Source organism: Heterodontus francisci, chromosome 8 (assembly GCF_036365525.1).
Source record: "Heterodontus francisci isolate sHetFra1 chromosome 8, sHetFra1.hap1, whole genome shotgun sequence".
In the NCBI taxonomy this organism is placed as follows: domain Eukaryota; kingdom Metazoa; phylum Chordata; class Chondrichthyes; order Heterodontiformes; family Heterodontidae; genus Heterodontus; species Heterodontus francisci.
In genome coordinates, this window is record NC_090378.1 from 37,941,764 (window position 1) to 38,518,479 (window position 576,716).

The window sequence follows — 576,716 nt, forward strand, 5'->3', positions numbered from 1 at the left end:
ATGGGCAATTTATAATGGCCAATTTACCTACCAACCTGCAAGTCTTTTGGCTTGTGGGAGGAAACCGGAGCACCTGGAGAAAACCCACGCAGATACAGGGAGAACTTGCAAACTCCACACAGGCAGTGCCCAGAATTGAACCCGGGTCGCTGGAGCTGTGAGGCTGCGGTGCTAACCACTGCGCCACTGTGTTAAAGTAATTTGTTAAAACCATATTATTTCCCTCTCTATAGCAATGAACTGAATCATAAATCATAGTAATATATTCCTTTTAATGACTTTTATTGATTAGGAATGATTAGGGTTATTGGTTTCTAGAACATTCACTGAGTTCAGATTTCTGACAGAAGGTCAGATTTCAGTTTTCTTCCACTTTCGGGCCTGGGTTGATGTGGAAGGTTCAACATTCATATGTTGCAAAAGCAGAATCTGAACCTGTCCCTGGAATTCTGAGGTTTCGTTGGCAGGAGCTCAGCAGAAAAACTGGAGAAACAGCATAAATGGATAAATGGGCATTTACACCATTTGTCTCGTTGGGATGGGTGGAGTGGGAATGTGGGTGAGGATACAGGAGAAGATTGAGAGATCCCAGCAGAAATTCAGGGCCCAAATGTCTGAGACATTTTTAATTTGTGGGTGATACTAACAAGGCTGCATTTACTGACATCCCAAGTTTCCTGGATATAACTGAGTGTTTAGTTAGGTCTCTTCAAAAAGCATTAAGAATCAACTACTGAAGCCACATATTGTCCAGACCAGCCAGCGATGGGAGGTTCCCTTCAATGAAGAACAGTAGTGAACCAGTTGAGTTCTTTTACAGTCTACAGTGTAACAAGCTTATTGAACTGAATTTCACAGCTTGCTGTGTTGGATTGTGCTCATGAGCTCTGGGAGCTTGTGCAGAACCGTAATCACTACACTGCCATACCCACATTGAGGTGTGTTTGTACAGTCAGAGGCAGGCGATATTGTGGAGGTGGAAGCAAACAGTTTAGGTGATGGGTAGATAGAGTTTGATGGTCACTTATCGGTTTAACAGCATACTAATGTTTCATACGTTCAGGCTCACCCTCAGCAAGTGACCAGGGAGGAGAATGGAGTCATTGGCAAGAGAACACAGTTTATGATAGTGGCTGGAAATAGTAGCTTTGGTCATCCCAATGTGCAGTTGTTCACTATATGTTGGATAGTGTCATGCTAGGCCCCCGCCTGTCAAGTATGAGGCACATCAATTTTGTCATGAACATTTATTTTTAACTGTTGTTGGAGTGAGGAAATGACTTGTTAAACAGATCAGCCATGGCTGGAAAAAGACATTTACATACTAGCAGACATTGAAGGTAGGGGAGCTCGCATTCCAGGTTGACTGCTAAGATGGCTGAATACACAAACGGACATGGTCAAACCAGCTAGTCACATAACTAACCTGCTGGACAACCTGAGTTTTTTGAATTTGTACAAACAGTTTGGACAGAAAGCAGAATGCTCCAGGACTGAGAAGATATCTCCTGGCTGGCTCGCCAGAGCCTCTCCTGTCTGTCTGCTCCCATCTCTTTCTCACAAGCCTCTGAATCCACTGAAGACACATGAACCCCAAGAGAGAAAAGTCTCCTACAGCGAACAAGGTTTAAGAAGAATACTGGGCCCTAATGAAAAGCAATCTACCTACAATCAAGGACTCAACAGTGAGCTCGAAGAACTGTAACAACAACTATTCAGATATTGCCTCAAACTTTTCCACTTCGTTTTTCTTCTGCTCTTTTCTGTCTCTATTTGCATGTGTGTATCGTGTATGCATGCTAGTGTGGGTGCGTCGTGTATCTGTAGGCGTCAAATGAATTAGAGGTTAAGTTTAATAAATTTCAACTTTTCTTCTTTAAACCTAAGAAAGCCTGTTTGTGCTGGTTTCTTTGTCTTACAATTGGAAAGCAATGAACAAGGATTCACCAAGGGGGAGCTAAAAAAAACTGTGTGTTTAAAAATAAAACCCTGTTACAGTAAGACCAGGTGAAGGCTGAAAGGGACCTCTTTCTCACCTGGTTGTAACAATAGGCTGTCTGAGAGGTGGTCGTGCGGTCCAATAATATAGTGAAGTAAAGTAGGGAACTACTGCTGTACATGTGAAAGCTGACCCTGTGACGTCACTGAGGGGCAGTACATAGATAAGCAAGAGGCAGCAGCCAAGGATCGTTGCAGGACTTGGGAAGTGGCATGGCAGGGAAGCTATTGCTGCAGATGTAATGGCTATGTTTGAACATGAGACAGCCCCATAGAGCTGGACAATGGAAAGGGATGGCATCATTAACCATACTGAATGCTGTGAACAGTTCTAGAAGTATAATGAAAGATAATGTGCCACAGTTACATAGGATGTCATTCATGACAATAGCCAGAGTGCTTGGTGCTGTGAGCAAGGTGGAATGAAAGGATTCAAACAGGAAATTTTTATTTATTTATAGATACATCACTGAAACAGGACCTTCGGCCCATCAAGTCTGTGCTGACCATCAACCACCCATTTATATTAATCCTACATTAATCCCATATTCCTACCACATCCCCACCTTCCCTCAATTCCCCTACCACCTACCAATACTAGGGCAATTTATAATGGCCAATTTACCTATCAACCTGCAAGTTTTTGGCTGTGGGAGGAAACCGGAGCACCCAGCGAAAACCCACACGGTCACAGGGAGAACTTGCAAACTCTGCACAGGCAGTACCCAGAATCGAACCCAGGTCGCTGGAGATGTGAGGCTGTGGTGCTAACCACTGCGCCACTGTGCCGCCCAAGAAAATTTTGGGAGCTATAGGCATGGAGATGTGCGATGAAGACACTTTGAGGACCTTAGAAAAGGGAGGTTAGAAATGGGGCAGTAGTTGAAGAGGAGGGATGGAGAAAAGTAGGATTTTTGAAAAGGGTACCGAAGTCTATTTAAAAGGGGTGGGGATGTGTGTGAGCAAAGAGCCATTTACATGGTTGACAATGGGAATTAGCAGGTGTAGTTGAGTGGTCATGAGCTGCATTAGAAGGTATCATGGACCGAGATGAGCTTGGAGGGAAAGGAAGAGCAAGTGTAGAGTCAAGTGTAGATCTGATGCTGGGTGGCTGAGGGTTGGGGTAAGGTCAGGAGAAGCGGTGAGCAGCATGGATGGTCTCAATCTTTCAGACAGTCTACACCACCATCCATCTGAGTTACACTTATTAACCAAACTGACAATATTCTCAGTTGCCTGGTGCAGATTTTCTGTCATTTCAATAAGGTCCTAAATTATAGTTACAGATAGTAACACTTGCATCAAACATTCCGAATTTTAGACCATCTTCCCTTATAATTCTGCAAATTCAGCACTGCCTCCTTGGGTTCAGTGCCATCAATCACTCTCATAAGTGGCCTGAACATCTCTTTATGGGAGTTGATTCACCCTGCTCGATATCTACTTGTTGTGTTTCAGGACACAAGGTGTGTTGATGGTCCCCTCTTGTGAACGGAATCAGATAGTTATGAATTTTGCACATATGCTTCAATCTCTCCGAAGGTGAAACGAGCAAACCCTTGGCGAGACAAGGCCAGCTACAAATTGCTGAACAGCTTTGCTTTGCGGTAAGATAAACGTACACAGCAGATATGATCAGATTCACTTAATTGAATCAGAACAACTTTGTACCATACAAAGTAAAGAACATGCTACACTTCCCCTACATCAGAGAGTCATCTTACTTGACTTTCTGATATCCTCCAAAATTTCTGACGTCAATCTCTATTAAAAAAAACTTTGCAGCTTTCTATTTAAATACCTGACTGACTATCTATCTATTAGTTTTACCTCCTGTCTTCACAGCCAGCAAGGGATCAAAGATTTTCCAACATAATAGGGATGAGGTATTTTTCATTGCTAAGATAGGCTATTGAATTGCTTATCATTTACAGGCGGTAGAACTAGTACATTCATCACATGAATTAAACTTAACTCACTTATGGTTTACAGTGCTTTAGGTCTCCAACAGATTGTTAGAAATCGTGGCTGTGATTTTCCACATGGTGAAAGACTTACACCATCCAGATGAATCCTACCCATAGACAGAGAGAACACACCCCTACAGAGGGAAAGTAAATAACTCTCATCTGCTTCTCTCACACCTCATAACAGCCAGTTAAACTGGAACATCATTAGAACTCTGGAAGTAGACCTACTGCCCATTTTTTTTGGCTGAATGCATGATACATTGTAAGGTAAGTGCAAGGAGATTTGAGTGTAGGAGAAAAAAAGCAAATCAAAATAATTAGAAAAAAACAATTAAGCAGTAATAATTTCTCACCTGCTAAAGACTATGGGAGACTGTCCACAGCAGCTTTCTGCGAGGAAGATTTGGGGGTTTAGTCTTCCTTTTAAGTGTAGGTTTTTCAGACACTATCTGCCCATCACTGATTTATTACTCCAATATCACCACAAATAATTCCACAATCTGTTACACAATGAGTTATACTCCTCTGTGTATTGCCACACACACACACACAGATATATCATCCAACAAGGACATATTGCTATTTGAGACCCAGAACTTGAATTCTCATTTGGTTGGTATTTTTCACAGATTATTATTTGCAGTCAGCTCCACTTAAGGGTATAAGAGAATGATTGGTGGTTACTATTCTAAGATATCCTATTCCTGTACACATGTATATGTAGGATTAGTATTTGGTTTAATCTTAAATGAGTAAGGTTTTTGCTTTCTCTTTAACTTATGGATGACTTGTGGATTTGTACTGTAACTAGAAATAATGAAATGGTTAAATGTTTCATTCCCAAGATGCTTTAGGGTTTGATCTATCAGTGTACATTTTAGCTGATTGTGTTATTGAGGTGTAGGTTGTGTGATCCATGCCTATTTGATTAAAATTTTGTCAATACATACTGAAACAATGGGCCGTAGATGGTAAAAGTTGGCATCCGGTGTTTTGACAGGAACTGCATAATTTCTGAAGATCTTGTTCACAATAACTGTTATCAGGACATAACGAATCATCAAGCACAGAATGTGTGACTAGAAGCCTATAAAAATCTTGAGCTTTCCTTCGCATTTGCAGAGAGAGATGAGAATGAATGGTTTGATGAAGGTTCTGTCACTATCCAGAGGAAAGGTAGGGTAATTGTTTTTTGCTCTCTGTATGACTACAGCTCAGAAACACCAGGGGGAATTTTAACCTCCCCAAAATAGTTGGGTTTGCGTGGGATGGGAAGTAAAAAAACTCAAATCCAAACCCAAAACACCTTTAACATGCTCACTTCTGGTTTTAACAGACAGACAGCAGAGGGTTGTGGGCAACCAACCCACTTCCAGGAGATGGGTCACTCATTTACATATGTTAATGAGACTTCATGCCTCAGGTTTTTTTCTCTGGGAGGTGAGGACTACTGCATGGAAGAATAAGTGCTTTTCCAGCACTTCTTGTGGGCTCGAAGGAGTAGGAGTGCTTCCGCCCAGCACACCAAGCAAATCTGTTAACCTCCCCAGTGATCGGACTGCTCCCACCCCAATCCGATGTCCTCCATGACCTGCAATCTTCTCCTGGCTTCCCCAGATCCTCCACAGGCAACCCCCGCCAATCTTCTCTCCTCTTCCCTCAATCTCTCAGGCCCCTTCCACAATATTCTCCCCCTTTCCCTGCTCTCTTCCACCTTTTTATCTGTGGCCTAGTGCCAATGTGGCTGGTTGCATTCGGGATACAGAGTCCAAAAATGGTAGTCAGATCCTGCCATTAAATTCAGCTGGACCTGATGGAAACCCATTCTTCCAGGTCTCCTGACCACAAAGCTTCCCCCTGCTCCTTCCCAACAAATATCGGGGCCATTGAATGTGTTAAAGACTTGGTCAAACTCAATAAAATGTTTACTTTGCAAACATATTTGGTGTCAGATTCAAATTCTCTTACACTTCTGCTTCAATCCACTAATGTGGTATTGGGATTAAAAATAAACAACATGATAGGTTTCTGTAATGGTTTGGTGAGTAGGTATGCCCTACTAATTCAGGTTTGATCCAAAGCTTGTGTTCCCTGATCTCAGCCAGTGCCATAATTAGTCTTCATAGCTCTAGATTATTCAGGAGAAAAATCAATCCATGTACTACCTCTGACCATTGTGCAGTAACCCTCGATAGAAGTGTTTGTGGACATTATGATGAGAATTCGATTGGGTTTAGTTGTAATGCAGCACACTGACTGTTGAGACTCGTATATGAATGATGACCTTTTGGAAGAAGTACCAGAAAGTAACCAGTTCCTATGGATCTATAACCAGCAAGGAGTCAACACCTTCAAGGGCAGATGGAAGAAAACTGTAAAAATGTAAAAGAAAAAGCTTGACAGTTTGAAAATAGGCTTCAAAGATTCCACAGTTCTGTGGAGTGGAGTCACTGGAATGGATAGACTCTAGACTTCCCTGTGGATCTCGACAGAAACGATTAATAAAACAATCCAACAGGAAAAACAATAATAATGTATTAAGTAGCAAGAATTCCTGTACTTTCCACTACACAAATATCTGAAAAACGGCATGACACATCTATAATCCAGTTGCTACAATCACAATCTCGGACAATACATCTTTAAATCTTCCCTTTAAGGGAAAATTCCAACCTCAATCTTCTATTTAACAGAGAACAAAGGTTTTCCTGTCTACTGTATAAACATCATCTTCATACATGGTTTATGTTCCCTAAATGTAAAAATGCAAATTATATACTGGATTTGTTTTAATAAATTAAAAGGTATTTAGTGTTTATTTCCTTTTTCTCTCTATCCCATCTAACTTACACCACCTTGGGTCATGAAAGCAGGGTAAGCAACCTGCTCACAGCTTTCCATCATATTGCTCTGCCACTCACAAATAATGATGGGAAATATTACAATTGGCTTTGGTGTCTCAGGCTGTGGGAGAGGGGAAGAATGTGCCAGGATTCCAGCTCTAGTTGCTATCCAGAGTAAGCACAGCATAGGTACAATCATTACAGGAGAAGATGATCGTGATGGTGGGCATATGACACTGAGCACTTATGAAGAGAGTAGCAGATGGGGTTTGATGAGGAACCCACTGATATAGGGAAGAGGTCCAGTATGCTGAATACCCCTCCTGAGCTGTATACAAGCATTTTCTTCGGCAGCGGCTATTGGATCGAAGGGTTCATGTTGAACAATAAGTATCTGCACATGTATAGTTTTGGAAAGTAGGATGGTTAGGGTGGACCAATAATTGTCAGCCACTCAACAATGGAAATATACATGCCATACACAATGGAGACATCAGTTATGTAGGCCATGGGCTCTGTAGGAGCACCTTTCATAACTCATTTTCTGCTGCCATGGAAGGGTCTAAACTCTAAGATCCAATCAGAGTCGACTTCAGCTTTCTCGGAGAATGTTTACAGGTAATGGTAAGGGAGGGACACCAAGACCTTGTAGCTGCGAGTAGGCATCATGGGGAAGTGCCCTTCAGCAGTGGCATACATGAAGTGGCACAGCTGTTGGTTCTGTGGCATCAACAATCTTTCATTTGTAATAGTAGATTCTTCTTCTGAAAGCACTGTGCCCACAGGAACTCTAGCAAAAGACATAGGTCCATGAGTTGGTAGCAGATGTAGATAGCAGCCTTCTAGTGTTCCCAGCTATTTGACAGTGGCTATATTAGCCATCCACCCATGCTGCTCCCTCACCTACGGGAGCACCTAGCAGTAGGGCATGTCCACATAGAAGTTGACAACATAAAAGGGATAAAAATTGGAGCAGAACACATTAAATGTGTACACTACAAGCACTGAAAAACTTAATGCAGTAAGATCAATTCATAAAGGCTGAGCGCAATGGCAACCTTTGCTGCTACTGAACTGCTACTGGTGCATGGATGATATGTGGACTCTTTGCACAATCCTATCACAGCCTCTCCAGTGTGTTTTATTCACTGCCCCTCTGATATGCCCAAGAAGCTGACTTTGTTTTGATGCACCTTTTAGCCTGGGGAAATATCTTTTATGGATTGTGTGACCCTATGCCTTTGCACTCCTGAGATACCATTACCACTACCAGCTTCTGTAGTATGTTCACCAATGCTTTTAGACAGAAAACTCCTTTGTACAGCTATAACTGCTTCAAAATCTTCCCTCATTAAATTACTAACCTAGGTGTGATTTGAATTGATAAACTTGATTTGACTATGGAATGCTGCATCATCAATAACCTTAAGCAGGTTGCAAGAAGCAAAATTTGGCCTTTCCCCTCACTTTTTGTCAATTTTGATGGGCTAAGAATCCTCAAAACAGTAAACACAGACAAATACTCCATTAGTGCTTTGTACCAACCTGGCACCAATTTTTGTATGTCTTTTAGTTAATACCAGTAAAGTTAGGAAAGTCTCTTCCTCCTCCATCCACCCCTTGTCCTAAGAAAGTTTCTTCAAAATGAGTACACTGTAATAAAAGTAATTTGTTATACATATCAGCTGGTTCGGTCAACTCTCCAACTCCATTCCACTCAGTTAATTTGAAGTAACTTAGGTCTCTGATTTCTCCCAGGGTTGGTGAGTCTAAAGTTCAAAATCTGCCATAAACTGCTGTCCAGTGATGATTTATAAAGTCTCATATCATGTTTCCCACCAAAAGCATTGCTTTTTTTTACTGGATTTGTGACTTTTCAATAAATATTCTTTATTTACAGCCCTTTCACCTTCCAGGGATTGTTCTAAGTCATAAATCATATGTTTTAAAAGTACGGCTCTGAGTCTAATTGAATGGAGCATCGTCTGGTGTTGTCAGCAGTAACCTGTGAGAAATTAAACTTTTTTGTAATGATTTCAAGTTTACAATAATGTTGACATGAATGAAAATGTCATCATGGATGCAGATATAGTCTGGATTAAATAAGTGACCAGGCAACTGGTCCTGACAGCATTCAACTCAGGATGCTGAAAGACGTGGGGGATGTGCTACTTAAACTGCTTGCTCATGTACTTAGCAGCTCACTGTGCCTGGGAACTGTCTCCATGGAATGGAGAGAGGCCCATATGATGCCTGCATTTAGAAAGGGCAGTAAGTCAGAACTGGGAATGACAGCCCATTAGCTTGACTTTGTTTATAGACTAGTTGCTAGAAAGTAGAAAGTACAACCACCTAGACAGAGAAAGAATATTAAGGAATCTCGACATGGCTTCTGAAAAAGAAAGTCCTGTTTAACCATTATAATACAACAGTTCATAGAATTACATAGAATTACTTGGATTTACATCACAGAATCAGGAAAATCAGCCTGGTTGATGCTGGTATTTATGCTCCACACGAGCCACTTTCCCCTTTACTTTATCTTTTTTTTCCCCAAAATATACTTTATTCATAAAAATCTGTAAAGAAATACATTGCCAAACAGTTTCAAACAGCACCAAGTCAAAAATACGAACAGTGCAAAGGTGGTCCATTTCCTTCTAAACAATCATGAGTTGCCTCACAACCCTTCCATTTCATTTGTCATGCCATTAACATTTTTACATTTTACAGCAAATGAAAATTTTCCCGACACCATTTGAGGGATTTCCCATGGATCCAGCCCCTCGGTTCAGCTTGGTGGGGGGACCTTACACTGTGGTCTTTCCCCATTGAGCCTTTGCTGCGGCTGCCCCAAGCTTTAGTGCGTCCCTCAGCACATAGTCCTGGACCTTGGAATGTGCCAGTCTGCAATAGTTGGTCGTGGACAACTCTTTGCGCTGGAAGACCAGCAAGTTTCGGGCAGACCAAAAGGCGTCTTTCACCAAATTGATAGTCCTCCAGCAGCAGTTGATGTTTGTCTCGGTGTGCGTCCCTGGGAACAGCCCGTAGAGCACAGGCTCCTGTGTTACAGAGCTGCTTGGGATGAACCTCGACAAAAACCACTGCATCTCTTTCAACACCTGCTTTGCAAAGACACATTCCAGGAGGAGGTGGGCAACCGTCTCTTCCCCACCACAGCCACCGCGGGGGCATTGCGCGGAGGGGGCGAGACTTCAGGCGTGCAGGATGGATCTGATGGGGAGGGCTCTTCTCACCACCAGCTTTTTCTAAGCCCATAAACATATCCTTCTAGTCCTTTCTCCCTCATGGTGTACTTAGCTAGCTTCTGCTTAAATGCATCAGTTTCCCCTTCATCTCTTTTGTCATTTAATCTCTCCTGCCTTCCACCCTATCACAGACTTTCTCTTTTGTTCTCTTCGCCCTCCCCTCTTTTGCTGCCTCTGTACTTGCTAAAAACCTGTCACATCTCTAACTTTTTCCAGTTCTGACAAAAGGTCATCGACCTAAAACGTTAACTCTGTTCCTCTCTTCACAGAAGCTGCCTGACCCGTTGAGTATTTACAGCATTTCATGTTTTTATTTGAGTTATCCCAGTGCCCTGAACAACATTTATCCCCCAACCAACATCACAAAAAAAAAATTAACTGGTCATTATCACATTGCGTTTGTGGGAGCTTGCGTGTCCATCCTTCTAAAGCATTTCATTGGCTGTAAACTGCTTTGTAAAGTCCTAAGGAAGTGAAAAGTGCTATAAAAATGCAAGTCTTTTATAAGGGCAGCAACATCAAAGGGCCAATAATTAATTACAGGGGGAAAGCAAAGATACCAAGCAAATTTTCACACTCTTTCCCTTCCCCCCTGGGACAATTGGGAAGAGTTGTCATGTAGGATAGGATCTGATGGATCATGGCTATGGTTCCATCATTAGAATGGTAGACTGGAATTCTTTAACTTCTGCTCTGTTCTAGGAGCATGTTCTGTCTTAACAGTAGAGAGTCCTCCCCGGAAACTTTTGCTAAATTCTAGGGATTGTTTAATGATGTAAGGATAATGATGTTGTTTTTCAGGATGTCCGACACTAGGGGGCACCTTCTTATAGGATTAAAAAAGGAGACACTGGGAAAGAAATAATAGGAATTTCAAAATTGGAAGATGAAAAAAGACTACAATCCATCTAGTTTTCCTTCTACTATCCTAGTGGTCGCATGATACGTTGATAATGGAGTTGCTTACTAATAGCAATCAATTGCCATTAACTAATCTACAACACACCCAGACACAGGGTGAGGAAAACCCTAATTGTGGAGAATTTTAATTTTTAAAATTTGCTTATTTATTTTTCTCCTGTTTCCTCCTTGTGGTCTCCCTGCACTATGCACCTCGCTCAGCCAAGACGACAGGCTGGAGACCAGCTCCTGAGTCTTTGTCAATGCTGTGCTATAGCCTGCCACTTGTGAGGGGGACTCTCTGATTTTTCATCTTTTCCTCCCTGGGGGACCTGAGTTCCTCTCATCATCCCTTCCCCACAATGGCAGCTTAGATCAGAAAGTCACAGAGTCTTTCCGATGGCTCAGGGACTTATCCAATGAGAACTGAGTTGTTAGGGATCAGTTATGGTAAAACTTTGAGTTTTAAAGGGAAACAGTAAAACCAGGGGTCAGCAGGAGAATTGAGGCACAGTGGTGCAGTGGTTAGCACCGTAGCCTCACAGCTCCAGGGACCCGGGTTCAATTCTGGGTACTGCCTGTGCGGAGTTTGCAAGTTCTCCCTGTGACCACGTGGGTTTTCGCTGGGTGCTCCGGTTTCCTCCCACAGCCAAAGACTTGCAGGTGATAGGTAAATTGGCCATTGTAAATTGCCCCTAGTGTAGGTAGGGGATATGGGATTACTGTAGGGTTAGTATAAATGGGTGGTTCTTGGTCGGCACAGACTCGGTGGGCCGAAATTCCTGTTTCAGTGCTGTATCTATTAAATTAAATTAATTTTGCTAAATAATCCTGTATATGGTCTTCCTCCACCAAGGAGCTCTTTATGTCCTCTATTTCCTCAATGGGGTGGCACAGTAGCGCAGTGGTTAGCACCGCAGCCTCACAGCTCCAGCGACCCAGGTTTGGTTCTGGGTACTGTCTGTGTGGAGTTTGCAAGTTCTCCCTGTGACTGCGTGCATTTCCGTCAGCTGCTCCGGTTTCCTCCCACAGCCAAAGACTTGTAGGTTGATAGGTAAATTGGCCATTGTAAATTGCCCCTAGTGTAGGTAGGTGGTAGGAGAATGGTGGGGATGTGGTAAGGAATATGGGATTAATGTAGGATTAGTGTAAATGGGTGGTTGTTGGTTGGCACAGACTCGGTGGGCTGAAGGGCCTGTTTCAGTGCTGTATGTCTATGTCTAAAGCACTGAACCAGATGTATACCAGTCTTGTCAAGCAAGGGGATAAGCCTTGGATCATAATGCTTTCTTTTGTTACTGCATTCCTTTTAGGGTGTGTTCAGCCTGGTTGCAGTCTAATCATGAGCTGTCATTTTTTTTTGTTGGTCACCAGCATCTATTGAGAAATTTGGTCAGCCAGGCATGAATAAAAAAAAAACAGGCTTGTCAATATATTTCTTCCACCTTACCGGCAGTACACTTGTAAGTGGTATATGTCAACAATTACTCTAACTTGTTTTTTAAATTTAAAATTTATGGTTAGTGTCTAATAGATTTAACAAAGCTGCAAATCCAACCACAGGATTCTGCTGATGGTCATAAATCACTCAAGCCATACTTTCTCATTTTGACGTCATCAGAAACAGACTGATTTACAGGTCTTGTGATTTCTTCACAGTGCTTATTACCCATAATTACTGACACTTAGACATATTGCAGTTCTTGGATGGAAATTGATTTGTTTTGGAAGGTGAACATTCCATTTTAGGGAATGTCATTTTACAACCATGTTATTGTTGTGAAAGCTTCCGCAGGGTAATAAAATGTACAGGATCATTCTCTTTGTCAGTACTGCCAGTGGTTCAGTGGAAGAGGGAGGGGGCAGAGATCTTAATAAATAGGAAAGATTTACTTAATATCTTCTAATCCAATATAAACCATCAGGCTTATTTACTCTTGCTATTAAAATGTGAAACCACTTTTATATTTGTAATGGTTTTGTTCTCCATTCTGCGAATAAGTAAAGGTGCGATTCTGAATTGTCATTTAATCATAGCATTTATAAAGAGAGATGTGTGTAAAATTATTGTTGTTTGTACCCTTTTGATGCGATGCTTTAAAAGTTATTAAGAAAATAGCATAAGAGAAATTTATGATCGGCAGGAATGACAGACTGCCAACCCTATCAGACACGTGGAGCTGTTGCTTTCATTAAATTTTTTTTGATTAATTTGTCAGTGTTGGCTCCCTCCCTTTCTTTTCCTGTTTGGATCTTCTCTGATTTTTGTTTATTCATTTCATGGGATGTGGATGTCGCTGGCTAGGCCAGCATTTATTGCCCATCCTTAATTGCCCATGAGAAGGTGGTAGTGAGCTGCCTTCTTGAACTGCTGCAGTCCATGTGGGGTAGGTACACCCACAGTGCTATTAGGAAGGGAGTTCCAGGACTTTGACCCAGCGACAGTGAAGGAACAGCGATATAGTTCCAAGTCAGGATGGTGTGTGACTTGGAGGGGGACTTGCAGGTTGTGGTGGCCCCACACATCTGCTGTCCTTGTCCTTCTAGGTGATAGAGGTCGCAGGTTTGGAAGGTGCTGCCTGATTAGCCTTGGTGCGTTGCTGCAGTGCATCTTGTAGATGGTACACACTGCTGCCACTGTGCGTCGGTGGTGGAGGGAGTGAATGTTTGTGGATGGGGTGCCAATCAAGCAGGCCGCTTTGTCCTGAATGGTGTCGAGCTTCTTGAGTGTTGTTGGAGCTGCACCCATCCAGGCAAGTGGAGAGTATTCCATCACACTCCTGACTTGTGCCTTGTAGATGGTGGACAGGCTTTGGGGAGTCAGGAAGTGAGTTACTCACCGCAGAATTTCCAGCCTCTGACCTGCTTTTGTAGCCACGGTATTTATATGGCTACATCCGTTCAATTTCTGGTCAATGGTAACCCCCAGGATGTTGATAGTGGGGGATTCAGTGATGGTAATGCCATTGAATGTCAAGGGGAGATGATTAGATTCTCTTTTGTTGGAGATGGTCATTGCCTGGCAATTGTGTGGCGCGAATGTTACTTGCCACTTATCAGCCCAAGCCTGGATATTGCCCAGGTCTTGCTGCATTTCTACATGGACTGCTTCAGTATCTCAGAAGTCGCAAATGATGCTGAACATTGTGCAATCATCAGCGAACATCCCCACTTCTGACCTTATGATTGAAGGAAGGTCGTTGATGAAGCAGCTGAAGAGGTTGGGCCTAGAACACTATCCTAAGGAACTCCTGCAGTGATATCCTGGAGTTCAGATGATTGACCTCCAACAACCACAACCATCTTCCTTTGCACTAGGTATGATTCCAACCAGCAGAGAGTTTTCCCCGATTACCATTGACTCCAGTTTTGCTAGGGCTCCTTGATGCCATACCTGGTCAAATGCTGCCTTGATGTCAAGGGCAGTCACTCTCACTTCACCTCTTGAGTTCAGCTCTTTTGTCCATATTTGAACTAAGGCTGTAATGAGGTCAGGTGCTGAGTGGCCCTGGCAGAACCCAAACTGAGCATTACTGACAGACCCCCCATTTTACTTTCATTTTTAGTTATTTTTTCTTTTTTCTTTTTATATATATATATTTTTTGTGTGTTTGTTTTATTTTATTTCATCTTAGTTTGTTCAGTTTGCGTACCCACTGTTTTTTTTCATGTTTGTACTTGCTGCTGTTCAATTTTTACACTCTATCTGTACTAATGCTTTGTCTTTCAACACACCATTAACATATTGTTTGCCTTTGCTCCATGACCTTCTGGTCAGCTATTCTGTGACCTTGTCCTATTTACACCTTCTCCTTTGTTATTTCTTGCCCCACCCCCGCTTGCCTTGCTTATAACCTTTCACATTTCTAATATTTGCCAGTTCTGAAGAAGGGTCACTGACCTGAAACGTTAACTCTGCTTCTCTCTCCACAGATGCTGCCAGACCTGCTGAGTATTTCCAGCATTTCTTGTTTTTATTTCAGATTTCCAGCATCCGCAGTATTTTGCTTTTATGTCACTGAGCAGGTTATTGCTAAGCAAGTGCCGCTTGATAGCACTGTCAATTACACCTTCCATCACTTTACTGATGATCAAGAGTAGACTGATGGGGTGGTAATTGGCTGGGTTGAATTTGTCCTGCTTTTTGTGTACAGGACATACCTGGCACTTTTCCACATTGCCGGGTAGATGCCAGTGTTGTAGCTGTACTGGAACAGCTTGGCTAGTTGCTAATGGTAGAGTGGGGGATATGCTGGGCCATGAGGTTACAGATTGTGATTGAGTACAGTTCTGCTGCTGCTGATGGTCCACAGTGCCTCATGGATGCCCAGTTTTGCGTTGCTAGATCTGTTCGAAATCTATCCCATTTAGCATGGTGGTAGTGCCACACAACATGATGGACGGTATCCTCAATGTGAAGACGGGACTTCATCTCCACAAGGACTGTGCAGTGGTCACTCCTACCAATACTGTCAGGGACAGATGCATCTGCGGCAGGCAGATTGGTGAAGATGAGGTCAAGTATGTTTTTACCTCTTGTTGGTTCCCACACCACCTGCTGCAGACCCAGTCTAGTAGCTATATACTTCAGTACAGGGCCAGCTCGGTCAGTAGTGGTGCTACCAAGCCGCTCAGTGATGGACAGTGAAGTCCGCCACCCAGAGTACATTCTGTTCCCTTGCCACCCTCAGGTGATGTGACAATCTGAAACTTCCATTAAATGGTATCACGCAGATCCAGGTGGTTGCAGCGGGTGATTTTAATATTCTCCTACTGGAACGCAAGTGAGGAGTTTTCTCATTGCGGAAGTACGTTTTCATGCCCTCTAGTCCCTTGACCAAGTGGCCATCTTCTATGTAGGAGTCTGGAAGGCAGAATGTGTTGGCAGGCCATTCAACCACAGGAAGAGAGAGAGGTGAAGATTAGTAGAGCTAAGTCCAATTCTATGCTTGTCCGATGCCTAAACATATACTTCTAGTTGAAGTTGTTGAATGGTGATTCTGAGTGGGAACCCAGACAATTTATTTTATTTCCTACCCTTCCTTACTGGGGCACTGAAGGTCATTGTCACACCTCTACCATCTTCCTGGCCGAGGTTCACTAAATCCACAGACCCAGTTCAAACCCTGGGGCTTGCTGTCCTGTATCATGCAGCTACTCACTGTTCCTTTACCTATACCTCTGGTTAGAAGGTATTTTATGTAGATATCTGCAACACCATGAAGCTCCCCATAAATAATACCATAATGGTGGTGGGGGATTTAATAGCCTCTTATTGAAATGCTAATACCGATTGAAAGATTCAACACAGAAAGCTGAAATATTCTGGAAAAACTGCCATTCCACACAGATAACAGGATTAAGATGGTCAACAACAAAACTTACCATTTATAAAGCACACTTAACATCCCAAGACATTTCAGTCAAGGGTATGGAAAAATGGCCAAGCCAAATAAAAAGGGTGCAGTCACTTTGCTGGGAGTGTACTACAGGCCTCCAAACAGTCAGGGAGAGATAGAGAAGCAGATATGTAGGCAAATCTCGGAGAGGTGTAAAAATAATAGGGTAATAATAGTAGGAGATTTCAACTTCCCCAATATTAACTGGGATAATCTTAGTGCAAAAGGCTTAAAGGGGGCGGAATTCTTAAGGTGCATCCAGGAGAGCTTTTTGAGCCAGCACGTAGAAAGTCTTAAAAGAGAAGGGGCGGTACTGGACCTAATCTTAGGGAATGAAGCCAGACAAGTGGTGGAAGTGTCAGTGGGGGAGCATTTCAGGAATAGTGACCGTAACTCTTTAAGATTTAAAGTAGTTATGGAAAAGGACAAAGATGGACTGGGAATAAAGGTACTGAATTGGGGGAACGCCGATTTCAATATGATAAAACAATATGATAATCACAGGCCAGTGAGTCTAACATCAGTGGTAGGGAAACTATTGGAAAAAATTCTGTGGGACAGGATTAATCTCCACTTGGAGAGGCAGGGATTAATCAAGGATAGTCAGCAAGGCTTTGTCAGGGGGAGATCGTGTCTAACAAATTTGATTGAATTTTTTGAGGAGGTGACTAGATGTGTAGATGAAGGTAAAGCAGTTGATGTCGTCTACATAGACTTCAGTAAAGCTTTTGACAAGGTCCCGTATGGGAGATTGGTCAAGAAGGTAAGAGCCCATGGGATCCAGGGCAATTTGGCAAATTGGATCCAAAATTGGCTTAGTGACAGGAGACAGAGGGTGATGGTCGAGGGTTGTTTTTGCGATTGGAAGCCTGTGACCAGTGGTGTACCACAAGGATCGGTGCTGGGTACTACATTATTTGTAGTGTACATTAATGATTTAGATGTGAATAGAGGAGTATGATCAGTAAGTTCGCAGATGACACAAAAATTGGTGATGTCGTAAATAGTGAGGCGGAAAGCCTTGAATTACAGGACAATATAGATGGGCTGGCAAGATGGGTGGAGCAGTGGCAAATGTAATTTAATCCTGAGAAGTGTGATGATGCATTTTGGGAGGACAAACAAGGCAAGGGAATATACAATGGATGGTAGAACCCTAGGAAGTACAGAGGATCAGAAGGACCTTGGTGTACTTGTCCATAGATCACTGAAAGCAACAGCACAGGTAGATAAGATGGCTAGGAAGGCATATGGGATACTTGCCTTTATTAGCCGAGGCATGGAATATAAGAGCAGGGAGGTTATGACGGAGCTGTATAAAACACTAGTTAGGCCACAGCTGGAGTACTGTGTACAGTTCTGATCACCGCACTATAGGAAGGATGTGATTGCACTGGAGAGGGTGCAGAGGAGATTCACCAGGATGTTGCCTGGGCTGGAGCATTTCAGCTATGAGGAGAGACTGGATAGACTAGGGTTGTTTTCCTTAGAACAGAGAAGGCTGAGGGGGGACATGATTGAGGTATACAGAATTATGAGGGGCATTGATAGATTAGATAGGAAGAAACTTTTTCCCTTAGCGGAGGTGTCAATAACCAGGGGGCATAGATTTAAGGTAAGGGGCAGGAGGTTTAGAGGGGATTTGAGGAAAAACTTTTTCACCCAGAGTGTGGTTGGAATCTGGAACACACTGCCTGAAGGGGTGGTAGCGGCAGGAACCCTCACAACATTTAAAAAGTATTTAGATGAGCACTTGAAACACTATACCATACAAGGCTACAGGCCAAGTGCTGGAAAATGGGATTAGAATAGATAGGTGCTTGATGGCCAGCACGGACACGATGGGCCAAAGGGCCTGTTTTTGTGCTGTATAACTCTATGACTCTATGACAAAGAAAGAAAGAACAGAACGACTAATAGCATGGTTAAAGGGTGAGTTTTGAGAACGTTTTTAACGTAGGGGAGACAGATGGCATGGTAAAGACAGTTAAGGATGGAATTAAAGTGCACGGCCCAGACAGTAGAAATTGTGGCTGTTTGTGGTAGGATGAAGGGAGGGGCATGCACAAGAGCCTGTTGTCAGCAACACAGAGAGTTTGGGCGAGGAGGTTGTCAGGCTGGAGGAGGTTACAGAGTTTGGGGAGCACGATTATGGAGGGATTTACATGTTTGAATAAAAACTTTAAACTGCTGGAGCTAGGGGACTGGAAGCCAATGCAAGTCAGGAAAAACAGAGGTGATGGGTGAGTGAGACTTGGGGCTGGATTTTGTGTTGGAGGTGGAACTCCGAGCACCGGACTGAAAAGACTGGGGAAAGCCCACCTCTGCCCTTTCGTTCCCTGTGGAGCAATCCTCCAGTCTTTTTAAATCAAAGTTTCAGGAGCCGGGTTTCCATCCTCTTAAAGACGGGACCCAGCCTCCAAGAGCTGATGGCCAATCAGTGTGCCAGCAGCTCAGCAGTATCGGCAGCACCACCGTGAACGGTGGCCACTACCAGTACTGCAGAGGCCTTGGACCCAGGCCCAGCACCGGAACCCCGGACCAGAGGTAGGTGAGGCGGAGTTGCCGGGGCAAGTCCGGAAGTCCCCGGCGACAGGGTGGGGTGAGGGGGAGGTGGGTTCCAGGGGTAAAGGTGTTCCTGGTGGTGGTCCTCCGTGGGCCACAAATTGCCCATAAAGGAGGGATGCCCCCATTCTCCCAAACCTGCAGGGAGGGCGCCTGATGTTATAAGGTGTTCTCCCTGCATGGCAAAGGCACCCCTGCCGCTCATAAGATCCCAGCTGCAGTGGGAAAAGGCCCTTAATTGGCTGTTGATAGGCCACTTAAGGGTCTCAGTTGGCCTCTGGGTGGGAAGGTCATTGTCGGCCTATCCTGCCCCGGGAAGACTGCTTGGCAATGGGCCCTCTGGTCCACTCCCCACCACCGCACACCCCCCCCCCACCACGTCGCGATACTCTGTGCAACCCCCCCCCCACCCCCCCCCACCTCTAGCCCCGCCTAAGGGGGCCACACAAAATCTTGAACACAGTTTGGGGATAAGAGACAGGCACCAGAGTTTTAGCTGAGTTAAAATTAATGGATGGCGGGAGAACAGCCAGGAGAGATTTGGAAGAGTCAAGTCTGGCGATGAAAAAGGCAGTGGTAGATGAACTGAGGTAGGGACGGAACGGCAATGCTATCGAGGTGGAAGTGCGAGGTTTTGTGATGGAGAGTGTTACGGCCAAGGCGGGAGAAATGCACTGTTAATTCAGTTCCACTTCTCCACGGGTCACAGCATATCAATAAACTTTCCCACCAACTGAAAAATAGCCAATTACATACTCTATCTGTCCCCCAAAATAAAGCACACCAACCAGGTATCTTTTAACAACAACAAAATTATCTATTTATTAGAAAAAAAGTCTTATCCACTAATGAGGTAAATCTATATATGAAAAGAGTTTTTAAAACTCCTTATTCTTTATAATCCTCATGCACACATACATTTAAAAACCAGTTAACCAGGGAAAAAGGATTTTTTGGTTTACAGCTGTTTCACAGGAATAAAAGGAAAAAATAAAATAATTGTGTTTGTCACGTTCTGGTAGAATGTTTTTGGTTCAATAGGTGTCCCAGAATCAAATAGTCAGATGCCACTCGAAGTCTCTCCAGGCGAGGTTGATGAACAGTCTGTGGTGGGTAAGCGTTCAAGGCAATTCAACTACAGCAGGCATCACATAGGTTTTTCAGCAGGGATGTAGCAACAGGTCTGCTTAGGACTCACAGCAGCAGCATAGCAGTAGAAGCTTTCTTCAGGTTCCATGGATTTCCCAAAACATAGGAGGCAACAGGAACCACACTGGATACAGGAATTCATCAGAGACCGGAGGCAATAGGAATCTGCCACCTTTCAAGTACAGGATTTCTTTGCAAGAGATGCAGGTTTCCTTTACAGAGAGAGGTCGTTTTCTCTAGTCTGCAGGCAGGACAAGTCTAAGTTTCAAATATGCCTGCTCTTTGTCCAACTTGCTGGTTTTTAAAAGTGTCCAAAATGAAAGCAAAAACCTTTCTGAGCAATCATATGGCCAGACAGAGCATCTCCCATGTCATTCAAAGTGTTGCTCTTAGGAGGTCAAAACCCCTTGCTGTTTCCTTGAAATTGCCTGCTTTCCAGTTCTTTTCTACAGTCAACATCCAAAAATGTCAGTTATTTGCAGGTCAATGTCCACTGAGCACAAATCCTTTTCTCAACTTTTTAAAAACACACAGAATCCTAAGTTCTTCGTACAAAAATAAAACCTCTTGTAACAAGAGGATATGAGGGCAGAAGCTCAGCTCAGAGTCAAACTGAATGCAAAGTTACAGACAGTTTGGATCAGCCTGAGACAGTGGCCAGGGAGGGATGGAGTCAGTGACAAGGTTTTGGAGTTTGTGCCCGAGGAGGATAGATTTAGCATTTCCAATAGTTAGCTGTAGTAATTCGCAGTTCATCCAAAGATTGGATGACAGACAAGCGTCTGATCGAACAGAGGCAGTGAATGGGTTAAGGGAGATGGTAGAGTGAAAAAGTGGGTGTGATCAGTGTATGTATGGAAGTTGATTATGAGTCTTTGGATGATGCTGCTGAGGGGCAACATCTGAATAAGGATGAGGAAGAGGTGGAGGAGGTCAAGGATTGATCCTTGCATAATTCCTAAAGGGTGGTAATGAAAGTCACTGTTGGAGATACTCTGGCTACAATTGGATAGGTAAGAGTGAAACTTAATGAGGGCATAACCACCAACCTGGACAGAGGAGGAAAGGACAGGAGGAGAGGCATTGTAGAGGGAAGTGTGGTTGACCATATCAAAGACCACAGAGATTACAAGGACAGATAATACACCAAGGTCACAGTCACAGAGAATGTCATTCATGGCATTGATTAGGACCATTTTGATGCATTGGGAGGGGTGGAAACCTGATTACTCAGGACAGTATGAGACTCTTGGAATATGTTTAAACAACTGTAATTTGATCTGAAGCAAAACTTGCAGAACAGATTGTCTTGTTCAACGAGTTCATACCTGCCCAACCTTCCTTCCGCAGTGTTACGAAATGAGACTCTGCTAATTTGCTGTGGTCTTGAATGATATTTTTGAACTTTATCCAAACCATTGTTCTTGAGGAAGAGCTTTCAGCACAGCACAAAGTTTTGATTGTTGGAAAATTGAGTTTCATTTTCCCTTCAGCTTACTGTGCAGTGACAAGCACTAGCAGAAGATTGGAGCTAAATCTTGTTCTTCTTTGGCCTCCTTATCTCGAGAGGCAATGGGTAAGCGCCTGGAGGTGCTCAGTGGTGTGTGGAGCAGCGCCTGGAGTGGGTAAAAGGCCAATTCTAGAGTGACAGGCTCTTCCACAGGTGCTGCAGAAAAATTTGATCGTCGGGGCTGTTACACAGTTGGCTCTTCCCTTGCGCCTCTGTCTTTTTTCCTGCCAACTGCTAAGTCTCTTCGACTCGCCACACTTCAGCCCCGCCTTTATGGCTGTCCGCCAGCTCTGGCGAACGCTGGCAACTGACTCCCACGACTGGTGATCAATGTCACAGGATTTCATGTCGCGTTTGCAGACGTCTTTAAAGCGGAGACATGGACGGCTGATGGGTCTGATACCAGTGGTGAGCTCGCTGTACAATGTGTCCTTGGGGATCCTGCCATCTTCCATGCGGCTCACATGGCTAAGCCATCTCAAGCACCGCTGACTCAGTAGTGTGTATAAGCTGGGGATGTTGGCCGCCTCGACGACTTCTGTGTTGGAGATACGGTCCTGCCACCTGATGCCAAGTATTCTCCGGAGGCAGCTAAGATGGAATTAATTGAGACGTCGCTCTTGGCTGACATATGTTGTCCAGGCCTCGCTGCCATAGAGCAAGGCACTGAGGACATAGGCTTGATACACTCTGACTTTTGTGTTCCGTGTCAGTGCGCCATTTTCCCACACTCTCTTGGCCAGTCTGGACATAGCAGTGGAAGCCTTTCCCATGCGCTTGTTGATTTCTGCATCTAGAGACAGGTTACTGGTGATAGTTGAGCCTAGGTAGGTGAACTCTTGAACCACTTCCAGAGCATGGTCGCCAATATTGATGGATGGAGCATTTCTGACGTCCTGCCCCATGATGTTCGTTTACTTGAGGTTGATGGTTAAGCCAAATTCATTGCAGGCAGCCGCAAACCTGTCGATGAGACTCTGCAGGCATTCTTCAGTGTGAGATGTTAAAGCAGCATCGTCAGCAAAGAGGAGTTCCCTGATGAGGACTTTCCGTACTTTGGACTTCGCTCTTAGACGGGCAAGGTTGAACAACCTGCCCCCTGATCTTGTGTGGAGGAAAATTCCTTCTTCAGAAGACTTGAACGCATGTGAAAGCAGTAGGGAGAAGAAAATCCCAAAAAGTTTGGGTGCGAGAACACAGCCCTGTTTCACACCACTCAGGATAGGAAAGGGGTCTGATGAGGAGCCACCATGTTGAATTGTGCCTTTCATATTGTCATGGAATGAGGTGATGATACTTAGTAGCTTTGGTGGCCATCCGATCTTTTCTAGTAGTCTGAAGAGACCACGTCTGCTGACGAGGTCAAAGGCTTTGGTGAGATCAATGAAAGCAATGTAGAGGGGCATCTGTTGTTCGCGGCATTTCTCCTGTAGCTGGCGAAGGGAGAACAGCATGTCAATGGTGGATCTCTCTGCTCGAAAGCCACACTGTGCCTCAGGGTAGACGCGCTCGGCCAGCTTCTGGAGCCTGCTTAGAGCGACTCGAGCAAAGACTTTCCCTACTATGCTGAGCAGGGAGATTCCACGGTAGTTGTTGCAGTCACCGCAGTCACCTTTGTTTTTATGATGATATTGACATTGCGCATGTCCTGGGGTACTGCTCCCTCGTCCCAGCACAGGCATAGCAGTTCATGTAGTGCTGAGAGTATAGCAGGCTCGGCACTCTTGATTATTTCAGGGGTAATGCTGTCCACAGAATAATGGAGAAGTTGGCATTTCACCGATCAACTTCTGAATTTGTTACAAGCAAGCTTTGCTCTTTGCACTTGGCTCATAACTGATTTTTGAACGCCTTTTAAGTTAAGTGTCAATAAGTTGTCTCTGGTTCCTCAGTCAGTAGGTCAGGAATAAAAGGCCAATTGTATACGGTGAACATTCAGTTATGTCATGGTTAATCCTTGTATTGAGGGTTAGATTTGCTTTAATCTCTGATGTGCAACATATTCGCTCAAGTCACAAGCACTAAGTGTACAAAAGACCAACTTCAGAGATTGGTCTTGTGCTGGCCCTCATTTGAGAGTACATGTCAGTATTATTTGATGCGTTGAACTAACTCCAGCAGTGATACCTGATCTTACCTTTTTCTGCTGGCAGCACTGTTTCCCTGTACCACACACATCAGTCGGCAATATATGGATTAAAGTGATGTCCAAGTCATGCTGGCTGCTTGGGAGCTTTCAGAAAAGAGTTCATAAGAAACTGTTGGAAAGTCAATTCATTGCATCTTTGTCTCCAAATGCCTTACATTTTTCTAAATCCACATCATTGTATTACATTGCTTGCGATAAACAGATGGACACCAATGTTTCAGCTCTGGGATTTGAGTTTGGAAGAGGACAAATAAGGCTACTTATATATTAAACGAGGGTTGTCTTGCTGATGTTTACTCACTGCACAACTTGCTCAGTATTTGGCACAAATTAGCATCACATTGCCAAACGAGCTCAGAGGCTACTAAGATATGGAAAGGGACATTTTTAATTTATGCAGCAGGGACTGTTGAACTGAGGTTGTTGTTGGGAATTTTACTACTTGGAAAGAAACAGAGATTTAAACTTTTGCTGTGTGTGGGATTTCTCTCTCCCCATGCAGTTATTGATACATTCATGGGGACGTCCAGACTTAATGTCCAAATGATAGCGTCAATTGTCCAAAAAAACTCAGTGCTAAGACTGAAGAGATCTAATATATAACAACTCATCAAGAGATATATTCAAAGCATGGAGTCAGTACAGAAGAGAGCCAAGAGGCTAAATCCTAGGACAGGATTTTCCCAGCCTTGGGGAGACAGGCTTGGAGGCGGTGGAAGCCAAAAAAAAAGAGGGGCAGCTGCGTTGGAATGGCTTACCATGAATTTCTGCCGCCGGGGAACCTTCCCAGGGTCGGGCTAGTGACAGGATCAGCTACCCGCTCCTTGGAGGTGGAAAGCCAACGAGGGTGGTTAAGGCCTCAATTAGGCGTGATTTTGCAGCATTGCCAGAACTTTCCAACTTGGGAAGACCACCAGCTCAATGGAGGACGCCAGCTCCCTGTGGCAGACCAGTGGGGGCCATCAGAGCTGGAGGATCCATGCACCGTTTTCAGGGCCTGTTGGATGAAAGGCCATATTCGCGGTTGTGTCCAATCCTGCAGAGAGGTTTCCCCTCCACTCCAATGTCCTTAATGGTTTCAGGACTGTTCAGTGCAGCCCTTCTGTGTTGGCCAGGGAAGATGTCTTCATGCGGTCCACGACCTGCATCAGTGGCACTCAACTCTCCCGGTGGAGTTGCCGAGGCTCCAGAGCTGTCGACCCTCCAGCCTCGGGAAACTGCCCCCTGTCTTTAATAGGACGGTGAGCAGGGAGGCAGCCAATTAGGAGGCCACCACTCTGAAGGTTGAGCTGCCATTCTCGGTGCCGGCAAGTGTGTGCTCAGGAGCCCTCTTTGGTCCCGACATCAGGGTCCTGAAGCCTGTGAGAAAATGCTGCCCCTCTTTTTTTTTGGCTTCCACCGCCTCCAAGCCTGTCTCCCCAAGGCTGGGAAAATCCCGTCCGAGGATTTAGCCTCTTGGCTCTCTTCTGTACTGACTCCATGCTTTGAATATATCTCTTGATGAGTTGTCATCTCATATTGAAGAGCTGGAACCTGTCATAGCCGCTAAGCGCATTGCACTGTTGAACTACAAGAAAGCCCCCAGCGAGTTAACATCCGTAGCACTTAAAGCAGCCAGAAGCGCTGCACAAAGAACAGCCAGGCGCTGCGCAAATGACTACTGGCAACACCTATGCAGTCATATTCAGATGGCCTCTGACACCAGAAACATCAGAGGAATGTATGATGGCATTAAGAGAGCTTTTGGGCCAATCATCAAGAAGATCGCCCCTCAAATCTAAATCAGGGGACATAATCACTGACCAACGCAAGCAAATGGACTGCTGGGTTGAGCACTACCTAGAACTGTACTCCAGGGAGAATGTTGTCACTGAGACTGCCCTAAATGCAGCCCAGCCTCTACCAGTCATGGATGAGCTGGATGTACAGCCAACAAAATCGGAACTCAGTGATGCCATTGATTCTCTAGCCAGCGGAAAAGCCTCTGGGAAGGACAGCATTACCCCTGAAATAATCAAGAGTGCCAAGCCTGCTATACTCTCAGCACTACATGAACTAGAATTAGAATTTAGAACATTACAGCGCAGTACAGGCCCTTCGGCCCTCGATGTTGTGCCGACCTGTGAAACCATCTGACCTACACTATTACATTTTCATCCATATGTCTATCCAATGACCACTTAAATGCCCTTAAAGTTGGCGAGTCTACTACTGTTGCAGGCAGGGCGTTCCACGCCCCTACTACTCTCTGAGTAAAGAAACTACCTCTGACATCTGTCCTATATCTATCACACCTCAACTTAAAGCTATGTCCCCTCGTGTTTGCCATCACCATCCGAGGAAAAAGACTCTCACTATCCACCCTATCCAACCCCCTGATTATCTTATATGTCTCTATTAAGTCACCTCTCCTCCTCCTTCTCTCCAACGAAAACAACCTCAAGTCCCTCAGCCTTTCCTCGTAAGACCTTCCCTCCATACCAGGCAACATCCTAGTAAATCTCCTCTGCACCCTTTCCATAGCTTCCACATCCTTCCTATAATGCGGTGACCAGAACTGCACGCAATACTCCAGGTGCGGTCTCACCAGAGTTTTGTACAGCAGCAGCATGACCTCGTGGCTCCGAAACTCGATCCCCCTACTAATAAAAGCTAACACACCATATGCCTTCTTAACAGCCCTATTAACCTGGGTAGCAACCTTCAGGGATTTATGCACCTGGACACCAAGATCTCTCTGTTCATCTACACTACCAAGAATCTTCCCATTAGCCCAGTACTCTGCATTCCTGTTACTCCTTCCAAAGTGAATCACCTCGCACTTTTCTGCATTAAACTCCATTTGCCATCTCTGAGCCCAGCTCTGCAGCCTATCTATGTCCCTCTGTACCCTACAACATCCTTCGGCACTATCCACAACTCCACCGACCTTTGTGTCATCCGCAAATTTACTAACCCACCCTTCTACACCTTCTTCCAGGTCATTTATAAAAATGACAAACAGCAGTGGCCCCAAAACAGATCCTTGCGGTACACCACTAGTAACTAAACTCCAGGATGAACATTTACCATCAACCACCACCCTCTGTCTTCTTTCAGCTAGCCAATTTCTGATCCAAAGCTCTAAATCACCTTCAACCCCATACTTCCATATTTTCTGCAATAGCCTACCATGGGGAACCTTATCAAACGCCTTACTGAAATCCATATACACCACATCCACTGCTTTACCCAGTTGCTTTGCCTGTGCTGGGACGAGGGAGCAGTACCTCAGGACATGCGCGATGCCAATATCATCACCCTCTATAAAAACAAAGGAGACCGCGGTGACTGCAACAACTACCGTGGAATCTCCCTGCTCAGCATAGTAGGGAAAGTCTATGCTCGAGTCGCTTTAAACAGGCTCCAGAAGCTGGCCGAGCACATCTACCCTGAGGCACAGTGTGGCTTTCGTGCAGAGAGATCGACCATTGACATGCTGTTCTCCCTTCGTCAGATACAGGAGAAATGCCGCGAACAACAGATGCCCCTCTACATTGCTTTCATTGATCTCACCAAAGCCTTTGACCTCGTCAGCAGATGTGGTCTCTTCAGACTACTAGATAAGATCGTATGTCCACCAAAGCTACTAAGTATCATCACCTCATTCCATGACAATATGAAGGGCACAATTCAACATAGCGGCACCTCATCAGACCCCTTTCCTATCCTGAGTGGCGTGAAACAGGGCTGTGTTCTCGCACCCACACTTTTTAGGATTTTCTTCTCCCTGCTGCCCTCACATGCGTTCAAGTCTTCAGAAGAAGGAATTTTCCTCCACACAAGATCAGGTGGCAGGTTGTTCAACCTTGCCCGTCTAAGAGCGAAGTCCAAAGTACGGAAAGTCCTCATCAGGGAACTCCTCTTTGCTGTCGATGCTGCTTTAACATCTCACTGAAGAGTGTCTGCAGAGTCTCATTGACAGGTTTGCGGCTGCCTGCAATGAATTTGGCCTAACCATCAGCCTCAAGAAAACGAACATCATGGGGCAGGACATCAGAAATGCTCCATCCATCAATATTGGCGACCACGCTCTGGAAGTGGTTCAAGAGTTCACCTACCTAGGCTCAACTATCACCAGTAACCTGTCTCTAGATGCAGAAATCAACAAGCGCATGGGAAAGGCTTCCACTGCTATGTCCAGACTGGCTAAGAGAGTGTGGGAAAATGGCGCACTGACACGGAACACAAAAGTCCGAGTGTATCAAGTCTGTTGCCTCAGTACCTTGCTCTATGGCAGCGAGGCCTGGACAACGTATGTCAGCCAAGAGCGACGTCTCAATTCATTCCATCTTTGCTGCCTCCGGAGAATACATGGCATCAGGTGGCAGGACCATATCTCCAACACAGAAGTCCTCGAGGCGGCCAACACCCCCAGCTTATACACACTACTGAGTCAGCGGTGCTTGAGATGGCTTGGCCATTTGAGCCGCATGGAAGATGGCAGGATCCCCAAAGACACATTGTACAGCGAGCTCGCCACTGGTATCAGACCCATCTGCCGTCCATGTCTCCGCTTTAAAGACGTCTGCAAACGTGACATGAAGTCCTGTGACATTGATCACAAGTCGTGGGAGTCAGTTGCCAGCGTTCGCCAGAGCTGGCGGGCAGCCATAAAGGCAGGGCTAAAGTGTGACGAGTCGAAGAGACTTAGCAGTTGGCAGGAAAAAAGACAGAGGCGCAAGGGGAAAGCCATCTGTGTAACAGCCCCGACAATCAAATTTTTCTGCAGCACCTGTGGAACAGCCTGTCACTCTAGAATTGGCCTTTATAGCCACTCCAGGCGCTGCTCCACACACCACTGAGCACCTCCAGGCGCTTACCCATTGTCTCTCGAGATAAGAAGGCCAAAGAAGAAAAGGTATCCGAGGTCTGAGCAATGAGGAAAGACCGGAGAGACTCAACTTTTCAGCCAAAAATTGAAAGATCTGTGACGGAAACTTATAGAGGTCTGTAAGATTGCTAAGGGTGTAAAAAACAGGTACCCTCATCTGTGATACACCTCACAGTGAAAAGTGGCATGTAAAAGTAAGCTGTTAACATGTGACATAAGAACAGAAGAAATGAAGAACCTGGAGCAGAAGACGGCCATTCAGCCCTTTGAGTCTGCTCTGCTATTCAATAAGATTATGACTATCTTCTGCCTCAATTCCACCTTCCCACACTGTCCCAATATCTCTTCATTCCCTTAGTATCCAAAAATCAATCAATCTCTGTCTTGAATATGTTCAATGACTGAGCATCCACAGGCCACTGGGTAGAGAATTCCAAAGATCCACAATTCTTTGAGTGAAAAAACTTCTCCTCTTCTCAGTTCTAAATGGCCAAACCCTTATTCTAAGACTGTGACCCCCAGTTTTAGACTCCCCAGCCGGGAAAACATCCCTATCAAGCCCTTTAAGAATTATATATGTTTCAATGAGATCACTTCTCATTCTTCTAAATTCCAGGGAAGATAGTGCCTATCTACTCAATCTCTCTTCATAGGACAATCCCCTCATCAGGAATCAGTCTAGTGAACCTTTGTTGCACTCACTCCAAGGCTAGTATATCCTTCCTTGGGTAAGAGACCAAAATTGTACACAGTACTCCAGGTATGGTCTCACCAAGGCTCCATACAATTGTAATAAGACCTCTTCAGTCTTATACTTGAATCCCTTTGTAAGAAGAGCTAACATACCATATACTTTCCAAACTACTTGCTGTAGCTGCATGTTAACGTTCTGTGATTCAGGTACCAGGACACCCCAGGTCCCTCCGAATACCAACATTTCCCAGTCTCTCACCATTTAAAAAATGTTATGCTTTTCTATTATTCCTTCCAAGTGGATAACTTCACACTTCCCCACATTCTATTCCATCTGTTATGTTCTTGCCCACTCACTCAACCTGTCTATATTCCTTTGCAGCCTCCTTGCATCCTCCTCACAGTTTACTTTCCCACCTAACTTTGTATCGTCAGCAAACTTGGATACAGTACACTCAGTCCCCTCAAGTCATTGATATAGTTTGTAACTAGCTGAGGCCCAAGCACTGATTCTTGCGGTATCCAGCTAGTTAAAGCCTGCCGACCTGAAAATGACCTGTATCTTCCTGCTATCTGTTTTCTGTCCATTAATAAATCCTCAATCTATGCTAATGTATTACCCCCGATCCCATGAGCCCTGATTTTGTTTAATAACTTCTTCTGAGGTACCTTTTCAAATGCTTTTAGACAATCCAAGTACACCACATCCACTGGTTCCCCCTTATCTACCCTGCCAGTTATAACCTCAAAAAAAATGCTAGACACAATTTCCCTTTTATAAATAAAAGCAAAATACTGCGGATGCTGGAAATCTGAAATAAAAACAAGAAATGCTGGAACCACTCAGCAGGTCTGGCAGCATCTGTGAAAAGAGAAGCAGAGTTAACGTTTCGGGTCAGTGACCCTTCTTCAGAACTGACAAATATTAGAAAAGTCACAGGTTATAAGCAAGTGAGGTGGGGGTGGGTCAAGAGATAACAAAGGAGGTGTAGATTGGACCAGGCCACATAGCTGACCAAAAGGTCACGGAGCAAAGGCAAACAATATGTTAATGGTGTGTTGAAAGACAAAGCATTAGTACAGATTAGGTATTAATGGACTGAATATTGAACAGCAGCAAGTGCAAACCTGAAAAAAAACAGTGGGTAAGCAAACTGAACAAACTAAGATGAAATGAAATCAGTGCAAAAAAAAAAGATTGTAAAAAATGTAAACAAAGAATGTAAAAAAGAAAAAAAGAAAAAATAACTAAAAATGAAAGTAAAATGGGGGGCTGTCATGCTCTGAAATGATTGAACTCAATGTTCAGTCCGGCAGGCTGTAGTGTGCCTAATTGGTAGATGAGATGCTGTTCCTCGAGCTTGCGTTGATGTTCACTGGAACACTGCAGCAATCCCAGGACAGAGATGTCAGCATGAGAGCAGGGGGGAGTGTTGAAATGGCAAGCAACCGGAAGCTCAGGGTCCTGCTTGCGGACTGAGCGGAGATGTTCCGCAAAGCGGTCACCCAGTCTGCGCTTGGTCTCCCCAATGTAGAGGAGACCACACTGTGAGCAGCGAATACAGTATACTACATTGAAAGAAGTACAAGTAAATCGCTGCTTCACCTGAAAGGAGTGTTTGGGGCCTGGGATAGTGAGGAGAGAGGAGGTAAATGGGCAGGTATTACACCTCCTGTGATATATCCCTTTTATAAATCCGCGTTGACTCAGCCTTGTCTCTAATAATAGATTCAATAGACGTAATAATAATGCATTTTCCCTATTATTGATGTCAGGCTAACTGGCCTATAGTTCCCTGCTTTCTCTCTTCCTCCTTTCTTCAATAGTGGGGCTACATTTGCTACCTTCCAAACTAGGGAATTCTGGAAGATTAAAACCAAAGTATCCACTAACTCTGTCGTTACCTCTTCTAGGATATAGGTCATCAGGTCCAGGGGACTTATCAACTTAAAGTCCCATTAATTTCTTCAGCACTATTTCTTTACTAATAATAGTGTCAAAAACCTGGAACTCCCTTCCTAACAACAAATGCTGGCCTTGTCAATGATGCCCACATCCCATGAATGAATAATAAAAAAATAATACTCCTAAGTTCCTCATTTCCAATAGACCTTTGGTAACTTGCAGGATTTCATGTTATACATCCAAGCAACTCACACAGGCAAAAGCAGAGGTACTCTTTGCATACCAGAAATTTTTTTTCCTATGTCTTACCTGTTACATAAGTGTCTAAATTCACTTGAAAAAGCCCTTCAAAACACTCCTACAGGGGATGCAGAGACCAAGTGGGCCCACATCAGAGACACCATCTATGACTCAGCAATGACCACCTTTGGCAAAAGTGAGAAGCAGAATGCAGACTGGTTTCAATCTCACTTTGAAGAGCTGGAACCTGTCATAGCCACTAAGCGTACTGCACTGTTGAACTACAAGAAAGTCCCCAGCGAGTTAACATCCGTAGCACTTAAAGTAGCCAGAAGCGCTGCACAAAGGACAGCTAGGTGCTGCGCAAATGACTACTGGCAACACCTATGCAGTCATATTCAGCTGGCCTCTGACACCGGAAACATCAGAGGAATGTATAATGGCATTAAGAGAGCTTTTGGGCTAACCATCAAGAAGATTGCCCCCCTCAAGTCCAAATCAGGGGACACGATCACTGACCAACACAAGCAAATGGACCGCTGGGTGGAGCACTACCTAGAACTGCTCCCCAGGGAAAATGTTGTCACTGATACTGCCCTCAATGCAACCCAGTCTCTGCCAGTCATGGATGAGCGGGACGAACAGCCAACAAAATCGGAACTCAGTGATGCCATTGATTCTCTAGCCAGTGGAAAAGCCCCTGGAAAGGACGACATTACCCCTGAAATAATCAAGAGTGCCAAGCCTGCTATACTCTCAGCACTCCATGAACTGCTTTGTCTGTGCTGGGATGAGGGAGCAGTACCACAGGACATGCGCGATGCCAATATCATCACCCTCTATAAGAACAAGGGTGACTGCGGTGACTGCAACAACTACCGTGGAATCTCCCTGCTCAGCATAGTGGGGAAAGTCTTCGCTCGAGTCATTTTAAACAGACTCCAGAAGCTGGTTGCGCATGTCTACCCTGAGGCACAGTGCAGCTTTCGAGCAGAGAGATCCACCATTGACATGCTGCTCTCCCTTCGCCAGCTACTGGAGAAATGCCGCAAACAATTATACGTTGCTTTCATTGATCTCACCAAAGCCTTTGACCTCTTCAGCAGACATGGTCTCTTCAGACAACTAGCAAAGATCGGATGTCCACCAAAGCTACTAAGTATCATCACCTCATTCCATGACAATATGAAAGGCACAATTCAGCATAGCGGTGCCTCATCTCCTTTCCTATCCTGAGTGGCGTGAAACAGGGCTGTGTTCTCGTACCTACACTGTTTGGGATCTTCTTCTTCCTGCTGCTCTCACATGCGTTCAAGTCTTCAGAAGAAGGAATTTTCCTTCACAAAAGATCGGATGGCAGGTTGTTCAACCTTGCCCGTCTTAGAACAAAGACCAAAGTATGGAAGGTCCTCATCAGGGAACTCCTCTTTGCTGACAATGCTGCATTAACATCCCACACAGAAGAGTGTCTGCAGAGACTCATCGACAGGATTGCGGATGCCTGCAACGAATTTGGCCTAACCATCAGCCTCAAGAAAACGAACATCATGGGACAGGACATCAGAAATGCTCCATCCATCAATATCGGCGACCATGCTCTGGAAGTGGTTCAAGAGTTCACCTACCTGTGCTCAACTATCACCAGTAACCTGTCTCTCGATGCAGAAATCGACAAACGTATGGGAAAGGCATCCGCTGCTTTGTCCAGACTGGCCAAGAGGGTGTGGGAAAATGGCACACTGACACGGAACACAAAAGTCCGAGTGTTTCAAGCCTGTGTCCTCAGCGCCTTGCTCTACGGCAGCGAGGCCTGGACAACGTATGTCAGCCAAGAGCGATGTCTCAATTCATTCCATCTTCGCTGCCTCCGGAGAATACTTGGCATCAGGTGGCAGGACCGTATCTCCAATGCAGAGGTCCTTGAGGCAGCCAACATCCCCAGCATATACACCCTACTGAGCCAGCGGTGCTTGAGATGGCTTGGCCATGTGAGCCACATGGAAGATGGCAGGATCCCCAAGGACGCATTGTACAGCGAGCTCGTCACTGGTATCAGACCCACCGGCCGTCCATTTCTCCGCTTTAAAGACATCTGTAAATGCAAAATGAAGTCCTGTGACATTGACCACAAGTTGTGGGAGTCAGTTGCCAGCGATCGCCAGAGCTGGCGGAGCCATAAAGGCGGGGCTAAAGAGTGACGAGTTGAAGAGACTTAGCAGTTGGCAGGAAAAAAGACAGAACAGCAAGGAGAGAGCCAACTGTGTAACAGTGCCGACAACCAATTTTATCTGCAGCGCCTGTGGAAGAATGTGTCACTATAGAATTGGCCTTTATAGCCACTCCAGGCACTGCTCCACAAACCACTGACCACCTCCAGGCGCTTACCCATTGTCTCTTGAGACAAGGAGGCCAAAGAAAGAAAAAAAGAAAGACTCACTCTGACTGTTTAATGCTGATACTGAAAGCTAAAAATGGAATAGGATCCTACTATTCCCCATTTTAATGGGTGCGAAATAGTCATTACCTGCCAAAATAAACAAATGTACTGAAAATTCTTTCCACATATGTGACTCAAAACAGTTACTTTATGGGTTGCAAAGTATATTGAGCATTAAAGGGATTTAACTAACAAATCTTGCACTGGCTGTGTTCACTTTTTTTTAATAATCCCAATTGCAGAGAAAGCACAATAAAGTGAAGCTCAGCCTATTACACACAAACCCCATTATACCTTCAGCACAGAAGGAAAAGTGACGAGATTCCTTTCACTGCATCCTCCCCTCCTGATCGCTGTTAATATGTTTACTTTACACACATTGCACTGTTTCTCCCTAAACTGTTTCCAGCAACAGGATTGTTACTCCAGACCACTTGTGACCTCTCAAGGTCACTTAGGTTGTCTCATGTTCCTGTTTATAATATTATATAGAAATCATTTGCCAGTGTGAGTACTGTCAAGTTATGCAAACAAGTGTGGCAGAGCTTAATGTCATGCTGCTTGGGCCTGGATTATTATTTTGAAGGAATACCGAATACTTATTCTCCAATAGTCTCTGTAGGCTCCTCCCCTCAATCCCCCACCACTATTTTATTTGGTATGTTCCCACAGAAGGAAAGACTTGCATTTATATAGCACTTTTCATGACCTTGGGATGTCCCAAAATGCATAACAGCCAATTCAGTACTTTGAAAGTGTAGTCACTGTTGTAACGTAGGGAAACTCAGCAGCCAATTTGTGCACAGCAAGGTCCCACAAGCAGCAATGAGATAATGACTAGATTTTTTTTTTAGTGATGTTATTTGAGGGATAAATATTGACCAGGACATGGGGGAGAACTACTCTACTCTGCAAATAGTGCAACCTGCAAGAGCAGACTGGGCCTTGAATTAACATCTGATCTGAAAGACAGCATCTGTAACAGAGCAGTATTCCCTCTGTGTTACATTGATACATCAGCCTAAATGAGGTGTTCAAGTCTCTGGAGTGGGGTTTGACCCACAGCCTTCTGACTCAGAGGTGAGAGTACTACCACTGAGCCAAGAGTGACACCATTCATCCAAAACTCTGCTGCCTGTATCTTAACTCGTATAAGTTCCAGCATTACCATATACGCTGACTTGCATTGATTCCTGGCCTGCCAATGACTCAATTTTAAAATTCTCATGATTGTGCTCAAATAACTCCATGGCCTTGTCTTTCCCCATCTCTGTAACTTCCTCCAGCCCTACAATCCTCAGAGATCTCTGCACTCCTTCTATTCTGATTTCTTGCAAATTCCCAATTTTCATCACTCCATCATTGGTAGCAGTGCCGTCAGCTGCCTAGGCCTGAAGTTCTGAAATTCCCTCTCTAAAATTCTCCACATTTCTGCCTCTCTCTCTTCCTTTAAGACAATTCTTAAATCTTATCACTTTGATCAAGCTTTTTGGCACCTGCCCTCGTATCTGTTTATGTGGCTCAGTATCAAATTTGTATGATAAGACTCCTGTGAAGTGCCTTGGGATATTTTACTACATTAAAGGCACTATATAAATGTTGTTGTTGAATCATGTTGCTGAGTTATCAGAGTAGACATAGCACTGAAGTCAAAGGAAGAGTTAAATTGTCTGGCACAGGATTATTCTCCTGGACAAATGGGAATTCTCATTTCTTCAGGCAAAGTAAGGGGTTAAGAAATAAAATCTTGCACAGTTCCATGGCTGCACCTGAATAGATTAATTGTGCCTGTGTAAAAACAATCAAGTTACACAACAAAAGCAGCACTTGAGAATCTCCCACTCATTAGGTGGGCTGTGCCCTGTATTATATTCCAGAGCTTGTTCCAGTGGAGGTGGTTCTGTAATATGTGCCAGTTTTCTATGTGCTGAATTCATCCCATTGGCTGATCCAGTAACATCACTGTATTTGTGCTCTTGCAGGATTTGTGAGTCTGCAGTTATTGGCAAATTGCATTTGCAACTGGCATCATTCTGACCGGAGACCTTCCTTGATGTTCGGGGAAGGTTCTACAGTCCAACATGTTAAAACATTGCTGGCTTGTATGGCTGGGTTGAGAGCACAGCAATCCCACAACCAGAAGATATCAGCTATGGCTTAACGGTCGCCCTCTCACCTCTGAGTCAGAAGGTTGTAGGGTTTAGGTCCTACTCCAGGAACCTGAGCACAAAAACCAGGTTGACAGTCCAGTACTGTCGGAAGTGCTGTCCTTCGGATAAGGCATTAAACTGAGGCCCTGTCTGCTCTCTCAGGTAGATGTGAAAGATCCCACTGTGCTATTTCTAAGATGAGCAGAGGAGTTCTTCCTGATGTCCTGGCCAATATTTATCCCATTCCAATAACTTAAAATCAAGTCATCTGGTCTTTTTCCCAGTGTTGTTTGTGGGACCTTGATGTGCACAGATTGGCTGTTATGTTTTCTTCATTATAGCAATAACAACAACTTGCATTTATATAGCACCTTTAACATAATAGAACGTTCCAACATGCTTAACAGGCGTTATCAAACAAATTTGACACAAAGTCACATAAGGAGATATTAGAACAGATGACCAGAATCTTAGTCAAAGAGGTAGACTTTAAGGAGTATCATAGAGTCATAGAGTCGTACAGCACAGAAACAGGCCCTTCGGCCCACCGCGTCCATGCTGACCATGATGCCTATCTATACTAATCCCACCTGCCTGCATTAATTCCATATCCCTCTATACCTTGCTCATTCAAGTACCTGTCCAGATGCCTCTTAAATGTCGCTACAGTTCCTGCCTCCACCACCTCCTCAGGCAGCTCATTCCAGATACCCACTATTCTTTGTGTGAAAAATTTACCCCTTTGATCCCCTTTAAACCTCCTCCCTCTCACCTTAAATCTATGCCCTCTAGTTTTAGTCACCCCTACCATGGGAAACAGACTCTGGCTATCTACCCTATCTATGCCTCTCATAATTTTATATATCTCTATCATTTCCCCTCTCAGCCTCCTTCGTTCCAGGGAAAACAGACCCAGCCTATCCAATCTCTGTTTATAACTCAAGCCCTCCAAACCAGGCAACATCCTTGTGAATCATTTCTGCACCCTCTCTAGCTTAATCACACCTTCCCTGTAGTGCGGCGACCAGAACTGCACACAGTCCTCCAAATGCGGCCTAACCAACGTTATGTACAACTGTAACATGACGTCCCAACTCTTGTACTCAGTGCCTCAGCCAATGAAAGCAAGCATTCCATATGCCTTCTTCACCACCCTGTCTACCTGTGTTGCCACTTTCAGGGAACTATGTACTTGCACCCCAAGGTCTCTCTGCTCAACAACACTCCCCAGGGCCCTGCCATTATGTATATGCCCTGCCCTGGTTTAACTTCCCAAAATGCATCACTTCACACTTGTCTGCGTTAAATTCCATTTGCCACTCCCTTGCCCACTTTCCCAGTTGATCTATATCCTGTTGTAACCTTAGACAACCTTCTTCACTGTCCACTATACCACCAATTTTGGTGTCATCTGCAAACTTACTAATCATGCTCTTTACATGCACATCCAAGTCATTAATATATATGACAAACGACAGAGGGCCCAGCACCAATCCCTGCGGCACACCACTGGTCACCGGCCTCCAATCTGAAAAACAACCCTCCACTACCACCCTCTGCCTCCTATCACCAAGTCAATTTTGTATCCAATTTGCTTGCTCACCCTGGATCCCATGTGTTCGAACCTTCTGGACCAGCCTACCATGCGGGACCTTGTCAAAGGCCTTGCTAAAGTCCATGTAGACAATGTCCATCGCCCTGCCTTCATCAATCCTCTTGGTCACCTCCTCGAAAAACTCAAATCAAATCCGTGAGACATGATTTCCCATGCACAAAGCCATGCTGACTATCCCTAATCAGATCATGCCTTTCCCGATGCATATAAATCCTGTCTCTCAGGATCCCTTCCAATAACTTTCCCACCACTGATGTAAGGCTCACTGGCCTGTAGTTCCCTGGCTTATCCCCGCTGCTTTTCTTAAATAAAGGCACAACATTAGCTATCCTCCAGTCTTCCGGTACCTCACCCGTGGTTATACAAAAATCTCTGCCAGGCCCCAGCAATCTCCTCCCTTGCTTCCCATAGCATCCTAGGATACACCTGGTCAGGCCCTGGAGATTTATCCACCTTAATGCGCTTCAAAACCTCCAACACCTCCTCCTTTGTAATGTTGATATGCTCCAGGATATCGCTGTTCCCTCCCTTGAACTCACTAGCTTCCATGACCTTCTCCATGGTAAATACAGATGAGAAATATTCAAATCTTAAAGGAGGAATGAGTGGTAGAGTGATGGAAAGATTTCAGGAGAGAATTCCAGAGTTTAGGACATTGGTAGCTAAAGGCACAGCTGCCAGTGGTGGAGCGATTAAAATTGGGAATGCAAAAGAGGCCAGAATTGGCAGACTTCAGAGATCTCAGGGGGCTGTAAAGTTGGAGTAGATCACAGTGAGAGGGAGGGGGTGACACCATAGGGACGTTTTGAAAATAAGGAGAATTTTATAATCGAGGCATTGCTTAACTGAGAGCATATGTAGGCCAGCAAATACAGGGGAGATTGGTGAATGGGACTTTTTGCGAGTTAGGGCATGGGCAGCAGAGTTTTAAATGACCTCAAGTTTACAGAAGGTAGGATTATGGAGCTGACCAGGAGTGCATTGGAAAAGTCAAGTCTGCAGCTATCAAAGATGTGAATAAAGGTTTCAGCAGCAGATAAGATGAGGCAGGGGTGGAGTCAGATGATGTTACAGAGGTAGAAATAGGAGGTCTTATTGATGGGTGTGGATATGTGGTAGGAAGCTCATCTTGTAAAATATAACGCCATGTTTGCGAGCAGTCTGGTTATGCCTCAGGCAGTTGCCAGGGACAGAAAGGGAGTTGGTGGCAAATGAATGGACTTTGTGATGGGGATCAAAGATAATAGCTTCTGTCTTCCCAATATTTAGTTGAAGAAAATTTATGCTCATCCAGTACTGGATGTGGGACAAGCAAACTAACAATTTAGTGACAGTCGGGGGGTTGAGAGAGGTGGTGGTGAGGTACAGCTGGATTTCATCAGCATACATGTAGAAACTGATGCTGTGATTTGGATGATGTCACCGAGGAGCAGCATGTAACTGAGAAATGGGAGGTGGCCAAGGACAGATCCTTGGGGGCACCAGTGGCAACAGTACGGGTTGGAAAGAGAAGCTATTGCTGTTGATTCTCTTACTCCGACTGGATAGATAAGAATGGAACCAGTTGAGTGCAGTCTTACCCAGCTTAATGACTATGAAGAGGTGCTGGAGCAAAATTTCATGGCTGCAGACATGTTGAGAAGGACAAGGATGGATAGTTTTAGTGATAATTGATAGTTGGTAGCACTCTTGCCTCTGAGTCAGAAAGTTTTGGGTTTAAGTCTCACTCCAGGCCATGAGCACAAAAATCTAGGCTGACACTCCAGTGCATTAATGAAGGAATGCTGCACTGTTGGAGGTGCCATCTTTCAGATGAGATATTAAACTGAGGCCCTATCTGCCTTCTCAGTGGACGTAAAAGATCCCATGGCACTATCTCAAAGAAGTGTAGAGGAGTTACCCTCAGTGTCCTATCCAATATTTATCCCTCACCCAACATCACTAAAACAGATTATTCGGTCATTATCTCATTGTTGTTTGAAGGAGCTTGCTAAGCGCAAATTGGTTGCCACATTACCTACATTACAACAGTGAGTACACTTCAAAAGTATTTCATTGGCTGTAAAGTGCTTTGGGACATTCTGTGGTCATGAAAGGCACTATATAAATCCAAGTCTTTCTTCTTTTTAAATCTTTTTTACAGACAACTTGGATGTCATTTGTGACTTTGGAAAGAGCTGTTTCGGTACAATGGCAGGAGTGAAAACCTGATAGGAGATATTCAAACATGAAATTCCGGGAAAGAGGGGCAGAGTTTGAAGGTGGCAACAAGTTCAATGACTTTGGAGATGGGGTGATAGTTTACACCGATGGTGGGTCAAGGATTGCTTTCTGTAGAAAGGGCTGATGAGGGCACATTTGTTGGAGAGGGGAACAGTATCTGAGGAGAGAGAACCATATCTGAGAAGAGAACTGAGGAGTCAGGAAGGGAAGTTGGTTTGTCAGTAGTTTAGTAGGAATGTAGTCTAGAAAGAAGGAGGTGGGTCTCATCGACAAGGTGAGCTGAGAGGGCATGAGAGGAGATAAGAGAGAAACTACAGAAAGATGTGAGTTCAGGTTTAGGACAGGGGGAAAGCTTAGAGAAAGTTTGTCCTGGTGGGCTAGCAGAAGGGGGGGAAGTGGAGGAGGCAGTTGATTGGATGGTCTCCATCTTTGTAAGAGAAAAATCTGTGAGCTCCCTTGCACTTATTGTTGGAGGTGAGGGTGGAGGAGGCAATGAAAGGTGGTTTAAGAAGAAGCTGGGGGTTATCTTTGCCTTCCTGGATAATCTGAATAGTGGGCAGTTTTCGTGATGGACAGCAAGAGCTGTCAATGCTTTGTGTAACCAAGCTAGATCTAGCAATGGGTGGTTGCACCAGTTGTCTGCTAAATATTCATCACTTAGACTTATGTGAGCAAAGATTGGTGGGGGGGGGTGGGGGGGTGCGTATACCAGGGGGAATGACTAGGGTGAGCGAGTGTAATGGTTTTAGCGGGTACAAGGGCATCAAAGATGGTGGAGAGGGTGTGATTTAGCAAAACAGTAGCTGCAGAAATGGCATGATGAATCGTAGGCCAATAGTTGGGAATTTGAAAGTGTAGTGGTAAGAGACTTGAGGGAGAGTTTTTTCCAGAGTAGACACATAACAACATGGCGTAGGGAAGAGGTATATGGGTGGACAGTGATACAAGGAAATGATTAGAGATTGCCTGATCAGAAAAAGTTACAATGGGAGTAGCAAGGCTGCATGAGATAACAAAGTTGAGAGGGTTACCATTAATATGGGTAGGAAAGTTTTATATGGATGGAGAGATTTAAGGAGGAAAGGAGGGCAGTAAATTCAGAAGGGTAGAGAGCATGAAGAATTGAGATAAAGATTGAAATCACCAAAGGTGAAAAGTAGCTCGGTACAGAGGCAGAGGGAGGAAAGCAGAGAAGATATCGCACTGTGAAACTTGCTGTGATACTTGGGTCGTGGTACAGAACAAGGATTTTAAAAGAGAGATGTGTAGGGTGGACAAAGGTGGCTCAAAGGAGGAGAAAACATCAGAGAAGTAGGGCGAAAGATCGTGGTGTGATTTAAAGATAAGAGCTACACCACCACCACAGCAATCTGAGTGGGACAAATGGTAGAAAGTATAGCCAGGCAGGTAAGCCTCATTAAGGAGAAAGGTGTCATCACCCCTCAACTCATGCCTATGTCATGGCCATGATGTCAATGTGATCATCCACAATAAGCTCATGGATGGTAAGGCCCTTATTCACAAGTGAGCGAACATTCTGGCGGGAGATGTGGAGAGGAGTAGTGATAGGTGATCCACTGATAGAATCCAGAGGGTCAGACCTGGGAGTGATGAAATAGATGGAAAAGAGGTTGATGAGATAAGCCCCCAGCAGGTGCACAGGGTGGGAAGGGCAGGGAAAGAATAGAATATTGCAATTGGGATTGCTGCTTGTGAGGAGACAGTGATAAGTGCCTCGGTGTGCTCTTCAGAGGATGCCAAGTGAGGCATAGAGGAAAGCTGGAGGATAATTTAAGAGGGAGTCAAGCCTGGGAGGGTGGCAGCAGCATAGGAAAGATGATGATTACTGAAGATTGGTTTTGTGAACGTACAGTACACGAAGGTGGGGAAAAGAAAGGAGGCATAATTGAGGAAGGATAAAGAGAGTAGAGGAAAAATGGAGGGAAAAGGGGAAATAGAAATGATGGGCTCGGGTCTGGAGTCACAGCCAAAATGTTCATGGAAATGGACACTTGATTTACAATAATTACAATAGTGACTTAGAGCAAAGGAAATTGAGGGGAGATTTAATAGTGTACAAGATTACAAAAGGTTTCGATAAGTTAGACAAGGAAAAACTGTTCCCATTAATTGATGGTACAAGGACTAAGGGACAAAGATTGAATGCTTTGTGCAAGAGATGCTGGGGGAATGTGAGGAAGACTATTTTTACACAGCGGGTGGTAATGACCTGGAACTCGCTGTCCACAAGGGTGGTGGAAGCGGAGATTATCAATGATTTCAAAAGGAAATTGGATGGGCACTTGAAGGAAATAAACTTGCAGGGCTACGGGGATCGACCACTGGATTGCTCCGTGGAGAGCTGACATCGACTCAATGGGCTAAATGGCCTCCTTCTGTGCTGTCAGTAACTCAATGACTCTACCTCATTGGCTGTAAAGCACTTTGGGATATCCTGAGGTCAGGAAAGGTGTTATATAAATTCAAGTCTCTTTGTTTCTTTCAGTATCAAATTAGTCGACAGAATTCCAACTGCAAGCAAGAAGAACATTAACCTTTGCCACTGACCCAAATTCAGCTCCAGAGTCAGGCAGCAAAATTCTATCCTGAGTTTGGCTGCCTTTGACCACACAATAGCTTCATCATTTATGGTAAACTGGACATCAAAAATGCACACATTACACCAGACACAACCTTGTAAACAGCAGATCATTTTGAGTTAATCTGTATCGGAACCTTCAAAGGTACACTGTACTGCTTAGCAAGTGACTTTATAACTGCTAGATTAGATGTACAACGATTTCAAATTTAGGACTTAAGTAAATCTCTGATAGTCTGTCATTTTGGTTGATTAAAGTAGGTAGTAGATGTGAGTAAGGACTCTTCAGGATTTAGTGAATTGCATAAATGTAAATTTATCTTTAAAGGAGAAAGATACATGTGAAGAATTTCCTCATTTATCTGATTGTATAAAATTAATACAATACTTCCTACCAGTTAGGCAGTATATTATTGTCATTTAGTACATGTTTTTTATCTGGAGGCCTGTCATTGCAGATCTCTGCTCGTGTGTTAAGCTGACTCAGTGACAGTACACCCAGTTTGCATCCTGAAACAGCTCTATTCTGAGTGTTGGTGCTTCAGACCAGCTCGGAGACTGATCCTGAAACACTGCAAACCAGGAATGCTGGTACCAGCTCACAAAGTGGCAGTCCCAGGCTAGTAATTCTCACTGGTTTAGCTATTTCATAGTTGGACTGTTGGCCAGTCTGTAGCACCCGTTCCATTCAAAAAAATGAAATCACTGCAGAAAACATGGGGTCTGCACTCTTAATAAATGTTACATTGTGAAGGCTGACATGAAACAACAGATCTCCAGACAGGAAAAATACAGCAATAAAACTTAGAAAGCTTCTAGTAAGTATTCTATTTTCTAACTCACTATAGTATTGCTGAAAATAAAGACATGTTGTCGAAGCTTTTAGTCTTGCATTCATCAGGACAATCCGCAAGAATAACTGATGTAAGGGAAAACAACAACTTATACTGTATGAGAAGAGAGTGCTGATTGGTTGGCAAGTGGACTCTGATTGGTAGATGCGTTGCCATGGGGAATGACCAGTTTATGGTGACTGACAGTTAACTGCCAAGCTTTGTTTGAAATCTAAACCAGGCAGCTTGACTCTGGTCACTATACCTGGAGAGGAATATTTTGTACGACCCTCACTTATTCTTTGCTTTCTTGAAGAATCATTTAAACTAATCAGCCTGTCCATGTGACTGAATGATCCAATAATTCAGCTAATTTTCAAGATCTTTTCCTCACCTCAGATCCCAGATCTTGACCTATCTCTGGTTCCTCCCTATTGGGTTCTTCTGATGTCTTATATTTTTATATTTACCTTTTGCAGAGTACCCTGCAATAGATGGTGCTTTGTAAACTAGTCCCAGCATTTTGGTAAAATAGAGCAAGTTAACTGAATGCACACTCCCTGCAGAAAGTATGGACCAGAGATAGGATTACAACATTGCAGTGCCAATTCTCCAACCCACACTCCCTTTGAGCATGGCTGCTTGCTGGGAGTATGGGATCTATTAATTTATCCTTATTTTAATTGAATAAGGTAGTTTGAATTATTTTTTTGTTTTTTCTTGGTCCAACACCTGCTTTTACTCTTCTGTTTCTTCTCTATGGGTCAGTAAAGCCACTCTTATTCCAGCTGGCATGGAAGGTCTCGCACCATTCTTCCACTTCTGTCAGAATGAATGCTACATCTTGGTTCAATCATGTCTGCTGTTTCTTTTCCAAAACGAAAGAATATTGAGGCCTGTAAAAAGATAAAAATTTCATCTCAGAGTCTAGTTCACAAGAGGAAGCATCGAAGAGTATTATATAGAATGTGCTGCACAGAAACAGGCATTCGGCGCAACTGGTCCATGCCAGCATTTATGCTCCACACTAGCTTCCTCCCACCCTACTTCACCCTACTCTTAATTTACAATATTTCCTAATTGTTCAGTAAAGTATGGGTTAAAGTTTGCTGTGCAATGATGATGCATTCTTATTTATTTAGCAAAATAAAGGTTTTCAATGGTTTATATATTATCTAATCGCATCGAGAATTAGAAGTATTTTGCTTATGAAACACACAGAACCTTAACAACATTCCACAAATTCTAGATCAGTGAGTAATTCTGCCAAGTAAATAGCATTCAGTGACAAATGAGTTAATACATCAAAAGGTGGTGCTGTTTGAACAGAAGCAGGTGTGTGGAGTGCTGTTTTTATCACATTTAACCCTCCAGAGCCTTACATACAAAAAGGTGTATGAATGTAGACAGCCTTGTGTTCAAGAGCTCTAGTCTTTCTTTTGAAACATGCATTATTCCTCACATAATGAGTTGGTGTAGGTTTAGAGGAGGGAGCCAGGGTACATACTGTCTGATTTGCTTCCCATACACCTCCTAATGCATACAAAAAATATGGCAACTGAATGACAGCCATGAGAATGGATAGGACACTTATGCATACACACCCTAAGCTGGCTCATAGATTCAAATCACGGAATGCAACTTTATGGATTAGATTTGAACTACTGGCCCACCTAATTGAGTAAACAGGACTACCAGCACTAAATCATGAGTCACAGGTGCAATACACATCTATACCTGAGGGACAGGTGGCCTTTCCTGTGTGGCAGGACAATTATTTTGTTCTCTCCGGAAATGTGTTTCAAGGTCATGCACAACATCAGAGATAATTGTGCTAAAATTGGGTGGGGTAGTATATGGGCACAACTCAAGATAACACAGATCGATTAACTGGGAAAACATTAGAAAAGTTATTTAAATTATTAACAGAGTTGCTTCAGGGCATTGTTACTTTCTAATATTTTTTTCACATATTGATCTGCACAGGAAGACAAAGGCAAACTATCAAAAATTCCCAGAAAAAAGGTGACCGACTATCTAGGAGTAGCAACTCTCCAAAACATTAACAACTCAAATTCCCTATCCCACTATAAACATCCTCTATAGACTGTGGAACATAGGAGCAGGGAGTAGGCCATTCAGCCCATCGAGCCTGCCCCGCCATTCAATATGATCATGGCTGATCATCCACTTCAATGCCTTTTTTCCCACACTGTCCTCATATCCTTTTATATCTTTGGTATTTAGAAATCTGTCAATCTCTGCTTTAAACATACTCAATGATTGAGCTTCCACAGCCCTCTGGGGTAGAGAATTCCAAAGATTCACAACCCTCTGAGTAAAGAAATTTCTCCTCATCTCTGTCCTAAGTGGCTTCCCCCTTATTTTGAAATTGTGTCCTCTGGTTCTAGACTCCCCAACCAGGGGAAACATCTTACCTGCATCTACCCTGTCTATCCCTTTAAGTATTTTGTAGGTTTCAATGAGATCACTTCTCATTCTTCGAAACTCTAGAAAATACAGGCCCAGTTTCCCCAATCTCTCCTCAAAGGACAGTCCCACCATACTGGGAACAAGTCTGGTGAACCTTCGTTGCACTCCCTCTATGGCAGTAATATCCTTCCTAAGGCAAGGTTCTGTACAATTGAAGCAAGACTTCGCTACTCCTGTACTTAAATCCTCTTGCAATGAAGGCCAACATACCATTTGCGCCTTAATTGCTTGCTGCACCTGCATGTTAGCTTTCAGTGACTTATTGACAAGGACGCCCAGGTCCCTTTGTACATCAATACTTTCTAATCTCTTACCATTTAAGAAATACTCTGCACACCTATTCCTTCTACCAAAGTGGATAACCTCACATTTTTCCATTTTTATGGATATGAGTTTACAGCTCAGGCTGCCTATAACAACAACTTACATTTATATAGCAATTTTAACTTAATAACAGGTACCAAGGTGCTTCTCAGGGGTGTAATCAGATAAAATTTGACACCAAGCCCACGAGGGAAACATTAGGACAGTGACTAAATGCTTGGTCAAAAAGGTAATTGTAAAGCAGCATCTTAAATAAGAAAGATGGAGAGGATTACGGAAGGAATTTCAGAGTTTAGGGTTTAGATGTCTGAAGGTTCAGCTGCCAATGGAGGGGTGAAAAAAGTGGGGGTTGGATAAGAGGCCAGAGTTTGAGGAATGCAGAGTTTTCACAGGGTTTTAGGGCTGGAGAAGGTTATGGTACTACATAGCATAGTATTAATTCGCATTAAAACATCAATTATACTCAGATAAGAGATGCCATAATGGGTAAGAAACTGAAATGCTACACTGTTGCAGTAAGAAGTGCTCGTCTATGGATTTTATTAAGGTGCACTGTTGGGATGGAATTAAAGGAGCTTTACATTGCATCTCATCAATGACGTACCTGACATGGGAGAGCTTAATGCTAACACTATGCAAAACATGAAAAAATGTTTCATGCTCTAGCCCAGGGTTGTCCAACATAAGGCCTGTGGGACAGGGTCTGGCCCGCCAAAATTTTCATCCAGCCCGCGGATGTAAACTGTTCCGGGGGCCATTCCTAATCCTCACCATCACTGGAGATGGGAAGTTTCCCTTTGTCAGACCGACTTTTAAACTATTCGGACGTTTTTTAAAAAACGGCCCCCGGAACAGTTTACATCCGCGGGCTGGATGAAAATTTTGGCGGGCCAGACCCTGTCCCACAGGCCTTATGTTGGACAACCCTGGGCTAGAGCGTGAAACATCTTTTCATGTTTTGTATAGTGTTAGCATTAAGCTCTCCCACGTCAGGTATGTCATTGATGAGAAGCAATGTAAAGCTCCTCTAATTCCATCCCAACAGTGCACCTTAATAAAAGCCATAGAAGAGCACTGTTGGGAAACCACTGTTCCCAATGTCAGCAGCTGTCATCTGTGAAACTGATAGCGATCATTTTTAAAACAACTGGCCAATCATCTGCTGAACGTTCCAATCTGTGAAACTGAGAGAGAGAGTGGGCGAGAGGGGGGGGGGGTGGGGGAGAACAGAGAGACAGAGAGGAGGCAGAGAAAGAGAGAGGAGGTAGAGAGACAAAGGGGGACAGAGGGAGAGAGGCAGAACAGAGAGATGGGGACAGAGAGACAGTGGGAACAGAGAGCGCAGGGAACACTGAGCGGGAAGCAGGGAACACTGGAGACATGGGGGTGGAGAGGACAGAGAGAGGGGGGAGAAGGAGACAGTGTGACAGACAGGCTGAGAGTGGGAGAGGGAGAGAGAGACAGAGAGGAGGGAGAGCGAGTCAAAGAGTCGTTTACTTACAGCACAGAAGGAGGTCATTCTGTCCATCGAGCCCATGTCAGCTGTGTGCGTAGCTATGCAGTCAGTCCCACTCGATCCCCATAGCCCTGCAAGTCTATTTCTCTCAGGTGGCCATCCAACTTCCTCTTGAAGTCATTGATTGTCTCCACTTCCGCCACCCTTGTGGGCAGCGAGTTCCAGGTCATTACCACCCGCTGTGTAAAAAAGTGCTACCTCATATTCCTCCTGCATCTTTTGCACAAAACTTTCAATCTGTGTTCCCTAGTCCTAGAGGGGAGGTTGTGGGGGTGGGGGGAGAGAGAATGAAACACACACACACGCACACACAGAGCACAGGGAGAGGGGGGTGGGGGGGTGGGGGGGAGTGAGAGATCAAGATCACTCCTGACAGATGGATATCTATCCAGGATACTGTGCATTTCTACATCAAGTGTACAGGCAGAGATTGACTACTTATGCAAGCAAAAACAATGCCAGGTATGTCACTAAATCAGTTTTCAATATAGTGACGAGAAAGTAAGTCAATAAATTAGTCTTCTCATTTAAAGCTTCTTCACAAAAATGCACATTGTTGTTGTTTTTATTAGTAAGATAAATTTTTAATGCCTTTATCTTTCAAAATTTGCTCACCGGCCCCCGTGGGCCGAGCAAAAATTATAATGTGGCCCTCTGCCCGAAAAGGTTGGACAACCCTGCTCTAGCCTTAGCATTCCTCACAACGGTAATTATGAAAAGAGCAAACCAGTTGTGATTCACCATCAATTTGCTGTATATCCCAGGTCCAATTCCTCCATTATCAGGCCTAATTGCTAAGCATTTCCTTTGCTTAGAAATTTTCCCATTAATGTGTTGTCATTTGTACATCATCGTTGGATGGGAGAGAGGCTGCATGTTGATCTTAAATGAGTCATACATTGAAATTGTAATCTGGATGTATTAATCGACATGGAATCAGCAGTTCCAGTAGAAGCCTCACCACCACTTTCTCAAGGGAAACTAAGGTTGGCAATAAATGCTGGCTTTGCTTGCAGTGCCCATATCCCAATAACAAATTGAAACAAAAAAATACAACATACAATAATTAAGGTACACTTTATTTGGCTGATGATGCTTTTTGTCTAATATACTAGAAACTGCATTGGTCAAAATTCAGTAATGGATCTGCACTGGATCGGCTAATAGGGGAATTGGAATTATCCCAGGCAATTTTGGATGATAGTAATAAATTATCTGATAGCTAGATATGTAGTTGGAAAGTTATGTGTTTGAATTATTTAAGGAGGGATATACTTGCATTGGAGGAAGTTCAGAGAAGGTTCACTAGGTTTATTCCTGTGATGAAGGATTGTCTCATGAGGAAAGGTTGAGCAGGTTGGGCCTATACTCATTGGAGTTTAGAAGAATGAGAGGGGACCTTATTGAAACATATAAGATTCTGAGGGGGCTTGACAGGGTATATGCTGAGAGAATATTTCCCCTCATGGGGGAATCTAGAACCTAGGGGGCACAGTTTCAGAATAAGGGATCTCCCATTTAAGATGGAGATGAGGAGGAATTTCTTCTCTCAGAGGGTCATTAATCTTTGGAATTCTCATCCCCAGAGAGCAGTGGAGGCTGGGTCTATAAGGGAGTCAAGGGTTATTGGGGGTGGCAGGAAAAGGGAAAAAGTTAGAATCTATTATAAAGGATGTGATAACTAGACACTTAGAAAATAATGATATGCTTGGGCAGAGTCAACATGGATTTATGACAAACCTGTTGGAGTTTTGTTGAGGATGTTACTTGTAGCATATTGTCAGGAAAACCCTACATGACAAATGAGAAATATTAATTTCATTGGTTAGAAACTTACATTAGACATTTAATAGAAAAATCCTACAAGTTAACTTAAAAAGAATTAGGAGCCAAGATGGCCACTGCAATTTACCATTTGAAACAATGGGAGATTGAACTTAAGATGATAAGTCTAACAAAGCTCAGCCAGAATAATGGCTTGCTTTAAGTGATTGAATTACCTAGAACGGCTTTAACAGCATGGTTGTCAAGGCCATTCCCACCCATTGACTTTGAAAGAGGCAACCCCCTCCAAATGTGGATGGACACCCTGGGGCATCTAGCGCCTTGAATTTCATTAGAAGATTCCAGAAAAAAACTCATTAAAACAAAGGAGTTTGATAGAGCCATGTGACTGCTTGCACAGCTCTGAAGAAACTGGAAGTTTTCTCACACAGACAGCAGACAGGCAGTAACTGAAAAGACAGCATTGAAGGAGGCAGCTGCTCTCTCTCCCTCCCCCCCAGAAAATATCAAGAGAAGACCGATGCGACTGGGAAAACTCCTCCCCCTCCCCCCCCCCCCATTCCCCCAAGCCTACAGGCCACTACAGCCAACAACGAGGGGAAGAGAATCAACAACCCATTCTCCCTTCAGGAGCCCTGAGCAAAGCAAGCCAACCACTGTGCACATGGCCCAGCGAGGACTTCAAGACTACAACTTCAGTGAGGACTATTGGACTTACCTACTATATTTAAATTCCATTTATTCTGGACTTTAATGCAACCACCAAATCTGTTTCCCCCTGTAATCTATTTGTGTGTGTGTGACTCTCATGTGAATGTGTGTATGAATGTGTAGCATATTTTTATTATTTTAAATTGGGTTAGAGTGTTAAGTGTAATAAACTTACCTCATTCTTGTTTAAACTCAAGAAAACCTGTCTGATTGGTTCTTTTGCAATTACGTTAGAGGAACAAGGTCAAACAATCCCGGAGGTGGTAAGCACAACCACTGTTTTAAAAAAGGAATAAACCCTGTTGCGGTGAAATGAGAGGAAGGACGAAAGGGGAGTCTGAGACCCCTTCCTCACCTGGCCATAACAATATATAAAGGAGAACCAGTGGATGTGGGTATTTGGATTTTCAGCAGGCCTTTGATAAGGTCCCACATAGGAGGTTAGTAAACAAAAGTAGAGCACATTGGATTGAGGGTAATATACTGGTATGCATTGAGAATTAGTTAACAGACAGAAAACAGAGAGTAGGAATAAATGTGTCATTCTGAGGATGGCAGGCTGTTACTAGTGCAGCACTGCAAGGATCAGTGCTGGGGCTACAGCTGTTCACAATCTACATAAATGATTTGGATGTGGGAACCGAGTGTAATATTACCAAATTTGCTGATGACACAAAGCTAGGTGGGAATGTAAGTTGTGAGGAAGGTGCAAATAGGCTTCAAGGGGACCTGGACAGGCTAAGTGAAAGGGCAAGAACATGGAAGATGGAATATAATGTGAATAAGTGTGAAGTGATCCACTTTGGTAGAAAAAACAAAGACAGAGTATTTCTTAAATGGTGAGAGGTTGAAAGTGTTGATGTCCAAAGGGACCTGGGTGTCCTTGTTCATGAGTTACTAAAAGCTAGCATACAGGTGCAGCAAACAATTAGCGAGACAAATGGAATGTTGGCTTCATCGCAATGGGTTTTGAGTAGAGGTGTAAAGAAGTCTTGCTGCAATTGTGTACAGCCTTGGTGAGACTGCAGCTGGAGTACTGTATACAGTTTTGGTCTCCACATCTAAGGAAGGATATACTTGCCTTAGAGAGAGTGCAAAGGAGGTTCACCAGACTAATCCCTGGGACGGCGGGATTGTTTTATGAGGAGAAATTGAGGAAACTGTGCCTGTATTCTCTAGAGTTTCGGGGAATGAAAGGTGATCTCATTGAAACTTACAAAATTGTTACAGGGCGTGAGAGGGTGGATGTAGATAGGATGTTTCCCCTGGCTGGTGAGTCTAGAACCAGTGGACATAGTCTCAGAATAACGGGTAGGCCATTTAAGACTGAAATTAGGAATTTCTTCACTCAGAGGGTGGTGAATCTTTGGGATTCTTTACCCCAGAGGGCTGTGGAAGCTCAATCATTGAACATGTTCAAAACAGAAATCGATAGATATCTGGATACTAATGAGATCAGGGATATGGAGATAGCATAAGAAAGTGACTTTGAGGTAGATGATTCGCCATGATTTTAGTGAATGGTGAAGCAGGCTTGAGGGGTCAAATGGCCTACTCCTGCTCCTATTTCTTATGTTTTTATGTTCTTATGAATCTCTTGTCAAGGTTCACCTAGTCTTTTATTTGATGAAAGTTGTTGAAGCAAGTACCATTAATTTTATCATAGAATTAAGGAATGATAGAATGATATAGCACAGAAGGAGGCCATTTGGCCCATTATACCTGTGCCGGCTCTTTGAAAGATCTATCCAATTCGTCCCTCTCCTCTGCTTTTTCACCCTAGACTTGCAATCTTGTTCCCTTCAAGTACACATTTGAAAGTTACTTCTGAATCTTCTTCCATGACCCTTTTAGGCAGTACATTCCAGATCACAACAACTCTTATCTTTCTTTCCCTGTCTTTATTTAGTTTTCTGTACCTGATTTTATAATGAATTAGCCATTCTAACTTACACCTCCTGTTACAGAGTTGCCGCCGCCGCCGTAATCAGTGGTGGCTGTAAAAAATGGCGGCCTTCACATGCGGGCTTTACTCGGCAGAGCTGCCGTGATAGTAAACGCGGTGGCTCATTTACATGGCCGGGGCAGACCGCTCCCCTGATGACATGGAGAGGGTGGGCGGTACGTTCCCGGCAACGGCATCCAGTGCCACTGCGCAGGCGCCAACACCATTTTTAAAGGGCTTCCAGCCCTTACATTTAATTAAAATTTTTAAAGTAATAGGCATTTTAGATTTAATGTAAAAAATTAGAGAAATGTTTCTATCCCCCCTCCCACTCCACCCCATTATCCATTTAGTTCATTCCTTGCCCTCTCACCCTCCAAAATACTTACCTTGTGTTTCTGACCTTCTCTCTCCCCCCCAAAGTTTATGAACTTTTCACTTCAACCCCTTCCCACCATTCCCTCGACCAAACAGATTTCTTTGACCCTGCTCCTCCCAACTCCCGCACTGAAATACTTACCTGCTCTCCCCCTCCCCACCAGTGTCCCGTATCGGATCCCCGGATAGAGATCTGAAGTCGCGGGAGTGCTGGCTTCCAGCACGAGTATTGCACCAGGACCAATGGCGGAAGTGGGTAAGTATTTAATTCATTACTTTACATAAATTAACATAATCAAATTTTGATCCTGCTGCTGAGCGGCAGGGGGCCGCCACAAGGCCTCATCGCCGCCAGCAATATGGGGCCGGGCCTTCCCAGTGTCGAGGTCCGTGGCGGGCCCCTCCCGGAGCCATTTTCCGGGCCCCCCCCGCCACGACCCCCGATGTCAGGGGGCCTGTAAAATCTAGCCCTACATGTCTGAGTAAGGATTCTTCAATTTGATTGGTTGAAGAGACACGCTGTTGTTTGCCCTATCCAGCTATGGACAGCTGCAAGCGTAATGAATGAAGAGCACCATTCCTTCACTACTGACCGCAAAATCTTAGCCATCGTTTAAAAATTAGACAACCTGGGACAATGTCATAAATTAATTAAGGTCAGGGGACGTCATTTAACTCATCCAATCAGAAAATCCCTAAATTACCCCCATTGCAGCATCTGACTCTTAAATGATTGCAGGATCTTCATCTCTACTACTTTATTTAGAAATCCATTTTGTGTGTTGATCAGACTCTGTATGTTATCAGTACTAAATTTACTTTTTCCATACCATTGGCCATGACATTCACATAACCATGGACTGGAGATTTACATTTCATCACTGGTTTCTGCATCAACTTTCTGCTTACCTTTCCTTTTTGAGAAGCTTCATCATACTGTATTGTTCCTTTTAGTAACCAGGAACACAAGAAAATTACATAGAGAAAATGACCAAAACAGCTTCAACAAGGGCATTGTAATGATTTTCCTGTTGTCAAAAAAGCACATCAATAGTTACAGATCATTATACAAATAAATATACAATGGGAGTTTATACATGATTCAATGGGCATGCCTGCAGGGTACAAATCCTCATTCATAAACCAGTCAGTGAGGCAGAACATTCTCCACTGTTTAATTTATGTACTGATCTATCCCCTTTTACATTTTTGCTGAGTATTTCTTAGCTTATTGATATGAGGGATGGCAACACTAGGGAATAGAATACTTTCCAACACATTATTAGCACTTTATATCATCGGTATTTGCAAGGCAAGACACTTCCTGCTTTGCCACCAAAATGTGCCTGTATCTCAGACTCCATAAAGGACCATTATAGGATGGCGATGTTCAACATCCTACTAGAGGCTGGAGATATTCTTCAGCATGGAGTGTTCCAGGCTGCTGATTGGGAATCAACTCAGATTTATCTGTATCCCATAATTTGCACATACATGCACTGGAAACATAAAAAGCTCTGCACACGGTATTCAAAATGTCAGGGTAAGTATTTTTTAAGTTTTCCAGGCAAAGAAGCACAACAGACACATCCCAAATCTTGATCACACTTTCCTCATCAGCCAGTTATTGTCCTATATTGTTTTATATTTACATTTGCTTCTTTTCAACTGAAATACCAATGCAAAAAAAATTGCTGAAACCATGAATTTATATCTACATTTTAATTCTTTCTTTATATGTTTGTACTCACAAATAGAGGAATTCTTTCACTGTAAGGATATACTTTAAAGTGTTTAACTTATTTGTTATTTAAAGGTGCTTCGTTTTTTCAATTCTTTTATTTTGTTTTCTGGGTTTTTCACTTGAATCCTTTGGAATTTGTATTTCACAGGGTTAGATACGTCCACCTCATCTTAACATATATGTCCAAACAGTCACTCACACCATCTAACTGTTCCTTAATGACTCTGTGATTTATACCTTCGGCACTGTGCCCAGAATTCCATTCCTCGTGTTGATCACATTTTGCATGAAACGTTGCCTGACGGCAGTCTTTCATTAAAACCAGCGCAAAGTACTGCAGATGTTGGAAATTTGATATAAAAACAGAATATGCTGAAAATACTTAGCAGGACGAATGAAGGTCATTGACCTGAAATGTTAACTCTGTTTCTCTCTGCACAGATGCTGCCAGACCTGCTGAGTATTTCCAGCATTTTCTGTTTTTATTTCAATCTTTTACCAGTTTGAACCTGTGTCCTTTTATCCTGTTGTCACATTGCAGTTTGAAGTTCCAGGTCATCAGCTGCCATATTGCTTACAATTTTACATACCTGTATAAGGTCACCTCTCAGTGATAAATAAGGTTTCTTGCTTTTACACTGACACTGGGGATGAATCACATGGATCTTCTCTGTACAGTATCTAATTTTGAGCACCCAAAAAATCTGCCAGCTTTTTTTTGGCACATTCTCAACATAACTTGGCCAGGATGGGGCACTGAGGGCAGAAAATCATCCAGGACCCAGATACAGCGGGTTATGGACTTCATGTTAGTATGTGAGGGGATCTGTGTGCCTCAGATATCAGAGATGGCTGGGCTCAGAGAGGGATTCCCCACATCACGAATGCCCTCATTTACAGCCTGCCTTCTGCCAAGTGACCAGTATGTTGGAATCAACTAGGAAGCTAGGGCCAAGTTTATGAACTGGACTAGCAGGAGGGCATTAACGGCTATTTTCACATGGCTACAGTACAGCGAGACAAGATATGGCCTCCTCAAGAGCTCTTTGCTGTCTTCTAAATATTAGTATATCCTCTGTGGTGTCCATTCTAACTTTTGTCTTATTGTTCATGTTGATTTCAAATTGGTCAACATGGCTGCAGCCTCAGAAGTCCATATCTCCAAAGTTCTTCAGATAATTAAGGTGAACTCTATGTCACTACCATGTTGAATACTTCCACATTTACCTCTTTTCCCCTATGTTAAGCGACATTAATGGCTGTCACAGTTGTTCACAAATCAAGCTAGACTTGACAATATTATCAATAGCAGAGATAGTAAGTCTTAAAATTAGAATATTTAGGTGGTGTCAAGAGCAAAAGCTACACTTTATTAACTGAAGACACATTGCCACAATGACATCAGATTAATTTACAGGTCACAATATCTGGCTGCAATGTGTAGAGGAGTTTATAGTATGAAACTCAAATTTTAAAAAACACTTGTAATACTGAAAGCAGATATGAAAAACACAGTTAAATGTATTTGTTGCTACTGTAGCAATATAGCAAATTTAACAGTTTTATACCAAGTGTAAAACAATGGTCTTCTGAATTAAGGAACAAGATTAGCTAATCAGGGCTACAGATTACATATATTAATCCAATCTAGCATTAAATTAATATAAGAAGGCACTGTTATTTTTAAAGTGCTAATGATAGACTTCATTTTGGGCAGCTACGTGGTTTCTGGTACAACCCATCAAGGTAGTCACATCATTGCCAGCATGGTAGAATTGATACATTGAACAGACTGCTAGTCAGCACATCAAAAACCAGACAGGAAGACTCTAACACTGACCCATAAATTTGTGCTGCTCTGTTCAAGTTCCCAGTTCCTTTTCTTATTTGTGAAAAGTAAACAGCACATCGAGGGGTCCGGACAGACTACAAATTGAAAGTAGTTATTTACATCTTTTCTTTTCTAATTTCAGTATCACTCTGAAATGATCCAAGTGTTGGTACTCAGGTTATTGCTCAGATTGAAAGTGTTAAGTTAACAATAAAGTACCATATTTTCTCTGTATAAAGTTGTTGTGGCAAGAAAGCCATAACTTTGTGACTGGGCACTTGATTGTGATCAATTGCTCTGATTTATTAAACAATATCCCCAAATTCATAAAATAGGCAGGAAAGCCCAACTTATGTATCATGTACTACACAAATACAATAACGTATTAATGCTAACTATAATATTATCATACAAAAGCTCCCTTGAAAAGTATAAAGCGTTATCAGTTTATGAAAGCATCCAGTGACAAATCGTTCAAAAATAATAGTTATATGTAAGTACAGTGAACCAAGTGCTCCTAGATCACAATCCAACTCTTCATGGCCTTTCCTACTGCTGCTTGAACCAGTTGCTAGGAGGCGACAATTTGCCCACCATCCCACAACACAATTGTAAGGCGCAGAACTTGGTGTCTGACTGCTTTCAACGTACCACCAATTGTTTTGGTAGATTTAAAGCAAATTCCTAAGGGCCCCAGTAGCTCAGTGTGTAAATGCATCAAGTGGTGTGCCACGATGCAAGAGAGACAAGAAGCTCAAATCCTGATCAGTACTGATCCCAGCAAGACGGATAAAAGAAGTGTTACAACTGGCCTTGTTATCCCCCTGGGCTAGGAAGAGTAAGGGTTCCACTCATTATGGCTATATCAGCAATCCTGCAGGAAAGTCTGTGGCTATTAGATGAAGGCAGATTTGGGATCAGATGTGTTGACTCCATAGTTAAATATTTTGCTGACCTTGAAGCCTAGACTTCCCCCCCCCCAGGACTTGTGGGGAGGGAATTTGACTTGCTGCCAAGACATCACCATAACCCGGCCGGTACCCTGTCATTCATTATGTAGAGTGGGGACCTCTGATGGAATCCCTCATTCATTATGGAGGGCTAATGTTCCCCCTAAGCTAAAAGGAATTGTGCAGGCTTTGTTCTGTGATAAATAGTGCGAATGCACACCTGTGCAAAAAAAAATTTAAAGAAATCGCGCACTGAAAAAAATGGGCTGCGCACAACATCTAAATTTTAGAGGGAACATTGCTCCCAATGGAATCCCTTATTCAGTATGCAGGGTGGGCTCCTGGAAGAATTCCTGCCAGCAAGTCATAGCCCCCACTGGCATGCTGGAGAATTTAGGGAGCTCTGTAGTGCTGAAAGAAGTGGAGCCCATCTGAAAGGGAGTATTGATCAGGATTTGAGCTTCTTGTCTCTATTGCATCACAGCACACCACTTGATGCATTTACACAATGAACTACTGGAGTCCCTAGGAATTTGTTTTAAATCTACCAAAATAATTGGTATTGACATTGACAGCAGTCAGACACCAAGTTCTGCACCCTAGAATTGTGTTTATGGGATGGTGGGCAAATTGTCGCCCTGAAGGTCAGAGGGCAATTTGAATGTTAGGCCTCAGGCTGAACCAAAGCCTAACAAAAGTGGGACCTGAGGGGAGACCCACTACTGTGCCTTATCCCTCCAAAGTGACCTTTCAACACTGCCTCACGGACCACCGCCACCCCCTCGTAGCAGTTCCTCGGGTGGCACGGGTGAAAGGCAGGTAAGTGGCCCCGCCTTCTTGCTATGTTGTATGTTGTAGATGGGGAGGAGTGTCTGGTAGTCAGCTTTGCAGGAATAGGAAGAGACCGAAGTAGGCCTCACAGACCCATTTCCTTGCTGTTCCAGGCACTATTCTGCCCAATACGATTGTCTAGGTTCACCCTTTAGTATGACTACTTGGATGAAGTACTGAATATTAATACTCTGTCACTACAACATATATTCATGAAGCAAGCTAAATATATGCAAGGGCAGGCACAAGGTTCATTCCAAAAATCTCACCCAACCCGCCATGCAGGCAGTCACATCTGTCGGTCCAATATAGCAAGTAAGATTGGTTTGAGAGAGATTAGAGATGATGACACCATTATAACACCACTTTTTCTTTGTTCTGATTGTTTGAATTTATTATTGAACCGCGAAAAAATTGACGTAGAAGACTGATCAAACTTGTGAGCCTCAATTTTATCCTAATCTGCCTGCCGGGTTAACTCTGAATTTCAATCAGACGAGCTATAGAATGGGTATCCGGCCCAAATCCACCCAGTTCCTGCCAGGTGGGTTAGGAGAAAATAGATTCAGAGTCCTGGACTGACCTATTGGTGTCTGCCATAAAGACAGTACGTTCTTTTCCAATTGGTATATTTTTTCTAATACTGGATTGTACTTGGAAATTGTTCAAAATTAACATTATCAAGAAAATGACAGCAAATGATATTACTGGCACCATTTTGGATCCTTTCTCTCCTCTCTGACTCCCCTGAATTGGCTCTATATTTATCTACAGGAGGTTTGCTTCTCATTGACAGAAACTGCTGATGGGACAGCAGCTCTAAGTTCGAACATTGTGTTGAACCAAGGTGAGAACACTACATTGACATCCCATATGTTAAAGGAAGTTGGTTATACCAGGCTTCATTATCCCAATAATAAGCCTGCATTTTAACCTTGGTAAAGTACCCCTTCCACACCAAACATTCTATTTTTATTCTTCACATAGAAGTGCTGAACAACAAATCCCCTGTCCATCTTCACCAGCCCAAGTCAGCTTTCCATACTGTCAAATGTTTCAATTTAGCTTTTGTGAAGTCTCCAACACAAATGATCCTGTGCCACTAGGACAAGTCAATATTTTCATATTCACCATGGTCTGAGTCATCTAATTCAATAGCAGGAACTAGATTGTAGTAGTTTGCTGACTTATTCATATAGAGCCTTTGACGATCTGCCTCTTGTAGCTCGTCTGTGACACTCACCAATTCTGGCTCAGCATGGACTTGCTCTACAGCATCTTCTTCTTCCACTTTATTGTTAGACATATTAAGGTAGATCTCGTCAGCACATGTGACTGAGTCAACAGAACTGCCAAGCTTAATTTCCACCTCTTCATACAAGTCTCGGTTACTCCCTAGCAATGCTGTTGAAGGACGTAACATGAGCTGGTTTCTGGCGAGGATGTGATTTTCATGTCCTGTGAGGTTGGGAGTTGTCTCTGGAGTCCGGCACATTATATAGTGATGGTCTCCCGCATTTGTAAAGCCAGACTTCTCGATGGTGCAAATCTGATTGTCTTGTCTAATTGCTTTAAAATCAGATTTTCTCCTCCTCCAGCAATACCAACACAACATCAGAGTAAGAATCACGATCAATGGCAGGCAAATGAAGAGAGCCGTGAGACCATGGGACCTGCAGATATCTGAGCGATGAATATCTATGATATTCAGACCTTGTGGGTGCTTTGATGTGTAGCATGTAGGCACATTTTCTGATCCACTGATGCTTACATTTACATTAATATATTTTGCCAACCCATCATACAAGGCACATGTACACTCCAAGGTATTATTGAAAAGAGACAATTTCACAAGGCTTGGTTTAAAGACACTAGGAGGTATAGAAATTAAATTGTTGGAGTTTAGGTACAGGTCCTGAATCTGGTCGGAAGCCACTAAAATGCTCTCCGGTAACTGTTGAAGGTGGTTTTCCTCCAGGTGAAGGATCTTTAAAGTGGGTGCATTTGTTAGGAAGTTAGAAGGTAATTGCTCTAATTGATTGTTGTCCAGATACAGGACCTCCAGAGAGCTTGGGTTTTCATCTGCATCATAGATGTCAGATATGTTGCAACTTGAGAGGTCTAGGACCTTAATTCCTGACAGATTTGTGAAGACATTCCATTGAAGAGCACCAATAGAAGAACCAGTGAAGTTTAAGCAACATTGATCTCTCACCTGGCTAGCCTTAAAGGTCCTGAAATCAAGATTGCCATCACACATGCAGACTTCATTTGCAGCACCTGGACCCCAAACAAATGCTAGTAGTAGAATCCACTGCTGGAGGAATTTCCATGACCTTGGACCTGAGAAAAACAGATCAGCACATGGTCAATGACAGGAGTATCACAATATGAAAAGCCAGGAGTGCGAGTGACATACTGCCTGCTGATTTCTTCAATAACTAGGTTAAATCTGGTTGATAAGTTAATAAAATCTGTATTGAAGCCTAAAAATGCAAAATAAAACTTACCTTACCCTTTTTCTGGTCTTGAACCCCATTCCCAGCATGGTTGGCCTGGTGGAGAAGCCACTACTACTCCCTCACTCAGGCCTCAGGTTCAACTAGCAGACCAGGTCCCAGTGACATCATTGAAGTTGCATATTTAAACAGAGTCCCACTGGCTTCCAGTGAATATCCTTGCTGTCTTCAATTTGAAATTTCAGTTGGCTAATTTGGTGCTGGAAAGGAATGGGTTAACTGCCCCACTCCCTCCCACCCACCCCTACCCACCAGATTTCCACCTTCTCAGCAGGGAAATGCAACATGGCACTGGGTCAACCTAAATGAGGGAATGGAAAATTACAAAAGTATAATTTTAATATTAAGGCATGTAAGGATCATGGTTTGAAAACTACCAGTAATCAACCTCACCATTAGAAAGCATGGCAAACATATTTCTGCCACTAACTCTCCTCTTACTAAGCTAACATCACTGTGACGCTAACAGCTTAGGTTGTTCCAAACTGTAAGCACCGTTCCACTGTCTTCCTTGTAATTCTAGTGCTTTGAGACACTTCTGAGAGTTTTTAAAATTCATTCATGGGACGTGGATAGTGCTGGCAAGTCCAGCATTTATTGCTCACCCCCAATCGCCCTTGAGAAGCTGGTGGTGAGCCGCCTTCTTGAATCACTGCAGTCTGTGTGGTGAAGATACTCACACAGTACTGTTAGGGAAGGAGTTCTAGGATTTTGATCCAGCGACAGTGAAGGAACAGAGATATATTTCCAAGTCAGGTTGTGTATGACTTGGAGGAGAACTTGCAGGTGGTGATGTTCCCACATGCCTGCTGCCCTTGTTCATCTAGGTGGTAGAGGTCACGGGTTTGGGAGGTTGTGTCGAAGGAGCCTTGGCTTGTGTGATAGGATGCCATATGAATGCGTTTTTCTTTTCTTTATTTCCACCATTCCCTGCAGAATGGCACAGTAATATAAAAATACTTTATGCTTCATGGACAGGGTGTTTGAATTATTAGTCAACTGTAGATGATAGAGGTGAATTACTTTAGACATGGTACTCTTTCATGGGGCATACATCAGCACATCCAATGTCCGTAGCCTTTTGAACTGTCTTTGCTCGTGCCAACACTTTCTACCAATTACAATAATTTCTTGATTATTGTAGTTTTAAAAAAAATAATTAAAACATCATCCTTTGTTTCGTGCTGTTTTAAAATGCCCGGATGATCCTTCAACACAGTACATCACAGAGCATCCGACAGTCCAAAAGACCATGGAAAGCATTATGCTGCCACAGTCTATTTATATTATAAGAAGGATTGTGTCCATGTGTCTGGTGTTCAGCCATGTGAACCATAGCTTTGATGTGCTGTAGCCACATGACTAGTTACCAGAGTCCAAGCAAATGCCAGTACTACACTCACCAACCTCTGCTGTGCCTCAGTCCCTGCCACCTATGCTTTACTTCTCTGCTCTGGTGCTTCCTTGCCCTAACTCCCAGTCTCCCTGCTTCTTCCCAAGCCTCAGTCTTCACCCCCAATTCCTCCCGGGCTGGTCTAATTCTACTTCTGATCAATGGTGACCCATGTTGATCGTGCGGGGGACTCTACAGTGATTGTGCCATTGAAAGTCAAAGGGAGATGGCCGGGCTTTTGAGATCATCCACTTGTCAGCCCAAGCCTGGCTGTTATCCATGTCCTGCTGTAAGCTAGCATGGGCTGCTTCATTATTAGAAAAGTTGTGAATGGACCCGAACACGATTTCATTGTCAGTTAACACCCCCACTCCTGATATTATGAGGGGAGATGAGTCATTGATTTAAGCAACTGAAGGTGGCTGGGCTGAGGATGCTTCCCTAAGAAACTCCTGCAGCACTGTCTTGGGGATGTGATGATTGCCTTTCGAAATCCATAATCATCTTCCCTTACATTAGGTGTAACTCCAACCACTGGTGGGTTCTCCCTTTGACCCCCATTGACTTTAATTTTACTGGGAATTCTTGGTGCTGATTGTCTTTCTGTAGTCAATGTTAAAAAAGCTGTTCCCATTAGCTGATGGTACAAGGACTAGGGGACATGGATTTAAGGTTTTGGGCAAGAGGTGCAGAGGGGAGGTAAGGAAGAAGTTTTATTACGCAGCGAGTGGGAATGAACTGAACTGAACTGGCTACCTATGAGGGTAGTAGAAGGGGAGAAGATGAATGATTCCAAAAGGAAATTGGATGGGCACTTGAGGGAAATAAACTTGCAGGGCTACGGGGTAGAGTGGGGAATGGAACTGTTGGATTGCTCTGCAGAGAGCCATCATGGACTCAATGGGCCAAATGGCCTCCTTTTGTGTTGTAATGACGCTATGCTCTAAATGGTTCAGTGGAAGCAGCAAAGCCACAATATGTCAACTAGTCTTTCTATAACTAAACTTATGATTAGCCAACAAGATACACTACACAGGAAAAACAAACCACTGAGTGATTTTCCACCACAAAGCTCATTTATTTTACAGATTTGTCAGTTATGCATCTATTAGTGCTTTTTGTGGGGGGGTGCGAGGGGGAGGGGTGGGTGGGGTGGGGGGGTAAGTAAGAATACAACAACAATTTTTGGCCTCTATATAAACTTAACTGGTTGTTTTTTTGGGAGAGAGGGCAGGGAAGGACACAGAATGATGTTTCCATTAGGCCTGCTCCAGTCGACACACACTCTGACTCAATTTATATAAAATGTATTGTTTTGCAACATTCCTGAAACTAGAAAAATGCTTTAAAAAAAAACAAATAATACTGTTTGAATATGTCAAATCCTTTGTGTGAGTCCAATGAAATAAAAATATGATAAGGGGCCTGATAATAATAGTACATTGAGTAAAACCTTCCTTATCTTAGCCCAGCTCCCATTAGGAAGTCCATCTGTACCCACACCCTTTCCTGAGGCCTAAAGAGGCATTGACGTGCTTACTTCCTGTAATAAACTATTAAATGGTTTGAACAACTCAGTAAAGAAAAAGAAACTAACAAAAAATTCCTGCGTAAACCGGAGCTGGTTATGTTTAATTACTTAGTGGCCTACAAGTAAAAATTATTTTGTTATCCTTTAAAATGTTACAGAGGAGATTTTACTAGGCTTACATAAAGAGGAACATGCAATAATACAGCACTGCACCATTGATTGCCTATGGACCCAAGAAATATTTTTACTTTTCTAATTCATTTCACCTTTTATTCTTTTAGCAACTTTTAGGTCTCCCATTCTCATGTCCTACACGATAGCTGAAAGGACAGCCAGATGACTTGTTTCTAGCCATCTACCTAACTTGCTCTGTTTAACTTGCCAGGGAGCAGCTCAGTGTGGGAGTATTCCTTCCTGGCATTTCCTCCCATAGCAACAGCAGAGGTGGTGGATTTTCTGAACTGGGCATTTCTGTAGGAGGAATGCTCGACTTTGGACTTTGCCTGTGTACCCCACATCTGTCCACACATAAACCTCTGGGTTCCTCTCATTACAATAATATAAGCTCCTGGCCCCAAACTCTCCAACAATTTAAAGGTTTGCACATGCAGGAGAGGGCTGAATTTGTGTGTTGCCATGAAGCAATTTATAGGTAAGTTACCAAATGTTGGATGGCAAAATAATTGTGTGAAAAAAATATATCTTGGTACAAAATTAGTTGCAAGGCAAAAATAATTAGATGGAGCCAAATACCTGCTTCGAAAAAAAATTACAGGAAATAAAATATGGTAAACTGAGTTTCTGAGTGAATGATGGGGATAGCAAAGTGGAGATACTCTCACATAAGGTGAGTACATGGACAGTTGCCATGTTTTACACAACAGAATAGCCAGTCCAAACAAGAACAGTGTAGCATGCTTGGCAGGAGGTGGGAGCAATGGTCAATACTGAGTACAGTAGCTGCAGGTTCGGAGAACAGATGCAACAAATATGGCTGGCCTTAAGAAAGATGTCAAGCTATCAACAGTACCATTTATTAAATCGATGGCCCAAGTATACACACTATCAAATGTTACCTTGTCAACCTGCTACACATTTATTGCTGGCCCATGCAAAGCCCTCAGCTCTTTCATTGCTTATCATGCAGACCCACACTTCAGCAGGGCTATCAGTCAAACTGGCACTTACAACTGAAACCCTAACATTTTAAAAGAGGTTCTCATAAAAAATCAATGTAATGCAATCTATCTATTTATATAAATGAGTTGAATGAAGGGACCGAAGGTATGGTTGCTAAACTTGCTGTTGACACAAAGATAGGTAGGAAAGTAAGTTGTGGTCATAGGGAAGCTACAAAGGGATATAGATAGGTTAAGTGATTGGAGTAAAATGTGGGAAATGTGAAATTGTCGATTTTGGCAGGAATAAAAAAAAAGCATATTATCTAAATGGTGAGAGATTGCAGAGCTCTGAGATGCAGAGGGGTCTGGCTGTCCTCGTGCATGAATCGCTAATAGAATGTTATCATTTATTGCGAGGGGAATTGAATATAAAAGTAGGGAGTTTATGCTTCAGTATACAGGGCATTGATGAGACCACTTTTTGGGATTTTCTTCTCCCTGCTGCTTTCACATGCGTTCAAATCCTCTGAAGAAGGAATTTTCCTCCACACAAGATCAGGGGGCAGGTTGTTCAACCTTGCCCGTCTAAGAGCGAAGTCCAAAGTACGGAAAGTCCTCATCAGAGAACTCCTCTTTGCTGACGATGCTGCTTTAACATCTCACACTGAAGAATGCCTGCAGAGTCTCATCGACAGGTTTGCGTCTGCCTGCAATGAATTTGGCCTAACCATCAGCCTCAAGAAAACGAACATCATGGGGCAGGATGTCAGAAATGCTCCATCCATCAATATTGGCGACCACGCTCTGGAAGTGGTTCAAGAGTTCACCTACCTAGGCTCAACTATCACCAGTAACCTGTCTCTAGATGCAGAAATCAACAAGCGCATGGGTAAGGCTTCCACTGCTATGTCCAGACTGGCCAAGAGAGTGTGGGAAAATGGCGCACTGACACGGAACACAAAAGTCCGAGTGTATCAGGCCTGTGTCCTCAGTACCTTGCTCTACGGCAGCGAGGCCTGGACAACGTATGCCAGCCAAGAGCGACGTCTCAATTCATTCCATCTTCGCTGCCTTCGGAGAATACTTGGCATCAGGTGGCAGGACTATATCTCCAACACAGAAGTCCTTGAAGCGGCCAACACCCCCAGCTTATACACACTACTGAGTCAGCGGCGCTTGAGATGGCTTGGCCATGTGAGCCGCATGGAAGATGGCAGGATCCCCAAAGACACATTGTACAGCGAGCTCGCCACTGGTATCAGACCCACCGGCCGTCCATGTCTCCGTTATAAAGACGTCTGCAAACGTGACATGAAATCGTGTGACATTGATCACAAGTCGTGGGAGTCAGTTGCCAGCATTCGCCAGAGCTGGCGGGCAGCCATAAAGACAGGGCTAAATTGTGGCGAGTCGAAGAGACTTAGTAGTTGGCAGGAAAAAAGACAGAGGCGCAAGGGGAGAGCCAACTGTGCAACAGCCCCAACAAACAAATTTCTCTGCAGCACCTGTGGAAGAGCCTGTCACTCCAGAATTGGCCTTTATAGCCACTCCAGGCGCTGCTTCACAAACCACTGACCACCTCCAGGCACGTATCCATTGTCTCTCGAGATAAGGAGGCCCAAAAAAAAGAAAAAGATGAGACCACATCTGGAGTACTGTGTACAGTATTGATCTCCTTATTTAAGGAAGGATGTAAATGCATTGGATCAGTTCAGAGAAAGTTTACTAGACTAATACTTGGAATGGGTGTGTTGTCTTATGAGGAAAGGTTGGACCAGCTAGGCTTGTATCTGCTAGAGCTTAGAAGAGTAAGATGTGACTTGATTGAAACATATAAGATTCTGAGGGTTCTTGACAGGGTGGATGTGGAAAGGATGTTTCCCCTTGTGGGAGAATCTAGAACTAGGGGTCACTGTTTAAAAATAAGGTGTCACCCATTTAAGACAGAGATGAGGAGAATTTTTTTCTCTCAGAGGGTTGTGAGTCTTTGGAACTCTCTTCCTCAAAAGGCGGTGGAAGCAGAGTCTTTGAATATTTTTAAGGCAGAGATAGATAGATTCTTGATAAGCAAGGGGGTGAAACATTATTGGGGGTTGGCGGGAAGGTGGAGTTGAGGTTACAATCAGATCAGCCATGATCTTATTGATCATGGGGCCGAGTGGCCTACTCCTGCTTCTAATTCATATGTTCATATATATGTTCGCATGTTCATATCTGCCAAATGTCCTGTAAAAGCAGAACTTGTATATCACAACCTCAGGATGTTCCAAACCACTTTACAGCTAATTAAGAGGCCAAAACATTGTATGTTTTCAAGAAGGAGTTAGATATAGGTCTTGGGTCTGAAGGGATCAAAGGCTATGGGGCGAAAGCGGGAACAGGCTACTGAGTTGGATGATCAGCCATGATCATAATAAATGGCGGAGAAGGCTCGAAGGGCCGAATGACCTTCTCCTGCTCCTATTTTCTCTGTTTTTATAAAGTGTAACCACTATTATAATTTCTTTTCATTCATTCATGGGAAGAAGGCGTTGCTGGCAAGGTCAGCACTTATTGCCAATTCCTAATTGCCCTTGAGAAGGTGGTTGTGATACTCCCACAGTGCCATTGGTTAGAGAGTTTCAGATTTTGACCTAGTGATGATGAAGGAATGGTGATATATTTCCAAATCAGGATGATCTGTGACACGGAGAAGAATTTTGAAATGGTGGTGTTCCCATGCACTTGCTGACCTCCTTTTAGGTGGTAGAGGTCACTGGTTTGGAAGGTAATGATGAAGAAGACTTGGTGATTTGCTGCAGTGTATCTTGTCAATGTACACATTGCAGCCACTGTGCACTGGTGGCGGAGAGACCGAATGTTTAAGGTGGTAGGTGGGTGCCGGTCAAGTGGATTACTTTGTCCAGGACAGTGTCAAGCTTCTTGATTATGGTTGGAGCTGCATTCACCCAGGCAAGTATTCTATTACACTCCTGACTTGTGCCTTGTAAATGGTGGAAAAGCTCTGGGAAGTCAGGAAGTGAGTCAATCACCACAGAATTCCCAGCCTTTTGCCTGCTCTAATAACCACACTGTGCAACAGCCCCAACAAACAAATTTCTCTGCAGCACCTGTGGAAGAGCCTGTCACTCCAGAATTGGCCTTTATAGCCACTCCAGGCGCTGCTTCACAAACCACTGACCACCTCCAGGCGCGTATCCATTGTCTCTCGAGATAAGGAGGCCCAAAAGAAAGAAAAATAACCACACTATTTATGTGCTGGTCCAGTTAAGATTCTGGTCAATGGTGATCTCCAGGATGTTGATAGTGGGGGATTCAATGATGGTAATGCCATTGAATGTCAAGGGGAGGTGATTAGACTCTCTTGGTGGAGATAGTCATTGCCTGGCCTGTATGGCGCTAATGTTGCTTGACACATCTCAGCCCAGGCCTGAATGTTGTCCAGGTCTTGCTGCATGCATGCATGCTGCATTGTCTGAGGAGTTGTGAATGAAACTGCACACTATGCAGTCATGAGCAAACATCCTGACATCTGACTTTATAATGGAGGGAAAGTCATTGATGAAGCAGCTGAAGATAGTTGGGCCTAGGACATTATCCTGAGGAACACCTGCAGCAATGTCTGCGGCTGAAATTATTACCCTCCAACAACCATAACCATCTTATTTCATACTAGGTATGACTCCAACCAATGCAGAGTTTTCTCCCGAGTCCCATTTACTTCAATGCTACTAGGGCTCCTTGATGCCACACTTATTGTCAAGGGCAGTTACTCTCACCTTACCTCTGGAATTCAGCTCTTTTGTCCATGTTTGGACCAAGGCTGTAATGAAGTCTGGAGCCAAATAGTCCTGGCAGAACCCAAACTGAGCATCGGTGAGCAGTGCTTGATAGCACTGTGAACAATCCCTTCCATCACCTTGCTAATGATTGAGTGTAGGATGATGGGGCAGCAATTGGCTGCATTGGATTGGTCCTTTTCGTGAGCAAGACATACCTGAACAATTTTTCACTTTGTTGGGTAGATGCCAGTGTTGTAGCTGTACTGGAACAGCTTGGCTAGGTGCGAAGCTAGTTCTGGAGTGCAAGTCTTCAGCACTAAAGCTGGGATGTTGTCAGGGCCCATAGCCTTTGTTGTATCCAGTGTGCTCAGCTCTTGATATCATGTAGAGTGAATTGAATTGGCTGAAAACTAGAATCTACAATAATGGAGATTTCAGGAGGAGGCCAAGATGGACCATCCACTCAGCACTACTTAGGGAATATGCAGCAGCTCACTTGTGCACAGTAACCCACAAACAGCAATGAGATAAATGACCAGATAATTTGTTTTACTGATGTTGGTTGAGAATAAATATGTTTTTGCTGGTGATGGTTGAGTGATAAATATTAGCCAGGTCACTGGGAGAACTCTCCAGCTGTTTGTCAAAAAGTGCCATGTGATCTTTTACATTTGTCTGAGAGCGAAAACAGGGCCAAAGTTTAATGTCAGTCCCTCAGCATCAGTAAACACTATGTTCTCAAGTGTCTAGGGTGGGGCTTGAATCCACAATCTTCTGAGTCAGAGGTGAGAGTGTTACCACATGTACAACAAGGCTATTACTTGCATTAAATGCAATGTGGTGAAATTGGGGCTGTTATGTCATGTTCCTATGCAGTTAATGCTTTGATATATCAATGGATAGCAAATTGACATGTTTAATGAGATGAGTGTGTATATTCAAATAATTTCATATTTGACACCAAGTATATATTACTCATGTAAGAACTTTGGAGACTGCAACTTTTTTCAATTACTTTTCAGTTACAATGCATTTTATGATTTATAGTTTTCATGTACACCATGTAACGACATTTTGGAGCACCTCACAGACATGCCAAGAAGCCAGCTCCAGAGAGTGGTTGTTGTATGTTGGTGTACTGATGAAGTGCTCAAGTGCTGTTTGGGCTACATGGGGGATGTTGTCAACATGTTCATTTGTCAAGAGCTTTCAGTGTGATTTAAGTGGATTTAAATATTAGATCCCAGACAGCTTCAGGCAGACAAAGTTGGTACAGTGCTGAGGAGACAAGTTGTTAGTGAAAAGTCTGAATAAGCAAATGTCATTGTACTGTAAAGGGCATATTTGTTGGCCAGTGGTGATTTGTTCCTTGTGAGCTGATCTGCACTTTTCGGCAACAACTCTTCTATTGTCACTGTGATTTGCATGTAACCACACAACAATCACTCGTCACCACCTGTCTATACATATAGTGCACATGCTGCAGTCTGTCAGCAGTAGAAAAGGATTTCAAAAGTGAAAGTGCTTTTTTCTTCCCATGGAGATACGATCATTTAGTTCTCATCTATGCTTGGGGAAAATCTAAAGGGGAACTTATTTGTCTGGACTGGTGGTTTTCTGGGAACAACCAAAATCTGGCGTCCCATGGTACAAAGATGCAGTGATACCTGCAGCAGTTTAAACCTCCTCCAACCCAGTTCTTGTTAAAAAAGCTACAATGAACTTGTAGCAACATCAATTGCAAGAATTTCTATATTACAACAGTGATTTCACTTCAAAAAGCTTCATTGGGCTGTAAAGCGTTTGGACACCTCCTGAGGTCGTGAAAGGCACTATAGAAATGCAAGTCATTCTTTCAAGAACTTTTACAGTGATAGGATCACCCTTATGAAGGGACGCTGACTGGTGCATCTCACTCCTACTTGTTCCTTGTTTTCTTCTGTAAAACGACTGGTCTGAGGCATCCTGGGAGCAGTTAATATTGTCAATACACACCACTCCCCTTGCTATGGCATCGCCAATAGAGAACGGGAAGAAAAACAACCTCACTCCCGCTTGGTTTCTCAAAACGTCTCTTCCCAGGCTATCACTCACTTCCAGTTTTAAACCAAAAAGGATAAGTACAAACGGATACCAATAAGTGCAGGGTTGGCTATTAATTTCAGATTGTGCCACAATCCAGAAGAATTCAGTATTCCTGGCTGTAATTTGTTACAGTTTTATGGTCGGTAAATCTAGCTTTTACGTGGATTGGAGAACCTTGAATGTATTACCAATGAGGGCGGAGAATTCAAGCTGTCGACAAACAGTACGACAGATGACAAAGCCGTTTCCTGGACTACACAGTAAACACTTCCATTACTGGTCTTAACTTCTAGTCTTCTAACTTCTAGTCCTCCAACATGCTAATCTTAACAAAATAACATTAAAACAAATCCAAATCCAACCAAGCAGCCTATGGCACAGAGGGAAACAACCTTCGCCGTCCAATATGATAATAAGAACAGAAAACTGGTCTCATCTCTGCTTTCGTAATCTGTAGACTTTCCAACACAACCAATGATAGATTTATTAATATGCATTACAATATTAATTCATTTGAGGTAAACGAAGAGACGGAGAGTAGCGAAGTTGACACTTGAGAGAAAAACAGCTACTCTTCAACAGAATGGATTTCAAAGGCTGCTCTGTCCTGGTTGTGAAATGAGATTTTAAAGAGTTAATTTTAATTCGAATCTTAACTTAGGCTTGATTCAGATCGAGAAACTTGTTGAACGGTGACTCGTCTGTTTCTCCCAGAAGTAAAATCATTTCAGTAGTTGTCCCGTTGGTAACTTTACTCAGAAAGGCCAACGATCCAACTCGGTACATTAGTTCCTCCTTCTACTGGACTTCCCCTGGTTCTCTCCTACAATCTGGTCACTTCTCCGTTGCTGATAGATCCCAAACACCCGCATTCCCAGACCTAAAACCTCGATATCAGCGTTTATCTACAAGATTAAACACCTCACCAAAGCAATGCAAGAAACATTTAACCCCCAGTGAGATGGTTTACATTAGTCATTTCTGTTTATTTAATGGAATAGTTACGGTGTCAGGAGTTCTTCCCACTGGAATGAGAATCTGCAATCCGTACATATATTTATTTTACTGTCAACCTTGTTTTAATATCGTTACTTTGTTTAAATAATTCTAAGTTTGAACCCCAGGCCACTATTTTTCGGTATTTATTCTTACTAAATTAAATAAACAACACGATCGATGACGGAAAGATTCCAAACCCAAGGTCACGACTTACCTTTAGTGCCGCTGCCGGACTCTCCCATTCCTACTGCTGACAAGTTTAGACAGAAGTGGTGTCGCTAAAATATATATTAGTTATTGTTCTATTGGTTGCGGTTTCACATCCTGATTTTTTAAAAAAATATATATTTTACGATGTATTTCCTGATCAGTTACTGTGGGCGTGCCGATCACAGTGAGGGATATGGAGAGTGCAGTTCAGTCCCTCTTCTCTGTGAAAGTCCCTTGAAAGTGAGCAGGTAAGAAATGGAACAAACACACGAGCCTCTCCCCTCCAGCCAACTTCCCGCAGCCCGATACTAGCTCTCGGGAGACATCTAGAGTCAGACCTCGGCTTAGTCTCTGGATGCTGAACATCAGAGTCCGATTGGATCATATATTTATGCCGGGTTTGAAATAAGGGACATTTCTAAACGTATTTCACCGACCTCAAATGAGTTGCAAGTCATACTTCGGATCTTCCCCTACTTACGAACTGCTGCTATGAAACGCAGGGTCACAGACAACATAGGAGTAGGCCATTCAGCCCCTCAAGCCTGTTCCATCAGTCAGATCTTAAATCCATTTTACCGCCTTTGATCCATATCCTTTAAAATCTTTAGCGAACAAATATCTTAGTTTTCAAATTTTCAACTGACCTAGCATTTCCAGCCTTTTGGGGTGGATCATGTTCCGGATTTGTGTTAAAAAATGCTTCCTGATATCAGTCCTAAATGGCTTAGCTCTCATTTTCATTATGTGCCTTTGTTTTGAATTTCCACACCAGAGGAAATAGTTTCTCCATATCTACTCTATCAAATCCCTTTATCATTTTAATCACCTTAACTAGGTCATCCCTCCACCTTCTAAACAAAGGATTAAAAGCCATATTTAAGCAACCTACCCTCACAATTTAACACTTTAAGCTCTGGTATCAACCTGGCCTCATAATTTAACACTGTTACAACCTGGTGAGCAATGTGTCTCGGGGTCTCTTGCCATCGTCACCTGGCCTTATTGTAACAGGGTTTGATTTTAAACACTGTGTTTAAAGCTCCCCTTTTTTGTGAATCCATGTTCACAGTTTCCAATTATCAAACAAATAACTGAGCACAAACAGGCTTTCTTTGGTTTAAAGCAGAAAGATGAAATTTATTAAACTTTAAACTTAACTCTAATACGGTTCACATCTGCGGATATTCGACATGCTCACGCTAGCATGCACACGCGATATAACATGCAAGATAGGGACAGAAAAGAGTAGAAGAAGAGATAAGTAGAATAGTTTGAGGCAATATCTTATTACTGTTTCTCAAGCCCATTGTAGTCCTTGAATGAACGTTTCATTGGGGCCCAGTAATCTTCTTAAAACTTTGTTCACATGGCAAACCTTTCTCTCTTTGAGTCTCACGTGTCTTCAATGGTTTCCGTTCCCTCAGAGATATGCAGGCAGGTGTTCTTAGTTCCAGGAAAGCACATGGCAATCTGCCTGGCAAATCCTTTGTTTGGGAGTTCAAAATGGAGTGCAGTATTCAGTTTGGGTCTGACCTACGCTTTGTACAACTGAATCATCACGTCCTCACTTTTGAATTCCAACCCCTTCCAGATAAAGGGCACGATTCCATTAGCCTTTTTGATTATTTTTCATACCTGTGCACCATCTTTTAGTGATTTTTATACATGGACACGCAAATCCTTTTGCTCCTCTACAGTTCCTAGTCTTTTGCCAGTTTAAAATACTACATTTTGTCATTCTCTCATCCAAAGTGGATGATCTCATATTTGCCCACATCGAACTCCATCTGGCAATGTTCTGCCCATTTATTTAATGTGTCTATGCCCCTTTGAAACTTTTTGCTCCTACCTACACAACTTACTGTACCCCCTAACTTGGTGTCTGCAGACTTAGATATATAACTCTCCATTCCTTTATTCCAAGTCATTGGGCCAGATTTAATTCTGGTGACGGGGGTCCTGAAGTCAGGCCGGAAGGGAAGGGAGACCCACCTCGGCCCTCCATCAGACTTCCGGTGCGATTTCACAGCGGGCAGGCAATTAACTGCCCGTCATCAGGGACACCGTCCCTTTAAGTGGCAAGTTCCTGCCTCTGGAGCTGCCAGCAATTGGAAGGCCAACAGCTCTGCAGTACCTACAGCACTGAATTGGAGGCCACTGCTGGTGTTGCAGGAGGCCCTGCAGAATGGAAGATTGATGAAGACCCCAGGAAAGGTAAGTGGGGTCAGGGTTGCTGGGTTATTCAGGCAGGGGTGGGGGTGGGTTGTGTTAGTGAGGGTGGAGGGGTCTTCCCAGGGGGGCAGCCATTGCCTCTAGGGAGGCCCTGGATATCCCCCAAAGGAGGGACCCTCCGACCCCGCTAGGAGGCCACCAGGCTTTACCTGCTGGTGTCTCCCCGTGGTGCAGGCCACTCTGCCCTCAATAATATTGAGGTGGAGGCGGGAACAGGCCCTTAAGTGGCAATTTATTGGTCATTTAGGGGCTTCAATTGGCCCCGTCCTTGGTCTTCCCTGTTTCGGACAAAATGGCAGGGGACCCGGATAGCGTCAGGAACGGCACCCTCTGCCATTTTGTTTTCCCCCCCACCACTATGCCTGCCACCAAGGGCAGAACAAAATCCTGCTCATTGATAAATGTGATGAACAAATGAGGCCCCAGTACAGATCACTGGGGAACACAATTTTCTACATCCTACCAATCAGAGTACACTCCCTTTATTGCTACTTTCCGTATCCTATCTCCCAATCAATTACCAATCCATGTCACGATTACCTCCAATTCCATGAACTTTTATTTTTGCCAAAACTCTGATATGCAGAACCATATCAAATGCCTTCTGGAAATCCATATAGGCAACATCCATAGACCCTCTGCTATGCACTATGTTAGCTACCTCCTTGACGTGCCCTTCACAGATCCTGTTGTCCAGCTGGGTGGGATTGCTCTCACCTAGTTCCTTTCTTATCTATCTAATCGTAGCCAGAGAATCGCTTACAATGGCTTCTCTTCCTGTTCCTGCACAGTTACATCCGGTGTCCCCCATCCTTGGTCCCCTCCTATTTCTCATCTACATGCTGCCCCTTGGTGACATCATCTGAAATCACATCGATAGTTTTCACATGCACGCTGTTGACATCCAGCTCTACCTCACCACCACTCTTGACTCCTCCACCGTTGCTAAATTATCAGACTGCTTGTCCAACATCCAATACTAGATGAGCAGAAATTTCCTCCAATTAAATATTGGGAAGGCTGAAGCCATTGTTTTCAGTCCCTGCTCCAAACTCTGTTCCCTAGATATTGACTCCATCCCTCTCCCTGGCAACAGTCTGAGACTAAACCAGTCTGTTTGCAACCTTGGTGTCACAATTGACCCCGAGATGAGCTTCTGACTTCATATTCGTACCATCACTAAGACCGCTTATTTCCAGCTCCGTAACATCATCGTCTGACTTCGCCCCGTCTCAGCTCAACTGCAGCTGAAACCCTCATTCATGCCTTTGTTACCTCTAGACTTGACTGTTCCAACACACTCCTGGCTGGTCTCCCACATTCTATTCTCTGTAAATTTGAGGTCATCCAAAACTCTGCTGCCCATGTCTTAACTCGCACAAAGTCTAATTCACCTATTACCCCTGTGCTCACTGATGTACATTGGCTCTTGGTCAAGCAACATCTTGATTTTAAAATCCTCATTCTTGTTTTCAAATACCTCCATGGTCTCAACACTCCCTATCTCTGTAATCCCCAACCCCACAACACTCTGTGATATCTGTGCTCATCTAATTCTGGCCTCTTGATCGCCCCCCATTTTAATCACTCCACCATTGGTGGCCACGCCTTCAGTTGCCTCGTCCCTAAGCTCTGGAATTTCCTTTCTACAACTCTCTGCCTTGCTACCTCTCTTTCCTCCTTTAAGACATTCCTTAAAACTTACCTCTTTGACCAAGCCCTTGGTCATCTGACCTAATATCTTCTTATGTGACTCAGTGTCATATTTTGTTTTATAATGCTCCTGTGAAGCATGTTGAGATGTTTTATTACATTAAAGGTGCTTATGTAAATATAAGTTGTTGATAGGTTGCAAGTCATGAGTTGAATACTAACAGTATTCCATGCCTCCCTACCATGAATCTTAGCTTCTTCACCATTTATAAAGGTGAAATTTTTTTTTGAAGAGTTTCTCGTGTAGATACTGGGTCTCATAGAGGTGGTGGTATTTCTCTATCTTGCTAATGATTGGATCAGACACATGCAGTTGCTAAGGTGTACTGCTTGGCTATGGTTGGTGCTTTGTCACAAGTTTTGGGGGTGGGGGTCCCATCCATAAAATAAATAAGGACATCCCACTTGGCAATCTCTCAGTGTGAAATATCATCTTCTACTCTGAACTGAATAACATCAACTGTTTTGATGTGTTCAATAGGTGACATCTTTTAAAAGAAGTGACTGCATAGACCTTCTAGGCTAAAATGTGATTGCCCTGGAAAACGGGATTGGGGCTCGCAATGCAAGATTAATCTGTGGCCATTCAAAGTAATACACCTGCAATATCATTTTCCCCTGCCCTGGCTGCAGCCCACTCATACTTGGTAACTCACCACGTGCAGATCCTGTCTCTATGCGACCCTCTATAGTTCGCGCAGTGCCTGCATTTGAGCTGGTGGCTGTGAGTGTGAGATAGAGTGACAGTGTTTCATCTTTATCAGTGTCTTGTTCCTCCTGGCTCTCTCTCCAATTGCTGACCAGCTGGCGGGTCATAGGTATCAGAAAGGATAAAGGCACTAGGGTAGGACTTGTGTGAAGGTAGGGGACAAAAGCAAGAGGTGCATGTTTAGACCATCTGCAGATTGTAAATCAGTAGAGATTGTGGGATGAGGGGGAAGTGGGATGTGAGAAGGTGCATTAGGTATGAGCATACTGTCATCTTCTATGGTTTCAGCCCTGCCGGTTGTCAAGGCCTTAGTCGTGGCAGCACCATTGATTGCCAGCACCATCTCCTCCATGGGGGTGAGGACATGCAACTGTGCCTGTCCCCCACCGGTTGGTTGCTGCTGCCTCCAGTTATGGACCACCTTGTCCTGCAAGAAAGGGAGATCTGTGTTATTGAGTGGTGCAATGCATTTAGGTGAATAGCTGGCTGTATGTGTAAGTTGTGAGATGTGAGGGTGAGGCTTGCAGCAGTGCTAAGTGTGTGAAGGTGTGGTGAGGCAATGAATGTTGGGTTTGAGTCATGCTTGATAAAGACTGTTGGGAGGTGAGTGAAGGTGGATGTGGTGAATTAAGCAGTGTGTGAGGCTAGTGGTTCATTTGTAAGGATATAGCATGTGAAGATGCATTCACTGACCTTGGCCACTCGTGCTTCCACCACTGCCACTCCACCAGTGCCCCTGCTGTTGGTGTCAGCCAGCCAGCCCAGACTGCTGCAACCCCTACTGAGGTGGTGCAGTTCGAAGACGGGTCTTCTAGGCCCATAGCTGCTCAAGAGCATCTTGCAAGACCATCTGCAGTCTATCAAATGGAATGTCAGCTGCCTTCCACCAGCCATGCTGCAGTAACTGGGGTAGCACTGCGTAAAAGCAGTAGGCCTTAGAGGCCTGCTTTAGGTCGGGAAAAATAACCCGACCCGAACCCAACCGAATTACAGTGGACCCGAGCCCGACCCAGCCCGAGTCCCTCCGATTTTGCTCCGAGCCCAACCCGACCTGAACCTGCCACTGCTCGACCCAACCCGACCACCCCTTTACTTACCTTCCTGACACTGAACCTTCAAGAAGCTGCAGCGCGTGGGCGATGATGTCATAGTGATGCCAGTCGCTCTGTGCAGACTCAGTTTCATCCCGGACTCCCAGCTCAGGTAAGTTTTTAAAAATTCCAGCAGAGCACTCATCCTGTGTGTCCGGCCTGACCCGACCCGACCCGACCCGACTCGACCTGGACTTGGCCCGACCCGACCTGAGCCCGAAAGCCAGCCCCGGAAGATGGGCCCGACCCGACCCGAACCTGACACATGTTGTCGGGTCTTGTCGGGTTCGGGTCGGTTAGCAGACCTCTGGTAGGCCTGGCAAAGGCATCCACAAGACAGGCACTAAGGGAACGCACAAGGGTGATTAGTTGAGTTTTATATGGAATATTGAATGTTTTGTTGAATAAAGTTGATATGGAATGGTTATTTTGTGGTAGCTTGTATTTTAAGACACAAAACCTGTCTATCAGACACGCCAGGAGTGTGATGGAATACTCTCCACTTGCCTGGATGAGTGTAGCTCCAACAACACTCAAGAAGCTCCACACCATCCAGTGCAAAGCAGCCTGCTTGATTGGCACCCCATTCACCACCTTAAACATTCACTCCCTCAACCACAGACGCACAGTGGCAACAGTGTGTACCATCTACAAGATTCACTGTAGCAACTCACCAAGCCTCCTTCAACAGCATCTTCCAAACCCACAACCTCTACCACATAGAAGGGCAAGGGCAGCAGACGCATAGGAACAGAACCGCCTGCAAGTTCCCTTCCAAGTCACGAACCATCCTGACCTGAAACTATATCGCTGTTCCTTCATTGTTGCTGGGTAAAATCCTGGAACTCTCTCCCCAACAGCACTGTGGATGTTTCTACACCACATGGAATCCTGTGGTTCAAGAAGGCAGCTCATCACCACCTTCTCAATAGCAATTAGGGATCAGTAATGGATGCCGGCCTTGTCAGCAATGCTCACATTCCATGAACAAATTTAAAAAAAGGATTATGGCCAAGAGGATGCTGTGATGGACCATAACAGAGGAGTGGTAAGGTGTGGGACTGTTGTACAATGGGGATCTGGGGTTGTATTCATGGGATTCGAAGCCGAAAGAGAGGTTTCATGGACAGCCCAGGTGGAATGTGAATGTTCTGGCTCATCCTCCCTTCCTCTTCCTCCTCGTCTTCTTCCTCCTCTTCTCCCACCAACTCCTGTTCCTCCTCTTCTTCCAGAGGTGCTGACCAAATCCGTGGTGGCATGGCAATGCCCTCATGATGTCCAGGTTGCGGAGAATGCAGCAGACCACCATCAATTGGGACACCAACTCCAGCAAGAACCACAGGGCTCCTCCAGAGTGGTTAAGGCAGTGGATCCATTGCTTGAGCACCCCATTTGTCTGATAGATGAGGTTTCACATGGTAGCATGTCTCTCATTATATGCATGCTAATTGGGTTGCAGAGTGGCGTCATGAGTCATGAGTAGACAGCCCTTGTCGTCTAACAGTTCCATCTTCTGGTTTGACGTGGTGGTTGAAAGATTTATGGAACAGCAGACTGGCACAGAATGAATGCATCATGACAGCTGCCAGTCTAGCAGGCATTCACCAGCATAATGTGCGAAGTGTGGTCCAACACAAACTGCATATTCAATGAGTGGTAACCTTTGCGATTGTGATACATCTCAGCATTGAGATACAGTGCCTGCAAAGCCATGCACCCTCCACCATGGGGAAGCTTGCTGTCCTGGCAAAGCCACATGTGCACTCTGCCTGCTTTGGTCTGTTCAAAGAGAACACAATGAAGTCCCCTCTCCTGGCATAAAGAGCCTCTGTCACCTCTCTGATGCAGCAGTGGATGGCGAACTGGAGATGTTAGATATGCCACTTGTTCCAGCCTGGATGGTTCCTGATGTGAAGAAATTCAGGGGCAGGGTCACCTTCACAGTGACTGGCAGCAGTGCCTTGCCCTGCTCTGAGGCTGCAGGTCTGGCTCCAAGAGGTGACAGAGTTCTGTAGCACCTCCAGATGCTGCACATACTGCTCCATGCTTAAGTGGAGGTAAGAGAGGTGCTTCTTGCAGACACTAGGTAGATAAAGCCTTCTGCTGAGAGCCCTTCTCCCCTCATCCTCCTCCCTCTGCGAGCAGCTTGTCCGCTTATTTGTCTCTGCTCTATCTCCCTCTCATGCTGCAACCCAAGGGGAATTGCAACTATAGCACCCATGACAGGGAACAGTGGTGTGCCCCCATGTGCAACACCACTCCTTGCAGGCTTCACCAACTGTGACCAACTCCTCCAAACACCCAGAACTTCCACAAACTCAAACAGAGCCATTAATAACCTGCATGTTGTTTATGATCCCATCAATAGCGCTGCTGTGTGTGTGTGGGACTGGGGGGTGGGGGGGGGGGATCTTTCCTGCTGCGGAACACATGTTCTGCTGTGTGTGATTGAGGAACAGCGTTAGCTAAAGAGACAAGATCCAAAATGGCAGCACTGGCATCAAATCAGTGTTACTCACTGACTTAGCTCATGATCTGCCTACTCTGCATATTTCCGGCACATGCTCCTTACACCCACAATAAAGCCCTCACCATGATGGCAATTGGTGTGGGCTGCACTGAGCACAAGTGGTGTGGACAAAGTTTTGTCCAAAATGGCAACCTCTAGCACCAAAACTAGGGTGCTATGGAGCCCAATTTTGCAGCCAAGTTCTCTGGGGCTAAGGTTGAAATTCAGCCTGGATTGATGGGATTTAAAGTCTTCTTTGTGATAAGACACCTGGATAGTATTGGCAGAACATTGAGCATCTTATTTTTGGGACTTGCTTTAGAGTTCAGTCCAGCCTGTTGGGATGAATGCTTCTTTTCACTGATGATTGTATAGGTTAATCAGGTTGGGTCTGCCTAAATCTAGCTGTCAAATATGCACAGTACAAAATTTCCCACAATCCACATTATCTGGTACTGCATTGTTCAGAGGAGTCACAGGATAACTGGAGTGGGAAGTGGAAATGTCACACCGATGCAGTAGGGGGTGCTTTTCTGAAGTTGGGATTAAGACAAATTGTTGATGCAGCAGAGAGTTATAAAAAAAAACCCACATGTAGTCTTTTTTACACCTCACCTTAGAGCGTTTGTTGCTGATCATAGGAGCAAAGAAATGGGAAAATATTCAATTCCCCAAAACTGACATCTCAGTCGTCCAGCACCAAAACTCACCCAAAATTAGGATCACGGGAACATAGGAATCATAGCAACAGGAGTAGGCCATTCAGCCTACTCCACCATTCAATTAGATCATGGCTGATCATCTACCTCAACGTCACATTCCTGCACTATCCCCATATCTCTTGATCTCATTAGTAGTTATCTATCAATTTCTGTCCTGAACATGCTCAATGATTGAGCTTCCACAGCCCTCTGGGTAGAGAATTCCAAAGATTCACCACTCTCTGAGTGAAGCAATTCCTCATCATCTCAGTTTTAAATGGCCTGCCCCTTATTCTGAGACTATGTCCCCTGATAGGAACAAAATATATATTATACATATTGTGACTAAAATCACACCTGCCAAATGGAAACATATTAATTTCATCATATGGGACACTGCTTGAAACTTTTTTTTTACTGGACATTGCAAATAACTTGTTTAAATAAGCAGAGCTGAGTGGCTGAAAACATGATTGCACATTTGCATTCTGAGAGGACAGGGGCTGGCTGAAAGACATGAATGGAGAGACAATGGGGGTGTTCCTTGATTCAATTAGCAAGATTGGTCTTGGCAATAGTGGTGATCAACATCCTTTGACTTTGTAAGAGCCAGAACTCCACCCTCCGCCGAGTGTGTCTGGAAAGCTTTGAAATCCAACAACCCTCCAAGAAGCTGCTATTTCAAACAAAGAGATGGTCACATGACCTCCCTGCTGGTCAGACTGGTGTTTTTGAATTGTGCCTCACAGAGAAACAGACTACAACTGGACTGGCAGAAGAAAAGTTTCTCTCTCTCTCTGTCTCTCGCTCCAGCAAAATCCCAGGGAACCCACGGTGGCAGCTTAAACTTCAAGACTGCAAAGCCCCTCTTCGGCCTTCTGGTACCAGAGAAGCAAGCCTGGAATTGTGCACCTGGTCCCAGCGAAGACTCCAAGACCTTCACCTCAATCAAGGACAATACCGCAAGGACACTAAGAAAGGTACCTGTATTCCATTTATTACAAACTCTACTTCAACCCCTGTTCTTCTCCTCTGTATCTATTTGTTAGTGTTTTTCTCTTGTATGCATGCGAGCGTGGTTGCATCGCGCATTTTAGTAATTTTAACCGGGTTAGAGTGATAAGGCTAATAAACTTTCATTTTTCTTGTTTAAACCTAAGAAAACCTGTCTGATTGGTTTATTTGCAATTGTAATGAGAGTGCAGTGAGCAAGGGCTCACTGAGGTGGTAAGCTAAAATTGCTGTGTTTTAAAAGATAAACCGTGTTATGACCAAAGCAGAGAAGGGACAAGTGGGAAGCCTGAGACCCCTTCCTCACCTGGTCGTAACAATATGGACACACATTGACAAATTCTTAATGGTGGGTTTACTGTATTAACAATTCTACTACTAACAAATTATATCTGAGGCATAAAGCTACGTTTAACAAATAATAATGTATTATAATATATTAATTGTGCTGGCTGGAGTTACACTTGGTAAGAAAATCTGAGGTAAAACAGCAGATTTGGACTCTGCTGCAGTGCTAGTGTATGATGTCATCCAACATTACCGAATTACAATTGGATTTTCAGGGTGTGGTGTTCCAAGAAATATGCAATCCACAAAACAGCCTCATAGTGAGCTTGACCCCTTTAATAGACATAAAATTGATGGCAGACAGTGTCATCACATAACCAAAAGAAACAAGTTAGTTTTGCCGAGGGACTCGGAATAATTTTCACACTGTTTGGATCAAGGTTACTTTTTATCATTAAGAAATCCAGGAAAATGTCAATAACACCTGCGTTTAATTTTAATATATGTAAGTCATTTATGCAAAGTGTTATATTGCTTTGGATTACAAAGGATATTTGTATATCTGTTCTATGTAAATACTAAACTGCCTTAGAGAATTACTTAATTGTCACTGAAAACTTGAGCTCATTCAAAACTCTGCTACCCATATCCTGCACCAAGTCCCATTCACCCATTGCCCTTTTTGCCAGCTGACTTACATTGGTTCCCCATCTGAAAGGCCTCTATTTTAAAATTCTGACCCTTGTTTTCAAATCCCTCCATGGTCTCGCCCCTCCCTATGTCTGTCATTTCCTCCAGCCGTACAAATATTTGAGAAGTCTGCGCTTCTCCTATTTTGGCCTCTTGCACGTCCCTGCATTTCTTTATTACACCATTGGTGGCCATGCCTTCAGCTGCCGAGGCCCAAAGCCCTGGCCCCAACTCTCTCCCTAAATCCCTCCTCCTCTGTCTCTCTCTCTCACTCCTTTTTTGAGGCACTCCTTAAAACCTACCTCTTTGACCAAACTTTTCGTCGCCTGTCCTTGTATGTCTCTGTGTGGCTCGGTATCATATTTTGCTTGATAATCACTCCTGTGAAGCATCTTGGGGCACTTTACTATGTGAAAGGTGCCATATAAATGAAAGTTGTTGTTGTAGATTTCTGCAGTTTTAGTGGCAGAAAGTGGTCCACTGTTCACAATGATACAGAATATGGAAGAACCTTAAAATATCAAAAACCATTTAGTCAATGCTAACTTAAAATAGTTGATGAAATTTCATTTCCAGTGTCTGAAATTTTCATGGGAATGTGGTGGGTGTTGTGATTTGACATGATGTTATGGAATGAGAGAATACAGATTGGCCCTTATATTGTGTGTATGTTACTGAGGCTCCAGAAGCATTATTTTGAAGGTGGCTCCACCTTCTGCATTGACCACTCCCTCTGTTTGGTCCTTAGGGATAGCATTTCTGCAATACTTCACAGATCTCTCTAAACCCTACTCAATTATCTCAAGTATTACAGCCCTGATTTTGTGATCCTGTAGAGTCATAGAGTCATGTCGAAATTGAGGTTATGCCTGCCCATGTCCAAGGGGTGGACACTATCCTCTGAGTAGCACAAAGGGAGAACTGTGGCAAATTTTATAATGGGAGCCCCTCCATCTAATTTGAATAGGTTATTGGCACAGAAAAGGCCTGTAGCACACTTGTTTAGAGAATAAAATCCAGTGAAATAGTAGCTCTTAAAGGACTGAAGTTCCACTTTAAAGTGAAAGCTCTTAGGGTGGCAGAAATTTAGACCAGTTGTTTATAGGAGATGCATGTGGTCAACACTACTGTCTTTGTTGGCCAAGGTTTAAAGGCCATGCTGCAGGACGTGCTAAAGATAGGTGGCTGTTTTCGGGATGACTGCTATCCTCTTCCAAAACAATCGTTACCAACTACCTGGAGAAGGTTCCTGGCCAAGTCAATGTCATCAGACCAGGTCCCTCTTACATGGCTGAAAGTAAGTGTTTACTATTAACAGGCTAAGGGGCTGAATTTTTGGGGCTCACTGGGGCAGGAACAGAGGTGGGCAGGGGATGGAAATACCGGCGTTGGCTGGCACGATGGTTTCCCGACGCCGTTCTCGGCTCCGGCGAGTTTCACCAGGGTTTGGGGAGGGTGGCCACATGATCCTGCCCGATCCATTAAGAAGGCCAATTAATGTTGTTAAAGAGCTCATTGAGAGCTCGTTAAGAGGCAGGCTGTGATTTTCACAGGGGCAGGTGGGCTGTCTGTGGCAGACCAGTTGCATGGAGGTGGATACATAGTGCCAGTCATGACCATTCCAGGGAATTAGCTGGACCCCATAAAAGGGTTAATGGCGCAGAGGAGAACTTGGCCATTGGGAGACATCAGCTCAGTGCAGGGTTGGGAGAGTGGGCTATGAGTGCTCGGGCAGCGCAGGGGACGTCACCCTCCTGGAACTGCTGGGGCATAAAAGGAGGCTGCCAAACATAACTGGGGGGCCGCCTGAGCACAAGGAAGGCTGTAGATGGTAATGGGGCACGGCTCTCAGATTCTGGGCCCAGTGGCGATGAGGAGCAACACCCTCCGCAGGAAGCACAGAGCCCCGGGTATCAGGAGGACAGAGCTGAGGGAAGAGGCGCAGGGAGGACAAGCATAGACCTCACAGGCATAGAGGTCAGTGGGTTTTGCTGCACTGCTGGATTTCCCCGGGTGCATCATCAATTGCACCCAAGTGCAGATTCATCAACAGGAAGGGCTTCCGTTCTATCAATATTCAGCCGGTCTGCGACCACAACAAGCGTTTCCTCCATGTTTGCGCTCACTTTCCTGGCAGCTGCTGTGACTCTTTCATCCTCTGGCAGTCCAGGCAGCCGCAGCTCTTCACACCACTCCCAAACTCTTTGGACGGATTCAAGGGAATAAGGGATGTCCTTTGTAGAGATGACTTCTCACCCCTCTACGAAAGCCCCAGACTATGGCACAGAGGTGATACAACTGGAGCCATCTGCTCACCACAATCACCATTGAGCAGGAGCTCAGGCTTCTGAAGGTGCTGTTCCGGTCAGGTAGAACCCTACATATGAATTAGGAGCAGAAGTAGGCCATTCAGCCTCTCTAGCCCACTTTGACATTCAATAAGATCATGGCTGATCTGTTTGTTCTCGAATTCCAGATTCCCATCTACCCCGATAATCTTTGATTCCCTTGCCTAACAAGAATCTATCTACCTCCGCCTTAAAAATATTCAATGACCCCACCTCCACCACCTTCTGAGGCAGAGAGTTCCAAAGATGCCCAACCCTCTGGGAGAAAGAATTTCTCCTCATCTCTGTCTGAAATGGGCAACCCCTAATTTTAAAACATTGCCCCCTAGTTCTGGACTCACCCACAAGAGGAAACAGCCACCTTGTCAAGACCGTTCAGGATCTTATAAACTTCAATCAAGTCTCCCCTCACTCTTCTAAACTCCAGTGAAAACAAGCCCAGTATATCCAACCTTTCCTCATAAGACAATCCGCTCAATCCAAGTATCAATCTAGTAAACCTCCTCTGCACTGCCTCCAACGCATTACAATACACCTGCGAGGGTCTCGATCATTGTGGTGGTCTGTTGCACATTTCATAACATTGCCCTCCAGAGAGGTGTGGACCTTGAGGATGGTGAGGCCCTGGAAGGAGACAGCTCATTGGAGAAAAGGAGGAGAAGAACATGGACGAGGAGGCGGAGGAGGAAGATGCAGAACACTGAGGTACCCCAGCTGCTCAGGGTGGTTGTCAGACCCAGCGCGGGGCTCAAGGGCCTCGTCAGGATGGCATTAATGTCAGGGATCATCTGATTCAGGCATGTTTCAACTAAGCCCCTCTGATGAATGGCATGGTCTGGAATTCACTCTGAGCTGCCTGTGGGACGCAGCCTGGGTCTGGGGCATGTAAACTCTTACTGCCAATGAAGGATGCACATCTGCCCAGGGTTTCACGATCATTGTTGTTGAACCCTTGCTCCTTCACCATTTCAGACCTCTTTTCTTGTTCCATTAATATAAGGAGGCTCACATATCTGGCTTCATATTATTTACATTGTGCTCATAAAGGAAAACAGTTCAGTTACAGTAAGAAGACACCCGAGTGACCCACTCAGTGCTCGGTGTGACACATTGGCCTCCGCACTTGGCCACTTCTACGCTCTGCTTCCCCTGTGGCTTCAAATTTGCAGGAGGCAGCCTGCTCACTTGTCTCTGCCTGTGACTGAGATGCATGTGGCAGGCGTCCTCATTGTGGATGTGCCCTTGGGGGCATCTCCAGAGGTTGTTGCACCTGCATCATTACAGGAGCAGACTCCATCAATGGGCCCTGCTGAACAGATGGTCCCTCTGTCAGAGGGGCCAAAGAGGCTGAAGATAATGACGGCTCCCTGTGAGGGGCGGCACCCTCATCCTCCTCGGTGACTGCCTCAGCCCTTGGCTGGCACTCTGGATGGCTGGAGGGGAGCACCAGCTGGGGCGCAATTGGCATCCCCTCCAGATGTCCCTGCACCATTAGCACCTCTGACTAGTCCATGTTAGATAGTGTGGCATGTTTCCTGTGCATATCAGTGCGCAGTTCCTGCATGCACTCTGAGTGCTGCCACAAATGGCTCTCCATGAGGTTGGCCACTCTTTCAATGAAGGAGCTCATGAGCTTGAAGCCCTGAGCCATGGTGGTGCACATGAGCTGGATGGACTCCTCCATTCCCTGTCCATGACCCTGCACTGCCTCAGAGAAGTCTGACGTATGGGAGCACATCTGCTGCTGCTGGTGTAGGTATAGCCTTCATTCCTGGATTCCTGAGGCCCTGCATCTGTGCCCAGCTGAGCAGAGCTGTATCTGTCCTCCATCCTCCAAAGGGGACTGCCCACAGCTGCCTCTGCCTCTGGCACCTCATCCTGCATACTAGTACTGTGCCCCTCACCCAGTGTCACCCTATCTAACTGCACGCGAGGCCCCACTGAGGTGACTGTATTAGCTCTGGTGGACCGTGCGCTTATAAGGTGTGATGGTTCTTCTTCTGAGCTCTGCTGTTGCTGCTCTTGACCCGGTGATGGTGAGGGATGTGGGAGACACAAGAAGAGATCATGAGAACTAACCTTGGAGAGCAGAACCTTCTGCAGTGCTGAGGCTTCCCAAGGCAACTCAGTGTTTGGTATGTTGTTGGAGGGGTTGGAGTGCAAGGCTCCCCCTTAATGAGTGCATTTGCCTCTCTAATCACCATCTCCACCACAAATGCCCATCCAGCCATGGAAGACTTCCTCAGGGTCTGCGATCCTGGCTATTTGCATGGTTCCTGCTGTGTTATTGCTTTCTTCAGCAATATGGTATCAAATAATCTTGAGCTGAATGGTAGTTAAATACTGGGTTCTTTATTGTGAAGTAACAAGTTTACAAGGGAGCTCTATCATATACATGACTAGGTGACTAACACGACTCCAACTGCCCTACAACATGTTGGCTGACATCACTTCCTGTGATGATGTATGAAGTACGCAAAGTGATACCGCAACATCCCTTTTTTCTTAAATGGAAATACACAAAAGACAAACTACGTATATAATGAAACAGAACAATTGTGAACAATATTTACATATGCATTGACTCTTATGTCTTTTAATCAAGTGTCTCTGAAATATACAGATGGTCTACTGACTCAACCTGATCCTGTCACCGTGTAGCTTGGTTGGGAACTAGATTTGTCAACTTTTTTCTCGTGACCTGTATGTGTGTTCTGACAGTCATCCTGTGCTTGATCATTACACTTGTCATTTTTCTTCGCTATGTTCTGTGGATTCAAATGTGAACGTGTTCTTGAAGCAATAGGGTTGTCAGGCACAAGGTTGTTAGCTAGTTCCCTCAGCCGATATCTATTTCTTCTTAATGTCACTCCATTAGGGGTAGTTACTTCTTCTGATCTTGGCTCTTTGCAGATTTTGGACACTTCCACAGGGAACCATGTCTTCTCTTGCGGATGGATCACTCTGACCTTCTGTTCAATCTGTAATGGTGGTAGCTCCACGCCTGCATGCTTATCGTGTGCAGCTTTCATCTTTTCTTGTTTTGCCAAGTTTGTCTTGGATTGACGAAGATTTCATGAAATGATAACTTGGAAAAGTTGTCTTGACTTGCCTTCCAAATATAATTTCCGCAGGTGATGGTAATCCTGTGTTGATTGGTGTTGCCCTTAAGTGCAACATAGCTACGTGTAGATCCTGTCTAGTTTCTCGACATTTCACAATGAATGATTTGACTATACGTACCATTTTGATCATGTGTCCTCAGCACACTGCTGATTTCATGAGCTGTCACCATCCAGAGTTCACTACATGTTGGTCGTCTTGCAACCACTGGACAATTGGTGTCAACAAAGTGGTGACTCGTGGTGACCGTGCAGAGTTTCCATACCTGCACTCCAATGTTATTGTTCGCATACCGTAGATTAGTCTTGCGTTTTTAGGTTGTATCATGGCTTTCCAGCTTGCCAGGTATATATTCTTTGGTATTCTCAGTGGCAAAATATTTGTACTTGCCTTTGTATCGACCATGAGTCGCAGATTGTGCTGGCCACTCTTCTCTGGGCATATGATGTCGATGGTGGTGAATGCTTTCTGCTGTGTAACCGCATCCATCTGGTGTTCAACTGTTACTCTGTGAAAAGCTTGTTCACCTTCAGTGCCCTCTTTATTACTAATGTCCTGGTATATCTTGTGGGCATGTCTGTGTTTAGATTGGCCTCTTACGAATTTTAGTGTTTGCTTCTTGTCAGGTCATGGCCTGCTGTGACTTCTAGCCAATTTTCCATTACTAGACCTCCTGCACAGCCTTGCCCAGTTCCCTTTCTTACCACACACCTTGCAGTTATCCAAGTAAGATGGACAATTTCTTGATTGGTGCATCAGACCGCACTTGCCACATATCTTGCCTTGTGCCAGGTGACCTAGTTACCTCACCTATGGTTGTTGTTACAAGTGCTCGTATGCACTACCTGCTTGCAGCTATAGCCTCAAAACTCCTGCATTCTTTCAGAATTTCGATGTCATCCCCTTTTTCTTTGTCTAACAGCTCTTTCTGAAAAGTTTCTATTGGGGTAGCCGCAATGAGCAGTTCCATTATCCATTCAAATAACTCTGCCTCCAAGAATTCACAGACTTTTCCGCTGACAGATTGATCGATGGTCTCCTTGAACTGCTGTCTGTATACCATCAGTTCCAGACGATGGATTCTAAAATTAATCTTGACCTTCAACTGGTCCTCCAATGTAGTCCAGAGTCTCGCTGGGTCCTTCTGATCCACTTCAGATAGTCTTGAAGTGTTGATGCAATGGAGCCCTTCATTGCCAAGTGTGATTTTTATTTTAATTGCTTGCTTGTCAAGCTCTGTAACAGCAAGATCCAAAAAGCACAACTCCATGCGCTGTTTGAAGAGTAGGAATTTGTGAAGGAGATGTTGGGCTTTCCAATTCATTGATGGGTAATTGGTAGTCACAGTGCCAAATTTCTTGCCTACAAGAATTCTTTGCTGGAGCTTTCCCCTTTAAATGACTCCCTTTTTCTTTTTTTTGAGGCTTTCCCAGAAGGGGAAGAGATTTGCAGTTTTGCTGTACTTGCAGCATCTGACCTCAGCCACGCTCTGAACTCTGTGCCTGCAGCGCGGGCTTTCAGCTTGTAATCGGGAAGACTCCACGCACAAAGCGATTATAGCGGGAAAACACATGGAGCATAATGGTGGTGCTGTTCCACAGCCCCGTGAATCAACTTTGCTCGCTTTTCCCGAGTCCGATTCTGCCAAATTACTGCCTTTTCTTGCTGACTACCCTCCAAATAAACAATTCCCTTCACGTACTCACAATCTCCTGACCACCGATTTCAGTGGATGGTCATCGAACCTGGTAGTGTAGTGCTTCTGCTTCTACCTCTGAGGATGTGTCGTGTCGTCCTGTCTTCAATGGATTCCAATGGGAGAGATCGCTGTTCCCGATGTCTCACTCGAGATCACTGCCCCTGTTGAACACCATTGCTGAGCCTCTCTGCAGCACTGCTACTTCAGTGTGTTCTGCTGGCTCCACGCTGTGGTCTTCAAAATCCTACCACTGCCACCATATTGTGTTACTTCTTTCTTCAGCAATAAGGTACCAAACAATCTTGAGCCGAAAGGTAGCTATATCCTGGGTTCTTTATTGTGAAGTAACAATTTTAGACGAGAGCCCTATCATACACGTGTGGATAGGTGACTAACACAACTCCAACTGCTATATCACATGTTGGTTGACATCACTTCCTGTGATGATGTATGAAGTACTCAAACTGTTAAAGTGATATCACAACAGCTCCCTCCTCCATGGCTGTGATCACTTAAAGGTAGGACACCCCTCCACCCGTCTGAGCCCTCTCCCGGACATTATGAGCCTGTTTCTCCTGCAAGGACAAAAGAGAATGAGATAAGACACTGCTGTCCTTCAAGGACAATGCCAGCTGCTCCAATTCACTAGAAGCTGCATGTATCAGTGGTGACAGGTCCTCAGCAGCTCTATGGCTCTGACCTATTCTGAGAGGTGAGTAAGTGGCTTGGGTACACATCCTTTCCTGTTCAGGAGCCGCAATGGGCCTCAGGCTCCTCAGCTTGTGTGCCTGCTGGAGGATGAGTATTCAGAGGCCTGTTCTGAGGGTTGGAGATTGCACACATCTTGCCAGAGCATATCAGGTCACTGAACCGCTTCCGAAACTGGGTCCAACTTTTGTGGACCACACTTCTTCTGCTGACTGTGTCAGCAGTGTCCATCCAGACCTGCTTAGTTTGAATGGGTGGTGTCCTCCTGTCACCCTTCTGGAAGAGGACCTCCCTCCACTCCCTTACAGCCTACAAGAGGATCTCTAGGTTCACATCGGCAAATCAAGGGGCTGCCTTGCCCCTGGTTCCAAGCCTCTGGTTCTCCTGAGACATTCCAAATTCCTCACAATATAGTTTTTTCAAAGCTGAAGTTGGAGCGCTCAAATGGCAGCTACACTAATGGCTGCCGTGGTCCATTTAATTGAGGCCCGCACTTGAGCAGTCCTCCTCCCATTCCCACCCGTATGGCTGCTAATTGGCTGCCAAACCTGTCTCCATACCAATTAAAGGGTACTCCCGTGAAAATCGGGGCTGATGACTGTTTTACCCAGTGTGTGGATTTGGGACCTGGAAATAGCCCTGACTTTTGTTTCCTGCTCCCGCAGTGAAAATCCTGCCCAGGGTCTTTTGCAGTGCGGTCATCGGCCATGGACACGGAGAATACCCTGTTTTCCTAACAGTCACCTTCAAATCATGCGGATACGTTCAAATGCCACACAACAATGCCATCATGGCAGCTCTCTGGATGATGTTTCTGTGATCAGATATCAGCTGAAAAATGACTGAGTGCAAACCTTTTCCATATACGAGGGCCTAGGGCTTGACATAAACAGCCATAATGCCACATGGATACCATGTGCACTGGAGGGAACTTTCTAATATCTGGTGAAAGCTGATGCTTTTTTTCTAGAAAAAGAAATGAAGGTCCTTGTGGTTGTCATTTGCCTACTATACATATGCACTGCAAACTGCTTGGGTTGGCTTGGAAGGATGAAGTAACATGAAATTCAGATTGTGGTAGTCTTCAGTTCGACAAGAAGAGTCGAACCTGGTCCAGGTGTTGTTTGCAGGCCGTTGTGTAAGCAGATGATGCAGCTCTTTGACAGTTTGTCTTGTGAAGTGAAGGGACTTGTCCAGGTACTGATGGACAAATCTTTAAATATAGATCCTGAGATGGTGATGGATGGAACTAAGATGTAATGACATCTGTGTTTATTGGCTTCTAATCTACACCTCCTCTTTGTGCCAATTATGCAACATATTTGAACCCCAGAAGTAATATTTGTCCTCTGCTCTTTATATGGTGCAAGAACAAAGCTAGCAGCAACTAAAAAGTATGAAGCAAAATATTGGCAGCCAAAAATAAAAAACAAAAATGGAGGATGACCCAACAATACTAACTATTGCATGGAGCAAAATGCAGAAATGGCAACATAAAAACCCAGCAAAAACAGGAAAAAAACTTCCTTGATTTACCTACCTTCTCTCTTTAAGAAGCTTGTTCCATATGTAAGTTTTTAAGGGCCAGGTTTATACTATGGTCAGAGCCATGCCTAAAGTTGAAAAATTTGCCTCGAGATTTTGTAAAGCTAATTTAAATATTTACGTGATGTTGGTGCCATGACCTTTTTTGCTCCCAAATTACCTATTGGAAACTTGGGTTCCCTGCAAAATGTCTGTATGAGGCTGAGTATCTAACTTTTCTGACCATACCCTTTGCTTGCGAGGTACAGGCAGAGGCTCTCAAAATTGGCACTTACTTTATTTTATTTCCAGAATATACTTTATTCATAAAAATCTGTAAAAAATACATGACAAAACAGTTCTAAACAGCACCCAGTGAAAAAATACAAACAGTGCAAAGGAAATCAGTTGCCTTCAATACAGGAGTGAGTTGCCTCACAACTCTGCCATTTCATTTCTCATGCCATATACATTTTAGAATTAGAATTAGAACATTACAGCGCAGTACAGGCCCTTCGGCCCTCGATGTTGCGCCGACCTGTGAAACCATCTGACCTACACTATTCCATTTTCATCCATATGTCTATCCAATGACCACTTAAATGCCCTTAAAGTTGGCGAGTCTACTACTGTTGCAGGCAGGGCGTTCCACACCCCTACTACTCTCTGAGTAAAGAAACTACCTCTCACATCTGTCCTATATCTATCACCCCTCAACTTAAAGCTCTGTCCCCTTGTGTTTGCCATCACTATCCGAGGAAAAGGACTCTCACTATCCACCCTATCCAACCCTCTGATTATCTTATATGTCTCTATTAAGTCACCTCTCCTCCTCCTTCTCTCCAACGAAAACAACCTCAAGTCCCTCAGCCATTCCTCATAAGACCTTCCCTCCATACCAGGCAACATCCTAGTAAATCTCCTCTGCACCCTTTCCATAGCTTCCACATCCTTCCTATAATGCGGTGACCAGAACTGCACGCAATACTCCAGGTGCGGTCTCACCAGAGTTTTGAACAGCTGCAGCATGACCTCGTGGCTCCGAAACTCGATCCCCCTACTAATAAAAGCTAACACACCATATGCCTTCTTAACAGCCCTATTAACCTGGGTAGCAACCTTCAGGGATTTATGCACCTGGACACCAAGATCTCTCTGTTCATCTACACTACCAAGAATCTTCCCATTAGCCCAGTACTCTGCATTCCTGTTACTCCTTCCAAAGTGAATCACCTCGCACTTTTCCGCATTAAACTCCATTTGCCATCTCTCAGCCCAGCTCTGCAGCCTATCTATGTCCCTCTGTACCCTACAACATCCTTCGGCACTATCCACAACTCCACCGACCTTTGTGTCATCCGCAAATTTACTAACCCACCCTTCTACACCCTCTTCCAGGTCATTTATAAAAATGACAAACAGCAGTGGCCCCAAAACAGATCCTTGCGGTACACCACTAGTAACTAAACTCCAGGATGAACATTTGCCATCAACCACCAATTTCTGATCCAAAGCTCTAAATCACCTTCAACCCCATACTTCCGTATTTTCTGCAATAGCCTACCATGGGGAACCTTATCAAACGCCTTACTGAAATCCATATACACCACATCCACTGCTTTACCCTCATCCACCTGTTTGGTCACCTTCTCGAAAAACTCAATAAGGTTTGTGAGGCACGACCTACCCGTCACAAAACCGTGCTGACTATCGCTAATGAACTTATTCTTTTCAAGATGATTATAAATCCTGTCTCTTATAACCTTTTCCAACATTTTACCCACAACCGAAGTAAGGCTCACAGGTTTATAATTACCAGGGCTGTCTCTACTCCCCTTCTTGAACAAGGGGACAACATTTGCTATCCTCCAGTCTTCCGGCACTATTCCTGTCAACAATGACGACATAAAGATCAAGGACAAAGGCTCTGCAATCTCCTCCCTAGCTTCCCAGAGAATCCTAGGATAAATCCCATCTGGCCCAGGGGACTTATCTATTTTCACACTTTCCAAAATTGATAACACCTCCTCCTTGTGAACCTCAATCCCATCTAGCCTAGTAGCCTGAATCTCAGTATTCTCCTCGACAACATTTTCTTTCTCTACTGTAAATACTGACGCAAAATATTCATTTAACACTTCCCCTACCTCCTCTGATTCCACACACAACTTCCCACTACTATCCTTGATTGGCCCTAATCTAACTCTAGTCATTCTTTTATTCCTGATATACCTATAGAAAGCCTTAGGGTTTTCCCTGATCCTATCCGCCAATGACTTCTCGTGTCCTCTCCTTGCTCTTCTTAGCTCTCCCTTTAGATCCTTCCTGGCTAGCTTGTAACTCTCAAGCGCCCTAACTGAGCCTTCACGTCTCATCCTAACATAAGCCTTCTTCTTTCTCTTGACAAGCGCTTCAACTTCTTTCGTAAACCACGGCTCCCTCGCTCGACAACTTCCTCCCTGCCTGACAGGTACATACTTATCAAGGACACGCAGTAGCTGCTCCTTGAATAAGCTCCACATTTCGATTGTTCCCATCCCCTGCAGTTTCCTTCCCCATCCTACGCATCCTAAATCTTGCCTAATCGCATCATAATTTCCTTTCCCCCAGCTATAATTTTTGCCCTGCGGTATATACCTGTCCCTGCCCATCACTAAGGTAAACCTAACCGAATTGTGTTCACTATCACCAAAGTGCTAACCTACATCTAAATCTAACACCTGGCCGGGTTCATTACCCAGTACCAAATCCAATGTGGCATCGCCCCTGGTTGGCCTGTCTACATACTGTGTCAGAAAACCCTCCTGCACACACTGGACAAAAACTGACCCATCTAAAGTACTCGAACTATAGTATTTCCAGTCGATATTTGGAAAGTTAAAGTCCCCCATAACAACTACCCTGTTACTCTCGCCCCTGTCGAGAATCATCTTCGCTATCCTTTCCTCTACATCTCTGGAACTATTTGGAGGTCTATAAAAGACTCCCAACAGGGTGACCTCACCTCTCCTGTTTCTAACCTCGGCCCATACTACCTCAGTAGACGAGTCCTCAAATGTCCTTTTTGTCGCTGTAATACTCTCCTTGATTAACAATGCCACACCCCCCCCTCTTTTACCATCTTCTCTGTTCTTACTGAAACATCTAAATCCCGGAACCTGCAACATCCATTCCTGCCCCTGCTCTACCCATGTCTCCGAAATGGCCACTACATCGAGATCCCAGGTACCAACCCATGCTGCAAGCTCACCCACCTTATTCCGGATGCTCCTGGCGTTGAAGTAGACACACTTTAAACCAGGTTCTTGCTTGCCAGTGCCCTCTTGCGTCCTTGTAACCTTATCCCTGACCTCACTACTCTCAACATCCTGTACACTGGCACTACAATTTAGGTTCCCATTCCCCTGCTGAATTAGTTTAAACCCCCCCGAAGAGCACTAGCAAATCTCCCCCCCAGGATATTGGTACCCCTCTGGTTCAGGTGAAGACCATCTTGTTTGTAGAGGTCCCACCTACCCCAGAAACAGCCCCAATTATCCAGGAAACCAAAACCCTCCCTCCTGCACCATCCCTGCAGCCATGTGTTCAACTCCTCTCTCTCCCTATTCCTCGCTTCGCTATCACGTGGCACGGGCAACAACCCAGAGATAACAACTCTGTTTGTTCTCGCTCTAAGCTTCCACCCTAGCTCCCTGAATTTCTGTCTTAAATCCCCATCTCTCTTCCTACCTATGTCGTTGGTGCCTATGTGGACCACGACTTGGGGCTGCTCCCCCTCCCCCTTAAGGATCCCAAAAACACGATCCGAGACATCACGAACCCTGGCACCTGGGAGGCAACATACCAACCGTGAGTCTCTCTCGTTCCCACAGAACCTCCGATCTGTTCCCCTAACTATGGAGTCCCCAATGACTAATGCTCTGCTCCTCTTCCCCCTTCCCTTCTGAGCAACAGGGGCAGACTCTGTGCCAGATACCTGTACCCCATTGCTTACCCCTGGTAAGTCGTCCCCCGCAACAGTATCCAAAACGGTATACCTGTTGTTGAGGGAAACGGCCACAGGGGATCCCTGCACTGCCTGCTGGTTCCCTCTCCTTCCCCTGACGGTAACCCATCGACCTACTTCTTTTACCTGAGGTGTGACGACCTCCCCATAACTCCTCTCAATAACCCCCTCCGCCTCCCGAATGATCCGAAATTCATCCAGCTCCAGCTCCAGTTCCCTAACGCAGTTCTCGAGGAGCTGGAGTTGGGTGCACTTCCTGCAGATGCAGTCAGCAGGGACACTCTTGGCGACCCTTACCTCCCACATTCTGCAGGAGGAACATACAACTGCCTTAACTTCCATTCCCTCTATTCTAAATTCCCAACAAATCTGCTGAAAAACCAAAAAAAAAATGTCAAAACTTGTTAGGTGAGCAATCCAACGGACAGAACTTCTTAAATAAAAAGCTTACCTTATCAACACAACAGAGTCCTTTTTTTTTGGTTAGAGGAGGAGGGTGGGTGGGAGACACTACATGTGTAGTGTCTCGGGTACAGCCACCACCCAAATATATAGTTTCTACTTACCCAGCAGTCCCCTGGTCCTCCGAAAACAAAAGGGAATTAACTTTTAAACTTACACTGAAATTGACTTCCCAGCTGTAAGCTCGCTCTCGCACCTTCGCTACTGTCAAGCTGCAGTCACCAAAACTAAAAGAAAGAGATTATAAACCACCCAAATATATAGTTTCTACTTACCCAGCGGTCCCCTGGTCCTCCGAAAACAAAAGGGAATTAACTTTTAAACTTACACTGAAATTGACTTCCCAGCTGTAAGCTCGCTCTCGCACCTTCGCTACTGTCAAGCTGCAGTCACCAAAACTAAAAGAAAGAGATTATAAACCACCCAAATATATAGTTTCTACTTACCCAGCAGTCCCCTGGTCCTCCGAAAACAAAAGGGAATTAACTTTTAAACTTACACTGAAATTGACTTCCCAGCTGTAAGCTCGCTCTCGCACCTTCGCTACTGTCAAGCTGCAGTCACCAAAACTAAAAGAAAGAGATTATAAACCACCCAAATATATAGTTTCTACTTACCCAGCAGTCCCCTGGTCCTCCGAAAACAAAAGGGAATTAACTTTTAAACTTACACTGAAATTGACTTCCCAGCTGTAAGCTCGCTCTCGCACCTTCGCTACTGTCAAGCTGCAGTCACCAAAACTAAAAGAAAGAGATTATAAACCACCCAAATATATAGTTTCTACTTACCCTTACTTCTTTTACAGCAAACAAAGATTTTCTGGATACAGTTCAAGGGGTATCCCATGGATCCAGCCCCTCAGTTCAGCTTGGTGGGAGGACCTTACACAATGGTCTTTCTCTATTGAGCCTTTGCTGCGGCTGCCCCAAGCTTTAGTGCGTCCCTCAGCACGTAGTCCTGGACCTTGGAATGTGCCAGTCTGCAACATTCGGTCGTGGACAACTCAAAATTGGCACTTACATTTTCTGTGCACAGTGAGTGAGTGACTAGTGATTACCTGAGTTGTGAAGATGTGATTGGTAGCGTATCTTTGCTGAAGTATGTAACAGTTGTGGTGGTTGTATGAGTGGCTTGTGATTCAGTGGTGCCCTGGACAGATCTTTCAGATTGTTCTGTGGAGACAGCAAAACAAAATTAGCTTACACTGTCAATATGATGTAATCAAATGAAAATTACTACCCAATGTTGATGCATGCAAAGCAGATAACGCTACACAGAAGCCAAGCCATTCGGGGTAACAGTATCGTGTTCTAACTATTCAATTACACTTCCAATCCAGTAAGCTGCAAGGCACAACATGAAATACGAAGAAATAGCTTACATTTGATTAGGAAACTGTCTGACAAGCTGCTATCAAGTCTCATCACCATTGATTTGCTTCCAGTATAGATTCTGAATTATCCTTTTATCATTTCTGTCAATTTCTCGTTTGTTTAAGCGCGCCATTATTTTCTGATGGTAGACTCAATTGCCTTCTCATTAAAGCATAGATACACAGGTTTTTGCACTTCCTGGTATCTTTCAATGTCTACTCTCAAGTTTAAAGATGGCCTCTCTTGTTCCTTTCTTTGGTCTGAATCCTGACTAACTGTCATCTATCTCTGCTTCTAATGACTGGTCAATTCTTTCCAAAATGATTATTAAAGTCATTTTCATCACATGGTTCATGAGGCTTATTGTCCTGTGCTCTGAACACTCTAGGGCTTTTGGTTTCTTTGGGAGCCTAATGAACACTGACTGTGTAAGATCCTCAGGTATGAATCCTGTTCTGTAAATTTTGTTGCAGAGGCCTGTCAATATCCCAATGTTAACATCATTAAGGGCTTTCAGGCATTCTGTTGGTATCGCATCGATTCCAGGTGCTTTCTTTGCTTTCATCTTTTTGATCACTGCACTGACTTCTGCCTCGATTATCTCTGGTCCTTCTCTTCCCTCTGGCGGTAGCAATTCACTTCTGTCTTCATCATCATACAGCTCACTGACATACTTCACCCGTCATTTCTCTACACTTTCTTTTTTGAAAAGAAGTTCATCTTCCTTGCTCCTTATACAGCCACTATTTGTAATTATTCTTTTCTTATCTGTCAGTGCTTTAACTCTCATGCAATGCTCTCGTTTTGTGCCTTTCCTCCAGTTCTTCCATTTCCTTGCAACAGTCTTCATACCGCTTCTCCTTGGCCGCCATACATCCTTTTCTATTTCATCATATTCTCCTTTATTGTTCTCATTCTGTCTCCTTTTCTTCATCATATCTAGTATTTTACCAGTCATCTACTCTTGATGTTTCCTCTTCTCTTTCTTAGGGACTGTCTCAGTTACTGCATGTTTCATTCTATGTTTCAACCTTTCCCTATACCTTTCTGTCATTTCCTCCTCACTAAGATCTTGATCTGTCACTTCCTGAAGTAAAGCTTCATACTTGTTAGTAACCTCCACAGCAAACATCTTCATCACTTGGGTAAGTGAAAGCATTTTGATGCTTTTCTTTTACCTCTCATTGATCATCAGAAAATCTCTTTGATTTCTGTGAACATCTCCTGGACTCTTCCAGGTGTACAGTCTTCATGGGAGTTTGAAGGGAGTATTCGAGATGACCAAGTTGTTTTCCTCACAGAACTGTATCAGGTGTATCTGCAGAATCTGTATCTGCTGTTCTTCATTCCTAGTCCATAAGCTCCCACCACATTTCCACACCTCACTCTGCCAACTTTTGCATTCAAATCACCTATGACTATCAAGATGTCTCCACTCTTCACATGCTTCAATGCTTTTCGCACCTCCTCATAGAATACATCCACTTCTTCATCACTGTGATCCTTCGTGGGCCCATACAGTTGCAAACACACAATGTTCATTGGCTTCCCTTTACATTTTCCCATAATTACCCTCTCTGATATTGGCCAATATCCCTGCATGTTTCTTGCTACCTTTGTCATCATTATTCTGACTCCATTCTTGTGTTCACTGCCACCTGAGAAGATCATCACCTGCTCTACTTTGCCTATTTTCCATCCATCTAACTTCAGCCAATCCTAAAGTGCTGATGTTGAGTCTTAACATCTCTTCCATGCAGTTGTCTATTTTACCACTCGGGTAGAGTATCCTCACATTCCAAGTTCAGATTTTCAAGAGTTCCTGTCTGGACTTGCGAGTAGCATCATCAGATGGTAGCCTTTCTTCTGAGTTTGGGCTGCCGTCGTCATTCACCCAGCTAGTCTTACTTCCTAGCAAGTCCTCTTCTTCCCTGTTCCTATTTACAATAGACATCTCTGCAGGGGGCCCAGGTCTGCCTATATCACTACTACTGTCTATACTAGATTCCATGACTAACTATGGGTGATACTAGGGGTGAGTACCCTGACTCTTCCAGGCTGACTGGCCATTTTTTCTTCAGCATCATGACTCTGCTGTCGATGTGTCATACATTTTGCTGTTGCGCCCTCTGAGTAGTGAGTTCTTCTGCCTCAGTCGCCAGTCCAGGCTTCGTGCACTTGAAAAAGGTTGTGCAGCATCTTGCGGCAAAGTTGCTGTTGCCCCTCACTTAGTCTATCATGCCAGCTGAAGTGAGGTCCCAGAGTGTGCCCTCTTGTGTGCACTACCAACTCATTGGAAGCATAAGTAAGAGTTGCTCAGCAGTGGGAGACCAGTGATACTTGTCCACACCCATGTTGTTATGGATGTGCGGCTGACATCGGTACAAAAGGACTACTGCTCACATACTACACCGTACACCGACTCAGCTACCTCCAAATGTTTGAGCGGCATTGTCAACAAAGACTGTGGCTCTCCAGGGAGGTGACCTATGGGATTCGATGCTCACCCTCTGCCAGTTGCCCTGAAGATCAAAGTTGCACTTAACTTTTAAGCATCTGCATCTTTCCAGGGATCCACCAGGGACATGTTTAGGGTCTCCCAGGCAGCAGCCCACCGCTGCATCAAAGAGGTGACCAATGCCCTGTTCAAAAGGGCCAGTAACTATGTGCACTACCGGACCAACCCTGACAGTCAGGCAGAGAGGGTCATCGGATTTGGGGCCATCGTTGGATTCCCCCAGGTGCAAGGTGTGATAGATTACATGTATGTGGCCATCAAGGCTTCCACGGAGCAGCCATCTGCTTTCTTCAACAGGCTGTCCCTTGGCCTGGGATGACTTTGGTGGCCATCCTCTGGCTGCCTGAGGCTGGAGGGTTTCCTGTACAGGTCATTGAGTCAAAGTTATACAGCACAGAAACAGGCCCTTTGGCCCACCGTCAAGCACCTAACTATTCTAATCCTATTTTCCAGCACTTGTCCCATAGTCTTGTATGCTATGGCATTTCAAGTGCTCATCTAAATGCTTCTTAAATGTTGTGAGTGTTCCTGCCTCTATCATCCCTTCAGGCAGTGCGTTCCAGATTCCAACCACCCTCTGGGTGAAAAAATATTTCCTCAAATCCCCTCTAAACCTCCTGTCCCTTACCTTAAATCTATGCCCCCTGGTTATTGACCCCTCCGCTAAGGGAAAAAGTTTCTTCCTATCTAACCTATCAATGCAGGACTCTCCTCGGGCATCGCAGCTACTGGAGCTGGGCTCACTGGCAGAGGGGCTGAGGAGCCAGTGTCCACATTCAGAGTGCCCTGAAGGGGAGGGCAGGTGTGGAGGGCAGCCTCACCTCCTCCCTTTCAAGGCTCACTTGAAGCTCCCTGCTGACCAGAGAAGGACAAGGACCTGGAGAAGACTCCAGGCACCTCCTCCTGCTCTTGCGTTGCCGCGGCTGCGTCGAGCTCATGGCCAAGGCATTGGTGTGCGGGTCTACGTGCATCTGTGGGATCTGGCTCTCTATAAGGGTCGCTAACCTCTCAATGGAGGAAGCCATGTGCTCACGTGCCTGAGACATGGCAGCACTCATGGCATGGATGGACTCCTCTATCATCTGCTCGTGATTGCGCATGGCCTCTAGCAGGTCTGCCAGATGTTGCTTTACCTCTCTTTGCAAATCTAGTATGCCTTGTGCTGTCGACACCAGAGGCTCGTCATGGGCCTGGCCACCCACAGTCCTCCGACTGTCAGAGGTCTCGGCTGTCTCAGCCTCAGCTAGCTGCTCGGGCACATGTGCAGTGCTCTCACCCGCTTGTGAGCCTAATTCTAAGGCCGAGCACAAATCCACTGAGGTGAAGGTATCTGCGCTGGTGGAGGTGCAGGAGAGCCATGTGACGGTGCATCCTCTGACTCTAGATCCTCCTCAGAGGTTGACAGCTGCCCCCCTTCAGTTGGAGCCTCCTGTGAACGCCAACCTGCATGAGAGAACACAAACATCTGTAGATTGGAGTGTGCAGATCTTGTCATAACAACCAAGTGTGATGTGGATCTCCAGGAGTGTGGTGGATGTCGAAAGAAGACAATCCTCACTCCCTTGTGCGGAGACTCCAGTCTCGCCATCCGCTATTGAGCGGCTGCCCTGGGTCCCAGCTAGCTCCAGTGCCTCCTCCTCAGCCTTGGAAGGAGGCTGGGTATCGGCTGTTCCATGAGGTCTGCCTGGTGTTATGCACCCGTTTATCCTGCAAGTGGGTAGAGGGACATTGTAAGACTCGCAGGAAGAGCAAGAGAACGGTTTTGCTAGTGGCAGCCTCTTGTCCCGTGCTGGTGTTTGCTACATGGCTGCTCCCCACATCCACTCAAGGGAGAGGTGGTGGTGTAGTTGTATTATCACTGGACTAGTAACCCAGGCACCCAGGGTATTCCTCTGAGGACATGGGTTTGAATCCCACCATGGCAAAAGGTGGAATTTGAATTCAATTTCAAATATTAAAAAAAAATCTGGAATTAAAAAACTAGTCTAATGATGGCCATGAAACCATTGTCGATTGTCGCAAAAATCCATCTGGTTTACTAATGTCCTTTAGGGAAGGAAATCTACTGTCTTTACCTGGTCTGGTCAACATGTAACTGCCCTTTGAAATGGCCCAGCAAGCCACTCAGTTGTACCTAACTGCTATGATGTCCATAAGGAATGAAACCGGACGGACCACCTGGTATTGACCTAAGCACTGGAAACGACAACGGCAAACCCAGCCCTGTCGATCCTAAAAAGTCCTCCTTACTAACATATGGGGGCTTGTGCCGAAGTTGGGAGAGCTGTCCCACACACGAGTCAAACAACAGCCATACTCACCAAATCATAACTTACAGACAATGTCCCAGACACCACCATCACTATCCTAGCAGAGGTGATGGCACAGTGGTATTCAGTCGGGAGGGAGTTGCCCTGGGAGTCCTCAACATCGACTCCGTATCCCATGAAGTCTCATGGCATCAGGTCCAAGATGGGCAAAGAATCCTCCTGCTGATTACCACCTACCTTCCCCCCCTCAGCTGATGAGTCAGTACTACTCCATGTTGAACAGCACTAGGAGAAAGCACTGAGGAAGGCAAGGGCACAGAATGTACTCTGGGTGGGAGACTTCAATGTCTATCACCAAGAGTGGCTCGGTAGCCCCACTACTGACTGAGCTGGCCAAGTCCTAAAGGACATAGCTACTAGACTGGGTCTACGGTAGGTGGTGAGGGAAAAACTTGACCTCGTTCTCAACAATCTGCCTGCCGCAGATGCATCTGTCCATAACTGTATTGGTAGGAGTGACCACCGCACAGTCCTTGTGGAGACAAAGTCCCATCTTCACATTGAGGATACCCTCCATCTTGTTGTGTGGCACTACCAATGTGCTAAATAGGATAGATTTCGAACAGATCTAACAATGCAAAACTGGGCATCCATCAGGTGCTGTGGACCATCTCCAGCAGCAGAATTGTACCCATCCACAATCTGTAACCTCATGGCCCAGCCTATCCCCCACTCTACCATTACCATCAAGCCGGGGGATCAACCCTGGTTCAATGAAGAGTGCAGGAGGGCATGCCAGGAGCAGCACCAGGCATACGTCAAAATGAGGAGTCAACCTGGTGAAGCTACAACCCAGGACTACTTGCATGCCAGACAGCTTAAGCAGCATGCGATAGTCAGAGCTAAGCGGTCCCACAACCAACGGATCTGAGTTCCGCAGTCCTGCCACATCCAGTCATGAATGGTGGTGGACAATTAAACAACTAACAGGAGGAGGTGGCTCCACAAATATCCCCATCCTCAATGATGGAGGAGCCCAGCACATCAGTGCAAAAGATAAGGCTGAAGCATTTGCAACAACCTTCAGCCAGAAGTGCCAAGTGGATGATCCATTTCGGCCTCCTCCTGAAGTCCCCAGCATCACAGATGCCAGTCTTCAGTCAATTCAATTCACTCCGCATGATATCAAGAAATGGCTGAAGGCACTGGATACTGCAAAGGCTATGGGCCCTGAAAACATTCCAGCAATGGTACTGAAGACCTGTGCTCCAAAAATTTGCCGTGCCCCTAGCCAAGCTGTTCCAGTACAGCTACAACACTTGCATCTACCCTGCAATTTGGAAAATTGCCCAGGTATGTGCTGTACACAAAAAGCAGGACAAATCCAACCCGGCCAATTACTGCCCCATCGGTCTACTCTCAATCATCAGTAAAGTGATGGAAGGTGTCATTGACAGTGCTATCAAGTGGCACTTGCTTAGCAATAACCTGCTCAGTGATGCTCAGTTTGGGTTCCGCCAGGGCCACTCAGCTCCTGACCTCATTACAGCCTTGGTTCAAACATGGACAAAAGAGCTAAACTCAATAGGTGAGGTGAGAGTGACTGCCCTTGACATCAAGGCAGCATTTGACTGAGTATGGCATCAAAGAACCCTAGCAAAACTGGAGTCCATGGGAAGCAGGGGGAAAATTCTCCGCAGGTTGGAATCGTAACTAGCACAAAGGAAGATGGTTGTGATTTTATTTATTTTTTATTTGTTTTATTTTATTTAGAGATACAGCACTGAAACAGGCCCTTCAGCCCACCAAGTCTGTGCCGACCAATAACCACCCATTTATACTAATCCTACATTAATCCCATATTCCCTACCACATCCCCACCATTCTCCTACCACCTACCTACACTAGGGGCAATTTACAATGGCCAATTTACCTATCAACCTATCAATTATTGGAGGTCAATCATCTGAGCTCCAGGACATCACTGCAGGAGTTCCTCAGGGTAGTCTCCAAGGCCCAACCATCGTCAGCTGCTTCATCAATGACCTTTCTTCAATCATAAGGTCAGAAGTGGGGATGTTTGCTGATGATTGCACAATGTTCACCACCATTCGCGACTCCTCCAATATTGAAGCAGTCTGTGTAGCAATGCAGCAAGACCTGAACAATATTAAGGCTTGGGCTGATAAGTGGCAAGTAACATTTGCGTCACACAAGTGTCAGACAATGACCATCTCCAACAAGAGAGAATCTTACCATCTCCCCTTGACATTCAATGGCATTACGATCGCTGAATCCCCCACTATCATCATCATGGGGGTTACCATTGACCAGAAACTGAACTGGAGTAGTCATATAAATACCGTGGCTACAAGAGCAGGTCAGAGGCTAGGAGTCCTGCGGCGGGTAATTCACCTCCTGACTCCCCAAAGCCTGTCCACCATCTACAAGGCACAAGTCAGGAGTGTGATGGAATACTCTCCACTTGCCTGGATGGGTGCAGCTTCAACACCACTCAAGAAGCTCGACACCATCCAGGACAAAGCAGCCCGCTTGATTGGCAACCCGTCCACAAACATTCACTCCCTCCACCACTGACGCACAGTGGCAGCAGTGTGTACCATCTACAAGATGCACTGCAGCAATGCACCAAGACAACTTAGGCAGCACTTCCAAACCCACGACCTCTACCACTTAGAAGGACAAGGGCAGCAGATACATGGGAACATCGCCACCAGCAATTTCCCCTCCAAGCCACACACCATCCTGACTTGGAACTATATCGCCGTTCCTTCACTGTTGCTGGGCCAAAATCCTGGAACTCCCTTCCTAATAGTACTGTGGGTGTACCTATCCCACATGGACTGCAGCGGTTCAAGAAGGCAGCTCACCACCACCTTCTCATGGGCAGTTAGGGATGGGCAATAAATGCCGGCCTGGTCAGTGACGCCCACATTCCATGAAAAGAATTTTTAAAAATCATTGGGCTGAGCTGTGAAAGAAGGTGGCCTATGGCCGAGATGCATCCATGCATCTGGCAGGATGTGGTGATATCTACATCCCTTGCCATCACCTTTGTGGTGACTCCCTCCACGTGTCACGCTGCCTTCCACTTAGCCACAAGCAAGTCCCAAGGAGGAGAGAAATATGGACTCTCACCTTGGCAGAATGATATATGTCATTGACTCTCTTCCTGCACTGGACCCAGTTGCATTGGGTGACCTCCTCTGCGATCTCCATCCTTGGTCAGGTGGGAGGATCTCTTCTTGCCATCCTTTGGAAAGAGGATCTCCCACCTTTCCCTTACAGGCTGGAGGAAAATATCCAGGGAGGCAGCGCTGAACCGTGGTGCCACTCTGTGTCTTCCTCCTGACATGGTCCCTCTTGCCTTCCAGAGAGCTGCTTTTGAGATCTTGGTCAACTGCACAGCAGCACAGCAGCAGAGGGACACCAGGCAGCGAGTGTTGTGTTAGTGTATTTGTTAGTTTGTTAAATATAATCATTTCATATATTTTTATGCAAATATATGTGCTATCACAGGAAGTGTTGCAATGTCACGCGATTCAGTTCTCTTATAAAGTGAGTTAGCACGGTAAGCTGAAGCAACAGCAAGTCTCTATTAGAGCTCTCTGTTCACCCTCTATGCATGCCTTTCAGCTATGTTTGTATTAATCTAGAAAGAGACTACAATATGGTGGCAGCAGTAGTGAGTCGACAGCATTGATCAGCAGCTGAAAATTACAAATCAAGTCAGATGCCCTACCTGAAGTACTTGACCAGATCACAGTTCTCACTTCAGGACAGCAATGGTGTAAGTAAAGATTGAAGATGATTTGGGTGCACTTTCGGGTTTTGCCCTGAGCCAGCAAGAGATAAATTAATGGTAGTCTCAGCCGCACAGATCAGTGCAGCATAGTGTTTTGGCGTGGATTCCTTCCTGCCGTTGCCGCACTTGTGCACCATTAGCTGACCCCAGTGCCAGCGCCCCTCATGCCTATAGGCTCACAAGCCCATGCTGCAGCAACACAGCTCAGGGAGTGGCTCCTGCTCAGCTCTGCAGACATCACAGCTTGCTGCAACTTTTAAAGCAGGGTTTGCTCCTCAGAGGGAGAAATGAATAGAAGGCTTAGGCAATGGCAGCCAGATTTCCAGAGATGGACTAGAAAGGACATGATATCCCAGGTGAGTTCAAACTGTTTAAACAGAGGATTGATTGAGCTATGCTTCCTGGACCACGAGGTTGTGGATACAGTGAAGCAGGCTATAAAAATTAGGATCGCCATAGGAAACGAAGGTCTGTGCAGAATCAATACCTCTGCTTTATCTAATGCTGACCAGAATGATCCATCAAAGCTAATGGCAACATTAGAGCATCAGCTTAAGGTTAAAGTCAATTTCAGAGTACACCACCTGGAACTCATGCAGTATAGACAGAAAGCCTATGAGAGCTTGGATGACTTTGTTAACTGATGCAGAGAGAAAGCAAAAGAATGTGGCGCAGTGGTTAGCACCGCAGCCTCACAGCTCCAGGGACCCGGGTTCGATTCCGGGTACTGCCTGTGTGGAGTTTGCAAGTTCTCCCTGTGTCTGCGTGGGTTTTCTCCGGGTGCTCCGGTTTCCTCCCACAAGCCAAAAGACTTGCAGGTTGATAGGTAAATTGGCCATTATAAATTGTCACTAGTATAGGTAGGTGGTAGGGAAATATAGGGACAGGTGGGGATGTTTGGTAGGAATATGGGATTAGTGTAGGATTAGTATAAATGGGTGGTTGATGTTCGGCACAGACTCGGTGGGCCGAAGGGCCTGTTTCAGTGCTGTATCTCTGATCAAAAAATAATGAATGTGACTTCTCTGGTGCTGATCTCTTGGAATGAATTATGGAGTTGGTTTTCGCCTCCACTCCTATTGAGGCATTCCAGAAAAACCTCCTGGAAAAGCCGAAGCGACACGGTGTGGAGAGTATACCATGGGATGGATACAGATACAAGGCAATTAACGCATTAGGGTCCAAAACACCTATTGGTACAATATCCAAGGCACCCAGGCAGTACAAGGTGTGCAGTAACTGCAGGCTCTCCCACCAACTACGTAGATGCCCAACATACCAGACACGTGCAAGTCCTGCAGATTTAGAGAACAGTGGGCCAAGCTTTGCAGAAGGTCCAGCAGCAGGAATGCGGGGAGCAGCCAGAGCAGGCAGCCCTCAAACCACAGAAGTATGCCACCCAGAGGCAAAGGGAGGCGAGACACTTCCCGGCATTGCCAAAAGCATAGCCCCATCCACAAAATGGGGGAATGCCTGACCAAAATGGACGAGGTGGATCAAGGTGAAGTCACAATGGGTGAACAGCTATTTCACATGATCACCTTAACGGAATAGGTCCATTCCGTTAACAAAATGGAAGCTTTTGCAACGCTCCAGATTGTCTGCACCAGTAAGGCCGGACGGCATCAACTGAGAATGAAGATTGTCACAGGTGCAAGTGCCAATACTCTAACTTTCCACATTCTCAAGGACATGTACTATGAGGCATGGAAGTTTGTGATCCAACCCATTCACGAGCATGAAGCTTATGGCAGGAAAATCACCAACATGCTTTCAATGCATTGAAACAAGCACCATCAGCCGAGTCATGTCTTCAATACTATAACTCTTAGAAGGCAACAACACTAGAAGTGGACATATGGCAGAAAAGTGTCGGTGCATGTCTTCTTCATGACAGCAAGCCTGTCTCATTTGGTTCAAAAAGTCTGTTGCCAGCACGAGCAAATTGCTCCATTATTGAACGAGAAATTTTCCCTCTTGTCTTCTGGATCACCTAGTCCCACACATACTTATTTGGGAAAGAGTCCACAGTCGTGACAGATCATAAGCCGCTAGAGATGACCTGGAGAAAACCGCTCACGGGTGGACCACCTCGACTTCAGAGGTTACTCATCAAGATTCAGGGCTACAACTGTCAGATACAAACACGGTAGTCAGGTGGTCCTGTCAGACACTCTATAGACTGCCCAACCCTGGGAAGACGCGAGACATACCATTCAACTTCCAGATGGATGAAGTCTGTGCAAGCTGAGAGGATGTCTACAATGTAGATCTTATGTGTTTCAGTCAAAACAAGAGAGAGGAACTCCAGAGGGAGATTTATCAAGACCCCATACTCCAAGCTCTGCAGCAGATTATAGAGTCATAGTTATACAGCACAGAAACAGGCCCTTCGGCCCATTGTGTCTGTGCTGGCCATCAAGCATCTATCTATTCTAATCCCATTTTCCAGCACTTGGCCCGTAGCTTTGTATGCTATGGCATTTCAAGTGCTCATCTAAATACTTCTTAAATGTTGTGAGGGTTCCTGCCTCTACCACCACTTCAGGCAGTGCGTTCCAGATTCCAACCACCCTCTGGGTGAAAACATTTTCCTCAAATCCCCTCTAAACCTCCTGCCCCTTACTTTAAATCTATACCCCATGATTACTGACCCCTCCGCTAAGGGAAAAAGTCTCTTCCTGTCTATCCTATCAATGCTCCTCATAATTTTGTATACCTCAATCAGGTCCCCCCTGACCCTTCTCTGATCGAAGGAAAACAACCCTAGCCTATCCAGTCTCTCTTCATAGCTGAAATGCTCCAGCCCAGGCAACATCCTGGTGAATCTCCTGTGCACCCTCTCCAGTGCAATCACATCCTTCCTATAGTGTGGCAACCAGGACTGTACACAGTATTCCAGCTGTGGCCGAACTGGCATTTTATACAGCTCCATCATAAGCTCCCTGCTGTTATATTCTATGCCTCGGCTAATAAAGGCAAGTATCCCATATGCCTTCCTAACCACATTATCTACCTGTGCTGCTGCCTTCAGTGATCTATGGACAAGTACACCAAGGTCCTTCTGACCCTCTGTACTTCCTCGGGTCCTACCATCCATTGTATATTCCCTTGCCTTGTTAGTCCTCCCAAAATGCATCACCTCACACTTCTCAGGATTAAATTCCATTTGCCACTGCTCCACCCATTTTATCAGCCCATCTATATCGTCCTGTAATCTAAGGCCTTCCTCCTCACTATTTACGACACCACCAATTTCCATGTCATCAACGAACTTAATGATCATACCTCCTATAAGCACGTCTAAATCATTAATGTATACTACAAACAGCAAGGGTCCCAGCACCCATCCCTGTGGTACACCACTGGTCACAGGCTTCCACTCGTAAAAGCAACCCTCGACCATCACCCTCTGCCTCCTGCCACTAAGCCAATTTTGAATCCAATTTGCCAAATTGCCCTGGATCCCATGGGCTCTTACCTTCTTAACCAATCTCCCATGAGGGACCGTAACAAAAGCCTTACTGAAGTCCATGTAGACTACATCAACTGCTTTACCCTCATCTACACATCGAAGCATCTCCTCGAAAAATTCAATCAAGTTTGTTAGTCATAATCTCCCCTGACAAAGCCATGCTGATCATCCTTGATTAATCCCTGCTTCTCCAAGTGGAGATTAATCCTGTCCCTCAGAATGTTTTCCAATCATTTCCATACCACTGATGTAGGACTCACTGGCCTGTAATTACCTGGTTTATCCCTGCTGCCCTTCTTGAATAATGGTACCACATTCACTGTCCTCCAGTCCTCTGGTACCTCTCCTGTGGCCAAAGACGATTTGAAAATTAGTGTCAGAGCCCCTGCTATCTCCTCCCTTGCCTTGGATACATCTCATCTGGGCCTGGGGATTTATCCGCTTTTAAGCCCGCTAAAACAGCTAGTACTTCCTCCTTTTCAATACTAATTTGTTCAAATATTTCACAATCCCCCTCCCTGATCTCTACATTTACATCTCCATAGTGAACACAGATGAAAAGTAATCATTTAAAACCTCACCTATGTCCTCTGGCTCCACACACAGATTGCCACTTTGGTCCCTAAGGGGCCCTACTCTTCCCTGGTTATCCTCTTGCCCTTAATATTCTTATAAAGCGTCTTGGGATTTTCCTTTATCTTGCCTGCCAGTGTTTTTTTATGTCCCCTCTTCGCTCTCCTAATAAAGATCATCATAGAGGGTTGGCCAGAGACCATTCAGGAGATCCCTACTGATCTGAGAACGTATTAGTCATATCGAGATAAAAACCGTATATCCAATGGAGTACTATTCGAAGGATGCCAAGTACTCATTCCGGCAACACCTCAGTCTGACATACTTGGACAGCTCCACCAAGAACACATGGGAATAGAGAGGACGAGATGACTTGCTCGTGAGTCAATATTCTGGCCCGGCATCAACAAGGACATTGACCAGATGGTGAGATCTTGTGATGCATGTCAGGAACACCAGACTACTCAACAGATAAAGCCTCTCCAACTGCATGACATACCATCATCACCACAATATAAGACAGCAATAAATTTGTGCTCCATGGACAGAGGAGACTATCTGCTAGTAACCATCACTCCAAATTTCCTATTGTGTAGAAACTTCAAGCCACATCGAGTACAGCAGTGGCCAACATTGGTAGTGCTGTCTTTAGTCTTTTTGGTGCCCTGGTGGCAGTGGTATCCGACAATAGTCCACAATACACAGGAAAACAGCAGATGAAATATAATGCAGAGAAGTGTGAAATGATACATTTTGATAGGAAGAATGAGAAGAGGCAATATAAAATAAAGGATACAATTCTAAATTGGGTGTAGGAGCAGAGGGATCTGGGGAAATACGTGCAAAAATGTTGAAGGTGGCAGGGCAGGTTGAGAAAGCGGTTAATCAGGTGTGCGGGATACTGGACTTCATAAATAGAGGCACAGAATACAAAAGTAAGGAATTTATGGTGAACCTTTATGAAATACTGGTTCGGCCTCAACTGTAGAATTAAATCCAATTCTGGGCACCACACTTTCGTAAGGATGTGAAGGCATTAGAGAGGGTGCAGAAATGATTTATGAGAATGGTTCCACGGATGAGGGACTTCAGTTACGTGGATAGATCGAAGAAGCTGGGGCTGTTCTACTTGGTGAATAGAAGATTTGATAGAAATGTTCAAATTCATGAGGGGCCTGAACATCGCAGATAGGAAGAAACTGTTCCCATTGGCTGAACGGTCAAGAACCAGAGGACAGTGAGTTAGGTGAATGGCAAAAGAACCAGAGGTGACTTGAGGAAAATCTTTTTTACGTAGCGATAGGTTAGGATCAGGAATGCCCTGCCTGAGAGTGTGATGGAGGCAGATTCAATCATGTCTTTCAGAAGGGAATTGGATATTTATCAGAAGAGGAAAACATTTGCAGGGCTATGGGAAAAGGCCAGGGAATGGGACTAGCTGAGTTGCTCTTGCCGAGATCCGGCATGGACACGACGGACCGTATGGCTTCCTTCGGTGCTGTAACCATTCTCAGTAAATGTTTCCGCCACATTGTGGCGGCAGTGCCACCTTAGAGCTTTCCTGCTGCTGACAAAATCCGGAACCAACGTCATGACGGTGTCCACCCCGATTTTCCGAATCCCCATGCCTCCATTCCCGCTCCTGCTGACTGGATAAAATCCAGCCCAAGATCTCACAAACAGCAATGAGATAAACGACAATGTAATCTATTCTTGGTGGAAAAGAAAGAAATTGCATTTATGTAACGCGTTTCACGACCTCAGGATGTCCCAAAGTGCTTTACAGCCAATTAGATACTTTTGAAGTACAGTAAGTGTTGTCACAGTAGGTAACAAGCCAGCCAATTAGCACACAGCAAGCTCCCACAAACAGCAATCAGATAATGACCAGATAATCTGTTTTTTTAAGCAATGTTGGTTGAGGGATAAATATTGGCCGGAACACTGCGAGAAAAATCCCCTGCTCTTCTTCAAAATAGTACATGGGATCTTTTACAGCCACATGAGAAGGCAGACAGCACCTCTGACAGTGCAGCACTCGCTCTGTAGTGCATTCAACTGTCAGCCTATGTTTTGTGCTCAAGTCTCTGCAGTGGGACTTAGAACTCACAACCTCAGACTCCAAGCTGAAATATTGGCCAGGGCAACAGGAGAACTCCCCTGCCCTTCTTCCAGTCATGCCATGTTTTCCAGTCAACTGAGAGGGCAGACACAGCCTTAATTTAAGATCTCATCCCAAAGACAGCACGTCAGTGGTTTAGTACTACACTGAAGTGTCAGCATAGATTATGCAGGGAATTTTATCCTAGCGGTGGGGATCTCGACTTCCGGAAAAAGCAACGTCGAGATCCCCGTGTCACCTCTTCTCTGGAATGCCTGCCAAATATAGTGCCAATCAGGCACTTAAGTGGACAGCGGCAGGCCTTTTTCAGGATCAAGGACCCCGTTGCCGGAATTCCCGCGCATGGAGAGCTGCCAGTCTCTGATCGGCTGGCAGCTGCAGCGCCACCATAGAGGTCATCGCTGCTGCTGGAGGAGCACCTACCGGAGTCGGAGGAGCATGGCTGGAACCACGCCTCAGGTAGGTCAGGCGGGAGGGGTCTCACGGGGTGGGGGTCACGGGGGAGAGGGTTGTAGGAGGGTCGGAAGCAAGGGCAGTGGGTGGCTCTCAGCAGGACCCCACCACACCCGATGCCATGTCTTTCATTCAGGCACTAATTACCTTTAAATGAGGGACCCCTCCCCCCACCCCCGGAGCCAGGAAGCAGCCTGCATAGTTTTCTGTGCCTTGCTTCACGTACGGTGACAGGGCTGCCCGCCGCACAGCTGATTGCAGCTGCATCAGGCAGAGGCCCTAAACTGGGGGTTAATTGCCCAGTTAAGGGCCTGAATTGGAGGCGGAACTGGACAGTTGTTCACAAGCCTTCCCGCCACAGACTAAATTTTGGTGGAGGCAGGATGATGGTGGGGACCCCGCCCCCCCCCCACCCCCCTGCCGGCCATCATCCCACCCAATTTTATGCTCTCCCCTGCCTCCAAACCTGCCACGGGGGCGAGCATAAAATTCTCCCCTATGTCCCTAAAGTCAGGACTTGAAGCTGACTCAGAAGCAAAATTGCTACCATTGAGCCATGGCTGTCATCTTTGGTTGGAATCACCATCATAGAATCATAGATAGTTTAAGGCACAGAAAGAGGCCACTTGGCCCATTGTGTCTGTGCCAGCTGAAATACGTTCCACCCATTCTAATCCCACCTTTCAACATTTGGTCCGTAACCTTGCAGGTTACGGCACTTGAGGTGCATATCCAGACTCCTTTTGAATGAGTTGAGGGTCTCTGCCTCAACTACCCTTTCAGGCAGTGAGTTCCAGAACCCCACCACCCTCTGAGTGAAAAAGTTTTTCCTCATCTCCCCTCTAATTTTTCTACCAATCCCTTTAAATCTATACCCCCTAGTCACTGACCTCTCTGCTAAGGTAAATAGGCCCTTCACATCCACTCTATCCAGGCTCCTCAAAATTTTGTACATTTCAATCAGACTTCCCCTCAGCCTTCTCTGCTCCAAGGAGAACAAGCCCGGCCTATACAATCGTTCCTCATAGCTGCATTTTTCCAGTCCTGGCAACATCCTTGTAAATCTCCTCTGTACCTTCTCTAGTGCAATTACATCCATTCTGTAATGAGGTGACCAGAACTGTACACAGTACTCAAGTTGTGGCCTAACCAGTGAGTTATACAGTTCCAGCATAACCTCCCTGTTCTTATATTTTATACCTCGGCTAATAAAGGAAAGGATTCCATATGCCTTCTTAACCACCTTATCGACCTGTTCTGCTATCTTCAGGGATCTGTGGACATTCACTCCAAGGTCCCTCACTTCCTCTACACTTTTCAGTATTTTCCCATTAATCGTGTATTCCCCAAATGCATCACCTCACTTCTCCGGGTTGAATTCCATTTGTCACTTTTCTGCCCATCTGACCAGACTATCAATATCTTCCTGCAGCCTACAGCTATCCTCCTCGCTATCTACCACACGGCCAATCTTTGTGTCGTCTGCAAACTTCTTGATCATGCCCCCTACATTTGAGTCCAAATTGTTAATATATACCACAAAAAGCAAGGGACCCAGTAATGAGCCCTGCGGAATGCCACTGTAAACAGCCCTCCAATCACTAAAACACTCATCAACAATTACCCATTGTTTCCTGCCACTGAGCCAATTTTGTATCCACCTTTCTGCATTTCCCTGGATCCCATGGGATTTTTCTTAACCAGTCTGCCTTGTGGGACCTTGTCAAAAGCCTTGCTAAAATCCATGTCGACCACATCAACTGCACTACCCTCATCTATCTTCTTTGTTACTTCTTCAAAAAGTTCAATCAAGTTGATCAAACAAGATTTTCCCATAACAAATCCATGCTGACTCTCCTTGATTAACCTGTGCCTTTCTAAGTGACAGTTTATCCTGTCTCTCAGAATAGATTCCAATAATTTGCCCACTACTGAGGGTAGACTGATTGGCCAGTAATGATTTAGTCTATCCCTCACTCCCTTTTTAAACAGAAGCACAACATTAGCAGTTCTCCAATCCTCCGGCACCACAGCTGTATCCAGTAAGGACTGGAAAATGATGGTCAGACCTTCCGCTTTTTCCTCTCTTGCTTCTTTTAACAGCCTGGGGTACATTTCATCTGGCCATGGTGATTTATCAACTTTCAAGGATGCTAATCCTATTAATACTTCCTCTCTCCCTATGTTTATCACATCCAATACTTCACACTCTTCCTCCTTAACTACAATATCTGCATCGTCCCCCTCTTTTGTGAAGACAGATGCAAAGTGTTCATTAAGAACAATACCAACATCTTCTGCCCCTACACATAGGTTACGTTTTTGGTCTTTTATGGGCCCTACTCTCTCCTTAGTTATCCTCTTACTCTTAATATATTGATATAACATCTTTGGGATCACCTTGATTTTGCTTGCCAATATTCTTTCATGCCCTCTCTTTGCTTTCCTAATTTCCTTTTTGATTTCACCCCTCCACTTTCTATACTCCTCTTGGTTTTCTGTATTATTGAGTTCTCGGTGTCAGATGTAAGCTTTCCTTTTCTGACTTATCTTATGCTGTAAGTTCCTTTATATCCATGGGGCTTTAGATTTGGCCGTCTCACCCTTTTTCATTGTGGGAACATGTTTACTCTAAACCCAATGAATCTCCCCTTTGAATGCTTCCCACTGCTCTGACACTGATTTACCTTCAAGTAGCTGTTTCCAGTTCACTTTCGCTTAATCATTCCTCAGTTTAGCAAAATTGGCCATGCCCCAATTGAGAACTCTAACTCCTGTTCTATCTCTGTCCTTTTCCATAATTATGTTAAAACTGACTGAATTATGATCAGCACCACCAAAATACTCTCCCACTGCCACTCCTTCCACCTGCCCATGGTCATTTCCTAAAACTATATCTAAAACTGCACCTTCTCTTGTTGGACTTGCTACATACTGGCCAACAAGGTTCTCCTGAACGCACCTCAAGAATTCTGCTACCTCAATTCCTTTCACACTAAAAATATCCCAGTTAATATTGGGGTAATTAAAATCCCCTACTATTACTGCCCTATTGTTCTTGCACTTCTCAGAGATTTGCCTATATATATGCTCTTCTATCTCCCTCTGACTGTTTGGGGATCTATAGTACACCCCCAGCAGTGTGATTGCCCCTTTTTTGTTCCTTAGCTCAATCCATAAGGCCTCATTTGATGAACCTTCCAACATATCATCCCTCCTCACAGCTGTAATAGTTCCCCTGACCAAAAATTTCCACTCCCCCTCTTGTCTTTTTCCCCCTCCCTATTGCATCTGAAAACCCTATAACCAGGAACGTTGAGCTGCCATTCTTGTCCCTCCTGAAGCCATGTTTCTGTAATAGCTATGATATCATACTGCCACGTGTCTATCTGTGGCCTCAGCTCATCTGCTTTATTTGCTATACGCCTTGCATTGAAATAGATACCCTTGAGCACTGCCAACTCTTTTTTAATTTTCTAACCTTTGTTTCCTCTGTTTTCCAGACTCATCCATAATTTTCTGTCTTCCATTTTCTTTTCTGATTTTGTCCCAACTGAGTCTATCCTCAGATCCCCATACCCCTGCCAAACTAGTTTCAACCCTCATCTTATTCTCTATATTTTTACAAGTGAAGTTTTGCTATTGATCTCTCCTTCTGGTCTGTAACCAGCAGGTGGCATTCAGTTACAATCAAAAGTCATTTACAAGAATAATATATTCACCACTAGAGGGTAGAAATGAGGAATTCCAGGCAAGTAAAGGAGGGAGAAAGGACAAAGCTATAATATGTCGGGTATTCCATTGAATAACCTCTTGCAATTTTTCAGTTATTATCATATATTCCATTTCCCTTTTTAATTTTTCAGCTTGCTGTCCGATATTCTTTCTTTAAAAGAAAGAAAACTTATTTATTTATGGACGTCCCGAAACACTTTATAGCCAATGAAGTACTTTTGAAGTTTAGTCACAGTTATAATAGAGGAAACACAGCAATTTGCACACAGCGAGGTCTCCAAATTCAAGAAATTTGTTATGATCTGGAATGCACTGCCTGAAAGGGAGTAGCTTTCAAAAGGGAATTGAATATATACCTGAAAAGGAAGAAAAATCAGGGCTATAGGAAAAGAGCAGAGGAGTGGAACAAATTGGATAGCTTTTTCAAAGAGCTGGCACAGGCAAAATGGGCTGAATGGCTTCCTTCTGTGCTGCAAGTTTCTATGATAAACTGCAATAACCAGATAATCTGTTTCGTTGATTTTGGTTGAGGAATAAATATGTCTTTGTTGGTGGTGGTGTTATAAGTGTTGGTGAAACAGCTCTTCTTCAATATGGAACATTTTACATCCACCTGAGAAGGCAAAGCACTTGCTGAGCACTGCACTGAAATGTCAGCCTCAAATTGATGCTTAAGTCTGTGCTGGTGCGGAACTGTGAACCTATAACCTTTTGATTCAGCATCGAGCATGGTACCACGAAGCCATGACTTACTTCTAGTTTTGATTCATACTGGAATAAAGTAGCAATCTTCTGATACCATATCCGTTCTACAGGTTTTTAACTTGACAGTGTTAGGAGGGTATGAGTTCTAGCACAGCCTGATCCACACATGCTCACTTCCAATTAATAGAGCCATGGGCACTTTTCATCAACTTAGTTCATAGATACTGAGGCCAAGTGTAGAAGTCTAATTGCTGCCTTGCATGAGAACAGCTAACTCAGTACAGATCAGATCAAAGCTGGAATTTCCTTCACCATTTTAGTCAAGTGCCATGCAATGTATTTGCCCATTGTGCCATTTATGGACTGGTGATCAGGAGGGAAGCTGCATGTCCTGTCCTACACACTTTGACTTTATTATTGGGAGCTGCATATATGCAGTCTGCTTTGACATATCCAGTGATTTTTCCACAGGAAAATAAAAGTCATTCACTTGATATTTTACTCAAATAACCTGAATGAATTTGCCATGTAGGAAATCATAGACACTGACCATGATCCATCAACTCTACGGCGCAGTCTGTAGGAACCCAAACCATTGTGTCACCATTTGACCCCAAATCTTTTTTACTTTAACTTATGTTCATTTTTATTTAATTGGTGATTTTATTTGCCATTGGTAATGTGCTTGACAAGTAAAATGTTAACGTTATGACTTAGTTTCTGAAGGAAAAAAAATAACAACCAAAAGAGGGCACTCCAGAGCTATCCATGTATCTCTATCAATAACAACGTGTATCTATTTAAGCAATCCAGAGGAGAAAACAAGTGGATGCTGAGCCTTTGTGGGACCTTTGTGAGAGGGTTAGCAGAGATGGCCAAAGGCTTGGCCAAAGATAGGCATTTAGAAAGCTCTTAACAGCTGGAACTTGGGAGGTAGAGGGGAAATGTGTTTAAGGAAAAAGTCCAGAAAGTGCAGCAAAGAAGTCTAAAAACTCTGCTGGTATCAGAGAACAAAGGCTGCAGCAATAAGGTGGAGAGAGAGGCTGAATATGTGGAGCAATTAACTATCACATAAAGAAAGAAATTGCATTCAAGTATCTCTTTGAGTTGTGTTTCAAGAAATTTACTTTTTAAATGCATTTGCTGTTGTTATGTAGAAAAAAAAACACACAATAGCCATTTTGCACACAGACAGATTGCATAAATGAGATGAATGACCATTAATTGATTTTGTTTTTGCATTAGTTAAGGGCAGAATCTTAACTCGGATAACAGAACTCTTCTTCAAATAGAATGCATGCTTTTTACACCCATGTGAAACAGTTTAGTATCTCATCTGGAGGACGACAATAATTCTAACAATGCAATATTCCCTCAGCGTTGCACTGAATTGTCAGCTTAGATTATCTAGTAACATACTGGAGTGGGACTGGAGTTCCAGACTATCTGAGTCAAACATAAGGGCAAAAATAAAAGCAAAATACTGCAGATGCTGGAAATCTGAAATAAAAACAAGAAATGCTGGAAATACTCAGCAGGTCTGGCAGCATCTGTGGAGAGAGAAGCAAAGTTAATGTTTCAGGTCAGTGACCTTTCTTCAGAACTGGGAAATATTTGCTGCACCCTGCCGGAATATTCAGGCATAACAACAGAACCATTGGTGGTCCAATGACATCTGTTGACTAAAAATTGCTGCTACCAAATCTGCTGTTTCTAAAATAAATAACCCAAAATAAATGAATTGGGACTATTTAACATTATAAGTTTATGAGAGGGAAAGAAACATTTATAAGTGTTAGCCATTAACTTGCTTCCCGGCCCAGTTATGTTTAATAGACATTAGAAAGGTTAGTCCCACTGAGCTGGGCAATCGAACAGAGGCGTTGGAAAGCAAATGGTGTAGTTTGCTTTGTCAAACACCAAGAAAGGCCAAGGAGGATGAGGAGGAACAATACATCGTAGTCACAATAACAGAAAATGTCATTTCTGATTTTGGTTTAGGCCGTTTCAGTGCTGTGGAAAGGTTGGAAACTTGATTGGATGGATTCAAAAAGTGAGTTGAGGGAGACATGGGCAGGTACAAAGAGTTAGTAGAAGAAAGGGAGGTTGAAGATTGGAAAGTAGTTTGCAGGGCCTAAAGGTTTAGGGCGGCGGGGAGGTTGATGACAATGGTTCTGAAAGGGAGGAGGCAGTGCATTGGGGAGAAGACCATTTACAATTTTATGTGCAATGGGTAGAATTGAACACAGAGATTATGGTGTACAATGTCTGCATGTACAGGCTAGGCCTCAGCTTAGTGTTCTATTGCAGTAAAGAATTGAACAATCTCACCCTTCAATTAGATGATCTACCCTTAAAGCCCTTGTTACTGTTTGCTTATTACACAAAGTATTCTGTAATGGATTCTGGTTACAAACTGCTGATTACCACGCTTGACTGTGAAAGAAAGAGACATGTATTTGTAGTGGCTGTATTTTAACAGCAAATTTAATCTGACTTCTTTGCAAAAAACACTGAACCACCTCTATGTGTCATGTGATCCTTAAAGTTATGTTGGCTTTTGCTCCAATTCTCATAACAATCACACACACATCAAGAATCCAAGGATATTCATTATTCATCCATAGGTGGTTATTGAAGGAGGGGTTCATTGTGGTGAAGATTTTGGATTCAAGCCTGAATAATTCCAATGTCTAACACAGTAAGATGCAGTTCTAATTGACGGTGGCACCAATATAGTCCGTTCATCATCTTAACTAATGGATTTGCCTTAACAGTCCAGTTGGTTTTGGCCAGTGAGTGAGCCATAATGACCTGGAAGATCTCAGTTTCAATTCCCAGTCTGTGTTGGATACTGTGTATACTCTGTATGTGGTACAGCTCATCTCAGATATGGTAGCAAAGTTGTCCTCAGAATTTTATGTTGGTGGGGGAAAGCAGCCTGGGTTCCCACTCCAATTGCCATCCAGTGAATCTTTCTGGAAGTACTTGTTTGTGAACTTCCGGTAAGGAAAGGGTCCTGCACTTGAATAATGTCCTAACAACTATTGTCTAGGTCAGGGTTGTCCAACATATGGCCTGTGGGCCAGGATTCAGCCCGCCAAAGGTTTCCATTCTGCCCGCGGATGTAAACTGTATCCGGGCCGTTCCTCATCCTCGGTTCTGTGACTGGAGATGAGAAATTTCCCATTGTCTTCTTCTTGCAGACCGGCCTGACAGTTGCTGACAGCGGAAACAGCTGTTTCCCAACTTTGGACAGTTTTTTAAAAGCCTGCCGGAAAACCATGAATCTGTCCGCAGTTGGGGAGCGGCTGTTCCCGCTGTCAGTACCTGTCAGCTGTGAAACTGACTGGCGATTTTAAAAAAACTGATCAACCATCTGCTGAGCATTCGCGCTGTCTGCAACTGTCAGAGAGAGAGAGAGAAAGTGGGGGGGGGGGCAGAGAGAGGGAGAGAGAAAGGGAGACAGAGAGAAAGGGGGACAGAGAGAGGAGAGGAGAGGAACCGAGAGGGAGGGACAGAGAGGGAGGGGAACAGAAAGGGAGGAGAAAGAGCGGGGGTAAGACAGGGCAGAGAGGGGGGATAGGGAGGGGGCAGAAAGAGAGAGGGGAGGATACAGAGAATGATCAAGACAGTGTCAATAAATTAGTCTCATTTAAAGCTTCTTCACAAACATGTACATTTGTTGCTGTTTTGATTAATAGTAAGATAAATTTTAATGTCTTTATCTTTCCGAAATTGTCTCGCCGGCCTCCTGTGTAAGACGAAAATTGTGATGTGCACCCCCCCCCCCCCCCGCCCCACCCCACCCCACAACGAGAAAAGGTTGGACAACCTTGTTCTAGGTTAACATGAAGAATACTGGAGGATTGTTGCCGTTTATGGAACTGTATCCCAGCAATATTCAGCGTGGTTAACAGAGCTGAAATAGTGAAAAACATAGAAATATAAAAATGTAACCTCCTCCTCAATGATCTTACATACTCTCCTAACTGGCATCAATCCTCCACAAGTTACAACTTACCAGAAGCATTGCAGGTTTTTCAGCAGCAACAAAACGTCTATTCATGAGCGGCCTTCGGGCAGGAAGACGTCTAAAGCATTCCACTCACACAAAGCCCCTCACTCCCATCACCCTATCCTCCCAAGGTCAACTTCTTCTTGTGCCCAGCAACTTCACTTCAGAATTCTCATCCTCGTTTCCAAGGCTTCCATGCCCTATTCTCACCTGGATTTAGTGATTTCCAGTTTCGCCCACTCCTCTTTCTGGGCTCCTGATCCATCAGTGGTGGCCGCTCATTCAGAAACTATACTTTTCTGGAAGTCCCCTCTGCTTTGTATCTCTCCCCTAACTTTGAAAAGTCTCACATTTTCTTTTATGGTTCAATCTCTAGTTCGCGACCCCGTTTTTCCGTACCGCTACCTCCCTTGAGGCTCTCAGACATCCTGCACACGAACACAGCTAGCTGAATGCACTTTGTTAATTACTCATGTCGGTGCATCCTCTATAGTAATGAATAATAAATATTAAAAAGATTTGCATTTGCCTCCTAAGGCCTTTATAATATCGCTGAGATGCCATGTGCTTTGTTCTTTGCACTCAACCGCTTGAGATATTCAGATTTTTCAAGGATCAGGGGTTTGATCAGGGAGTGAAAACTCTGAGCGCACCTCAATTATTAAATAAATTAATTTTGGCTGCTAACTTTTCCCTGGGGATGTTGACATATAAGATTAATAGCGAGGCGGGGAAATATCAGTAACTGATCAGGTGAGCAATCCATTTTTCGTGACATGGACGGGGTAAGGAAACTTAATTGTATTTAATTTGATGAACGGGCGGATGTTTGCCTAGCGACATCCCACCATCAACAAAAGGCACACTCACCATAGAGTGGCGCAGGCGCAGCCGCAGCTTACCCCACACACGCTGGTTACAGGCGGGCTGCTTGGAAGGCGACCAATGGGAGCGCCGGATGAAGCTCAAGCCCCGCCCCGGGGGGGTATCCTGCTTTTGTGACGTCAGGCAGCGAAGTCAAGCGCTATAAAGTCGCGGAAGGGATTCCCTGCCCACGTGTCTGATCGTATTGTGAATAGGGTTTGGGCTGAGAAGCAGAGCGGAGCTGGGATAGTCGTTCAAAGAATGAATTCCGACGTTCAAAAAGCTCCGAATGGTGGCTGTCTTCATCCGAAAGTCGCCCGGGAGAGGACTGATTTGTGCCGGATGGTTACCGCGCCAAAGACGGGCAAATGTTATTGTCGAGGGCGGTTGCTCGGAAAGGTACAGCGGTGCCAGAAAAGCATCTCGTTTAATAGTAAAGCAGGCTGGGGCTGAACTGCTGCAGTGTAGGGGGTTCCAGCTTCTTCATCCCGCCCAGGGCTTGAAAGTTTACTGGTTCTGTACGGTTTGCAAGCAGCCCTCGCTCACTTCTGAGAGCTCCTTTTAATTCACTGGATTTCGTGTTTGGGGTACGAATGAGACGGTAGAGCAGGGCTTTTTACTCTAAACGTCCATTTGTGACCTTGACTTTGGTAGATGTATAGTTTAAAAGGTTTTTTCATTTTAAGGGAAATGGGCACGAATCCTGTTTTGAAATTAAGTTAGAATTTGATAGACTTTAAACTTGTACTGTCGATGCAAATAGCATGAACCCAACATTTCTAAAATCTCACTGCTGTGAGAAAAGCAGCTACCTCGACTGTTCTCTCCATTTTTCTAACTGTTTAGTAGGTCGTTCGCAGCTGACCACACTTCAGAAAGTGTTTAACAGGGTGTTTAATATAGGTTGACGATGGGATTTTCACGTTTAGTGTTAACGTTACAGGCCGAACACTGGATCGGTTAGGCTGACTTTCAAAGAAAAAGTGAAACCGCTTCTAAACAATTACTAGCACTCAAAGCTTCTGTTTTAGATTGTATTTAACTTGGAGGAATTTTGTTTTTTTTTCCTCAAGGGACAAACGCTAGTCTTAAGCTATGGGCTTGTGTATATCGCGAAGGGGCGGGGAGATAGAATGAATGAGCCTCCAGTGATTCTCTAACGTTGGTTAGATTTTGAGATTCAAGGCAGCTGGCCTTGTATCTCCGTAGATCAAATATTGGTGATTCTAACTGGAAGAGGGGAGGAGAGAGGAATGTTCTGGTTCATTGCTAGGTTTCACATGACTTCTCTGCTTCCATGTGAGTGGTCTCCGGGGAAGGGGAATTCTGATAAGATATTGATGGTCTTCAAATGGGAATGCATTGGTCAGTTTTTTTTTAAACTCGAAAATCCTATAATTACGGCAGAATTGCATCAGCTGTTCTCCAGCAAGTTCATACTGCCACGTGTGCGGAGTCTGAATTCCTCCTGCTGGAAGCGGAAACCCCCCCTTCCATCACTTTCCAAGAATGAAGGGGAAGCTCAAAATATTTCACTTGGAGTTGTATTGGACGGTTACTCATCGCTTCTCGCTAGAGGGGTTACCTAATAGTTTAAACTATTTCCTTTATCTATTCTGCCGTACTGATTACATTCAACCTGAATTTGGCGGTTTATATCAACAGTAGCTTGCATTTATATAGCGCCAGTTTAAAAAAAAAACACAAACCTCAAGGCTCTTTTCTCAGGAGCGTTATCAGACTAAAATCTGTGCAGTTTTCTGTGCTGCCCGTGCATTTGAATTGCGTGTCGCCATGGCTTGGTTTCAGAATAATTCATACTGCACTGTAAATGGAAAGTCTTGAGTTTTTCTACTTTATTTGAAATCCAGATACAATAAAGGTGTGTGTGGGGGGGGGGGGGGGGGGAACGCACCTGTGAAGTACCTTGGGATGTTAACGACATTAATGGCGCTATATAAATGAAAGTTGTTTCCAAATATTTTTGGGCATCTTATTTCCTAGAGGAACCTGTGCAAATCTACAAAAAGTGAAATCCTACAGATACCGAATGAAAAACCAAACTCGAAAATGTTGGAGTAATTCGTTAAGCAGTAACCAGGGGGGCGAACGAAAGTTGACATTTCGCGTTTAAAAACCTTTGTTTAAAAATTGGTTTTGTACCCGGGATATCAACTGCCTCGTATTTTCTTGACGCCATTTGCCTGACCCACTGAATATACCAATGTTTTCTGTCTAAGTTTGCTCTTTGGCCACCACAGTAAACTTTAGAAGTGGCAGGCATACTGACTAAACCATTAGTTTCAAGGTGTGCTGTTGGTAGTGTACGCCATATTGTGATTTTCAAAACTTGTTCATTTTTAATATTAAACCTACCTACTTGCGGAGGTTGTTTTGGTGTCTGGGAATGTCTGACTTTAGACAAATATGCCTCTTGAAATGATGCCACAGTGCTAATTTTGTTCCATATTGCATGGGCCTGACCTAAGCTACATTTATGCATTGGAAGAAATGCATAAACTGACTATTAATACACAAGAATTTGTTGAATTTCATTACACAGCAGCTATGTGATCACCTTGCTCCATTAGCTGTACATGCAAGTATTCAATATTGGGAGTCAGCATTATTGGGCTTGTCAAGTTGGACAATAGTAAGTTTTTTTAAAAAAATCATTTTTGACTATGCCTGCTGTATGATGCAGCTCAATATTTTTTTTAAAATGTCAATCTAAACAATTGCAAGTGCTCCTGTGTTGAACCTGAAGTTTTTTTTTGCCCAAGGGACATTTGAAAGGGTTCTTGCATCTGGTTGTATGTGACTGGGAGGGTGGTAACTTTTGCATACCGCTTACTTTAGAATCTAAAATATTCTAATCGTAGTTGACTTGAATACCTAATGGTTTAAGTCTTTATTTGTAACCTTGAGATATTTGCTCAAATGACTTGTATACAATGAACAAGCTTTTATAACTTCCAAAGCTGTTTAAGTGGAAATGTAACCCAATTTCCATCTGAAGAATTGTTTGACCAAATTTTCACATCTTGTCTTAGAGTAGATATGTTCCTTAACCTATAGTCATAAAGGTAGTTCAATTTAATATACCTAGCTGCATTATTCTGTATATCCCAATGCTGTGCTTCATTGCAATTCTCCATGATGTATTTGGGGAGCACCAGAAACCAATGGTCTATTTGGATGTTCTTCCACATGTATATTACAGTTTGGTGGGGGTGGAGAGAGATGGTAAGAGATGTGAAAAGGCTGGAACTGGATTTACAATCTTGCATCCAATTTATTTTTCTTAGGGTGGATTTGCAAGATGCTATGAAATGACTGATATCTCCAGTAATCGAATATATGCAGTTAAAGTTATTCCACATTCCAGAGTGTCAAAGCCTCACCAGAAAGATAAGGTAAGAACTACTTTGTCAAACAGTTGTAATCCTATTTGCCATCTTAATGTAGTTGATGAAAACTTCAGTGGTTGAATAAAGCTGTGCCTTTTTCTTGAGAAATCTACAAATACCTGTAAAACTGATCTAGAGCTTCAAAAGAGGTGAAACTCAAGTGACCAGTGCATCTTTGGTGTAGTTTAATTATGGATCCCAAAGGAAATATGGATGTGGCATGGCATTGGGGAGGGTGGCACTTGAAGTAGAACATTGCTTTGCCTGGGGTTATGTCTGTGGCCAACCTGGATTCACCTTGGCTTCTTGCACTGTCACTTTTTACAGATTGAAAAGGAAATTGAACTCCACAAATCCCTGTCCAATAAACACATAGTGAAATTCTACCATAACTTTGAAGATGATGAAAATATTTATATCTTTCTAGAACACTGCAGTCACAAGGTGAGTAGAATTTTGCTCAGCAATACAAAGAATAGGACATTGAGAATAAGACCAATTTAACATTTTGCTTGAGTTTATCCTCAATTGTTATATCATAAGTCTCCATTGCTAGTCTCCATATAAAGTCCCTGTAAAGTAACAATCATCTGTACAGCTTTCCTTTGCTTAACTAGCATTCCTTGTCTTTCAGTCATTAGCGCATATATTGAAAGCAAGGAAAACTTTAACAGAGCCAGAAGTCCGGTATTACCTCAGACAGATTATCTTGGGCCTCAAGTACCTTCATGTTTGGGATATCCTTCACAGAGACCTCAAACTAGGTTTGTATAATTAAGAATTGATTAGGTAGGCCATATAATCTTGTTCTCTACAGACTGGGGATAAGAGTACAATTAGTTTTAATGTCTCTGGTTTAAGGAAGGGAAATTATCTTGAATGATGTATCTGGTGACTCCTGCTGAAAGTGTAAATCTGAATATTGGGAAAGTATATGATTAGATTCCATTTCTCTTCTCTCCCACTTCTCCCCCACCCCCAAACTGAGGTGGCATAACTTGCTGTTTGCTGTCTAAGCTGATGCAGTTAATGGCTATTTAGGTGAGGTGATGGAATGTGACTAGATCTGTGAAACTGTATTCTAGTTGAGAATCAATTCTGAAGGTCACTTCAGAGACTGGTCCATACATTTTGCATCTTCCAATCTCACCTTGTGTCTTGCTAATACAGATGGTGTATATAATGTGTCTCCTAAATAGGTATAATTGGTCTTCAATTGAGGCAAGTCCTGTTTAGTATGAATGTAACTTTACAGTGACTTTTTTGCACTTCCTATAGGTAACTTCTTTGTTAATGACAACATGGAAGTGAAAGTTGGGGACTTTGGCTTGGCAACTAAGCTTCTACCAATTGATCAGAGGAAGAGGTGTGTAATTTGTTTTTTTTTGTATAAATGTGGAGATTGGGTTGTACAAGGTTGCAATACTGTTAATATAATCTGGATTTGTATCTTGCCCAGATTTTAAGGCAGGGTGGGAGTGGCAGAACAAGTAGAGGGTAAAAATTTAATTGTACATACTATTTCAGTGCACTGGAGCTGGGGTGGTAATTGTAAAACTAGTGCATGCTGTGGAGTTCTTTTATTGGAATAGTGGATGGAACACTGATCTTGAATATGGCAGTTCTTTTGTTTAAGAAATAGTAAATGCTGGGTGTAAAGAGCTATTTTGCCTCAGCACAACAATTCTCAAATGTGCATAGTAATTTTATTAACTGGCTTAACTTTGATTTGGGATTTTGCTGGCTAGCTTAGCAAGACCTTGTTATGCTTCCTAGACTGATTAGAGAACTGCTATTGCTTATTGTAATATTTTGGCTTATCTTTTTCAGGACTATCTGTGGTACTCCAAACTATCTGGCACCTGAAGTACTAAACAAACAAGGTCATGGTCCTGAGGCTGACATCTGGTCCTTGGGCTGTGTAATGTAAGTTGTCTTGTTTTTTTTGTTTTTGTTTTATAGCTTCTGGAAAAAGTGGCAAACCACTGCAGGTAGCTAAGACTATTTTTAACAGATGTTAATCAATTTAGACAAGTAAGAGGCTTACTTGCATCAACAGCCAAACCACTGCTTCCTGTGTATAAAGCTTCAGTGCTAGCATTGAAGTTCAGTTAGTGGTAATGTCAAGTCTGAACAGTACATTCAAGAAGTGTATGAATCTTCAGCAAACCAAATCTGCCCAGTTTGACTGTACTAACATTTGTTTAAAGATTTTTTTTTACTTTGTAGAGCAGCCTTCAGTATGGAATGAATTCAAGCTAGTAAATCAAGTCTGTACTATAGTTGTGTGTAAGGAACTCTCCAATATCATTCTTTTTGTCCCTTGCCCCTTCCCCAGCAGAAAGAAATCATACTGTAAACCAGTCAGCAGTGCTCTGTACTTTTGGATCCATAGCATTCAGTAACTGAGGGCTGAGAGCTTGTCAGCTGCAGGAATGGTGCTGAGATCTATTCTTTGAAATTCATATCTGAACAAACATGAATTAGTGGGAGTAGGCCACTCAGCCCTTTGATCCTACTCTGCCATTCAATAAGTTCATGGGTGAACTGATTACCCCACATTTCCATCTACCCCCTGATAACCTTCCACCCCCTTGCTTATCAAGAATCTATCTACCTCTGCCTTAAAAATATTCAAAGACTCTGCTTCCACTGTCTTGAGGAGAATTCCAAAGACTCGCAACCCTCCAGATTTCTCATCTGCCTTAAATGGGTAACACCTTATTTTTAAACAGTGATCCCAGTTCTATATTCTCCCACAAGTGAAAACATCCTTTCCCCATCCACCCTGTCAAGACCCCTCAGGATCTTGTGTTTCAATCAAGTTGCCTCTACTGTTCTAAATTCCAACAGATACAAGCCTAGCCTGTCCAATCTTTCCTTTATACAGTCTGCCCATTCAAGGTATTAGTCTAGTAAACCACCTTCTCTGTACTGCCTCCAATGCATTTACATCCTTTTTTAAATGGAGGCCAGTACTGTACACAGTACTCCAGATGTGGTCTCACCAATGCCTTGTATAGCTGAAGCATAACGCCTACTTTTGTATTCATTTCCCCTCCTGATAAATAACATTCTATTAGCTTTCCTAATTGCATGCTGTACCTGCATACTAATCTCTTGCAATTCATTCACTAGGACACCCAGATCCCTCTACATCTCTGAGCTCTGCAATCTCCATTTAGAAAATATGCTTTTTATTCCTGCCAAAGTGGACAATTACACATTTTTTCATTATACTCTATTTGCCAGGTCTCTGCCCACTCACTTAATGTATCTATATCCCTTTTGTAGCCTCCTTGAGTCCTCTTCACAAGTTACTTTCCTATCTTTGTCATCAGCAAATTTAGCAACCATACCTTCAGTCCCTTCATCTAAGTAACTTGTATAAATTGTAAAAAGTTGAGACCCCAGCACAGATCCCTGTGGTACACCTTGTATCTTGCCAACCAGAAAATGGCCCATTTATACCTGTTTCCTGTTAGCTAGCCAGTCTTTTATCCATGCCCCTACACTGAGCTTTTACTTTCTGCAACAACCTTTGTGGCACCTTTTTTTTATCAAATGCCTTCTAGAAATCGATGCACAATACATCCACTGGTTCCTCTCTATCCACAGTACATGTAACTCCCTCAAAGAACTCCAATAAATTGGTTAAACATGATTTCCCTTTCACAAACCATGTTGACTCTGCCTGATTACCTTTGAATTTTTCTAAATGACCTGCTATAACATCTTTAATAGCTTCTAACATCTGACTTAAGGAAAATGCTAAGCTAACTGGCCTGTAGTTTCCTGCTTTGTCTCCCTCCCTTTTTGAATAACTGAGTTACATTTGCTATTTTCCAATCTAACAGAACCTTTCTTGAATCTAGGGAATTTTGGAAAATTTAAACCAATGCATCAACTATCTCTAGCCACTTTTGGCACCCTAGGATGCAGTCCATCAGGACCTGGGGACTTGTCAGCCCACAGCTCCAACAATTTGTTCAGTCCCACTTCCCTGGTGATTTTTAATTTTCTTGCGTTCCTCCCTCCCTTCCATTTCCTGACTCCCAGCTAATACTCGGATGTTACTACTATCATCAATAGTGAAGACTGATACAAAACATCTGTTCAATGCAACTGCCATCTCCTTATTATCCATTATTAATTCCTCCAACTCTATAGGAACAATGCTCACTTTGTTAATTCTTCTAAAAAATATCTATAGAAACTCTAACTATCTGTCTTTTAAATTTCTAGCTGTCATTATTTTTATATCCCATCCTACTGTGTGATTAATGTTAGGTGACCTGTACACCACTCCCACATGTGACTTGCCTTTATGATTTCTTATCTCTCCAAACTGCTTCTACATCCTGGTCTCTTGAACTTGGCACATCCCTCTGAGCTAATACCATTATTAACAGCCACTCCTCCACCTTTTCCTAACTTCCTGTCCTTTCCAAATGTCATGTACCCTGCAATATTCAGTCCCAATCTGTTGTCTTGCAGCCATGTCTCTGTAATGGCTATCAGATTGTACTTATTTATTTCTATTTATGCTCAGTTCATCTGTTTTGAATGCTACATGCATTCAGATATATAGAGCCTTTTATTATTTTTGTAAACTCTAGCCTTATCTGTTGACTGACTTAGATTTGTATGTTGTCAGTCTTTATCTTCCATATTAATACCTTTCTCTCTTGCCTTGTCTCTACTCCTTGATTTTACCATATCTGCCCAAATTTGATCCCTTATCCCCACTATTCAGTTTAAATCCCCCTCTACTACCCTGGTTATGCAGCTCACTAGAACACCAAACCCAGCAAGGTTCAGGTGTAGACTGTCCCAACGGTGCAGCCACCACTTTCCCCAACACTGCCAGTGCCCCTCAAACGAGAACTCATTTCTACCATACCAGTATTTGAGCTGCACATTAACTTCTCTAATCTTCTTTGCATGTGGCTCAAGTAATCCACAGTTTCTAGTAATACTGCAAAAATTATCCAAATTCTGTTGAAGCAAAACTTGAGGCATTTCATTGTTTTAAAATGAAACACAAATGCACATCACTTTAATTTCCAATGTGATTTCATATTTGGTAAAATATATTGCTTTTCCTACAGTTTTACATTTTTTAAAATCTGAGGATATTGTAGTAGAGATGCATAAATGTTCACTCACTCATAACTATTTTTTTTGTTTATAGGTACACAATGTTGTTTGGCCGGCCACCATTTGAGACTTCTGATCTCAAAGACACCTACCGATGCATTCGAGCAGTTGAGTACACCATGCCATCGTCATTTTCAGTCGCTGCAAAGGATCTCGTTGGTAGCATCCTGAAGAAGAATCCAGAGCAACGGCCTACACTGGATGAAATTATGAACCATGACTTCTTCACAAAAGTAAGGATGCTTTCAAACTCTGTTCCACTATCATTTCTCTCTGTCAATGTAAATGACTTGAGTTCAGCTCATGAAATGGGTAATATTGATTTTTCTGTGAAAATTTGAGTACTATTTCAAAATTAGTGACTTGAAATGAGCTAATTCCAAAAAAGGATTTGGAGTTACCTGAGAAATTCTCAACATTTCAGACTTGCAAGAATATTCAGCTCTGCTTTGATTTTAAATGATTTTTTAAGAATGCAATGATGCACATGGTAGCTACTTGGAAGTGAGGGATGTCTCAATTCTTTTTTTTTTCAGGGCTTTACACCTGATGTGCTTCATCCAAGCAGCTGCCTAATGGCCCCTGAGCTGAGTGGCCCAGTTCCCACTAAAAGCTTCTTCAAAAAGGTTACAGAAGTTTTTTTTGGGAAAAGGAACTCAAAAGGTTAGTGATCTAGGCATGTTGTCCATAAATGTCTAATTCTAAAGTTCCAGTCTTAAACTGTATCTTTATTACTGGAAGGTACAGTTTGTTGGGGGTTTGAAGCCTTTTGACCTTGCAGCTTTCCGATTAAGTAATAGAAGGAAATGCTGTATAGCTACAGCGCAGGGCAGAAGGCTTTTTGACTGGTATAAATTTGTCTAAATGCCTTGGATTGCTGAACTGTTTCATTTTGTTTAAATGGGGCCTTTGTAGATTCTTTAGAAGTAAAATCTTCTATCTTTCCTCTACCACATAGTTTACAGTAACTATGTACTAAGATTTACTAGTCTGCATTGTGTAAGCTGGTAAAGCTGTTGGCCTTTTTGTAAGGCCTAGTCTGGCTCTTGAAGGCAGGATTATTCAAACTGCAGATATCATCATGGCATTTTGCTCTAATATGGAGACATTTTCGTGCTAAGCGCACATCACTGTTTTCCCTGACATTATATCTAGTGAATCTTTACCTTTCCACCCTGCATTTTTAGTTCGGTTTCAAATTTTCTAAGAGCATGATGTTCTGGTCACTTATCTCTTGCGATCTGTATTTAAATAACTCTGCTGGTAGAGCTATTTTATCTATCTTTTTTATCAAGATCTGTGTCTCAATTGCAGATACTAAAACCATCTGTGTGGAGAAGGATGATATTTCCAAGCTTGCTGCAGATCTTATGAAGACCTCCATCTGCAGACAGACCAGCTATAAAACTGAAAATGCAATTGAGGTAGGAATGACAGGGCTGTTGGGTCTACTCTAATGGTGCTTAACTTCAATACTATCTTCAGAATTGCAATCCTTTTTGAGACCTAAAATGTGCGAGGAAGCTTTTTTAGTGTATGAATCTCTTTCCGTAAATGGCTCCAACCATAAAACTTTGAACACTGAGTCTTCCATCCCCTGTTTCAGTTCTGCTTTCCTGATCTTCCATTTTAGTGTTTTTTGCCAGTTTGACACTGTACAGCTTGTCTGATGCTTCTAGTCTCAACTGAATACACACTTCTAACTGTTGCATTTCTTTCTGAGAGCAAACACTTGGTATGTTCACATAAAATCTTTACCAAACTAACAGGCTTGCCACCACCACCTTGAGGGCATTGGGGATGGGCAATAAATACTGGCCTTGCCAGTGACCATCTCTAAATCAGACATCTTCATTCAAAAGCAAGGAAACAAATTTTGGAGCAACCTAGCATCTTTTGCATGTCCAAGTTGAAATGAACAAGGAAGTTGAGATGTACTTCCTATGAGACACAGTGCATTACTAATACTTGCAACAGATTTTTTTTTTATAAACTTGTTGCAGTTACAATGACAAATGTTGAGTGCAGAAATGAGTCTGTAAACATTAACACTAATCGTTATGTTCTTGTCAGAATGACTCAGAAAATTAACTATATGCAAAATGAGATGAAGGAAATGTGTTCCTCTTGTTGGAATCATTTGTGGCTTCCTGTACATGCACTTAACCTATTTAACTCTGATCACCATTGTTGCAATCAAGTTGTTTCCTGTTTGCTCTCTTCCAATGAAGCCCTTAATCAAGTATACTTCAATTTTTGCAGGAATTTATTTGGTCACCCTTTTTCAAGCTTAAATGCTGGCCCTAGCTAGCAATTTAGTTTCCAGAATAGGGGAAGAAGTATTGTAGCATGCCGTAGAGTTCACTTTCTTTGCCAAGTGAATCTTTTTTTTTTTTTTGGTTCTCAAGCTTTCATTTAAAAGGTGTTTCTTTTTGATGTATACTAATTATATGTCTACTTTTTTTTAAGCGTACATTTCCTACTGGCCAAACTGCAAACTCCCTTTCTAGGAAAACGACACAGGAAGAATCAAAAAAATCTATTGGGCCAGCTGGTGCCAACTGTGAAAGTGAGTTGGTCCTTTGTCCTGTGAAAGCAATTAAATGAGTCATAACTGAATGTTCTTGCTTATTGGTGTTGGGCTCAAATTGAGCATAAATGCTGACAAGGACAGGTTGGGCCAAATTGCCTGATTCTGCTGTATATTCCATGTAAACCTGCTTAATTGTCTTACACTTCTCAGATTGGCTTTTCCCCCTCTTTCCCCTTCTTCCTCCCACTTTTTTTTTTGTGGGGTGAGAAATACTAAACCAATGGCTAGTTTATTTTAATCCATGTAAATGGAGAATTGTCTTATGTTCTTGACCCATTTTTGGGATTTTAATACAGGAAAGCATGAGCCTCATAATTGGAGTTGATGCTGACAAAGCTGGACTTTGTTGCTTTAGCCCACTGAACTTTGGGAACAATATTGAGCACAACTTGAGTGATCCTCAGCTTGATGTACCATCCAACATTGAGCCATCTGTCTTAATTTGTTTCTTCCAGAAAAACATCATTTTCATGCTGAATTTTGTAGCCAGACAAAAGTACTGATATCCAGTGATTAACTGAGCTGCCACTATACATTCAATAGTGGATGAAATGATATGGATGTTGAATGCTAATGTACTTGTTGTTTTACAGCTGCTGAAGAGGGACCCATGGCTCAGCAAGTGGCAGATGCTGCTACCTGTGTTCTCAAAAGCTGTCTTTCAGTCATGCCATCAGGTACAGTTCATGTCTTTCTGGGTTTGAAATTAATGGAGTAAAATTTAAATGTAGCTTTTTTTTGTTTAGTGAATGCTATGAAACTGAAATTATTTTCTTTGGTATCTTAATCTAGTTTGTTTCTAGTTTTTTTTTTTTCCCCCAAACCTCCATTTAATTTCTTTGAGCTTCACACTGGGTTTTCTACTTGAGGTGCATTTTTAGCTTGCAGGTTTTGGCATATAAAACAAACTTGGCCTCCTGGAAAGAACAGGAAGAACTTGTGCTTTGGGATGTCATGGAAAGACTTTACAGTCAATAAGATGATTTTGGAGGGAAGTCACTCTTGTAGGCAAATATAGCAGCTAACTTGCACAGCAAGGTTCCATTAGCAATGACATAAATGATCAGATCTGGTTTTAGTGAAGTTGGTTGAATGTTTCAGGAAAACTTGCCTACCCCTATTCATAGTCACATCTTTTCAACCAGCCCCAAAAATGGCCTGCTCAGCTTAACATCTCCTGAGATAGCACCTCTTTGCAATGCAACACACCCTCAGGACTGCACAGAAGTGTCAGCTGAGATTAGTGCTCAAGTGTGGACTTGAACCCTTGACATTGTCTAGTGGCAAGTACTACTATAAAATTAAAGCTGAAACCTACCAAGATATGTTCTAAGCTAAAATTTTGTTGCTCCACTCAACACTTTTTTTTAATTAGCCTGGACGTACTGAAGTCATAAAAGGCTAAATTTAATGCCTTTCTCTTGCAGCAAAAAAGAATCCAGTCGGACACAGCCTGCATAGGTCTAAACCCTTCCTGTGGGTCACCAAGTGGGTTGACTACTCCAATAAATATGGTTTTGGCTACCAGTTGTCTAATCGCACAATCGGTGTCCTGTTCAATGATGGAACCCATATGAGCCTCTCAACAGACCGAAGGTGTGTGATAATCATTTGTCCAATGCCATAGCACAGTATTCAGAAGACCTGATTGCACCAATACTTTTTTTCTCCAAGTTAATTTTTTTGCATTGTATAAACATTTGTCATGCCTGTGTAGAATTCAATTTCCTTTCAAAAAGTGATTCCCAGACATTTAACTTTTTTCCCCTCATTCTTTTCATAGGAATGTATATTATTACCTCAATAACAACCAGCATTTTTCCTTCTCTGCCTCTGCAATTCCAGAGCAGCTGGTCAGTCAGATGACAATTGTCCGATATTTTGCCAGCTACATGGAAGAAAATTTGATGGAGGTGAGGAATGTAAGCTTTATCATTTTGAGTTGGAGTTTTGGTAACAACCAGAATTGCAAGTATGACTTTTGAGTCATAAGGCTATTAAAGCATTTACAAAAATTTTAATCAACAGCTAAAATGCTTCACTAACTGAATCTCTGTAGCTCCCTATTGAGACAATATGTAAAACTGTCTGGCATTGTGGCACTTTTTTCTGTCATAATTAACTTCAAGGTGGCTTTAGGTGTAACTTTTTTTTTATTGCTATATATTTACAAGTACTTGAAGCAAACCTCAATGCAGTAATCATTTGTCTTTAAAATTTGCATGTGAGAATTTTAAAAACCTCAACTCTTTTTCTGCAGGGAGGTGACTTGCCCAGGACATTCCTTGAAGATTGTCATGATCCATCATTGTTCCTGTTGCAGTGGGTTAAAACTGATCATTCCCTATTGATGCTGTTCAGCAATGGCACTTTACAGGTAAACTTTTTTCAAATTTAAAAGTTAATCTAATCCTGATACTGCTGCCTTGCCCACTTTGACTTGTCCTGGGCATAGTTTGCTATCAAATGCCTTCCATTGTGAAAGTGGCATTGATGTATACCATAGTTTCTACTAGCTTTGGTTCAACTACTGGGGCAAGAATAGTTGAAGGATCTGAAATTTTCATTTTTCTAGTAATTTGTAAATAAATCCATTCAACTTCAGTAAGATTGTCCTATTGAGCTTGCAGAGAATGAATCTAATAATGAGGCCTTCAGAGTTCTATTGAAATACTGTGAGCGTTGTAAGCTATTCACTGCGTCCAGTATGTGCAACCCTTCGGTTTAAATTTTTTCTTTCCCCACACCCCAGCAGTAGAATGATTGAACTTGCATATGAACATCTTGTATTTTTTTTTTTAAAGTACTAAACTTTTTTTCTCCTTCCCTCTGATCAGGTTAACTTTTATCATGATCACACAAAGCTTATTCTAAGCAAAGCTGACCATTCTTACCTGCTTACATACATCAACAAGGATCGTGTTGCCTGCATGTACAAACTGAGTACCATAATGGAAGTGGGCTGTTCACAAGAACTCTGCCATCGTCTGACATACACACTGAAACTGTTGCAGCAGCAGAAGACAGACACTTAAATATGAATCAAAAACCTTTTTCTGAAGAGAGGGACATAAAGTATTAACATTACTTCTATGGAGTTTTATAGGGTGCAAGATACTATCTGGCCAGTGCCTGGCTACAATTAGCTGCTGTCTTTTTTTTGTGTGGGGGGAGGGGAGTTGAATCTGAAGTCTAACCAATGGAGGTTTATAATCTTGCAACTATCTACAGTCACTACTGTATTGAGAAAGATGTGTGCACAGCTGAGCTATGGAAGTTTTTTGTGTTGGTTCTCCACTCCCTCATACCCTGAAGCACTGTGAAAAATGAGTGCCCAGTCTGTTTCAGTGGGTAATGGAGATGAGGGCATCTTAATTACTACCTGGAATCTGAACTTTAATAAAGCTGCCTCCAGTGTGGCTAAATTGGTTTGATTACTGGCATAGCAAAAGAATCTTGTGATGGCTCCAATTCACTCAAGGCAGGCCTGCTTTTTTTTTGAGACTAGGCCTTGACCTTCCCAAGAGTGAAGATACAAAGTATATATGTACCTTTTTCTTAAAAAGGAAACTTTCTCATGTTTTGCCTGATCAGAAAGACCAGTCAATGTAGTGGGTTAACTTCTGATGGGTCAAAAAGGCAAACTGTAAACTTGCTTTGTGAATGAACATCAGGAATTGGCATATAGTTTATTGTAGATGTGGCATGCAAGACCACTACACAGCTCACTGGAGTCAATTAAACCAGGATTTTAAGTCTTCAATAGATCAACTGGATATGGACAAAATAGTTCTTGTAATTGTGTCCATGGCACCAAGAAGGAACCATTCTTAAACCTTGTCAAAGCAAACCCTTCCAACTTTTAATCAAAGCCTATACACCTCAAATGGGCAAATTTTTTTTGGTAGTGTTTGACTAGATAATGCTCAAAGCTAGGATCTAGTCAGATTTTTTTTTTTAGTTGTAATGGCCTATATTTATGGTTTCTGCACAAGGACTTTTTCACTGCCTGTCAGATTAGTAAATGATAGTAACAGCAGTTTGGTGCCCTCTTCCAGTTGTGGGATCCAAGTGCCTTTTGTGGGGAGTTGGAGAGCAACTGCATTTGGTTTTAGTAATTGTTCATCTGTGATCAGCTGTGTCCAATACAGAATGCTGTGTATAGTCTGCTATTAAGGTAAACTTGTGGTGCTAGATAAGAATGTGTCTAGTCAAAAGTGCAGTGGAGGGACAACATTTGCAGTGACTTGGGGCAGCTAAACATGGAACCACCTTGCCACGTTTCCATCATTCTAAACTCAGCTGATCAAAAGCCACTTTAAAAATGCATTTAAAGATTTTGCTACAATAGATAGGCTGTTCAATTATCTTGGTTACTTCACTGGACTTGGAACTTCTGTGCTTGTCTCTCTCTCATTCTGAGGGGGGTGGGGTTGGTTGAGAAGCAAGACCACCTAATGGTTTTTTGTCTTGATCTGCTTAACATGGTTAATTTTTCTAATGTGTGGCAGAAATGTCTCACTCCAAATCAATAGAAAATGGTCCCCATTGGAGACTTTAAAGCATAAAGTAAATATTTCTGGCTTGCTAGGTTCTGGGGGATGGGGAAAGGTGGTGCCAAGGAAAATTAAATTGCGATTTGACTATGCGGTACAACTCAGCTCATTCCTATATTTATCCACACCTCTGGTCAGGTTTCTAGATTCATTAAGTATTTAATAAATCTGGTCTAATTTATGTTTACACAAGTATTGAATGAGCCTATTTATTTTTGTATTTATTATTTATTTCATTGCTGTTTTTAAAGAAAACTGAATGCAATTGAAATTGTTAAAGGGGTTGTAAAACTTGTGTTTTTATCAAAATAAAGCTTAATTAAATCAACACGTCTCCTTTCATGGTGGAGGGAAGTGCACACATTGCTTGAAGGTGGACATGTAACTTGCTTTTGAACCTCCTACAGTTTAATTTGTGTATGAGTGGCTGAAGATGAAGGCTGCATTTTCTGCTTCTGCAGCCATTTCAATCTTTGGAAAAGAGTGCAAGCTGCAGATCAACACTCTGGGGAAAATCCTGACAAGTGTGAGGTTTTTTGTTCACTTTCCATGGGGAAATGCCTAGCTTGAAGTTGGTTCAAAAAAAATTGAACATTGCCCATACAGATTTCTGTGCATTAGTACTCTTGCTTCTGATTCATTGGTAGATTTGTGGGAACATACAATATCTCCATGCCTCTTCCATGGAATCCTGGATGGATATAGAGACAGAGGGCCAAATGGCTTCTGTGCTGAAGTATCCAATTAATCCAACTCCTCTTGCCTTTTTCTCTATCTCCAAGTTTCTGCCAAGTATTTATCCAATTCCCTTTTTGAAAGGTATGACGTGTGCTTTCATCAGCTAGTTCTGGGGTCTGCAACTCCAGAGCCTCCTGCAGGTCATAAGGACTCGTATAGTAAGGACTTTATAGAAACCTTTTTAAAAAGTTAATGTCTGTCTTGGTTTTCTTTATTGGAATTTGAGTAACAGCACTATCCATCTAAGATTTTTCAGTATTTAAAATAAATTCTTCAGATTGCTGACCCCCGAGTGCAATCAAATAGCAACTTGCTGTTGCATTTTTAAAATTTTTTTCCCTCTGGTTCTTTTGCCAACTTTTTTTATTAATTTGTTTAATGACTCTTGTGCTCCTTTTATTTACATTTTTTTTTTAAATTTCTCTAGAATAACAAATCTCCCCTTTGCTCTAAAGAGTACAATCTCCAGTTTCTCTCTTTTTTTCATGTAACAAGTTCTGCATCCCTGGTACTGTTGTAGTGAATCTCTACACCCTTTCGAAGGTCTTTGCATCATTCTGAAAGTGTGGTTGTCAGAATTGAACACTATTCTGAACTGGAGCCCAACTGATATTTAATTTTTTTTTTTAAATTTTGCACATTGTTTAGTATAAACTTGCTTTTGTACTCTTGCTATTCATAAAATCAAGAATCCCATACACTTTTCTCTTAAAACAGCCTGTTTAACTTATCCTGTCAAAGATTTGTGTACATAAACCCACATGTTAAAGTTTATTTTGAGTAGTGGAGATAAATGAGCTTTTCTGACCACTTTGTGAAATTTTTTTACTAATGCACTGAGTGCCATTTACAGTACTGGGCTGCACTCAATATTCAAAAATGTTTCAAGTCTGAAGAATGGAGGAGAAAGTAAATTTCAGAAAATAATTGAGGTTTCTACAAGGCACAAGTAACAAACCTAGCAATTTATTTTTTACAAATATTGATCTTTTTGTTTATACTTTTGTCATTTTATTTGGAGGTTTTTAATTAAATCATGACCATTGGTGAGAATTTCACCACCTTTATCAATAGGTGCTGATTTTCAAAGCAATCAATATTTTTGTATGAATTCCTTTTCTCTTTAAACACCCCCCCCCCCCCCCCCCCCCCCCACCAAAAAGCCTAAGAGTGCAGGCACCTATTTCTCACTTCTGCCAAACAATGCTTCTCAGCTGGTTGCAGGGTTACGATAGCCACCATATTTCTTTCTCATCCATAACTAGCGGTTAAGTTGAAGAATGAACCTCCCTTCATACTCCACAATAGTGTAATTTATAAGTAAGGGGATAGCTGTCATACAACTGGTGCTTACTTAGTAGCTTAAGCCCACTCAGTTGCACTGGTGGATCGGTAGCCTGATGAGAATTGTTGGTAGGAGGCTTGGTTTGTCTCAATGTAATAAGCAAACACTACATAATCAGCTAATTTTTTTTTGCACCTGGCAGTGCTGCAATGACCTTTTCCAAATGGCTTGCACAACCATGTGTCGCTTGCCAATAGTGGATTACAGGGTTTGTCTGTCAGGACACTACTGTCACATGTTTCACAGTTGCCATACTGTTCAAGGAAAATTAATTTAATACCAGCTTAAAGGGGTACTGTCTTCATGGAAAAGCTTATGGTGAGCCTTTTTGCTGTTTGTAAGCAACACATGATTAAAATTCAACCCTAGTCATTGCAAACTATGTAATTAGGCAAATTTTGTGGTATTTATAGTTACAGAAAATTCATCAAGTGCTTTTCATATCCTTTATCATTATGTTCCTTTAAAAGTTACTTGGTACTCACACTAGAAACTTATTCATTTCATTTGGGATTTACTGCCAAAATTCATCTGTTATCTGGAGATCTGTTTCCACTGGGGTAGGTTGGTCATTGAGTTTGATGGCACCGTCACAATTTATAAATGTTGGATTGCGGATGTCCCTGTTAGCCTAGTCATTAACTGCAACTGTATCAAGGTTATTCAGGTCTGTGACCCAGAAATCATCTGAATTATTAAATTTACATTGCAAGAGGATGTAAAGGAGATTTACTAGAATGGTAGTAGGGGTAGAGGACTTCAGTTATGTGGAGAAGCTGAGGTTGTTTTCCTTCGAGCAGAGAAGGTTAATAGATTTGATAGGACTGCTCAAAATCACAAAAGGTTTTGATAGAGTATGTAAGGAGAAACTGCTTCCAGTTGCAGAGGATTAATAACCAGAGGACACAGATTTAAGGTGATTGACAAAGAATGAGAGGTGACAGGAAACCTTTTACACAGCGAGTCCTTGTGATCTGGAATGCACCGCCTGCCTGAAAAGTTGATGGAAGTATTCAAAAGAGAATTGGATAAATTCTTGAAGGGGGAGGAATCACATAACTGTGGGAACGAGCAGGAGTGCGGTATCAATTGAATAGCTCTACCAAAGGACCAGCAGATGCACAATGGGCCAAATGGTCTGCTTCTGTGCTGTATCATTCTCATATGAAGTAAAATGAACTCCCTAAACATTTCTACAAATTCAAAGTCAGCCAGACTGAATTTCACCCCCGCCCCCCAAATTCAGGTTCATTAGGATTTGATTTTATGATTCTTGTAGATGCTCAGCATATGTACAATGGGGAGTTTAGACTGAAATTCCAAATTATTTACAGCTTAAAGTAATAACTGAGTAATATACTTTATATCTACACTTACACCACAAATGGCAAAAAATAGTGATGCTGTATTTGTACTTGTTTTACATCATTTATGTTCTGGTTTAGGGAAATGAGTTCGACTGGAAATTTTGGTGTACACTCCCATTGTTAAGATTAACACAGAAACTTGTGTACCAGTCAGTATAATTTCTGCATAAATACAATTCAAGAAATTTGTGTTAAGTATTTTCTAATTTTGACAAAGGGGCTATGTCCAAAGAGTTGACTTTTCTAATATAAAAACAGAAAATGCTGGAAATACTCAGCAGGTCTGGCAGCATCTGTGGAAAGACTCTTCTGTTCTCTCTGCAGGCACTACCTAATCTGCTGAGTTTGCTTCTTTGCATTCCTATCATGCTTTGCTCCACTGCTGTAATATTTAACAGACAACTTCCTCTCCTGTTTTAATCTGATTTTATGCTACTGATTTTAAATCTCCTGTTCCTTTGTGTTTACTCTGCTAGATTCCCTTTGATTTTAAACTAACAGCAGGAGTCTGGATTAGTCGGGAGGGAAAGTATCTCAATTCTGGAGGAGAAGACAGCTGATAGTAATGTGCTGTTTCTCCACCTTTAGAGAAATTCCTCGACTAGAAGGAAACCTATGTGTAAGTAAGATGACTCCTTGTAAGTTTAACCCCGAACAGAGAGAAATTTTGACTCTTTCTTCTTGAGCAGATAAAGTGATAAAGTAAGCTTGTGCATGTGGGGAAAAAAATAAGTTTATCTGTAAAGTGTCTTAATTATCTCTCTTCCACTCCACTCTGGAAGTTCTTTTCTCTCAACCTTTTTATTATTCGTTTACTTCCTTGACTCACTTATTCCAAAGCACTAAATGGCCAATAGTCTACCAATGGGACATACACTGCAAAATCCAACATGGAAAACACACTCTTGCATTCAATTTGGGGTGTTTGTAAATATGTAGGAATAATCTGTAATCTTGTACAAGGAAAACTCTAGTATAAGTTAATATAGTCTTTCCTCATCAGTTATCATGTTTGGAATGGTCACTCTCAAAAGTTTTACTTGGAAAGTAGGGGCTGGGAAACAGGAGCTGGGACTGTTTCTGGGTCCCGAACCCATCCCTCGGAGGAAGTCACTGGTTGGAATTTTGACTGGGAGCCCCCTTAATTGGCATGGAGACAGATTCCCTGTTCAATTAAGGGTGGCTGTTGGGCTCTCAAAGCTGGAGGGCCAATCAGCGGCCTTCCAGCTTGAAAGGAGCACCCAGCTGCAATAAAAGGCAAGTAACCGAGAGGGCGCTTCAACAGGAATAAACAAAGTTAAAAAACAATTTTAAAAAATAAACAAAGCAGACAGGCCACAACAGTGGTGGTGGGGTGGGGGGGAGGGGAGGGGGGAATGGAGTGGAAATCCCTCTAAAGGGCAGCCTTGGCTGCACCCCCACCCAGGCTGGCAGGGAGGGCCTGTAGGCTTGCCTAGAGCTCGAGCCCCCAGCCTGCAGCTGGGCGCCTGCCTCCAGGCAGTTAAACTGGCCCCTTCATGTCAGGGAAATCCCAGTCGGTCTCCATAATACCCTTAACAAGGCTTTTAACAAGCCTACAGTGGCTCCCCCTCACTGGGGGAGTGGGGGGGGGGAGAAACGGGCTGCCTGCTGGGCCCCGAACCTGCATCAGCCAGGAACACAGTCGGAAAACTGGTATGCTGGCCGCGCTGGTATTTTCAGGCCCTGTCACTTCAGTTCCTAGCCTCAGCGGGGCCTGAAAATCCTGCTCCAGGGATGGAAATGTGTACCCATGTATCCAGGGATCATTGTCTATCTTTAATAGGTTGCAGAGAAGCAAGCAGTTGCTGATAAAGCTCCACAACTCAAACTAGTGATGCCACTGTTCAGTTGGCTTTGGGGTGTGTCCATGCTGTGGATTGTGGTGGCATGTGGACACATTTTATGGTGAATTTTCCTGATAACCATGATGCAAAGGTGTATAAATGGAGTCGAGATATAGATCTGCCATGATCTAATTGAATGAAAGAACAGGCTCAAGGAGCCGAATGACGGCCTGTTCCTGTGTTCATGTTCCCTGGAGAATTCCTTGTACGCACTGGCCATATGGTGAGGGTCATACCTGTCCTTGCCCATTGTCTAATAATTACCTAGTTAGAATGGGTCTAGCCAGTTAAGGTTAAGGCAGCATCCGTACATACATTGGGGTGACTTAAATCATGTAGCCAGTCTACACCTACAATTTCTGGAAATAGCAAAGTGAAATTTATCTCTGTATGGTGGAAATTTGACATATACAAAAACTCTAATTATGTGGCTTTCTTAATAGGTTGTTTCAGAGACTCACAAGCATAGTGATGGGCTTCAATTAGTATCAACTAACAAAGGAAAGGTTGCCTTTTTGTATAAGGTGAACATCTTGACTCTTCACAAGTCCTGGCTCGGAGGCAATATATTTCAGAAATACACAATAGATAGGAATACATAGGAATGATCTTTAATAAAATGCCAACAGTAAAACAAGGGAGTGGGTGATATAATACCTATGCACAAGTGTAATTTACACACCAGACTCATGACATCACAAAATTTATCATTTCCTTATTAGTGAAGCTTATATTCTGGTACCAAATTTTTAGTCTATGTACTTAATATATATTATACAAATGTAGCAGTCATACATGCTAAAGGTTTCCAAGATAGGACACCTACCAGTCTCCAAGGCTATTTGATTGAATATCGCTGGATAGCCGATATTTTATGATATCTGAATCAAAGTTTTTAAAATGATCATATTCAGCTTTTAAGATTTTTTGCTAATTTTTCATGAGTGTTTATGCAAATACTTTGAGGTTAAAAAGTTCTCTGAGGCAATACAGCCAAAATTATGTAGCAGAATTTATTCCTCTATCAATTAAATCCAAGCTAGTGCCCTCTTCCCCCAGGATATTTTAGCAGCTGTTGGCATTGTATCTGACTGACACCCATTTCCTTTCTGTTAAAGCAGACATCAATGTATTGGTGTAATTTTAGAAAATTATCCATTCTGTTCTCTAGAAACCATCTATGTGGTCAAGTGAGTCCAGCAACAGCTATAAAATTCCAGTACTTGACGATTGCATACTTTTGGCACTCCTGCCCTGCAGGTATGTTGAAATATATCAGCACGATACACTAGCTGAGAAGGGTACAGTGTTGAACACCTCCAGCAAAACCACACTGTTGAGCAGTTTGAAGCAAAGTGTTGTTTTGAGAATATTATATAAAAATAACAATGTGCCTTTAGCGGTCTGACAGAAGCTTCACACGCCGAGAAAGATTATGTTTCCATTATTTCCAATCTTAATGGTGCTGTCAAAGAAAATCTATTAAGAGGAAGCCAAGCACATTATCCATTCCAAGGGATGGGAAATTGGAGACTAAGTTACCTTAGACCAGTCTCTACTTCCTAGCAATTGGGATTACAGCCTGCCATTAGCAAAACTCTAATTAGGTTAACTTGTTTGCCTTCACACAAAGTGTGAGGAACAGAGTGCTTCATAAACTGAGTGCTAAAGTCAGGAATTGGGTGCAAGTGGGACCTCTCTGCTAATTTAGATTAACATTTAGAGTTTGATTTAGAACTTTAAAACTGCAAAAGAAACTGCAAGATACTTAAGATGTCCAGTCAACACTCTGCCTGGCAGTGGCAGTTAACTGTCAATCAGCTGAACGTGTTTGCCTGAATAAATATTAATTACTGTAACAGAAAGCTGATTTAGCAGTTGTAACTCAGGTGTGAGTCATAAGCTCTTTATATAAGTAGACAGTGTTGGCTACCACATAGAGTGTGAAGCACAGAGTGATCGGGGAACAGAGAGCTTCATAAACAGAGTCATAACTTCGGGAATTTAATGCAAGTGGGAGTTCAGCACAGGGAGGGAAGGAAGTGCTGCTTTTTAATTTTTTTTACCTCCAGTAGATGGTGATTGTTCTTTTGACTCCAAGCTAGGAGGCAGTAACTGGCTACTACTTTAGTTAGTTACTAATTTAGTAAAGTAATCAAATAAATAGAGGGATAGACCGACATGGCAGGGCAGGTGGTGTGCAGTAACTGCAGCATGTGGGAGTATGTGAAAAGCATGGCGATCCCGGACAGCAATATCTGCGGTAAGTGTCTGCTGCGTGAGCATCTTTGGTTCAGAGTTGTTGAGCTGGAGTCTGAGCTGCAGATATTTCAGGGCATCAGGGAGGGGGAGAGTTACCTGGACACTTTATTCCAGCAGGCATTCACACCCTTGGGTTTAGCAGAACTTTAGAGTTGATCAATGGTCAGGGACAGGAGGGTGTGACTGCGAGTCAGGCAGGTATGGGGATCCAGGATGTAGTATTACAGGATAGCAGAAGTAGGACATTCAGTCTGTCGAGCCTGCTCCGCCATTCAGATCACAGCTGATCCTCAATCTCTACACAATTTTTGCCCACTATCCCCATATCCCTTCATGTCATTAGTATTCAGAAATCTATCAATATTTGTCTTGAACATGCTCAATGATTGAGCTTCAACAGCCTTCTGGGGTAGAGAATTCCACAGATTCACCACCCTCTGAGTAAAGAAATTCCTCCTCATCTCAGTCTTAAATGACCTGCCCCTTATTCTGAGACTGTCCTTGTTCTAGACACACCAGCCAGAGGAAGCATCCTATACATATCTACCCAGTCACGCCCTGTAAGAATTTTGTAAGTTTCAATACAATCACTTCTCATTCTTCGAAACTCCAGAGAATACAGGTCCAGTTTCTGAAATCTCTCCTCATAAGACAATTCTGCCATCCCAAGGATTAGTCTGATGAACCTCTGTTGCACTCCCTCTATGGCAAGTATATCCTTCCTTAGATAAGGAGACCAAAACTGTATACAATACTCCAGGTGTGGTCTCACTAATGCTTTATACAATTGAATCAAGACTTCTTTACTCCTATACTCAAATCCCCTTGCACTGAAGGCCATTTGCCTTCTTAATTGCTTGCTGCACCTGCATACTAGCTTTTAGTGACTCATGAACAAGGACACCCAGGACTCTTGGGAAATCAACAATTTCCATCCTCTCACCATTTAAGAAATACTCTGCCTTTCTGTTTTTTTGACCAAAGTCGATCACTTCACACATTATATTCCATCTGTCATGTTCTTGCCCATTCACTTAGTCTGTCCAGGTCCCCTTGAAGCCTCATTGCATCCTCCTCACAACTTACATTCCCTCCTAGTTTTGTGTCATCCGCAAATTTTGAAATATTATAATTGGTCCCAACATCCAAATCTTTTATATAGATTGTAAACAGCTGTGACCCAAACACTGATCCTTGCGGCACCCCACAAGTAACAGCCTGCCATCCTGAGAATGACTCATTTATTCCTACTCTCTGCTTTCTGTCTGTTAACCAATTCTCAATCCATTGCAGTATATTACCCCGATCCCATGTGCTCTAATTTTGTTTACTAACCTGCTGTGTGGGATCTTATCAAAAGCCTTCTGAAAATCCAAATATACCACATCTACTGGTTCTCCTTTATCTATGCTACAAGTAACATCCTCAAAAAACAGGTTTGTCAAACATGATTTCCCTTTCACAAATCCATGTTGACTCTGCCCAATTATTTGGATATGGTATGGGAGCAGGGTAAGGGTGATTTGAACTAATTTATGGCTATAACTTCATGATTAGAGAATTTGTTAGGTTTTCATGACTAACTTTAAGTTAACCTTCAGTAACAGATAAAATGCAAATCAAACTTCAATTAAGTGCAAATATTTATGCGTTGAGTAATCACCACTCCCAGTACTGCATATTACATATTATTCTCCATCCAAAGGAGCATGTGGACAATCTGCTTTAATGCCTTTCTCCTTGTTGTTCTTGGGCTTGGAGGTATATGACAATAACTAAGGATAACTTTTCCTCCAAATTTCCCACTCTCTTTTCCTTAAGATAAGTGCATGGCTGGGGCTGAGATCTAACAATAGTCATTTTAGGAATCTATAGAACCGGTACCAATTTGCTGTGCTATTCTGCTGCTCCTTACACAACAAAGCATCGATCATAATGCAATATTGTGGGTACTTCAGCATTGAAATAATTGCAATATTGTTATCTTAAAATTAAATACAGCCTCATTTCTCAGCATCACATTTATGGTTAAGCTTTAGGCAGCTCAATAGATCACTAGCCAAGTATTCTAAAGTGGTTGCCTGTTCAGGTAAGTTAGTTATTCAAAATACACCCCATACACAGTCGCAACAGCAAAAAGTGAAGAGTTTTTGAAAGTGGCTGTTGCAAAATTATCAGTTGATGTATCCCACAGACAACGACTGACGATTAGTATTCCCTGATCATTGAGCTGGCCCAGCACCACATTGCACACCAGCTTGTATCTAGGGGCATTGATATCCTTCACTTTCAACCTGATATGGTCTGTCAAACTCTGCACTTGCTGTACACATGTTACAGGATTATATTTATTGTCAGCCAAGTAGCTTGAAAGAGTTCCCTCCAAGATCTTCTGGACTTTGTAGGGATCAAACTTGCAGCCTTCATCTGGCTGGGCTTTGTATGTGTTTTCGCACCTCACTTCTCTGATAGGTTGATACAGAGGCAATCCAGAGAAACTGACCTCACCAGAAGTCATCCAGCTCATGGAATGCCTTTTGCCTAGCATCAGAGAACCTTTGCGAGAAAAAGGCATATTGACATTACTTATAATGGAGCTTCTTCTGGATGGGATATGGGGCCTTCCGTCCATGTTCTTCAGATGCAGATGATGTTTGCTGGCTTGTACCTCCATGGACTGGGAACTTCTGCGAGTAGAAATGGAGCTTGCACGAGGACGCAGTCCCAAACCATGCCCAGACAGAGCCTGAGTGAACTGAGCTAAAGCCTCTTGGGATAAAGACATCTGCTTGGCTGTCATGGTAAACTGTATATTGATCTGTTTAAAGGATAAAAGATAAATCAACTTCCATTCAGTTCAATGGCTCGATCCCTCTTTTATTGAGTATTTTACCTCCTCATTTTAATGCACTTTTAATATTATTTCCTGCAACATATATTATTCCCTGTCTGAAAGGAATGTGCTCCTAGATCTCTGCCAACACCATCCTTGAGCCATCTGTTAAATTTTTTTTATAATAGTGACACAGAGTGAATCACTTTCTGATCTTTGTTCCCAGTTTTCACTCAGCACTTCCTTGTGTTGCAGGATGTAAGTTCAGCTCTTATTTTAAGACCATGCACCCCTAATTTTTTCATAAATAAAAGCAAAATACTGCAGATGCTGGAAATCTGAAATAAAATCAAAAAGTGCTCGAAATACTCAGCAGGTCAGACAGCATCTGTGGAATGAGAAGCAAAGTTAACATTTCAGGTCAGTGACCCTTCATCAGAACTGGCAAAAGGTTAGAAATGTAATAGATTTTAAACAAATAAAGTGGGGGTGGGGCAAAAGAGAATAAATGGAAAGGTGTTGATAGGACAGAAGGTCACAGAGAATAACTGACAAGGAGGTCATGGGGCAAAGACAAAGAGTGTGTTAATGGTGTGAAATGCAAAGCATTAGTGCAGAGAGGGTGTTAAATGACAACAATGAAAGCCCTAGCCAAAAGCAAAACGTGAAAAACAAAGTGGGCAGGCACATGAAAATAAAGTGTAATGATGAAACAAACTAAAATAAAAAGAAATAAAAATCAAAAATACGAAGTAAAACTGAGAAAAAAGGTAAAACTAAACGAAAAAGCGGGGACGCGTCATGCTCTGAAAGGGGACGAGTCATGCTCTGAAATGATTGAACTCAATGTTCAGTCCGGCAGGCTGTAGTGTGCCTAATTGGTAAATGAGGTGCTGTTCCTCGAGTTTGCGTTGATGTTCACTGGAACACTGCAGCAATCTCAGGACAGAGATGTGGGCATGAGAGCAGGGATGTGTGTTGAAATGGCAAGCGACAGGAAGCTCTGGGTCATGTCAGATTAACTGGTCATTATTTCCTTCCTTTTTGTGGGACTTTATTATGGGAAAATTGGCTTCTGTGTTTGCTTACAAAACAACAGTGACTACACTTCAAAAGTAATTCATTGCCTTTAACACACTTTAGGATGTTCTGAGGATGTTAAAGGTTTAAGATGAATGCACGTTTTTTCTTCTTTCTATCTGTTGTAATGAAGCAAGTAATGCTATTGTGGTTGACGTAGAAAACAGTATGTGCAGTGTCAGAGATATCAAAATTCCTGATCTCTTCTCTATACCTGAGAACCAACACAATAACAAGTCCTTATATGGCAGAGGAGAGCAAAATATTGTCAGATATTCAATTGCTGCTGCTATATCTAGTTGCTTCAAACTGTGGCAATGTATGAGACATACTGATGAAGTATGGGAAGCATACTCATTATTCTGTGTGCATTATGTGTTGTGTTGTGACTAAAGGGTGCAGATCAATGTTATCTCTCAGCTTCTGTCTCCCTCACATTTCTTTTTATTATTATTATTCAATAGTTAATTTTTACAAAAAAATAACTCCTCTACCAATTGTCCTGAACCATCTGCTTCCGTGTTTTGGAGGAATCCAGCCAGGAAGATTGTATTTTGTCAAAGTGGAAGAACGTGGGTAGTTGGATGAGGGGAGAATGATAATTTTACAGGCAGCTTCCAGGAAACTTTGGCAAACAAACATAAAAATATATTTTGCACTTTTTTTGATACACATAAAGCTCAGCTCAAAAAATACATATTGATGTGTGATGATTGACGTAAATAAAGCTGTGCAGAATGTGTAGAAAGAAGTCATGGGGGCACAAGTGAGATACAGGTCTAGAAATTTGGCTGTGTGGAACACATCTAAGCCCCCATTATGGCAGACAGGAAATGCATGTACACTTCTGCCTGGAAGCACACTGCCTGCCATATTGGTAGAAGAGGTCACATTGGTAGTAGGAGAGTGCATGCCAGCAACATTCTAACTTCAGCATAACGTATTCCAATTAGGATCCTGCATCGATTGTGCAAAGTTGTTGTAAGCATGCCAACAATGAAAGTTTTGAACAACCAACCAGCATGCTCAAATAATGCTTCCACGGGCTGGACCATTCAGGAGGAGCTTTGCAGTACACTCCCGCACATGTTTCCAGATTTGTTGTTGTCTGCTGCATGCTACAGCACTTTGCCAGCATAAGGGAGCAGCTCTTATCACCACCTGCACTGGAAGAAGTACAAGGAGGAGGAGGAGGAAGAGGAGAAGGAAGAGAGGCGGCGACCACCAGATTCATTATATGCCTGAGATCTCAGAGATAAGCTAACTGAGGAACACTTCAACTTAACCAGCCTATATTCCCCATTCACCAACAGTTCCATATCCTTACCGCTCTTCTCAACCACCATCCGATTGTCTTCCTTCTCTTCAAACTTATGGATCTTGTCCTCACTTCAATAAAAAAACAAATACCAATACAAAATTCAGATTAAAAGTACAAATTTATCAAACAAATCGTGTCAACATTCACATAAGAAATGATTAATTAATCAGCTTTGTACAAGCCCCCTTAGTGCCTGTCTTGTGTGCTCATTCTCTATACTGGAGTTCCTGTGAGATACTTCCCCAATGGCTATAGCTTGGGCGGTTGATCGCTGCTGAGCTTCCATTGAGAACACATCAGATGGACTTGAAGGATGACCTCAAGCAGCAGTGCCTAGAGGACCTGGCTGCAGACTGCCGCACCTCAACTTGAGCTGCAGCAGCCTGGCAGTTCAGTAATGTGAGCTGCCATGGATGTTGTTAGATTTATCACAAGATGCTTCATCATGGTGGGTTGTTCTGCAGGGCTGATGGATCTGACCACTGTTAGTCAGAATGGTCTCCACTGGACTCCTCCATGCTCTGTGACATTATGCTCATGTTCTCTGGCAGGTTGTCCAATGCACCAAGCGTTTGGTGTACATGCATATGCCTTCTTCAGTAGCCTGGGCTCTCAAAGTCAGCATCTGAGTCCTTTGCAGCAGAACTATTATGTAACCTTATCCTCTGACGAGCTGGCACATGTGGTGTCCTATTCCCCTGCCCAAGCTGCTGCACATTTGCATTTACCACCTCCTAACCTCTAAAGTGTGCATTGTGTCAATATTTGAGCTAGTGCTTGCGAGAATCAGAGCAAGTGACAGTGCATCTTCAGGAATACTGGGCTTCTCTTCATCCACTGGCTGAGGGGCATCAAAGGAAGAGCAGAAAGAGTGAGAGAAGTGGATGGTGAAAGCATCTGCTGCTTTTCAAGTGATATGCGGATAGGATGCAAAAGTAGGGTTGAGGTAGAAGATTAGCCATGATCTTACTGAACGGTGGAGCAGGTTGGAGGGACCTTATAGCTATTCCTGCTCCTATTTCTTATGTCCTTATCATGCAGAATGTGTCAGGTGAGGGAGAGGTTAGAAGAGACAAAAAGGATTAGATAGAAATCAACCCTGCACAGCACCACCACAAGAATTAGGAGCAGGAGTAGGCACTTTGGCCTCTTGAGCCTGCTCTGCCATTCAATAAGATCATGGCTGATCTGATTGTGGCCTCAACTCCACTTTCCTGCCTACCCCCACATACCTTGACTCCCTTGTTGATCAAAAATCCGTCTAACTCAGCCTTGAATATATTCAATGACCCAGCCTCCATTGCTCCCCGGGGAAGAGAATTCCACAGACTAACGACCCACCCTCTGAGAGAAAAATGTCTCCTCATCTGTCTAAAATGGGAGACCCCTAATTTTTAAACTGTGTCTCCTAGTTCTAGATTCCCCCACAAGGGGAAACATCCTCTCAGCATCGACCGTGTCAAGTTCCCTCAGAATCTTATATGTTTCAGTGAGATCACCTCTCATTCTTATAAACTCCAACCTGCTCAACATTTCCTCAGAAGATAACCCCCTCCATCCCAGGAATCTGTCGAGTGAACCTTCTCTGAACTGCTTCTAATGCAATAATATCCGTTCTTAAGTAAGAAGACCAAAACTGTACACAGTAGTCTGGATGCAGTCTAATTAAAGCCCTGTACAGCTGTAGCAACACTTCCCTACTTTTATACTCTATTCTCCTTGCAATAAACGCCAACATTCCAAATGCCTTTCTAATCGCATGCTGTACCTGCATACTAACCTTTTGTGATTCATGTACCAGGACACCCAGATCCCTCTGTACTGTAGAGTTCTGCAGTCTCTCACCATTCAAATAATATACTGCTTTTCTATTCTTCCTGCCAAAGTGGACAAGTTCACATTTTCCCACATTATACTCCATCTGCCAAATGTTTGTCCACTCATTTAATCTATCTAAATCCCTTTGTTGACTCTATGTCCTCTTGGCAGCATACTTTCCTACTTATCTTTATGTCATCAGCAAATTTAGCTACCATACATTCAGTCCCTTCATCCATTGATATAGATTGTAAATAGTTGAGGTCCCAGCATTGATCCGTCTGACACTCCACCAGTAACAGCTTGCCAACCCAAAAATGACCCATCTATCCCGATTCTGCTTCCTGTTGGATAACCAATCTTCTATCCACACTAATATGTTATCCCCTACACCGTGATGGTCGAGGGTTGTTTTTGCGATTGGAAGTCTGTGACCAGTGGTGTACTGCAGGGATCGGTATTGGGACCCTTGCTGTTTGTAGTGTACATTAATGATTTAGATGTGAATATAGGAGGTATGATCAGTAAGTTCGCATATGACACGAAAATTGGTGGTGTCGTAAATAGTGAGGAGGAAAGCCTTAGATTACAGGATGATATAGGTGGGCTGGTAAGATGGGCAGAGCAGTGGCAAATGGAATTTAATCCTGAGAAGCGTGAGGTGATGCATTTTGGGAGGACTAACAAGGCAAGGGCATATACAATGGATGGTAGGACCCGAGGAAGTACAGAGGGTCAGAGGGGCCTTGGTGTACTTGTCCATAGATCACTGAAGACAGTAGCACAGCTGGATAGGATGGTTAGGAAGGCATATGGGATACTTGCCTTTATTAGCCGAGGCATAGAATATAAGAGCAGGGAAGTTATGATGGAGCTGCATAAAACTCTAGTTAGGCCACAGCTGGAGTACTGTGTACAGTTCTGGTCACCACACTGTGGGAAGGATGTGATTGCACTGGAGAGGATGCAGAGGAGATTCACCAGGGTGTTGCCTGGGCTGGAGCATTTCAGCTATGAAGAGAGACTGGATAGGCTAGGGTTGTTTTACTTAGAGCATAGAAGGCTGAGGGGGGACATGATTGAGGTATACAAAATTATGAGGGGCATAGATAGGGTAGATAGGAAGAAACTTTGTCCCTTAGCAGAGGTGTCAATAAACAGGGGGCATAGATTTAAGGTAAGGGGCAGGAGGTTTAGAGGGGATTTGTTGAAAACCTTTTCACCCAGAGGATGGTTGGAATCTGGAACACACTGCCTGAAGGGGTGGTAGAGACAAGAACCCTCACAACATTTAAGAAGTGTTTAAATGTGCACTTGAAACACCGTAGCATACAAGGCTATGGGCCAAGTGCTAGAAAATGGGATTAGAATAGATAGGTGTTTGATGGCCGGCACAGACACGATGGGCCGAAGGGCCTGTTTCTGTGCTGTATAACTCTATGACTCGTAAGCTCTTATTTTGTGTAGCAACCTTTGTTGTGGCCCCTGTCGAATGCCTTTTGGAAATCCAAGTACACCAAATCTACAGGTTTCCCTTTATCCACCCTGCTTGTTACATCCTCAAAGAACTCTCATAAATTAGTCAAATACAATTTCCCTTTCACAAAATCATGTTGGCTCTGCCTGATTATATTATGATTTTCTAAATGTTCTGCTATTACCTCCTTAATAACAGATTCTAGCATTTGCCCTTTGACAGATGTTAGACTACTAGAAACTGCCTTGTAGTTTCCTGCTTTCTGTCTGCCTCCTTTATTGAATAGAGGTGTTACATTTGCGATTTTCCAATCCGCTGGGTCCTTTCCAGAAGCTAGGAAGTATTGCCAGTGACCACAGACTCCGTTCTGTCCCTTCCAATGGTGTCCAGGGAACTCCCTGTAAGGGGGGAGAGGGTGTGTGAATGGGCTCCTTCTCCTCTGCTGGCAACCTGTTGCCTTGTATAGTTTGCAACCTCCTCCTGCAAGACAGAGGGAAATGTGCTAATGAGAGTTTTGTGAAATGTTTGGAGAATGTGGCTGTCATGGTAGTATAGTCACTGTGAGTTGTGCAGAGAAGGAGTTTCCTGCAGTGATTGCAGGACAATGCAAGGTAATGGGGGAGGGTAGTGCTTTAAGTGCTGTCAGTGTTGTAATTCATGAGGCTGGAAGTATTTTAGCAGTCCTTTACTCCTTTTTAAAGTTCCTTATCTCAGCTACAAGGACTCATGAACTGTCTCTCCTGTGCCTGTAACTTGTTCTCCTTGACTATAAGCGTCAAGAAAACCATGGTCATGGGACAAGGTTTTACATCTCCACCTCTGACCACACTAAATAACACCCCACTGGAAGTGGTTAGAAAATTCTGCTACCTTGCATCCACGGTGACAATCTGTCCCTTGATGCAGAGGTCGATAAACACATAGGTGACGCAGCTAACACCTTTGGTCAACTTGCAAAACACACATGTGATAACACCAAGCTGACCTTAGGACCAAGCTGATGGTTTATAAAGTCTGTGTTCTCAGCACCTTGCTGTATGGCTGTGAAATATAGGTGACTTACAGCTACCAGGAAAAGAAGCTCAATAATTTCCATCTTCACTGCCTGCAACACATTATGGGTATATCCTGGCAGGACAAAAATCACAAATGTGGCAGGCCTCTCAAAGGCAAAGCTCCCTAGTGTGTTGCACTAATCAAACAGAGGCGGCTTTGGTGGATCAGACATGTCCACAGGATGGAAGACAATTGCACACCCAAGCACCTTCCTTATGGTGAGGTAGCCAGTGCCAGATGACCAGTGGGGCGCCCAAAGCTCTGTTACAGGGATGTTTCCAAGCATGACATGAAGGGCCTAAATGGCGACTATCGCACCTGGAAGTCATGAGTTGGCGAAAGAGGGAAATGTTGACACATTCTGTGGACTGATGTGCACTACCACGATGACCAGTTGCTACAGTGCTACAGCAGCTTGGCAACAGGTGCCAATGTCAAAAACAACAACTCACAGCATCATTTGGCAATTTCACGTGCGGCATTTGTGGCAGAACCTGCCTCTCAAGGATTGGCCTTTACAGCCGTCAGCAAAGGTGCACCAAGAGAAGACACCCCACTTAAGTGGATTGTTTGCTGCGTGTCCATCATCTTTCATAGATGGAAGGATGCCAACCTGCAATCTATCTCAGCCTTGCTATCAGAGGGAGCAACTGTCTGGTGACGCGACATTTCTCCGCAGGAAGAAAAAGTGAAAAAATGTTTCCAGCGTTTAGGTTATTGGCTTTCCTCAGTCTGTTGGTAATCAGCAGCTTGACTGGCTTCCTTCTGATGAGTTTCAATTAAGATCAGAAATGGGATGAGGGCCAATTTCCCTGCATGTAATGGCACTTTAAGGTCTTTTTGTTAAGAACCAATTTTTAAATCTACCTCATACAATACTGAGAAAAGACCTATAATCATGGTCAACAACACTTCATCTTTCTCTCAACCCCTCCCAAAGAGGGTTTTGCTTCATCTGCTGGCAACGGCAGCAGGCTGTTTACAGGGCTGTTTACGTGCTATTGGGGGCATTCCTTTAAAGTAAATGGGGCACTATATCCCCCAGTCTATACTCAAAGAAGTCCTGGAAGTGAAGTTACAATAAGGTAGATTTTCCTCTGCCCTATACTTGGAGTGTTTCAGGATTGGAGCAGAAGAAAAAGGGGAAGAGACCTATTGCAGCAGGTGTCTGTCCTTGTTGTATCCCATTGCAATTTCCAGGGCCTTTCCCAAAGGGTAGAATTAAATATGCACCCACAACAGTTCGTAAACAACACAGTTTTGAGATTAAACTTAAATTTCAAATTCTTCTGATAATATATCTTGATGAAATGTTAAGAGTTTATTATGTTTTAAAAGGCCATCTATTTCAGGCTAAGGGCAACTGCCTGAAATGTTAACTTACCTGCTACTCCAAACATGCCGATTGACCTTGCTGTCCATTTGATTGACCATTTACTGTTTTTGTTTTAGATAACCATTTCTAAGCTGGTTATAACATTAATAGAGATGGCCCTTAATCAATTAAAAACAGGACATTCACAGTAGGCCTGTCAAGCCCCTGAAGAGGAAAAAGTATTGATTTTATGTGTAGACTCTTCATCAGAACTGGCAGGTTAGATGTTAATGCTATCAGATGTTAGATGTTAATTTTCTTCATTTTTTTTCTCTTTTTACTTTAGATTTTCAGCATTTTTAAAATCTCTACAGTCATGAACTCATGCATTAATGCATTCCTGTAATTTTAGTTGTGCATAAAACGAAAGACTTGCATTTGTATAGTGCCTTCCATGACCTCAGGATATCGCAAAGCTTTTTATAGTTAATGAAGTACTTTTGAAGCATAGACGCTGTTGTAATGCAGGAACCATGCGAGACAGTTTGCACACAGCAAGCTCCCAAGAACAGCAAAGTGATAGTGACCATATAACCTATTGTTTTTAGTGATGTTGATTGAGGGATAAATATTGGTCAGGCCGCCAGGGATAACCTCACTGCCCTTCTTCATGATAGTACCCAGAGACATTTACGTCCACTTGAGAGAGCAGACAGGGCTTCAGTTTAATGTTTCATCCAAAAGAAGGCACTTTTGACAGTGTAGCATTCCCTCAGTACTGCTCTGGAGTGTCAGACTAGATTTTTGTGCTCAAGTCTCTGAAATGGGACTTTAACCCACAACCTCCTGACTCAAAGGTGAGAATGCCATTCCTAACACAGATATTAAAAGCTATTATCATCTCGATGGAGAGTTTTAGGTCAGACTTCAATCCTGCGAAGGGTTTGCTTAGAAAACTCCATTGCTGGGTCACTACATTCTCATGCCAGCTGCACAAGTTTGTGTTACAGCAGAGACAAGAGAGAACATCTTCGACTTGTTACCCAGCCATAAAACTAGTCTTGCTGATCAGCCATCCATTTCATTTCCAAAATCATGCAGTTTCTATAATGGCAGATGATCCGCACCAGCAGTTCTACGCCTGAGTGGCAACTTTTCACTTTTAATGAGCAGCTATTTTAGTTGTGTAATAATTTAAAGCTAATAAATATCCAAACATGTGGTTAAAAAAGGAAATCTACTTCACTGTTTGCGGAGGTACAAGCTTTTTTGAAATAACTTTTCATTTTGTTCGCATTAAAGAGAAACAACATTGTGGGGAGGACAGCACTTTCTTTCAAAATTACCCCGTAAAGATTTTCAAATAATATTTTTGTCCCTATGTTTGAATCAAAAATTCATAATTTTATTATTTGCAGAAAAGCCAGCTGGAGACCTTCTCTGTCCTGGTCAGTATTGAATTTTGCAATAGCTTTTATACACCGAGATTAACAGTAAGGAACACTGATCTGCACTCACCAGAGTGGACAGAATCTTGCTGCCTTTGAAAATATTCGTCCATTGGGGACAAATGCAGGTCCTGTCTCCGATAGTCCGTGAATCTTGCCCACCTGCAAGATCTTCCTGGAGGTGGCCAATTAAGAGGCTGCCTCCGGGACTCCTGTCCAATTAAGGACGGAGGACGGGTTCCTGAGGTTGTAAGCCTAATCAGAGGCCCTGCAACTTTGGAAGGCTGCCAGTCCCGCTGGGAGAGGTAGGAACTACTCAGGCAGTAAGACGCGTGCAAGGACTCCTCAACATGCATCACAATCAACAGATGAGGGCCAAAGCTCTTAGGGCCCTCAGAGCGGAGGAGAAACTGTCCAGATGAATCGTTTTGACCGTGGATGTGGCCTTTCCTGCCTGCAGCCTCATCCTTGGGGAATGGAGCATCTGGCTCTGATGGCTCGCCAGCACTGTGAGCCCACCTCCACTGAGCTGCCAGGCTTGGCACTTAGTGGGAGGCTGATCTGACACCAGGAAGATCCTGATGGCGTCCTCCCTGTTCCCCTCAACAGGCCATGAATTGGTAATTATTGGCTACCTGCTGCCACCGGCAGTTAGTCACTTCCATTGTTCACCCATGTCCAGCATGATCGCCTGAAGATGTGAATGTGTCAGCCTGCCGACCCGATGTGGACCATTCTGATTTCCCTCCCGGTCCTACCTCCAAATCTATCCCTGCAGCTCTCATAAGATTCCACCCAATAAGAGCTGGCTAAACTGACAAACTTCTCTTCTCCAACCATGTCAAGTCTCCTGCAAAGTGTTCCATAGTCTTAAAATTGGATAGATTGGATGAGGTACATTGATCTCAGAAGGTAGATGTAGTCCAATTTGTCCTCACCCATACATTTACACTTCTAGCAGGGGTCATTGGATATGATCAGACCTGACACCCCTGGCCAAAATTCCTCTCCATATTGCGATGGAAACCACACCTGCCAAATGGAAAATATTAATTTCGTCATATGGAGCTTTATTTGAATGCTTACTGGACATTGAACATAACTTGTTTTAAAAGACCACAGAACAGTGGCTGAAAACATAGCTGCACATTTGCATTCTAAAAGACAGTTGCATGGAGAGACAATTGGAGTACTCCCTGATCCAGTTAGCCAGATGGGTTTTGTCAATACTGATGATCAAAAGACATTGAGAGTCATTGACTGTGTAAGAGCCAGAATTCCACTCCCCCACTGAGAGTGTCTGATAAGCTTCGAGGAATCCACAAACCTTGCAGGGCAGGCTGTTTCAAACAGGGAACTAGTCACATGACTACCCTGCTGGCAAACCTGGGGTTTTGAATTGTGCCTGACACAGAAAGAAAGAGACTGCAATTGAACTTCAAGAAGAGAGCACTTCCTCTCTCTGTCTCTCTCTCTCTCTCTCTCTCACACAAAGTTCCAGGGACCCATGGAAGTAACTGAAGCCTCAAGACAGATTCCAGCAAAACAAGTTTGAAAGTGCGCACTGGGGCCCCAACGAGAACTGCAAGACTTAACTTCAATCAAAGACTTTACATCCACCCCAAAACCTGTAACTGAACTCCATCTATTACTTCAAACCTTTGCCCTTTAATTTTTTCTCCTCCTCTGTCTCTATTTGCATGTGTGTTTATCGTGTATGCATGCTAGCGTGGTTGTGTCGCTTATTTTTAGTAGCTTTAACTGAGTTAGAGTTTTAGGGTTAATAAACTTACACCTTTCTTGTTTAAATCTGAGAAAACCTGTCTGGTTGAATTCTTTGCAATTACAATTAGAGAGCAGTGAGCTAGGACTCACTGAAGGGAAGTTAAAAACACGGTGTTTTAAAAGTTAAACCCTGTTATGGCTAAACCAGGAAAAGGCCGAGAGGGGAGCCCTAGACCCCATCCTCGCCTGGTCGTAAAAATATCCACGAGTGCAGAGGCCAATTGCAGCTGTCCGACTGCTGCTTGGTTAAGCTTAATTAGCTCAGTACAGACCAGGGATTGAACCTGAGACTGGTAGTTCCTTCTTCACTTCCTCTACTGGGCTACAAGCATGGCCAAGAATATCACAGCCCTGTGTATATCAAAGGAAGCTAACATGTTGCAACAAGTAAAGAAAATGCCTTAGTAACGTATCAACTTGTTTATTTGTTCAGCAACCTTAATATACTGATAAGAATTGCGCAGAAGAAAACATCTCGGCCTAGCAATTCCTGCCAGGCCACTGCGCTGCTGGAATTGTGGCTGGGTGCAATAGCTGGCTGCCAACTGACCCTGATGCTGATCCTATCACAAATCCCAAGGTAAGTGCATTTGTGTTCTGTGAAGCAGTCAGGGAATATGAAGGAGAAATTGGTCTTTGGTAGTAGCGAAAAAAGAGCAACACCAAATACGCAGTCCATTTTACAATCCTCCAGATTTTCTTTTCTGTCGGGAAGAGTGTAAAAGGATGCCAATTCATGGTTACCCATTTTGTACTACTCCCCAAGACCAGTTTTACCCCTTACAAGTCCATGCCCTCCTGAGTTGCGCCAAGTGGGGAAGGAAAACTTGTGGGGAGACAGACAGGGAGTGCAACTCCTGCCTGTCCAGGGAGGTGGATGTGGGGAAAAGGGAAGGAAACGTCAAGGTGAGGGTGTAGAGAAGTGGTGCAGACATAGGCTATTGGTCTTCCTGTTTAAAGAGGCAATGGCAGCAATCAGACAGGGCTTACAAGCTACATTCAAAAGATGATAGAAAAGGCAGTACACAAATTTCAGGCAACCAATTTTTCTGCATCTTACTTGGATGTACTCCAGAGTGGAATACAACATAGCAAAATTGCTTGTTTGGGGTGGGTGGCAAGAAGTCTGTAGTGTGCACCTTGTGGAGGGAGATAGCAATGACTATCAGTGCCACATTGCTGACTGCAATGGCTGTAGTGCAGGAAGAATGCTCAACACCCTGAACAAGGCAGCCAGATAAGATAACTCCTTCCTATTTCCTTTGAACAAATTTTAATTATATTGTAGCAGATCTTAACCTCAAAGTGGTCAAGGGCTAAAGTGTACAACAGTAATCCCTGGTACCATCATTCTCCCAAATGCAACCTGTAAGCGGATCTTCTCTCACAGTGCTATGCATGCATACACTACCATTCATGAGAACACAAGAAATAGGGGCTGGAATAGGCCATTTGGCCTCTTCGAGCCTGCTCTGCCATTCAACAAGATCATGGCTGATTTTCTACCTCAAGTCCACCTACCTGTACTATTCCCATACCCCTTAATTTCCTTACTATCCAAAAATGTGTTCATCTCTGTCTTGAATGACTCAATGACTGAGCATCCACAGCTGTCTGGGATAGAGAATTCCAAAGATTCACAACCCTTTGAATGAAGGAATTTCTCATCAGTCCTAAATGGCTGATTTTTATTATAAGACTGTGACACCGTGTATGAAATTCCTCAGCCAGGGGAAACATTTTCTCAGCATCTACCCTGTCAAGCCCCTTAAGAATTTTATATGTTTCAATTAGATCACCTCTCATTCTTCTAAATACCAGAGAACATAGATCTAGTCTACTCAATCTTTCCTTTTTGGACAATCCCCTCATCCCTGGAAGCAGTCTAGTGAACCTTCATTACACTCCCTCTAGGGCAAGTATGTCCTTCCTTAGGTAAGGGGACCAAAACTGCACACTGTACTGCAGGTGTGCCTCATTTATACCCTGTATAATTATAGTAAGAATTCTTTCTCTTATACTCCAATCCCTTTGTAGCAAAAGCTAACATACCTTTTGCCTTCCTAATTGCTTGGTGTACTTGCATGTTAACTTTCTGAGATTGATGTACAAGGACACCCGGTTCCTCTGAATGAAAACATTTTCCAGTCTCTCAACATTCAAAAAATATTCTGCTTTTTAAATTTTACCTCTAAAGTGGATAACTTCACACTTTGACACATTGTATTCCATCTGCCATGTTTTGCCCACTCACCCAACCTGTCTATATCCCTCTGCAGCCTCTTTGCATCCTCCTCACCACATACTTTCTCACCTAACTGCGTATCATCAGCAAATGTGGATAGGTTACACTCAGTCCCCTCATCTAAGTCATTAATATAGGTTGTAAACAGCTGAGACCCAAGCACTGATCCTTACGGTACACCACTAGTTATAGTCTGTCAACCAGAAAATGCTCAGTTCATTCCTATTCTCTATTTTCTGTGCATTAATCAATCCTCAATCCATGTTAATATATTACCCCCAATCCATAAGTCCTAATTTTGTGTAATGACTTCTTGGGTGGCACCTTATTGAATGCTTTCTGAAAATCCAAATACAATATATCCACTGGTTCCTCCTTATCCATCTTACAAGTTACATCCTCAAAAATCTTTAAATTTGTTAAAAACGATTTCCCTTTCATAAATCCATGTTGACTCTGCTTAATCATATTATGATTTTCTGAGTGCCCTGTTGCCACATCCCTAATAATAGATTCTAGCATTTTGCCTCCTAATGATGTTAGGCTGTCTGGCTGACTGGCCCTGTTTCCTCTTTCCCTCCTTTCTTAAAAAATTGGATTATGTTTGTTACCTTCCAATTCTTGGGAACTGTTCTGGAATCTAAGTAATTCTGCAAGGTCAAAACCAACGCATCCACTATCATTGCAGCTACCGCTTTTAAAACCCCTAAAACGCAGGTCGTCAGGTCCAACAGATTTGGCGCAACTTAGTCCCATTAATTTCTCCAGTACTATTTCTTTACTTATACTGATTTCTTTAAGTCCCTCATTCTCAATAGACCCTTGGTTTTCCATTATTTCTGGAATGTTTTTGTGTCCTCTACCATGAGGACAGATGCAAAGTATTTGTTTAATGTCTCTGCTATTTCCATATTCCCCATTATAATTTCACCTGTCTCGGCCTCTAATGGGCCCAAGTTTATTTTCACTAATCTCATCCTATTTATATTCCAATAGAAATGTTTACAATCTGTTTTTATGTCTCTTGCTTGTCTACACATATTCTTTTTTCTCTTCCTTTATCAATTTCTTGATCCTCCATTGCTGAATTCTAAAATCCTCTCAAATCTTAGGCTTACTACTCTTTTTGGCACTATTATAAGCCTCCTCCTTTGATCTAATTCTATCTTTAACATCTCTTGTTAGCCATGATTGGATCATTTTTGTGAGTTTTTTGTGCCTTAATGGAATTTGTATTTGTTGCGAATTATGTATTAATCTTTAAATGCTGGCCATTGCTTGGCTACCGTCATATCTTTTAATGTAGTTTCCCAACCTACCTTAGCCAACTCACTCCTCATACCTATGTAGTTTGCTTTTTTAGATTTAAAGATCCGGGTTTTGGACTTAAGTAAATTACTTTCAAACTCAATATAAAATTCTATCATATTATAGTCACTCTTCCCCAGAGGCCCCTTTACTACAAGATTATTAATTAACCCTTTCTCATTTCTCACCTCACCTGTCATTGCTTGGTACAGCACCTGCCATCCCCTTCTGTTCCTTAGGCCGCAAAATTCAGTTGTGTGGTAGCCATAATTTCAGCACAATGGATGTCCCTTCGGGTCCAAAATGGTGTCTGCACTGTGCATGCGCACTTCTGGTGCAGCCTTCACCGAACGCCATTTTGGGTAGGTCATTAGCTCAGGCGCTGGGAGTGTACACTAGAGGTATCTAAAGTAGGCAGATTGTGAAGTCAGTCAGTATGTAATACTGATTTGACACTAGCGGTGTGATTTTCAACCTCAATGCTCCAGCTAATGCCCTCTTTTAAGCTCGCACAGCTGAACACGCATTCAACTGCAGGAAGGACAACTCACCAGGTTTAAAGAGATTCTCAACCACTTTCATGTTTGTTGCTGATTGATTTTTATTGATTTGCTGAGTTAGTAGAAATGTTTGGAGGTTTGTACAGCCACTTAAAGTTGTTGAAGTCTACGGGCAGTGGTGTGGCATGGAATGAAGGCCTTGGTTCTCACTTCAAGGATTCTGGTCATTACTTGCACCCAGTCATGTGTGCTGCAGTTTCTATCCTCCTTGGCCTGCAACATGACAGGAAGAATGAACAAAGGTGATATGGAGCAGGACAAGCTGCTCGAAGAGGAAGGAGTGGGAGGGGGACTGGGTCTCTCAGCAGGAGGCCATATCCACCCAGGGACTTCAGAGAGCAATTCTCCTATCCCAACCTCAGTGAAGAATACTGTGTGTGATACCTTCTTTCCACTAAGAAGATGCTCACGAAAATGTGCTCCCTTTTGCAGGCAGATCTGCAGCCTCACAGCCAGGTGAGAACAGCATCGCCAGTGGCTGCAAAGGTGACCATGTCCATGAACTTCTCTGAGTCAGGCTCCTACCAGGCTGGAGAGACAACATTTCGAACAACTTGCAATTCGACATCTACTGCTGTGTATGTGAGGTCACTAACACTCTATATGCGAGCAGAGCTGTATACATTTCCAGAGAGAATCAGGCAGAGTGAGCACACATTTTTCCCAAGATAGCAGGCTTCCCCATGGTGCAGGGTGCTAGTGACTGCGCACAGGTTGATTTGTGGGTGCCGCACGTAAATTCAGAGATGTATCACAACTGCAAAGGGTTCCATTCCCTCAATGTCCAGCTGATGTGCAACCATACTCAGCGCGTCATGCAGGCAGTCATTATACCTTTATTTGGCACCAGTCCACTGTACCATCAGCATTTGAGCCACCATAACAAACAAAGGGTGGCTACTATGCGACAAGGGCTATCCGCTGACCACATGGTTCATGATTCTGGTGTGCAACCCACGCATGTGTGGGCAGCATGCATATGATGAGAGCCATGCTGCCACATGAAATATCATCGAGCAGACTATTAAGGTGCTTAAGCAATGCTTTGGCTCCCTGGACCACTCTAGCGGAGCCCTGCAGCACTTACCACAGCATGTGTTATGATTCCTTGTAGTCTGCTGCATCCTGCACAACCTCAACATCATGAAGGCACAATCTTTGCCCCCAGGTATACAGCGTGCAAATAAGTAAGTGGAGTAGGAGGGGCAGGAGGAGAGTGAGGAGGCAACCAACACATCCACTTTCTGTCCAGGCTGTTTGTGATTGGCTCATCCGACTTATCAGTGAACGCAACCCCAAATCCCCATTCAGCAATAGTCCCACATGGTACCTTCCCTCTGTTACTAACCATCACAGCATCTTCCTCGACACAATGCTGAAATAAAAGCCACCACAAAACAAAGATTTAAAACTAAATTGGTCAAAACATTCAACATTCCATACAAAAGTCAACTTATCACCTGGTACATTCCCTTAGTGCCTGTCTTCCATGTGCCTTTGTCTTTCCTAGTGCTCTTATGCCACCCCAGTGGCTGTAGCATGGCTGGTGGTCTTGCAGTACAAGCTCATGCAGCTCTTGGCCTAGAAGCTTGGCTTTGGACTGCACCACCTGGGCACGAGCTGCAGCAGCCTGGGCTGGCTGAAAGGCAACAGCAACAGAACTGGCAGACTGGCAGTGGTGAGGGGATGAATAGTGTCATCTTAAGAGAGGACAGCTGACTTGTGCTCCATGGTGCCTTGGCCACTCCCACAGGCAGCTCCTCAGCAATCCTAACAATGTGTTTGGGGACAGATCGCACCTTCTTCATCAAGAAAATTCTCTTCGATTGCTGCGGATTTCAAGCGACGGACGTCTTCTGCCTGCAGGATTTCCCCAGCAGTGGATACTTCGACGTGACGTTCCAGAACGTGGCGGGATGCATCAAGTTCCTGAAGGCGTTCAAGGAGAAAGGGGACCGGGCGCCACTGTCGATCCTCACAGCAGAGCCGCTCTTCACGCTTCCGTCACAACGGGACCGGGTGGTGACGATTCACCTCGACAACCCCCATGTTCCGGTGGTGGATGTACTCACCTTTGTCGCCAGGTACGTCGAAGTGGCCGGCAGCAGCACTGATGTCAAGGACCCCTTTGGGATTTGGACCAGCAAGCGGCAGGTCAAGGTGACCTTGAAGGTCGATCCCAGTGGAGCCATCATCCACCCTCCCTCCAGCTTCGCTATCGGGGGAAGTCGAGGCTTCTTGGTCTACGCTGGGCAGCCCAGAGTTTGCCGCAACTGTGGCAAATCTGGTCACATGGCAGCCAACTGCAGCATGGTTGTTTGCAAGAACTGCAAGGAGGAAGGCCATCAGACCAAGGACTGTAAGCAGACGAAGTGTTGCAACTTGTGCGGTGCGGCAGGCCATCTCTACAAAACCTGCCCCAAACGCTGCCTCAGTTATGCTCAGGCGGTAAGGTCCAAGGAAAGGCCGGGAGAAGGTTCGACGAAGGCGTCCGGTGTTCGAAAGGAGACCAGCAACCTTCTCCGCAGTGAGGAACTTCAACCTGAGAAGGGGAAGGAAGGGGAGGCAGCTGAAACCAGCGACCCAGCACCTACCCAGCGCCTGGAAACCCCTCCTCCACAGACAGAATCAATGGAGGAGGAGGCAGCAGATGGACAAACAGGTCAGTGGCAAGTGGTCCAGAGGAAAACCACAAAGAAAAAACACCCCAAAGCGGAACAGGCCACCACCCAAACCAGTGGCAAGAGGAGGCTATCTTCTGAATCAGACTGCAACAACTCCTCTTCACTAGACGGGGGAATGCTGGAACGACAGCCCCTTCAAAAGAGGCGGCAGAACTCCGAGATGGATGATAAAGCATCCCAGCCCCTGGGCACTGGAAGCTGTGATGGGCCCGGCGTGCCCCAACCCCAATGCGCCACACGTAATGACGTGGCCAACGCATCTCATCTCCGGGACACCAGGAGCAAAGACACGTCTGGCGCACCTCAGCTCCGGGAAGCCGGGAGCAGTGATGTTTTCGAGGAGGAACAGATGGAAGCAGCTGAGGACAACCCAATCCTCTCTGCCTACAAGACCCCCCCGATGTCACCTGAGTGGAACAAACACTGCATGAAAAAGCAGGAGGGGTTTCTGAGCCCAACCAACGTGAAACTGCTTGCGCACACGATGGGTATGCAGGAACATCCCGAAGGACTGGGACTAGCAAGGACAAATGGTATGGGAAGCAACAAATAACTTTTAAAAAATGGCTGTAAGAATTGCTTCCCTTAATGTGCGGAGCATTAAATCTACTACGCGATGTGTTTCAACCTTGGATTACGTTGCCAAGGTCAAAGCTGACCTACTGTTTCTGCAGGAGTGTGGAATACCACACCTCAGCACCTACAGGCAGTGGTCGCGATGGGGGTCCCAAGGGCCATCGATCTGGTCGGGGGGTAATGATTGCCGTTCCTCCGGCCTGGGTATTCTGCTGCGGGGAGGTAACTTCACCATCTCCGAAGTTAAGGAGGTGGTGGGCGGTCGCCTCCTCGTAGCAGACGTGATGTACAACAACGCTCCGCTCCGGTTGATCAGCGTATACGCCCTGGTACAACGCAGCGAGCGGCTGACCGTCTTCCAGCAGCTCCCACTGCTGCTGGCGACGTCCAGGCCGGTCATCCTAGGCGGTGACTTCAACTGCATCATCAATGCGGCTGGACGATCCGGCAGTGACGACAGCAAACTGGACGCGACGTCCAGATTCCTAATGGAAACAGTTAAAGATACCAAACTGCACGACGTCTTCAGCAAACCTGCAGACGGAGTGCAGCGCAGATACACATGGTCAAGATCGGACGGGTCTGCCCGTTCCAGGATTGACTTCCTGTTTGTGTCCCGTGCTGTCACGGTCGGATCCACCGACGTTAAGCCGGTGTTCTTCTCCGACCACTGCCTGTTACTGGCCGACTGTCACTTACAGGACGACCAGCGGGTTGGCAGAGGGACGTGGAAGCTCAATGCTACACTGCTGTACCCAGAGAATGTTGAGGAACTCAAAAGGGATTACAAAGGTTGGAGGACCGTGAAACCCCTCTTTGAGTCTCCAGTTCACTGGTGGGAAGCGATCAAGGAGAATATCAAGAGGTTCTTCATCCACAAAGGTGTTCAGAGGGCGAGAGAGAGACAGAGGGAAATGTCCCGACTCCAGAAAAGTATGCAAAATCTACTCCGATTGCAGTCAATGGGGGTCGAGGTCAAGGAGGACCTCCAAGAGGTGAAGAGCCAGCAGACCTCGCTCTTTGCCAAGGAGGCCTCCAAGATCATCTTCCGGTCCAGAGTCCGCTCCATCGAGCAGGATGAGACGTGCTCGCGTTACTTCTTCCAAAAGGTACACAGAGAGAGCTCTGTTATCAGCAGCCTAAAGGAAGAAGATGGCTCGGTAACGTCTTCGCAGTCCGACATACTAAGGATCAGCAAATCCTTTTAGGCTGGGCTGTATGACGCGAAGCCCACAGACAGCAGAGCCTCCCAGTCCTTCCTGTCATCTATCACAGAGGTCTTAGATGACAGCAGGAGGGAGAGACTGGACAAGCCGCTAACTCTGGACGAGCTGACAAAGGCCGTCGAGTCCTTCGAGACGAGTAAAACTCCCGGGAGCGACGGCTTACCGGTCGCGTTGTATTCGGCCCTGTGGGACTGGGTCGGCCCGGACCTGCTGGAAGTATATGAGAGTATGCTCCTGGCCGGCAGCATGGCAGAATCCATGAGGAAAGGCATCATCACCCTCATTTACAAGCGGAAGGGGGAGAGGGCAGAAATCAGAAATTGGCAGCCCATCTCACTGCTTAATGTTGACTACAAGATTCTGTCCAAAGTCATAGCCAGTCGAGTCAAATCTGCTCTGGAGTTGGTGATTCACCCCGATCAGACCTGTACTGTACCCGGCAGGAAGATCTCTGATAGTCTTGCGCTACTCAGGGATACGATCGCCTACGTACGGGACAGGAGGGTGCACACCTGCCTCATCAGCCTGGACCAGGAGAAGGCTTTTGACAGGATATCACACACCTACATGATGGACGTGCTTTCCAAAATGGGGTTTGGGGAGGGAATCTGCAATTGGATCCAACTGCTCTACACAAACATCAGTAGCGCAGTCTCAATCAACGGGTGGGAATCGGAAAGTTTCCCGATCAAATCTGGAGTCAAACAGGGCTGTCCTCTGTCCCCGGTCTTGTTTTTTTGCTGTATTGAACCCTTTGCTGAGTCTATTAGGAAGGATGCGAGCATAGGAGGGGTGACAATCCCAGGCAGCGGAGGCACTCAGGTTAAAACCTCCCTGTACATGGATGACGTCGCCGTCTTCTGCTCGGATCCGCTGTCCGTGCGCAGACTGATGAGCATCTGCGACCAGTTCGGGAGCCAAAGTTAACCACGGCAAGAGCGAGGCCATGTTCTTTGGGAACTGGGCTGACCGATCCTTTGTCCCCTTCCCCGTCAGGTCAGATTACCTGAAGGTGCTGGGGATATGGTTCGGAAGGGCCGGGGCGTGCACCAAAACATGGGAGGAGCGAGTAGCCAAGGTACGACAAAAGTTGGGCATGTGGGGGCAGCGATCTCTCTCCATTGTGGGTAAGAACCTGGTCACCTGGTGCGAGGCGCTCACGTTGTTGCTCTACGTGGCGCAGGTCTGGCCCATACCCCACTCCTGCGCTGTGGCAGTCACCCGAGCCATTTTCCGCTTCATCTGGGGATCTAAAATGGACCGGGTCTGGAGGGACATGATGTTCAAACCTCTGGACAAGGGCGGGAAAAATGTACCCAACGTGGCCCTCATCTTGATGACCACCTTCGTGTGCGGCTGCATCAAGCTGTGTGTAGACCTCCAGTACGCAAACTCCAAGTGTCACTACGTGCTGAGGTTCTATCTGTCCCCGGTGTTGCGAAGGATGGGCTTGGTCACATTGCCGCGGAACGCTCCATGCAGTTGGGCCGTGCCGTACCACCTATCCTTCGTGGAGCAGTTTCTGCGGGAAAACACCTTTGACCACCGGTCCATCAGGCAGTGGTCTGCACCGAATGTCCTCAAGGCCCTATGGGAAAAGGAGACGGTGGATGCTGTCGGATGGTTCCCCGAGCAGACCGTCAAAGTCATTTGGCGGAATGCCTCATCACCAGAACTTTCAAACCAGCACCAAGACGTAGCTTGGCTGGTGGTGAGAAGGGCCCTCCCTGTCAGATCCTTCATGCACACCCGAAGTCTCGCCCCCTCCGCGCAATGCCCCCACGGTGGCTGGAATGTGTCTTTGCAAAGCAGGTGTGGAAAGAGATGCAGTGGTTTTTGTTGAGGTTCATCCCAAGCAGCTCTGTAACACAGGAGTCTGTGCTCTATGGGCTGTTCCCAGGGACGCACACCGAGACAAACATCAACTGCTGCTGGAGGACTATCAATTCGGTGAAAGACGCCCTTTGGTCTGCCCGAATCTTGCTGGTCTTCCAGCGCAAAGAGTTGTCCACCACCGAAGGTTGCAGACTGGCACATTCCAAGGTCCAGGACTACGTGCTGAGGGACGCACTAAAGCTTGGGGCAGCCGCAGCAAAGGCTCAATGGGGAAAGACCACAGTGTAAGGTCCCCCCACCAAGCTGAACTGAGGGGCTGGATCCATGGGAAACCCCTCGAACTGTATCGGAGAAATTTTGTGTGCTGTAAATGTAAAAATGTAAATGGCATGACAATGAAATGGAAGGGTTGTGAGGCAACTCATGATTGTATAGAAGGTAACTGATTACCTTTGCACTGTCTGTATTCTTTGACTTGATGCTGTTTGAAACTGTTTGGGAATGTAATTTTTACAGATTTTTATGAATAAAGTATATTTTGGAAATTAAAAAAATCGTATTGCTGGACTGCTGTGAGACCCTGCATGTGCCTTTGAACACTGGTATCCACAGCCATGATGGCAGCAGTCTGAATGAATGTGGCAGGAAGCTGCAGTCGCATGACAACCAAGCTGAACTTGCAGTCTAAGCTTCTGCTGCAGCACTCAGACATTGGGTGACTTCTGTTTGTGCTGCAATGGAAGCTGAGACATCGGTGATCAGATGCTGCATCACGGTTGGAGCAACAAGTGTGGTACTGGAGTTGGCCACCACTTCCTCACTGGAAAGGATGGGCGACAGGGTCTACGCGAAGGCATGTGCAAATTGGTGTCAGACTCCTCCATGCTCTTTGACAGTGACCACAGGCTTTATGGCAAGCCAGCCAATGGAACATCTATGTGCATAGCTGTCAGCCTTTTTCTGTGTGCTGCCCCATCAAACGCCACATATGACAGCTCTGCAGCACAGGTCATGTGCGACCTTACCCTCTGGAAAGCTGGCATCTGTGCTGCCCTTTTGCCCTGCCCTGGCTGCAAGACACTTCTGCCCAGTGTTTCACCACATGCAGATCCCATCTCTATGTTACCTTTGAAGTACGACCAGAATCAGCATCTAAGCTGGTGGCTGCGAGTGTCAAAGTGAGTGATGGTCTTTCTTCATCATTAGTCTGATCTTCACTTCTTGTCCCTACACCGCTGCCTGGCCAGATTGCAGTTCTTGGGTATCTGAAAAGAGAAAGGCACAAAGTTGGGGTTGTGGTGAGAGGAGGGGGAGGAGAAAGCAAGAGACACATGCTTACACCATCTGAAGCTTGTAAATCAGAAGAGATTGTGGGATGAGGGGGAAATGAGATGTGAGAAGGAGTATTAGGCATACCTTCATCTTCAATTCTTTCAACCCCCCCCCCCCCCCCCCCCCCACTGTTTCTCACACCTTCAGTCATTGCCACTCCAATTATGGCTAGCACTGTCTCCTCCATCAGGGTGAAGACATGAACCCGTGCCAGTCCCCTTCTGGTTAGGTGCTGCTGTCTGAGGTTGTCTGCCAACTTGTCCTGCAAGAGAGAGGGAAGTGTAATGACTGGTGTAATGTGTTTGGTTGATGTGCCTGGCACAGTTGAATAGCTGCCAGTGTGGGTCTGAAGCTTGCAGAAGTGCTATGTGTCTGAGGGTGAGGTCAAGCTGTCAATATGAAGGAAAAGTCATGTTTGAAAGAGATTGTTGGTAGATGAATGAAGGGATGGCAGTGTGTGAGGCTAGTGGTTCATTTGTCAGGATATGGCATTTGAAGATGAATTCACAGACTTTGACCACTCATATTGCTCGTTGAACTTTTTGAGACACTTCTTTCAGACCCTTGGTGCTGCATTGTAGACGCTGACATTGATGGCTATCTGTTCCCAATGCCTTGGCATTGTCTCTCTGGAGGCTCTCCTGGTCCCCTGTGGATAGAGGACCGCTCTCTTCCTGTCCACCTCCTGCACCAAGGCCTCCAGCACTGCGTCAGAGAATCTTGGAGCAGTTCTGTGCTCTATTACGCTATTTTTCAGTGTTCTTCCTGCTCAGACACTCTTTCCCACCCACTTCCAGTACCTTCTCCAGTCAAGGTGCACCTCCCTTTTAAGAGGTACTGGCTGGCTTTAATTAGTGCAGGCTAGCTTTAAGTGGTACTAGCCTCTCATGATTTCACACCCCCTGCTCAGATCTGCAGACACTCAGCAGTGCTGGCTGTATGCTACAATCATGGTCCTGAGCAGGCAGCATGAAATTTGAACGCTGCCTGCATTGAAAGGAACAGGTGTGGGTTAACTGCGCTTTGCGATCCCCACACCCGTTTTCGGGACATTGAATTTTGCAGCAATAACCTTCTGATAGGACCTGTTGCTTAATCTTGCGTGCAACTTGCATGGGTTTCAATCTACAAAAGCAAAATACTGTGGATGCTGGTAATCTGAAATAAAAACAGAAAATGCTGGAAATACTTAACAAGTCTGGCAGCATCCGTGGAGAGAGAAACAGAGTTAATGTTTTGGGTCGATGACCTTTCATCAAAACTCAGTTTTCAATCTACTTTGTTCTGGTAAAAGAAGGTTGCCCTGAAAGTCCATGAATCTCAAGCTGCAAGTGTTGCCTCTCCCCCTTATGACTTCAGTTCTATCCCACATGGAGAAGAAGCACTCTAGCTCCTGAGAATCCACAGCAAATCAATTGCAGGCAGAGACAAAGGAGGGCCGATCACTTATTGGTGGGCCTGGACCATCTGCTGCTCCACAATCACATATGTGGACAGCACAGGGAAACTTGTAAGAAAACCTTTTGTGTTCTTTCAATTCAGCATACCTCAGTTTGCCACCCATTGTAACTGCTCTTTTTTTCTCTAGATGTAACACCAGAAGAATCCAGAGAGGAGGAGGGAGAAATTCTGCCTGATCCCTCTGCTCCAAGTTATATTATCTGATCTTCACTCAGACCATCAATCACTCGCTTTTCTTGTGCCCACCAGCCCAGAGACAGAGCGAAATCCACATGGGGACAGGTAGATTGTATCATAGTATGACAGATCTCCCAACCTTTTCTGCTCTAAGGAGAATAACCCCAGCTTTTCCAAGTTCTCCACATAACTGAAGCCACTCATCCTGGAACCATTCTAGTAAATCTCTTCTGCACCTTCTCAAAGGCCTTGACATCCTTCCTGAAGTGTGGTGCCCAGAATTGAACATGATACTCCAGCTGAGGTCTAACCAGTGCTTTATAAAGTTTAATCATAACTGCCTTGCTTTTGAACTCTACTCCTCTATTAATAAAGTCAAGGATCTCAAATGCATTTGAACTGTCTTCTCAACTTGTCCTGAGTACGTGCGCCCCTAGTTCTCTCCGTTCTTGCGGCCCCTTTAAAATCATGCCATTTAGTACCGAGGTACCAATAGTACCGATTTAGTACCATTATTACTGGGTGAAGCACCAAGTACAAGGGAGTGAGGAGTGATAGCACAAATCTTTTGGGTTCAGCCAAGTTTCGGCGGATGTCAGCCCCTCATGAAGAGCCTTCTGACTTCAATATCAGGGGTCCTGCTCTGAATAGAAGATTATTGAACAAACCTCAGAATCCTACAAAGGTATTGAGGCCAACCTCAACTGATGCAAGGCAGATGGCATAGGTCACGGTGGAGTCCAATGCCATCCATTGTGGCCTGCATATGTAATTGGAAGGAGGCAAGCGCAGGTTGCTCAGGCAATTAAAATAGAGGCCCAACCTGCTACAGAGTCATCTGTGAGATATCTGCACTCATCTAATTCTGACCTCTTGACCATGCCCAATTTTAATTGCTCCACCATTGCAGCTGCCTAGGCCCTAAGGCCTGGAATTACCTCCCTAATCCTCTCAGTCTCTCGAATTCTTATTCCTCCTTTAAGATCCTCCTTAAAACCTACCTCTTCAACCAAGCTTCTGTCATCTATTCTATTATCGCTTTACATGGCTTGGTGTCGAATATAATATGCTCCTATGCAGTACCTTGGGATATTTTATTATATTGAAGGTGCTATGTAAATACAAGTTGTTGTTGTTGCCCAAGAAGTGAGCCACCTCAGTCCCAACATGCACTACACTGTTTTTGAAATGCATTTACCGTTGTTATATAAGCAAATATGACAGTCAATTTGCACATAGCAAGTGAGATGCATGATCAGCAAATCTGCTTTCATGGTTTTGGTTGAAAGAGGAATATTAGCCAGGACACTGAGACCACTCCCTCCTCTTCTTTAAATAGTATCATGGAATCTTTTGCATCTACCTTAATAGGCAAATGGAGATTATATTTAATGCCTCATCCAAAAGAAATGACCCCTCATCACTTTACTAATACATCAACCTCGATTACATGCTCAAATCCTGGACGGGGATTTGAACCCACAACCGCTGGCCTCAGAGGCTATTAATTGAGTCAATATCTTGCTACTAGCTACCTTATCTAATCCTCAGGCTTTTCCAATGATTACATTTGATTTAAGATGCTAACTTTAAACTGCAGGAGTAACTCATCACCACCAAGAATGACTTGATCCAATTTTTTTCAGCCCTCTGTGTGGCAAAACATCTGGCTTCACCTCATTCCCCTGACAATACAGCTGAGGTTTTGAACCTGGCACTTGCTGAAATAATGGGAAGTAACAAAGGGCGTTGCGCCTCCACTTTATGCTAACAGTTACACATTGAGGATCATGAAGTATTAATATTCATTGGCATGCATGTGTGAATGTCTACACAAAGTTGAATATTCCATTGTCTTGCTGCAATATCAACCTGTGTTTCAGCAAAATTAAACTGTAAAACAAAAAACCCAAGTATTATTTATAAAAAGCAATGTATTTTTCTTGAACTGTGTCCTAGATAACACCTTTTCAACAAATTTTTGAGATCATATAGATCACTTCATCCATTCTTCACTTGAAGGGACATTTGTAATTTAAAAAAGACTCTAATTGGGTAGGAATTAAATATCGTACAATATCCAACTGATTTTTACAACTCGAAATAAATGTTTACCAGCAAGGGAGTAAAACAATCTTACCCTAGAAAGAAAGTGAAGGCAACAAATCTCTGATAATTTTCTGCAATCCGAGTTAAAAAAGAATTAAGACTCTCCCAAAACCATACGTGCTGCACACACCAACGTAGAAGCAGTCCTAATGAAAACTTTGGCTTATAATGATATGTTTTACACTTCCATGGGGATGTTATCAACTCTCTTTGAGCCACCTAAAATGACTGCAGAAGAAAAAAAGAGGTTTAATCATTCTCCCAGTGCCTTTACCACCTGTTAAACGATTGACCATTGATTGAGAGGCTTATTGCACCACTGCACTACATGAAGAAAAGCAGTCTCAAACTATTGAGGCAGCACAGATCTGGGCAGCTTGCCACCCATACACGTCTCCAAGGTGACAACTTCAGCCCTGTGGCAATTTTCTCAAACAATCTTAACTTTTGTCAAAGTCCAATTCGTATCAGGTATAAATTTTATCTCAATGTCTAACATGTTTGACATCAGCTGCCTTATGCCTTTCAAGTCATCAGTATTTGTCAGTCCTTGGCAATTTTTGGGAGGTCCAAAAGCAGTTCATTATTAAGCTGGCTCTCTTTCCACATATCTGTGTCTGAGGTCAATTTTTAAATAAACAATGTAACATTTTTAGTTGTAATTTATTTCTTTTCTCATTTTTTTCAATTTGTCAATGCACCTTCCCTCACCAACTGGATGGGCAGGAGAACTTTTCCCAGACCTCCATTATTGCTGCATTATTACTGGCTTCAAGACATGTCAAATGTGATGTGGAGCAACTAGCCCTCTTATTTTGTTTTCTGCCAATGCAGAAGTATCTGACCTCTGTCCCAAAGGTCAAGAACTCACTTCTCTGGGAATTGTGGTTCACCTAAATGACCATTCATATGTGGGCCTAATTAGTGAGTTTTGGCAGAAGTTATCTGCTACAGCAGTCAAGTCCAATCCTATTCTCAATCAGTCTCCACACACATGTTTACTTTCCAGGAGGAGTCATTGAAGAGCAATGGCGAATGGGCCCAGTAACATTAAGGCTAATTGTTATACCCCTACTGCTGCCTCAGCTGAGACAAGGTAGCTCAACACAGACTTAGGCTTTTCCTCAACAGTGTGGCTCAGTTTCAAACTGGATAATCTAATTACTGACTGAACATCCCAATGCCATGGGGACCTTCTGTATGAAGGAAAGAATTGCATTGAAGATCTACATGTGATGGAAAATCTAGGACTAAATTGAGTTCCTGGGGCAAATAGACATAGATACTGAAATTTCTATGTATCACCATGTCTCATGGTACTCTTTCATTCATTCTATCCAGTAGTGCTGAATAATATTTGTGATCTGATTCTAATGCAGGTCTGGATGCATTTTCACCAGAATCTTTTGGAATTCCTGAAATTATTGAAGTGCATAAATGATAAGGCTCATTGGGGGTGAAGTAAAAAAAAATGTTTTAAATTATTTTTATTAGATTAGTCAACTTGACAGCTGCATTATCTTTGAAGCATTATCTTTCATGGCAACTAGACACTACATTGAATCTGTAATCCCCCTTATTGGCGATGTACAAAAGAGGATTTGTGGTAAGATAAGCAGAGTGAAGGAAGAAAAAATAGAGCCTGTTTTCTGAATTTGGATAATTGTTAATGCAGTCTTACAATCCACTGTGAAAGAATCAAATATGGGAGTAAGGTTCTCTCTGTTTGCTATGTGTGTTGACATCATAAACAAGTTTAAAGAATGTACTTCCAATTTTGCTATAATGAGCAAACTGAGGAAACTTTCCGCAGGCATAAAAGTATGTTTACATATTCATATTTTCTAATGTGGGTTCAAGGTAGTTTTAGTTGTTTCCAGCAGTTTACAAAATGCACCAGTTAACCAATTATTAGAGGTTGGATCAATCAAATTAAATAACAAACTAGTTCTGGGTATTACAAAAGCCTAATAACATCTACTCAGAACAGTCCAGATGGGGCCAATTTTCAATAACACCACAATACTTAAGTGTATATAACATGGGCAGTTTTATTTGTAAATGTCAAAGTATCTCCAATGTACAATCACTCTCCATTTTGATGCAAAATTTATACAGGACAGTTTCAGTAGAATTTCAGAGTTTTACAATGTTTCTAATAAAACTTTTGGCATTACTTTACCTATCTACACTGGAAACTATGTACACTCAGGAAATTTTGGAGTTTATAACAAGTCAGTTCTTAATTATGAAATTTGCTATGACATTATGCAAGCAAATGTCCCCCAAAATAAAAGAGCACTGAATGTGAGAAGACCTTCCAAATGTTCTGCAACTTCCACCTAAAGGAAAAATAGTTATTGTAAGATACCCTATGTTTATATACATATATACGTAGGATTAGGATTTGGTTTAATCTCATTTGATATTTTTCCTTTTCACTTATAAATAGCTTGTAGAATTGTACTGTAGCTAAACATAATAAAATGATTCAAAGTTGTTCATTCCCAGAATGGTTCAGGATATGGATGACATTTAGCAAGATAAAACTTTGTCAGCAAGGGGGTGTCTTTTGTTCACAAGGATTGCTTAATAAGGGGTCAATAGTCTCCCATATAAGAGGGTAGCCAATATCACAAGCATGATTAAAAGATCAGTTTAAGAAAACTGAAAAACTCCTTTTAAGGGAAGGATGTGAGTAACTAAAGCCGTGAAAAGATCTTCAGCTTTCTTTTATAATTCGTAGAGAGGGAGAAGAACAAAAGAATTGATGGTTACATGTCTGGTAATATCGTTTATTTCTCCATACATAAATAGAAGTTGTTGTTGTTGTTTGGCTGTTGTTTAAGACATTGGGTATGTTAAAACTCGGTCAAACTCAATAAAGATTTATCTGCAACCGAGAAATTGATGTAAAGTTCAAGATCGCGTTGCATCATCTCATGCTGTTGGTAATATCAGAATGTGAAGGAGAAGAAAAGGTATCGTATATAAAAGTGACAGAAAATATAGTTTACTTCAAGCATCTGATACACAGGAAAAGTAAATAAGTTTAGTTTAGTTTAGTTTAGAGATACAGCACTGAAACAGGCCCTTCGGCCCACCGAGTCTGTGCCGACCATCAACCACCCATTTATACTAATCCTACACTAACCTGGAATCCTAAACTACAGCTGGAACCTGTCATAGCCGCTAAGCGCATTGCACTGTTGAACTACAAGAAAGCCCCCAGCGATTTAACATCTGCAGCACTTAAAGCAGCCAGAAGCACTGCACAAAGAACAGCCAGGCGCTGCGCAAACGACTACTGGCAACACCTATGCAGTCATATTCAGCTGGCCTCATTGTAATCATATTACACTGAACTGAGGTGACAATTTCAATTGTCTTTTATGCACTTGTATTAAATAATATTAAAAAAATACTTTTTTTCTTCTGATTTCAGATATCATTTTGGACTGTTGGTGAGCTTCAGGAGTTCCTATCATTCAAAGGATCATTTTAAATCATAGAACGTAGGTTTCCATCTCAAACTAACAATCAGTGCACTAATCCTTATCCCATGGTCTCTCATGTTTGAATTTCGAAGAAAAATATTGGAAAGAGAATCATCTTGCAAGATATAGTGAAGATGTGGCCATTGGAAGAAGGAAAGTGCATTTAAAAAGCACCTTATATGACCTCAGGTGGTCCCATTGCACTTTACACAGCCATTGAAGTACCGTCACTGTTGTAGGGAAATGTGGCAGTTAATTTGCGCACAGCAAGGTGTCACAAACAGCAATGTTCTTGGGGTTTGGTTGAGGGGTAAATGTTAGCCGAGATACCAGGAGAACTTCCCTGCTTTTCTTTGAATAATACCATGGGACTTTTTAACAACCGCCTGAGAGGGCTTGGTTTAACATCTCATCCGAAAGATGGTACCTCTGACAGTGCAGTACTCCCTCAGCACTGCACAGAAGTGCCAGCCTAGATTTTGCACTCAAGTTCTGAAACGGGGCTTGAACCCAGGACCTTCTGACTCAAAGAGCCAATGAATCACTGTTGACACTTCTCAAGACAATTTTGAATAATTTGGAAGAAAAATTGATTTTCGGCTCCTGTGATGGCTCAGTGTGTAAATGAATTGGATGGTGCGGTATGGAGCCACAGGGACGAGAAAGCTCTGAGATACTTAATTTGAATCTGTCCAGTTAATTGATCTCAGCTCAAACAGCAGCAAAGGACAATTGGTCACAGCACCTCTTTGCTGGAGAGGTGAGAAATTAGCTAAAGTTCCTGTTCTAGACTATAATTTTCCTGACTGCTGTTGGAAAGTGCATTTTGGATGAGAACTGTCGGCATGCATTTACTGTCTAGGGTCTCAGAAGAATAATGACCACCTGGGATCTGGAAATGGGTGAGTGAAGCTGCTCAAGAAATGATGCTTACCTTGGGCCATTACCTTTGGGAGAATGGGAGGAAATATTTTCGGATTTGGTTTGCCTATTCTAAATGGGCCAATAGTAGTGGCTCTAGGTTTCCAGTGCCTAATTTTAGTGGACCATCATGGGTGACACTGAATTATCCAGTGTCATGAACAGAAAAGCAACTCTATAAATACATCCGCAGCTGAGGAGGCAACCCTAATATAGTAATTTATTTTAAAGTCTGATTCACTAAAATAAACTTAGAACATCAAATCATTAAACTATGTTAATTAGACAGTCTAAACCTTGTGGTGCCCATTGGTTGCAGAAAGCCCTGAGTGTACCGATATTGAATGTTCCCTCTCCATGGCCAAATACGCCTGGATAAGCAAATTTGGGTTGCGACTTTTATTGTGTCTCCCTTCGGGGGGAGGCAGGATGGTACTGTGTAATGCGATGCATTGTGATGCATGTTAAAATAAATGAAATAAATTTTGTTGATATCTGGATGCTGCACTGTCAATCTCTGCCCCTTAATTATGTCATATCATAGAATCATAGATTGATTAGAGCACAGAAAGAGGCCATTCAGCCTTTTGTGTCAGTCCCGGCTCTCTGCAAGAGCAACTCAGCTAGTCCCATTCCCCCGACCTTTCCCCGTGCCCCTGCAAATTTTTTGTCTTCAGATAATTATTCAATTCCCTTGTGAAAGACATGATTGAATCTGCCTTCAACACACTCCCAGGCCGTGCGTTCCAGATCCTAACAACTCACTGCGTTAAAACGATTTTCCTCATGTTGCCTTTGGTACTTTTGCCAATCACCTTAAATCATTGTCCTCTGGTTCTCGACCCTTCACCAGTGGGAACAGTTTCTATCTATCTACTCTGTCCTGACCCTTCGTGATTTTGAACACCTCTCTCAAATCTCCTCTCAACCTTCTCTTCTCCAAAGGGAACAGCCCCAGCTACTCCAATCTATCCACATAACTGAAGTCCCTCATCCCTGGAACAATTCCCATAAATCTTTTTCCATAGCTAACCTAAACCTTATGATAAATGTTGCCCTACTGACATGGTTTTGCTATAAAAAGGGGTGGGGAAGCACAAACATAGTCCACTAGTAGCACAGATTGAATACCCCACATCTGTGGATTTTGGAGGCTTCAGCATCCCCTTGTGTTCTCCAAACCACCTTCCAGATCATGGTCTCTTCATCAGCCATGGTAAATGCAGCAAGTAAAAGCAAGAAAAAATACTTGCAACGTGGCAAAGTATATTCTTGACAAAAGAGTTTGAACCTTTTTTATTCTACACTTTTATTTGGCTTTCCTCAAATGAATGCATTTTCTTCCTTTTTCTGTCCCTTTATGCATTTTGTTTGCTCCCTTTTCTTCTATTTCCTCCTCGTTTTCTTTTTGCTTTAACTTTTTCTTCCTTGTTATTTCATTCCCACCTCCTCCTCTTTTCCTTTCCCTCCAGTTCCCTGTCTCTCTGGGTGGATGCAGGGGCCTCGCCTGGACCCCAGTCTTTCTTCTCCTGCTGCCCCCCGGTTCGGAGACATGTCCGACCCTCTCCACTCCGCTTATTTGCGGGGAAAGCTCGCCTCCTTCGCCGCCGACATGAGGAAAATGATCAACGCGCCGGAGCTGAGGTGAGAGCAGCCGCGGAAAGCAGGAAAGATCGGGGATTGGTAGGCCTCACGCTGATTGTGCCCTGCGTTTCTATGTAAATAGTAATCAGTTTATGGATAATCTTGGAGGAATCTGCTTTGAAAATTACCCATGAAAGGCTCCACTTTAAGAATCAGTTAGGGGAAAAGTTTGTCTATAATAATTGAATGCAACTTCAGATACATGTTATAAAGCTGTTCACAATATAAATTGCTCATAAATTAAGAATAACCTTAAAATAAAAGCCTTATTTTTCCTACATTACAATAGTGACCACACTTCAAAAGTACTTCATTGGCTGTGAAGTGATTTGGGACATCCTGGGGTTGTGAAAGATGCTATATAAATGCAATCTCTTGTTCTAAGTTTATAACATTAACCGACACTTTTTCAATAAGCAAACACACAGTGCTGTCTTGTTATTGGGATGATTTTTTAAATTTCCAAAATATACTTTATTTGTAAAAAAAACTGTAAAAAATACATTACAAACAGTTCAAAAACAGCACCAAGTCTACAATACAAAGAGTGCTAAGGAGATCAGTTTCCTTCAGTGCAGGAATGAGTTTCCTCACAACCCTTCCATTTCATTTTACCTGCCATGTACTTTTTGCAGCAAACAAATATTTTCTGGATACAGCCCGAGGGTTTTCCATGGAACCAGCTCCTCAGTTCACCTTGGTGGGGGTACCTTACACAGTGGTCTTTCCCCATTGAGCCTTTGCCGTGGCTGCCCCAAGTTTTAGTGCGTCCCTCAGCACGTAGTCCTGGACCGTGTCCTGGAAGAACCTTTTTTTAAATTTCCAAAATATACTTTATTCGTAAAAAAAACTGTAAAAAATACATTACAAAACGGTTCAAAAACAGCACCAAGTCAACAATACACAGAGTGCAAAGGAGATCAGTTTCCTTCATTGGGATGATGTTGTACTGGGGAGTTTCCAAGCACCTCCAGTTCCTGCAACAAGCTTCTTTCCAAATTCACTTGCAATGTTTCATTTTTTGGTAGGCACACAAATATACCACAAGGTTGCCACTATCCAGTTTTTGAGTCTGAAAATTTCTAAAAGGAAAACCAGACGGGTTCAGATGATGTAAAAAACAAGAAGACCCAAACTTCAGTTTCTAAATAAAAGCAAAATACTGCGGATGCTGGAAATGCAAGCTCGAGGAACAGCATCTCATTTACCGATTAGGCACGCTACAGCCTGCCGGACCGAACATTGAGTTCAGTAATTTCAGAGCATGACGGGCCCCCCATTTTACTTTTATTTTTAGTTATTCTTTTTTATATATTTTTTGTGTTTATTTTATTTTATTTTATTTTATCTTAGTTTGTTCAGTTTGCCTACCCACTTTTTTTTTATGTTTGTACTTGCGGCTGTTCAGTTTTCAGTCTGTTAACACCCTAACTGTACTAATGCTTGTCTTTCAACACACCATTAACATATTGTTTGCCTTTGCTCCATGACCTTCTGGTTGGTTATTCTCTGTGACCTTGTCCTATCTACGCCTTCTCCTTTGTTATCTCTTGCCCCACCCTGGCTTTACTTGCTTAAAACCTTTCACATTTCTAATAATTGCCTGTTCTGAAGAAGGGTCACTGACCTGAAATGTTAACTCTGCTTCTCTCTCTACAGATGCTGCCAGACCTGCTGAGTATTTCCAGCATTTCTTGTTTTTATTTCAGTTTCTAAATGTTAGGCTACAATCTCAGAGAGTACAGGAGAAATGCCGTGAACAACAAATGCCCCTCTACATTGCTTTCATTGATCTCACCAAAGCCTTTGACCTCGTCAGCAGACGTGGTCTCTTCAGACTACTAGAAAAGATCGGATGTCCACCAAAGCTACTAAGTATCATCACCTCATTCCATGACAATATGAAAGGCACAATTCAACATGGTGGCTCCTCATCAGAGCCCTTTCCTATCCTGAGTGGTGTGAAACAGGGCTGTGTTCTCGCACCCACACTATTGGGATTTTCTTCTCCCTGCTGCTTTCACATGCGTTCAAATCCTCTGAAGAAGGAATTTTCCTCCACACAAGATCAGGGGGCAGGTTGTTCAACCTTGCCCGTCTAAGAGCGAAGTCCAAAGTACGGAAAGTCCTCATCAGAGAACTCCTCTTTGCTGACGATGCTGCTTTAACATCTCACACTGAAGAATGCCTGCAGAGTCTCATCGACAGGTTTGCGTCTGCCTGCAATGAATTTGGCCTAACCATCAGCCTCAAGAAAACGAACATCATGGGGCAGGATGTCAGAAATGCTCCATCCATCAATATTGGCGACCACGCTCTGGAAGTGGTTCAAGAGTTCACCTACCTAGGCTCAACTATCACCAGTAACCTGTCTCTAGATGCAGAAATCAACAAGCGCATGGGTAAGGCTTCCACTGCTATGTCCAGACTGGCCAAGAGAGTGTGGGAAAATGGCGCACTGACACGGAACACAAAAGTCCGAGTGTATCAGGCCTGTGTCCTCAGTACCTTGCTCTACGGCAGCGAGGCCTGGACAACGTATGCCAACCAAGAGCGACGTCTCAATTCATTCCATCTTCGCTGCCTTCGGAGAATACTTGGCATCAGGTGGCAGGACTATATCTCCAACACAGAAGTCCTTGAAGCGGCCAACACCCCCAGCTTATACACACTACTGAGTCAGCGGCGCTTGAGATGGCTTGGCCATGTGAGCCGCATGGAAGATGGCAGGATCCCCAAAGACACATTGTACAGCGAGCTCGCCACTGGTATCAGACCCACCGGCCGTCCATGTCTCCGTTATAAAGACGTCTGCAAACGCGACATGAAATCGTGTGACATTGATCACAAGTCGTGGGAGTCAGTTGCCAGCATTCGCCAGAGCTGGCGGGCAGCCATAAAGACAGGGCTAAATTGTGGCGAGTCGAAGAGACTTAGTAGTTGGCAGGAAAAAAGACAGAGGCGCAAGGGGAGAGCCAACTGTGCAACAGCCCCAACAAACAAATTTCTCTGCAGCACCTGTGGAAGAGCCTGTCACTCCAGAATTGGCCTTTATAGCCACTCCAGGCGCTGCTTCACAAACCACTGACCACCTCCAGGCGCGTATCCATTGTCTCTCGAGATAAGGAGGCCCAAAAAGAATTTCACATATGTATAATGATTAGGAATGTGTATTTTCCATAGCAAGACATCCTGCTAATTTCTACAGTTGCTGTATGTAGCATGCTTGAGTACTGCAGTTTTGCATTAAAAAAATCCCAGAGGAAGTTCTCTGAGCAGACTGGAACAATAATGAATTACTACTCCAGCAAATCACATTCCCTAACTTTTTTTCATAATATAATAGCTGTCAAGTCCATGTTGCATGACTTTGAATGATTAATGATTCTGATGTAACCACTGCAGGATTTTCAAGGTATCAACAGCTGATATTGTAAGATAAGACACCGTGCACACTATAATACATGCAGTATATTACAGAACTGTAACATATTTAAGTGTTCCAATAATGTAGGTCACAAGAGCAAAGTATGAATGGCATATGAATGTTGATAATGTCGCAGCCAGGAATACTACTCAAAATTATCTTTATTTTCCTTAAAATGTCACACGTGTTTTTTAATGCCAATATTTCTATTTTTTTCGTTCTCCCTCTATCTGAAGTGATTTAAGGCTTTTTAAAAATTCTTTCGTGGGATGTGGGCATTGCTGGCAAGGTCAGCATTTGTTGCCCATCCCTAATTGCCTTTGACAACTAAGTGCTTGCTCGGCCATTTCAGAGGGCAGTTAAGAGTCAACCACATTGTTGTGGGTCTGGAGTCACATGTAAGCCAGACCTGGTGAGGACGGCAGATTTCCTTCCCTAATAGACATTAGTGAAACAGATGGGTTTTTACAACAATCGATGATCGTCTCAGTAATGGATTTAAAAAAAAAATTAATTAATTGAACTTAAATTCCACCAGCTGCTGTGGTGGGATTTGAACCCATGTCCCCAGGGAATTAGTCTGGACCTCTGGATTACTAGTCCAGTGACGTTACCACTACACCACCATCTCTCCTTGTTTCCAGGACAATTGTAGAAAAATGAAATAATTTACATTTATAAAGCAACTTTTGAGATCACAGGGTGTCCCAAAATGTTTCGGTGCCAGTGAAGTACTTTTGAAGTGTTGTCACGTTGCAATGGGGAGAAATGTTGTCTTGTAATTGACTGCTATGTGTTCTGTGCAAACCTGACAAATTGATTGACCCTCCGAGGACAATTTCAAGAAGTAGCATGGTAGAGATTGGCAACTCGCTGTGTGGAGCATTGTGGGTGGCATATCACACTGGTTCTGCAAAATGTTAACTGTGATGCAGCCCCGTAAGTCATGTACTTTTATTTCTAAGCTTTCCAGTTGAAAGATAGTATTAGAATCATCTGGCAGTAAGGGAGGTCTTTACTGAAAAATGATATACTGTGCTTTCCTGGCCTATGGTACTTTTTAATATATTGCAGCCTAATAATAGCCCAGAACTAAATGACACGAACACAACGTTTGGCAAGCATCAAGTGTGACGGGAAATTAGGATTTCCATGGGTACATCTGTGAAATCATTTCCTATCAAAAAGTTTTATGTTATGTGAATTCGCTACCTTTTAAAAAGAAACTGGAGTAGCATCTGGTTAAGACAGGGCAGAAGGATATAGGGATAGATATAAATAAAGATGATCAGATACTCCAAGAATGTGCTGGTTTCAGTCTGGGAAGCATGGGAGTGTCATCTGTGTAATCCATCAACTAGGAGTTGAATTGTGCAGATTAATGATAGCTTACAGTTTTAAGTTCATTGCCAGTATTGATTTGTGGGGGAAATGATTTTTTGATAACCTGTGATTATTAGCTGCCAACATGAAACTGAATAAATTATTGAATGTTCTTCACAGTAGGGATTACATCCTCCGTCTAGAAGGAAAAGGCTTGATGACTGAATCACTGTTACTCATTTGACAATTATTTTCTGACCCTAGCATTTCCTGGTTGTCAACTGCAGATTGTTTCTCAATAAATTTCCAGTGAAGTTGCGAATTATTTAGTGTGATACTATCATCAATGACAACTACTTGCATTTACATAGAGCTCCTCCTTTACAGCAAGATAATTGGATGCACTTTACAATAAGGAGGAAAGCGATTCAGTGGATATGGGAATGGAGAGACAAGGATGGAGACAGTTTTGAAGAGGAGGGGTTTGGGGAGATTCTTGAAAGCGGGAAGAGAGGCAAGGTGGTCCGAACTGGGAAGATGATTGAAGAAGCAGGAATGTGGCAGAGGTGGATATTTATAATGACCATGTCATCCAAATTGATTCAGAATTCTATTAGCTTCCAAACTTCACTTCTGAATCTGCAATAATTATTTCAGGTGATTTCCTTATCATCATAAGCAAAGTGCTGTTGCAACTCTGTATTCCGAACAGCTGAGGTGCTGCTGGGAACCACATTTGGCATGCCTAGCTACATTCTCTAGTAGGAATTTGTCTTTCCTTTCAGTGATCACAATTTTATATGGCTCAACCTCAGGCTATCAGTAGCCAGAAGAATCTTGGAATCAACCCTAACTGACATCACAGTTAAAAGTTTCGTAGCGGCCCAGATGCATTAATTGGACTTTATTCTACGTGGGTCTGCATCACTAAACCTTTTCCTTACCTGACATTGATGCAATGCAGCATCTAATAAGATACTTCAAATGAGCTGTTGGAGTTCAACTGCAACAACAACTTGAATTTAGTGCCTTTAACATAATAAAATGTCCCAAAGCATTTCACAAGAGCTTAATCAGATAAAAACTGACACTGAGCCAAAGAAGGAGACATTATGAGAGGTGACCAGAAGCTTGGTAAAAGAGATTTTATGCTTTCTGTGTTGTTATTTGCATCTTTGTGACACAAGGCAATTCAATCTCACCACTCACATCACTGCCAACCAGCACAATTGCAGGATGAGTAGAGAGCTTGCTGGGAGCTGAGATGCATGCTGAAATGTCATATTTTAACACTGAGCCTGGGAAATACATGGTAATAGCTGGCTAGAGAGGTAGGGCAGCTACTGCATTGTAAGTCTTTCACTTTTTAAAGCCATTTTTGATTAGTTGTCAGCTGGAGTAATAGTATGGTTTAGTATTGAGCTCAGTGCCCTTAAGTTAGGAAGGGAAAGAAATCCACTCCAGGAGACTATTTGTCAACCTCTTCTGACAGCACTGCAAATAGGCTTCATATGAGATCAGGATTACTCTTGGTTGTAACACTTTCCAAAGTCGAATAGTCTGTGGGATGGCTCATGTAACTGATACTGTGGAACTAGATCCCAACAAGGAATCAACACTATCAGGAGAGTAGGAAAAGGGAGAAAATCAGATATCACTTTTCCTGTTGCATGCCAGGAATTGTAGTCCTTTTATGGTTCTTTTTTGCTAAATTGCTTTTATAAACTTAGGAACATTTATCATAGTAACCGTGATCTAGCACAATCCTATGACTTATGTAGCAGTTGAGACTTTTAAAGAGGCAGTTATGATATTATGCCATTTGTAAGGATTTTCTATTCTGCAGGTTAAGCATTCAAAAAGTTTTAATTTTTGTGTGTGTTGTGGCTAATTTGTTTTTGTGTTTTTTTAACTAGTGATGTAAAATTCATTGTTGGAGAGGAGAGAAAAGTCGTGTATGCCCACCGCTGCATCTTAGCCTATCGCTGCGAGGCCTTTAGTGCCATGTTCGCCCAGCAACTTCTGTCATGTGCTGCAAAAGAAGCTGACATTCCATTTGTTCTATTAGATGTGCAACCAGATGTCTTTCTAGCTGTGGTTGAGTTTCTCTACACAAACTGTGTGATGCTGAGCAGCAAAATAGTGAGTACTTGACTTTCTGGGATAGATCTTAACTTGGGCGACTGACCAGCAGAGAGAGCCAGCCATCTGCCCTTTGCAGTTGTGGAAAGACCAGAGCCATAGTGTGGCCTGAGCCACATTTAAATAGAATGGGTGTGCTATGAGCAACTGAAGCAGCTCATTGATTTTGGGCTGATAGCAAGCTAAGTCTTGGGAGGTGTAGGCGGCAGGAATGGAGGAGGGAACAAAAGGGGGTCAGAATCAAAGTTGGGGGGGGTGGGTGGACAAGAGGTGGTCATGATTGCATGGGGGTGTGCAGAGGGATTATTTTTATGGGGCCCCGCTTCAGGCTCTGCAAAAATAATTAAAAGTTACCCTTTTGAGGCCTCTTTGTTGTACCACACTAAAATAGGTCGGTGTGTACATCGAGTATGCTGTTATCTGTTCTGTCCTTAAATGGCAGTCGAAGCCCTATGCTTGTTGTTGGACCCTGACTTTTCATATTAAAATGGGCTTATTGCCTGAAATACACAGGTGCTTTGGCCGACCAACAGTAGGCCCCTATTATGGTGGCAACAGAAACATTGATGTTAACAGGATGCTAAGTCTATTGATCCTGATGTGAGGCTGTTATAGTCCTGTTAATGCTGACTTCAGCAAGTTAAAATCAGCCCCTTAAATATCTTCTGCATCTGTCATTTTGTGCTGTGAACCAGTCCAAAAGAGCTGCTGAGAACTTTTCTGTTTTTGGCAGTTGTTTGCAACAGTTGAACTTGTTGGCCGTTGTTAAGTATTTGTCAGTCATGATTAATCCAGTTGTCCTGATCCTTAGTTTTATCTCCAGTAGAATTCTACCACCCGAGAAAACATCACATTTTTTGTATTCCTGGTTTCAAGCTAACATTGATGTAAAAATACTCCACAAGTGCACACAAACGATCTGCAATACTATTCGATCACTTATGATGTTGCACATGGAGAGGGAAGATCAAGTATTGTCTTATGGTGAAATGGTGTTGGAGGTCGGGGGTGGGAGATAATTCAGCCCCTATTTTAAAGTTAGACCGTCTGTCCTTATTTTTATATTTCCACTGTAAATTCCTGTTCACATTTGTATATAATCATCCTGTGTAAACTTGTCATGCTGTAAGTACACCCTCTTGACATGAAATATGTGCAGATTTAAAAAATTTATTAAGCAGATAGTTCAATAGCAACCTATAGCAATTTGGGGAGTATTGAAGTAGAATTGGTTTGAACTGAGGAGTTTTTCTGCAGTCCAAGGTGAAGAGCTGAGAAACACAAAACTGAAGCATTACAGAATCAGCACTTCTGGGAGGGTGTAATCACAGAGCAACCAGTTTACATAGACAGGCTTACAGTTTCCATTACAAATGTGGATATGGGAATTTATAATGGGAAAAGTTGAAAGGAAATGTGCACAGATGTAAACTTTCCCTTGTATTATATACATGTGCTTGTGTATGATGATGTAGACAGTGCTAATGGATGGAGCAAAGCCTTGGCGCTTTTGGAAGTTGTGATGTCCTTTAGGGTCAAAATGATGCTAGTGGCTCCTTTACAGATTTCATTTCCTGCTGAGATTTAATTCCAAGAACTTTGTTTATAACTGAAAATTAAATATTTGTATCAAAGATAGGGATCACAAGTAGCAAAAATATTGCCAGTAATAACAGTTGGATAGTCTCTCCATAGACTGAGAGGATTGGACTGCTTTCAGCTTGCTCACCACCTCAGTAAGAGAAGTTGAGTTTTCAGTCTTTGTAACCCGTGCTGAAGCTTATTGCATTGGAATCATTACCGTTGATCACCTGCTGAGTCTTCATTTTACGATATTGGAATCTTTAGCTCAGGTCACTCTAGGAGCTACTTATAAAAGTGAAATCATTAGCTCAGGGTATTTGGTTCACCACATACTACCCAAAATGTTCAGATCTGCTTATTCAGTAGCCCTTCACTGTGATAGAATTTGAATCTCCATTCATCAATTGAAAAAGAGAATATTCTTCTTATTCGGGAGTGAACAGATGATGTTCAACACTAGACTTGTTGCAACTTGATTTGCCTCAGATCTGCCACTAGATGCCTGTAGGATTCACAAACTGTACTGGAGAAGAACCTAAAGCTTAATTTTGCTAAATCAAGAAATGTCTTCCAAATTAGAAATTCTGGCTTCAAAATGTATTTTTTTTGTCCCACTAAAGAAACTTTTTGTTAGCCATAATATTTCTTGCTAGACATTTCTCAGTTGAATTTGAGATCAAAATGCCTGCTCAATCAAAGCATTGAACCAGGACCTAGGCTGAGAAACCTGAAACTCCTTCGGCATTTACAGTAGAGAGGGAAGGCTTATCTGCTATCAATCTGAGCAGATTGTGTCATAGAGGTAAAAGATCAATATACAGACTCACTGCACTACCCTTTTTCTTGGGTGTGATTTGTATCCATGATTGAAATTTATTTTGTTAATTTTCCCTCCCTCTTCTGAAGATGCTGGTTCATGCTGGGCTGTGGTTTCTTCTGGAACTTTGCTTACGTGGCCATTCTTCATTTGTGCATTTAGATATTGGGGCTTTTGTAGTTTACAGTCAAGCACCAAAACCATTCTTCCCCAATATCTATTCCAGTGGACTTTAAATCAAAGAGAGGTAAGTGGGTCAAAGAATGGCATTTAGAAGTGGCATTTTATTCCCTTCCCTAGACTAGGTATCCTAACGGCTAACTTTTCACAGATCAAGAATTGAAGCCGAGACCTTCTGATTTCCATGGTTCAACTACGTTCTGACTTTACAACTGAGTTACTTGAGGAGCTAGAAATAAATGTTTGTATAATGATCTTTTGAAATGTTAGCAAGTATAACAGGAAAAGGAGAACATTAGTGAGTCTGATGTACAAAAACATGGCTTGAATTATCAATGCTCTAAACTTGAAATTAAAAAGTAAACACAAATGGAAGATGAAGACATGATATGTAACAGATGAACAGTAGGCTGACAGCATGGGATAAATAGCTATTCAAAATAAGCAACCAAATTTGCATGAGGTCTTGGAAGTATAAGGATATTAAACTCTTGGGGGGATCATAAATGGAGTGACAGGGAGCCACATCAGACCAATCCAGTGGGAGTTTCACAGGTCCACACTTTGCATTACTGTAAGAAGACCTAATACATTTTTAAAAATTCTTTCCACTTGTTTTGAAAATTTTCCTCCTCTTTAGGTTACCCCCCTTGCTGTACACTGTTCCTCAGCTGAATGGTCTGGAACGCAATGGATTTCAGACCTCTGTTTAAGCTTTTTCATTAGCAGTTTTTAAAAAAAAAGGTACTCTGGTGTAATGATTTGCCTTTCGATATTAGGAAAAGCTTACATTTTCCCCCTTCATCTTTGTAATAACATAAAAAAAAATAATTCCATTGAATAAGGACCATTCCAAAAATATTATAGCCAAAGGGAGCAAATGTGTTATCAATAAATATTTTCAGAAGGTGTTCTTTTCAAAGAACAAAGAACAAAGATAATTACAGCACAGGAACAGGCCCTTCGGCCCTCCAAGCCTGCGCCGATCCAGATCCTCTCTCTAAACATGTCGCCTATTTTCTAAGGTTCTGTATCTCTTTTCTTCCTGCCCATTCATGTATCTGTCTAGATACATCTTAAAAGACTCCATCGTGCCCGCATCTACCACCTCCGCTGGCAATGCGTTCCAGGTGCCCACCACCCTCTGCGTAAAGAACTTTTCACGCATATCCCCCCTAAACTTTTCCCCTTTCACTTTGAACTCGTGTCCTCTAGTAATTGAAACCCCCACTCTGGGAAAAAGCCTCTTGCTATCCACCCTGTCTATACCTCTCATGATTTTGTACACCTCAATCAGGTCCCCCCTCAACCTCCGTCTTTCTAATGAAAAATAATCCTAATCTACTCAACCTCTCTTCATAGCTAGCGCCCTCCATACCAGGCAACATCCTGGTGAACCTCCTCTGCACCCTCTCCAAAGCATCCACATCCTTTTGATAATGTGGCGACCAGAACTGTACGCAGTATTCCAAATGTGGCCGAACCAAAGTCCTATACAACTGTAACATGACCTGCCAACTCTTGTACTCAATGCCCCGTCCGATGAAGGAAAGCATGCCGTATGCCTTCTTGACCACTCTATTTACCTGCGTTGCCACCTTCAGGGAACAGTGGACCTGAACACCCAAATCTCTCTGGACATCAATTTTCCCCAGGACTTTTCCATTTACTGTATAGTTCACTCTTGAATTGGATCTTCCAAAATGCATCACCTCGCATTTGCCCTGATTGAACTCCATCTGCCATTTCTCTGCCCAACTCTTCAATCTATCTATATTCTGCTGTATTCTCTGACAGTCCCCTTCACTATCTGCTACTCCACCAATCTTAGTGTCGTCTGCAATCTTGCTAATCAGTCCACCTATACTTTCCTCCAAATCATTAATGTATATCACAAACAACAGTGGTCCCAGCACGGATCCCTGTGGAACACCACTGGTCACACGTCTCCATTTTGAGAAACTCCCTTCTACTGCTACTCTCTGTCTCCTGTTGCCCAGCCAGTTCTTTATCCATCTAGCTAGTACACCTTGGACCCCAAGCGCCTTCACTTTCTCCATCAGCCTGCCATGGGGAACCTTATCAAACGCCTTACTGAAGTCCATGTATATGACATCGACAGCCCTTCCCTCATCAATCAACTTTGTCACTTCCTCAAAGAATTCTATTAAGTTGGTAAGACATGACCTTCCCTGCACAAAACCATGTTGCCTATCACTGATGAGCCCATTTTCTTCCAAATGGGAATAGATCCTATCCCTCAGTATCTTCTCCAGCAGCTTCCCTACCACTGACGTCAGGCTCACCGGTCTACAATTACCTGGATTATCCCTGCTACCCTTCTTAAACAAGGGGACAACATTAGCAATTCTCCAGTCCTCCGGGACCTCACCCGTGTTTAAGGATGCTGCAAAGATATCTGTTAAGGCCCCAGCTATTTCCTCTCTCGCTTCCCTCAGTAACCTGGGATAGATCCCATCCGGACCTGGGGACTTGTCCACCTTAATGCCCTTTAGAATACCCAACACTTCCTCCCTCCTTATGCCGACTTGACCTAGAGTAATCAAACATCTGTTCCTAACCTCAACATCCGTCATGTCCCTCTCCTCGGTGAATACCGATGCAAAGTACTCGTTTAGAATCTCACCCATTTTCTCTGAGTCCAAGCATAACATTCCTCCTTTGTCCTTTAGTGGGCCAATCCTTTCTCTAGTTACCCTCTTTCTCCTTATATATGAATAAAAGGCTTTGGGATTTTCCTTAACCCTGTTTGCTAAAGATATTTCATGACCCCTTTTAGCCCTCTTAATTCCTCGTTTCAGATTGGTCCTACATTCCCGATATTCTTTCAAAGCTTCGTCTTTCATCAGCCGCCTAGACCTTATGTATGCTTCCTTTTTCCTCTTAGCTAGTCTCACAATTTCACCTGTCATCCATGGTTCCCTAATCTTGCCATTTCTATCCCTCATTTTCACAGGAACATGTCTCTCCTGCACGCTAATCAACCTCTCTTTAAAAGCCTCCCACATATCACATGTGGATTTACCTTCAAACAGCTGCTCCCAATCTACATTTCCCAGCTCCTGCCGAATTTTGGTATAGTTGGCCTTCCCCCAATTTAGCACTCTTCCTTTAGGACCACTCTCGTCTTTGTCCATGAGTATTTTAAAGCTTACGGAATTGTGATCACTATTCCCAAAGTAGTCCCCTACTGAAACTTCAACAACCTGGCCGGGCTCATTCCCCAACACCAGGTCCAGTATGGCCCCTTCCCGAGTTGGACTATTTACATACTGCTCTAGAAAACCCTCCTGGATGCTCCTTACAAATTCTGCTCCATCTGGACCTCTAACATTAAGCGAATCCCAGTCAATGTTGGGAAAATTAAAATCTCCTATCACCACCACCCTGTTGCTCCTACATCTTTCCATAATCTGTTTACATATTTGTACCTCTATCTCACGCTCGCTGTTGGGAGGCCTGTAGTACAGCCCCAACATTGTTACCGCACCCTTCCTATTTCTGAGTTCTGTCCATATTGCCTCACTGCTCGAGTCCTCCATAGTGCCCTCCTTCAGCACAGCTGTGATATCCTCTTTGACCAGTAATGCAACTCCTCCACCCCTTTTACCTCCCTCTCTATCCTGCCTGAAGCATCGATATCCTGGGATATTTAGTTGCCAATCATGCCCTTCCCTCAACCAAGTCTCAGTAATAGCAATAACATCATACTCCCAGGTACTAATCCAAGCCCTAAGTTCATCTGCCTTACCTACTACACTTCTTGCATTAAAACAAATGCACCTCAGACCACCAGTCCCTTTATATTCATCATCTGCTCCCTGCCTGCTCTTCCCCTTAGTCACACTGACTTCATTATCTAGTTCCTTACAGGCTTTTGTTACTACCTCCTTACTGTCAACTGACCTCAATTGGTTCCCATCCCCCTGCCACATTAGTTTAAACCCTCCCCAACAGCGTTAGCAAAAGCACCTCCAAGGACATTGGTTCCAGTCCGGCCCAGGTGTAGACCGTCCAATTTGTAATAGTCCCACCTCCCCCAGAACCGGTCCCAATGTCCCAAAAATCTGAACCCCTCCTTCCTGCACCATCTCTCAAGCCACGCATTCATCCTGACTATTCTTTCATTTCTACTCTGACTATCACGTGGCACTGGTAGTAATCCTGAGATTACTACCTCTGAGGTCCTACTTTTTAACTTGGCTCCTAACTCCCTAAACTCTGCTTGTAGGACCTCATCCCGTTTTTTACCTATATCATTAGTGCCTATGTGCACAATGACAACTGGCTGTTCACCCTCCCCCTTTAGAATGTTCTGCAGCCGATCTGAGACATCCCTGACCCGTGCACCTGGGAGGCAACATACCATTCGGGAGCCTCGTTTTCGACCACAGAACCGCCTATCTACTCCCCTTACAATCGAATCCCCTACGACTATAGCCCTTCCACTCTTTTTCCCGCCCTTCTGAACAGCAGAGCCAGCCACGGTGCCATGGACCTGGCTACTGCTGCCTTCCTCTGGTGAGCCATCTCCCTCAACAGTATCCAAAACGGTATACTTGTTTTGGAGGGAGATGACCGCAGGGGACTCCTGCGCTGCCTTCCTGCTCTTTCTCTGCCTTTTGGTCACCCATTCCCTTTCTCCCTCAGCAATCCTAATCTGCGGTGTGACCAATTCACTAAACGTGCTATCCACGACCTCCTCAGCATCGCGCATGCTCCAAAGTGAGTCCATCCGCAGCTCGAGAGCCGTCATGCGGTCTAAGAAGAGCTGCAGTTCGACACACTTCCTGCACGTGAAGGAGTCAGGGACATCAGCCATGTCCCTGAGCTCCCACATTGAGCAAGAGGAGCATGACACGGGTCTGAGATCTCCTGCCATTTTTAATCTTAAGCTTAACTTAGTTAAATGAAAAAGGAACGAAAAGTTTTTACCAATCACAATAAAACCAGAGAAATCGAAAAAGCCTTACCTTATAAACACCCCACCGAGTCCTTTTTTTTTTGGTTAGAGGAGGAGGGCGGGTGGGAGACACGACAGGTGTGGTGTCTCGGGTTCAGAAACCGCCCAAATATATAGTGTTTTACTTACCCAGCAGCCCCCTGGCCTCCGCCGAAAAACAAAAGGAAATTAAATTTACTTTCAAACTGACCTTCCCAGCTGCTCACTCGCTCACACTCTGCTCCCGAAAAAGCTGCTGCAATGAAAGGAAAGTTATTTGAAACCGCCCAAATATATAGTGTTTTACTTACCCAGCAGCCCCCTGGCCTCCGCCGAAAAACAAAAGGAAATTAAATTTACTTTCAAACTGACCTTCCCAGCTGCTCACTCGCTCACACTCTGCTCCCGAAAAAGCTGCTGCAATGAAAGGAAAGTTATTTGAAACCGCCCAAATATATAGTGTTTTACTTACCCAGCAGCCCCCTGGCCTCCGCCGAAAAACAAAAGGAAATTAAATTTACTTTCAAACTGACCTTCCCAGCTGCTCACTCGCTCACACTCTGCTCCCGAAAAAGCTGCTGCAATGAAAGGAAAGTTATTTGAAACCGCCCAAATATATAGTGTTTTACTTACCCAGCAGCCCCCTGGCCTCCGCCGAAAAACAAAAGGAAATTAAATTTACTTTCAAACTGACCTTCCCAGCTGCTCACTCGCTCACACTCTGCTCCCGAAAAAGCTGCTGCAATGAAAGGAAAGTTATTTGAAACCGCCCAAATATATAGTGTTTTACTTACCCAGCAGCCCCCTGGCCTCCGCCGAAAAACAAAAGGAAATTAAATTTACTTTCAAACTGACCTTCCCAGCTGCTCACTCGCTCACACTCTGCTCCCGAAAAAGCTGCTGCAATGAAAGGAAAGTTATTTGAAACCGCCCAAATATATAGTGTTTTACTTACCCAGCAGCCCCCTGGCCTCCGCCGAAAAACAAAAGGAAATTAAATTTACTTTCAAACTGACCTTCCCAGCTGCTCACTCGCTCACACTCTGCTCCCGAAAAAGCTACTGCAATGAAAGGAAAGTTATTTGAAACCGCCCAAATATATAGTGTTTTACTTACCCAGCAGCCCCCTGGCCTCCGCCGAAAAACAAAAGGAAATTAAATTTACTTTCAAACTGACCTTCCCAGCTGCTCACTCGCTCACATTCTGCTCCCGAAAAAGCTGCTGCAATGAAAGGAAAGTTATTTGAAACCGCCCAAATATATAGTGTTTTACTTACCCAGCAGCCCCCTGGCCTCCGCCGAAAAACAAAAGGAAATTAAATTTACTTTCAAACTGACCTTCCCAGCTGCTCACTCGCTTACACTCTGCTCCCGAAAAAGCTGCTGCAATGAAAGGAAAGTTATTTGAAACCGCCCAAATATATAGTGTTTTACTTACCCAGCAGCCCCCTGGCCTCCGCCGAAAAACAAAAGGAAATTAAATTTACTTTCAAACTGACCTTCCCAGCTGCTCACTCGCTCACACTCTGCTCCCGAAAAAGCTGCTGCCATGAAAGGAAAGTTATTTGAAACCGCCCAAATATATAGTGTTTTACTTACCCAGCAGCCCCCTGGCCTCCGCCGAAAAACAAAAGGAAATTAAATTTACTTTCAAACTGACCTTCCCAGCTGCTCACTCGCTCACACTCTGCTCCCGAAAAAGCTGCTGCAATGAAAGGAAAGTTATTTGAAACCGCCCAAATATATAGTGTTTTACTTACCCAGCAGCCCCCTGGCCTCCGCCGAAAAACAAAAGGAAATTAAATTTACTTTCAAACTGACCTTCCCAGCTGCTCACTCGCTCACATTCTGCTCCCGAAAAAGCTGCTGCAATGAAAGGAAAGTTATTTGAAACCGCCCAAATATATAGTGTTTTACTTACCCAGCAGCCCCCTGGCCTCCGCCGAAAAACAAAAGGAAATTAAATTTACTTTCAAACTGACCTTCCCAGCTGCTCACTCGCTCACACTCTGCTCCCGAAAAAGCTGCTGCAATGAAAGGAAAGTTATTTGAAACCGCCCAAATATATAGTGTTTTACTTACCCAGCAGCCCCCTGGCCTCCGCCGAAAAACAAAAGGAAATTAAATTTACTTTCAAACTGACCTTCCCAGCTGCTCACTCGCTCACACTCTGCTCCCGAAAAAGCTGCTGCCATGAAAGGAAAGTTATTTGAAACCGCCCAAATATATAGTGTTTTACTTACCCAGCAGCCCCCTGGCCTCCGCCGAAAAACAAAAGGAAATTAAATTTACTTTCAAACTGACCTTCCCAGCTGCTCACTCGCTCACACTCTGCTCCCGAAAAAGCTGCTGCAATGAAAGGAAAGTTATTTGAAACCGCCCAAATATATAGTGTTTTACTTACCCAGCAGCCCCCTGGCCTCCGCCGAAAAACAAAAGGAAATTAAATTTACTTTCAAACTGACCTTCCCAGCTGCTCACTCGCTCACACTCTGCTCCCGAAAAAGCTGCTGCAATGAAAGGAAAGTTATTTGAAACCGCCCAAATATATAGTGTTTTACTTACCCAGCAGCCCCCTGGCCTCCGCCGAAAAACAAAAGGAAATTAAATTTACTTTCAAACTGACCTTCCCAGCTGCTCACTCGCTCACACTCTGCTCCCGAAAAAGCTGCTGCAATGAAAGGAAAGTTATTTGAAACCGCCCAAATATATAGTGTTTTACTTACCCAGCAGCCCCCTGGCCTCCGCCGAAAAACAAAAGGAAATTAAATTTACTTTCAAACTGACCTTCCCAGCTGCTCACTCGCTCACACTCTGCTCCCGAAAAAGCTGCTGCAATGAAAGGAAAGTTATTTGAAACCGCCCAAATATATAGTGTTTTACTTACCCAGCAGCCCCCTGGCCTCCGCCGAAAAACAAAAGGAAATTAAATTTACTTTCAAACTGACCTTCCCAGCTGCTTACTCGCTCACACTCTGCTCCCGAAAAAGCTGCTGCAATGAAAGGAAAGTTATTTGAAACCGCCCAAATATATAGTGTTTTACTTACCCAGCAGCCCCCTGGCCTCCGCCGAAAAACAAAAGGAAATTAAATTTACTTTCAAACTGACCTTCCCAGCTGCTCACTCGCTCACACTCTGCTCCCGAAAAAGCTGCTGCAATGAAAGTTTTTCAGTTTCAGTTGAGTATCTTCTATGCTTTAGCAGTGAGACTAAAAAAGAACAAAGCCATGACTGGTCTGCAACCACACATGGTGCCATTCTTACCAATGATGTGGAGTGAAAATCCTCCAAGGGAATCCGTTTCTCTACTTCATTATACAGTGGAGCACAAAACCCCACATGGAGGCTGGTAGCAATTTGTTGAAAATGATTAACACTGACATATATACACATTTTTGCTTCAAGATTAGAGTGTCCCTTAAATTAAATAGGTTAATACTAATCCATGATAATGATGATCTCTACTAAATTTGTTTGCTTCAACCTTCTGATAATTTTTTTCTTTTCTTCAGGCTCTGGACGTACTCACATCAGCGGTGGAATATGGGCTAGATGAGCTTCAAAAGGTAAGTCCTGATAAATAATATCTGGTTAATGAGATCAGAAGGATAATATAGCCTGTTGCAGTGGGTATGTAGAAATCTAAATTACAAAGGTCATTTCAACAGAAATCATCAGGATGGGTAGTGATTCATAGGAAGTTGTATTGTGCAAGTATGTAATTTCATAATATTGCCTGTATTGTGAATCATGCTTGCTTACAGTATTTGCACAGAGGCTTGGAGAAGGAACTATACCGATACATTTATACTCTTATTTTGGAGTCTAGTGATTATATGTTTTACAAGTCAGTTTCATTACTTTTTTTTGCATACTTTTAGGTGGTTCATTTTGAATATAAATTTTCCTTCCTTCAGCAAATAGCTCTTTATCCCCTGCCTGTGTGCTCCATTCTGATTCAATGCATTAAATTATGAAGAGCAGCACTAAAGGTGACCCAATTTATTTTGCTTTAAAAATTTACAAATAGATAAAGTTAAATTTGAAGGAAATGTATTTTACACATATGTGTCATTACTATTTGTGAGTAAATGGTATTCCTTCTAGAGAAATAAGTACCATACACAAAGAGAAGGAAATGCCCCTATTTGCCCTATTTGACCTTTACTACATTTTGGACTAAATTACTAAATTTGGACATAAATTTGAATGGAAATTTTACTGAGATGGCAGAAATCTGTCCCTGTGCTTTTCTATCATGTATTGCGGCAGCATTGATATAACATCTGGGATTTTTCCTCAGTTAGTTATTCCGACAGAATATTGAGAACTCTACTTCCCACCATTAACTGTCTTCCTTGGGTTTTTTGAATTGATGAATTGTTTTGGCAACCCTGAGATAGTGCAAACCGCCACCTTTTTAGTCATTTCATTGTCATTACACATAGAAGTTACAACAGGAACAGGTCATTCAGTCTAACACTCTTCATTGATAGTTACCTTCCACATGAGCAATAACAGAATGACATAATTAGTACCGCACAGCTGTATCTTCTAGGAGCTACTTCATAGCTGTCCAGCAGTACTGGACCGCTGCTGCTGGATGAGCTGGTACTGCTTCTTCTGGAATGACTGGCAAGCACTACAAGGGGTGGTTTTCCTGAATTCCAAAGGCAGTAATGCCACAGATATAATAGCATCACTGCCTACCATTTATTCTGACTTAGATAGCCAGTGTTGCAATTTTCTACTTGCTGGCCTATCTCCATCATGCACAATCATGTGGAAGGCCAGGGACTGGAGATTAAAGTCATGCTTTGCACACGGAGTAGTTTCTCTGCTGCCAGTGCTGTGCAATTTGACCCTCAAAACAATTGGTTGGATTTGAAGGTGGAATATTCCACCACAAGTGGCTTTCATCATAGACACTATAACATAATTTAAAAGGGAACCGGATAAATATTTGAAAAAAAAAGGAACATGAAAGTTATGGAGAAAGGGCAGGGAATTTCCCAAATAATTTTGCATGTTGAAATGGTTTATTTTTTTATCCCTAATTAACGTGAATCATGCTACAAAATTCACAGCTTGTGAGTGAAAATGTTATCTTCATGATATGATTCAGGCTAGTTTCCAACCTCAAAGGAAATAGATTTCATGTGTGAACACATTAACGCATCCTGAATATGTGCTTCAATGATGTTTGTGAAAGTGGTAAAGTATCAAGTACTTTGATAACATGTTGAAATGGGTTTTTGAGCTGCCAGTTTGTTGTCAAAAATGGTTAAGTATGAGCAACGTTACAGTGGGTATCAAAACTCCTCTGACAACAAGCATGGTAAAAATGAGGAGAAAGAACTGTTTATTTAAAAACATAAAAACATTCAGCACTCTATGAACTGCTTTGCCTGTGCTGGGATGAGGGAGCGGTACCACAGGACATGCGCGATGCCAATATCCTCACCCTCTATAAGAACAAGGGTGACCGCGGTGACTGCAACAACTACCGTGGAATCTCCCTGCTCAGCATAGTGGGGAAAGTCTTCGCTCGAGTCGCTTTAAACAGGCTGCAGAAGCTGGCTGAGCATGTCTACCCTGAGGCACAGTGTGCCTTTCGAGCAGAGAGATCCACCATTGACATGCTGTTCTCCCTTCGCCAGCTACAGGAGAAATGCCGTGAACAAATGATGCCCCTCTGCGTTGCTTTCCTTGGTCTCACCAAAGCCTTTGACCTCGTCAGCAGACGTGGTCTCTTCAGACCACTAGCAAAGATCGGATGGCCACCAAAGCTACTAAATATCATCACCTCATTCCATGACAGTATGAAAGGCACAATTCAGCATAGCAGCCCCTCATCAGACCCCTTTCCTATCCTGAGTGGCGTGGAACAGGGCTGTGTTCTCGCACCTACACTGTTTGGGATCTTCTTCTCCCTGCTGCTCTCACATGGGTTCAAGTCTTCAGAAGAAGGAATTTTCCTCCACACAAGATCAGATGGCAGGTTGTTCAACCTTGCCCGTCTAAGAGCGAAGACCAAAGTACGGAAAATCCTCATCAGGGAACTCCTCTTTGCTGACGATGCTGCATTAACATCCCACACTGAAGAGTGTCTGCAGAGACTCATCAACAGGATTGCGGGTGCAACGAATTTGGCCTAACCATCAGCCTCAAGAAAACGAACATCATGGGACAGGACATCAGAAATGCTCCATCCATCAATATCGGCGACCGCGCTCTGGAAGTGGTTCAAGAGTTCACCTACCTAGGCTCAACAATCACCAGTAACCTGTCTCTCGATGCAGAAATCAACAAGCGCATGGGAAAGGCATCCGCTGCTATGTCCAGACTGGCCAAGAGGGTGTGGAAAAATGGCACACTGACACGGAACACAAAAGTCTGAGTGTATCAAGCCTGTGTTCTCAGTACCTTGTTCTATGGCAGCGAGGCCTGGACAGCGTATGTCAGCCAAGAGCGACGTCTCAATTCATTCCATCTTCGCTGCCTCTGGAGAATCCTTGGCATCAGGTGGCAGGACCGTATCTCCAACACAGAAGTCCTCGAGGCGGCCAACATCCCCAGCATATACATCCTACTGAGCCAGCGGCGCTTGAGATGGCTTGGCCATGTGAGCCGCAAGGCAGATGGCAGGATCCCCAAAGAGACATTGCACAGCGAGCCCATCACTGGTATCAGACCCACCGGCCGTCCATGTCTCCGCTTTAAAGACATCTGCAAAGGCGACATGAAGTCCTGTGACATTGATCACAAGTTGCCAGTGATCGCCAGAGCTGGCGGGCAGCCATAAAGGTGGAGCTAAAGATTGGCGAGTCGAAGAGACTTAGCAGTTGGCAGGAAAAAAGACAGAGGCGCAAGGGGAGAGCCAACTGTGTAACAGCCCCGACAACCAATTTTATCTGCAGCACCTGTGGATGAGTCTGTTACTCTAAAATTGGACTTTATAGCCACTCCACTGACCACCTCCAGGTGTTTACCCATTGTCTCTCGAGACAAGGAGGCCAAAGAAGAAGAAGGTTACATACGAGTCCTATACCTGCGCTGGAGATGCTGCTGGTCAGTCTTTAGCTTTTGAACTCGGTACTGCATGCATTCTTTTATTTCATTTATTTCCTTACATTTTCCTTATAATTTTATATCTACTCCCTCCCCCGCCAACCCCCACCCACAGCCACAATAACATTTTCACTTCTCCATTTTACTTTTGTCCTGAAGGTATTGGCTGCTTGCTGGGAAAATGTTCTATTGGTGCTGTTTTATTGTATAACAATTTCTCCAAGAGCCTATTGTTCACATGAGAAACTAGATATTGCTAAAATGTTATTTATTTACAAGGGGCATTGCAACTGAGCTGAATCACCTTCCATACACTTCCAACAGGGCTTACTAGATTGCAATCAAAAGCAGATTTTCTCCCTTCCTAGGAAGCACTGACACCAATTGTTGCATCCTGGTGTTAGACAGGCTGAGATGTGGATTGAGCCTGGAAGCTTCCCGGTTAGTGACTTATTGACTTGGCCAGTTAAATTGTTGGGTAGGTTATTTCTATCCAGTTTCAGGACCTCTTTCTCACATCTCAATCTTTTCTGAGTGAGAAGGCAAGAGATATGGAAAATTCTCAGACCTTTTACCAGGACTGTTCTGCAACCAGCCAATAGGTGGATGGTTACTTCGTGGTAATGTTACCACGAAGCTAATGCTCTGGGAACATGAGTTCGAATCCCTCAGTGGCAGCTGGTGGAATTTAAATTCAATGAATTGATAAATCTGGAATTGAAAGCTAGCCTCAATAATGGTGACCATGAAACTACTGGATTGTCATAAAAACACATCTGGTTCACTAATGTCCTTACCCACTCTGGCCTACATGTGACTCCAATTCTACAGCAATGTGGTTAACTCTTAACTGTCCTCTGAAATGGGCTAGCAAGCCACTCAGTTGTACGCTACAGAAAAGTCGGTGTACCTACACTAGATGGACGGCAGCGGTTCAAGAAGGTGGCTCACTACCACCTTCTCAAGGGCAATTGGGGATGGGCCTGTGATTCATTCTTATAAAAACCATTCCACCTTCCACCTATTCCTTCAGTCGGGTCAAGTTGTGTGGAACAATTTCAGACAGGAACTTAGAAGTGCACATTATGCATGGTTTTAAGTAGTGAAAAAGAATGTGGAGTCCTTGAGATCAATAGAAGAGTCTAAAATATGGTGTAAAATAGTGGGCTGTAAATTCCCTCGAAGAAGAATAATCAATATTAATTATTATGGTAGTTAAGCGGTTAAGCCTGATTCTTACACACAACCACACTCCTGAGGAAAAAAAATTTAATGTCTGTTCTGGTAATAATTCTAATCTCAGCACAAATTTTCAATACCCAATTTGAATATGCTTTGGTTACAGAATATAGAATCCCTGATTCAAGTTAAATATAAAAAGTTCTGGGAGGCTAACTGTCCATTTGATATTTTACTTGCATTTGTAAATTTGCTAACTGGCTAAGAGCATTAATGATTAAATTCCGCCATTAAATATTTGTCAATATTATTTATCTTTGCTGAGATTTGGTGCCTTGTAATATGAAATTGGAGCATGTTGTGTGTTTCCTACAGGCCTGGACCTGCCTCCTGAACCAATTCCAGCAGTTCACATGAGTCTAAGGTGCCATGACCTCAAGGCTTTTAAGAAAAGATCACATCTAGCATTCCTTCCCTGACGTTAGTCAGGATGTGTAGCTCATCTCTGCAAAATCAAATCACATCTGTCGGAACGGATTGGGGGAGAAGCACCATATACACAGGATGCTTGTGTAGATTCTCTGTTCAGAAAGCATAAGAGAGTGTTTTGAGTGAAGGCCATGATGTATTGAGCTGTGCTGTAGTGAGTGGTGTGGAGTATATTGGAGAGATTTCAAATTTAAACTGTGAATGCAGGATTAGAAAACTTGAGTATAATGTAAGAAATTTTGTGTTTTGAGAATTCTTTCCTCCCCTACAGAATAGCTGATTTGTGGAACAGAGTTTAGTTTAGTTTAGAGATACAGCACTGAAACAGGCCCTTCAGCCCACCGAGTCTGTGCCGACCATCAAACACCCATTTATACCAATGCTACACTAATCCCATATTCCTAACACATCCCCACCTGTCCCTATATTTCCCTACCACTTACCTACACTAGGGGCAATTGCTAATGGCCAATTTACCTATCAACCTGCAAGTCTTTGGTAGGTTCCTTCATTTAATCCTTTTAAGGTAGGAATTGGGCAAATAGTTTTAAGTACAGGATTGAAGGTAGTAGGGCTGATGTCGACATAGATGAATAAATATGCTCTAGAACACAATGGTTGAGAGTGAATTGACTAAATAACTTTTACATTCCTGCTTTCTTATGTTCTGATATGTGTCCTCAGTGGAATGTACTAGCTTTGGCATTGTCAACACTTGCGAATGTGAATCCCCTGATTTTAAGGTTTCTTTATAGTTTCTGATTCATGTGAGAAAGTATAAAGAATGTAGGGGGTCTTGAAAATTGCTGGAGTTTTAAATTTCTCATGTGAATTGCGAGCGTTTAGAAACTGAGAAATTGTGGGATTCACAAGTCGTGATGTTGTAATATTCATATTCTCTTTTGTAGAACCCTTTGCTTAGTTAAGCTTAATTGTCAGGGTGAAATTTTTGCAAAGTTTTCCCCTTTTGGAAGTCTTACTTGTCATTATATATCTCCTGTCATCTATTGCGTGCTGCCTCAGACTACAAAATTCTAATGACCTTGCCTCGTCATCTGGTGTGACAGACGGTAGTACTTCAAGTTAAGAAGCAACTGTAGTTGGAAATTTGCTGTTTATTTTTAAATGGCTTCCTTACATTGCAGTGCTGCCACCTTTGGTGTCTTATGCAACATAAATGAGATGTGTGGAGTCCAGTTTGCTGAAGATCTCTAACAGGTTTATTAAAACTGAACTACTATATACAGCAGAGCAAACTATTTATAGAACCTTCATCTGAGTGTTGCAGTTGCAGTGTGACCAAGGCTTGTAGTCACATGACTACATCCTGGTCCTTAGCTCATTAGCATACTGAGATCTTAAAGGGACATCACTCTTAAAGCGATCTTACAACAGTGCCGGCTGCCACTTTTCTGGCCATGGACTAGCTGAGCATTCAGTATGTCCATACAGCTCTGAGATGCAGCTTTCCCACTGCTGGTCTGTATAGACTTTTTGCAGCCACCATGAAAGATACAACAAAGTTGCCTATCATGAGATTCAAAGAATCATGTTTGCCAAAGATCGCACCTGTGCAGTCTTTGATTCTGCGGTGTCTGCCCCATAACCTGTAAATGGGTCAAATCCACATTGCCAGTACATTGTAGAACTATTTCTACCAGTTAGTTTCAGAATGGAATGCAACGTCCTCTCTACTCCCCAACAAAACCAGGTCTATGTGCCCTACAGATACTTATCAATTTAAAAAAAATTACTTTTCGAAAGCTCAGTTGCTTAAGATATAAAAATTATAATTATGTGGAACAGTTGGTGTGTCATAGAGCTCACAAGTGCAGTACTGCAGTATTTCCATTCACCATGCTGTTATTTGATTTCACTTAAGTAGAGTCAGCTGGGGCATAAGGTGTTTCAGAAATTGATTAATTTGGGAAAGATGAGCGAATCAAGCAATGTTGCCTTCAAGGGAAGGGACCAAGTTGAGTTGACTGTGAGTCCAGCAGAAGAGGGAGTTCCGTGTGTAAAACAAAAATAGCTTAGGAATAAGATGTCAAGTCTGCCATGAGGTTATTGCTGAAATCCCTGAATCGCTATCTGCATAAACTAACCGCTTGGGGGATTGATCTGGTTTACACAGACATGTTCATGTGAATCAAAATTCCATGTCGTAAATGAGAATTTTATGCAGTAGACTTTGGGATCATTCTAGCCTCCTATGATCATTATGTCTAAGGACCTATTAAAACCTAGGTTTTTCAGTTTTTATCTTTAGTGTAAAGAAAAGGGATTAAAATTAGGAAAATAATTGGATCCCCAAAATACTGGATAAATTTGACGTAAATCTATTTAAAAAGAACACTTTTTAATTTGAAACTCAAAAAACAAGAAAGGGACTTAAAGCTGTACAGGCAAGCTAAGTGAGAACCCGCGATTGCTTCCACAGTTCATGGACACTGCTTTTATATGGCTCGCCATCAGACCGTCACTGAACCTCTGGATTGTTTTGTTAGTTAAAAGTGAAATGAAAGATTCTATGTTTATAAACTCCAGCTACTTATCTGCCACTATGAAGGTGGGATATTAAAAATTGTTGGTGATTAATCTTAGGGGAACCAATGTGATCTTGCTTTTAGTAAACTATACTTTGGTGTATGACATGAAGCAGCTTTTGATTGGTGACCTCATTCTTCAAGGGCCTAGAAGTTTGGTAACTGTCAGTGCACAACAGTCCTTTTGCCATACCTAACTAGGAATGAAGCACTGACATTTTCTGCAGTATAAAGAATGTGGTTGTCATAGCAGTATCTAAAGATGATCCAGGTCCCCTTTTTAAAAAAAAAAGTACCTTTCGCAGCTTTTGTTTCTTCTGTTGAAAATTGGATCTGGAGATGAACATATATCACATCAGTGACCTTAATATGACATGCTTGCTTGGAAATTGCATGGTGTTGGTATAGATGCAATTCATGTGCACTTCCAATTTTTTCCTTTTATATTAGTGAGGAAATCATTTTTTACTCTTTCACCACTCAAAAATATTTGGCTTTTATTAGTGGAAATTGATTTAAAACTATTTTAAAGGTCCCTAAGCATGTCTAGAGCAACAGAATGGCCAGGTTATGACTGGATTAATATGTCTGGAAAAAAATCTAGTTTACACATTCTGGGCCAAGAGACCAGTTTACTCAGGGGAAAAAAGCAACTGAGCAGGAACTTACACAGCGTTAATTGACTGGTGATGCCTCGGGGCAGAATTATCTAATGGGAAGCATTCTTTCATGTAGAGCTTGCAGAGGGCATTTCTCACAAACATGAGAGGATTTCTGAAGTAATCGTTATACCCTTTTAACAATTGGCAACAGCTGGGTTTCTAGGGAAATTTGAAAATTAGTCACCATTAGACTTTTGCTGATGGGCCTAAGATCAAAACTAGAGTCAAAAGGTCAAACCTTCATCTTTCCAGGACAGCTACTCTGTATTGGTGTTATACTTCAGTGCAGACATACAGCTTTTATCCCAGTTTTTTCTTTCCCTTCATAGATACACTTCCCTCCTTGAACCATGTATCTTTTGAGCTTGAGAAACTGTCTTCTCCAACATCATCACTGGTGCTGCTCATAGCTGGTCAGAGAAGAAAGAAAAAAGAATTTGGTTTGATATAATGCTTTTCTGATATCAGGTTGTTCCAAAGCCAACAAAGTACTTTTGATGTGTAGCTGCTGTTGTAATGTAGGCAAATACAGCAGTCAATTTCTGTACAACAAAGTTCCACAAATAGAAATGAGATAAATGACTATGTAATCTGTGTTTGGCGGTATTGGTTGAGGGATAAATGTTGCACTCAGTATTGGGAGAATTCACTGCTCTTCGAATAGTGCCATGGACCCTTTTACGTTGACCTGAGAGAGCAGACAGTGTTTTGCTTTATTGTCTTCTCATCCAAAAGATGGCACCTCCAACAGTGCAGTATTCCAGTCTCTGTACTGTACTGAATTGTCACCTTAGATTCTGTATTTGAGCCTCTGGAGCGGGGCTTGAACCCATAACCTTCTGACCCAGAAGCATCAGCGCTACTGCTGAGCTAGACTGAAGGCAGGTTAATCATAATACCACTTTCAAGTTTTTATATTATTTGTCATCTGCATGTACTGTGTTCCTGAGTTTGGACATTCAGCAGATTGGTGCTTTTGGCTGTATCCCTCTACTACATAGTGCTGTGTACCAGTGCTCTATCACACTGCCCTGACTAGGATTTCTGATCTTATACAGATACTAATGCAGTTTATATTGGAAAGAGGCTAAAGTGAAATTCTAAAATTCCACAAGCAAAGAGACTTGGCACTATAACTACTTTTTCACTATAGCTTTCCATTTTGCAAAACTCATTGTTATACTTTCTCCTTTTACTTTCATGAGTTTTCCTTTTATTATGATGTATATTGTCATTTATTGCATGCAGATTTTATGACTTATTCACATTTTTTTATTTTATCTGTGTTCACCTTTTCTGCTCTTTTGAAGGTACTTTACTCCATGCTGGAATGTTGTTTCATGGCTGCCAACTTTCCTTGCCCAAATGGCCCGTATGAATGTGTGAAACTAAACGGTGAACATTGGTAGACTTTTGGACAGTTGCCGGGGTGGGGTGGGGGGTGCGGTGGGGGTCAATACAGCTGAGCCTGTCACTTGCGCACACGAGTGTTCCCTTGCTCTTTCACACATGCACACACTTTCCATTAGGGAGTCACTGAATTGTAACCCGTAGTGGGAATCCTTGGCTGACTTTTCCCTAGTCTAACTCAGTGGCTAATGTGACCAGTTATAGATCCTTTATCACTACTCTGGTCCAGATCAGCCAAATTGGCTGGGGATTACATTTTGAACTTTTAGCTAGATGTACAGTTGGCAACTGAACTATTGGCTGCAGGTGGTTTTATTCTGTGTTTTTCCTAATCCTTTTTTTTTGTTTTTGCCAGTGATGAGGGTTACTGCAGTAAGTGCTATTGATCCATACTGACCTTGCATTGAAGGATTAAGTGTTCCTTAACCATTAGGTTTTTGAGTGATTATTCATAGCTAATTACTGGGAAATGTATATATAATCAATTTTCTTTTCAAATAACACATTTTAACATCAATGAAACTTGTGTCTGTGTGCATTAAAGCCCTGGTACAGGCCAAAGCTATTCAAGAATTTGTTGTAATGGGAAATTTAAGCAGCATTCTTTCCACAATGACCAATTGGCTTTATCAACAATAAAATAGGAGGACAGGAACTTTAGTGCTTCAAAAGGAAGAGATTGCTGGAGTTCTTTTTTTATTAAAAAAAAAACCTCTAGCAAGGAAATGTTTGCTTCAGAGTTGGAAGGGCAGGAAACCATCAGGTAAAGCAGTGGAAACATAGTATATGGCTCACCACCTCCTTCCCACTCCAGAAGGAAACCTTTCAAAAGACTGGAATTTGTTTTGTGGTTTGTTATAGAACATAATTACAGAATTTTGAATTTCTTGGGCAACTAAGCCATTGGCAATTTTAATAAATGTTTGCTGGGATTTAATTCAGAAAAAAGATGTAAAACAGGATCACTTTTCTTAACTTTAAAAAAAACTTAATTATGCATTTTTGATATTGGCTTTCATATGTTATTGTATAAAATTATATGTTCCTTTTAAAATTGTTTTAATTTTCCCCTGATTACCTAAATTACTAAAAATGTAGGTTTGCATTCCCTACACTGAGGTCTTCAAGATAATTCTTTGCCCCCAAAGAAAAATATAGAAGAATAGGGGTAACATTCAATGCCTTCCAGTGTTCGCTGCTGCCTTACTATTTGGTACAGTGATATTCTTCAAAGTTTTTGAGAATTATTGGACCACATGGGTACTGCACAAATGAATAGAACATTTATTCTGCAACATTTAAAATAAAAATGAGAAGAGGCAGAGAGAACATATGCAGCCTTTTTAGTGCAACACAGGGAGGAAGATCCCATATTAAAAAAAAAATCACTGTGCTTGTTGATTCAAGTATTAGTTTTTACAGTTTCTGCATAGTAATTCAAAGGATTAAAGTTAATAACTCTGAAGTGGAGCTAGTACCAGCAAATGTATGATGAGCAGAATAGTCTCCTCCTTTGGTGAACTTTGTTATTCTGTGATTGATAGGTAGCAAGATACAAACATGTAAAATAATCTTACTTGGAGCAATCAACACTGGAATAAAGGGTTGAAAATAAAATGAAACCCCTTATTTGAATCACATCGACCCGAGGTGGATGGAAAAATTTCAAATTTTGTGCTAAAATTCGAAGAGTTGCCAGAAACATTAAGGGAACTGCCTTGTATAATTTGACTTCAAATGTATCATGTTTTACCTGTGTTTGAACTCATTAATTTCTTTATCGGAAATGAAGTCTTATTTGCTCTTGATGTCTGTTCTATTGCAGTATGGAGAATCAAACGAACCTATTAAATCTGCCTCCGTTCCACTCGAAAGTAGGGAATTGGGGGTTAGTTCACCCAAGTGTAGCAATATGGACACAATTTGAAGTCTGCAGTGCTCCATTCGTTATTGTCCTTTTATTTGTTCAGACTTTTATTTATGAAGGTGAGGCATGCTATTGTCATGTGATGAAGTTTTTTCCAGTTCCTGTATCCAGTGTCAGTCCAAAGAATTCTCAGGCCAGATATAGAATGGAATTTTGTTACAGAGTAAAGCTTTGCTTCAACAATGAGTCTTAACCACAAACTTGAAACAGCAACCACCATTGTTCAAGTGTAACATTTCAAATTCCCACAGAACCCATGACAATTAACACAGTACTATGACAAAAGCAGAGTTATGTTGTGTCTCACAATCCAAGATATGATGCAGTGTTTTTGTGTATTTAAGGTGTGTTTCAAAATTGACTGTAATTTGTTGTATCTTAAGAATTCTTTGGCCATCGTGCAGAAGTAATATACAAACTTGCATAGAGATAGCTGCTGTTCTTGGTGGTTTGGGGGTGGAAATGAAAAACTGAGCAGCCCATTTCCAGTGCAAAATATACCTGTAGAACACCGTTCCAATTCATGGCACACATAGGGGATTCAAGTCTGCTTCTGGAAAGTGCCTTTCGCTGTATACGCGAATAAAGGGACTTGAGAGGTAGCGCAAATTATAATGTTAATTGTTGCTGAATTGTGGACTCTGTTATACTATGTACTGAAGCCAAGTAGGAGTTGGTTGATACTACCCAAATTTATTTCATATAGCATGGAAACAACTGTGCAGGAGCAGAGTTTCCATATCATTAGTCTGAGTAGGATTTAAACCTAACTCCCAGAGCTGAAGTGACAGAGTTACACGCTTCCCCCCCCCCACCGACCCCCATCTCTGCTGTCCTGCTTCTTGTGCTCATTTGTAATGCAATAAAGACAAGTACTTTAGAGATACATTAAATGGATTACTGGCTGCAGCAGTAATTTAAATGCTTGTGTAATTAATGTACATGACTTCAAGAAATGTAAGACATTTCCTATTGACTGGCCAAAGTTGTTTAATGTTTAGAACACTTATCACTGTTTGAGAGTGGAGACTTTCATCCGATCGTATCTTGGCTGAATTTGAAACAAGGTCTTGGATATGAAAAGCATTCCAAAATATTCTGTACCATGCAACTTCATGGTTGCACTTCAATTAAAATCGTCCATTAACTTCCTTGTCTGTCTTTCTGTCTATCCCAATGTTACAATTTGGAATACAAATGAGAGATTTTACATTAAGTTGTTTTTGTGCATTGGTGCTTCAGTACTTTAAACTCTCCTATTTCTAACCCTATGATTGGGTGTGGTATTTCACTGTTCAGCATTTTTATTCTGTTCTCTTTGTTTCTTCTGTATTGTTGCAAGGGTGCCAAGTTTCGGTGATACTGGCAAGCAGTATGATTTCTGCATCGTTGATCTGTATGAATCTTTCTCTAATATAAATAAGGGATGGTCCACAGAGAATTAAATTTGTAACTGCTGCTGCTCCACAATCACGCATGCAAGATTGTGCTTGCTCAGTTTTTTCGGTGTTCCCACTGGTAAATCTTTCCTCTCTGCATATCTTTCAATTGTGAGTTAGTGAATCAGAAGTAAATACCCAAAATCAAGGACATTTGTTTGTGAATACAAGTTACACCTTTATACTAATTGCCATATTTATGTTACATAGCTCATCTCTTGGAAGTCTGTAATTTGACAATGGCTCAGTGTCTCTTTGGGTGCAGATGCAATAGGTGGATGCATACTGTCTGTAGTGTAAAAGCAGCTGGTGTGAATTGCATTTAGAAGAACCTCCACAATTTATCTTTTAAAGATTTTTTTAAAACTGCAGTGTAGAAGTTGCCAATGTTTCAATGCAGTGCAGAAGTGTACTCTTCCTCTGTTTATTGTTTTGACTCCATTTTTATCGTGCCCCTCTTTTCTGTGCTACTCGATTTCCTGTGTTCCTTCATATTTATCTGTCTCTCACTAATTCTCCCTTTGCTCATTTTTCCTCAGTCTTCCCCCCCCCCCACCCCGCCCCATTTCTCTATCACATTAACTTTCTTCTCAGCCTATTTAATTGCAAGGGTTTCAAGTGCAAGTATCTATTGCTTTATTATTTTCATGGTTGTGCAATGTTCCCGTTGGCAGTTTCTTCCCACCCCCTCCCCCAGCACTCTCAATCTCACATTCCACTGCATTACCTTTATATAAATAAACTGCTTTATATAAAATGGGCATAAAACATTTTGTATCTGGTCTGGGGTTACTTGACAGACTTCTGGTGCAAAATGTGGGAAAATGTTCTGCTTGATAATGCTGATGTCTCTCACTTCTGGCAGCACAATAAATCATGTTGGAAGTGCTCTTTATGAATGGGGTATTAGTGTGATTAGCTGTTAAGATAGATTGAATCCATGTTAGTAAGAACATTATAAATCTGTAAGAGTGAAAGCTTAGAGTCTCTCACTCAGTGTGTGGTATTGCCTCACTGAAAGATCAGAGATGTTAAATGAAGAAGCAGCTCCCAAGGGGTCTGTCTGTGTGCTGAAAGCTTTCATGAGGAGTGTCGTTCTCTGATCTTGAACAACTGTTCAGTGGTTTCAAAATGTTTGGAGATTCTTTTTGGCTGAGTTGTGACCTTCAGTGAGTCACAGGCCGGAAAGTTACGCCACCCCAATGATCCGGATGGTGGCGGGGTGGGGTGGCATAAAATGGAGCAGGAGGCTTCAGGAGACCTTCCCAACCTGCTCCCGCCGCCGCCCCACTTGACGTGGGTCGGTGCGAAAAATGGGCTGCTCGCCCCAGGCCAATCAAGGCCCTTAAGTTGCCAATTAACAGCCACTTAAGGGCCTTTGCCCACCTTCACGAGGATTTTACGCATGGCAAGCGGGTGTCCTGGAGCCAGGAAAGGCCGCCCAGTAAAAGCTGGTGGCCTCTCAGCACCCCGGGGGTGCGCCCTGACAGTCGGGCACAGGTTGCCCTTTTGGGGGCCGCCCCCGCTTCCCCAACCACCCCCAGGAGCCAAGACGCCCCCCACTTCCCCCCCCAAACAACCACCCTTGCCTCACCGCGGGGCCCGACTGATTACCCCTGATGAGGCAACCAAAACACCGGATCCTGGCCCCCGGGCATCCTCTTCGGTCGGCTGGGCTGCAGTCCCAACAGTGGCCACTGCTCCCGGTGGCGCTGCTGGGACTAAGAGCTGCAGGCCCGCTGATTGGCGGGCAGCTCAATGAGGAGGGACTTCCTCCCTTAAGTGGGTTGAAGCCCCACCTGGGGACCCATAAAATGCAGGATGGATTCCCAGGCAAGGCGGAAGCAGGTTCGCCACCAACTTTTACGTTGGTGGCCAGCTCTCGTCTGTCCAAAATAAAAATTCAGCCCACAGTCTCCAGGAACTTTCACAGATTTGAATTGAATTTTTAATGTAATCGGTTCTTATAATCAGCTCAAATACCCAAGAACCCTGCTGCTGGAAGATGCTCTACATCAAAACCGAGGCAAAGAATTAATTTCATTTCAATTTTTTGCTGAGAAAAAAAATTGTGGAGTTTCTCTTCAAAACTGAAAATTTTCTAGACTTTCTGCCTTAAAAGAATGTACTTTATCCTTTTCAGTTTCTACCCTCCACATCATGCACAATAAAGCTATGTTAAAAGACAAGCAGGGACTTGCTGTCAGGCTGCAGCCAATGACCTTTTTTGAGCAAAGCACTAGAAGGTGTGTAGCTCACCGGCTTTTTTAAAAAGTCATATATTCATTCCTCTTGAATCATTTAGCTGAAAAACCTGATGTCCATATGAAGAGTAAACAGTTGCAACTGTGTTACCCATACAGGTTTGAAAGCAATCTGGCCAGAGCCATCAAAATCGGGAAAAGTAGAGATGTGTGCAGGAAGCACACATAATTGATTCTGGGGTTCATATTCATTTGTTTGATGGAAAAGTGGAATTCTTTTCTTTTTCTCCTCCATAAAATTGAACCCTCTGACTCCAAGGTCCTCATGGACTCTCTACATACCTGCAAATGGTTTCCAGCTCCAGTTCTGGAGAATCCCATGTAATCCAGCTATTCACAGTATAAAAGCAATTATTTTAATTTAAATCAATTTTATTACTCCATAATTTTAAAGTTTTTTTAAAATGTTAAACCAATACACGATCTTGTTGTGGATGATTGCACTGACATCACAGCCTTGACGGAAACCTGATTGAAGAGTGATGGCAACTTCCCCCTAAATGAAGCCTCCCTGCCTGGCTATATATTCCACCATTTGCCAAGGCCATTGCGGTGATGGTGTGGCTCTTCTAACCAAATCTCATCTTTGTTTCCCTACTCCTCTGGCACGTTCTCCTTTGAGCATCTCACCTTGTTCCAACCCTCTCACCTCTCATTTAAAATTCTTATTCTTTACCGCCTACCCAAGTACAATAAAATTTTCTCACCAAAGTATCGCCACTGCTTCCCTCCCTCAGTCTCTGCACCGAGCGTCTTCTCATTCTCAGTGATTTCAACTTCATCTCAACTCATCATGCTCTTTCTCCTCTGAATTCACTGCCCTCTTATCCTCCCTCAATCTCTCCCTCCATGCAAACTCCCCAACCCATAGTTGTGGTCACCTACATGACCCTGCTATCTCTCAAAACCTCACTACTCCCATCATATTAATCACAAATAAGGCCATCTCTGATCACTTCATGCATCACTCTCCACCCACATCCCCCTTCCACATCCCAACCCTACTTGCTCTGTGTCCGTTGCTAGAAAAAAACTATTCCCCAATTCACCTACAACTGCACTTTCAAAATCCCAACTGTCTAGTCTTTGGCCCACGCTCACATATCTGCACCTACCAATTTGCTCAACCGCACCCTCACCTCCACTGTTAATACCACAGTCCATACTAAAACCATTACTCTTTCTCACCCTGGCCGTTCCCTCGTTATGGCTGTCATCTCTGCTCCCTTAAGCCCAAGGGATGAAGACTTGAACGGATATGACAAACAACTGGTTTAGCCATCCACTACCAGATCTGGCTGGACCACAGAAAGGACTATTGGTTTCTGTTCTCTTCTGCTAAAACTGCTCACTATTCCAGGATCATCCTTGAATGTAAAGGTAATCCCCAGCTTCTTTTTTCTACTATAAGCTGTTTTCTTAAACCACTCTCCCCTCTCCCCTCACTGCTACCAATAAATGCAAGGAACTCTTGGACTTTTTTTGTCATTAAGATTGAAACCATTCGATCAGCTTCCTCTGCCACTTCCCTCACTCCCTCAGTCCACCAGGCCAAACTTCCTCTAAAGCTTGCCCCTGCCTTTCCCTGAACTCAAATATTTCTTTACTTTCTCTCTTGTCTCCCCTCATGCACTCTCCAAGCTCATCTTGTCCATGAGACCCACCACCTGCTTCCTCGACCCTAGTCCCACTAAACTGCTGAGCACCCAACTTCGCTTCCTGGTCCCCATTTTAGCTGATATTGTTAATGGCTCTCTCTCTTCAAGTACTGTCCCTCTCTCTTTTAAATCTGCGGTAATCAACCTTCTCAAAAAAAAGATCCCTTGACATTCAACCTGTTGTCATAATAACATGATTACATTTCACTTTTCAATTGAATGCTGATGTTCAAGCTACTAACCAACTCCAGGAACATCATGTTTATTTATACATTGCAATGTGTGAAAATGGCTTTACCAGAATAAACAGAAGAATTAGTTGCTGATAATGTAATCAGATTGGCGCCTGCAGTTATAAGCGTAAACAATTGTTAAGCATTGCAGTGTATTCTGCTACACTAATAGCTGTTTTACCCCAACCTATGGATTGCTTTATTGATCTTCGATAATGTGGTTGAGGTTAATGAACTGTGTCTTTCTATGCCAAGTAAGAATAGTGTCATATTGTACTTTTTCCCATTTGCTAGTTATGTATTGATGCTCTGGCTAGGTCAGTGAAAGGCCTCCCAGAATAACATTACACAATTTACAATGTCAGCTTGAAAACGGCTGGTCATTATTTTGTTTTATTCACGTCTGTCCTATTATAAAATGGTTCCACATCAGTGTGGAAAAGATTGGAAAAATGAAATTAAAACTGTAAAACAACATTGTTTTCTTGGAATACTTTAATTTCCTTAGTACTTTGTTGCTTACAGTGCAAACTAAGTGTATAATTTAGGATGAATATCCATCTGAGCATTGTGTGTTTAATCTTAGAGATACAAATAATTGCATTTTCTTCAGTCCGTGTAAAACTTTACACCTCTATCATTTGAATCCTCTTCAAGCATCTGATCAGATTGCCTTCTGATGGTTTAAATGAACAGCAAGAAGTGCTCTCCCCAAACATTAAATGTAACGCACTCAGCAAATTTGTATTTGTGAAAAACCTGATGCTTTAACAGGCCGACCTAATGTAGAATTGACGCACCTCGTTTACAGCACTTTGAGTTAAATCAACTGGTACAACGTTTACTGGAGTCACGCTTACTCCACAGCATCATTAGGAAAGTTTGCAGATTTCAGCACATTTAAAAACCTCTGTAGCAGCATTATTGCAGGTGTGTTCTGAATGGCTTATTTTATACACATGTGTTCCAACCAAATCCATCTCCGAGGCCTCCAGAGACCAACATCTGATGATAAACACCCTCATGCTATCTGTAGAAGTCAGCTTCCATAGGCAAGCCTATGCTTATTATGAATGGAAACTTGACCTGAAATGTGAAATATCTGGGATATTGTTATTTCAAATCAAGCAATAAATCCTTCTACCATTGGGATATGCATCAGAACTAATACAGCCCTAGCACCATGTGCTTTAGATCTCTTAAAACAGGTGGAAAATACCATCCTGCCAGATCAAACAGCTCAGGCTAAGAAATAAATCTGTGCAGAACCAAGAATAAGTGAGTAGATAAAGGTAACAAGTGCTTCATCTCATATCAAAACCTATCAAAGTTTTGAAGTCTGTTTGCTTCAGCAACTTTTGAACATGAATCTATGATGAAAAGCTTTTTGTGGGTAATGAACTGGTGGAGTCTCTGTAAACCCCTGATATGTGTATTGGTACAGCAAAATAAAAGAATGGGGTACCAGGCTGATTGTCTGAGGGTTAATTTCCACAGTGCCTGTCCTTCTCTTCTGCTGCAATTTCAGCAGAAGAGAAGCGGGAACCCGGAAAAGCGCTTCAACACTATTTTTCCAGGGTTTCTATAGCTCTTTGCTGAAGTTACATGGGAAGAGTGGGATAAGCTCTGTGGAAATTCACCCTCAAGTTAAATTTCGACCAAAGATGACAAATGTACCACTGCTATTCAAAGAACTGTTATCAGACAAAAAATAGACATGGAACCAAAGAAGGAGATATGAAAGCTTGGTTAAAGAGGTGGGTTTTAAGTAGGGTTTTAAAGGAGGAGAGTTTTAGGGAGGGAATTTTAGAGTGAAAGGCATAGGCAGCTCACGGCATGGTCATCATTCGTGGGGCATAGGAGTGAGAAGATGCACAAAAGGCCAGTCAAACTCTTGTACCACTGAGACAGTGGGGAGGTGGTGGCATAGTGGTAATGTTACTATACTAGTAACCCAGAGCCCCAGGCTCTGGAGACATGGGTTCAAATCTCACCACGGCAGCTGGTGAAATTACTAATGTCCTTTAGGGAAGGAAATCTGCCTTCCTTACCTAGACGTGACTCCAGACCCACAGCAATGTTGTTGACTCTTAAATGCCCTCTGAAATGACCTAGCAAGCCCCTCAGTTTCAAGTGCAATTAGGGACTGGCCAGTGATACACACATACCACGAATAAAAAAAAAATCCCAGGAGGTAATGAGCTTGTACAGGAAACTGGTTCATTCCCACTTGGAATACTGCGAATAGTTCAGATCTCTGTACCGTGGTGGGGCATTCTGCCATTGGGGAGAACACATAAAAGGGTCGCTAAATGTATACTGGGGATTAGGCTAAAAATGCTGGGAATCTTTACACTGGAGGAAAGCTTTAGAATTCTTGGGGTTCTAGATAAGCTGAACCCTAGCAACTTGCTTAACAGAAGCACAAACTCTAATCAGGGGTATGAAGTCAAGCTCAGACGAGGGAAGGTAAATGAACAGTTGAGATTTAATTATTTCACAGAGGATTGTGCATGTTCAGAAGACTGTCTGTCTGGATTCAACAGAAATTCAATAAACTTTTGATGAAAGAAGTTGCTTAAAGAATATAAAAGACTGTATAGAATGTATTAAAGTTTGAGACCTCGATGGTTTTTCTTAGTTCTGTAAGTTCCGAAGTTCCTTTTTGTTTTACTCATGGTACCCATCTGTTGCATTGTCTCCCAGTTGTTAGGCATGCTCCCACCCCCAAGCAGTGCACACCATTCATGAGCTCTATACTAGGCAAAATAACCTAATATGACTCCTGCTAATACCACTATGTAATCAGCTGCTACATGGTGATGAAGAATCGTTCCCTGCTTGGTGCATTATGTCTGCTCAACTCCTTCTTCCAATGACACTGAGAAACTAGAGGGTGAATTTTATTCTGACAGTGGGCATCTCAATGTCTGGAAAAAGCGATGCTGAGATCCCTGCTCTGCTTCTTCTCTAGAAGGCCTCCCGAATCTAGTGCCAATGAAGTGGACAGCAGTGGGCCTTCCACAGGATCAAGGACCCCGTCGCCAGAAGTCCTGCCCTTGGAGAGTTGCTGGCCAATCAGAGGCCTGTAGCTACAGTGCCACCCCGGAGGCAGTGGCTGCTACTGGAGCAGCACCTAAGGGAGGCTGAGGAGCCTCCCTGGCCCCAGGCCACAGGTAGATAGATCAGTGCGGGAGGGGTCTCGTGGATGAGCTGGCATTGGAGGGGCCCGCAAGGGAATGGGGGTGGCTCTCGGTGGGACCCCTCTTCCTGATGCCAGGTCCGTTATTCAGGCACTAATCGCTTTTGAACAAGGGATCCCACCCCCACCCAGAGCCAGGAAGCAGCCTGCACGGTTTTACGTGCCGTGCTCCCCCGTGCGGCAACAGAATAACCCACTGCATGGCTAATTGCGACTGTGGTGGGAAGAGGCCCTTAATTGGGGGTTAATTGCCCAGTTAAAGATCTCAGTTGACTGTTCACAGGCTTTCTAGCCCCAGACTAAATTTTGGCGGTGGGATGGTGGTGGGAACCCTGCTGCCACTATCCCACCCTATTTTATGCTCTCCCCACCTCCAAACATGCTGCACGGGCCAAGCATAAACTTCACCCCCCGCCCCCCCCCCCCCCCCAGGACTCCACATATGGAATTGCAGGAGGAAACCCATATCTGATTGCTCTTAAACACTACTACTGAACTATGCTTACTTATAAATCTATATAAAAAAAACCCCTTAGTATTGGAGTAAAAACGAAAATAAACCACTCCTTTCTGAAATTAGATTGCCGAATTGCATCAAATAGAGCTAAATTTGAGGGCATCGTGGATGCATGGACATATGTCACGGAAACCGAATTGAGAGAATGGCCCAATTTATTTCGAAATAAACCATGATAGTGACGTGACCTACATTAAAATCTGGAGGTATAATCTACCTAAAGCCCTAGCACACTATACAATCATATTTTATATCCATGGCTTGTTTTGTAAGATGAAATATGTTTTAAAAATTAAAATCAATGGAGTAAAGAAAAATAAATATTTTAGATGTATAAGGGTTGTGATAGTACTTTTTAGATGAAGGAAGTGTGTGAACATCATCTTGTGCAGTGTAATATAAGTCTTTTACTTTGTTTCTCATTTTAAAAAAAACTCTCCTCTCCAACTCTCAAAGCAAATTCCACTGTGTTCTCGTCCAATCCTCAAATCTTTTCTTATGCTAATATGTAATTGCGTGTTAAGAGTAATGCGCGAGTAGCTCAGGATAACTTGTCCTCTCTCCCAGGGACATGTGGCCATTGTTGGCATTTATTGTCTGCCCATAGTTGCCCTGAGAAGGTGGTGGAAGCGGTGCACTTCATATTTGTATAGTGGTTTGATACAACTGAGTGGCTTGTTAAGCCACTTCAGAAGACAGTTAAAAGTTAACCACATTGGTTTGGGACTGGAGTCACATATCAGCCAGACTGGGCAAGGAGAGCAGATTTCCTTCCCTAAAGGGCAATCGTGAACCAGTTGGATTTTTAGGCAATCCAGCAACTTTGTTGTCATCTTTACTGATACCAGCTTTTCATTTCTATATTTTTAAAACAAAATTCAAATTTTCAAACTGCCATGGTTGAATTTCACTCAGCGCAACTCAGATGTGGAATTCAGTGTGTGACACTATAAACAAACCTCTCACCAGTCTGCACACTGATAGGCTAGGTGTTAAGGTTGCAGGGTATTTTGTATTGCCTTTTCTCTACAGTTTAAGAGTAGTAACCAGCTGTGTTTTATTAAATTTCTTGTGTGCGCATGCACTTCTACCCAACTTCATGTTATGAGTTTTGACCATTCTTATGCTAACACTTAACATTGAAAAAGCCAATGTAAACATTTAGACTGCAAATCCTTTATATAAACAATTGCCTATGACAGTGTAGCTGCAGGGTGTGGACTATAGTTGACAGAAAGTTTCTAAGGCCTCTTCAAAACTCTGTCACCTTGCATCTAAAAAAAAAACTTTATTCATCAGTTGACCATGTGTAATGTCATGGACAGTTTACTGGTGAGCAGTGAGAAGGATTCCATTCCACACTCCCAGTTTCTCTGTCTCCGTCGCATCAGTTCTGATGATGCAACCTTGCACAACAACGCTTCTGATATGTGTTCCTTTTTCCTCAACCGAGGATTCCCCCGCACTATAGTTGACAGTGCCCTTGACAGTGTCCGACCCATTTCCTGGACTTCTGCTCTCACCCCTTTCCCCCCTCCCAGAACTGTGATAGGGTTCCCTTTGTCCTCACTTTCCACCCACCTGCCTCCACATTGAAAGGATCATCCTCTGCCATTGCCACCACCAAGTACATCTTCCCCTCCCCTCCCTCTCAGGATTCCGAAGGGACTGTTCCCTCCGTGACACCCTCGTCCACTCCTTCATCACCCCCGACACCTTGTCCCCTTCTCATGGTGTCTTCCCATGCAATCGCAGGAGCTGTAATACCTGCCCTTTTACTTCCTCTCTCCTCATCATCCAAGGCTTCAAACACTCCTTCCAGGTGAAGCAGTGATTTACTTGTACCTCTTTCAATTTAGTATACTGTATTCTCTGCTCACAATGCGGTCTGCTCTACATTGGGGAGACCTAATGCAGATTTGGTGACCACTTTGCGGAACACCTCCGCTCAGTCTGCAAGCATGATCCCATGCTTCCAGTTGCTTGCCATTTTAATTCACCACCTTGCTGTCACGGCCACACTTCTGCCCTCGGTCTGCTGCAGTGTTCCAGTGAGGCTCGACGCAAGCTCAAGGAACAGCACCTCATCTTCCAATTAGGCACTTTACAGCCTTCTGGACCCAACATTGAGTTCAACAATTTCAGACCATGACTTCTATTTCTTTTAACCATGTGCTGGTCTTAAACTTGTTTTTCATTTTTGCTTTGGGACAGAGCCATTTATTATTTAGCCACTAACACTCTCTCTGGACAACTATTACCACTCCCTTTGCCTTTGCATTTAATCTCTCCCACCCTCTACCCTAACACAGACCTTCCCTTTTGTTCTTGAAAGGAGTAGAGAGAAAACGAGGAACTACAGGCCAGTTAGCCTCACATCAGTCATTGGGAAGATGCTGGAAACTATTATTAAAGAAGTCTTAACATTGCACTTGGAAAAGCATAGTATGATTAGAACAAGTCAGCATGGTTTTACTAAAGGGAGATCTGTTTGACAAATTTATTAGAGTTTTTTGAGGATGTAACTAGTGGGGTAGATAAAGGACAACCAGTAGATGTAGGATACCTGGATTCTCAAAAGGCATTCGATAAAGTGCCACATAAAAGATTAATAAGCAAGATAAGGGCTCATGGTGTTTGGGGTAATATATTAGTGGAATAGAGGATTGGTTAACAGACAGGAAGCAGAGAGAGGGCATAAATGGGGCATTTTCAAGTTGGCAGGCAGTGAATAGTGGGGTGCCTCAAGGATCAGTGCTGGGGCCTCAGCTATTTTCATCCAAGACCTTCCTTCAGTCATAAGGTCAGAAGTGGGGATGTTCGCTGATGATTGCACAATGTTCAGCACCATTCGTGACTCCTCACATACTGAAGCAGTCCGTGTAGAAATGCAGCAAGACCTGGACAATATCCAGGCTTGGGCTGATAAGTGGCAAGTAACATTTGCGCCACACAAGTGCCAGGCAATGACCATCTCCAACAAGAGAGAATCTAACCATCTTCCCATGACATTCAATGGCATTACCATCGCTGAATCCCCCACTATCAACATCCTAGGGGCTACCATTGACCAGAAACTGAACTGGAGTAGCCATATAAATACCGTGGCTACAAGAGCAGGTCAGAGGCTAGGAATCCTGAGGCGAGTGACTCACCTCCTGACTCCCCAAAGCCTGTCCAACATCTACAAGGCACAAGTCAGGAGTGTGATGGAATACGCTCCACTTGCCTGGATGGGTGCAGCTCCAACAACACTCAAGAAGCTCGACACCATCCAGGACAAAGCAGCCCGCTTGATTGGCACCCCATCTACAAACATTCACTCCCTCCACCACCGACGCACAGTGGCAGCAGTGTGTACCATCCATAAGATGCACTGCAGCAATGCAGCATCCTTAGACAGCACCTTCCAGACCCGTGACCTCTACCAACGAGACGGACAAGGGCAGCAAATACATGGGAACACCACCACTTGCAAGTTCCCCTCCAAGTCACACACCATCCTGACTTGGAACTATATCGCCGTTTCTTCACTGTCGCTGGGTCAAAATCCTAGAACTCCCTTCCTAACAGCACTGTGGGTATACCTACCCCAAATGGACTGCAGCGGTTCCAGAAGGCAGCACACCACCACCTTCTGAAGGGCAATTAGGGATGGGCAATAAATGCTGGCCTGGCCAGCGACGCCCACATCCCATGAATGAATAAAAAAAAAGTCATTAATATAGAGTGTAGAGACAGAGAGTAACGTATCTATGTTTGCTGATGATACAAAGCCCGGTGGAAAGGTAAGTTGCGGGGAGGACATAGAGAGGCTGCAAAGAGATAGCGACAGGTTAAGTGAGTGGACAACAAGATGGCAAATGGAGTATAATGTAGGGAAGTGTGAAGTTCACTTTGGTTGTAAAAATAGAAAAGCAGAATATTTTTTCAAAGATGTGAAACTACTGAGTGTTGATGATCAGAGAGACTTGGGGGTACTTGTACAAGGGATGCACAAAGTTAATATGCAGGTGCAACTGGCTATTAGGAAGGCAAATGGCATGTTGGCCTTTATTGCAAGGGGATTGGAGTACAGGAATAAAGAAATCTTACTAAAATTGTGCAGGGCTTTGGTGAGACTGCACCTGGAATACTGTGTGCAGTTTTGGTCTTCACATTTAAGAAAAGATATACTTGCACTGGAGGCAGTGCAGCGAAGGTTTACTAAATTGGTCCCTGAGATGAGGGGTTGTCCTATGATGAGAGGCTGAGTAAATTGGGTCTATATTCTCTGGAGTTTAGAAGAATGAGAGGCGATCTAGTTGAGACATAAAAGATTCTAAAAGGGCTTGATAGGGTAGAAGCTGAGAGATTGTTTCCACTGGTCTGGGAATCTAGAACACGGGGACACAATTTCAGGATAAGGGGCCAATCATTCAGGACTGAGATGAGGAGAAATTACTATACTCAAAGGGTTGTGAATCTTTGGAATTCTCTACCTCAGTTGGGTTGTGGATGCTCCATCATTGATTACATTTAAGGCTGGGATAGATAGATTTTTGGTCTTGCAGGGAATCAAGGGATATGGGGAGTGGGCAGGTAAGTGGAATTGAAGCCCACGATCAGCCAGGATTGTATTGATTGATGGAGCAGGCTCGATGGGCCATATGGTCTACTTCTGCTCCTATTTCTTGTGTTCTTGCTCCCCCACCCCTTTTCAACGGCATAAAAGCTATAACATTTCTACCTTTTGTTCTGAAGAAGTCATATCTGACTCAAAGCGTTAACTCTGTTTCTTTCTCCACAGATGCTGCCAGACCTGCTGAGTATTTCCAGCACTTTCTTTTTTATTTCAGATTTCCAGCATCTGCAGTATTTTGCTTTTATATTACTAGTGAGTAGAATGTGATCCTTGTGATCTAGAAGATGTACCTTTTCTATATTTTATTCTTGCAGAGGTACATACCCAAGGAACAAAAAGTTAATCCACTAGCAGTAATCTGCCTACAGGATTTAATGTAGTCTCATGCAAGTCTGTGTATTTTTTTTAAATGGTGGGTATTACTACACAGATCAGTAGTTTACTGACTAAAACAACTGAAATCTTTACTTAAAATAATTGATATGAAGGAGAATAATCAGGAAATGCTTAAGTATGATATATAGAAATATGAATACAATAAGTCCTTGATGGAGCAACACCAGGCTGTTGATTGAGTTCGAGTTAAAATAATGAAGAACAAATTGGTGTCTCATGCCCAAATCTTCATTCTCCCTCAGGCACAGCTCATTTCACTGAGAACTCTTGTTCAAACCACAGCTTTCCAAACACACATGAGTGTTGTTTCAAACACCTGGATTGGAGCCCCATCATTGTCAAAACCAACAATTCTGCTCACTCTTTAATGTAGCGCTCCCACACAAAAGACACCACAAATACAGTGGTGAACATCTAGAGTTATTAATATTTTGCATGTCCGTGTCAAATTTACAAATCTTCACAATAGTACAAAGCAGTTCTTTTAACCAGTGTGCATAATGCTAATTAATTCAAGGAAACAACCAAATAATCTTTATGTAAATTCAATGAGTAATTCAGATGTTGCTACACCATGCTACAGGGCTGCTAAAGCAGTTTTAGTTGGTAAAGCAATCCAAAAGTATTAGATTGGTACACTATACCCAGTGAGTGTCCCGTTCTATTCATCACCTTAAAGGAAAAGAACAATGAACCGATCCCTATGAATATGGTGTACACAAATTTGGTATTAAGGCAGGAGGGAGTTGGAAATGGTTTGAGACAGTCCTCTATATGAGTGGGCTGATTATTCCTTTCTGCTTACTTGGGCTGTTTGGTCTTTTGTTGGTATAACTTCGTTAAGCATCCAAGCAATTGCTTATATTTTTATACAATCGCACTTATATTGCATTGTCATCTAGGTTGAATGACTTGTGTGTAAAGTGTTTGATGATGTCATTGATGGTGTTACTCTTAAAAGATACTTTTATTCGCAATGTTGAACCTACTGTAGTGTGAAATATGAGGTTAACTAAGGAAGTTAAAGAAAGTATCAAATTGAAAGAAAAAGCATACAATTCTGCAAAGATTAGTGGTAGGTCAGAAGATTGGACAGAATTTTAAAACTGGCAAAAAATGACTAACAAAAAAAAGGGGGGAGAAATTAGAGTATGAGAGAAAGCTAGCTAGAAATATAAAAACAGATTGTAAGAGTTTCTACAAGTATTTAAAAAGGAAAAGAGTAACAAAAGTGAGTGTGGGTCCTTTAGAGAGAGTGTCTGGGGAGACTGTGGCGCGGTGGTAATGTCACTTAACTAGTAATCCAAGGTCCAGGCTAATGGCCTGGGGACATAGGTTCAAATCTCACCATGGCAGCTCATGGAATTTAAATTCAATTAATTAATAAAAATATGGAATTTAAAGCTAGTCTCAGTAATGCTGCCATGAAGCTATCATCGATTGCTGTAAGAACCCATCTGGTTCATTAATGTCCTCGAGGGAAGGAAATCTGCCATCCTTACCCAGTATGGCCTACATGTGACTTAAGACCACAGCAATGTGGTTGACTCTTAACTGCCCTCTTAAGGCTGAGTTACATAGATTCTCAATTGACAAGGGAGTCAAATGGTATAAGGGGTTGACAAGAAAGTAGAGTTGAGGTCACAATCAGATCAGCCATGGTCTTATTAAAGGAAGGAGTAGGCTGGAGGGGCTGAATGGCCTACTCCTGCTTCTCGTTCGTATGTAATTTTCTTGCTTGCTGTAAAGTGAAAATTGTAGAACAGGTTTTTCAGGAACTAAACCTGCGAAAAAGCTCTGGGAAAACCATGATGCTAGGTCTTTTAAAAATTATTTTTGAAATTAATCAGTTTTCAGAAGAAAGACAGCAATTAAGTCTGATTGTCAGGAGTTCAAGAGACTACTTTTTTGTAACTCAGCAGCCTACCAATGCACTCCTGCTTGAAAAATCATTGAGAGCTGGGCCTCACCATTTCTGGGACAAAATGTTTGTGGTAGGATTATTTGGGAAGCTGTGAAAGTTAATACTTTGGATGACTAACTTGCTGTCAAATTATTGCTATCTGTAACTTCTGCACCTAGACATCATCCTACAGCAAAGTGCATGTAACAGGCAGCAAACATTCACACAATGATAACAACAGTTCTCACACCCACGTTCATAGTAATGGCAATGATAATCTTGCCTTAAGGGAAATTATTGCATCTACTGTGCAAAACTAAAAGAGTTTCCAAACAAAAGGTGACATTTCAGGTCTTCTATCATTTACTTTGAGCTGACATCAAAAAATAATTTATCACAAATTGCAAACATTTCCATCATCTTCAGGCTTTTAAAATATGATATGAGGGGACTTGTGAAGAATAGCAGATTAGTTTTTATTTTAAAAATCAATAAATGCTACTATTTTACTGGTGATATCTGAGGTAGACTGCTACCATTACCACTGTTTAGAACCCTGCAATGATTCATTGGGTAGATGCACAGTCCAATGTGACACTAAGCTCCACAGATCAGGAGATTTCCAGGTACAATTCTAGCCCGGTGCAGAGCTAGCTGATTCCAGCAAGTTGGTAGCAGGATCACCGGCTTCAGCACCCCTGTGCTACACAGAGGAAAATTCAGCCTGAGTTTGTGTTCCTGATCTCTTATCAAGTGATGCTGCTGGAAAGTGCATGTTGGGTGAAAACAAACACTGGGTACTAATATAGTTATCACCTCAAATCTGCCAATTAGAAGTGTGCCATTAAACAAAAAAAAGCTTTGACTTAAGTAAAGTTGCTACCTGCCACCATTTTGAATTCGAATGGGATAAGCAGACTGCAGCTGTGCATTCTCATCCACCCACCAGCAGCCTAATCCTGTGTCCCAGAGAGAGGCATCTGTTCCTTAAATTAACCAGTGACGGTGGAGAATGGCAGGGCAAGGGGACTGAATCCCCTATTTACATTGAAAATTTTAAAATGAGGATAGAGGCAACACTTAAGTTACGTTTTACCAAAACATTAACGTTGTTTGATCATTTATTGAAGTAGTGTAACAACTATATCTACAGTGTCGCATGGAATAGAATCTCCCATTTGTTCATCACAACATTTGTGTGCTTTTTTAAAAACCAGTCCTGATCTTTTTAAATATATTTATATTTTTAGTGATTTTTCTTTGTGTTCATCAAGATGACAATTGTTAGTTTTGGGAAATGGGACTCTTTCTATTTAGGCATCTATTCTCAGCACTAAGTACTCCCAGGCCCAAATAGCACAATTAGATGTAAAGTAAAGCTCTCTCTGTTCTGTCACAATATGCCTTTATATGTTGACATTTCAATTCTCAGGAAAACGTTGCATACTGAGCTGCCTTTGTGACCTAATTGCCTAATATTTTTGTTTTAAAGCCTTGTTCACCCTAAGAAAAATATATAAGATGAAAATTTAAAAAAAGTTGCAGGATTGATTAATAATATGGCTGTAATGATATTTTGTTCCCTTGTGTAGTTTGCAGAACAACCTTGGAATCATAATTCACTCCATTAAGAAAAATGAGTTCATGCTTTTGGGGTCAGAAGGGGAGTATTGTCTGTGGTGACTGTTAGATAGTAGGCTTGTGGGGATTGATGAATATTCTAGAGATTTGTTTGATTATGTTTAAGGACTAGAGAATATTTCTGCAGAAATCTCATAGGAGGTTAAATAAGTGGGAGTTCAGAATCCTCCGAGATGTCTGCGCTCCTCCAGTTCTGGCCTCTTGCCATCCCCAATTTTAATTGCCCTACCATTGGTGCCACGCCTCCAGCTGCCAAAGCCCTAAGCTCTGGAGTTCATTCCCTAAACCTCACTTCCTCTTTTTCTCTCTTTCTCTCTTTCCTCCTTGGTGCTTGCAACTTACCTTTTTACCAAGCTATTGGTCATCTGCCCGAATAGCTATGTGGCTTGGTGTCAAATTTTGTTTTATAACGCTCCTGTGAAGCGCCTATGGACATATTATTATGTTACAGGGGCTATATAAATACAGGTTGTTGTTGAGAGCGATTCAGGGAAGTGATCAGAGATTGCCTTATCTGTGATGGGCTGGGATGCCGAGGCTATGTGAAATGGCAAGGCCAAGAGGATGGCTGTGAATATGGGTTGGGGATTTATTTGGAGGGAGTGATTAAGGGACAATGGGAGAGTAGTGAATTCAGAGGAGAGAGGATATGATGAATTGAGATGGAGGTTGAAATCATGAAATCACTGAGGAGGAGAAGTCGCTTGGTGCAGAGATTGAGGGAGGAAAGCAGTGACAATATTTTGGTGGGAAAACTTTACAGTACCTGGCTGGGTGGTAGAGAACAAGGATTTCAAAAGAGAGGTGAGAGGGGTGGAACAAGGCAAGATGCTCAACAGAGGAGAAAGTGCCATAGGAGTAGGGGGACATACAAGGGTGTGATTTGGTGATGATAGCCAGACCGCCACTGCAATAGTCTGGGGGAGGCAAGTGGTGCCAGATATATAAAAGCAAAATACTGTGGATGCTGGAAATCTGAAATAAAAATGGAAAATGCTGGAAATACTCAGCACGTCAGGTAGCACCTGTGAAGAGAGAAACCGAGTTAACATTTCAGGGCTACAGTCGTTGATCAGATCTGGAAAATGTTCATCAGTAGGTTCTGATGAAAGGCCATAGACCTGAAACATTGGGCTGAATTTTTATGCTTCAAAAAGTGCACGGCGCAGGCGTGAGACATGCGCCGTGGAGCCACCACGATATTTCGCACAGCGGCTCATTAACATGGAGGGGGCGGTCTCCCCGCCCCCAAAGATGTTGAGGAGGAGGGCACACTCTCCCAGCCAACGGCATCCAGCGCCGTCGCCATTTTGAAGGGCTTCAGGCCCTTCCCTTTCATTTTAATGTTTAAAGGGACAGGTTTTCCAAACAATTAAAATAACATTTTATTCACACTTCCAATTCCCTCTCCCATAATGACCTTTACCCCCCCGAACTTTCTTTCCTTCAACCTTCAACCCCTTGCCACCATCCCCTTAACTAATCGTGATCGCTTTTGCCGCACCCCCTCCCTCCCGCTCTGAAAAATTCGCTCCTCCCCCCTCCCCACCAGTGTTACCGAAGGCGCGGGAGTTCCGGCCACCGGCTAGAATATCGGTGTGAGGTGGTTGTCGAGGCAAGGTAAGTGTTTATGCATTCATTATCATTTATTTAAATATTTAAATTAAGGCTCCACCACCGAACAGTGGGGGGGGCGCCCCGAGGCCTCGATGCTGCTGGTGAAATGGGGCGGGGCCTTCCTGAAGTTGGGGCCCGTGGCGGGCCTCTCCCGGAAGTATTTTCCAGGCCCCCCCGCACAACACCCGATGTTGGGGACTAGTAAAATTCAGCTCATTAACTCTGTTTCTCTCTCCACAGCTGCTGCTGGACCTGCTGAGTATTTCCAGCATTTTCGGCATGTTTTTATTTTGGATTTCCAGCCTCCACAGTATTACTTTGCTCCCTGAAAACCCTGGGCAGATATGGCCTCTTTCGGAGAGCCCTTTTCCCCCTCCTTCTGCTCCCTCTTCCAGCCGCTTATCCTGCTCTCCATGGCTTCGGATCAGTCTCCAAGTCATGCTGTATTCCAAGGGGAATACCTACACCCATGTCAGGGAGCAACTAGTTTGTGTAGAAGCCTTGAAGCAAGCAAGAACTCCTTGAAGACCTGTCACACAACTCCCTGTAGTCTTTGGCAACTTTAAGCACCATAGAAGGCACCAAACATTTGTAGAATTGAAGCAACAGCTGGAAGAAATTAACCAGCAACTAACTTGTAAGTAGTTGATGATCCCTTTAAATAGAGATGGTTGGGGTCATTAATGCTGCTGAACACATGTGCGCGAGGTTAAGAGCGGGTACTAGCTGGAACATTGACCTCCAAAATGGCACCGCTGCATCAAATCAGCGTTGCATGCTGTTTGTCATCCTGATCTGTCTGCTCTGCAGGTTACCAGCAGCCTTTCAGTGCACGCGTGCTAATGCCCTCACCAATATGGCATCTGGCATGACTCACCCCAAAAGTGTGCATGCATGCCGCAGATTGCATCTTGGATACCAAACGGCACCTGTAGTGCCTATACAGCGGGTGCTACCGATCTGAATTTAAGCTGCGCGTGACCCAGTAAGAATTCTTCTACCTGATTGGTTGAAGAGACACACTGCTGCTTGCCCAAGATATCCTGTAGAGTGCGCCAAGCTGGACTGGCTCTCTAATTACTGTAATTCGCTAAGCAAATGCTCACTGAAAACCTGCATGCTCCTATTCAATTTTCCCACTTTAACATTGATTTTTATTCTATTTTAGATTACTCTTGCACTGCATCACATTATGATTTCTCATGCATACAGGTCTCTGCCAGTATTGCTGCTTAACTGGTCATTATCAGTCTGTGCAAAAAGATTCTGAGCAATGTGACTTTTATTTTACTTCCTATGTCTCCACTGACAATGGTCCATTATGCTTGGGGAATAGTTGGCATAACCACGTTTCCTATAGCTCCTGGAACAGAGGCCCAACCAGTCCCCATCCACCACCACCCTCCTCCGCCTGGCTGAACTTGTTCTCACATTGAACAACTTCTCCTTCAACTCCACGCACTTCCTTCAAGTAAAAGGTGTCGCTATGGGTACCCGCATGGGTCCTAGTTATGCCTGTCTTTTTGTGGGATATGTCGAGCATTCTTTGTTCCAGTCCTACTCAGGCCCCCTCCCCCAACTCTTTTTCCGGTACATTGATGACTGTATCGGTGCCGTTTCCTGCTCCCGCCCCGAACTCGAAAACTTTATCAACTTTGCTTCCAATTTCCACCCTTCTCTCACCTTTACATGGTCCATCTCTGACACTTCCCTTCCCTTCCTCGACTTCTCTGTCTCCATCTCTGGGGATAGGTTGTCTACCAATATCCATTATAAGCCCACTGACTCCCACAGCTACCTCGACTACACTTCTTCACACCCTACCTCCTGTAAGGACTCCATTCCATTCTCCCAGTTTCTCCGTCTCCGACGCATCTGCTCTGATGATGCTACCTTCCATGACGGTGCTTCTGATATGACCTCCTTTTTCCTCAACCGAGGATTTCCCCCCACTGTGGTTGACAGGGCCCTCAACCGTGTCCGACCCATTCCCCGCACCTCTACCCTCACCCCTTCCCCTCCCTCCCAGAACCGTGACAGGGTTCCCCTTGTCCTCACTTTTCATCCCACCAGCCTCCATATCCAAAGGATCATCCTCCGCCATTTTCGCCACCTCCAGCGTGATGCCACTACCAGTCGCATCTTCCCCTCCCTTCCCCTGTCAGCATTCCGAAGGGATCGCTCCCTCCGCGACACCCTGGTCCACTCCTCCATTACCCCCACCACCTCGTCCCCGTCCCAGGGCACCTTCCCTTGCAATCGCAGGAGATGTAATACCTGCCCATTTACCTCCTCTCTCCTCACTATCCCAGGCCCCAAACACTCCTTTCAGGTGAAGCAGCGATTTACTTGTACTTCTTTCAATGTAGTATACTGTATTCGCTGCTCACAGTGTGGTCTCCTCTACATTGGGGAGACCAAGCGCAGACTGGGTGACCGCTTTGCGGAACATCTCCGCTCAGTCCGCAAGCAGGACCCTGAGCTTCCGGTTGCTTGCCATTTCAACACTCCCCCCTGCTCTCATGCTCACATCTCTGTCCTGGGATTGCTGCAGTGTTCCAGTGAACATCAACGCAAGCTCGAGGAACAGCATCTCATCTACCGATTAGGCACACTACAGCCTGCCGGACTGAACATTGAGTTCAATAATTTCAGAGCATGACAGCCCCCCACTTTACTTTCATTTTTAGTCATTTTTAGTTATTTTTTCTTCCTTTTTTTCTTCCTTTTTTTTGCATTCCTTTTTACATTTTTTGCATTTATTTCATTTCATCTTAGTTTGTTCAGTTTGCTTACCCACTGTTTTTTTCAGGTTGTTTTTCTTCAGGTTTGCACTTGCTGATGTTCTATATTCAGTATATTCACACCTAATCTGTACTAATGCTTTGTCTTTCAAAACACCATTAACATATTGTTTGCCTTTGCTCCGTGACCTTTTGGTCAGCTATGTGGCCTGGTCCAATCTGCACCTTCTCCTTTGTTATCTCTTGCCCAACCCCCACCTCACTTGTTTATAATCTGTGACTTTTCTAATATTTGTCAGTTCCGAAGAAGGGTCACTGACCCGAAACGTTAACTCTGCTTCTCTTTCCACAGATGCTGCCAGACCTGCTGAGTGAATCCAGCATTTCTTGTTTTTGTTTCAGATTTCCAGCATCTGCAGTATTTTGCTTTTATTCCTATAGCTCTATGTCATTTCTAGATTAACATTATATACCACTGGAATTGGGATTTTCAAGCCAACCAACTTGTATGTGGAATTTACCATGATCTGGGTGTTGGCATGTATATGGAAAGGTGGTGTCTGCATATGGAGTGTGCGAGGAAGGGTTAAGGACCATGTCCTAAAAAAGATCTGTTTTTAGATGAATTCCCTTCAGAAGAGATTTTGAAAACAAGACCTCAGGGAACATTGTTAATATGCCAGAAACAGAAGGCACTGCAAGGCTCAGGAATCTGACAAGTATTCCACTCTTTCTCTGCTTCATGACATACAATTTTGTGCATGAATGGACAGAAGCCAACTCAGTGGGGAAACAAAGAAACATTCTGATTAAATACAGTAATGGAGAAAGTACAGCACTTGGAAGCAGTTGAATTTTTATTTTATATTTAAATCAAATCAGCACAATCCACTTTATTCTGGCCCAGGATTATTTAGGGTCAAGATAAAACAAAATACAATGATTGTGCCTCCCTGATTGAGGTTTAGCTTGCTTCTCATGCAATTACTGAAGATGTTTTGAAGCATTTTATTTGCTTCATCAGAGTACTTTGTGTCTTTTCTAGTGAGGGCACTCTTTTGTTTCCTGTTTGCAACCTTGCCATTCTATTGGCTGTGGCTGTTACCTGTGTTTGCAACCCAATGTACTCTCCATTGCAAAGCCCTCCTACGTTTGCCTCCATAACATCAACCACTGCTATCTCTGCCTCAGCCAGTCTGCTGCTGAAACCCTCATTCATGCATTTGTCACCTCCAGACTTGACTATTTCAGTGCTCTCCTGGCTGGCCTCCCTTTCTGAGCTCATCCAAAACTTTGCTGCATGAATTCCATCCTGCACCTGGTCCTGTTCACCCATCACCCCTGTCCTTGTTAACCTAGATTGGCCCCGGTACCCAATGTCTCAAATTTAAACTTTCTGTCCTTGTGCTGAAGTCATGTCCAGGTGCTCCCTACCTCTGTAAATCTGTGAATGGCAGAGCAGGCTCGAAGGGAGAATAACCTTCTCTTGCTCCTATTTCTTATGTAACCTCCTCCAGCCTAACAACCCCTGCTCCCTGAACTGTCTGTTCCTCTGACTTTGTTCTCTTGTGCATCCTCCATCTTCCTTCACAATAACAACTTGCATTTATATAGCACCTATGATTTAGTTATTCTGTCCCAAGGCACTTCGCAGCAGTGTTATCAAACAAAATTTGACCCTACACCACATAAGGAGATATTGGGGGGAATTTTCCCAGGCAAGGGGAGACAGGTTTGGGTGCGTGTAAAGAGTTAAATCCTCTAAAAGTGACATTGGGTCAGGATCCTGACATCATTCTGCTTTCACCCGGGCGGGTCTAAAGGCGAATGGGGAACTCCACTGTGGCTGTCAAGTAAGGCATTTAAATATTAAGCAATCAAATTCTTTTTTAACAAAGGATTTGCATTTAGCAGACAGTGTATCTATTTCCTGAACTCTGTGTAACTTGCCAGGGTCACCGAGGCGAGTGCAGAGCGGGGAGTGCTACTTCAGTGAAACTGACGCATTGGGAAGGCTTTGATCAGTGAAGATGAAGAGCACCAGCCATAGTCAGGTGACAGGCTCCTTCTCAGAAGTGCTTTTAGTGCTTGACAGGTGATTGTCAACTTCTTGGAAATCACTTGTCTACCACTTCACACCTTCAGCTGCACTCCCCTGCTGCCAGCTTTCACCACGGCATGGGCGAAGCCTATGCAGCTCTATCTTGCACCTCTGACAAACAACAAGAGGAGCAGCAACAGCACCAGCAGAACCAGCCTTCTCCTCAGCCATGTGCCACTCCACAGGGGATAGACATAGAAATCCAGCTCCAAGGAGGCAAGACCCCCCAACATAGGGTCTGCAGGCAGAGGATCAGCTCTCTTGACATGCCTGAGCACCAGTTCCTCAGGAGGCTTAGGTTTTTGCGGCAGGTCGTTGCTGACATATGCAGCCTCCTGAAACGACCTCCTTCCCAGTGGGCCAGATGGGCACATAGTGTCAGTGGAACGATTAAAATAAATCTGCAAGAGGACAGAATTGGAGGAGTGCAGAGATCTCGGAGGGTTGTAGGTCTGGAGGTTAGAGAGATAGGGAAGGGTGAGGCTGTGGAGGGATTTGAAAACCAAGATGAGAAATACAAAATTGAGGTGTTGCTGGACTGGGAGCCAGTGTAGGTCAGCAAGCATAGGGGGTGATGGCTGAATGGGACTTGGCATGAGTTAGGATATGGGCAGCAGAGTTTTGGATGAACTCAAATTTATGGAGGGTGAAAGGTGGGAGGCCGGCCAGGAATGCATTGGAATAGTTGAGTGTAGAGGTAACTGAGGTATTGGTGTCTGTCCCTACAGCTGTCTAGGTCTCAAACTCTGGAATTCTCTCGCCCAACTCCTCTGTCTCGCCAATTCCATTCCACTTTTTAATTCCTGCTTAAAATTGTTTGACCAACAAGTTGGTCATCCCTCCTAATATCATTTTCTATGACTTAATGTTCATTGTTCCCTTGTGCATTCACAATACAGGTCCATGAAAAATGGGCATATTTGCTCAAAGGTGAGATGCCTGGTTCACTGATACTGCACCTATTGAAGGAGAACAATTTTTTTTATGTGTTAATTTATTGATTGCAAAATTGTTAAGAATTAATGTACCTCAAGAACACTTCCTATATTTGATCAGAACAAGTGGGAAGAACACTGCCATCTTCCAATTAGAAAATTTAAAAAAATTAAAGCTGCTTAAAACTGATCATAAATGGAATGTGTCAATTGCCTAATTGTAGGTTGAAATTAGACTCAATTGTTCAAAAACAGACAATGTGCATTTGAGGCCCTCATCATCATCTTTCATGTAGCTGTTCTGATGCCTTTACAACTATAAGTTGCATAGCATGTATTGTTCAGCTGATCAATTTTATCTGAAAGACCGCCCTTCAGAGCCTGTTCTTCATAGTAATTATGAGTAGAAAAAAAAATTTCATGTTTTAGCAATTGATATTATTTTGCTTTGTATCATGAGGCCAAATTAGTCAACGTAAGCTCATGTGATTCATACAAAGACTACTTATTTCTTTCCAAGAAGCATTTAATTTCCAACTCTGTGTGAGAAGAGTTCAAAGAGTAATGGCTGACCCATTTGCTTGATTAACCACTTGTAAACTGCTTCCAGACTTCTATTTTTTTTGTTGGACTGTACAATATTGTAATGCTTTAGTAAATGATTCTCTTCGGTATTAAACCTATTAATACTTTTAGGTTGTTATGAAAAATGCTTGCATGGCTAAAATGACCGGTTTCCTGAGGTGATCAAGACTTATGTGCTATCCAGTACAACTTTACAGTTAAAGGATGAATTGTTTTCCCTGGAGTACACTGTAAGCATGTAATATACAAAGAAGGTTTAAGTTTCAGATCATAGGTACATTGGTTTGCCTATGGAAGAGTCATTTTGCAATGAGAATGTTGTTATGGTCAAGTGAGGAGGGGGTCGAAGGGCTTCCCTCTTTTCCGTCTTTGTTTGACCACAACAGATTTAATTCTTTCTTAAAGTGGATGTACTGGCCAATTCAGTAGGTGTTTGGTTCTTGTTATGATCAGAACAAGTAATTAACAGACAGGTTTTCTTGGGTTTAACAAAAAAAGAGCTCAACTTTATTGTACCTAAACCGAACTAATAAAAATAAGAAACAACGTGCCAACTTTCACACACACACACACACTAGAGGTTTACACACACACAAATAGGCTACAGAGTGGGGAAAGGTAGATTGGTTGAGTTAGAGTCTATAGAAAAAGGGGTATACAGTCTGTAGAGTTTGGTGATTTGGATGGCTTCTAGCTGAATTCAGTGGTCTTGAGGCTTTTAGTTTAAAAAGGTAAATGACTGGTTCGGTGGGTCTGTTGGAGACAGCGATGCAGATGATTTCCTCAATGGGGTTTCTGATTGTAGCTGATAAATGCGAAAGTGGTCAGTCAACAAGCAGGATTTGAAAGCTTTCAGGCTGGAATGGAGAGAGAGAGAGAGAGAGAGACCCGCACTCTGGTCTACACGTGTCAGAGTCCAGTTGCTTCTCCTCTCTCTGCTGCAGAAAGACACAAGCTTAAAACCACAGATGGGGAGGAGCTTGTCACATGACAGTCACTCAGTCATTCAAGCATAGCAGTTAGCAGTATTTCTCTCTTGCTAAAAAGCAAAATAACAAGCAATTCCCTTAAACTTCCTGGCTCTTGGTTCTTGCTGGGATATGAACAGACATTTCTTCTCCCTCCGTACAGCATTGCAGTGTAGGATACAGTGTTGCAAATTTGGTGGCCATCTTAAGCTGCCAGCAAAGTCAGCCTTGTAGCTTTTCTGTTTTTAAATGTCTTTCAAACAAAAAAATAAATTCGGATCTCCAGTCAGTGGATTAAAGAAAATTATCATTCAACAAAGCACATTGGCGTAACAATGTGTAAAAAAAATAGTGGGCACAAGTTCAATTCATCATAATTTCGATAATTTAGTGTTTATTGATTTGACGCCATCTGTAAAATCATGGTGCATTGGGGTAGAAATTTGCAGTCCAGGTAGGATGCATATTTGATTGCGCCATGCTGCTGAATCTCTGATCCCAGCTGCATTGTTGCAGAGTGCCAGGCATTTTACCTCCACTGCCTCCTCTCCTCCCCTCACCACCCTGCACAGAACCTGGGAACATTGGAGAGAGAGGTGTTACGACCAGGTGAGAAAGAGGTCAAGCGTTCCCTTTCAGCCTTCACCTGGTCTTACTGTAACAGGGTTTTATTTTTAAATACGCTGTGTTTTTAGCTCCCCCTTGGTGAATCCTATTATAAGGTAAAGAAATGAGCACAAACAGGCTTTCTTAGGTTTAGAGAAGAAAGGTGAAATTTTATTAAACTTAAACTCTAATTCGGTTAACGCCTACGGATATACGACGCGCCTACGCTAGCATGCATACACGATACACACATGCAGATAGGGACAGAAAGAGCAGAAGAAAAATAAAGTGAAAAAGGTTGAGGCAATCTCTGAAGAGGGTTTTTGTGTTACTGTGCTTCGAGCTCGCTGTAGTCCTTGATCGTAGGTAGATCTTGCTTTTCATTGGGGCCTAGTATTCTTCTTAAACCTTGTTCACTGTAGGATACTTTTCTCCCTTGGGGTTCATGTGTCTTCTGGGGGTTACAGTTCCGTGAGAAAGAGATGGGAGCAGATAGGAGGTCTTCTTCAGTTCAGGAGCAAACAGCTTTCTGGCAGTTCAAACACTATCTCTACAATTTAAAACTCCCCAAATTGGCCAGCAGGGTAGTCACGTGACTGGTATAACCACTGCTGGCTTTGTGTCTTGGGTGGGTCAGGGAATGGTTCTTTGTCTATAAATACTGTCTGTTAATATGCAAAAATGTCTTTCCAGTCAGGGGCCTGGCAACTTCTTGTAACAGGCCTTCTCTTCTTCCCAGCAACAATTTGAAATTTAATGTCCATGTGGCGAAATTAATGTGCCTTATTCTTGGCAGGTGGGGGCCTGCATGACAGAGGACATTGTTGTGATATTACTTGTCCCTTTGGTATGTGAGTTATTGTAAGATTCACAGGACTACAAGTGATATCCAACGAAAATGTGGATTTTTATTATAACTTAACTAGAACACACATATATATACATATATATATATATATATTATATATATTATATATATATATACACACACAAACAGTTACTGTAAGAACCCCATTTAAACACATCTCACTCTATTGGGCTATACCCATAACTCCTTGGTCATGTGTGACGCGACATCACTTCCTCCGGGACATTCACTCATAGCTCTTAAGGTGGTTCTTTTGAGATTTTCCCACAACAATTATGTCTGGAGCCAGGGTGCAGGTTGTCTGTTCATCATGCTGGCCGTAATTAGCATGTGACCTTGGCCAAGCAATCATCATTTAAAAAATAATTACCGGGAATATCTCAACTGAGGTAAATATTCTATGCCATGCTCGTGGAGGTGAACATTGTCTATCTGACAGCCCTTGCTGGTTGTGTGATTGGACATAAGCACCAGCTTTGGCTGGAACATCCCGTGCCTCACACATGAATTATGGATATTTGAACAAGATACAAAGGCGTGCATGACACCAGTGGAATTGTACCTAAGCAATGGATCAATGTTTCAAGAAGACAGGTAGGCAGAAGAGAGGGTATTTGGGGAGGCAACTTTAGTTTTTTCTTTAAAAAATCATGCTGGCATTATGGGTTACGTATTGTGCTGCTGAAGTTGTGGGAAGCCTGGCAGTGGCAGAAGAGTGGAGGCAGCTCTAGGACAAGGCATATTAGTGGCTAAAGAGGTAACCATGGGGATTGGAGACACATGAGCAGGTGGTGGGAGGCCCATGAGTGGACAGAGAGGGAAGGTAGTGACATTTGGAAGCACATGAGCGGCTGAAGTGCAACTTAATGGAATTGGAAGGTCCACAAGTGTACGAAGAGGGAACCAATGCAAGTCGAGATCTGTAAGTAGTTCGAGGAGGAACTTCAGTGGGAGGAAGGGAACTGGACCTGTGAATCTAAGTGAGTGGCATGTAAGACCAGCTGAAATAACTGGCTGAAGATAATCTCTAAGGGACATAATAAAGGTTTAAAATTATAAGATACTTATAAATTATTAGTTTTTTTTTAAATGAAGTACTTACTTGACCATGAGAAAAATCACAGTGACCTGACAGTTTATCTAAAGAATCAAAGAATTTGCTCCACTGTGCTATCTGATGGCCAATGTCTGCTACTACAGTGATGACAGAGTGTCACATACATAGGCAAATCCTAAAAGGGCAGGTTTAGCCAAAGAATTACAAATAGGACTTTTGAATGGAAAGGTGACATAATATAACTATTTTAATAATATAGGTATTGTTTGAAGACTAACACCTAGTAAAGACATGTTATTTACAATCCTGTGCTTTTGCTTTATTATACATTAAAAACAATCTGTGGTCTTAGGATTCCAAAGATACTTAGCCAGTAGTTGTTGCTGTGTAAGTAACATTATGTCCAGTTGAGAACAATGAGGCAGCTAAGATTAAGTGACAGTTCCAAACTGCAGGCGCAGTTATCCCCAGGATCTCCTTTCTGCAAAGATTCATGATTGGAGCTAGAACCAGCAAATCCAACAGAGAATACTCAAAAACAACCTTTGCAATCTGAATTCGCCAACCGTTAATTCAGAATGGAATACAAGTTGCCAACAGAGATGTACGTATCAGAAAGTTTATCACTTTTTATAGGACCAACACTCACTTTGTTAACTTATCTTTTTAAAATATCTATAGAAACTCTTACTATCTGTCTTTATACTTCGAGCTAGCTTTCTCCTGTACTCTAATTTTACCTTCCTTATCAATCTTTTAGTTCTTCTTTGCTGTTTTTTATATTCTGTCCAATCTTCTGACCTGCCTCTCATCTTTGCACAATTATAGGCTTTTTCTTGAAGTTTAATACTATCTTTAACTGTTTTAGTTGACCACAGATGGCGGGTCCCACCCTTTGGAATTTTTCTTTCTCATTGAAATGAATCTATTCTGTGTATTCTGAAATATCCCCTTAAATGTCTGCCACTGCATCTCTGTTGACCTTTTCCTTAACCTAATTTGCCAGTTCACTTTAGATAGCTCTGCTTTTTTGCCCTCATAATTGCCCTTATTTAAGTTTAAAATACTAGTCTTGGACCCACTCTTCTCTCCCTCAAACTGAGTGTGAACTTCAATCATATTATGATTGCTACTACCTAGGGGCACCTTAACTATGAGGTCATTAATTAATCCTATCTCGTTGCACAATGCCAGGTCTAGTATAGCCTGCTCTCTGGTTGGCTCCAGAACGTACTGTTCCAAGAAATTATCCCGAAAACATTCTATGTACTGCTCATCTAGGCTACCTCTGCCCATCTGATTTTTCCAGTCTATATGTAGGTTAAAATCCCCCATAATTATCGCTGTACCTTTCTTACTAGCTGCCATTATTTCTTCCTTTATACCCCGTCCCACAGTGTGGTTAACGTTAGGCGGCCTGTACACCACTCCCACTGTGTTTTTAGCTCCCCCTCAGTGAATCCTTGTTCACTGCTCTCCAATTGTAAGGCAAAGAAATCAACCAGACAGGTTTTCTTAGATTTAAACAAGAAAGGTGGAAGTTTATTAAACTTAAAACTTTAAATCGGTTAAAACTAATACGAATACACGATGCAACTATGCTAGCATGCATATGCGATAAACACTCACGCAGATAGAGACAGAAAAGTAGAAAGAATGAAGGGGAAATGTTTGAAGCAATAGCTGGAGTTTATTTACTGTCCTTTGAGTTCGATGTAGAGTCTTTGATTGCAGGTAACTCTTGCCGTTTTGTTGGGGCCCAGTGCAGGCTTTCAAACTTGTTTTGATGTAGGAGTCTTCTCCCTTGAGGTTTAAGTGACTTCAGTGGATCTGGAAATTTGTGTGAGAAAGAGAGAGCCAGGCAGGAGAGAGGCTCTATCTTCAAGTTCAGTTGTAGTCTGACCCAAACTGTTCTGTGAGCAGTTCAAAACCAAATCTGGGCCAGCAGGTTAGTCATGTGACTAGTTTTTTTTTTAACAAACTCCCCTGTGTTTTTGTGGATTCCTTTCATCTTAGTACACACCTGCGGTGGTGGGGGATGGGGAATGAAATGCTGGCTTGTTCCACATTCAGTGTCTGGTGATCAAACTCCATTTGGGTTAATTGGATCAGGGAGCCGTTCTATTGTCTCTCCAGGCAACTGTCTCAGTATTCAAATTTTTCTAGCCGCTGCTGGTCTCTTTAAATAATTCACCTCTTCAGTCCAGTAATAGTTTAAAATTAATGTTTCATATGACAAAATTAATATGCCTCATTCTTAGCAGGTGGGGTCTTCATGACACCTCCACACCCAGCGGAATGAAATGTGATTTTTTAGAAGAGCATTTCATTGAAAGGTACTAGAGGAAAGAGTAGGTGCAGGGAAACACACATGCATCAATCTCATTCATTCAGAAATCCTAAAAATTGTTACAGCCTACCTTTTCTTGGTAGCCGTGCTGCTTGAAACTGTTCTTTTTGGCATCCCAATAAACATGTGATTTTTGGGGAAGTTTTTCAGTTTGCACATTTCCATGACTGCCTAGGTGTCATTGTTCCTGTTGAGGTTGGCAGGGGGAGGGATAGATTTAATTAGCCCTAAGTTGCAATTCTGCTCAGGAGGGTCAGTAATGGGTGGATCCATTCTGAACTCTCTTGCAGTGCTTTGATGAGTCATGCAACGGATTTTCATCTGAAGGGATGGTTGGTTCCCTTTTCTCTTGATTGTGGGGGCAGGGGGATTCTTTGCTAATCTTCCCTTTGTCCTCTGGGACACTCCTGCTTGCAGGTATTGCCCACATTCTACTGCACTCCCCTGTGGAACTTCAACTAGGTGAGGCATCACCCTCACTGTTTCCTTGCTCTCTTGAGGACATTCTTTGTTTCTGCAGGTTCCTGTAAATGCTGCTAGCAGCTCTGGTAGGGTGCTTCTGGTGTCTGCATTTACATAGGAGGATTTTCCAAAGAAAGTCTCAGACAGACAGTCCTCATGGCCATCTGCCTGCAGTGCCAATTCAGTCTCCTCTGGGGGAGCTGGTTTGATCATGGCCTGATGCACTGCACATTCAGAGAAACTGCAGGGGTCTGTCTCCTGCCACTGCCCTGTCTCTCTGATCTCCTGCGGTCTATCTTTGACTACTGGGGAAACTACCACTTTTGCCCCCGCCAGTTCATTACCTAGGAGCAGGTCAACCCCGTCCATAGGCAAACTAGGGACAATCCCTACGGTCACCGGTCCCGAAACTAGGTCGCACTCCAAGTGCACCAGGTGTAAAGGTACAGGTGTACACTGCCCTCCAATACCATTCACCACCATTCTGGTGTTTATTGCACTCTCTGGGGGAAAGGTCAGGCCTTTTCCCAGTAAAAGGGATCTAGTGGCCCCTGTGTCCCTGAGAATTACTATGGGCTTGCTTGCCCCATTCGAGTGTTACGGGGTTACTCTCCCTTCGGACTCAAAATCCTGATACCCTTCAGGGACCCTATTAAATTTTCCTGTACTCGCAGTAGTATGCTTTCTGGGTCTTGCTGCTGCTGCAGTTAAAGCCACAGCTTGTTCTGCTGTGCTTTCCATTAGGGTCCCTTTTCCTTCACTGAGCGGGTGTGCCCCGATTAACCCTACAGGCTTCCCCCGTAGTTTCTAGCAGTTAGCGCTTAAATTACCTGCTTTATTACAATGGAAGCATACAGGTCTCTGGGGCTCACACCTACTTACAGCATCTTCCCTTTTTGGCTGGAGGACGGCCCCCTGTGTCTCCTGTTTTTCCTTCTCTCCCAGGATTGCTTGGGCTTCTATCACCTTCCCATCCTTTGTCGTTTTCAGATTTGTGTCAGAGACTAGGAAAGGTTTTCCCCTGGGGAACCGACTTATGAATGAGAACAAACTCATCAGCCAGAACTGTGGCTTGCCGGGCTCTAGGAACCTTCTGTTTCTCTGCATGTGTCTTTATGGAGAGTGGGAAAGAGTTTTTAAATTCCTCTAGCAAAATTGCCTCTCTGAGACTTTCATAGTTGGGCTGCACTTTAAGAGCCCTCAGCCACTGGTCAAAAGCCAGTTGCTTATTTCTCTCAAACTCCAGCTAAGTTTGATCAGCTTGCTTCTTGAGGGTTCTAAACTTTTGGCGATAGGCTTCCAATAATAACTCATATGTCCTGAGGATAGCATTTTTTGTCATTTCATAATTTGATGAACTCTCATCTGGCAACAAGCAATAAACTTCATGGGCTTTTCCTGTTAGCTTGCTTTGTAGCAGGAAAGTCCAAGCCCCAGCCAGCCACTTTAACTGCCTTGCCAGTTTTTTAAAAGATACGAAAAATGCTTCCACGTCTCCCTCATTAAATCTCGGAATCAATTGGGAAAAATTTAACAATTCTGTACCCAGCCCTGAATTACAATCCTCCATATTGGCCATGCTTTCACTGGGGTTAGTTACTCTGTCGCCCCCTAGTTAACTCAGGCCGCCTCAGTTCTCTCCGCAATCCTTCTGGAAGGCGCTTTCCTCTCTCCTGTCTCTCTCTTTCCCTGTCTCCTCTCTTGTTTTTTCTTTCTCTTGTCTCTCTCTTTCTCTTTCTCTTTCCTCATGTTCCTTCTGGAAGGCTCTTTCTTACTCTCTGTCCTCTCTTTTTCTTTCTCCTGTCTCTCTCTCTTTCTCTTTCTCTTTCCCTATCTTTTAATTCAAGTTTACTTTGTTCCAATTGTCTCTTTGCCAGAAATACCCTGTTGGAGTCTATTTCCAACCCTGTTTCTGCTTCTTCAGATTCAAGGGAAAAATGATTGGATACTAGTCTTAGGAGTTCAGACTTGCTAGCCTTGGCAACGAGACAGTGATTCCACACTGCTCAGTCATTTTCCTCAACTCTTCCATAGACAGTGCTTTTAACTTATCCCAAGTTACTTCACCCTGGCTTGGGGAGTTACTGACTTCAGTCGCAGACATGTTGGTATTCAAGCACACACAACCACAAGAAAACCTGCACTTAAATCTTTTCTCTTTTTGATTGGGATCAATTTGGCATCCCACTTCCAATTTTCTCGATTGTCTGTGGGTCAAATCCGGACATTAGCCCCCAAATGTCTGTTACGTCCAGGTGAGAAAGGGTTCTAGGGGTGCCTGGTTTAACCGTAACAGGGTTAAATTTTAAAAACTGTATTTTTAGCTCCCCTTCAGTGAATCCTTGTTCACTGCTCTCCAATTGTAAGGCAAAGAAATCAACCAGACAGGTTTTCTGAGATTTAAACAAGAAAGGTGGAAGTTTATTAAGCTTAAAACTCTAATTCGGTTAAAACTAATATGAATACACGACCCGACCACGCTAGCATGCATATGCGATAAACGCACACATAGAGACAGAAAAGTAGAAAGAATGAAGGGGAAATGTTTGAAGCAATAGCTGGAGTTTATTTACTGTCCTTTGAGTTCGATGTAGAGTCTTTGATTGCAGGTAACTCTTGCCGTTTTGTTGGGGCCCAGTGCACGCTTTTAAACTTGTTTCGATGTAGGAGTCCTCTCCCTTGAGGTTTAAGTGACTTCAGTGAATGTGGGAATTTGTGAGAGAGAGAGACAGGCAGGAGAGAGGCTCTTCAAATTCAGTTGCAGTCTGACCCAAACTGTTCTGTGAGCAGTTCAAAACCAGACCTGGGCCAGCAGGTTAGTCATGCGACTAGTTGTTTTTTAACAAACTCCCCTGCACTTTTGTGGATCCCTTTCATCCTAGTAGACACCCGCAATGGGGTGGGGTGGGGGGTTGGTGGTGGGAGGGTGCAGGGGTAAATGGAATGCTGGCGTGTTCCACATTCAGTATCTGGTGATCAAAATCCATTTGGGTTAATTGGATCAGGGAGCTGTTCTATTGTCTCTCCAGGCAACTGTCTCTTACTATGCAAATTTTTCCAGCCGCAGCTGATCTCTTTCAGCAATTCATCTCTTCAGTCCAGCAACAGTCTAAAATTAATGTTTTATATGACAGAATTAATATGCCTCATTCTTGGCAGGTGGGGTTTTCATGACAACCATGTTAGCTTAAATCTGTCTCAGAAATCACCGACTTTGAATTGACATGCAATTGAAACCCCCCCTCACCCAATGACAGAAAGGCATCCATCAAACCAGCCTGAACACTGCTGTTCCACTCACAAGTGCACACCCAAGCACACAAGCAAAAATATCAAATCCCAAACAACCCACCCCATTACTGAGCATTAATCACTGGATTGTGCAGCCAACAAAGATGTCCTCCTCTTCCTCCTACTAAGCACTAATTACTGTGTAACAGTCAACCCAAGATATGAGTATTAATCCCTGAATCGTACAGGAAATTCACATAAACCACCTAAAACTCTTATCTCTCTGAGCAATAGTTTCCAGATTGCACAACAATATAGCATTCATCCCTGAACCACACCCTCAGCCACTGAGCATTAACCCTTGCTTTACACATCAAACTCACACTTAGGCTCACATAATTGTCTACATTTATCCTTAACCCCCATTCCGTCCCTACTCCCCACAAAGAGCAGAGATTCAACAAATGTAGAGTGAACACAGCAACTTCCATCCTCAGCATTAAACAAGTCCCCCCTCACAGAGTAGAAATATCTAGAATACACCCCAGCCCAACATTGCATTATCCCCACCGAGCGGTCAGTATAATATCCTCTCCCTGTGCTTGTCCACACCCCTGATGTTCCCTTTAAGGAGCTATTTTAGCATATATAAAATATATATTGTATGTATCATTGTTTATTTGCTTGTTCATCTGTTGTTCAGTAAATTCACTTCATAGGTGAATGTCTGAAATGTGATGCTCAACTGCTTTTTGAATGTTAAAAAAAATCCTGCGGACTCAATTTAGATCTGGTAGCCGAGGGAATTTTAAAGTTAGTTTTTCTCTTTGTTATGCTGGAATTGTCACCAGAACTTCCATAAATATTAGGGCCAGTGAAGTTGCTCTTGAAGCCAGGAGGATCTTAAAACCTCACCTGTGAGAGTACTCGCCTCAAAAGGGCAGAAAATGCCAAAAATGTAATGGTGCTGCATCAATGCATGTCTTACCCTTTTTCTGCTTTTCCCTTCTTTTCTGCTTTTGTTCCCTCACTCGCCTTTTTCATTTACAGAAGCTGCAATTATGAATGTAAGTACTACAGGGTAACTTTTAAAAAGGAACTCTATTTTTGTTTTGGGGGTATTTGGATGGTATATTATCAACTAAGTGTACCAGTGTTATTTTCCTGTAAAGGCCTCCTCCCTCACTCCGACTGTGATGATATTTTGCTTCAATTTTGTAACATCTCTGCCATTTATATTGCTGTTATCTTCCCTGCACCAAACAACTATGTGTGTAAAATATCGTAATGTGCAGTTGTTTAAAATTCACAGTTTGAAATGTTATTGATGCTGGATCTTTTCTGATGTTAGAGGAAGATCTGTACAGTCCAGTGATTGTTCAGCTCATCCTGGGCCAAAAGATATGGCATGCTGTACTGTCAGTGGCAATTTATATTGTTGCTGTTACTTCCCAAGGTGCTAGTGAAAAAGAATCTCTTTTAGATGTGTCTTACTGCCTCCAGGGCAGTAGCACCATATACATCTGTTGATTAGACTGCAGTAAAGTAGTTGGCCTGCAGTTTACAGCTGCATAATCTGTTGGAGGCTCTAAACTTCTAGCAATTTCCTTGGTAGATCAAGGACAAGATGAGTGTATCAGTTATGTCTTTCATGTGTAGGCAACTGACTTGCGACAAAACATTCACACGAGAATTTGCTAATGTTGGTAGCTGTTAATATGTGTAACTAGGAAATTATTTATAGGATCTAGTGAATTATTCAGTAGTTTAAACTTCTAATGTGAAATAAAGTGACTTTTAGTATCTGTGGAAATTTTGTACAAATATTTAACAAGGTGCTTTGTCAGCTCACATTACCAGTGGGTAACATGGATTTCTTAAATTGTGCAATCTGTCCTAATATTTGTCAGACCTCTGCTTATAGTTGCTTTGCATCTTATGTGGTGTGAGTGATGCAGTTGGCTAGTCAGATTTGCAGTCTATCTACTGGGAGAACTGCTGTCCTTGGTCTGACACCGTAAGAAATCATGACTAGTCGATCTTTTAAGTGCATGATTTCTTTTGGTGCTTTTTGCAGTTGAATCACTAAGTGCAATTCTATTACTAAATGCATGCTAAGATTTTAAGAACAAATTATTTTAAAACAGATGTGAATGAAAAGACTGGATTCAAGATGCACTTGCACATAGAATTTATCTTACTTTTTTAAGTTTATATTAAAACATATATAATTACATAATATTTGTAAGTACCCTGATGACAGTACAGTGTAGTAGAATGCAGGTTAAGACTGATCTCAACTATGCTTTGTGTGAGAATCAGTATTTAGAGGAAGAAGTGCCTCACCAGACATCTCAATGGATAATTTATACTAGAAGGTATAGAATATAAAAGTTGAGATGTAATGGTGAATCTATATAAAACCTTAGTAAGACCTCAGTTGGAGCACTGTTTTGGGCTCCACAATATAGGAAGGATATTGAGAGAATACAGAGGTTACAGAATAGATTTACTACAATACTGCTTGGTATGGGGATATACAAATATTGAAAAATTGAGGCTGTTTTCATTAGAAGAGTGGAGATTGAGGGTGATTTTATAGAGATGTTTAGAAATAAGGCAGAATGGGACTGATATGATAGAAACAGATCGGTTCCAGTGATTGAGAGGACCAGAAAAAGGGTGCATAGGTATATGATTAAATGTAAGGACAGAAACTTTTCTATGCAGAGGATTATGAGGCTGTTGAAGGCACGATCTGAATTAATGACTGACACAGAGAACATGTTTAAGAATAGATTGGATAGGTGGTAGAAAGGGGCATAAATGGAAATGGGAAAAAGCAAGGTTATCACATTAGGAGTATTGCTCATGTGCCGGAAGAACACCAAGTTGGGCGCAATGGCCTGTTTCTGTATTGGAATTCGATGTAAACGATCTGGTAGTTGAAACGTATATGGGCTGAAGTGTTGGCAAGTTAGGAGTTGTCCACCTTACTATAGTTGCTGGGGCTGCCACAGTGAAAATATTGTGCAAAACACCTGAGCTTAGAGCAGTAATGTAATGAAAACAAAAGTGGGGGATAAATTGGAAAATGTTGTGCTGAAGCAGTTATAGTATCTACTTCAGTGCAGATATGCATAAGTGGGTTAAGATGGCAATGCTGCAAACAGAGTTTGTAGAAGTGGCAATCTGACACTGGACTTAATTAGAAACTTGTCTCTTCAGTGACTCATTTCGTACCCCCTACCCCCCGCCATGAATTTGCTTTACTGAAACTTTACTGTTCTTAAATTATATTTTATTATAAGTGTAACATTACATGATTGTCTGATTTATGGTATATTTTGTCTAATCAGTGATGGGTCTGTTTTTCAGTTGTGCGTGGAGTATATCAGCAGTACTCTGACAGTAGAATCTGCCTGTGAAGCATTGCAGGTAAGTCCTGAGCAGTTTATTTGTGCTAGTTACATTGATATATATTTCCTTTGTTGGTCATCAGTGGCTGGAGATTAAATTTGTATTAACCCATTGTCTGACAGTAACTGCAGAAGGTTATAACTTGCCTGTTACTGTGGGTAGTGTAATATTTAGAGATTGGAATACATTGTTTTTGCTTTTTCTTGTGCCATTTCCAGCTCAGCTGTGTCTTCTCAAATATTGGAGCACTGCACAATGATATATTGGCCTATGATCAGTCTGAGTTAAAACCATTTCATTTCAGTCCCTGGGCGAGATACTTGAACTAATCAATGACTAGTTTTTTTATTGCCTTTCTCAATTATTAGGGCCGATTATAAATCAGTCTGCCTCTGTGTAATGGCTCTAGAATCAGAGTGCTACATTTCCACATTGTTCCCGTGCCCATCTCACCAGCCAACATTTTGTCTCGAGCCTTTAAAAGAGCATCCAGGCATTTGCCTGAAGCCGGTGGGATCCTCATTTACATATGCAAATCATGGTCCTATGCCATATGTAGAACCACATCTACAATTTTGAGGTACAAGTGAATGGAGGGTGCACGACACACAACATTGTCTATTTGTATCGGGAAGTGAGCAGCCTAAGCACAAGAAGCCAGTCACACAACAGCCCAGGAAATTTTTTGCAGTTGTGTCTGCAGGAGTTGGAGTGCTCTTCCTGGGCCCAGAAAAAAAACCTCTGGGCCACTACTGGCCCGTCCAAGGTCCTCCCACGAACGCTTTATTCCCCCAGGACTCCAACTGTTAGCTGGTTCAGTGTAGGAGCTAGTTGATTTTCTCCTGTCCCAGCAATAGAAATGAGGCCTTTGACTTCAACTGGGTCAGGTCTCCTGCCCAGTCTCTACTGGTAGTTAAAATCGGCTTGATTGTTTTTCTGTCTTTTAAAAGGCTTTCAGTTTTTTTTTAAGTGCTAATTTTTTTGTTGCTTCTACATTTTTTTGATCAGATCCTAATTGCACTTTTTGCTCCAATTCCTCCTGTAGCTTTCTTGTATTATCAAATAGTGTTCTAAGAAAAATCTTAAAACTGTCTTATATTTTGCTAGAGTAAAGAAATAGCATAGTTACAGCTGGCTGAAACTGAATGTCCTCAGTTTTGTAATGAAGTTTATACATTGCAATTTACCAGCACTGGTGATACCCATTTAAATTCCCATGGAACTGCTGTTGATATTTGGAATTTTAAATGTGGGGGAGTCGAAATAGTGCAATGTATCTATTAAAATGTTAGAACAGGTTTGAGTGGCTGAAAAACCTACTCCTTCTCCTCTGTTCCTAAATATTCTCCTTGGGTGTGATGGCACTGATGGAACTGTTCCCCAGCACAAAAACATTGAAGAGGAGGGCTGAAGATATATTTTCCTAATATTTTGACCTAAAAATGGTATCGATCACAGACAGGAAGCACTTTTTTTCTTTGTATAATGTTACCTTGGTCATTCGTCAAGTTGTACTGCACTTTTTATATAAACTGCCCTTGTAGCGTTCCATGTCCCGAGGAATTAACACTTGCAAGAAAGGGCTTAAATATTGTCTTCTGTTTCACTTTCACACTTTGGAATAACAGATATCAAACTCAGAAAGACAGACTGCAGCGACAAAGATATTTAAAGTTGTAGAGAGATGTGAAAGATAGATCATAATATTTTCTTAATGGTGAGAGACTAGTAGCAGTGGAGGGGCAATGGGATTTGGGTGTCTGTGACCTGGAACTCGCTGCCAGAAAGGTTGGTGGAAGCGGAGATGATCAATGACTTCAAGAGGAAGTTGGATGGCCATCTGAGAGAAATAGATTTGCAAGGCTAGGGAGATCGAGCGGGGAAGGGGGACTGACTGCATAGCTCCATGGACAGCTGGCATGAACTGGATGGGCTGAATGGCCTTCTTCTGTGCCGTATATGACTCTATGTGCACAGATCTTTCAAGGTTGGTACACAGCCACAAAAAGTAATCAAAAAGGGTAATGGGTTAAATTATAAGGACAACTTGGGGCTGGATTTTGTGCTGGAGGAAGGGCTTCCGGCGCTGGGCCAAAAAGGTGGAGGGAGCCCCGCCTCTGCCTTTTCGCGCTCCCCAGAGTGATCCTCCAGTCTTTTTAAATCAAAATTTCAGGAGGCGAGATCCCCATCCCTTTAAAGACGGGGATCCCACCTACATAAGCCGCCAGCCAATCAGAGTGCCAGCAGCTCAGCAGTGCCACCGGGAGCAGTGTCACTGCTGGTACTGCAGAAGCCTTGGGCCCGGGCCCAGGCCCAGCGCCGGAACCCTGGACAAGGTAGGTGAGGCGGGGTCGCTGGGGCCAGTCCGAAAGGCCCTGGAGAGGGTGGGACAAGGGAGTGGTCTTGCAGTTACGGGGTGGGGGGGGGGGTGAATTTGTACCTGGTGGGGGTCATCCGTGGGCCACAAATTGCCCACAGAGGAGGGACCCCACCTCCCCTCAAGCCCACAGGGAGGGTGCCATGTTACAAGGCAACCTCCCCACATGGCGGAGGCACCCCCCCGCCCCCCTCCCCCCCCCCCCCCCCCCCAACGCTGCTGGTAAGATCCCAGCGGCGGGAAGAAGTCCTTAATTGCCCGTTAATAAGCCACTTAAGGGCCTCAGTCGGCCTCTGGGTGGGAAGGCTGTCGTCGGCCTATCCCACCCCCAGGAAGATCGCTTGGTGACGGGGCTGCCAGCTCCCCCCCCTCCCTCCCCACCAAGACCCGTCGTGATACTCCATGCCCCCACCCCGCCTTCGATCCCACCTTATGAGGCCACACAAAATCCAACCCTTGGTTTCTATTCCTTTGGGTTTAGAGTGATCTCATTGGGGTACCTAAAATAATAAAGAGATTCAAACGAAACTATTTCCTCTGGTGGGGGATTCCAGAACAAGGGTCATAATCATAAAATTAGAGCTAGGCCAGTTAAGAGTGAAATAAAAGCAGAAAATGCTGGTAATACTCAGCAGGTTAGGCAGAGGAGAGAAACTTAGAGTTAACATTTCAGGTCAATGGCTTTTTGTCAGCAAAGAGTGAAATCAAGAAGCAGTTTTCACAGAAGGGGTGGTTAAAATCTGTAATTCAAAAGGCTGTGGTTGCTAGGTCAATTGAAAATTTCAAGACTGAGATTTATAGTTTTTTTGTTAGTTAAGTATCAAGGGATATGGAGCAAAGGTGGGAAAATGGAGTTGAGATGCCAATTAGACCAGCCAAGATCTAATTGAATGACTCGATGTTCGGATGTGTCTTATGTTTCTATATTCATTGCTTGCTCAATTAGACAATATATCAGAACTGCCAGAAGCCTCAGTACTGCTGAGAAGACAACAGGTTGATTGCCTCCCTATCCATGAATATTTGTATAATATATTGTAAATTTGCAATGTATGTGCACTAGCAATCAGCAAATTGCCAATGTTTGATGCTAAATCCAGATCAACTATACAGAGAAATTGGAATTGCAGGGAGAGAACTTATGATACATCTTGTATTTATTCAGGTTATGAAACAAGTGCAACGAAATCCAATACAGAAGTATGACTTTCTACAGGGATAAACTGCCAGAGGTGCGCGCAAAGCTATCTTGGTCTGGACATTGATAGGTGCCCATGCCAGCCACTTGCAAGAAGCAGAGACATCATTTAAATATGCTAATTAGGATCCCAGGCCAGAATCAGGACCTTTTTGTTAAATTGATGTTTGTGCCTGAAATGCCACTTCCTTAACTCACCCAGAAAATCATGGCAGGCGCAGTCAGTAAGCAACTTTCACAAGATGCAGGGCACCTAATCACAAACCCGATCCATGTTTCTCAGTAATCAACTTGTTTATGACCAAGGCAGTGACTCATGCAAGTCTGTGCTCAGTTTCGTATGTGCCAGTCCTCTATACCTGCTTTATTTCCCTCAGATCATTGGGCGCCAGGCTGGCTGCTGGGGGATCAGGACTGTCCACTCACCAAATGGCTCATGAATCCTGTCAGAAACCTGAGCACAGATTTGGATAACCAATGTAACAGTGGTCATGCATCTACAAGGATTCTAATTGAGCAAACCACTGGCCTTCTGATATAACAACACCACCGCCTGGACAGCTTCTGAGGGGTTCTTCAGTATAGCCCAGAGAGAGTGTCAAGATTTGTTATGGCTTGCTGCATATTTCACAACCTTATCAACCGAAAAGGAGTTCACTTGGAGTGCTTCAGGAGAAAGAAGTGGAGCAGGATGATGAAGAACGGGACAAGGAGCTAGATGATGCAGAAGGAGAGTACAGCCAGTTGTATTGCTGTCAGGCATCAAATTATTGAGGAGAAATTATTTTAATTAATAAGAGACATGAATTTGAATCCTTTGAAAGCCAGAGGAGATGCTGGATCACTGAGCCAACATAGCAGCTGCCTAAACTTCTATCTAATCTGTCATAGCTGATACTAGTGGCTCCATTGTTGTGCGTTCTCCTGTAGTGCTCACAGAACTGACCATTCACTCCGTGGTTGACTGCATATTCTTGATGCCATGCGTGAAGACAGTGCACAAGTTGGAACTGGACTCCTCAGGTATTGTGCAGAAGCTCGCTGGCAGGCAGCCTAGTGTACTTAGTAGGTCCCTGTGGATTGCCATCGGTCTTATGTATGGTGGACCCTCGATGTTGTGATCAGGGCTAGAATGCGAGCTGCCCCTCAGATGAGATCCTTCCTGTGCCATCCTGTCTCACTGCCCTTTCTTCTGTGCATTCATGTTGATTGCACCTCTGCATGCAGTAACCTCTAGCCTACTCTGAATTATGTGCGGCATCGGTCTCGAGCTACTGTCTGCAAATGGAAGGTGAGGTAATGGCTCCTTTTGTGCAGTGTTGCTCTCTTTGCCTTCTGCCACCTGAGGGCTGATTGGAGTTTCTGGAGTTGGATTGGAAAAAGGGACAATAGTTAGCATTTAGTGGCATGAGATAGCCAAAACAGATGGTTGGCTTCTGAAAGCAGCAGCAATTTGTCATCCATCATGTGTAAGGATGGACATTTAAGTGAGAAAAAAAGGAATAATGGTTTAAAACCCTGCAACACTTCTCCTCCAGCCTTGACAGCAGCCAGGTTGCTGAGCCCCTCTCGCCCACTTGTCCATCACCTACTGTTCAAGAGGGGATAGCACATGGATGAATCGTGGTCCTGCTCCTGCCTGTTCCCCGTTATTGTGTGCCTACTAAGTACACCTACAGGAAAGAAAGAAGGAAGTTTGTCAGTGTTGGAGAAGTTTTGAGGACTTGCATGTCATGGTAGAATAATGTTGGTGGCGTGTGCAAGATGGTCGAGGTGTGAGGAAGTGAAGCAAGAAAGAGCGAGGAGAGTAGCAGATGCAATGGGAGCAGAAGCTGAAGGAGTGAAATATTCTGCAGTTATCAGAGGAGAGTGCTGGTAGTTGGGTATGGAAGGGCTGTGAATACAGTAGCAACAGATCATGTGAGGCTAAACAATAACTAGTAATGAGAGATATGTTAAGACCCCTAACTATCTGGTGAGTTTATTATAATATTTACAGCATTAAAGCCATATCTTGGAGCTGATGCGTCTGGAATTCAGGCAGTCTGCTAATTCTGCCCATTCTTGCAGCTTGCCTGGATGTCTTCCAGTGTCCAGTGGATAGAACATCTTTCTCCTCCTGCGCACCTCCTCCACCAAAACCTTCAATGCAGTTGAAAACCTGGGGATCCTTGCAGCTTCTGCTGTGCCTGCCGTTGCGCAGAATCTTCACTGACAGTTGCTTCAGGGAAAATGCACCTCCCCTTTAAGAGGTACTACCTTCAAAATGACGCGAGCAATGTGCAAATTTGGCGAGCTGCCATTGAAGAGTATGGGTACCAATGGCAGCCTCCCTATTTTAATTAATAAGAGGATGAATTTGCATCTGCCTTTGTGGCCAGGTGATCAGATGCACCATCTGAGTGCGTGCCCATTCTGGACGTGCAAACACACTTCCAGCAATTTTTACCTTTCTGCCTTCACTACAGTACAAGTGTAAGGTTGGAATGGGGCAGGGTTTGTTGGGTATCCACACTGTCATGCAGACCCCCATCTACCAAGAATGAGGCATATTAATGTTGTCATATGAACATCAATTTTAAACTGTTGCTGGAGTGAAGAAATGACTTGTTGAAGGTCACCAGCCACTTGGCTGGAAGAACATTGGCATACTAAGTGCTTGGAGAGACAAAAGAATTGTTCACTGATTCAATTAACAGAGATTGGTCTGGGCAATGGTGATCCACATCTTGTCGGTAAGAGACAGCACTACACCCTCCCCTCCGAGAGCTTTGAAATCCACAAATGCAGGAGTGGTTAAGCCAGTTAGTTACATGACAAACCTGCTGGCCAACTTGGAGTTTTGAATTGTGCCACACAGAAAGGAACAGATGGGAGTTTTCAACTGAAGCAGGAACAAGGAAGTCTCTCTCCTGGCTGTCTCTGTCTCGCTTTCTCCCAAGTCACTGGACCCACGGAAGACATGTACATCTCAAGAGAGAAAAAACTCTGACATTGAAACAAGTTGAAGCATGCACTGGGCCCTAACGAATTGCAGGACATACCGGCAACCAAAGACTCCAGATTGAATTTAAAGGACAGTAATTATAATCCCGATATTGCCTCAGACATTTCCCCTTTATTCTTTTCTACTTTTTGGTCTTTAAATGCGTGTGTGTTTATTGCGTATGCATGCTAGCGTACTCGTGTCGCATATTCGTAGTTGTTAACGGATTAGAGTTTAAGATTAATAAGTTTTCACCTTTCTTGTTTAAATCTAAGGAAACCTGTCTGATTTCTTTGCCTTACAATTGGAGGAGTGAACAAGGATTCACTGAGAGGGAGCTAAAAATATGGTGTTTCTAAAATTAAACCCTGCTACAGTTAAACCAGGCAAAGGCTGAGAGGGAACCCCTACACCCCTTCTCACCTGGTCGTAACAACACGCACTTCATTTCTTATACCTAATCGCAAAAGGGGTTTCTCAATAGCTGACTGATTTGGTACACCTGGATTACATGGTCCTGTTTTTCCTGGTAGGATGTGGAACAATTGGCTTTAGTAAGGCACTTAGAGGTTCCTATAGACTTACTACTCCACCTGTTCCATTATCAGAAGAGCTATGAATGTTGTAATTCACAGTAGCACTTTAACGTGTATTTTGTCAATGTTGAGATATGAGCCAAAGTTCTCTTTTGCTTCCAGTAGCAGATTACAATCTGAAGAAAGGCCATCGACCTGAAATGTTGGGTGGAATCCCCCCAGAAAGGGGGAAGTCCTGAGGTCGGGGACTTTTTTGGGTGGCCAGCATGCTTGGGCGGGAGGCAGGACTTCCCCTGCAATATCGACTGGAGGAAGCAATCAAGAGCTGGGAGGTGGGGGAAGCAGTCAATTATGGAAGCCAGGCGGGCCTTCCATGCTGCCCGCCCAATCAGAGGGCTGGCAGCTCTGCAGCCTCGGCAGCGTCACCGAGAGAGGGGGCAGCAAGGGGAATACAAAAATGGAGGCACCCTTGCAGGGGTGCCAGAGTTTTTTTTTTGCTGGGGCCAAGCAGACAGGCCCAGTGATCAGAAGGAAAATCCCTCCAGTGTCGGTGTCGGGGCAGAAGTGGCCTTTGCCACTGGTGGCCCAATCCTTAGGCCATGGAGCCTCTGGCTCAGATGGCTTCCCTGCCCCCCACCCCCGGAAGCTGTAGGGAGGCCGGGTCCTTGCAGCCAATGGCTTCCCTTTGTGGCGGGGGCCACACTGCCCCCAGCAAAATGCCAGCGGCCTCGGAAAATGGCCCTTAATTGGGCCTTTAATTGTTTAAATTAGCCACCCGCCTCCAGACGGCAGGCAGCCAAGTAGCATGGTGGAACTGTGCAAGGGAGTTGTGCCAACCAGGCTCCCTGGCATTTTATTGCCCGCCCCCAACCACCCGGGGGCTGGTAAAAATTTACCTCTTAACTCTGTTTCTCTCTCCACAGATGCTGCCTGACTTGCTGAGTGTTTCCAACATTTTCTGTTTTTTATTATAACAGATCACAATAGCTGAGTATAGAGTGTTATTGGCAATCTGTGCTGTTTACAGAGTGGTATCTGGGTGAAAATTGCCGTGTGCCTTTGCGCTTAGGATGTGGTGTATCGTGCAAACAAAAGATGAAAAGGGAACTGATATCAAATAGCAAAGGAAATTAGATTAAATAACATAAAAAGAAAAAAGATGAACTAGTTCACATTTGCCACAAAGTTTGATTTATTTAATTTAATTTATTTAATTTATTTCAGGGACTTATGGTCAAAGGTGTCTTTCTGTACAAACGTTTCCGTGAAGGACAGTCCAACTGAATGGAGTGTTCCACGGCAATGTGGCCAGACCCATCCTTCACAACACCAGGGACAGATAAAACCTCAGGACATGGTGACAGTTGGGGTGGAATTATATGATTGCCGTGGCGATCCCGACAGCAGGACCGGAAGTCGTCATAACTTCTGCTTCCGCTGCAATTCCCATTTCACATGCGATTTTGTATGTAAATGAGCCATGCGGCAATGGGTACGAGGGACACGTGGGATCATGCGTCGGGGGCGGCCTCTCATTGGTAGAATCTGCTGTGACCGCCCCAAGCACCATGATCGCCAACAGATATAAAACAATCTGCTTGCAGCCTCAAAGATCAGCAGCCTTCCTTTCATGTAAGTATCTTCAGACTACCTTAAACTGAAGCTTTTACTTAAATCAAAATGTTTTTGCCTCCCTTATTTTGTGAAAGTCACCACCAACTTCATATAATTTATTTTCCCTACAGCCAACGTGAATGACATGGCAGCCAGCAGGCAACGTCCCGCCCCATGGTTCAGTAATGCCTCTCTGCAGGTTCTCCTCCAGGCTGTCAGGGAAGGCTGGGAGGTCCTCTTCCCTGCAGGTGGAGTCAGAAGAGCCTCCAACTCACCAAGGTGGCCTGGATGGAGGTAGCAGAGGAGGTCTCGAACTGTGGGATAAATCTTTGATTTGCTTGTGGCACACATTCTATGACTTGCTCAGATCAGTGAGGGTAAGTGGTCCTGCTGAGGATGCTCCATTGATTTCTTCCATGACTTGCCTCTTTAAGGCAGATGGGTAAGCAAAGAATGCTGTGGAATGCATGAGCAGCCTTGGTGCCATACACTAAATGATGAAGATTGGCATTGTTTGTGATTGAATGTGTTGTGTGAAATCCAATGCAGAATGAGTGATGTTTGCAATGGTTGTGATGCATCATTTGTCATGTCATTAAATCTGCACTGTCTGTTGCAGGAGAAACGAAGCCACAACCAGCGCGAGCGTGCTAAGATGGGAGGCGGGGTCCCTGATGTCAGACTGCTGACTACGGCTGAGGAGGAGGCCACTGAGATCACGGGAGAGGAGGGAGGCAAAACGAGCAGAGATGGTGAGACAGGAGCCACAAGGATGAAGTGACATCTCTGTTCTTGCAGCCACATGTGGAAATGGAAGGAAATTGTTCGAATTCATGTGAAGCACATGCTTAAAGTACCTCTGTTTGTGTCTCCACTGCAGGTGCCTGCACTCAAGTTGCAGAACACCTCGTGCCCCAAGAATCCTTCTCTGGTGAAGAAGAAGAAGCCAATGGCCCAGAGGGTGCATCGTCACCTGCCTCTTGTTCCACCTCCGCCACTGCAGATAGATCCACACGGTTTGCGGAGGATTTAAGATTAGAATCTGGGTCACAAGCTGGTGTGCACGACACAGACACGTCCCAGCAGCTGAGGGAGCATGTGCTAGCTGGGTCCCCTGACAAAAGGAGGACTGCTGTTGACCAGACCCCTGCTCAGCCCCACGCTCATGATGATCCTCTGTTTGTTGCTACGAGAAGTCTGCTGAATGTGCAGCAAAGCCATATGCAAAATATGTCGGAGATGCCTGAGGTCATGTGTGGCTTTTCGTGTTCCATGGAGGAGTCCATGCAAGCCATGATGTCTGCCATGTCCCGGGCATTTGAGTGGAACGGCTTCCTCAGTAGAGAGTCTGGTGAGCTCCGTGTCGAGTCTGGTTGACCACACGCGCCATATGCCATCTGACCTGCACTCCGTCGCTGCTGCCGTGGGCTCCATGCAGCAGAGTCTAAGCGAGAGGGGGGACAAGGAATCTGGACCTCCCTCCAGGTGCTCCTTCCCCTCAGGGAGACAGGTAGGTGCCATTGTGCACACACATGGAGGAGGAGCACGTGCTAGCTGCCCCCGGGCCCCTCCTCTCAGGACACCCCTGCAGAAACGGTGTCTCGTCCTCCCCCTGACATTGACCCCGTACCTCCAGCAGGCGAGCATATGCAGGTTAGTCAAGTACCATTGCTGCAGACGCCCAGAAGGATGGAGCCATCAAGGCCCCGTACCTCCAGAGGATGCCTGCCTCGGTCATACACAACAACAACGGGCAGCGTACTGAGCAGACTGCCTCCACTTCAGCTGCTAATGTCGGGGTAACACCTAGACGTAGTGTCAGGAAAGGAAAATTGAAACAGTTTTGAGCATGAAGGTGGCACAGATGATGTAGAAATGTTCATGATTGCAAAGATGTATTAAAACATTTTTATTTCATGCAAAATTTGATCCACTCTCAGTAATGTTTTGCTTGATTACAGATGGATACAAAGATGTTTTTTGGAGGTCTGTAGCAGGAACACAATGATGCTTGCAAAGCATCTCAGGAAATGTACTGCCAAGCTTTACTTGTGTTTCCTACGGTCATAACTTAACGCTGCTTGCAGTGGTGTGTAGTCGCATTCATCGTAGCCCTTGGATGGTTTCACACCAAAGTGCAGCCATGCTTTGTTAAGATTGCAGAAATTAATAAGACCTCATACAAAAGGGAATTTCTGTGGCGAATTGTTATGTTTCTGCTCCCAATGTTCCTTGATGATGTGGCTTTTTGTTGGCTGAAATATTCATAAGTTAGGTTTTCCCTGATGTCCCTTGCATGTCTCTCCACAGCCTTCATATCGATGATGGGATCATTGTCATTGTTTTCCTGCTCCTCACCCTGTTTATAGTCTTCCTCATCTGAGGAGGACTGGTGTTCCTCTTGTTTCTCCGCCTGCAGAATGTTGCATGTCTAAATTGCAAGAAACAGCAGACAGCGATTATTCATGATGCCCTCTGTGGCACATGCTGAAGAGATCCTCCAGACTGGTCAAGGCAACAGAATCGCATTTTCAGCATGCCAATGATGTGCTCAATGATGGCTCTGGTGGATGCATGAGCGACATTGTACCTCTCTCAGGAGTGCTTTGGGGATGATGTCCTGGTGTCATCAACCATGTACAAAGTGGGTAATCCTTGTTGCTCAAAATCCATCCATCCACTTCGGCTGGTTCCTCGAAAACTGCTGGCATCTGGGAGTTCCTCAAAATGTAGGAGTCATGACAGCTCCCTGGGAAATGTGCGCAAATATGCATGATTTTTCTCCTGTGGTTGCAAACCAGCTACACGTTTAAAGAGTGGAAGCCTTCACGATTGACAAAGACAGCAGGCTGGTCCCAGGGAGCTTTAGTGGCCACGTGAGTACAGTCGATCACCCCTTGCACCCTAGGGAACCCAGCGATGGTGCCAAAGGCCACAGACCTTGCTGCCTGGCTGTCCTCATCTACAGATAGATAGATGAAATCATTGGCGCGTCGAAAAAGGGCATTGGTCGCCTCTTTGATGCAATTGTGGATCGCAGACTGTGAGATACCATATATGTCGCCCATGAATCCCTGGAAGGAGCCACTAGAGAACAAATTGAGTGCAGCGGTCACCTTGAGGGCAACTGGCATGGGATTCCCACTGAAGCAGAGTGGCTGCAGGTCATGCCGCAGGGTCCTACAAATTTCAGTGATCATTTCACATGACATCCTTAGGCATCTTTAGCATTGCCTCTCTGACATTTGAAGGTAATTTGCCCTTGTCCTGAGGATGTGATGACGTGTTAGTGCCCATCTTTGATAAGGACGTTCCTGGATGTTATCATTCGGAACATCCTCACCTTCCTGTTCTGCCTGTTGCGGGTGCTCAGGCATCATGAGTTGACGGAAGAGAGTCCTCCTTAGTCTCTCCTTTGTTCTTCTTCCCAAGGTACTAGACAAATTGGGTGTATGAGACCTGTGTCACTGTGGCTTTTCTGAACAATAAATAAGCAGCGTGTGGAGATTCAGCTCTCTGTTGCTAGTGAGCTGAAACATCGAGGCAATGAACAGCTGTCTTATATCTGCCTTCAAATTGCAGCCAGGTAGAAGACACGTCCACTGTTGTTTGCCTCCTCCCACTGTCCTTGCAATCCTTGAGTGTCCATGTGGTTCCCATTATCGTTGGAGAAGATGTGGAATTCAGGGCAAGTCTCCCCACCTTCCAACCTCCTCCTGCAACCTTCCAGCTTGAACCCATCACCCTTGACCCACACAATGTTACCGTTACCCCTCCCTCCGTTACATTTGAGCCTCCCCCCATTACCATTAACAATGTAATCATCAATGTATTCATGCCATCCTTCCCCCCCATTCCTACTCCTGTTACTATTGACATGCCGTCTCTTATCCTTGAACCTCCTCACATCGAATTGACCATTGTTGCCGAGTCCCATTCCCCCCCCCATATGAAGCTTTCGAATACCCACCCATTAGTCTTGACCTTCCCCTGTACAGAATTAATTTGCCCCATTGACTGCGACCATTCCCTCTGCTAGCCAGTACCCTCAAATTGCCCCACAGCTCCCCGATGTCGACAGTACTCATCCCTCCCTTTAGGCTCTTGCCAAATATATTCACACAGTACTGACCTAATCCACTCACCACCCCGCAGTCGACAAAATGTATCTTCACGATCAACATCAACCATTCAACAACCTGGACACTCCACTCCACCCTGCCCTTCTCCTCGATGCACCCGATCAACCCCAGCCTTCCCTTCCTGACTACCCTGCCCTGCTCCTCCATGCACCCGATTTTCTTGAGTGTAGTTTAGATTGTGATTGGCAGAGGCTTGTGAGTAGGTCACTTGATTGCCTTCTCAGCTGGGCCTATTGTGTTGCCTTAGAAAATCTAAGAAAGGGCATGAGAGAAAATACATTGTAAGAAAATTAAGGGGTGGAGTTTTTTCTTAGTTGTCGTAGTTTTTCTGGCCTGATTCACATGAAATCGGCATAAACTAAGCTAAAGATCACGGAATTGTAAATGCAAATTGCTTTCAGCCCAAATTGGGTTTCTGCAATCTTTTGCGCTAGTTTAAAAAACATCACACTAGAAGATGACTCTGCCCTCAAAATTGGCCATGACCCAGGATGAATTATTCACCATTGGGAGTTCCTGCTAATTACACTCATTTGCAGTCCTTCAAGGAGGCTCTAAAAATTACGTTTATTTGGGCATAAAGATTTTTAAAACTTTTGAATTTAAGTTTAAAAAAAAAATTACTAAGCAGTGACTACTGTACCCCAATATAACTAGCAAATGGTTCCGTATATGGTTTTTTTTAATGAATCATTTTCAGCAATTTAAGATTGGGTTACTTACTGGTAGTGAGTTGATGTTGTGATTACAATGCTTATTTTTTGTGATAAACCCATTTTCTGCTGTATTAATCAAACTGTCTGAGTTGCCACTCTTAAATAAATATATCAAGAAATATTTTTTGAAGGAAAATTTATTTGAAAAGTAATCGTTTTAAAATGCTTCCCAATTGTACTGGTTCATGGCAGATTTTATGCCCAGCGATATGCGAATGAGTTTGAGAAGAAACTAGAGTAAAAACTCTTCTCAAAATGGGTACAGTTTTGGCACAATTTGCACCCGGATCGCCGATTGCATCCACAGTGGAAAGTCTTGGCCGAAGTGTTTAAATTGTAACTGTTGGTAACAGCTTTGAGGAAGTGGCTGGAAAAAGTATCTGACTGCGTCAGTGACAGATTGCTAAATTAACATCTAGCATTAAACCAAGTGCTTCAGGGATTGTGTCATCTCAGCTGTCCGTCTAGTCATACGCATCCTTTGCACTGTGAAAGTTAGTTACTTCTTCTCAACCACCTTTTGTCATCAGTACTTAGTATTTGAAAAAAAGTCAACAGAAGAAAACTGGAAAAAATAAAATCAAAATTAATTTTAATTCTTGCTGGCTTGTTTTTCCCAAAAATGTAATGGCATTGTGACCTACTCCATAAGTGAAGGAGTTAAGACAATTGAGACAATTACAGAAATATGGTTCCAGCCAGCATCTGTAGATGGAAAATAAGTGTGGTCAGAGTGGGTTGCTGATGCAGAGATTATTTTTGTGTGTGTGAACCTTGTGTCGAGGTGAGGTTATCCAGTACAAAATAAACTAGAAATAACAACTGACATTAACCATGTTCAGAATGTGTTATCTTTTGACATGTGGATTGGTTGGGGCAATGGAAAATGCTGCAGTAATCAATATCTACAGCAGCTTAAAGATTCAGGCAGAAAGAAAACGAAAGACTTGCAATTTCTATAAACCTTTTCTATAGACCTTTCACAAAAATTGGATGTCTCAAAATACTCTACCGCCAATGAAATACTTTTTGAACTGTTGTTGCTGTGGAAGTGTAGAAAACGTGGCAGCTAACTTGCCCGCAAACAGCAATAAAGTAATGTCCAGATAATTTGTTTTAGCGATGTTGGTTGAGGGATAAATATTTTCCTGGTGCCCGGGTGGACTCCCTGTTCTCCTGTGAAATAGTGCTCTGGTATCTTTTACATCCCCCTGAGAGGGCAAATGAATCCTCGGTTTAATATCTCATCCAAAAGACGGCTCCTCTGACAATGCAGCACTCCCTAAGCAGTCTGGATCTATTGTCAGCTTAGATTGTTGTGCTTACGTCTCTGAGTGGGACTTGAACTCACAACCTTCTGATTCAGAGGACTGAGTGGGCCACGGTTGGCTTAAAATAGCTAAAACATCTTTGTCCACTATTTAAGTTGGATTTGCAAGCACATGCTGAGTAACAGAGCAAACAGACTTCCACGATTATTTTGAGAGAGTAAGCGATGAAATATTGTTTTCATTGGTTGGTGAACGAGTAACAGTAATATTTTCAGAATTATCACTACAAAAGTAAAGGGGGAAGTTAGTTTTTTTCCGCACTGGTTATTGTAACTGAAATACTTTATAGGAACATAGGAACAGGAGTAGGCCATTCAGCCCATTGAGCCTGCTCCGCCATTCAATGCGATCATGGCTGATCACAAGCGATTATTAAAAGAGAAACTATAACATAGTTTGAGAAGAAATTGGTTAAATATTTCAAAGAATGTGGGGACATGACAGGGAAATGCAATTGGAGTAGCTCTAGTTAAGGACTTGCACTGGCACCAGTATGATGAGTCAGAGCAGAGCAAGACTGGCGGAGGTATAAAGAGCAGCGACCCAAGGCTTGAGAGCAGCAGTGAGAGCTGGAGCAGACAGAGACCAGTGGGGGTGTAAAAAGCAGGGAACCGAGGTCTGAGAGCAGCAGCAGCAGTGAGAGTAGGAGCAGAGTAAGACCAGTAGGGGTATAAAGATCAGCGAACTGAGGCCCGGTCTAGCAGCAGCAACAATGAGAGCGGGAGCAGATCGAGACCAGTAGGGGTATAAAGACCAGCGAACCGAGGCCCGGTCCAGTAGCGGCAACAATGAGAGCGGGAGCAGATCGAGACCCGTAGGGGTATAAAGGCCAGCGAACCGAGGTCCGGTCCAGTAGCAGCAGCAGCAGCGAGAGTGGAAGCAGAGCGATTCCGGCGGGGGCGTAAAGAGCTAGGTGGGAGTGGATGATCCATGTTCAAAAAAAGAAAGAAAAGAAAAATTTAAATCTAACATAATAGGAAACTGATTCGTTGGTGAGTATTTCTCTTTATTTATCTCTTTTCTCTCTCTAGTTTAGTTTAGTTTAGTTTAGAGATACAGCACTGAAACAGGCCCTTCGGCCCACCGACCATCAACCACCCATTTATACTAATCCTACACTAATCCCATATTCCTACCACATCCCCACCTGTCCCTATATTTCCCTACCACCTACCTATACGAGGGGCAATTTATAATGGCCAATTTACCTACCAACCTGCAAGTCTTTTGGCTTGTGGGAGGAAACCGGAGCACCCGGAGAAAACCCACGCAGACACAGGGAGAACTTGCAAACTCCACACAGGCAGTACCCAGAATTGAACCCGGGTCGCTGGAGCTGTGAGGCTGCAGTGCTAATCACTGCGCCGCCCGTCTAAGGCATTGGTTTAAACTAGGAGCCAGGAAATTAAAAAATTCACTCAGGATATGTCATAATGGCACAGAGAAGGCCATTTGGCCCATTGAGTCCATGCTTGTTCTCTGCACAGCAATCCAATCAGTCCCATTCCTCCAGCTCTGACACGGTAGTTGTGTAAGTTTATTTCCCTTAAGTGCCCATCCAGTTTCCTTTTGAAATCATTCATTGTCTCCACTTCCTGCACACTAGTAGGCAGCCAGTTCCAGAATTCTCTCCAAGTGCCTTTTTCTCTGATTATTGTTTCTAAAACTTTGCCGACCACTGATATTAAACTGACTGGCCTGTAGTTACTAGGAATGTCCTCACACTCTTGAATAACGGTGTCACATTTGCCACTCTCCAATCCTCTGCCACCTCCCCTGTATCTAGGGAAGATTGGAAGATTATGGCAAGCCCTTCTGCTATCTCCACTCCCACTTCTTTTAGCGACCTGGGATGTAAACCATTGGACCAGGTGACTTATCCACTCTAAGCATAGCCAGCCTTTCCAGTACATCTTCCTATCAATTTTCACCTCATCCATTACTTCTACTATCTCTGCTTCTGCTGTTATTTTGTCAGCATCCACCTCCTTAGTAAATAATGATACAAGTATTCATTAAGTATACTAGCCTTGCCCTGCACCTCTAAGCATATATCATCTCCTTTGTCCCTAATAGGCCCCACCTGCCTCTTACTACCCGCTTACTACGTACAAGCCGTCGAAGATGTTTGGGTTCCCTTTTATGTGAACTGCCATTCTATTCTCATGTTCTCGCTTTGCTAGTCTTATTTCCCTCTTTGCTTTCTCTCTTAGCTTATTGTATTTGGCCTGGCTCTCGCTTGAAGAATCCACTCGACATCTGAACTGTTCTTTGATGAACTGTTGAGTCTTTGAAGATCGTTGATACACCATAGATAAAATATAGAATGAAAAAGACACAAGAGTAAAGGCCGCTCAGCTTGGATTTTCCTCCACTATGCTGTCCAAATTTGGGTGCTGTAATGGTGGAGGAAGGAAAAGGGAACAGGCAGGTCTACCAACAGATCACCATACTTGAAACTACCATATGAAATTCTCCTCCCCCATGCCAGCAAGGATCTTGGTTGGTCAACCCTTGACTGCCCAGCTTACCTATAGATCACTTCTATGTGTGGAGTTGTTCTAATAAATTATATTATTTGCTTTATTTTTGTCTTTCACGTAACCCAGGATACCTTATATTTTGCTTTACAAACAGTGGAATGAGAGTTCAAGGACAAGGGAGTTTTCTGTGCAACTTCACTCCTTATCTTGGGTCTCGGTGGCAATCGATCTGTTTTTAGAGCAGCCCTAATCCGTCATTGTGTTTTTTCCTTTTAACTTTCTTCTTAGCACAGATTAGAGTAATGAAAGAAAAAGAAAGGTTGATTTGGAATTATTCTGAAAACAGATTCTACTGGCACCAATGATAATCAATGGGTCAGATTGCAAGGCCCTTTGTTTGACATCATTTTCTGTATCTGCTTCATTCTCTGTAGATCAAACTGAAGAATAAAAAGCACTTGCTTTCTTTAAAACAAAAAAATCAAACTTATGGATCTGACCTACAGTGCTAAAAGCACTTCAACTCTTTTAATGTTCTTCGTGATCCTTGTAAGAAAAACATAAATCCACAATTTGTTGTCGTTCTGTCTAAAATTTATGTTTAAACACAATGCAGCACATCATCCTGCCAGAACACAAGTCATTATCGACACCACCCACTAGAAACTGATTCAATTTACTTTCTTAGCCTGAACTTGAATATATTTTTTGCATTTAGTTACCATGAGTCACTTGTAGTTTGCTGCATAGAAGTCAGAACTGAAATATAGGTAAATGCTTGTATTCTGACTAAGGCAGTGGGGGAGGGAAGCTGATTACCACAAAGTCTTATTAAACCACAACTGTCTATCTATTGATCAGCATTATGAGAAAAGCAAAATTACAGTACTTAGGAAGTGAAAGGAAAAATGAATGAGAGAAAAGTACAAACGACTAAGAAATTCTGCTGTGTTAGTTTCACCGCCCCCACAAAACAAATTTTAAAGATACAAGAATGAATCAAAATAATAATTTTCTCCCCCTACCATGCTTGAATGGGCGTATATTTGTTTGGTTGCTAATATGAGAAAAGTAAATGGAGAAAGCCATTTTGTAATCACAAGAACTCATTATTTGCAAAACTGTTGTTGCAGACTGTTCCACCACTTTATGTTGTGTAAAATCAGCAAAGAGAAAAAAAAATTACATCATTAAATTTAATCACAATTCTTTTTACCCATCTGAATTTTAACTGCAGCACTGATGGAGCCACTACATTGTTGAGCACGTGATACAAATGAAAGGCCAAATCACACTACTCTATCGTGCTTCCATGCAGAAAACAAAATTCTATTCTCTTAAATTTGTCAAAATATCAGGCTTGATTGAATGACTGACCATAGAAGCCAACATATCTCCCTGTATTTTGAAATTGGCACTCCCTCAGTAACATCACCATTTGCCATTACAACAGTGAACTGAAAAGGAAATTGTAAAACTATAGAAACTAATATTTTTATTTTCCAGAATGCTTAACAGGTTAATGATAACAAATTGGCTTGTTATTTTAGAGAAATTATGAGTGTATGAGATAAAAGGGTTCTTTTGTGAAGTGGTATATTGCATCTGCAAAGGGGAATGGAGGAGAGAATATGGTTTGATTTAGCTCAGTAATCTTTCACTGTTGAAATCAGGGCCACTTGTCGAATGTCTATTTCCATCACATAACAGGCAATAGTTTGTGGGATAGAAAAATAAATTTAGTACTTTATTTTTTGGATGATTTTTCTTACTAACAGATGGGAGATTGGAACATTGTATACCTTATCTAAACCTGTCATAATCTGTAAACCTCTAGCAAATCTCCTCTCTACCTCCTTTGCTCCAAGGAGAACAACCCCAGCTTCTCCAACCTAACCTTGTAGCTAAAACCCCTCATCCTTGGAAACATTCCGGTAAACCTCCTCTGCACCCTCTCAAGGACCCTTACACCTTCTTAAAGTGTGGTGACCAGACCTGGATACAATAATCTACTTGTGGCCTAACCAGAGCATTATAAAGGTTCAGCATAACTTCCTAGTTTTTGCAAAATCATGGCATCCACTGACTTATCCTTTTATACCTGATGGAATGGAGCAACTGATGTAGCAGTATAAATCAGAAGATGAAGCTATACTGGCCATATAAATTGGAAGTCGGAGCTTCCTGCAATGCTATTATTGGAGCTTGTACATGTGCAGCAATGCTCTGAATGGTTATCATCATCAATGATGATGAATATTATGATGACAGCCTACACTTAAACAGTACCTTTAACGTAGTGAACTATCAAAGGTGCTTCACAAAAGGGGAAGTATCTGATACTAAATGGAAGTTGTGAAAAGGTTAAGGGACTTAAGTGAAAACTGAATTGGAACAATATGTTTAGATGTGGCTTTAGCATAGATATTATAGATAGAAGCTATTCATAGAGTCATTATGGTGCAGAAGGAGGCCATTTGGCCCATCAAGACCATGCCACTCTCTGTAGAGCAATCCAGTCAGTCCCATTCCCCCACTCTGTCACCGTAGCCCCGCAAGTTTATTTCCTTAAGTGACCATCCAATTTCCTTTTGAAATCATTGATCGTCTCTGCTTCCACCACCCTCATTGGCAGGCCATTACCACTTGCAGTGGAAAAACATTCTTCCTCACATCCCGTACCTCTTGCACAAAACCTTAGATTTGTGTCCCCTAGTCCTTGCACTGTCAGCTAATGGAAATAGCTTTTAATTGTCTACCTTATTTGAACCTTTCATAATCTTGTACAGCTCGATCAGATCTCCCTTCAACCTCCTTTGCTCCAAGGAGAACAATCCCAGCTTTACCAACTTAACTTTGTAGCTAAAAATCTCTCATCCTTCGAACCATTCTGGTAAATTTCTCTGCACCCTCTCATCCTTCCTGAAGTGTGGTAATCAGAACTGGACATATTCCTGTAATTGTGGCCGAACCAGAGCTTTTTAAAGGTTCAGCATCACTTCCCTGCTTTGTGTACTCAAACCTCTATTTATGAAGATCCCACATGCTTTGCTAACTACTCTTTTAATATGTCCTGCTATCTTCAAAGATCTATACACATGAACCCCCAGGTCCCTCTGTCCCTGCACACTGTTTAGAATTGTGCCATTAATTCTGTATTGCCGTTCCCTATCCCTTATGCCAAAATGCATCACCTCATTCTTTTCTGTATTAAATTACATCTGGCATTTGGCTGCCCATGCTGCTAGCCTATCTGTGTCCTGTTGCAGTCGATTGATATCATCCTCCCAGTCTGCCACACCTCCAAGTTTGGTATCATCAGCAAATTTTGAAATTTTACTCTGTATTCCAATATCCACGTTATCAAAGAAGCAGTGCTCCGAGCACTGACCCTTGGGGAACACCACTGTCTACCATCCTCCAGTTTGAAAAATAGCCATCTACCACGACTCGCTGTTTTCTATCCTTAAGCCAGTTGTTTTAATCCAAGCCGACACTAACCCTCCTGTTTCATGTGCCTCAGTTTTGTTAACCAGCCTTTTATGTGTTACTTTGTCAAACACTTTCTTAAAATTCATATAGACAGCATCAATTTCAATCCCCTCATCAACTGTCTCTTACTTCATCAAAAAATTCAATTAGATTAGACAAACACAATATGCCTTTTACAAATCAGGAAATGTGACACAAAAGGGTGGATTTTCCTTTGCTATCCCACTTGAAATCAACAAATAAACGACAAAATTGGCTGTTGAGGCCTGTAGCTGCCTCACACTGCCAGATCCCCACATCGCTAACAAGAATTTCCTGCCCCTGCTGGAACTGACTTTGTCTGCCACTTCCATGCCTGGAATAGAATCATAGAAAGTATATGGCACAGAAAGAGGCCACTTGGCCCGTCGTATCTGCCGGTCAAAAAAGACCCACCCATTCTAAACCTACCTTCCAGCATTTGGTCTGTAGCCCTGTAGATTACGGCACTTGAGGTGCCTATCCAGACTCCTTTTGAATAGGTTGAGGTTTTCTGCCTCAACTACCCTTTCAGGCAGTGAGTTCCAGACCCCAACCACCCTCTGGGTGAAAAAAACTTTCATCATCTCCCCTCTGATCTTTCTACCAATCACTTTAAATCTATGCCCCCTCGTCACTGACCTCTCTGCTAAGGTGAATAGGCCCTTCGTGAATATACGAATGGCAGTGGAGGTAACTGGAGTCTGTCCATCCCTGTTCCAGACTCATTTGCTTCCTGCCCACCATAGCAATAGATAGCCGTGGGAATGACCCAAAAAAGCACCAAGTGGAAGGAGGGGGCCTTGTAGTGGCCACCTGTCTAATTCTCCACTGTGTCTTACCTGCCGCAGGCCTCGTGCTGTTCCGTGAACAACTTAGAGCATTTCTTGTGACCTTGTAGCACTATTAAGTTGTCTTGTGGCAACAGCAGCAATCCCACTGGACTGTTCTCCTGGGAGCAGTTGATGGATTTACATCTGCCAGCAAGAATCCTGACTGCAACTCGCCATGAATATTGAATAATTAATCACTCCTGACTCAAGAAACTGGGCCTGGGTCGTGGCAGCAGGCTAAAGTATCTCCCCTGTATGTGTGATCTCAAGAATCCAGTCCCACGGCTCTGAATTTCTGATCCAGGAATAAGCCAGTTTAAGTAATTGTTTCCCTGGGAAACTAAGAGATTCCAACATTGAAGTATGAAGTTACTGTGGAGCATGTCTCGATGTTTTAATCATGTGAGTTAATCTTTTAGAATGTAAGGAATATTTCAAAGCTATTGCATATGACCTAATCGTTGTCTCTGTAGCTAACTTATGTGATGCTTGTTATGATGACAATTATGGCAGCCAAAATGATACTTCAGTACTGTAGCACTCATGCATTGAGTCCTGGAAGATCTCATGGATCAAGGCATGGGAGAAACTGCATTCACATGGCTGTAGCTGAAGCAAGTACTAAAGTTGAATTTATATAAACTTTGTTTCTCAAAAAAATGTAGCATGTACAGCACTTTACAGTGAAAATGGTGTATAGACTGGTGTATGTTTGTATAACAACAATGCAGCTTTTCCATGCATACAGTATAGATATTTACTGATGTAAATAAACAGTACTGTATCTCGGCTAAATACAATGATGGACTATTAGACTTTATTAATTTAGTAACATCAAATTCCTAGATTATTTTGTTAAAACAGTTTCCAACACCCAACAAAAATTTTGCAGTTACATTTAACTCCAGATTAACTGAGGTTACTTATCAGAATTGTTATATTTGAGGAGGCAGGAAATGCAATATGGTGACCGAATTGTTTTTATTTTTCAATTCATTCTAGTTTTTATGTCTTCTTTGTTATCCTACTCCTACGCACATGCATTGTACTGTAAGTAAGCCCCCTTTGTACTTACAGTAAGTTATTGTAATGGTGTTTGTGGTCATTGTTTTGGGATGCCGTTTTATTTCTGCTTCCCACTCACTTTGGTCATGGATTATGCAAAATTATAGTTGAGGGAGATGCCCTCGAACCTCACTGATCATTAATGTTCCTATGAATCAGTTTAGCAAAGTGGAAAGCAATACTGTAGACAACATTAGCTGTTTGATGACCCAACAAGGAAAAACCTGTTGTCTGCTTGGAACATCCAAGAATAACAGGTGGGTGCACAGACAGATGCAGCACTGGGGATTTTACAAGCTGCCTCATCAAGCTCCAGAGACAATACTATTTGCTCACTGTATTAAAATCACATCAACTTTCTGATGCGTACACTGAAGTGGGTGAGTCATTCTTTAACCAAACTTTTGTTTCTGGATCACTTGAAATAGGATAATGTTGATGGTTGACACTAGACCTATCTGTGCTCAGTATGCTATTGTTAGCCATGATCTAATTGAAATGGTGGAATAGGCTTGAGGGGCTGAATGGACTTTTCCAGTTCTTACCTTCCTAATGCTAAGATTGTAGTGTTTTAGAGGGAACGTTATATTTTTTAAAAAGTGTGACAGAATGTTGTATTTTAAAATTGGCTGCGGTTAGCGGCAACATTTATGAACATGTTCTTTTGTGCTTATGTTGAGAGATAACTATTAGTTTTGTGGGGAGGCAGCCAGCTGTCATTTTAGTGTTAGTACCTAATCAGAAACTTGGTCAAGTATGTTTGGCCAATTGTTTTATGTCTTTAAAATGTTAACGTAGGTGTCAGCCATGGCTCAGAGGTAGCACTTCTCGCCTCTGATCAAAAGGTTGTGGGTTCAAGTCCTGCTCTGGAACTTGAATACAAAATTTAGGTTGACACTCCATTGCAGTACTGATGGAGTATTGCACTCTTTGAGGTGCTGTCTTTCAGAGTAGATGTTAAACCGACGTCCCATCTGCCCCCTCAGGTGGATGTAAAAACTTCCATAATGATATTTTGAAGACGAGCAGGGGATTTATCCCAAGTGTCTTGGCCAATATTTATCCCTCAACCAACATCACTGAAACATGTTATCTGGTCATTATCATATTGCTGTTTGAGGGAGCTTGCTGTGTGCAAATTGGCTGTCACTTTTCCTAAATTACAACAGTGCCTACACACTGACTACACTTCAAAAAGTGCTTCATTGACTGTAAAACATTTTGGAATATCCTGAGCCCATGAAAGGTACTGCATAAATGCAAGTCTTTATTTTCTTTAGACATTTCATGTCATGTCAAACATTTACAATACTTTCTGTTGTTGCTAGGGTTCACAGGAAGCTGCTCGCCAATCAGCCAAGAGAGGGCTTATTTACTTGAGTGATAGCAATGAGTAGTATTCTGATTGCCTGACGATTAAGAAAAAAATCTCTTTGATCTTCCAATAAAATTTGTTCTTTGGAGGCCTCGAAGAATTGTGTATGAATTATGGATATTCTTTGTATTCCCAGTTGCTCATTTGACTGCTAGTTTTCACGTTGAGGTGGCAGAGGGTCTTTGTGAAGGACATTGTTCACAATTTTTTATGAAGGTCAGTTCAAAATGTTGATGAAATGGACATCTAAGAATTCAACATTCTTTGTTTTGAAATAATTCATGTAGTAAATATTGCACTGCTAGTGTATTGCTGTGTGTTTCTGTTGTAATCGATATGTAATTAAATTGCTACGAAATGAATGCAATTATTAGTATTAGCCTGAAGATAATTGTCTGGCAGTGTGGTATTTTCCACCTTTTATAGCAGACAGGAAAACAGCCCAGTGAGTCCCAGATGCATTATACCATGATCGATGGGGTAAGTCCTGGGGAACCTAATCCAGTTGATGTCACGCTTAGTTGTTAGCAAGCATGGGTCTGCTCATAAAGCTGAGTTAAGAGTATTGGCGGAAAACCCAAATTGTTATAATATCTGCAAATTTTGTGATAAAGGTGTCTGTATTGTCCCTGTATAGTTTGGATGAAGATGCAGAATAAGATAACCTGTCCTGCAAACTGAGATTATATCTGGATCAGTGATATTGAAATTGTGATGGTTGGGGAGGAGCATAGGAAATAACAGTCTTGGAAAAGTAGCCTGAAAAAAAAAATCAGCACCCCCACCTGTAATTTTTGACCTTGATTACAAATGCAGACATGTGAATGTTGACTGAGGATGGGACGGGGTTCAGCTGTGATGTTCCAACCATTGATTCGACTGCCAACACTCACTGCCTAGACATGCATATGAATAATGTCTACCCGACGTGAGAGTTGGGGGAGTCTTTAGAACGAGGTTTCAATTTATTTTTTAACTTATTACACAGAATATTTTACAAACTTGGGTGTTGCACATTATAAAATAATGTTTTGGTCATCTTGGACTATGCTTCAATTGGATGTTTAAGGAGCTGACTGGTATGGTATGTTATGAAAGTTGTGGATTGAATCTAAAGCAATTGATCAATCAGCTGGACCTAAGACCTAAAAGGAGTAGGAGTAGACCATTCTGCCTCTCGAGCCTGCTCTGCCATTCAATACGATCATGGCTGATCTTCTATCAACTCCATTTTCTTGCCTGCTCCCCCTATCCCTTGATTCCCTGAGAGATCAAAAATCTATCGCTTTCAGTCTTGAATATAGTCGACGATGCAGCATCCAGAACCCTCTGGGGTAGACATTTCCAAAGATTCACAACCCTCTGAGTGAAGAAATTTCTCATCTCAGTCGTAAATGATCAACCCCTTATCCTGAGACTGTGCTCCAGTGTTCTAGATTCCCGAGCCAGGTATTTATAGAAATCATAGAAAGTTTAAGGCACAGGAAGAGGCCACTTGGCCCATCGTGTCTGTGCCGGCCAAAAAACGATCCACCTATTCTAATCCCATCTTCCAGCATTTGGTTTGTAGTCCTGCAGAGTACAGCACGTGAGGTGCATATCCAGACTCCTTTTGAATGAGGTGAGGGTCTCTGCCTCAACTACACTTTGGGTGAAAAAGCTGTTCCTCATCTCCCCTCTAATTTTTCTACCAATCACTTTCAATCTATGCCCCCTCGTCACTGACCACTCTGCGAAGGTGAATAGGCACTTCACCTCCACTGTATCCAGGCCCCTCAAAATTTTGTACATTTCAATCGGATCTCCCCTCAGCCTTCTCTGTTATTTGGCGTTATTTCCATACTTGGCACTCATTTTAGTCCAGCATGTAAACAGAAAAATACAGGAAATCCAGAAAGGAGAAAAGTTCACTGAAGTCGTGTGATTATGATTTGGGAATTAGGACTAATGTTGTAATCCTGGTTGTTTTACAGTTTTCATTTCAAGGCAATAAAAAAGTGGTCCTAAAAGGGAAATGAGATACCATTGAATGTGTACAGGAGGGGACTTTTGAAACTGTTTAAGCGCAAAAGAAGGCCTACCATGCGATACAATCACTAGTAATAATTTATTCCACCAAAAATGGGTGGTTGATGGTCGGCACAGACTCGGTGGGCCGAAGGGTCTGTTTCAGTGCTGTATCTCTAAAATAAAAAAAATAAATAAAAAGCCCAGTCACATTAATGGAAACTTTTAAGAAGGGGGAGGTAATGAAAAGCACACGTCAACTTTGTATTGTATTGTTCTATGTCATGGGTCAATTCCATGAAACACTATTTTTTGCAAGGGGCAGTCTAATATTACTGCAGACATTTCAAGTCATGTCAGACACTACTGATTTCTTTCACAGTGGAAAGTCTAACAATGAAGAGTGGTTTCGAGAATTTTTTATTGATTTACTGTTTTACTTGTGGGATTATATAAATTAATAGAAATGTATTACTGCTGTGCATGTGTGATCACATACCACGTGGTCAGTTTATATTTTCTTGGGTAGCTAATCTAATTCTCTTCCCTAACCTCAACAAACTTTTTTTTGTTCTTTTTTTGTATTTTTTTTTCTGCTGTCTTTGACACATTGGGCTAGATTTTCTTCTCATCCTGACGGTAGGTTTTGTGGTGGTGGGGTGGGGGGGTGGGGGGGGGTGGGGTGTGGGGTGCGGGGTGCTGGGGGCCAGAGAATCGGGGCGGAATCGCCTGCCAGGAATCTGACTCTGGGAATCCCGGTTCCGATTCTCCTGGGGTTGGGATAGGCCGACGACGACCTTCCCGCCCAGAGGCCAAATAGGGGTCTCATCCCGCTGTCACTGGGATCTTAGTGGCGGTGGGGGGTGGGGTGGGGGCTTCTGCCAAGCGGGGAGGACGCCTTGTAAAACGGGGCGCGCTCCCTGCGGGCTTGGGGAGGTGGGTCCCTCCTTTGTGGGCAATTGGTGGCCCACAGAAGATCCCCCACGGGAACAACTGTACCTCTTGGGAAGCCCTCCCCCTGGACCAAATGCCCACACCCCCTCACTGGGGCCTTCCAGACTGGCCCTGGCGACCCTGCCGAACCTGCCTCTTTTTCAGGCCTCCATTGCTGAGCTTGGGTCCACAGCCTCTGCAGTACTGGCAGTGGCCACTGCTCCTGGTGGCACTGCCAATACTGCTGAGCTGCCTGCCCTGTGATTGGCCGGCAGCTCTTGGGGGCTGGATTTCCATCCCTATTAAATCTTTAAAGAGTCAGGGAACCTGCTTTCTTAAACTTTGACAGCAAAAGACCTGAGGATAGCTCTGGGAGCTGAAAAAAATGCAGAGACGGGGTTTCCCCCAGCTTTTTAGCCCGGTGCCGGGACCCCTGCCTCCTGCACAAAATCCAGTCCTTTGTTATTCTGATGTTTCACACCTAGGCAAATGAAAAGGCAACTTAGACAATGAGGTTAGAAGTAGGTCTGGTAGTCTAGTGGTTCAAAGTTCAAACCCAGAAGTTCAAAGCCATGGTAAATTGTGAAATTGAATTCAATAAATCTGGTAATTTGTGCACCGGCATCAGAACAATAACTTCAACAACTGCTAGATTTTGGTAAAAACTGTTTCAGGAATTTCCTTGGAGAAGGGAATCTGCCACTCCTACCTGATCTGGCCTAGTAACGTTGGATCTTAATGCTTTCAGGGCAACTAGGGATTGGCAATAAATACTGACTTGGTGTGGCAAGTCCCCAAAATTTACAATTTTTAAAAGTGTGTCCAGGTTTTAAGCATGCATTTCAGACTCTTCCAGAAAGATTTCAGAGTGGTTTTTTTACATTCTGGTGGATAGCTAGTAGATAACAAGCAAGGACGGAGCAAACACCTTCAGAAGTTTTTGAAGGCAGAGACAGAGATGGCAAGGTGAAAAGTTACAATCAGAGTTCAAGAGAGTGGGGCAAGGTGGTTGAAGAAAACAGAAATAGAGCAATATTGGAGGACTGGAGGATGCACGTAGGGATATAGAGCTAGAGGATACTGTGGCGGTCAAAAGGCATGGGGCAAGGCCTTAGAGGGATGTGAACATGAGGATTGGAATCTTAAGCCTTGGGACGCGAGATGCACTCTGCAATGACAGTGGTGATGTAGACCTTAGTGTAGATGAAGACACATTGAAGAAGTGTAGACAGGAAATGTTAAAAACATAGATTAGGGTTTTTCTGGTAAGCAGAGAGCTAAGGCAGAGGCAAATGATGTGAAAGAAATCAGCCTTGGTGACAGCTAGAATGTGGGAAAGGAAACTGAACACAGTGTAGATTAACACACCAAGATTCCACACCTACGGGTTAAGCCAGAGGTGGCAGCTAGAGAGGAAGATGGAGTTGAGAATGGAGATATATGATGTTTACAGAAGCTGAAGAGGATGGTTTCAGTTTGACTGACATTAAACAGCTCTTAATGTTATATGGGCAGTTGGAGATGTTTGGGTCGAGATGGCAAGGCTGAGCTGGGTGTCATCAGGATGCATGTGAAAAGTGACCCCCATGATTCAGGATAACATTGCCATGTGGCAGAATGTGAATAACAAAGGGGAGAGGGGCAGAGATTACACCACAGCTGTCCATTCTGGCACATCAGGAGAAGTCATTTGGGGTGATATAATGTGGTAGGCAGAATTGAGAGATTATACTTATCAGGAAAGATTGAACAGGCTGGTGCTCTTTTCTCTGGAAAAGAGAAGGCTGAGGGATGACCTGAGCGAGCTCTTCGAAGATTATGAAAGGGTTTTAAGTATAGATCTGGAGAAGATGTTTCTACTTCTGGGGGAATCCAAAACTGGGGACCATAATTGTAAAGTAGCCACTAATAAATCCAATAGGGAATTCAGGAGAAACTTCTTTAGCCACAGAGTGGTTAGAATGTGGAACTCAGAGTAATTGAGGTAAATAGCATAGATGCATTTAAGGGGAAGTTAGGTAAAAAGATGAAGGAGAAATGAATAGAAGGATATATTGACCAAGTGAGATGATACAGAGTGGGAGAAGGCTCAAGTGGAGCATAAACATCGGCATGGGCCTGTTGGGCTGAATGGCCTGTTTCTGTGCTGTACATTCGATGTAAGGGACCAAGAAAAAGCAGTGCTACAGAGGTGGATTGTGGAGCAGAGATATTTGAGGAGATCGCTTGGTCACCAGTGTGGAGGGCCATGGAGAAACCAAAATAAATGATAATAGTCATACAGAATATCGTTAGTAACTTTGACCTGTTTGTGTTGCTGAGAGTCAGGCAAAAGCTGATTGGAGGCACTCAAAAGGGACTAATATGAAAGTTGCATGTCTAGTTGCTGGTTCGCAATGTGTTTCAGCACTTTAGAAAGAAGGAAAGACTGGGAATGGGGCAGTAGTTCTGAGAGGATAGAAGGTTTGAAAGTAAGTTTCTTTTTGAGGAGAGTGATGGCAGTTTTGAAAATATGTAGGGACATTCCCAATGGTCTATGATTATGGGACTGACAGGGGTATATTGGGTGGTCAGGGGTTGGGACTGGGACAGGACTTTGCGTTTTGGGTCCAGACCCCGACATCGGGGTCAAATGTGGGTCCCAACCCCACACTGTGTCGGAAGCAGTCACTCAACATGAATTTTGCCTGGATTGGCCAGTGGCCAGAAGGCTCACTTGCCATCCAATTAAGGACGGCTGGCAGGCTCTCGAAGCTGTAGGGTTAATAAGAGGCCCTCCCGCATGGAAGGAGCTGCATTGCTGGTAAGGGAGAGAAAGAGTGCCTCCATCTTGAGGCACCCTCTCAGCAACTTTGAAAAAAATTGAAATAAAAAATGGCCACAGCTGCCAGGCCACCAGTGTGAAAGGGATGCCCCTTGACAGGGTGGCCCATGGCCGCAGCTGTGGCCTTGTAGGTGGGGAGGGGGGGGGGGGTTGGGCCGCTGGCCAACTGGAAAATTCCAGTTGACCTCTGATAATTGGCCTTTAAATTACCTTAAGCTACTCGCCGCTTTTAGTCAGGTAGCTATTCCGCCCCCAATCTGGCTTCCGGGAAAATGGCTCAGGGGTGGGGTGGTGCTGGCAAACCGGCGTGCCAACTAGTGGCATGAAATTATGCCTCTGCCCACCTCCATTCCTGTTCTTATATCAAGGCAAAAGCTCTGTCCTGGGAGCAAGTTCAGAGCGACTGGGAGCGAGATGTTTGAAATAGCTAAATTTAGTAACAGGAGGGGTAAGGATGGAGGACAGTAAGGATGGATAGATGGAGTAATGGAGGGGTTGCTTGACAGGAGATGGCTGAGAGTTGGAGAGTTTAGAGGAGACAGTGGCAGAAGAGTGGATACTCATAACTTTGGACACAAAAATGTCATATGAAGGTGGGTGTTGAAATGGAATGCTTTTGAAGGAGATGATTGTTTGTGTAAAAGTGGAGATTGGAGCTCAGAAAACATATGGTGGATGAAGTAGGAAAGAAAGAACATAGTGCGAACACAACTTAACCATTTTGACATGCTCATGGAATGATACAGTTCTAACCAGACATCACACCTGTGGGGATGGGGCAAGGGAGGGGAAGAGAGACTTTAAAAAAAAAATTCCAGTGTAATTGGTAAGTTGGTGTGGGAAGAAACTAAGCAATGAAAGAAATCACAAAATGTTGTAGTGGGATTAATTATAAAGTTCCATCTACTAATTGCCTCATTTAAACATTCTATGTAAAATTGTCATCCTAAATCCTAAACTGTACTCCTCATTAACAGCAGCCCTCGGCAGTCTTTGGACTTTGTGTAGAATGTTGAACTAAAATCCACTGCTGATGCTTCTCCTTTTGTTACTCTGCAGCAAGAGAAAGTAAGGATTGCTTTTAGGAGGTAGGGCTGTCGCATCGCCCATAGGGCAAGTAAACATAAAAATTGTAGGACCCATTGTGTTAAGAGTTATCTATTTGGCAGTTCTTCTTGCCATCACTTTACAAATTCCTAGACCTTCAGTAATGGTGACATGCATTAGAGCATTATTGGCTTCCCCGTTGCAGAATGTTAGTTGGATAATACCGCCCTACATTAACATGACAACCTAATTCTGAACCACTGTATATATTTCATTTATAAAAAGTAGTTTTTTAAAAATAGTTTCCACTGAAACAGAAGGGTACAATCCAAAGAATCATTGTGAAAATCTCAGAATTATTGTTTTAAGATTCTGACTTTTAGAATTTTGTCTAAAGAGAAGACTTGAGTAATGTAAGTATTGAGAAAGTCCACGGGTGCAGTTTTTGCTGTGGAACGTAGGTGTTGGTGCTGTTAATTGCTTGTGATCTTGGGAATTCCAGGCAGTTTAAGAGGAGGAAGTTGTTCCAAAACTAGTTACTCTGACAAATGTTGTTGAAGAATTATAAACAGTTTGCTTTTTTTTAAAACAAACAGCCCAAATTTGAATTTGCTTGAAAAGGTTTTTAAAAAAAGATACAGCTGTATGCTATTATTACTGGAATTTCAGTAAAGTGTAAGAGGGGATGTGTGAAATTTTCATGCTGATTCCATTTGAAAAGTATCATGTATTTTAATAAGTATTGATTGTGTCTTTTGAAACTTGGGTTTGGGTGCTATAATGCTAAGGTGAAGTATTGGTGTTTGTCACTGGTGGGAGCAGTGATGGGAGCAATTTCAGGTAATGAATTAAGAGCAGAAACAAGAAAAATACTCACATATGTGTTTGATTTTTCCTGTACCCTAATGTGCCAAATGTGGTAAACAAGCATGGCCACACCAGTGTATTTTTGTCATCTGCCCAGTGTTTTGTGTCTGTTTTGTATCAGCCACAGAACTGGATGTAATCTGCAAGAGTGCTGTCATTTTAACTCTGGCATGTCAGTTTTGGTTTGAATGATAGGGAGTAAGTCATTGTGCCGTGATGGGTATAACAGTCCTATGTAAAATGGATTCGCAACATTTTCAATTCAGTTTCTATTAACTACAAGTTCACAGTGTAGCACTAATTAGCTTTAATTAGCAGCCTTACTCTGAGAGCACTGAATTGGCTGATGTGTGAAATAGAAATGTCACTAGTATAAGAAGTACCGCGGTCACCTTTGTTTTTATAGAGGGTGATGATATTGGCATCGCGCATGTCCTGTGGCACTGCTCCCTCGTCCCAGCACAGGCAAAGCAGTTCAGAGAGTGCTGAGAGTATAGCAGGCTTAGCACTCTTGATTCTTTCAGGGGTAATGCCGTCCTTCCCAGGGGCTTTTCCGCTGGCTAGAGAATCAATGGCATCACTGAGTTCCGATTTTGTTGGATGTACGTCCAGCTCATCCATGACTGGCAGAGACGCGGTGACTGCAACAACTACCGTGGAATCTCCCTGCTCAGCATAGTGGGGAAAGTCTTTGCTCGAGTCGCTTTAAACAGGCTCCAGAAGCTGTCCGAGCGCGTCTACCCTGAGGCACAGTGTGGCTTTCGAGCAGAGAGATCCACCATTGACATGCTGTTCTCCCTTCGCCAGCTACAGGAGAAATGCCGTGAACAACAGATGCCCCTCTAAATTGCTTTCATTGATCTCACCAAAGCCTTTGACCTCGTCAGCAGACGTGGTCTTTTCAGACTACTAGAAAAGATCGGATGTCCACCAAAGCTACTAAGTATCATCACCTCATTCCATGACAATATGAAAGGCACAATTCAGCATAGCGGCACCTCATCAGACCCCTTTCCTATCCTAAGTGATGTGAAACAGGGCTGTGTTCTCGCACCCACACTGTTTGGGATCATCTTCTCCCTGCTGCTCTCAAATGCGTTCAAGTCTTCAAAAGAAGGAATTTTCCTCCACACAATATCAGATGGCAGGTTGTTCAACCTTGCCTGTCTAAGAGCGAAGACCAAAGTACGAAAAGTCCTCATCAGGGAACTCCTCTTTGCTGACGATGCTGCATTAACATCCCACACAGAAGAGTGTCTGCAGAGTCTCATCGACAGATTTGCGGCTGCCTGCAACGAATTTGGCTTAACCATCAGCCTCAAGAAAACGAACATCATGGGACAGGACGTCAGAAATGCTCCATCCATCAATATCGGCGACCACGCTCTGGAAGTGGTTCAAGAGTTCACCTACCTAGGCTCAACTATCACCAGTAACCTGTCTCTCGATGCAGAAATCAACAAGCGCATGGGAAAGGCTTCCACTGCTATGTCCATACTGACCAAGAGAGTGTGGGAAAATGGCACACTGACACGGAACACAAAAGTCCGAGTGTATCAAGCCTGTGTCCTCAGTACCTTGCTCTACTGCAGCGAGGCCTAGACAACGTATGTCAGCCAAGAGCGACGTCTCAATTCATTCCATCTTCGCTGCCTCCGGAGAATCCTTGGCATCAGGTGGCAGGACCGTATCTCCAACACAGAAGTCCTCGAGACGGCCAACATCCTCAGCTTATACACCCTACTGAGCCAGCGGCACTTGAGATGGCCATGTAAGCCACATGGAAGATGGCAGGATCCCCAAGGACACATTGTACAGCGAGCTCGCCACAGGTATCAGACCCACCGGCCATCCATGTCTCCGCTTTAAAGACGTCTGCAAACGCGACGTGAAGTCCTGTGACATTGATCACAAGTCGTGGGAGTCAGTTGCCAGCGTTCGCCAGAGCTGGCGGGCAGCCATAAAGACGCGGCTAAAGTGTGGCGAGTTGAAGAGACTTAGCAGTTGGCAGGAAAAAAGACAGAAGAGCAAGGGGAGAGCCAACTGCGTAACAGCCCTGACAACCAATTTTATCTGCAGCACCTGTGGAAGAGTCTGTCACTCTAGAATTGGCCTTTATAGCCACTCCAGGCGCTGCTCCACAAACCACTGACCACCTCCAGGCGCTTACCCATTGTCTCCCGAGACAAGGAGGCCAAAGAAGAAGAAGAAGTACCAATAGAAGAAGCTGGTATTGTTCTCCTTAGAGCAGAGAAGGTTAAGGGGCAATTTGATAGAGGCATTAAATATTATGAGGGGCTTTGAAAGAGTAAATAAGGAGAAACTGTTCCCACTGACGGCTGGGTCGGTAACTAGAGGGCATAGATTTAAGGTAATTGACACAAGAGTCACAGGGAGATGAGGAGATGAGCAGTGAGCTGTTTTGATCAAATGCACTGCCTGACAGGGTGGTGGAAGCAGATTCAATGGTAACTTTCAAAAGGGAATTGGATATTTACTTGAAAGGGAAAACATTTGCAGGGCTGTGGGGAAAGAGTAGAAAAGGAGTACTAATTGGATAGGTCTTTCAAAGAGCTGGTGCAGGCACAGTGGGTCGAATGGCCTCCTTCCATCATACAGAATATAACACAGTGGCGCAGTGGTTAGCACCGCAGCCTCACAGCTCCAGGGACCCGGGTTCGATTCTGGGTACTGCCTGTGTGGAGTTTGCAAGTTCTCCCTGTGTCTGCGTGGGTTTTCTCCGGGTGCTCCGGTTTCCTCCCACAAGCCAAAAGACTTGCAGGTTGATAGGTAAATTGGCCATTATAAATTGTCACTAGTATAGGTAGGTGGTAGGGAAATATAGGGACAGGTGGGGATGTTTGGTCGGAATATGAATATGGGATTAGTGTGGGATTAGTATAAATGGGTGGTTGATGTTCGGCACAGACTCGGTGGGCCGAAGGGCCTGTTTCAGTGCTGTATCTCTAATCTAATCTAATCTAATATAGGTGTGATGAAAGCAGTGTTTGACCCTGCACCGAATGCCAAGATACAACAGAGGCAGAAAGAGTTTTGGGAACTGTATTAATTATGTCAAATGATGGGATGGCTGAGAGTAATGGAGACAACCTGTGTGAGCTGCATCATCACAGAATCACAGAATTGTTACAGTGCAGAAGGAGGCCATTCGGCCCGTCGTGTCGACACCAGCTCTCCAAAAGAGCAATTCATTCCCCCGCCTTCTCCCCATAACCCTGCACATTCTTCCTTTTCATATAACAGTCTAATTCCCTTCTGAATGCTTCAGTTGAAGCTGTCTCCACCACTCTCTCAGGCAATGCATTCCAGACCTCAACCTCTCGCTGTGTGAAAAAGTTTTTCCTCATTCCTCTTTTGCTTCTCTTATCTGTTACTTTAAATCTGTGCCCTCTTGTTCGCGACCCTTTCACGAGTGGGAACAGTTTCTCTCCATCTACTCTGTCCAGACTCCTTGTGATTTTGAATACCTCTATTAAATCTCCTCTCAGCCTTCTCTTCAAGGAAAACAATCCTAACTTCTTCAATCTACCTTCATAACTGGAACCATTCCTCATCCCTGGAACCATTCTCATGAATCTTTTCTGTACTCTGTCCAGTGCCCTCACATCATTCCTAAAGTGCGGCGCCCAGAACTGGATGCAATACTCTAGCTGAAACCGGACTAGTGTCTTACGTAAGTGCAACATAACTTCCTTGCTCTTGTACTCTATGCCCCTATTAATAAAGCCCAGGATACTGTACGCTCTCTCAACCTGTCCTGCCACCTTCAATGACTTATGCACATATACACCCAGGTCCATCTGCTCCTGCACCCCCTTTAGAACTGCACTTTTTATATTGTATCTCCATGTTCTTCCTACCATAATGAATCACCTCACATTTCTCTGCATTGAACTTCATCTGCCACCTGTCTGCCCATTCCACCAACTTGTCTATGTCCTTTTGAAGTTCTACACTACTCTCCTCACAGTTCACAATGCTTCCAAGTTTCATATCATCTGCAAACTTTGAAATTGTGCCCTGTACACCAAGGTCAAGGTCATTAATATATATCAGGAAAAGCAAGGGTCCCAACACTGACCCCTGGGGAACTCCACTGCAAACCTAAATCATTGATATTGAGGAGTTAGTGAATACCTCAGACCCAAACTAAGAATAGAAAAGCCTTGTAGCTGGTAATTTATGTGCTTCATGTTTACCGAATGCAGTACTTTTTCTGTACTTTTCATGACTCATGACTTCTTTGAAAGTGAGGTAGCCATCAAACCCTGTTTCTTACAGGTTTGGTTTGAAAACCTGATTCAAACTAGTAGATAATTCAGTTTCTTTGAGCCACAAATTACTTTGAAATACTAGGAGTATACTGTATTACTTCCATGATCCCGAGGCAGACATTTCGTGTACCAGATCCTGCCTGTCCCTCACTGAGAATGGACTTTAGCATTCCTTCCAATAAGTGAACCTTATAATCGGGTTTGATAAAGCTCTCCAGCAGTAGGTTTCTCTATCATCAATTTTACGAATCCTGCAGTGTTGCTTTGTTGTTACTCTTTTCTTCTTTTCTGTTCCAAAAAGACACAGCGTGATCTGATGAAAACTTTAGAAAAACCTGCAATACATAATTTGTAGTCAGGTCCAGGATCTGAGGTGACTTGAATGACATCAATGAAGGACATAAGCTGGAGAGAAATGAAGTGACACTTGGGTATTCTGACTGGGGGATTGAAACAGTCAGTCATGTGTCGATAATGAAATTTATCCCATCTCATTCTGCACATCAAACATGTGACTATCCAGGGCCAGTGTGTGAAGAATGTGGACTGAGAGCATACAATATTGAAATTCTGAGACATTGCTTACAGTACTTGACAGTCAAAAATCTGATGACCTTGCAGAGTCCTGGGTTTCTTGTTTGGGTATGTAGATTCCAGTTAGAGAGTTAGAGAAACGACACATTCAAGAGATAGTGAATTTCATACTGTAATTGATGGCCACACTTTTTTTAAGCATATGATGTTACTAGTCAGTAATCTTTATGACCTTTTCAAATTAGTCTTAACCAGCAGAGATTCGCAGAACATTTGCAGTCAAATTAGTATCTTTATTGCAATAGTACTTCTTTAAATACAGGATTTCTAATTATTCATTCACCAAAGACTTAACAGAATCAAAACCTTTCTGGAAAAAGCTATATAAGTGTGACCATGTGTAAAATCAGGTCTAGGAATTTAAATACAAATTTTGGCAAGAGTCTAGCATTGTGACTTGTTTATAATCCTAGAATATGAAAATCTAATTGGGAACTGTTTTCTCTTGAGTTGAAAAGGCAGTTTTATATCTGATGGGCTCAATATTATTACTCTCTATTTCCTTGAAATCTGTCTGCTATAATTTCAGTATCTATCATTGAAGAAAGCAGCTTCCTAATTCCCAATCTTGTCCCATGACAAAGTCCTTGTTTAGAATTCAAGTTTCATTGCAACATTATAACTGCTGCTTCCTTGAGTCAAGTTTGTGCGGTGGCATGCCTATTGGAGTTAGACTGTGCAGAAGCACTGGAGGGCATAGACTATCTTCGTCTATAGAATCAACGTTGATGTATTCTTTTAATGCAGCTGACAACTTTTATAAACATTTTCATTCAAATTTAGTGAATCGTCGTTTTTAGCACAAAGAATAGCTTTTGAATAATAAGTTGTACCGAATAATTGTCCCCGCCATTTTGCCAAACCTAAACAATTCCATCATCTCATCCATCCCTCATATGCTATCACCTGCCTCCCATGCCTTCCCCCCATGCCATTTCCATTCTTCTCATGTCATCCCTATCCCACTCCTTCCATTTTTCCCATGCCATCTCCATCCCTCCCATGCCATCTCCATCCCACTCTTGCCATCCCCATCCCTCTCATCAATCCCATCCTACCCCTCATGGAAACAATCTTTCCAGCCAGGGTAATTTTGTTGTTGGGCTCCCCTTACCTTCCCCAGTTTTTCTTCTCCATCACGCTGACCTCACCACCTCACTGCCACCAGCCGTTGGCAGCTGCGCATACATTACACGCACCAATCCTCCGTGCACCCCACATGCCTCTGCTTGCGTCAGGCATAGCCCACGAAATAAACCCCTTAAACTGACCATTCAAAATAGTACGGACAGACAAAAACTGACGATTATTATTATAGATCTTCATGATAGAAATTATCTTATGAAAATATAAACATTCCTGTGATAGTTTTGGATGTAATATGTCATTCTCTGAAGACAGACGGTGACAGGGAATTGGACAAGGTATATATGTATCTGATATAACCTCACTGAGATGTATGGATTGTAGTAAGTGACGTGATTTGATGGCCTTCAACCTGATCATGACTTTCACTCAGCATTCTGACGTGAATGCTCTGTGAGCTTGCTTGGCAAGATGTTCTAGTATCTATGCAGTGGTTCAGGGATTTTTTTTTGTTTGTTTGTATGGTATGTGGCTTAACAATAGAGTGTTGCTGGAGGTAAGTGTGGCAAAAGATGGTTGTCTCACAAAAACTAATCTTAGTAGTTTCTAAGAATACAAATGGCTTGCTCAACCTCTAGCAGGGTTTTAATGAGCAGGTACAGGAGCTCCCCATGGCTTGATGTTTGGAGTGGAAGTGATTGTTAATGGTTTCAATTGCGCGGCACAGTGGCGCAGTGGTTAGCACCGCAGCCTCACAGCTCCAGCGACCCGGGTTCAATTCTGGGTACTGCCTGTGTGGAGTTTGCAAGTTCTCCCTGTGTCTGCGTGGGTTTCGTCCGGGTGCTCTGGTTTCCTCCCACAGCCAAAAGACTTGCAGGTTGATAGGTAAATTGGCCATTATAAATTTCCCCTAGTATCGGTAGGTGGTAGGGGAATATAGGGACAGGTGAGGATGTGATAGGAATTTGGAATTAGTGTAGGATTAGTATAAATGGGTGGTTAATGGTCGGCACAGACTCGGTGGGTCGAAGGGCCTGTTTCAGTGCTGTATCTCTAAATCATGAAATCATAAATCATGATGCTGCACATAAGGGACAGAGTCCCTGACAGTGACATTGAGAGAGATTTCTATAGGCTGGGGAAGTGGTAAGCGAAGCACAAACTTTTTTTTATTTATTTTTTATTTTATTTAGAGATACAGCACTGAAACAAGCCCTTCGGCCCACCGAGTCTGTGCTGACCAACAACCACCCATTTATACTAACCCAACAGTAATCACATATTCACTACCACCTACCTACACTAGGGGCAATTTACAACGGCCAATTTACCTATCACCTGCTAGTCTTTGGCTGTGGGAGGAAACCGGAGCACCCGGCGAAAACCCACACGGTCACAGGGAGAACTTGCAAACTCCGCACAGGCAGTACCCAGAATCGAACCCTGGTCCCTGGAGCTGTGAGGCTGCGGTGCTAATCACTGCGCCACTGTGCTGCCCACATTTGTGGAATGATATAAAATACTGAGATGTAGTCACAGCAAAAATGGGTAGAAATACAATACCTCTCATGTTGCCTAGAGCCCTTTCAACAATAGATTGAATCTGAGCCATTTCCTAGTGAATTAAATTTCACCAAATAGACTTCCATCGTAATTTGTATACCCTTCCACTTCAAGCAATCAATTTCTTAGACCAAGTTAAATCGAAGCTACAATTAGATAATTTTAGGGCATTAAATTAAAACATTTTTCAGAAATCTTTTTCTTTTGGAAGTGCAGCACTTGGCTAATAAAAGAGAGGCAAAAAAGAACAGCAGACTGGTGTCTGGAGATGGGGTTGCCAACTCTGTTTGGAGGTATTCCTCGAGGTTTAATCACATGATGTTGGAACATATAATACTGATCATGTGATCTCTGCAAATGTTATTGCATTTACCATAAAGGTTAGGTCCTCTATAGTTGGGCAACTTTGCTCATAATTTCACAGCAGCAGCTGTTGTGAGAGAAGTTCCGAGAACCCGGAGGCCACCTGCGAACAGGTGAAGAGGGGAAACCGAGGGCGGGGAGAGATTTGCAGAGCAGAAACCAGAGGTGGGAGGAACTTTGATTCCACCAGTAACGAACAGTAACTTAATAAAGGAAAGTTTTCATAGAATGTTAGGCTTCCTCCTGTGATGTAGTTTCTTTCAGTGCCGTGCTGATGCTGGCATTTGCTCCTGTAACCTCATTCCCCCTCAGATCCTTTTATGTTCCTCTTCTGCAACCTTCTTCAGCCATAAGTGCCGAGTGGATGATCCATCTTGGCCTCCTCCTGAGGTCCCCAGCATTACAGATGCTAATCTTCAGCCAATTTGATTCACTGCACGTGATGTCAAGAAACGGCTGAATGCACTGGATGCAGCAAAGGCTATGGGCCTTGCCAACATCCCGGCAATAGTACTGAAGACTTGTGCTCCATAACAAGCCACACCCCTAGCCAAGCTGTTCCAGTGTGGCTACAACACTGGCACCTACCCAACAATGTGGAAAATTGCCCAGGTATGTCCTGTCCACAAAAAGCAGGACAAAACCAATCTGGCCAATTACCAATCCCATCAGTCTGCTCAATCACTGACTAATGCAAGCAAATGGACCGCTGGGTGGAACACTACCTAGAGCTGTACTCCAGGGAAAATGTTGCCACTGAGACCGCCCTAAATGCAACCCTGTCTCTGCCAGTCATGGATGAGCTGGACGTACAGCCAACAAAATCGGAACTCAGTGATGCCATTGATTCTCTAGCCAGCGGAAAAGCCCCTGGGAAGGACGGCATTACCCCTGAAATCATCAAGAGTGCCAAGCCTGCTATACTTTCAGCTCTGCACGAACTGCTTTGCCTGTGCTGGGATGAGGGAGCAGTACCACAGGACATGCGCGATGCCAATATCATCGCCCTCTATAAGAATGAGGGTGACTGCAACAACTACCGTGGAATCTCCCTGCTCAGCATAGTGGGGAAAGTCTTTACTCGTATCGCTTTAAACAGGCTCCAGAAGCTGGCTGAGCGTGTCTACCCTGAGACACAGTGTAGCTTTCGAGCAGAGAGATCCACCATTGACATGCTGTTCTCCCTTCGCCAGCTACAGGAGAAATGCCGTGAACAACAGATGCCCCTCTACATTGCTTTCATTGATCTCACCAAAGCCTTTGACCTCGTCAGCAGAAGTGGTCTCTTCAGACTACTAGAAAAGATTGGATGCCCACCAAAGCTACTAAGTATCATCACCTCATTCCATGACAATATGAAAGGCACAATTCAGCGTAGCGGCACCTCATCAGACCTCTTTCCAATGCTGAGTGACGTGAAACAGGGCTATGTTCTCGCACCTACACTGTTTGGGATCATCTTCTCCCTGCTGCTCTCACATGCATTCAAGTTCTCAGAAGAAGGAATTTTCCTCCACACAAGATCAGGTGGCAGGTTGTTCAACCTTGCTCGTCTAAAAGCGAAGACCAAAGTACGGAAAGTCCTCATCAGGGAACTCCTCTTTGCTGACGATGCTGCATTAACATCTCACACTGAAGAGTGTTTGCAGAGACTCATCGACAAGTTTATGGCTGCCTGCAATGAATTTGGCCTAACCATCAGTCTCAAGAAAACGAACATCATGGGACAGGACGTCAGAAATGCCCCATCTATCAATATCGGCGACCACACTCTGGAAGTGGTTCAAGAGTTCACCTACCTAGGCTCAACTATCACCAGTAACCTGTCTCTCGATGCAGAATTAAACAAGCGCATGGGAAAGGCTTCCTCTGCTATCTCCAGACTGGCCAAGAGAGTGTGGGAAAATGGCGCACTGACACAGAACACAAAAGTCCAAGTGTATCAAGCCTGTGTCCTCAGTACCTTGTTCCACGGCAGCAAGGCCTGGACAACGTATGTCAGCCAAGAGCGACGTCTCAATTCATTCCATCTTCGCTGCCTCTGGAAAATCCTTGGCATCAGGTGGCAGGACCGTATCTCCAACACAGAAGTCCTCGAGGCGGCCAACATCCCCAGCATATACACCCTACTAAGCCAGCGGCGCCTGAGATGGCTTGGCCATGTGAGCCGCATGGAAGATGGCAGGATCCCCAAGGACACATTGTACAGCGAGCTCGTCATTGGTATCAGACCCACCGGCCGTCCACGGCTCAGCTTTAAAGACTTCTGCAAGCGCGACATGAAGTCCTGTGACATTGATCACAAGTCGTGGGAGTTAGTTGCCAGCGATTGCCAGAGCTGGCGGGCAGCCATAAAGGCGGGGCTAAAGCGTGGCTAGTCAAAGAGACTTAGCAGTTGGCAGGAAAAAAGACAGAAGCGCAAGGAGTGAGCCAACTGTGTAACAGCCCCGACAACCAATTTTATCTGCAGCACCTGTGGAAGAGTCTGTCACTCTAGAATTGGCCTTTATAGCCACTCCAGGCACTGCTGCACAAACCACTGACCACCTCCAGGCGCTTACCCATTGTCTCTTGAGACAAGGAGGCCAAAGAAGGAGAGTCTGCTCTTGATCATCAGAAAAGTGATGGAAGGTGGCGCCGACAGTGCTGTCAAGTGGCACTTACACAGCAATAACCTTCTCACTGATGCTCAGTTTGGGGGCCATTTGGCTCCAGACCTAATTACAGCCTTAGTCCAAACATAGATGAAAGAGCTGAACTCAAGAGCTGAGGTGAAATTGATTGTTCTTGATATCAAGGCAGCATGCCACCGAGTATGATATCAAGGAACCCTAGCAAAATTAAAGTCAATGGGAATCAGGGGCAAAACTCTCCGCTGGTAGGAGTCATACCTAATACAAAGGAAGATGGTTGTGGTTATTGGAGGCCAATCATCTCAGCCCCAGGACTTGGCTGCACGAGTTCCAAAGGTAATGTCCTAGGCCTAACCATCTTCAGCTATTTCATCAATGACCTTCCCCCCATCCTAAGGTCAGATGTGGGGGTGTTCGCTGATGATTGCAGTGTTCAGTACCATTCTCGCCTCTTCAGATACTGAAGCAATCTATGTCCACATGCAGGACGACCTGGACAACATCCAGGTTTGGGCTGATAAGTGGCAAGCAGCATTCGTGCCACGGAAGTACCAGGCAATGACCATCTCAAACAAAAGAGAATCTAACCATCTGCCCTTGACATTCAATGGCATTACCATTGCTGAATCCCCCACCATCAACATCCTGGGAGTCACCATTGACCCAAAACTGAACTAGACCAGTCATATAAATACTGTGGCTACAGGAGCAGGTCAGAGGCTGGGAATTCTGTAACGAGTAACTCATTCCTGACTCCCCAGAGCCTGTCTTCCATCTACAAGGCACAAGTCAGGAGTGTGATGGAATACAGCTCCAATAACACTCAAGAAGCTCGACACCATCCAAGACAAAACAGTCTGCTTGATTGGTACCCCATCCACCACCTTAAACATTCACTCCCTCGACTACTGACGCATAGTGGCAACAGTGTGTACCATAGACAAGATGTACTGCAGAAACTCACTTCGACAGCACCTTCCAAACCCGTGACCTCTACCACCTAGAAAGACAAAGGCAGCAGATGCATGGGAACACCATCACCTGCAAGTTCCCTTCCAAGCCATGCACCATGTCGCTGGGTCAAAAACCTAGAACTTCCTTCCTAACATTACTCTTGGTGTACCTATACTGGATGGACTCCAGCAGTTGAAGAAGGTGCCTCACCACCACCTCCTCAAGGGAAATTACAGATGGGCAACAAATGCAGGCTTTGTCAGCAACACTGACATCTCAGAAAGAATTAAAAAAACACACTAATACCATTCCCTTTTAAATGATGATCTAGTCTCTGCCTTGATAGGCACATGTGGTGAAGCACCCATGGCATAATAGCCCTCTGTTTAAAAATCTTCAATCTCCATTGATTCTTCCCATGAGAATCTTCAGTCTCCATCTCCTTGTTCCCCATTCAGCTTCCAGTGGAAACACTCATTGACTAGTGACTCATAGCAAAGTCCCCACAATTTTGCTGCTGCTCCCAGTTTGGCAGAAAATGATGGGCCTACACCCAGCCCATTTCTTAGTCAGCCTGTCTTTCTCCACCCAAGCCCCCATCCTCCAACCTTCTTTCCTCAGTGATCCTTTTTCTCAACCTCCCAATCGCCTATTCTTCAGTCTCCCTCACTCTCACCCTGAGCCCCGATCCTGTGACCCTGCCAGTCCGTGGTCCCCCAACTTCCACCTCCAAGTACTAATCCTCTGGCCCTAGTCCCTGTTCACTCTAGCCCACATCTCGTCCCACTTCATCCAGTGCTTATTCCAGTGCGCCCACCCCAAGTTGGTGCCGGCTCCCTGCAGCACTAAGAGATGGTGACATCACCTAGTCACGACCTTCTCTTGCAGAGGTAACCAATGATGTCACAAAGTAGTGTGGGGTGGTGTAGTAGCAGTGCCTGAGAAGAGTCACACGCTATTCCAGGAAGCTCCCAGGCAATCCAGGAGGATTGGCAACTCAATTTGGAAGGGAAAAGAGAAGACCTTTTATGAGCTTGCGTGAAGATCAGATGACTTTAGAATATAAAATCCCTCATGGAGTCATTTGCTGTGCGATTTTACCATGATTGATGATGTAATTATCGTAAAGCAATCTGGAGGTGAAATTGTATCAAAGAACAAATAGTTCATGAAGAACGTAGTTATTCTTAATTCAATCCACACTGTTGCATGCCAAATAGAACAATATTCCTATAGTTTCTACAGGACTGGAGACACAACATTCCGTAGAGTGTTTGATCATCTGTACCTTAATTTAATCTCAACAACTTTCACCTTTTTATTTATTTCGTCAGCTATCAAAGGGAGAATAGTGGATACCTGAATGTGATTACATGGCTACATATGTCAGAACAAAGCTCCACGGTTTATAAAAGTTATCTGAGCACCAAGGTTATATGATAGACTTGATATCTTAGTTTCTTTCTTTCTCTGTCAATTCTCTCCTCTCTCCATTTCCCCTCCTGACCTTTTGCTCAGCACAAGTCCAGAGTTGTGGGCTGTCTCCAGACACACCCTAAAAGGGGTCATTCTTCATATGTGAGTTTAGGAGGGAGGAAATACAATTGCGACAATGTAATGCAAGTTGATTACCAGGGAATGACATGTCCGGTACAACTTGGTTTCCAGATGGCATTTATCTTGGAAGCCTTAACTGTGTGCGATTGTAATGTATGTTCTATGACCTGAAATAAGTCACAAAATAAAGAGACTTCTAATGCAGTCTGCATCTAAGTAACCACAATATTCCTGTATCCTGCAGTGAACAGTCAGGCGTGCTTTTCACATAGGAGACAAATGGTGAAGTAACATCATTTACTACTTAACAGGCAACAATGAGAATGAGGAGAAAATTACCATGATGGGGAGGTGAACTAGAATAAGCACAGTATAAAGACTCCACTTAGACAGAACTATAAATACTGAAAAAGGTAACAACTAGTAAGTGTGTGTAGGTTTTAAATTCATTATACAACTGTATGCCTCTGCGTTTGTACCCTCATGTTAACAGACAGAAGTAAGATGTGTTGCATGGGACTGACTTCATACGTCCTACACCTTGGTTTCAGGAACACCCTGGAAGTACAAAAACAAAACAGTGGCTAGCACTCTAGGCAGCTGTAACATGTCTGTAGGGACTGTCCCTTCGGTGGAGTCTACTGTAAATGCATTCTGAATTACTAGATTATGAGCTATCTTTTGATTAAAAGAGAAGTGTACACTTCTGAATGGTCGAATAATCCTCAGCGTTACAGAGGAAGATATTTGCATGTTTACCACTGTGTCTCATTTCCTTTTGTCATCATGTTTTAAGTTGGGGCAGATGTTTTGAGTAGAACTTGCTTCCTTGTACGAAAGTGTGAATTCCACTGCAGTGATAAAATGATAATGGTGACTGGACAGTGAGCAGCACTTTCCTCTAGAGATTTCGTAATGTTTGATCTCAATCATAAACTAGCTTAAGTTATCTCCCACCCACTCTGAGCACTCCTACATTCCCTCCATGGTTTTTCTGTTACTTTCTTACAGTGACAACCAAAGTTGTTTGGTGGTACTGATCAGAGATGATGAATAGCATTAAATGGAATAAACTGCTGGCCCTGGTGTTGTGAATGTCAATCGCCTTACTCCCTGGCCTATAAATCTGACTGCGTTGTGCCCATTGTTTAGGTGCTAACTGGCCTACTTAGTCTTTAATATGGCAGGCAGACAGGAAGTGCGCCACCCATCATATTAGTGATGAAAAATAATAGGCATCCCTAATCCATGCTTGAAGCAGGCATTAGACCCTGTGCATATAGATATAAGGGGCCTAATGCCTGTTTGAGACCCTCACTACATTAGTGGGTTTCTGTTTGACAGTCTGTACCAGCACCAGCTACAGTCAGTAAAACAAGGCCCTGGGAACACTTGCACCCTACAAGGTAAGGTGGAACTCAGAGGAGAGGGCATGCTCCTTCCAACCCCATATTTAACAAAAGCTTTCTTCCGCTCCAGACATATATCCACCCCCGGTGATTGCTGCAGCTCCTGAAACCACACCCCCCCCCCCCCCGTCCCGCCCCGCCCCGATTACCGCTGCTCCCGACTGCCCCCTCCCATCCCAACCTCCATCGCTGCCGCCCTGTCTTGCAAGAGAGGGCGAAGTGTGTCAATGAGTATTGTACAATCTGTTTGGCTGATATGGCTGTCATGGATGAATTGCTGGTAGTGCAAGATTTGAGGGTTTGAGGCTTGCAGAAATGCTAAGAGTGTGAGGGTGTGGTGAAGCATATGAATGTTAGGTGTGAGTCTTGATTGATGGAGATTTTTGGGAGTTGAGTGATGGGGATATGGTGATTTGAGCAGTGTCTGAGACTAATTGTGCAGATGCTAAGATATGGCATTTGAAGATGCAGTCATTGCTTGTGTGAGGTCATTGAATTTCTTGTGGCATTGCAGCCAGATCCACTGAGCTTGACTCCTGACGTTCACGACTATCTGCCCCCACTGCCTTCTGAGTATGTACCTGGAGGGCCTCCTCAACCCCTGTGGTTACAGGACATCTCTCTTCCTTTTCAGCTCCTCCACCAAGGCCTCAAGTGCAGCTTAAAAAACCTTGGAACTTACACACTCCCATGTTGAGCTATTGTTCAGTGTTTCCCAGGTCAGATTTGCTTCCTGCATGACTGCCAGCATCTGCTCCAGCCACAATGCACCTCCCCTTTAAGAGGTACCAGCTAGCTTTAAGCAGTGCAGGCTGGCTTTATGTGGTGCTAGCCACTCATGCTATTGGCCACCTGCTGATGCATCCAGCTGATCAGCAGCGTGGTTCGCATTGTCTAGACTTTGAAATCATTGAAATGAGCAGGCAGTACGAGATTGGCATACTGCCTGCATTGCAATCAACGGGCGAGGGTTAATCCAGGATCGAGATTCTCAAGCCTGTTTTCAGGGAATATCTAGTTTAGTCCCCTGTGGGTTCATGTCTCTCTCCAGAGACTTAAGCTCAAAGATCTAGGCAGACACAGTGGTGCAATACTGAAGAAGTTCTTGCAGTGTCCAAGATTCCGTCTTTCAGATGAGACGTTGAACTGAAGCTCCACTTGCCCTCTCAGATGGACATAAAAGGTCCATGGCACTATTTGAAGAGCAGTGTAGTTTTCTTTTATGCTCTGGCATGTTTTACAGTAAGAAATGGAAATTTTTTAGTATAAATTAAAGTACAATTAGTGTATGATCTTTAGATCATTTATAGTGTAATAATAGTTGTGACTTAGGTTTGGAGCATCATGCCTAAAGTCGCAAATCATATCTAACAGTCTTGCAAAAAAAGTGTAAGGTCAACATATTTCCTCATCAAATGGACTAAATATTCAAAGAAAAATATTGGTAACCACAAATTAAAGAGGCATTGCATGCATCATAAAGTGTTTGACATGCATTTTTTTTCATTTCTATATAAGCCAACAATGTGGTGTTGTAAATTAACATTGTTATTTTGTTTTATCTCTGGTGCATAATGGTATTAAAATAATGCTTGCCCCTAAGGAAATCTGCTAAATAGTCTTGTTTTAGCTGATGCTTCATTAACGTAAACCTTCTAGAATTGACGGAACATTATAATGCTCTATACCAAAAGCTCCTAACTACAGCATTTCAATGCTTTCTATAAAGATATGTCACTGGATTGCCATGTATAAAGTAATGTACTATTGATACATTTACCGTTGACTGTTAATCATATTTAGCGGTAGAACCTTCTACCATATTGCGATTGAGCACCCAGATCAATTTAGAAATGTCGGGCTGACGTTTCCCGGCCCATTGGTGCTGGGCTAGGAGGAGTGAGGGCTTGCAAAATTGCGGGGGAAGGTGTTGGGAGGGGAGTCCGATGTCTTCCAGCCCCGTTGCCATATTGCCAGCTCGGCCACCTGGCAGGTGGCCAATTGAATCATTTAAGTTGCCAATTAAGGGCCACTTCCCGCCTCCACAGGCATTTTGCCCGCGTCAGGAAGGCCCACAGCTGTGTGGGGAGACTGCCCAATGAAACCTGGCGGCCTCCCAGCGGGCTCCAGGCTGGGGGTGGGGTCTTCCTATACAGACACTCTATGGCCCATGGAGGGGACCCCTGGCAGCAATGGCCATCCCCGCGGCAACGGCGCACCGGTGCTCCACCAACCCCTCCCCAGCCCACCAATCGCCCGGCTTCCCCAAACCTACTTCAGCTCCCTTCAAGAACTGCTGAGGCTGCTGAACTGCCGGCCCACTGACTGGGCTGGCAGCTGTTGGGGGCAGGCCACCATCCTTAATTGGAAGGCAGCCCCAACGCCGCCACCAGCTACATGCAACACCAGGTCCTACCACCCACGGAAATGGGGTTGCCTTCCATTTTCAGCCCCAGCGGCGGGACTTGCCGGCCCATGGCAAAATTCAGCCCGTAATCTTTTTCAAAACTTCAACTCGCATATCCACAGTTGACTGTATTGTCCACTGTGTTTGCCACACTTCAATTGAAACTGTGCTCTAACTGCTGTGGAGATAAAAATTATAATGCAATGCAGTGAGACAACACTTGTCTCATTCTGAAAACTCACCATGGAAACCAGAGCTGCAGCCAACTTAAAAAAAAGTCATCCCACATATGGAGCATCTGGTGATCTGGCACTGCAAAACTCTGACAGTTCCAATACATTTCTGTTCTTCACCAAAAATATGAATTGGGCCCTCAATACCTATTACATAATATTTTGAAAAAAATATTTTAATCTACTTTTGCCTGGTATGCTATATACCATTTACTGAGCCAAAAGCACTGTCATCTGACATTATTTCAGACTTCTACCAAGGTTACTGTAACTGGTCACCAGGAGATTTATTTTCTTATTCATTCTCAAGATATGGGCATCGTGTGGTAAAGCCTGCATTTATTGCTCATCACTAGTTGCCTTTGAGAAGATGCTTATTATTCACCTTCTTGAATTGCTGCAGTTTGTGTGGTGAGCATGCTCCCAGAATGCTGCTGTTAGATAGGCAGTTCCAGGATTATGACCCAGTGAGGAGCAGTGATATATGTCTAAGTCAGGATGGTGTGTGAGTTGGAGGAGAACTGGAGGTAATGGGATTCCCATGCACCTACTGCCCTTGTCCTTCTACATGGTTGAGGGTGTGGATTTGAGTTTGCTGCTGAAGTAGCCTTGGTGAGTTGCTGCAGTGCATCTTGTATGTGGTACATGCTACAGCTGTGGTACGTGGTGATGGACAGGGAGAACGTTTAGACTAGCGGATGACGTAATGGCCAAGCAAACTGCTTTGCCCTAGATGGTGTTGAATTTCTTGAGTATTGTCGTGGCTGTCCCCATCCAGGAAAGTGAAGAGTATTTCATCACACTGCTGACTTGTGCCTTGTGGGTGGCAGAGAAGTGATTGATTCTGCTTCAGTCTATCAAGTGAGATCCTCCCAATAGCTTAAGGGGGAAAGTTACTGCCCACTGTAGGTGTAAACCATACAAACTGAAAGATCCAGGTTTGATTGCCAGTTTGTGTTGAGATTCTGATATTACCCAGGTATTAGTATAGTGGTACAATTGACTTCAGTGCCCAGAGGTCTAGGGAGCAAAAAAAAAAATCAGCTGATGAAAAATCAGAGGGAAATTCTGAATGCTGTCCAGTGACTATAAAGGGCCACAGGGGATTAAGTGAGTAGAGAATACCATGCCGGGGAATTCAATGAGGTAATCCACTTTGGATCTGAGAAGGACAAATCTGGGTTGGGTGCCAGTTATCACACTGGAGACGTGGGGCCCATCCAATTACGTGACCTGGGCAGGCTCTGAGGCACTGATTGTGGTATCAGATGACTGCGGAGCAGATGCTGGCGCCCTATTTAAAGTGCTGTCGGCCCTGCTTGTATTGCTGCCTTTCAGTGATTTACTGATTCCAGATTGCTGCTGGACATCGTGTTGGAACTCCTGCACCACCTGCCTCCCGTGAAAGACTGTGCACTATGGCTCAGGCAATAGTGGCCTCATGGTTTAGCGATGCCTCCTGGAGATTCTCCTCCAGACTGTAGGGGAAAGGCGGGAGGTCCTCTTCCTCAGGGATGGCAAGAAGAAGTCCTCCTGCCTGACCAAGCAAGCCTGGATGGAAATTGCAGAGGAGGTCAGCAGCCGTGGGGTCTCTCCACGCAACTGGGTCCAGTGCAGAGAGTCACAACCTCCTTCGTTCTGCCAAGGTGAGTGCTCTGTACCTCTCTCCACCTTGGGCCTTGCATGTGACTATGCAGGAGGCAGCATGACATGGGGAGGGAGTGACCACAAAGGGAGCTAGGCATCATCAAATCCCGGCAGATGCATGGCTGCATCTCGGCAACAGGCCACCTTCTTTCACAGCTCACTCTCATTACGTCCCCCGAGAGCGGACGTAGGGAAAAGCCATGCAGAAAACCCCGGCCGGGGATGAGGGTCTGCCAATAGCATAACTGTTCTGTTGTTCTTCTTGTGAACTCTTACTATCTCCCTCTTTCCACTTACAGGGCAAGAGGGCCCATAACAGCAGAGATACCTCGAGGACTGGCGGAGAAATGGTAGATATCTGGCCTCTTTCCACAGCTGAGGAGGAGGCACGAGAGCCAGCAGGGACCTAGGGCGGTTGCTCAATTGTGGATGGTGAGACTGGAGTCTGCACACAAGAGAGTGAGGATCGTCTTCATTTGATATCCACCACACCTCTGGAGATCCTCATCATGCTTGGTTGGCATGACAAGATCTGCATACTCCAATCCACAGATGTTTGTGTTCTGTTATGCAGGTTGTGGTCCACAGGAGGCTCCAACTGAAGGGAGACAGCCGTCAGCCTCTGAGGAAGAGCAGTCAGAAGATGTACTGTCACATGACTCTCTTGCACCTCCTACCAGCGTAGATACGTTCACCTTAGTGGGTATGCGATTGATCTTAGATCAGGGTCACAAGCTGGTGAGAGCACCGCACATGTGCTGGAGCAGCGAGCTGAGGCTGAGACAGCCGAGGCCGAGGACTGTGGGTGGCTAGGCCCATGCTGAGCCCCTGGCTGATGACTCTCGTGTTGACAACACAGGGCATGTTGGAGTTGCAGAGGGAGGTAAGGCAACAACTGGCGGAGCTGCTAGAGGCTGTGTGTAGCCATGAACGGACGATGGAGGAGTCCATGTGCTGCCATGTCTCAGGCGTGCGAGGGCATAGCTTCTTCCATTGATAGGTTGGCAACCTCCGTCGAGAGCAAAATTCTACAGATGCGTGCAGACCTGTACACCATCACCTTGGCCATGAGCTCAATGCAGCGGTGGCAAGGCGAGAGAAGGATGAGGTGCCTGGAGTCTTCTCCAGGTCCTCATTCTTCTCTGGTCAGCAGAGAGGTTCAGGTGAGCCTTGAAAGGGAGGAGGAGAGGCTGACCACCACATCTGGGGGCTCCCCTCAGAGTGCTTTGTGGACACTGGCTCCTCAGCCCCTCCTCCAGTGAGCTCAGCTCTTATAACCGCGATGCCTGAGGAGAGTATTGCATCTGTGCAGGAAACCGTCTGGCAGCCGGGGCCCTCCAGGCCTCAGGCATCTGGAGGACGGCCCCCACAGTCATCCCAGGCCAAGGGGCAGCCTGGTCAGCAGCCTCTAGCCCAGCTGCTATCACAGGGGCCACACCTCATAGAAGCCCTCGTAAATGTATTTAAAAAAAAGCACCGAGACACACTAGGGGTTTCATGGGTGTTTTACATTTGCCATTTATATTGTTTTATAAAACTTTGTCATTAATACTGTTCCTATTAATTATTGTGAAATGCTCATTCTTTCATGCCTGAATTCTGAGCTGCTGCCTTCACACTTGCTCCCTCATTGGCTGCCATTGTAGGCACAGGCCGCCTTGGTAAGCATCTCAGATGTGCTGGAGCGCGCGGTGAAGCTGGGAGATAGGCATGGAATCCAGATAGAAAGGAGTGGACAGGCTCATTACAGTGAACTGAGTCTTTATAGAGTACACTTTGAGAGGCCATCATGGTGGCAGGAAGTGGCTATGTATGAGAGTGTCTCTCACTTCCCTGGCCTGTCATTCAATGTGCCTGGCCTCCAGGCCAAGGGGTTCAATATCCTGTGCTGCCTGCTCAGTAACCTCCTCCACATCCTCCTTGTTGGATGAGGACTGGCGATCAATCATGTCCTTTTCATTCAAGGTTATCCCCCTCTGCGGTGCTAGATTGTGCAGAGCACAGCAGACCACCACGATAATCGAGACCCTTGCTGGGGCATAATACAGGGATCCACTGGATCGATCAAGACACTGGAATCTCATCTTCAGCAGCCTGCTCAGTGGTGGCTCTGGTGGAGCCATGGCAAGTGTTGTACCTCTCCTTTGCTGCAGTGCGAGGGTTCCTAACAGGCGTGATAGCCAAGTCCTCAATGGTTATCCCTTGTCCCTGAGAATCTATCCCTGAAGGTGAGTGGGGAGCCTGAAAAGCTGTGGCACCTGGGACTCAAAGTATGTAGGCGTTGTGGCTGCTTCCCAGAAAGCGGGCACACATCTGCAGGAAACGCTTTCGACGGTTGCAGACCAGGTGTAGATTAATGGAATGGAAGCCCTTCCTGTTGATGAACGTGGCAGGCTGCTCTGTAAGAGCTTTGATGGCCAAATGCGTGCAGTTTATCACACCTTGCACCTGGGTGAATCCAGTGATGGCCTCTCAACCTGACTGTCATAGTCAGTCTGGTAACACACATAGTCACTGACCTCTTGAACAGGACATAGGAACAGGAATAGGCCATTTAGCCCATCGAGCCTGCTCCGCCATTCAATACAATCATGGCTGATCATTCACTTCAATGCCTTTTTCCCACACTATCCCCATATCCCTTTATGTCATAGGTATTTAGAAATCTGTCAATCTCTGCTTTAAACATACTCAATGACTGAGCTTCCACAGCCCTCTGGTGTAGACAACATAGAGGACATTGGTCACTTCGTTGATGCAGCAGTGGGCTGCTGCTTGGGACACCCCACACATCCCCGGTGGATTCCTGGAAAGAGACAGACACGTAAAAGTTGAGTGCCATGGGGATTTTCAGGGCCACGGGCATTGTCCATTGAAGCCCATAGGTCATAACTCGTCCTGCAGCAGGGTACACAAGTCGGTGATGGCCTCCCTGGAGAGCTGCAGTCTTCGCTGACACTGCCTCGCCGACATTTGGAGGTATCTGAGGCGGGTCTGGTACACTCTTTGGCACAAGTGGGCCCTTCTTGGCATGGCTGGATGCTGCTGCTCTCACCGTGAAGCTTCACAGGCAGGCGCAGCTGCCTCCTGGCCCTTCCTGCGTTGGAAACGCTGCATAGTGCCACAGGTTTTCACAAAGACAGGGTGTATGAGACCCATGCCAGCTGATCAGTAGCCCTGCAGAGCACTGTCCTTGCAGAGATGACCTTCCCTTTGCTATATCCCTCGGAATACAAGCTAATGGTGATCAGTGTCCACCTTTGTAGAGAGCCCAGCACCCAGTCAATGGCCACCCAGCCCTGTCACCCGACCAAGCTCACCCGGCACTGCCACCGGAGACCATGCCCACCTGTGCAGAGTATATAGCACTGCATGCTGATAATAACCTCCTCTCCCCATTCTTCCCCTATCCACTGCTTCTCATAGCTGCCTTCCTGCCTCACCGCACTGAGGGTTCACCTCGGTGACGCCCCCTTTAAATGGCCGGAGATCTGAAGGCGCGTGATCCCCGCCTGCTGTTGATTTAATTTCGAACCTCTCATTGAATTGCGATCAGTTCCATGCAAATTCTTACAACGAGCTGGTCACCAACTTAAATTGCCGTCCCATCGTGTCGAGGCAGCAATGCAGCCTTGGAGCTTGCCTGCCGCTGACTAAATCCAGAAGTGACTCCACGATGTTGGATTTCTGGGCAGGCACGCCTGTCGCGATTCTCTGCCCCCCTCCCCCCACCCCACCACACCTCCATTCGGCCTCGCAAAATTCTACCTATTGTCCAGCATGATGGACCTCAGATGAGACAACAGATCTTCATTATATCTATTTGGAATAGACTGTAAATTGTAACAACCCTCAAAATGGTTCTGATGAAGGGTCACTTGAAACGTTAACTCTGCTTCTCTCTCCACAGATGCTGCCAGACCTGATGAGTATTTCCAGCATTTCTTTTTTTTACCTCAAAATGGCTTATTTGGCTTTAATACAAATTAATAAATGCTTGTAACCTTTCTGTTTAAATCATGCAAATTCGCTTTTAAAATGTAAGCATAACTTAACCTCAGAATATTTTCCACGATAAAATGCGCAAAAATCCCAAAACATGACGGCACAGTGGCGCAGTGGTTAGCACCGCAGCCTCACAGCTCCAGCGACCCAGGTTCGATTCTGGGTACTGCCTGTGCGGAGTTTGCAAGTTCTCCCTGTGACCGCGTGGGTTTTCGCCGGGTGCTCCGGTTTCCTCCCACAGCTAAAGACACTCAGGTTGGTAGGTAAATTGGCCATTGTAAATTGCCCCTAGTATAGGTAGGTGGTAGGGGAATTGAGGGAAGGTGGCGATGTGAGAGGGTAATGGGATTAATGTAGGATTAGTATAAATGGGTGGTTGATGGTGGGCACAGACTCGGTAGGCCGAAGGGCCTGTTTCAGTGCTGTATCTCTAAATAAAAATAAATAAATAAATGACAGCCCCATGTAGAGTACCTAGGTTCACACATGGAGACAAACCACATAGGCCAGAGGGTGTCTGGTGTCTGTGGAACTGCACCCAAGCAAGAGTTGGCTCATTCAAGAGAAGAGAAATTGAGACATAAAAATGAGGAGATACATGCATGTACCCACAATAGCACAGATCTGACAGGAAATTTGGTGAGTAGGAAATTTTATCCTATAACAATGGCATGCTGCATTGGTATGGAAAGATACTACTATTACTGCGAATCTTCACATGATGTATTCCAAATTTCAGCTGGTGTACCTAAGAGAGACACTGAGCCATGGAACATTCCAACAGCGCAAGAGGAAAAATCAGATAGCAGGTTTTTCTGAGCTGTTGCTGCTTGGGCAACAGATAATAGGCTGTCCTGTCTAACTGTGAATGGTATGTGTAGTGGAAATGTAAAGAGGGACAACATACCTGTAGTGTAATTTACAGTGCACAGTAAGATGTGCATGCATCCCATCAACAGGTCTATAACACGTTTTGTCTTTTTAATAATGTCTGTGAAAGGTAGTTAAAGTACAGGTTTACACATTCCTGAGGGTATTTGTTTAAATATGTGCGTGCATTGCTGTGGTTTAGTCACAGGGCACATTGAATTTTCTAATTACATTTGCACAATTTTGGTTTTGTGGACGCCTGCCATGCCTGCTGCTGCTTTAGGCTATTGCTGTCTGATACTCGCAATAATCCTGAGACTGTCTGTCTCCTCCTTTCACAAAGAATAAAAGATTAACACCATATGAGCACTATCTTTCAAGATTGGACTCAAGCTTGAATTCAGTTAATGAGCATGGCTATAACGTTTGCTACAGGGGGAAGAAAATAAGAAGTCTCTCAGTATAGTTTAAGGGAGCATGTTCCCAAAATGGAAAAAAATCCCAAATTTGGTATAATTAGATGTTATTTGAGTAATTGTATCTGAGAAACTTTAAACTACATTTGCAATACAAATTAATTTTGCTTCTTTTAATTTTATAAATATAGCTGTAGCCAAATTGTGAACAGAGTTGAAAAAATTGATCGTCTTTTGACACTAATGAGTTTTGGTACATTCATTGTACTAGAGCTCTCTCTTTGCATCTGGGATCTGTGTCCAACTCCAACTCAGACAAATGGGATGAAAATGTCCCAGATCTGATAATTTAACTGGTGAATTTTGTTGGAATATCAACCTTTTGCCCCACTGGTCATCACCCAGATTTATTCCAGAAGTATGACATGATGGTCTCTTACATTTTCAATATTAGTTAAAGATATACACCACTGTGTTGATGAGGATTAAGCAAACCGATGGTCTTGAAATAGCCAAGAGTGGGGGAATGGGTTATACAGTGAGTTGGACATTTTTTGCACCTCTAGGACCTGGGTTCGCTTTCTGCTCAGACTGTAAATGAAAATCTGTTAGCTGGCTGGAAGGATCAAAGTTTCGTCAGTTTGTACACTGTGAGGGTCTCACGTGAAATGAGTTGGGATGCTCTCAGTTCCTTGTGGGCCACAATACAAGTGGAGGTGCACATGTGCTCCAGGTATCTGTTTACATAAAAGCAAAGAGAAATTCGTGCTGGCAGCGCATTATAATGAGACAGACGTGCAGGCACGGTTACCTGCCCTGCTTATTGGCTATGTGCTTGTTTGGTGGGGAGCTGTGAAATCAGGCTTTACTGATGCCATTTAAAGGAAGCCAGTACCTCTTACAGGGGAGGTGCACTGTGGCTGCAGACAACAGACAAACTTCAGAAATAGTAAAATAGCTGGAAGAGGTCCATACACGGCCTCCAGGTTCTTCTTGTAAATAATACAAGTTTTAGGGCCCTTAGGACCAAGCTGATGGCATATAAGGCATGTGTTCTCAGCGCCTTGTGTATGGCTGTGAAACATGGGCAACTTACAGCTACTAAGAAGCTCAGTAATTTTCATCTTTGCTGTCTGCGGTGCATTATGGAAATATTCTGGCCAGAGAAAATTACAAACGTGACAGTCCTGTCAAAGGCACAGCTCCCAAGTGTATTGGCAGTAATCAAACAGAGGCGGTTTCGGTGGATCGGAGACGTCCGCAGGATGGAAGACGGACACATAGCCAAAGACCTTCTGTATGGTGAGGTAGCCAGGGCCAGACAACCAGTGGGGCGCCCAAAGCTCTGCTTCAGGGATGCTTGCTAGCGTTGCATGAAAGCCCTAAATGTTGATTATCCCACCTGGAAGTCATGAGCTGGCAAAAGAGGGAAACGGCAACACATTGGGCTGGATTGTGTTCCAAGTCTGATGTCGAGTTCCATGGCTGGGGGTGGGTGGTATGGTGCGGAGAATCGGAGTGGCAGCGGCCACCACGGAACCCGGGCCGGGATTGACGGACCCAATCCTTTAGGATCATAGGAAATAGGAGCACGAGTAGGCCATTCGGCCTGACGAGCCTGGTCCGCCATTCAAACAGATCATGGCTGATCATCTACCTCTGTGCTATTTTTCCCCCACTATCCCCATATCCCTTGACGTCATTAGTATCCAGAAATCTATCAATTTCTGTCTTGAACATGCTCAATGATTGAACTTCCACAGCCCTCTGGGGTAGAGAATTCCACAAATTCACCACCCTCTGAGTAAAGAAATTCCTCCTCATCTCAGTCTTAAATGACCTGCCCCTTATTCTGTGACTGTGTCCCCTGGTTCTAGACTCACCAGCCAGAGGAAACATTTTATCCACATCTACCCTGTCACGCCCTGTAGGAATTTTGTAATTTTAATACAATTACCTTTCATTCTTTGACACTCGAGAGAATACAGGCCCAGTTTCAGCAGTCTCTCTTCATAAGAATATCCCGCCATCCCAGGGATTAGGCTGGTGAAGCTTCATTGCACTCCCTCTATTTTATTTTATTTATTTAGAGATACAGCACCGAAACAGGCCTTTCGGCCCACCAAGTCTGTGCCGACCGTCAACCACTCATTTATACTAATCCTACACTGATCCCATATTCCTACAACATCCCCACCTGTCCCTATATTCCCCTACCACCTGCCTCTACTAGGGGCAATTTATAATGGCCAATTTACCTATCAACTGCAAGTCTTTTGGTGGTGGGAGGAAACCGGAGCACCCAGCAAAAACCCACGCAGACACAGGGAGAACTTGCAAACTCCACACAGGCAGTACCCAGAATTGAACCTGGATCGCTGGAGCTGTGAGGCTGCGGTGCTAACCACTGTGCCGCTCTATGGCAAGTATATCCTTCCTTAGATAAGGAGACCAAAATTGTCCACAATACTCCAGGTGCAGTCTTACCAAGGCGTTATACAATTGCAGCAAGACATCTTTACTCCTGTACACAAATCCCCTTGCAATGAAGGCCAACATACCATTTGTCTTCCTAATTGCATGCTACACCTGCTTACTAGCTTTTAGTGGCTGATGAACAAAGACACCCAGGTCCCTTTGGACATCAACACTTCCCAACTTTTCACTTTTCCATTTAAGAAATACTCTGCCTTTCTGTTTTTTCTACCAAATCTTCCCAGGGGATGGAGAGGCCAATGTTGGCCTTCCTGCTAAGAGGCCAATTGAGGCTCTTAAGCAGCCTATTGATGGCCAATTAAGGGTCTCTTCCCACCACTGTGGGGGGTTGGGGGGAACGATTGGAAAACAAGGTGTCCTCCCTGTGGGCTCGGTGGGGGGGTTCCTGCTTTGTTGGCAATTCGTGGCCCATGGAGGACAACCCCCACCCCCAGGAATGACTGCCCCCCCCCCCCCCCCCCCGACCCCCCTCACCGGGACCTTCCGGACTGGCGACCCTGCCTCACCTACCTCGGGTCCGGGTTTCCAACGCTGGGCCTGGGTCCGAGGCCTCTGCAGCACCGGCAGTGGCCACCACTCCCGGTGGCGCTGCAGATACTGTTGAGCTGTGATTGGCCGGAAGCTCTTGGAGGCAGAATCCCCATCCCTGTTAAGTGTTTAAAGGAATGGGGATCTGGCCTTCTTAATCTTTGACTCCCAAAGACTGGAGGATCGCTCCGTGGGTTCAGAAAAATGCAGAGGCGGGGTTCCCCCATCTTTTCAGCCTGGCGCCAGGCGCACCATCTCCTGCATTAAATCCAGCCCACCGTGTGGACTGGTGTGTACTACCATGACCACCAGTTGCTACAGCAGCTTGGCAACAGACGCCAACATCAAAAACAACATCTCATAGCGTCACTTGGCAGCTTCACGTGTCACCTGTGGTAGAACCTGCCTCTCAATGATTGGTCTTCACAGCCATCAGTAAGTATGCACCAAGAAAAGACACCCCCCTAAATGGATTGTTTGTTGCATGTCCATCATCTTTTGTAGATGGAAGGATGCCAACCAGGGCCCTTATTAAATATTATAATTGGGCTTTAAATGTTTCCGTTTATGCATCCAGGACACCGACTGAGCAACCTGATCTAATATGGCAGCAGGTGCATTTCCAGCCTGGAATAAATATGTCCACAATGCCTGCCATATCAGACCATTAAGGGCCTTATACTTGTATAAAGGATGCACTGGGACCAAATTTCTAGGTCAACATGTCAGAGAGTTATTGAATTAGGTTCCTGACGGTTGCACTTTTTTTTTCTTTATAGTTGAAATGAAGGAGGGATTGTTTTTACATAAGGCTGGTGTGAATTTTGTACTTTGATGCAGTTATCCTTATAGTCAGGGAGTGGAGGTTTTTTTTTGAATACTGATCCAAGTGAATAACTCTGTGTCAGTTTATAATCTCTCCAATTGTTGCAATTAAGATTAGAATTAACAGCCGTAAAGTAACTGGGTAAACCATCCACCAGTAAAATTGACAGTAATCGGAACAAGTTTACTAATCTCACTTGGAAAGGTCATGATTATAAACTTAAGCAGGAATGAAAGAGTCACTCACTAGTGGAAGAAAACTTCAAAGGTTGTGGTTTATTTGTGCTGTCAAAGCAGGGTGAAAGGTTGGCAAATTTGTTTGGCAAAGCTCTACGCTTCTTTATATCTTTCATTAGATCTGGAGAATATTTCAGTTTCTTATGAGGGGTGGTTTTAATCTTCCTGACAGAGACTGCAACTTACAGGCAGACCCTGCACAACAAAGTAGTTCAAGAATCTTTTCTTAAACAGCAGGCGAGGAAATACAGCATAAAAGGAATAAAATGGCCTGAACAGTTTCAAGGGTATTTGTTTGCAGATGACAACAAATAGGTGTAGTGTTCAATGATGTTGACTGATGTGTGATACTCAAAAGGGATCTAGATAGGCTAGATCAATGGAAAGAGAAGTGGTAGATAAAGTTCAATATAGATAAGTATAAAGGATAAGTATAAAGATTAGGTAGAAGAAATGAGGATAATGTACTTGAGGTACCAGAGCAGCCAAGAAATATATGGATTTTGGTGGTAAGTTGTTATAACCATCAATACAGTGTGGATGGGCAGTCAACAAAACAAATAAAATGCTGGCATGGTGAAAAAAAAACAAGGGGGTAATGATGAAACTATATTTGGCCTTGGTGAAGTCGCATGTGGAGCACCATCCATATTATAGGAAAGGTGTAGAATTATTGGAGGGAGTTTAGCGGATGTCTACTAGGCTGATTCCTGAATTTAGAGGGCTGAGTTATGAGGAAAAATCCTTTATTTGAGTTGTTACTCACTAGGGAGGACAAGAATTAAGGTTTTCATTGCTATGGAGAACTTGGATCCAGAAATAATTCTCTGTCCAGTTCAGGTTTCAAAAACTGGGAGCATAGTTAAAGGAAGTTTAGGAAGCAATTAGAGGGTGATAACATTTTGGAACAGATTACCTTCAGGGGTGTTGGAACAGAAAGCCATGAAAAGTCTGAAAGAAGGTTCAGAAGAATTCCTGTTCGTAAATGCTGAAGAATTAATTCTAGAAGTTGCTAGGAGGGTAAGTTAAATGGAATACGGTATTTTTCTGCTCAAAGCATTCTTGTGTTACTACGTTGCTATGCTCTAAGTAAAGGAAACGTGCGTGACCCATTGATTGGTTTCACAAAAATTATGTCAATCTGAAAATTAAAGTCTAACTAAAGGGCATACTGCTGTTTTAGAGAAATACTCAATTCCAAGTATTCAGTTTCAGTTAAATACCATATTAACACACATATATTGCCTCAAATTTGATTTCTCCACCAGAGGAAAAAATTATAAAGAAAGAAAAGACAGAATTACAATTATATAACACTTTTTATGACCACTGGACGTTTCGGGAAGTGCTTTTCAGCCAATTTACTACTTTTGAAGTATAGTCACTGTTGTAGTGTAGGAAATGAGGTAGCCAAGCTTCAACAAACAACAAAGTGATAACGACCAGATAATCTGTTTTCTGTATTACAGAAATGGTGCTCTTCCAAATTAATCTGTTTTTTTTGCTTTAAAAAAGTGCAGCCAATGAGCAAGTTGATATAATAATGATGTTTTCTTTGGTCTTGAGACCTATTGACCTATTTTACAACTGCGTGGCTTGCTCATTAAGAAACATGTGTAGGCCAGACAGTGTGGAGGTGGAAGGTTCTCTGCCTTGAAAGAGACTTCGTGAACTAGTGGGTTCTTACAACAACCCAGCAGCTTCAAATACAGTTACCACACACAGATTGAACCCAACCCAGTACTACTTGGTGGGTGAAGGTGAAGAGTGCTTAGATGTCTACATTAGCCTTAACTTGCTTACATATAAATCATATGATCTACAGTTTATTTATTTCTAGATCTGTCTCTTTGTTATATATCCATCTGTCGACATTTATTCCTGTTTTATGTTTCTATTTGTGTCTGTCTGTCTTTAAGTATATCTATTTCTATACATTTATGTCTTCTCTTTTTCCATTTTTGTCTCTAACTTACCATTCATTCATCATTTTGCTGTATATATCTTTAAATAAGTACTTGGAACATTTTTAAGGCATTGAAGTCTTAGACTCTTAAAATTAGATGTACGTGAGACTTCTAAAAGGTAGCACTTGAGGCTGAAGTATTGCACCTGCCTTTATCTCCTATTCTTGATACTGTGCCTCCTATAGAAGATAATTTGACTAATCTAATTCTGACCTTCAGGATGGGTTGTGCGTGGTTTGTAACACTTATAAAGGATATTTCAGCTGGCTCAAAACAGGTACTGACCAAAACCATTATGGACCGCCCACACCATCCTAGGTCACTGACAACTGCAGTGAAATGACCTTTGAGCTATCTCATAGTTACAAACAGATCATACTCTCAATAATTATGTTAAGATCTTTAAAGGTTGAGAAGCAAGAATCTGAGATTTAAGCACAGTGAGGACTATGAACACATAAATATCAGAGGCAGCTGTATGCATTATTTAATGAAAAGTTGTTTCAATAAATGTAAGCTTAATGTAGCTTAATCTTGCATTTGGGGATATTTTTGAGAGTATGTTACCTTCCAGTGAAAAGACAACATTCTCTTGGCCACATTTTCCATTTATTGGTCATCTCCCAGACCAGGGGCTAAATTTTTAGGCCCCGATGGGGGTGGGCACGGAATTTCGCACCACCAGCTGTTGTGCCAATTCACTGGCTCCATCCCACCTCCAGGACATTTTTCCATAGGCGGAATGCAGTGGGGCGGGGGGAGGGTGCTGCAGGGTTACCCGGCCGCAAGCGGCGGTAACCTATTCAGCTAGTTAAAGACCTATTAAGGCCTTATTTTCCAGTTGGCCTCTAGGTCCCTGGAGCCAGGCCAGCATTCCAGGCAGGCTTAGAGGCCCTCCTGCCTGCCTGGCATGGGCTGCAGCCATAAGCCACCCTGTGGAGGGGCTCCCCCCTCTACAATGGTGGCCGAGCTGCTGAGGCCATTTTTTAAATTTAAAATTAAACAAGTTGGAAGAGAGGGCACCTCCATCTTGGGGTGCCCTCTCTCTCACTCACCTGATGATTCTTCAGTGCTGGAGAGCCTCCTATTGGCCCTCCAGCTTCGAGAGCGCACCCACGGTAAGCCCACCTCTGGCCATTAATTGACCAATTCGAGGAAAATCACAGCCGGGTGACCTTTCCCCACAGTGCAGGCTTCTGACACCCTTTTGAGCGTGACAGTGGGCTCCGAAACCTGTGGGGAAAATCCTGCCCCATGTGATTGACTGGGAATACAGTGCTGCTGGGAACTGTGGTAGTTGCACCCAGTCTTGGCAGATTGTTAACAGGCACAAAATGGCAGTCTGATGAGACCAACCCTTCACATTCTCCTTTTTTTGCTACTGGGAGACGCCTAGCCTCTGCTTATCATGTCTGCCCTTAGTGCAGCTTAGTTCAGTAGTTTACAGCATTCAAAGTTACTTTCTCTTATACATCTGGCACTTTACACACTCCGTAAACTTAAGCTCATCCAAAACTCTGCTGATCATATACTAATTCGCACCAAATCCTTTTCACCCATCACCGCTGTGCTTGCTGACCTACATTGGCTCCTGGTCTGGCATTGCTTAAATTTAAAAATTCTCATCCTTGTTTTCAAATACCATCCTCACTATCTCTTTAACCTCCTCCTGCCCTCCAACCCTCAGAACTCTCTGCACTCCTCCAATCTTGCCTTTTGCACTTGCCCAATTTGCTTCTGCCACTGTGGTGAAAACTATTTGGGGAATTAAGTCTGACTGCTCTCCCTGCAAGTAGTTGAGCTCTATTCAGTTCAAACTTACTGCTTTGATGGGTAACAGGAGTGACCTTTTCTCTCTGTTCCTCTCCTGAACATGGGCAACTAGCTCTCTAGTGTGTCGCACTAGCGTGTCGGATGGTGGCGTGGGGGCAGCGTAAATTTGAGTGGCAGGCTCTGGGAGGCCTAACCGCCCTGCTTCCGCCTCCAGACAAGTTTATGGCGTCGGGCGGGGGAGGGGGGTGGGAAACGGCCCGCCCGCCCGAGGCCAATCAAGGCCCTTAAATAGCCACTTAAGGGCCCTCGCCCGCCTCCATGGGTATTTTACCCGTGGCAAGCGGGCGTGCTGGGGACGTGAAAGGCCGCCCAGCGATAGCTGCCGGCCTTTCTGCGCCCCAGAGGGGGCGGGGGGGGAGGGTTGCCATGGCAATCAGGCACAGGGTGCCTGTTTGAGAGCCAACCCCACCTCCCAACCCACCCCTGGGAACCAGGACGCCACCCCCACCCCCCCCCAAACGACCACTCCAGCCTCACCAGGGAACCCTGGACCGATCCTCCTGGTGAGGCAACCTGAACTTACCTTCCCTCCGGGCTCCTTGGTGTCAGCTGGGCTGCAGTCCCAGCAGTGGCCACCGCTCCCGCTGGCGCTGCTGGGACTAAGAGCTGCTGGCCCGCTGATTGGCCGGCAAGTGAGTGGAAGTCCCGCCTCGGGACAACTAAAGACTGGGGACCTGTAAAATACGGGACGGATCCCCGGGCTAGGCGGAAGCGGGTTCGCCCCCGACTTTCACGTCGGTGGCGAATTCCTGTCTGCCGAGGGTAAAATTCAGCCCTTGTGCTTTCTATGGGGCAGCAATAATAAATGTAAAGCAATTTGTTGGAAAAGCTTGTGGCATGTTCATTTGGGCCACTAACCTGGTATGTGGTACTGTTCTTTAGTCTTACCACCTGTTGACATCTTCATACAATCTTTTCCAAAAATTGCAGCACAGTGGCGCAGTGGTTAGCACTGCAGCCTCACAGCTCCAGGGACCCGGCTTCAATTCTGGGTACTGCCTGTGTGGAGTTTGCAAGTTCTCCCTGTGACCGCGTGGGTTTTCGCCGGGTGCTCCGGTTTCCTCCCACTGCCAAAGACTTGCAGGTGATAGGTAAATTGGCCATTGTAAATTGCCCCTAGTGTAGGTAGGTGGTAGGGAATATGGGATTACTGTAGGGTTAGTATAAATGGGTGGTTCTTGGTCAGCACAGACTCGGTAGGCCAAAGGGCCTGTTTCAGTGCTGTATCTCTAAATAAAAAAATACGTTATTCATAGAATTTGTTTAAAAAAATACTTAACAGTTCAAATTGGACATTACATAAAGTGCCCTGCAGATCAGTTTCTTTCAATACAGTACATGAGGTGCCTCACTACACTTGCCATTTCAGGTTATATTTACAATGTACATTTATGTTACATGGCAAACATTTTTTGGTGTATACAGCCCGAGGGGTTTTGCACAGTTTCCAGTCCTTCGGTATATTATGGCGGGAGGGCCTTACACAGTGGCCTTTCCCCATTGAGCCTTTGCGGCGGCTGCCCCAAGCTTTAGTGTATCCCTCAGCACGTAGTCCTGGACCTTGGAATGTGCCAGTCTGCCATACTCGGTCGTGGACAGCTCTTTGCACTGGAGGACTAGCAAGTTTCAGGTAGACCAAAGTGCATCTTTCACTGAGTTGATGCTTATCTTGGTGTGCGACCCTTCGAACAGCACGTAGAGCTCTGAGTCCTGTGTAACAGAACTGCTCGGGATCAACCTCGACAAAAGCCACTGCATTTCTGTCTCACCAAAGGGTGGGTCTGACCACGTTGCTGCGGAACACTCTATTCAGTTGGACCGTATCATACTACCACCTGTCCCTTTTGGAAAAGTCTACAGAAAAACACCTTTGCCCACAAGTCCATCAGGAAGTGGTCCGCACTTAACACCCTCGCGGCCCTGCAGGAAAAGGTATATGGTGGATCCTGTCGGATGGTTTCCTGCGCAGACTGTCAAACTCATGAGGCGTTCTGCCAAATGAGTTTGACAGTCTGTGCAGGAAGCCATCTGACAGGATCTACCATCTCCTGTTCCCGCAGGGGCTTGAGGGTGTTACATGCAGCCCACTGCCTGACGGACCTGTGGGCAAAGGTGTTTTTCTGTACAGACTTTTCCATAAGGGACAGGTGGTGGTACAGCACGGTCCTACTGAATGGAGTGTTCCGCAGCAATGTGGCCAGACCCACCCTTCGTAACAATGGGGACAGGTCGAACCTCAGCACGTAGTGGCATTTGGTGTTTGCACACTCGGGGTCTACGCACAGCTTGATGCAGCCGGAGACAAAGGTGGCTATCAGGATGAGGGTGACGTTGGGTACATTTTTCCCCCTTTAGGGTTTTGAACATAAGTGTCCTCGTGAACACAGTCCGGCATCTTCATACATCTCTGTACCCATGTCCTGTGGGTAGTGGACACAGCATTAACACTGGCCTACACCAGCTGCCAAGCACGCTGCACAGCTCATTTTTGGTGAGGGTGCTTTGGAGGAATGACATATGTGCCAGCTGTAATTGCTCACACCGAATAGCCTCCTACGCTATAATATCCTGCATATTACATTCTCCATCATGGCATACATTCCCAATGCCAAAATTTGAATAGTAGTGAGAATTTTTTAAAATATAAAATCACTAATGTACATGAAATTTATGTAGTGCCTTTCATGACCTTAGTGTGTCTCAAAGTGCTTCACAGCCGATGAAGTACTTTTGAAATGTACTCACTGTTGTAAAGTAGCAGTCAATTTGCAAGCAGCGAGGTACCTTAAATCACAAAGAGATAAATAATCAATTATGCAGTTTTAGTGACACTGGTTGAGGGATAAATGTTGGCCAGGACACTCCCTTGGTCTTCTTCAAAAAATGCCATGGGATCTTTTACCTGAGAGGGCAGACAAAACCTCTATTTAACATCTCACCCAAAAGACAACGCGTCCAACAGTGCAATATTCCCTCAGCATTCTACTGGAATGTTATTATGTGCTTAAGTCCTAGGGTGGGGCATGAACCCACAGCTTTCTGACTCAGAGCCGTATGTGCCAGCACTGAACCAAGTTTTGCAGAAATGCACAAGTAGAATACAAAGGTTGGGGAGTGGTGGGCATGGGCAGCTTCTGTAGTTGAGAACAGATTCCTTAGTCACCTGTACCCTGCCTGAATAGACAATGTACTTCAGCAGCAAAAGCCTGCAAAATATTCATTATTTTGTATTTCCCCAGGCTGCAGTGACTTACAGACAGACTGACATGAAAGACAAATGCCTGGCTTTCATCGAGGGCCACACCAAAGTAAGTATTGAGAACGGTCAATTTATACACCAGTTGGATGGTTTCTCTTTCAGAGGAATTGTTTTATTTACACTGCTGCCAAATGGAATCAATTGAAAGCAACACCTGCAGCACAACTGAACCCACTCAGGCAGATTGAAGTATCCATGAAGTATGGAGTCCACTGAACTTGAGAATTAGGTGTGTCAATTGGAAATAAATATGATAAATATATGTTGCCACCACAACAGACCATTTATCAGCAAGATTTTATTTGGAAAAATGTTATTGGGTAATTTACGACCGATAGTTATGGAACATGTGTGCTGCTTTTCCGGGTTGAGTGCATAGTGTGATGCTGCTTTAACAGCAGATATGTGGTAGATGGTGTGGAGATCAATTAATTTTACTGATCCGGATAGATATGTAGGAGGAATTCGGCTGCCTCAATTCCACTTTTGAAACTGCTTATTCATTTGGTAGAGAAACATTTCAGGGGAATTGAGAAAATTTTCCAACTGGTCAGTTTAGCGTAAAGAAGCCCGAAATGAGCAGGCGCATTAGAATTCATTTGCAAATGCAGGGATCTCACGTAACTGACCTAACCCTCCCCCTCAATGAGAATCACAATCCATTTGTACTTGTTGGCCTCCATTGGCACCGCGCTAAAGATTTAAAATTCTCAGCTTTGTATTCAAATTTCTTCTTGATTCACTCCTACCTACTTATACAATCTTTCACAGTGTTATGCTACTGCATGCACACTCCATTCCTAGGACTCTGGGTGATTGTGCATCTGCTCATCCTTCCATTCCATCGCCACTGGCAAAGCTTTCAACTATCTCACAATTTGGAATTCTCTTCTTAAATCTTACTACTGCTTCCCACTTTTCAAAAGCCTATGAAAACTCACCTCTGAGCTTCCTCCACTGACTCGGATACTTGATGTAGCCCACCCATCCCAAGACATTCTGTTATGGGAAAGGTGCTATAAAGTGTAAGTTTTGACAACACCATGTGCTCTGTTATAATTCAGCACTGTACTTATATGAGAGTGTCTTTTCAACAAGTCTTTTCCTTACCAATTTTCTTCTCTCCTGTCAGTGTTGACTGGCTGCTAGGTTTTGGTTTCTTGACCATTCCCACCTGGTAGTTTTTCTTCTGTGGGCCTTGACCGTAAAGTGCTTATTCTAACCCTGTTCGCCTGGTGGAAACCAGGCAACCAGGAAGTTAAAATGGCTGCATGATTCACCTTTCCCAGTCCCGTTAACATTACCACAGGTTGGAATTTCAACCTGCTCTTTTGAGACACACTAACCAGAATATGGTGGGATCCTCCTTTAAATATGCAGATTGGACACTGATGATGTCACTGGTACTGACTGCAATTTTACCTTGAGGGCTTTGCAGGGAAGCCATTGTAGCTTCTCTGCAATACCAACCAGATAGCTAGAGGAGCGGAGGCCAAGAAAAGTCCAGGTAGGTGAGTTAATATTAATTTTGTTTTTTTACATGTGGGTAAGGAGAAGAAAGAGTTCAGGGCCTTCCCTGTCCTGGGCTTTCACCCCCCTCAACTGACCGACCTCCCACCCCATCCATTTTAGGTCCCCAGGTGGCAGAATCCTGCTGTTGGATCTGAGTGGGAGACTTACGGGCCCTATGCAGATGAGGCTGGGAGATCTTTGAGGCCAGGGAGCCAAGATCTTCCTGGCCTCACATTGCTGAGGGCCAGATCTTGCCCCTATGATTGATGCTGGGAGTTAAAATTGTCATTGGACTGTGAGCAGACTGTTTGACAGTGCATTATAGCTGAAACATGTATTGCTCTCACCCAGTTACCCACATGTCCACTTACAGCAGGAACCAGCAGACTGGAAATCCTGGCTGATTTTCTGCTGCCTAACCTGGGATACTTGAGACCAAATGAAATGTTCCCTGTAGACCAGGGCTTGAAATGTCACATTCTTAAGAATCAGCGACTAAGCTCTAAACCAACCTAGAAGAAACTTTTACAAATTTTAATGCACTTGTATTTTTTTGGAAAGACTTTACTGACCTGTAAAAATGCTCCATGGATTTTGCAGTTTTACACAATGCTCCATGTACAGAATTCAATGAAATAAGTATATTGGTCTTTTTAGTTCTGATAACGCAATCATGTATCATTTGACAAATGTTACACATACAAATGAACATACAAAATTGACAGGCAAGAAAAGACCAACTTGCCCTTCCAGCCTGATCCACACCCATGATGGCTGGAGCATCATTGCTAGACATTTCCTGATGCCCACCCCACATAAACAGAAGCAAATTATGATGAGTGAACATTTGAACTTGAAGGGACATTTTTACATCAACATTTGTTTAGCTAAGATCGCTGGAGAGCAGCAGTTGAGCACCGGGTCTTATGTTTACACTGTTAAAAGTGACTTCTTTATTCCTGCAGCAGAATCATACACCCACAAAAATATAAATATACCGGCATGCTGCCAGGTTAAGGGGTGTGACTCTCCCAGAAACAAATGAAATGAAACAAATGCAATGTAAAAGTGCCTAGAGAGAGTGAGAAAGTGAGAAACCTTCTACTAGTCACTAATCCTGATCCAGAGAATGCAAAGAATGGTATCATTGTATCAGTAAGCCATCCTGTTAAACTTGTGCTATTTCCGTCTGCATGTCTGAGCTACTGGATGTGACTAATTGCTTCCTCTTGCTTGATTATTACACTAAGAATAACTCATTCAGACTGATCTTTTGTGACCTTTGCCACACGACAGTATGAAGTAAAACTTGAGTTTAAAGGGGAAGTTGCCAGATTTAGGGGGCTCGGTTATAATTTCCCAGTTCAACTCGTCATTTGTCCTGTTGTCAACTTTTAGAGTTTGACTGGTTTTTAAAAGTGTTTTGTCTTGGGTTGAGAGATCATTACCTATTATGAAGCTGAACAGCAAGACTGTAATGTATTAGCAAGCTTTTGTGATGAGTATGTCCTAGAAATTCATTCACTCTGTTCTGGTTTTGGGCGGATAAAAGTCCAATACCGAGGGTGGTGCACATGCAGCTGTCCTGTGTCAGAAGCCCGCCATCTGCCATGTTGGATCACAGGCATCCAGGGCACGTGCCAGAAGCACGCAGAAACTTCATTGTAATATTTAAATATGCGTCCTATGCTAGTTGTAGAACCCTTTGTGAAATTGGTTTGTCCTGGTAGCTGACTCATCATGTGACAAACTTTCCTCGCAAAAACGGTCAGGAAGGACCTGCACACGAGCAATTTAAAACGGTTGTCAACTTCATACATGTTAGTTGCCAGTTTGCCTTGTTAGCAACTTCTGGACCTTTTTCTGGCAATTTTCTCTGTTACACAACTGAATTGTGAGTGCTGGGAAGAACCTTTTGCATGTGCTGATTGTATAACTTGCAGATATTTTATTTCCGTCATGAGTGTTAGATCTGCCTTTGGGTCACTGGCAGAGTGGGAGCAGGATGTTGTCATTCTGAGAGAGGATAGCAGGAGCTTATTCCATGGAGCCAATGCTACTCTACTGACACTGCAGCTCATCACTCCTACTGTTCTGCGCAAGAGTGAAGTGATAGTCTTGAGTTCCCTATCCATCCTGTCCTTGCAACACTGCAGCCATGTCCTTGGAGCTATACTACTGGCATTGACCTTCTCAGCTACCCCTTTCAGCTCTTTTTGTATATGTTGCTGGAGGGCTATATAATGTTATGTAGACCAGTCTTCAATCCAGTTTTATGCTGAGTCAGTTGATTTCAGCAGTTTTTGGACCTTGTAATTGGCTTGACTATTCCCAAAGTTTGGACTGTTATGACCAGGTGAGAAAGGTATCTAGGGGTCTTTTACTGTCTTCACCTGGTCTTATTGTAACAGGGTTTAATTTTATACACACTGTGTTTTGAGCTCCCCCTTTGTGAATCCTTGTTCACAGCTTTCCAATTATAAGGCAAAGAAATGAGCACAACAGGTTTTCTTTAGGTTTAAAGAAGAAAAGTGAAATTAATTAAACCTTAAACTTTATCTCTAATACAGTTAACGCCTACGGATATACGACGCGCCCACGCTAGCATGCGCACGCGATACACATGCAAATAAGGACAGAAAAGAGCAGAAGAAAAATAAAATGGAGAGATTTGAGGCAGTCTCTAAAGGGGGTTTCTTGTTACTGTTTCTGTGTTTCCAGTTCACCAGAGAGTCCTTGATTGTAGACAGCTCTTACTTTTTGTTGGGGCCCAGTATTTTTCTTAAGCCTTGTTCACTGTAGGAGATTTTTCTCTCTTGGGGTTCATATGTCTTCAATGGTTTCCGAAGCTGGTGAGAGCGAAATGAGAGCAGACAAGAGAGAGGTGTTCTCAGTCCAGAAGAAAACAGCCTTCTGATTTCAAATTTCTTGTTGGAAGCTCAAATTCAAAAAACTCCAACAGTCAGTCATGTGACTAAACTGGCCCGACCACCACTGTTTGTGTATTCGGCCATCTTAGTAGTTAACCTGGAATGCTTCAACGTCTGGTAATCGAAAGTCCATTGTGGATTAAATTGGAACAGAGAATAGCTCCTTTGTTCTTTGAAGTACTTGTCTGTTGATATGCTAATGTCTCTCTCCATCCAAAGTCTCCAATTGTTTTTTAAAGCAAGTTCTTTCTTCACCATCAGCAGTTTAAAATCAATGTTCATGTGGTGAAATTAATTTTCCTCATTCTTGGCAGGTTGGGGGGGGGGGGGGGGTGGTAGTGCGGGGTGTGGGGGGTGGTTGGTGCTTACGTAACAGGAGTGAAAAAAACAGCCAGGCTTGCTACACCAGATGCAATCTCGGGAGTTCTACTGGAAAGCGCATGGTGACTTGGAGCAAGTGGAATTGTGTGTGAAAATAAGAGGGATTTAAATAGATGGGGGTAAAGAAATTTACTTTATTTCAACTAAACCATACACTAGGCAGAAGAAAATTCAGGAGAAGAAAGTGCCTAAAGACTCAATAAAGATTGGGAATTCGACATCAAGCTCTACATCACCATCATCACTCTCAACTCCTCCACTGTTGTTAAATTATCAGACTGCTGATCTGATGTCCAGTACTGGATGAGCAGAAATTTCCTCTAATTAAATATTGGGAAGACTAAAGCCATTTTTTTCAGTCCCCACTCCAAACTCCAGTCACTAACTCCATCTCTCTCCCTAGCAACAGTCTGAGGTTAAACCAGTTTGTTCGCGACCTTGGTGTTGTTGTATTTGACCCTGAGATGATCTTCTGATCTCATATTTGTGCCATCACTAAGACCGCCTATTTCCACTTCCGTACATCACCCGACTTTGCCCCTGTCTCAGCTCATCTACTGCTAAAACCCTCATTCATGCCTTCATTACCTCTAGACTTGACTATTCGAATGCACTCCTGGCTGGTCACTCACATTCTACCCTCTGTAAATTTGAGGTAATCCAAATCTCTGCTATCGTGTCTTAACTCACACCAAGTCCCATTCCCCTATCACCCCTGCACTCACTGTCCTACATTGGCTCCTGGTCAAGTAAATCTTGATTTTAAAATCCTCATCTTTGTTTTCAAATCCCTCCATGGCCTTGCCCCTCCCTATCTTTATAATCTCCTCCAGCCCCACAACCCTCTGAAATATCTGTGTTCATCTAATTCTGGCCTCTTGAGCATCCCCGATTTTAATCGCTCCACCATTGGTGGCTGTGCCTTCGGTTGCCTAGGCTCCAAGCTTTGGAATTCCCTCCCTACACTTCGCCACTTCTCTACCTCGCTTTCCTCCTTTAAGATACTCCTTAAAACCTACCTCTTTAATCAAGCTTTTGGCCATCTGAGCTAATACCTCCTCACATGGCTCAATGTCATATTTTGTTTTATAATGCTCCTGTAAGTGCCTTGGGACATTTTATTTAGTTAAAGGCGCTATATAAATATAAGTTGTTGTTGTTGAAATGTGAACTATTCTGTGTGTTGACGATCCTTTTGGATACACAGTCCTAAATATTCATACAAAGTGAATCAAGCAGCTGGTGTACTCAAATGTATTATTTTCTTTGGTCTCATGCAGTCAGTTTTAATAAGGTGAATCATCTCATCTCTCCTCAGAGTATTGTGAAGACCCGAGGCTTCCATGAACTTTCTGACCCTGCCCTGCTTGCTATTCTGCAGAGTGACTTGCTAACCATCGATGAGCCTGATTTAATTAACTCTGTCAGAGAATGGGCTCATGTTAACTCAGTAAGTATAGACATATGAACTAAGACTGAGATTCTCTGATGTGACCTTTTAATTGTGTCCTGAAACAAAACATTTCTGTGCACTGCAGGATGAGCATGAAATTAAAATCCGAATTACCAGATCATTTATATGTGTGTATTTTTACAATGTGAAAACAAGTGAGTGCAAGGATAAAGGATACACAATTCCAAGTGTTAACATCAGATTGCATTTGCACTGAGCTCTTGATGGAGAGAAGTAAATTACCAAGTCGGAGATATACCTGTTTAGTTCAGTATGACATAACTTTTAGAGCATGATGTTAAACATGTGGCCCACATTGTGCTGTGCCAGGTCTCCTGAAACAGGACATGAGAATTGCTTCTATTTAGCAGGGAGAACTGCGCCTTTTAAATTTCATGCGTAATATCAGAAATCCTGCCCCCGCCCCGCTTCGTAATGTCGCAGACACTCAATTAGGATTGATTGGAGATGGAACCAGGTAAGATGGAGAAGGGAGAGGGTGACTTAAAACAATAGGGCAGGGTATTGGAATTCTGAGGGGAGGGTTTGAGGGGTCAGTCTCTGGGGGTAGCGAGGTGGAGGTAGAGGGATGGGGTAAGCCATTGTTGCTGGGAGGGGGCTCAGGGCAAGGAGAGCGAGCGCTGGGGTGATAGGGAACTGGTGTCAGGGAGAGATTAACAGCAGTCAGGGGAGAGGGCGGCAGGGACTAGGGCATGGAGGAGAAAGGGAGATTGGTGAATTGGTGTTGGGAGAGGGCATATGAGTCAGATACTGGGAATTGGGGCTTAGGAAGGGGGCTAAGGAGAAAAGTGAGACTAGAGAATGTAGGGGGATGTGAAACTGGAGCACAGATGGGGGAGAGAGAAACTGAGGATCAGAGAGAAGCTGGGGGCCAGGGGATTGGGCTTGGATGGATGGGGAATAGAGGACAGGGGAATGGGATGGAGTGGTGTGGGCATGGGACCTTTTACTCCCTGCAGAGCTGGGAGCAGCAGCAATGTGCTGAGTGGGAGTGGTGGTCCCAATAGAACGGAGACTGAGGATTATCACTGCATGCTGGTAGCTGCTCACCCTGATATTGCATTGCAAGCTCCAATGTATGGAGCAGTGAGATGCAGAAGGACCAAGTACGAGCTGGCAGTGACCCACAATAGTGCTCTGGAGCATGGAAAAGCACACCTGTTCCTCAAAGCTCCACAGAAGGGGATTAAAGTAAACTTTCCCTGCAATTATTTCAGTAGCCTCCAGTGGCCCCTTTAAGAACCACTGCTTAGACAGCCGTAAAACTGGAAAAACTACTCGGAGCTAGGCGCAGGACCCTTCTTTGCTTATATACATCGATCCAATACTGATTTCAGGCTGCCGCCAGTTACAGCTAAAAACAGTGCAGATCAATATGGCAATGCTGTCGGCGCAGATTAGGTGTACCCTGATATTGGTATATATTGCATCTATTTTATGCACCAAATACGGGCAAGACGCAAACCAATTTCTACCCTAGTGTGTTCAAATAACTTCTGCTGAATGTGGCGATCGCCAAGTGCCAGGAGGTCAAATCAGGTACGCCATGTAAACTGAGTTTGAAATCACTGTTTTAGAGCATTTGGACTAGGATAAATGTCCCTGTTACCCCTCCAAAATCCAGCACTAAGGGTGGACTTGCATTCTATGATATTGCAAAATTGGAATACACTACTTGGGCATCAAATTAGAAAGATTTTGTTTTACTCTGGAACTAACTGATCAATATTCTCTTTCACCATTTTACCCCCCCAACACAGGTAGTTCTGGACAAGCCAGTGCCAGAAATAGCGAAGGAAGTTATCCGCGAACTGCGGCTTTTTCTGTTGACCCCTGAAGAACTGACAATCCTAGAAGCTGAAAACAAGAAAGATAATTTCATGTCTGTAAGTTTGTCCAGCATGTTTGTTAAAGAGAGAGCACTTTCATAGGAAAAAAAGGCAACCTATATTGATTTGTTAACAAACATAAGCATAATGGCATAAAACATTTCAAACACATTGCAGTGTTACTGGCAGATCACAATGAAAGTGACAGAAACTCTCCTCAAACAATATTTAAATACAAAACTGCAAAATCTGTTGAGGATATATGCAGATCAGTAAAGTCTTTTTGAAAAACGTGAGAGTTAAATATATTCAAGTCTCTTCTGGAATGACTCACTGAGTTTATGCATGAAGACAGTGGCACTTTAAAGAAAGCTTTGGTAGCAGGATAAGCCCTAAGTAACAAGTTATTTTAAGGGGTGACTGTTTTTAATATTACCATTTATAGAATTGCTCCATGGAATTCTGCCGTATTTCCATTTTAACCTCTAAACTATGGCTGGTCTGTTTATGTAGCGAATACTTGGCAGAGACTGAAAACAGAAGCCTGCCTGATCAGATTGGCAGCATTGTAATGAAGCAGACAGAGCTCTAAGAGGCACCCATGGTGTACACCACCTGCTCCCCACATCCCCCGCTCCCCGCCCCCCCACCAGTAAATCTGACAACAGTTGGTATCGCCAAATTGAACATTAAATAAAGGCCCACACAGGTACCTGTAAGTAGAATGATCTTTTAAAAAAAAAGAATCATCTGGGGGATAGTGCAGTCCCTTGTCATCACTAAAGGTCCATTAATAAATCCTTATACAAAGCCAAAAAATGTGTTGAGTTCCTTAATTCAATTTCCACAGAATTTCAGCAATGTTCCAGAATTGAGAGTTGTAGAACAAAGAACAAAGAAAATTACAGCACAGGAACAGGCCCTTCGGCCCTCCAAGCCTGCGCCGATCCAGATCCTCTATCTAAACATGTCGCCTATTTTCTAAGGGTCTGTATCTCTTTGCTTCCTGCCCATTCATGTATCTGTCTAGATACATCTTAAAAGATGCTATCGTGCCCACGTCTACCACCTCCGCTGGCAACGCGTTCCAGGCACCCACCACCCTCTGCGTAAAGAACTTTCCACGCATATCCCCCCTAAACTTTTCCCCTCTCACTTTGAACTCGTGACCCCTAGTAATTGAATCCCCCACTCTGGGAAAAAGCTTCTTGCTATCCACCCTGTCTATACCTCTCATGATTTTGTACACTTCAATCAGGTTCCCCCTCAACCTCCGTCTTTCTAATGAAAATAATCCTAACCTGCTCAACCTCTCTTCATAGCTAGCGCCCTCCATACCAGGCAACATCCTGGTGAACCTCATCTGCACCCTCTCCAAAGCATCTACATCCTCTTGGTAATGTGGCGACCAGAACTGCACGCAGTATTCCAAATGTGGCCGAACCAAAGTCTTATACAACTGTAACATGACCTGCCAACCCTTGTACTCAATACCCCGTCCGATGAAGGAAAGCATGCCGTATGTCTTCTTGACCACTCTATTGACCTGTGTTGCCACCTTCATGGAACAATGGACCTGAACACCCAAATCTCTCTGTACATCAATTTTCCCCAGGACGTTTCCATTTACTGTATAATTCACTCTTGAATTGGATCTTCCAAAATGCATCACCTCGCATTTGCCCTGATTGAACTCCATCTGCCATTTCTCTGCCCAACTCTCCAATCTATTTATATTCTGCTGTATTCTCTGACAGTCCCCTTCACTATCTGCTACTCCACCAATCTTAGTGTCATCTGCAAACTTGCTAATCAGACCACCTATACTTTCCTCCAAATCATTTATGTATATCACAAACAACAGTGGTCCCAGCACGGATCCCTGTGGAACACCACTGGTCACACGTCTCCATTTTGAGAAACTCCCTTCCACTGCTATCTCTGTCTCCTGTTGCCCAGCCAGTTCTTTATCCATCTAGCTAGTACACCCTGGACCCCATGCGACTTCACTTTCTCCATCAGCCTACCATGGGGAACCTTATCAAACGCCTTACTGAAGTCCATGTATATGACATCTACAGCCCTTCCCTCATCAATCAACTTTGTCACTTCCTCAAAGAATTCTATTAAGTTGGTAAGACATGACCTTCCCTGCACAAAACCATGTTGCCTATCACTGATAAGCCCATTTTCTTCCAAATGAGAATAGATCCTATCCCTCAGTATCTTCTCCAGCAGCTTCCCTACCACTGACGTCAGACTCACCGGTCTATAATTACCTGGATTATCCCTGCTACCCTTCTTAAACAAGGGGACAACATTAGCAATTCTCCAGTCCTCCGGGACCTCACCCGTGTTAAGGATGCTGCAAAGATATCTGTTAAGGCCCCAACTATTTCCTCTCTCGCTTCCCTCAGTAACCTGGGATAGATCCCATCCGGACCTGGGGACTTGTCCACCTTAATGCCTTTTAGAATACCCAACACTTCCTCCCTCCTTATGCCGACTTGACCTAGAGTAATCAAACATCTGTCCCTAACCTCAACATCCGTCATGTCCCTCTCCTCGGTGAATACCAATGCAAAGTACTCGTTTAGAATCTCACCCATTTTCTCTGACTCCACGCATAACTTTCCTCCTTTGTCCTTGAGTGGGCCAATCCTTTCTCTAGTTACCCTCTTGCTCCTTATATATGAATAAAAGGCTTTGGGATTTTCCTTAACCCTGTTTGCTAAAGATATTTCATGACCCCTTTTAGCCCTCTTAATTCCTCGTTTCAGATTGGTCCTACATTCCCGATAGTTTTTCAAAGCTTCGTCTTTCTTCAGCCTCCTAGACCTTATGTATGCTTCCTTTTTCCTCTTAGCTAGTCTCACAATTTCACCTGTCATCCATGGTTCCCTAATCTTGCCATTTCTATCCCTCATTTTCACAGGAACATGTCTCTCCTGCACGCTAATCAACCTCTCTTTAAAAGCCTCCCACATATCAAATGTGGATTTACCTTCAAACAGCTGCTCCCAATCTACATTCCCCAGCTCCTGCCGAATTTTGGTATAGTTGGCCTTCCCCCAATTTAGCACTCTTCCTTTGGGACCACTCTCGTCTTTGTCCATGAGTATTCTAAAACTTACGGAATTGTGATCACTATTCCCAAAGTAGTCCCCTACTGAAACTTCAACCACCTGGCCGGGCTCATTCCCCAACACCAGGTCCAGTATGGCCCCTTCCCGAGTTGAACTATTTACATACTGCTGTAGAAAACCCTCCTGGATGCTCCTTACAAATTCTGCTCCATCTGGACCTCTAACACTAAGTGAATCCCAGTCAATGTTGGGAAAATTAAAATCTCCTATCACCACCACCCTGTTGCTCCTACATCTTTCCATAATCTGTTTACATATTTGTACCTCTATCTCACGCTCGCTGTTGGGAGGCCTGTAGTACAGCCCCAACATTGTTACCGCACCCTTCCTATTTCTGAGTTCTGCCCATATTGCCTCACTGCGTGAGTCCTCCATAGTGCCCTCCTTCAGCACAGCTGTGATATCCTCTTTGACCAGTACTGCAACTCCTCCACCCCTTTTACCTCCCTCTCTATCCCGCCGGAAGCATCGATATCCTGGGATATTTAGTTGCCAATCATGCCCTTCCCTCAACCAAGTCTCAGTAATAGCAATAACATCATACTCCCAGGTACTAATCCAGGCCCTAAGTTCATCTGCCTTACCTACTACACTTCTTGCATTAAAACAAATGCACCTCAGACCACCAGTCCCTTTGCGTTCATCATCTGCTCCCTGTCTACTCTTTCCCTTAGTCACGCTGACTTCATTATCTAGTTCCTTACAGGCTTTAGTTACTACATGCTTACTGTCCACTAACCTCATTTGGTTCCCATCCCCCTGCCACATTAGTTTAAACCCTCCCCAACAGCGTTACCAAAAGCACCCCCAAGGACATTGGTTCCAGTCCGGCCAGGTGTAGACCGTCCAATTTGTAATAGTCCCACCTCCCCCAGAACCGGTCCCAATGTCCCAAAAATCTGAACCCCTCCCTCCTGCACCATCTCTCAAGCCACGCATTCATCCTGACTATTCTTTCATTTCTACTCTGACTATCACGTGGCACTGGTAGCAATCCTGAGATTACTACCTCTGAGGTCCTACTTTTTAACTTGGCTCCTAACTCCCTAAATTCTGCTTGTAGGACCTCATCCTGTTTTTTACCTATATCATTGGTGCCTATGTGCACAACGACAACTGGCTGTTCACCCTCCCCTTTCAGAATGTTCTGCAGCCGATCTGAGACATCCCTGACCCGTGCACCTGGGAGGCAACATACCATTGTACCATTGTATAATGTAAACCATTATAGAACAGGAAAGATGCTTTCTCATGTCATCTGGTACCAGGGACTGCAGTAGAATGACTCAGAATGCAGTTTTTGGTAGTGTGTGGGTTTAAACCAGAGTATCAGCCTCTATCAAATCTTTATTTCAGTTCACGATCTCTTCATTAATTAAAGCAAATCAGTGTATCTTTTCTTTTATGAAAGGACTATAGTTTAGAAATTATAACATTACTAGTCCCAGAATTCTGCATTTAAAAATTGTATTTGCATACTTAATTCTGTACTTAATTTCTTATCATCAAATCACACCTTGGTCTCACCTATTCACCCCTATTCCCCTGGTACTTTTTCCTCCTTTGAGCTGTTGACTTTGTTCCTGCTCCTCCTAATCTCCAAACTGAATTTCTCACTAAGATATTGTCCTAATTTCTTTCCTCAGCCTCTGCACTGAGTGATTCATTCTCCTTGATGATTTCAATTTCCATTTCAAATCATTTTGGCGTCTCTTTGATTCTACTGCCATCCTCCTTAAACCTCTTGCCCCATGTAAACTTTCTTACCATGGTCACCCACTTGACCTTGCATCTAATGTAGTCTGTCTACTTGATGTTGATTACAGACAACACTGTCTCGGAACATTTTCTTGTAACCCTGACCACCCTCAACCCACACCTTTCAACCCTACTTCCTTTTGCATCTGTCCTTGGAAAATACCTCCCCAAGTCACTTGCAGTTGCACTATCAAACTGCCTGCTGGCTAGCCTTCGGCCCTCCATTTTCCTCAATATTTCTACAACTGGTGATCTGCTCCACCACTCCCTAACCTTCACCTTTGATGCCCTTGTCCCCAGTAAAGCCTTTACTGTCTCCCATCCTCATCATTCCCTGGTGTGGCTCCCATTTTCAGCCCCGTCAAATCTAAGGGTGCAGTCTTGAACATATCTGATGCACAACTGGTTAGCCATTCAATGTAAGTTGTAGCTGGATCACATCATAGGAACAGAGGAACATAGCAAGAGGAGAAGGTCATTCAGCCCTTTGAGCCTGTTCCGCCATTGAGTTGGATAATGGTGGATCTTTACCTCAATTCCATTTATCTGCATTTGCTCCATTTCCCTCGATACGCTTACCCAATAAAATCTACCCATCTAACATTGAAATTGATAGGAACCTGTATGCCTTTGTGAGTCAAATACCTATCAATCACAGCCAGTGTAAGGAGAAGAAAAAGCCAAAGATAGGCGGCATAGTAAGCCAAAAATAGAGAGTACTGATCAATAAAAACCAAGTGCTTTAATTAACACAACCAAAAACAGTTAAAGAAAAAGTTCTTAGACTTTTTTACGAATTCATGTCTGCTGCAAGTATCCATTTATGTTTTTTAATATAGACGTTAACTCCCACTGTCCTGAATCTGCTAGTGGGGTCCAGGAGTGTAACGAAAGAACATCCTTCTATTCTTGACCCGATCATCTGATCTTAAGCATGTGTAGGCCTTCAGACTTTCCGAAGGTAGATCATATTAACACTAGGTGGGTTGTTGTTTGGTTTGATTCATAAGCTGCTTTAAAAAAGAAAAAACTTGCATTTCTATTACACCTTTCATACCCATAAAGTTATTTTGGAACTGTATTTGCTGCTGTAATTTAAACAAATATAGCAGCCAATTTGAATAATAGCAAGGTCCCACAAATAGCAATCAATTAAATAACGAGATAATCTTTATTTGTGATATTGGTTGAGGGATAAATGTGGGACAGGACACAATGAGTAGTCGTCCATTCTCCTTCAAATAGTGCCATTGGATCTTTTACGTCTGCTTGAGAAGGCAGTTCGTTCAGCTACCTATCCTGATGACAGTGTCGAGGTTATTTCTCCCTTGCAGCTTTACTGCTGCTTCTCTCTGACTTCTGATGTCTGGGTTGATTTTTAAGAAGTCTCCCTTCAAAAGCAGATCAAAGAATTTGTTAATGCATAGTGCTGCATGTCTCTTGAATAACCAGACAATGCTAATGGATGGGGCTGTTTGGGATCTGTGCAAAACAACTGCCTATCTTCCATTTGAATCACCTGTCATTTGCCTGTCGATAACCAACCCAGCATGTGGGTAATTGGGAAAGCGACTCCGTTTCAGACACGTTTCTGCCTAAAGCACATACTAAAACAGCTCGCTTGAGTCCTATTCATGAAAAAATGGCCACAAAATGTCAAACCATGATAGAGATAATATACAAAGGAGGGAACCTGCTAAGAATGTAGGGGAGCAAAAAGTTAGATGGAGCAATGAAAATTTTATTTTACCAGTACAGGGAAAGGCTGTGTAGATTGGATTCACGATCGGCTTCATTATGAACTTCTTGTTTATTTAACTTGTTTATTAAGAGAGTGTTAAAGAGACAAACATAATGGAATTCATAGTGACTCTTTTTAACTGGCCCTTATGCCCAATGTTAATACTGGCAAAGCATGTGTTTATGTGAGATGAAGGGTTGCACTATGGCACAAACGCAGATATAGAGAATGCAACATAATGATGCTAAACTCTCAGATCTACACAGATTTTTATACTTTATAGGGGCCTGGATAGAGTGGAGGTGAAGGGCCTATTTACCTTAGCAAAGAGGTCAGTGACTAGGGGGCATAAATTTAAAGTAATTGGTAGAAAGATTAGAGGGGAGATGAGGAAAAATCTTTTCACCCAGAGAGTGGTGGGATCTGGAACTCATTGCCTGAAAGGGTAGTTGAGGCAGAAACCCTCTACTCATTCAAAAGGAGTCTGGATATGCACCTCAAATGCCATAATTTGCAGGGCTACGGACCAAATGCTGGAAGATGGGATTAGACTAGGTGGAACGTTTTTCTGCCGGCACAGACATAATGGGCCAAGTGGCCTCTTTCTATGCCATAAACTTTTGAGGATTCTAAAAACATACAGCATTTAGAAAAAGGAAGCAAAGCACTGAATCACTGTAGTTTTTTTGTCTTATGTTGCATTTTGTCTAATTGTAAAATATTCACCATGTTCCAGGAGTCTAAAATAGTGCAATGGGTGAGAATGTAGGCCTTACACCTATTGGACGAGAAACATAGAAAATAGAAGCAGGAGTAGGCCATTCGGCCCTTCGAGGCTGCTCTGCCATTCATTGTGCTCATGGCTGATCATCCAACTCAGTAACCTGTTCCTGCTTTCCCCCCATATCCTTTGATCCCTTTCGCCCCAAGAGCTTCTTGAAAGCATGCAATGCTTTGGCCTCAACTGCTTTCAGTGGTAACGAATTCCATGGGCTCACCACTCTCTGGGTGAAGAAATTTCTCCTCATCTCAGTCCTGAAAGGTTTACCCCGTATCCTTAGACTATGACCTCTGGTTCTGGACTCCCCCACCATCGGGAACATCCTTCCTGCATCTACCCTGTCAAGTCCTGTTAGAATTTTATAGATTTCTATGAGATCCTCCCTCACTCTTCTGAACTCCAGCAAATATAATCCTAACCGACTCAATCTGTCCTCATACGTCAGTCCCTCCATCCCAGGAATCAGTCTGGTAAACCTTCACTGCACTCCCTCGATAGCAAGAACATCCTTCCTCAGATAAGGAGACCAAAACTGCACACAATATTCCAGGTGTGGCCTCACCAAGACCCTGTATAATTGCAGCAAGACATTCCTGCTCCTGTACTCGAATCCTCTCGCTATGAAGGCCAACATACCAATTGCCCTTTTTACCATACTAGGTTTGAATCCAGCGCTAACTGATGAGGTAAAGATCTCTCTTTGCTGGTTTAAAGGGTCCTATGTGAAATGAGCTTTGGGAGTACTTCAGCCGAATTCCTAATAGGCCAATGTGACAATTTGTTGAAAATCACCAACTCCACAAGAATGGTTAGTGTGGGAAGTGGAAACATTTGCTTTGTTGAGGCAGTCTGTAAGGAATATTTCCCTGTGCAGGGCTATGCTACACCTGACCAGGAAGTACATAATTCGTACATATCTCTTAAGAGGCAAAGGCACTATTTCAGCAACCAGATTCAACAAGTGAGGCAACAGACAGTATCAAGCTAAAAGAAAAGGCTTACATAAATACAAGGCAAAGTGGAAGTCCAGCAGACTGGGGGAGCTATAAAAGCAAGAAATAGATACACTAAAAGTAATAGGTGCAAAAAGGGATTATGAAGAAAGAACTTGCAAGAGATATTAAAGTTAACAACAAAAGTTTTAATAAATATATTAATGGAAAGAGAGTGGTAAAAGGGAATGTGGGCCTATTAAAGACATGTGTAGATGAGACAATAATGGGCAATGAGGAAATGGCAGACTTGTTGAGTTAGTATTTTGTATCCATTTTCATAGTCGAGGGAGAAGAAATATTAGAATATTTTCATAATGGTGATAGGGGAGCTGTGGAGAAGCAAAGGTGTTCATGTACACAACTCCCTAATAGCTAGTGCCCAGATACAAAAAGTGATCAATAATAATTGTAAAGTTAGGGCTAGACCATTTAAGAGTGCAAAGCATTTTCACACACGGTAGAACTCACTCCCCCAAAAGGCTTTGGATGCTGGGCCAGTTGAAATGTTCAAGACTGTGATTGATAGGTGCATGCTGGAGCGAGGTCGGGTAAGTGGATTTGAGCTGCAGATCTTCTTTGGCCTCCTTGTCTCGAGAAACAATGGGTAAGCGCCTGGAGGTGGTCAGTGGTTTGTGAAGCAGCACCTGGAGTGGCTATAAAGGCCAATTCTAGAGCGACAGACTCTTCCACAGGTGCTGCAGATAAAATTGGTTGTCAGGGCTGTTACACATTTGGCTCTCTTCTTGCGCTTCTGTCTTTTTTCTTGCCAACTGCTAAGTCTCTTTGACTCGCCACGCTTTAGCCCTGCCTTTATGGCTGTCCGCCAGCTCTAGCGATCGCTGGCAACTGACTCCCACGACTTGTGATCAATGTCACAGCACTTCATGTCGCGTTTGCAGATGTCTTTAAAGCGGAGACAAGGACGGCCAGTGGGTCTGATACCAGTGATGAGCTCGCTGTACAATGTGTCCTTGGGGATCCTGCCATCTTCCATGCGGCTCACATGGCCAAGCCATCTCAGGCGCCGCTGGCTTAGTAGGGTGTATATGCTGGGGATGTTGGTTGCCTCGAGGACTTCTGTGTTGGAGATACGGTCCTGCCACCTGATGCCAAGGATTCTCCGGAGGCAGCGAAGATGGAATGAATTGAGACGTCGCTCTTGGCTGACGTATGTTGTCCAGGCCTCGCTGCCGTAGAGCAAGGTACTGAGGACATAGGCTTGATACACTTGGACTTTTGTGTTCTGTGTCAGTGTGCTATTTTCCCACACTCTCTTGGCCAGTCTGGACATAGCAGTGGAAGCCTTTCCCATGCACTTGTTGAATTCTGCATCGAGAGACAGGTTACTGGGGATAGTTGAGCCTAGGTAGGTGAACTCTTGACCACTTCCAGAGTGTGGTCGCCGATATTGATGGATGGGGCATTTCTGACGTCCTATCCCATGATGTTCGTTTTCTTGAGGCTGATGGTTAGGCCAAATTCGGTGCAGGCAGCTGCAATCCTGTCGATGAGTCTCTGCAGACACTCTTCACTGTGAAATGTTAATGCAGCATCGTCAGCAAAGTGAAGTTCCCTGATGAGGACTTTCTGTACTTTGGTCTTCGCTCTTAGACGGGCAAGGTTGAACAACCAGCCACCTGATCTTGTGTGGAGGAAAATTCCTTCTTTTGAAGACTTGAACGCATGTGAGAGCAGCAGGGAGAAGAAGGTCCCAAACAGTGTGGGTACGAGAACACAGCCCTGTTTCACGCCACTGCGGATAGGAAAGGGGTCTGATGAGGGGCCGCTATGCTGAATTGTGCCTTCCATATTGTCATGGAATGAGGTGATGATACTTAGTAGCTTTGGTGGGCATCCGATCTTTTCTAGTAGTCTGAAGAGACCACTTCTGCTGACGAGGTCAAAGGCTTTGGTGAGATCAACGAGAGCAATGTAGAGGGGCATCTGTTGTTCACGGCATTTCTCCTGTAGCTGACGAAGGGAGAACAGCATGTCAATGGTGGATCTCTCTGCTCGAAAGCCACACTGTGCCTCAGGGTAGACACGCTCGGCCAGCTTCTGGAGCCTGTTTAAAGTGACTCGAGTGAAGATTTTCCCCACTATGCTGAGCAGGGAGATTCCACGGTACTTGTTGCAGTTACCGAGGTCACCCTTGTTCTTATAGAGGGTGATGATATTGGCGTCGCGCATGTCCTGTGGTACTGCTCCCTCATCCCAGCACAGGCAAAGCAGTTCGTACAGTGCTGAAAGTATAGCAGGCTTGGCACTCTTGCTGATTTCAGGGGTAATGCCGTCCTTCCCAGGGGCTTTTCCGCTGGCTAGAGAATCAATGGCATCACTGAGTTCCGATTTTGTTGGCTGTACGTCCAGCTCATCCATGACTGGCTGAGACTGGGCTGCATTGAGGGCGGTCTCACTGACAACATTTTCCCTGGAGTACAGTTCTCTACACCAGTAGAGGTAGTGTTCCACCGAGCTTGCGTTGGTCAGTGATTGTGTCCCCTGATTTAGATTTAGATTTGAGGGGGGCAATCTTCTTGATGGTTGGCTCAAAAGCTCTCTTAATGCCATCATACATTCCTCGGGAGAGACCAAGGCTAAGGGAGTAAACCCTAACGGAAAATCCGGAGTGGAACCCCGAAGGCGGTCATGTGTCATCTTCGGCATGTTTCCGGCAGTTCCTGCAGCCATACCGGTGCCAAACATCATGCTCTGCACTCCTTTGGACCCCACCAGGAAGGCCGAGAGGGGGGTTTTGATGCTTGGGCAACTCACAACCTCCATACATCCACCCAGGCATGCGCCATGGAGAGGTCACTCCATAGTCGCCTCACAGTGACCAGATCAACATGGAAGGCAGCAGTTATGGGTTATAAGTCCAGCTCAATTGACGTAGAGATTGGGAGCCACGGGTTGCCTTGGTCGGTGGGAGAGGTCATCGCATCTCACTGGACAACTACCGCCCGCCTCAAACCGGGCAGCCCCCGGTCAGTAAGGTTCTGTTCGCCACAGTCCACCTGCTTCAATGGGTGCTTGGAGCTCAGGGTCATTGCCCAACAAGTGGACTGTAACACTGCACCAAACAGCACGACCAAAAAAGGAAAGAAGGTACCAGCCCTTCGTTTTGCAAGCTGGAACATCAGAACTATGTGTCCTGGCCTGTCAGAAGACCTTACACAAATCAACGATTCTCGGAAGACTGCCATCATTAACAACGAGCTCAGTAGACTCAATGTGGACATTGCAGCACTTCAGGGACGCGCCTCGCTGCGAGCGGATCTCTAACAGAGCAAGTCTACATCTTCTTCTGGAAGGGTAGGGATCCTGAGGAACCAAGACAGCATGGAGTGGGCTTCGCCATCAGAAACTCTTTGCTCAGCATGATAGAGCCATCCTCAAATGGCTCGGAACGCATACTGTCCATCCGACTGTTCACCGCCTCTGGTCTCGTGCACCTACTCAGCATCTATGCTCCAACACTCTGCTCCCCACCTGAAGCTAAAGACCAGTTCTACGAGGAATTCCATAATATCATTCGTGGCATCCCCAACACCGAACACCTGTTCCTGCATGGGGACTTTAATGCCAGGGTTGGGGCCGACCATGACTCATGGCCCTCCTGCCTTGGGCACTATGGCATTGGTAGGACGAATGAGAATGGGCAGAGACTGCTTGAGTTGTGAACCTATCATAACCTCTGCATCACCAACTCATTCTTTCACACTAAACCCTGTCACCAGGTTTCTTGGAGGCACCCAAGATCACGTCGTTGGCACCAGCTGGACCTCATCGTCACAAGGCGAGCCTCTTTAAACAGCGTTCAAATCACACGCAGCTTCCACAGTGTGGACTGCGACACTGACCGCTCCCTGGTGTGCAGCAAGGTTAGCCTCAAACCAAAGAAGCTGCATCACTCCAAGCAGAAGGGCCGCCCGCGCATCAACACTAGCAGAATTTCTCATCCACAGATGTTACGTAAGTTTCTAAATTCACTTGAAAAAGCCCTTCAAAACACTCCCACAGGGGATGCAGAGACCAAGTGGGCCCACATCAGAGACGCCATCTATGACTCAGCAATGACCACCTATGGCAAACGTGTGAAGCGGAATGCAGACTGGTTTCAATCTCACATTGAAGAGCTGGAACCTGTCATCGCCGCTAAGGGCATTGCACTGCTGAACTACAAGAAAGCCCCCAGCGAGTTAACATCTGTAGCACTTAAAGCAGCCAGAAGCGCTGCACAAAGAACAGCCAGGCGCTGTGCAAATGACTACTGGCAACACCTATGCAGTCATATTCAGCTGGCCTCTGACACGGGAAACATCAGAGGAATGTATGATGGCATTAAGAGATGCAGATCAGCCATGGTCTAATCAAACAGGTTTAAGAAGCTGCATGCACTACTGCTGTTCCTCGGTCACCCATCCATAAACAGCTCTGTTCCTCTGGATCCTATGCTTGATATTTCAAATTGATGTGCAAAATGGACAGTGTTACATTATCTAGAAGTAACTTGATGAGCACACAAATTGAAAAAAATGTTGTTCAACTCGTGGCATCATGTGCTATTTAAGTGTATGGATTCTTCTTTATTAGACAACAAAATAGCAGAGCCCTTTCATTGTGCCCATGCTTTGTGTGTTTTCACTTACAACTATGTGCTGGAATACATGGAGTGCAATAATCAGGACCATGGAAAAATTGCACGGAAAAGTTATACAGGGAAAGCGTGATCATGTCTTGGGCATAACTGGGCAGTAAGTCCTTTAGCTATCTGTAAAACAAAACAGAATTAGACTTGTTTAAAGGCAGTGAATGCATCCCCTCTCTGCACCCCCCTCCCACCCCACCTGCCCTACACACACAAGTAAACTGTAGGTGTAATTATTTTCTCATTGACAGTATGTAATTTTAATAATTCCAGAGACCTTAATCACCATCAAAATGATGTTACACTAATTACAGCCTCTGGATATCATAGAGCTGTGTTTAACATGACTTATTGTCGGATGCTGATGAGAGTGCTTGATTTAAAGGGTCATCATAGTGTCTTGATTAAATGTCACAGCTGTGTTTTAATACTTTTGCACTTGTATGAAAGGATATTCGTATGCTTGGCCTACATCTATAACATATTGTTGCTTCTATTACAAATTTTGGGTTTCCACTAGATAGACTTCTGGAGTTCAGTGCATCAGTGGTCTGGCAAATGGACACATCCCCTAGAACCAGGAGTTCACCTATACTGTCCAATATCTAGTCATGCTATATTGTGACCAGGGGTATTAACAATGAAATCCCCTGATATGTGAACCAGTTGTAGTAATCATGTACTTTCCTTAATGTATATTTTTCATACCTTCTAGTAGAGATGAAGCTAATTACCAACCAACAGATTGATTTATTTTGCATGTGATATGAATGAACAGAACAAAACTTGCTATGAATTTTAATGTTTTGTAATGCTGCTCATAACATAAAATGACAGAGTACAACACACTTTCCATGTTAGCAAGCTAAATACACTTCTCTGACTAGAAATTTCTCTCCAACTAGTCAGCACCATTTAAGCAGGGAGTTTTCACTTTGTCCTTAACAGATTTTTGTCTTCTTTCTTAGCTGGCAGGAAGTCAAAGACTGATGTCTGAGCACCCCGTCCCTCTTCTCCATGCCCAGAGATTAGCCACGGAAGTGCACTGCTCTCCTAGATCTGGATCCCAAATAACCAATCCCCATTAAGTTCACATGAACAAAGTCATTTCAATATACCATATGTGAATAAGAACATAAAGCAGTAGGAGCAGGAGAAGGCCATTTGGCCGCTCGAGCCTGTTCCGCCATTCAATAAGATCATGGCTGATCTGATTGTGGCCTTAACTCTACTTTCCTGCTGGCCCTCCCCATGACCCTTGACTCTCTTGTAGATCAAAAATCTGTTTAACTCAGCCTCCACTGCTCTCTAGGGTAGAGAATTCCAAAGATTAATGACTCTCTAAGAGAAGAAACTCCTCTTCACCTCTGTCTTAAATGGGAGACCTCTTATTTTGAAACTGTGCCCCCAGTTCTAGATTCCCGCACAAGTGGAAACATCCTCTCAGCATCTACCTTGTCAAGCCCCCTCAGAATCTTGTATGTTTCATTTAGAATACCTCTCATTCTTCTAAACTCCAGTGAGTATAGGCCCAACCTGCTCAACCTTTCCTCATAAGACAACATCTTCATCTCAGGAATCAACCCAGTGAACCTTCTCTGAACTGCCTTCAATGCAAGTATATCCCTCCTTATATAAGGAAACCAAAACTGTACACAGTACTCTAGGTGTGGTCTCAGCAATGCTATGTACAGTTATAGCAAGACTCCCCTACTTTTATACTCCACTCCCCTTGCAATAAAGGCCAACGTTCCATTTGCCTTCCTAATGACTTGCTGTATCTGCATGCTAACTTTTTGTGATTCATGTATGAGGACATCCAAATCTCTCTGTACTGCAGCATTCTGAAGTCTTTCTCCATTTAAGTAATATTCTGCTTTTCTATTCTTCCCACCAAAGTGGACAAGTTCACATTTTCCCACGTTGTACTCCATCTGCCAGATTTTTGCCCACTCACTTAACCTATCTATATCTCTTTGTAGACTCTTTGTGTCCACCTCACAACTTGCTTTCCTACCTATCTTTGTATCATCAGCAAATTTAGCTACAATATACTCTGTCCCTTCAAAAAGTCATTAATATAGATTGTTGATAGTTGAGGTCCCAGTACTGGTCCCTGTGGCACTATACTAGTTACAGTTTGCCAACCTGAAAATGACCTATATATCCCGACTCTCTGCTTCCTGTTAGCCAATCCTCTATCGATGTGAATATAGTACTCCTAATGCCATGAGCTCTTATCGTGTGCAGTAAGCTTTTATGTGGCACCTTATCGAATGCCTTTTGGAAGTCCAAATACACTACATCTAAAGGTTCCCCTTTGTCTAACCTGCTTGTTACATCTTCAAATAACTTCAATAAATTTGTCAAACACGATTTTTCTTTCACGATACGATGTTGATTCTGTTTTATTGTATTATGATCTTCTAAATGTCTGGCTACTACTTCCTTATTAATGGATTCCTGCATTTCCCAAAGAAAGATGTTAGGCTAACTGGCCTTTAGTTTCCTGTTTTCTGTCTGCCTCCTTTCTTGAATAGAAGTGTTACATTTGTGGTTTTCCAATTTGCTGGGACCTTTCCAGAATCGAGGGAATTTTGGAAGATTACAACCAATGCGTCCACCATCTCTGCAGCCACTTCCGTTAAGACACTAGGATGCAGGCCATCAGGTCCAGGGGCCTTGTCAGCCTTTAGTTCCATTAGTTTTCCTAGTACTTTTTCTCTAGTGATAGTGATTGTTTTAAGTTCCTCCCTCTCTTTTGCCCCTTGACTTTCTACTATTCTTGAGATTTTTTTTGTTTTCTTCCGTGAAGACAGATACAAAATACTTGTTCAAAGTCTGCAGTTTAGAAGAATGAGAGGCGATCTAGTTGAGACATACAAGATTTTTAAGGGCGTCACAGTGGTGCAGTGGTTAGCACCGCAGCCTCACAGCTCCAGTGATCTGGGTTTGGTTCTGGGTCCTGCCTGTGCGGAGTTTGTAAGTTCTCCTTGTGACCGTGTGGGTTTCCGCCGGGTGCTCCGGTTTCCTCCCACAGCCAAAGACTTGCAGGTTAATAGGTAAATTGGCCGTTGTAAATTACCCCTAGTGTAGGTAGGAGAATTGTGGGAAGTTGGGGATGTGGTAGGAAATATGGGATTAATGTAGGATTAGTATAAATGGTTGGCACAGACTCGGTGGGCTGAAGGGCCTGTTTCAGTGCTGTAACTCTATGCTGAAAGGGCTTGACAGGGTAGAAGCTGAGAGATTGTTTCCACTGGTCAGGGAATCTAGAACATGGGTACACAGATTCATGATAAGGGTCCAATCATTCAGGACTGAGATGAGGAGAAATTACTACACTCAAAGGGTTGTGAATCTTTGGAATTCTCTGCCCCAGAGAGTTGTGGATGCTCCGTCATTGAATACATTTAAGGCTGGGATAGATAGAATTTTGGTCTCGCAAAGAATCAAGGGATATGGGGTGCAGGCATGCAAGTGGAATTGAAGCCCAAGATCAGCCATGATCATATTGAATGGTGGAGCAGGCTCGATGGGCCATAAGGTCTCCTTCTGCTCCTGTCTTTTGTGTTCTTGTGTCTCTGCCATTTCCTTGTTTCCCATTATTAATTCCCTAGTATTATCTTCTAAGGGACCAAGGTTTACTTTAGCTGTTCTCTTACTTTTTATAGACTTGTAGAAGCTCTTACTATCTTTTTATAATTTTTTTATAGTTCTTGCTCGTTTACTCTCGCATTCCAATTTCTCCCTCTTTAATTTTTTTGTCATCCTTAGCTGGTTTCTAAGATTTTCCCAATCTTCTGGCCTAATATTTAATATAATATTTACTGGAATGTTTTTAATAGACTTCCTTTGTCTCAAGCTGATGTGTTGCCATCATTCTGGACAATAGTCTCATGTGAATTTAAATCTGTATTCCCAGGGACTGCAAGCTGTAAGTTTGATCCTGTGTGAGCTAAATTAAGTTGAGCCAAACAGAGCAAGTTCTGAAACTGAAGGGAATAAATTTAACTTCAGAGCAAAGAGGAACAACAAAATAAACAGAAACAGGAAAGAGCTTAGCTTATTCTGGAAGTCCTTGTTCAGGAAATTCTCATACCATTTCTATTTCCTTTCTATTTCCTTTCTGGTGTAATACCAAGTTTGTTTTCTTCCCACTGAATTTGAAACCTTTGCATTTCCTTTTGGCATGCATCAACCAAATTTGCATCTGCTGCTTTTGGTAGTAGTCTGTTCCATATGGCTGCTGCTCTAAAGTGTGAAGTAATTATGTATAGCTCAAGGTTTACAATTTCCTATTTCAGTCCCAAAAATTTTTCATCCACCTTTTCATGATTTACGAAACATAGAGTATAGGGGTTAAATTAGATAGCTTCAAAAAATGAGCATAGGGATCATGATGTGTGATTAATCTGCACCCATTGAGTGGAATGCAGGCAGTCCGCCAACTTTGTGCTGCCTGCTCATTATAGTGATTTCTGCTTGCAGCCAGTCCTCCCCATGCTGTTCATTGGCTGGGCACATCAGCAGTGGGCCCAATATCGTTACTAACTTGCACTACTTAAATCTAGCTTGCACCTTTGAGAGGGGAGGTGCATTGTGGCTGGAGCAGATGCTAGGAGTCGTTGTACGAGTGAATCTGACCTGGGAAGGAGTGAGGAATGGCTGACTAAGGAGAGAATGAGTATCCAGGTTTTTAGAAGCTGCATTGGGGGTCTTGGAGGAGGTGGAAAATGCCCTGTATCCTCTGGGGAGCAGGAGGCCCTCCAGACAGGGTGTGAAGACAGTGGGAACAGATATCCGCGGAGGTCAATGCCAGTATCGTCCCACGGACCCGGATGCAATGTCACAAGAAGTTTGGCAATCTCACACAAGCAGTTAAGGTTAGTGAATGCATCTTCAATTGCCATATCCTACAAACTGCACCACAAGCCTCAACCATTGCTCAATTCACCATACACACATCACTGACCTACCAAAAAATATCTACCATTCAGGGCTAATACCTAACATTCATATGCTTCACCTCATCCTCACAGACTTAGCACAGTTGCAAGCCGCACAACCACGTCTCACAGCTTGCACACATTGCATGACAGCCACATCACCCAAACAGATTGCATAACACTCACTGAAACACTTCCCTCTCTCTTGCAGGAGAAGGTGTTGCACAACCAGAGGCAGTAGGAACTAACTGGAGGTGGACAGGTGTGTCTGCATGTTGTAACCTTCATGGAGGAGACGGTGCTGGCTGTTATGGGAAGGGCCATTGCTGAGGCAGTGACCAGCGGTGGGGCAGAAGCCATTGAAGATGACAGTATCTGCATATTGAATTCTCCTTCTCTCATCCCACTTCTCCTTCATTCCACAACCTTTTCTGACTGAGAAGATGCAGATGGTGTAAGCATGCACTTCTTCCTTTCTCCTCTCCCCTCATCACAATCCTACTCTTGACCCTTTTGCCTTTCAGAAATTCAATAACTGCAACTGCCCAGTCAATGGAGGAACAGCAAGAAGACAGAGAAGATGAAGCCACATTGTTACTCGATTTCAATCACAGCCACCAGCTCGGATACTGACCGCACATAACTTAGAGGATAGCATAAAGGTGGTGAGACACTGCACAGCAACGCTGCAGCCAGGGCAGAGGGAAAGGATACCACAGGTGCTCGCTCGCCACAGGGCAAGGGCACACACTGGTTCTGTAGCAGAGGACTCACATGATGACTTTGATGGGCCAGGCTACAAAAGAAGGCTGATGGGTGTACATAGGGACATAGAATCATAGAAAGTTTACGGCACAAGAAAGAGGCCACTTGGCCCATCGTGTCTGTGCCAGCTGAAAAATGTTCCACCCATTCCACCTTCCAGCATTTGGTCCGTAGCCCTGCAGATTACGGCAGTTGAGATGCATATCCAGACTTCTTTTGAATGAGTTGAGGGTCTCTGCCTCAACTACCCTTTCAGGCCGTGAGTTCCAGACCCCCAACACCCTTCGGGTGAAACAACTTTTCCTCATCTCCCCTCTAATATTTCTACCAATCACTTTAAATCTATGCCCCCTAGTCACTGACCTCTCTGCTAAGGTAAATAGGCCCTTCACCTCCACTCTCTCCAGGCCCCTCAAAATTTTGTCCAGTTTGATCAGATCTCCCCTCAGCCTTCTCTGTTCCAAGGAGAACAACCCCAGCCTATGCAATCTTTCCTCATAGCTACATTTTACCAGTTCCGGCAACATCCTCACAAATCTCCTCTGTACCCTCTCTAGTGCAATTACATCCTTTCATCAATGAGGTGACCAGAACTGCACACAGTACTCAAGTTGTGGCCGAACCAATGAATTATACAGTTCTAGCATAACCTCCCTGCTCTTATATTTTATACCTCGGCTGATAAAGGAAAGGATTTCATATGTCTTCTTAACCATCGTGTCGACCTACCTTCAGGGATCTGTGGACATTTACTCCAAGGTCCCTCACTTCCTCTACACCTCTCAGTATTTTCCCATTTATCGTGTATTCCTTTGCCTTGTTTGACCTCCCCAAATGCATCACCTCACACTTCTCCAAGTTGAATTATTTGCCACTTTTCTGCCCATCTGACCAGACCATCAATATCTTCCTGCAGCCTACAACTATCCTCCTCGCTATCTACCACATGCCCAATCTTTGTGTCGTCTGCAAACTTCTTGATCATGCCCCCTACATTTGCATCCAATCATTAGTGTATACCACAAAAAGCAGGGGACCCAGTACTGGGCCCTGTGGAACGCCACTGAAAACAGCCCTCCGGTCGCAAAAACACCGTTAACAATTACCCTTTGTTTCCTGCCACTGATCCAATTTTCTATCCACCTTGCTGCACTTCCCTGGATCCCATGGGATTTTTTTTTTAACCAGTCTGCCATGTGGGACCTTGTTAAAAGCCTTGCTAAAATCTATGCAGGCCACATCAACTGCACCACCCTCATCTATCTTCCTTGTTACTTCAAAAAATTTGATCAAGTTGGTCAGACAAGATCTTCCCTTAACAAATCCATGCTGGCTATCCTTGATTAATTTGTGCCTTTCTAAGTGACAGTTTATCCTGTCTGTCAGAATAGATTCCAATAATTTGCCCACTACTGAGGTTAGACTGACTGGCTGTAATTATTTGGTCTATCCCTCACTCCCTTTTTAAATAGAGGTACTAAGTTAGCAGTCCTCCAATCCTCCGGCAGCACACCTGTATCCAGTGAGGACTGGAGAATGATGGTCAGACCTTCCGCTATTGCCTCTCTTGCTTCTTTTAACAGCCTGGGATACGTTTCATTTGGCCCTGGCGATTTATCAACTTTCAAGGATGCTAATCCCATTAATATGTCCTCTCTCCCTATGTTGATCACATCCAATACTTCACACCCCTCTTGCTTAACTGCAATATCTGCATCGTCCCCCTCTTTTGCAAAGACAGACGCAAAGTATTCATTAAGAACAATACCTACATCTTCTACACCTACACATAGGTTACCTTTTTGGCCTTTTATGGGCCCTGCTCTTTCCTTAATTATCCTCTTACTCTTAATGTATTGATAAAACATGTTTGGGTTCTCCTTGATTTTGCTTGCCAATATTCTTTTATGCCGTCTCTTGGCTTTCCTAATTTCCTTTTTGATTTCACCCCTCCACTTTCTATACTCCTCTCGGCTTTCTGTAGTATTGAGTTCTCTGTGTCAGACATGAGCTTTCCTTTTCTGCCTTATTTTACCCTGTAAGCTCCTTGACTATACAGTAAATGGAAAAGTCCTGGGGAAAATTGATGTACAGAGAGATTTGGGTGTTCAGGTCCATTGTTCCCTGAAGGTGGCAACGCAGGTCAATAGAGTGGTCAAGAAGGCATACGGCATGCTTTCCTTCATCGGACGGGGTATTGAGTACAAGAGTTGGCAGGTCATGTTACAGTTGTATAGGACTTTGGTTCGGCCACATTTGGAATACTGCGTGCAGTTCTGGTCGCCACATTACCAAAAGGATGTGGATGCTTTGGAGAGGGTGCAAAGCAGGTTCAGCAGGATGTTGCCTGGTATGGAGGGCGCTAGCTATGAAGAGAGGTTGAGTAGATTAGGATTATTTTCATTAGAAAGACGGAGGTTGAGGGGGGACCTGATTGAGGTGGACAAAATCATGAGAGGTATAGACAGGTTGGATAGCAAGAAGCTTTTTCCCAGAGTGGGGGATTCAATTACTAGGGGTCACGAGTTCAAAGTGAAAGGGGAAAAGTTTAGGGGGGATATGCGTGGAAAGTTCTTTACGCAGAGGGTGGTGGGTGCCTGGAACGCGTTGCCAGCGGAGGTGGTAGACGTGGGCACGATAGCGTCTTTTAAGATGTATCTAGACAGATACATGAATGAGCAGGAAGTAAAGAGATACAGACCCTTAGAAAATAGGCATCATATTTAGATAGAGGATCTGGATCGGCGCAGGCTTGGAGGGCCGAAGGGCCTGTTCCTGTGCTGTAATTTTCTTTGTTCTTTGTTCGTGACATCCATGGGGCTCTAGATTTTGGCCGTCCCACCCTTTTTCTTTGTGGAAATATGTTTACTCTGATCCCCTTGAATCTCCCCTTTGAATGCCTCCCACTGTTCTGACACTGATTTACCGTCAATGGAAATAGGAGCAGGAGTAGGCCATTCGGCCCATTGAACCTACTCCACCATTCGAACAGATTATGGCTGATCATCTATCTCTACGCCATTTTTCCCCACTATCCCCATTTCCCTTCTTGTCATTAGTATCCAGAAATATATTGATTTTTGTCTTGAACGTGCTCAATGATTGAGCTTCCATAGTCCTCTGGAGTAGAGAATTCCACAGACTCATCTCAGTCTTAAATGGCCTGCCCCTTATTCTGAGACTGTGGAGACTTAAATGCTTGGTGTATTGGAAAGTCTCCCAGAAAACCTGTGTTCAAAGTCAAGGACCATGGAGGAGTGTGGCAGCAACTTGGCACAGGGCTTTTTGCAGAGCTTGGAGCCCATCCTTTCTGACATGGAACAGGTGACCACCTCTGTCAACTCACCTTTTTTTTATTCTTTCATGGGATGTGAGCATCGCTGTCAAGGCCAGCATTTGTTGCCCATCCCTAATTGCCCTTGAGAAGGTGGTGGTGAGCTGCCACCTTGAACCGCGATAGTCCATCTGGTGTACTGTTAAGAAGGAAATTCCAGGTTTTTGACCCAGCGACAGTGAAGGAACGGCGATATATTTCCCCATCAGGGTGATGTGTGACTTGGAAGGGAACTTGTAGGTGGTGGTGTTCCCATGTGTCTGCTGCCGTTGTTCTTCTAGGTGGTAGAGGCCGCGGGTTTGGAAGATGCTGTTGAAGGAGGCTAGGCAAGTTGCTGCAGTGCGTCTTGTAGATGGTACTCACCGCTGCCACTGTGCACCGGTGGCGGAGGGAGTGAATGTTTAAGGTTGTAGATGGGGTGCCGATCAAGCGAGCTGTTTTCTCCTGGATGGTGTCAAGCTTCTTGAGTGTTGTTAGAGCCGCACTCATCCAGGCGAGTGGAGAGTATTCCATCACAGTCCTGACTTGTGCCTTGTAGATGATGGAGAAGTTTTGGGGAATCAGGAGTGAGTTACTCGCCACAGAATTCCCAGCCTCTGACCTGCTCTTGTAGTCACATTATTTATATGGCTAGTCTATTTAAGTTTTTGGTCAATGGTAACCCTCAGGATGTTGATAGTGGGGGATTCAGTGGTGGTAATGCCATTGAATGTCAAGGGAAGATGGGTAGATTCTCTCTTGTTAGAGATGATTATTGCCTGGCACTTGTGTGGCGCGAATGTAATTTGCCACTTAACAGACCAAGCCTGAATGTTGTCCAAGTCTTGCTGCATTGTGGGCACAGACTGTTTCAGTATCTGATGAGTTGCAAATTGTACTGAACATTGTGCAATCATCAGCGAACATACCCTCTTCTGACCTTATGTTGGAGGGAAGGTCATTGTGAAGCAGCTGAAGATGGTTGGGTCTAGAACTCCTGCAACGATGTCCTGGAGCTTATATGTTTAGCCTCCAACAAACACAACCATCTTCCTTTGTACTAGGTATGACTCCAACCAGTGGAGAGTTCCACTGACTTCAGTTTTGCTAGGGCTCCTTGATGCCACACTCAGTCAAATGCTGTCTTGATGTCAAGGGTAGTCATTCTCACCTCACCTCTTGAATTCAGCTCTTTTGTCCATGTTTGGATTCAGGCTGTAATGAGGCCTGGAGCTGAGTGGCCCTGGCGGACCCAAACTGAGCATCAGTGAGCAGGTTATTGCTGAGTAAGTGCCTCTTGGTAGCACTGTCGACGACCCCTTTCGTCACTTTGCTGATAATCAAGAGTAGACTGATGGGGTGATAGTTGGACGGATTGAATTTGTCCTTTTTGTGGACAGGACATACCTGGGCAATTTTCCACATTGCTGGGTAGATGCCAGTGTTGTAGCTTTTCTGTAGTGGTTTGGTACAACTGAGTGGCTTGCTCGGTCATTTCAGAGGGCACTCTGACAGAGGCAGCCACATTGCTGTGGGACTGGAGTCAAATGTAGGCCAGACCAGGTTCGGGCAGCAGATTTCCTTCCTTAAAGGACAATAGTGAACCTGTGGAGCCAACCATGATGCAGTTTCTAATGGCTGATGTCTCAGCTTCCAATGCATTTACCCAGCATCTGAGTGCTGCAGTGGGAGTTCAGGCTATTGCCAGCATTGCTCTGGATACCCGTGTGCAAAGGGGCTTCCAGGGCATGATGGCAATCCTTCAATCTGTCCTCCGATAGATATGCTCCATAAAAACCCTCTGGCCATGGCCACCTGCTGAGAACCTATGTTCTCCTCCTCCACCTCCTTTTCCTTCTTCCAGCAGCTTGTCCTACTCTGCATGGCCTCTGTTCATTCTCCCAATCATGTTCAATACCAAGAGGAAGCTCTACACGGCTGCCATCCATGTCTTGAAGCAATGGTTTGTGCGCAAGCCTTTAAATCACCAAAGAAAATCCTCAGCACCTGCCAGGCCACTCACTGTAAACTAGTGAAACTTTTAACAAATATGGAAAACACCCAAAATGCATAGAATTACATCAACAGTGGATAAAATATTCCAGCACCTAATCTGAAGTGGTTGATGATCCCTTTAAATAGTACTGTATGGCGGTCCTTCATGCAATTGAATGCATATTCAGCTGTGCGAGGTTAAGAGAGGGTGTAGGCTGGAGCATTGAGCTCTAAAATGGCAGCGTGGCATCAAATCAGCGATGCATTCTGTCTGACGCCATGATCTGCCTACTCTCCATTCTGCCGCCCGATGTTCGATGTCCCCATCCTCAATGATGGGGGAGTCCAGCACTCAGTGCAAAAAATAAGGGTGAAGCATTTGCACAAATCTTCAGCCAGAAGTGCCGAGTGGATGATCCATCTCAGCCTCCTCCTGAGGTCCCCAGTATCACAGATGCCAGTCTTCAGCCAATTTCATTCACTCTGCGTGATATCAAGAAACGACTGAAGGCACTGGATACTGCAAAGGCTATGGGCCCTGACAACATTCGGCAACTGTACTGAAGAACTTGCCACGCCCCTAGCCAAGCTGTTCCAGTACAGCTACAACACTGGCATCTACCCGGCAATGTGAAAAATTGCCCAGGTATGTCCTGTACATAAAAAGCAGGACAAATCCAACCCTGCCAATTACAGCCCCATCAGTCTACTCTCGATCATCAGTAAAGTGATGGAAGGTGTCAGCGACAGTGCTATCAAGCGGCACTTGCTTAACAATAACCTGCTCAGTGACACTCAGTTTGGGTTCTGCCAGGGCCACTCAGCTCCTGACCTCATTACAGCCTTGGTTCAAACATGGACAAAAGAGCTGAACTCAAGAGGTGAGGTGAGAGTGAAGGCCCTTGACATCAAAGTAGCATTTGACCGAGTATGGCATCAAGGAGCCCTAGCAAAACTGAGGTCAATGGAAATCAGGGGGAAAACTCTCCGTTGGTTGGAGTTGTATCTAGCGCAAAGGAAGATGGTTGTGGTTGTTGGAGGTCAATCATCTCTGCTCTAGGACATCACTGCAGGAGTTCCTCAGGATAGTGTCCTAGGCCCAACCGTTTTCAGCTGCTTCATCAATGACCTTTCTTCAATCATAAGGTGAGAAGTGGAGATGTTCGCTGATGATTGCACAATGTTCAGCACCATTCGCGACTCCTTTGATATTGAAGCAGTCTGGGTAGAAATGCAACAAGACCTGGACAATATCCAAGCTTGGACTGATAAGTGACAACATTCGCGCCACACAAGTGCCAGGCAATGACCATCTCCAACAAGAGAGAATCTAACCATCTCCCCTTGACATTTAATGGCATTATGATTGCTGAATCCCCCGCTATCAACATCCTGGGGGTTAGCATTGACCAGAAACTGAACTGGAGTAGCCATATGAATAACAACACAAACAAAAACAAGAAATGCTGGATTCACTCAGCAGGTCTGGCAGCATCTGTGGAAAGAGAAGCAGAGTTAACGTTTCGGGTCAGTGACCCTTCCGAAGAAGGGTCACTGACCCGAAACGTTAACTCTGCTTCTCTTTCCACAGATGCTGCCAGACCTGCTGAGTGAATCCAGCATTTCTTGTTTTTGTTTCAGATTTCCAGCATCCGCAGTATTTTGCTTTTATTTTAGCCATATGAATATCCTGGCTACATGAGCAGATCAGAAGCTAGGAATCCTGTGGTGATTTACTCACCTCCTGACTCCCCAAAGCCTGCCCACCATCTACAAAGCACAAGTCAGGAGTGTGATGGAATACTCGCCACTTGCCTGGATGGGTGCAGCTGCAACAACACTCAGTAAGCTCGACATGATCCAGGACAAAACAGCCCGCTTGATTGGCACCCCATCCACCAACATTCACTCCCTCCACCACCGACGCACAGTGGCAGCAGTGTGTACCATCTACAAGATGCACTGCAGCAATGCATCGAGGCTCCTTAGACAGCACCTTCCAAACCCGTGACCTCTACCACCTAGAAGGACAAGGGCAGCAGATGCATGGGAACACCACCACCTGCAAGTTCCCCTCCTAGCCACACACCACCTTGACTTGGAACTTTATTGCCATTCCTTCACTTTCGCTGGGTCAAAATCCTGGAACTCCCTTCCGAACAGCACTGTGGGTGTACCTACCCCACATGGACTGCAGCAGTTTAAGAAGGCAGCTCATTATCACCTTCTGAAGGGCCGGTAGAGATGGGCAATAAATGCTGGCCTGGCCAGCGACGCCCACATCTCCATAAACAAATTTTAAAAATGTGCACTTGCCATTTACCAGTGACGTCTGGCACACTTCATGTTAGAAGTATGTGCAGTGTGCACCATTTTAGAATTTTGAGACATCATGGCACTAAAACAAATGCTCACTTTCGTCCCATGGTTTCCAGTTAGTCTTTCATCTACCGAGAACATGATTAATTCTTCTGTTCTGACAAAATGTTAATGTCATTTCTTTTTACAGATGCTGACTGACCAGCACTTTTTGTTTATATCGTTAATTCTTTAAGCCTTTCTTCATATGTCAAATGACATATTTTTAATATGTGAAGTAAAGAAGGACCAGATCATTATCTTCTGAAGAAATTTAGTAGGATAAGTACTTTGGGGAGATCAAGAAAATTGAATTTAGCTTCTGAAATCCAAGGTTAAATATTGCAAACTGATTAGGATCTAGTCTCACAGGTCATAGAATTGGACATTTAATCCCAAAATACATTGGTGGCCTGTTGATATAATGCACTCGTATGCTAATATACTGCACTAATAGTGGAAAGATGCAGACTTTACATCCTTGATATTCTTCACACGATGCTTTTCCAATCTAAGCCACACCAATTGGGAAAGTTACAGAATGGCGACAATAACACCTCTTCACAGGTGAAAGTGAAAATCACACCCAACCAATCCTTGTGCAATTCTTGCATTGTAGCAATGGCACAAGACCTCCACACAGATATGGAGCCCAAATAGGGGAGAATTTTTATTTTTAAAAGGCAGTCAGTTGAAAGTCTCCTGTTTTCCTTTCGACCTTCTAGGTGGACAAGATAGCTGAAGTGTGGAAGTTCCATGCATTAAAGAAATCAAGTGGGATCACAGTCCATCTGCTTCGGAGACGGAAAGGCACTCGGCCTCGAGACCATCACAAGTATCTCAACCTTTACCGCAAATAGAAGCCAAAGCCGCAAAATTGTTCTTGGACTCTGCACCCTAAACTTATGTGAAGAGGATTCATCAACAGACGTGATCTATACTGAACTGAATCAAACTAGCATGTCATGAAATATGCTACGGATCCTTATACAGGGGTTGTATCCCATCCAGTTGCTCCAAACTATACAACTTTTTTTGAATTAATCTGAACACAGCTGTTCTGTGCCAGTTCTGTTCTGATTTGCCGGCAGCTCTGCAAGGCCAGGATTTCCGGCGGCGGTGTCCTAAATCGCATGGAAGGCCCACCGTTGTCCAGTTAAGTGCCCGATTGTCTCGAAATTCAGCGGGCCTTCCATATAAGAGCTGGCACGGGGATCTTTGCATCGGTTTCCCCCGACGTCGAGACCCCCACCGCTAGTGCAAAATTCCACCCTCTATCTCCAAAGGTGTCCAGCCTCTGGCTTTAGATGGCTTCAGACAGCTGGTAACAAAAGGTATTTATCTTATTAGTTAAATAAGGACTGGCAGTGTACTGCAAAAGTAGGACAGAAGTTGCCTTTCATAAATCATGGGCCAGCACTGAAGCACCTGCCAATATAGAAACAAGTTTTAATATCTTGATGTTCCTCATTTGGGAGTGCTTTCTACAGATGTTGGCTGCAAACAGTGGAAAATTGCTTCATTTCCCGATGTGGACAACTAATCAAAGTGTAGTTTCAACTGAAGTGTAAGGTAATTGAAATAAATTGAGGATACCGAACGGAAACAATGAAAGAGTACACAAATGCTGACTGATATAACAGAACATAAGGCACAGGAATCCCTTCTTTTATTAGAATTTTTTTAAAAATCAGGGCAAAAGCAAAGTATGCAGTCCTGGAAGTTTTTTTCCCCCTAATTTTACTTACTGAAAATTGTTCTGGAGTAATATTCAGGACACAAAAGAAGGGTGTGAAATCAGAGTCCAAATCAAAGTTTTAGAACTGAAATCTGCACCTAAAGCTGTTGGACAGTATTTTGTCCATTTCTCTCATGTAATATTTCTAACTTATGTAATTTACATTTTTGGACCTCATTGTGTACATAGCACTGGGAGTCAGAGACAGACTAACAAACTCTGGGATTGTATCAACCAGAGAATGACAAGCACATTGTAAGTGTGGGAATACGGTAGATTTTCTAATTGTTTCTGTTTGTTGCTTTGTACAGCATTTCAATAGTGCCTCACCATAAATAATTATATACCCATGAACCAAGCAGCAGAAGCAGGGGGAGAAAAACTAACCTGGCTTGGTTACTCTGTAGCGATTGAGCTCATGATGGTCTTAAAGAGAAAATAGTGTAAATCTGCCACTTTGACTAGGCACACACCAGCAAGAGAACCTCTTAAGGGGAGGACGAAAGGGGAATCAAATTTAAGACAAAGCAAAGAGTATCCATTGTGCTTACATCAGGCTCTGAATTGATGAGTTGCAGCATAAAACTTTAAAGAACCAACAACAGCTGGCAGTTTGGCTCAAGGTTGTATGGGAGAAAAAGAAAGACACGCAGTTATGTAGCACTTTTTATGACCATCGGACATCTCAAAGCACTTTACAGCTAATGAAGTACTTTTTGTGAAGTGTAATCACTGTTGTAGAACAGGAAACATGGCAGCCAACTTGTGCACAGCAAGATCCCACAAACAGCAATGTGATAATGACCAGATAATCTGTTTTTAGTGATGTTGATTAAGGAGTAAATATTGGCCAGGACAGCAGGGATAACCCGCCCACTCTTCTTTGACATAGTACCATGCGATCTTTTACCTCTACCTGAGAGGGCAGACAAGGCCTTGGTTTAATGTCTCATCCGAAAGACGGCATCTCTGACAGTGCAGTTCTTCCTCAATCCTGCATTGGAATGTCTGCCTTGATTTTTGTGCTCAGGTCCTGGAGTGGGGCTTGAACCAGAACCTTGTGACTTAGAGGTGAGGATGCTACCAACTGAGGCATGGCTGTCACCTCTAGGTACGGGGAACAATAACAGTATAAGCCGTGAGACTGAAAGTTAAAAAAAAATAGAAAATGCTGCAAACATTCAGCATCTGTGTGTTGAGTCCATGGGCTAGACATTTTTGGATTGTACCTTGTTAGTTCATCTTTGTTCTGCACCCTTCAGCTCAAAATTGTTTTGTGCCATAACTTGCTGTAAGTCAAGCTGATAACGGCATGGCAAGGGCTACAGGGCATCTGGGACCTCAATGACCGATGGTGCTAACAGAGTATCTCCTTAAACAATAAGATTAAAGATTGAGAAAGGAAAAGGAATGTCGGAGAAGGAGGGTGAATTAGAATGGGTAAATTAGAGTCAACATAAGAATGTAAGAAATAGGAGCAGGAGTAGGCCATTTAGCCCCTTGAGCCTGCTCCGCCATTCGGTAAGATCATGGCTGATCTGATCCTTGACTCAACTGCACTTTCCTGCCTACCCCCTAATCCTTGACTCCCTTGTATCTGTCTAACTCAGCCTTGAATATTCAATGACCCAGCCTCCACTGCCATTTCAGGTAGAGAATTCCAAAGATTAACGACTCTCTGAGAGAAGAGTCAAATCAGGTACAAAAGGAAAAATACAGGAAAAGAAAGACTGGATTAAGAGAAGAGGAAAAATAGGCAAGTTAAAAATTAATCTCTAAGAACAATTTGCCATCTGAAGGAATGCAACTACACAGCTCCACAGAATACAACTCCACAGAAGTTGTTCAATTTCTGGGCCAGAGAGATTGATTGCCATTGCATTAACAACCATCATGTCATTAAAAAGGCTCTTAGTACCTAGTCTTAACTTTTTCTGTTAAGTTTACTGGGCAATTTAATGTACAAACCTGGCAAGTTCTTAAAAATAACATGGAGATTAAGGGCGATGTGCCATTTGTGCAAGGCAAACAGCGGAGCAGTGTAAATCGACCAGCAATTTCGGGAGATTCATAACTCGCGGCATATCTCTTAATCCCCTGACTTTGCTAGCTGATTTGCACTTAATAATAACCAAAGGGTTACTTTTTATTTGAAGTGGATCATTACTACCTTGTTATTTTAGAGGTCTGGGCGAATACGGTTGAAACTGGAAGATATTACAGATGAACAGCATTTGAAGAGAAACCGAACAAAGTGAAAGTGGACAGTGGTGGGGGGGCCGGGCGGGCATGGGGTGGTGAGGAAGCACCAGGAAAGTCAACATGAGTGAAGTTGTTGGAGAAAGCTGTTCCTTGCTGCCAATTTGTCTATATTTTACCAATTATAGATCTAGTCAGCTTAGGGGGATTGTGCGTGGGAACCTGCAGACCACATTTTCCTATGCACACTTCTGGGTTTGTATTCAACTGCCATTTGGTATGGACAGGTGGAAAGGAATATGGGTGGTTCCCACTGTTCACCTCCTAATGACCGTAGTCGTATTCTGTTAAAGTGCTGCATTTGCCCCGAATGTCTTGCGGGTGAAATAAACAGACAAATGACAGGTTTTCTCATAGGTTAAAAAAAATAAAAAATTTTTTTTGCACAATTCACGAAATGGTTGCAACCTCACCCACGCACACATTCACTCACAAACACATAGAGAAGAATAGATCAGTAGAGAGAAAAAGGGTAAGTAGTTTAAAGTTCAAAGTGAGGTAGGTTTTCATGATTTACGGTAAAATGTTGAATCTTTTCAAGAGGACAGTCTCTTTTAAAGGTGCAGGCCTGGGTGTTTGTAGTCTTGAACTTGTTGAGGTATTGTAGGTTTTCTGGTAGTTAAAACTTCAGACTGGTGGTGGTGGTCACTTTAACTTCTCTGCTTCACCGAGTTGAAGTGTAGAATTAGCAGCAGGGTTTCTTTCTTACTTGACTGGATCTCTACCACAGTCCCTGGCTGGACTGCTTTCTGAAGTTGTTGGCTTGATCACCCTCTCTCTCCAGAGGGTTACCTTTTTAAGGTAAAAATTCATCACATTAGAGTTTCTGTTAGAAGACACATGGCCCACTCTCCTGATGTGACCACACAATGGACCAGGATGTGGAGACCATGGCTATCAATTGATGTCTGAATGGGGACCATTCTGTTAACACGGTGCTATTTCACACCTATTCAATTTTGGTTTGGTCTTTCAGGTCTTCTGTCTCTAGAGTCCTTTGCTGGTTCATTCATGTCGATAAGACATTAATATGCAATAGTGTTCTTTTCAGTTTCAAAGGAATTCTCCCCAGAGCTATTTCAGATGAGGTTAATGAGTTACATCCTTGTAGACAGGTTTTTGGATTTCCAATACAGGAGGGGTCACATGACCATGATCCATTTTGACTGTGGGACAAGCGTCCATGTTCTTTTGGTTTTAACAGTGGACTTTTAAAATTCATAATTCTTCAGTTTCACTGTTTATTTTATCACGGCTCCTTCTGTGCATGACACCTTTGGTCTGACCTTGAGCTGTGAAGAGCTTTGAAATACTTTACAAAGTTAATTGCCCCACATAAATGTAAGTAGTTATGGTAGTACACTGGTTAATACATTTCTCTAAAATTCTTTTGTGTATTATTTTAATTTATAGATTAATGAAAATATTAAAATAATGCACAAAAGAATTACACAAACGTAATAACAAGTATTTGATCAGAAGAAATTACACCTGGGTGTTTACTGGGAATTCTGTGGGATTTATCTGACTGCACATGTTGAAGGTCAGTCATTAGCAGTTTTCTGTGCACGAACAGTTTTAATTTGTTGTCTCACAACAAGTTGTTCATACTCCTGAATTATAGTACAAATAAGATAGGTACTCTATTATCATCGTTATTGGAGCTCAAGTTATTTTGTGCACCTATTTTGCAAGGATTTTTCATTGAAAACATAAGAAAGCTTGGTGATATTTTCAACTTTTGTTGTTGATATGAAAGTCATCCTGTTGCTGGAGGGAAAACTAGTTTCAAATCATCTAGGTGTAAAGGTAAGAAGAAAGATAGAACTTGCATTTATATATTGCTTTTCACTTCCTGAGGCCATCCCAAAGCATTTCATAGCCAATGGATTACTTTTATTTGAAGTGTCATTGTTCTTATTGTTTAGGCAATAATAAATTCTGATGTGGGAGCCAATGGTGAAAGCAATCAGAATATTATAATAGTTTTTGGGGAGAAGGGAATTCAGAACACAATAAGAACACTGGAAAGTGACATGCTGAGGCATGTCTGCGAATAGCAACCCTTGACCTTTCTACCTCAAGTATCATGATTATTTCTCATATTCCAGCACTCCCCAAACTGGTAATTGTGTCAAATGTTGTTGCATTATGAACTGACAGGATCTCAAGTCATGTAACACCATCAATATCAATGTACATTAAAAAAAACCTAATAGCTCTTATGCCATTCAAGTGATATGTGGAGGAATTGATGGGAAGCTGGCTGAGCAAGCAGGCAGCCTGCCTGGAAGCAGCAACAACAGGCTTGGCAAATTTTAACTAGGCTTTTGTTGACATCTTGCTGGCCAGCTGCCCACCCAAAATGGACAGAAAGAGGCAGTTGGGCAGATATTGCCAGTTGAAGATCAACGCTCTTGTTATGTTGCGTTGGGGAGGAGGGAGGGGTGATGTTGGCGTGGTCTGATAGGTGGAATCTTAGGGCAGCAGAGGCCCTGACTTCCCTTGTGGGGCCCGGAGGAGCATTTCTGCTCTTCCATCCCTGCAAAGGAAGGTTTAATGCTTACCTTACCCAAACTCTTATTCCTTTAGACCAGATTTCACTGAGTGGAGCACTATTCAAGATGCCCCGGGCAGTTGATGGTTAAAATGTATTGCAATTCTATATACATCATAGGACCACAATTTTCATAAATATACATTTGACTCTTGATTTTTTTTTTTAATCCTTCAACCTTCCCTTTACTCACTGTTTTTGTCTTTTCAATTCTTTTCCATCTGTTTATGTTACAGATGGTTTCAGAAGCAACACTTCATTATAATTTATGCTGCTTGGGAGACTCAAGCTTCTGCATATTATTTAAAGTGTAAAAAATTTGTACAGGAAGGGGTTTCACTGTGTGTTCCATTTTGTAGTATTATAAATTCTCACTGAATTTTATATTCAGATTATTGAATAAATTATATTTTTACCCGATTGGTCTGGTCTGGTTTGCTTTCTTTTGTTTTAGATAGAGAGGAGCTCTTATTTTCAGTGCTCACACTTTCAGCCCATATGCTATGGATCCATCATGAGTCATCCCAGAATCATATCCCGAAATTTGCAGGGAAAAAATCTCCTGTATAATACTCACTGGGTAGAAGACTGTGCGAAGAAAGAAAAACTTGTATTTATATAGTGTCTTTCACAACCTCAGGATGTTCCAAAGCATTTTACAGCCAATGGCGTAGATTTGAATTGTAATGCCTGTTATAATGTAGGAAATATGGCAGTCAATTTGCACAGAGTAAACTCCCACAAACAGCAATATAATAATGATCAAGTAATCTGCTTTTTTAGTGACGTTGATTGAGGATAAATATTGCCAAGACAAGGAGGAGATCTTGGCTCCTGTTCTTCAAAATAGAGCACAGGATCTTTTATGTCCACCTGAAGGAGCACACATGGGCCTCAGTTTAATATCCCATCTGAAAGAAGCGACTTCCGACAGTGCAGCACTCCCTCAGTACTGCACTGGGGTGGCTGCCTAGATTTTTCATGCTCAAATCTCTGAAGGAAGCTGAATAAATACCAGAAGAAGGGAGAAAATGGGGAAGAATGAAATTATATTTATAAAATAATAATTCAAATGTGTGGTACATATGCAACTCATGACATACAATTTGCTGGGTAAAAGAAATAATTGCATTTATATAGTGCCAGTCACCACCTCACCTCATCTCGGAAGCCAATTAATTTGTTTTGTTTTGAAGTGTAAGCATTGTTGTTACATCTGTTTCACAGTTGCTTGTTTGCTTACAGCAAAGTCCCACAAACAGTTAATGAGGTAAATGACCAGTAATTCTGTCGGGATGGTCTTGAAGAATACACTTTGGCCAGACATTGAGTTATAGAGGTGAATTCTCCCCCAGAGTGGTATCTGGGCGGCAGGTTGGCAGAATGTCAATCGGAAGGCCCAGTCCATTTTGAGGGCCAGGCCTCATTTGTATCGGGTAGGGGCACGCTGCAGTCGGGCACTGAGCACCCCTGGGAAGCTCACCGGTTTTGTGCTGGCATAATATCAGCCTCAGAACCAGAGACAGGTAGGTTACTGAAGGGACCTGATCTACACGGTGAGGGTGTCCCAGATTGTCAGCGTCACAGGCTGGGTTTCTGGAAACTGGAAGAGCACTCCTGCTTCTCAAAAATGAAGAGGAGCTCATCTACAGGCTGGTCATCAACCAGGCCAACACCTGCAATTGTCAGCCTAGATTATATGGCCTATTCATAGAGTTTGTCTTGAACTTACAATCTTCTGATTTAGAGGCTACCACTGAGCCGAGCTGACATTTAAGTGTAGTAAAATAAAAACAGAATATGCTGGAAATACTCAGCAGGTCAGGCAGCATCTGTGGAGAGAGAAACAGAGTTAAGGTTTCAGGTTTGTGATCTTTCAACAGGAGCTGGCAGGCTTTTTTTCTGGAATTGGGAACTTGTTCCATCCTGTGGTCACTCAATGAGGACTACAACTTTTTCTCAGCAGTGGAAATACACTTCGCTAAAGCTCTTTGGGATGGTTTTCTACATTAAAGGCACTATATAAATGAAAGATATTGTTGATTGGAGCCACTCTAAGATCTTGGTGTAGCTTATAATGAAACAAGGAAATTATATGACTGGTAAGATTTTTCTCTATTTTTCAGAGATACCCAGGAAGAGTACTTTGAATAAGATTTACTCCCCATAGACCTTTACTCTTGAATGAAAACTTCCAAAATGGTATGAGAATAAAGGTGACTGAACAGAAAGCAGAGTGCCAATGATGTGAGTGATTGACAGGGAGAAAATTACAACACAACTACATAAATTGTTTAGTTGAAAATAAGAGAAAGTTGAATTTTAGATCATGTCTTAATTTAGTCTCAGATCTCACAATGTCACTGATTTCCCATTTACTTGAAAATCCTTTGTTTCTGTAGGTGTGTATGTACATCACCTTCAGGTCATTTTGATGTGGCAGCTATTTTGTGTTTCCGTTAATGATTGTGTTTCATTATAATCGAAAGCATTACACTTAACGTTTCCTCTATAAAGGAATGCAAATTGAATTTGTTATCAAATAGCCGATTTCAGCAGTTTTATACATGGACAGGGTTTCTATCACTGTTAAGGGAGAGAAACCTCAGTGCAATGTTCTCCCCACATCAGATACACACAACGAGCTAGACACACAGTTCTCCTGCCATCAGCTGTACCCTTAACCATAAACAGTCAGAGCTGGGAGGGTCTGTTGTTACTTATAAGAATGTAGATATGCCTTCATATTGTTTTTAATATGGAACAAAGACAGAACAGCTAATGCACTAATTATGGTTAAGCCACATGAGTAGATCAGAATTTGCTTAAACTGTATGCTTGCCGATTCCATTTTTTGATCATAATGACACTCCAGACTAAAATCATAGTTCAGGAAGAGCAAAGATAAGAAGCAACAGTTGCTGAGATAACACTGGAGAAAGATCATAATTTTCGGCCACGGAACAGGATATTGATAAAGATGAGGCCCCAATGCTTGTGTGTTCAGCAATCTGATAAGCTATAGGTTAGAAGATGCCTGACAAAGTTAAATTCAGGAAGAATTGGACAATGTATAGTTGTATTTAAAATGGTTTTAAATAAGGGATATAAAGCAAAATGCAGTTAGAATGCTTATCTACCTTTGAGGAGAGGTACTGTGAAGGGCCTCAAGAAGCATCAAGGGCCGTCCCCATCTCCCAACCCACCCCTGGGATCCAAGACATCCCTCTCAACGATCACTCCAGCCTCACCAGGGAAGGACCGATACCCCGGTGAGGCTACCCCAACTTACCTGGACTCCTGGCTCCCTAGTGTCGGCTGGGCTGCAGTCCCAATAGTGGCCACTGCTCCTGGTGGCGCTGCTGGGACTAGGAGCTGCTGGCCCGCTGATTGGCCGGCAGCTCACTGAGGCGGGATCTCCTCCCTCAAGCGGGTGGAAGTCCCCCCTCGGGCCAATTAAAGCCTGGGGACCCGTAAAATGGGGGATGGATCCCTGGGCTAGGCGGAAGCGGGTTCACCACCGACTTTCACATCGGTGGCGAATTCCCGTCTGCCTATGGTAAATTCCAGCCCAGTGTCTCTAGCTTTCATAAATCTGGTACTGAAAGGATATGAATTATCCAACACTACTGACTCAGGAAAAAAAATGGATCTATAAATTCTGCATCTGGTTAAGGCCATGCGTTCCAGGAGAGTAAATGCAGGGAGTTGGTGACAAGTGTATCCACTTTAATCACAGACCAACTTTGCTAATCAGTGAATGATAGTGGGCTTTCAGCACTCTGTTTTATGCTACTTCTTTTGCCCTCTGCTTTCTTGATTGGAAGACAACGGGGTGACGTTGGTCTCTACCAGCTGTGCGAAATGGGCTTGTAGTGAATTGGCAGCAAATTTTCTTTTCAGCACACCTAATCTTCTTTCAACTGAAGTGCACAGAATGATAGTCCAAATGCTTTTTGGAGACTTGTTTCCTAATCTCACTGTCACTTTTACTTGATTTGAAATTAACAATCTTGGCAATATTTTCCAAGTCAGTGCCGATTTGCTATGAGCCCGTTTTGGACTGTCACTTTCCCAAACAGGAACAAAAATTGCCTACTCATATAACAATATATTTATTTTTGATAATGGGTGCCAGTCTCTGTAGGAATGCTATGTTACACTGTAATATGGACACCCAGACTGCAAACAGGCAGAACCAGATCCCTGTGTTTCCTCTGCTGGAACAGGTGGCTATAATCCAATGGCTGACTCGTTGACACATTTTATGAGTTTACACTGCACTGATTGCCTGCAGGTCCCACTGTTTATATTTTGGAAGAGCAGTTGATGACAGGAAAAAAAACTGTGCACTTGCTGCAAATTGCATTGTATATGTAAAGTTGTCTTTCTATTGTGTACAACTTCTCCATTTGGAAGCAATTCTGTTCATGTCAGTTCTTGATCCTCTGAATTCCATTGGTTTATATTGCAGTATAGATTTCAGAGCACCAGCAGCAAAACCAAACAACTGCAAGCGCACAATCTTGCGTGTTATTTAAAAGTTGCACTCACGGCTCGTTAATTTTCTCTTTTTGGAACCTTCTTAATATTGAGGATAAGCTCATTCAGGCCACACCTGAGCTCCACCTGAGGTGGTCATTTACAGAATCACAGAATTGTTACAGCGCAGAAGGAGCCCATTCGGTCCATTGTGTCCCCATCAGCTCTGCAAATGGGCAATTCACCTAGTGTCACTCCCCCGTCTTCTTCCTATAACCCTGCACATTCTTCCTATTCAGATAACAGTCTAATTCCCTTTTCAATGCCTCAATTGAACCTGCCTCCACCACACTCTCAGGCAGTGCATTCCATTACATATGCTATCGTGGGCACTTAGGAAAAAAAGAACATCTTGAGATGATAATGAGTGTCACTGGTGGCTCGAGCACCACACCATTTATAGTAGAGTACTATTAGATCATTTGCTCTAAACCTAATGCAGATCTCTTTTAGTGTATTGGCGCTTTCTCCATTTTTATTTAACTGTTATAGATAACAGAGTTTTTAATTATACACCAATTTAATGACTTATTTCAAAATGGGATTCCACCATGTTTTTCCAGTGGCAACCTGGACATCTAAAGATCAAAGCAAAATGAAAAGTCATTGACCTGAAACGTTAACTCTGTTTCGTTCTCTACAGATGTTGCCTTACTGCTGAATATTACCAGCATTTACTGTGATTTATATAGAGATGTAAAGGGAAGAAATTACCTCTCACACTACATTTAGAATAAAATAAATCAAAACTGAAATGCTGGATACACACATAAAGCGACGGGGTCACTGTTCCATCATCCACTTGGCACTTCTGGCTGAATATGGTTGCAAATGCTTCAGTCTTGTCTTTTGCACTGACATACTGGGCTCCCCCATAACTGAGGATGGGGATGTTTGTGCACCCTTCTTCTCCTGTTAGTTGTTTAATTGTCCACTGCCATGACTGGATGTGGCAGGACTGCAAAGCTTTGATCTGATCAGTTGGTTGTGGGATTACTTAGCTCTATCACATGCTGCTTCTGCTGTTTAGCATATGCATGGTCCTGCGTTGTAGATTCACCAGGTTGGCATCTCATTCTTAGGTATGTCTGGTGCTGCTCCGGGCATGCTCTCCCGCAATCCACATTGAACCAGTGTTGATCCCTTGGCTTGATAATAATTGTATAGTAAGGGATATGCCGGGCCATGAGGTTACAGATTGTAGTTGGATACAATTCTGCTGCTGCTGATGGCCCATAGCGCCTCATGGATGCTGTGTTTTGAGCTGTTTGATATGTTCTGATATGCCACACAACACGATGAAGTGTACCCTTAGTGTGAAGACAGAACTTCGTCTCCACAGGGACTGTGCGGTGGTCACTCCTGCCAATACTGTTATTGGACAGATGCATCTGCAAGCAGACAGGTTGGTGAGGGTGAGGTCAAGTAGGTTTTTCCCTCTTGTTGGTCCTTTCCCCATCTGCCGCAGCCCAGATTGGCAGATATGTCCTTTAGGACTCGGCCAGCTTGGTCAGTTGTGGTGCTACTAAGCCACTATTGGTGATGGGCATTGAAGTCCCCCTCCCTGAGTACATTCTGTGCCCTTTCCACCCTCAGTGCTTCTTCCAAGTGACGTTCAATATGGAGGAGTACTGATTCATCAGCTGAGAGAAGGCAGCAGGAGGTGCCCTTGTCCATGTCTGACCTGATGTCATGAGACTTCACGGGGGTCTGGAGTCAATGTTAAGGACTCCCAGGGCCACTCCCTCCCAACTGTATACCACTGTGCCGCTTGCCACCTCTGGTGGGGGCCATGGGCACGAAGGCAGCCCCCACAATCCAAATGATGCATCTGAAGGGGTTTCCCCACCAATCCGAGGGGCCTACCAACTTGGCCCATCTGATTTATTAATTTAATTTTACATCTCCGAGGGCACCTCCATGTTAATGCATCCTCGAGATCCCTGGCCGGTCTCACAGCGCTCACCCCTGTGTCTGTCCCAGCTCTAGAGTTGCTAGCCCTCTGATTGGGCTGGCAGCATCGGGAGCCCGCACGCCATTCTTAATAGGACAGCGATCGTGGAAACTGTCTCTGGGAATATCGCTGAGCTGTCTCACTACAAGCAGCTATGGGCTCAGAATCCCTATTCAGTCCCAACTTTGGGGTCCTGAACCCAGGGTAAAATCCTATGTTATATATCCATTCATGCTGTCCCACCCCCTCTCAACTTTAAAGATCTCCAACAATTTTGATATTTAGCTATCTAGATATTAAAAGTATCAAGAAATATGGGGATAGTATAGAAAAATGGTGTTGAGGTAGAAGATCAGCTACGATCTAGCTGAATGGCAGAGCAGGCTCGAGGGGCCGAATGACCTGCTCCTATTTCCCATGTTCCTATGTTCCTAAATAATTTTGTAATTTCCTTGTCCCAACAAAAAGACCCCCAATTTTTCAAGTCTGTCCTCATGATTGTATTTCCTCAAAGCCCAATTTCCTGAAGTCATAAAACTCCAACTGTGGTCTTACCAAGTTTCTATATAGATTCGCCATTGTACTTTGTTTTTTATATTCTATAAAACCTAGTATTCAATTTTTTTTAATGGTCTTACTTACTTGAGGTGCTGTTTTCAATGTCTTGTGAACCTAATCCCATCTTCATTGTGTTGCTATTTATTTCATCAATTTTTTAAAAGTTTTTTTCAGAGTATACATCTCTCTCTTCTCTCCCTAGTCTAGACCACTATCAATACTCTGCTGCAGCAATGAGTATGACAACTCCAACTTTAACTTTCTCCTTAACTCCTCCTGCTTTTACTAAGATTGTATTCGTGACTGTGGAGCTGAGTTCAGGGCCTCAATGAGGTGGAGAATTAGTCTTGCATCCCTCCACTTTGCAACACTGCTTTTGCACATTGCTGGCTGCACCACACTGCCATACATTTTAATTTCTATGGACGTCAGTTTCTCTGCAATGTGTAACTGAAGAAATTTCCTTTAACTGAGTTGTTAGGCGCTTTCTGGTGAGGGCATTAGTAAGTGTACAGATACTTCTACTGTGTTTTAATGAATTGTTGTCTTCAAAGAAGAACTCAGCTGGATTGCAGACATCCCTTTGCCAGCTGCGTTCGTGTCCTGACTCTGGTTCCTTTTTGTCTCCTGGGTTTAAAAATACTTCCTAATGAAGTTTCTATGGGGAACTCAAACAGCTAGCAAGCCTCCTAGCTGACCAACTTTTGAATCTCGGATCTTTTATCAGCTGTCAGATCTTTGCACCATCACCACTATTCCATCTGTTGTACTAACGATATCAGGGAAAATATCAACGGCTAGTTTAGTTTAGTTTAGAGATACAGCACTGAAACAGGCCCTTCGCCCCACCGAGTCTGTGCCGAACATCAACCACCCATTTATACTAATCCTACACTAATCCCATATTCCCACCACATCCCCACCTGTCCCTATATTTCCCTACCACCTACCTATACTAGGGGCAATTTATAATGGCCAATTTACCTATCAACCTGCAAGTCTTTGGCATGTGGGAGGAAACCGGAGCACCCGGAGGAAACCCACGCAGACACAGGGAGAACTTGCAAACTCCACACAGGCAGTACCCAGAATTAAACCCGGGTCGCTGGAGCTGTGAGGCTGCGGTGCTAACCACTGCGCCACTGTGCCACCCTTAGAGAGGTTTGAGTTAATTAAGGATAGCCAGCACGGATTTGTAAAAGGCAGATCATGCTTGACTAATCTAATCGAGTAACAGAGAAGGTTGATGAAGGGAATGTGGTGGATGTTATTTATGTAGATTTTAAGAAAGCATTTGATAAGGCCCCGCATAAAAGGCTGGTTAACAAAATTGAGGCTTATGGAATAGGAGGGTCAATGTCCAAATGGATAAAAAAATTGACTTAAGGACAGCAAACAGTGAGTCATAGTAAATGAAAGCAAAATACTGCAGATGCTGGAAATCTGAAATAAAAACAAGAAATGCTGGAAATACTCAGCAGGTCTGGCAGGAAATGTGGAGAGAGAAGCAGAGTTAACGTTTCAGGTCAGTGACCCTGCATCAGAACTGGCAAATATTAGAAATTAACAGGTTTTAAGCAAATAATGTGGATGGGGCAAGAGATAACCAAAGAGAAGGCGTTGATAGGACAAGGTCACAGAGAATAACTGACCAGAAGGTCATGGAACAAAGGCAAACGGTATGTTAATGGTGTGCTGAAAGACAAAGCGTTAGTGCAGAGAGGGTGTTAATTGACAGAAAAATTAACAGCCCTGGCCCCAAGCACAAACATGAAAAAAAACAGTGGGTAGGCACAGTAGAAACAAACTAAACAAACTAAAATAAAATAAACAAAATAAAAAAGAAACAAGAAAAAATAACTAAAAATAAAAATGGGGCCCGTCATGCTCTGAAATTATTGAACTCAATGTTCAGTATGGCAGGCTGTAGCGTGCCTAATCGGTAAATGAGATGCTGTTCCTCGAGCTTGCATTGATGTTCACTGGAACACTGCAGCAATCCCAGGACAGATATGTGGGCATGAGAGCAGGGCGGGGGTAGGGGGGGGTGGGTGGGGATGTTGAAATGGCCAGCAACCGGAAGGTGGGGGTCATGTTTTCGGACTGAGCGGTGGTGTTCCACAAAGCAGTCACCAATCTGCGTTTGGTCTCCCCAATGTAGAGGAGACCACATTGTGAGCAGCGAATACAGTATACTACATTGAAAGAAGAGCAAGTAAATCGCGCTTCACCTGAAAGGAGTGTTTAGGGCAATGGATACTGAGGAGAGAGGAGGTAAATGGGCAAGTATTACACCTCCTGTGATTGCATGGGAAGGTGCTGTGGGAAGGGGACGAGGAGGTGGGGGTAATGGAGGAGCGGACCAGGGTGTCACGGAGGCAATGATCCCTTCAAAATCCTGACAGGGGAGGGGAGGGGAAGATGCATTTGGTACTGGCATCACGCAGGACGTGGCAGAAATGGCGGAGGATGATCCTTTGGATGTGGAGGCTGGTGGGGTGGAAAGTGAGGACAAGGGGAGCCCTGTCGTGGTTCTGGGAGGGAGGGGAAGGGGTGAGGGTAGAGGTGTGGGAAATGGGCCGGACACGGTTGAGGGCCCTGTCAACCACAGTTGGGGGGGGGTGCGGGGGAATCCTCAGTTGAGGAAAAAGGAAGACATATCAGAAGCGCTGTTGTGGAAGTTTGCATCATCAGAGCAGATGCGTTGGAGACGGAGAAACTGGGAGAATGGAATGGAGTCCTTACAGGAGGCAGGGTGTGAAGAAATGTAGTCGAGGTAGCTGTGGGAGTCAGTGGGCTTATAATGAATATTAGTAGACAGCCTATTCCCCGAGATGGAGACAGAGAAGTCAAGGAAGGGAAGGGAAGTGTCAGAGTTGGACCATGTAAAGGTGAGAGAAGGATGGAAATTAGAAGTAAAGTTGATAAAGTTTTCCAATTCGGGGTGGGAGCAGGAAACAGCACCAATACAGTCATCAATGTACCAGAGAAAGAGTTGGAGGAGGGGGCCTGAGTAGGACTGGAACAAGGAATGTTCAACATATCCTACAAAAAGACAGGCATAACTAGGACTCCTGCGGGAATCATAGCAACACCTTTTACTTGAAGGAAGTGAGTGGAGTTGAAGGAGAAGTTGTTCAATGTGAGAACAATTTCAGCCAGGTGGAGGAGGGTGGTGGTGGTTGGGCCTCTGTTCAAGCAAGAAGCGGAGAGCCCTCAAACTGTCCTGGTTGGGGATGGAGGTGTAGAGAGAGTCATAGTAAGTGGTTGTTTTTCAGACTGGAGGATAGTAGATATTGGTGTTCCCCAAGGGTCAGTGCTGGGACCACTGCTTTTTTTGCTAAATATAAATGACTTGGATCTTGGAATACACAGTAGAATCTCAAAATTTGCCGATGACACCAAACTTGGAGGTGTGGCAAATAATGAGGATGATATGAACTGCCTGCAGCAGGACATATATAGGCTAGCAGAATGGGCAGAGAGGTGCCAGATGAAATTTAATACCGACAAGTGTGAGGTGATGCATTTTGGCTGAAGGAATAGGGAGATGGAACATATACTTAATAGCCCTTTTCTAAAGAGTGTGCAGTAATTGAGGGACTGGGGTGATGGGGTGCATGTGCATAGATCTTTGAAGGTGGCAGGACATATTGAGAAAGTGGCATATGGGATCTTGGGCTCCATAAATAGAGGCGTTGAGTACAAAAGCAGAGAGGTTATTCTGAACCTTTATAAAACTCTGGTTATGCTCCAACTGGAGTATTGCATCCAGTTCTGCTCACCACTCTTTAGGAAGGATGTAAGGGTCCTTGAGAGGCTGCAGAGGAGATTAACCAGAATGGTTCCAGGGATGAGGGATTTTAGCTACAAGTGTAGGTTAGAAAAGCTGGGTTTGTTCTCCTGATTGAGGGGAGATTTAATAGAGGTGTACAAGATTATGACAGGCTTAGATTAGACCAGGAAAAATTGTTCCCATTGACTAATGATACAAGGCCTAGGGGACATACATTGAAAGTTTTGGGCAAAATATGCAGGGGGAATATGAGGAATTACTTTTTTATGCAGCGGGTGGTAATGACCTGGAACTTGCTGCCCGCAAGGATGGTAGAAGCAGAGACAATCAATGACTTCAAGGGAAAGTTGGATGGCCACCTGAGAGAAATAGACGCAGGGCTGTGGGGATCGAGCCAGGGAGTGGGACTGATAGGATTGGTCCGTGGTGAGCTGGCATGGACTCGATGGGCCGAATGGCCTCCTTCTGTGACGTAAATGACTCTATGACCTTATAACAGTGTAGACAAAGGACGATATTATAGTCAATCACACTTAAAAGGGGCATTCTCATCATTTTATCAGAAGTCTGATCTGGTTCTCAGCATGTTTTAACGCTCTGGAACATTTTACTTTGTTAAAGGTGCGATATAATTACAAATTATTGTTGTTGCTGTTGAGTGTGCTGATGATGAGAACAAGTTGGCTTGTTAATTTTAAAATCAAAAAAAGTCTAAAAGAACGATATTGGAAAACTCATTGGGTGAAATCTTCCCATCTTCTTGGAGGCACCTTTCGAGGTGGGGGAGGGCCGGGAAGGAATCAGAAAACCCCTTCGGGACAGTTCCCTGATGCTTTCCCACCTCTGGGTGAGTTTCCCAGGAGGGGACTGCGTGAGAATCAGCAGCCTGCTCCATAGAGGCGGGCATTCAATCGATCCAGTTAAGGCCCCAATCAAAGGCCATTATCCCACGCTGACCGAACTTCCCCAGCACAGATGGCCCCTCACTGAGTCTGGAGCCCAGCAACTTCTTGGAGGTGGCCTCCTCGAGGACTCCTCTCAAACCTCAAATGACAGAGCCACAAGGCTGAAATAGCAGCAGCTGTGGGCACAATCATTCCTATGGAAGGGCTCCCCTTCCATACTGTTGGCCTTAACAGCTCGAGGCTGCCCTTTTTTCCAAAATGTTCCACAGACATCCGAGAGCACCTTCATTTTGAGGTGCCTTTGCACTCACCTACCTGCCTCATCAGTGCCCGCCTCTCTTGGTGGAGCTGCCAGCTGTCTGGTGCTGTGGGCCCTCTCATTGGGTCTCCTGCGTCGCAGTCCCACCTGCAATCCTTAATTGGACAGCAGAGGCAGCCTGTTAATTGGCTGCCTCCTGTAAGATTGTGGCATCATATGGATGGCAGACACCAGCAGGGCAGGACCTGGAAATGGTCCCAACCCTGGATTATTTTCTATGTTGAGAAGATTCTGCCCATTGTGTGTGTAGCAGCGAGGAAGAACTCTATTTGATCGTGTTTAGTTACCGCCAATAAAATCTGAGGCTGAAATGGCTACTACTGGCATTGTCTATGGGGATGAAACAAGTATTTTTTTATATTTCCATTGTTGAATTTTAATTTACACTCAGAAGAATAGATGATTACAGTTAGGTTTTAGGAATCAGCTTCTTGGGTTATTTTTCTGGAATTTTCTTTTAGATACTGACAGAGAAATGGGCATGCATTGCACCTGTTTTTTTTGGGTATAAAACAGGTCCAAAGCATGCCAATTTAGCAGTGAGCACCTGCACAGCTGTTGGTTCTACTTCTAAAGCTGTGAGGCCCGTTTTTAGGCATCCCAGGCAGATTATTCATTGGCCCCTGTAACTGCCAACCAAGAGTAAGTGTCCAAACAATTAAATATTTTAGCCTCCCAGCACCATAGCATCCCAGAAGACCATTGCCAGCTCTTGCTTGGACCCCTCCAGATCATCTGCCCTCCCAATCTCCTCCTGTGCCTCTGAGGTGCGTTGCCAGTGTTGCAGCACCTCGAAATTGATGTCTGCTTTTCTGCTGAGCTGGCTATGGATGCAGAGAAATCCAATTTTGATCGGGCCTCAGGCCTACTTGTTCTGAGGCAGGGATCATCCTGCACCCAATTTGTGTTGGCACAATTAAATTTCCACCCAGTAATTTCTACTGTCATTCCCTCGATAAACAAGGCTATAATCACAGAAACTAAAGAAACTTTCTTTTCAGTGTATTTTTTCTTTGTGAGTCAGGCATTTGTTTTCAATTTTCTGTCAGTACCTCCCTGAACTGCAGCTATGTACATAGGTGAACAGGCCCTTTGAATACTCCAGTGAATACTCCATCTATATTCCCCCTACTTCCCCTGGATAAGCAGCTCAACATGTACTCCAAAATGTAAATTGCTTCACACTGTCACCAGTTTTAATTTATGTGTTAGCAAACTGAAAAAATAAATCACACAATATATTTAGAAGGTTTTGTAAAAGTTCAGCTCTAAACCTGATAAATGTGCAAACTATCTAAAACAAAGCATAAGCTTAACAAGAATCTCCATCCAAAGACATTCATAATTAATTTCCAGAGGGGTTTCTCTGGGTTTACTTCGACGAAAGAACTATGGAAACCCTGGAGAAATGGTGGAAATTCAACCCTACTCATTTTAACATGAACAGATTGATATAAGGAGATGGCATCTTTACAACTCAGTTAAACTATAACCTATAGTCTTAATATTATTATTGATTATATTACTAGATGAACAATTAATATGTTTGAATGGCATTCCTTTATCCTCTATTTTAATGCAAGCATTTCCTTTTAAACAGGTTAACACATTAAGTAAAATACCCGATTGAGAAAATGTTATATGAACTTGTGGAATATTTGTCCACAAATATCAACAGTAATCCCTACGCTAATGCTTGAATCTGGTTATAACACCTTTAGTCAATATTTAAACACATGAATGGAAAGAAGAAGTCTATTTTTGGGAATTATCTATGCAGTTTTATTTCTGTAACAGATCTCTATATTTTTAACTTTTGGGAGAGGTGTAATGCATTCTGCAAAATGTAGTTCAATAGATTCACATGGAAAACTTCAAACTGGGTAAAATGTGTGAAGTGGATGAGATCTTCACTATTCAGTTAAATTGTAGCCAGACTGGGAGTTTTTTTTTATCATTCCATTAAATACTGTCTTCTAATTTTGTATTTTAAATTTTCAACCACTGCCCATTTATTTGTGTTTTCTCAACTTTTTTTTTAACCAGTTCCCATATTGTGACGCATGTCTTTATAGAGAAGGTGGAAAGACATCAGACTCAGGCCTTTTTTGCGGCTGTTTTTATTCTTTTTTCTCATTAGTTTTCTCCTCACTCTTATGTCCTCCCAACTCCCTCCTCACTTGAGGCCATTGCTGGGCTGTCATTGTGTAGGGATAAGTGAACCCAGCCAAAATGGTCATTATTCACATGGGGCATTAGGGTTGAGCTCTATCCTGTCCACATTTGATATTTGCATTGTATATACACTTACAGGAGGGATCACTAGATAGCAATCAGGAGCTGTGGTCCTGGTGGATATTCCTTAGCCCAAATAGGGACATTGAGACCTATTATTATGCACCTACCATCTATCCTGTTGAAATCAGCAGACACAACACAGGTGAAGGATTGAACCCAAGACTTTCCTGGTCTGAATGGCTGAGCTATTCACTAAATAACTCATCAGGGGACACCCATACTGAGCAGCAGGATGAGCAAGAGAGTAGCCTTACATAATTCATTGTCTGACTTTATTTTGTCTGTGGGGCAAATACTTGCCCTCTGTGCAACTCCTACCCACTTTTCAATTGTTTGACTAAGATTGAAAAGTGCCAAATAGGGAATGAGAGGTTAGGTCTGCTTTTTGTAAAGGTGGCACATGTGCTGAGACACTGATCTGTTGTGTCTGTGTCTTTGAATGGAAGTTCTGAAGGTCGGAACTGTTTTAAAGGAAGAGATGTATAATGGTCTGGCAATTCAGCAAATTAGATTTTCAATTATTTTGAGAAAATATTGCTTATGTGTCCCCAGAGATCTATAATTCATCATTATCAATGGTGACTTATTACTTGCAGATCAGTATTAAAGTACAATTCTTCCTTTGTACAGGGCTACCTTTGAAGAATACAAATAGCTTTGGGTGACATTATCTTATGGAGCTCTAGACAAGTGCTTAATTCAATTCTCTCACTGTATCAAAATTATCTTAAAAAATACTGGGAGTATTCGATAGACTACCAACTAGTGGGAAAGATATAGAAGAGCAAATTTGCAGGGAAATTACATAGAGGTCCAAAAACTATAGAGTAGTGATAATGGGGTACTTAAATTATCCTGATAGAGACTGGGATAGTAATAGTGTAAAGGGCAGAGTGGGGGAAGAGTTTCTGAAATGTGTTGAGGAGAATTTTCTTGATTTTAATGTTTCTGGCCAAATGTGAAAGGAGGCATTGCTGCATCTGCTTCTGGGGAATGAGGTGGGTCAAATGCATCAAGAGTCAGTATGGGAACATTTAGAGAACCCAGTGATCATTGGATCATAAGGTTAGTTATGGAAAATTACAAGGAGCAATCCAGATTAAAAATAATTAATTGGAGGAGGGCCAATTTCATTGGGTGGCCCAGGTAAATTAAAATCAAAGATTGGCAAGACAAAACTGTAACGAAACACTGGGTTGTCTTTCATCAGAAGGTCACTGACCTGAAATGTTTGGCAGAATTTTCTGCCTACGACGGGGATCCCAGCGCCGGACCAAAAAGGCAGGGGTTGCCCGCCTCAGCTAGCTGAACCCTCCCGGCCCCCCATCAGCCACCACGGAGCGATTCTACGCCGCAGGGCCAGTTAACAGCCTAGTGCTGGATCCCCGTCCCTTTAAAGATGGTGATCCTGCCTCCAAGAGCTGCCGGCCAATCACAGGGTCAGCAGCTCAGTAGTACTGGCAGTGCCATCAGGAGCTGTGGCCACTCCCTGTACTGCAGAGACCCTGGACCCAGGCCCAGTGCTGGAGACTCGGACCTCCAGTAAGTGAGACAGAGTCGCTGGAGCCAGTCCGGAAGGCCCTGGTGATGGGGGAGGAGGGTGGGCATTGAGTACAGGGGAAGGGGAGTACAGAGAGTTGTTTTGTCTGCTGGCAGAGGCCCTCCATGGGCCACAGATTACCCACAGAGAAGAGTTCCCCCAAGCCCGCAGAGAGGTCGCCTTGTTTTAGTTGGCCACCTCCTCAGGTGGCGGAATACCCCACCCCCCCACTCCCCCAGCGTGGGAAAGAGGCCCATAAGTGGCTGTTAACAGCCACCTTAAGGGCCTCAATTGGCCTCTAGGCAGGAAGGCCGTTGTCGGCCTAACCCGCCCCTGACAAATTGCGTTGCGACAGGGAGGCAACAGGCCTTCTGTGCACCCCCCCCCCCCACCCACCCCATGTCCCGTCGCAATTCTATGGGCCCTCTTGCCTCCGAAAAAGTCTCAAGGGGCCCATAAAATTCAGCCCATTAACTCTGTTTCTAGCTCCAAAGATGCTGCCTGACCTCCTGAGAGTTTCCAGCATTTTCTTTTTTTATTTCAGATTTCCAGCATCCATGGTATTTTGCTTTCATATTAATAGATATCTGGGAACGATTGCATTGCTGAAATCAATGAAAAACATTGAATGGTTTGTATCTAGAATACCTACCTACAGAGTTGCAATCACACAGTTAATGCTACAAGAAACACAGGCAAACCCTAAGCGTTTTCCATGGCCTAAAAGGGTTCTTATAGGATTGAAATGTCTTGTAAATGAACCTGTGTCCTAGCAGGTGAACATCAACACTCAGCACCACCACGTCACTCTATTTTCTACAGCAGTGGGAGGCAGTCTTCTGAACACAATGCCTAGGACTATTTTGACCCAGAAATTAAAAAAATTGGCCTATTTTGATTTCTATTTTAGAACATCTCGTATGTATAAGTGTGTCAAGAGGAAATCAGATTTCCGTTGTTTCCAGTCATGTCTTTGTTTCCAATGATTTATTTGCGGGTCATGCAGTTTGTAACAAATCCTTTGTGTACTTTGTTTCTGTACTGAAGTAAATTTTGTTTCAGAACTGGAAAGTAAATAAAATTTACATTTGCAGAGCATACAATCAATGAATGAATCTGTCTACTATGGACCATGCCACATTATAAAATTGGATCAACGTGTGTAAATAGACTCCTGCAGGTAATCATAACCTATTCAATGCCCCTCCCCACCCCAATCCAGGCAAAAAACTGACAGGAACAGATCAGGTGTCCAATTTGAATATACATTTTAAAAGCTATTGTGGGTTTTGATTCTACTTTTTTATTCGGATTTGTTCTTGGGATGTGGGCAACACTGGCAAACCAACACTTATTGCCCATCCCTAGTTACCCTAAGCGCATTCAGAATGAAACACTTAATGGGTAGCCCAGACCAGGTAGGGGTAACAATTTTTCTTCCCTGACGGACATTAGGGAAGTAGTTGCATTTTTAAAACAAGCTTTATGGGTCAATTTTGGGTCCTAGCCCACAAACTACCAAATTTATTGAATTCAATTTCAGAAATTGCCAATAGTGGGATTTGAACTCTAGTTTACTTATATATCACCAAAATCACCATTTCTGGTAGTGCAGCCCATCTCCTTAAAAAAAATCTCCTAACCTCTCCCTTTGTTCTTTTGATGATGACCTTAAATTTATACCCTCTAAGTTACCAACTCACTGACCAACAGAAATAGTTTTGTCTTACTTATCTTAAGACTCTCAAAACTCTTTCATAATTTCACTTATCAGATCTCCTCTTAGCCTTCTTTGTTCTAATGAAAAGATCGCAGTTTCTCTAATCTATCTTCATAACAAGAATTACTCATCCCTGGTGTCGTGTATAGGTTATTAGAATCTTTGAGTGTTTTACAGTGCTGTAAAACATCATGTGATACAACTTAATCCATAGAGGATTTTTCTCATTTCTAAGACGACTTATTCTTGGACGTCTTTAAATTCATTCTTGGGATGTGGGTATCATTGGCAATGCTGACATTTATTTCTTATCCCTAGATGTCCTTGAGAAGATGATGGTGGATTTCTGTTTGAATTGTTGCATTCCATGTGGTGAAGGTGCTCTGACAATGCTGTTACGTAGGGAATTATGAGATTTTGACCCATCAGCGATAAGAGAAGGGTGATCTATGTCCAAGTCAGAATGGTGTATGACTTGGAGGGGAGCTTGGAGGTGATGGTGTCCACATGCATCTGCTGCCCTTGTCCTTCTAGGCGGTAGACATTATAGGTTTGGGAAATGCTGCTAAAGAAGCCTTGTTGAGTTGCTGCAATGTATCCTGAAGATAGTAGCCACTGTAGTCATAGTGTGCTGGTATTGGAGAGAGGGGGTAGGTAGATGCTTAGGTTAGTGGATGAGGTGCCAATCCCCTTTCCATCACCGACATATCGTGGCTGCAGTGTGTACTACATACAGATGCACTGCTGTAACTTACCAAAAATCCTTCTTTTTAAATCCTAAAAGTTATGTGGTCAGAAATCTGCCTATTTCACTCTCCCTTGTTATCACATTTACTGTTTAAAACTGCTTAGTATAGGATCCTGAACACAGTTTTCCATAGAAATCCCCTGAATTGACAGTTTTGAGTAGTGAATGCAGTTCATTAGCTGAAGTCAATACCTCTTGTTGATGAAGTGCCACCTGCCATTTCAATTCTCTATCTTGCACCCACTGTGACTTCTCTGTCCTTGGCCTCCTGCAGTGTTCCAATGAAACTCAATGAAAGCTCGAGGATCAGCACTTCATCTTTCGATTAGGCACTTAACAGCCTTCTGGACTTAACATTGAATTCATAAATTTCATATAGTCATAGAGTTATACAGCACAGAAACAGGCCCTTTGGCCCATCGTGTCTGTGCCGGCCATCAAGCACCTAATTATTCTAGTCCCATTTTCCAGCACTTGGCCCGTAGCCTTGTATGCTATGGTGTTTCAAGTGCTCATCTAAATACTTCTTAAATGTTGTGAGGGTTCCTGCTCTACCACCCCTTCAGGCAGTGTATTCCAGATTCCAACCACCATCTGGGTGAAATTTTTTTTCCTCAAATCCCCCCTAAACTTCCTGCTCCTTACCTTAAATCTATGCTCCCTGGTTATTGACCCCTCCGCTAAGGAAAAAAGTCTCTTCCTATCTAACCTATCAATGCCCCTCATAATTTTGTATACCTCAATCATGTCCCCCCCTCATCCTTCTCTGTTCTAAGGAAAACAACCCTAGCCTTTTCAGTCTCTCTTCATAGCTGAAATGCTCCAGCCCAGGCAACATCCTGGTGAATCTCCTCTGCACCCTCTCCAGTGCAGTCACATCCTTCCTATAGTGTGGTACACAGTACTTCAGCTGTGGCCTAACTAGCGTTTTATACAGCTCCATCATAAGCTCCCTGCTCTTATATTCTATGCCTCGGCTAATAAAGGCAAGTATCCCATATGCCTTCCTAACCACCTTATCTACCTGTGCTGCTGCCTACAGTGATCTCTGGACAAGTACACCAAGGTCCCTCTGCCCTTCTGTACTTCCTAGGGTCCTGCCATCCATTGTATATTCCCTTGCCTTGTTAGTCCTCCCAAAATGCATCACCTCACACTTGTCAGGATTAAATTCCATTTGCCACTGCTCCGCCCATCTTACCAGCCCATCTATATCGTCCTGTAATCTAAAGCTTTCCTCCTCACTATTTACAACACCACCAATTTTTGTGTCATCTGTGAACTTACTGATCATACTCCCGTATTCACGCCTAAATCATTAATGTACACTACAAACAGCAAGGGTCCCAGCACTGATCCCTGTGGTACACCACTGGTCAGAGACTTCCAATGGCAAAAACAACCCTCGACCATCATCCTTTACCTCCTGCCACTAAGCCAATTTTGGATTCAGTTTGCCAAATTGCCCTGGATCCCATGGGCTCTTAACTTCTCGACCAATCTCCCATGCGGGACCTTGTCAAAAGCTTTACTGAAGTCTATGTAATCTCTGCCCCCATTTTGTTTCCTTTTCTTTGCTGGTTTTGGTTTTTCTCTCTTTTTTCCTCCTTTTTTTTGCTTTCAGACAGTAGCTGTTCATGATTTTGCCATTCACATGTCCTCTCGACATATCTTTTGTTTCTTAACTTATCCCATTACCATTCCCTTTGGCCTTGCAGCATGAACAGTTTTTAATCTCTCCTGTCTTCTCCTGTCACAGGCCTTCCCTTTTGTTCTCCCCTCCACCCCACTTCCCAACTCCTTTCATTTCATTAAAATCTATTGCATCTCTAACCTTTCCCAGTTCTAATGAAAGGTCACAGACCTGAAACATTAACTCTGTTAATTTCTCCACAGATGTTGCCAGACCTGCTGAGGTTTTCCAACATTTTCTATTTTTACTTATTGTTGATGTAAAATGTTGCAGCACTCCAGCGCATCCCTTGGTTTTAAAGTGATATGGGTAGAGTCTTGGAAGCAAGTCTTAACCAAGTAAGTCCACTCCACAGAGTGTGGACAACTTCAGTGAGAAATTCAAGAATAACTTTTTAAAAAGATAATTGGGAAGTTCTGGACTGCAAGATAATTAGTATCTTCTACTATATCAGAACATTATCAGCCCATGTTTGTAAAGGCACAAATTGATTACCTATTTTGCGACAGATCAGCAGGATTGGAAAATAAAATCTATGCAGATCCATCATTTTACAATATTTATGATGGTGTTTCCATCACTACAATACCACACTGTACTCTAGGCTATTGTGATGTCACTGCTTAACATTCTGAACCCACAAGTATTGCCCGCAATATAAGCTGCAACCCACTCACTGCCATATAGCACAAGCCACAACTAAACCTCCCCTCACCATCCTCCTCTTTATCTCTTGCAGAAGTGGCTTTACAAAGAACAATAAAGTCCCTCCCTTTTCAGTTCGTAACCTTGTTTTTTTAAGAACATTTAATCAGAGGTTCAGAGTGAAATATTCATATGAATTTTATATAATTTACTACACGTTTAAAGGGACAATGCCTGACTATTTATTATTTTGTCTGCCTTTCCCTTGGTGAACTTTGTCCCTGTTTGGGGGCTGGCAGTTGATCTGTTCCCAGACTTCTGACAATGCTGCTCTATTAACTATCTTCTAGGAGGTGTGTGCGTTAGAGCAGCACTTGTCTGTGACGCACTCTCTGAATTTCAGCCCTCACTGTGGGGGAAGTGTCTCACCTCCACTCAGTTACCTTTAACCGTGGTAGGATTGACATCAGCAACTTTCCTTATGGCAAATTGTGGGCATCAACCCACATTTAATCACTCCACAAAAGGGTATTGGTGACTTAACAAGCTACATGACTGCACCACCCAGTCCTGTGCATTCTTCTAACCATCATTGTAATGCTGTTTGAGATGTGATGCATTTTAGAAAGTTGATACTTTTAGCATTGTATAATGTTGTAGATTGTTCAAATAACAGGTTATATATTTCAGAAGGTCCTTAGTAATTTTTCACCAATGATCCGAATCCTTTATTTTGCAATGTGAATAATATTATATGTTAATTGAATGCAGTCCACAGGGAGCTGGCAACACATAAAGGGTTTAATAAATCAAACAATGACATAAAAATCATTCTGAAAATATCAGGTAGCATTTGGTGTTTTCAGGACACCATTGGCCTAGACTTTGTGAGCTCCAAATGATTTTCAACATTTTGTAATGTTTGTGGCTTATACAGAATTTAAACTTAGCTTTTTATTTAAATTTCTGGCGTGTTGAGTATATTCAAGGCAAAGATTTTTGGATACTGAGGGAATCAAGGGATATGGTTGTTACTTCATGAATTGGAGTGTTTATAAAATTCTGAAAATCATGTAACACATGACTGAATTGCAAGTGTTAACAAAGATATGTAGTCTCAGGGTTTAAGTTATGCTTATAAATGGCTGATTTAAAAATTGTTTGAACCCCTCAATTAGATTATACCTTGTAAACACCCTTCAGTGCACACTGTTCTCTATATAAACCTTCTGAATCCTCCCTATCACATTACAAACTTATCTTCACTCATAGGTAACTGTAATTTTGTGTATAAAACATCTGTATTTGATTATAGAATAATACAGAAGGAGGCCATTTGGCCCATTGTGTTTGTGCCAGTACTTTGAAAGAGCTGTCCAATTAGTGTCACTCCCCTGCTCTTTCCCCATAGCTCTGTAGATTTTCTTTATCTTCAAGTATTTATCCAATTCCCTTTTGAAAGTTATTATTGAATCCACTTCCACCACCCTTTCAGGTGTTGCATTCCACATCTTAACAACTCGCTACATTTTTTTTTAATTCTCATTTTGCCCATCATCTTATATCTGTATCCTCTGCTTATCGACCCTTCTGCCACTGGAAACAGTTTCTCCTTATTTATTCTATCAAAACCGTTCATGATTTTGAACACCTCTATCAAATCACCTCTTACCCTTCTCCTCTCCAATGAGAACAACATCAGCTTCTCCAATCTCCCCACATAACTGAAGTCTCTCATCCTGGGTAACATTCTGGTAAATCTCTTCTGCACCCTCTTCTAAGGCCTTGAAATCCTTCCTAAAGTGTGGTGCCCAGAATCAAGGACAAAAGCACAATCATGGGGCCGGTTGCTTTACAAACATCTACAGGATTGTAAGCTATTTGTGTACATTTGTAGATGGGTTCAATTATATTTGTACCTTCACTCATAATCCTATAGCTTAAATATTGGTAGGTTTCTTGAATTTTTTTTCCAACACACAAGATGAATTTAAAGAATTCTTAGCCTATTTTTTAAATTACCAATTCCTTACTGAAAATCATTAAAATTATTTCTTTTGTTTAGAAATCCTATTGTTCTAATCTCTTTGTCAGAAACTCCTTTAACAGACCTGAGCTAATCAAGAAAAAGGCTTCTGGCTGAAGTCTCAGTCCATGATTTTATGCCTGTTCCACGTGTTGAGTCTCCTCAAAACCTCCCCGCTACATCAACGCAACCTTTAAAAAACGTGTTCATTAGAACTGAAGGAACAGGATTTCCTTTGAAATAACAGTTAAAAGACCAAAGACAAGCGAGTGTAAGGTGTTAGTGAGTGGTTTGGAGTCTTGGTGGGGGAATTTTAACCCCAAAAATGGGTGGGCTTGGGCCGGGTGAGATGTAAAAATGTAAAAATTCTCAAACACAAACCCAATCTGCCTCACACCCACCCACTTCTGGTTTTAATGGAGGCGAGGGTCAGGGGAGTGGCAGGTGACCAATCACTCCTAGGAGGCAGGTTACTCATTTAAATATTTAATGAGGCTGTGTGCCTCAGGTTTTTTTCTCTGTTCCAGCTTTAACACTGGCTGGCTTGGCTTCCCGGGCCTCTGGACACCAGGTAGCTAAAGGGAGGCAAAGGCTGCTGCATGGAACAGGCAAGTGCTTTTCCAGCACTGCTTGTGAGCCAGGAGGAACAGGGGTGCTTCCCCCCCTTTACACCAAGCAAGCCTCCGCAGCAATCAGACCCCATCTTCCATGATTTGATGTCCTCCATCGTCCGCATGTCCTCCCAGTAGCCCCCATGCCCATGTCCTCCACTGGCTGCCAGAAATAACCTTCCCTCCTCCCCTGATCTCTCTGGCCCCTACCATGATTCTTCTCCTCTCCTTCCTTGATCTCTCTACTCACCCCCCCCAAAGATGCTCTCCCCACTGCCCTCAATCCATGTCCCCTCTCCACCCACAATATCTTCCTCCCTCTGCTCCTTGGCCAGGTGTCGAAGGCCTGTCCACGCTATAGCCAGATAGCCACTCAATCTGTCTGGTCACAGCTGGGAAACCCATCATCCTGACTTGGAAATATATCCCCGTTCCTTCACTGTCAGCGGGTTGTCATTCAGACCCCCACCTGCCATGAATGAGGCATATTAATGTTGTCATATGAACATTGATTTTAACCTGTTGTGACTTTTTAAACAGATCAGCCATGGCTGGAAAAAAACATTTACATACTAACAGGCAGTGCTTGTGGAGACAAAGAACCATTGCCTGACACAATGGACTTTGATCACCAGATATTGAAGGTGAGGAAGCTCACATTCCAGGATGACTGCTAAGATGGCCGAATCCACAAACAGACGTGGGCAAACCAGCTAGTCACATGACTAACCTGCTGGGCAACCTGAAGTTTTCTGAATTGTACAGACAGTTTTGAGGGAGAGAGACCGCTCCTGTCTCCTCCCATCTCTTTCTCACGGAACTCCAAATCCACTGAAGATGGGAACCTCAAGAGAGAAAAGTCTCCTACATCGAACAAGATTTAAGAAGAATACTGGGCTCCAACGAAAAGCAAGACCTACCGACAATCAAGGACTCTACAGCGAGCTCGAAGAACAGTAACCAAAACCTCTTCCGATATTGCCTCAAACTTTTCCACTTTATTTCTTCTGCTCTTTTCAGTCTCTATCTGCATGTGTGTATCATGTATGCATACTAGCATGGGCGTGTCGCGTATCTGTAGGCGTGAACCCTATTAAAATTTAAGTTTAATAAAGTTCAACCTTTCTTCTTTAAGCGTAAGAAAACTTGTTTGGCGGGTTTCTTTGCCTTATAATTGGAAAGCGGTGAACAAGGATTCATCAAGCGGGGAGCTAAAACACGGTGTGTTTAAAATTAAACCCTGTTACTGTAAGACCAGGTGAAGGCTGAAAGGGAACCCTAAACCCCTTTCTCACCTGGGTGTAACAGGGTCAAAATCCTGGAACTCCCTCCCTAACAGCACTGTTGGTGTACCTATGCCACAAGGGCTGCAGCAGTTCAAGAAGGCTGCTCACGACCATCCTCCCAAGGTCATTTAGGGATGGGCAATAAATACTGTCTTTGCCAGCGAAGCCCACATCCCATGAACAAATAAAAAAAAAATCAAAAATGGTATTCAGATCCTACAGTTAGATTTGGCAGGACCTGGAGGAAACCTGTTCTTTTGTGTTTCCCAATCACAAAACTGCTCGGCGCTCCCTCCCAACTTCCCGGTGAATATCATGGCCTGTGTACTGGCTGGTCACACTTGAAGCATTGTCGGGTGGAATGATTCACCTGCATGAGATCATGGTCTCCTGGGTGAAGCTCATGCTGTCATGCTTCAAAACGGCTAATAAATCCTGGCTGTAGGGCATTTAGCTTTCACCACTTCGATAAATGCTGCAGTAACCCTGTTTCCATTACATTATTTGCAAGGCAAAAAACTCATACCCTTGATCATGAATAGGGAAAACTAAAAAAATGAAAATAAGTGATTTGAATGGGGGATAAAATAAAGGAAACAAAAGAGACCCATTGCATTGAAGTGTTGGTTCTGTTTTCACAATGATACAAATGGGAACCATGTTTCCCCCAGGTTTTAGGAGCTGAACTTCAACCATCACTGTGAAGTTGGGGAAGGCAGAGCTCCATATATGCCAAAGGGATCAAGGGATATGAGGAGAAAGCGGGAACAGGGTACTGAATTAGACGATCAGTCATGATCTTTTTTGAATGGAGGAGCAGGCCCGAAGGGCCAAATGGCCTACTCCTGCTCCTATTTTCTATGTTTCTATGTATAAACTAAAACACATGGACAGAACAGAACACAGCTGTCTAGATTCTGACAGTGAACCTTTTAATGATTGAAAAGACCTGTCATTTTCAGTTATTGAAATATGAATGGGGATACAAAATTTGCTGTTAAACTTTGCAGCTTATCATTTTTTGCCAGGACTTTGCATCAGTTGCTTTTACATCCTCTGGGTCCCACAAGGAAGCATTGAGGGTGGCGAGGGCAGAGAATGTACTCTGGGTGGGGGAATTCAATGTCCATCACCAAGAGTGGCTCGATAGCACCACTACTGACCGAGCTGGCCAAGTCCTAAAGGACATATCTGCTAGACTGGGTCTGCGGCAGGTGGTGAGGGAACCAACAAGAGGGGAAAACATATTTGACCTCATTCTCACCAATCTGCCTGCCGCAGATGCATCTGTCCATGACAGCATTGGTAGGAGTGACCACCGCACAGTCCTTGTGGCGACGAAGTCCCGCCTTCACATTGAGGATACCCTCCTTCGTGTTGTGTGGCACTACCACCGTGCTAAATGGGATAGATTTCGAACAGATCTAGCAATGCAAAACTGGGCATCCATGAGGTGCTGTGGGCCATCAGCAGCAGAAGAATTGTACTCAACCACAATCTGTAACCTCATGGCCCGGCATATCCCCCACTCTACCATTACCATCAAGCCAGCAGACCAACCCTGCTTCAATGAAGAGTGCAGGAGGGCATGCCAGGAGCAGCACCAGGCATACCTCAAAATGAGGTGTCAACCTGGTGAAGCTACAACACAGGACTATCTGTGTGCCAAACTGCATAAGCAGCATGCGATAGACAGAGCTAAGCAATCCCATAACCAACGGATCAGATCTAAGCTCTGCAGTCCTGCCACATCCAGCCGTGAATGGTGGTGGACAATTAAACAACTAACTGGAGGCTCACAAATATCCTCATCCTCAATGATGGAGGAGCCCAGCACATCAGTGCGAAAGATAAGGCTGAAGCATTTGCAACAATCTTCAGCCAGAAGTGCCAAGTTGATGATCCATCTCGGCCTCCTCCTGAAGTCCCCAGCATTACAGATGCCAGAATTCAGCTAATTTGATTCACTCCGCGTGATATCAAGAAATGACTAAAGGCACTGGATACTGCAAAGGCTATGGGCCCTGACAATATTCCGGCAATAGTACTGAAGACCTGTGCTCCAGAACATGCCGCGCCCCTAGCCAAGCTGTTCCAGTACAGCTACAACACTGGCATCTACCCTGCAATGTGGAAAATTGCCCAGGTATGTCCTGTACACAAAAAGCAGGAAGTCCAACCCGGCCAATTACCGCCCCATCAGCCTACTCTCAATCATCAGTAAAGTGATGGAAGGTGTCATCAACAGTGCCATCAAGCGGCACTTGCTTAGCAATAACCTGCTCAGTGACGCTCAGTTTGGGTTCCGCCAGGACCACTCAGCTCCAGACCTCTTTACAGCCTTGGTTGAAACATGGACAAAAGAGCTTAACTCAAGAGGTGAGGTGAGAGTGACTGCCCTTGACATCAAGGCAGCATTTGACCGAGTATGGCATCAAGGAGCCCTAGCAAAACTGAGGTCAATGGGAATCAGGGGGTAACCCTCCGCTGGTTGGAGTCATACCTAGCGCAAAGGAAGATGGTTGTGGTTGTTGGAGGTCAATCATCTGAGCTCCAGGACATCACTGCAGGAGTTCCTCAGGGTAGTGTCCTGGGCCCAACCATCTTCAGCTGCTTCATCAATGACCTTCCTTCAATCATAAGGTCACAAGTGGGGATGTTCGCTGATGATTGCACAATGTTCACCACCATTCGTGATTCCTCAGATACTGAAGCAGTCCGTGTAGAAATGCAGCGAGATATGGACAATATCCAGGCTTGGGCTGATAACTAGCAAGTAACATTCGCGCCACACAAGTGCCAGGCAATGACCATCTCCAACAAGAGAGAATCTAACCATCTCCCCTTGACATTCAATGGCATTACCATCGCTGAATCCCCCACTATCAACATCCTAGGGGCTACCATTGACCAGAAACTGAACTGAAGTAGCCATATAAATACCGTGACTACAAGAGCAGGTCAGAGGCTAGGAATCCTGAGGCGAGTAACTCACCTCCTGACTCCCCAAAGCCTGTCCACCATCTACAAGGCACAAGTCAGGAGTGTGATGGAATACTCTCCACTTGCCTGGATGGGTGCAGCTCCAACAACACTCAAGAAGCTCGACACCATCCAGGACAAAGCAGCCCGCTTGATTGGCACCCCATCTACAAACATTCACTCCCTCCACCACCAAAGCACAGAGGTAGCAGTGTGTACCATCTACAAGCTGCACTGCAGCCATTCACCAAGGCTCCTTTGACAGAACCTTCCAAACCTGCGACCTCTACCAACTAGAAGGACAAGGGCAGCAAATGCATGGGAACGCCACCACCTGCAAGTTCCCCTCTAAGTCTCACACCATCCTGACTTGGAACTATATCGCCGTTCCTTCACTGTCGCTGGGTCAAAATCCTGGAACTCCCTTCCTAACAGCACTGTGGGTGTACCTACCTCAAATGGACTGCAGCGGTTCAAGAAGGCAGCTCACCACCACCTTTTCAAGGGCAATTAGGGATAGGCAATAAATGCTGGCCTGGCCAGTGACGCCTACATCCCATGAATGAATAAACAAAAAACTTAAGGGCCTCCTCCCGCCACCACTGATATTTTACCATTGGCGGACAGGTACTTCAGCACCTGAGGAGGCTGCCCAGTAAAACTTGGTGGCCTCCTTGCGGGCTGGAGGGGATCTCCTGATCAGACACTCTGTGCCCACAGAGGGAACCCTGCCCCCCAGCAGCACAGGCCATCCCTGCTAAAACTAACCCTTTTGCTGTGCCATCCAACTCCCATCCCGCTCACCGAGGCCCAGCCGATTGTCCTCGGTGAGGCCTGAACCCCATTTACCTTCCTGAAGGGTGATGTCTGCCGTCCTCTTCTTGCTGGTTGCAGTCCCAGCACTGCCCATTGTTTCCAGTGGTGCTGCTGGGACTGAAGAGCTGCCAGCTCTCTGATTGGCCAACAGCTCCTCTAGGTGGGACTTCCTGCCTCAGAAAGGCGGAAGTTCTGACCGAGGCCAATTAAAGACCTGGGCTACGCAAAATTGCTGTGTGACTTCCAGGCCTGGCGGAGGAGGGATCTCCACTGATTTTTTCGCTGGTGGGCGTGGTGACCGCCACAATGTAAAATTCCGGCCTTCATCCTTGTTTTCAAATCCTTCTATGACCTAATTTCCCCCTATCTCTATAACATCCTACAACCCTACAATTTTCTGATCTCTGTACTCCTCCAATTCTGACTTCTTGTGCATCCCTGATCTTCATTGCACCACCATGGGTGGCCGAACTTTGAGCAGCCTCAGTCCTAAGCCCTGAAATTCCCTTGCTAAACCTCTTTACTGCTCCTCCTTTATGATACTTCTTAAAGTCTACCTCTTTCACCAAGCTTTTGATTAATTGTCTTTAATATCTCCTTATGTGGCTCAGTGCTAAATTTTGTTTGATAGTCACTCCTGTGAAGTACCTTGGGATGTTTTACTATGTTAAAGCCACTAAATAAATGGAAGTTGTTGTTTTTGCATTTCGCACATAAGCTAGGTTAAAATTACCCCTGTGTTACCACAATGATATCAGTTAAAATACAGACCTAACATCAGTTTGTTAATTTATTGTTGCGTAGAAAATATCCGACAGCAACAGAGCTCTTGTTTGTATTATATGAGAGGTAAACTTCAGCCCAGAGGTTACAAGAAGCTTATGAATGAGAATTCCCAGTTCTTATTGAATGTTGTATCTGACAATTCTCGATTTTTTTTGAATTGCTGGAATTTTGGAGGATTTTACATTATTTTCAGAATTCTTTGCATGGATGCACAGAGAAATGTGAATTGTAAGCAATCTGTGATTGGTATGCAGTGGTTTTAATTTGTGACACGAGGAATTATCACAGGCATGGTAGAGTGGGAGTTTTGTTATCTACTATTTTTCTGGGAGTGGTGGAGTTTGACAGCCAACTCACAATATACAGCTTGCTTTTTTTAAGAAAGTGCAGATATTTATTTTTGGATTCGGTTGCTATCCGAGACAGTTTTGTTTCTTGTTTTTGTTTACTTATGGGCTTAAGATCAGGCCGTTGCTTATGGCAGGAAAGAAGCTTCATGCAGTTTTGGCTGGATTTATCTGTATAAGAAAGATTTGCTCATCAGTTTATAAAAGATGACAAAACCAGCAAAAAGAATTTGACAACACATAGTATCGCACATTTCACCATTTCCCCAGGACAGAACTATAGACTGGCTGAAACTCCTTTCCTGAGACAGGTCCCATTTTGCAACCCCATTTTAGTCTTTCTTGTGTGTTTCTGCTGAATGTACCTTACAAACTGAAGCCCCAATTTTAGGTGTCCTCACCTGACGAGAACAGGGTAGACAGGGGAGTTAAGATATAGACAGTGGATCCGTAATGCACATCTACCCCATGCCATTTTAAAAGGCGTGTTTCAGGCAGTGCGTGAGTTCCCACCCCAGTCGGGCAAAAAACCTCATTAAGATCATTGTGATGATGATGTTCAGACCCCAATGACATTTGCTCCTGCAGCAGCAGGTTCCGTGCCCAATGCCGACCTCACCAAGGAAAACCCAGACTGACAAGTTCATTTTATTTTTTAAATGTTTCCTCCTGGTCCAGGAGGAGCAGGAATGGTCCTCTGGGTCCCACAACGTAACCTTGGACCTCTTCTGCCCTGGGTTTCCCACGATAACCTCCATACCACTTCCCCAGACTTGATTCCTTAGGGTACCATTCCAGCAGGTCCCCAACAGCAGCCCCCTGCAGTGCTCATCCACTCCTGCTAGTCAGTGCCATGTCATCAATGCCAGCTTCCAGCGGGAATCAGGCCTAATCTATTCATACGAGACCCATGAGTTAAAATGGCTTGGGCCACACCATGAGTTAAAATCAGAGCTCCAGAGTCACCAGCGGTGCTATGGCGATAGGATTGACCCTTTCGTTCTTGCCAATGTTTTCCGCTCCCCTGAAGATATTGACTGCTTGCGGCGGATTTCTCAGGAATCATTCCTCATACAGCCATGAGTGTGGATTGAATATTCACAGGTGTTACAGACAGATGGGAAGTGGTGTGGGTGAGTTCCACTTTTTGCCTCTCCACTGACAGCAGATAGTGTCTTAAAAATAGTATTTTAAGGGTCAGAAAGTTTAACAAATGACAGATTTTTTCGTAGGTTAAAAAGGAAAGATAACTATTTATTTTTACACATCAACCAAAAAATATTCATGACTTCACCCACTCCGCATTCTCTCATACACACACACACACACGCACACATACACACGAGAAGATAGAGAATAGAGTGTAGCATGTAATTCGAGTTCAATTGTTGTGAAAGGGTTCATTGCTTTAAAAAATCGTTGGAAGCTTTTTTGGCAGGAAATCTTTCAGCGGTGCAGGCCTGAATGTTCTTTGTCTTGTAAATGGTGAAATGTCACCAGCTCCTTGTAGTTAAGCCTCAGTCCGAAGTCATGGGTGGAAATCCTGGTTCACTTTCACAGATGGGGAGTTCCAAAGTCACCTTGCAATTTCTCCGCTGCGGTAGCTAAAAGATGTTATTAGCAGGCTTCCTGCTTAGTAGGAACTGTCTCACAGCTATTCTGGCTGGAAAAGACCTTCTCTGGCTGTTCTCCTTCTCTCTCCAGAGAGATACCTTTTAAGGTAGAAACTTGTCAGGTTGGGGTGTCAGTCAGGTGACTAAGGGCTCTCTCCCCTGGGGTGATTCATACAATGTTCCAGGATATGGGAACCGTTGTTGCATGATGGCATTTGAATGTGGTCCATTTTGATAAATAGGTGTCATTTCACACCTATGATTTTGGCTGTGGCTTCGGAGTCAGATGTCTGCAAAAGACTTTGTTAGCTCCATTCCTGTAGAAAGGAGTTGTTAGCATGGAATGGGCTGTTTTCCATTTCAATGTGTTTTCCAAAAAGCTAATTCAGACGTGGATAATGGGTTTTGTCTTCAACAGACAAACATATTTATTGACAGTACAGGAGGGGTCACCTGATCTCTAATCCATTTTGTCTGTGGCACAAATGTGTCCATTTTTTTGTAGTTCAGTTCGACAGTTGACTTTTATTTCATAATTCCTTCAGTTCATTTCATATTTCATCGGTGTTCCCTTCATGAGTGTGACACAGGTTAGTCACCACGGGGCATCACATATTTCCAGACATGTCCTTTTCAAGCAGGAAGTATCAGGTAGCCAGAAGGAGAGAGAAAGCACATCCCTAACTTGGGGATACTGAGGCCAATTATTAGGCCCCTACCTGGCTAACATCAGTAAACTCAGCACAGGCTAGATATCGGACTTGGAGCTTCCTAGTATGTATGTTTCGATTCTCAATGGATAGTCTAATAGTGGAGTGATTGTAGTGTCCCTTTAAAGTGGTGAGGAACAGTCTCAACTGCACCAAGTGCTTTTTATCCAGCAAGCTGTGTGTGGGTTGAAGAGGTTAAATGCTGTTTGCAGTCTTTAGTGACACTGTTGTAAAAGCTCATCTTGGAGATATTTGTAACATGACTGTGGTTACTGTACTGTGCAATTAGAATGTAAATGACATTCAGAATTACCATAGCATCGCTCTTCTATTCCTAGACTGTTGCTTTGTTTGAAATGTGAAAGAACAACGGAAGGTTACTGCAGTGCTGCATTCTCCGTGCCCATTGGGATGTTTGCATATTTAACGCTTGCTTTCACTGGGTCTTATTCATTTCATTTTTCAGTTATTTTCTTCCTCTGTTGGGTTACTTCAACTAAGAGGGCGTGTGGTGACCTGTCCCATTTCCCTACCAAAGCTGTTTTGTACCTGGGTGTGGGGAGGTGGGGGTGAGTGGGCCAAGACTGATTTATGATTTTGTTTTCGTCTGCACTAAACAAGAGCGTCCTGTGCTGACTTGCTCTCAGATTTTCTTCCCCTTCTTTGTGACCAAGTGCTTGTTACCGGTAACTAGGTGTAACTTGGGCTTGGCACACAGTGAAATGTGCAATATGACCAAAAAATATAATCTGAGCTAATGACTGAAATATTAAAGGGACAGTGTTATCTTATAAGCCAACTGTTGACAGGGCAATAAATGGAGGATGTTATGATGCCACCAATAATGGCTTGAAGTCCCATCGTAATATGTACTACTAAAAATATGTATTTAGAGAAAACAAAAGTTGGTTGAACAAAAATGCATCAATTGTTTGCACTGCAGTGGATATAGGATCTGCTGAAGCAGCAACTGTCCTGGCGGCACCATAGCATTGCCATAATGGGGTTTTGGAGTTTTCTGGCCAGGTGGTCGAACAAGTGTGAATGTCACATGCCAAGACAGAAAAGGATTTTGTATTTTCACGCTCTTTTCACTGAGTGAAGGGCATAGAGTACATTGGACGGTGTCATGTACACTGTTCCATACTGCTGCCCACATAATGCAGCCATACACAGCTATAGTGCCTGATGAAGAATTTGAAAAGCATTCCACATGTAACAGGTTATTTATAGGGCTCACTGGGAACTCATAGGTGCATTAAATTGCCATTTACGAACTGTGATGAGCTCTGTTGAGGGTGTTGCCGGGATACGACCTCTGCCTTGTGATTAACTAAAACCTCAGACACTGTGACAAGCAATTTGTAAAAATGACGGCAATGATGCATATGTTTCCTGCCACTTTGACCTCTGCTATTGCTATTGGAAGCAGTTTTTACTTACCTTTCTATGGTAAGAGTGCAGTTGTGGGAAAGATAAACACAAATTACGGAGGTGACCATTCATTTCAGAGAGGAAAGGGAGGTTAGAGATGGAGCTCTCTGCCTTCAGTTGCGCACTCGCCATGGTCTGGAACTCCCTTGCTCTCTCCTTTTAAGTAGGAACAGCAACATAAAATTAAATAAAATATATAAAAGCCTCTCCTTCAAATCCATCTCTTAGACCAAGCTTTTGGTCATCAATCCTAATGAGTGGAATTTTGTGCTGGTGGCAGGGGTCTCGACGTCGGGGGAAACCGATGCTGAAATTCCCGTGCATGCTCTTGTATGGAAGGCCCGCCGAATTTAGTGCTAATCAGGAACTTAACTGGACAGCGGTGGGCTTTGCGTACGATTTAGGACCCCGCCGTCGGAAGTCCCAGACTTGCAGAGCTGCCGGCCAATCAGAGGCTGGCAGCTGCAGCGCCACCAAGGAAGCAATAGCAGCTGCTGTAACTGCAGCCACCAGACACCGAGGAGTGGCGCTGGGACCAGGCTGAAGGTAAGTCAGGGCAGGAGGGATCTTGCGGGATGGGGATCATAGTGGAGGGAGGAGTAGGGGGGTCGGCAGCAAGGGCAGAGGAGTGGCCTTCAGCGGGTCCCCCCCCTTCCTGATGCCAGGTCCTTCGTTCAGACACCTCCCCCCCACCCCGCACCCGTGCTTCCTGTGTGGCGACAGGGCTTCCCGCCGCACAGGTAATTGTGGCTGCAGTGGGAAGAGGCCCTTAATTAGGGGTTAATTTCCCAATTAAGAGCCTCAATTGGTGGCGGAGCGGGAAGGCTGTTCACAGGCAGGATGGTGGCAGGGTCTTCCCCCCCGCCACTATCCCACCGAATTTTATGCCCTCCCTGCCTCCAAACCCACCGTGGGCGAGTGTATAAAATACCACCGAATATCTCCCATTTTGGCTCACATCCATTTATTTCTAATTATGCCTCTGTGAAGTACCTTCATATGGTTTTTTATGTTATGGGTACTATATAAATGCAAATTGTTGTTGTATAAAAGTAATATGCCTTATTTAATTCTTTATCATTTTTAAAAAATCATCTGTGCTATCCCTACCTTTCATTAGTTGGTCCTGCTTTTCCATCTCATCATTTGGCATGAAAGATGTGATTACAGATTTATCCTGTGGTCACTGCACTGGGGAGAAATGGGCCTACAAAGGCCAGGCTACAGTTCGATGGGGAACACATCTGCAAACTGATTGGCTTGTCACATTCAAAGGAGCCTTGATGGTCACTTTAATAATACCCCTGACAGTGAACAGGGCATTTGGTGGGAGGAAAAACTGTGGCATGTTCTTACTCTGTTCTGTCTGAGTTGGTTGATCTCAACCATGGCAGATAAATGGCTGCCACAATTGACCATAGTACATCTGTGTTATGGAGGCAATAAATTCATTCAAGTTTCCCTTCCTGATTGCTATGCAGAAATAAGGCCATGTATGTGCATGTTGAATCAGTGTAACGCCTTATATAGTTTACACACACGTGATAATGAACACTTGGGTAATGCTTTGGAATGCTGCTCATTTCTGTGTAGCAAGTCTGTGACTTCACCAGATTTGGGGTTTCCAATTGATATTGAGGACAGCCTCTGCAGATAGCTCAATTGGTGACAGACAGGAACTTCAGGAGACAGGAGCATCACTGTGTTTACTTTGTGCTAATAGGGACACCAGAATGGGAAGTTTGAACATTATAGTAATGGAGAATGTGGGGAGTTGGATAAGCATTTGCAACAATACAATCATTAACTCAAGATGTTCTTTTTTAACTCTGTTAGTCCAACTCCATTATATTATGGGTACTTTCTCATAGACGTCATGAACATTCATGATCACCAATAGTAAATCTTTCTTAAAGAATAGTTATAACTGCCACCCTGCCCAGATCCTTCCATTACCTCCTGCCTGCTGAGTTGGTAAAGGTGTCTTATAATTGAACTCTGGGGACCAGAAGTTCCTGGGCTCAATCTGAGTCTGTGCTAAATATCTAATACCAGTTTGGATGATGGCAAAGACACTACAATTAGCATTAGCAATCCCAGGCTAGGGAAGGAAATATCACCCCAGGGTTCTCACAAATGATTACTATCCAGTGACCCCTGCGGAACTAGCAAGGAGCCCACACTTTCAGATGAGGGCTACTTATTTCTGTCTTTCCATTGATTTAAGAAGTTTTAAATAGTGAGTGCTGATGTCATTGACCATGAAGAGTCTGGAAGGAGTGACTGAACCTGACAGTGTGAGGGAGGAGAATTAACTTGAATTGAGATAGTCATTAACTCGGTGGTTAAGTTAATTCAGTTTCCTTGCACTGGCTTTCCAGACAGTTCCCAATTATGTACTCGGCAATGCTTGTTTACCAATGGTGACACATTAGACTGATTTCTTAATTGGATACTCTTGACGGGGATCAACAGGGAATGTTAGTTCTGAAATCATATGCCCAGAGTCTCTGACCTATTGTCCATTTGAACTAATGGATTGAACGTCAGGGCCGAAGAGCCCAAGATTTCCCAACCAATAGTGCTTGTAACAGCCAATCTTCAGCAGCAACCCCAGCTCATGCCCAACCCTATTATTTCTTCATTGCATTAGATTAATGATGTGGTCCACAGTACATTGAAGCACTGTTTTAGCTACTTTGTTTAGTGATGCAGTGATTTTCATGGTATAAATAATAATAATTATTATTACTAATATATTTTCACTGCCATTTTGTGTTATTGTGTTAGAATTCCATAAATGTGTTGGGCAGGAAATGACTTTGTGATGAAGCGCTTGTGCAAGGTCATTTGATTTTCCCTATGGAATTAAAAGTCAAAGGATGATTTTATTACAAGGGAAAAAGCCATGTAAGCTATCTTAGCCAATTGAACCAGCAGATTTAGTAGTAAGTGACTTGATTTTAATCAAATTTATTAGGATATGGAAACGCTGTTACTATTGCTAACACATAAAATGCTATGTTAGTATACTATGTGGCTCACTGGTGTCAACTGAAATAAATTAAATAGAGTTGCTGGCACATAAGCACCGCATAAATACAAACTGTGTTGCCTTCATCATGGTCCAGCTTAAAGGAACTCCACCATGCGAAATGGGAGAATAGGTTCATTTATTAATATGCCTAAAATCTGGGGATGAAATTGAGACTAGACTGTGCATTTTGATACGCGATTACTCTCTCTTACCCTGGCTGTTCCCCCTGGTACGGCCCTCATCTTCACTCCCTTAAGTTCAAGGGACACTAGCTTGAATGGATATTGCAAACAACTGATTTAGCCATTCACCACTGATCTGGCTGGACCACATAGAGCACTATTGGGTCCTGTTGTTGTTTGCTAAAACTGCTTACTATTCCAGGATCATTCTGAAATGTAAAGATAACCCCCGGCTTCATTTCTCGACTACAAATCATCTTCTTAAATCCCTCTACCCTGTCTGCTCTGCCCTTACCTCCAACAACAAGTGCAAGGAGTTCATGGACATCTTTTCCACTAAGATTGAGACCATCCAATCAGCTGCCTCTGCCGGTCCCCTCCTGTCTTCCCTGGAGTTCCATATTTAAATCCACCAATCAGATTTCCGCCCGTATCGCAGTACTGAAACAGCTTTTCAACGTCACAAATGACGGCCTAAGCAACTGTGACAATGGTAAGCTATCCCTCCTCGTCCTTCTCAACCGGTCTGCAGCCTTTGACATGGTTGACCACACCATCCTCCTCCAACACCTCTACACCTTTGTCCATTGGGTGGGATTGCACTTTCCTGGTTCCATTCTTATCTATCCACTCATAGCCAGAGAATAACATGCAATGGCTTCTCTTCCTGCATTCACAATGTTACTTCTGGTGTCCCCCAAGGATCTATCCTTGACTCCCTCCTATTTATTATCTACATACTGCCCCTTGGCGACATCATCCAAAAACACAGTGACAGCTTCAACATGTAAGGCGACGACACCTCGTCTCTGTAATCTCCTCCAGCACAACAACCTTCCAAAAGATCAGTGCTCCTCCAATTCTGGCCTCTTGAGCATCCGCGATTTTAATTGCTCTGTCATTGGTAGTCATGCCTTCAGCTGCCAGGGCCTCAAGCTCTGGAATTCTCTCCCTAAACCTCTCCGTCTCTCTACTGAATTGTTTAACTACGCAGATCCTTTCTTTTTTTTGCGCAGTCGTGCACGCCCAGTAACTTAAAGGGGCCAATTTGTGTGCAGCCTGTGTGGGGACTTGTGGTTCACTGCGTAGCTACACAGCCCCACAGCTTAGAGAAAACATTGCTCTCTATCTCTCTTTCCTCCTTTAAGACACTCCCTAAAGCCTACCTCTTTGGCCAAGCTTTTAGCCTTCTGTCCTAATATCTCCACTTGGTGTCAGATTTTGTTGTCTAATGCCCCTGTGAAGTGCCATGGGACATTTTACTATGCTAAAAGTGCTATATAAATGCAAGTTGGTGTCACTACTAAGCTGCACCTAAGCTGGATAAAATGTAGCCTTCTTTCTGCTTTATGAACAAAAGTTTTATTTTCCTGTTATTTGTTAAGGTGACGGAAAACTACTACAGCTGGATGGAGACCAAAGGTTCTCTGTTCTACCCCATTAATGGGATTTAAATTTCGTATGCATTCTCCTTCTTGTGCATTGTTACTTCACCCCCAATGTGTTTAAGCTCCAGCCTCAGAAGACCACCTCCTACTGCATCAACGTGGCATCTCCATTTTCTGCACAAACTTCCTTCTCAAGCAAACCTGCCAATTAGCACTGGATTTTCAGTGGTTTCATGTAATGGACTTCCATCCGCAGCCTAGGAAATAGGTGGAAACTGTCCCATGGTAATATTTGCACAGGACATTTACCAAGAGGTGAGTCTTGCACCCTATGAACTGGATCTGAATTTAAACCAGGTTCCAATGTTGAAATGCCAGCATTCAAAAACACTAACGCTTCCTTTTTGAAAAAAAAAACTGAGGATTATTATCAGACTGTTGCTGTGCACATTTCTTCCTGTTTTCTCCATCTGTTTCCCCTGGATTTCTTGCCTATTTTTGTAAATAGATAATGAAACTGTTCTTGAGATATTCAAACTTGTGCATACCTATAAAAATGTTTATCCAGGACCATTTTATGATAAACCCTTCTAATTCTAAGAATAAGATCGATTAAGCCCAATAATTAGCCTCTGGAAGATGAATTCCAAAATTTAGGACAAACTGATTAACTCCAGGAATATTGGTATTCTGCAGTGCTATTACGCTGCACACAACCTGTTTCCTGTTCTCATTCAGTCAGCACTTCATCTTCTCAGGCTGCATTAACATGGAACGCATCATTAGTTGCCAGCAGCTTGGACAGGGAGCTGAATGAAGTTCCATGGGGAGAAGGTGCTGAGTATGCAGCACAATGATGCATACCAGCTCCTTTTAGTGTTGTGCCATGTGTAGACAGTTCTAAGCATTTATTAAAGCATTGCATTTATTTCTTACAAAAAGTATTGTAGACTGTATTTGCACCATCCAACGTTGTTTTATTTATTAAATCCAAAGTTTTCTGATCATGAACATAAGGGGGAAGAAATTTATTCATGTAACGCCGCTAACGCAGACTTCTGTCGATTCCCTGGGAGCAGGCAGCACTACGGGCTGCTACCAGTGTGACACTCTTCATTGATATCATTGAAGAACACAATGTGGGCTGTGGCACTGCCTGCCCGGGGAATTAACATAAGTCTGCAGTGCTACGTGAATGTATTTCTCCCTCTTTGTTTCATTTTTGAGCTATCATTTAACTAACATCACTAGAAAGGTTATCTGGTCATTATCACATTGCTGATTATGGGATCTTGCTGTATGCAAAACTGACTGCCATGTTTCCTACATTACACTGGTGTGTAAATCTAGTACTGTAAATTTAAAGGTCACTGTGCAACAATATTGTAACACATACACAAGACAATGATTACGCTTCAACAGTACTTCATTAGCTGTAAGGTGCTTTGGAACATCCTGAAGTCATGAAAGATGCTATATAAAAGCAAATCTATCTTCTTTCTTTCAACTAACACTTACATAAAGTCCCTTTTCTATCTGCTATTTAATCCTGTGGAAAATAGGGATCTCACAGAGCACTGTGGCTTTTTAACTTTTTTGTCAAACTGTTGTAGAATTGTAACTTCTAAATTTTCTAGATTAACTTGCTCTGCCATCTAGATCTGTAACTTACAACCATCTTAAGCAGCTTGGAAGGGAGCATCCCTGTATTCAATTTCAGAAATTCTCCTGTGTATGTGTTAGCATATCATTGCACACTCACCTTTAAATTTACCCTACTATTCTTACTCACCATTCCCTCCCTACATTTCTCTGCCTCTCTACCTCGCTTTTGTCCTTTAAGACACTTCTTAAAAATCTACCTCTGTCCAAGGTTTTGGTCATCTGTCCTAATATCTCCTTGTGTGGCTCAGTGCCATATTTTGTTTTACAATGCTCCTGTGAAGCACTTTGGGCTGTTTTATTATGTTAAAGGTGCTACATAAATCCTCTTCTTCTCCTTCACGTCCTGGTTCTTGCATGTGAACCTATCCATTGCCTGCCTAGGAGTTCTGAACGATGAACTGTTGAACATGCATCCGAAAGCACAAGCTTAAACTTGCATTGGGACTTCACTATCACTGAATAAAATGAGAAAGTACAAACGCCCTTTGACCATCTCATTTTGAATTCTATATAATATAGCATGGTGTAATAAGTACTGTTGTGGTGGTGAGTGGACCCAAGACCACAGGAAGTGTACCAGGATCCTTAAGACCACAGGAAGGGTACCAGGATCCTTATGAAATGGGAATGATGGAAATTCTAATAGTGCATTCAACATTTTTTTTAAAATTGTGACTGAGATTGCAAGTGTGATTAATAATTACCTATACAAAAATATGGTCTTGTAATTCTCCCCTCTCCAGAAGGGAACTCATGCTAGTTTACAACTTGGTGGGCAACAGTGGCAGTGAACCCCTGGTACTTTACCTGGACAGTGAATGCTAGCAGATGAATTGATCAGTGGGGCCATAACAACAGCTATTCCTATCCCACCCACCTAAATGCACTGAGACTGGGTTTGACTAGATTAGCAGGAACCAGAAATAAATCTGGAAGCAGGTCTTCATCTAATCTGCCCTCTGGGAAATTGTATGGCACGGTTAGTACTGTCAGTGGGGTGGAAATGGAGTGAGAAAAGTACAAACAATATTTGATTAATACCAACATGCTCCTCTTCAGCCCCTGAGCTTGACAGTAAAGATCCTAGCATCTTTTCAGATTAGCAAATGCAAGACCTGGAAATACCATGGAAGTTCGAATAGTCGTGTACCATAACTGTGGCAGGAGCCCAGAAGGTCACTGTTAACTTCATATGGAATTTCTAGGCTCAAGTTTTGTAACCTTGAAATGTTCAGATTTGCTGAGGCAACTTGGTGTAGATGAGAGAGTTTCTGCGGAGGGAGGAAACAAAGGCAGAGAATTTGGAGGAGTTGATACAGAGCGAGTTCAGGTGTAGATTGTGGTTGCCAAAAAGGCACCAAGGTGTGGTGTTGCTAGGGTTGCTATTTGCTTGGTATTACAAAGTGTGGTTCTGTGGTCCAAGCAAGACTAATTTTCCTGGGACAATGAGCTGACTGTGGAATGTGAGTCTTTCAGGAGCAGCCACGTTCCAAGGGAGTGGCCGTGAAAAGCAGGCAGTGATTACTAAGGCTTAAGTAGCGAACATGCTATCATGACTGTTATTCATAAGGTGGGAACTGTTTACCTATAATGATAACAAACCTTACAGAAAGGAAATCAGGGTGCTTCTCTAAATAATTTCATAACATTTTACTATACATCAAATGAAAGTAAAGCTGATCCACTTTATAATCAGGTTATTGGAGGTCATTAAAATCTGTTTTGTTGAGGGTGTGATTTATGCCATAACTACCTGAGACTTTTACAGTCTGCAATGGGCCATAGGTCGTAGATAATTCCTGTCTTTATCTTTGTAAATACATTTAATAGAAATCTTCTCTCCCTATCTTTGTGACATCCTTCCTGCAACAGAGCGCAGGTTTGACAATACAGTAGATATTCTACAGCTCATAGGAAGCTCATAATGTAAGACTGATCACTATCTGATATAAAATTATATGAATTTCTGTGTAGTGCTTCCTGTGGTGAATTGTTACAGGAGTAATTTAGATTGAGGGAAGGGAAAGGATTCAGAATGATGGTTGGAAGACAAGAAAAAGAGAACACAAAATTTCTATATCGGATGGTTGAGTATGGATGAGCTCAGCTGTTTAACATTTTACCAGCACTTAACATATTGTTGCAACTTTTGAGATGCCTGATACCACTAAATAAATACAAATTATTCCTTGCAAATCTTGTTTTAGGGAGATTCTTGGGAGAGAAATTGTATAAATTAAATGTAAACACAAATAATTGCAACAATTACATTTGTGATAAAGCAGCAGATGGTAATTTTCAAGTACTAACGGGTCATAAACATTGGCCATTGGTTGCGCCACTTCTGATTGGTTGCTATATTCACTGCGGCGTATTCGCATTAGAGAAACAAGAAACTTTGGAGTAAGTTTGCAATGCAAAATGCCAAAATTTACAGCGTATGTCATGGATCTCGCCATGCAGGAGATTCCAGGCCAATGTGTGGCTGCATTTCAGAATAGAAAGACTAAAACTCCACTTCATGAAACTAGTTATTAAGAAAATTGTGCCCAGTCAGAGGTGTTTTAGCAATGATGGTTTCTGAATGACTATGATTCAATGACAGAAATGTGTTAGGTGCTGTGAGTGTTGTACTGGTACTGACTGAACTAGATGCATATAAAATGTAATTATATCTGGTTCCAGCACAATGCTTATTTGTGTGTCTCTTTGATGTACATATCAACACATGTGCATGAGACACAGATTTGACTGCAAGCCAATGCTGCAGGCACTTATTACTTGGCATTATTATGCAAGATATAAAGGGCCATAATTTGCTGTCAAAATAGCGGTGAGGCTAATGACACTTTCTATTACTTATGCATAAATGATAGAGCAACTTCAGGCGAGGAGCAGATGCGCAGTTATTTATCAATATCCAAAAGTTGCTGTCTGAGTTGCACCAATCTGCCATTAGCTTTGTGAAAACAACATCTCACTATCTGTCCCACCATTGAAGTACATTGAATAGTATGTCATTGCTGTTGGAAAGGTAGCATAACGATAATGTTACTGGACGAGGTCAGCTAGACCTCATTGTCACAAGGCGAGCCGCCTTAAACAGTGTTCAAATCACACGCAGCTTCCACAGTGCGGACTGCGACACCGACCACTCCCTGGTGTGCAGCAAGGTTAGACTCAGACCAAAGAAGTTGCATCATTCCAAGCAGAAGGGCCACCCGCGCATCAACACGAGCAGAATTTCTCACCCACAGCTGTTACAAAAATTTCTAAATTCACTTGTGACAGCCCTTCAAAACACTCCCACAGGGGATGCTGAGACCAAGTGGGCCCACATCAGATACGCCATCTATGAGTCAGCTTTGACCACCTACGGCAAAAGTGCGAAGAGAAGTGCAGACTGGTTTCAATCTCATAATGAAGAGCTGGAACCTGTCATAGCCGCTAAGCGCATTGCACTGTTGAACGACAAGAAAGCCCCCAGCGATTTAACATCCGCAGCACTTAAAGCAGCCAGAAGTACTGCACAAAGAACAGCTAGGCGTTGCGCAAACGACTACTGGCAACACCTATGCAGTCATATTCAGCTGGCCTCAGACACCGGAAACATCAGAGGAATGTATGATGGCATGAAGAGAGCTCTTGGGCCAACCATCAAGAAGATCGCCCCCCTCAAATCTAAATCGGGGGACATAATCACTGACCAACGCAAACAGATGGACCGCTGGGTTGAGCACTACCTAGAACTGTACTCCAGGGAGAATGCTGTCACTGAGACTGCCCACAATGCAGCCCAGCCTCTACCAGTCATGGATGAGCTGGACATACAGCCAACCAAATCGGAACTCAGTGATGCCATTGATTCTCTAGCCAGCGGAAAAGCCCCTGGGAAGGACAGCATTACCCCTGAAATAATCAAGAGTGCCAAGCCTGCTATACTCTCAGCACTACATGAACTGCTATGCCTGTGCTGGGACGAGGGAGCAGTACCCCAGGACATGCGCGATGCCAATATCATCACCCTCTATAAAAACAAAGGTGACCGCGGTGACTGCAACAACTACCGTGGAATCTCCCTGCTCAGCATAGTGGGGAAAGTCTTTGCTCGAGTCGCTCTGAACAGGCTCCAGAAGCTGGCCGAGCGCGTCTACCCTGAGGCACAGTGTGGCTTTCGTGCAGAGAGATCGACCATTGACATGCTGTTCTCCCTTCGTCAGATACAGGAGAAATGCCGTGAACAACAGATGCCCCTCTACATTGCTTTCATTGATCTCACCAAAGCCTTTGACCTCGTCAGCAGACGTGGTCTCTTCAGACTACTAGAAAAGATCGGATGTCCACCAAAGCTACTAAGTATCATCACCTCATTCCATGACAATATGAAAGGCACAATTCAACATGGTGGCTCCTCATCAGAGCCCTTTCCTATCCTGAGTGGTGTGAAACAGGGCTGTGTTCTCGCACCCACACTTTTTGGGATTTTCTTCTCCCTGCTGCTTTCACATGCGTTCAAATCCTCTGAAGAAGGAATTTTCCTCCACACAAGATCAGGGGGCAGGTTGTTCAACCTTGCCCGTCTAAGAGCGAAGTCCAAAGTACGGTAAGTCCTCATCAGAGAACTCCTCTTTGCTGACGATGCTGCTTTAACATCTCACACTGAAGAATGCCTGCAGAGTCTCATCGACAGGTTTGCGTCTGCCTGCAATGAATTTGGCCTAACCATCAGCCTCAAGAAAACGAACATCATGGGGCAGGACGTCAGAAATCCATCAATATTGGCGACCACGCTCTGGAAGTGGTTCAAGAGTTCACCTACCTAGGCTCAACTATCACCAGTAACCTGTCTCTAGATACAGAAATCAACAAGCGCATGGGTAAGGCTTCCACTGCTATGTCCAGACTGGCCAAGAGAGTGTGGGAAAATGGCGCACTGACACGGAACACAAAAGTCCGAGTGTATCAGGCCTGTATCCTCAGTACCTTGCTCTATGGCAGCGAGGCCTGGACAACGTATGCCAGCCAAGAGCGACGTCTCAATTCATTCCATCTTCGCTGCCTTCGGAGAATACTTGGCATCAGGTGGCAGGACTATATCTCCAACACAGAAGTCCTTGAAGCGGCCAACACCCCCAGCTTATACACACTACTGAGTCAGCGGCGCTTGAGATGGCTTGGCCATGTGAGCCGCATGGAAGATGGCAGGATCCCCAAAGACACATTGTACAGCGAGCTCGCCACTGGTATCAGACCCACCGGCCGTCTATGTCTCCGCTATGAAGACGTCTGCAAACGCGACATGAAATCGTGTGACATTGATCACAAGTCGTGGGAGTCAGTTGCCAGCATTCGCCAGAGCTGGCGGGCAGCCATAAAGACAGGGCTAAATTGTGGCGAGTCGAAGAGACTTAGTAGTTGGCAGGAAAAAAGACAGAGGCGCAAGGGGAGAGCCAACTGTGCAACAGCCCCGACAAACAAATTTCTCTGCAGCACCTGTGGAAGAGCCTGTCACTCCAGAATTGGCCTTTATAGCCACTCCAGGCGCTGCTTCACAAACCACTGACCACCTCCAGGCGCGTATCCATTGTCTCTCGAGATAAGGAGGCCCAAAAGAATCCAGAGGCACAGACTAGCTCACTGGAGACATGAGTTCAAATCCCACAATTTAAATTCAGTTAATTAATAAATCTGGAATAAAAAGCTAGTTTCAGTAATGATGATCATGAAACTACTGGATTGTTGTAAAAACCCATCTGGTTCACAAATATCCTTCAGGGAAGGAAATCTGCCGTCCTTACTTGGTCTGGCCCATATGTGACTCCAGAGCCACAACAATGTGGTTGACTTTTAAATGCCCTCTGAAATGGTCTAGCAAGCCACTCAGTTGTATCAAAGTGCTACAGAAATGCCAAATCAGAATAAAACTGAACAGACCACCCGGCATCGACCTAGGCACCAGAAATGACAAAAGTACAACCTGCTCAGTCAACCCTGCAAAGTCCTCCTCACTGTCATCTGGGGACTTGTGCCAAAATTGGGAGAGCTTTCCCACAAGCTAGTCAAACAACAGCCTGACATAGTCATACTCATGGGAATCATACCTTACAGCCAATGTCGCTGATACGACCAGGTGAGAAAGGGGTCTAGGGTTCCCTCTCAGCCTACACCTGGTCTTACTGTAACAGGGTTTAATTTTAAACACACTATGTTTTTTGCATCCCCCTTAGTGAATCCTTGTTCACTGCTTTCTAATTGCAAGGCAAAGAAACCAGCCAAACAGGTTTTCTTAGATTTAAAGAAGAAAGGTTGAACTTTATTAAACTTAAACTCTAATTCGGTTAACGCCTATGGATATGTGATGCTCCCATACTAGCATGCATACAGGATACACAGATGCAGATAGAGACAGAAAAGAGCAGAAGAAATAAAGTGGAAAAGTTTGAGGCAATATATGAAGATGGTTTTGGGTACTGTTCTTCGAGCTCGCTGTAGAGTCCTTGATTGGTCTTGCTTTTCCTTGGGGCCCAGTATTCTTCTTAAACCTTGTTCAATGTAGGAGACTTTTCTCTCTTGAGGGTCACGTGTCCTAAGTGGGTCCACAGGCTTGTGAGAAAGAGATGGGAGCAGACAGGAGAGGTCTTCTCAGTCCAGGAGCAAACAGTCTTTCTGAGTTCAAACTCTCTGTGGCTAGTTCAAAAAAAAGCCTGGACCAGCCAGTTCGTCATGTGACCAGCTGGTTTAACCAGTCCTGACCTTTGTGAATTGTATCACCTTAGCAGTCTCTGGAATGCTGTTCCTTACACCTTCAATGTCTGGTGATCAAAATCCATTGTGGGTTAAGTGGATCAGGGAATAGCTTTTTGTCTCCACAAGCACTGTCTGGCAAATGTCCTTTCAGCCAAGTGTCTGGTGATTTTTTAATAAGTTATTTCTTCACTCCAGCAACAGTTTAAAATCAATGTTCATATGACAAAATTAATATGCCTCATTCTTGGGGGCCTGCATGACAGTCCCAGACTTCTCCATCACCATCCCTGAATATGTCTCGTCCCACCAGCAGGACAGACCCACCAGACGTGGTGGCACAGTGGTATACACTCGAGAGGGAGTGGTCCTGGGAGTCCTTAAAATTGACTCTAGAACCCATGAGGTCTAATGGCATCAGGTCAAACATGGACAAGGAAATCTCCTGCTGAGTAACAACTACCACTGTCCCTCAGCTGATGAATCAGTGCTCCTCCATGTTGAACAACACTTGAAAGAAGCACTGATGGTAGCAAGGGCATAGAATGTACTCTGGGTGGGGAACCTCAATGTCCATCACCAAGAGTGACTTGGTAACACCACAACTGACTGAGTTGGCTGAGTCTTGAAGGACATAATTGGCAGACTGGACCTGTGGTAGGTGGTGAGAGAACCAACAAGAGGCAGAAACCTGTTTGACCTTGTCCACACCAATCTACCTGCCGCAGATGCATCTGTCCATGACAGTATCGGTAGAAGCGGACATCACACAGTCCTTGTGGAGACCAAGTTCTGTCTTCATACTGAGGACACCCTCCATCATGTTGTGTGGCGCTACCACCATGCTAAATGGAATAGATTCAGAACAGATCTGGCAGCTCAAAACTGGGCATCCATGAGGCACTGTTGACCATCAACACCAGCAGAATTATCTTCAACCATAATCTGTAATTTCATGGCCTGACATATCCCTCACTCTACCATTACCATCAAGGCAGGGGACCAATGCTGGTTCAATGAGGAGTGTAGGAGAGCATACCAGGAGCAGCACCAGGCATACCTGAAAATGAGATGCCAACCTGGTGAAGCTACAACACAGGACTACATGCATGCTAGACATTGGAAGTAGTGGACAAAGCTAAGCAATCCCACAACCAATGGATCAAATCAAAGCTGTGCAGTCCTGCCACATCCGGTTGTGAATTGTGGTGGACAATTAAACAACTAACAGGAGAAAAAGGCTGCACAAACATCCCCATCCTCAATGATGGGGGAGCCCTGCACCTTAGTGCAAAAATCAAGGCTGAAGCAATTGCAACCATCTTCGGCCAGAAGTGCCGAGTGGATGATCTATTTCAGCCTCCTCCTGAGGTCCCCAGCATCACAGATGCCAGTCTTCAGCCAATTTCATTCAATCCACATGTTCACAAAAAAGAGCTCAAGGCACTGGATACAGCAAAGGTTATGGGTCCTGACAACATCCCAGCTGTAATACTGAAGACTTGTGCTCCAGAACTAGCCAGGCCCGTAGCCAAGCTGTTCTAATACAGCTACAATACTGGCATCTACCCGACAATGTGGAAAACTATCCAAGCAAGTCCTGCCCACAAAAAGCAGGACAAATTCAATCCGGCCAATTACCGCTCCATCGGTCAACTCTTGACCATCAGCAAAGCTATGGAAGCTATCAAGTGGCACCTAAACAGCACCAACCTGCTTGTTGATGCTCAGTTTGGATTTTGCCAGGGCCACTTGGCTCCAGACCTCATTACAGCCTTGGTCTAAACATTGTCAAAAGAGCTGAATTCAAGAGGTGAGGCCAGAGTGCCTTGACATCAAGGCAGCATTTGACCGAATGTGGCATCAAGGAACCCTCGCAAAATTGAAGTCAATGGGAATCCGGGGAAAACTCTCCACTGGTTGGAGTCACACCTATCACAAAGGAAGATGGTTGTGGTTGTTACAAACCAATCATCGCAGCCCCAGAACATCGCTGCAGGAGTTCCTCAGGCTAGGCTCAACCATCTTCTGCTGCTTCATCAATGGCCTTCCTTCCGATATAATGTCAAAAGTGGGTACATTCTTCAATGATTTCACAGTGTTCAGTGCCATTCACAATTCCTCAGAAAATGAAGCAGTCTGTGTCCATATGCAGCAAGACTTGAACAACATTGAGACTTGGGCTGATAAGTGGCAAGTAACATTCGTGCCACACAAGTGCCAGGCAATGACCATCTCCAACAAGAGAGAATTTAACCATCTCCCCTTGATATTCAATGGCATTACCAATGCTGAATCCTCCACCATCAACACCCTGAGGGTGACCACTGATCAGAAACTTTACTGGACCAGCCATATAAATACTGTGGCTGTAATAGCAGGTCAGAGGCTGGGAATTCTGTGGCGAGTAACTGAGCCCCTGACTCCCCAATGCCTGTCCACCATCTACAAGGCACAAGTGATGAGTGTGATGGAATACTCTCCACATGCCTAGATGAATGCAGCTCCAACAACATTCAAGAAGCTCAGCACCATTCAGGGTAAAGCAGCCTGCTTGATTGGCACTCTAAACGCCACCTTAAACAGTCACTCCCTCCACCACCAGTGCAGAGTGTCAGCAGCAGTACCATCTACAAGATGCCCTGCAATAACTCACCAAAGCTTCTTCAACAGCACCTTCCAAAATGGTAACCTCTACCACCTAAAAGGACAAGGGCAGCAGACGCTGCAAGTTCCCCTCCAAGCCACACACCATCCTGACTTGGAACTATATCTCCATTCCTTCACTGCCGTTGGGACAAAATCCTGGAACTCCCTTCCGAATAGCGCTGTGGGTGTATCTACACCACATGGACTATAGCAGTTCAAGAATGCGGCTCACCATCACCTTCTCAAAGGCAATTAGAGATGGACAATAAATGCTGGCCTTGTCTCAATGCTCACATCCCAAGAACAAATAAAAAAAAATTGTTAATCATTGCCAATTAACTTCTCTCTGCCATTAAAAATCAACTATTACAAGTGAGAAATCTCATTCCGTCAGGTATTAATTGTTGTTGAATGTTTTTTTCTTCCTCTTTTACTCTGTCTCTTAATTCAATCTTTCTTTCCCTCTCTTTGAGCTGGATTTGTGCAGGAGGCGGGGCCGGAATAGTTGGGGGAGCCCCGCCTCTGCACTTTTTCTGGCACCCGGAGCTATCCTCCAGTCTTTGGCCATCAAAGTTGAAGAAGGTGGGATCCCTGTCCCTTTAAACATTTAGTAGGGACGGGAATCCCGCTCCCAAGAGCTGCTGGCCAATCACAGGGCTGGCAGCTCAACAGGATCAGCAGCACCACCAGGAGCGGTGGCCACTGCCGGTACTGCAGAGGCCTCGGACCCAGCCCCAGAGATGGAACCCTGGACTCGAGGTAGGTGAGATGGGGTCGCTGGGGCAGGTCTGGAAGGCCGCTACAAGGGGTGATGGGGGGCATTCGGTCCAGGGAAAGGGTTCCTGGGGGTACAGTGTTTCCCAAGGGAAGTCCTTTGTGGGCCATGAATTGCCCACAAAGGAGGAAGCCCCCACCCAAGCTCGCAGGAGGCCCACCACTGCCACTGGTAAGATCCCTGTGGCGGCGGGAAGAGGCTCTTAACTAGTTATCAGTAGACCACTTAAGGGCCTTAATTGGCCTCTGGGCGGGAAGACCGATGTAGGCCTATTCTGCCCCCAGGAAGATCGGGTCTGGCAATCCTGGCATCGGGTTCTGTAGTGGCGCTGCCGCTCTGATTCACCAGCACCCCCACCACAGATCCCAATGTTGGACTGTGAACAAAATCCATTCTATACCTGATTTGAATTGAATTCATCAACTCTAATTCACACTTCCTTCTCAATCCTTGCGCTGTTTATTTCCCAATCCTTAAATATAATTTGTTAAGGAAGTATCCTGCTGGTTGCCCCATTCACTCATGTCCCAGATGTCCTGTTTCCCTTGCTGCGCTGTGATCAGCTCGCACTTTCAGAACTATGTGGGCAAAAATGTGTAACATGCCTAACAGGAGACTCCATTAAATGCCCTGCTGCAGCAAAATCTGGGCCAATAGAATTATTAGAAATGTAATGGCTTTTAATCCTTTTTCTCCTGATGTTGTCGTTTTTTGTTTTAATATTTTTCTCTAAGCTCCTTCCTTGTACTTTGTGTATCATTAAACAGAAATGCTAATTTCTTTTTATCAATATCTCATTTGCTACATAGTGATCAGTCTTGCACCTCACATTATAAGCTTCCTGCAAGCTGTCGAATGTCTTCTGTATTGTCAGACCTGAGCTTCCTATCTTTATCTCTCTTATTATAAGTTTACACGGAAATCTTCCCCACCTAACCTTGATAAAGTATTTGTGACATCCTTCTTTTGACATAATGCTCAACACAGCCACCTCTGACTGTAAACCTGATGGTTCGGTATGTAATGCAGCACCTTGTCGGGCCTTTGTATTTGTGAAAAAGGCACTTAATGCTTGTTTAAGGCCACCACTGCAAGATTGGTTTATCCTGAGGTAGCACTTAGGAATATCACACAATGGGAGCACCTGCCATCAAAAAGATAAGTTTCTGAAACTTACTGCTCCCGATCCAGCATTTAAAGAACGCAAGATCTCCAATCTCTCCCCATATCAAAGCCACTCTCCCTGACCCTGCTTCTGATTCCCCTCCCTGACCTCCTATCTCTCCTCCTATTTTCCAAACCCTAACTTCCAATTCTCTCCTTGGTCTCCCATCTCTGCTCTCCCTGGATCACCCTCACCAACCTCCTAAGTCTCTCCTAGCCTCCAGTCCCCACCCCAGCCTCCTATCTCCTTGTGGCCTCCGACCTTCGGTCCCACAGACTCTGATCCCACTCCCTTGTCTCCTATGTCCCCCCACCCACACACCCCTCCCTCCCTGTACCACCTTCCTGAGGGCTTCACTCAGCTGAGGGCTGCTGCAGAGTTAGCAGCAGATGAACTTTGCTTACTTTTCGTCGGCTATCTGTTTGTGCTGTACTGACACCATTGAAATGAGGCCTGAAGCCTAATGTCGGGCACACCTCGGGCCTCACCCTTCCGATGTAGGGAATGTACTCTGTGCCAGCACACATGCTCAAACAGTGTGCGCCCAAATTTCTGCCCTTTTGTCTGTATGAGTACAATCTAATCCCTTCATTGTCTTATAAACCTTAATCAACCCTAAGTCTATACTTCTGTAAAGACTGAGCTAAAGATTCTTTAGACTTGGAATTAATTTTGTGGTCCTCCTCAGAACCTCTTGCAAAGTCTCAATAACACCCTATATGTGGGGAGATCAAAACTGAACACAGTGTTCTAACTGAGGCCTAATCAAGGCTTTGTACAAGGATAAAATAATGTGTTTTGCTCAAAGGCTTTTATGTCCTTTTTTCCCTCCACTACAAATGAAAGAATGTTGTGTATAGATACTGCTTGAGTGGTGCAACTGTTTGTTCTTGAGTTGTCAGCTCTTTGAGGCTGTGTTTGCTCCTTTGAATTTGTTGGTCAGCTAGTTTTCTAGGCTCGGATGCATGATTGAATAAATGGGGGTGAGTATTACAGTGAAAATTGTACATAGACTAGACACAGCCCATTGAAAGATCCAGGGCTAGATGGACTGAGTTACTTCTTTAAAAAAAAGCTTTCAACATCATGTAAGTTCAGTAACTCACATTAAATAGAGGGATGACACATGCTGGCATGAATATTCTTGCATAAGCAATTTGGAATAAATGAGAAAGTAACAAGCTCAATTAACTGTTAAGTAACAAGTGGAGGAGATGGATTTGGAAAAGATTTCTGTTGGTTTTACAGTCTCATTTAATATGGATTATGTGGGAAATGGAAGTGTTAAAGTGGTGCAATAAAGGGTGATGTTCTTAGGCTAGAACTAGGTCATTTTATATTGTCCTGTGAGTGGTTGTATCTGAGTACTTTAGTGCCTCGAAGGTAACAATATACTTAACACAATGACTGATCAATGTATGAGCAATTGTTAAGGAACAGGATGATAATTAAGTTTTCAAGTTATGTTTGCTCAATAGCTTAGTCAATATTGAACATTGGAGGTATTGGGACCTATTTGAGCTAGGATATAATACGCTCCTCCATACATGAATTGCGTGTTGATAAACTGGTATATCCATTTGCACGCCAATGTTCAGAATATTGTTGTTATTATTGACTGCTGTTCTCTTTAGCCTCCTTGTCTCGAGAGACAATGGGCAAGCGCCTGGAGGTGGCCAGTGGTTTGTGAAGCAGCGCCTGGAGTGGCTATAAAGGCCAATTCTAGAGTGACAGACTCTTTCACAGGCGCTGCAGATAAAATTGGTTGTTGGGGCTGTTACATAGTTGGCACTCTCCTTACGCTTCTGTCTTTTTTCCTGCAACTGCTAAGTCTCTTTGACTTGCCACTCTTTAGCCCCGCCTTTATGGCTGTCCGCCAGCTCTGGTGATCACAGGCAACTGACTCCCACGACTTGTGGTCAATGTCACAGGACTTCATATCGCACTTGCAGACGTCCTTAAAGCGGAGACGCGGACGGCCGGTGGGTCTGATACCAGTGGTGAGCTCGCTGTACAATGTGTCCTTGGGGATCCTGCCACCTTCCATGCGGATGCTATTTATCACCAATGACTGTAAGATGTATTTTTCTCTGATTCTTCCTACACTACAACAGTGACTACACTTCAAAAGTCTACATCATTGGTTGTAAAGTGCTTTGGGATGTCCTGATGTTGTGAAAGGGGTTACATAAATGCTAATCCTTTTTTCTTATAACAACTCTAGTCAGACAGCCAATGCTTTCTTCTTTTTATATCCTTGAAAGTGCACCAGACACTGGCTGCCGGGTGACTGGTTGGTCATTCATGATGTATTGAACATGAACCAACTGTTCTTGGGTCTGTGTCGATGTTAAGGCCTCCTCCTTTCAGATAGTGGTACCTGAATATGTGTGATGGCGGGTTTGTGTTGGAATATCAGATGATTTTCACCTCTTCGTTTTCTTATGCCTTTCTATATACAAATCTGTTGAGTTGTTAGCTCTGCGAGGATGGTGACAGCTGAAACTATTGTTCAGCATTTGCTATTTTTTAGGTTGGTATATATGCAGTGATAAAACCTTTGCAAGTGATGATACAGTTTTTATTAAAACAACCTTTATTCCTATAAAATTTCAAATGGAAAGCATATGTCGTAACATCCACAAACTTGCCTCAACTGTTAAAATGATGGGATGGCAGCATACTTTTCAAAGCAGGCTGCACCTATTGATCGTAACTGAGAAAATAATAATGAATAGTCAATGTAGCATCACAAAACTGAGTAGATATCTCAAAGGCAGCGCTGACAGATGCCATAGGTTTCGTATTGCCTACCATCTTGATTGCAGAATGAAGTCAGGCAGGAGGCCAAGAAACAGAGGGAGAGAAAACAATACCTTGAGTAGAGCAGGGAAGGAGGAAAGGAAATGGAAATAGTTATAGAGAAAAAGAAAGGTTTACAAAGATCGACAGTATGTGGATTAAGCAGGGTCAGGCTGAAATTATTTATCAGTTTGGATGTTAGATAAGTGATGTCTACTGTAATAGATGATTTCTTACCTCAGTAAAGCATGACATGAATATATCATGAATATCATAAAGCATGAATATATATCACATTATTGTAAGTTGCCAAAATAACATAACTTTAAAATCTATGAACATTAAAAGAGCTTGTGAAGTCTCTGGTCCCATTGCTCTCTCTTTTGTGCATTTGAGACTATTATGTTGTGGTCTATAATGGAAATTCCCAAAAAATCTAAAGCTCAAAGCTGGTGAAAATATTAACCTTGAGAAGCAGACAGTAATCATTTGCAGGGACTTTCCAACAGACTCTACAGTTTTAATACTTTCACTGGTTTCAACTTGTGTGGAGGGACTGAATTCCATTGGGTTTGATGGAAAATGCTGTTGTGCGTATTAACCCTTTACATCAGCTCCAACCTGTTCTCCATTAATGAGTTGCTTACCTCAGTGGAAGCTTTGACATTTTGCCATCAGACCATTTGTTGGAAGACACTTCTACAAGTGTAAGAAAGGCTGAAATATGTGTCATGAGCTCCAATTTGGACTCCAGGCTAGTTTTTGGTGGGTGCGTTTTGGTGTCAATTTAAAATTCACCTGCTGCAGGCCCAGCCTATTTTATAATCTCACCTGTGGGTTTCCAACCTGATTTTCTGACCCACCAGGAAAGCCATTTTCAGAGTGCAATTTCTGGCAGGTCAGTTAGAGAGGCCTATTTGAAGCAGCAATACATCTTTCCAAGGGAGGTTGCCTTCCCTTCTGCAAGATTTCTTTGTTGGAGTGTTGGAGTGTTAGAGGAAGAAACGGCTTCAGCATGAGTCACAGGCAAGCTCCGAGGCTCTCTGAAGCCTCCCTAGAGTTACTGCTGGAAGGCTCAGAGCCAGGAGGAAATTCTCTTCCCAGTTAATGCCAGGAGAATCTCCAGGAAGGCCAAGACACACCAACAGGAAGCTGGCTAAGACTGTGGAGGACCATCCAACTTTATAGTGCTACTGGAGTGGAAACCCTTCCTGTTCACATAAGCTGCTGGATTGTCTTCTGCTGCCCTAATAGCTATGGTGTAGTCTATTATGTCTTTGATACTAGGGAGGCCACTGCGCAAATCCCAGCACTCTCTCATTCTGACTATTGGCATCTATTGCAAAGGTATTTTACTGGATGCTCGAAGAAGGAGCACACCAGTGACCTGTTTGATGTAGTTGTGTACTACAGACTGGGAGATGTGAGTGATGTTCCCTGTCGCGGCCTGCAAGGGGTCTGTGGTGAAAAAGTTAAGAGTATTGGTAGCTTTCACTGGCAAAGCATAGGTCAGCGACAGCCTTCCTGGTGAAGAGCAGCTTTCTCCTGCACTGCTTCTCAGATATATCCTCAAAAGTAAGTCTTGACCTATAAACCTTGTGGGCTGGGTAAGGCTTTTGATGAGCAGCTCCACCCTCACCTGCTGCCTTCTAACAGGCCCAGGTGCTGCCTGTCCTTGTTCTTCAGGCTGTTGCTCCTCTTCCTTTAACTGTTCGTTCATCTGTCCACAGGAGTGACGCAAAAACAGTGCCCATGATAACCAGTGAGTGCTTAATGAGGATAGGTAAGGAGGGGCAGGGACATCAGAAGGAAGCAAACTGGAAAGTCAGAACTGGTTTGTAAATGCACTGCTCACAATGGTACACAGATCCTTTTGGCTTGAGTGCCTGCAGGTGTTTACATGCAACTTTCAGTCATATCAATCAGTTTGTAAAGCTGACGTCGCTAAGTTTTATTCAGCGGGATGGCTGATGGGCAGGACCATATAGTTAAAATTGTGTTAGGGTCCTATCATGCTATCAGTCCGCGATTTGAGTGTATTTACGAGGGTGCATTTCTGATCTTAGTCAGCTGCAGAGTCAAAATGGAGGTCAGCCAGTTTCTGGCAGAAAGAAGGTTAGTCAATTTCCCTGTTTTTAACCACTCACCCACCCTGTTCCCAGTGAGCGAACTGTGTTAAAATCAGGGCCATGATTTTAATCATGAAAATAAAAACAAAATACTGTAGATGCTAGAAATCTGAAATAAAAACCGTAAATGCTGGAAATACTCAGTAGGTTAGACAGCATCTGTGGAGAGAGAAGCAGTGTTAACGTTTCAGGTCTGTGACTCAGTTCTGATGAAAGGTCACAGTAGTTCAGCAAGTATTGATTAATTTTAAACTTCATTTAAACATTGATGTGCAAGAATCATAATTCCAGATGATGGCAGCATTCAGAGAATTTTGCAGGCTGGACAAGCAGACTGAATATTCATTGGTAATGTAATGCAAGGTCATATTGGAGCAATACAAGCTGTTGAGGTGTAACTGTGGCATCTCTTGTTTCATGCATAGAATTGACTGTGTTTTTGCTGCTTCATCTGGCATCGACTTGTGTAGGCTCAACATAGAACCATAGAATAATACAGTACAGAAAGAGGCCTATTGGTCTGTGCTGACTCTTTCGAAGAGCAATCCAATAAGTCCCCCTCCCCTGCTCTGTCCCCATTCTAGTAACATCTCTCCAACACAGTAGAAGATGAACAGGGACTGGCCCACACTGATCAAACTTCACGGGCTCCACAGCTCCGAAATAAACTGAATGCAGAGGAACTAACTGACATTTTTATTTTGAAACAGTGAGTGTATGTCATTGAGGATTTGGTGTGGTGGAGCTTCTCAGCCTGGTGCTGGATAACTGAATGAATACATACAGAATTTGCAAGGGTTAGATAGAGACCATTTCAAACAAATTAACAGAAAACAGCAATGTCACACAGCTGCAATGAAGGGGTAGGTTGGAATTGAAGAATATTGCTGTGGCAGATTAGAAGGAACTTTATTTCTAGCCCATATTATGCCTGACCTAGGAGCTCTTAATGCTGTCTATAAAGAGGAAGGAAAAAAACTCACATTCATAGAACGCCCTTCACAATATCAGGACGTCATAGCCAACAAAATACCTTTGAAATGTAGTCCATGTTTTAACATAGCAATATGTGATACTTAATTTCCACCCAACAAGGTCTCAATAGCAACAATGATATAAATTATCAGATAATTTGTTTTTTGTGTTGAGCAGGAAATGTTGTCAAGGACACAGGGAGAACTCCCTACTTCTTCTTTGATTAGTGGGATCTGTTATAGCCACTCAAGGAATGGACAAGGCCTCATTTTAACATCTCATCTCAAAGACAGCACCAGAACAGTGCTGCACTCCCTCAGTACTGCACTTAAGTGTCAGCTTGGATTATGTTCTTAAGTCATTGCAGATAGGCTCGAACCCATGACTTTCTGACTCAGAGATAACAGCACTAGCACTGAGCATAGTTTGACACCAAATATAGAGGGCCCCCTCTCCAAATACAAACACCTATGTCAGTGTCCATCTCAATTTGTTAATCCTGAGACAGTTAGAATGGTCTCATTTAGCTTTCCCTGGAATTGCTCACATTTCCTTAGTTAGCCATGGCTTTGTAAAGGTTCAGATTTACGAGATTGCATTCTGTTGATGCACTTCAAACTCGAGTTCTAAAGCTTCATTTCCTTTTAAAGCCAAACTCATCACTTTTGATCTATAATTGACACAGCGGTTAATCGCATGCAAAAGCCACTTCCCTGAATAGAACCTATTTTCAATTGAAAACAAAGCATATCTTTGAGCTAATTGCTTCTTTATTTTACTTCAGTTACCCTGGTTACATTAACCATGTCTGAATGGACAAAGCTTCTTTCAAGTATAATGTGACCTATATTGGGAATGCAGATCAAGCAAACACAAAAATCTTGCACTTCAGTCATTTTCTCCTCCTTGCAGCTTTACTTGCCCTTTTCTAGGCCTCTGACATCAAATCCCTAGATTCTGGGTATGAAATCGTGCTGATAATGTTTTTCAGGTTTTTGTCACTTCTGAATCAGACGTTGGAGGATGAGCAAGAGTTGTCCCATCACTCCTATCACTCATTGGTACTTTATTATCACAAAAGCAAAATAGTGCGGTTGCTGGAAACCTGAAATAAAAACAGAAAATGCTGTAAATATTCAGCAGGTCAGGCAGCATCTGTGGAGAGAAACGGAGTTAAGGGTCAGGATTTGTACTGCCCTTGGAGGCAGTCATGGAGGTGGGGGCACCAAACAAAATGGCAGGGGGCACTGTTCCTGACATCACCCCGGCCCCCTGCCATTTTGTAGAAGGTGGAAGGGCTCGCTGCCACGGGAAGACGCTGCCATAAAGCCTGGTGGCCTCCTAGTGGGGTCAGGGGGCTCTCTCCTCTGGGGTTACTCCATGGCCACTGGAGGGCTCCCCCACCCCCTGTGGCAATGGCCACCCCCGGGAAGAACCCTGCCCACCTTCACTAACACCCCCCCAACCTGTCACCGGGGCCTGCCTGAATAGCCGCGGTGACCCTGACCCCAATTACCTCTCCCATGGTCTTCTCCAGTCTTCATAGTGCAGGGCCTCCTGCAGTACTGGCAGTGGCCACCGCTCCTGGTGGCTCTGCCAGTGCTGCAGAGCTGTCGACCTTCTGATTGGCCGGCAGCTCTAGAGACAGGAGCTTGTTCCTTAAAGGGACCATGTCCCTGATGGTGGGCAGTTAATTGCCTGCCTGCCATATGATAGCAAAAGGGTTGCAATGGAGGGCTGAGGCGGGGTGTCCCCCGCCTTCCAGCCTGCTGCCAGGAACCGCCCCCGCCCCCGCCCCACCCGCATTCCCCAGAATAAAATCCAACCCAAGGTTTCAGGTCTGTGACCTTTCATCAGAACTCATGAAATGTTAACCCTGTTTCTCTTCACACCTGCTGCCTGACCTACTGAATATTTAAAATCTTTTCTGTTTTTATGGACTTTTTTTTATCAAACTGACTGATAAACATTTGCATAGGTCTCACCTTTTAGTTTCGTTTCAATGTTGCTGAGCACCATTCTCTGATTTTGTCTGTTTTATTAAGATTAATTTTTTGGTATATAAGCATGGCTGGAAAGACCAGCATTTATTGCCTGTTCCTACTTGCACTTGAGAAGGTAGTGTGCCAGTTTCTTGTTGCCCATATGGTGAATCTTAATAGATCCAATGACAACAAAGGGACAGTAATATACATCCAAGGCGGAATGGTGTGTGACTTGGAGAGAGGTGTTGAGATGGTGGTGTTCCCATTCATCTGATACTCTTGTCGTGATGGAGATTGTGGGTGGTATCTTCTGGTCTTATAAGATTCTTGGATGTCGAGACAATTTCAAGGTCCCAACCCCGATGGTGTCTGTGTCAGCCTGCCTGCGTGATCTTCCCAGAGATGGCCAATTAAGAGGCCTTCTCTGCGTTTGCTGTCTAATTAAGGACGGCGGGCAGGCTCCTGAGGTGCGAGGTGCGATCAGAGGGCCTGATGATGTGGATTCACTGGGAGAGATGAGCGCTGCTGGACAGCGAGGGTGTCTAAGATGGAGGCGCTGTCTGAAGCTATATGGAAATTTAAAAATGAAGAATGGCCACAGCGGTCTTGCCATCACTGCTAAGGGAAAATCCGTCCACAGGATTGCTTGTGGCCATGGCTGTGGCCCTCTGATTCCCGCGACTCCGGGATGGGGCGATTTTGAGGATACATCAATAGCTCCGGGGCAGCCGCTGAGAGGCCGCCTCCAGGCACCTGTTGGGAAGATCCTGGCGGTGGTGGCATCTTGCCTCTAATTAGTCCCTCAAGTGGTCCGAGTTGGCTTTCCTGCTTGGAGGCAGGAATGTATTGAGGAGCCAACCAAAAGCGTGACTGTCAGAATTTGCTCCCGGTCCTGCCTTCAAACCCATCTCCGAAGGAAATGTAGAAAACATTGATGCCAACTTGAGGGAGTTAATTGGTTTTCATGTCTCACTGTAGAGCTCTGGATGTCCTTCACTTTTATGTGCAGTAAGGCCAGTCAGGATTCACAGACCTGCTGGTTCCTGTGTCAATTAACGTATTTTCATTAATAGGAGACTTTGCCCATTCCAAATGACTAACTCTGTAACTTTAAAGGGTAACACAAAAATTTGCAGCATGATACTGAAGTGATAGTCAAGTAAACTAGAATGACAGGCAGGAAATATACATTAGATATACTTATTTTATTATACCATGTAAAGATTGTATTTATCTATCTATCTCATATTGCGTTTCAGTCCTGTTTCCTCAATGTTGTCTGTAAAATTATGCTCTAGATGATAACAACTGAGTCAGTTGCCAGCTTTCGCCAGAGCTGGCGGACAGCCATAAAGGTGGGGCTAAAGTGTGGCGAGTCGAAGAGACTTAGCAGTTGGCAGGAAAAGAGACAGAGGCGCAAGGAGAGAGCCAACTGTGTAACAGCCCTGACAAACATATTTTTCTGCAGCACCTGTGGAAGAGTCTGTCACTCTAGAATTGGCCTTTATAGCCACTCCAGGCGCTGTTCCACGCACCACTGACCACCTCCAGGCGCTTACCCATTGTCTCTCGAGACAAGGAGGCCAAAGAAAGATGATACCATCTAGAAGATCATTAGGAGAACCTGCTCCTTAACCTCTGCTATTGCCACTGTTGATCTGACCACTAAGTGTGTAAGAGTAGCTCAGGGAGATTCACTCTCTGAAATATAGTAGAACAATAAAGCCTCATACAACCGATTCGAATTGAAATTTAGTGTTAACGCCACTGTTACTTACAAAATTCTTCAGAGTGCTAATTCCAAGCTCCAGATGCCAGTTTTAAATCATCTCTAAAGCAACTTGATTTGAAATAATCCTTTATGATGAGCTTGATTCAAATCCCAATGTTTTTATACCTCACCCACCACCTTCCTCTCCCCACCACCTCCGCCACAACCCCGGAAACCCTGTCATGCTTTCCCTTCTGTTACTGAAGTGTTTCTGTAATTGCTGGTTCATTGCTCCCAATCTGAGAGAACACGTAATGGAAAATTCATATTGCTGCAAATATAAACATGGTTTTAATTCCAATTTACTGAATGAGGATTAGAATTTGCCAAAATGTAATTGTCTGTGGGGTTTTGTTTAAAACTACACAACATGTTCAGAGGCTCTGCAACTCTAACTGAAGCATTACAGTTCAGTGATTAAAACTTTTATTGAACTGCATCAACTCCTTGTGTCCTCTCTTAGGCTTTACATGATCAGCCTGTTGCTGCTGATTTAGTCAGTGCTTGCGAAATGCTCGAACAGGGAAAAATCTATTAACGGGTGCAAGAGATGCTGACATACTTATTAACGGACACATTTTCTTTTCGTAGCACACCAGGATCCCATATTTAAAAGACTACGGCTGTAATTTTACGTTGGGCGAACAGGAACTGGCCACTGACTGAAAGGTTGGTGGCGAACCCCTTCCGCCTCGCCCGGGTTCCGTTCCATATTTTACAGATCCTTTGACTTTAATTGTTCCGAGGCGGGACTTCCACCCGCTTGAGGGAAGAAGTCCTGCCTCATTGAGCTGCTGGCCAGCTCTTAGTCCCAGCAGCACCACCAGGAGCGGTGACCACTTCTGGAACTGCAGCCCAGCCGACCACAGAGGAAGACATGGAACCGGGAGTTAAGATAAGTTTTGGTTGCCTCACTGGAGGTAATCGGTTGGGCCCCAGCGAGGCAAGGGTGGTCGGCTGGGGGGGAAAGGGGGGTGCATGTTGGGTATTGGGGGTGGTTGGGGTAGAGGGGGTGGCCATCCATCGGGCCTCCCCCCTCAGATGATCGTCAGCCGCCTGGTATTTCCTGGCGGCTTCTCTGGGTCCTTGACCGCCCGCTTGCCATGTGTAAAATCCGTGTGGAGGTGGGCCAAGGCCATTAAATGGCCACTTAAGGGGGTTGATTGGCCTGGGACAGACGGGCTGTTTTTCGCCCCCGCCGCCCTATGTAAAGTGCTGGCGGAGACGGGATTGGCTCAGGAAGGCCTCCCGGTGCCTCCCGCTCCATTTTACGCCAACACCCCCGCCACCGTCCTGCTCGCTGGGGTGGCATGAAATTCCAGCCTACATCCCAATTTTTCAGAATAATTCTGTACTTTTTTCTTTACAAAAAAAGCAACTATTTAATATTTGAAAACAACACTTCATCACATCCTATGGGAAATATATTTCTGGCTCAGGCACTGCAGTAGCTTAGTGCTGAGATAATAGTTCTTTTTGCTGAGCCTGGTTGAGTTATGACCTGTAAGTCATCCCCTTCTTCTCCGAATTTCCGAAAAAATTTGGATTTTGGGCAGCCAGTTGTTGGCATCTATGCTCCTGATGCCCTCTGGTTCCTTTGCAAAATAATCTATGCATCGCAATTTTTCTTGGCAGACATGGGTAAAGCCCACTATTATGAAAGCTGTTCTTTTAATGATTGGGTGTACAGTGGATTGGCAGACTGTGCTTTCATCTTTGGGAGCATAGTTTCAGTCCAGTTCTGGGTCTGGGGATCTTACATGAAGAGCTTTGATATTCACACCTCAGTTCTTTATGAACACAAATTGTCCATCAGTTACTAGTCTCATATAGAGAAGCTATAAGGATGCTTGTGTGGGAATTGGATAATTTCATACTGGTACAATGGGAGTGCTTTTCTAAGATTGAGAACATTTTAGAAACCAACAGAGGATGACGAAAGAAATAACTAAGAGGGAACAATTAGAATGAGCATAAACTCGCAAGAAATATAAAAACAAGCAGTAAAAGCTTCTACAAATATATAAAAAGGAAGAGAGTAGCTGAAGTAAGTGTTGGTTCTTCAGAGGATGGGACTGGGGAATTAATAATGGGAAACAAGAAAATGTCAGAGACTTTGACCAAGAATTTTGTATCTGTCTTCACAGTAGAAGACACAAAAGACATCCCAAGAATAGCAGAAAATCGAGAGGCAAAAGGGAGGGAGGAACTTAAAACAATCACTATCACTGGAGAAAAAGTTCTAGGAAAACTAATGGGACTGACGGCTGACAAGTTCCCTGGACCTGATGGCTTAGGATCCTAGGATCTTAAAAGAAGTGGCTACTGAGATTGTGGATGCATTAGTTGTAATCTTCCAAAATTCTCTAGATTCTGGAAAGGTCCCAGCAGATTGGAAAACTGAAAATGAAACACCTCCATTCAAGAAAGTGGGCGGGGTGGGGGGGTGGGTGTGGCTGTTGGTGGGTAACAGAAAGCAGGAAACTAGATACCAGGTAGCCTAACATCTGACATTGGGAAAATGCTATAATCCATTATTAAGGAGGTAGTATAGGACATTTAGAAAATCATAATACAATCAGGCAGAGTCAATATGGTTTTATGAAAGGGAAATTGTGATGGACAAATTTATTATAGTTATTTGAGGATGTAACAAGCAGGGGAATCAGTAGATGTATTTGGATTTCCAAAGGCACCCGATAAGGTTACTACACAAGATAAGAGCTCATGGTGTTGGGAGTAATATATAAGCATGGATAGAGGATTGGTCTCTCCCGCCGAGAGCTGCCGGCCAATCAGAGACTGGCAGCTCTTTTGCTCAGCAGTGCCACTGGGGAGGTGGTGGCTGCTGCCAGAACGATGCCCACCGGAGAGCAGAGCGACCCAGGCCAAAGGTAAGTGATGGCGGGAGGGGTTTTGTGGGGTGGGGGTCATGGGAAGGGGGTGTAGGGGGGTTTGCAGCAAGGGCAGAGTTTGGGTCTCATTGGGCTCCCCCTTCCCGATACAAGGTCCCTCGATCAGGCACTAAGTGCCTTTGAATGAGGGACTGCCCCCACCCACTACCCAGGGGCCACATGCAGCTCAAACATTTGCATGTCGTGCTCCCTGCGTGGTGACAGGGCCACCTGCCACTGGGTTAATACCAGTGGCAGTGGGAAGAGGCCCTTAATTGAGCATTAACTGCCCCCTAAGGGCCTCAATTGGCAGTGGGGCAGGAAAGCTGTCCACGGGCCTTTCCGCTACTGACTTAATTGGGTGGAGTAAAGGTCCCCACCCACCACCACTCCACCCAATTAAATGTGCTCACTGCCTCCAAACTTGTCAGGGGTACGGCATAAATACCACCGAACGTGTCTGCAAAGAGATATAGATAGGTTGAATGAGTGGGTAAAGATTTGGCACATGAAGTATAATGTGGGCAAATGTGAGGGTGTCCATTTTGGCAGGAAGAATAGAAAAGCACAACATTATTTACATGGAGAGAGACTGCGGAATGATGCGGTACAGAGGGATCTGGGTATTCTTGTACATGAATCACAAAAAGTTAACATGCAGGTACAGCAAATAATTCGGAAAGCAAATGAAATGGTGGAGGGATTAAATGTTTAAGGTGGTGGATGTGGTGCCAATCAGGCAGGCTGTTCTATCCTAGATGGTGTCGAGCTTCTTGAGTGTTGTTGGAGCTGCACCCATTTAGGCAAGTGGAGAGTATTCCATCACACTCCCGACTTGTGCCTTGTAGATGGTGGACAGGCTTTGGGGAGTCAGGATGTGAGTTACTCACCAAAAAATATCCAGCCACTGTTCTGCTCTTGTAGCCATGATATTTATATGGCTGATCCAGTCAAGTTTCTGGTCAATAGTAATCCCATGCAGTTGATGGTGGGGGATTCAGCATTGGTAATGTCATTGAATGTCAAGGGGAAGTGGTTGGACTCTCTCTTATTGGGGATGATCATTGCTTGGACCTGTGTGATGCAAATGTTATTTACCACTTATCAGCCCAAACCTGAGTATTGTCCAGGTCTTGCTGCACTTAGGCAAAGATTGCTTCATCATCGGAGGAATTATGAATGGGACAGAACATTGTGCAATCATCAGCAAACATCCCCACTTCTGACCTTATGATCGAGGGAAGGTCATTGATGAAGCAGCTGACGATGGTTGAGCCTAGGACGCTATCCTGAGGAACTCCTGCAGCATCATCCTGAGATGGAGATGATTGGCCTCCAACAGCCACAACTATCTTCTTTTGTGCCACTTATGACTCCAGCCAGTGGAATATTTCCCCTGATTGCCATTGACTTCAATTTTACTAGGTCAATGGAAGTTTAATGCTCACAGAATAAAATTATTACTTTCTAAAGCCTGATTATAGCATGCATGCCTTTTTAATGGATTTCTTGAATATATCTGCTACATATATGCATGATAGCAGTGGGACCTTCCGGCTAATGCTGTGTGGAAGGTTTCAAGGCCTGAAGATCGTCCTGTGGTTCAGAAAATAAATGCTTTGTTTCCTCTTTTTTTATCTTTGGACTGCCATGGGCAACCCTGCAAGCCCTCAAATGAAGATCCAGGTGCATACCCCATCACCAGACTTCTTCCTGGGTTCCTAATGAGCAGGCAAAGCGAAAAATAGAGTTGGAAGCTTGTAACACTCCCTTCTGCTTCATTTACATTTAGATGCTCAGTCCGTGTCTACTTCAGGCACAGGCTCAATTAGACCATTTTGGGAAGTCAAAGAAATCCAGAGCATTCTTTTCAGGGCAGAGATTTGGCATATTCTATCTTTATCTCCATTTCCTCTTCACTATGCCTGGGAACTGATGTTCCTCTGATGCACCAAATATCACATTGTTGATAGTCCCAGTCCTTTCTTCACTAGACTATCTTTAACTTGTGATAACAAAACTCATTAGCAGCTATGAAATTTTTCTCTGGAAGCTGTCAGTTGATGTTATTTGAAGTGTCCACTTGTTGAAGAAGTGGTAGATGTAAAGATGGGTGAGACTACAAAGGAGTGCAGCACATAGTAGAATAAGCCATGTGCTATATTTATAGTTGCAAGTTGCTTTTCAATCGAGGTTTTACATGTGTTGCTGAGTGTAAGGGTAGCTTTGTACAGTGAACTAACACTGACGAGAATCTGGTTTAAAAGACAACAGTTCCCAACCCTCTCATTCCTTATACCATCCAAGCGCATACAATTGTGCCAGTCCACTCAATAAGAAGAATTGTATAAGCACAGCATAAACTAATTGTACCTGATGTATAAGAGTGTATTGTAAGATTGTTGTCGTTCATTATTCTGAAATAAAACCAGTGAAAATCTGAAATCTTAACTTCAGAAATTTCAAGTTTTGCAGAGAAAGGGTGTCCTTTTTAATTTTAGCCTATGTTTTATCCCTTGAATGCTTGGGTTATGTTCTCAAAAATAATAATTATCACACATTAGCCATGGAAGTGGGCTATTTCATCATGGGCTGCCAGGTTTCTGTGTGGCATTGTCCTCACTTGACAGGCACACACTTCCAACAGGTCAGCAGTCTGGATTGGCAACTCAGGTTGATAATTGTTTTCTTTTATTCCACTCCACTTTTATCCAGAGACAATCAGGCCAGCACTGCTATCCTAGCTGAGATTGGCTAACTTAGCACAGGATCGTAATCAAACCTGGGACAAATGCACCTTGTTGCATTTCCCTCGTGAAGCAGCTAAGAGGAGTTGAGAAGATCTCATATTCAATCACAACAGAGCTTTGTTTAAGATCCAGATTCCAGAGATGAAGGGCAATATTCTGATTAACTGTCACTTGGGAAAGGTTGATTTGAATTTATGTGAAACGTTTTTCCTCCAGATGTGCCTACTTTTTAACTGTCAGGCATACACTCACAGAAATAATCAGATGGACTGACAACCAATGGAAACATACATTAAAACCTGACTGCTTTGTGGTGGGGGACTAAAGACAATGGTTTTGGTCTTCAGAGACGTTTAACTGGGGGAAGGTGTGGCTCATCCAAGAGTGCTTGTCTGTTAAACAAACCATTCAAGCTTCTCTTCTGCAACTCAAGTGTTTTGTAAGCTCCTCAATTTTTAACCAGGTGTTTAGAATTCTGTACACACATTCCACCAACTTCTAACTAAGCCTTAGGGAACTGAACATTTTTATGCATCACAGTAAGTTGTAAGATAAAGAAGATGTTCCTAACCGGGTATGCAAAATAATGCTGAGATTTTTGAATTTCCAAAGTGATATTAATCTTCCTCGAATCCTTGCTGGGATTAAATTTCTCTTCATGCTTGTAGTTATGGACAAAATCCATCAAATATATTTGTCACGTTGGCCGATGACTGGAACAAAAATGAGATCATTGTGCGGCTGCAGTTCTCAATGAGCCCCCCAGGAGGAATTGATTGTCACTGATGAAATTTTTTTAAAATGGAACTGCACTTGTTTATGGTACAAATGATAGAAATGTTCTTACATTTATATGAGTCATGGCATTGTGACTTTGATCACAAAGGGACTGATATTCTTTCACAGCATGATTTCTGTTTTAGGAACATTACTTTGCTTTTTGCAGTGAAATAATTGAGTTTGTCATGCGTGAGCTTTCAGCTGTTTCAGGAATTATGTTGGACCAATCATATTTCACTACCTGGGATGATGATGTGATGCATCAACTGCATTTTCTGCAGTGTAATGACATTGGAAAGCACGTTGCACTCCCTAATAGATTTCAGATGCTCTACTTGTATTTTGCTACAATTTATGTTTGATTGCTGGTATCCCAACTGTATTTTTGCAGGTTAATCAACTCTTGATTAATGCTGGGAAGACCTGTAGTGATATTCTTTCTGTGTGGACATCCTTATACCTTATCAGAGAGTGGGGAGAGGCTTAATTGAAAAGAGCGTGGAGAGCGGGGAAAGGCTTCATTGAAAAGATAGCGGAGTGCAGGAAGAAGCTTCATTGAAAAAAGCATGGAGTGCTGGGAGAATTGAAAAGAGCGCTGAGAGTGGGGAGAGGCTTCATTGAAAAGAACGCAGAGAGCGGAGAGAGGCTTCATTGAAAAGAGCGCTGAGAGGCTTCATTGAAAAGAACGCAGAGAGCGGAGAGAGGCTTCACTGAAAAGAGAGCAGAGTGCTAGGAGAGGCTTCATTGAAAAGAGCGCGGAGTGCGTGTAGAGGCTTAATTGAAAAGAGCGTGGAGTGCTGGGAGAATTGAAAAGAGCACGGAGAGCAGGGAGAGGCTTCATCAAAAAGAGTGCAGAGAGGCTTCATTGAAAAGAATGCTGAGAGTGGGGAGAGGCTTCTCTGAAAAGAGCACGGAGAGTGGGGAGAGGCTTCATTGAAAAGAACGCAGAGAGCGGAGAGAGGCTTCATTGAAAAGAGCGCTGAGAGGCTTCATTGAAAAGAACGCAGAGAGCGGAGAGAGGCTTCACTGAAAAGAGAGCAGAGTGCTAGGAGAGGCTTCATTGAAAAGAGCGCGGAGTGCGTGTAGAGGCTTAATTGAAAAGAGCGTGGAGTGCTGGGAGAATTGAAAAGAGCACGGAGAGCAGGGAGAGGCTTCATCAAAAAGAGTGCAGAGAGGCTTCATTGAAAAGAATGCTGAGAGTGGGGAGAGGCTTCTCTGAAAAGAGCACGGAGAGCGGGGAGAGGTTTCATTGAAAAGAGCGGGGAGTGCGGAGAGAGGCTTCATTGAAAAGTGTGCGGAGAGTGGGGAGAGGCTTCATTAAAAAGAGAGTTGAATGCTGGGAGAGGTTTCATTGAAAAGAGTGGGGAGAGGCTTTATTGAAAAGAGGGTGGAGAGCAGATAGAGTCTTCATTGAAAAGAGTGGGGAGAGGCTTCATTGAAAATAGTGCGGAGAGCGGGGAGAGGCTTTATTGAAAAGAGTGAGGCGAGCGGGGAGAGGCTTCATTGAAAAGAGTGCGGAGAGCGGGGAGAGGCTTCATTGAAAAGAGTGAGGCGAGCGGGGAGAGGCTTCATTGAAAAGAGTGCGGAGAGCGGGGAGAGGCTTCATTGAAAAGAATGTGGAGAGTGGGGAGAGGCTTCATTGAAAAGAGTGCGGAGAGCGGGGAGAGGCTTCATTGAAAAGAGCGGGGAGAGGCATCATTGAAAAGAACGCGGAGATCGGGGAGAGGCTTCATTGAAAAGGGGGTGGAGAGCGGGGAGAGGCTTCATTGAAAAGAACGCGGAGATCGGGGAGAGGCTTCATTGAAAAGAGTGCGGAGAGCGAGGAGAGGCTTCATTGAAAAGAGTGCGGAGAGCGAGGAGAGGCTTCACTGAAAAGAGTGCGGAGAGCGAGGAGAGGCTTCATTGAAAAGGGGGTGGAGATCGGGGAGAGGCTTCATTGAAAAGGGGGTGGAGAGCGGGGAGAGTCTTCATTGAAAAGAGTGCAGAGAGCGGGGAGAGGCTTCATTGAAAAGAGTGCAGAGAGCGGGGAGAGGCTTCATTGAAAAGAGCGTGGAGAGCAGGGAGAGGCTTCATTGAAAAGAGCGTGGAGAGCGGGAGAGGCTTCATTGAAAAGAGCACGGAGAGTGGGGAGAGGCTTCATTGAAAAGAGCGTGGAGAGCGGGAGAGGCTTCATTGAAAAGAGCGCGGAGAGCGGGGAGAGGCTTCATTGAAAAGAGCGTGGAGAGCGGGAGAGGCTTCATTGAAAAGAGCGCGGAGAGCGGGGAGAGGCTTCATTGAAAAGAGTGCGGAGAGCGGGGAGAGGCTTCATTGAAAAGAGTGCGGAGAGCGGGGAGAAGCTTCATTGAAAAGAGTGCGAAGAGCGGGGAGAGGCTTCATTGAAAAGAGCGGGGAGAGGCTTCATTGAAAAGAACGCGGAGATCGGGGAGAGGCTTCATTGAAAAGGGGGTGGAGAGCGGGGAGAGGCTTCATTGAAAAGAACGCGGAGATCGGGGAGAGGCTTCATTGAAAAGGGGGTGGAGATCGGGGAGAGGCTTCATTGAAAAGGGGGTGGAGAGCGGGGAGAGTCTTCATTGAAAAGAGTGCAGAGAGCGGGGAGAGATTTCATTGAAAAGGGGGTGGAGATCGGGGAGAGGCTTCATTGAAAAGGGGGTGGAGAGCGGGGAGAGTCTTCATTGAAAAGAGTGCAGAGAGCGGGGAGAGGCTTCATTGAAAAGAGTGCAGAGAGCGGGGAGAGGCTTCATTGAAAAGAGCGTGGAGAGCAGGGAGAGGCTTCATTGAAAAGAGTGTGGAGAGCGGGAGAGGCTTCATTGAAAAGAGCACGGAGAGTGGGGAGAGGCTTCATTGAAAAGAGCATGGAGAGCGAGAGAGGCTTCATTGAAAAGAGCGCGGAGAGCGGGGAGAGGCTTCATTGAAAAGAGCGTGGAGAGCGGGAGAGGCTTCATTGAAAAGAGCGTGGAGAGCGGGGAGAGGCTTCATTGAAAACAGCGTGGAGAGCGGGGAGAGGCTTCATTGAAAAGAGTGCGGAGAGCGGGGAGAGGCTTCATTGAAAAGAGCGTGGAGAGCGGGGAGAGGCTTCATTGAAAAGAGTGCGGAGAGTGGGGAGAGACTTCATTGAAAAGAGCGCGGAGAGCGGGGAGAGACTTCATTGAAAAGAGCGCGGAGAGCGGGGAGAGGCTTCATTGAAAAGAGTGCGGAGAGCGGGGAGAGGCTTCATTGAAAAGAGCCTGGAGAGCGGGGAGAGGCTTCATTGAAAAGAGAGTTGAATGCTGGGAGTGGTTTCATTGAAAAGAGCGGGGAGAGGCTTCATTGAAAAGAGCGTGGAGAGTGGGGAGAGGCTTCATTGAAAAGAGAGTTGAATGCTGGGAGTGGTTTCATTGAAAAGAGTGGGGAGAGGCTTCATTGAAAAGAACGCGGAGATCGGGGAGAGGCTTCATTGAAAAGAGTGGGGAGAGGCTTCATTGAAAATAGTGCGGAGAGCGGGGCGAGGCTTTATTGAAAAGAGCGGGGAGAGGCTTCATTGAAAAGAGCGTGGAGAGCGGGGAGAGGCTTCATTGAAAAGTGTGCGGAGAGTGGGGAGAGGCTTCATTGAAAAGAGCGTGGAGAGCGGGAGAGGCTTCATTGAAAAGAGCGCGGAGAGCGGGGAGAGGCTTCATTGAAAAGAGCGTGGAGAGCGGGAGAGGCTTCATTGAAAAGAGCGCGGAGAGCGGGGAGAGGCTTCATTGAAAAGAGTGCTGAGAGCGGGGAGAGGCTTCATTGAAAAGAGTGCGGAGAGCGGGGAGAGGCTTCATTGAAAAGAGTGCGAAGAGCGGGGAGAGGCTTCATTGAAAAGAGTGCGGAGAGCGGGGAGAGGCTTCATTGAAAAGAGCGGGGAGAGGCTTCATTGAAAAGAACGCGGAGATCGGGGAGAGGCTTCATTGAAAAGGGGGTGGAGCGGGGAGAGGCTTCATTGAAAAGAACGCAGAGATCGGGGAGAGGCTTCATTGAAAAGAGTGCGGAGAGCGAGGAGAGGCTTCATTGAAAAGAGTGCGGAGAGCGAGGAGAGGCTTCACTGAAAAGAGTGCGGAGAGCGAGGAGAGGCTTCATTGAAAAGGGGGTGGAGATCGGGGAGAGGCTTCATTGAAAAGGGGGTGGAGAGCGGGGAGAGGCTTCATTGAAAAGAGTGCAGAGAGCGGGGAGAGGCTTCATTGAAAAGAGTGCAGAGAGCGGGGAGAGGCTTCATTGAAAAGAGCGTGGAGAGCAGGGAGAGGCTTCATTGAAAAGAGCGTGGAGAGCGGGAGAGGCTTCATTGAAAAGAGCACGGAGAGTGGGGAGAGGCTTCATTGAAAAGAGTGGGGAGAGGCTTCATTGAAAATAGTGCGGAGAGCGGGGAGAGGCTTTATTGAAAAGAGCGGGGTGAGGCTTCATTGAAAAGAGCGTGGAGAGCGGGGTGAGGCTTCATTGAAAAGTGTGCGGAGAGTGGGGAGAGGCTTCATTGAAGAGAGCGTGGAGAGCGGGAGAGGCTTCATTGAAAAGAGCGCGGAGAGCGGGGAGAGGCTTCATTGAAAAGAGCGTGGAGAGCGGGAGAGGCTTCATTGAAAAGAGCGCGGAGAGCGGGGAGAGGCTTCATTGAAAAGAGTGCGGAGAGCGGGGAGAGGCTTCATTGAAAAGAGCGTGGAGAGCGGGGAGAGGCTTCATTGAAAAGAGTGCGGAGAGTGGGGAGAGACTTCATTGAAAAGAGCGTGGAGAGCGGGGAGAGGCTTCATTGAAAAGAGCGTGGAGAGCGGGAGAGGCTTCATTGAAAAGAGCGTGGAGAGCGGGGAGAGGCTTCATTGAAAAGAGCGTGGAGAGCGGGGAGAGGCTTCATTGAAAAGAGTGCGGAGAGCGGGGAGAGGCTTCATTGAAAAGAGCGTGGAGAGCGGGGAGAGGCTTCATTGAAAAGAGCGCGGAGAGCGGGGAGAGGCTTCATTGAAAAGAGTGCTGAGAGCGGGGAGAGGCTTCATTGAAAAGAGCGCGGAGAGCGGGGAGAGGCTTCATTGAAAAGAGCGTGGAGAGCGGGGAGAGGCTTCATTGAAAAGTATGCGGAGAGTGGGGAGAGGCTTCATTGAAAAGAGAGTTGAATGCTGGGAGTGGTTTCATTGAAAAGAGTGGGGAGAGGCTTCATTGAAAAGAACGCGGAGATCGGGGAGAGGCTTCATTGAAAAGAGTGGGGAGAGGCTTCATTGAAAATAGTGCGGAGAGCGGGGAGAGGCTTTATTGAAAAGAGCGGGGAGAGGCTTCATTGAAAAGAGCGTGGAGAGCGGGGAGAGGCTTCATTGAAAAGAACGCGGAGATCGGGGAGAGGCTTCATTGAAAAGAGTGCGGAGAGCGAGGAGAGGCTTCATTGAAAAGAGTGCGGAGAGCGAGGAGAGGCTTCACTGAAAAGAGTGCGGAGAGCGAGGAGAGGCTTCATTGAAAAGGGGGTGGAGATCGGGGAGAGGCTTCATTGAAAAGGGGGTGGAGAGCGGGAAGAGGCTTCATTGAAAAGAGTGCAGAGAGCGGGGAGAGGCTTCATTGAAAAGAGTGCAGAGAGCGGGGAGAGGCTTCATTGAAAAGAGCGTGGAGAGCAGGGAGAGGCTTCATTGAAAAGAGCGTGGAGAGCGGGAGAGGCTTCATTGAAAAGAGCACGGAGAGTGGGGAGAGGCTTCATTGAAAAGAGTGGGGAGAGGCTTCATTGAAAATAGTGCGGAGAGCGGGGAGAGGCTTTATTGAAAAGAGCGGGGAGAGACTTCATTGAAAAGAGCGTGGAGAGCGGGGAGAGGCTTCATTGAAAAGTGTGCGGAGAGTGGGGAGAGGCTTCATTGAAAAGAGCGTGGAGAGCGGGAGAGGCTTCATTGAAAAGAGCGCGGAGAGCGGGGAGAGGCTTCATTGAAAAGAGCGTGGAGAGCGGGAGAGGCTTCATTGAAAAGAGCGCGGAGAGCGGGGAGAGGCTTCATTGAAAAGAGTGCGGAGAGCGGGGAGAGGCTTCATTGAAAAGAGCGTGGAGAGCGGGGAGAGGCTTCATTGAAAAGAGTGCGGAGAGTGGGGAGAGACTTCATTGAAAAGAGCGCGGAGAGCGGGGAGAGGCTTCATTGAAAAGAGCGCGGAGAGCGGGGAGAGGCTTCATTGAAAAGAGAGTTGAATGCTGGGAGTGGTTTCATTGAAAAGAGCGGGGAGAGGCTTCATTGAAAAGAGCGTGGAGAGTGGGGAGAGGCTTCTTGAAAAGAGAGTTGAATGCTGGGAGTGGTTTCATTGAAAAGAGTGGGGAGAGGCTTCATTGAAAAGAACGCGGAGATCGGGGAGAGGCTTCATTGAAAAGAGTGGGGAGAGGCTTCATTGAAAATAGTGCGGAGAGCGGGGAGAGGCTTTATTGAAAAGAGCGGGGAGAGGCTTCATTGAAAAGAGCGTGGAGAGCGGGGAGAGGCTTCATTGGAAAGTGTGCGGAGAGTGGGGAGAGGCTTCATTGAAAAGAGCGTGGAGAGCGGGAGAGGCTTCATTGAAAAGAGCGCGGAGAGCGGGAAGAGGCTTCATTGAAAAGAGCGTGGAGAGCGGGAGAGGCTTCATTGAAAAGAGCGCGGAGAGCGGGGAGAGGCTTCATTGAAAAGAGTGCGGAGAGCGGGGAGAGGCTTCATTGAAAAGAGTGCGGAGAGCGGGGAGAGGCTTCATTGAAAAGAGTGCGAAGAGCGGGGAGAGGCTTCATTGAAAAGAGTGCGGAGAGCGGGGAGAGGCTTCATTGAAAAGAGCGGGGAGAGGCTTCATTGAAAAGAACGCGGAGATCGGGGAGAGGCTTCATTGAAAAGAGTGGGGAGAGGCTTCATTGAAAATAGTGCGGAGAGCGGGGAGAGGCTTTATTGAAAAGAGCGGGGAGAGGCTTCATTGAAAAGAGCGTGGAGAGCGGGGAGAGGCTTCATTGAAAAGTGTGCGGAGAGTGGGGAGAGGCTTCATTGAAAAGAGCGTGGAGAGCGGGAGAGGCTTCATTGAAAAGAGCGCGGAGAGCGGGGAGAGGCTTCATTGAAAAGAGCGTGGAGAGCGGGAGAGGCTTCATTGAAAAGAGCGCGGAGAGCGGGGAGAGGCTTCATTGAAAAGAGTGCGGAGAGCGGGGAGAGGCTTCATTGAAAAGAGTGCGGAGAGCGGGGAGAGGCTTCATTGAAAAGAGTGCGAAGAGCGGGGAGAGGCTTCATTGAAAAGAGTGCGGAGAGCGGGGAGAGGCTTCATTGAAAAGAGCGGGGAGAGGCTTCATTGAAAAGAACGCGGAGATCGGGGAGTGGCTTCATTGAAAAGGGGGTGGAGAGCGGGGAGAGGCTTCATTGAAAAGAACGCGGAGAGTGGGGAGAGGCTTCATTGAAAAGAGAGTTGAATGCTGGGAGTGGTTTCATTGAAAAGAGTGGGGAGAGGCTTCATTGAAAAGAACGCGGAGATCGGGGAGAGGCTTCATTGAAAAGAGTGGGGAGAGGCTTCATTGAAAATAGTGCGGAGAGCGGGGAGAGGCTTTATTGAAAAGAGCGGGGAGAGGCTTCATTGAAAAGAGAGTGGAGAGCGGGGAGAGGCTTCATTGAAAAGAACGCGGAGATCAGGGAGAGGCTTCATTGAAAAGAGTGCGGAGAGCGAGGAGAGGCTTCATTAAAAAGAGTGCGGAGAGCGAGGAGAGGCTTCACTGAAAAGAGTGCGGAGAGCGAGGAGAGGCTTCATTGAAAAGGGGGTGGAGATCGGGGAGAGGCTTCATTGAAAAGGGGGTGGAGAGCAGGGAGAGGCTTCATTGAAAAGAGTGCAGAGAGCGGGGAGAGGCTTCATTGAAAAGAGTGCAGAGAGCAGGGAGAGGCTTCATTGAAAAGAGCGTGGAGAGCAGGGAGAGGCTTCATTGAAAAGAGCGTGGAGAGCGGGAGAGGCTTCATTGAAAAGAGCACGGAGAGTGGGGAGAGGCTTCATTGAAAAGAGTGGGGAGAGGCTTCATTGAAAATAGTGCGGAGAGCGGGGAGAGGCTTTATTGAAAAGAGCGGGGAGAGACTTCATTGAAAAGAGCGTGGAGAGCGGGGAGAGGCTTCATTGAAAAGTGTGCGGAGAGTGGGGAGAGGCTTCATTGAAAAGAGCGTGGAGAGCGGGAGAGGCTTCATTGAAAAGAGCGCGGAGAGCGGGGAGAGGCTTCATTGAAAAGAGCGTGGAGAGCGGGAGAGGCTTCATTGAAAAGAGCGCGGAGAGCGGGGAGAGGCTTCATTGAAAAGAGTGCGGAGAGCGGGGAGAGGCTTCATTGAAAAGAGCGTGGAGAGCGGGGAGAGGCTTCATTGAAAAGAGTGCGGAGAGTGGGGAGAGACTTCATTGAAAAGAGCGCGGAGAGCGGGGAGAGACTTCATTGAAAAGAGCGCGGAGAGCGGGGAGAGGCTTCATTGAAAAGAGCGCGGAGAGCGGGGAGAGGCTTCATTGAAAAGAGAGTTGAATGCTGGGAGTGGTTTCATTGAAAAGAGCGGGGAGAGGCTTCATTGAAAAGAGCGTGGAGAGTGGGGAGAGGCTTCATTGAAAAGAGAGTTGAATGCTGGGAGTGGTTTCATTGAAAAGAGTGGGGAGAGGCTTCATTGAAAAGAACGCGAAGATCGGGGAGAGGCTTCATTGAAAAGAGTGGGGAGAGGCTTCATTGAAAATAGTGCGGAGAGCGGGGAGAGGCTTTATTGAAAAGAGCGGGGAGAGGCTTCATTGAAAAGAGCGTGGAGAGCGGGGAGAGGCTTCATTGAAAAGTGTGCGGAGAGTGGGGAGAGGCTTCATTGAAAAGAGCGTGGAGAGCGGGAGAGGCTTCATTGAAAAGAGCGCGGAGAGCGGGGAGAGGCTTCATTGAAAAGAGCGTGGAGAGCGGGAGAGGCTTCATTGAAAAGAGCGCGGAGAGCGGGGAGAGGCTTCATTGAAAAGAGTGCGGAGAGCGGGGAGAGGCTTCATTGAAAAGAGTGCGGAGAGCGGGGAGAGGCTTCATTGAAAAGAGTGCGAAGAGCGGGGAGAGGCTTCATTGAAAAGAGTGCGGAGAGCGGGGAGAGGCTTCATTGAAAAGAGCGGGGAGAGGCTTCATTGAAAAGAACGCGGAGATCGTGGAGTGGCTTCATTGAAAAGGGGGTGGAGAGCGGTGAGAGGCTTCATTGAAAAGAACGCGGAGATCGGGGAGAGGCTTCATTGAAAAGAGTGCGGAGAGCGAGGAGAGGCTTCATTGAAAAGAGTGCGGAGAGCGAGGAGAGGCTTCACTGAAAAGAGTGCGGAGAGCGAGGAGAGGCTTCATTGAAAAGGGGGTGGAGATCGGGGAGAGGCTTCATTGAAAAGGGGGTGGAGAGCGGGGAGAGGCTTCATTGAAAAGAGTGCAGAGAGCGGGGAGAGGCTTCATTGAAAAGAGTGCAGAGAGCGGGGAGAGGCTTCATTGAAAAGAGCGTGGAGAGCAGGGAGAGGCTTCATTGAAAAGAGCGTGGAGAGCGGGAGAGGCTTCATTGAAAAGAGCACGGAGAGTGGGGAGAGGCTTCATTGAAAAGAGTGGGGAGAGGCTTCATTGAAAATAGTGCGGAGAGCGGGGAGAGGCTTCATTGAAAAGAGTGCGAAGAGCGGGGAGAGGCTTCATTGAAAAGAGTGCGGAGAGCGGGGAGAGGCTTCATTGAAAAGAGCGGGGAGAGGCTTCATTGAAAAGAACGCGGAGATCGTGGAGTGGCTTCATTGAAAAGGGGGTGGAGAGCGGTGAGAGGCTTCATTGAAAAGAACGCGGAGATCGGGGAGAGGCTTCATTGAAAAGAGTGCGGAGAGCGAGGAGAGGCTTCATTGAAAAGAGTGCGGAGAGCGAGGAGAGGCTTCACTGAAAAGAGTGCGGAGAGCGAGGAGAGGCTTCATTGAAAAGGGGGTGGAGATCGGGGAGAGGCTTCATTGAAAAGGGGGTGGAGAGCGGGGAGAGGCTTCATTGAAAAGAGTGCAGAGAGCGGGGAGAGGCTTCATTGAAAAGAGTGCAGAGAGCGGGGAGAGGCTTCATTGAAAAGAGCGTGGAGAGCAGGGAGAGGCTTCATTGAAAAGAGCGTGGAGAGCGGGAGAGGCTTTATTGAAAAGAGCACGGAGAGTGGGGAGAGGCTTCATTGAAAAGAGTGGGGAGAGGCTTCATTGAAAATAGTGCGGAGAGTGGGGAGAGGCTTCATTGAAGAGAGCGTGGAGAGCGGGAGAGGCTTCATTGAAAAGAGCGCGGAGAGCGGGGAGAGGCTTCATTGAAAAGAGCGTGGAGAGCGGGAGAGGCTTCATTGAAAAGAGCGCGGAGAGCGGGGAGAGGCTTCATTGAAAAGAGTGCGGAGAGCGGGGAGAGGCTTCATTGAAAAGAGCGTGGAGAGCGGGGAGAGGCTTCATTGAAAAGAGTGCGGAGAGTGGGGAGAGACTTCATTGAAAAGAGCGCGGAGAGTGGGGAGAGGCTTCATTGAAAAGAGCGTGGAGAGCGGGGAGAGGCTTCATTGAAAAGAGTGGGGAGAGGCTTCATTGAAAATAGTGCGGAGAGCGGGGAGAGGCTTCATTGAAAAGAGTGCGGAGAGCGGGGAGAGGCTTCATTGAAAAGAGCGTGGAGAGCGGGGAGAGGCTTCATTGAAAAGAGTGCGGAGAGTGGGGAGAGACTTCATTGAAAAGAGCGCGGAGAGCGGGGAGAGACTTCATTGAAAAGATCGCGGAGAGCGGGGAGAGGCTTCATTGAAAAGAGCGCGGAGAGCGGGGAGAGGCTTCATTGAAAAGAGAGTTGAATGCTGGGAGTGGTTTCATTGAAAAGAGCGGGGAGAGGCTTCATTGAAAAGAGCGTGGAGAGCGGGGAGAGGCTTCATTGAAAAGAGTGCGGAGAGTGGGGAGAGACTTCATTGAAAAGAGCGCGGAGAGCGGGGAGAGACTTCATTGAAAAGAGCGCGGAGAGCGGGGAGAGGCTTCATTGAAAAGAGCGCGGAGAGCGGGGAGAGGCTTCATTGAAAAGAGAGTTGAATGCTGGGAGTGGTTTCATTGAAAAGAGCGGGGAGAGGCTTCATTGAAAAGAGCGTGGAGAGTGGGGAGAGGCTTCATTGAAAAGAGAGTTGAATGCTGGGAGTGGTTTCATTGAAAAGAGTGGGGAGAGGCTTCATTGAAAAGAACGCGAAGATCGGGGAGAGGCTTCATTGAAAAGAGTGGGGAGAGGCTTCATTGAAAATAGTGCGGAGAGCGGGGAGAGGCTTTATTGAAAAGAGCGGGGAGAGGCTTCATTGAAAAGAGCGTGGAGAGCGGGGAGAGGCTTCATTGAAAAGTGTGCGGAGAGTGGGGAGAGGCTTCATTGAAAAGAGCGTGGAGAGCGGGAGAGGCTTCATTGAAAAGAGCGCGGAGAGCGGGGAGAGGCTTCATTGAAAAGAGCGTGGAGAGCGGGAGAGGCTTCATTGAAAAGAGCGCGGAGAGCGGGGAGAGGCTTCATTGAAAAGAGTGCGGAGAGCGGGGAGAGGCTTCATTGAAAAGAGTGCGGAGAGCGGGGAGAGGCTTCATTGAAAAGAGTGCGAAGAGCGGGGAGAGGCTTCATTGAAAAGAGTGCGGAGAGCGGGGAGAGGCTTCATTGAAAAGAGCGGGGAGAGGCTTCATTGAAAAGAACGCGGAGATCGTGGAGTGGCTTCATTGAAAAGGGGGTGGAGAGCGGTGAGAGGCTTCATTGAAAAGAACGCGGAGATCGGGGAGAGGCTTCATTGAAAAGAGTGCGGAGAGCGAGGAGAGGCTTCATTGAAAAGAGTGCGGAGAGCGAGGAGAGGCTTCACTGAAAAGAGTGCGGAGAGCGAGGAGAGGCTTCATTGAAAAGGGGGTGGAGATCGGGGAGAGGCTTCATTGAAAAGGAGGTGGAGAGCGGGGAGAGGCTTCATTGAAAAGAGTGCAGAGAGCGGGGAGAGGCTTCATTGAAAAGAGTGCAGAGAGCGGGGAGAGGCTTCATTGAAAAGAGCGTGGAGAGCAGGGAGAGGCTTCATTGAAAAGAGCGTGGAGAGCGGGAGAGGCTTCATTGAAAAGAGCACGGAGAGTGGGGAGAGGCTTCATTGAAAAGAGTGGGGAGAGGCTTCATTGAAAATAGTGCGGAGAGTGGGGAGAGGCTTCATTGAAGAGAGCGTGGAGAGCGGGAGAGGCTTCATTGAAAAGAGCGCGGAGAGCGGGGAGAGGCTTCATTGAAAAGAGCGTGGAGAGCGGGAGAGGCTTCATTGAAAAGAGCGCGGAGAGCGGGGAGAGGCTTCATTGAAAAGAGTGCGGAGAGCGGGGAGAGGCTTCATTGAAAAGAGCGTGGAGAGCGGGGAGAGGCTTCATTGAAAAGAGTGCGGAGAGTGGGGAGAGACTTCATTGAAAAGAGCGCGGAGAGTGGGGAGAGGCTTCATTGAAAAGAGCGTGGAGAGCGGGGAGAGGCTTCATTGAAAAGAGTGGGGAGAGGCTTCATTGAAAATAGTGCGGAGAGCGGGGAGAGGCTTTATTGAAAAGAGCGGGGAGAGACTTCATTGAAAAGAGCGTGGAGAGCGGGGAGAGGCTTCATTGAAAAGTATGCGGAGAGTGGGGAGAGGCTTCATTGAAAAGAGCGTGGAGAGCGGGAGAGGCTTCATTGAAAAGAGCGCGGAGAGCGGGGAGAGGCTTCATTGAAAAGAGCGTGGAGAGCGGGAGAGGCTTCATTGAAAAGAGCGCGGAGAGCGGGGAGAGGCTTCATTGAAAAGAGTGCGGAGAGCGGGGAGAGGCTTCATTGAAAAGAGCGTGGAGAGCGGGGAGAGGCTTCATTGAAAAGAGTGCGGAGAGTGGGGAGAGACTTCATTGAAAAGAGCGCGGAGAGCGGGGAGAGACTTCATTGAAAAGAGCGCGGAGAGCGGGGAGAGGCTTCATTGAAAAGAGCGCGGAGAGCGGGGAGAGGCTTCATTGAAAAGAGAGTTGAATGCTGGGAGTGGTTTCATTGAAAAGAGCGGGGAGAGGCTTCATTGAAAAGAGCGTGGAGAGTGGGGAGAGGCTTCATTGAAAAGAGAGTTGAATGCTGGGAGTGGTTTCATTGAAAAGAGTGGGGAGAGGCTTCATTGAAAAGAACGCGGAGAGCGGGGAGAGGCTTTATTGAAAAGAGCGGGGAGAGGCTTCATTGAAAAGAGCGTGGAGAGCGGGGAGAGGCTTCATTGAAAAGTGTGCGGAGAGTGGGGAGAGGCTTCATTGAAAAGAGCGTGGAGAGCGGGAGAGGCTTCATTGAAAAGAGCGCGGAGAGCGGGGAGAGGCTTCATTGAAAAGAGCGTGGAGAGCGGGAGAGGCTTCATTGAAAAGAGCGCGGAGAGCGGGGAGAGGCTTCATTGAAAAGAGTGCGGAGAGCGGGGAGAGGCTTCATTGAAAAGAGTGCGGAGAGCGGGGAGAGGCTTCATTGAAAAGAGTGCGAAGAGCGGGGAGAGGCTTCATTGAAAAGAGTGCGGAGAGCGGGGAGAGGCTTCATTGAAAAGAGCGGGGAGAGGCTTCATTGAAAAGAACGCGGAGATCGGGGAGAGGCTTCATTGAAAAGGGGGTGGAGAGCGGGGAGAGGCTTCATTGAAAAGAACGCGGAGATCGGGGAGAGGCTTCATTGAAAAGAGTGCGGAGAGCGAGGAGAGGCTTCATTGAAAAGAGTGCGGAGAGCGAGGAGAGGCTTCACTGAAAAGAGTGCGGAGAGCGAGGAGAGGCTTCATTGAAAAGGGGGTGGAGATCGGGGAGAGGCTTCATTGAAAAGGGGGTGGAGAGCGGGGAGAGGCTTCATTGAAAAGAGTGCGGAGAGCGGGGAGAGGCTTCATTGAAAAGAGCGTGGAGAGCGGGGAGAGGCTTCATTGAAAAGAGTGCGGAGAGTGGGGAGAGACTTCATTGAAAAGAGCGCGGAGAGCGGGGAGAGACTTCATTGAAAAGAGCGCGGAGAGCGGGGAGAGGCTTCATTGAAAAGAGCGCGGAGAGCGGGGAGAGGCTTCATTGAAAAGAGAGTTGAATGCTGGGAGTGGTTTCATTGAAAAGAGCGGGGAGAGGCTTCATTGAAAAGAGCGTGGAGAGTGGGGAGAGGCTTCATTGAAAAGAGAGTTGAATGCTGGGAGTGGTTTCATTGAAAAGAGTGGGGAGAGGCTTCATTGAAAAGAACGCGGAGAGCGGGGAGAGGCTTTATTGAAAAGAGCGGGGAGAGGCTTCATTGAAAAGAGCGTGGAGAGCGGGGAGAGGCTTCATTGAAAAGTGTGCGGAGAGTGGGGAGAGGCTTCATTGAAAAGAGCGTGGAGAGCGGGAGAGGCTTCATTGAAAAGAGCGCGGAGAGCGGGGAGAGGCTTCATTGAAAAGAGCGTGGAGAGCGGGAGAGGCTTCATTGAAAAGAGCGCGGAGAGCGGGGAGAGGCTTCATTGAAAAGAGTGCGGAGAGCGGGGAGAGGCTTCATTGAAAAGAGTGCGGAGAGCGGGGAGAGGCTTCATTGAAAAGAGTGCGAAGAGCGGGGAGAGGCTTCATTGAAAAGAGTGCGGAGAGCGGGGAGAGGCTTCATTGAAAAGAGCGGGGAGAGGCTTCATTGAAAAGAACGCGGAGATCGGGGAGAGGCTTCATTGAAAAGGGGGTGGAGAGCGGGGAGAGGCTTCATTGAAAAGAACGCGGAGATCGGGGAGAGGCTTCATTGAAAAGAGTGCGGAGAGCGAGGAGAGGCTTCATTGAAAAGAGTGCGGAGAGCGAGGAGAGGCTTCACTGAAAAGAGTGCGGAGAGCGAGGAGAGGCTTCATTGAAAAGGGGGTGGAGATCGGGGAGAGGCTTCATTGAAAAGGGGGTGGAGAGCGGGGAGAGGCTTCATTGAAAAGAGTGCAGAGAGCGGGGAGAGGCTTCATTGAAAAGAGTGCAGAGAGCGGGGAGAGGCTTCATTGAAAAGAGCGCGGAGAGCGGGGAGAGGCTTTATTGAAAAGAGCGGGGAGAGGCTTCATTGAAAAGAGCGCGGAGAGCGGGGAGAGGCTTCATTGAAAAGAGCGTGGAGAGCGGGAGAGGCTTCATTGAAAAGAGCGTGGAGAGCAGGGAGAGGCTTCATTGAAAAGAGCGTGGAGAGCGGGGAGAGGCTTCATTGAAAAGAGTGCGGAGAGCGGGGAGAGGCTTCATTGAAAAGAGCGTGGAGAGCGGGGAGAGGCTTCATTGAAAAGAGTGCGGAGAGTGGGGAGAGACTTCATTGAAAAGAGCGCGGAGAGTGGGGAGAGACTTCATTGAAAAGAGCGCGGAGAGCGGGGAGAGGCTTCATTGAAAAGAGCGCGGAGAGCGGGGAGAGGCTTCATTGAAAAGAGCGTGGAGAGCGGGGAGAGGCTTCATTGAAAAGTGTGCGGAGAGTGGGGAGAGGCTTCATTGAAAAGAGAGTTGAATGCTGGGAGTGGTTTCATTGAAAAGAGTGGGGAGAGGCTTTATTGAAAAGAGCGTGGAGAGCAGATAGAGTCTTCATTGAAAAGAGTGGGCAGAGGCTTCATTGAAAATAGTGCGGAGAGCGGGGAGAGGCTTTATTGAAAAGAGTGAGGCGAGCGGGGAGAGGCTTCATTCAAAAGAGTGCGGAGAGCGGGGAGAGGCTTCATTGAAAAGAGTGAGGCGAGCGGGGAGAGGCTTCATTGAAAAGAGTGCGGAGAGGTGGGAGAGGCTTCATTGAAAAGAGTGAGGCGAGCGGGGAGAGGCTTCATTGAAAAGAGTGCAGAGAGCGGGGAGAGGCTTCATTGAAAAGAGTGCGAAGAGCGGGGAGAGGCTTCATTGAAAAGAGTGCGGAGAGCGGGGAGAGGCTTCATTGAAAAGAGTGGGAGAGGCTTTTTTGAAAAGAGTGGGGAGCGGCTTTGTTGAAAAGAGCGTGGAGAGCAGAGAGCATCTTCATTGAAAAGAGTACGGAGAGCGGGGAGTGACTTTATTGAAAAGAGTGCGGAGAGCAAGGAGAGGCTTCATTGAACAGTGTGCGGAGAGCGAGGAGAGGCTTCATTGAAAAGAGCGGGGAGAGGCTTCATTGAAAAGAACGCGGAGATCGGGGAGAGGCTTCATTGAAAAGGGGGTGGAGAGCGGGGAGAGGCTTCATTGAAAAGAACGCGGAGATCGGGGAGAGGCTTCATTGAAAAGAGTGCGGAGAGCGAGGAGAGGCTTCATTGTAAAGAGTGCGGAGAGCGAGGAGAGGCTTCACTGAAAAGAGTGCGGAGAGCGAGGAGAGGCTTCATTGAAAAGGGGGTGGAGATCGGGGAGAGGCTTCATTGAAAAGGGGGTGGAGAGCGGGGAGAGTCTTCATTGAAAAGAGTGCAGAGGGCGGGGAGAGGCTTCATTGAAAAGAGTGCAGAGAGCGGGGAGAGGCTTCATTGAAAAGAGCGTGGAGAGCAGGGAGAGGCTTCATTGAAAAGAGCGTGGAGAGCGGGAGAGGCTTCATTGAAAAGAGCACGGAGAGTGGGGAGAGGCTTCATTGAAAAGAGCGTGGAGAGCGAGAGAGGCTTCATTGAAAAGGGGGTGGAGATCGGGGAGAGGCTTCATTGAAAAGGGGGTGGAGAGCGGGGAGAGTCTTCATTGAAAAGAGTGCAGAGCGGGGAGAGGCTTCATTGAAAAGAGTGCAGAAAGCGGGGAGAGGCTTCATTGAAAAGAGCAAGGAGAGGCTTCATTGAAAAGAGCGTGGAGAGCGGGAGAGGCTTAATTGAAAAGAGCAGGGAGAGTGGGGAGAGGCTTCATTGAAAAGAGCGTGGAGAGCGGGAGAGGCTTCATTGAAAAGAGCGCGGAGAGCGGGAGAGGCTTCATTGAAAAGAGCGTGGAGAGCGGGAGAGGCTTCATTGAAAAGAGCGCGGAGAGCGGGGAGAGGCTTCATTGAAAAGAGCGCTGAGAGCGGGGAGAGGCTTCATTAAAAAGAGCGTGGAGAGCGGCAAGAGGCTTCATTGAAAAGAGCGTGGAGAGCGGGGAGAGGCTTCATTGAAAAGAGAGCGGAGAGTGGGGAGAGACTTCATTGAAAAGAGCGCGGAGAGCGGGGAGAGGCTTCATTGAAAAGGGGGTGGAGAGCGGGGAGAGTCTTCATTGAAAAGAGCGTGGAGAGCGGGGAGAGGCTTCATTGAAAAGAGCGTGGAGAGCAGGGAGAGGCTTCATTGAAAAGAGCGCGGAGAGCGGGGAGAGGCTTCATTGAAAAGAGCGCGGAGAGTGGGGAGAGGCTTCATTGAAATGACTGCGGAGAGCGAGGAGAGGCTTCATTGAAAAGAGCGCGGAGAGCGGGGAGAGGCTTCATTGAAAAGAACGCGGAGAGCGGGAAAGGCTTCATTGAAAAGAGTGCGGAGAGTGGGGAGAGGCTTCATTGAAAAGAGCGTGGAGAGCGGGGAGAGGCTTCATTTAAAAATGTGCGGAGAGTGGGGAGAGGCTTCATTGAAAAGAGCGTGGAGAGCGGGAGAGGCTTCATTGAAAAGAGCGCGGAGAGCGGGAGAGGCTTCATTGAAAAGTGCGCGGAGAGCGGGGAGAGGCTTCATTGAAAAGAGTGCGGAGAGCGGGGAGAGGCTTCATTGAAAAGAGTGCGGAGAGCGGGGAGAGGCTTCATTGAAAAGAGTGCGAAGAGCGGGGAGAGGCTTCATTGAAAAGAGTGCGGAGAGCGGGGAGAGGCTTCATTGAAAAGAGCGGGGAGAGGCTTCATTGAAAAGAACGCGGAGATCGGGGAGAGGCTTCATTGAAAAGGGGGTGGAGAGCGGGGAGAGGCTTCATTGAAAAGAACGCGGAGATCGGGGAGAGGCTTCATTGAAAAGAGCGCGGAGAGCGGGGAGAGGCTTCATTGAAAAGAGAGTTGAATGCTGGGAGTGGTTTCATTGAAAAGAGCGGGGAGAGGCTTCATTGAAAAGAGCGTGGAGAGTGGGGAGAGGCTTCATTGAAAAGAGAGTTGAATGCTGGGAGTGGTTTCATTGAAAAGAGTGGGGAGAGGCTTCATTGAAAAGAACGCGAAGATCGGGGAGAGGCTTCATTGAAAAGAGTGGGGAGAGGCTTCATTGAAAATAGTGCGGAGAGCGGGGAGAGGCTTTATTGAAAAGAGCGGGGAGAGGCTTCATTGAAAAGAGCGTGGAGAGCGGGGAGAGGCTTCATTGAAAAGTGTGCGGAGAGTGGGGAGAGGCTTCATTGAAAAGAGCGTGGAGAGCGGGAGAGGCTTCATTGAAAAGAGCGCGGAGAGCGGGGAGAGGCTTCATTGAAAAGAGCGTGGAGAGCGGGAGAGGCTTCATTGAAAAGAGCGCGGAGAGCGGGGAGAGGCTTCATTGAAAAGAGTGCGGAGAGCGGGGAGAGGCTTCATTGAAAAGAGTGCGGAGAGCGGGGAGAGGCTTCATTGAAAAGAGTGCGAAGAGCGGGGAGAGGCTTCATTGAAAAGAGTGCGGAGAGCGGGGAGAGGCTTCATTGAAAAGAGCGGGGAGAGGCTTCATTGAAAAGAACGCGGAGATCGTGGAGTGGCTTCATTGAAAAGGGGGTGGAGAGCGGTGAGAGGCTTCATTGAAAAGAACGCGGAGATCGGGGAGAGGCTTCATTGAAAAGAGTGCGGAGAGCGAGGAGAGGCTTCATTGAAAAGAGTGCGGAGAGCGAGGAGAGGCTTCACTGAAAAGAGTGCGGAGAGCGAGGAGAGGCTTCATTGAAAAGGGGGTGGAGATCGGGGAGAGGCTTCATTGAAAAGGGGGTGGAGAGCGGGGAGAGGCTTCATTGAAAAGAGTGCAGAGAGCGGGGAGAGGCTTCATTGAAAAGAGTGCAGAGAGCGGGGAGAGGCTTCATTGAAAAGAGCGTGGAGAGCAGGGAGAGGCTTCATTGAAAAGAGCGTGGAGAGCGGGAGAGGCTTCATTGAAAAGAGCACGGAGAGTGGGGAGAGGCTTCATTGAAAAGAGTGGGGAGAGGCTTCATTGAAAATAGTGCGGAGAGTGGGGAGAGGCTTCATTGAAGAGAGCGTGGAGAGCGGGAGAGGCTTCATTGAAAAGAGCGCGGAGAGCGGGGAGAGGCTTCATTGAAAAGAGCGTGGAGAGCGGGAGAGGCTTCATTGAAAAGAGCGCGGAGAGCGGGGAGAGGCTTCATTGAAAAGAGTGCGGAGAGCGGGGAGAGGCTTCATTGAAAAGAGCGTGGAGAGCGGGGAGAGGCTTCATTGAAAAGAGTGCGGAGAGTGGGGAGAGACTTCATTGAAAAGAGCGCGGAGAGTGGGGAGAGGCTTCATTGAAAAGAGCGTGGAGAGCGGGGAGAGGCTTCATTGAAAAGAGTGGGGAGAGGCTTCATTGAAAATAGTGCGGAGAGCGGGGAGAGGCTTTATTGAAAAGAGCGGGGAGAGACTTCATTGAAAAGAGCGTGGAGAGCGGGGAGAGGCTTCATTGAAAAGTGTGCGGAGAGTGGGGAGAGGCTTCATTGAAAAGAGCGTGGAGAGCGGGAGAGGCTTCATTGAAAAGAGCGCGGAGAGCGGGGAGAGGCTTCATTGAAAAGAGCGTGGAGAGCGGGAGAGGCTTCATTGAAAAGAGCGCGGAGAGCGGGGAGAGGCTTCATTGAAAAGAGTGCGGAGAGCGGGGAGAGGCTTCATTGAAAAGAGCGTGGAGAGCGGGGAGAGGCTTCATTGAAAAGAGTGCGGAGAGTGGGGAGAGACTTCATTGAAAAGAGCGCGGAGAGCGGGGAGAGACTTCATTGAAAAGAGCGCGGAGAGCGGGGAGAGGCTTCATTGAAAAGAGCGCGGAGAGCGGGGAGAGGCTTCATTGAAAAGAGAGTTGAATGCTGGGAGTGGTTTCATTGAAAAGAGCGGGGAGAGGCTTCATTGAAAAGAGCGTGGAGAGTGGGGAGAGGCTTCATTGAAAAGAGAGTTGAATGCTGGGAGTGGTTTCATTGAAAAGAGTGGGGAGAGGCTTCATTGAAAAGAACGCGGAGAGCGGGGAGAGGCTTTATTGAAAAGAGCGGGGAGAGGCTTCATTGAAAAGAGCGTGGAGAGCGGGGAGAGGCTTCATTGAAAAGTGTGCGGAGAGTGGGGAGAGGCTTCATTGAAAAGAGCGTGGAGAGCGGGAGAGGCTTCATTGAAAAGAGCGCGGAGAGCGGGGAGAGGCTTCATTGAAAAGAGCGTGGAGAGCGGGAGAGGCTTCATTGAAAAGAGCGCGGAGAGCGGGGAGAGGCTTCATTGAAAAGAGTGCGGAGAGCGGGGAGAGGCTTCATTGAAAAGAGTGCGGAGAGCGAGGAGAGGCTTCACTGAAAAGAGTGCGGAGAGCGAGGAGAGGCTTCATTGAAAAGGGGGTGGAGATCGGGGAGAGGCTTCATTGAAAAGGGGGTGGAGAGCGGGGAGAGGCTTCATTGAAAAGAGTGCAGAGAGCGGGGAGAGGCTTCATTGAAAAGAGTGCAGAGAGCGGGGAGAGGCTTCATTGAAAAGAGCGTGGAGAGCAGGGAGAGGCTTCATTGAAAAGAGCGTGGAGAGCGGGAGAGGCTTCATTGAAAAGAGCACGGAGAGTGGGGAGAGGCTTCATTGAAAAGAGTGGGGAGAGGCTTCATTGAAAATAGTGCGGAGAGTGGGGAGAGGCTTCATTGAAGAGAGCGTGGAGAGCGGGAGAGGCTTCATTGAAAAGAGCGCGGAGAGCGGGGAGAGGCTTCATTGAAAAGAGCGTGGAGAGCGGGAGAGGCTTCATTGAAAAGAGCGCGGAGAGCGGGGAGAGGCTTCATTGAAAAGAGTGCGGAGAGCGGGGAGAGGCTTCATTGAAAAGAGCGTGGAGAGCGGGGAGAGGCTTCATTGAAAAGAGTGCGGAGAGTGGGGAGAGACTTCATTGAAAAGAGCGCGGAGAGTGGGGAGAGGCTTCATTGAAAAGAGCGTGGAGAGCGGGGAGAGGCTTCATTGAAAAGAGTGGGGAGAGGCTTCATTGAAAATAGTGCGGAGAGCGGGGAGAGGCTTTATTGAAAAGAGCGGGGAGAGACTTCATTGAAAAGAGCGTGGAGAGCGGGGAGAGGCTTCATTGAAAAGTGTGCGGAGAGTGGGGAGAGGCTTCATTGAAAAGAGCGTGGAGAGCGGGAGAGGCTTCATTGAAAAGAGCGCGGAGAGCGGGGAGAGGCTTCATTGAAAAGAGCGTGGAGAGCGGGAGAGGCTTCATTGAAAAGAGCGCGGAGAGCGGGGAGAGGCTTCATTGAAAAGAGTGCGGAGAGCGGGGAGAGGCTTCATTGAAAAGAGCGTGGAGAGCGGGGAGAGGCTTCATTGAAAAGAGTGCGGAGAGTGGGGAGAGACTTCATTGAAAAGAGCGCGGAGAGCGGGGAGAGACTTCATTGAAAAGAGCGCGGAGAGCGGGGAGAGGCTTCATTGAAAAGAGCGCGGAGAGCGGGGAGAGGCTTCATTGAAAAGAGAGTTGAATGCTGGGAGTGGTTTCATTGAAAAGAGCGGGGAGAGGCTTCATTGAAAAGAGCGTGGAGAGTGGGGAGAGGCTTCATTGAAAAGAGAGTTGAATGCTGGGAGTGGTTTCATTGAAAAGAGTGGGGAGAGGCTTCATTGAAAAGAACGCGGAGAGCGGGGAGAGGCTTTATTGAAAAGAGCGGGGAGAGGCTTCATTGAAAAGAGCGTGGAGAGCGGGGAGAGGCTTCATTGAAAAGTGTGCGGAGAGTGGGGAGAGGCTTCATTGAAAAGAGCGTGGAGAGCGGGAGAGGCTTCATTGAAAAGAGCGCGGAGAGCGGGGAGAGGCTTCATTGAAAAGAGCGTGGAGAGCGGGAGAGGCTTCATTGAAAAGAGCGCGGAGAGCGGGGAGAGGCTTCATTGAAAAGAGTGCGGAGAGCGGGGAGAGGCTTCATTGAAAAGAGTGCGGAGAGCGGGGAGAGGCTTCATTGAAAAGAGTGCGAAGAGCGGGGAGAGGCTTCATTGAAAAGAGTGCGGAGAGCGGGGAGAGGCTTCATTGAAAAGAGCGGGGAGAGGCTTCATTGAAAAGAACGCGGAGATCGTGGAGTGGCTTCATTGAAAAGGGGGTGGAGAGCGGTGAGAGGCTTCATTGAAAAGAACGCGGAGATCGGGGAGAGGCTTCATTGAAAAGAGTGCGGAGAGCGAGGAGAGGCTTCATTGAAAAGAGTGCGGAGAGCGAGGAGAGGCTTCACTGAAAAGAGTGCGGAGAGCGAGGAGAGGCTTCATTGAAAAGGGGGTGGAGATCGGGGAGAGGCTTCATTGAAAAGGGGGTGGAGAGCGGGGAGAGGCTTCATTGAAAAGAGTGCAGAGAGCGGGGAGAGGCTTCATTGAAAAGAGTGCAGAGAGCGGGGAGAGGCTTCATTGAAAAGAGCGTGGAGAGCAGGGAGAGGCTTCATTGAAAAGAGCGTGGAGAGCGGGAGAGGCTTCATTGAAAAGAGCACGGAGAGTGGGGAGAGGCTTCATTGAAAAGAGTGGGGAGAGGCTTCATTGAAAATAGTGCGGAGAGTGGGGAGAGGCTTCATTGAAGAGAGCGTGGAGAGCGGGAGAGGCTTCATTGAAAAGAGCGCGGAGAGCGGGGAGAGGCTTCATTGAAAAGAGCGTGGAGAGCGGGAGAGGCTTCATTGAAAAGAGCGCGGAGAGCGGGGAGAGGCTTCATTGAAAAGAGTGCGGAGAGCGGGGAGAGGCTTCATTGAAAAGAGCGTGGAGAGCGGGGAGAGGCTTCATTGAAAAGAGTGCGGAGAGTGGGGAGAGACTTCATTGAAAAGAGCGCGGAGAGTGGGGAGAGGCTTCATTGAAAAGAGCGTGGAGAGCGGGGAGAGGCTTCATTGAAAAGAGTGGGGAGAGGCTTCATTGAAAATAGTGCGGAGAGCGGGGAGAGGCTTTATTGAAAAGAGCGGGGAGAGACTTCATTGAAAAGAGCGTGGAGAGCGGGGAGAGGCTTCATTGAAAAGTGTGCGGAGAGTGGGGAGAGGCTTCATTGAAAAGAGCGTGGAGAGCGGGAGAGGCTTCATTGAAAAGAGCGCGGAGAGCGGGGAGAGGCTTCATTGAAAAGAGCGTGGAGAGCGGGAGAGGCTTCATTGAAAAGAGCGCGGAGAGCGGGGAGAGGCTTCATTGAAAAGAGTGCGGAGAGCGGGGAGAGGCTTCATTGAAAAGAGCGTGGAGAGCGGGGAGAGGCTTCATTGAAAAGAGTGCGGAGAGTGGGGAGAGACTTCATTGAAAAGAGCGCGGAGAGCGGGGAGAGACTTCATTGAAAAGAGCGCGGAGAGCGGGGAGAGGCTTCATTGAAAAGAGCGCGGAGAGCGGGGAGAGGCTTCATTGAAAAGAGAGTTGAATGCTGGGAGTGGTTTCATTGAAAAGAGCGGGGAGAGGCTTCATTGAAAAGAGCGTGGAGAGTGGGGAGAGGCTTCATTGAAAAGAGAGTTGAATGCTGGGAGTGGTTTCATTGAAAAGAGTGGGGAGAGGCTTCATTGAAAAGAACGCGGAGAGCGGGGAGAGGCTTTATTGAAAAGAGCGGGGAGAGGCTTCATTGAAAAGAGCGTGGAGAGCGGGGAGAGGCTTCATTGAAAAGTGTGCGGAGAGTGGGGAGAGGCTTCATTGAAAAGAGCGTGGAGAGCTGGAGAGGCTTCATTGAAAAGAGCGCGGAGAGCGGGGAGAGGCTTCATTGAAAAGAGCGTGGAGAGCGGGAGAGGCTTCATTGAAAAGAGCGCGGAGAGCGGGGAGAGGCTTCATTGAAAAGAGTGCGGAGAGCGGGGAGAGGCTTCATTGAAAAGAGTGCGGAGAGCGGGGAGAGGCTTCATTGAAAAGAGTGCGAAGAGCGGGGAGAGGCTTCATTGAAAAGAGTGCGGAGAGCGGGGAGAGGCTTCATTGAAAAGAGCGGGGAGAGGCTTCATTGAAAAGAACGCGGAGATCGGGGAGAGGCTTCATTGAAAAGGGGGTGGAGAGCGGGGAGAGGCTTCATTGAAAAGAACGCGGAGATCGGGGAGAGGCTTCATTGAAAAGAGTGCGGAGAGCGAGGAGAGGCTTCATTGAAAAGAGTGCGGAGAGCGAGGAGAGGCTTCACTGAAAAGAGTGCGGAGAGCGAGGAGAGGCTTCATTGAAAAGGGGGTGGAGATCGGGGAGAGGCTTCATTGAAAAGGGGGTGGAGAGCGGGGAGAGGCTTCATTGAAAAGAGTGCAGAGAGCGGGGAGAGGCTTCATTGAAAAGAGTGCAGAGAGCGGGGAGAGGCTTCATTGAAAAGAGTGCAGAGAGCGGGGAGAGGCTTCATTGAAAAGAGCGTGGAGAGCAGGGAGAGGCTTCATTGAAAAGAGCGTGGAGAGCGGGAGAGGCTTCATTGAAAAGAGCACGGAGAGTGGGGAGAGGCTTCATTGAAAAGAGTGGGGAGAGGCTTCATTGAAAATAGTGCGGAGAGTGGGGAGAGGCTTCATTGAAGAGAGCGTGGAGAGCGGGAGAGGCTTCATTGAAAAGAGCGCGGAGAGCGGGGAGAGGCTTCATTGAAAAGAGCGTGGAGAGCGGGAGAGGCTTCATTGAAAAGAGCGCGGAGAGCGGGGAGAGGCTTCATTGAAAAGAGTGCGGAGAGCGGGGAGAGGCTTCATTGAAAAGAGCGTGGAGAGCGGGGAGAGGCTTCATTGAAAAGAGTGCGGAGAGTGGGGAGAGACTTCATTGAAAAGAGCGCGGAGAGTGGGGAGAGGCTTCATTGAAAAGAGCGTGGAGAGCGGGGAGAGGCTTCATTGAAAAGAGTGGGGAGAGGCTTCATTGAAAATAGTGCGGAGAGCGGGGAGAGGCTTTATTGAAAAGAGCGGGGAGAGACTTCATTGAAAAGAGCGTGGAGAGCGGGGAGAGGCTTCATTGAAAAGTGTGCGGAGAGTGGGGAGAGGCTTCATTGAAAAGAGCGTGGAGAGCGGGAGAGGCTTCATTGAAAAGAGCGCGGAGAGCGGGGAGAGGCTTCATTGAAAAGAGCGTGGAGAGCGGGAGAGGCTTCATTGAAAAGAGCGCGGAGAGCGGGGAGAGGCTTCATTGAAAAGAGTGCGGAGAGCGGGGAGAGGCTTCATTGAAAAGAGCGTGGAGAGCGGGGAGAGGCTTCATTGAAAAGAGTGCGGAGAGTGGGGAGAGACTTCATTGAAAAGAGCGCGGAGAGCGGGGAGAGACTTCATTGAAAAGAGCGCGGAGAGCGGGGAGAGGCTTCATTGAAAAGAGCGCGGAGAGCGGGGAGAGGCTTCATTGAAAAGAGAGTTGAATGCTGGGAGTGGTTTCATTGAAAAGAGCGGGGAGAGGCTTCATTGAAAAGAGCGTGGAGAGTGGGGAGAGGCTTCATTGAAAAGAGAGTTGAATGCTGGGAGTGGTTTCATTGAAAAGAGTGGGGAGAGGCTTCATTGAAAAGAACGCGGAGAGCGGGGAGAGGCTTTATTGAAAAGAGCGGGGAGAGGCTTCATTGAAAAGAGCGTGGAGAGCGGGGAGAGGCTTCATTGAAAAGTGTGCGGAGAGTGGGGAGAGGCTTCATTGAAAAGAGCGTGGAGAGCGGGAGAGGCTTCATTGAAAAGAGCGCGGAGAGCGGGGAGAGGCTTCATTGAAAAGAGCGTGGAGAGCGGGAGAGGCTTCATTGAAAAGAGCGCGGAGAGCGGGGAGAGGCTTCATTGAAAAGAGTGCGGAGAGCGGGGAGAGGCTTCATTGAAAAGAGTGCGGAGAGCGGGGAGAGGCTTCATTGAAAAGAGTGCGAAGAGCGGGGAGAGGCTTCATTGAAAAGAGTGCGGAGAGCGGGGAGAGGCTTCATTGAAAAGAGCGGGGAGAGGCTTCATTGAAAAGAACGCGGAGATCGTGGAGTGGCTTCATTGAAAAGGGGGTGGAGAGCGGTGAGAGGCTTCATTGAAAAGAACGCGGAGATCGGGGAGAGGCTTCATTGAAAAGAGTGCGGAGAGCGAGGAGAGGCTTCATTGAAAAGAGTGCGGAGAGCGAGGAGAGGCTTCACTGAAAAGAGTGCGGAGAGCGAGGAGAGGCTTCATTGAAAAGGGGGTGGAGATCGGGGAGAGGCTTCATTGAAAAGGGGGTGGAGAGCGGGGAGAGGCTTCATTGAAAAGAGTGCAGAGAGCGGGGAGAGGCTTCATTGAAAAGAGTGCAGAGAGCGGGGAGAGGCTTCATTGAAAAGAGCGTGGAGAGCAGGGAGAGGCTTCATTGAAAAGAGCGTGGAGAGCGGGAGAGGCTTCATTGAAAAGAGCACGGAGAGTGGGGAGAGGCTTCATTGAAAAGAGTGGGGAGAGGCTTCATTGAAAATAGTGCGGAGAGTGGGGAGAGGCTTCATTGAAGAGAGCGTGGAGAGCGGGAGAGGCTTCATTGAAAAGAGCGCGGAGAGCGGGGAGAGGCTTCATTGAAAAGAGCGTGGAGAGCGGGAGAGGCTTCATTGAAAAGAGCGCGGAGAGCGGGGAGAGGCTTCATTGAAAAGAGTGCGGAGAGCGGGGAGAGGCTTCATTGAAAAGAGCGTGGAGAGCGGGGAGAGGCTTCATTGAAAAGAGTGCGGAGAGTGGGGAGAGACTTCATTGAAAAGAGCGCGGAGAGTGGGGAGAGGCTTCATTGAAAAGAGCGTGGAGAGCGGGGAGAGGCTTCATTGAAAAGAGTGGGGAGAGGCTTCATTGAAAATAGTGCGGAGAGCGGGGAGAGGCTTTATTGAAAAGAGCGGGGAGAGACTTCATTGAAAAGAGCGTGGAGAGCGGGGAGAGGCTTCATTGAAAAGTGTGCGGAGAGTGGGGAGAGGCTTCATTGAAAAGAGCGTGGAGAGCGGGAGAGGCTTCATTGAAAAGAGCGCGGAGAGCGGGGAGAGGCTTCATTGAAAAGAGCGTGGAGAGCGGGAGAGGCTTCATTGAAAAGAGCGCGGAGAGCGGGGAGAGGCTTCATTGAAAAGAGTGCGGAGAGCGGGGAGAGGCTTCATTGAAAAGAGCGTGGAGAGCGGGGAGAGGCTTCATTGAAAAGAGTGCGGAGAGTGGGGAGAGACTTCATTGAAAAGAGCGCGGAGAGCGGGGAGAGACTTCATTGAAAAGAGCGCGGAGAGCGGGGAGAGGCTTCATTGAAAAGAGCGCGGAGAGCGGGGAGAGGCTTCATTGAAAAGAGAGTTGAATGCTGGGAGTGGTTTCATTGAAAAGAGCGGGGAGAGGCTTCATTGAAAAGAGCGTGGAGAGTGGGGAGAGGCTTCATTGAAAAGAGAGTTGAATGCTGGGAGTGGTTTCATTGAAAAGAGTGGGGAGAGGCTTCATTGAAAAGAACGCGGAGAGCGGGGAGAGGCTTTATTGAAAAGAGCGGGGAGAGGCTTCATTGAAAAGAGCGTGGAGAGCGGGGAGAGGCTTCATTGAAAAGTGTGCGGAGAGTGGGGAGAGGCTTCATTGAAAAGAGCGTGGAGAGCTGGAGAGGCTTCATTGAAAAGAGCGCGGAGAGCGGGGAGAGGCTTCATTGAAAAGAGCGTGGAGAGCGGGAGAGGCTTCATTGAAAAGAGCGCGGAGAGCGGGGAGAGGCTTCATTGAAAAGAGTGCGGAGAGCGGGGAGAGGCTTCATTGAAAAGAGTGCGGAGAGCGGGGAGAGGCTTCATTGAAAAGAGTGCGAAGAGCGGGGAGAGGCTTCATTGAAAAGAGTGCGGAGAGCGGGGAGAGGCTTCATTGAAAAGAGCGGGGAGAGGCTTCATTGAAAAGAACGCGGAGATCGGGGAGAGGCTTCATTGAAAAGGGGGTGGAGAGCGGGGAGAGGCTTCATTGAAAAGAACGCGGAGATCGGGGAGAGGCTTCATTGAAAAGAGTGCGGAGAGCGAGGAGAGGCTTCATTGAAAAGAGTGCGGAGAGCGAGGAGAGGCTTCACTGAAAAGAGTGCGGAGAGCGAGGAGAGGCTTCATTGAAAAGGGGGTGGAGATCGGGGAGAGGCTTCATTGAAAAGGGGGTGGAGAGCGGGGAGAGGCTTCATTGAAAAGAGTGCAGAGAGCGGGGAGAGGCTTCATTGAAAAGAGTGCAGAGAGCGGGGAGAGGCTTCATTGAAAAGAGCGTGGAGAGCAGGGAGAGGCTTCATTGAAAAGAGCGTGGAGAGCGGGAGAGGCTTCATTGAAAAGAGCACGGAGAGTGGGGAGAGGCTTCATTGAAAAGAGTGGGGAGAGGCTTCATTGAAAATAGTGCGGAGAGCGGGGAGAGGCTTTATTGAAAAGAGCGGGGAGAGGCTTCATTGAAAAGAGCGCGGAGAGCGGGGAGAGGCTTCATTGAAAAGAGCGTGGAGAGCGGGAGAGGCTTCATTGAAAAGAGCGTGGAGAGCAGGGAGAGGCTTCATTGAAAAGAGCGTGGAGAGCGGGGAGAGGCTTCATTGAAAAGAGTGCGGAGAGCGGGGAGAGGCTTCATTGAAAAGAGCGTGGAGAGCGGGGAGAGGCTTCATTGAAAAGAGTGCGGAGAGTGGGGAGAGACTTCATTGAAAAGAGCGCGGAGAGTGGGGAGAGACTTCATTGAAAAGAGCGCGGAGAGCGGGGAGAGGCTTCATTGAAAAGAGCGCGGAGAGCGGGGAGAGGCTTCATTGAAAAGAGCGTGGAGAGCGGGGAGAGGCTTCATTGAAAAGTGTGCGGAGAGTGGGGAGAGGCTTCATTGAAAAGAGAGTTGAATGCTGGGAGTGGTTTCATTGAAAAGAGTGGGGAGAGGCTTTATTGAAAAGAGCGTGGAGAGCAGATAGAGTCTTCATTGAAAAGAGTGGGCAGAGGCTTCATTGAAAATAGTGCGGAGAGCGGGGAGAGGCTTTATTGAAAAGAGTGAGGCGAGCGGGGAGAGGCTTCATTCAAAAGAGTGCGGAGAGCGGGGAGAGGCTTCATTGAAAAGAGTGAGGCGAGCGGGGAGAGGCTTCATTGAAAAGAGTGCGGAGAGGTGGGAGAGGCTTCATTGAAAAGAGTGAGGCGAGCGGGGAGAGGCTTCATTGAAAAGAGTGCAGAGAGCGGGGAGAGGCTTCATTGAAAAGAGTGCGAAGAGCGGGGAGAGGCTTCATTGAAAAGAGCGCGGAGAGCGGGGAGAGGCTTCATTGAAAAGAGCGTGGAGAGCGGGAGAGGCTTCATTGAAAAGAGCGTGGAGAGCAGGGAGAGGCTTCATTGAAAAGAGCGTGGAGAGCGGGGAGAGGCTTCATTGAAAAGAGTGCGGAGAGCGGGGAGAGGCTTCATTGAAAAGAGCGTGGAGAGCGGGGAGAGGCTTCATTGAAAAGAGTGCGGAGAGTGGGGAGAGACTTCATTGAAAAGAGCGCGGAGAGTGGGGAGAGACTTCATTGAAAAGAGCGCGGAGAGCGGGGAGAGGCTTCATTGAAAAGAGCGCGGAGAGCGGGGAGAGGCTTCATTGAAAAGAGCGTGGAGAGCGGGGAGAGGCTTCATTGAAAAGTGTGCGGAGAGTGGGGAGAGGCTTCATTGAAAAGAGAGTTGAATGCTGGGAGTGGTTTCATTGAAAAGAGTGGGGAGAGGCTTTATTGAAAAGAGCGTGGAGAGCAGATAGAGTCTTCATTGAAAAGAGTGGGCAGAGGCTTCATTGAAAATAGTGCGGAGAGCGGGGAGAGGCTTTATTGAAAAGAGTGAGGCGAGCGGGGAGAGGCTTCATTCAAAAGAGTGCGGAGAGCGGGGAGAGGCTTCATTGAAAAGAGTGAGGCGAGCGGGGAGAGGCTTCATTGAAAAGAGTGCGGAGAGGTGGGAGAGGCTTCATTGAAAAGAGTGAGGCGAGCGGGGAGAGGCTTCATTGAAAAGAGTGCAGAGAGCGGGGAGAGGCTTCATTGAAAAGAGTGCGAAGAGCGGGGAGAGGCTTCATTGAAAAGAGTGCGGAGAGCGGGGAGAGGCTTCATTGAAAAGAGTGGGAGAGGCTTTTTTGAAAAGAGTGGGGAGCGGCTTTGTTGAAAAGAGCGTGGAGAGCAGAGAGCATCTTCATTGAAAAGAGTACGGAGAGCGGGGAGTGACTTTATTGAAAAGAGTGCGGAGAGCAAGGAGAGGCTTCATTGAACAGTGTGCGGAGAGCGAGGAGAGGCTTCATTGAAAAGAGCGGGGAGAGGCTTCATTGAAAAGAACGCGGAGATCGGGGAGAGGCTTCATTGAAAAGGGGGTGGAGAGCGGGGAGAGGCTTCATTGAAAAGAACGCGGAGATCGGGGAGAGGCTTCATTGAAAAGAGTGCGGAGAGCGAGGAGAGGCTTCATTGTAAAGAGTGCGGAGAGCGAGGAGAGGCTTCACTGAAAAGAGTGCGGAGAGCGAGGAGAGGCTTCATTGAAAAGGGGGTGGAGATCGGGGAGAGGCTTCATTGAAAAGGGGGTGGAGAGCGGGGAGAGTCTTCATTGAAAAGAGTGCAGAGGGCGGGGAGAGGCTTCATTGAAAAGAGTGCAGAGAGCGGGGAGAGGCTTCATTGAAAAGAGCGTGGAGAGCAGGGACAGGCTTCATTGAAAAGAGCGTGGAGAGCGGGAGAGGCTTCATTGAAAAGAGCACGGAGAGTGGGGAGAGGCTTCATTGAAAAGAGCGTGGAGAGCGAGAGAGGCTTCATTGAAAAGGGGGTGGAGATCGGGGAGAGGCTTCATTGAAAAGGGGGTGGAGAGCGGGGAGAGTCTTCATTGAAAAGAGTGCAGAGCGGGGAGAGGCTTCATTGAAAAGAGTGCAGAGAGCGGGGAGAGGCTTCATTGAAAAGAGCAAGGAGAGGCTTCATTGAAAAGAGCGTGGAGAGCGGGAGAGGCTTAATTGAAAAGAGCACGGAGAGTGGGGAGAGGCTTCATTGAAAAGAGCGTGGAGAGCGGGAGAGGCTTCATTGAAAAGAGCGCGGAGAGCGGGAGAGGCTTCATTGAAAAGAGCGTGGAGAGCGGGAGAGGCTTCATTGAAAAGAGCGCGGAGAGCGGGGAGAGGCTTCATTGAAAAGAGCGCTGAGAGCGGGGAGAGGCTTCATTAAAAAGAGCGTGGAGAGCGGCAAGAGGCTTCATTGAAAAGAGCGTGGAGAGCGGGGAGAGGCTTCATTGAAAAGAGAGCGGAGAGTGGGGAGAGACTTCATTGAAAAGAGCGCGGAGAGCGGGGAGAGGCTTCATTGAAAAGGGGGTGGAGAGCGGGGAGAGTCTTCATTGAAAAGAGCGTGGAGAGCGGGGAGAGGCTTCATTGAAAAGAGCGTGGAGAGCAGGGAGAGGCTTCATTGAAAAGAGCGCGGAGAGCGGGGAGAGGCTTCATTGAAAAGAGCGCGGAGAGTGGGGAGAGGCTTCATTGAAATGACTGCGGAGAGCGAGGAGAGGCTTCATTGAAAAGAGCGCGGAGAGCGGGGAGAGGCTTCATTGAAAAGAACGCGGAGAGCGGGAAAGGCTTCATTGAAAAGTGTGCGGAGAGTGGGGAGAGGCTTCATTGAAAAGAGCGTGGAGAGCGGGGAGAGGCTTCATTGAAAAGTGTGCGGAGAGTGTGGAGAGGCTTCATTGAAAAGAGAGTTGAATGCTGGGAGAGGTTTCATTGAAAAGAGTGGGGAGAGGCTTTATTGAAAAGAGTGTGGAGAGCAGATAGAGTCTTCATTGAAAAGAGTGGGCAGAGGCTTCATTGAAAATAGTGCGGAGAGCGGGGAGAGGCTTTATTGAAAAGAGTGAGGCGAGCGGGGAGAGGCTTCATTCAAAAGAGTGCGGAGAGCGGGGAGAGGCTTCATTGAAAAGAGTGAGGCGAGCGGGGAGAGGCTTCATTGAAAAGAGTGCGGAGAGGTGGGAGAGGCTTCATTGAAAAGAGTGAGGCGAGCGGGGAGAGGCTTCATTGAAAAGAGTGCAGAGAGCGGGGAGAGGCTTCATTGAAAAGAGTGCGAAGAGCGGGGAGAGGCTTCATTGAAAAGAGTGCGGAGAGCGGGGAGAGGCTTCATTGAAAAGAGTGGGAGAGGCTTTTTTGAAAAGAGTGGGGAGCGGCTTTGTTGAAAAGAGCGTGGAGAGCAGAGAGCATCTTCATTGAAAAGAGTACGGAGAGCGGGGAGTGACTTTATTGAAAAGAGTGCGGAGAGCAAGGAGAGGCTTCATTGAACAGTGTGCGGAGAGCGAGGAGAGGCTTCATTGAAAAGAGTGGGGAGAGGCTTCATTGAAAAGAACGCGGAGATCGGGGAGAGGCTTCATTGAAAAGGGGGTGGAGAGCGGGGAGAGGCTTCATTGAAAAGAACGCGGAGATCGGGGAGAGGCTTCATTGAAAAGAGTGCGGAGAGCGAGGAGAGGCTTCATTGTAAAGAGTGCGGAGAGCGAGGAGAGGCTTCACTGAAAAGAGTGCGGAGAGCGAGGAGAGGCTTCATTGAAAAGGGGGTGGAGATCGGGGAGAGGCTTCATTGAAAAGGGGGTGGAGAGCGGGGAGAGTCTTCATTGAAAAGAGTGCAGAGGGCGGGGAGAGGCTTCATTGAAAAGAGTGCAGAGAGCGGGGAGAGGCTTCATTGAAAAGAGCGTGGAGAGCAGGGACAGGCTTCATTGAAAAGAGCGTGGAGAGCGGGAGAGGCTTCATTGAAAAGAGCACGGAGAGTGGGGAGAGGCTTCATTGAAAAGAGCGTGGAGAGCGAGAGAGGCTTCATTGAAAAGGGGGTGGAGATCGGGGAGAGGCTTCATTGAAAAGGGGGTGGAGAGCGGGGAGAGTCTTCATTGAAAAGAGTGCAGAGCGGGGAGAGGCTTCATTGAAAAGAGTGCAGAGAGCGGGGAGAGGCTTCATTGAAAAGAGCAAGGAGAGGCTTCATTGAAAAGAGCGTGGAGAGCGGGAGAGGCTTAATTGAAAAGAGCACGGAGAGTGGGGAGAGGCTTCATTGAAAAGAGCGTGGAGAGCGGGAGAGGCTTCATTGAAAAGAGCGCGGAGAGCGGGAGAGGCTTCATTGAAAAGAGCGTGGAGAGCGGGAGAGGCTTCATTGAAAAGAGCGCGGAGAGCGGGGAGAGGCTTCATTGAAAAGAGCGCTGAGAGCGGGGAGAGGCTTCATTAAAAAGAGCGTGGAGAGCGGCAAGAGGCTTCATTGAAAAGAGCGTGGAGAGCGGGGAGAGGCTTCATTGAAAAGAGAGCGGAGAGTGGGGAGAGACTTCATTGAAAAGAGCGCGGAGAGCGGGGAGAGGCTTCATTGAAAAGGGGGTGGAGAGCGGGGAGAGTCTTCATTGAAAAGAGCGTGGAGAGCGGGGAGAGGCTTCATTGAAAAGAGCGTGGAGAGCAGGGAGAGGCTTCATTGAAAAGAGCGCGGAGAGCGGGGAGAGGCTTCATTGAAAAGAGCGCGGAGAGTGGGGAGAGGCTTCATTGAAATGACTGCGGAGAGCGAGGAGAGGCTTCATTGAAAAGAGCGCGGAGAGCGGGGAGAGGCTTCATTGAAAAGAACGCGGAGAGCGGGAAAGGCTTCATTGAAAAGTGTGCGGAGAGTGGGGAGAGGCTTCATTGAAAAGAGCGTGGAGAGCGGGGAGAGGCTTCATTTAAAAATGTGCGGAGAGTGGGGAGAGGCTTCATTGAAAAGAGCGTGGAGAGCGGGAGAGGCTTCATTGAAAAGAGCGCGGAGAGCGGGAGAGGCTTCATTGAAAAGTGCGCGGAGAGCGGGGAGAGGCTTCATTGAAAAGAGTGCGGAGAGCGGGGAGAGGCTTCATTGAAAAGAGTGCGGAGAGCGGGGAGTGGCTTCATTGAAAAGAGTGCGAAGAGCGGGGAGAGGCTTCATTGAAAAGAGTGCGGAGAGCGGGGAGAGGCTTCATTGAAAAGAGCGGGGAGAGGCTTCATTGAAAAGAACGCGGAGATCGGGGAGAGGCTTCATTGAAAAGGGGGTGGAGAGCGGGGAGAGGCTTCATTGAAAAGAACGCGGAGATCGGGGAGAGGCTTCATTGAAAAGAGTGCGGAGAGCGAGGAGAGGCTTCACTGAAAAGAGTGCGGAGAGCGAGGAGAGGCTTCATTGAAAAGGGGGTGGAGATCGGGGAGAGGCTTCATTGAAAAGGGGGTGGAGAGCGGGGAGAGGCTTCATTGAAAAGAGTGCAGAGAGCGGGGAGAGGCTTCATTGAAAAGAGTGCAGAGAGCGGGGAGAGGCTTCATTGAAAAGAGCGTGGAGAGCAGGGAGAGGCTTCATTGAAAAGAGCGTGGAGAGCGGGAGAGGCTTCATTGAAAAGAGCACGGAGAGTGGGGAGAGGCTTCATTGAAAAGAGTGGGGAGAGGCTTCATTGAAAATAGTGCGGAGAGCGGGGAGAGGCTTTATTGAAAAGAGCGGGGAGAGGCTTCATTGAAAAGAGCGTGGAGAGCGGGGAGAGGCTTCATTGAAAAGTGTGCGGAGAGTGGGGAGAGGCTTCATTGAAAAGAGCGTGGAGAGCGGGAGAGGCTTCATTGAAAAGAGCGCGGAGAGCGGGGAGAGGCTTCATTGAAAAGAGCGTGGAGAGCGGGAGAGGCTTCATTGAAAAGAGCGCGGAGAGCGGGGAGAGGCTTCATTGAAAAGAGTGCGGAGAGCGGGGAGAGGCTTCATTGAAAAGAGCGTGGAGAGCGGGGAGAGGCTTCATTGAAAAGAGTGCGGAGAGTGGGGAGAGACTTCATTGAAAAGAGCACGGAGAGCGGGGAGAGACTTCATTGAAAAGAGCGCGGAGAGCGGGGAGAGGCTTCATTGAAAAGAGCGCGGAGAGCGGGGAGAGGCTTCATTGAAAAGAGCGTGGAGAGCGGGGAGAGGCTTCATTGAAAAGTGTGCGGAGAGTGGGGAGAGGCTTCATTGAAAAGAGAGTTGAATGCTGGGAGAGGTTTCATTGAAAAGAGTGGGGAGAGGCTTCATTGAAAAGAACGCGGAGATCGGGGAGAGGCTTCATTGAAAAGAGTGGGGAGAGGCTTCATTGAAAATAGTGGGGAGAGGCTTTATTGAAAAGAGCGGGGAGAGGCTTCATTGAAAAGAGCGTGGAGAGCGGGGAGAGGCTTCATTGAAAAGTGTGCGGAGAGTGGGGAGAGGCTTCATTGAAAAGAGCGTGGAGAGCGGGAGAGGCTTCATTGAAAAGAGCGCGGAGAGCGGGGAGAGGCTTCATTGAAAAGAGCGTGGAGAGCGGGAGAGGCTTCATTGAAAAGAGCGCGGAGAGCGGGGAGAGGCTTCATTGAAAAGAGTGCGGAGAGCGGGGAGAGGCTTCATTGAAAAGAGTGCGGAGAGCGGGGAGAGGCTTCATTGAAAAGAGTGCGAAGAGCGGGGAGAGGCTTCATTGAAAAGAGCGGGGAGAGGCTTCATTGAAAAGAACGCGGAGATCAGGGAGAGGCTTCATTGAAAAGGGGGTGGAGAGCGGGGAGAGGCTTCATTGAAAAGAACGCGGAGATCGGGGAGAGGCTTCATTGAAAAGAGTGCGGAGAGCGAGGAGAGGCTTCATTGAAAAGAGTGCGGAGAGCGAGGAGAGGCTTCACTGAAAAGAGTGCGGAGAGCGAGGAGAGGCTTAATTGAAAAGGGGGTGGAGATCGGGGAGAGGCTTCATTGAAAAGGGGGTGGAGAGCGGGGAGAGTCTTCATTGAAAAGAGTGCAGAGGGCGGGGAGAGGCTTCATTGAAAAGAGTGCAGAGAGCGGGGAGAGGCTTCATTGAAAAGAGCACGGAGAGTGGGGAGAGGCTTCATTGAAAAGAGCGTGGAGAGCGAGAGAGGCTTCATTGAAAAGAGCGCGGAGAGGCTTCATTGAAAAGAGCGTGGAGAGCGGGAGAGGCTTCATTGAAAAGAGCGCGGAGAGCGGGGAGAGGCTTCATTGAAAAGAGCGTGGAGAGCGGGGAGAGGCTTCATTGAAGAGAGTGCGGAGAGCGGGGAGAGGCTTCATTGAAAAGAGCGTGGAGAGCGGGGAGAGGCTTCATTGAAAAGAGCGCGGAGAGCGGGGAGAGACTTCATCGAAAAGAGCGCGGAGAGCGGGGAGAGGCTTCATTGAAAAGAGCGCGGAGAGCGGGGAGAGGCTTCATTGAAAAGAGCGTGGAGAGCGGGGAGAGGCTTCATTGAAAAGTGTGCGGAGAGTGGGGAGAGGCTTCATTGAAAATAGAGTTGAATGCTGGGAGAGGTTTCATTGAAAAGAGTGGGGAGAGGCTTCATTGAAAAGAACGCGGAGATCGGGGAGAGGCTTCATTGAAAAGAGTGGGGAGAGGCTTCATTGAAAATAGTGCGGAGAGCGGGGAGAGGCTTTATTGAAAAGAGCGGGGAGAGGCTTCATTGAAAAGAGCGTGGAGAGCGGGGAGAGGCTTCATTGAAAAGTGTGCGGAGAGTGTGGAGAGGCTTCATTGAAAAGAGAGTTGAATGCTGGGAGAGGTTTCATTGAAAAGAGTGGGGAGAGGCTTTATTGAAAAGAGTGTGGAGAGCAGATAGAGTCTTCATTGAAAAGAGTGGGCAGAGGCTTCATTGAAAATAGTGCGGAGAGCGGGGAGAGGCTTTATTGAAAAGAGTGAGGCGAGCGGGGAGAGGCTTCATTCAAAAGAGTGCGGAGAGCGGGGAGAGGCTTCATTGAAAAGAGTGAGGCGAGCGGGGAGAGGCTTCATTGAAAAGAGTGCGGAGAGGGGGGAGAGGCTTCATTGAAAAGAGTGAGGCGAGCGGGGAGAGGCTTCATTGAAAAGAGTGCAGAGAGCGGGGAGAGGCTTCATTGAAAAGAGTGCGAAGAGCGGGGAGAGGCTTCATTGAAAAGAGTGCGGAGAGCGGGGAGAGGCTTCATTGAAAAGAGTGGGAGAGGCTTTTTTGAAAAGAGTGGGGAGCGGCTTTATTGAAAAGAGCGTGGAGAGCAGAGAGCATCTTCATTGAAAAGAGTACGGAGAGCGGGGAGAGGCTTTATTGAAAAGAGCGGGGAGAGGCTTCATTGAAAAGAACACGGAGATCGGGGAGAGGCTTCATTGAAAAGAGTGCGGAGAGTGGGGAGAGGCTTCATTGAAAAGAGTGGGAGAGGCTTTTTTGAAAAGAGTGGGGAGCGGCTTTATTGAAAAGAGCGTGGAGAGCAGAGAGCATCTTCATTGAACAGTGTGCGGAGAGCGAGGAGAGGCTTCATTGAAAAGAGCGGGGAGAGGCTTCATTGAAAAGAACGCGGAGATCGGGGAGAGGCTTCATTGAAAAGGGGGTGGAGAGCGGTGAGAGGCTTCATTGAAAAGAACGCGGAGATCGGGGAGAGGCTTCATTGAAAAGAGTGCGGAGAGCGAGGAGAGGCTTCATTGAAAAGAGTGCGGAGAGCGAGGAGAGGCTTCACTGAAAAGAGTGCGGAGAGCGAGGAGAGGCTTCATTGAAAAGGGGGTGGAGATCGGGGAGAGGCTTCATTGAAAAGGGGGTGGAGAGCGTGGAGAGGCTTCATTGAAAAGTACGCGGAGATCGGGGAGAGGCTTCATTGAAAAGAGTGCGGAGAGCGAGGAGAGGCTTCATTGAAAAGAGTGCGGAGAGCGAGGAGAGGCTTCACTGAAAAGAGTGCGGAGAGCGAGGAGAGGCTTCATTGAAAAGGGGGTGGAGATCGGGGAGAGGCTTCATTGAAAAGGGGGTGGAGAGCGGGGAGAGTCTTCATTGAAAAGAGTGCAGAGCGGGGAGATGCTTCATTGAAAAGAGTGCAGAGAGCGGGGAGAGGCTTCATTGAAAAGAGCAAGGAGAGGCTTCATTGAAAAGAGCGTGGAGAGCGGGAGAGGCTTAATTGAAAAGAGCACGGAGAGTGGGGAGAGGCTTCATTGAAAAGAGCGTGGAGAGCGGGAGAGGCTTCATTGAAAAGAGCGCGGAGAGCGGGAGAGGCTTCATTGAAAAGAGCGTGGAGAGCGGGAGAGGCTTCATTGAAAAGAGCGCGGAGAGCGGGGAGAGGCTTCATTGAAAAGAGCGCTGAGAGCGGGGAGAGGCTTCATTAAAAAGAGCGTGGAGAGCGGCAAGAGGCTTCATTGAAAAGAGCGTGGAGAGCGGGGAGAGGCTTCATTGAAAAGAGAGCGGAGAGTGGGGAGAGACTTCATTGAAAAAAGCGCGGAGAGCGGGGAGAGGCTTCATTGAAAAGAGCGCGGAGAGCGGGGAGAGTCTTCATTGAAAAGAGCGTGGAGAGCGGGGAGAGGCTTCATTGAAAAGAGCGTGGAGAGCAGGGAGAGGCTTCATTGAAAAGAGCGCGGAGAGCGGGGAGAGGCTTCATTGAAAAGAGCGCGGAGAGTGGGGAGAGGCTTCATTGAAAAGACTGCGGAGAGCGAGGAGAGGCTTCATTGAAAAGAGCGCGGAGAGCGGGGAGAGGCTTCATTGAAAAGAACGCGGAGAGCGGGAAAGCCTTCATTGAAAAGAGTGCGGAGAGTGGGGAGAGGCTTCATTGAAAAGAGCGTGGAGAGCGGGAGAGGCTTCATTGAAAAGAGTGCGGAGAGCGGGAGAGGCTTCATTGAAAAGAACTAGGAGAGCGGGAAAGGCTTCATTGAAAAGAGTGCGGAGAGCGGGGAGAGGCTTCATTGAAAAGAATGCGGAGAGCTGGAGAGGCTTCATTGAAAAGAGTGCGGAGAGCGAGGAAAGGCTTCATTGAAAAGAGTGCGGAGAGCGAGGAAAGGCTTCATTGAAAAGAGTGCGGAGAGCAGGGAGAGTTTATCCTATCCTCCATCCTATGCAGTTCAGTGGAACGAGCCCTTCAAAGAAAATCAAGTGTGACATCACAGGCAAGCAGGTAGGTGATTGGTTGGGGAAGCTAACTGTTTGGTGAGTATCTGGTAAGTGATTAAGGTCTATTCTAATCCTAACATTTCAAATAGTAAAGGAACTAGTGGTAAGCTTAATAAAATATATAAAAAAGGAAAATAAAATAAATAATCGAGTAAAATAATTAAGTAGTTAATTAAAATACATTAAGGATGGCAGGACAGGTGATGTGTCACGGATGCAGCATGTGGGAGCTCCTGGATGCCAGTGTGATCCTGGGCAAACACGACTGCAGTAAGTGTTTGTGGCTCGAAGAGCTTCAGCTCAGAGTCATTGAATTGGAGGCCAAGTTGCTGACACTGTGACACATCAGGGAGGGGGAAAGTTACCTGGACACTTTGTGCCAGGAGGCAGTCACACCCCTCAGATTTGTATGCTCTGTCCCTTCCTGTCATAGTCTGTTTATCATTTCCCATATTAATACCTTCCTTTCTTGCCTTCTCTCTACTCCTTGATTTGGTCAGTGGTCAGGGACAGGAGAGTGTGGCTGCAGCTGAGGCAGGTAAGGGGTCCCAGAGGGCAGGAGTGCAGGAGCCTTAGCCTTTGCAATTGTCTCACAGCTTTGAGGTTCTTTCAGCTTGTTTGGATGAGAGTGGGGGCTGCAGGGTGGATGAGCAACTTGACCATGACACCATGATACAGGATGACATTCAAGTGGAGGGAGAAAAAAGAAATGTAGTGGTAGTAGGGGGACAGTATAGTTAGGGGGATTGACACTGTTCTCTGCAGCAAAGAGCGAGAGTCCAGATGGCTGTGTTGCCTGCCCGGTGCCAGAGTTCGGGACATCTGCTGAGGGCTGGAGAGGAACTTACAGTGGGAGGGGGAGGATCCAGTCATCATGGTCCATGTCAGTCCCAACGACATAGGCAGGACAAAGAAAGAGGTTCTGCATCGTCAGTATGAGGAATTAGGCACTAAATTAAGAAACAAAACCTCAAAGGATAATTACCTGAGCCACGTGGAAATTGGCATGGGGAAAATAAGATTAGAGAAATTAATGCGTGGCTCAAAATCTGGTGTGGTAGAAGTGGGTTCCGGTTCATGGGGCACTGGCACTAGCACTGGGGAAAGTGGTGGCTGTACTGTTGGGATGGTCTACACCTGAGCCGTGCTGGGGCCGGTGTTCTTGTGAGCCACATAACTAGGGAAGTGGAGAGGGTTTTAAACTGAATAGTGGGGGCAAGGGATCAAATTTGGGAAGATATGGTAAATCAAGGAGTAGAGAGAAGGCAAGAGAGGAAGGTATTAATATAGGAAATGATAAACAGACTATGACAGGAAGGGACAGAGCATACAAATCTAAGAGTAAATCAACAGATAAGGCCAGAGGTTACAAAAATAATAAAAGGACAAAACTAAAGGCTTTGTATCTGAATGCACCTAGTATTCAAAACAAAACAGATGAACTGAGAGCGCAAATAGAATTAAATAAGTATGATCTGATAGCCATTACAGAAACATGGCTGAAGGTTGACCTGGATTGGGACCTGAACATTGAAGGATACATAGCATTTAGGAAGGACTGGAAGCTAGGAAAAGGTGGAGGGGTAGCTCTGTTAATTCATGATGGTATTAGCGCAATAGAGAGGGATGACCTAAGTTCAGGAAACCAGGATGTAGAAGCAGTTTGGGTAGAGACGAGTAATCATAAAGGCAAGAAGTCACTTGTGGGAGTGGTGTACAGGCCATCTAATGTTAACCACATTATAGGACGGGTATAAAAGAAGAAACAGTGGCAGCCTGTCAGAAAGCTACAGCAATAATCATTGAGTATTTATCTACATATAGACTGGAAAAATCAGATGGGCAGAGGTAGCCTGGATGACGAGTACACAGAATGTTTTCGGGATAATTTCTTGGAACAGTACATTCTGGAGCCAACCAGAGAGCAGGCTATACTAGATCTGGTATTGTGCAATGAGATAGGATTAAGTAATGACCTCATAGTTAAGACACCGCTAGGTAGCAGTGATCATAATATGATGGAATTTTACATTCAGTTTGAGGGAGAGAAGAGTGGGTCCAAGACCAGTATTTTAAACTTAAATAAGGGCAATTATGAGGGCATGAAAGCAGAGCTAGCCAAATTAAACTGGCAAATTCGGTTAAGGGATAGGTAAGTAGAGATGCAGTGGCAGACATTTAAGGGGATATTTCAGAGTACACAGAATAGATACATTCCAATGAGAAAGAAAAATTCCAAGGGTGGGACCCGCCATCCGTGGTTAACTAAAACAGTTAAAGATAGTATTAAACTTAAAGAAAAAGCATATAATTGCACAAAGATGGGTGGCAGGTCAGAAGATTGGGCATAAAAAACAGCAAAGATTGATAAGGAAAGTAAAATTAGAGTATGAGAGAAAGCTAGCTAGAAATATAGTAAGAGTTTCTACAAATATTCCAGCAGATACAAGCCTAGCCTGTCCAATTCTCCTTCATAAGACAGCCTGCCCATTCCAGGTATCAGTCTAGTAAACCTTCTTTGAACTGCTTCCAATGCATTTACATCCTTCCTTAAATAAGGAGACCAATACTACACACAGTACTCCAAATGTGGTTTCACCAATGTCCTGTATAGCTCAAGCATAACCTCCCTACTTTTGTATCCAATTCCCCTTGCGATAAACGATAACATTCTGTTAGCTTTCCTAATTACGTGCAGTACCTGCATACTAACCTTTTGCAATTCATGCACTAGGACATCCAGATCCCTCTGCATCTCAGAGCTCTGCAATCTCTCACCATTTAGATAATATGCTTCTTTGTCATTCTTCCTGCCAAAATGGACAACTTCACATTTTCCCACATTATACTCCATTTGCCAGATGTTTGCCCCCTCACTTAACCTATCTATATCCCTTTGTAGCCTCCTTATGTCCTCTTCACAACCTACTTTCCTATCTATCTTTGTGTCATCAGCAAATATAGCAACCATACCTTCAGTCCCTTCATCTAAGTCATATATATATGCATCACCTCACACTTGTCTGTATTAAATTTAATCTGCCACTTGTCTGCCCATTCTGCTAACGTATCCATGTCTTGTTGCTGGAGGCGCTTACGTATCATCCTCACTGTTTGCAATTCCTCCAAGTTCAGTATCATCGGCAAATTTTGAAATTCTACTTTGTATTCCAAGATCAAAATAATTTATATATATATAAAAAAAAGTGGTTCTAGCATTGACCCTTGGGGAACACCACTGTCTACCATCCTTCAGTCTGAAGAACAATCATTTACCATGACTCGCTGTTTTCTGTCCTTGAGCCAATTTTTTTTATCCAATTGGACTTTGACCCTCCTATTCCATGAACCTTAATTTTGTTAACCAGCTTTTGATGTGGTGCTTTGTTGAACGCTTTCTTAATGCATATAGACAACATCCACTGCATTCCCTTCATCAATCTGTTACTTCATCAAAAAATTAATTAGAATAGTCAATCATGATCTGCCTTTTACAAATCTATGCTAGCTATTCTTAATTAACTGAAACCTCTCCAAATGCCTGTTGATTTTTTCGCTGATTACTGTTTCTAAAACCTTATCTACCATTGATGTTAAACTAACTGTCCTTACACCCTTTCTTGAATAAGGGTGTCACATTTGCCATTCTCCAATATTCTGGCACCTCCCACATATCTAGGGAGGATTGGAAGATTATGGCAAGCCCTTCCGTTATCTCCACCTCCACTTCCTTTAGCAACCTGGGATGTAAGCCATCTGGACCAGAAGACATGTCTACTCTAAGTACAGTCAGCCTTTCCAGTACCTCCTCACTCTCAATTTTTACCCTATTCATTTCCTGTACTCTCTCTGCTTCTACTGATATTTTGTCAGATTCCTTTTCCTTAGTAAACACCAATACAAAGTACTCATTAAGTATTCTAGCTTTGCCCTGTGCCTTTAAGCATATATTAGCCTCTTTGTCCCTAATACACCACACAGTACCTCTTACTACCTGTTTACTAGTTACAGGCCGGTGGAAGATTTTTGGGTTCCCTTTTATGTTGACTGCCATTCTATTCTCATATTCCCTCTTTGCCAGTCTTATTTTCCTCTTCATCGCCCCTCTCAACTTATTGTATTTGGCCTGGTCCTCACTTGAAGAGTTCACCTGGCATGCATCATTGTTGTTTCATCATAATCTCTATCTCCCTTGTCATTCAAGGAACTGTTTTTGGTTCCCCTACCTTCTGCCCTTGTTGGAATGTACCTAGCCTGTACCTGAAACATCTCTTCCTTAAAGATAACCCATTGTTCCATTACAATTTTGCCTATCAGTTTTTGGCTCATTTTATCCTGGCTATACCCCTTCTCATTGCATTGAAATTAGTCCTCTTCCAATCTAGCCGTTCTACCTTATATCGTTCCTTTTCTGCATTACAAGTCTAAACCTTATGATACAATGATCACGCTTACCTAAGTGCTCCCCCGCAGACACTTGGTCCACTTGGCCCACCTAATTTCCCAGTACCAGATCAAGCAATGCCTCTTTTCTGATTGGGCCAAGAACATACTGATCAAGGATGTTCTCCTGAACACAATCCAGAAATTCCTCCCATTCCTTTCCTTTTACTCTAAAATTATCCCAATCGATGTTTGGGTAATTAAAGTCCCCCAATATCACCCCTCTATAGTTCTTGTACATCTCTGTGATATTGCTGCAGATTTGTTCCTCTATCTCTCTCTCACTATTTGGAGGCCTACAGAATACCCCTATTGGCATGATCATATCCATTTTGCTTCTCAACTCTAAACAAATGGATTCAGTCCTTGCCTCCTCAAAGACATCCACTCTATACAACACTACAATGCCTTCCTTAATCAGTACTGCCACCCCACATCCCTTTATTCTTTTTCTATCTTTTCTGAACACTTTATATCCTTGTAAATTAAGCACCCAGTCCTCACCATTTTTAAGCCACACTTCCGTTATTGCCACTACATCATATTCCCATACTGCTATTTGTGCTTGTAGCTCACCAACCTTATTCACTACACTTGGAGTGTTTACATACTTGCATTGTAATCCTATCTTCACATTCCTCCTAGCCCTCTCAGTCAGCTCCTATATAATATGGAACTGGTTCCTTCTCTGGCACTGTCCAACTATGTCACATTAAGCACCTTATTCCTCCTTTCTACTTCTATATGCTGGTACCCACCCCCTTGCCAATTTAGTTCAAACCCTCCCCAACCACACTAGTGATCCTCCCCATGAGGATATTGGTCTCAGTCCTGTTGAGGTGCAACCTGTCCCTTTTGAATAGGTGCCTTCTGCCCCAGAACTGGTCCCAATGTCCCAAGAATCTGAAGCCCTCCCTCCTGCATCATGCTTCAAGCCATGCATTAATCCTCCCTATCTTCCTATTTCTACTCTTGCTAGCGCGTGGCACTAGGTGTAATCTGGAGATTACTATCCTTGAGGTCCTACTCTTTAACTTCCTCCCTAGCTCCTGAAAATCTGACCGTAGGACCTCAATACCTGCCCTTGTTATGTCGTGGGTACCAACGTGTACCACAACTTCTGGCTCACTGCCTTCCCCCCGCAGAATATTCTGCACCCTTTCCATTTTGCCCTTTATTCTAGCAGCAGGGAGGCAGCATATCAAGTGGGACTCTGGATGATGGTTACAGAAATGCCTGTCTATACCCCTGACTATGGAATCTCCTATAACAACTGCATTTATACTCTTTGCTATTCCCTACTATGCTGTCCCTTCCCCGTTGGTGCCATGATCTGGACTGCACTCCTTCAGAGTATCGGCACTCCCAGCAGTCTCCAATGCTGAGTATCTGTTTGAGAGTGGCACACTCCCTGAAGACTCCTGCACCTCTTGCCTCTTCCTTGTCTTCTGGATGGCCATCCACCTGGTATTCTGAACTCTTACTGCCTTTGGGATGACCACCTCCTGGAAAGTACGATCCAGGAAACTCTCCTGCTCCCTTGTGCTCCTCAACTACTCCAGCTGCACCTGAAGCCTGTAAATCCTGAGCTTGTGTTGTAACAGTTGAAGGCACTTCCTACACATGTAGTTGCCCAAGCCATGTGAAGGATCCTGGAGTTCCCACATGGCGCAGGAATTGCAAACAACAGGTCACAGCTGCCCATCCATGATCTAAAAAAAACTCTATTTCCTCTTTTAGAATCTATTTGGTACCTTGATTAAACTATTAATTTTAATTAATGCCTCTAGACCTCCTCTGTGCCACTATTCTTATTAATTCACAGTGGCGCAGTAGTTAGCACCGCAGCCTCACAGCTCCAGCGACCCGGGTTCAAATCTGGGTACTGCCTGTGTGGAGTTTGCAAGTTCTCCCTGTGTCTACGTGGGTTTCCTCCGGGTGCTCCGGTTTCCTCCCACAGCCAAAAGACTTGCAGATTGATAGGTGAATTGGCCATTATAAATTGCCACTAGTATAGGTAGGTGGTAGGGGAATATAGGGACAGGTGAGGATGTGGTAGGAATATGGGATTAGTGCAGGGTTAGTATAAATGGGTGGTTAATGGTCGGCACAGACTCGGTGGGCCGAAGGGCCTGTTTCAGTGCTGTATCTCTAAATCTAAAAAAATCTAAAAAATCACTCACTGTTATACTCACCCCGACTGAGGTTATTCGTAACTCCTAATTTGAAAAACTGTCGTAGTTTAGAGAGACAAAAAGAGAAATACTCACGAACCAATCACTTACTCGCTTTCCTGTGATGTCACTCCTTGATTTTTTTTCTTGGTTTCCTCTCACAGTGCTGTCTATCTTTCTCTCTGCCGCTGCTGGCACAACACTGGCACAGAACATCTACAGACTTCACTAACTTATCTGCCTTCATGTCATTAGTTCTTTGGTACGTCAGTAGAATACACTTTCCTGTTAATGCCCCATTACAGTAGCAGCCCTGACTTTAGCTGCAGTAGCATGAGATAAATAAGGCAGCACTACTTCCTCTGGTGACTTTGGTTGCCATTCTGTTTGGCCATGCGCCTATTCAGACAGTTTATGGAAGGAAGGAACGTTTGGCAACCAACAAATGAAGTCTCAAATTTTGACTTTTAAAGGAGTTAGTTGGACACAAGCAAGCAATAACACTATAAAAAGAGGTAGACTGCAGAGCACCATGAATCAAGACTATTACAGAACTACTGCTTAAAATTGTCGGGGTAACACCAATGTTGCTTTAAAGTCTCACCCTCTTAACCCTGTTGTTTTCTTCTCGTTGGTGAAAATTAAGTGCTGCAAGCTCACATTAATGTTGAGCAATTTCAGCCAAAAGAGGATGACGTCTAGCTGGGTAAAGACTTCATCATTCAGCACGCTTCCTGCTGGACTCTGTGTCCTATTTGCAGGAGCTTTGGTCTTGTAGTGGTTAACCACCACTGTGCATGAGTAAAAGCTTATTAATAACAATGGTTAATCAAACATAATCAGCACAATCTGATTTCCTGTTTACTTTCTGACATTTTGAGGTGAGATGTCTGGATCTATTTAGAAATAAAATATTTGAGAAGCTGCTTTTAACTCTATCTGCGTATTGCTTCCATTTTTTTGTACAGTTGGTGAGTCCCGGCAGTGATGCCGTTAGAGAAACTGGCACAGAGAAATTCTTAAGTTCACTAAAGTTTTTATCAGCAGAGATAGTATGAGATACTTTCATCAAGGGGAGATGGTGGTATAGTGGTAATGTCACTGGACTAGTAATCCAGAGACTCAGATGAATGCCCTGAGGACACGGGTTCAAATCCCACCATGGCAGCTGGTGGAATTTCATTTCAATTAATTGATTTTTAAAAAATCTAGAATTGAAAGTATTCTCAGCAATAGTGTCATGAAACTATCATGAATTGTTGTAAAAATGTATCTGGGTCACTCATGTCCTTCCATTAGGGAAGGAAATCTGCTGGCCTATATGTGACTCCAGACCCACAGCAATGTAGTTGACTCTTAACTGCCCTCTGAAATGGCCTAGCAAGCCACTCAATTCAAGGGCAATAAGGCACGGGCAACAAATACTGACACCCACATCCCATGAAAGAATAAAAAAAGTTACAATTCCAACTGTATAAATGTTCAGATTACAAGGCAATTCTGTAATTGTGCGCTCCCAGTGGAGAGCAGGACTTGTGGCTCAGAGAATCAGGACATGATAATGTTGCCCTAGCTCTGAACCATGTCTGAAATCAGACATTACACTTACTTCTACTCAGGGGCATCGGTGCTGAGTAATGGAATATTTTTGCACCTGCTGACAGGATTGGAAGCATCCAAACCAAATGCAGCACGTGTTAGAGGCAGAGTGAAACTCTCTCTCCCAAAAATGAGGTGAGAATTATGTGCAGGACGTTTTCCCCTATTCAGCATTTCTATTGGACAGCACTAGTAACAATGCTTTTCACCATAAATCAAAAGTAAGAAGATCCCCTCAGAACACCAAGAGATATCTGGCAGTGAGATTGCAGACCCAAAGTGGCCTGGATTGTGTCATTTTGTGTTTTGTCACAAATGGTTCTTTCCCACAGTTTGGCTTGGCAAAGGATCCCAACCATTGCACTGATCATGTCAGAAGTGTTCACTTGAAAAGGAAAAATAGTGCAGAAACAAATTACAAGCTGAAAAAATATCTAGGCTAGTCCTAATGTTTACTTGATTTTTGCCACTGTTGCCCCTTCTGAAAGCTTCAGAGCTTCCTGACTACATCTTCTGGATGTTACTACCTCACCCATGTTTCTTCATCTGTATGCTTAATTGGACAAGATATGCAGATAGCCTATTTCTTCACGAGGAAGGGAAAGTGTCAGTCAGTTCTGATCCCATTTTCACCCACTGTCTTCACTTTCCAATCTCTTAATGCTTGGCTGAGGAAGATATAATGACAAGAAGGGGAAAGAATAAAAAACAAGGCGCTTTTGGTAATAAGAGTTCTTTAAATGATTTTTTAAAGAAGCATACAGTTCATTTTTAATTTGGTTGATCTGTGTTTTAAACCGTGCTGAAACCTTTCCTTTATTGGCCAAGGTATAGAATTCAAAAGCAGGGATGTAATGCTGGAACTGTATAAAACGCTGGTTAGGCCACAGTTGGAGTATTGCGTAAAGTTCTGGTCAGCACATTACAGAAAGGACATAATTACTCTGGAGAGAGTACAGAGGAGATTTATAAAAATGTTGCCAGGGCTCGAAAGTTGCAGCTATGAAGAAAGTTTGGATTGGCTAGGATTGTTTTCCTTAGAACAGAAGAGGCTGAGGTGTACAAAATTACGAGGGGCCGAGATAGAGTAGACAGGAAGGACCTGTTTCCCCTAGTGGAGAGGTCAATTACCAGGGGGCACAGATTTAAGGTGATAGGTAGAAGGATTAGAGGGGACATGAGGACAAACCTTTTCACTCAGAGGGTGGTGCGTGTCTGGAATTCACTACCAGGAACGGTGGTGGAGGCAGAAACCCTCAATTCTTTTAAAAGGTACCTGGACATGCACCTGAAAAAAAAACAAAGTTATGAGCAGCATGGACAAAGTGGATAGTCAGAAGCTTTTTCCCAGGGTGGAAGAGTCAGTTACGAGGGGACATAGGTTTAAGGTGCGAGGGGCAAAGTTTAGAGGGGATGTGCGAGGCAAGTTTTTTATACAGAGGGTGGTGAGTGCCTGGAACCTGCTGCCGGGGGAGGTGGTGGAAGCAGATACGATTACGACTTTTAAGAGACATCTTGACAAATACATGAATAGGATGGGAATAGAGGGATATGGGCCCCGGAAGTGCAGAAGGTGTTAGTTTAGGCAGGCATCAAGATTGGCGCAGGTTTGGAGGGCCGATTGGCCTGTTGCTGTGCTGTACTGTTCTTTGTTCTTTGTTCTTTGAAGTGCTGTAACCTGCAAGACTATGGACCAGGTGCTGGAAGGTGGGATTAGATTGGGTGACTAGTTTCTATTTTTTTTTCTCGGCCAACATGGACACGACAGGCTGAATGGCCTCCTTCTGTGCCATAATTATTCTATGGTTCTAAAGAAAATGGGTTTATAGCAGCATTAAAATAATGACAACTAGAAAATTTAGCAGGTGTATGATCCTCAACAATTCTCGAATGATTATGCCATCAATTTTTTAAAATCTGCAAGTAAAAATTTAGTCAAAGTAAGTAGAGAATCTAACAATAATTTGAATTTTAAGAAGTTGCCTTGGGACTTGCACTTTAAAAGTAAAGGTGAAAATGATGAGGGATATAGATTATTGCAACAACAACAATTTATATTTATATAACGCCTTTAATGTAATAAAGCATCCCAAGGCATTTCATAGGAACATTATACACCAAAATTAGACACAGAGCCACATAAGGCGATAGGGCAGATGGCCAAAAGCTTGGTCAAAGAGGTAGATTTTAAGGAGCATCTTAAAGGAAAAAATGGGATTTAGAGAGTTGAAGAGGTTAGGGAGAGAATTGCAGAGCTTAGAGCCTTGGCACCTGAAGGCATGGCCACCAATGGTGCAGCAATTAATATTGGAGATGCCCAAGAGGCCAGAATTAGATGAGCACAAATATCTTGGAGATTGTGGGGCTGGAGGAGATTACAGAAATAGGGAGGGGGCGAAGCCATGGAGGGATTTGTAAACAAGGATGATAATTTTAAAATCAAGGCATCACTTGAACAGAAGCCATTGTAGGTTAGTGAGCAAGTGGGTGGATGACCTCAAGTTTACGGATAGTAGAATGTGGGAGACCAGCCAGGAGCGCATTGGAATAGTCAAGTCTAGAGGTAACGAAGACATGAATGAGGGTTTTAGCAGCAAATGAGCAGTGGCGGGTCGAAGTCAGGTCATGTTACAAAGGTAACTATTTTCAGAGGAAATAGGTAATCTTGGTGATAGTGCAGATATGCGGTCAGAAGCTCAACCTGGAGTATAATATGATACCAAGGTTGCAAACAGTCTGGTTTAGTTTCAGACTGTTGCCAGGGAGAAGAATGGAGTCAGTAGCTCGGGAATGGAATTTGGAGCTGCATCCGAAAAAAATTTCTTCACTATTCCCAATATTTAATTGGAGGAAATATCTGCTCATCCAGTACTGGATGTCGGATAAGCAGTCTGATAATTTAGCAACAGTGGACGAGTCGAGAGAGGTGATGGTGAGATAGAGCTGGATGTCGTCAGCATACATGCGGAAACTAACATGCAGACGTGCGGAAACGACTAAGTTCTGATGAAAGGTCACTGACCTGAAACGTTAACTTTGCTTCACTCTCCACAGATGCTGCCAGACCTGCTGAGTATTTCCAACACTTTTTGTTTTAATTGCGGAAACTAATGCTGTGCTTTCAGATATCACCAATGGGCAGCATCTAAATGAGAAATAAGAGGAGGCCAAGGATCGATCCTTGGGGGACAACAGAGATGATGGTGTGGGGGCTGGAAGAGAAGTCATTGCAAGTGATATGATTAGATAGATATGAATGGAACCAGGCAAGCACAGTCCCACCCAGCTGGATGACAGTGGAGAGACTTTGGAGGAGAGTGATGCAGCCAACCATGTGAAAGGCTGCAGACAGGTCGAGAAGGACGAGAAGGGAAAGTTTACCTTTGTCACAGTCAAATAGGATGTCATTTGTGACTTTGATAAGAGCTGTTTCAGTACTGTGGCACAGGTGGAAACCTGATTGAAGGGATTCAAACATGGAGTTCCAGGAAAGATGGGCGCACATTTGGGAGGTGACAACACGTTCAAGGACTTTGGAGAGGCAAGGGAGATTGGAGATATGGCAGTGGTTTGCAAGGATGGTGGGGTCAAGGGCTTCTTTTTGAGCAGAGGAGTGATGACGGCAGATATGAAGAAGAGAGGGATAGCACTTGAGGAGAGAGATTTGTAAACAATATCGGTTAACCTGGGGACCAAGAAGAGAGGTTTTGTGATCAGCAGTTTAGTGGGAATAGGATCGAGGGACCAGGGAAACTAGAAAAAGATGCGAGTTCAGGGCTAGGGCAGGGGGGTACTATAGAGGAAGTTTGGTGAGATTGGCTAATGGAAGGGAGGGAAACAACAGAGGCAGCTGATCAGATGCTCCAGATCTTAGTGACTAAAAGGTCCATGAGCTCCTCATACTTATTTTATTAGGTGAGGGTGGAGGAAACGGGAGAGGGGTTTAAGGAGACGGTTTGCAGTGAAGAAAAGAAGCCAGGGGTTATCTTTGCATTCCAGAGTGATACTGGAATATTGAGCAGTTTTAGCAGATGAGAGCAGGACCCGATAGTATTTAATGTGGTCCAGCAGATCTAGCGGTGGATGACTGAACCAGTTGGATTTTGAAAGTGCAGTTGTAAGTGAATTAGGGGAAATTTTTTTTCCAGAGACAGATACAGAAGAAAGTATTGCATCATACCTCATGTGCTATGTTCTGAATTTAGTCATCTTGGAGGAATAAACATTGTCCATCATGTTAGATGCTGTTGACGTCATTGTGAAGGTTAAAGACGTGAAGTGATGTTCCTGCAGAATGTGGGCTCGATTGATATTTAAATTCTTAAATGTTATTGAAAAGTCAGCGTGGGTTTCCTGTTTGTGATTATTGTCTTTTCACCCAGGAGCAGCTTCTTTTCATTCTCTCTTCAGCCGCCCACGCAACTCAGAGCTGCGAGTGGACCATTTCCTGTTTACTTCAGCAGGGTAAAGATAGAAATGCTTTTGAAACAATAAGGAATGAGATCAGCCCTGTGGTTTTGCTTATAGGTCAACTGTAAACAGTTCATCAAGCAAGAAGGCCCTAATAGACCAGCAGAGCACAATGGAGAATGCACAGCGCAGAGAGGGGAAGATATATGCACTTTAATTCCTGAGTGAGGATGGTGCAGAAACTTACAGTGAAAGCCAAAACTGAATTCCAGCCCATTTGAATTTGAATTGGACCAGTCCAGTAGTATTGGCTGAGGGAAGAATGTTAGCCAAGACACCAGGAGAATTCCCTGCCCTTCTTTGGATAGCACCAGAAAATCTTTGCCACCCATCGCAACCACTGGAACAGACATATGGAACTGTGGTTTAGTGCCTTGACCAATTTGAACATGTCAGTTTAGCATTGTCTATAACCTACCCTGCCCCGACCAAGCTTTTTCTCCCCATCTCGCTTGAAGTGATGAGCCCAGCTGAGCAGAGTTTCATAGATTAAGGAAGCCCTTTGCGACGTTACCTATTTGTCATTCCTCCTGTTTGAGTCCAGACAGTGATTGTTGGTAGTTTATTCTGTTTTGGAGAGTATCACAGCTGAGCTTGCCTCTGTCATCACCTGGCATACAAACGTGAACATTTCCTAGCCTGAATCACTGGATAGCTGTTCGAGAAAAGTACCATGGATGATTTCCTCCATTTACCACGCCCTTAACTCAGTGGTGCTGAGGCCAATTGTGATACACCCATCTCCACAACTGCATTCTGTTCCTTTTCCTATTACTCCTATGTGGTGCAATCCGTGAGGCTTCAGCAGAGTTGAAACAGGCTGTACGTTCCACTGCTCTGACTGAGGGCCCCGCCAAAGGCTGCGACACCTGCACTTGTGCAGGGCAGACTCGGCCATCCGGACAGGATGTAGCATGTGGGGCTCTGACTAAGGAGTGCGGCGGGTGCAAGGGAAGAGGAGTGGGAGTGCTTTGAACAGCGTTCCCACTTTCATGTTCCCTTTCTCCATCTCCCCTCTCATGGTCCACCCACAATTCCCTGCTAGCCAAGAGTTGGAGAACACTTTTTTGCACTTCAGTGAGATGCTGAATGGCCAACGTTAGGCCTTCCTCCATCCTTGTCAAGCTGGCAGACTGAATGTACAGGCCTTTGATCAGGACAAGCATGCACTCGGTTGCTTGCCATGCCTGATACTCTAAGCTGTTGACCACTCTTTCTATAGTGCAGAGGCCTGGAACATTATGGCACTTATGGTGGAGATGGACTTGTCCAATCTCCTGCAATGCGGAGTGCCCCTGGCAATGCTAACAGAACCTCACACATTTTCTGTTGCTGCTCCAGAATACTCCTCTTTGTCAATGATCCCCAATTCTCAGTATCTCCAACCAGCTGAGCAGAGCTGAGGCTCGTGCCCTCCGCTTTGTCCTTATCTCCAACACCTGCTCCTGCTCAATTGTGATTTTTTAAAAATTTGTTCTTGGGATGTGAGCATCGCTGGCCAGGCCAGCATTTATTGGCCATCCCTAATTGCCCTTGAGAAGCTGGCGGCGAGCTGCTTTCTTGAAATACTGGTGTCCAGGTGATGTAGGTAAACCCGCAGTTCCGATAGGAAAAGAATTCCAAGTTTTTGACCCAGCGACAGTGAAAGAACGCTGATATGTTCCAGTGGTGTGTGGCTTGGAGGGATCTTGTAGATTGTGGTGTTCCTATGTGTCTGCTGTTCTTGTTCTTCCAGATGGACTTCTCCTCTGAGAAGTCTTCCTCCTCTTCTGGGACCAGTTCTTGAGGGACGCCTGCAGAACCTATGGGAGATGAAAGACATTAAATAGAATGAACCAGAGACAGGTTTCAAAGTCAGCACTGTACGGCTTATCATATTTCAGTAGCTGCTGACATCGTCAACATGAGTGAGTGTTGTATGCCAAATGGCTGTGTGATAACTAACTTTCTAACCAGGCAGCTGGGAGACCCTCATTTGTCCATCGCCAATGGCCATGCATTCGACACTGCTCATCTCCAGTGTGCCATTCTCCACAGCATTCAGTGTGTTTATTGCTGGAGGCCACACCCAGTTCTATGCCTCTCCCTGGTGTTCTTCCCTCTCTTCTCCTACAAGGAGAGAATGAAGAAAGAAATGAGAGGATAGAATGACAACATTTGTGGAGGATGACTGTGAGGAATGGGTGTGAGATGGCAATAAGATGAGGGTAAGTGTCAATGGTGACTGGTCAGACACTTTGAGAGAGAGGAATGCGTGGAGCTGCAAGTTGTGTTGGTCTGTGGAGTGCTGTGCAGGAGATGGCTGGAGAAATCAGAGTGAGGGGGTTAACACTTGAATATGGAACGCCACTCACTTTTCCTGCCCTGATGAGGTAATTGAACCTTTTTCGGCACTGTATCCATGAGCGAGGTACCACACTGTTGCTGTTCACCTCCTCAGTCACTTCAGCCATGCCTGCTTAGTTTTGGAGGCAGACTTCTTCCTCCTGTCTGCTGGGAACAATGTGTCTATGGAGCCCTTATAACCCTCAGCATGATCTCCAGAGATGCCTCGGAGAACCGGGGGCGCGGAAGACAGCCTTCCTTCGTTGCGACTCCATCAGTCCATCCCTCTAGTTGCTGTCTTTCACTTGCCAGTTGTAGAACAGTTCCATTCTGTCCCTTGCTGGAGTCCCTTTAAACATTGAGACTTCAATAGTCAGGTGCGGGCCATCACCTCAGCCGCCTGCCATGATTGGTTGGGAAATACGGAAACGGATGATAATGCCGTGGCTCGATTGAAGAGCTTCGGAAAAACCTGCTCCTTGAATCTGCGACTTCCTGATGCCCTGCTGACCTTCCCTGTTGTATGTTTGTTTGGTACGCTGCCACCTTAATATGCTTAGTTATACTAGCCTGGACAGATTCCTAGTCTGTTTTCCAATGTCCAAATCATTTACCTATATCAAAAAAAGCAATGGTCCTAGTACTGAGACCTGGGAAACACCACAGTCTATCATCCTCCAGTCTGAAGAACAACCATTTACCATAGCTGTTTTCTGTCCTCAAGCCAATATTTTTTATCCAAGTTGACACTGACCCGCCTATCCCATGAGCCTCAATTTTGTTAACCAGCCTTTTATGTTGACCGCAGTGCACCTCCTAGTGACCAGTTACAGACCAGCATTAACAGCTTGCCTGCTTCTTTGAGCCTTGGAACACTGGGTAGGACAGCATGGTGATTTGAAGAGCGATCTATTGATTATGGGCATTGAGAGATGATTCTGATCTTACCCTGTCTCCTAGTCATTTGCAGATTTTTAAGCTTTTTATATTTGAGCACTGCCACTGGTGGCAGTCCTCACTTTGTTCATGGAACTGAACAAAAGGGATGGGGCTAAAAGGAGTTTTTTAAGCTGCTTCTCTTGCGCCAGTTGTACCAGAAAATATAAGCAGGCACCTACATCTGTGTTAGCCTCCATGTTTTTTCTGGATGGGCTGAGTATTCATTCTGCTGTATTTTAAATGAACCAGTTTAGAGTTATCTGGCGATCAGAAAAATTATTAATTGAGAAACACATTAGCCTTAGAATGTTTTGGAGGCTTCTGTGGGGTGAATCTGTGTAGTCTTCATTAAATGATAACTGGAGGCTTTACATTCGGATTCAACACAAACACTATTTATTGTCTTACTTATTGCATGGTCTAGATTGAGATCTTTTCTCGTTGGTGTGTTTCTGCTCTTTGCAAGCCTTTTTTAAAAATTCATTCATGGGATGTGGGCGATGTTGGCCAGGCCAGCATTTATTGCCCATCCCCTAATTGCCCTTGAGAAGGTGGTGGTGAGCTGCCTTCTTGAACCGCTGCAGTCCATTTGGGGTAGGTACACCCACAGTGCTGTTAGGAAGGGAGTTCCAGGATTTTGACCCAGCGACAGTGAAGGAACGGCGATATAGTTCCAAGTCAGGGTGGTGTGTGACTTGGAGGGGAACTTGCAGGTGGTGGTGTTCCACGTATTTGCTGCCCTTGTCCTTCTAGTTGGTAGAGGTCGCGGGTTTGGAAGGTGCTGTCTGAAGATCCTTGGAGCATTGCTGCAGTGCATCTTGTAGATGGTACACACTGCTGCCACTGTGTGTCGGTGGTGGAGGGAATCAATGTTTGTAGATGGGGTGCCAATCAAGCGGGCTGCTTTGTCCTGGATGGTATCGAGCTTCTTGAGTGTTGTTGGAGCTGCACCCATCCAGGCAAGTGGAGAGTATTCCATCACACTCCTGACTTGTGCCTTGTAGTTGGTGGACAGGCTTTGGGGAGTCAGGAGGTGAGTTACTCGCCTCAGGATTCCTAGCCTCTGACCTGCTCTGACTATGGTATTTATATGGCTACTCCAGTTCAGTTTCTGATCAATGGTAGCCCCTAGGATGTTGATAGTGGGGGATTCAGCGATAGTAATGCTATTGAATGTAAAAGGGAGATGGTTAGATTCTGTCTTGTTGGAGATGGTCATTGCCTGGCACTTGTGTGGCGCGAATGTTACTTGCCACTTATCAGCCCAAGCCTGGATATTGTCCAGGTCTTGTTGCATTTCTACACGGACTGCTTCAATATTGGAGGAGTCGCGAATGGTGGTGAACATTGTGCAATCATCAGCGAACATCCCCACTTCTGACCTTCTGATTGAAGGAAGGTCATTGATGAAGCAGCTGAAGATGGTTGGGCCCAGGACACTACCCTGAGGAACTCCTGCAGTGATGTCCTGGAGCTCAGATGATTGACCTCCAACAACCACAACCATCTTCCTTTGAGCTAGGTATGACTCCAGCCAGCGGAGGGTTTTCCCCCTGATTCCTATTGACCTCAGTTTTACTAGGCAGTTGATGCCATACTTAGTCAAATGCTGCCTTGATGTCAAGGGCAGTCACTCTCACCTCACCTCTTGAGTTCAGCTCTTTTGTCCATGTTTGAACCAAGGCTGTAATGAGGTCAGGAGCTGAGTGGCCCTGGCAGAACCCAAACTGAGCGTCACTGAGCAGGTTATTGCTAAGCAAGTGCCGCTTGATGGCACTGTTGATCACATCTTCCGTCACTTTACTGATGATTGAGAGTAGGCTGATGGGGCGGTAATTGGCCGGGTTGGACTTGTCCTGCTTTTTGTGTGCAGGACATACCTGGGCAATTTTCCACATTGCAGGGTAGATGCCAGTGTTGTAGCTGTACTGGAACAGCTTGGCTAGGGGCGTGGCAAGTTCTGGAGCACAGGTCTTCAGTACTATTGCCGGAATATTGTCAGGGCCCATAGCTTTTGCCGTATCCAGTGCCTTCAGTCGTTTCTTGATATCACGCGGAGTGAATCGAATTGGCTGAAGTCTGGCATCTGTGATTCTGGGGACTTCAAGAGGAGGCCGAGATGGATCATATACTGAGGTGTGTCTCTCAAAATGCTGTCTGCTCCTTCTTTATGTCTGATGATGTCATCAGTAGCATTAGTAGCCTGGTCTCTTAAAGATACAATTTCCTAAAGGTGAAGTCACCACTACATTACATTACCCCTTTTTAAATTTAACGTTTCCCCCTTTTCTTTAAAAGTTAACAATTACTCTCTAGCTACTTATACAAAATTACATTGAACAAAACTTGGTTGGACTAATGTTTGAAACTTGGAGGGGACAGGTTTCAGGCACATCACCCTCAATACCAGACTTTCTTCCCATCTGGCTCCCTTCATCATTGATACATGTCATAGCTATTAAATTGGACACTTAAGTCGATGAGGTCTTGATGATCTTCTCTGTGGATCTTGCTGTATCGATCCCAGTTGTGTTCAATTCGGCTGAGCTGCTTCTCGAGTTGTTGCAAGTGCTAAGTCATTCAAGTCATCTTTGTCCCTATCTTCTGGAATTGTTTTAGCATTGACTCTTTTGAAGAAGGTTACATTTCTCTTCACAATGTAGTTTCCTTTCTTCGCTGTGATCATGCTTCGTTTTCTCTGAACTACTATAAGCACGCTTGGGTCTAAAGGTCAGCTAATATCTTACCGAATCAGGACTTTGTCTCCTTCTTTTATCTCACTATCTTTTATGTGCGTCTGTCGGTCTGCATGTGTCTTTGTCATCTGTTTTTGACTCTTGTCTCTATCTCGCAAGTTTTCTGTTTAGTGTGTATAGGGTTGAGTAGGCATGAATTGTGATGGTGGATACTTCTTCAAGATGTCTTCTTTCGACAGCTGGCTTTGCCCTGATGATGTTTATCGTGATCAGCTTTAGTTCGTTGGTAGTTTTGAAACTTGGCAGATTTCCCTTGCTTGAGTCTACAATATGGAACTAAGTCTGACATGTGGACCCATGGGAGGATTTGAGAGTAACTTGGATGATCCCTAGGATCGATAGAGGGGTATCTGATCCATAGGAGAAGATTTTAGATATCAGCTTATTCAATTGCAATTTCTATTTTCTCTGTAACTCATTCTGTTGACTGTTGCTCCCGAGTCAATTACTTCAGAGATTGTCAAATTGCCTATGAACACAACACACATTGGCAGGCATCAGTACTTGTGGTTGTGAGCAACAAAGATCTTCACTTGTGCTGCCATGCAATCTTCTTTCTGACATTCAATTCTATTAATATCTTGTGCAGGTTTCGATCGGCATACTCTTAAAAAATGTTCCACAAGCGTTGACTTCTTTCCTCTTGCAAGACAAGATTTGTAGTGCAGATATGCACCACTGCAATAATTGCATGCAAGTGTGATGTGATAGTAATCTCTGTCTTGGTCTTCCTTGACGTGCTTTGGACTTTTCTCTGGGTTTCCTCTGTGCCCTTGTGTTTGGTGTGTTTCTGTGGTGAAACCAACCTATTGTGGCATTCATGGATTCTGTTGACGATCCTGACTTGGCCTCAGGGAATTCTCGTCATATGTTATTTGCCTCTTTCCCTCCTAAGACTTCGGCTTCCAGAGTTCTGCCAATATCAAATAGCCTTTGCAAGTTTAACAATTCACCCTGTCTAAGAGCTTGCCTTCTTAATCTTGGTGATTGGCAGGTCATAATGATCTGGGCGATGATTTCTTTGTTCATGTCTGTGAAGTTGCAATTCTGGCTTAGATTTCTGGCTCTTGTCACGTAGAGGTCAAGGGTCTCGCACTTGTCTTGCTTGCCTGAAGACAAAAATTTTGTAGTGAGGATTTGCCCTTGGTTGAAAATACCTTGTAGAGCATTCTTCACTGCGTCCTATTCATCGTTGGTTCCGGTGTTTGTGAGTGTATCGAAGATATCATCGATGTTTGGTCCAGCATGGTTTAGGAGTATCGTTCTCTTTCTTTGGAGTGTATTGATATTGAGTGCCATCATTAGGCGTTTGGATTTTGATAGTCATTTGCTCCAGTGTGGCCCTGGGTTGCTGTCTGTCTCTGTAAAGGCTGGGAAGACTGGCAGTTGTTGCACTCACATGTAGGTTAGATTTTGTGCTGGAGGCAGGGCCCCTGGTGCCGGGCCGAAAAGGCCGGGGGATCCCTGCCCCTGCCTTTTTGTGCCCACCCGGAGCAATCCTCTGGTCTTTTTGTGTCAAAGATTTATGAAGGCGGGATCTCTGTCCCTTTAAAGACCTTAAAGACAAGCTCCCGCCTCCAGGAGCTGCCAGCCAATCAGAGGGTCGGCAGCTCAGCAGTATCGGCAATGCCATAGTGAGTGGTGGCCATTGCTGGTACTGCAGAGACCTCAGAACCAGGCCCAGCGTTGGAACCCTAGAACAAAGGTAGGTGAGGCGGGATTGCCGAGGCCAGTCAGGAAGGCACCAGCAAGTGGGGTTGGTGGGGGGGAGGGGGGAGATGGTCATTCAGTCCATAGGGAAAGGGACCCCTAGGTGTAAAGTTGTTCCTGGTGGGGATCCTCCCCCTCATCCCCCCAAGCCCGCAGGGAGGGTGCCTCGTTTTACAAGGCATCCTCCCTGCACAGTGGAGGCTTCTATCCGTGCTGCTGGCAAGATCCCAAGGTTGGCGGGAAGAGGCCCCTAATTGACCATTAGTGGGGCCTCAATTGGACTCTGGGTGTCGTTTGCTTATCCCGCCCCCGGGAAGATCGCTGGGCGACTGGCCATTCGGCCCCCCACCACCTGTCGCGATACTCCGTGCCCCTCCGCCTCTGATCCTACCTTGAGGGACCCATAAAATCCCAACCAGTGATTAATTTTGCTTAAATATGGAACAAAAAGTTTTTGTTTTCTGTTCCAGGCCAGTTTTCTCGCTATTCCAGTCCAGGGATCAGTTGGGGGAACCTTCGTTACACTCCCTCAATGGCAAGTATATCAATCCTTAGGTAAGGAGACCAAAACTGTACATAATACTCCAGATGCAGTCTTACCAAGCAAGACTTCTTTACTCCTGTGCTCATATCCTCTTGCAATAAAGGAAGGCCTGGTGAACGCACCACACTCAGCTGATGGAATTCTATTTATCCCTAGGATGACAGGATTTTGCTGTGAGGAGAGATTGAGAAGACTGGGCCTATATTCTCTAGAGTTTGGACGAATGAGAGGTGATCTCATTGAGGCATACAAAATTCTTACAGGGCTCGACAGGGTAGAAGCAGGGGACAGTCTCAGAATAAGAGGTAGGCCATTTAGGACTGAGATGAAGAGAAATGTCTTCACTCAGAGGGTGGTGAATCTTTGGAATTCTCTACCCCAGAGGGCTGGGATATACTCATGACGGAGATCATAGATTTCTAGATATTAAAGATATCAAGTGATATAGGGGTAGTGCGGGAAAATGCGTTGCGATAGAAGATCAGCCATGATCTAGTTGAATGGTGGGGTGGGCTTGAGCGGCCGGATGGCCTACTCCTTAAAGGCCTGCTTGGGTAAAAAATTGAAACCCGACTCGGGCCTGACCTGACCACATCCAACCCGAACCCAACCCGGGCCCGAGTCCTTTCATTTTTTTCGTGCCCGACCCGACCCGACCCGACTCGACCCAATTATCGTAATAAAGTTCATGATATCAACAGGTTATTGTGCTCTACCTTGTCCAAATGGTAATACTGACTTGTGATCCTGTTCATTCGTTCTGATAGCAGGCTATTCCTGTAGATGGAGTTGTGGGGAATCATGGGTGAGTCTGATCCCGTCACCAGGAACCAATGCCCCCACCCTCCTCCCCACTTCACTTTCACACATGAGCACTTTGTGGCCGAGTTCATTGGATAGTGATCAGGGGTACAAACCCAGTGATTTGCTTACCCCCTCCCTTTTTTAGTCAACACAGTTTTCGGAGGGTTGTAGGGCCGTAGAGATTTGGAGGGGTGGGGGAAGGAGCTGTGCAAGGCCTTGAAGATTTGAACATGAGCAATACAGAGGCCAATTATCATTTTCTTACTGCTATTCCTAAGCTCAGTGAATTCAATACAGAGAGATTTGACTGGAAACTAAATTTCAGTGAAAGGAAAGATTGATTGATTGGAAAAATGGCAGATGAGATAACAGGCTTTCCCAGTGCTGTTTGATTGTTAATGTACAGTACTACAGATTCTCGGTGCTGTCTGATTATTAGTCTACAGTACTGCAGATCTGCAGTACTGTTTGATCAGCGTACACATAATGGCCAGCACCTCGAATAGCCTACAAAGCAAAAATAAACAGTGATAACAACAGATGTGTTAATGTTGACAAAGTAGGTTGAACAATTTCTAGCATTGATATTTAATACAATTTTACATAACTGTTAGTATCACTTTTTTTTTAAATTCTTACCCGAGATTATTTGATGTCATGGGTGAATCTCAACCCTCCAAAGCTTTCAGAGTGTCCACCTATCCTTTGAGATCTTTGTAAGTTTTTGTAGCATTGCCAGTTAAACAATCAGTAAGCCCTGCTTGTTAATTGCTTTTACACACTGGACTGTCTTGTTTCTCAGTAAGATTACAGTTCAGTCTTAGAAGAGGTAAAGCATCCCAGAAGCCCTGATTTGAAGTATTAAAATGCAAAACAAATAATCTAACAGCGATCAAATGCAGTTAGGTATTTATTGAACATCTTTCTTCCAACTCCTTGAGTACATAAAATTAAAGATCCCAACTCTAGGAGCTGAACTAAGTTTTTGTAGATAACTTTCAAATACACATAGTATTTCTCTTTTCTGTCAGAAATATCAGCCTTTCTCTTCCGAGACTTTCAGATAACGTCTTGACTCCCTCATGATTTTTAAGCAGTCTTCTCATGAGATTATCCATTATCTCTCTACAAAGAAAAACTTGCTTTTCTCTAGCACCTTTCACAACCTCAGGACGTCCCAAACCACTTTCCACCCAATGAAGGTCTTTGTGAATTGTAGTCACTGTTGTAAAGAAGGAAACGCAGCAGCCATTGCCCACAGCAAGCTCCCACAAACAGCACTGTGATAATAACCAGATACAACAGAAATAAATCGTGTCAAACCATAGATTAAAAAGAAAACAAATAGCCTACTCCAATGAAGCACCCAGTAGGCAGTTAGGTGAACATTTGATTTAGTAGTCTCAGTTACAGACATAGCAAGTAAGTCGTCTCAGTTGCAGACATAGCAAGTAAGTAGTCTCAGTTACAGACATGGCAAAAAAAAGAAAAGAACAAAAGGCGTTATAAATTGTCATGTAAAAAAAAAGAGTCAACAGTGGAAGGCTTAAGGGCATGCCTACGCTGGTCGATTGTCCTTCCAGCTACGCTGAAGTTCCTCTCACTGCTGCTACGGCTCGCCAGAATGCAAAGTATACTTCTAGCCGGCTTGGCCAATTTAACACTGTGTTCCTTCCACCAGCCCAACAGATCACGTTCATTTGCCATCGCCAACACAGCAGGCCTCTGTGCTGTGTACTGCTGCACTTCATCATTTGCGTCCACTTCTTCATGAACATTCTCCCATTCAGCAAATCGGTCACTGCTTTTTTGGCAGCTGTAGGTTCATCATCAACCACTTTCGTTTCCTTCACAGGTTCTTCTGTTTTAAAGCTGTTGATAGGTCTGCACACTTCAGAACAAACTTCTTCCCTATCATGGCTGGACAACACTTGCAGCCAGAGAAATGTTGGAATCTTGTGCATATTATTTACTTCAACTTTCTTCAGAAGCCACTCTCTGTGCCATTGCCTGACAACTGCTTGCATTGGAGTATCTGAAGAAAGTGGCATACAGAGTTGTTAGAGTTTCTCAAACCACGTAATTACCAGGTTCAATTGTGGGATACTGATCTCCCTCGAGTTCCCTCTGAGCTTCATAAAATGGTCGGAGGAAATCAACGCATTTGTCTGTAATTTGTGATTTCTTGTGAGCGGGTATGTTTTTTCCGCTCGTCTGTACAAATGAATTTAGGTAGGACTGACTTGGCCCTGCTGCGGGTCGAGTACAACCTTTTTCCGTGTGCCGCTACAAGGATGAATTTCCTGTCTTTTTGCTGTCGCTGTCATATTTAGTAGAAGTTTGCAAGATTTGCATTGTACAAATCCATTTGAACTTTTACTATTGCTGGAAACAACAGCTTTGAAATGTTTCCAGACGGAAGATTTACCTTTTCTGGCTAAAGGACTTTCCACTGCTAAACATTCTCCAGTAGTCAGCATTCGTTTTACATCCATACTTAGTGCACTGTAGTGTCGAATCACTTTTGGATGCATGGAAGCTACAGCATGAGTGCGATGACGTCATAGAGATGCTCACTTGCTCACTGCAGAGTGCGGAGTCCGGACTGCACTTGACCTTAATGTTGAACTGAAGATTACTTCCTGGAGGCAGCACTATCCAGCCCGACCTGACCCGAGCCTGAATGCTGGACTAGGAAGAGAGACCTGACCTGACCTGATCCTGACACATGTAGTCGGGTTCGGGTCGGGTAGCCAGGCTTTACTACTCCTGCTTCTATTTCATATGTTCCTATATTCTCCTGCCAACCCCAGCTGCCCAAGTGATGCCAGTGGCCTCACCTCCCTCTCCGGATTCCTACCACCTACCACTGAGAAAAGCAAATCTTACAGCTGCACCACAGGCTACTCTGTGGCACTTTTGAAACAGCTGGCAGGAACAGGCTAGTCTGACATTGGACAGAGCAGCCAGCATCAGCTGCAGCAGACGCAACCTCATGGACAGCAGGAGGACAGAGGAGCTGCAAGGGGAGGAAGCCATTGGGTGCACAGCCCAAGAGGCAGCTACCTGCAAATGACAGAGCGCCAGTGCTGTAGGAGCCTGCACCTATCCAGGCAGATAGTCTCAGTCCTGCGTGTGCTGATCCACAATTACCTGCGGCCTCACGGACCCCATGGCAGTCCCCTACCTGGAACCATCAAGGTCTCCATTGCCCTAAACTGCTATGTGACTGGGTCATTCCAGGAACCCAGGTGGCATCTCACAGTTGGCAGCTCATCAGGTCATCTGGCAGGTCCCGGATGCCATTTTCAGGAGAGCAGGGGACTACATCCACTTTGACACATAGGCATAGAGGGCAATGGGTTCAGCCTCCATCGCTGGATTCCCCCAGGTGCAGGGCATCATTGCTTGTGCCCATGTGGCCATCAAGGCACCCTGTTACCAGCCAGTGAGATCCATCAACAGGAAGAGCTTCCTCACAGTGTGTGCTCGCTTACCAAGCAGCTCTTTCATCCTCTGCCAGTCCAGGCTACCTCAATTTTTCACTCCATCCCCCAAAGTGCATGGATGGATCCATGGGGACAAGGGAAATCCCTTGAAGCGATGGCTACTGACCCCTCTATGGGAGCCCCAGACTGAGGCACAGAGGTAAAAAAATCAATGTCACTTGTTCAGCAGGCCAACCATTGAGCAGGCCATTGGGTTTCTGAAGATGTGATTCTGGTGCTTGGATTGGTTGGGTGGCACCCTCCAATACCCTCCTGCAAGGGTCTCTGAAATGGTGTTGGGGTAATTGATCGGATTGAAGGCCAATAAATCCCCAAGGCCTGATAATCTACATCCCAGAGAACTTAAGGAAGTGGCCCTAGAAATAGTGGATGCATTGGTGGTCATCTTTCAAGATTCTAGACTCTGGAACAGGGTAACTAAATTAACCCCACTATTTAAAAAGGGAGGTAGAGAGAAAACAGGGAATTGTAGACCAGTCAGCCTGACGTCGGTAGTGGGGAAAATTCTAGAGTCCATTATCAAAGATTTTATGGCAGAGCACTTGGAGAACAGTGGTAGAATTGGGCAGAGTCAGCATGGATTTACGAAAGGGAAATCATGCTTGACAAATCTACTAGAATTCTTCGAGGATGTAACTGGTAGAGTTGATGAGGGGGAACCAGTGGATGTGGTTTATTTGGACTTTCAGAAGGCTTTCAACAAAGTCCCACATAAGAGGTTAGCATGTGAAATTAAAGTGCATGGGATTGGAGATAGTCTTTTGCGATGGATAAAAAATTGGTTGGCAGACAGGAAACAAAGAGTAGAAATAAACAGGTCTTTTTCCGACTGGCAGGCAATGACTAGTGAGATACCGTTGGGATCGGTGCTAGGACCCCAGCTATTCACAATATACATTAATGATTTAGATGAGGGAACTAAATGTAATATCTCCAAATTTGCGAGAGACACAAAACTGGGTGGGAGGATGAGTTGTGAGGAGGATGCAGAGAGGCTTCAGGGTGATTTGGACAAGTTGAGTGAGTGGGCTAATGCATGGCAGTATAATGTGGATAAATGTGAGGTTATCCACTTTGGTAGCAAAAACAGGAAGGCAGATTATTATCTGAATGGCTATAAACTGAAAGGGGAGAATATGCAACAAGACCTGGGTGCTCTCGTACACAAGTCGCTGAAGGTAAGCATGCAGGTGTAACAGGCAGTAAAAAGGGCAAATGGTATGTTGGCCATCATAGCGAGAGGATTCGAGTACAGGAGCAGGGATGTTTTGCTACAATTATACAGGGCCTTGGTGATGCCACACCTGGAGTGCAGTTTTGGTCCCCTTATCTGAGGAAGGATGTTGCTATAGAGGGAGTGCTGCGAAGGTTTACCAGACTGATTCCTGGGATGATGGGACTGACGTTTGAGGAGAGATTGAGTCAGTTTAGGATTATATTCGCTGGAGTTCAGAAGAGTGAGGGGGGATCTCATAGAAATCTATAAAATTCTAACAGGACTTAGGGTAGATGCAGGAAGGATGTTCCCGATAGTGGGGGAGTCCAGAACCTGGGATCATAGTCTAAAGATACGGGGTAAACCATTCAGGACTGAGATGAGGAGAAATTTCTTCACCCAGAGAGTGGTGAACATGTGGAATTCACTACCACAGAAAGCAGTTGAGGCCAAAATATTGAATGTTTTCAAGAAGGAGTTAGATATAGCTCCTGGGGCAAAAGAGATCAACGGATATGGGGAGAAAATGAGAAGAGGTTACTGAGTTGGATGATCAGCCATGATCGTAATGAATGGCGGAGCAGGCTCGAAGGGACGAATGGCCTACTCCTGCTCCTATTTTCTATGTTTCTATGTTTCTATTATGGTGATCTGATGTGCTCTCTATTATATGGCCCTTCAGAGAGGTGTGGACCTTGAGGACAGTGAGGCTCTAGAAGGAGACAGCTCATCAAGGACAGAGGAGGAAGAGGAGGCAGAGAGGGATAACACTGAACAGAGGTTCCCCTGCTCCACGCCGAGGTGGCCTTCACTGCCACCCTCCGGAAAGAGGACCTCCCTCCTCACCCTCACGACCTGCAGCATTAGATCCAGGTGGGCATCGATGAAGTGAAGGCTTGCCCAACCCCTAGTGCCAGGCCCCCCCATTGCACTCCATTGATTACTGAATGGCTGCTCATTTCATGGAAGACTTTCCAGAGCCCACAATGCTGCCTGAAGGCTACTGATTGGCTAAAGAGTATAATGTCATCCTAAGCCCCTTGACACTTTGGATTTAGAATTTATATTCCAACTTTTAACGCCATAGTCCATAGCCTTTGTCCCATATCCCTAAACGCCTTTGGTGAACAATAATCTATCAATCTCAGATTTAAAATTAAGAATTGATCAAGCATCAATTGCTCTCTATGGAAAAGAGTTCCAATCTTCTACCATTTTTTGTGTGTAGAACTCTTTCCTAACTTCAGTCCTGAAAGAGTCTGGCTCTAATTTTTACATTATGACCCCTAGTCCTAGACTTGCCAAACAGCGGAAATAGATATTCTCTATCTAACCTGTCTGTTCCCCTTAATATCTTGAAAACCTTGATCAAATCATCCTTTAATCTTCTAAATTCCAGGGAATACACCCCTAGCTTGGGTAATTTCTCTTCATAATTTAATCCTTGGAGTCTAGATGCTTCAGCCTTGACTTTTGCACTGATGTGCTGGGCTTCGCCATCATTGAGAATGGGGATGTTTATGAAGCTTACTCTTCCAGTTAATTGTTTAATTGCCTATCACCGTTCAAGACTGGATGTGGCAGGACTGCACACCTTTGATCTGCTCTGTTGGTGGGATCGCTTAGCTCTGTCTAAAGCATGCTGCTTCTGCTATTTAGCATGCATGTAGTCCTGTGTTGTAACTTCACCAGGTTAGTACCTACTCTGCACTCTCTCCAATATATCCTTCCTAAGTTGTGGGTGCCCAAAACTGCTCACTGTATGCCAGATGTGGTCTCACCAGGGCTTTGTATAGTTGAAGCATGACTTCTACCCCCTTGTATTCTGGTCCTCGAGATGTTAAGACCAACATTTCATTCACCTTTTCCATTGTTTTCTGAAACTGTTCATGACATTTTAATTATTTATTTATCTCTAGCCCCAAATCACTTTGGACCTCTGCTGTTTGTTCCCAAATGTTACATACAGTCCAGAAACCTATATTTTTCTGTCAGTTCTAATTTTTTTCTTCAAATATAATTCATCTTCAAATCCTTCCTCTCTTTATAGTGGTGAGACTGTTGAAGGCCAGGTCCACAGGTGGTGTCTCCCTTCTAGTTGCTTACCAAAGATGCCTTTCGTTATCTATTTGCCTGGGCAGTAAACGTGTTGGGGGAGGTTGAGGGGGGAAGAGATGACAGCCAAACCTCATTCTGCCCTGATCCAATGTCCACACATGCATCCATTTCAGCAGGTACCACTGGATGATAATTGAAAGTATTTTTTCTTCTCTTACTAAGATTTGCATAGACTTGAGTTTGAATTATTTTTTAATGACTCAATACCACATTGCAATGCATTTACCCATTGCACATTCAAGAGGATCTAACCGAATTCCTAAATAAGTTGCATACTATGCAAGGCGAACTCAGTAGATACAAAAGAGGACATGCTAACCCTCAAGGGTGGGTTGGGGTCATAGAGTCATTTATGGCAGAGAAGGAGGCCATTTGGCCCATCAAGTCCATGCCAGCTCTCCAGGAGTGATCCGGTCAATCCCACTTCCCCGCTCAATCCCTGTAAGCCCTGCTAGTTTATTTCCTTCAAGTTGCCATCCAGTTTCCTTTTGAAATCATAAATTTTCTCTGTTTCCTCCACCCTTCTGGGCCACTCGCTGCGTAAAAGAGTTCTTCTCTTTTCCCCTCCATCTCTTGCCCAAAACTTTAAATCTGTGTTGCCTAGACCTAGTACCATCATTTAATGGGAACAGTTTTTCCTTATCTAACTTATCTAAGCCTGTTATAACATTGTACACCTCAATCAAATCTCCTCTCAATCTTCTTTGCTCCAGGGAAACCTAACCTCGTAACTAAAACTCCCCCATCTCTGGAACCATTCTGGTAAATTTCCTCTGCACCCTCTCAAGGACCCTCACATCCTTCTGAAAGTGTTGTGACCAAAACTGGATGTAATACTCCAGAAGGGCCTAACCAGAGCTTTATAAAGGTTCAGCCTAACTTCCCCTGCTTTTGTACTCTATGTCTCTATTTATGAAGCCCAAGATCCCATATGCTTTGCTGACCACTCTCTCAATACATTCCACCACTTTCAAAGATCGATGCGTTCCAGCACACTCTTTAGAACGGTGCCATTAAGTCTAGATTGCACTTACCTTATTCCTTCTGTCAAAATACATCACCTCACACTTGTCTGTATTAAATTCCATCTGCCACTTGTCTGCTCATTCTTTGAGGGTGATTGGAAGAAAATAAATTCTGAAATGTCCAGCATGGCTGCATCTCAGTGAGAGGCGCCTATTTGCCCTTGCAAGGTCCCTCAAGAGTGGCCTTATGCAAGTGGCATTCGTGTGCCCTGATCATGGAATGCTGGGCCCCCACCAGCTTAGGCATTGTGCTTGTCTCCGTGGGGAAACTAACAGTTTTCTTTTTTGTACTTCAGGAAAAGACGACACACAATATTGGTGCAGGCCAAGATTGGCGGAGGGTGCTGTACCTCCACATCCTCACCCCCATGGAGGAGGAGGCCTTGGAGTTGGTGGGGCACCAGGGCAGCCATGCAATCACTGACAGCTATTCAGGAGTGCCAATCCAAGAGGATGAGAGAATGAGTGTGGGTGAACAGAGGTGCATCTGGCACACACATGGCATAGTGCTCATGTGACCCCTGCTGGACGCATGGAGCTCCACAGCAAGCATGGCTGAGATAAGGAAACGAGAAAACCTTAACCCTTACATATTGATGTGATCTCTTGCAGGTCAGGGTCAGCCGAGGCATGATGAGCTTGAGAGACTGGAGGCCAGCTGTCCATCTCTGAGGAGGAGGAGGGATTTTCAAATGGTGAAAAGTCATGTCATTCCCCCCCACTCTCTGCCAGTGCAGATACTCTCACGTCGGTGGCTATGTGTTCGCGATTAGACTCAGGGTCACAAGCTGGTGAGCACTCCACAGACGCATTCTAGCAGCTGATGGAGGCTGTGGCAGCCAAGGCTACTGGCAGTCAGAGGACTGTGGGAGGCCAGGCCCATGCTGAGCCACAGGCTGTTGACATGTCTTTGGAGTCATCGGCAACATGGCAACTGCTGCAGCTGCAGCGAGAGGTGAGGGAACATCTGGCGGAGCTTCCAGAGGCTATAAGCAGACATGTGCCGACGATGGAGGAGTCTGTCCAGGCCATGAGTGCTGCCATGTCTCAGATGGGTGCACGGTTGGTTTTCTCCATCCAGAGATTGTCAACTCTCATGGAAAGCCAACTGCAGCAGACCATTCAGTGGATACTGGAGATATGTGCCGACCAGCTTGCAATCGCCTTAACCATGAGCTCAAAACGGCAAGGCAAGAGGGGGACAAAGTGCCTGGATTCTCCACCAGGTCCTTGTCCATCTCAGGTCAGCAGGGAGGTACATGTGTGCTTTGCAAGGAAGGAGGAGTGGCTGACTCCTACTTCTGGGGGTTCATCTCAGGGCACTCCTGGTTTGGGCAGTGCTCCTCAGCCCCTCTGCCAGTGCCACCAGTTTCTCACATAGCCACAATGACAGGGGAGGGCCCTGCACCTGTGCAGAAGCCCCTTAGCATGCCGGGGCCCTCCAGGCCTCAGTCAGCCAGAGGTTATCTTGGTCAAGGTCATCCCAAGCCATGGGACAGCACAGTCAGTAGCTTGACTCTAACTCAGTTGCTGGCACAGGGGTAGCACCTCATAGGAACTATCATAATAGAGTTAAGAGGAGCACTTAGCTGCACTTGGGGTTCACAGGTGATTACAATCTGTAGATATTAAGCCTCATTTCTGTTGTGCACCTCAACAAATCTTTCACTCACTGATGCTGCTTCTCATTCTAATTCTTGCACTCCTGTGAGATCTCATCTACACCCTTGCTCCCTCAATGGGCTTGAAGCAATGAACTAAGGCACGCCCGTACAGCTGTTCAGCCTTGCTACTGTGTGTTGTGCACCTGGGCACTGGGCGATGGTATGCAAAATGAAAGGGGCAACAGCAGGACTAATTAAAGCTAAGACTTTATTGGAATCTTTCTGAAAGGGTGATAGATTCACATGAAATGGTTATGTATTAGAGCATCCCAGATCTCCCTTGCATGTATCTCATTGTGCCTTGCCTGTAGTCCAAGGGGTCCCTCATCTTGCATCGCCTGGTCAGCTGGCTCCTTCACATCCTCATCATCAGAGAAGGCATCACAATCAGCGATGTCCTTAATTGTCCATTGCCTCCCCCCTCTGCAGTGCTAGGTTGTGCAGTGCACTGCAGATCACCATGATATTCGAGATCCTTGCTGGGGCATACAGTGGGGCTCCACCGGATTAATCTAAGCATTTGAATCGCATCTTCAGAACCCTATGGCTTGCTCAATGGTCACTCAGGTTGACCCATGGCAGGTGTTATACCTCTTCTCTGCATCCATACGTGGGATTCTCACAGGCGTAAGTAGCTATGTCTTTAGTGGGTAGCTATGTCTCCAAGTATCCATTCTTGAAGGTGCAAGGGGAGCTGGAAAAGCTGTGGCACTTGGTCTGCCGAAGTATGCAGACATCGTGCTTGCTTCCTGGGAACTGTGCACAAACCTGAAGGATCCGCTTTCAGTGGTCGCAGACCAGTTGGACATTGACGGAATGGAAGCACTTCCTGTTGATGAAGACTGTTGGCTGGTCCGGGGGAGCCGTGAGTGCCACATGCATACACTTTACACCTGGAGGTATCCAGCGCTGGCCCTGAAGCCAATGGCCCACTCTGCCTGACTGTCAGGTCAGTCTAGTAGCGCAGTTAGTCGCTAGCCCTCTTGAAGATGACATTGGTCACCTCCTTGATGCAGCGATGAGCCGCAGACTGAGAGATCCCATACCTCTCCCCGGTGGATCCCTGAAAAGATCCAGAAGTGTAGAAATTGAGAGCCATGGTGATCTTCAGTGATACTTGCATTGAGTGTCCACTAGCCCCCATAGGTGTCAACTCATGCTGCAGCATGGTGCAGAGATCAGTGATGGCCTCCCTAGAAAGCTGCAGTCCTCGTTGACACTGCCACTCTGACATTTGGAGAAAATGCTGCTTTGCGCAGTACACTCTCTCCTGGGGATAGGCTCTTCTGCACACAGCTGCCTTTTGACATGTCCCTCTGTGCCCTTCTCCAGTGTGCCCACTCTGAGGTTGGTCCTTCTGCTGGTCATGAAGTTTCTGATGTGCCCCCACCGGTGCCTGGACCTCCTTCCCTCTGACCTGCCCCTCCTCCTCAAAGGGGCCAGCAGGCCTGGGTGGATGCAGTCCATGGTCGGTCTCCTCTCTCTGATTCCTAGGCCTTCTACCAGGATGGCTCACCCTCCACCAAACCTGTCCCTGAGTCCACTCTTCATAGGGGCAGTAACACTTGCTATGTGACTCTGGCCATACGACCCCACTGTCCTGGCACCCTCTGCTCTCTTCTGCTAACTTCTGGCAGTGCCCTTTGTGCAACACCCTTTCAGCCACCGCATACTGGCTCTCCTGATGGCTTCCTGAGAGACCCAGCACTTATCCCCTGCTTCTTATCTGCCTGTTTCACTAGGCAGGTCTCCGAAGCCTCGTGGTCCCAATGCACCATTGATAAAAGTAGAAATGCGCTGTAAAATTGTCATTAATTGGCCTTTCAAGTACGTTAATTGGTGTCCCACCGCCTTGATGTTAGAAGTCTGCCCTCCATGGTTCCCGCCGCTGGTAAAATCCGGAAGTGACATCAAGATGTCGGACTTCCAGCCAAACTTGATCCACTCCCATTTTATGGCCCCCAGGGGCCATACCTCCAAATTCGCTCGAATTGGCCCAGTAAAATTCCAGCCAGGATTGCAGGTGGAGGATGACCAAAGTGCTCATCAAACATCCTCTGATGAGTAGAGCATTGAAGAAGAGGAGGAGGATGATGAGGAGGAAAATGAAGATGGGGCATCCATTGCCAGAGCAGTGGTGTGCATTGCTGCCAGCGATGCCCTAATAGTTCAAAGATTCAACTAATAGTGACACATGGGGGAAAAAAAATGAAATCCACTGCCCGTCACCCGCCATCATCACCACCCCTACTCTTTGCACAAAACAATCCTTTAGCCACGAACATACACATTGCATCTCCACTCAGTGAGTCTCATCAGGTATTGACATTCAACATGAAGCAAGTGAAAGGGTGAGTTAGCACTCATGGCACAATAGTAGGCAAGATGTGAAAGTGGTGCTAATCAATTCATTTTATGTGGCATTATAAAAAAAAACTAAACAACGTAAAATTTTCTCAAACACCCATGTGCACACTCTTAGTGAATTACAATTGCTTTAACTTGCACTTCCTACAGCTTCTACATGGTGGATCCTGTGTGGCTTATGTCCTGACTGCTGAGATGCTTTTGGTTTACAATCTCTGAGGGCCCCGCCAAAGACAGCTCCACCTGCATCACACGGCCATGGGAGAGGAGGCAGTATGTCAGGTACTGGCTGAGAGGAGGAACAACAGGTGAGAAGTGGGAGTGCTTTAAGTGGTGTTCTCATTTCCTCTTTCACTATTATCCCTCTCCTGGGCCAGCACCATATCACTTCTGCCACACCCCTGCATACCAGCTTGGTGAAGATCGGTGGGTGACACATTGTAAGGCCATTGATAAGGTTTCTGTTATCCTGTTTAAGGTGGCACACATCTCCTGCAAGGTCATGGTCTGTATCGATTCATTTGAAAGACATGCTTGAATCTCCTTGAAGGTGGCCACTCTTCCCATGGCAAACATTCTCGCAATTACCTGCACCACCAATTCATTACTGTTGCAGTTGGACTCCTCCATCCTTTCCGCTATTGTGGACAGTGTGCATGGTATATCTGCTGGTACCTCACAAAGTTGCTGCTCTACCTCTATCATTCTCCTACTTAACAATAGCCCCTGGGTTTCAGCATCTGTGTTCAGCTGAGCAGAACTTGGAGAGGATTGTCCCCCCAACCCTGCAATGTGGACACCCCACAACTGTCACCCTGTGTCTGCTCGCACTCACTTGTGAATTGTGCATCACCAGGTGAAAACCTATCAAACTGTCCATGTGGACTCACTGAAGTGTGAGTAAGTTAAAAAACAGGACCTCTAGGGTTGTAATCTCTGGATTACTCCCTGTGCCACGTGCCAGTGAGGCTAGAAATAGGAAGATAGTGCAGCTAAACACGTGGCTGAGCAGCTGGTGTAGAAGGGAGGGTTTCAGATATCTGGACCATTGGGCTCTCTTCATGGACAGATGGGACCTGTACAAGAAGGACGGGTTGCATCTAAACTGGAAGGGCACTAATATCCTGGCTGCAAGGTTTGCTAGCGTCACTCGGGAGGGTTTAAACTAGTGTGGTGGGGGGGGGTGGGGAGGGCGGGGTGGGAACCAGAGCAGGAGGACAGCTGGCGAAGTAAATGAGGAGGACATAGTAAATAAGGCCAGTAGGACTAAGAGGAAGAGCAGGCAGGGAGATGTTGCTGAGCACAGCGGGACTGGTGGTCTGAAGTGCATTTGTTTCAATGCGAGAAGTATAACAGGTAAGGCAGATGAACTTAGAGCTTGGATTAGTACTTGGAAATATGATGCTGTTGCTATTACAGAGACTTGGTTGAAGGAAGGGCAGGATTGGCAGCTAAATGTTCCAGGCTTTAGAAGCTTCAGGCGGGATAGAGGGGGATGTAAAAGGGGTGGGGGAGTTGCATTACTGGTTAAGGAGAATATCACAGCTGTACTGCGGGAGGACACCTTGGAGGGGTCATGCAGCGAGGCAATATGGGTGGAGCTCAGGAATAGGAAGGGTGCAGTCACGATGTTGGGGGTTTACTACAGTCCTCCCAACAGCCAGCAGGAGGTAGAGGAGCAGATATGTAGACAGATTTTGGAAAGATGTAAAGGTAACAGGGTTGTAGTGGTGGGTGATTTTAACTTCCCCAATATTGACTGGGACTCACTTAGTGCTAGGAGCTTGGATGGGGCAGAATTTGTGAGGAGCATCCAGGAGGGCTTCTTGAAATAGTTTGTAGATAGTCCAACTAGGGATGGGGCCATTCTGGACCTGGTATTGGGGAATGAGCCCGGCCAGGTGGTCTAAGTTTCAGTGGGGGAGCATTTCGGGAGCAGTGACCATAATTCCATAAGTTTTAAGGTACTTGTGGATAAGGATAAGAGTAGTCCTCGGGTGAAGGTGCTAAATTGGGGGAAGGCTAATTATAACAATATTAGGCAGGAACTGAAGAATTTAGATTGGGGGCGGCTGTTTGAGGGTAAATCAACATCTGACATGTGGGAGTCTTTCAAACGTCAGCTGATTAGAATCCAGGACCAACATGTTCCTGTGAGGAAGAAAGACAAGTTTGGCAAGTTTCGGGAAGCTTGGATAACACGGGATATTGTGAGCCTAGTCAAAAAGTAAAAGGAAGCATTTGTAAGGGCTGGAAGGCTAGGAACAGATGAAGCACTTGAGGAATATAAAGACAGTAGGAAGGAACTTAAGCAAGGAGTTAGGAGGGCTAAAAGGGGTCATGAAAAGTCATTGGCAAACAGGATTAAGGAAAATCCAAAGGCTTTTTATACATATATAAAGAGTAAGAGGGTAACCAGGGAAAGGGTTGGCCCACTCAAGGACAGAGATGGGGATCTATGCGTGGAGCCAGAGGAAATGGGTGAGGTGCTAAACGAGTACTTTGCATCAGTATTCACCAAGGAGAAGGACTTGGTGGATGATGAGCCTAGGGAAGGGAATGCAGATAGTCTCAGTCATCTCATTATCAAAAAGGAGGAGGTATTGGGTGTCTTGCAAAGCATTAAGGTAGATAAGTCCCCAGGGCCTGATGGGATCTACCCTAGAATACTGAGGGAGGCAAGGGAAGAAATTGCTGGGGCGTTGACAGAAATCTTTGCATCCTCATTGGCTACAGGTGAGGCCCCAGAGGACTGGAGAATAGCCAGTGTTGTTCCTTTGTTTAAGAAGGGTGGTAAGGATAATCCAGGAAATTATAGGCCGGTGAGCATTACGTCAGTGGTAGGGAAACTATTAGAGAGGATTCTTCGGGACAGGATTTACTCCCATTTGGAAACAAACGAACTTATTAGCGAGAGACAGCATGGTTTTGGAAAGGGAAGGTCGTGTCTTACTAATTTGATTGAGTTTTTTGAGGAAGTGACGAAGATGATTGATGAAGGAAGGGCAGTGGATGTTATCTATATGGACTTTAGTAAAGCCTTTGACAAGGTCCCGCATGGCAGACTGGTGCAAAAGGTGAAGTCACACGGGATCAGAGGTGAGCTGGCAAGATGGATACAGAACTGGCTCAGTCACAGAAGACAGAGGGTAACAGTGGATGGGTGTTTTTCTGAATGGAGGGATGTGACTAGTGGTGTTCCGCAGGGATCAGTGCTGGGACCTTTGTTCTTTGTAGTATATATAAATGATTTGGAGGAAAATGTAGCTGGTCTGATTAGTAAGTTTGCGGATGACACAAAGATTGGTGGAGTTGCGGATAATGATGAGGATTGTCAGAGGATACAGCAGGATATAGATCGGTTGAAGACTTGGGCGGAGAAATGGCAGATGGAGTTTAATCTGGACAAATGTGAGGTAATGCATTTTGGAAGGCCTAATGCAGGTGGGAGGTATACAGTAAATGGCAGAACCCTTAGGAGTATTGACAGGCAGAGAGATATGGGCGTACAGGTCCACAGGTCACTGAAAGTGGCAACGCAGGTGGATAAGGTAGTCAAGAAGGCATACGGCATGCTTGCCTTCATCGGTCGGGCATAGAGTATAAAAATTGGCAAGTCATGTTGCAGCTGTACAGAACCTTAGTTAGGCCACACTTAGAATATTGCGTGCAATTCTGGTCGCCACACTACCAGAAGGACGTGGAGGCTTTGGAGAGGGTACAGAGGAGGTTTACCAGGATGTTGCCTGGTCTGGAGGGCATTAGCTATGAGGAGAGGTTGGAAAAACTTGGATTGTTTTCACTGGAACGACGGTGGTGGAGGGGCGACTTGATAGAGGTTTACAAAGTTATGAGCGGGCATGGACAGAGTGGATAGTCAGAAGCTTTTTTCCAGTGTGGAAGAGTCAGTTACTAGGGGACATAGGTTTAAGGTGCGAGGGGCAAGGTTTAGAGGGGATGTGCGAGGCAAGTTTTTTACACAGAGGGTGGCGAGTGCCTGGAACTTGCTGCCAGGGGAGGTGGCGGAAGCAGATACGAAAGCGACGTTTCGGAGACATCTTGACAAATATATGAATGGGAAGGGAATAAAGGGATATGGGCCCCGGAAGTGCAGAAGGTGTTAGTTTCGGCAGGCATTAAGATTGGCGCAGGCTTGGAGGGCCGAATGGCCTGTTCCTGTGCTGTACTGTTCTTTGTTCTTTGTTCTATCTGCGCTGGTGAATGGCTTTACGTTCTGTGAAGGTGCACCCTCAGAAGGAATGAGGTCCTCTGAGGAATTATTGTCATATGCATCCACAGAGCATATGCATGAAGGCCCTGGGAGACAAAGGAGTGGGATATATGAATTTGTCCTGGCAAATAACAATCTTGATACTCACCATACCCGGTCTTATCGTTCAGTCATTGTGTGTCAGAGATATTTGAAATTCTATCACCAGGCATCTGTGAGTTCCTAGTTTCTCAATTACCAATTGGCAGTGACACACATGTGCCCCTTATCTCCTTGGCTTCTTCCTCTGCATCTGTGAGCTGCACAATTTGTGGGGGTCCTCCCTCTCCTGTGCATTTTATGCTCTCTTCTCCCACAAGGGATGACAGAACAGACATGTGCATGAGTGAAGGTCAGCTATTCACCTGATGAATGCCGTGCATTTGGTGAGGATGACGATCAGACAGATGTATCACCTTGTGTAAGCATTGGGGTGAGTAGCAGCTGTGGATAGGTGAGGAAGTGCATAAAAAGTGAAAGAAGGGTGCTGCTGAAATGTAAGTATGTTTAGTTTTAGTTTAGTTTAGAGATACAGCACTGAAACAGGCCCTTCGGCCCACCGAGTCTGTGCCGACCATCAACCACCCATTTATACTAATCCTACACTAATCCCATATTCCTACCATATCCCCACCTGTCCCTATATTTCCCTACCACCTACCTATACTAGTGGCAATTTATAATGGCCAATTTACCTACCAACCTGCAAGTCTTTTGGCTTGTGGGAGGAAACCGGAGCACCCAGAGGAAACCCACGCAGACACAGGGAGAACTTGCAAACTCCACACAGGCAGTACCCAGAATTGAACCCGGGTCGCAGGAGCTGTGAGGCTACGGTGCTAACCACTGCGCCACTGTGCCGCCCTCAATTATGTATTAAGAATTATGTGATGGAGTACACATGGCAAGACAGAGTGAGGGGAAGGGGAGGTTGTGCAAAACAGGATGTGTTATAATCAGCGTGTGTACTCACTATTCCTGACTTGGTTAGGCCATTAAGCCACTTCCTGCACTGCAATGGTCCTGTTGCTCATCTCCTCAGCAACCTCTAACCACACCTTCCTGGTAACAGCAGCAGGTTTCTATCTGCTTTTGCTGGGGAAATATGTCTCTCTTGCTCCTGGCTGCACCCAGCAGTAATTCAAGGGAAGTATCATTGAATCGGATACTGGCCTTGCTCTTTGTGAATCCATCTTAAATACTTCCTGCCTCTTCTATATTCCATTTTAGCTTTGGCCCTTGAAATAGTCAACTTGAGATGATGTCATGGGGGTACGCATCATGCCCGATGCACAGCTTGGGGACTCAAAATCCGGAAAGAAAAGTTTAATTATTCAATCATATTTAAGTTGGAGAATCTGGCCCACTATGTTTTCTTCTGGGTTTCTTGCATGGAATTCCTGCCCCTGCTGTGCCCACCCAACCCCTCATCCCCACCAGAACACGCCTTTGAATTAATATCACAGCTAAAGGATTCTACCTTTGATGTAAAATTGGGCTCCAAATATTTGGTGATTTTCAGAAAGGGAGCAAATACTTTATAAAAGTTAAAAAGATCCTTCTATTTCTGGAGTGAAATTATTCCATGGTATATTTATGCTCCAACGTGATCCTTCGTGGAACATCAAGATACAGGATCACCAGCACCATATTTTCATGCATGCCAGGTTTTGTTGATCTTTGACTGCACCATACATACCCTCCTCAAAGGGATTGAAAGGAAACCAGACGGGGCTAAGCACTTCCAAAATGTCTGATGGGTACCTTCCCATGATGGCCACAGGTAATCTGGGTACAACTGCCTGTCCATTGATTCAGTCAAGTAATTGTGTTTGGAACAAGTGGGGCATAAAAGAAGAGGAAAGGACATATTGCCAACACTCACAATTCACTCATGAGTCCGATCCATTGTAGAAGGTGTTTCTTCAGTGCTTATGATTCACGTAAGAAATGTAAATGTAGATTTCTTTTGTGATTCGTGAGCATTAAAAAATGTAGGACCTATGAGTGAAACTAGAGTGTTGATTAGTGTTGGAGAAGATTCCAAGCTCAGTCCCCGACTCATGCTGAGTTGGCTGATCTCAGTTGAGAGGGCAGTGTGAATGCTATGAGTGACCTTTGTGTCCCAGACTTGGTGGGGGTGGTGGGAAGGGGCAGGGGGTTGGTGGGAAGAGGAAAAGTCTCAATCAACCATTGTTTCTGCTTCAATTTCTCATCTAATGACTCCAGCTTGAAGATGAACTTGCGGGAACATCCACTGAAGCCAAAATCGGTTTCAGCCATGATCCCAATCTAATTCTCTGCTGACATTCAGTGTCCAGACTCCCTCATGAAGAATGGTTACTTGGTGAAGGTGGCAACGGGGTTTCTGTTGTCCATGAGTGAATACCCAGCAAGATGTGCTGCACTCAGAAGTAGAATTAAAGGTCAAAAGTAAATACAAGTAAAATGCAGGGGAATCAAGACCTGCCGGCTGAGTGCTGATGCAGCTTTTGCTGTCACATTGCAATTATCACAGGAACTAATCTCTCATCATTTTCATGCCTGACAAGGTGCAGCAACTCGGCTTTAATTATTCATAGCTGCAGAAAACAAAGATGTAGAAGGATGTGAAAAGAGGAAAGACATCAGCGGAAAGAAAGCTGGTGATTCTTAATTTACACTGAATAAATTAGATTTGTGTCATGCAGTTTCCAGACCACGTGAAGATCACGCTGAACCTTTGTCATGTGTGGGTAGAGGTGGCATGGAATGTGAGAAGGTGATAGGGCTGCTTTAAGAAAATGTCACAGTACCAGCACTGTGAAATGTATACTAGAGAGTAATGATTCAATTCTCCCCTCTACTTTTTATTCTGGTGATGAGGAGTTTTGAACCCATGGTTTCATAGTTTTCTGAGGAGAGAGTTGACATGCCAAAGCTGTGGGGTTGCCAACCCTCCTGAATTGTTCTGGATTCCCCAGGAATGGAAGATCAATCTCCTGGGCACTCCTGCAAGTGACTGGTGAGGAAAACCAGAGGGGGATGTATTTTTTCTCAAAGTTATGCTGCTGTGGGAATAACAAAATAGCAGGCTCACAGACACCCAGGATGCAATGTGATCCTGACATATGTGCACTCTAACCAGTAAAACCACTTGATAGAAAGAGCTATTTCTGAAGGGTAGAGGATTATGGGCATTGCAAGCGCCATTATTGGCGCATTGCCAGGAGCATGGATGTGTTGGGCATCCAATGGCAGGGGGTGGGGTGATTGGAGGTAGGTGGTCATGTGATAGACCAACCATATTTGGCAATCCTACCAAGCTGCAAGGAAATCATGGAGTGGCAATTATACCAATTAAAGAGAATTTTGAAAATCGAACTGTCAGGCCCAGATGACTGACTGTGTCCATTTTGTAAATGCTGCTACTTGAAAATTGAGGGGAGAATTTTATGCTCAAATAAGTCAGGGAATCACCATCAGAACTTTTTTAAAAAAGAAAATAGAGTAATGGTAGCCTGGAGCAACAAGCTAATAATGCAATATGAAATTCAGATAGTATTATGAAAGTAGTATGAAGCACAACTGCAATAATTACTTGCCTTTATATGTTGTCGTTCACACTGAAACACCTCAAAATGCTTTATCCAATTTTATCTACCCCAAAGATTGCATTTCAGACCTTAATGTCCTGGTCCCTCTTCCGATCTGTCCTTTATTTTCCTGCACCCGCCCACTCCAGACAGCAGCCTCCTTATAAGATGCAAATTGGGTTCTATGCCACTTGTAGGATCCCAATGCATTCCGGACATACCAAAGGATGGAGTTTGCACTGCATTCACAAGAGCTTCACAAAAATCATTTAGTCCACTGCTGGACCATCATGCCCCTTAACCCCCACCTGTGATTGGTTCTCTTGTCCTTTTAACTCAGCTCCATGGAAAGCTGCCATATTTCCTGCTCCATCCCCACCCCTCCACTCCAACTACTTCTGGATCATTTCCCATTGTAAATTTAGATGTTTTCATATTGGAATATGGATAGATTTTTTCAAATATAATTGTTTCCCTTGGTAAATTGGTTGAAATTAGCCCAAAGACATTTCAGTCAGGATCCTTAAGGGCAGAAGTAGTACAGATTTTCATCCCATCAGCTAAGGTTGGTCTCCCATGATGGAATAGTTGTGGATTAGCATAATTAGCATGCACTTCCTGCCCAACATATTGGATACTAAGGCACATGTTTATCATCTGAAAAATGGGCGTGGTGCCATTGAATTTCAAGGCCATTGTATCTTAAAGGAAGTCCAGTCGCTTTTCTGCTTACTATTTTGCCAGTTTTAATTTGCAACCACAACCAATTTACATTTGACTTTGGAATTTCACACTAGTGAAGTAATATATACATTTCCTGACTCTAAATTGAGTGACAAGGAGCAAATTTGTAGTGTCCCAACTTATTAACACTTGCAAAACACAAGTGCTGGTACTTTAATATATTTTTTCTGAAGAGCAAAGGGTTCAAGTCCTCTTTGAAGTGAAAAAATCCTTGTTTGGAAGGGTTGTCCTTGTATTTTATCATTAAGATAAAACAACACAACCCGTGACAGATGGCCATGCTATTTTGTGTCATCAATTTGCATTACTTATACAATTTTGGAAGTTACAGCTACAGGAGGATGGGGGATGGGGCATTGTCTTCGCACAAATGATTTCACTGTCTGTTGCTCTTTCTACATCATTTTTTGTCATTTACCAGAAAACCGACTTCTTCTTTGGTTCCTTTAAATAGTTAATACACAGAAACAAGATAATCTCAGCTGTTTATCACGTTTCTGTCACAGGACCTCACAATAAGCAGGACTTCCTCTCAGATTGTTTCCTGCAGGTGCAGAAGTGCCACTGAACCTCACCCACATTATTCAACGTCAACTGTAGCACTTTTTAGAAATGCATATATATGTCTGTGCATGTGCAAATGTATATACATCATCTGTTGAAAATATTTCCAAAAAGTCCTCTCTGTTGGTAGAATACTTACGGAACAATAATGCAATTGGTTATTTTTCTAATAAAAACTCACTCTAAATAGAGTCATAGAGTTATACAGCACAGAAACAGGCCCTTTGGCCCATCGTGTCAGTGCCAGCCATCAAGCACCTAACTATTCCAATCCCATTTTCCAGCACTTGGCAGTAGCCTTGTATGCTATGGCGTTTCAAGTGCTCATCTAAATACTTCATAAATGTTGTGAGATTTCCTGCCACTCCCAACCCTTCAGGCAGTGCATTCCAGATTCCAACCACCCTCTGGGTGAAAAGATTTCCCTCAAATTCCCTCTAAACCTCTTGCCCCTTACCTTAAATCTTTGCCCTCTGGTTATTGACCCCTCCGCTAAGGAAAAAAGTTTTTTCCTATCTAACCTATCAATGCCCCTCATAATTTTGTATACCTCAATCATGTCCCCCCTCAATCTTCTCTGTTCTAAGGAAAACAACCCTAGCCTTTTCAGTCTCTCTTCATAGCTGAAATGCTCCAGCCCAGGCAACATCCTGGTGAATCTCCTCTGCACCCTCTCCAGTGCAATCACATCCTTCCTATCGTGTGGTGACCAGAACTGTACACAGTACTCCAGCTGTGGCCTAACTAGAGTTTTATACAGCTCCATCATGACCTCCCTGCTCTTATATTCTATGCCTCGGCTAATAAAGTATCCCATATGCCTTCCTACCCACATTATCTACCTGTACTGCTGCCTTCAGTGATCTATGGACAAGTACACCAAGGTCCCTCTGACCTTCTGTACTTCCTAGGGTCCTACCATCCATTGTATATTACCTTGCCTTGTTTGTCCTCCCAAAGTGCATCACCTCACACTTCTCAGGATTAAATTCCATTTGCCACAGCTCCGTCCATCTTACCAGCCCATCTATATCGTCCTGTAATCTAAGACTTTCCTCCTCACTATTTACGATACCACCAATTTTCGTGTCATCTGCAAGCTTACATATCATACCTCCTATATTTGTATCTAAATCATTAATGTACACTACAAACAGCAAGGGTCCCAGCATCGATCCCTGTGGGACACCACTGGTCACAGGCTTCCTCTCGCAAAAGCAACACTCGACCATCACTCTCTGCCTCCTGCCACTAGCTTGGATCCAATTTGTCAAATTGCCCTGGATCCCATGGGCTCTTACCTTCCTAACCAATCTCCCATGCGGGACCTTATCAAAAGCCTTACTGAAGTCCATGTAGACTACATCAACTGCTTTACCCACATCTACACGTCTAGTCATAGCCTCAAAAAATTCAATCAAGTTAGTTAGACACGATCTCCCCCTGACAAAGCCATGCTGACTATCCCTGATTAATCCCTGCCTCTCCAAGTGGAGATTAATCCTGTCCCTCAGAATTCTTTCCAATAGTTTCCCAACCACTGATGTTAGACTCACCGGCTTGTTTATCCCTGTTACCCTTCTTGAATAATGGCACCACATTCACTGTCTTCCAATCCGCTGGTACCTCTCCTGTGACCAGAGAGGATTTGAAAATTTATGTCAGAGCCCCTGCAATCTCCTCCCTTGCCTCACATCACAGCCTGGGATACATCTCATCTGGGCCTGGGGACTTATCCACTTTTAAGCCCGTGAAAACAGTTAGTACTTCCTCTCTTTCAATGCTAATGTGTTCAAGTATATCACAATCCCCCTCCCTGATCGCTACATCTACATTGTCCTTCGCCATAGTGAACACAGATGAAAAGTGGTCTTTTAAAACCTCACCGGTGCCCTCTGGCTCCACACACAGATTGCCACTTTGGTCCCTAATGGGCCCTACGCTTTCCCTGGTTATCCTCTTGCCCTTAATATACTTATAAAATGCTTTAGGATTTTCCTTCATCTTGCCCGCCGGTGTTTTCTCATGTCCCCTCTTCGCTCTCCTAATTACTTTTTTAAGTACCCCTCTACACTTTCTATACTCCTCTCATGCCTCCGCTGCTTTCAGTGCTCTGAATCTGCCAAAAGCTTCCTTTTTTTCCCCTTATCCAATCCTCTATATCCCTTGACATTCAGGGTTCCCTGGACTTGTTGGTCCTACCCTTCCCTTTACGGGTACATGTTGGCTCTGAACACTCACTATTTCCTCTTTGAATGATTCACACTGGTCTGATGTAGACTTTCCAGTCCACTTTGGCCAGATCCTGTTTTATCATATTGATGCTGAGGAAGTCATGGATAGCACGTTTAGTGAGCTGGTCACACTGCAGGTAATGCCTGCATAGGCAGAAAACAGATGGGTGACCACCAGACAGTGTAGTAGGTGCAGGCAGGTAGTGCAGGAGTCCCCTGTGGCCATCCCCCTCTCAAACAGATATACCACTTTGGATACTGTGGGGGGGGATGACCTCCCAGGGGAAAGCAGCAACAGCCAAGTTCGTGGCACCATGGAGGGCTCTGCGGCACAGCAGGGGAGGAAAAGGGTTGGAAGAGTTATAGTGATAGGGGATTCTATCGTAAGGGGTGCAGATAGGTGTTTCTGTGGCCGCAAACAAGACTCCAGGATGGTATGTTGCCTCCCTGGTGCTCGGGACAAGGATGTCACGGAGCGGCTGCAGGACATTCTGAAAAGGGAAGGTGAGCAGCCAGAGGTCGTGGTCCATATTGGTACTAACGACATAGGCAGGAAAAGAGATGAGGTCCTGCAAAATGAATTTAGGGAGTTAGGCAGAAGGTTAAAAAGCAGGACCTCTAGGGTTGTAATCTCAGGATTACTCCCTGTGCCACGTGCTAGTGAGGGTAGGAATAGGAGGATTAGGCAAAGGAATGTGTGGCTGAAGAGTTGGTGTAGGCAGGAGAGCTTCAGCTACTTGGATCATTGGGATCTCTTCTGGTGCAGAGGTGACCTGTACAAGAAGGACGGGTTGCATCTAAACTGGAGGGAGACCAATATCCTTGTGGGGAGGTTTGCTAGCACTACTCGGGAGGGTTTAAACTAGTCTTGCAGTGGTGTGGGACCCAAAGTAGTAGTCTCTCAGATGAGATAGTTGAGGCAAATGTAGAGGTTAAAGCAAGCAAGTCCAGTCGGCAGGCCGGGCAGGGGCAGGACAGGGAGCGTGGAAGGTCTGGTAGGCTAAACTGCATTTACTTTAATGCAAGAAGCCTTACAGGTAAGGCAGATGAATTCAGAGCATGGATCGGTACATGGAATTGTGATATTATAGCTATTACGGAAACGTGGTTGAGGGATGGGCAGGACTGGCAGCTCAATGTTAAGGGGTACCGATCTTTCCGGCGTGACAGAGGTGGAGGTAAGAGAGGAGGGGGAGTTGCTCTATTGATTAGGGAGGACATCACGGCAGTATTTACAGAGGATATCCCGGGGGGAATGTCCAGCGAGGCCATATTTGTAGAACTTAGAAATAAGGAAGGGGTGATCACTTTGATGGGATTATACTATAGGCCCCCCCAATAGTCAGAGGGAAATGGAGGAGCATATATGTAGGGAAATCACAGATAGGTGTAAGAATTATAGGGTTGTAATAGTAGGTAATTTTAACTTCCCTAATATTGACTGGGACTGCCTTAGTGCTAAGGGATCAGATGGGGAAGAATTTGTTAAGTGTGTTCAGGATAGTTTTCTGAAGCAGTATGTGGATGGCCCTACTAGAGAAGGGGCTACACTCGACCTCCTCTTAGGAAATGAGGATGGGCAGGTGGTTGATGTGTCAGTGGGGGAGCACTTTGGGACCAGTGACCATAACTCTATTAGCTTCAAGATAGTTATGGAAAAGGATAGGACTGGTCCTCAGGTTGAAGTCCAAAATTGGGGGAAGGCTAATTTTGATGGCATCAGACAGGAACTCTCAAAAGTTGAATGGGAGAGGCTGTTTACAGGTAAAGGGACGTCTGGCAAGTGGGAGGCTTTTAAAAGTGAGATAAGAAGAGTTCAGGGCCAGCATGTTCCTGTTAGATTGAAGGGCAAGGCTGGCAAGTTGAGGGAACCTTTGTTGACAAGGGATATTGAGGGTCTGGTCAGGACAAAGAAGGAGGCAAATGTCAGGTATAGGCCGCTAGAATCGAGCGAGTCCCTCGAGGAGTATAGGGCATGTAGGACTACACTTAAGAAGGAAATTAGGAGGGTTAAAAGGGGCCATGAGATTTCCCTAGCAGATAAGATAAAGGAGAATCCTAAAAGATTCTGTAAGTATATTAAGAAGAAAAGGGTAGCTAGGGAGAGAGTAGGTCCCCTTAAGGATCAGTGTGGCAATCTATGTGTGGAGCCACGGCAAATGGACGAGGTCTTAAATGAATATTTCTCGTCCGTATTTACCGTGGTGAAGGTCATGGAAGCTAATGAGTTCAAGGGAGGGAACACCGATATCCTGGAGCATATCAACATTACAAAGGAGGAGGTGTTGGAGGTTTTGAAGCACATTAAGGTGGATAAATCCCCAGGGCCTCACCAGGTGTATCCTAGGATACTATGGGAAGCAAGGGAGGAGATTGTTGGGGCCCTGGCAGAAATTTTTGTATCATTGTTAGCCACGGGTAAGTTATCGATAGACTGGAAGATAGCTAATGTTGTGCCTTTATTTAAGAAGGGCAGCAGGGATAAGCCAGGAAACTACAGTCCGGTGAGACTTACATCAGTGGTGGGAAAGTTATTGGAAGGGATTCTGAGGGACAGGATTTATATGCAAATGGAAAGGCATAGTCTGACTAGGGATAATCAGCATGGCTTTGTGCGTGGGAAATCATCTCTCACGAATTTGATTGAGTTTTTCGAGGAGGTGACCAAGAGGATTGATGAGGGCAGGGCGATGGACGTTGTCTACATGGACTTTAGCAAGGCCTTTGAGAAGGTCCCGCATGGTAGGGTGGTCCAGAAGGTTTGAACACATGATATCCAGGATGAGCTAGCAAATTGGATACAAAATTGGCTTGGTGATAGGAGGCAGAGGGTGGTAGTGGAGGGTTGTTTTTCAGATTGGAGGCCTGTGACCAGTGGTGTGCCGCAGGGATCGGTGCTGGGCCCTCTGTTGTTTGTCATATCTTTTAATGACTTGGATGTGAATGTAAGGGGCATGATTAGTAAGTTTGCAGATGACACCAGAATTGGTTGTATAGTGGACAGTGAAGAAGGTTGTCTGAGCTTACAACAGGATATAGATCAACTGGGAAAGTGGGCAAGGGATTGGCAAATGGAATTTAACACAGACAAGTGTGAAGTGATGCATTTGGGGAAGTTAAACCACAACAGGACGTATGCAGTGAATGGCAGGGCCATGGGGAGTGTTGTTGAGCAGAGAGACCTTGGGGTGCAAGTACATAGTTCCCTGAAAATTGCAACACAGGTAGACAGGGTGGTGAAGAAGGCATATGGCATGCTTGCCTTCATCGGCCGAGGCATTGAGTACAAGAGTTGGGACGTCATGTTACAGTTGTACATAACGTTGGTTAGGCCGCATTTGGAGTACTGTGTGCAGTTCTGGTCGCTGCACTACAGGAAAGATATGATTAAGCTAGAGAGGGTGCAGAAAAGATTCACAAAGATGTTGCCTGGTTTGGAGGGCTTGAGTTATAAAGAGAGATTGGATAGGCTGGGTCTGTTTTCCCTGGAGTGACGGGCGCTGAGAGGGAACGTGATAGAGGTATATAAAATTAGGAGAGGCAGAGATAGGATGGATAGCCAGAGTCTGTTTCCCATGGTAGGGGTGACTAAAACTAGAGGACATAGATTTAAGGTGATAGGGAGGATTGTTAAAGGGGATCAAAGGGGTAAATTTTTCACACAAAGAATAGTGGGTATCTGGAATGAGCTGCCTGAGGAGGTGGTGGAGGCAGGAACAGTAGCAACATTTAAGAGGCATCTGGACAGGTACTTGAATGAGCAAGGCATAGAGGGATATGGAATTAATGCAGGCAGGTGGGATTAGTATAGATAGGCATTATGGTCGGCATGGACACGGTAGGCCGAAGGACCTGTTTCTATGCTGTACGACTCTATGACTCTGTGAAATCGGCCTTCCCCCAATTCAGTACCTTTATTTCCGGTCCATCTTTGTCCTTTTCCATAACTACCTTAAATCTTAGAGTTATGATAAACCCATACAGAGTAAATGAGTAAATGATACATTAAGGTACGTTCAGGGCTGCCAGGAGCTCAAAGTGACTGTGGATTAGAGAACCACAACCACAGTGTTGTAAACCTATTTCTGACCCATGTTCCCTTCAATCTCAGCCTTCCTGACTGGGAGAATGGGAATGCTGAATTTGCTCAATTAAATACAACCAGGGGCTAAAGAGCTTATGAGTGGAATATCCTGTGTATCCCACGTTACCCATGATTGTGTTTCCATGCAGTGTTTGTTTTTGTGTTGACTAGTGCCAGTCAAATTTAAAATACTAGCTGACAATATAAAGAAATATCTTGCATTGAAGTACTGCCTTTGACATCTCCAGGATGTCTTCACACCCAATTAATTACTATTGAAATATAGTTGCTGTTGCTATGTGGACCCGTTAACCTATTTTTGTGGAGTTGGTTAAGGGGAGAGCAGGACACTGAGAAATCTCCCCTGTTGTTCTTTAACTTATGCTGTGGGATCTTTTACATCCATCTAAATGGACAGATGGATTCTCAATTTATGTCATCTGAAAGATTAGACACAAGTAAATGCAGCACTCCCACAGTACTTCATTGAAATGACAACCTGGATTATGTGCTCAAGTCCTGGTGTATTGTTTCATAGAATCAAAGAAAGATTACAGCACAGAAGGAGGCCATTCAGCCGATTGTGTCTGTGCCCACTCCCTGCAAGAGCAACTCACCAAGTCCCATTCACCGACCTTTTCCCCGTAGCCCTACAAATTTTTTCTCTTCAGATAATTATCCAATTCTCTTTTTAAGGTCTCGATTGAATCTGCCTCTACCACACTCTCAGGCATTCTAGATCCTAACCACTTGCTGCGTAAAAAGTATTTCTACATGTCACTGTTGCTTCTTTTGCCAATCACCTTAAATAGGTGTCCTCTGGTTCTGGATCCTTCCACCAATGGGAACAGTATCTTCCTATTAACAGTGTCTGGACCCCTCATGATTTTGAACATCTCTATCAACCTGTCAACCTTCTCTTCTTTAAGGAGAACAGCCCCAGCTTCTCCTCCCAATCCACATTAATGAAGTTCCTCATCCCTGGAACCATTCTCGTGAATCTTTTCTGCACCCTCCCTAATGGCACCTCCTTCCTAAAGTGTGGTGCCAAGAACAGGACACAATACCCCAGTTGAGGCCAAACCATTGTTTTATACAGGTTTATCATAACTTCCTTGTTTTTGTACTCTATGCCCCTATTTATAAAACTCAGGATCCTGTATGCTTTATTAATCACTTTCTCAACCCGCCCTGCCCCTTCAATGATTTATACATCTATACCTTCAGGTCCCTCTGCTCCTGCACCCCCTTTAGATTTGTAACCTTTAATTTACCTTTTTAATTTGTACCCTTTAATTTGCTTCTTCTCGTTCTTCCTACCAAAATGAATCGCTTCACACTTCTCTGCATTAAATGTCATCTGCCACTTGCTCATTCCATGAGGCTGTCCATATCCTCTTGAGGTTTATCACTAGCCTCCTCACAGAACATAGAAACATAGAACATAGAACAAAAGAAAATTACAGCACAGGAACAGGCCCTTCGGCCCTCCAAGCCTGCGCCGATCCAGATCCTCTATCTAAACATGTCGCCTATTTTCTAAGGGTCTGTATCTCTTTGCTTCCTGCCCATTCATGAATCTGTCTAGATACATCTTAAAAGACGCTATCGTGCCCGCGTCTACCACCTCCGCTGGCAACGCGTTCCAGGCACCCACCACCCTCTGCGTAAAGAACTTTCCACGCATATCCCCCCTAAACTTTTCCCCTCTCACTTTGAACTCGTGACCCCGAGTAATTGAATCCCCCACTCTGGGAAAAAGCTTCTTGCTCTCCACCCTGTCTATACCTCTCATGATTTTGTACACCTCAATCAGGTCCCCCCTCAACCTCCGTCTTTCTAATGAAAATAATCCTAATCTGCTCAACCTCTCGTCATAGCTAGCGCCCTCCATACCAGGCAACATCCTGGTGAACCTCCTCTGCACCCTCTCCAAAGCATCTACATCCTTTTGGTAATGTGGCGACCAGAACTGCACGCAGTATTCCAAATGTGGCCGAACCAAAATCTTATACAACTGTAACATGACCCGCCAACATAGAACAGTACAGCACAGTACAGGCCCTTCGGCCCACGATGTTCTGCCGAACATTTAACCTACTCTAATATCAAACTAACTACCTACCCTTCATTCTACTATCATCCATGTACCTATCCAAGAGTCGCTTAAATGCCCCTAATGTATCTGCTTCTACTACCACCGCTGGCAGCGCATTCCACGCACCCACCACTCTCTGTGTAAAGAACCTACCTCTGACATCTCCCCGAAACCTTCCTCCAATCACCTTAAAATTATGCCCACTGGTGATATCCCTTTCCACCCTGGGAAAAAGTCTCTGACTATCCACTCTATCTATGCCTCTCATCATCTTGTACCCCTCTATCAAGTCACCTCTCATCCTTCTACGCTCCAATGAGAAAAGCCCTAGCTCCCTCAGTCTTTCTTCGTAGGACATGCCCTCCAGTCCAGGCAGCATCCTGGTAAATCTCCTCTGCACCCTCTCTAAAGCTTCCACATCCTTCCTATAATGAGGCGACCAGAACTGAACACAATATTCCAAGTGTGGTCGAACCAAGGCCTTATAGAGCTGCAGCATAACCTCGCGGCTCTTAAACTCAATTCCCCTGTTAATGAAAGCCAACACACCATATGCCTTCTTAACAACCCTATCAACTTGGGTGGCAACTTTGAACGAGCTATGGACATGGACCCCAAGATCCCTCTGTTCCTCCACACTACCAAGAATCCTGTCTTTAAGCCTGTATTCTGCATTCAAATTTGACCTTCCAAAATGAATCACTTCACACTTTTCCAGGTTGAACTCCATCTACCACTTCTCAGCCCAGCTCTGCATCCTGTCAATGTCCCGTTGCAACCTAGAACAGCCTTCCACACTATCCACAACTCCAGCAACCTTCGTGTCATCGGCAAACTTGCTAACCCAGCCTTCCACATCCTCCTCCAAGTCATTTATAAAAATCACAAAGAGCAGAGGTCCCAGAACAGATCCTTGTGGAACACCACTGGTCACCGAGCTCCATGCTGAATACTTTCCATCTACTCCCACCCTCTGACTTCTATGGGCCAGCCAACTTTGTATCCAGACAGCCAGCTTTCCCTGAATCCCATGCCTCCTTACTTTCTGAATGAGCCTACCATGGGAAACCTTATCAAACGCCTTTCTAAAATCCAGATACACCACATCCACTGCTCTTGCTTCATCAATGTGTTTTGTCACATCTTCAAATAATTCAATAAGGCTTGTGAGGCATGACCTGCCCCTCACAAATCCATGCTGACTGTCTCTAATCAAACCATGCTTTTCCAAATAATCATAAATCCTGTTTCTCAGAATCCTCTCCAATAATTTGCCCACTACCGACGTAAGACTGACTGGTCTATAATTCCCAGGGTTATCCCTATTCCCTTTCTTGAACAAGGGAACAACATTTGCCATCCTCCAATCATCTGGTACTACTCCAGTGGACAGTGAAGACGCAAAGATCATCGCCAGAGGCACAGCAATCTCTTCCCTCGCTTCCCGTAATATCCTTGGGTATATCCCGTCTGGCCCCGGGGACTTATCTGTCCTCATATCATTCACAATTTCCAGCACATCCTCCCTCTTAACCTCAACCTGTTCGAGCATATCAGCCTGTTCCATGCTGTCCTCACAAATGGCCAGGTCCCTCTCACTAGTGAATACTGAAGCAAAGTATTCATTTAGGACCTCCCCTACCTCCTCTGACTCCAGGCACAAGTTCCCTCCACTATGCCTGATCGGCCCTACCCTCACTCTGGCCATCCTCTTGTTCCTCACATAAGTGTAGAACGCCTTGGGATTTTCCTTAATCCTACCCGCCAAGACTTTTTCATGTCCCCTTCTAGCTCTCCTAAGTCCATTCTTCAGTTCCTTCCTGGCTACCTTGTAACCCTCTAGAGCCCTGTCTGATCCTTGCTTCCTCAACCTTAAGTAAGCTTCCTTCTTCCTCTTGACTAGCTGTTCCACATCTCTTGTCATCCAAGGTTCCTTCACCCTACCATCCCTTCCCTGTCTCATCGGGACAAACCTATCCAGTAGTCGCAGCAAGTGCTCCCTAAACAACCTCCACATTTCTGTCGTTCATTTCTCTGAGAACATCTGTTCCCAATTTATGCTCCCCAGTTCCTGCCTAATAGCATTGTAATTCCCCCTCCCCCAATTAAATATTTTCCCATCCCGTCTGCTCTTGTCCCTCTCCATGACTATAGTAAAGGTCAGGGAGTTGTGATCACTATCACCGAAATGCTCTCCCACCGAGAGATCTGCCACCTGGCCTGGTTCGTTGCCAAGCACCAAGTCCAACATAGTCTCTCCTCTAGTCGGCCTATCTACGTATTGAGTCAGGAAACCTTCCTGGACACACCTGACAAAAACTGCTCCAACCAAACTATTTGCACTAAGGAGGTTCCAATCAATATTAGGGAAGTTGAAGTCACCCATGACAACAACCCTGTTACTTCTGCACCTTTCCAAAATCTGCCTCCCAATCTGTTCCTCCATGTCTCTGTTGCTATTGGGGGGTCTATTGAAAACTCCCAACAAAGTGACTGCCCCTTTTCTGTTTCTGACTTCCACCCATAATGACTCAGTAGACAAACCCTCCTCGACGACCTCCCTTTCTGCTGCTGTGATACTATCCCTGATTAACAGTGCCACTCCCCCACCTCTTTTACCTCCCTCCCTATTCCTTTTGAAACATCTGAACCCCGGAACATCCAACATCCATTCCTGCCCCTGAGATATCCACGTCTCCGTAATGGCCACAACATCGTAGCTCCAAGTACTGATCCATGCTCTAAGTTCATCACCCTTATTCCTGACACTTCTTGCGTTAAAATAGACACGCTTCAACTCATCATACTGGCTGCAACTTTGCCCTGTCAACTGCCTAACCTTCCTCACAGACTCTCTGCACTCTGTATCTGCCTGTTCAACAGCTACCCCTCCACTGATCCGTGGCTCCGGTTCCCATCCCCCTGCCAAACTAGTTTAAACCCTCCCGAAGAGCTCTAGCAAACCTCCCGTCCAGGATATTGGTGCCCCTTCAGATGCAACCCGTCCTTCTTGTACAGGTCCCACCTTCCCCAGAAGGTATCCCAATGATCCACATATCTGAATCCCTCCCTCCTACACCAGTTCACAATTATTTCCAAGTTTTGTGCCAACCACAAATTTTTAAATTGTGCTCTCTACATCCAAGTCTAGGCCATTACTATATATCTAGAAAAGCAGGGGTTTCAACATCGAGCCCTGGGGAACCCCTAATAAGCCTTCCTCCTGTTTGAAAAATGACCATTCACTACTACTCTCTGTTTCCTGTCACTCAGCCAATTTTGTATCTGTCCCTGTTATTCCATGAGCTCTAACTTTGCTGACAAGCCTGTTATGGGGCACTTTCTCAATGCCTTTTTGAAATTCATGCACATCATATCAACCGCACTATCCTCATCAACCCTCCCTGTTACCTCATCAAAAAACTCAAGCAAGTTGGTTAAACATGATTTGCCCCCAACAAATCCATGCTGGCTTTCCTTAATTAATCCATATTTGTCCAAATGACTGTTTGTGTTGACCTGAATTATTATTTCTAAAAGCTTTCCCACCACCAAGGTTAAACAGACTGACCTGTAGTTGCTGGGCTTACACCCTTTGTCACAAAAGTTGTCTGCCTGCCTTTAAAGACTGAGAAAAAGGATTTCTCTGAGAACAGTGAATGCTGAACTGGGTGGGACAATTGCAAGGCAATCTGTTTTTCCAAGCCACTCAGCAGAGAGAAATGATTGTCACATGACTGGCTGTTGGGGGTTTTTTAGTTTCTGTTTTGTAAAAAAAGACTAGTTTTGGCTGGAGCCTGTTAGGACACCAGAGGAAGAGACCTTTCTCTGAAAGAAAGTAAAAGCCCAGTTTGCTGCTATAAACTGGGCAAGAAGACAGCCCAGAAAGCGAAAGCGGGGACAGGCTACTGAGTTGGACGATCAGCCATGATCATAATGAATGGCGGAGCAGGCTCCAAGGGCCGAATGGTCTACTCCTGCTCCTATTTTCTATGTTTCTCTTGAGGAATAATTCCTGTATTAAGTGAAATTCTAATTTTTTCAGGACGTTTAAGGAACCTTGAAGGAATTGCAAATCTAAGGTATGGAAACTAAAACCCTTGTTGCTATTTATGCCTGAAGAGAGAGAGAGAAAAGACCCAGGAAGAGGAGTTGCAACACCCTGTGGAGAATCACTGCTTTGGAGAAAGGCTTCTTTTTTGATAGGAAGCCTTGCATTGTTAAGGGTAGAAAGGGTCCTGTTTTCTACAGTGTCTGAAAACTCTCTGCCTCAAAAATGAGTCCGGTTGCCTTTTTGTGTATTTGAAAGATCCTGAAACCTCAGGAAAGTTTCTGTTGTTGGACTGCTACTTAGAAATCCAAGTAGACTGGTTGCTACACCTTTTGCTGGGAGATCTGTGTGATGCTTGCTGCAGACGAATTGTCTTTAACGCTTACCCACCACAGACTGTTCATTAATTTCACCTGGAGCGACATCCAGTGGCATCTGACTATTCAACTCTGGGACACCTCACCCAACCAGGAAATACTACCAATAGTTACAACCCAGTTATTTTGTTATTCCTAAGTAACAGTTCTAATTTAAAACATCATCTTAAAACCGGTTAACCGGTCTCTCCAGGTGAAATTAATGAACAGTCTATGGTAGGTAAGCCCCCCCCCCCCCCCACTCTTTAAACCTGCCAGTCTTTATACCTGCCATCTGGGCGTGTTCCCACTGCTGCCCTTACTTGGCTCTCCTCCACTCTTTATACCTGCCGTCTCACTGTGTTCCTGCTGTTGGTCTTGCTCTTCTCTGAACCTCCCGAACTCTTTATACCTGCCGTCTCACTGTGTTCCTGCTGTTGGTCTTGCTCTTCTCTGAACCTCCCGAACTCTTTATACCCGCCGTCTCATTGTGTTTCTGCTGCTTTGAACCCATAACCTTCTGATTCAGGTGACAATGCTGCCACAGAGCTAAGCAGACATATTCAAAACGATCCATTACTTATTTAAATTATGGCCCAGCCTCGCCTTCACAATTCCATCACCATGAAACTAGGTGTCCAAACCTGATCTAGTGAAGAGTGCAGAAAAGCATGCCAGGGGCACCATCAGGTGTTCATGAAATGAGGTGCCAACCTGATGAAGCTATAACTCTGAACTCTATGAATGCTAAACAGTGGAAACGGCATGCAGAGTTAAGTAATCTCACAAACAACGGATCAGGACAAAGCTCTGCAACCCTGCAACAACCAGTCATGAATGGTGGTGAACAATTAACCAACTAACAGAAGGAGCCACCTTCATAAACAACCCTATCTTCAATGATGGAAATGATGGAATAAATCATTGATAGTCTTATCAAGCGGCATTTGCTCACCAATAATTTCCTCACTGATGCTCAGTCTGGGTTTCATCAGGACCACTTAACTTGTTACATCTTGGTCCAAACATGGGCATGAGCTGAATTCCAGTGGTGAGGTGACAGTGACTGCCCTTGACATCAAGGCAGTATTTGGCAGAGTGAGGCACCAAGGAGTCCTACTGAACATCAGGTCAGTGGGGATCAGGGGAAAATTTCAGTGGCTGGAGTCATACCTGGCACAAAGGAATATGGTTGTGGCTATTGGTCCAATCATCTCTACCCCGGGCATAAAAAACAGAAAATCTTGCATTTATATAGCACCTTTCACAACCACAGGATGGCCCAGAGTGCTTTACAGCCAATGAAGTACTCTTGAAATGTAGTCGCTGTTGAAATGTAGCCGCTGTTGTAATGTAGTCGCTGTTGTAATGTAGGAAACATGCAGCTGATTTGCACACAGCAAGCTCCCACAAACAGTAGTGTGATAATGACCAGATAATCTGTTTTTGTGATTTTGACTGAGGGATAAAAATTGGCGAGGACACCAAGGAGAACTTGCCTGCTCTTCTTTGAAATGGTGCCACAGAATCCTTTACATCCACCTGGGAGGGCAGACTGGACCTCAGTTTAATACTTCATCGGAAAGACAGCAGCTCTGATGGTGCAGCACTGGAATGTCAATCTTAACTTTTGTGCTCAAGTCTCTGGAGTGAGACTTGAACCCACAACTTTCTGACTCAGAGGTGAGGGTGTTATCAACTGACCCATAACTGACATCACTGCAGGAACTCCTCAGGGCAGTTAGGTCAAACTATGTTCATCTGTTTCACGAATAACCTTTCCTCCATTAGAAGGTCAGAAGTGAGTCTGTTTGCTGCTGGTGCTACGTGAATCTGACCCTTGTGTTGTATCCCTCCTCATCCTTCTAAACCTGTCTGCAGAGTTTGACACAGTTGACAACACCATTCTTCTCCAGCACCTTTCCTTTGTCGTCCAACTGAGAGAGACTGCCTCCACCTGGTTCCACACTTACCTATGCAGTTGTAACCACAGAATCTTCTGCAGTGACCTTTCTTCTCTCTCCTGCACCATTATCGCTGAATCGTCCAATGATCTATCCTTAGCCCCCTTCTATTTCTCATCCATATGTAGCCCCTTGGTGACATCATTCAAAGACACAACAAGTTCCACACATATGCTGACGATAGCCAGGTCGACCTCAGCACCACTTCTCTCAATGCCTCCACTACCTTTGTGATATTAGACTACTTGTCTGACATCCAGTCTTGAATTAGCTGAAATTTCTTCCAAGTAAACATTGGGAAGATCAAAGCCATTGTCTCCAGTCCCGGCATGAACTCTGTTCCTTAGCCGCTGATTTCATTACCCTTCCTGGCCATTGTTTCAAGCTGAACCAGACTGTTTGCAACGTCGGCATCCTATTTGACCCTGAGCTGAACTTCTGACCCCATATGCTCTCCTGCACAAAGACCACCTACTTCCACTTCCATAATATTGTTCCTGCTTCAGTCCATTGCTGCTGAAACCCTCATTCATGCTTTTGTTACCTTTAGTCTTGGCTATTCTAATGCCCCTAGCTGGCCTTCCCACCTTGCACCTTCTGTAAAACTTGAGCTTATCCAAAACTATATTTGATTTGATTTAGATTTAGAGATACAGCACTGAAACAGGCCCTTCGGCCCACCGAGTCTGTGCCGACCATTAACCACCCATTTATACTAATCCTACACTAATCCCATATTCCTACCACATCCTCACCTGTCCCTATATTCCCCTACTACCTACCTATACTAGGGGCAATTTATAATGGCCAATTTACCTATCAACCTGCAAGTCTTTTGGCTGTGGGAGGAAACCGGAGCACCCGGAGGAAACCCACGCAGACACAGGGAGAACTTGCATACTCCACTACTACTACTCCAATACTACCAGTATTCTAACTTTCACAATGTTCTGTTCGTCCATCACACCTCTACTCACTGACATTGGCTCCCAGTCCACCAATACCTAGTTCAAAAATTCTCGTTCTGGTGCTCAAATCCCTCCAAGGGCTCCCCCCTCCCTGTCCCTGTAACTTCCTCCAGCTCCACAAACCTGCATAAACTCTACGCTCATCCAATTCCTCACCTCTCGCGGACTCCGATTTTAATCACTCTACAATTGGCGTCTATGTTTTCAGCCGATTTGGCCCAAAGCTCTGGAATTTTCAACCCAGAGCTCTTTGCCTCTTTACCTCCCTCTCTTCCTTTACGACACTAGTTAAAAACTATCTCTTTGACTAAACGTTCAGCCACCTGTCCGAATGTCTCAGTCTTTGACTCAGTCTCAATCTTTGTCTGATTACACTCTTGTGACACACCTTGGGATGTTTTACAATGTTTAATTTGCTATGTATATGGCAAGTTGTTACAGTAATGTGAAGGCATTTTGGATTTTGGGTGATGAGTATGGATTTTTCATGCCCAGATATGAGATAAAAATCATAGCTTAGCAGTATTATAACAATGCTTTCAACAGGATAAAATAATTTTTAAAATGTGGAGGGGAGTCAAAAGAAGGAAGAAGAAATGGGATAGTTTGTAAATAAGGAAAGTTTACAGGGCAAGTTTATAGGTGGTGTGATTTGATAGATAAAACTGAGTAGGGGTTATTGCTGTCAGATGATAATTTATAATCTAGGAATGAAGTGTTTGTTCGATCAGAAAGGGTTAGGGGACAGGTACTAGTAGAAAAGCCTGTACAATTATAAAAAATCCTGTTATCCTTTAGAGCGCCCGCTTTTTGTGTTTGAAGTTATCACTTGAGATATTGCAGATAGTCATAGTCATAGAGAGATACAGCACTGAAACAGGCCCTTCAGCCCACTGAATCTGTGCTGACCATCAACCGCCCTTTTATACTAATCCTACATTAATCCCATATTCCCTACCACATCCCCACCTTCCCTCAATTCTCCTACCTACACTAGGGGCAATTTACAATGGCCAATTTACCTACCAACCTGCAAGTCTTTGGCTGTGGGAGGAAACCTGAGCACCCGACAGAAACCCACGCGGTCACAGGGAGAACTTGCAAACTCCAAACAGGCAGTACCCAGAACCGAACCCGGGTAACTGGAGCTGTGAGGCTGCAGTGCAGTGCAGTGCCGTGCTGACCACTGCGCCACTCACAGTGTAAAAAATATCTTTCAGCCACTGAGCTGCCATTTTTGATAGGGCTGAAACCAACAGGAGGCCTATGATGAGAAGGGTTGCCAACTCTCCAGGATTGTCATGAAGTTTTCAGGGATTAAGCAGTGACCTCCTGCAGTGAGCAACCCAGAAGAAAAATCCTCGGGGTATTAAAGATTTGTGCATTTGTTTCTTTTTCGTTGAATTCTTAATTATTTAAAAATATTGGAGATGGGGAAGTAAACAATGTTTGACTGGGTGGAACAGGTAGAGACAGGAGGCCACATGATGTAACCTCTAGGAATACCTCTAACTAGAGTTGGCAACCCTATTAACTTTGTCAAAAGGTTGATGAGACTGCATCACCCATCGCCTCTACCACCAAAGACTTTTTTAGGAACATGAACTAAATTGGAAATCTAAAGAGTCCATCACCATAGTGTATCCATCACCGTACTTGTTGCTGTACGACTGTAGCATTACAGCAAAGATAATAGTGAGAAGGAGTTTGGAGAGTTGGTTGTTCCAAGGTGTGACCCAGTCCAAAAGCTCTTTGCTGAGTTGGTAGCACAACTTTGCGAGGTTGTAGAGTTTTTTTTATTTGTTCATGAGATGCGGGCGTCGCTGGTTAGGCTGGCATTTATTGCCCATCCCTAATTTCCCTTGAACTGAGTGGCCATTTCAGAGGGCATTTTAAGAGTCCACATTGCTGTGGATATTGAGTCACATGTAGGCCAGACCAGGTAAGAACGGCAGATTTCCTTCCCTAAAGGGCATTAGTGAACTAGATGTTTTTTTTTTACAACAATCAACAATGGCTTCATGGTCACACTAGACTAGCTTTTTTAATTCCAGATTTATTAATTGAATTCAAATTTCACCATCTGCTGTGGTGGGACTTGAACTCACATCCCCAGAGCATTAGCCTGGGCCTCTGGGCTACCAGTCCAGTGACATTACCACTACGCCACCACCTCCCCATAAGAGTGTTAGAACTCCCACCCTTTTTAATTAGTTGATATTGCCATGTTCTTATTGCAGTATTGCCAACTCTGGCGATGACACAATTTATAAGCAAAATTTAGCTCATTCATCATCTCCCAACAGAATTCTCAAAACTTATGATTTTTTCTACTGTATTAATTGGTCCACTGAAACATCAATCTTCAACAGATCTCCTGTGATTGGCTGCTGCTGAGAGATTTGGGTTAGGTTGCATCCTATAGGGAGCCACTAGTGACTGTGGTGAGAGGACGGATTCTTCTTCAGCAGGTGAGAAAAAGAAGCCACCAAGGGTGCTCTGAGACTGGATGGTGGATTCATACAGGGAAATGAAAAGAACAGGATCCTGTGTATTAATATAAGTAGCTTCCAGTACGCATAAATGCACCACACTGCGAGCCTGACTGACAATCTTAAACTGGTTGTCAGCGTAATTCTTAGCACACTGAGGATTATTCAGCAAATGTTGTCCAATCGCAGAATCACATCTAATGTTGGACACTGTGTTTTGAATTTTGCAAGCACGGGCTGGTTGGGTACGGCCTGTACCTTGCCCGTTGTGAACAGTGAAAGGACATGCTGTTTGATATGATCTGCCAGTCTTTGGGATGTAAGGCCTATATACCTAGCATCACACATGCATTGAAATTCATACACCAGAATGTCTTTTTGGCTTGACGGCAGCATCCTGTTAGTGGCAAACACCACACGTGTTGCTACTGCATAGTAACAGCATGAAACAGCTAGCTTCACCTGTTGCTCAAAAATTTGAGATACATTACCCTTCCAGGGTAATTTAAGGTAGACTGGGCACTTTTCAGGGCTGCAAATGACGGCCTTAGGCCCGTTCATAAGTTTGCGCAATATACAGTGAGAAATTATCTGATCAGGGTCACACAGGATGTCTTTGATTCGCCCTATTTCACCCTCAAGCTTGCATGATGAGCAAATGGCTCGGGCCTTATTTACGAGGTTGCCGATAAGGCGAATCTTATCGCGCATGGAACTGTAAAAATCCCAACGCATGTATTGACCAGTGAAGGTTGGTTTGTGGGCGACTGTGGTAGAGAATCCCCTAGCAGATTTCTCAACTAGTACGTCAAGGAATGGGAGCTCATTTGGCTACTCCATTTCAAAGGTGAATTTGAGTGCAGGATGGAACCTATTAAGATGTGTAAAGAAATGATTACATGCAGCTGTGGATTGAAATATAGCAAATGTATCATCTACATATCAGAAATATGCAAGAGTTAGGAGGTTAGGTGTCATTCCCTCGAAGACACATTTCTCATGGAACCCAAGAAAGATGTTTGCGAGAGCTGGGCCGAGAGAGGATCCCATGGCAACACCATCTATTTGGGCATACATGGTGTTATAAAAACTGAACTCAACTGTGCGAGTTGCTGAGTTCATAAATTCAATGAATACAGATTCATGCAATGGTGGTGGGTCTAGATCGCTAGTGCTCAGGGCAAATATCTATGGCTTCCTTATGTGATACATTGGTGAATAGGCTAGCAATGTCAAATGAGCACATGGACATGGCATTGCTAGCGATATGCAAGTCCTATATGGTCTTCGCAAATGTGAAGGAATCCTTCACCATGTATGTGGAGAACTTGCTCAAAACTGGTTGTAACAATTCGTCCAACCATTTGGCCAATTCATGTTGTGCAGAAATGGCATAGATAAGATAGGGCGTAGAGGAACATCACTTTTGTGTGTCTTGGGCAGCCCATACATACGCGAAAGCAGCGAGCCGTGAGGATGAACCCTTTCATATATATCAGCCGGCAGCTCATTGGTCTGACACAAGCCGAGCAAGTGTTTTTTAGCTTACTTTTGAGCAAGGCTGTCCAGTCATGTTGAGCAGCAGGTCCAATGGGCACGAATTTGGACCCATCATTAAGAATGGTGTGCATTTTGTTGATATAGTCACGCTTGTTAAGGATGACTATTCCCATCCCTTCTTTGCAGACAGAAAGAACATGTACACACATTGTGCCTGTCTCAGCTAAACAAAATAAGTGACTGCCATTTGCTGGTTCATTCCTTGACTAATCGGAGTCAAGCTGCCTGGTTTAAATTTCAAACAAAGCTTGACAGTTAACTGTCAGTCACCACAAACTGATGCATTCTCCAATGGTAATGCCTCTACCAATCAGAGTCTACTTGCCAACCAATCAGCACTCTGTTCTCATACAGTATAAATTTGTTGCTTTCCTTTACATTGGTACTCTTGCGAATTGTCCTGAGCACAAGGTGAAAGGCTTTGACAAAATGTCCCTGTTTTCAGCAATACTCAAGTTCTGTACTACCAAATGACTATTTATTATAGAATATCCTAATTACAGTAGCCACTTCCAGTAAGATCATTGGACAAGTGAGTCTCAAAATGTGCGGTTATATGGGACTGTTTTTCAAACTTTCTGTGTGTATATGTTTTAAAAACTATCAAAGTACATAGTGTATAAGCATAAGGTTACAAATTTAGACACAGGGATGGAGACAAGGGGTTTGTGAGGTAGCCTCAAAGCATTGAGACACGAAGCCTCTGATTCTTGGCATATTACCAATAAACGTAAGTGATGTGGGAGGAGGAATAACTGTGAATATGTGAAATGGTTTTGCATAAATAAAATTACCAAAATAATCAATATTTTTTCCAATTAAATTATATTTAGGAGTCATCATAACCTCAAACTGAGATGCATTGCAATATGGGGATAACAGGTAGGATTTTCTACAGCATTTTCAGATGCTATAATATAGTTTTTGTAAAGATTCCTGGCAAGTTAGGGATTAAATAAGCCAATCTATATTGGTTTATATTTGATAAAATAGCAACTCATGATCTTATATCAAACCTCTTGATTTTTAAGTGATTGTCCCTTGATTCATGAGACGAGACTGTCACCTCTTGAACAAATCATTTATTTATACCTGCACTACTGACTTTCTACCAGCAGAAGGCAGTGCCATACTTTGTAAATTGCTTCATGACTTGTTAAAATGCCAAGTGTTGTGTGCAATGCCCTGCTTACAAAAATAAATTTTAAAATAGTTTTGTATTTTACCATAAAAGCCCTATCCATTTATTTTCTTATTTTTTGTTTGTCCCGCCTCTTTGCTTGCTTCAAAACATGACCTATTCATCTGTTAAGCAGAGAGTCGGGCAATCTGCATTAGGACCTCTTCCACTTCTGCTCTGTAATTGGCCTCGAGGGCACATGCAACCTCCTCATCTCTCTCAGGTGATTCTGTTGTTGATTCCGCCCACCCCCCACCCCGCCACCCCCTTCAGTAAGTGGGTAGAAAGGTGAGCCCTGACTCTACTCTCCCTGACAACTTGACTAAATTGCAGAAATGGCTCACAGGCCTGGAATCTGCCACACAAAATCAGAGGACCTTTAACTCCAGTTTTAAGTAATAACTAGCATTTAGGTACTGCCTTTACCTTAAAAGAAAGTCTCAAGGTGTTTGAGAGAGGAGAAAAGGAGCTGATACTGAGCCTTTGTGGAAGGATTCGTAAAGGTGGCCAAAAATCCTGGTCAAAAAACTAGATTTTGAGGAACTTTGGAAGCTGCGAGGGTGGAGAGATCTGATTGTTGCACTGTCAGGTAGAGAATGCATTTATTACAAATTGTAGCACAGTTCATAGAAATATTAATTTTGAAGAGTGACCAGACCAGCTGAAGAGGGGATTTGTCACCATCTTGTGGTGAGATTAAGGTGATACAAGTAATACTCCAGTTACAGGCTGCTGTTGGAACTTGAATGGGTTTATTTTCTGATTTGTGATGCTGAATTAATGAGTGTAAAGTGAGTGGAACTCATAGAGTCATAGAGTTATACAGCACAGAAACAGGCCATCAAGCACGTAACTATTCCAATCCCATTTTCCAGCACTTGGCAGTAGCCTTGTATGCTATGGTGTTTCAAATGCTCATCTAAATACTTATTAAATGCTGTGAGGGTTCCTGCCTCTACCACCTCTTCAGGCAGTGTGTTCCTGATTTCAAGCACCCTCTGGGTGAAAACATTTTACCTCAAATCCCCTCTAAACCTCCTGCCCCTTACCTTAAATCTATGCCCCCTGGTTATTGACCCCTCCGCCAAGGGAAAAAGTTGCTTCCTATCTAACCTACCAATGCTCCTCATAATTTTGTAAACCTCAAATATATCCTGCCTCAGCCTTCTCTGTTCTAAGGAAAACAACCCTAGCCTTTTCAGTCTCTCTTTGCTGAAATGCTCCAGCTCAGGCAACATCCTGGTGAATCTCCTCTGCACCCTCTCCAGTGCAATCACATCCTTCCTGCAGTGTGGTGCCCAGAACTGTACACAGTATACCAGCTGTGGACTAACTAGCGTTTTATACAGCTCCATCATAAGCTCCCTGCTTTTATATTCTATGCCTCGGCTGATAAAGGCAAGTATCCAATATGCCTTCCTAACCACCTTACCTACCTGTGCTGCTGCCTTCAGTGATCTATGGAGAAGTACACCAAGGTCCCTTTGACCCTCTGTACTTCCTAGGGTCCTACCATCCATTGTATATTCCCTTGCCTTGTTGGTCCTCCCAAAATGCATCACCTCACACTTCTCAGGATTAAATTCCATTTGCCACTGCTCCGCCCATCTTACCAGCCCATTTATACTGTCCTGTCATCTAAGGCTTTCCTCCTCATTAATTACGACACAACCAATTTTTGTGTCATCTGCAAACTTACTTATCATACCTCCTGTATTCACGTCTGAATCATTAATGTATACTACAAACAGCAAGGATCCCAGCACTGATCCTTGTGGTACACCCCACTGGTCACAGGCTTCCACTCGCAAAACAATCCTTGACCCTCACCCTCTGCCTCCTGCCACTAAGCCAATTTTGGATCCACTTTGCCAAATTGCCCTGGATCCCATGGGCTCTTACGTTCCTAACCAATTTCCCATGTGGGACCTTATCAAAAGCCTTACTGAAGTCCATATAAACTACATCAACTGCTTTACCCTCATCTACACATCTATTCACCGCCTCAGAAAATTCAATCAAGTTAGTTAGACACGATCTCCCCCTGACAAAGCCATGCTGACTATCCTTGATTAATCCCTGCCTCTCCAAGTGGAGATTAATTCTGTCCCTCAGAATTTTTTCCAATATTTTCCCAACCACTGATGTTAGACTCACTGGCCTGTCATTACCTGGTTTATCCTTGCTACCCTTCTTGAATAATGGCACCACATTCGCTGTCCTCCAGTCCTCTGGTACCTCTCCTGTGACCAGAGAGGATTTGAAAATTTGTGTCAGAGCCCCTGCTATCTCCTCCCTTGCCTCACATCACAGCCTGGGATACATCTCAATCTGGGCCTGGGGATTTATCCACTTTTAAGCCCTCTAAAACAGCTAATAATTCCTCCCTTTCAATGCTAATATGTTCAAGTATAAAATCACAATCCCCCTCCCTGATCTCTACACCTACATTGTCCTTCTCCATAGTGAACACAGATGCAAAGTAATCATTTAAAACCTCACCTATATCCTCCGGCTCCACACACAGATTGCCACTTTGGTCCTAATGGGTCCTACTCTTTCCCTGGTTATCCTCTTACCCTTAATATACTTATAAAACGCCTTAGGATTTTCCTTCATCTTGCCCGCCAGTGTTTTTTCATGTCCCCTCTTCACTCTCCTAATTACTTATTTTAGTAACCCCCCCCCCCCCCCACCCCGAACACTTTCTATACTCCTCTTGTGCTTCCGTTGTTTTCAGCGCTCGAACCAGCCATAAGCCTCCTTTTTTTTCCTGATCCAATCCTCTATATCCCTTGACATCCAGGGTTCCCTGGACTTGTTGGTCTGCCCCTTCATCTTAACGGGTACATGTTGACTCTGAACTCTCCCTATTTCCTCTTTGAATAACTCCCACTGGTCTGATGTAGACTTTCCTACAAGTAGCTGCTCCCAGTCCACTCGGGCCAGATACTGTTTTATTATATTGAAATCGGTCTTCCTCCAATTCAGTACCTTTAATTTCCGGCCCGTCTTTGTCCTTTTCCATAACTACCTTAAATCTTACAGAGTTATGGTCACTATCCCCGAAATGCCCCCCCACTAACACTTCTACCACTTGTCCAAATTCATTTGCTAGGATTAGGTCCAGTACTGCCCCTTCTCTTGTAGGACTTTCTATGTACTGGCTCAAAAAGCTCTCCTGTATGCATTTTATGGAATATTGAGTTGCCAGTCCTGCCCCTTCCTCAACCATGTCTCTGTGATAGCAACAATATCACTATCACTATGTGCTAATCAATGCCCTCAATTCATCTATCTTACTAGTAAGACTCCTTGCATTAAAATAGATGCAATCCAGTCTTGCATTTTTCACTTGTGCCTTAACAAGTCTATATTTGCTCTGCCTTCCAGACTGACTCAGTTTCTCTTCTATATTTGACTGTGCATCACCTCCAATTGTACCTCCACTCTGTATCCCATTCCCCTGCCAAATTAGTTTAAACCCCATCCCCAACAGCACTAGCAAACCTCCCAGCTAGGATGTTGGTCCCGTTCCGGTTCAGGTGCAACCTGTCCAACTTGTAACTTGTACAGGTCCCACCTTTGCCAGAAACAGACCTAGTGATCCAGGAAACTAAAGCCCTCCCTCCTGCACCATCTCTTCAGCCATGCATTCATCTGCTCTATCCTTCTATTCTTATACTCACTAGCACGTGGCACCGGGAGTAATCCAGAGATTACAACCTTTGAGGTCCTGCTTTTTAATCTGCTACCTAGCTCCCTAAATTCTTGTTGCAGGATCTCCTCCCTCTTTTTACCTATGTCGTTGGTACCAATGTGTACCACGACCTCTGACTGTTCACCTTCCCCTTCAGAATGTCCTGCAGCTGTTCCGTGACATCCTTGACCCTAGCACCAGGGAGGCAACATACCATCCTGGAGTCACGTTTGCGGCCACAGAAACGCCTATCTGTACCCCTTACGATAGAACCCCCTATCACTATAACTCTTCCACTCCTTTTCCTTCCCTGCTGTGCAGCAGAGCCATCCGTGGTGCTACGAACTTGGCTGTTGCTGCTTTCCGCTGGGAGGCCATCCCCCCCAACAGTACCCAAAGCGGTGTATCTGTTTGAGAGGGGGATGGCCACAGGGAACTCCTGCACTACCTGCCTGTGGCTACTACTCCGCCTGGTGGTCACCCATCCCTTTTCTGCCTGTGCAGCCATTACCTGCGGTGTGACCACCTCATTAAATGTGCTATCCACGACATCCTCAGCATTGCGGATGCTCCACAGTGAAGCCACCCGCAGCTCCAGCTCCGTAATGCGGGTAGCCACTAGCTGCAGCTGGATACACTTCCTGCACACGTGGCCGTCAGGGACACTAGAAGTGTCTCTGATTTCCCACATAGCGCAGGAGGAGCATATCACAGGTGCGAGTTCTACTGCCATGACTTACCTTTAGATTAATTAGTTACGCCCTTTTAAACAAATACTAATTACACTATGGGCCTTGTTCTACTCCACACTGATTGAAAAAATATGTGGAAATACATTGTGCCAGGTTTCTGCCAATTTAGTGTACCATCAAATTTTCTGTTTATCTTGATGTGAGCAAAGCTTGCCAGTTTGCAGTTAATTGTTTTAAAATTAGTCCCAGACAATGCCATTTAGATGTCTATATAATTTCCTATTATAGCAGTATAATGGGTGTTCAGAGGCACTACGTTGTGCTGTTTCTGGAAGTGCGTTTATATAGTAAGATTTTTAGCACCATTTTGAAACCATTATTGATTGTATTTTCTTGCTTTATATGTGTATCTTTTCTGTTTTCGCTGAGGTCAGGTGGCTTGGCACCACAGGCACTGCCATTTTTCAGGTATGTCCATGATGTTGGAATAATGGATTTCCCAAATGGATACGCCAACATATTCTTTCAAAGCAAGGAGGGATGCTGGACAGGACAACAACAAAAACTTATATTTATAACAACAACATATTTATAACCCCTTGAATGTAATAAAACATCCCAAAGTGCTTCATAGGAGCATTATAAAAGAAAGTATAACACTGAACCACATAAAAAGATATTAGGTCAGATGACCAAAAGCTTGGTCAAAGATCTAGGTTTTAAGGAGTGTCTTAAAGTAGGAAAGTAAGATGGAGAGGCACAGAGGTGTAGGGAGGGAATTCCAGAGCTTAGGAGCGAGTCAACTGAAGACACGGCCACCAATGGTGGAGCTCTTAAAATTGGGACTGCTCAAGAGACCAGAAGTAGGGGAGTGCAGGTATCCCAAAGGGTTGTAGGACTGGAGGAGATTACAGAGATAGGGAGGGGCAAGGCCATGGAGGGATTTGAAAACAAGGATGAGAATTTTAAAATCAAGATGTTGCTTGACCAGGAGCCAACGTAGGTCAGTGAGCTCAGGGGTGATTGGTGAACGGGACTTGTGTGAGTTAAGAAACGGGTAGCAGAGTTTTGGATGACTTCAAGCTTACGGAGAGTAGAATGTGGGAGACCAGCCAGGATTGCATTTGAATAGTCAAGTCTAGAGGTAACAGACAAGAGGTGGGGAGCATAGAGTGATCGGGGAACAGAGTGCTTTGTTTAACTGAGTGCTGAAGCTGGGAATTTGGTGCAGAGGGGGAAGGAGATGTTGCTTTTTATTCTTTTTGTTTTACTTCAAGTAATTGGTGAGTGAGTGTTTTTGATTGTCTCCAAGCTGGGAGACTGTAACTTGCTGTTGCTTTACTTTACTAAATCAGTAACTGGTTAACTAATCAAATAAATAAATAAAGTTAGGCAGACATGACAGGGCAACTGGTGTGCCATGACTGCAACATGTGGAACGTTGTAGAAAGCATTGCGATCCCGAGCAACAATATCTGCGATAAGTGTCTGCAGCTGGAGCAACTTTGACTCAGAGTTGTTGAGCTACAGTCAGAGCTGCAGACATTGTGGAGCATCAGGGAGAGGGAGAGTTACCTGGACACTTTGTTCCAGGAGGCAGCCACACCCCTTAGGTTAAGTAGAATTTTAGAGTTAGTCAATGGTCAGGGACAGGAGGGAGTGGTTGCGAGTCAGGTAGGTATGGGGATCCAGGATGTAGTGATGGAAGAGCCTCAGCCCTTGACTTTGGCCAACAGGTACGAGGTACTTCAACAAAAGCAAAATACTGCGGTTGCTGGAAATCTGAAACTAAAGCAGAAAATGTAGGGAATACTCAGCAGGTCAAGCAGCATCTGTGGAGAGAAAAACAGTTAACATTTCAGGTCTGTGACCTTACAACAGGACTTTCAAAAGTTAGAAATGTAATAAGGTTTTGAACAAGTGAAAGTGGTGGGGGTGGAGGGGGGAATGGGGGGAACTGGGGCGGTTGGGGGGGGGGTGTAAATAAGAACAAAAGGGAGGGTGGAGGACATGAGAGATTAAATGAGAAAAGGTTTTGTAGTACTAAGCCAAAGGGAATTGTAATGGGGCAAGTAAAGAAACAAAAGATTTGTCTGGATCAGCTGTAAATGGCAGGAGAGCAGCTGTCCAAACACAAAGGGATTAGGAAAGAAACTAGACGAGGAGGAAAAAAAAATGAACCAGCAAAAAAATACGATAAAAGAAAAAAATTGGGCAGAGGATATTACCTAAAATTATTGAACTCAATGTTAAGTCCGGAAGGCCATAAGAGGCACTTGCGACCTGTGTGGATGAGAACAAGGACTGCAGAGTGGATGAGCAAACTGACCATAGCACCATCGTGCAGGAAGCCATTAAGTGGGGGGAGTGTAAAGGAATGTGGTAGTGGTAGGAGTCTGTATAGTCAGAGGGATAGATGCTGTTATCTGCAGCTGCAACTGGGAATTCTGAAGGTTGTGTTGCCTGCCCGGTGCCAGGGTTAAAGATATCTCCTCATGGCTGGAGACTAACTTGGAGTGGGAGGGGAAGGATTCAGTTGTCATAGGAATCAATGACATAGGTAGAACTAGGAATGATGTTCTGCTGAGAGAGTTTGAGAAGTTAGGGTCCACATTAAAAAGCAGAATCTCAAAGGTAATAATCTCTGGATTGTTACCTGAGCCACATGCCAATTGGCATAGGGTCAAGCAGATCAGAGAATTAAACGTGTGGCTCAAAGTGTGGTGTGGTAAGAAGGGGTTTCAATTCATGGGGCATCGGCACCAGTACTAGTGAAAAAGGGAGCTGTTCCATTGGGATGGGCTCCACTTAAACTGGGCTGGGATCAGTGTCCTGGTGAATCATTTTACTAGGCCTTTGGATAGGTCTTTAAGCTAAAAGGGGAGCGGGGAGGGTTGAGATGAAGGGAGATTTAGAAATCTAAAGACAAATCGAGGCAACAGAGTGATATAGCGATTTGGGTAAAGACAAGTAGAATGGGACAGGAAGGGACAGAGTGTTTAATGGTAATAGTGCATCCGTGTATAAGGTCTATGCAAAGAATAGTAATAAAAAATAAAATTAAAGGTCTTGATCTGAATTTACAATAATATAGATGAACTAGTGTCACAAAGAGAGATAAGTGGTTTGGATCTGATCACCATTACAGAGACATGGTTACAAGGTGACCAAAGTTGGGAAATAAATATTCCAGTGTACACAATATTTCAAAAAGACAGATAGAATGGAAAAGGAGGAGGAGTAGCCCTCATAGTAAAGGATGATCTAAGGACAGTAGTGAGAAAGGATCTTGGTTCTGAAGATCAGGGAGTAAAATCAGTATGGGTAGAGATTAGGAATAACAAGGGTCAGAAAATTTTGATGGGAGTAGTTTATAGGTCCCCTAGCAGTAGTTATGCCATTGATCATAGCATTAAGCAAGAAATAATTGGAGCTTGTAACAATGTAATAATTGTGGGGGAATTTAATCTTCCTATAGACTGGATAAATCTAATTGGCAAAGGTAGTCTGGAAGATGAATTTGTAGAATGCTTCTGTGACAGTTTCCTGGAACAATACATTGTGGAACCAACAAGGGATAAAGCTATTTTAGACCTAGTATTGTGCAATGAGGCAGGTTTAATTAGTAATCTCATAGTAAAAGATCCTCTGGGGAAAAAAGTGATCATAATACAATTGAATTTCACTTTAAGTTTGAAAGTGACGTACTCCAGTCCCAAACAAAATCCTGAACTTAAACAAAGCCAATTACATAGGTACGAAGGGAGAGCCAGCTAAGGTTGATTGGGTGAACAGACTAAAAAGGTATGGCAGTATATAAACAGTAGAAAACATTTAAAGAAGCAATTCAAAATGTTCAACAAAAATACATTCCATTAAAAAACAAAAACTCAGTGAGAAAGATCCATCCTTAGCTTACTAGACGGCAGACTGTAACTAGTGGGGGATCCACAAGGATCTGTGCTGCAGCTTCCGCTGTTTACAATCTATATTAATGACTTGGATGAAGAGGCTGAGAGCAATTAATCTAAGTTTGCTGATGATACAAAGCTCGGTGGGAATGTAAGCTGTAAGGAGGACTCAAAGAGGCTGCAGAGAGATAGAGACAGGTTAAGTGAGTGGGCAACAAGGTGGCAGATGGAGTATAATGTGGGAAGTGTGAGGTTATTCACTTTCGTAGTAAGAACAGAAAAACAATTATTTTTTAAAAGGTGTGAAACTTCTAACTATTGATGTTCAGACAGACTTGTACTCATACAAAGAACACAGAAAGTCAGCATGCAGGTACAGCAAGCAATTAGGAAGGCAAATTGCACATTGGCCTTTATTGCAAGGGGATTGGAGTATAAGAATAAAGAAGTCTTGCTACAGTTGTACAGAGTTTTGGTGAGACCACGCCTGGAGAACTGTGTGCAGTTTTGGTCTCCATATTTAAGGAAGGATATACTTGCATTGGAGGCAGTACAGCGAAGGTTCACTAGATTAGTCCCTGGGATGAGAGGGTTGTCCTATGATGAGAGGCTGAGTAAGTTGGGTCTGTTCTCTCTGGAGTTTCGAAGAATGAGAGGTGATCTCATTGAAACATACAAGATTCTGAAAGGGTCTGACAGGGTAGACACTGAGCGGTTGTTTCCACTGGCCATGGAATCTAAAACACGGGGGCGCAGTCTCAGGATAAGGGGCCAATCACTTAGGACTGAGATGAGAAATTTCTTCACTCAAAGGATTGTGAATCTTTGGAATTCTCTACTGCCAGAAGCTTGCAGATGCTCTGTCATTGAGTATATTTAAGGCTGAGCTAGATAGATTTTTGGTCTCTCAGGGAATCAATCTTTCTACCTTTATCAGGCCTGCATTCCTAGTTGCTTTGTGTAGTCAGCAATTAGACAGGGCTGCTGTCTTAAGCACTGATATGAGGGGCCCTCCTTGGTCAGGCTAGCAGCACCATTCTCTAACTGATCCCACAATACCTTGGGTAAGTGCTCCATTTTGTATGTATGTGTATCTATGTATATATCTATTTAGCTGCATCGGCCACAATTTTCCCCCTACAATCCCCCCTTTCGGTAAAGGACTACCCCTAGTTCTGTTAACCGACATACCTACTTTATTATCCCTGTTTTAACCCCGTCCAGTATTCCCTGCTTCTACTTGCTGGCCAGTCGTGCGATTTCAGGAATCCTGGTCACTTACATCAAATCAATATGTCCCAGATTATGGTGTCCCTTTGAAGTTAACCACTTGTGTTGTTCCTTTACCAAAGCCTTCGCTTTCTTTCGTATAGTATATCATCGGCATGATCTACAAGCCGATATTCCCCAGGTGAGAGCCAGGATCAATTGCACCCTCACCAACATGTGCGATATTATCCTGATCTAAGGGTGAATATTGACGTTCATCCCCCAATCCCAAATTCTTTCCCACCAGCTTGTACTTTGAAGTTCCCGTTCAGTATTTTTCTTGAGAACCTTTAACTTTCTTTTTAACTGATTGTAAAGCTTCACTGAGTGACCTACTTTGTCCCGTAATCCCCTCAGTTCTTCCTCTCGGTGTGGGATTGGGGCTTGCTCTGGCTCCTTATAATCCTGAAGGTGATCGTGGAGCTGATCAGTCACATTAATAGTCTCTAATCCCCGTTGTGGTATGTAAATAATCCGGGCTTGCCCTATAGTTACTGGCTGCCGAGGGGTAAAGCAAAGTCTGAATATCGTATGGGGCAATGCAATCCTCCATAACGGTCGGATGTTTCAGTGGTGGATACACAGTACTTTCCTCTTCCCTGGTGGCCCGACCTTGCAAAGTGCTGGGGAGCGGGGGTTATTTCTAAAACACACCCCTCTGTATGATTGAATCCACATTCATCTAATTCCCCCTGTCCCACTGGGTGAGGGCAGACTGTTATTCCACCTTGCTGTTTACACCCGATAAGAGAGACTCCATACAAAGTCTGGTTCTTTCGTATCACATGTGTCTCTGTCAGATATTATCGGAAGGAGGTATTGACCTGTATTGTCCCGATATTTTCAAGTTGGTAATGAAGGTACGGCCTGGTATCAATCGTCAAAATAGGAATCATAAGGACCGTTCCTTTTTTTTAATTTCCAAAATATACTTTATTCATAAAAATCTGCAAAAATTACATTGCCAAACAGTTTCAAACAGCGCCAAAAAATACAAACATTGCAAGGGAGATCAGTTTCCTTCTATACTATCATGAGTTTCTTCACAACCCTTCCATTTCACTATTGTCATGCCAATTACAGTTTTACATTTACAGCAAATGAAAATATCAACGATACAGTTCGAGGGGTTTCCCATGGATCCAGCCCCTCAGTTCAGCTTGGTGGGGGGACCTTACACTGTGGTGTTTTCCCATTGAGCCTTTGCTGCGGCTGCCCCAAGCTTTAGTGCGTCCCTCAGCACGTAGTCCTGGACCCTGGAATGTGCCAGTCTGTAACATTCGGTGGTGGACAACTCTTTGCGCTGGAAGACCAGCAAGTTTCGGGCAGACCAAAGAGCATCTTTCATCGAATTGATAGTCCTCCAGCAGCAGTTGATGTTTGTCTCGGTGTGCGTCCCTGGGAACAGCCCGTAGAGCACAGACTCCTGTGTTACAGAGCTGCTTGGGATGAACCTCGACAAAAACCACTGCATCTCTTTCCACACCTGCTTTGCGAAGACACATTCCAGAAGGAGGTGGGCAACCGTCTCTTCCCCACCACAGCCACCGCGGGGGCATTGTGCGGAGGGGGTGAGACTTCGGGTGTGCATGAAGGATCTGACGGGGAGGGCCCTTCTCACCACCAGCCAAGCTACGTCTTGGTGCTTGTTTGAAAGTTCTGGTGATGAGGCATTCCGCCAAATGACTTTGACGGTCTGCTCGGGGAACCATCCGACAGGATCCACCGTCTCCTTTTCCCGTAGGGCCTTAAGGACATTCTGTGCAGACCACTGCCTGATGGACCGGTGGTCAAAGGTGTTTTCCCGCAGAAACTGCTCCACGAAGGATAGGTGGTACGGCACGGCCCAACTGCATGGAGCGTTCCGCGGTCATAAGGACCATTCCTATCCCGGATACCTGGCTGGCTTCACAATTAGAGACCACTGGATATACCCTGATCAAACCCTTTCAGGTGCAATTATCCAGTACCCCTTTAAGTCCCACCAGGTGGGCCAGCTGTGTACTGTCAATCCAGTCCAGTACCTCTCCCCCTTTGGATTTGATCGAGGTTGTGTCTCATTTGCTCCACCATCCACAACCCATAAGCATGGCACAACTGTCCCTGCCGAAGCTTCTCTGCGTCTTCTTGTTCTCTATCAATTAAGCAGTTAATGGTCTTGGCATGGGCTTCCAACACTGCTATCCTTTCAAAATGTATCTCCATTGTTCTTTGTCCCAGACCTGTTTGATCTTATTGGGCCCCCTCAACCTGTATCATAAGATCCCTCATTACTTCTCTAAGTCGTTCCACCTTTTCATTCACCCCTTGTATATCTAGTGAGTTGACTACGGAAGTTCCCGTGTTAATTCCAGTAATAACAACATTCAGGAGCCCCCTCTTGTGTCTATGAAATACACTGCATCCCCTAAACCTGGTAGTCCCTGTGGCAACAGCAGCTTGTCACAATATTACAGTGGCTAACATACTATACATATTCTTGGCCTGTTCTGAACAATACTCCGGCATCCGGATACCTGCGATATTGATCAGCACAGGCACAATTTCATGTTTTACATTATCAAACAATATTTCCCCTTGGTTTAATAAAACAATTCCACTCCTGGGTCCTCTCGTCATCGAGCAGCACTTTAGTTCCCTTGGAGTTATTGATAATGCTGCGGGGTTGTGGTATCTGGGGGGAAACACACATGGAGTGACAGTGCCGGTGCCTCTCTCTCCTCATCCTCATACCCACATACTACCCTCCTCATTTATTCCGTCACCCGGGGTCCCATGGAGCACATGATCCCTAACACGCACCCATCGACCTTTTCTGCCTCCCTTCTGGACACACAACTAACGCGTGCATCAGCAGAGCAGCGTAATAGTGGGAATGGAGGTAAAGGCAGTTGTATGTTCCTCCTGCAGAATGTGGGAGGTAGGGGTCGCCAAGAGTGTCCCTGCTGACTGCATCTGCGGGAAGTGCACCCAACTCCAGCTCCTCGCAGACCGCGTTAGGGAACTGGAGCTGGAGCTGGATGAACTTCGGATCATTCGGGAGGCGGAGGGGATTATTGACAGGAGTTATAGGGAGGCAGTCACACCTCAGGTAAAAGAAGTAGGTAGATGGGTTACCGTCAGGGGAAGGAAAGGGAACCAGCAGGCAGTGCAGGGATCCCCGTTTCCCTCAACAACAGGTATACCGTTTTGGATACTGTTGGGGGGGACGACTTACCAGGGGTAAGCAATGGGGTGCAGGTCTCTGGCACAGAGTCTGTCCCTGTTGCTCAGAAGGGAAAAGGGAAGAGGAGCAGAGCATTAGTCATTGGGGACTCCATAGTTAGGGGAACAGATAGGAGGTTCTGTGGGAACGAGAGAGACTCACGGTTGGTGTGTTGCCTCCCAGGTGCCAGGGTACGTGATGTCTCCGATCGTGTTTTTGGGATCCTTAAGGGGGAGGGGGAGCACCCCCAAGTCGTGGTCCACATAGGCACCAACGACATAGGTAGGAAGAGAGATGGGGATTTAAGGCAGAAATTCAGGGAGCTAGGGTGGAAGCTTAGAGCGAGAACAACCAGAGTTGTTATCTCTGGGTTGTTGCCTGTGCCACGTGCTAGCGAAGAGAGGAATAGGGAGAGAGAGGAGTTGAACACGTGGCTGCAGGGATGGTGTAGGAGGGAGGGTTTTGGTTTCCTGGATAATTGGGGCTCTTTCTGGGGTAGGTGGGACCTCTACAAACAGGATGGTCTTCACCTGAACCAGAGGGGTACCAATATCCTGGGGGGGAGATTTGTTAGTGCTCTTCGGGGGGGTTTAAACTAAATCAGCAGGGGAATGGGAACCTAAATTGCAGTGCCAGTGTACAGGCTGTTGAGAGTAGTGAGGTAGGGGATAAGGTTACAGGGACGCAAGAGGGCACTGGCAAGCAAGAACTTGGTTTAAAGTGTGTCTACTTCAACGCCAGGAGCATCCGGAATAAGGTGGGTGAGCTTGCAGCATGGGTTGGTACCTGGGATCCTGATGTTGTGGCCATTTCGGAGACATGGGTAGAGCAGGGGCAGGAATGGATGTTGCAGGTTCCGGGATTTAGATGTTTCAGAAAGAACAGAGAAGAGGGTAAAAGAGGGGGGGGTGTGGCATTGTTAATCAAGGAAAGTATTACAGCGGCAGAAAGGACGTTTGAGGACTCGTCTACTGAGGTAGTATGGGCCGAGGTTAGAAACAGGAGAGGAGAGGTCACCCTGTTGGGAGTTTTCTATAGACCTCCGAATAGTTCCAGAGATGTAGAGGAAAGGATAGCGAAGATGATTCTCGACAGGAGCGAGAGTAACAGGGTAGTGGTTATGGGGGACTTTAACTTTCCAAATATTGACTGGAAATACTATAGTTCGAGTACTTTAGATGGGTCTGTTTTTGTCCAGTGTGTGCAGGAGGGTTTTCTGACACAGTATGTGGACAGGCCAACCAGGGGCGATGCCACATTGGATTTGGTACTGGGTAATGAACCCGGCCAGGTGTTCGATTTAGATGTAGGTGAGCACTTTGGCGATAGTGATCACAATTCGGTTAGGTTTACCTTAGCGATGGGCAGGGACAGGTATATACCGCAGGGCAAGAATTATAGCTGGGGGAAAGGAAATTATGACGCGATTAGGCAAGATTTAGGATGTGTAGGATGGGGAAGGAAACTGCAGGGGATGGGCACAAACGAAATGTGGAGCTTATTCAAGGAGCAGCTAATGCGTGTCCTTGATAAGTATGTACCTGTCAGGCAGGGAGGAAGTTGTCGAGCAAGGGAGCCGTGGTTTACTCAAGAAGTTGAAGCGCTTGTCAAGAGGAAGAGGGCGGCTTATGTTAGGATGAGACGTGAAGGCTCAGTTAGGGCGCTTGAGAGTTACAAACTAGCCAGGAAGGATCTAAAGGGAGGGCTAAGAAGAGCAAGGAGAGGACACGAGAAGTCATTGGCGGATAGGATCAAAGAAAACCCTAAGGCTTTCTATAGGTATATCAGGAATAAACGAATGATAAGAGTTAGAACAGGGCCAATCAAGGATAGTAGTGGGAAGTTGTGTGCGGAATCAGAGGAGATAGGGGAAGCGTTAAATGAATATTTTTCGTCAGTATTTACAGTAGAGAAAGAAAATGTTGCCGAGGAGATTACTGAGATACAGCCTACTAGGCTAGATGGGATTGAGATTCACAAGGAGGAGGTGTTAGCAATTTTGGAAAGAGTGAAAATAGATAAGTCCCCTGGGCCAGATGGGATTTATCCTAGGATTCTCTGGGAAGCCAGGGAGGAGATTGCAGAGCCGTTGTTGTTGATCTTTAAGTCGTCATTGTCGACAGGAGTAGTGCCGGAGGACTGGAGGATAGCAAATGTTGTCCCCTTGTTCAAGAAGGGGAGTAGAGACAGCCCTGGTAATTATAGACCTGTGAGCCTTACTTCGGTTGTGGGTAAAATGTTGGAAAAGGTTATAAGAGACAGGATTTATAATCATCTTGAAAAGAATAAGTTCATTTGCGATAGTCAGCACGGTTTTGTGAAAGGTAGGTCGTGCCTCACAAACCTTATTGAGTTTTTCGAGAAGGTGACCAAACAGGTGGATGAGGGTAAAGCCGTGGATGTGGTGTATATGGATTTCAGTAAGGCGTTTGATAAGGTTCCCCACGGTAGGCTATTGCAGAAAATACGCAAGTATGGGGTTGAAGGTGATTTAGAGCTTTGGATCAGAAATTGGCTAGCTGAAAGAAGACAGAGGGTGGTGGTTGATGGCAAATGTTCATCCTGGAGTTTAGTTACTAGTGGTGTACCGCAAGGTTCTGTTTTGGGGCCACTGCTGTTTGTCATTTTTATAAACGACCTGGATGAGGGTGTAGAAGGGTGGGTTAGTAAATTTGCGGATGACACGAAGGTCGGTGGAGTTGTGGATAGTGTCGAAGGGTGTTGTAGGGTACAGAGGGACATAGATAGGCTGCAGAGCTGGGCTGAGAGATGGCAAATGGAGTTTAATGCGGAGAAGTGTGAGGTGATTCACTTTGGAAGGAGTAACAGCAATGCAGAGTACTGGGCTAATGGGAAGATTCTTGGTAGTGTAGATGAGCAGAGAGATCTTGGTATCCAGGTACATAAATCCCTGAAAGTTGCTACCCAGGTTAATAGGGCTGTTAAGAAGGCATATGGTGTGTTAGCCTTTATTAGTAGGGGGATCGAGTTTCAGAGCCACGGGGTCATGATGCAGCTGTACAAAACTCTGGTGAGGCCGCACCTGGAGTATTGCGTGCAGTTCTGGTCACCGCATTATAGGAAGGATGTCGAAGCTTTGGAAAGGGTGCAGAGGAGATTTACTAGGATGTTGCCTGGTATGGAAGGAAGGTCTTACGAGGAAAGGCTGAGGGACTTGGGGTTGTTTTCGTTAGAGAGAAGGAGGAGGAGAGGTGACTTAATAGAGACATACAAGATAATCAGAGGGTTAGATAGGGTGGATAGTGAGAGTCTTTTTCCTCGGATGAGGATGGCAAACACGAGGGGACATAGCTTTAAGTTGAGGGGTGAAAGATATAGGACAGATGTCAGAGGTAGTTTCTTTACGCAGAGAGTAGTAGGGGCGTGGACCGCCCTGCCTGCAACAGTAGTAGACTCGCCAACTTTAAGGGCATTTAAGTGGTCATTGGATAGACATATGGATGTAAATGGAATAGTGTAGGTCAGATGATCGGCGCAACATCGAGGGCCGAAGGGCCTGTACTGCGCTGTAATATTCTAATTCTAATTCTAATTCTAATTCTAAACACACTCTCTGTTTCCCTGGGTACGCGTTAAGCCATGCGTTATAATACGTTCTATCCCACCCCAAGTCTTTCTTTGCTTGAATGCATACCCCATCAGTCACGTCATACAGAGCCCCATAGTCCATATACATTTGTCCTGCACCTTTCTTGTTGGCCTCTGGAGGACTCAATGGTGGGTCTTCAGTCCGGACGTTCGCAGTTGTCCCCCGTTTTCAGACAGCAGCACGAAGGCCCATAGCCACTGCAGACCCCTCATTCCGGTTATTTCTGTAATTTAAGCAAAGGTTCCTGGTCATCACCAGGGGTTAGATCTTGCTGCATGGTTGCTCCCCTGTATGGACCAAACCCGTCCTGAATTACAGGTGTTTGTACTTATCTACTACATTCGTATCATTTCTAGTTCGTCCAGGTTGCGCTCTCGGTCGTGTTGCACCTGGATCTGGGCCTTCTGGGCTCATGCCCAGTTGGTTACCCATTTAAAGATAGCCCATGTTCCCTCCAATACCAGTATTATCCCTAGCCCCGCAAACATCCCAGTTTCCAGTTTGTTCATCTAGTCCTGGTATCTAATAGCATACTCGTCGTTTTCCATGATATATACTATTTCAGGATCTGTCATTGCTTATCTGTATCATATAATTTCAGTTGGGACCAGTGTTTCCACCGGCCCTTCCTTTTCATATCAACACAGGCGCAAGTGTCACTGGTCATAATTATGTCATATGACCCAACCTACTTCTGGGCAAACCCTGCCTGCTCTGGAGTAACTCGTAACAATCCCTATCTCCTACCTGGGGGTGGGCTTGTGAATCTGGTTACCTCTTTATCGCTCTAAGTCACAGATTGCTTGCTGGTCCCTTGCTTCCTGTTGTAATTCCTTTAATTGCTGATCTAGTTGCGCTACATAACATTTTACCCTATCCCTGTGTGAGCCTAAATCTTCTCCTCCTACTATAACGCTCTCGGGGAGCTTTATGGCCCTTCCAGTCATAAGCTCAAAAAGGGTCAGTCCCGTTGTTCGGTTTGGGGTGGCTCTGAGTCTCATTAAAATGCAAGGTAGCACGTCAACACACCCCCTTCCTGTATCGGCTATGGCCTTAGCTATAGCATTCTTTAGAGTCCGGTTCATCCTTTCCACCATCCCTGAACTCTGGGGGTGGTATGGAATGTGAAATCGTTGTCGGATTCCCAGCAGTCCACAAGCCTTCTTCATTACACTCCTGGTGAAGTGTGTTCCCTGGTCTGAGTCGATCTGAAGGTGCACTCCCCACCACGGAATAATGTCAAAGGCTAAGATCCGAGCCACATTGAGGGCACTGCAGTCCTGTGTCGGGAACGCCTCTACCCACCGAGTAAAGTGATCAATAACTACCAAGCAGTATTTCTTTCCTCTGCTGTTGGGCAAGGGTGCAGTGAAATTTTTCTGAAGGTTCTCCCAGGGCCTTTTGGGCACAGCTGATGTGACATTCTAACTCTTATAGGCCTCCCAGGGATATGCTGCGTGCAAATTATACATCATTGACAATGTTTAGCCACATCCCTTCCGACCCTGATCCACCACCAGTCCCTAAGCAGGCGACTCAACATCCCTTCACGCCCCATGTGGTCTGGCTCATGATAGAGTTTCAGCAACTCTGTCTGTATATGGGCTGGGGCAACAACCTGTGAACCTTTCCTCCACACCCCATCTGTGCCCAATATCGTCCCATGGTGTTCCCAATGTGCCTTTTCTTCTGTGCTTGCTGCTGCTTGTACCTCCCTGATGTTTATTTCTTCCGGACCCAGCGCGGCCACTCGCATCACCTGCAGGGCCACCGTCTCAGCAGCCTCACGGGTGGCTTGATCGGCCAGCATATTCCCACGTTGATCCTCACTCGCTACCTTTCAGTGTGCTTTAATTTTTATTACTGCAGCTTTCGTTGGCCGCCGCGCTGCCTCCACTAATTCTCGGACCACGTTCTCATGTTTTATGTGTCCTCCCATGGAGGTAAGGTACCCTCGCCTACTCCATGCAGCCATGTAGCCGTGCACAACCCCGAAGGCATGTCGGCTGTCAGTGAAAATATTCTCTCGCTTTCCTTCTGCCAACCTCAATGCCTCCGTTAGTGCCACTAATTCCGCCATCTGGGCTGATAGGGTCCTCTCCAAACCTCCGTTGCCTACTACAGTACCGTGCTGGTTCACTACCGCCCATCCCATTCGGAACTGTCCGTTCACATACCACCTAGACCCATCCACGTATAATGTCAGGTCGGGGTTGTCAAGGGGTTCATCCGCCACCTCATCTACTGACTCCCTCTCTATTTCTAGTTGGCAGTTGTGGGGTTCCCCTTCAGTAATCATTCCCTCAGCCGGGTTAAACCCCACATCTCTTATTATCTTTATGGATTTAACTTGAGGTAGTAGCACCGCCTCTCAGGTAGCCCATCGGGCATCAGACACAGTTTTCAATCTCTTGGTCTTTAACAGCTCCACTAAGGTGTGCCGTGTGTGGATACTCAGCTGGCTTGACATTGTTATTGGTTCGCACGCTCTGATTGCCCAAGCAGCGCGGTCGAGTGCTGTGACACAACGATGTAATCCCTTCGCCACCAGGGATCCCTGGGTAGAATAATAGGCTACCAGTCTCATCTCTCCTCCCCTTTCCTGTGCTACCACGGCGTTATAAAATTTTCCATCTACATTATACAATATGTGGAAGGGCTTAGACATATCTGGTAATTTGAGGGCGGGTGCCGCAAGAAGTTTGGTTTTTAGGTTGGTGTAGGCTTCCTACTGGTCTGGTCCCCACTCTACCCTTTCTGTTTCTGGTTTCCCCCCTTTTGCCAGCCTCTGAATGGGTTCAGCTAGGATTGCAAAACGTGGGATAAAACTTCTATATAATTAAATAGCCCCATCACCCGTCTGACCTCTCTCACCGTACTGGGTCGGGGCACACCGACAATGGCTGTCCGTCGGGAGTATCTTACTCCCTTGACTTATATCATGCCCTAAGTATTGTACCTGGGCCTGGCCAACCTGTGCTTTCTTGGGGTTGATTTTAAAGCCTGCCTCTTCTAGGGCAAGTAACATTACTGTAAGGGCCCCTATGTGTCCTCGTTCGGACTCGGAAGCTATCAGGATGTCATCACATATTGCAGCATAATGCTATTGTATGGGGTGACATCACATTTCTCTAACGTTTTGCTCATTACCCGGTGGAAGATATTGGGACTGTTGTGGAACCGCTGTGGCAGCCTCACCCAGGTGTATTGTTTGTCCTTCAGCGTGAAAGCAAACTTCTCCTGGTACTCCGAGTCCAAAGGTATTGACCAGAACCCGTTGGCAATGTCTAGTATTATAAAAACCCAATGCTCGGGTCTCAGCCCATTGAAAATAGTGGCTGGGCTGGCCACGATCGGGTGTTCTTTGGGGGTGACCTTATGAAGGGCCGTATAATCTATAGTTAACTGATATGACCCGTCGGGTTTCTTAACCAGCCACGTAGGAGAGTTGGTGGTCGAGACGGCTGATCTCAAAATGCCCAATTCCATGAGCTCCCTAACAATGCCTTTAACTGGCCCTCATGGACTCAGGCTTGATGGGGTATTGTTTGTGCAGTGTGTGTGTCTGGCCTGGGATGACTACAGGTTGAATATTGACCAAACCGCAATCTTGTTTGCTCTTAGCCCAAACGCCTGATACCGCTTGGCATATTAGACCAAATTTTCCGTCTTTGGACCAATCGGTCCAAATTTGCATGGCTTCTTACCACGGCTACATTCTTGACCGTGGTCTGCCTCCTGATGGCCTTGCCCTTCTGTCCTTTAGTTGTCCAAATTAGTCGCTTGCATCTGGTGTCCACTATCGTTCCCAGCTCATTGAGTAGGTCCATCCCTAGGATTGTTCCCTCAGGGTTCTCGCAGACCCAGAACTGAGCTGGGATCATGGTACTTTCGATCTCTAATACCTGGGTCTCACTCCTATATACGATTATCTTTTCTCCCCCCACTCCTTGTATCTCAATATAACGTCTGGTGATGGATAAATCTAGATTAGGTATGGACACTGATGCCCCCATATCTATTAACATTTTGCATCGCTGGCCCCCTTATGATGCATCTATCCACATACGGTAATCAAGTCCGGGTCCGGGGGCCGATGTGACTCATTGTTTCTTGGTCAATTGTTCAATGATGTCAAGCAATCGTTGGTTATTCAATTTGCTTGCATTTGCGACCACCTCGTCTTTCTTAGCCCCTTGCCTGGGCCCCTTTCCTTCCTTTCCCCCTCCCTTTGCCCAGCAGTCCCTGGCCTCATGCTCTGGTCTGCCACAATTATTACACTTCCTGTCACTGTCACGTCTCGGAGCTCTGCATTCCAAGCGGCGGTGGCCTGGCTTATTGCATTTGAAGCATGTCTCGGACTCCTTCCCCGTCGCTGCTATCTTGCCTACCTCAGTATCGAGGGTGGCTACTTTCGCCTTCTGCTGGTTGTCTACAGCTGTTGCCCAATTCTCTAAGTCATCATAGTTATTAGCAGTCACCAGTCCGGTCTTTATAATTGTTTGGCTGAGACCATCTTGAGAAATTTGTAGAAAGGCGGGGTTCTGCCTAGTGTCATTTACTATGCCACTATGTGTAACGAAAGCCTCGAACTTTCAGTTGCCGTACTCTAGCGCGCTCTCTCCCTTTTTCTGTGACCCCTATTACTAAATTCCAATTGACTGGGACTACACCCAGGACTGCTGTAACATCAGCTTTAAACATCGCAAGGGCCTGCTCCTGCTGTTGTGCCGTTGCAGCCAGGTCTGCACACCAAGTTCCATCTTGATGGGCCGCTTGCAGCTGCCCCCAATAATTCTCAGGTGATTTAGTCCTAACCAGCGCGGCTATGTCCCGATTGTGGAGATTATGGCATATGTGCATCTCTCTTATTTTCTGCCAGAATACCTCGTTATTCTCTCAGGCCTTTAGGACAGGCAATGTGTCCAATAATTTCAGGGTGTCACTAGGGGACAGGGAGGTGTAAGTCATACGTAACTGTGCCGGTCTGCTGGGTTGTGCCCGGATACCACCCCACGCGACCTGAGGGGCAACGGCCGGAGTGTACTCAACCTTTACGGGAGCAGCTTTTGCCGGTTCATCAGGTGGGTATGGAGGTGGCGATTCCCATTGATTGTATTCACGCGCCTCCTCGTCTAGTGATCCCCAATCTATCTCAGTATCTTCACTAATTGGGGCACTTGGTTCATTTTCCAAAGCTGGCAGTACAGTCCGTCCGGACGTTGCAGCAACTTGTTTCTTATTCTGTATGAAACGGTTTAACCTTTTTGCCAGCTCTACATGAGCCCAGAGTACCAGAATCCAGGCTTTCTCATCTTTATCCTTTTTTTTCATTTTGCCACCACTCCTTTTGTTTTGTGGGAGGGTCATGGGGATTCCAATTAGATTTACTCATCATATCGATAAGTTTCCTGTTCTTAACTGCCAAAAAGCAGGTAAGGGATCCCTCCGGTTCCCACTCGAGCTCTGCTTTCTCATTGGCATACTGGGTAAGATCAGCGTGACTTTTAGTAAACTACCAATTACCCACTCTCAGAGGTCTGCTTTTGAAGTCCACTGTCAGAGGTCCACCTTTCAGTCCGGCGTGACTTGTAGTGAACTGTCAACTCCGACGTGACTTGTAGTGAACTGTCAACTCTCAGAGGTTTGCCTTTCACCTCCAGCACGACTTGGTAGTGAACTGTCAACTCCACCGACTGTCGGGTCACAAGCCTGTCATAACTTTATAACAAACTTTTGGTAACTCATACAATACCCGATAACGCGTCCTAATGAGCTGCCTACCACCATTTGCGACTGGTCAGACCCCTCTAAAATTTGGAAATCCTAGTCGCTGAACACCACCACCCGGTCCCGGGGAGAATGAATAAACATACCTGGTACTCCGTCGATGGTGGACGCTCTTTGATATCCTGTTCGTCTCAAGTTCGAAATCAGGCTCCGGCCAACTCCCCCTTGGCCCCTTAGTTCCCGTTGCTCACTTGATCCTGGCCATCACGTAGGACTAAGTCCTCTTAACTCAGGCTCAGACTGGGTGATTGGGATAGCGGGGTTACAGAAGAGCTGACCTATACCTGATCCTGCCGACTACGCCAATTGTTAAAGTGGGATAACTAAATGAACCACTCAATACTCGGGTCTGTTCCAATCGTCAAATGGTTTATTGATTTACGTCGGTGGGGAGCAAGACATTGGGCACACCATACGCTTCTCCACTGAACAAAGGAAAATCCACAACAGATATACAGTTACTCAGCCCATCCTGGCTGGACACCATCCAATCATAACAATTATTGATTACATACATTATATTCATTACCAATAAAATTACTAATTATTCATCATGTGGTTGTGGGGATAGCTCATGGTATGCCCCTGACCATCTCAGGATGTTTACCAAACCCCCTTATCAACTATCCTTGAATCTTCACAATGAATCTTTCTACCTTTATCAGGCCTGCATTCCTAGTTGCTTTGTGCAGTCCACAATTAGACAGAGCAGCTGTCTTATGCACTGATATGAGGGGCCATCCTTGGTCAGGCTAAAAGTACCATTCTCTAACTGATCCCACAATACCTTGGGTAAGTGCTCCATTTTGTATGTATGTGTATCTATGTATATATCTATTTAGCTGCATCGGCCACAATTTTCCCTCTACACATGGGGACCAGGAGGGGGAGATGGGTGATCAGCAGTTTAGTGGGAATAGGATTGAGGGAGCAGGAGGTGGGTCTCATGGACAAGATGAGCTCAGAGAGGGCATGAGGGGAGATAGGAGAGAGACTAGAGAAAGATACGAATTCAGGGCTAGGGCAGCAGCGAACTTTAGGGAAAGTTTGGCAGAATGGGCTAGTGAAAGGGCAGGACATGACAGAGGCACCTGATTGCATGATCTTGATCTTGTGACAAAGAAGTCCTCACACTTATTGTTGGAGGTGAGGGTGAGGAGACAGGGGCGAAGGGTTTAAGAAGATGGTTTGCAGGAGAGAAAAGAAGTTGGGGATATCTTTGCATTCCAGGATGATCCTGGAATAGTGAGCAGCTTTAGAAGTTGAGAGCAGGACCCAATAATGCTTTATGTGGTCCAACCAGATCTGGTAGTAGATGGCTAAACCAGTGTGATGAGGACCGTACAAAGGAATGGCTAGAGTAAGAGAGAGAGTAATGGTTTTATTGGGGACTGCAGCATGAAAGATGGAGGTGAGGGTGCTGTTGAGCAAATCAGTAGCTGCAGAAATGTTGTGGCAAATGGAGGGCCAAAGTCCGGAAAGTGCAGTTGTAAGTGAATTGGAGGTTAATTTTTTCTGGGATGTATACAGAAAGAGGTAGGGTTGAGGAATGGAAGGGGGGGTGTAGGTGGTGAGTGATACAAAGAAGTGATCATAGATGCCTTATCTGTAATTGATAAGATGGGGCTAGCAAGAACCCATGAGATGGCTGTGAATATGGGTTGGGGAGTTTACATGGAGAGAGAGATTTAGGAAGGATAAGAGGGCAGTGAACTCAAAGGACAAAGAACATGATGAGTTGAGATGGAGGTTAAAATCACCAAGGATGAGAAGTCTTTCAGTCTAGAGGCTGAGGGAGAAAAGCAGTGAAGGCAATTTGGTCAGAAAATTTTTAGCGCACTTGGGATAAATGTCCTCAAGTCCTCTTCTTGTGACTCCTTTCAGACATGCTACGATGCCTTCTGATTAGAGGGGTGCCTTGTTTTTTTGAGAAGGGTAATGACGGCACTTGACACCATCAACACCTGAAGAGGGAGAACCATTAACACAATTGGCTAACATGGGACCAGGAGTGGTTGATGGATGATCAGCAGTTTCGTGGGAATAGGATCGAGGGAGCAGGAGGTGAGGTCTTGGACTGGCAGGCAGGACCATACTGCTCGCTACCATCTCAATCTACATCAAATCCACTTAACCAGCTATTTAACAGGGATGGAGGGTTGTGATGCTGCATCATATCACCACAGACTCAGTTTCCGACCACTTTTTGCATTTGTTTTCCCACATTTAAAGAGTGATGAAGAACATGCTCAGTATTGAATTCAACCTTTGAGTAAAGCTTTCAAAGATGGGGTAGGAAGCAGAGAGGTTTAAAGAGGGAGTTCTAAAAAGAGAGGTAGGGCCTTAGTGGGAAGGAGCGAGACTGAGTGAGACCGGTAGAGTTTAAAAGTGCAGCGGCAGCAGGAAGGAGCGAGACTGAGCGAGACCGGCAGAGTTTAAAAGTGCAGCAGCAGCAGGAAGGAGCGAGACTGAGCGAGACCGGCAGAGTTTAAAAGTGCAGCAGCACCGGGAAGGAGTGAGACTGAGTGAGATCGGCAGAGTTTAAAAGTGCAGCGGCAGCGGGAAGGAGCGAGACTGAGTGAGACCGGCAGAGTTTAAAAGTGCAGCGGCAGCGCGCCGGAGTTTTGGAAAAAAAAAAGCCAACCATGACGTCACAGGAGAGCTGCAAGGTGATTGGTTGGTGAGTCATTGCTGTTAGGGAATAGCTCTAAATAGCTAGGTAAGTATCTCAGGTAAGAAAAGTTTAAAAGTTTAAAGTTTATTTCAAATATAGTAAGTAGTGTTTCTTTTTAGGGAGTTCTGTAGTAATGAGGACCAGGGAAGAAGGGCCCTAGAGTAACTGATATTAATGGACATTAAGATCTTCCAGAAGGTTTAATTTAATTTAAAGGGTTAAGTCATGGCAGGAGAGCTCAAAGCCGTGGTGTGCTCTTCGTGCTCCAAGTCGGAAGCCAGGAACAATTCCAGTGCCCGGGACAAGCATCTGTGCAAGAAGTGTCTCCAGCTGCAGCTCCTGGAAGCCGGGGTTTTGGAGCTGGAGCGGCAGCTGGGGACACTATGGAGCATCCACGAGGCGGAGAGTATCGTGGATAGCACGTATAGAGAGGTGGTCACACCGCAGGCTCAGACTCCACAGGCAGGAATGGAATGGGTGACCACCAGGCAGAGCAAGAGAACTAGGCAGGCAGTTCAGGAATCTCCTGTGGCTATTCCCTTGCAAAATAGGTATACTGCTTTGGATACTGTTGGGTGGAATGGCCTCTCAGGGGACGAGAACAACAGCCCAATTAATTGCACCATGGTTAGCTCTGCTGCACAGAGGAGGAGTAAAAAGTGTGGGAATGCAACAGTTATAGGAGATTCAATTGTAAGTGGAATAGATAGGCGTTTCTGTGGCTGCAAAAGAGACTCCAGGATGGTATGTTGCCCCCCTGGTGCTAGGGTCAAGGATGTCTCAGAGTGGTTACAGGACATTCTGAATGGGGAGGGTGAATAGCCAGTGGTTGTGGTATACATTGGTACAAACAACATAGGTGGAAAAAAGGATAAGGTCCTAAAAGCAGAATATAGGGAGCGAGGAAGTAAGTTGAAAAGTAGGACCTCAAAGGTAGTGATCTCAGGATTACTACCAGTGCCACATGCTAGTCAGAGTAGAAATAGCAGGATATATCGGATGAATACATAGCTGAATGGTGTGACGGGGAGGGTTTTAGATTCCTGGGGCATTGGGACCGGTGTTTGGGGAAGGTGGGACCAGTACAAACTGGACGGGTTACACCTGGGCAGGACCAGGAGTAATGTCCGAGGGGAGTATTTGCTAGAGTGGTTGGGGAGGGTTTAAACAAAAATGGCAAGGGAATGGGAACCTTTGCAAGGAGTCAGAGGAGGGGGGATCAAAGACAAGAACAAAAGACAGTATGGGGAATAAGAAAAGTGATAGGCAGAGAAATCAAGGGCCAGAATCAAACAGGGCCACAGTGAAAAATAGTGGGAAGGGGACAAGTAATGTTAAAAAGACAAGCCTTAAGGCTTTGTGCCTTAACGTGCGGAGCATTCACAATAAATTGGATGAATTAATCGCACAAATAGATGTAAACGGGTATGATATAGTCGGGATTACGTAGACATGGCTGCAAGGTGACCAGGGATGGGAAATGAACATCCAGGGATATTCAGTATTTAAGAAAGACAGACAAAAAGCAAAAGGCGGTGGAGTTGCATTGGTGGTTAAAGAGGAAATTAACGCGATAGTGAGGAAAGATATTAGCTCTGATGATGTGGAATCTGTATGGGTAGAGCTGAGAAACACTAAGGGGCAAAAACGTTAGTGGGGGTTGGATATAGACCCCCAAACTGTAGTAGTGATGTTGCGAATGGCATTAAACAGGAAATTAGAGACGCATGCGATAAAGGAACATCTGTAATTATGGGTGACTTTCATCTGCATATAGATTGGGCAAATCAAATTAGTCACTATACCATCGAGGAGGAATTCTTGGAGTGTATATGGGATGGTTTTCTGGACCAATACGTTGAGGAACCAACTAGAGAACAGGCCATCCTAGACTGGGTATTGTGTAATGAGAGAGGAATAACTGACAATCTAGTGGTGCGAGACCCCTTGGGGATGAGCGACCATAATATGATAGAATTCTTCATCAAGATGGAGTGTGACATAGTTGATTCTGAGACAAGGGTCCTGAATCTTAGTAAAGGAAGCTACGAAGGTATGAGGTGCGAGTTGGCCATGTTGGATTGGGAAACGTTACTTAAAGGGATGACGGTGGATAGACAATGGCAAACATTTAAAGAGCGCATGGATGAACTGCAACAATTGTTTATCCCTGTCTGGTGCAAAAGTAAAACGGGAAAGGTACCCAAACCATGGCTTACAAGGGAAATTAGAGATAGCATTAGATCCAAGGAAGAGGCATATAAATTTGCCAGGAAAAACAACAGACCTGAGGATTGGGAGCAGTTTAGAATTCAACAAAGGAGGACCAAGGGATTGATTAAGAAGGGGAAATTAGAGTACGAGAGCAAGCTTGCAGGGAACATAAAAACTGACAGTAAAAGTTTCTATCAGTATGTGAAAAGAAACCGAGTGGTGAAGACAAATGTAGGTCCCTTACAGTCAGAAACAGGGGAAGGCGGTGGCGTAGTAGTATTATCACTGGACTAGTAACCCAAAGACCCAGGGTATTTCACTGGGGAAATGGGTTCGAATCCCACCACAGCAGAAGGTGGAATTTGAATTTAATTAATAAATCTGGAATTAAAAAGCTAGTCAAATGATGGCCATGAAACCATTGTCGATTGTTATAAAAACCCATCTGGTTCACTAATGTCCTTTAGGGAAGGAAATCTGCTGTCCTTACCTGGTCTGGCCTACATGTGACACCAGACCCACAGCAATGTGGTTCACTCTTACATGCCCTCTGAAATGGCCTCGCAAGCCACTCAGTTGTATCTAACTGCGACAAAGTCTATAAAAAGGAATGAAAACGGACGGACCACCCAGCATCGACCAAGGCACCAGAAGCGACAACAGCAAACCCAGCCCTGTCGACCCTGCAAAGTCCTCCTTACTAACATCTGGGGGCTTGTGCCAAAGTTGGGAGAGCTGTCCCACAGACTAGTCAAGCAACAGCCTGAAATAGTCATATTCACGGAATCATACCTTACAGACAATGTCCCAGACACTGCCATCACCATCCCCGGGTATGTCCTGTCCCACCGGCAGGACAGACCCACCAGAGGTGGTGGCACAGTGGTATACAGTAGGGAGGAAGTTGCCCTGGGAGTCCTCAACATCGACTCAGGACGTCATGAAGTCTCATGGCATCAGGTCAAACATGGGCACGGTAACCTCCTACTGATTACTACCTACTGCCCTCCCTCAGTTGATGACTCAGTACTCCTCCATGTTGAACACCAATTGGAGGAAGCACTGAGGGTGGCAAGGGCACAAAATGTACTCTGGGTGGGGGACTTCAATATCCATCACCGAGTGGCTCGGTAGCACCACTACTGACCGAGCTGGCCGAGTCCTAAAGGACATAGCTGCTAGACTGGGTCTGCGGCAGGTGGTGGGGGAACCAACACGAGGGAAAAACATACTTGACCTTGTCCTCACCAATCTGCCTGCCGCAGATGCTTCTGTCCATGACAGTATTGGTAGGAGTGACCATCGCACAGTACTTGTAGAGATGAAGTCCTGCCTTCACATTGAGGATACCGTCCATCGTGTTGTGTGGCACTATCACCGTGCTAAATGGGATAGATTTCGAACAGATCTAGCAATGCAAAACTGGGCATCCATGAGGCGCTGTGGGCCATCAGCAGCAGCAGAATTGTACTCATCCACAATCTGTAACCTCATGGCCTGGCATATCCCCCACTCTACCATTACCATCAAACGAGGAGACCAACCCTGGTTCAATGAAGAGTGCAGGAGGGCATGCCAGGAGCAGCACCAGGCATGCCTCAAAATGAGGTGTCAACCTGGTGAAGCTACAACACAGGACTACTTGCATGCCAAACTGCGTAAACAGCATGCGATAGACAGAGCTAAGCGATCCCATAACCAATGGATCAGATCTAAGCTCTGCAGTCCTGCCACATCCAGCCATGAATGGTGGTGGATAATTAAACAACTAACTGGAGGAGGTGGCTCCACAAATATCCCCATCCTCAATGATGGGGGAGCCCAGCACATCAGTGCGAAAGATAAGGCTGAAGCATTTGCAACAATCTTCAGCCAGAAATGCCAAGTTGATGATCCATCTCAGCCTTATCCTGAAGTCCCCAGCATCACAGATGCCAGACTTCAGCCAATTCGATTCACTCCGCGTGATATCAAGAAACGACTGAAGGCACTGGATACTGCAAACGCTATGGGCCCTGACAATATTCCGGCAATAGTACTGAAGACCTGTGCTCCAGAACTTGCCGTGCTCCCAGCCAAGCTGTTCCAGTACAGCGACAACACTGGCATCTACCCTGCAATGTGGAAAATTGCCCAGGTATGTTCTGTACACACATGCCAAAGACTTGCAGGTTGATAGGTAAATTGGCCATTATAAATTGCCCCTAGTATAGGTAGGTGGTAGGGAAATATAGGGACAGGTGGTAGGAATATGGGATTAGTGTAGGATTAGTATAAATGGGTGGTTGATGGTCGGCACAGACTCGGTGGGCCGAAGGGCCTGTTTCAGTGCTGTATCTCTAAACTAAAAAGCAGGACAAGTCCAACCCGGCCAATTACCGCCCCATCAGCCGAGTCTCAATCATCAGTAAGTGCTGGAAGGTGTCATCAACAGTGCCATCAAGCGGCACTTGCTTAGCAATAACCTGCTAAGTGACACTCAGTTTGGGTTCCACCAGAGCCACTCAGCTCCTGACCTCATCACAGCCTTGGTTCAAACTTGGACAAAAGAGCTGAACTCAAGAGGTGAGGTGAGAGTGACTGCCCTTGACATCAAGGCAGCATTTGACCGAGTATGGCATCAAGGAGCTCTAGCAAAACTGAGGTCAATGGGAATCAGGGGAAAACTCTCCGCTGGCTGGAGTCATACCTAGCGCAAAGGAAGATGGTTGTGGTTGTTGAAGGTCAATCATCTGAGCTCCAGGACATCACTGCAGGAGTTCCTCAGGGTAGTGTCCTAGGCCCAACCATCTTCAGCCGATTCATCAATGACCTTCCTTCAATCATAAGGTCAGAAGTGGGGATGTTCGCTGATGATTGCACAATGTTCAGCACCATTCGTGACTCCTCAGATACTGAAGCAGTCCGTGTAGAAATGTAGCAAGACCTGGACAATATCCAGGCTTGGGCTGATAAGTGGCAAGTAACATACGCGCCACACAAGTGTCAGGCAATGACCATCTCCAACAAGAGAGAATCTAACCATCTCCCCTTGACATTCAATGGCATTACCATCGCTGAATCCCCCACTATCAGCATCCTAGGGGCTACCATTGACCAGAAACTGAACTGGAGTAACCATATAAATACCGTGGCTACAAGAGCAGGTCAGAGGCTAGGAATCCTGAGGCGAGTAATTCACCTCCTGACTACGCAAAGCCTGACCACCATCTACAAGGCACAAGTCAGGAGTGTGATGGAATACTTTCCACATGCCTGGATGGGTGCAGCTCCAACAACACTCAAGAAGCTCGACATCATCCAGGACAAAGCAGCCCGCTTGATTGGCACCCCATCTACAAACATTCACTCCCTCCACCACCGATGCACAGTTGCAGCAGTGTGTACCATCTACAAGATGCACTGCAGCAATGCACCAAGGCTCCTTAGACAGCACCTTCCAAACCCGCGACCTCTACCAACTAGAAGGACAAGGGCAGCAAATACATGGGAACACCACCACCTGCAAGTTCCCTCCACGTCACACACCTTCCTGACTTGGAACTATATTGCTGTTCCTTCACTGTCGCTGGGTCAAAATCCTGGAACTCCCTTCCCAACAGCACTGTGGGTCTACCTACCCCAAATGGACTGCAGCGGTTCAAGAAGGCAGCACACCACCACCTTCTCAAGGGAAATTAGGGATGGGCAATGAATGCTGACATAGCCAGTGACGCCCACATCCCATGAATGAATAAAAAAAAAAGAATTTATTATGTGGAATAAAAAAATGGCTGAACAACTTAATCCGTACTTTGGTTCTGTCTTCACAAAGGAGGACACAAATATCATACCAGAAATGTTGCAGAACATAGGGCTTAGTGAGAGAGAGGAACTGAAAGAAATCAGTGTTAGTAGAGAAATGGTGTTGGGGAAATTGATGGGATTGAAGGCCAATAAATCCCCAGGGCCTGATGGTTTGCATCCCAGAGTACTTAAGGAAGTGGCCCTAGAAATAGTGGATGCATTGGTGGTCATCTTCTCAGATTCTATAGACTCTGGAACAGTTCCTACAGATTGGAGGGTAGTTAATGCCACCCCACTATTTAAAAAGGGAGGTAGAGAGAAAGCAGGGAATTATAGACCAGTCAGCCTGACGTCGATAGTGGGGAAAATTCTCAAGTCCATTATCAAAGATTTTATAGCAGAGCACTTAGAGAACAGTGGTAGAATTGGGCAGAGTCAGCATTGATTTACGAAAGAGAAATCATGCTTGACAAATCTACTAGAATTCTTTGAGGATGTAACTAGTAGAGTTGATGAGGGGGAGCCAGTGGATGTGGTTTATTTGGACTTTTAGAAGGCTTTTGACAAATTCCCACATAAGAGATTAGTATTTAAAATTAAAGTGCATGGGATTGGTAGTAGTGTATTGCGATTGATAGAAAGTTGGTTGGTGATCAGGAAACAAAGAGTAGGGATGAATGGGTCTTTTTCCGAATGGCAGGCAGTGACTAGTGGGGTACCGCAGGGATCGGTGCTAGGACCCCAGCTATTCACAATATACGTTAATGATTTAGATGAGGGAACTAAATGTAATATCTCCAAATTTGCAGTTGACACAAAACTGAGTGGGAGGGTGAGTTATGAGGAGGATGCAGAGAGGCTTCAGGGTGATTTGGACAAGTCGAGTGAGTGGGCTGATGCATGGCAGATGCAGTATAATGTGGATAAATGTGAGGTTATCCACTTTGGTAGCAAAAACAGGAAGGCAAATTATTATCTGAACAGCTATAAACTGAGAGAGGGGAATATGCAGCTGGTGTTCTCGTACACCAGTCGCTGAAGGTAAGCATGCAGGTGCAACAGGTGGTAAAAAGAGCAAATGGTATGTTGACCTTCATAGCGAGAGGATTCAAGTACAGGAGCAGGGATGTCTTGCTGCAATTATACAGGGTTTTGGTGAGGCCACACCTGGAATATTGTGTGCAGTTTTGGTCTCCTTATCTGAGGAGGATGTTCTTGCTATAGAGGGAGTGCAGCGAAGGTTTACCAGACTGATACCTGGGATGGTGGGACTGACGTTTGAGGAGAGATTGAGTCGGTTAGGATTGTATTCGCTGGAGTTCAGAAGAGTGAGGGGGGATCTCATAGAAACCTATAAAATTCTAATAGGACTTGACAGGGTAGATGCAGGAAGGATGTTCCCGATGGTGGGGGAGTCCAAAACTAGGGGTCATAGTCTAAGATACGGGGTAAACCTTTCAGGACTGAGATGACGAGAAATTTCTTCACCCAGAGAGTGTTGAGCCTGTGGAATTCGCTACCACAGAAAGCAGTTGAGGCCAGAACATTTTATGTTTTCAAGAAGGAGTTAGACATAGCTCTTGGGTCTAAAGGGATCAAAGGGTGTGGGGCGAAAGTGGGAACAGGGGGTTACTGAGTTGGATGATCAGCCATGATCATAATGAATGGCGGAGCAGGCTCGAAGGGCCAAATGGCCTACTCCTGCTCCTATTTTCTATGTTGCTATGTTTCTATCTGAAGGCACATGAGGCAAGATCAACAACAACAACATATATTTATATATCGCCTTTAACATAATAAAACATCCCAAGGTGCTTCAGAGGAGCATTATCAATCAAAAGTGACACCAAGCCACATAAGGAAATATTAGGACACACCAGGTTTGAAGGCACTTCTTAAAGAAAGAGAGAGAGGTAGCGAGGAGAAGAAGTATAGGGAGGGAATTCAGGAGCTTAGGACCCAGGCAGCTGAAGGATTGGCCACCGATGATGGAGTAATTAAAATCGGAGATATTCAAGAGACTAGGATTAGAGGAGCACAGATATCTTGGAGGACTGTACAGCAGGAGGAGGTTGCAGAGATCGGAAAGGGTGAGGCCATGGAGGGATTTGAAATCAAAGATGAGAATTTTAAAAGCAAGGCATGACTTAAACAGGAGCCAATGTAGGTCAACAAGCACAGTGTTGATGGGTGAACAGGACATGGTGCAAGTTAAGACATAGACAGCAAAATTTTTGATGAGCTCAGGTTTATGGAGGGTATAATATGGGAGGCCAACCAGGAGTGCTTTGCAATATTTAAGTCCAAAAATAATAAAGGGATGGATGAGGTTTTCAGTAGCAGATGAGCTGAGGCTGGGGCAGAGTCAGGCAATATTATAAAGGTGGAAATTGGCAGTCTTGGTGCAGTTATGTGGTCGGGAACTCATCTCTGGGTTAAATATGACATCAAAGTTACGAACAATTTGGTTCAGCGTCAGACAGTTGCCAAAAAGAGAGATGGAGTCAGTAGTTAGGGAACGGAGCCTGTGGTGGGGACCGAAGACAATGGTTTCGCTCTTTCCAATATTTAGCTGGAGGAAATTTCTGCTCATTCAGTACTGGGGTCGTAAGGCTGGAAGAATTTTCAGAGTTGGGTGGAACGAGGCCATAGAGGGATTTGTAAATGAGGCCGAGAATTTTAAACTGAAAGGGTACTGTTGAAATAAATAAACATTAAGGATTGCTTCCTTTCCCGTCTCCACACTTGATTTTTTTTAAGCAAATTTCTTCCCTCTCTGGCTTTTAGATATCTCATGACTGGTGCACCAGTTCATAACGGATGATCTATCTCACCGTCTACCAATATAATTTTCTAACTGTCTACTCTAATGGCTGAACTGAGAGGTAAACTAAGCTTCTGGGTCTTGACCTTAGCAGCATTTATCACACTAATGTGCTGAGCTATTGGACTTACAAAGACCTGGAAAAAAAAATTTTTTTAAGGCGGTATTGCACAATTCATTAACCCATTCCCTCCACTTACACCAAGTTAAATAGCACCATGGGTCATTAATAGCACTCCTGCCTTTAAGTCAGAGCTTGTGGTTTCAAGCTCTACTGCAGTAATTGACCATACAGTACTGAGGGAGTGCTGCAATGTCAGAAGTGCCAAATTTTGGAAGTGACTGAGGACCTGTAAGCCTGCTCAGATGGGTGTAAAAAAATCTGTGGCAGTATTCAAAAGATAGAGGGAATTCTTCTGGTATCCTGGCCAATATTTATCCTCCAACGCCATGAAAACGTTTTATTTAGTCATTTATCTTGTTGCTGTTTGTGGACTATGCTTGCACAAACTGGCTGCTTTGTTTGTTTACAAACAACTTTGGAAGAACCTAAAATTAAAGCAAAATACTGCAGATGCTGGAAATCTGAAATAAAAACAAAAATTGCTGGAAATACTCAGCAGGTCTGGCAGCATCTGTGGAGAGAGAAGCAGATTTAATATTTCAGGTCAGTGACCTTTCATCAGAACTGCCAGGTGATGATGAAAAATCAGATGGGCAGAGGTAGCCTAGATGAGGAGTATATAGAATGTTTTCGGGATAATTTCTTGGAACAACACATTCTGGAGCCAACCAGAGAGCAGGCTATACTAGACCTGGTATTGTGCAACGAGATAAGATTAATTCCAATAACCTCATAGTTAAGGCACTGCTAGGTAGCAGCAATCATAATATGATTGAATTTTACATTCAGTTTGAGGGAGAGAAGAGTGGGTCCAAGACTAGTATTTTAAACTTAAAAAAGGACAATTATGAGGGCATGAAAGCAGAGTTAGCTAAAGTGAACTGGCAAATCAGTTAAGGGATAGGTCAATCGAGATGCAGTGGCAGACATTTAAGGGGATATTTCAAAATACACAGAATAGATACATTTCAACAAGAAAGAAAAATTCAAAGGATGGGACCCGCAGTCTGTGGTTAACTAAAACAGTTAAAGATATTATCAAACTTAAAGGAAAAGCATATAATTGCGCAAAGATGGGAGGCAGGTCAGAAGATTGGACAGAATATAAAAAGCAGCAAAGAATGACTAAAAGATTGATAAGGAAGGTAAAATTAGAGTATGAGAGAAAGCTATCTAGAAATATAAAGACAGATAGTAAGAGTTTCTAGATAATTAAAAAAGAAAAGAATTAACAAAGTGGACGTTGGTCCTATAGAAAGTGAGTCTGGGGAATTAATAATGGGTAATAAAGAGATGGCAGGTGCATTGAACAGATATTTTGCATTGGTCTTCACTATTGAGGATACAAGTAACATCCCAGTATTAGCTGTAAGTCAGGAAATGGAAGGGAGGGAAGAACTCAAGAAAATTACAATCACCAGGGAAGTGGTACTGAACAAATTGTTGGAGCTGTGGGTTGACAAGTCCCCAGGTCCTGAAGGACTTCATCCTAGGGTGTCAAAAGAAGTGGCTAGTGAGATAGTTGATGCGTTAGTTTTAATTTTCCAAAATTCCCTAGATTCAGCGAAGGTTCTGTTAAATTGGAAAATAGCGAATGTAACCCCTTTATTCAAAAAGGGAGGGAGACAGAAAGCAGGAAACTGCAGACTAGTTAGCTTAACATCTATCTTAGGGAAAATGTTAGAAGCTATTATTAAAGATGTTACAGCAGGACATTTAGAAAAATTCAAGGTAATCAGGCAGAGTCCACGTGGTTTTGTTAAAGGGAAATCATGTCTAACCAAGTTATTAGAGTTCTTTGAGGAAGTTACATGTGCTGTGGATAGAGGGGAAACGGTGGATGTACTATACTTAGATTTCTAGAAGGCATTTGATAAGGTGCCACATCAAAGGTTATTGCAGAAAATAAAAGCTCATGGTGTAGGGGATAACATATTGGCATGGATAGAAGATTGGCTAGCTAACAGGAAACAGAGAGTAGGCATAAATGGGTCATTTTCTGGTTAGCAAGATGTAATGAGTGGTGTGCCACAGGGATCTGTGCTAGGACCTCAACTTTTTACAATTTATATAAATGACCTAGATGAAGGGACTGAAGGTATGGTTGCTAAATTTGCTGATGACACAACGACAGGTAGGAAAGTAACTTGTGAAGATGACATAAGGAGGCTACAAAGGGATATAGATAGGTTAAGTGAGTGGGCAAAGAACTGGCAAATGGAGTATAATGTGAGAAAGTGTGAAATTGTCCACTTTGGCAGGAAGAATAAAATGAAGCATATTATCTAAATGGTGAGAGATTGCAGAGCTCTGAGATGTAGAGGGATCTGGATATCCTAGTGCATGAATCGCAAAAGGATAGTATGCAGGTACAGCACATAATTAGGAAAGCTAATAGAATGTTATTGTATATTGCGAGGGGAATTGAATACAAAAGTATGGAGGTTATGCTTCAGCTATACAGGGCATTGGTGAGACCACATCTGGAGTACTGTGTACAGGACTGGTCTCCTTATTTAAGGAAGGATGTAAATGCATTGGAGGCAGTACAGAGAAGGTTTACTAGACTAATACCTGGAATGGGCGGGCTGTCTTGCGAGGAAAGATTGGACAGGTTAGGCTTGTATCCGCTGGAATTTAGAAGAGTAAAAGGCGACTTGATTGAAACATATAAGATTTTGAGAGGTCTTGACAGGTTGGATGTGGAAAGGATATTTCCCCTTGTGGGAGAATCTAGAACTAGAGGTCACTGTTTAAAAATAAGGGGTCGCCCATTTAAGACAGAGATGAGTAGAAATTCTTTCTCTCAGAGGGTCATGAGTCTTTGGAATTCTCTTCCACAAAAGGCGGTGAAAGCAGAGTCTTTAAATATTTTTAAGGCAGAGGTAGATAGATTCTTGATAAGCAAGGGGGTGGAAGGTTATCGGGGGTAGGTGGAAATGCAGAGTAATCAGTTCAACCATGAACTTAATGAATGGCAGAGAAGGCTTGAAGGGCCGAGTGGCCCACTCCTGCTCCTAATTCATATGTTCATATGATTGCACGATGTTCAGCATCATTTACGACTCCTCAGATACTGAAGCTGCCCATATCCAGATGTAGCAAGACCTGGACAACATTCATGTTTGGGCTGATAAGTGACGAGTAACATCCACGCCAGTGCCAGGTAATGACCATCTCCAATAAGAGAGAATCTAAACATCTCTCCTTGATGTTCAATGGCATCTCCACTTGCCTGAATGGATACAGCTCCAACAATACTCAAGAAGCTCGACACCATCCAGGACAAGCAGTCCGCTTGATTGGCACCTCATCCACCACCTTTGACATTCACTCCCTCCACCACTGACGCACAGCGGCAGCAGTGTGTACCATCTACAAGATGTACTGCAGCAACTCAACAAGGCTCCTTTGACAGCACCTTCCAAACCTGCAACCTCTACCACTTAGGACAAGGTCAGCAGATGCATGGGAACACCACCACCTGCAAGTTCCCCTCCAAGCCACACATCATCCGGACTTGGAACAACATCGCCGTTCCTTCACTGTCGCTGGGTCAAAATCCTGGAACTCCCTTCCTAACAGCATTGTGGGTGTACCGACACCACATGGACTGCAGCGGTTCAAGAAGGCAACCTTCTCAAGGGCAATTAGGGATGGGGAATAAATGCTGGCCTAGCCAGTGATGCCCACCTCCCAGGAACTAAGAAATTAAAAAAAGTTATTTATTTATAAATAGTTATTAATATTTCTTAACCGTTGACCCATAGAAGCTAGACTCTGATCCTTTTTTGCAAAATTGTGTAACCAAGGTGGAGGGTTAGGGCCGATAGTGTAGGACTTTTTGCAGCGGCGACAGGGAGAGCGAGATGGCAGCTGGCGGCGACAGGGAGAGCGAGATGGCAGCTGGGTAAGTGAGTTTACAACTTATAGAAACTTACCTTTTTGTTTTGGCGGTTTCTTTTTGCAGCGGCGACAGGGAGAGCGAGGTGGCAGCTGGGTAAGTAAGTCCTATATATTTGGGCAGCGGCTGAACCCGAGACACGACACCTATAGTGTCTCCCACCCGCCCTCCTCCTCTAACCAAAAAAAAAGGACTCGGTGGTGTGCAGATAAGGTAAGGCTTTTTCTATTTTTTTTTTCGTGTGATTGGTGAAAACTTTTCGTTCCTTTTTCGTTTATCTAAGTTAAGACTAGCTTAAGATTGAAAATGGCAGGAGATCTCAGACCCGTGTTATGCTCCTCTTGCTCAATGTGGGAGCTCAGGGACACGGCTGATGTCCCTGACTCCTTCACGTGCTGGAAGTGTGTCCAGCTGCAGCTCTTGTTAGACCGCATGACGGCTCTGGAGCTGCGGATGGACTCACTTTGGAGCATCCGCGATGCTGAGGAGGTCGTGGATAGCACGTTTAGCAAATTAGTCACACCGCAGATTAGGATTGCTGAGGGTGAAAGGGAATGGGTGACCAAAAGGCAGAGAAAGAGCAGGAAGGCAGCGCAGGTGTCCCCTGCGGTCATCTCCTTCCAAAACAGGTATACCGTTTTGGATACTGTTGAGGGAGATGGCTCACTAGGGGAAGGCAGCAGTAGCCAGGTTCATGGCACCGTGGCTGGCTCTGCTGTTCGGAAGGGCGGGAAAAAGAGTGGAAGGGCTATAGCCATCGGAGATTCGATTGTAAGGGGAGTAGATAGGCGGTTCTGTGGTCGAAAACGAGACTCCCGAATGGTATGTTGCCTCCCAGGTGCACAGGTCAGGGATGTCTCAGATCGGCTGCAGAACATTCTGAAAGGGGAGGGTGAACAGCCAGTTGTCGTTGTGCACATAGGCACCAATGATATAGGTAAAAAACGGGATGAGGTCCTACAAGCAGAATTTAGGGAGTTAGGAGCCAAGTTAAAAAGTAGGACCTCAGAGGTAGTAATCTCAGGATTGCTACCAGTGCCACGTGATAGTCAGAGTAGAAATGAAAGAATAGTCAGGATGAATGCGTGGCTTGAGAGATGGTGCAGGAGGGAGGGGTTCAGATTTTTGGGACATTGGGACCGGTTCTGGGGGAGGTGGGACTATTACAAATTGGACGGTCTGCACCTGGGCCGGACTGGAACCAATGTCCTTGGGGGTGCTTTTGCTAACGCTGTTGGGGAGGGTTTAAACTAATGTGGCAGGGGGATGGGAACCAAATAAGGTCAGTGGAGAGTAAGGAGGTAGTAACTAAAGCCTGTAAGGAACTAGATAATGAAGTCAGCGTGACTAAGGGAAAGAGTAGACAGGGAGCAGATGATGAACGCAAAGGGACTGGTGGTCTGAGGTGCATTTGTTTTAATGCAAGAAGTGTAGTAGGTAAGGCAGATGAACTTAGGGCCTGGATTAGTACCTGGGAGTATGACGTTATTGCTATTACTGAGACTTGGTTGAGGGAAGGGCATGATTGGCAACTAAATATCCCAGGATATCGATGCTTCCGGCGGGATAGAGAGGGAGGTAAAAGGGGTGGAGGAGGTGCAGTACTGGTCAAAGAGGATATCACAGCTGTGCTGAAGGAGGGCACTATGGAGGACTCGAGCAGTGAGGCAATATGGGCAGAACTCAGAAATAGGAAGGGTGCGGTAACAATGTTGGGGCTGTACTACAGGCCTCCCAACAGCGAGCGTGAGATAGAGGTACAAATATGTAAACAGATTATGGAAAGATGTAGGAGCAACTGGGTGGTGGTGATAGGAGATTTTAATTTTCCCAACATTGACTGGGATTCACTTAGTGTTAGAGGTCCAGATGGAGCAGAATTTGTAAGGAGCATCCAGGAGGGTTTTCTAGAGCAGTATGTAAATAGTCCAACTCGGGAAGGGGCCATACTGGACCTGGTGTTGGGGAATGAGCACGGCCAGGTGGTTGAAGTTTCAGTAGGGGACTACTTTGGGAATAGTGATCACAATTCCGCAAGTTTTAGAATACTCATGGACAAAGACGAGAGTGGTCCCAAAGGAAGGGTGCTAAATTGGGGGAAGGCCAACTATACCAAAATTCGGCAGGACCTGGGGAATGTAGATTGGGAGCAGCTGTTTGAAGGTAAATCCACATTTGATATGTGGGAGGCATTTAAAGAGAGGTTGATTAGCGTGCAGGAGAGACATGTTCCTGTGAAAATGAGGGATAGAAATGGCAAGATTAGGGAACCATGTGAAATTGTGAGACTAGCTAAGAGGAAAAAGGAAGCATACATAAGGTCTAGGAGGCTGAAGAAAGACGAAGCTTTGAAAGAATATCGGGAATGTAGGACCAATCTGAAACGAGGAATTAAGAGGGCTAAAAGGGGTCATGAAATATCTTTAGCAAACAGGGTTAAGGAAAATCCCAAAGCCTTTTATTCATATATAAGGAGCAAGAGGGTAACTAGAGAAAGGATTGGCCCACTCAAGGACAAAGGAGGAAAGTTATGCGTGGAGTCAGAGAAAATGGGTGAGATTCTAAATGAGTACTTTGCATCGGTATTCACCGAGGAGAGGGACATGACGGATGTTGAGGTTAGGGACAGATGTTTGATTACTCTAGGTCAAGTCGGCATAAGGAGGGAGGAAGTGTTGGGTATTCTAAAAGGCATTAAGGTGGACAAGTCCCCAGGTCCGGATGGGATTTATCCCAGGTTACTGAGGGAAGCGAGAGAGGAAATAGCTGGGGTCTTAACAGATATCTTTGCAGCATCCTTAAACATGGGTGAGGTCCCGGAGGACTGGAGAATTGCTAATGTTGTCCCCTTGTTTAAGAAGGGTAGCAGGGATAATCCAGGTAATTATAGACCGGTGAGCCTGACGTCAGTGGTAGGGAAGCTGCTGGAGAAGATACTGAGGGATAGCATCTATTCCCATTTGGAAGAAAATGGGCTTATCAGTGATAGGCAACATGGTTTTGTGCAGGGAAGGTCATGTCTTACCAACTGAATAGAATTCTTTGAGGAAGTGACAAAGTTGATTGATGAGGGAAGGGCTGTAGATGTCATATACATGGACTTCAGTAAGGCGTTTGATAAGGTAGGCTGATGGAGAAAGTGAAGTCGCATGGGGTCCAGGGTGTACTAGCTAGAAGGATAAAGAACTGGCTGGGCAACAGGAGACAGAGAGTAGCAGTGGAAGGGAGTTTCTCAAAATGGAGACGTGTGACCAGTGGTGTTCCACAGGGATCCGTGCTGGGACCACTGTTGTTTTGATATACATAAATGATTTGGAGGAAAGTATAGGTGGTCTGATTAGCAAGTTTGCAGACGACACTAAGATTGGTGGAGTAGCAGATAGTGAAGGGGACTGTCAGAGAATACAGCAGAATATAAATAGATTGGAGAGTTGGGCAGAGAAATGGCAGATGGAGTTCAATCAGGGAAAATGCGAGGTGATGCATTTTGGAAGATCCAATTCAAGAGTGAATTATACAGTAAATGGAAAAGTCCTGGGGAAAATTGATTTACAGAGAGATTTGAGTGTTCAGGTCCATTGTTCCCTGAAGGTGGCAACGCAGGTCAATAGAGTGGTCAAGAAGGCATAAGGCATGCTTTCCTTCATCGGATGGAGTATTGAGTACAAGGGTTGGCAGGTCATGTTACAGTTGTATAAGACTTTGGTTCGGCCACATTTGGAATACTGCGTGCAGTTCTGGTCGCCACATTACCAAAAGGATGTAGATGCTTTGGAGAGGGTGCAGAGGAGGTTCACCAGGATGTTGCCTGGTATGGAGGGCGCTAGCTATGAAGAGAGGTTGAGCAGATTAGGATTATTTTCATTAGAAAGACGGAGGTTGAGGGGGGACCTGATTGAGGTGTACAAAATCATGAGAGGTATAGACAGGGTGGATAGCAAGAAGCTTTTTCCCAGAGTGGAGGATTCAATTACTAGGGGTCACGAGTTCAAAGTGAGAGGGGAAAAGTTTAGGGGGGATATGCGTGGAAAGTTCTTTACGCAGAGGGTGGTGGGTGCCTGGAACGCGTTGCCAGCGGAGGTGGTAGACGCGGGCACGATAGCGTCTTTTAAGATGTATCTAGACAGATACATGAATGGGCAGGAAGCAAAGAGATACAGACCCTTACAAAATAGGCGACATGTTTAGATAGAGGATCTGGATCGGCGCAGGCTTGGAGGGCCGAAGGGCCTGGTCCTGTGCTGTAATTTTCTTTGTTCTTGTTCTTTGTTCTTGACACCACCAAGGTTAAAAACAGTGCAAAGAGAAAACTAGGTGGCTCAGGAAGTAGTGACTTGGTGATAATATACTTGTATTTTAAATTCCTGAACATTGTGGGGGCCTGTGCGGAGTTTGCAAGTTCTCCCTGTGACCGCGTGGGTTTTCGCCGGGTGCTCCGGTTTCCTCCCACATCCAAAGACTTGCAGATGATAGGTGAATTGGCCATTGTAAATTGCCCCTAGTGTAGGTAGGTGGTAGGGAATATGAGATTACTGTCGGGTTAGTATAAATGGGTGGTTGTTGGTCGGCATAGACTCGGTGGGCCGAAGGGTCTGTTTCAGTGCTGTATCTCTAAATAAATAAATAAAAAACTAAAGAGCGAGTTTCACAGTTTAGAGAATGAATTAAAGCAAGAGACAGCACAATGGATTTCAATTTTAATTAATGTGAAGGTGTAGGGAAAAAGGAGAGTGTGCAGGATGGTAAGAAACAATTATAAGATTGGCCAGAGGCGATATATAGCAGATGGAAAGAGTAATAAGATCTGACTAGCACTCTAGAATGTTGATCCAGCCTGTCATTGGAGGGGTGGCCAGTTGACTCTGGTACTACTTTTTGTGAATGGCTTTAATTCTATGATGTCACCAACTGCTCTGTATGTCTTCTACATGACCTAACAATTCCAGTTGCTGTGGTAATGGAATATTAAGACATCAATTGATGCACTTAAAGGGAAGCTAGATAAACACATGGGATAAATAAATAGAAGGTTATGTTGATATAGGGAAAGGGGAGGGAGGAGGCTCAAGTGGAGCATGAACACTGGGTTGGGCCAAATGACCTGTTTCTGTGCTGTGAATTATATGTGATTGGTCTACAATTCAACAGTCAGTATATTTCTTTTTTCAGTTACTCATCTGACAAAACAGCCTGCAAGTTCCTCAGAGTGGTGTTTAATACAGTCATCATCGAATTGAAGGTATCAATTTTTGTCACTTTTTCAATAGCAGCATTGTTTTCAAAAGGTCTCCCCCATGTTAGATATTAGGAGGCAGTCTTCTACATAGACTAGGTAAAGTACCCTTACACTTTCTATCACAAAGACGAGACTACAAGAATGACTAAAAATGGGCGGCTAGTTTTCTCAGCCGGCACAGACACGATGGGCTGAATGGCCTCCTTTTGTGCCATAATTTTTCTATGGTTCTAACTTGAGCTAAAATAAGGACTAAAAGCTCAGAACTAATTTTTCTTAAAGGGTCAGTTTGAACTCACCCAGTACTGTATGATGGTGTGATTGCACTGCGTTACCAATGGAAAAGTCTCAAGCTCACTTTAGCTAAAAAACTTCAAGAGGCCCATATACAGTCAAACCCAACAGCAAGATCTGGCAGGAGACAGTGGCCAGAAGAGGCCAAGGTAAGTATATGAATGTTACTTTTCTCAGGAACCCTTATGGGCAAGAGGAGCAGAAGTGCTTCTTGGACCCCACAAGGAATCCTTCAGCCCCGGCGTTGCTTCTCCTTTCCAGCACCAACAGTCCCAGCAGAAGCTGGACTGTAGTGATTCAAAAAGGCGGCTCACCACCACCTTCTCAAAGGCAATTAGGGTTGGGCAATAAATGCTGTCCTAGCCAGCGATACCCACATTGCATGAATGAATTAAAACAAAAGCTCACTCCTCACAACTTACCATGTTGGGGACCATTCCCTTGACCTCGAGCTCCCAACATAATGTCTGCTCCTGGCCGCCAACCCTGAAGTTGTTCCCACTAGTTTTGGGCTGTAAACAGTGCTGCAGCAATCAAATGAGCCCTGGAAGTTAAAATAGCCAGGCCTCATGCTGAACTCTCCTTAGTGGTTTCCTTCAGGCTAGGCCCCAGCCTGCCCCATTTATACCCTGGATTAAAATCAACCCTTTAATGTTAAAAACATTTTATTATACATCCTAAATTTGCAAAAAAACCTCCTTAATTCTGTCAACCAATTTGAGTGACGCATGTGTTGGAAGAATTCAGCCCTTCTGATGTCAACCACCTCACGTAGCCCTGGTAGTATCCTTGATGACATCCAAATCAAGAAAACTCTGGCACCTAGACATGCAATGGTCGCTGGTTGTCTTAAGAACCTCTTAGGTCAGCTAAGAAAGGATATCTTTAATGACCCCCCCTTAAAGCACCATCTATGGGCCTGTGGTCATGATGGTTTATCTTCTATCCCTGGTAAAAAAAAAATTGTTTTGCTTATATTAGCCTTCAGTTTATTTAGCATTAGCCATTTTCTTTCTAATTATTCAATATGATGTCTGACTACATTTTGAGGACAAATTTAAGGCAATTTTAAGGGCACTTCTTCTCTGCTGCTACATTATGTTTTGTTAAGCTTGACAGCTGAAAGAATATGCTTAGGACTTCACGTTGACTTTTTGTTCTAACACTCAATACCTGCCTCAAGATTGCTTCCACAGGAGAGATTTCTCATGTTTGTAGATGTCAGTGGGGCAGAGACCTCACCTGGCAATTGGACAGTGGTGAACATCCTGTATCTTCAACAACAAACTTGGAAGATCAAAATGTGAAATGGAGGATCAGATTCTTCCAGCTTTGTAGCAATCTGAGCGAGTGTTTGTATCTGACCTGGAACAGTAATCATACCATGAGGATGACAACACAGGTGAGTTGCGGCTTAACATTTCTGTCTTTGGGCTGCTATGTTCGAGTGAAAGGATATATGAGCCACACTGAGAGCTGGCTGCAATGAAGTTAGATTTGAAATTCATGTTTCTTAAATGCCCTTTATTTAAATAATCCTCATTCAAAGAAAAAGCATGTTGTCCATTTTCCTAAATATTACATACCAATACATTTCCTGGTCTCTGGCAATTCAATTTTGCCCCCTGAATCTCCTACAAAACTGAAACATGTATATCTTTATTCTTTTTTGCAGTGTTAGCATAGTCCTAGGTTCAAAAAATGTGTTTTATTATTCATTCTCAGGATGCGGGCTATCCCTAGTTGTCTTAAAAAGATGGTGCTGTCAGGATGTGGACTATCTCTAGATGCCTTAAGAAGATGGTGCTGTCAGCCGTGGCTCAGTTAGTAGCATTCTTGCCTCTGAGTCAGAAGGTTGTGGGTCCCCACAACCATTAAGCCCCACTTCAAAGACTTGAGCACAAAAAGTCTAGGCTGACATTCCAGTGCAGTACTAAGGGAGTGCTACACTTTCAAGTGGTGCTGTCTTTTGGATGAGACCAAGGCTTCATCTGCTCTCTTGGGTGGACTTAAATGTTCCTGTGGCACTATTTTGATAAAGAGCAGGGGAGTTATCCCCAGTGTCCTGGCCAATATTTATCCCTCAATCAACATCACAAAAACAGATTATCTGGTCATTGTCACATTGATGTTTGTGGAGCTTGCTGTGTGCAAATTGGTCACTGCATTTCCTACATTTTAACAGTAACTATACTTCAAAAGTACTTCATTGGCTGTAAAGCACTTTGGGATGTCCTGTGATTGTGAAAGGCATTATATAAATACAAGTTTTTCTCATCTTGGATACAACTGGGTGGCTTACTAGACTAATTCAGAGAGCATCTAGGAGTCAGTCAGTGGGAGTGGTGACACATATAGGCCAGACTGGGTATGGATGGCAAGTTTCATTCCCTAAAGGATGTTAGTGAACCAGTTGGGTTTTTATGACAATCCGACAGCTTCATGATCATTTTTACTGATACCAGCTTTAAAACATTGTTTTCTAATTGAGTTCAAATTCTCAAACTACAATGGTGGGATTTGAATTCACGTTCTCTGTGATGATTATTCCAGGGTGTATTCTAGCACATCACCACAGCACTACCATACTAACTGACTTACTGGCTTACTGCTCATTATGTCTCCTGCAAATTTTCCAAAATTTCACACTGTTAGGCCATTTCTCCAGGCTAAGCCACCAATCAGATACATTTACAATAAAAATAAACAATTCACAGAACAAAAAAGCATAGGCAAATTGTAGAGCAGTGCAATGCTTGTATTAGAGAACTGAAATCAGACTGCAAGGTGTGAAAATACCCTGATCAGAATGCTGCTTCTGACATTCCTTTCAGTCTCCTAGAATCAATCAGCTTCTTTAGATGAATCAGATGAGCCCTTTCATGGTTCTTGGTAAACTGTGTATCTGAAAAGGTGAGATGAGATGTTACCCCAGGAACACAGGTGCTGCATGGCTGAGTTTGTACACCAGAAATTCTTATTTTGTCAACCACTTCCAATATGAATTCTGAAGAAAATGTCATCTTCATAAAGCTGTTGAGCAAACAGTCAGCCTCTGATCAGTGGTGGAACTCTCATCTCTGAGTTGGAAGTTCAAGGTCCACTCAAAGACTTTAGCACATAATATTGACTGGCATTTCAATGCAGTACTGAGGGAGTGCTGCATTGTTTGAAGTGCATGCTTCCAATCAAATAGAGGCTTCATCTGCCCTCTCAGTTGCGTGTGAAAGCACTCATGGTACGATTAAAAGAAAGACAGGGTAGTTCTCCCACCATCCTGACCAACAGCTCTCCCTCAGTTAATGTCCCCCGAAACGCGCAGTGGTTAGCACCGCAGCCTCACAGCTCCAGGGACCTGGGTTCAATTCTGGGTACTGCCTGTGCGGAGTTTGCAAGTTTTCACCAGGCGCTCCGGTTTCCTCCCACCGCCAAAGACTTGCAGGTGATAGGTAAATTGGCCATTGTAAATTGCCCCTAGTGTAGGTAGGTGGTAGGGAATATGGGATTACTGTAGGTTTAGTATAAATGGGTGGTTGTTGGTCGGCACAGACTCAGTGGGCCGAAGGGCCTGTTTCAGTGCTGTATCTCTAAATAAAAACAACTCAGCTGGTCATTTATCTCATTTCTGTTTGTGAGACCTGACTGTGCACAAATTAGCCTATAAAACAACAACAGAGACTGCACTCATTGGTAGTAAAATGCTGTGGGACATCCTGAGGGTGTGAATGGTACTATAGAAACTTAAGTTCTACTTTCTTTGATTTAAAGCAGAGAACACAAGTGATGTACAAATATCAGCAGTGTAACCTAAGCCAAATTGCAACAAGTGTCTTAAATTCCACCTCTTCACTAAATATTTCAAAGTTTTAAATATTCTTGGTTCAGAAGTGGCTGCTTACTTTTAAGCATGTCACTATATATGCTGAGACAAAACATGCTCCTGGGGCGAGTGGCATGGTAAATCAGCAGGTTGGGAGTATAACATAAAATAAAAGCAAAATACTGCGGATGCTGGAAATCTGAAACAAAAACAAGAAATGCTGGAATCACTCAGCCGGTCTGGCAGCATCTGTGGAAAGAGAAGCAGAGTTAACGTTTCGGGTCAGTGACCCTTCTTCGGAACTGACAAATATTAGAAAAGTCACAGATTATCAACAAGTGAGGTGGGGGTGGGGCAAGAGATAACAAAGGAGAAGGTGCAGATTGGACCAGGCCACATAGCTGACCATAAGGTCACGGAGCAAAGGCAAACAATATGTTAATGGTGTGTTGAAAGACAAAGCATTAGTACAGAATAGGTGTGAATACACTGAATATTGAACAGCAGCAAGTGCAAACCTGAAGAAAAACAACCTGAAAAAAACAGTGGGTAAGCCAACTGAACAAACTAAGATGAAATGAAATAAATGCAAAAAAAGATCAATATTCAGTGTATTCACACCTATTCTGTACTAATGCTTTGTCTTTCAACACACTATTAACATATTGTTTGCCTTTGCTCCGTGACCTTATGGTCAACTATGTGGCCTGGTCCAATCTGCACCTTCGCCTTTGTTATCTCTTGCCCCACCCCCACCTCACTTGTTTATAATCTGTGACTTTTCTAATATTTGTCAGTTCCGAAGAAGGGTCACTGACCCGAAACGTTAACTCTGCTTCTCTTTCCACAGATGCTGCCAGACCTGCTGAGTGATTCCAGCATTTCTTGTTTTTGTGGGAGTATAACATGCTATGTTGATTAGCAGGAAAATGGATGCATGCCATACAAATCTGAGCCTTGTCTACATTGCAAGTAATTTTCAAGAAGAATTATCTCCTCCTGGGAAGCTGGGCGATAAGACCAAGAAGGCCCCAGGTTTCATTCTGTGCTCAGTGATAATAAGTTTTTTTCCCCTATTTTAGGTCTCAAATATTTATAAAAGACCTTCTACCTGTTAGGAGAAATTGCTGTTAAATAATTTCACGCCACTATAATCCTAGCTGATGATTCACATTGGTTAGACGTACTGAAGTCGTCTGCTGATATCAGCCATGGTCTGCAGTAAATGAGCAACAAGTAGAGTAGAGAGTTTCTGATATGTACTAATTTACTGTGTAAATCATTTTACTTTTTTTTTTTGCAGCTATTGAAATCATCTCAAAAATCTTTGAATTCTGTGCAGTATCTTGATTTATCTGGAAACCACATTTGTAAGTTCAACTTTTATTTTCTAATGGGTTTTGTTTTCTGCAATTAACATTTTACTTCACCAGCAAACTTGGGGAAGTTTAGCCAAAGTTTTCACTTATTGTGGCGACTGAATGTTCCAGAGGAGGGTAATGATTTTCACTTAGTTTGCCAAGTCAACACAACAAAATAGTACATAATTACTTTCCAAGGAATCGTCAGCAACACAAATATAGTTTTGCTTTGAAATGCAGTTAATTGGCCAAATAAGTTTATGACTGAATTCTCCTCTACCTAAAAGCTGCATAAAAGTGGTGTAAAAAATAGGATGGATGAGAGGGTAAATCAAAAAGTAGATCAGTGATGTTAAGCTTGGAACGTAAAAACCTGAGGATTATAGCACGAATGTAAAACTGCAGGTGATAGGTGCATGCAACTCAGTGCAAGTTAGGATACAGGTAGCAGAGTTTTGGATGCGTTCAAGTTTATGGATGGTTCTTTGGCCTCCTTGTCTCGGAAGACAATGGATACGCGCCTGGAGGTGGTCAGTGGTTTGTGAAGCAGCGCCTGGAGTGGCTATAAAGGCCAATTCTAGAGGGACAGGCTCGTCCACAGGTGCTGCAGAGAAATTTGTTTGTCGGGGCTGTTGCACAGTTGGCTCTCCCCTTGCGCCTCTGTCTTATTTCCTGCCAACTACTAAGTCTCTTCGACTCGCCACATTTTAGCCCTGTCTTTATGGCTGCCCGCCAGCTCTGGCGAACGCTGGCAACTGACTCAAATGTAAGCAGAGGTAAGCAACATGAATCTGTGGGTTGAACTCAGCCTGTAAAATTATTTGTTCCAATATGGGGAGAAAGCAGGAACGGGGTACTGAATTAGCCGATCAGCCATGATCTTTTTGAATGGCGGAGCAGGCCTGAAGGGCCGACTGGCCTACTCCCGCTCCAATTTTCTATGTTAACCGACTCTGCACTTGTATATTGAAAATTAAAACATTTGACAAGTTAAAAATCTTGTAGGGCGGTTATAATTACACAGAATTCCTCTCAACAAGTGAAAGTGGTCCATAAAGTTAAGAAATGGAGAGTTATTTACAGAGAAATGGAAAAGCGAAACACAGCTGAAGAACTGAGCCAAAAAAGTTAGAAAAAGTAAAATAGAGAAAATTGAAAAGAAACTGAGATCATAAAGAAAATTGAGAGGGGGAAAAAAGGCAGTGATGTGCACATTGTGCTGGAAATACTCAGCAGGTCAGGCAGCACGTGTGGAGAGAGAAGCAGAGTTAACATTTC

General features: G+C 44.7%; 6 protein-coding genes across 12 annotated transcripts; 3 read left to right on the forward strand and 3 right to left on the reverse strand.

Moving 5' to 3' along the window:
* Positions 1-57,544: 57,544 nt before the first annotated feature.
* On the reverse strand, positions 57,545-71,765 carry si:ch211-106k21.5 (toll-like receptor 3). Its single transcript, XM_068036968.1, has 2 exons — positions 71,474-71,765; positions 57,545-60,172 (listed from the first exon to the last, which is right to left on the reverse strand). The coding sequence occupies exons 1-2, from the start codon at positions 71,499-71,501 to the stop codon at positions 58,932-58,934; spliced, it is 1,269 nt and encodes a 422-aa protein (XP_067893069.1). The 5' UTR covers positions 71,502-71,765; the 3' UTR covers positions 57,545-58,931.
* Positions 71,766-122,415: 50,650 nt separating this feature from the next.
* Positions 122,416-138,265, forward strand: plk3 (polo-like kinase 3 (Drosophila)). The gene is made up of 15 exons (XM_068036969.1): positions 122,416-122,617; positions 125,527-125,634; positions 125,956-126,072; positions 126,263-126,392; positions 126,907-126,994; positions 127,459-127,554; positions 130,823-131,021; positions 131,325-131,451; positions 132,103-132,212; positions 133,258-133,357; positions 133,975-134,058; positions 134,809-134,977; positions 135,165-135,294; positions 135,642-135,758; positions 136,219-138,265. Exons 1-15 carry the CDS (start codon positions 122,480-122,482, stop codon positions 136,414-136,416), a joined length of 1,911 nt encoding a protein of 636 aa, XP_067893070.1. The 5' UTR covers positions 122,416-122,479; the 3' UTR covers positions 136,417-138,265.
* A 5,591-nt stretch (positions 138,266-143,856) lies between these two features.
* On the reverse strand, positions 143,857-175,382 carry LOC137372761 (dynein light chain Tctex-type protein 2B). The gene is made up of 5 exons (XM_068036970.1): positions 175,193-175,382; positions 171,209-171,347; positions 158,801-158,894; positions 150,755-150,816; positions 143,857-148,332 (listed from the first exon to the last, which is right to left on the reverse strand). Exons 3-5 carry the CDS (start codon positions 158,802-158,804, stop codon positions 147,613-147,615), a joined length of 786 nt encoding a protein of 261 aa, XP_067893071.1. The 5' UTR covers positions 158,805-158,894; positions 171,209-171,347; positions 175,193-175,382; the 3' UTR covers positions 143,857-147,612.
* Positions 175,383-180,804: 5,422 nt separating this feature from the next.
* LOC137372762 (BTB/POZ domain-containing protein 19-like) lies at positions 180,805-423,780 on the forward strand. 7 transcript variants are annotated; one of them, XR_010975493.1, is made up of 10 exons: positions 181,143-181,223; positions 186,361-186,539; positions 187,890-188,115; positions 199,173-199,226; positions 249,724-249,783; positions 316,767-316,835; positions 322,928-323,059; positions 324,844-324,969; positions 360,045-360,165; positions 422,555-422,578. XR_010975493.1 is itself a non-coding variant. In XM_068036977.1 (9 exons), the coding sequence occupies exons 2-9, from the start codon at positions 186,373-186,375 to the stop codon at positions 422,585-422,587; spliced, it is 867 nt and encodes a 288-aa protein (XP_067893078.1). In that variant the 5' UTR covers positions 181,143-181,223; positions 186,361-186,372; the 3' UTR covers positions 422,588-423,780. The 7 variants fall into 7 exon arrangements, 6 of the variants coding, with proteins under 6 accessions (XP_067893073.1, XP_067893078.1, XP_067893072.1 ...); XM_068036977.1 differs by lacking the exon at positions 360,045-360,165 and having other exon boundaries at positions 422,555-423,780; XM_068036971.1 differs by lacking the exons at positions 360,045-360,165; positions 422,555-422,578 and adding an exon at positions 352,090-355,363.
* On the forward strand, positions 258,142-260,413 carry LOC137372764 (uncharacterized). The gene is made up of 4 exons (XM_068036979.1): positions 258,142-258,494; positions 258,608-258,853; positions 259,096-259,228; positions 259,357-260,413. The coding sequence occupies exons 2-4, from the start codon at positions 258,617-258,619 to the stop codon at positions 259,851-259,853; spliced, it is 867 nt and encodes a 288-aa protein (XP_067893080.1). The 5' UTR covers positions 258,142-258,494; positions 258,608-258,616; the 3' UTR covers positions 259,854-260,413.
* Positions 423,781-545,251: 121,471 nt separating the features above from the next.
* LOC137373194 (ribonuclease H-like) lies at positions 545,252-545,710 on the reverse strand. Its single transcript, XM_068038051.1, has one exon. The coding sequence runs from the start codon at positions 545,708-545,710 to the stop codon at positions 545,252-545,254; it is 459 nt and encodes a 152-aa protein (XP_067894152.1).
* Positions 545,711-576,716: the final 31,006 nt, after the last annotated feature.

Bases quoted from the DNA above. Each gene is read 5' to 3' on its own strand.
- si:ch211-106k21.5 (XM_068036968.1), bottom strand. From the start codon at position 71,501: ATGGGAGAGTCCGGCAGCGGCACTAAAG. The intron at 60,173-71,473 runs GTAAGTCGTGAC...TGTTTTTCTCAG, and splicing joins GTCCGGCAGCGGCACTAAAG to GTCCAAGGTCATGGAAATTC.
- plk3 (XM_068036969.1), top strand. From the start codon at position 122,480: ATGAATTCCGACGTTCAAAAAGCTCCGAATGGTGGCTGTCTTCATCCG. The intron at 127,555-130,822 runs GTAAGTTGTCTT...TTTTGTTTATAG, and splicing joins TGGTCCTTGGGCTGTGTAAT to GTACACAATGTTGTTTGGCC. The intron at 133,358-133,974 runs GTGAGTTGGTCC...GTTGTTTTACAG, and splicing joins AGCTGGTGCCAACTGTGAAA to CTGCTGAAGAGGGACCCATG.
- LOC137372761 (XM_068036970.1), bottom strand. The intron at 148,333-150,754 runs GTAAGGATATGG...TCCTTTAAACAG, and splicing joins GATGGTGGTTGAGAAGAGCG to ATCAATATACAGTTTACCAT.
- LOC137372762 (XM_068036971.1), top strand. From the start codon at position 186,373: ATGCACTTTACAATAAGGAGGAAAGCGATTCAGTGGATATGGGAATGG. The intron at 249,784-316,766 runs GTAAGTCCTGAG...GTATTTCCCCAG, and splicing joins CTGCCTGTGAAGCATTGCAG to GCTGCAGTGACTTACAGACA. The intron at 316,836-322,927 runs GTAAGTATTGAG...ATCTCTCCTCAG, and splicing joins TCATCGAGGGCCACACCAAA to AGTATTGTGAAGACCCGAGG.
- LOC137372764 (XM_068036979.1), top strand. From the start codon at position 258,617: ATGACATGGCAGCCAGCAGGCAACGTCCCGCCCCATGGTTCAGTAATG. The intron at 258,854-259,095 runs GTAAGTGGTCCT...TGTCTGTTGCAG, and splicing joins ACTTGCTCAGATCAGTGAGG to GAGAAACGAAGCCACAACCA. The intron at 259,229-259,356 runs GTGAGACAGGAG...TCTCCACTGCAG, and splicing joins AGGCAAAACGAGCAGAGATG to GTGCCTGCACTCAAGTTGCA.
- LOC137373194 (XM_068038051.1), bottom strand. From the start codon at position 545,710: ATGATTACTGAAGGGGAACCCCACAACTGCCAACTAGAAATAGAGAGG.